Source organism: Corella eumyota, chromosome 7 (genome assembly GCF_963082875.1).
Source record: "Corella eumyota chromosome 7, kaCorEumy4.1, whole genome shotgun sequence".
Classification (NCBI taxonomy): Eukaryota; Metazoa; Chordata; class Ascidiacea; order Phlebobranchia; family Corellidae; genus Corella; species Corella eumyota.
The window spans coordinates 6,804,024-7,360,689 of NC_137496.1; the positions used below are offsets into that span (position 1 = coordinate 6,804,024).

General features: G+C 29.4%; 10 protein-coding genes, 1 long non-coding RNA gene, 338 other non-coding genes and 3 pseudogenes across 350 annotated transcripts in view; 77 read left to right on the forward strand and 275 right to left on the reverse strand.

The window, feature by feature from the left end:
- Positions 1–4,161: 4,161 nt before the first annotated feature.
- On the forward strand, positions 4,162–4,234 carry Trnak-uuu (transfer RNA lysine (anticodon UUU)). The gene has a single exon. It is a non-coding gene; the product is annotated as a tRNA-Lys (tRNA).
- Positions 4,235–25,623: 21,389 nt separating this feature from the next.
- Positions 25,624–26,972, forward strand: LOC145760256 (uncharacterized; annotated as a pseudogene).
- A 7,209-nt stretch (positions 26,973–34,181) lies between these two features.
- Positions 34,182–34,895, reverse strand: LOC145760257 (zinc finger MYM-type protein 1-like). The gene has a single exon (XM_082574131.1). The coding sequence runs from the start codon at positions 34,893–34,895 to the stop codon at positions 34,182–34,184; it is 714 nt and encodes a 237-aa protein (XP_082430257.1).
- Positions 34,896–44,072: 9,177 nt separating this feature from the next.
- LOC145760258 (proton-coupled folate transporter-like) lies at positions 44,073–47,585 on the reverse strand. Its single transcript, XM_082574132.1, has 11 exons — positions 47,457–47,585; positions 47,006–47,103; positions 46,778–46,939; positions 46,502–46,627; positions 46,224–46,386; positions 45,705–45,780; positions 45,218–45,390; positions 44,954–45,116; positions 44,794–44,877; positions 44,268–44,427; positions 44,073–44,151 (listed from the first exon to the last, which is right to left on the reverse strand). Exons 1-11 carry the CDS (start codon positions 47,583–47,585, stop codon positions 44,073–44,075), a joined length of 1,413 nt encoding a protein of 470 aa, XP_082430258.1.
- A 19,517-nt stretch (positions 47,586–67,102) lies between these two features.
- On the reverse strand, positions 67,103–79,501 carry LOC145759404 (peroxisomal sarcosine oxidase-like). Its single transcript, XM_082573226.1, has 8 exons — positions 79,357–79,501; positions 78,474–78,640; positions 77,822–78,032; positions 69,605–69,793; positions 68,818–68,961; positions 68,071–68,241; positions 67,634–67,709; positions 67,103–67,454 (listed from the first exon to the last, which is right to left on the reverse strand). The coding sequence occupies exons 1-8, from the start codon at positions 79,450–79,452 to the stop codon at positions 67,327–67,329; spliced, it is 1,182 nt and encodes a 393-aa protein (XP_082429352.1). The 5' UTR covers positions 79,453–79,501; the 3' UTR covers positions 67,103–67,326.
- Positions 79,502–81,797: 2,296 nt separating this feature from the next.
- LOC145759479 (bifunctional peptidase and (3S)-lysyl hydroxylase Jmjd7-like) lies at positions 81,798–84,977 on the forward strand. The gene is made up of 7 exons (XM_082573314.1): positions 81,798–82,040; positions 82,384–82,541; positions 82,809–82,978; positions 83,273–83,427; positions 83,678–83,848; positions 84,003–84,123; positions 84,335–84,977. The coding sequence occupies exons 1-7, from the start codon at positions 81,805–81,807 to the stop codon at positions 84,506–84,508; spliced, it is 1,185 nt and encodes a 394-aa protein (XP_082429440.1). The 5' UTR covers positions 81,798–81,804; the 3' UTR covers positions 84,509–84,977.
- Positions 84,978–85,872: 895 nt separating this feature from the next.
- LOC145760084 (uncharacterized) lies at positions 85,873–87,412 on the forward strand. The gene is made up of 4 exons (XM_082573950.1): positions 85,873–85,945; positions 86,294–86,485; positions 86,571–86,782; positions 87,248–87,412. Exons 1-4 carry the CDS (start codon positions 85,889–85,891, stop codon positions 87,282–87,284), a joined length of 498 nt encoding a protein of 165 aa, XP_082430076.1. The 5' UTR covers positions 85,873–85,888; the 3' UTR covers positions 87,285–87,412.
- Positions 87,413–99,648: 12,236 nt separating this feature from the next.
- On the forward strand, positions 99,649–99,720 carry Trnaq-uug (transfer RNA glutamine (anticodon UUG)). Its single transcript has one exon. It is a non-coding gene; the product is annotated as a tRNA-Gln (tRNA).
- Positions 99,721–100,388: 668 nt separating this feature from the next.
- On the forward strand, positions 100,389–100,460 carry Trnat-agu (transfer RNA threonine (anticodon AGU)). Its single transcript has one exon. It is a non-coding gene; the product is annotated as a tRNA-Thr (tRNA).
- Positions 100,461–101,197: 737 nt separating this feature from the next.
- Trnaq-uug (transfer RNA glutamine (anticodon UUG)) lies at positions 101,198–101,269 on the forward strand. The gene has a single exon. It is a non-coding gene; the product is annotated as a tRNA-Gln (tRNA).
- Positions 101,270–101,937: 668 nt separating this feature from the next.
- Positions 101,938–102,009, forward strand: Trnat-agu (transfer RNA threonine (anticodon AGU)). Its single transcript has one exon. It is a non-coding gene; the product is annotated as a tRNA-Thr (tRNA).
- Positions 102,010–102,747: 738 nt separating this feature from the next.
- On the forward strand, positions 102,748–102,819 carry Trnaq-uug (transfer RNA glutamine (anticodon UUG)). Its single transcript has one exon. It is a non-coding gene; the product is annotated as a tRNA-Gln (tRNA).
- A 660-nt stretch (positions 102,820–103,479) lies between these two features.
- Positions 103,480–103,551, forward strand: Trnat-agu (transfer RNA threonine (anticodon AGU)). The gene has a single exon. It is a non-coding gene; the product is annotated as a tRNA-Thr (tRNA).
- A 737-nt stretch (positions 103,552–104,288) lies between these two features.
- Positions 104,289–104,360, forward strand: Trnaq-uug (transfer RNA glutamine (anticodon UUG)). Its single transcript has one exon. It is a non-coding gene; the product is annotated as a tRNA-Gln (tRNA).
- Positions 104,361–105,028: 668 nt separating this feature from the next.
- On the forward strand, positions 105,029–105,100 carry Trnat-agu (transfer RNA threonine (anticodon AGU)). The gene has a single exon. It is a non-coding gene; the product is annotated as a tRNA-Thr (tRNA).
- Positions 105,101–105,838: 738 nt separating this feature from the next.
- Trnaq-uug (transfer RNA glutamine (anticodon UUG)) lies at positions 105,839–105,910 on the forward strand. The gene has a single exon. It is a non-coding gene; the product is annotated as a tRNA-Gln (tRNA).
- Positions 105,911–106,570: 660 nt separating this feature from the next.
- Positions 106,571–106,642, forward strand: Trnat-agu (transfer RNA threonine (anticodon AGU)). The gene has a single exon. It is a non-coding gene; the product is annotated as a tRNA-Thr (tRNA).
- Positions 106,643–107,379: 737 nt separating this feature from the next.
- Positions 107,380–107,451, forward strand: Trnaq-uug (transfer RNA glutamine (anticodon UUG)). The gene has a single exon. It is a non-coding gene; the product is annotated as a tRNA-Gln (tRNA).
- Positions 107,452–108,119: 668 nt separating this feature from the next.
- Trnat-agu (transfer RNA threonine (anticodon AGU)) lies at positions 108,120–108,191 on the forward strand. Its single transcript has one exon. It is a non-coding gene; the product is annotated as a tRNA-Thr (tRNA).
- A 737-nt stretch (positions 108,192–108,928) lies between these two features.
- Positions 108,929–109,000, forward strand: Trnaq-uug (transfer RNA glutamine (anticodon UUG)). Its single transcript has one exon. It is a non-coding gene; the product is annotated as a tRNA-Gln (tRNA).
- A 660-nt stretch (positions 109,001–109,660) lies between these two features.
- On the forward strand, positions 109,661–109,732 carry Trnat-agu (transfer RNA threonine (anticodon AGU)). The gene has a single exon. It is a non-coding gene; the product is annotated as a tRNA-Thr (tRNA).
- Positions 109,733–110,469: 737 nt separating this feature from the next.
- Trnaq-uug (transfer RNA glutamine (anticodon UUG)) lies at positions 110,470–110,541 on the forward strand. The gene has a single exon. It is a non-coding gene; the product is annotated as a tRNA-Gln (tRNA).
- Positions 110,542–111,209: 668 nt separating this feature from the next.
- Positions 111,210–111,281, forward strand: Trnat-agu (transfer RNA threonine (anticodon AGU)). The gene has a single exon. It is a non-coding gene; the product is annotated as a tRNA-Thr (tRNA).
- A 737-nt stretch (positions 111,282–112,018) lies between these two features.
- Positions 112,019–112,090, forward strand: Trnaq-uug (transfer RNA glutamine (anticodon UUG)). The gene has a single exon. It is a non-coding gene; the product is annotated as a tRNA-Gln (tRNA).
- A 668-nt stretch (positions 112,091–112,758) lies between these two features.
- Positions 112,759–112,830, forward strand: Trnat-agu (transfer RNA threonine (anticodon AGU)). Its single transcript has one exon. It is a non-coding gene; the product is annotated as a tRNA-Thr (tRNA).
- A 738-nt stretch (positions 112,831–113,568) lies between these two features.
- Trnaq-uug (transfer RNA glutamine (anticodon UUG)) lies at positions 113,569–113,640 on the forward strand. Its single transcript has one exon. It is a non-coding gene; the product is annotated as a tRNA-Gln (tRNA).
- Positions 113,641–114,300: 660 nt separating this feature from the next.
- Positions 114,301–114,372, forward strand: Trnat-agu (transfer RNA threonine (anticodon AGU)). Its single transcript has one exon. It is a non-coding gene; the product is annotated as a tRNA-Thr (tRNA).
- Positions 114,373–115,109: 737 nt separating this feature from the next.
- Positions 115,110–115,181, forward strand: Trnaq-uug (transfer RNA glutamine (anticodon UUG)). Its single transcript has one exon. It is a non-coding gene; the product is annotated as a tRNA-Gln (tRNA).
- Positions 115,182–115,849: 668 nt separating this feature from the next.
- Positions 115,850–115,921, forward strand: Trnat-agu (transfer RNA threonine (anticodon AGU)). Its single transcript has one exon. It is a non-coding gene; the product is annotated as a tRNA-Thr (tRNA).
- Positions 115,922–116,658: 737 nt separating this feature from the next.
- Positions 116,659–116,730, forward strand: Trnaq-uug (transfer RNA glutamine (anticodon UUG)). The gene has a single exon. It is a non-coding gene; the product is annotated as a tRNA-Gln (tRNA).
- A 660-nt stretch (positions 116,731–117,390) lies between these two features.
- Positions 117,391–117,462, forward strand: Trnat-agu (transfer RNA threonine (anticodon AGU)). The gene has a single exon. It is a non-coding gene; the product is annotated as a tRNA-Thr (tRNA).
- A 737-nt stretch (positions 117,463–118,199) lies between these two features.
- Positions 118,200–118,271, forward strand: Trnaq-uug (transfer RNA glutamine (anticodon UUG)). Its single transcript has one exon. It is a non-coding gene; the product is annotated as a tRNA-Gln (tRNA).
- A 668-nt stretch (positions 118,272–118,939) lies between these two features.
- Trnat-agu (transfer RNA threonine (anticodon AGU)) lies at positions 118,940–119,011 on the forward strand. The gene has a single exon. It is a non-coding gene; the product is annotated as a tRNA-Thr (tRNA).
- Positions 119,012–119,749: 738 nt separating this feature from the next.
- Positions 119,750–119,821, forward strand: Trnaq-uug (transfer RNA glutamine (anticodon UUG)). The gene has a single exon. It is a non-coding gene; the product is annotated as a tRNA-Gln (tRNA).
- Positions 119,822–120,481: 660 nt separating this feature from the next.
- On the forward strand, positions 120,482–120,553 carry Trnat-agu (transfer RNA threonine (anticodon AGU)). Its single transcript has one exon. It is a non-coding gene; the product is annotated as a tRNA-Thr (tRNA).
- Positions 120,554–121,291: 738 nt separating this feature from the next.
- Trnaq-uug (transfer RNA glutamine (anticodon UUG)) lies at positions 121,292–121,363 on the forward strand. Its single transcript has one exon. It is a non-coding gene; the product is annotated as a tRNA-Gln (tRNA).
- Positions 121,364–122,023: 660 nt separating this feature from the next.
- Trnat-agu (transfer RNA threonine (anticodon AGU)) lies at positions 122,024–122,095 on the forward strand. Its single transcript has one exon. It is a non-coding gene; the product is annotated as a tRNA-Thr (tRNA).
- Positions 122,096–122,833: 738 nt separating this feature from the next.
- Trnaq-uug (transfer RNA glutamine (anticodon UUG)) lies at positions 122,834–122,905 on the forward strand. Its single transcript has one exon. It is a non-coding gene; the product is annotated as a tRNA-Gln (tRNA).
- Positions 122,906–123,565: 660 nt separating this feature from the next.
- On the forward strand, positions 123,566–123,637 carry Trnat-agu (transfer RNA threonine (anticodon AGU)). Its single transcript has one exon. It is a non-coding gene; the product is annotated as a tRNA-Thr (tRNA).
- Positions 123,638–125,114: 1,477 nt separating this feature from the next.
- On the forward strand, positions 125,115–125,186 carry Trnat-agu (transfer RNA threonine (anticodon AGU)). Its single transcript has one exon. It is a non-coding gene; the product is annotated as a tRNA-Thr (tRNA).
- Positions 125,187–125,924: 738 nt separating this feature from the next.
- On the forward strand, positions 125,925–125,996 carry Trnaq-uug (transfer RNA glutamine (anticodon UUG)). The gene has a single exon. It is a non-coding gene; the product is annotated as a tRNA-Gln (tRNA).
- A 658-nt stretch (positions 125,997–126,654) lies between these two features.
- Trnat-agu (transfer RNA threonine (anticodon AGU)) lies at positions 126,655–126,726 on the forward strand. Its single transcript has one exon. It is a non-coding gene; the product is annotated as a tRNA-Thr (tRNA).
- Positions 126,727–127,464: 738 nt separating this feature from the next.
- On the forward strand, positions 127,465–127,536 carry Trnaq-uug (transfer RNA glutamine (anticodon UUG)). The gene has a single exon. It is a non-coding gene; the product is annotated as a tRNA-Gln (tRNA).
- A 668-nt stretch (positions 127,537–128,204) lies between these two features.
- On the forward strand, positions 128,205–128,276 carry Trnat-agu (transfer RNA threonine (anticodon AGU)). Its single transcript has one exon. It is a non-coding gene; the product is annotated as a tRNA-Thr (tRNA).
- A 737-nt stretch (positions 128,277–129,013) lies between these two features.
- Trnaq-uug (transfer RNA glutamine (anticodon UUG)) lies at positions 129,014–129,085 on the forward strand. The gene has a single exon. It is a non-coding gene; the product is annotated as a tRNA-Gln (tRNA).
- Positions 129,086–129,753: 668 nt separating this feature from the next.
- Positions 129,754–129,825, forward strand: Trnat-agu (transfer RNA threonine (anticodon AGU)). The gene has a single exon. It is a non-coding gene; the product is annotated as a tRNA-Thr (tRNA).
- A 737-nt stretch (positions 129,826–130,562) lies between these two features.
- Trnaq-uug (transfer RNA glutamine (anticodon UUG)) lies at positions 130,563–130,634 on the forward strand. The gene has a single exon. It is a non-coding gene; the product is annotated as a tRNA-Gln (tRNA).
- Positions 130,635–131,294: 660 nt separating this feature from the next.
- Positions 131,295–131,366, forward strand: Trnat-agu (transfer RNA threonine (anticodon AGU)). Its single transcript has one exon. It is a non-coding gene; the product is annotated as a tRNA-Thr (tRNA).
- Positions 131,367–132,103: 737 nt separating this feature from the next.
- Trnaq-uug (transfer RNA glutamine (anticodon UUG)) lies at positions 132,104–132,175 on the forward strand. The gene has a single exon. It is a non-coding gene; the product is annotated as a tRNA-Gln (tRNA).
- Positions 132,176–132,843: 668 nt separating this feature from the next.
- On the forward strand, positions 132,844–132,915 carry Trnat-agu (transfer RNA threonine (anticodon AGU)). The gene has a single exon. It is a non-coding gene; the product is annotated as a tRNA-Thr (tRNA).
- Positions 132,916–133,653: 738 nt separating this feature from the next.
- Trnaq-uug (transfer RNA glutamine (anticodon UUG)) lies at positions 133,654–133,725 on the forward strand. Its single transcript has one exon. It is a non-coding gene; the product is annotated as a tRNA-Gln (tRNA).
- Positions 133,726–134,385: 660 nt separating this feature from the next.
- Positions 134,386–134,457, forward strand: Trnat-agu (transfer RNA threonine (anticodon AGU)). The gene has a single exon. It is a non-coding gene; the product is annotated as a tRNA-Thr (tRNA).
- A 737-nt stretch (positions 134,458–135,194) lies between these two features.
- Trnaq-uug (transfer RNA glutamine (anticodon UUG)) lies at positions 135,195–135,266 on the forward strand. The gene has a single exon. It is a non-coding gene; the product is annotated as a tRNA-Gln (tRNA).
- Positions 135,267–135,934: 668 nt separating this feature from the next.
- Positions 135,935–136,006, forward strand: Trnat-agu (transfer RNA threonine (anticodon AGU)). The gene has a single exon. It is a non-coding gene; the product is annotated as a tRNA-Thr (tRNA).
- A 1,463-nt stretch (positions 136,007–137,469) lies between these two features.
- On the forward strand, positions 137,470–137,541 carry Trnat-agu (transfer RNA threonine (anticodon AGU)). The gene has a single exon. It is a non-coding gene; the product is annotated as a tRNA-Thr (tRNA).
- A 1,470-nt stretch (positions 137,542–139,011) lies between these two features.
- Positions 139,012–139,083, forward strand: Trnat-agu (transfer RNA threonine (anticodon AGU)). Its single transcript has one exon. It is a non-coding gene; the product is annotated as a tRNA-Thr (tRNA).
- Positions 139,084–140,553: 1,470 nt separating this feature from the next.
- Trnat-agu (transfer RNA threonine (anticodon AGU)) lies at positions 140,554–140,625 on the forward strand. Its single transcript has one exon. It is a non-coding gene; the product is annotated as a tRNA-Thr (tRNA).
- Positions 140,626–141,363: 738 nt separating this feature from the next.
- Trnaq-uug (transfer RNA glutamine (anticodon UUG)) lies at positions 141,364–141,435 on the forward strand. The gene has a single exon. It is a non-coding gene; the product is annotated as a tRNA-Gln (tRNA).
- A 660-nt stretch (positions 141,436–142,095) lies between these two features.
- Trnat-agu (transfer RNA threonine (anticodon AGU)) lies at positions 142,096–142,167 on the forward strand. The gene has a single exon. It is a non-coding gene; the product is annotated as a tRNA-Thr (tRNA).
- Positions 142,168–142,905: 738 nt separating this feature from the next.
- Positions 142,906–142,977, forward strand: Trnaq-uug (transfer RNA glutamine (anticodon UUG)). Its single transcript has one exon. It is a non-coding gene; the product is annotated as a tRNA-Gln (tRNA).
- Positions 142,978–143,637: 660 nt separating this feature from the next.
- Positions 143,638–143,709, forward strand: Trnat-agu (transfer RNA threonine (anticodon AGU)). The gene has a single exon. It is a non-coding gene; the product is annotated as a tRNA-Thr (tRNA).
- A 738-nt stretch (positions 143,710–144,447) lies between these two features.
- Positions 144,448–144,519, forward strand: Trnaq-uug (transfer RNA glutamine (anticodon UUG)). The gene has a single exon. It is a non-coding gene; the product is annotated as a tRNA-Gln (tRNA).
- Positions 144,520–145,179: 660 nt separating this feature from the next.
- Positions 145,180–145,251, forward strand: Trnat-agu (transfer RNA threonine (anticodon AGU)). Its single transcript has one exon. It is a non-coding gene; the product is annotated as a tRNA-Thr (tRNA).
- Positions 145,252–145,989: 738 nt separating this feature from the next.
- Trnaq-uug (transfer RNA glutamine (anticodon UUG)) lies at positions 145,990–146,061 on the forward strand. The gene has a single exon. It is a non-coding gene; the product is annotated as a tRNA-Gln (tRNA).
- A 660-nt stretch (positions 146,062–146,721) lies between these two features.
- Positions 146,722–146,793, forward strand: Trnat-agu (transfer RNA threonine (anticodon AGU)). The gene has a single exon. It is a non-coding gene; the product is annotated as a tRNA-Thr (tRNA).
- A 738-nt stretch (positions 146,794–147,531) lies between these two features.
- On the forward strand, positions 147,532–147,603 carry Trnaq-uug (transfer RNA glutamine (anticodon UUG)). The gene has a single exon. It is a non-coding gene; the product is annotated as a tRNA-Gln (tRNA).
- A 661-nt stretch (positions 147,604–148,264) lies between these two features.
- Positions 148,265–148,336, forward strand: Trnat-agu (transfer RNA threonine (anticodon AGU)). Its single transcript has one exon. It is a non-coding gene; the product is annotated as a tRNA-Thr (tRNA).
- A 738-nt stretch (positions 148,337–149,074) lies between these two features.
- On the forward strand, positions 149,075–149,146 carry Trnaq-uug (transfer RNA glutamine (anticodon UUG)). Its single transcript has one exon. It is a non-coding gene; the product is annotated as a tRNA-Gln (tRNA).
- Positions 149,147–149,806: 660 nt separating this feature from the next.
- Trnat-agu (transfer RNA threonine (anticodon AGU)) lies at positions 149,807–149,878 on the forward strand. The gene has a single exon. It is a non-coding gene; the product is annotated as a tRNA-Thr (tRNA).
- A 738-nt stretch (positions 149,879–150,616) lies between these two features.
- On the forward strand, positions 150,617–150,688 carry Trnaq-uug (transfer RNA glutamine (anticodon UUG)). The gene has a single exon. It is a non-coding gene; the product is annotated as a tRNA-Gln (tRNA).
- Positions 150,689–151,349: 661 nt separating this feature from the next.
- Positions 151,350–151,421, forward strand: Trnat-agu (transfer RNA threonine (anticodon AGU)). The gene has a single exon. It is a non-coding gene; the product is annotated as a tRNA-Thr (tRNA).
- A 738-nt stretch (positions 151,422–152,159) lies between these two features.
- On the forward strand, positions 152,160–152,231 carry Trnaq-uug (transfer RNA glutamine (anticodon UUG)). Its single transcript has one exon. It is a non-coding gene; the product is annotated as a tRNA-Gln (tRNA).
- A 660-nt stretch (positions 152,232–152,891) lies between these two features.
- Positions 152,892–152,963, forward strand: Trnat-agu (transfer RNA threonine (anticodon AGU)). The gene has a single exon. It is a non-coding gene; the product is annotated as a tRNA-Thr (tRNA).
- A 738-nt stretch (positions 152,964–153,701) lies between these two features.
- Positions 153,702–153,773, forward strand: Trnaq-uug (transfer RNA glutamine (anticodon UUG)). The gene has a single exon. It is a non-coding gene; the product is annotated as a tRNA-Gln (tRNA).
- A 661-nt stretch (positions 153,774–154,434) lies between these two features.
- Positions 154,435–154,506, forward strand: Trnat-agu (transfer RNA threonine (anticodon AGU)). Its single transcript has one exon. It is a non-coding gene; the product is annotated as a tRNA-Thr (tRNA).
- A 1,479-nt stretch (positions 154,507–155,985) lies between these two features.
- Trnat-agu (transfer RNA threonine (anticodon AGU)) lies at positions 155,986–156,057 on the forward strand. Its single transcript has one exon. It is a non-coding gene; the product is annotated as a tRNA-Thr (tRNA).
- A 1,920-nt stretch (positions 156,058–157,977) lies between these two features.
- On the reverse strand, positions 157,978–158,112 carry LOC145761943 (U4 spliceosomal RNA). Its single transcript, XR_014287595.1, has one exon. It is a non-coding gene; the product is annotated as a U4 spliceosomal RNA (small nuclear RNA).
- Positions 158,113–158,974: 862 nt separating this feature from the next.
- Positions 158,975–159,115, reverse strand: LOC145761908 (U4 spliceosomal RNA). The gene has a single exon (XR_014287562.1). It is a non-coding gene; the product is annotated as a U4 spliceosomal RNA (small nuclear RNA).
- An 848-nt stretch (positions 159,116–159,963) lies between these two features.
- On the reverse strand, positions 159,964–160,098 carry LOC145761944 (U4 spliceosomal RNA). Its single transcript, XR_014287596.1, has one exon. It is a non-coding gene; the product is annotated as a U4 spliceosomal RNA (small nuclear RNA).
- An 862-nt stretch (positions 160,099–160,960) lies between these two features.
- On the reverse strand, positions 160,961–161,101 carry LOC145761909 (U4 spliceosomal RNA). The gene has a single exon (XR_014287563.1). It is a non-coding gene; the product is annotated as a U4 spliceosomal RNA (small nuclear RNA).
- Positions 161,102–161,949: 848 nt separating this feature from the next.
- LOC145761946 (U4 spliceosomal RNA) lies at positions 161,950–162,084 on the reverse strand. Its single transcript, XR_014287598.1, has one exon. It is a non-coding gene; the product is annotated as a U4 spliceosomal RNA (small nuclear RNA).
- An 862-nt stretch (positions 162,085–162,946) lies between these two features.
- Positions 162,947–163,087, reverse strand: LOC145761916 (U4 spliceosomal RNA). The gene has a single exon (XR_014287570.1). It is a non-coding gene; the product is annotated as a U4 spliceosomal RNA (small nuclear RNA).
- An 866-nt stretch (positions 163,088–163,953) lies between these two features.
- LOC145761934 (U4 spliceosomal RNA) lies at positions 163,954–164,094 on the reverse strand. Its single transcript, XR_014287587.1, has one exon. It is a non-coding gene; the product is annotated as a U4 spliceosomal RNA (small nuclear RNA).
- Positions 164,095–164,959: 865 nt separating this feature from the next.
- On the reverse strand, positions 164,960–165,100 carry LOC145761917 (U4 spliceosomal RNA). Its single transcript, XR_014287571.1, has one exon. It is a non-coding gene; the product is annotated as a U4 spliceosomal RNA (small nuclear RNA).
- An 863-nt stretch (positions 165,101–165,963) lies between these two features.
- Positions 165,964–166,105, reverse strand: LOC145761878 (U4 spliceosomal RNA). Its single transcript, XR_014287533.1, has one exon. It is a non-coding gene; the product is annotated as a U4 spliceosomal RNA (small nuclear RNA).
- Positions 166,106–166,967: 862 nt separating this feature from the next.
- On the reverse strand, positions 166,968–167,109 carry LOC145761939 (U4 spliceosomal RNA). Its single transcript, XR_014287592.1, has one exon. It is a non-coding gene; the product is annotated as a U4 spliceosomal RNA (small nuclear RNA).
- An 864-nt stretch (positions 167,110–167,973) lies between these two features.
- On the reverse strand, positions 167,974–168,114 carry LOC145761837 (U4 spliceosomal RNA). Its single transcript, XR_014287496.1, has one exon. It is a non-coding gene; the product is annotated as a U4 spliceosomal RNA (small nuclear RNA).
- Positions 168,115–168,980: 866 nt separating this feature from the next.
- LOC145761918 (U4 spliceosomal RNA) lies at positions 168,981–169,121 on the reverse strand. The gene has a single exon (XR_014287572.1). It is a non-coding gene; the product is annotated as a U4 spliceosomal RNA (small nuclear RNA).
- An 865-nt stretch (positions 169,122–169,986) lies between these two features.
- On the reverse strand, positions 169,987–170,127 carry LOC145761931 (U4 spliceosomal RNA). The gene has a single exon (XR_014287584.1). It is a non-coding gene; the product is annotated as a U4 spliceosomal RNA (small nuclear RNA).
- Positions 170,128–170,989: 862 nt separating this feature from the next.
- On the reverse strand, positions 170,990–171,131 carry LOC145761936 (U4 spliceosomal RNA). Its single transcript, XR_014287589.1, has one exon. It is a non-coding gene; the product is annotated as a U4 spliceosomal RNA (small nuclear RNA).
- An 866-nt stretch (positions 171,132–171,997) lies between these two features.
- LOC145761913 (U4 spliceosomal RNA) lies at positions 171,998–172,138 on the reverse strand. Its single transcript, XR_014287567.1, has one exon. It is a non-coding gene; the product is annotated as a U4 spliceosomal RNA (small nuclear RNA).
- An 865-nt stretch (positions 172,139–173,003) lies between these two features.
- LOC145761919 (U4 spliceosomal RNA) lies at positions 173,004–173,144 on the reverse strand. Its single transcript, XR_014287573.1, has one exon. It is a non-coding gene; the product is annotated as a U4 spliceosomal RNA (small nuclear RNA).
- An 864-nt stretch (positions 173,145–174,008) lies between these two features.
- LOC145761932 (U4 spliceosomal RNA) lies at positions 174,009–174,149 on the reverse strand. Its single transcript, XR_014287585.1, has one exon. It is a non-coding gene; the product is annotated as a U4 spliceosomal RNA (small nuclear RNA).
- Positions 174,150–175,013: 864 nt separating this feature from the next.
- LOC145761838 (U4 spliceosomal RNA) lies at positions 175,014–175,154 on the reverse strand. The gene has a single exon (XR_014287497.1). It is a non-coding gene; the product is annotated as a U4 spliceosomal RNA (small nuclear RNA).
- Positions 175,155–176,020: 866 nt separating this feature from the next.
- Positions 176,021–176,160, reverse strand: LOC145761875 (U4 spliceosomal RNA). Its single transcript, XR_014287530.1, has one exon. It is a non-coding gene; the product is annotated as a U4 spliceosomal RNA (small nuclear RNA).
- An 866-nt stretch (positions 176,161–177,026) lies between these two features.
- LOC145761886 (U4 spliceosomal RNA) lies at positions 177,027–177,167 on the reverse strand. Its single transcript, XR_014287541.1, has one exon. It is a non-coding gene; the product is annotated as a U4 spliceosomal RNA (small nuclear RNA).
- Positions 177,168–178,030: 863 nt separating this feature from the next.
- On the reverse strand, positions 178,031–178,172 carry LOC145761915 (U4 spliceosomal RNA). Its single transcript, XR_014287569.1, has one exon. It is a non-coding gene; the product is annotated as a U4 spliceosomal RNA (small nuclear RNA).
- Positions 178,173–179,037: 865 nt separating this feature from the next.
- Positions 179,038–179,178, reverse strand: LOC145761879 (U4 spliceosomal RNA). The gene has a single exon (XR_014287534.1). It is a non-coding gene; the product is annotated as a U4 spliceosomal RNA (small nuclear RNA).
- Positions 179,179–180,044: 866 nt separating this feature from the next.
- LOC145761929 (U4 spliceosomal RNA) lies at positions 180,045–180,185 on the reverse strand. The gene has a single exon (XR_014287582.1). It is a non-coding gene; the product is annotated as a U4 spliceosomal RNA (small nuclear RNA).
- An 864-nt stretch (positions 180,186–181,049) lies between these two features.
- Positions 181,050–181,190, reverse strand: LOC145761856 (U4 spliceosomal RNA). The gene has a single exon (XR_014287513.1). It is a non-coding gene; the product is annotated as a U4 spliceosomal RNA (small nuclear RNA).
- An 865-nt stretch (positions 181,191–182,055) lies between these two features.
- Positions 182,056–182,196, reverse strand: LOC145761656 (U4 spliceosomal RNA). Its single transcript, XR_014287326.1, has one exon. It is a non-coding gene; the product is annotated as a U4 spliceosomal RNA (small nuclear RNA).
- Positions 182,197–183,061: 865 nt separating this feature from the next.
- LOC145761730 (U4 spliceosomal RNA) lies at positions 183,062–183,202 on the reverse strand. The gene has a single exon (XR_014287395.1). It is a non-coding gene; the product is annotated as a U4 spliceosomal RNA (small nuclear RNA).
- Positions 183,203–184,065: 863 nt separating this feature from the next.
- Positions 184,066–184,206, reverse strand: LOC145761657 (U4 spliceosomal RNA). The gene has a single exon (XR_014287327.1). It is a non-coding gene; the product is annotated as a U4 spliceosomal RNA (small nuclear RNA).
- An 865-nt stretch (positions 184,207–185,071) lies between these two features.
- On the reverse strand, positions 185,072–185,212 carry LOC145761658 (U4 spliceosomal RNA). The gene has a single exon (XR_014287328.1). It is a non-coding gene; the product is annotated as a U4 spliceosomal RNA (small nuclear RNA).
- An 864-nt stretch (positions 185,213–186,076) lies between these two features.
- Positions 186,077–186,217, reverse strand: LOC145761659 (U4 spliceosomal RNA). Its single transcript, XR_014287329.1, has one exon. It is a non-coding gene; the product is annotated as a U4 spliceosomal RNA (small nuclear RNA).
- An 864-nt stretch (positions 186,218–187,081) lies between these two features.
- On the reverse strand, positions 187,082–187,222 carry LOC145761806 (U4 spliceosomal RNA). The gene has a single exon (XR_014287467.1). It is a non-coding gene; the product is annotated as a U4 spliceosomal RNA (small nuclear RNA).
- Positions 187,223–188,086: 864 nt separating this feature from the next.
- LOC145761661 (U4 spliceosomal RNA) lies at positions 188,087–188,227 on the reverse strand. Its single transcript, XR_014287331.1, has one exon. It is a non-coding gene; the product is annotated as a U4 spliceosomal RNA (small nuclear RNA).
- Positions 188,228–189,090: 863 nt separating this feature from the next.
- LOC145761662 (U4 spliceosomal RNA) lies at positions 189,091–189,231 on the reverse strand. Its single transcript, XR_014287332.1, has one exon. It is a non-coding gene; the product is annotated as a U4 spliceosomal RNA (small nuclear RNA).
- An 864-nt stretch (positions 189,232–190,095) lies between these two features.
- Positions 190,096–190,236, reverse strand: LOC145761663 (U4 spliceosomal RNA). The gene has a single exon (XR_014287333.1). It is a non-coding gene; the product is annotated as a U4 spliceosomal RNA (small nuclear RNA).
- Positions 190,237–191,100: 864 nt separating this feature from the next.
- LOC145761817 (U4 spliceosomal RNA) lies at positions 191,101–191,241 on the reverse strand. Its single transcript, XR_014287477.1, has one exon. It is a non-coding gene; the product is annotated as a U4 spliceosomal RNA (small nuclear RNA).
- Positions 191,242–192,105: 864 nt separating this feature from the next.
- On the reverse strand, positions 192,106–192,246 carry LOC145761664 (U4 spliceosomal RNA). The gene has a single exon (XR_014287334.1). It is a non-coding gene; the product is annotated as a U4 spliceosomal RNA (small nuclear RNA).
- An 865-nt stretch (positions 192,247–193,111) lies between these two features.
- LOC145761665 (U4 spliceosomal RNA) lies at positions 193,112–193,252 on the reverse strand. Its single transcript, XR_014287335.1, has one exon. It is a non-coding gene; the product is annotated as a U4 spliceosomal RNA (small nuclear RNA).
- Positions 193,253–194,118: 866 nt separating this feature from the next.
- On the reverse strand, positions 194,119–194,259 carry LOC145761787 (U4 spliceosomal RNA). Its single transcript, XR_014287449.1, has one exon. It is a non-coding gene; the product is annotated as a U4 spliceosomal RNA (small nuclear RNA).
- Positions 194,260–195,124: 865 nt separating this feature from the next.
- On the reverse strand, positions 195,125–195,265 carry LOC145761666 (U4 spliceosomal RNA). Its single transcript, XR_014287336.1, has one exon. It is a non-coding gene; the product is annotated as a U4 spliceosomal RNA (small nuclear RNA).
- An 866-nt stretch (positions 195,266–196,131) lies between these two features.
- On the reverse strand, positions 196,132–196,272 carry LOC145761899 (U4 spliceosomal RNA). The gene has a single exon (XR_014287554.1). It is a non-coding gene; the product is annotated as a U4 spliceosomal RNA (small nuclear RNA).
- Positions 196,273–197,136: 864 nt separating this feature from the next.
- On the reverse strand, positions 197,137–197,277 carry LOC145761935 (U4 spliceosomal RNA). Its single transcript, XR_014287588.1, has one exon. It is a non-coding gene; the product is annotated as a U4 spliceosomal RNA (small nuclear RNA).
- An 864-nt stretch (positions 197,278–198,141) lies between these two features.
- On the reverse strand, positions 198,142–198,282 carry LOC145761901 (U4 spliceosomal RNA). Its single transcript, XR_014287555.1, has one exon. It is a non-coding gene; the product is annotated as a U4 spliceosomal RNA (small nuclear RNA).
- An 865-nt stretch (positions 198,283–199,147) lies between these two features.
- LOC145761905 (U4 spliceosomal RNA) lies at positions 199,148–199,288 on the reverse strand. Its single transcript, XR_014287559.1, has one exon. It is a non-coding gene; the product is annotated as a U4 spliceosomal RNA (small nuclear RNA).
- An 863-nt stretch (positions 199,289–200,151) lies between these two features.
- On the reverse strand, positions 200,152–200,292 carry LOC145761667 (U4 spliceosomal RNA). The gene has a single exon (XR_014287337.1). It is a non-coding gene; the product is annotated as a U4 spliceosomal RNA (small nuclear RNA).
- An 865-nt stretch (positions 200,293–201,157) lies between these two features.
- LOC145761807 (U4 spliceosomal RNA) lies at positions 201,158–201,298 on the reverse strand. Its single transcript, XR_014287468.1, has one exon. It is a non-coding gene; the product is annotated as a U4 spliceosomal RNA (small nuclear RNA).
- Positions 201,299–202,163: 865 nt separating this feature from the next.
- Positions 202,164–202,304, reverse strand: LOC145761668 (U4 spliceosomal RNA). Its single transcript, XR_014287338.1, has one exon. It is a non-coding gene; the product is annotated as a U4 spliceosomal RNA (small nuclear RNA).
- An 865-nt stretch (positions 202,305–203,169) lies between these two features.
- On the reverse strand, positions 203,170–203,310 carry LOC145761669 (U4 spliceosomal RNA). Its single transcript, XR_014287339.1, has one exon. It is a non-coding gene; the product is annotated as a U4 spliceosomal RNA (small nuclear RNA).
- Positions 203,311–204,174: 864 nt separating this feature from the next.
- On the reverse strand, positions 204,175–204,315 carry LOC145761808 (U4 spliceosomal RNA). Its single transcript, XR_014287469.1, has one exon. It is a non-coding gene; the product is annotated as a U4 spliceosomal RNA (small nuclear RNA).
- An 865-nt stretch (positions 204,316–205,180) lies between these two features.
- Positions 205,181–205,321, reverse strand: LOC145761671 (U4 spliceosomal RNA). The gene has a single exon (XR_014287340.1). It is a non-coding gene; the product is annotated as a U4 spliceosomal RNA (small nuclear RNA).
- Positions 205,322–206,186: 865 nt separating this feature from the next.
- On the reverse strand, positions 206,187–206,327 carry LOC145761673 (U4 spliceosomal RNA). Its single transcript, XR_014287342.1, has one exon. It is a non-coding gene; the product is annotated as a U4 spliceosomal RNA (small nuclear RNA).
- An 864-nt stretch (positions 206,328–207,191) lies between these two features.
- Positions 207,192–207,332, reverse strand: LOC145761762 (U4 spliceosomal RNA). The gene has a single exon (XR_014287425.1). It is a non-coding gene; the product is annotated as a U4 spliceosomal RNA (small nuclear RNA).
- An 865-nt stretch (positions 207,333–208,197) lies between these two features.
- Positions 208,198–208,338, reverse strand: LOC145761769 (U4 spliceosomal RNA). Its single transcript, XR_014287432.1, has one exon. It is a non-coding gene; the product is annotated as a U4 spliceosomal RNA (small nuclear RNA).
- An 865-nt stretch (positions 208,339–209,203) lies between these two features.
- Positions 209,204–209,344, reverse strand: LOC145761812 (U4 spliceosomal RNA). The gene has a single exon (XR_014287472.1). It is a non-coding gene; the product is annotated as a U4 spliceosomal RNA (small nuclear RNA).
- Positions 209,345–210,209: 865 nt separating this feature from the next.
- On the reverse strand, positions 210,210–210,350 carry LOC145761631 (U4 spliceosomal RNA). Its single transcript, XR_014287301.1, has one exon. It is a non-coding gene; the product is annotated as a U4 spliceosomal RNA (small nuclear RNA).
- Positions 210,351–211,212: 862 nt separating this feature from the next.
- On the reverse strand, positions 211,213–211,354 carry LOC145761912 (U4 spliceosomal RNA). Its single transcript, XR_014287566.1, has one exon. It is a non-coding gene; the product is annotated as a U4 spliceosomal RNA (small nuclear RNA).
- An 866-nt stretch (positions 211,355–212,220) lies between these two features.
- Positions 212,221–212,361, reverse strand: LOC145761880 (U4 spliceosomal RNA). The gene has a single exon (XR_014287535.1). It is a non-coding gene; the product is annotated as a U4 spliceosomal RNA (small nuclear RNA).
- An 866-nt stretch (positions 212,362–213,227) lies between these two features.
- Positions 213,228–213,368, reverse strand: LOC145761930 (U4 spliceosomal RNA). Its single transcript, XR_014287583.1, has one exon. It is a non-coding gene; the product is annotated as a U4 spliceosomal RNA (small nuclear RNA).
- An 864-nt stretch (positions 213,369–214,232) lies between these two features.
- LOC145761770 (U4 spliceosomal RNA) lies at positions 214,233–214,373 on the reverse strand. The gene has a single exon (XR_014287433.1). It is a non-coding gene; the product is annotated as a U4 spliceosomal RNA (small nuclear RNA).
- Positions 214,374–215,236: 863 nt separating this feature from the next.
- On the reverse strand, positions 215,237–215,377 carry LOC145761731 (U4 spliceosomal RNA). Its single transcript, XR_014287396.1, has one exon. It is a non-coding gene; the product is annotated as a U4 spliceosomal RNA (small nuclear RNA).
- Positions 215,378–216,242: 865 nt separating this feature from the next.
- Positions 216,243–216,383, reverse strand: LOC145761771 (U4 spliceosomal RNA). Its single transcript, XR_014287434.1, has one exon. It is a non-coding gene; the product is annotated as a U4 spliceosomal RNA (small nuclear RNA).
- An 863-nt stretch (positions 216,384–217,246) lies between these two features.
- LOC145761733 (U4 spliceosomal RNA) lies at positions 217,247–217,387 on the reverse strand. The gene has a single exon (XR_014287398.1). It is a non-coding gene; the product is annotated as a U4 spliceosomal RNA (small nuclear RNA).
- An 865-nt stretch (positions 217,388–218,252) lies between these two features.
- On the reverse strand, positions 218,253–218,393 carry LOC145761674 (U4 spliceosomal RNA). Its single transcript, XR_014287343.1, has one exon. It is a non-coding gene; the product is annotated as a U4 spliceosomal RNA (small nuclear RNA).
- Positions 218,394–219,257: 864 nt separating this feature from the next.
- LOC145761675 (U4 spliceosomal RNA) lies at positions 219,258–219,398 on the reverse strand. Its single transcript, XR_014287344.1, has one exon. It is a non-coding gene; the product is annotated as a U4 spliceosomal RNA (small nuclear RNA).
- Positions 219,399–220,262: 864 nt separating this feature from the next.
- On the reverse strand, positions 220,263–220,403 carry LOC145761676 (U4 spliceosomal RNA). Its single transcript, XR_014287345.1, has one exon. It is a non-coding gene; the product is annotated as a U4 spliceosomal RNA (small nuclear RNA).
- An 863-nt stretch (positions 220,404–221,266) lies between these two features.
- LOC145761795 (U4 spliceosomal RNA) lies at positions 221,267–221,407 on the reverse strand. Its single transcript, XR_014287456.1, has one exon. It is a non-coding gene; the product is annotated as a U4 spliceosomal RNA (small nuclear RNA).
- Positions 221,408–222,270: 863 nt separating this feature from the next.
- On the reverse strand, positions 222,271–222,411 carry LOC145761734 (U4 spliceosomal RNA). The gene has a single exon (XR_014287399.1). It is a non-coding gene; the product is annotated as a U4 spliceosomal RNA (small nuclear RNA).
- An 865-nt stretch (positions 222,412–223,276) lies between these two features.
- Positions 223,277–223,417, reverse strand: LOC145761794 (U4 spliceosomal RNA). Its single transcript, XR_014287455.1, has one exon. It is a non-coding gene; the product is annotated as a U4 spliceosomal RNA (small nuclear RNA).
- Positions 223,418–224,281: 864 nt separating this feature from the next.
- On the reverse strand, positions 224,282–224,422 carry LOC145761792 (U4 spliceosomal RNA). Its single transcript, XR_014287454.1, has one exon. It is a non-coding gene; the product is annotated as a U4 spliceosomal RNA (small nuclear RNA).
- Positions 224,423–225,286: 864 nt separating this feature from the next.
- LOC145761811 (U4 spliceosomal RNA) lies at positions 225,287–225,427 on the reverse strand. Its single transcript, XR_014287471.1, has one exon. It is a non-coding gene; the product is annotated as a U4 spliceosomal RNA (small nuclear RNA).
- Positions 225,428–226,291: 864 nt separating this feature from the next.
- LOC145761774 (U4 spliceosomal RNA) lies at positions 226,292–226,432 on the reverse strand. Its single transcript, XR_014287437.1, has one exon. It is a non-coding gene; the product is annotated as a U4 spliceosomal RNA (small nuclear RNA).
- Positions 226,433–227,296: 864 nt separating this feature from the next.
- Positions 227,297–227,437, reverse strand: LOC145761632 (U4 spliceosomal RNA). Its single transcript, XR_014287302.1, has one exon. It is a non-coding gene; the product is annotated as a U4 spliceosomal RNA (small nuclear RNA).
- An 864-nt stretch (positions 227,438–228,301) lies between these two features.
- On the reverse strand, positions 228,302–228,442 carry LOC145761633 (U4 spliceosomal RNA). Its single transcript, XR_014287303.1, has one exon. It is a non-coding gene; the product is annotated as a U4 spliceosomal RNA (small nuclear RNA).
- Positions 228,443–229,305: 863 nt separating this feature from the next.
- LOC145761677 (U4 spliceosomal RNA) lies at positions 229,306–229,446 on the reverse strand. The gene has a single exon (XR_014287346.1). It is a non-coding gene; the product is annotated as a U4 spliceosomal RNA (small nuclear RNA).
- Positions 229,447–230,309: 863 nt separating this feature from the next.
- LOC145761678 (U4 spliceosomal RNA) lies at positions 230,310–230,450 on the reverse strand. The gene has a single exon (XR_014287347.1). It is a non-coding gene; the product is annotated as a U4 spliceosomal RNA (small nuclear RNA).
- An 863-nt stretch (positions 230,451–231,313) lies between these two features.
- Positions 231,314–231,454, reverse strand: LOC145761679 (U4 spliceosomal RNA). Its single transcript, XR_014287348.1, has one exon. It is a non-coding gene; the product is annotated as a U4 spliceosomal RNA (small nuclear RNA).
- An 862-nt stretch (positions 231,455–232,316) lies between these two features.
- Positions 232,317–232,458, reverse strand: LOC145761640 (U4 spliceosomal RNA). The gene has a single exon (XR_014287310.1). It is a non-coding gene; the product is annotated as a U4 spliceosomal RNA (small nuclear RNA).
- Positions 232,459–233,323: 865 nt separating this feature from the next.
- On the reverse strand, positions 233,324–233,464 carry LOC145761680 (U4 spliceosomal RNA). Its single transcript, XR_014287349.1, has one exon. It is a non-coding gene; the product is annotated as a U4 spliceosomal RNA (small nuclear RNA).
- An 865-nt stretch (positions 233,465–234,329) lies between these two features.
- On the reverse strand, positions 234,330–234,470 carry LOC145761797 (U4 spliceosomal RNA). Its single transcript, XR_014287458.1, has one exon. It is a non-coding gene; the product is annotated as a U4 spliceosomal RNA (small nuclear RNA).
- Positions 234,471–235,333: 863 nt separating this feature from the next.
- LOC145761804 (U4 spliceosomal RNA) lies at positions 235,334–235,474 on the reverse strand. Its single transcript, XR_014287465.1, has one exon. It is a non-coding gene; the product is annotated as a U4 spliceosomal RNA (small nuclear RNA).
- Positions 235,475–236,339: 865 nt separating this feature from the next.
- Positions 236,340–236,480, reverse strand: LOC145761877 (U4 spliceosomal RNA). Its single transcript, XR_014287532.1, has one exon. It is a non-coding gene; the product is annotated as a U4 spliceosomal RNA (small nuclear RNA).
- An 865-nt stretch (positions 236,481–237,345) lies between these two features.
- LOC145761805 (U4 spliceosomal RNA) lies at positions 237,346–237,486 on the reverse strand. The gene has a single exon (XR_014287466.1). It is a non-coding gene; the product is annotated as a U4 spliceosomal RNA (small nuclear RNA).
- Positions 237,487–238,351: 865 nt separating this feature from the next.
- Positions 238,352–238,492, reverse strand: LOC145761798 (U4 spliceosomal RNA). The gene has a single exon (XR_014287459.1). It is a non-coding gene; the product is annotated as a U4 spliceosomal RNA (small nuclear RNA).
- Positions 238,493–239,357: 865 nt separating this feature from the next.
- LOC145761799 (U4 spliceosomal RNA) lies at positions 239,358–239,498 on the reverse strand. The gene has a single exon (XR_014287460.1). It is a non-coding gene; the product is annotated as a U4 spliceosomal RNA (small nuclear RNA).
- Positions 239,499–240,362: 864 nt separating this feature from the next.
- LOC145761763 (U4 spliceosomal RNA) lies at positions 240,363–240,503 on the reverse strand. The gene has a single exon (XR_014287426.1). It is a non-coding gene; the product is annotated as a U4 spliceosomal RNA (small nuclear RNA).
- An 865-nt stretch (positions 240,504–241,368) lies between these two features.
- On the reverse strand, positions 241,369–241,509 carry LOC145761635 (U4 spliceosomal RNA). The gene has a single exon (XR_014287305.1). It is a non-coding gene; the product is annotated as a U4 spliceosomal RNA (small nuclear RNA).
- An 863-nt stretch (positions 241,510–242,372) lies between these two features.
- Positions 242,373–242,513, reverse strand: LOC145761782 (U4 spliceosomal RNA). The gene has a single exon (XR_014287444.1). It is a non-coding gene; the product is annotated as a U4 spliceosomal RNA (small nuclear RNA).
- Positions 242,514–243,378: 865 nt separating this feature from the next.
- On the reverse strand, positions 243,379–243,519 carry LOC145761682 (U4 spliceosomal RNA). The gene has a single exon (XR_014287350.1). It is a non-coding gene; the product is annotated as a U4 spliceosomal RNA (small nuclear RNA).
- An 865-nt stretch (positions 243,520–244,384) lies between these two features.
- Positions 244,385–244,525, reverse strand: LOC145761683 (U4 spliceosomal RNA). The gene has a single exon (XR_014287351.1). It is a non-coding gene; the product is annotated as a U4 spliceosomal RNA (small nuclear RNA).
- An 863-nt stretch (positions 244,526–245,388) lies between these two features.
- LOC145761888 (U4 spliceosomal RNA) lies at positions 245,389–245,529 on the reverse strand. Its single transcript, XR_014287543.1, has one exon. It is a non-coding gene; the product is annotated as a U4 spliceosomal RNA (small nuclear RNA).
- Positions 245,530–246,392: 863 nt separating this feature from the next.
- Positions 246,393–246,533, reverse strand: LOC145761685 (U4 spliceosomal RNA). The gene has a single exon (XR_014287353.1). It is a non-coding gene; the product is annotated as a U4 spliceosomal RNA (small nuclear RNA).
- An 866-nt stretch (positions 246,534–247,399) lies between these two features.
- Positions 247,400–247,540, reverse strand: LOC145761927 (U4 spliceosomal RNA). Its single transcript, XR_014287580.1, has one exon. It is a non-coding gene; the product is annotated as a U4 spliceosomal RNA (small nuclear RNA).
- An 863-nt stretch (positions 247,541–248,403) lies between these two features.
- LOC145761788 (U4 spliceosomal RNA) lies at positions 248,404–248,544 on the reverse strand. Its single transcript, XR_014287450.1, has one exon. It is a non-coding gene; the product is annotated as a U4 spliceosomal RNA (small nuclear RNA).
- Positions 248,545–249,407: 863 nt separating this feature from the next.
- On the reverse strand, positions 249,408–249,548 carry LOC145761686 (U4 spliceosomal RNA). The gene has a single exon (XR_014287354.1). It is a non-coding gene; the product is annotated as a U4 spliceosomal RNA (small nuclear RNA).
- Positions 249,549–250,414: 866 nt separating this feature from the next.
- On the reverse strand, positions 250,415–250,555 carry LOC145761928 (U4 spliceosomal RNA). The gene has a single exon (XR_014287581.1). It is a non-coding gene; the product is annotated as a U4 spliceosomal RNA (small nuclear RNA).
- An 863-nt stretch (positions 250,556–251,418) lies between these two features.
- On the reverse strand, positions 251,419–251,559 carry LOC145761789 (U4 spliceosomal RNA). Its single transcript, XR_014287451.1, has one exon. It is a non-coding gene; the product is annotated as a U4 spliceosomal RNA (small nuclear RNA).
- An 863-nt stretch (positions 251,560–252,422) lies between these two features.
- Positions 252,423–252,563, reverse strand: LOC145761941 (U4 spliceosomal RNA). The gene has a single exon (XR_014287594.1). It is a non-coding gene; the product is annotated as a U4 spliceosomal RNA (small nuclear RNA).
- Positions 252,564–253,425: 862 nt separating this feature from the next.
- LOC145761863 (U4 spliceosomal RNA) lies at positions 253,426–253,567 on the reverse strand. The gene has a single exon (XR_014287519.1). It is a non-coding gene; the product is annotated as a U4 spliceosomal RNA (small nuclear RNA).
- An 862-nt stretch (positions 253,568–254,429) lies between these two features.
- LOC145761844 (U4 spliceosomal RNA) lies at positions 254,430–254,570 on the reverse strand. Its single transcript, XR_014287501.1, has one exon. It is a non-coding gene; the product is annotated as a U4 spliceosomal RNA (small nuclear RNA).
- An 864-nt stretch (positions 254,571–255,434) lies between these two features.
- Positions 255,435–255,575, reverse strand: LOC145761906 (U4 spliceosomal RNA). Its single transcript, XR_014287560.1, has one exon. It is a non-coding gene; the product is annotated as a U4 spliceosomal RNA (small nuclear RNA).
- Positions 255,576–256,441: 866 nt separating this feature from the next.
- Positions 256,442–256,582, reverse strand: LOC145761920 (U4 spliceosomal RNA). Its single transcript, XR_014287574.1, has one exon. It is a non-coding gene; the product is annotated as a U4 spliceosomal RNA (small nuclear RNA).
- Positions 256,583–257,446: 864 nt separating this feature from the next.
- LOC145761634 (U4 spliceosomal RNA) lies at positions 257,447–257,587 on the reverse strand. The gene has a single exon (XR_014287304.1). It is a non-coding gene; the product is annotated as a U4 spliceosomal RNA (small nuclear RNA).
- Positions 257,588–258,454: 867 nt separating this feature from the next.
- Positions 258,455–258,595, reverse strand: LOC145761922 (U4 spliceosomal RNA). Its single transcript, XR_014287576.1, has one exon. It is a non-coding gene; the product is annotated as a U4 spliceosomal RNA (small nuclear RNA).
- An 865-nt stretch (positions 258,596–259,460) lies between these two features.
- LOC145761923 (U4 spliceosomal RNA) lies at positions 259,461–259,601 on the reverse strand. Its single transcript, XR_014287577.1, has one exon. It is a non-coding gene; the product is annotated as a U4 spliceosomal RNA (small nuclear RNA).
- An 863-nt stretch (positions 259,602–260,464) lies between these two features.
- Positions 260,465–260,606, reverse strand: LOC145761925 (U4 spliceosomal RNA). The gene has a single exon (XR_014287579.1). It is a non-coding gene; the product is annotated as a U4 spliceosomal RNA (small nuclear RNA).
- Positions 260,607–261,468: 862 nt separating this feature from the next.
- LOC145761940 (U4 spliceosomal RNA) lies at positions 261,469–261,610 on the reverse strand. The gene has a single exon (XR_014287593.1). It is a non-coding gene; the product is annotated as a U4 spliceosomal RNA (small nuclear RNA).
- Positions 261,611–262,476: 866 nt separating this feature from the next.
- LOC145761924 (U4 spliceosomal RNA) lies at positions 262,477–262,617 on the reverse strand. Its single transcript, XR_014287578.1, has one exon. It is a non-coding gene; the product is annotated as a U4 spliceosomal RNA (small nuclear RNA).
- An 864-nt stretch (positions 262,618–263,481) lies between these two features.
- On the reverse strand, positions 263,482–263,622 carry LOC145761637 (U4 spliceosomal RNA). Its single transcript, XR_014287307.1, has one exon. It is a non-coding gene; the product is annotated as a U4 spliceosomal RNA (small nuclear RNA).
- Positions 263,623–264,487: 865 nt separating this feature from the next.
- Positions 264,488–264,628, reverse strand: LOC145761802 (U4 spliceosomal RNA). Its single transcript, XR_014287463.1, has one exon. It is a non-coding gene; the product is annotated as a U4 spliceosomal RNA (small nuclear RNA).
- An 863-nt stretch (positions 264,629–265,491) lies between these two features.
- Positions 265,492–265,632, reverse strand: LOC145761688 (U4 spliceosomal RNA). Its single transcript, XR_014287355.1, has one exon. It is a non-coding gene; the product is annotated as a U4 spliceosomal RNA (small nuclear RNA).
- An 864-nt stretch (positions 265,633–266,496) lies between these two features.
- On the reverse strand, positions 266,497–266,637 carry LOC145761689 (U4 spliceosomal RNA). The gene has a single exon (XR_014287356.1). It is a non-coding gene; the product is annotated as a U4 spliceosomal RNA (small nuclear RNA).
- An 864-nt stretch (positions 266,638–267,501) lies between these two features.
- On the reverse strand, positions 267,502–267,642 carry LOC145761790 (U4 spliceosomal RNA). Its single transcript, XR_014287452.1, has one exon. It is a non-coding gene; the product is annotated as a U4 spliceosomal RNA (small nuclear RNA).
- Positions 267,643–268,506: 864 nt separating this feature from the next.
- Positions 268,507–268,647, reverse strand: LOC145761766 (U4 spliceosomal RNA). Its single transcript, XR_014287429.1, has one exon. It is a non-coding gene; the product is annotated as a U4 spliceosomal RNA (small nuclear RNA).
- An 865-nt stretch (positions 268,648–269,512) lies between these two features.
- On the reverse strand, positions 269,513–269,653 carry LOC145761690 (U4 spliceosomal RNA). Its single transcript, XR_014287357.1, has one exon. It is a non-coding gene; the product is annotated as a U4 spliceosomal RNA (small nuclear RNA).
- An 864-nt stretch (positions 269,654–270,517) lies between these two features.
- Positions 270,518–270,658, reverse strand: LOC145761768 (U4 spliceosomal RNA). The gene has a single exon (XR_014287431.1). It is a non-coding gene; the product is annotated as a U4 spliceosomal RNA (small nuclear RNA).
- Positions 270,659–271,523: 865 nt separating this feature from the next.
- LOC145761725 (U4 spliceosomal RNA) lies at positions 271,524–271,664 on the reverse strand. Its single transcript, XR_014287391.1, has one exon. It is a non-coding gene; the product is annotated as a U4 spliceosomal RNA (small nuclear RNA).
- Positions 271,665–272,529: 865 nt separating this feature from the next.
- Positions 272,530–272,670, reverse strand: LOC145761772 (U4 spliceosomal RNA). Its single transcript, XR_014287435.1, has one exon. It is a non-coding gene; the product is annotated as a U4 spliceosomal RNA (small nuclear RNA).
- An 864-nt stretch (positions 272,671–273,534) lies between these two features.
- Positions 273,535–273,675, reverse strand: LOC145761775 (U4 spliceosomal RNA). Its single transcript, XR_014287438.1, has one exon. It is a non-coding gene; the product is annotated as a U4 spliceosomal RNA (small nuclear RNA).
- An 865-nt stretch (positions 273,676–274,540) lies between these two features.
- LOC145761724 (U4 spliceosomal RNA) lies at positions 274,541–274,681 on the reverse strand. The gene has a single exon (XR_014287390.1). It is a non-coding gene; the product is annotated as a U4 spliceosomal RNA (small nuclear RNA).
- Positions 274,682–275,545: 864 nt separating this feature from the next.
- On the reverse strand, positions 275,546–275,686 carry LOC145761641 (U4 spliceosomal RNA). The gene has a single exon (XR_014287311.1). It is a non-coding gene; the product is annotated as a U4 spliceosomal RNA (small nuclear RNA).
- An 864-nt stretch (positions 275,687–276,550) lies between these two features.
- Positions 276,551–276,691, reverse strand: LOC145761881 (U4 spliceosomal RNA). Its single transcript, XR_014287536.1, has one exon. It is a non-coding gene; the product is annotated as a U4 spliceosomal RNA (small nuclear RNA).
- Positions 276,692–277,556: 865 nt separating this feature from the next.
- LOC145761857 (U4 spliceosomal RNA) lies at positions 277,557–277,697 on the reverse strand. The gene has a single exon (XR_014287514.1). It is a non-coding gene; the product is annotated as a U4 spliceosomal RNA (small nuclear RNA).
- Positions 277,698–278,560: 863 nt separating this feature from the next.
- Positions 278,561–278,701, reverse strand: LOC145761801 (U4 spliceosomal RNA). Its single transcript, XR_014287462.1, has one exon. It is a non-coding gene; the product is annotated as a U4 spliceosomal RNA (small nuclear RNA).
- Positions 278,702–279,565: 864 nt separating this feature from the next.
- LOC145761800 (U4 spliceosomal RNA) lies at positions 279,566–279,706 on the reverse strand. Its single transcript, XR_014287461.1, has one exon. It is a non-coding gene; the product is annotated as a U4 spliceosomal RNA (small nuclear RNA).
- Positions 279,707–280,570: 864 nt separating this feature from the next.
- LOC145761884 (U4 spliceosomal RNA) lies at positions 280,571–280,711 on the reverse strand. Its single transcript, XR_014287539.1, has one exon. It is a non-coding gene; the product is annotated as a U4 spliceosomal RNA (small nuclear RNA).
- Positions 280,712–281,576: 865 nt separating this feature from the next.
- On the reverse strand, positions 281,577–281,717 carry LOC145761846 (U4 spliceosomal RNA). The gene has a single exon (XR_014287503.1). It is a non-coding gene; the product is annotated as a U4 spliceosomal RNA (small nuclear RNA).
- An 863-nt stretch (positions 281,718–282,580) lies between these two features.
- LOC145761757 (U4 spliceosomal RNA) lies at positions 282,581–282,721 on the reverse strand. Its single transcript, XR_014287421.1, has one exon. It is a non-coding gene; the product is annotated as a U4 spliceosomal RNA (small nuclear RNA).
- Positions 282,722–283,585: 864 nt separating this feature from the next.
- LOC145761691 (U4 spliceosomal RNA) lies at positions 283,586–283,726 on the reverse strand. Its single transcript, XR_014287358.1, has one exon. It is a non-coding gene; the product is annotated as a U4 spliceosomal RNA (small nuclear RNA).
- An 864-nt stretch (positions 283,727–284,590) lies between these two features.
- LOC145761847 (U4 spliceosomal RNA) lies at positions 284,591–284,731 on the reverse strand. Its single transcript, XR_014287504.1, has one exon. It is a non-coding gene; the product is annotated as a U4 spliceosomal RNA (small nuclear RNA).
- An 863-nt stretch (positions 284,732–285,594) lies between these two features.
- On the reverse strand, positions 285,595–285,735 carry LOC145761692 (U4 spliceosomal RNA). Its single transcript, XR_014287359.1, has one exon. It is a non-coding gene; the product is annotated as a U4 spliceosomal RNA (small nuclear RNA).
- Positions 285,736–286,600: 865 nt separating this feature from the next.
- Positions 286,601–286,741, reverse strand: LOC145761693 (U4 spliceosomal RNA). Its single transcript, XR_014287360.1, has one exon. It is a non-coding gene; the product is annotated as a U4 spliceosomal RNA (small nuclear RNA).
- Positions 286,742–287,606: 865 nt separating this feature from the next.
- Positions 287,607–287,747, reverse strand: LOC145761855 (U4 spliceosomal RNA). The gene has a single exon (XR_014287512.1). It is a non-coding gene; the product is annotated as a U4 spliceosomal RNA (small nuclear RNA).
- Positions 287,748–288,612: 865 nt separating this feature from the next.
- Positions 288,613–288,753, reverse strand: LOC145761868 (U4 spliceosomal RNA). Its single transcript, XR_014287524.1, has one exon. It is a non-coding gene; the product is annotated as a U4 spliceosomal RNA (small nuclear RNA).
- Positions 288,754–289,618: 865 nt separating this feature from the next.
- On the reverse strand, positions 289,619–289,759 carry LOC145761694 (U4 spliceosomal RNA). The gene has a single exon (XR_014287361.1). It is a non-coding gene; the product is annotated as a U4 spliceosomal RNA (small nuclear RNA).
- An 865-nt stretch (positions 289,760–290,624) lies between these two features.
- Positions 290,625–290,765, reverse strand: LOC145761726 (U4 spliceosomal RNA). The gene has a single exon (XR_014287392.1). It is a non-coding gene; the product is annotated as a U4 spliceosomal RNA (small nuclear RNA).
- Positions 290,766–291,631: 866 nt separating this feature from the next.
- Positions 291,632–291,772, reverse strand: LOC145761869 (U4 spliceosomal RNA). The gene has a single exon (XR_014287525.1). It is a non-coding gene; the product is annotated as a U4 spliceosomal RNA (small nuclear RNA).
- Positions 291,773–292,637: 865 nt separating this feature from the next.
- Positions 292,638–292,778, reverse strand: LOC145761882 (U4 spliceosomal RNA). Its single transcript, XR_014287537.1, has one exon. It is a non-coding gene; the product is annotated as a U4 spliceosomal RNA (small nuclear RNA).
- Positions 292,779–293,643: 865 nt separating this feature from the next.
- On the reverse strand, positions 293,644–293,784 carry LOC145761859 (U4 spliceosomal RNA). The gene has a single exon (XR_014287515.1). It is a non-coding gene; the product is annotated as a U4 spliceosomal RNA (small nuclear RNA).
- An 863-nt stretch (positions 293,785–294,647) lies between these two features.
- On the reverse strand, positions 294,648–294,788 carry LOC145761695 (U4 spliceosomal RNA). The gene has a single exon (XR_014287362.1). It is a non-coding gene; the product is annotated as a U4 spliceosomal RNA (small nuclear RNA).
- Positions 294,789–295,653: 865 nt separating this feature from the next.
- Positions 295,654–295,794, reverse strand: LOC145761697 (U4 spliceosomal RNA). The gene has a single exon (XR_014287364.1). It is a non-coding gene; the product is annotated as a U4 spliceosomal RNA (small nuclear RNA).
- An 865-nt stretch (positions 295,795–296,659) lies between these two features.
- LOC145761818 (U4 spliceosomal RNA) lies at positions 296,660–296,800 on the reverse strand. The gene has a single exon (XR_014287478.1). It is a non-coding gene; the product is annotated as a U4 spliceosomal RNA (small nuclear RNA).
- Positions 296,801–297,665: 865 nt separating this feature from the next.
- Positions 297,666–297,806, reverse strand: LOC145761870 (U4 spliceosomal RNA). The gene has a single exon (XR_014287526.1). It is a non-coding gene; the product is annotated as a U4 spliceosomal RNA (small nuclear RNA).
- Positions 297,807–298,672: 866 nt separating this feature from the next.
- Positions 298,673–298,813, reverse strand: LOC145761819 (U4 spliceosomal RNA). The gene has a single exon (XR_014287479.1). It is a non-coding gene; the product is annotated as a U4 spliceosomal RNA (small nuclear RNA).
- Positions 298,814–299,678: 865 nt separating this feature from the next.
- On the reverse strand, positions 299,679–299,819 carry LOC145761871 (U4 spliceosomal RNA). The gene has a single exon (XR_014287527.1). It is a non-coding gene; the product is annotated as a U4 spliceosomal RNA (small nuclear RNA).
- An 865-nt stretch (positions 299,820–300,684) lies between these two features.
- LOC145761779 (U4 spliceosomal RNA) lies at positions 300,685–300,825 on the reverse strand. Its single transcript, XR_014287441.1, has one exon. It is a non-coding gene; the product is annotated as a U4 spliceosomal RNA (small nuclear RNA).
- An 865-nt stretch (positions 300,826–301,690) lies between these two features.
- LOC145761727 (U4 spliceosomal RNA) lies at positions 301,691–301,831 on the reverse strand. Its single transcript, XR_014287393.1, has one exon. It is a non-coding gene; the product is annotated as a U4 spliceosomal RNA (small nuclear RNA).
- Positions 301,832–302,696: 865 nt separating this feature from the next.
- LOC145761698 (U4 spliceosomal RNA) lies at positions 302,697–302,837 on the reverse strand. The gene has a single exon (XR_014287365.1). It is a non-coding gene; the product is annotated as a U4 spliceosomal RNA (small nuclear RNA).
- Positions 302,838–303,701: 864 nt separating this feature from the next.
- LOC145761776 (U4 spliceosomal RNA) lies at positions 303,702–303,842 on the reverse strand. Its single transcript, XR_014287439.1, has one exon. It is a non-coding gene; the product is annotated as a U4 spliceosomal RNA (small nuclear RNA).
- An 865-nt stretch (positions 303,843–304,707) lies between these two features.
- Positions 304,708–304,848, reverse strand: LOC145761639 (U4 spliceosomal RNA). Its single transcript, XR_014287309.1, has one exon. It is a non-coding gene; the product is annotated as a U4 spliceosomal RNA (small nuclear RNA).
- Positions 304,849–305,713: 865 nt separating this feature from the next.
- Positions 305,714–305,854, reverse strand: LOC145761783 (U4 spliceosomal RNA). Its single transcript, XR_014287445.1, has one exon. It is a non-coding gene; the product is annotated as a U4 spliceosomal RNA (small nuclear RNA).
- Positions 305,855–306,719: 865 nt separating this feature from the next.
- LOC145761845 (U4 spliceosomal RNA) lies at positions 306,720–306,860 on the reverse strand. The gene has a single exon (XR_014287502.1). It is a non-coding gene; the product is annotated as a U4 spliceosomal RNA (small nuclear RNA).
- An 865-nt stretch (positions 306,861–307,725) lies between these two features.
- Positions 307,726–307,866, reverse strand: LOC145761699 (U4 spliceosomal RNA). The gene has a single exon (XR_014287366.1). It is a non-coding gene; the product is annotated as a U4 spliceosomal RNA (small nuclear RNA).
- Positions 307,867–308,729: 863 nt separating this feature from the next.
- LOC145761700 (U4 spliceosomal RNA) lies at positions 308,730–308,870 on the reverse strand. Its single transcript, XR_014287367.1, has one exon. It is a non-coding gene; the product is annotated as a U4 spliceosomal RNA (small nuclear RNA).
- Positions 308,871–309,735: 865 nt separating this feature from the next.
- Positions 309,736–309,876, reverse strand: LOC145761735 (U4 spliceosomal RNA). The gene has a single exon (XR_014287400.1). It is a non-coding gene; the product is annotated as a U4 spliceosomal RNA (small nuclear RNA).
- An 864-nt stretch (positions 309,877–310,740) lies between these two features.
- LOC145761813 (U4 spliceosomal RNA) lies at positions 310,741–310,881 on the reverse strand. The gene has a single exon (XR_014287473.1). It is a non-coding gene; the product is annotated as a U4 spliceosomal RNA (small nuclear RNA).
- Positions 310,882–311,746: 865 nt separating this feature from the next.
- On the reverse strand, positions 311,747–311,887 carry LOC145761701 (U4 spliceosomal RNA). Its single transcript, XR_014287368.1, has one exon. It is a non-coding gene; the product is annotated as a U4 spliceosomal RNA (small nuclear RNA).
- An 863-nt stretch (positions 311,888–312,750) lies between these two features.
- LOC145761702 (U4 spliceosomal RNA) lies at positions 312,751–312,891 on the reverse strand. The gene has a single exon (XR_014287369.1). It is a non-coding gene; the product is annotated as a U4 spliceosomal RNA (small nuclear RNA).
- Positions 312,892–313,756: 865 nt separating this feature from the next.
- On the reverse strand, positions 313,757–313,897 carry LOC145761736 (U4 spliceosomal RNA). The gene has a single exon (XR_014287401.1). It is a non-coding gene; the product is annotated as a U4 spliceosomal RNA (small nuclear RNA).
- An 864-nt stretch (positions 313,898–314,761) lies between these two features.
- On the reverse strand, positions 314,762–314,902 carry LOC145761642 (U4 spliceosomal RNA). The gene has a single exon (XR_014287312.1). It is a non-coding gene; the product is annotated as a U4 spliceosomal RNA (small nuclear RNA).
- An 864-nt stretch (positions 314,903–315,766) lies between these two features.
- Positions 315,767–315,907, reverse strand: LOC145761890 (U4 spliceosomal RNA). Its single transcript, XR_014287545.1, has one exon. It is a non-coding gene; the product is annotated as a U4 spliceosomal RNA (small nuclear RNA).
- Positions 315,908–316,771: 864 nt separating this feature from the next.
- On the reverse strand, positions 316,772–316,912 carry LOC145761891 (U4 spliceosomal RNA). The gene has a single exon (XR_014287546.1). It is a non-coding gene; the product is annotated as a U4 spliceosomal RNA (small nuclear RNA).
- An 865-nt stretch (positions 316,913–317,777) lies between these two features.
- On the reverse strand, positions 317,778–317,918 carry LOC145761814 (U4 spliceosomal RNA). The gene has a single exon (XR_014287474.1). It is a non-coding gene; the product is annotated as a U4 spliceosomal RNA (small nuclear RNA).
- Positions 317,919–318,782: 864 nt separating this feature from the next.
- Positions 318,783–318,923, reverse strand: LOC145761643 (U4 spliceosomal RNA). The gene has a single exon (XR_014287313.1). It is a non-coding gene; the product is annotated as a U4 spliceosomal RNA (small nuclear RNA).
- An 864-nt stretch (positions 318,924–319,787) lies between these two features.
- Positions 319,788–319,928, reverse strand: LOC145761892 (U4 spliceosomal RNA). The gene has a single exon (XR_014287547.1). It is a non-coding gene; the product is annotated as a U4 spliceosomal RNA (small nuclear RNA).
- Positions 319,929–320,793: 865 nt separating this feature from the next.
- LOC145761816 (U4 spliceosomal RNA) lies at positions 320,794–320,934 on the reverse strand. Its single transcript, XR_014287476.1, has one exon. It is a non-coding gene; the product is annotated as a U4 spliceosomal RNA (small nuclear RNA).
- Positions 320,935–321,797: 863 nt separating this feature from the next.
- Positions 321,798–321,938, reverse strand: LOC145761737 (U4 spliceosomal RNA). Its single transcript, XR_014287402.1, has one exon. It is a non-coding gene; the product is annotated as a U4 spliceosomal RNA (small nuclear RNA).
- Positions 321,939–322,802: 864 nt separating this feature from the next.
- Positions 322,803–322,943, reverse strand: LOC145761781 (U4 spliceosomal RNA). Its single transcript, XR_014287443.1, has one exon. It is a non-coding gene; the product is annotated as a U4 spliceosomal RNA (small nuclear RNA).
- Positions 322,944–323,807: 864 nt separating this feature from the next.
- On the reverse strand, positions 323,808–323,948 carry LOC145761907 (U4 spliceosomal RNA). The gene has a single exon (XR_014287561.1). It is a non-coding gene; the product is annotated as a U4 spliceosomal RNA (small nuclear RNA).
- An 865-nt stretch (positions 323,949–324,813) lies between these two features.
- Positions 324,814–324,954, reverse strand: LOC145761889 (U4 spliceosomal RNA). The gene has a single exon (XR_014287544.1). It is a non-coding gene; the product is annotated as a U4 spliceosomal RNA (small nuclear RNA).
- Positions 324,955–325,819: 865 nt separating this feature from the next.
- LOC145761872 (U4 spliceosomal RNA) lies at positions 325,820–325,960 on the reverse strand. The gene has a single exon (XR_014287528.1). It is a non-coding gene; the product is annotated as a U4 spliceosomal RNA (small nuclear RNA).
- Positions 325,961–326,825: 865 nt separating this feature from the next.
- Positions 326,826–326,966, reverse strand: LOC145761738 (U4 spliceosomal RNA). Its single transcript, XR_014287403.1, has one exon. It is a non-coding gene; the product is annotated as a U4 spliceosomal RNA (small nuclear RNA).
- Positions 326,967–327,830: 864 nt separating this feature from the next.
- LOC145761644 (U4 spliceosomal RNA) lies at positions 327,831–327,971 on the reverse strand. The gene has a single exon (XR_014287314.1). It is a non-coding gene; the product is annotated as a U4 spliceosomal RNA (small nuclear RNA).
- Positions 327,972–328,835: 864 nt separating this feature from the next.
- LOC145761645 (U4 spliceosomal RNA) lies at positions 328,836–328,976 on the reverse strand. Its single transcript, XR_014287315.1, has one exon. It is a non-coding gene; the product is annotated as a U4 spliceosomal RNA (small nuclear RNA).
- Positions 328,977–329,840: 864 nt separating this feature from the next.
- Positions 329,841–329,981, reverse strand: LOC145761784 (U4 spliceosomal RNA). Its single transcript, XR_014287446.1, has one exon. It is a non-coding gene; the product is annotated as a U4 spliceosomal RNA (small nuclear RNA).
- An 865-nt stretch (positions 329,982–330,846) lies between these two features.
- LOC145761704 (U4 spliceosomal RNA) lies at positions 330,847–330,987 on the reverse strand. Its single transcript, XR_014287370.1, has one exon. It is a non-coding gene; the product is annotated as a U4 spliceosomal RNA (small nuclear RNA).
- Positions 330,988–331,852: 865 nt separating this feature from the next.
- LOC145761848 (U4 spliceosomal RNA) lies at positions 331,853–331,993 on the reverse strand. Its single transcript, XR_014287505.1, has one exon. It is a non-coding gene; the product is annotated as a U4 spliceosomal RNA (small nuclear RNA).
- An 864-nt stretch (positions 331,994–332,857) lies between these two features.
- On the reverse strand, positions 332,858–332,998 carry LOC145761764 (U4 spliceosomal RNA). The gene has a single exon (XR_014287427.1). It is a non-coding gene; the product is annotated as a U4 spliceosomal RNA (small nuclear RNA).
- Positions 332,999–333,861: 863 nt separating this feature from the next.
- LOC145761849 (U4 spliceosomal RNA) lies at positions 333,862–334,002 on the reverse strand. Its single transcript, XR_014287506.1, has one exon. It is a non-coding gene; the product is annotated as a U4 spliceosomal RNA (small nuclear RNA).
- Positions 334,003–334,865: 863 nt separating this feature from the next.
- On the reverse strand, positions 334,866–335,006 carry LOC145761739 (U4 spliceosomal RNA). The gene has a single exon (XR_014287404.1). It is a non-coding gene; the product is annotated as a U4 spliceosomal RNA (small nuclear RNA).
- An 864-nt stretch (positions 335,007–335,870) lies between these two features.
- LOC145761646 (U4 spliceosomal RNA) lies at positions 335,871–336,011 on the reverse strand. Its single transcript, XR_014287316.1, has one exon. It is a non-coding gene; the product is annotated as a U4 spliceosomal RNA (small nuclear RNA).
- An 864-nt stretch (positions 336,012–336,875) lies between these two features.
- Positions 336,876–337,016, reverse strand: LOC145761647 (U4 spliceosomal RNA). The gene has a single exon (XR_014287317.1). It is a non-coding gene; the product is annotated as a U4 spliceosomal RNA (small nuclear RNA).
- Positions 337,017–337,877: 861 nt separating this feature from the next.
- LOC145761937 (U4 spliceosomal RNA) lies at positions 337,878–338,018 on the reverse strand. Its single transcript, XR_014287590.1, has one exon. It is a non-coding gene; the product is annotated as a U4 spliceosomal RNA (small nuclear RNA).
- Positions 338,019–338,885: 867 nt separating this feature from the next.
- LOC145761873 (U4 spliceosomal RNA) lies at positions 338,886–339,026 on the reverse strand. Its single transcript, XR_014287529.1, has one exon. It is a non-coding gene; the product is annotated as a U4 spliceosomal RNA (small nuclear RNA).
- An 865-nt stretch (positions 339,027–339,891) lies between these two features.
- LOC145761740 (U4 spliceosomal RNA) lies at positions 339,892–340,032 on the reverse strand. The gene has a single exon (XR_014287405.1). It is a non-coding gene; the product is annotated as a U4 spliceosomal RNA (small nuclear RNA).
- Positions 340,033–340,896: 864 nt separating this feature from the next.
- On the reverse strand, positions 340,897–341,037 carry LOC145761648 (U4 spliceosomal RNA). The gene has a single exon (XR_014287318.1). It is a non-coding gene; the product is annotated as a U4 spliceosomal RNA (small nuclear RNA).
- An 864-nt stretch (positions 341,038–341,901) lies between these two features.
- LOC145761650 (U4 spliceosomal RNA) lies at positions 341,902–342,042 on the reverse strand. Its single transcript, XR_014287320.1, has one exon. It is a non-coding gene; the product is annotated as a U4 spliceosomal RNA (small nuclear RNA).
- Positions 342,043–342,906: 864 nt separating this feature from the next.
- On the reverse strand, positions 342,907–343,047 carry LOC145761785 (U4 spliceosomal RNA). The gene has a single exon (XR_014287447.1). It is a non-coding gene; the product is annotated as a U4 spliceosomal RNA (small nuclear RNA).
- Positions 343,048–343,912: 865 nt separating this feature from the next.
- LOC145761786 (U4 spliceosomal RNA) lies at positions 343,913–344,053 on the reverse strand. The gene has a single exon (XR_014287448.1). It is a non-coding gene; the product is annotated as a U4 spliceosomal RNA (small nuclear RNA).
- Positions 344,054–344,918: 865 nt separating this feature from the next.
- Positions 344,919–345,059, reverse strand: LOC145761705 (U4 spliceosomal RNA). The gene has a single exon (XR_014287371.1). It is a non-coding gene; the product is annotated as a U4 spliceosomal RNA (small nuclear RNA).
- Positions 345,060–345,924: 865 nt separating this feature from the next.
- Positions 345,925–346,065, reverse strand: LOC145761850 (U4 spliceosomal RNA). Its single transcript, XR_014287507.1, has one exon. It is a non-coding gene; the product is annotated as a U4 spliceosomal RNA (small nuclear RNA).
- An 864-nt stretch (positions 346,066–346,929) lies between these two features.
- Positions 346,930–347,070, reverse strand: LOC145761765 (U4 spliceosomal RNA). The gene has a single exon (XR_014287428.1). It is a non-coding gene; the product is annotated as a U4 spliceosomal RNA (small nuclear RNA).
- Positions 347,071–347,933: 863 nt separating this feature from the next.
- LOC145761851 (U4 spliceosomal RNA) lies at positions 347,934–348,074 on the reverse strand. Its single transcript, XR_014287508.1, has one exon. It is a non-coding gene; the product is annotated as a U4 spliceosomal RNA (small nuclear RNA).
- An 863-nt stretch (positions 348,075–348,937) lies between these two features.
- Positions 348,938–349,078, reverse strand: LOC145761741 (U4 spliceosomal RNA). Its single transcript, XR_014287406.1, has one exon. It is a non-coding gene; the product is annotated as a U4 spliceosomal RNA (small nuclear RNA).
- Positions 349,079–349,942: 864 nt separating this feature from the next.
- On the reverse strand, positions 349,943–350,083 carry LOC145761651 (U4 spliceosomal RNA). The gene has a single exon (XR_014287321.1). It is a non-coding gene; the product is annotated as a U4 spliceosomal RNA (small nuclear RNA).
- An 864-nt stretch (positions 350,084–350,947) lies between these two features.
- On the reverse strand, positions 350,948–351,088 carry LOC145761652 (U4 spliceosomal RNA). The gene has a single exon (XR_014287322.1). It is a non-coding gene; the product is annotated as a U4 spliceosomal RNA (small nuclear RNA).
- Positions 351,089–351,949: 861 nt separating this feature from the next.
- Positions 351,950–352,090, reverse strand: LOC145761938 (U4 spliceosomal RNA). The gene has a single exon (XR_014287591.1). It is a non-coding gene; the product is annotated as a U4 spliceosomal RNA (small nuclear RNA).
- An 864-nt stretch (positions 352,091–352,954) lies between these two features.
- LOC145761828 (U4 spliceosomal RNA) lies at positions 352,955–353,095 on the reverse strand. Its single transcript, XR_014287487.1, has one exon. It is a non-coding gene; the product is annotated as a U4 spliceosomal RNA (small nuclear RNA).
- An 865-nt stretch (positions 353,096–353,960) lies between these two features.
- On the reverse strand, positions 353,961–354,101 carry LOC145761853 (U4 spliceosomal RNA). Its single transcript, XR_014287510.1, has one exon. It is a non-coding gene; the product is annotated as a U4 spliceosomal RNA (small nuclear RNA).
- An 863-nt stretch (positions 354,102–354,964) lies between these two features.
- On the reverse strand, positions 354,965–355,105 carry LOC145761893 (U4 spliceosomal RNA). Its single transcript, XR_014287548.1, has one exon. It is a non-coding gene; the product is annotated as a U4 spliceosomal RNA (small nuclear RNA).
- An 865-nt stretch (positions 355,106–355,970) lies between these two features.
- Positions 355,971–356,111, reverse strand: LOC145761706 (U4 spliceosomal RNA). Its single transcript, XR_014287372.1, has one exon. It is a non-coding gene; the product is annotated as a U4 spliceosomal RNA (small nuclear RNA).
- Positions 356,112–356,975: 864 nt separating this feature from the next.
- Positions 356,976–357,116, reverse strand: LOC145761778 (U4 spliceosomal RNA). Its single transcript, XR_014287440.1, has one exon. It is a non-coding gene; the product is annotated as a U4 spliceosomal RNA (small nuclear RNA).
- An 863-nt stretch (positions 357,117–357,979) lies between these two features.
- LOC145761854 (U4 spliceosomal RNA) lies at positions 357,980–358,120 on the reverse strand. Its single transcript, XR_014287511.1, has one exon. It is a non-coding gene; the product is annotated as a U4 spliceosomal RNA (small nuclear RNA).
- An 863-nt stretch (positions 358,121–358,983) lies between these two features.
- Positions 358,984–359,124, reverse strand: LOC145761894 (U4 spliceosomal RNA). The gene has a single exon (XR_014287549.1). It is a non-coding gene; the product is annotated as a U4 spliceosomal RNA (small nuclear RNA).
- An 865-nt stretch (positions 359,125–359,989) lies between these two features.
- LOC145761707 (U4 spliceosomal RNA) lies at positions 359,990–360,130 on the reverse strand. Its single transcript, XR_014287373.1, has one exon. It is a non-coding gene; the product is annotated as a U4 spliceosomal RNA (small nuclear RNA).
- An 864-nt stretch (positions 360,131–360,994) lies between these two features.
- LOC145761867 (U4 spliceosomal RNA) lies at positions 360,995–361,135 on the reverse strand. Its single transcript, XR_014287523.1, has one exon. It is a non-coding gene; the product is annotated as a U4 spliceosomal RNA (small nuclear RNA).
- Positions 361,136–361,997: 862 nt separating this feature from the next.
- Positions 361,998–362,138, reverse strand: LOC145761742 (U4 spliceosomal RNA). The gene has a single exon (XR_014287407.1). It is a non-coding gene; the product is annotated as a U4 spliceosomal RNA (small nuclear RNA).
- An 864-nt stretch (positions 362,139–363,002) lies between these two features.
- Positions 363,003–363,143, reverse strand: LOC145761653 (U4 spliceosomal RNA). The gene has a single exon (XR_014287323.1). It is a non-coding gene; the product is annotated as a U4 spliceosomal RNA (small nuclear RNA).
- An 864-nt stretch (positions 363,144–364,007) lies between these two features.
- On the reverse strand, positions 364,008–364,148 carry LOC145761895 (U4 spliceosomal RNA). Its single transcript, XR_014287550.1, has one exon. It is a non-coding gene; the product is annotated as a U4 spliceosomal RNA (small nuclear RNA).
- Positions 364,149–365,013: 865 nt separating this feature from the next.
- LOC145761654 (U4 spliceosomal RNA) lies at positions 365,014–365,154 on the reverse strand. The gene has a single exon (XR_014287324.1). It is a non-coding gene; the product is annotated as a U4 spliceosomal RNA (small nuclear RNA).
- An 864-nt stretch (positions 365,155–366,018) lies between these two features.
- LOC145761758 (U4 spliceosomal RNA) lies at positions 366,019–366,159 on the reverse strand. Its single transcript, XR_014287422.1, has one exon. It is a non-coding gene; the product is annotated as a U4 spliceosomal RNA (small nuclear RNA).
- An 864-nt stretch (positions 366,160–367,023) lies between these two features.
- On the reverse strand, positions 367,024–367,164 carry LOC145761896 (U4 spliceosomal RNA). Its single transcript, XR_014287551.1, has one exon. It is a non-coding gene; the product is annotated as a U4 spliceosomal RNA (small nuclear RNA).
- An 865-nt stretch (positions 367,165–368,029) lies between these two features.
- LOC145761829 (U4 spliceosomal RNA) lies at positions 368,030–368,170 on the reverse strand. The gene has a single exon (XR_014287488.1). It is a non-coding gene; the product is annotated as a U4 spliceosomal RNA (small nuclear RNA).
- An 865-nt stretch (positions 368,171–369,035) lies between these two features.
- Positions 369,036–369,176, reverse strand: LOC145761860 (U4 spliceosomal RNA). The gene has a single exon (XR_014287516.1). It is a non-coding gene; the product is annotated as a U4 spliceosomal RNA (small nuclear RNA).
- Positions 369,177–370,039: 863 nt separating this feature from the next.
- On the reverse strand, positions 370,040–370,180 carry LOC145761709 (U4 spliceosomal RNA). The gene has a single exon (XR_014287375.1). It is a non-coding gene; the product is annotated as a U4 spliceosomal RNA (small nuclear RNA).
- An 864-nt stretch (positions 370,181–371,044) lies between these two features.
- On the reverse strand, positions 371,045–371,185 carry LOC145761744 (U4 spliceosomal RNA). Its single transcript, XR_014287409.1, has one exon. It is a non-coding gene; the product is annotated as a U4 spliceosomal RNA (small nuclear RNA).
- Positions 371,186–372,048: 863 nt separating this feature from the next.
- LOC145761746 (U4 spliceosomal RNA) lies at positions 372,049–372,189 on the reverse strand. Its single transcript, XR_014287410.1, has one exon. It is a non-coding gene; the product is annotated as a U4 spliceosomal RNA (small nuclear RNA).
- Positions 372,190–373,053: 864 nt separating this feature from the next.
- On the reverse strand, positions 373,054–373,194 carry LOC145761820 (U4 spliceosomal RNA). The gene has a single exon (XR_014287480.1). It is a non-coding gene; the product is annotated as a U4 spliceosomal RNA (small nuclear RNA).
- Positions 373,195–374,058: 864 nt separating this feature from the next.
- Positions 374,059–374,199, reverse strand: LOC145761830 (U4 spliceosomal RNA). The gene has a single exon (XR_014287489.1). It is a non-coding gene; the product is annotated as a U4 spliceosomal RNA (small nuclear RNA).
- Positions 374,200–375,064: 865 nt separating this feature from the next.
- Positions 375,065–375,205, reverse strand: LOC145761710 (U4 spliceosomal RNA). Its single transcript, XR_014287376.1, has one exon. It is a non-coding gene; the product is annotated as a U4 spliceosomal RNA (small nuclear RNA).
- Positions 375,206–376,069: 864 nt separating this feature from the next.
- Positions 376,070–376,210, reverse strand: LOC145761747 (U4 spliceosomal RNA). The gene has a single exon (XR_014287411.1). It is a non-coding gene; the product is annotated as a U4 spliceosomal RNA (small nuclear RNA).
- An 863-nt stretch (positions 376,211–377,073) lies between these two features.
- LOC145761711 (U4 spliceosomal RNA) lies at positions 377,074–377,214 on the reverse strand. The gene has a single exon (XR_014287377.1). It is a non-coding gene; the product is annotated as a U4 spliceosomal RNA (small nuclear RNA).
- An 864-nt stretch (positions 377,215–378,078) lies between these two features.
- On the reverse strand, positions 378,079–378,219 carry LOC145761748 (U4 spliceosomal RNA). The gene has a single exon (XR_014287412.1). It is a non-coding gene; the product is annotated as a U4 spliceosomal RNA (small nuclear RNA).
- Positions 378,220–379,082: 863 nt separating this feature from the next.
- Positions 379,083–379,223, reverse strand: LOC145761749 (U4 spliceosomal RNA). Its single transcript, XR_014287413.1, has one exon. It is a non-coding gene; the product is annotated as a U4 spliceosomal RNA (small nuclear RNA).
- An 864-nt stretch (positions 379,224–380,087) lies between these two features.
- LOC145761821 (U4 spliceosomal RNA) lies at positions 380,088–380,228 on the reverse strand. Its single transcript, XR_014287481.1, has one exon. It is a non-coding gene; the product is annotated as a U4 spliceosomal RNA (small nuclear RNA).
- Positions 380,229–381,092: 864 nt separating this feature from the next.
- Positions 381,093–381,233, reverse strand: LOC145761831 (U4 spliceosomal RNA). Its single transcript, XR_014287490.1, has one exon. It is a non-coding gene; the product is annotated as a U4 spliceosomal RNA (small nuclear RNA).
- Positions 381,234–382,098: 865 nt separating this feature from the next.
- On the reverse strand, positions 382,099–382,239 carry LOC145761861 (U4 spliceosomal RNA). The gene has a single exon (XR_014287517.1). It is a non-coding gene; the product is annotated as a U4 spliceosomal RNA (small nuclear RNA).
- Positions 382,240–383,102: 863 nt separating this feature from the next.
- On the reverse strand, positions 383,103–383,243 carry LOC145761712 (U4 spliceosomal RNA). The gene has a single exon (XR_014287378.1). It is a non-coding gene; the product is annotated as a U4 spliceosomal RNA (small nuclear RNA).
- An 864-nt stretch (positions 383,244–384,107) lies between these two features.
- LOC145761750 (U4 spliceosomal RNA) lies at positions 384,108–384,248 on the reverse strand. Its single transcript, XR_014287414.1, has one exon. It is a non-coding gene; the product is annotated as a U4 spliceosomal RNA (small nuclear RNA).
- Positions 384,249–385,111: 863 nt separating this feature from the next.
- LOC145761751 (U4 spliceosomal RNA) lies at positions 385,112–385,252 on the reverse strand. Its single transcript, XR_014287415.1, has one exon. It is a non-coding gene; the product is annotated as a U4 spliceosomal RNA (small nuclear RNA).
- Positions 385,253–386,116: 864 nt separating this feature from the next.
- On the reverse strand, positions 386,117–386,257 carry LOC145761822 (U4 spliceosomal RNA). The gene has a single exon (XR_014287482.1). It is a non-coding gene; the product is annotated as a U4 spliceosomal RNA (small nuclear RNA).
- Positions 386,258–387,121: 864 nt separating this feature from the next.
- LOC145761832 (U4 spliceosomal RNA) lies at positions 387,122–387,262 on the reverse strand. Its single transcript, XR_014287491.1, has one exon. It is a non-coding gene; the product is annotated as a U4 spliceosomal RNA (small nuclear RNA).
- An 865-nt stretch (positions 387,263–388,127) lies between these two features.
- Positions 388,128–388,268, reverse strand: LOC145761823 (U4 spliceosomal RNA). Its single transcript, XR_014287483.1, has one exon. It is a non-coding gene; the product is annotated as a U4 spliceosomal RNA (small nuclear RNA).
- Positions 388,269–389,132: 864 nt separating this feature from the next.
- LOC145761834 (U4 spliceosomal RNA) lies at positions 389,133–389,273 on the reverse strand. Its single transcript, XR_014287493.1, has one exon. It is a non-coding gene; the product is annotated as a U4 spliceosomal RNA (small nuclear RNA).
- An 865-nt stretch (positions 389,274–390,138) lies between these two features.
- LOC145761862 (U4 spliceosomal RNA) lies at positions 390,139–390,279 on the reverse strand. Its single transcript, XR_014287518.1, has one exon. It is a non-coding gene; the product is annotated as a U4 spliceosomal RNA (small nuclear RNA).
- Positions 390,280–391,142: 863 nt separating this feature from the next.
- On the reverse strand, positions 391,143–391,283 carry LOC145761713 (U4 spliceosomal RNA). The gene has a single exon (XR_014287379.1). It is a non-coding gene; the product is annotated as a U4 spliceosomal RNA (small nuclear RNA).
- Positions 391,284–392,147: 864 nt separating this feature from the next.
- Positions 392,148–392,288, reverse strand: LOC145761752 (U4 spliceosomal RNA). Its single transcript, XR_014287416.1, has one exon. It is a non-coding gene; the product is annotated as a U4 spliceosomal RNA (small nuclear RNA).
- An 863-nt stretch (positions 392,289–393,151) lies between these two features.
- LOC145761753 (U4 spliceosomal RNA) lies at positions 393,152–393,292 on the reverse strand. Its single transcript, XR_014287417.1, has one exon. It is a non-coding gene; the product is annotated as a U4 spliceosomal RNA (small nuclear RNA).
- Positions 393,293–394,156: 864 nt separating this feature from the next.
- On the reverse strand, positions 394,157–394,297 carry LOC145761824 (U4 spliceosomal RNA). Its single transcript, XR_014287484.1, has one exon. It is a non-coding gene; the product is annotated as a U4 spliceosomal RNA (small nuclear RNA).
- Positions 394,298–395,161: 864 nt separating this feature from the next.
- On the reverse strand, positions 395,162–395,302 carry LOC145761759 (U4 spliceosomal RNA). The gene has a single exon (XR_014287423.1). It is a non-coding gene; the product is annotated as a U4 spliceosomal RNA (small nuclear RNA).
- Positions 395,303–396,163: 861 nt separating this feature from the next.
- LOC145761715 (U4 spliceosomal RNA) lies at positions 396,164–396,304 on the reverse strand. The gene has a single exon (XR_014287381.1). It is a non-coding gene; the product is annotated as a U4 spliceosomal RNA (small nuclear RNA).
- Positions 396,305–397,169: 865 nt separating this feature from the next.
- LOC145761835 (U4 spliceosomal RNA) lies at positions 397,170–397,310 on the reverse strand. The gene has a single exon (XR_014287494.1). It is a non-coding gene; the product is annotated as a U4 spliceosomal RNA (small nuclear RNA).
- An 865-nt stretch (positions 397,311–398,175) lies between these two features.
- Positions 398,176–398,316, reverse strand: LOC145761716 (U4 spliceosomal RNA). The gene has a single exon (XR_014287382.1). It is a non-coding gene; the product is annotated as a U4 spliceosomal RNA (small nuclear RNA).
- Positions 398,317–399,179: 863 nt separating this feature from the next.
- Positions 399,180–399,320, reverse strand: LOC145761717 (U4 spliceosomal RNA). The gene has a single exon (XR_014287383.1). It is a non-coding gene; the product is annotated as a U4 spliceosomal RNA (small nuclear RNA).
- Positions 399,321–400,185: 865 nt separating this feature from the next.
- On the reverse strand, positions 400,186–400,326 carry LOC145761754 (U4 spliceosomal RNA). Its single transcript, XR_014287418.1, has one exon. It is a non-coding gene; the product is annotated as a U4 spliceosomal RNA (small nuclear RNA).
- Positions 400,327–401,190: 864 nt separating this feature from the next.
- Positions 401,191–401,331, reverse strand: LOC145761826 (U4 spliceosomal RNA). The gene has a single exon (XR_014287485.1). It is a non-coding gene; the product is annotated as a U4 spliceosomal RNA (small nuclear RNA).
- Positions 401,332–402,195: 864 nt separating this feature from the next.
- On the reverse strand, positions 402,196–402,336 carry LOC145761760 (U4 spliceosomal RNA). Its single transcript, XR_014287424.1, has one exon. It is a non-coding gene; the product is annotated as a U4 spliceosomal RNA (small nuclear RNA).
- Positions 402,337–403,197: 861 nt separating this feature from the next.
- Positions 403,198–403,338, reverse strand: LOC145761718 (U4 spliceosomal RNA). The gene has a single exon (XR_014287384.1). It is a non-coding gene; the product is annotated as a U4 spliceosomal RNA (small nuclear RNA).
- Positions 403,339–404,203: 865 nt separating this feature from the next.
- LOC145761836 (U4 spliceosomal RNA) lies at positions 404,204–404,344 on the reverse strand. The gene has a single exon (XR_014287495.1). It is a non-coding gene; the product is annotated as a U4 spliceosomal RNA (small nuclear RNA).
- An 865-nt stretch (positions 404,345–405,209) lies between these two features.
- On the reverse strand, positions 405,210–405,350 carry LOC145761719 (U4 spliceosomal RNA). Its single transcript, XR_014287385.1, has one exon. It is a non-coding gene; the product is annotated as a U4 spliceosomal RNA (small nuclear RNA).
- An 863-nt stretch (positions 405,351–406,213) lies between these two features.
- On the reverse strand, positions 406,214–406,354 carry LOC145761721 (U4 spliceosomal RNA). Its single transcript, XR_014287387.1, has one exon. It is a non-coding gene; the product is annotated as a U4 spliceosomal RNA (small nuclear RNA).
- Positions 406,355–407,222: 868 nt separating this feature from the next.
- On the reverse strand, positions 407,223–407,363 carry LOC145761902 (U4 spliceosomal RNA). Its single transcript, XR_014287556.1, has one exon. It is a non-coding gene; the product is annotated as a U4 spliceosomal RNA (small nuclear RNA).
- An 863-nt stretch (positions 407,364–408,226) lies between these two features.
- Positions 408,227–408,367, reverse strand: LOC145761840 (U4 spliceosomal RNA). The gene has a single exon (XR_014287499.1). It is a non-coding gene; the product is annotated as a U4 spliceosomal RNA (small nuclear RNA).
- Positions 408,368–409,231: 864 nt separating this feature from the next.
- On the reverse strand, positions 409,232–409,372 carry LOC145761722 (U4 spliceosomal RNA). Its single transcript, XR_014287388.1, has one exon. It is a non-coding gene; the product is annotated as a U4 spliceosomal RNA (small nuclear RNA).
- An 868-nt stretch (positions 409,373–410,240) lies between these two features.
- On the reverse strand, positions 410,241–410,381 carry LOC145761903 (U4 spliceosomal RNA). The gene has a single exon (XR_014287557.1). It is a non-coding gene; the product is annotated as a U4 spliceosomal RNA (small nuclear RNA).
- Positions 410,382–411,244: 863 nt separating this feature from the next.
- LOC145761843 (U4 spliceosomal RNA) lies at positions 411,245–411,385 on the reverse strand. The gene has a single exon (XR_014287500.1). It is a non-coding gene; the product is annotated as a U4 spliceosomal RNA (small nuclear RNA).
- An 866-nt stretch (positions 411,386–412,251) lies between these two features.
- LOC145761865 (U4 spliceosomal RNA) lies at positions 412,252–412,392 on the reverse strand. Its single transcript, XR_014287521.1, has one exon. It is a non-coding gene; the product is annotated as a U4 spliceosomal RNA (small nuclear RNA).
- Positions 412,393–413,255: 863 nt separating this feature from the next.
- Positions 413,256–413,396, reverse strand: LOC145761885 (U4 spliceosomal RNA). The gene has a single exon (XR_014287540.1). It is a non-coding gene; the product is annotated as a U4 spliceosomal RNA (small nuclear RNA).
- Positions 413,397–414,261: 865 nt separating this feature from the next.
- LOC145761866 (U4 spliceosomal RNA) lies at positions 414,262–414,402 on the reverse strand. Its single transcript, XR_014287522.1, has one exon. It is a non-coding gene; the product is annotated as a U4 spliceosomal RNA (small nuclear RNA).
- Positions 414,403–415,265: 863 nt separating this feature from the next.
- LOC145761911 (U4 spliceosomal RNA) lies at positions 415,266–415,406 on the reverse strand. Its single transcript, XR_014287565.1, has one exon. It is a non-coding gene; the product is annotated as a U4 spliceosomal RNA (small nuclear RNA).
- Positions 415,407–416,269: 863 nt separating this feature from the next.
- Positions 416,270–416,410, reverse strand: LOC145761914 (U4 spliceosomal RNA). The gene has a single exon (XR_014287568.1). It is a non-coding gene; the product is annotated as a U4 spliceosomal RNA (small nuclear RNA).
- An 868-nt stretch (positions 416,411–417,278) lies between these two features.
- LOC145761883 (U4 spliceosomal RNA) lies at positions 417,279–417,419 on the reverse strand. Its single transcript, XR_014287538.1, has one exon. It is a non-coding gene; the product is annotated as a U4 spliceosomal RNA (small nuclear RNA).
- Positions 417,420–418,282: 863 nt separating this feature from the next.
- On the reverse strand, positions 418,283–418,423 carry LOC145761655 (U4 spliceosomal RNA). The gene has a single exon (XR_014287325.1). It is a non-coding gene; the product is annotated as a U4 spliceosomal RNA (small nuclear RNA).
- A 2,012-nt stretch (positions 418,424–420,435) lies between these two features.
- Positions 420,436–430,197, forward strand: LOC145760259 (uncharacterized). Its single transcript, XM_082574134.1, has 10 exons — positions 420,436–421,597; positions 422,152–422,232; positions 423,697–424,194; positions 424,369–424,521; positions 424,659–425,439; positions 425,552–425,800; positions 426,026–426,274; positions 426,459–428,263; positions 428,357–428,403; positions 429,664–430,197. Exons 1-10 carry the CDS (start codon positions 420,436–420,438, stop codon positions 430,195–430,197), a joined length of 5,559 nt encoding a protein of 1,852 aa, XP_082430260.1.
- Positions 430,198–435,345: 5,148 nt separating this feature from the next.
- On the reverse strand, positions 435,346–435,486 carry LOC145761723 (U4 spliceosomal RNA). Its single transcript, XR_014287389.1, has one exon. It is a non-coding gene; the product is annotated as a U4 spliceosomal RNA (small nuclear RNA).
- An 864-nt stretch (positions 435,487–436,350) lies between these two features.
- On the reverse strand, positions 436,351–436,491 carry LOC145761796 (U4 spliceosomal RNA). Its single transcript, XR_014287457.1, has one exon. It is a non-coding gene; the product is annotated as a U4 spliceosomal RNA (small nuclear RNA).
- An 863-nt stretch (positions 436,492–437,354) lies between these two features.
- LOC145761636 (U4 spliceosomal RNA) lies at positions 437,355–437,495 on the reverse strand. Its single transcript, XR_014287306.1, has one exon. It is a non-coding gene; the product is annotated as a U4 spliceosomal RNA (small nuclear RNA).
- An 867-nt stretch (positions 437,496–438,362) lies between these two features.
- On the reverse strand, positions 438,363–438,503 carry LOC145761904 (U4 spliceosomal RNA). The gene has a single exon (XR_014287558.1). It is a non-coding gene; the product is annotated as a U4 spliceosomal RNA (small nuclear RNA).
- An 864-nt stretch (positions 438,504–439,367) lies between these two features.
- Positions 439,368–439,508, reverse strand: LOC145761728 (U4 spliceosomal RNA). The gene has a single exon (XR_014287394.1). It is a non-coding gene; the product is annotated as a U4 spliceosomal RNA (small nuclear RNA).
- Positions 439,509–440,525: 1,017 nt separating this feature from the next.
- Positions 440,526–440,666, reverse strand: LOC145761810 (U4 spliceosomal RNA). The gene has a single exon (XR_014287470.1). It is a non-coding gene; the product is annotated as a U4 spliceosomal RNA (small nuclear RNA).
- Positions 440,667–441,530: 864 nt separating this feature from the next.
- On the reverse strand, positions 441,531–441,671 carry LOC145761897 (U4 spliceosomal RNA). Its single transcript, XR_014287552.1, has one exon. It is a non-coding gene; the product is annotated as a U4 spliceosomal RNA (small nuclear RNA).
- Positions 441,672–442,524: 853 nt separating this feature from the next.
- LOC145761756 (U4 spliceosomal RNA) lies at positions 442,525–442,665 on the reverse strand. Its single transcript, XR_014287420.1, has one exon. It is a non-coding gene; the product is annotated as a U4 spliceosomal RNA (small nuclear RNA).
- Positions 442,666–444,539: 1,874 nt separating this feature from the next.
- Positions 444,540–445,383, reverse strand: LOC145760260 (uncharacterized). The gene is made up of 2 exons (XM_082574135.1): positions 445,211–445,383; positions 444,540–444,744 (listed from the first exon to the last, which is right to left on the reverse strand). Exons 1-2 carry the CDS (start codon positions 445,381–445,383, stop codon positions 444,540–444,542), a joined length of 378 nt encoding a protein of 125 aa, XP_082430261.1.
- A 4,699-nt stretch (positions 445,384–450,082) lies between these two features.
- LOC145760261 (uncharacterized) lies at positions 450,083–452,411 on the forward strand (annotated as a pseudogene).
- Positions 452,412–452,758: 347 nt separating this feature from the next.
- Positions 452,759–453,160, reverse strand: LOC145760108 (uncharacterized; annotated as a pseudogene).
- Positions 453,161–472,343: 19,183 nt separating this feature from the next.
- LOC145760262 (general transcription factor II-I repeat domain-containing protein 2A-like) lies at positions 472,344–474,153 on the forward strand. The gene is made up of 2 exons (XM_082574136.1): positions 472,344–473,576; positions 473,662–474,153. The coding sequence occupies exons 1-2, from the start codon at positions 472,344–472,346 to the stop codon at positions 474,151–474,153; spliced, it is 1,725 nt and encodes a 574-aa protein (XP_082430262.1).
- A 51,700-nt stretch (positions 474,154–525,853) lies between these two features.
- LOC145759787 (transmembrane protein 208-like) lies at positions 525,854–529,516 on the reverse strand. 2 transcript variants are annotated; one of them, XM_082573633.1, is made up of 6 exons: positions 529,424–529,516; positions 528,961–529,059; positions 527,664–527,723; positions 527,241–527,339; positions 526,800–526,884; positions 525,854–526,215 (listed from the first exon to the last, which is right to left on the reverse strand). In XM_082573633.1, exons 1-6 carry the CDS (start codon positions 529,427–529,429, stop codon positions 526,076–526,078), a joined length of 489 nt encoding a protein of 162 aa, XP_082429759.1. In that variant the 5' UTR covers positions 529,430–529,516; the 3' UTR covers positions 525,854–526,075. The 2 variants fall into 2 exon arrangements, with proteins under 2 accessions (XP_082429759.1, XP_082429760.1); XM_082573634.1 differs by having other exon boundaries at positions 527,236–527,339.
- Positions 529,517–529,551: 35 nt separating this feature from the next.
- LOC145759722 (mediator of RNA polymerase II transcription subunit 17-like) lies at positions 529,552–532,060 on the reverse strand. Its single transcript, XM_082573570.1, has one exon. The coding sequence runs from the start codon at positions 532,033–532,035 to the stop codon at positions 530,056–530,058; it is 1,980 nt and encodes a 659-aa protein (XP_082429696.1). The 5' UTR covers positions 532,036–532,060; the 3' UTR covers positions 529,552–530,055.
- Positions 532,061–556,331: 24,271 nt separating this feature from the next.
- The window catches only part of LOC145760037 (uncharacterized), a 1,403-nt gene continuing 1,068 nt past the window's right edge, over positions 556,332–556,666 (forward strand). Inside the window, exon 1 of the long non-coding RNA XR_014286569.1 lies at positions 556,332–556,469. This is a non-coding gene — a long non-coding RNA (uncharacterized LOC145760037). The remainder of the gene's footprint in view (positions 556,470–556,666) is intronic.

The following is a 556,666-nucleotide window of genomic DNA, read 5'->3' on the forward strand; positions in this document are numbered from 1 at the left end:
TAATTTTTTAAAATGCAAATAAAATACAAGATAAAATTATGTTTTATTTGCACCAGAAACTCGCAAAGTAATTTTAAACAAGAAACTTGGCACATCAAAATAAAAAGCGTTGTTAGGTGACTTAGTCGGTAGAATGTTGGAGTTTTAATTTAAAAGCTAATAATTCAAATCTATTATTAAGCGTTGTTGTTCCTACACAAATAAGTGCAAACTTTTAAACAAGATTTAAAATTTTAACAGTAATTTTCATCAATCTATGTTGTCATAAAATTTGTCCAAGTTAGTTTGTAATGTGAAAGTTGCCAATGTTCACGCTACAAACATAAATACACAAACTAACTGATACGTGGGTAATCAAATTATAAAAATTAACTAAATTGAAAAGTATCAAATATGTTAACTAATTTAAAGTTTAGATAAAATTTTTAAGTATGGTAGTTTAAAAAATCCTTTGAAACTCGCTACTCATAATATTTTTTAATCACTAACCAAACACATAACAACCGAAAAATTCCCAAATTAATTTATGCATTGGAATTCGAATTATTCAACATGAATAAACAAAGTAATTTGATTAATATTCTGTTTTTGATTATAACTAATTGTTTAAACGTTAACTTACGCCTTTTAAATTTATGAAGTAAAACAATTAATCGGACAAAGTACCATCGTCACTTACTTCAGCGTATTGTTGATGTAGTAATTATTATAGTAATTCTAATTACAAATTATCTTTGCGTAATTGCCTCATAAAAGTAACTATCTCATTTACAAACCGAAGTCTGTCGATTTAACAGTTTGTAAATATAAGCGAGAGGGTTACTTAAAACAATAACAAAAATATAACAAATGTTTGTGTTTAATTATTTTTAAATAATTAAAATAGAAATAAAATATGAAGTGCATTTATATTTAATTGTTGCCAAAAAAACGTTTACAATCAGTAACTATAATCCAAGTTGCAAAACACTCAGTAATAGAAAACGTGCCCGGTTAGCTCAGTCGGTAGAGCGTTGGACTTTTAATCCAACCGTCAAGGGTTCAAATCCCTTATCGGGCGTTGTTGTTTTTAAAATATGTGTTAATTCTTGATTAAGTTTAAAAATGTTAGACGATATTGTGTGTAAATTTACTTATATTGCCATAAAAACAATTTGCTCTTGTTTTATTAGAAGAAATTACCAAAATACACCACACAGACTTAATTATGCAAATTTTTTTACATATGATTATTTAAATTACCAAAATTAGATAAATTGTGTAACATTTTTTGTATTACGTAATTTAAAAGAAATTTTAGGTAAAATTATTTTTAATTTCAATGCAAATTTGTCATCCCAGTAAATATTATGCTGTACCAATCACACAGGCCATTAGTTGGCCGTTAATCGCGTCGAAGCGAAAAAAGGGGCACCAATAACTGCTTTGAAGCGGGTGGAAAATTGGCTCTGTCTGCTGGGGTATTGCATTAACGCTTAAAGCTTTAAAAAATAAAATGTAAAATATTTAAATTTTAAATATTCCAAACCAAATCTTTATTTAGTCAATTATACTTTTTTTTTAAATTTGATACATTTTTTTTGTATATAAGTTTTTCTTCGATAAGTTTATGTTGGATCTGGAAAGGTCAACTGCACGAGCTAAACATATAGAAACAACTGTTTCTTGCAGGTTAAGTATTATTGGTTCTAATTGCCCGATGATCGAGCTGCTGATTAAGTGCTGTTACAGGGTTCGAAACCGAGACCTTAGTAGTGTAAGCAAGTGTTTTGGCCACTACACCACGCTGCCGGTTTAAAAACAACCACTTAAACACCCCTTTAAGACCTAAAGCGACTATTAAGTTGCTCTATTAACCGCTTTAAGCGTTAATCCAATACCCCAGCAGATAGTGGCGCATTTTCCCACCCGCTTGAATGCAGTTAATGGATCCAACTTTTTTTCGCTTCGAAGCGATAAAAGACTAACTAATTGGATAGAACACACACAACATATAAAATTATTAAATTACCACATACAATAGTATTTAAATTATCCAAATTGAATAAATTATAAATATTTACATTCTTTCTCTTATTAATCAAATAAATTTTTTTAAATATATATATAGAAAATCTTAAAAAAATATGCAGAAAAGGAACAATTGTATTGTAATTTAACATATTGTTTAAGTGATCAATACTAAGATGTTTTCTGTGTCTTTGCCTAATAAAAAAGTGTTTAATTCAGAATACAGTTTAAAATCGCAAAGCTCCAATCTTGTTTTTTTAAAAATTAAGCTTTAATTTTTTTTATTATATAATGGATAATCGTTTCTTTCAATTTTCTTAACTATGTATTATAAAAATTAATAATATAGCCAACATCTTAGCGGTCGCATCATAAAATCAATTGACAATTTGATCTCATGAACTAATTAAAAACTGCATTGGCTGAAAATCGAACCCGAGCGTGACAGGCGTGGATTCTACAACTAAACCACCAATGTTTATTAAAGTTCCGACCCCAGTAATTATACTTGGCTGACAAGAATAAACGCCAAAAAATTAATTATAATTCATTCTTACTAACAGATTTAAAGTAGCTGTGATTTTAACATAATAATATTTGTGTTATCAAAATTGAATAAAAATTCCTACACCGGGAATCGAACCCGGGCCGCCTGGGTGAAAGCCAGGAATCCTAACCCCAAGACCATGTAGGAGACATCTCATTACTCGTTACAAACGCTATGAAATTACCCAAATTAAAAATTTAATACAATTATGTCTAAATATTTAATTCGAATCCAGAAAACATTAAATATTTTCATTTATACCTATTTAATGATAACTATAATTATGAAAAATAACTATAATTATGTGCTTTACTAATTATTTATTTTGTTTTCCGTGCAATACCGTGCAAACATTACGTTATGGACATTACGATTATCAAGGATATTTACAAAACTAAAACTAGTTTTTCTTACGTCGAAATATTAATGTTTTATTTTGTTTAATTCTTAAACTAAATTTTATTATAATCTAATCAGCTATAAACTTTGTTACTTGCTGTTTCAATTTTTATTAAAAAAATTATACGGAAATCAAAATAACCCATTCAGTTAGCAAAATTTAAAAATACTTGAAAATCTACAAAAAACTTTAACAAACTTTTATGTTTATTTTTTTTTAATTTTTTAAAATGCAAATAAAATACAAGATAAAATTATGTTTTATTTGCACCAGAAACTCGCAAAGTAATTTTAAACAAGAAACTTGGCACATCAAAATAAAAAGCGTTGTTAGGTGACTTAGTCGGTAGAATGTTGGAGTTTTAATTTAAAAGCTAATAATTCAAATCTATTATTAAGCGTTGTTGTTCCTACACAAATAAGTGCAAACTTTTAAACAAGATTTAAAATTTTAACAGTAATTTTCATCAATCTATGTTGTCATAAAATTTGTCCAAGTTAGTTTGTAATGTGAAAGTTGCCAATGTTCACGCTACAAACATAAATACACAAACTAACTGATACGTGGGTAATCAAATTATAAAAATTAACTAAATTGAAAAGTATCAAATATGTTAACTAATTTAAAGTTTAGATAAAATTTTTAAGTATGGTAGTTTAAAAAATCCTTTGAAACTCGCTACTCATAATATTTTTTAATCACTAACCAAACACATAACAACCGAATAATTCCCAAATTAATTTATGCATTGGAATTCGAATTATTCAACATGAATAAACAAAGTAATTTGATTAATATTCTGTTTTTGATTATAACTAATTGTTTAAACGTTAACTTACGCCTTTTAAATTTATGAAGTAAAACAATTAATCGGACAAAGTACCATCGTCACTTACTTCAGCGTATTGTTGATGTAGTAATTATTATAGTAATTCTAATTACAAATTATCTTTGCGTAATTGCCTCATAAAAGTAACTATCTCATTTACAAACCGAAGTCTGTCGATTTAACAGTTTGTAAATATAAGCGAGAGGGTTACTTAAAACAATAACAAAAATATAACAAATGTTTGTGTTTAATTATTTTTAAATAATTAAAATAGAAATAAAATATGAAGTGCATTTATATTTAATTGTTGCCAAAAAAACGTTTACAATCAGTAACTATAATCCAAGTTGCAAAACACACAGTAATAGAAAACGTGCCCGGTTAGCTCAGTCGGTAGAGCGTTGGACTTTTAATCCAACGGTCAAGGGTTCAAATCCCTTATCGGGCGTTGTTGTTTTTAAAATATGTGTTAATTCTTGATTAAGTTGAAAAATGTTAGACGATGTTGTGTGTAATTTTACTTATATTGCCATAAAAACAATTTGCTCTTGTTTTATTAGAAGAAATTACCAATATACACCACGTAGACTTAATTATGCAAATTTTTTTACATATAATTATTTAAATTACCAAAATTAGATAAATTGTGTAACATTTTTTGTATTACGTAATTTAAAATAACTTTTAGGTAAAATTATTTTAAATTTTATTGCAAAATCGTCATCCCAGTAAATATTATGCTGTACCAATCACACAGGCCATTAGTTGGCCGTTAATCGCGTCGAAGCGAAAAAAAGAGGCACCAATAACTGCTTTAAAGCGGGTGGAAAATGGGCTCTGTCTGCTGGGGTATTGCATTAACGCTTAAAGCTTTAAAAAATAAAATGTAAAATATTTAAATTTTAAATATTCCAAACCAAATCTTTATTTAGTCAATTATACTTTTTTTTAAATTTGATACATTTTTTTTGTATATAAGTTTTTCTTCGATAAGTTTATGTTGGATCTGGAAAGGTCAACTGCACGAGCTAAACATATAGAAACAACTGTTTCTTGCAGGTTAAGTATTATTGGTTCTAATTGCCCGATGATCGAGCTGCTGATTAAGTGCTGTTACAGGGTTCGAAACCGAGACCTTAGTATAAGCAAGTGTTTTGGCCACTACACCTCGCTGCCGTATTAAAAACAACCACTTAAACACCCCTTTAAGACCTAAAGCGACTATTAAGTTGCTCTATTAACCGCTTTAAGCGTTAATCCAATACCCCAGCAGATAGTGGCGCATTTTCCCACCCGCTTGAATGCAGTTAATGGATCCAACTTTTTTTCGCTTCGAAGCGATAAAAGACTAACTAATTGGATAAAACACACACAACATATAAAATTATTAATTTACCACATACAATAGTATTTAAATTATCCAAATTGAATAAATTATAAATATTTACATTCTTTCTCTTATTAATCAAATAAATTTTTATAAATATATATATAGAAAATCGTAAAACAATATGCAGCAAAGGGACAATTGTATTGTAATTTAACATATTGTTAAGTGATCAATACTAAGATGTTTTCTGTGTCTTTGCCTAATAAAAAAGTGTTTAATTCAGAATACAGTTTAAAATCGCAAAACTCCAGTCTTGTTTTTTTTTAAAATTAAGCTTTAATTTTTTTTATTATATAATGGATAATCGTTTCTTTCAATTTTCTTAACTATGTATTATGAAAATTAATAATATAGCCAACATCTCAGCGGTCGCATCATAAAATCAATTGACAATTTGATCTCATGAACTAATTAAAAACTGCATTGGCTGAAAATCGAACCCGAGCGTGACAGGCGTGGATTCTACAACTAAACCACCAATGTTTATTAAAGTTCCGACCCCAGTAATTATACTTGGCTGACAAGAATAAACGCCAAAAAATTAATTATAATTCATTCTTACTAACAGATTTAAAGTAGCTGTGATTTTAACATAATAATATTTGTGTTGTCAAAATTGAATAAAAATTCCTACACCGGGAATCGAACCCGGGCCGCCTGGGTGAAAGCCAGGAATCCTAACCCCTAGACCAGTGGTTCTCAACCTGTTTAGCCCATGGACTATTTCCAAGCTGACCTAAATATACGCGGACTCAAGCCATAAGTATAAAAATAAGGTAGTTCTATAGCTTTCTACCGAAAAAAGAAAGCGCTGTTTATTTCTAAATAGGCAGTGTATTTCACAAAATAGGGGCATTAAATACGGTATTAACGAAAAAAAGAACGCACTTTTTTACAAAATGGGGGAATTAAATACAGTATTGACGAAAAAAAGCAAGAACTGTTTTTCACTCAGCACACAACTTAATGAGAGCCTTGTCCTTGAACTCGCATTGCAAGAAGCCCACTATGTTCCGCTTCCATTTCGGCACACAAAGCACGAAACAAACGAGTGTTCAAAGGACGAGATTTAATGTAATTTACCACAGATACAACCTCTTTAAAAACTATGGCAAGATCTTCTTGTATTTCTTTTGTTGCAAGATTCTCTCTGTGAAGAAGACAATGAACAACTGAAATGTTTTTGTTTTTCTTTTTCACAAAACTCATAAAGCCTTTCTTACTTCCCATCATGGCTGGAGCACCATCAGCACAAACAGACACGCAATTAGACCACTCAAGCTCGTGTTCTTCAAAGAAAGATTTTAAAACACGGTATATAAAAAAAGTGAATACAGTAGGTTCGGTTACAATGCATCCACGTCGGGCCAGCCGATTTTGGCTGCAAAAAGCGGCAGGTGTAATAACAAACTTTCCTAAACTGCACCTAAAAATCGGATTCGGTATCTTTAATTTGTCACAATTGCCGTTTATTTGCACATAGTCAAAAACAATTTTCTTATCAAAACAGTATGGACCGGGTGTATTAAGCGGCAGCTGGAACGTATTAATAACCGTTTTTTGTAATGGCAAATATATCGGATAATTCCGTCCCAAGCAATTTGGATGTATCGGTAATAAGCGGCTGACTGTATTAACCGAGAATATCGTAAGTGAATTCTACTGTATTCCGCGTTTTATTTTTAAAACAGTATGAACTAATTACTGATAATGGCTGAATTATAATTCCCTAAGCAACAATGCTCGCGGACTCATCCAGGCCCTTCGGCGGACTCATTTGAGTCCGCGGACTCGGGGTTGAGAAACACCGCCCTAGACCATGTAGGAGACATCTCATTACTCGTTACAAACGCTATGAAATTACCCAAATTAAAAATTTAATACAATTATGTCTAAATATTTAATTCGAATCCAGAAAACATTAAATATTTTCATTTATACCTATTTAATGATAACTATAATTATGAAAAATAACTATAATTATGTGCTTTACTAATTATTTATTTTGTTTTCCGTACAATACCTTGCAAACTTTACGTTATGGACATTACGATTATCAAGGATATTTACAAAACTAAAACTAGTTTTTCTTACGTCGAAATATTAATGTTTTATTTCGTTTAATTCTTAAACTAAATTTTATTATAATCTAATCAGCTATAAACTTTGTTACTTGCTGTTTCAATTTTTATTAAAAAAATTATACGGAAATCAAAATAACCCATTCAGTTAGCAAAATTTAAAAATACTTGAAAATCTACAAAAAACTTTAACAAACTTTTATGTTTATTTTTTTTAATTTTTTAAAATGCAAATAAAATACAAGATAAAATTATGTTTTATTTGCACCAGAAACTCGCAAAGTAATTTTAAACAAGAAACTTGGCACATCAAAATAAAAAGCGTTGTTAGGTGACTTAGTCGGTAGAATGTTGGAGTTTTAATTTAAAAGCTAATAATTCAAATCTATTATTAAGCGTTGTTGTTCCTACACAAATAAGTGCAAACTTTTAAACAAGATTTAAAATTTTAACAGTAATTTTCATCAATCTATGTTGTCATAAAATTTGTCCAAGTTAGTTTGTAATGTGAAAGTTGCCAATGTTCACGCTACAAACATAAATACACAAACTAACTGATACGTGGGTAATCAAATTATAAAAATTAACTAAATTGAAAAGTATCAAATATGTTAACTAATTTAAAGTTTAGATAAAATTTTTAAGTATGGTAGTTTAAAAAATCCTTTGAAACTCGCTACTCATAATATTTTTTAATCACTAACCAAACACATAACAACCGAAAAATTCCCAAATTAATTTATGCATTGGAATTCGAATTATTCAACATGAATAAACAAAGTAATTTGATTAATATTCTGTTTTTGATTATAACTAATTGTTTAAACGTTAACTTACGCCTTTTAAATTTATGAAGTAAAACAATTAATCGGACAAAGTACCATCGTCACTTACTTCAGCGTATTGTTGATGTAGTAATTATTATAGTAATTCTAATTACAAATTATCTTTGCGTAATTGCCTCATAAAAGTAACTATCTCATTTACAAACCGAAGTCTGTCGATTTAACAGTTTGTAAATATAAGCGAGAGGGTTACTTAAAACAATAACAAAAATATAACAAATGTTTGTGTTTAATTATTTTTAAATAATTAAAATAGAAATAAAATATGAAGTGCATTTATATTTAATTGTTGCCAAAAAAACGTTTACAATCAGTAACTATAATCCAAGTTGCAAAACACTCAGTAATAGAAAACGTGCCCGGTTAGCTCAGTCGGTAGAGCGTTGGACTTTTAATCCAACCGTCAAGGGTTCAAATCCCTTATCGGGCGTTGTTGTTTTTAAAATATGTGTTAATTCTTGATTAAGTTTAAAAATGTTAGACGATATTGTGTGTAAATTTACTTATATTGCCATAAAAACAATTTGCTCTTGTTTTATTAGAAGAAATTACCAATATACACCACACAGACTTAATTATGCAAATTTTTTTACATATGATTATTTAAATTACCAAAATTAGATAAATTGTGTAACATTTTTTGTATTACGTAATTTAAAAGAAATTTTAGGTAAAATTTTTAATTTCAATGCAAATTTGTCATCCCAGTAAATATTATGCTGTACCAATCACACAGGCCATTAGTTGGCCGTTAATCGCGTCGAAGCGAAAAAAGGGGCACCAATAACTGCTTTGAAGCGGGTGGAAAATTGGCTCTGTCTGCTGGGGTATTGCATTAACGCTTAAAGCTTTAAAAAATAAAATGTAAAATATTTAAATTTTAAATATTCCAAACCAAATCTTTATTTAGTCAATTATACTTTTTTTTTAAATTTGATACATTTTTTTTGTATATAAGTTTTTCTTCGATAAGTTTATGTTGGATCTGGAAAGGTCAACTGCACGAGCTAAACATATAGAAACAACTGTTTCTTGCAGGTTAAGTATTATTGGTTCTAATTGCCCGATGATCGAGCTGCTGATTAAGTGCTGTTACAGGGTTCGAAACCGAGACCTTAGTATAAGCAAGTGTTTTGGCCACTACACCTCGCTGCCGTATTAAAAACAACCACTTAAACACCCCTTTAAGACCTAAAGCGACTATTAAGTTGCTCTATTAACCGCTTTAAGCGTTAATCCAATACCCCAGCAGATAGTGGCGCATTTTCCCACCCGCTTGAATGCAGTTAATGGATCCAACTTTTTTTCGCTTCGAAGCGATAAAAGACTAACTAATTGGATAAAACACACACAACATATAAAATTATTAAATTACCACATACAATATTATTTAAATTATCCAAATTGAATAAATTATTAATATTTACACTCTTTCTCTTATTAATCAGATAAATTTTTATAAATATATATATAGAAAATCTTAAAAAAATATGCAGAAAGGAACAATTGTATTGTAATTTAACATATTGTTTAAGTGATCAATACTAAGATGTTTTCTGTGTCTTTGCCTAATAAAAAAGTGTTTAATTCAGAATACAGTTTAAAATCGCAAAGCTCCAGTCTTGTTTTTTTAAAAATTAAGCTTTAATTTTTTTTATTATATAATGGATAATCGTTTCTTTCAATTTTCTTAACTATGTATTATAAAAATTAATAATATAGCCAACATCTTAGCGGTCGCATCATAAAATCAATTGACAATTTGATCTCATGAACTAATTAAAAACTGCATTGGCTGAAAATCGAACCCGAGCGTGACAGGCGTGGATTCTACAACTAAACCACCAATGTTTATTAAAGTTCCGACCCCAGTAATTATACTTAATAGATGTTTATTTATTAAAACATTAATAAATGTTTATTTATTAAAATTTAAAAATTGTTATCACTTATTTAAATCTTGGTTTATTGTATATCATGATATTAGTAACTTAAAATAGATAAAAAATTTAATTTTTGTTTGTTTATTATATTTAAATTATTGTATATTTATTTAAATTTTTAGTTCGACATTAAGTATTCAAAATTTAATATAATGTATTTTATAATATAAGTAGTTAAAAAACATATTTGAAAAATAATTTTTGTTTATTTATTATATGTAAATGCCTGTTAATTGATTAGAAATCAAAAATCAATTTTAGAAATTTAAAATTTAGCATGATGTGTATCCTGGTATTAACAACTTAAAACTGGGTTAAAATATTAATTTTTGTATGTATATTAAAAATCAAAAGATAAATTTTGAAAGATGATAACTTTTGTTTTTTAAAACTAAAAGTTCTAAATTTTTAGTATGTTTGTTATTATCCTAACGAATCGCAAACCTCCTATTTACGACACTTAAATGTCACTAATTACTAATTAATAGGTGTTTGTTTATTAAAATTTAAAGGTTGTTATTAATTTTTTAAATCTTGGTTAATTGTATATCATGATATTAGTAACTCAAAAATGAATTAAAATTTTAATTTTTATAACTAATTACTAATTAATAGGTGTTTGTTTATTAAAATTTAAAGGTTGTTATTAATTTTTTAAATCTTGGTCAGTTGTATATCATGATATTACTAACTCAAAAATGAATTAAAATTTAAATTTTTATTACTAATTACTTATTAATAGGTGTTTGTTTATTAAAATTTAAAGGTTGTTGTTAATTTTTTAAATCTTGGGCAATTGTATATCATGATATTAGTAACTCAAAAATAATTTTTTTTTAAATTTTTATCACTAATTACTAATTAATAGATGTTTGTTTATTAAAATTCAAAATTGTTAATTTTTTAAATTTTTGTCATTTGTATATCGTGATATTAGTAACTCAAAAATAAAATAAAATTTTAGTTTTTGTCACTAATTACTAATTAATAGGTGTTTGTTTATTCAAGTTTTTGTTCGTATAAAAAATATAAATGCTTGTTGTTCTTTAAAAGTAAAAGTTCTAAATTTTTAGTATGTTTGTTATTATCCCAACGAATCGCAAACCTCCTATTTACGACATTTAAATGTCACTAATTACTAATTAATAGAAATTTGTTATTAAAATTTAATGATTAAATTTTTTGAAATTTTAATATATTGTTGATTTTATTATTTTATATGTTGCTATTTAAAATAAAGATTTAACTCTAGCTAAATATCGTTTAATTATTTTTAGGTTATTTATAAAATAATGGATCAGTGTAAGTTTTACGCTTAAATAATTTACCAACGTTTTGGTCGCTGTCCGTGTTAATCTAAAAAATATTGTTTGAAAATAATAAGTCTGAGTAAAGTGAGAAAATATTGGTTAAAAATATATGTAAAATATGTGTAAAAATCAACTTTCGTTTTTTAATCATATTTTAACACTTGTTTATCAAATAAAAAAATTGGAATGTCGTTGGTCTGATTGGAATTACGTTAACAATGATGGTTACTGTTATGATACTATAATGTTATTAAACACGTATGTTTATCTCAGAATTGAATATTTTAACCATATTATTTGTTTTTTATTTCCAAAATAATAAGGATAAAATATTTAATTCTGAGAGAAACTCACGGGTTTATAAACGTCATAGTAGTATTTGTAAAGTTCCTATCGCATAACAATAACCACCATTGTTGACGTAATTCCAATCAGACCCACGAAGTCCAAAATATAGGTCAAAGTATTTACCATAAAAATTAGATATCGATGTTCGTTCTAATCACACAGTTCATTAGGTGGCCGTTAATCGCGTCGAAGCGAAAAAAAGGGGAACCATTAACTGCTTGAAGCGGGTGGAAGATGCGCTCTGTCTGCTGGGGTATTGCATTAACGCTTAAAGCTTTAAAAAATAAAATGTAAAATATTTAAATATTCCAAACCAAATCTTTATTTAGTCAATTATCCTTTTTTTTTAATTTGATAGAATTTTTTTATATAAGTTTATCTTAGATAAGTTTATGTTGGATCTGGAAAAGTCAACTGCCCGAGCTAAACGCATAAAAACAACTGTTTCTTGCAGGTTAAATATTATTGGTTCTAATTGCCCGATAATTAAGCTGCTGATTACGTGCTGTTAAAGGGTTCGAAACCGGGACCTTAGTAGTGTAGGCAAGTGTTTTAGCCACTACACCACGCTGCCGGTACAAAAACAACCCCTCAAGCACCCCTTTAAGACCTAAAGCCACTATTAAGTTGCTCTATTAACCGCTTGAAGCGTTAATCTAATACCCTAGCAGATAGTGGCGCATTTTCCCACCTGCTTGAATACAGTTAAGGGATCCACTTTTTTTTCGCTTCGATGCGATAAATGACTTACTTTTCAGATAAAACACATAACATATAAAATTCTTAATTTACCAAATACATTAGTATTTAAATTATCCAAATTGAATAAATCAATATTATTTACATTCTTTCTCTTATTAATCAGATAAATTTTAAAATTTACTTTATACATATTTATATATATAGAAAATCTTAAAACAATATGCAGAAAATGGACAATTGTATTGTGATTTTACATATTGTTTCAGTGATCAATACTTAGATGTTTTTTGTGTCTTTGCCTAATAAAAAAGTGTTTAATTCAGAATACAGTTTAAAATCGCAAGGCTTCAGTCTTGTTTTGTTAAAATTAACCTTTATTTTTATTTATTATATAATGTATAATCGTTTCTTTCAATTTTCTTAAATATGTATTATAAAAATTATTAATATGGCCAACATCTCAGCGGTCGCATTATAATATACAATTTGATCTCAATATACAATTTGATCTCATGAAATAATTAAAAACTGCATTGGCTGAAAATCGAAGCCAAGCCCCAAACGTGACAGGCGTGGATTCTACAACTAAACCACTAATGGGTATTAAAGTCCCGACCCCAGTAATTATACCTAGCTGACAAGAGTAAACGCCAAAAAATTGATCATAATTAATTTTTACTAACAGATTCAAAGTAGCTGTGATACTAACCTAATAACATTTGTGTTATCAAAATTGAATAAAAATTCCTACACCGGAAATCGAACCCGAAAACTCATCTATTACTCGATACAAACGATATGAATTTACCCAAATTAAGAATTTACTACAATTATGTCTAAATATTTAATTCGAATCCAGAAAACATTTATTATTTTGATTTATACCTTTTTAATGATAACTATAATTATGAAAAATAACTATATAATTATGTGCTTTACTAATTATTTATTTTGTTTTTCGTATAATACCTTGCAAACATTACGTAATGGACATCACGATTATCAAGGATATTTACAAAACTAAAAATAGTTTTTCTTACGTCGAAATATTCATGTTTTATTTCGTTTAATTCTTAAACTAGATTTTATTGTAATATAAGTAGCTATAAACTTTGTTACTTGCTGTTTTAATTTTTTTTTTTTAAATCATACGGAAATTAAAATAACCCATTCAATTAGCAAAATTTAAAAATACTTTAAAATCTACAAAAAAATTTATCAAAACTTTTATGTTTATTTTTTTTCATTTTTTAAAATGCAAATAAAATATAAGATAAAATTATGTTTTATTTGCAACAAAAACTCGCAAAGTAACTTTAAACAAAAAAACTTGGCATATAAAAATAAAAAGCGTTGTTAGGTGACTTAGTTGGTAGAATGTTGGAGTTTTAATTTAAAAGCTAATAATTCAAATTTATTAATAGGCGTTGTTGTTTCAATACAAATAGGTGCAAACTTTTAAACAAGACTTAAAATTTTAACACTAATTTTCTTCAGTCTATGTTGTCATAAAATTTGTCCAAGTTAGTTTGTAATGTGAAAGTTGCCAATGTTCACGCTACAAACATAAATATACAAACTAACTGATACATGGGTAATTAAATTATAAAAACTAATTTGGAAAGTATCAAATATGTTAACTAATTTAAAGTTTAAATAAAATTTTAAGTATGTTTAAAAAAACCTTTGAAACTTATTAATCTTAATATTTGTTAATCTCTAACCAAACACATAACAACCGAATAATTCCCAAATTAATTGGAAAAAATTTTCCCAAATTAACTGGAGAAACATGATCAACTTTTACCAGTAAAACTTAACACATCAACAGTGGAGGGCAGGCATAATCGAATATTTTCCAGGAAAACTCAACACATCAACAGTGGAGGGCAGGCATAATCGATTATTTTCCAGAAAAAAACATTCCTGCATTTTTTTTGAACGCCATTTTGTTCCACTCATAACAGATGCACCATCATAGGTCTGGGCAATAAGCTGAAAAAAGTCGAAAAGGTTGAAGTGCATATTTTAAAAGGGAGGTCATACCATCAGCAGTACGATCATTAGCTTCATAATATGACAGAAGCCGTTCAACTGGATAGCCATTCACCACAAACCTGAGAAGTACTGGAAATTGTGATCGATTGGCAATATCAGTTGTTTCGTCTGCTTAAACAGCAACAAAATCAGCATTACCCATGTTTTTCTCCAATATAGTTCTATATACAGTAAACATGCAACCTAAAAGTTTATTTTGGATCGTTTTCGATGTGTATTTATTTTCTGTGGCACTTTTCAAATGCTTTTTTAATACGGTATCTGATTTGCTATTTGCTGCAATAAATCCAAAAATATGCCTCGGTTGGAGGAATCTTCTGATTCATCATGTCCTCGCATACCTATTCCATGTACTCCACAGAATTTTAAACAGTCAACAATAAGGTCGAGACTGTGTCTATTTTTTTTAACAATTTCATTGTGTCTCTCAACAGATAAGCTGTGTCCTACACTAATCTGTGACTGAATATCTACCTAGTAGGCTATATGAAAGTGCATTGTTGATGTCCACTTTTGAACTTTCGTGTTTTTTTTATTCTGCCTGAAATATGTTGCATATCATTAAAGCCTTCCTTCGACCAAGTAACCTCCATTCTCCACTATTTCGAAACAACAAGCAGTAAAAACAAAATAAACGTTTTGTTTTCTCGCTTACAGTAAACCATTCCTTTCTCAAAAACCACTGAATGTTAAACTTCCTGTTTTGTTTAGGCCCTGTGGTTTTTATTTCATTTAATTATGTCGTTAAAGCTGTTTATAAGTGTCGGTAGACAAGCTAAATCCTTCATTAGCAGACCAGACTTTTTGACTGCGTATTAACAAAGCTAAATCAAAATTGGTCAAAAAGGCTATCAGTATTTAATCAAATATTAAATACACTTTTGTTAATAAAAAAGGAATGCTGAAACTAGTCTAAAATTTCTGCGCGACTTAAGCGTGCCTTTACTGACAATTACGCGCCAACCGTTTTAACTGGAATTTTCTAGAAGATTCAACTGATTATAATTTTTATTCGTTATATTTAGAATATTTTTAAGCCTTATTACTATTCTAAAATATAATAAAATATCTAATTTAAGTTTTATTTATTTTATTAATATTTAAGTTACAGTTTAAATTTAAATATACACTAAGATTCAAATTGCCAAAATATTGAGAACTCTGTGGTAGTTTTAGCCCCACTTTTCGCCTAAAATTCTCAACCTTTTTTCAAAATTTCAAATTCTAACGGCAACAATGTCTTTAGTTTTTTTTTAATTTGGCATACCGTGGCGCTAATCTCAGATTAGCCCCACATGTTTACGCTAAATTTTTCGAAATTTTGGCACATTTTGTTGTCAAAATAGGCACTATTTTTTTATATTTTTATTAATTTTAGCGAAAAAAAATTGTCAAAAATCAAAAACTTTGGAAAAAATTTATTATTTACTAAAAATAATATTAATATTTAATTTTAAGAAAGTGTGTTAAAAAGTTGGTGGTTTTAGCCTCATAGACGAGCCGCCAATGAGCGGTGATGATATTTTACACGTTCGATATGTTGAATAAATATCAAATACTAATAAATGATTGTATGACATTTAAAATCAAAATTAATTAGAGTTTATATAATGTAAAAAAAGCACCTAAATATGCAGAAGTACAAAAAATTAAAACTTTGATTTTTCGCGATGACCCAAAATTTTTAAAACAAATTTAATAAACAAGCGATTATTCCGTAAATGTCGAATACCAAAACTAAACGAACAAGTCTGAACAGTTATTTCTGATAGTTACCAATGCGTAAAAATTTCAATTCTGTGGTACTTTAAAAAAGAGTTATTACGCGAAAACCTTTTTAACGGTGGTAATATTTAGCGTGTCGTTATTATTTGATTATTGACACTGGCAAACCATTCACTAAACTTTTACTCTGGATGTTCGCAAAATGTATTATCATTTTTACATGTAAACACACATATCATCAAAACAAATTCAAGCCACGTTTTTACCCAACAATTTGTTTTAAACCTTAGGTCCAGGTATATTCCAGTTCCAAGATAAGCTCCGCATTAATCCGGGATAAGTCGCGTTGACGAAGTCGTTAGAATAAAATTAAAAAGTTAAATTGTTTTCCATGTTACATGGGGCTCCTGTAACGTAAGACGACGTAATAAGGATGCATATTCTGACTGTTGCTTTGGTGTTAACGATTCCGTAATGTTCAAAGTGTTGGAGCTAGGTAAATTACAGTGGTCTACGCTTAAGGTTTTTAAATTATGCTTTAATTTGTTGACCATATTATATTTAAAAAAAGATCCCATAGCAAAGGTTGTCGTGCTAGAGATGATTCGCGAATGACACGCAAAGCCTGGAGGAAAAATGGCTTTGAATCTCCGCTGTACTTCGTTTCATTCTCGTTTGTTTGCTCTGAAAACCATCTTTTTTTACACACCTTAAATGGGTTTAAAATTTTTTTAATGGACTAAAAATTTATGATTTGGGGTTTTTAAACACTGTAAGTTCAAGTTGAAAAAAGTTTAATTTGCAATTTAAAGTAATTTGTTCACAATTTGTAAATTACGTTATATTTCGTATCAACAATTATTGCGAGCTCTTCATTTTCTAAAAATTGAAATGCAATTAAATCATCGTCAATATTTATGTCAATACCGTAGCAATTTATCAAAATTGCGTTGGGTAAAGTTATTTTATAATAAATATTTTCTTTTAAAAAATCAATCGTTGCAACACAAACATTTGTAAGATTTTCAAGTCTAGAGACTCGCTTACAAAGTAGGGACTTAGCAAACTTGGGATTTAGGTTAAGTATTTCTCCCGCACAACTGGGCATAACACATTTTTGATAACGTCTTATTCCAGATACTGAAGAAACCTTACCGCTTAAAAAAAAGGGATCCGCGATTGGAGAAAATTTTATCGCTGGTATTTTATCAATTTCTGTTTCCAATGAAAATGGGCCAAATTTAATGTAATGTTTGTCACCAAATTTTGTATGATACTTTCCTGCTTCCAGACAATTGACTAAATTGTCTTTCCACAAAATAATGCCAATTAAATTAGTGTTATCGCCTGCTATAACGTATTGTCTTGAAACCATATTCTCGGCCAAAAAAATCGCTTTCGAAAACCTTAACTTGTAGCGAGGAGTTACCCTCACAAAACTTGGCAATCGATACAAGCTCTACTTCTTTAGGCAAGTGTTGTAATTGACGATTTGGGGCTTCACATACATTTCCCGGGTTCACGACAATTTCTAGTTTTCCATCATATCGGAAAGTTCCAACTGCAACACCACGTGCAATAATGTTTTTTTTTTCTTTGGCAAACTTTGTTTGTTGTTGTGGGTCGAAAGAAAAGACATTTAACTTTCTTTTACCAGCAGCAGCTTGTGCTCTGAAATATGATTTCGCCTTTCCTTGTTTGACAGGTGAAACTGCTGTTGGAATCAAAAAAATATTTATTTTTTTGTTAATGTCTTGAACTTCGATTTCTTCCATTGTAAATTATAACAAAAATCTAATCCAATAAAATTTTCTGGTAAAACAAAAATATTTTAGTATATTTGTAAATTTACGTATATCGTTTAAAGTAGATTTAATTAATTTTCTTAATTTTTTTTTTTGCACAAATTAACGTAAAACTATAAGCTACTTTGTTTATGTTAAAATATGAATAAAAGCTACTAACAAACAAAAAACCAAAATTTCGCACCTGCATGCTTGCTAGATTTTCTCTAAGTGACCTTGCAGCACATGCACCTTTAACATTACGCTTGTGACTTAAAAGTGACAAAGCAAAGAGTTGATCGGTATTTAATGTTATCCTCGAATGCTTGGTTTTAGTTATCAAGGCATTAATTAAATTAAAAATGATTTACAAATATACATTAATTGTTTGTAATTCAAACTTTTTTTAAACCTAAAAAAATTAGTGGAATTTATAAATATATATGTATTTACAATTTCAATGTTATTAAGTATATTAAGTGCAAGTTTTGACTACAGCCTATTGTACAGAAATAAGAATGAATCCTGTAGGGCGAGCAATTGTACAGTTTTGGCATTTTATTAATATTTTCTATACTTTGTTACGCCATGTTATACCACGTTATGTATTTTAAACCTCAGAAGCGAGTAAAATAAATGTATTGCATAAAAGCATTTAGCATAATTAAAAGTCTTAACATTAAACTGAATCGGTTAATACGACAATATTTCTAACCCCCATTTCTATACTCATATCGTATAACTGCGACTAGCGTTGTAAATATATTAAAACAACGTCTATATTCCACATCACAATAATTAAAAATTTTTCATTTTTAATGCATCCCCAGAAATAATTTTAGATATATAATTTTTAGGTTGAAATATTTAAAAATTTTCTATTAAAATATTACGTAGAAACATCTTTTTATTAACCAAACACGATAAAATAAATAACCTTTTTATTATTATCTAATTATTACTAAAATAAAGCGCGTGTTTGAGAGATAATATTAAGTAATATAATTTGTATAAAGCAACAACAAACAATAAATATATATTAAAAAATTGATCGTAAATACTGCGTTAAATCTTATTTTAGTATTGGCTACTTTTTTAATCTGAATACAAATAACAAAAAAATTTCGGTTGCCCTAATCAATTGGTAAGCAACAGTAAACCAGTGATTGCCAGAAAGGACGTGTCTATGTTCAGATTGTTCTGTGGTATTAACAACAACAATTCGAACTTCGTTATCCGCATTTCTTTGAGGGCCACGTAATATGTCACGCCGAAAAAGATTTAATGGAATCGGATAATTAATCCAATGCGTTGGTTTTGTGTTTTGATAATGAGCAACGTGAATTTGTGAAAGAATGGCAATGATGTTGTCGTTTGTTAAATAATGGGGTATGTTTAAAGGTGTTAAATTAAGAATATTGTTGAATTAAATAATTTGGGATTGGTCAACATTTAATATTGGATGGCTATGTATTGAAAAATTCCAAATTCCATATGGCCTTTAATAAGACAATTAACATTCCCCAGACATCTGTTGCATATTTCATCGGCAACATCAACATTTACTAATATCATTAGTCGACAACCAACTGCAACGGTAACTACGGAATCAAGAATTAGTGCATTTGTACGTACAGGATAGACAAATAGTTTTGAGTTAATCATACATTTTTTTAGAGATATAAAAAAATTGACCTTTACAGGTGACTTCTACATACATTTATAAGATGTTGTTTTTTAAATAAAAAGATTTAAATTGACACAAAGTTACAATCTTTAGGGGATAATTAACATTTTTGATTAACCATATTACAGTTACAAGTTTTGTTTTAAAACCACGTGTGTATGACCTAGTATTTCACGTTCATTTTGAATTGCTATTGAAGGTGAGAACATCATAGAATTGTTAAAAACAAAGTACTTTGATGTTAAATTAGTTTTTTAAAAGACACGTTTCGAAGTGTAATAAATATGAATTAGTTATACGTTGTTTTAAATAATTTAAAATTAAATAGGATAAGTTTAATAAAATTTACCGTATTTTTTTGATTTTTGTATTAAAACAAATAAATTACCTGAGCTTACCGCTAATTAACATAATAATTTAATAAGACGTTAATTTGGGTTTATTGATAATATAGTTACGTTTGAAATGTTAAAGGTTGGTCGACTATGTAGAAAAATTATTTGTTATGAGTTGAATTTAGAGTAAAGGCAGTAAAATAATTATTTTAAGGTGGCTTAATTAACTTAACTTTTTTCTAAACTATGGTTAAAAAAGAGAATTTATTAACTATTTTTTTTTATTTGTGGTGCGGTGTCTTACATGCAGCTATTAAAAAATTTGCGTTTATACTTTTTTATATATACAGGCAATACTTCACTAAATTTTAAACTTTATTTTTTTTAAAAATTTAAAAACAAAAAAAAAATTTTAAAACATTTTTGTTTAGATATTTCGAATAATATAAAATGATTTTTATGATGATTCCTGCCCCAGAATATCGTAATATCTATTTTAAAGGCTTTTATTCTGACCCTTGACCGAAAAAAAATTTTATTTTCGGGAAGGGTTGGTGATTGCAAAACTTCTTGCCGCAATCGGGGCTGGGCTGAGATCACGGACTCACGCATGATGTCGCTGGTAAAATGCTCAATAAACGTGGTGATAACGATTTGGAAAAAGAATCTGTTTTCACCAGTATGTCTTGTCGAAGAGAATCTTCCGATTGTTTTATCTCTTAACATGCGCCAGTGTATTCTGATGCATGCAGTGGATGAGTTATTAAAATTAAAAACATTTGTCAACCTCTTTTCCCAAGGAGCGAATGCCGAGAAGCGAACTATCAACGATGTCCATTTTCGCGTGGAGTTAAAAAATACCCTACTATCCTCGATCTAAGGACCTGGAAGGGGTGTGAACATTTTAAAAGGGCCACGTTGACAGCATTAAAGTTGGCGCTAGAGAAAGTAAGGGAAACTAAAGGTGTGACGTCACAATTAAAACAAACTGCACAAGAAGACGGTATGTGAAAATATTTGTTTAAAAACCCCAAATCATAAATTTTTAGTCCATTAAAAAAATTTTAAACCCATTTAAGGTGTGTAAAAAAAGATGGTTTTCAGAGCAAACAAACGAGAATGAAACGAAGTACAGCGGAGATTCAAAGCCATTTTTCCTCCAGGCTTTGCGTGTCATTCGCGAATCATCTCTAGCACGACAACCTTTGCTATGGGATCTTTTTTTAAATATAATATGGTCAACAAATTAAAGCATAATTTAAAAACCTTAAGCGTAGACCACTGTAATTTACCTAGCTCCAACACTTTGAACATTACGGAATCGTTAACACCAAAGCAACAGTCAGAATATGCATCCTTATTACGTCGTCTTACGTTACAGGAGCCCCATGTAACATGGAAAACAATTTAACTTTTTAATTTTATTCTAACGACTTCGTCAACGCGACTTATCCCGGATTAATGCGGAGCTTATCTTGGAACTGGAATATACCTGGACCTAAGGTTTAAAACAAATTGTTGGGTAAAAACGTGGCTTGAATTTGTTTTGATGATATGTGTGTTTACATGTAAAAATGATAATACATTTTGCGAACATCCAGAGTAAAAGTTTAGTGAATGGTTTGCCAGTGTCAATAATCAAATAATAACGACACGCTAAATATTACCACCGTTAAAAAGGTTTTCGCGTAATAACTCTTTTTTAAAGTACCACAGAATTGAAATTTTTACGCATTGGTAACTATCAGAAATAACTGTTCAGACTTGTTCGTTTAGTTTTGGTATTCGACATTTACGGAATAATCGCTTGTTTATTAAATTTGTTTTAAAAATTTTGGGTCATCGCGAAAAATCAAAGTTTTAATTTTTTGTACTTCTGCATATTTAGGTGCTTTTTTTACATTATATAAACTCTAATTAATTTTGATTTTAAATGTCATACAATCATTTATTAGTATTTGATATTTATTCAACATATCGAACGTGTAAAATATCATCACCGCTCATTGGCGGCTCGTCTATGAGGCTAAAACCACCAACTTTTTAACACACTTTCTTAAAATTAAATATTAATATTATTTTTAGTAAATAATAAATTTTTTCCAAAGTTTTTGATTTTTGACAATTTTTTTTCGCTAAAATTAATAAAAATATAAAAAAATAGTGCCTATTTTGACAACAAAATGTGCCAAAATTTCGAAAAATTTAGCGTAAACATGTGGGGCTAATCTGAGATTAGCGCCACGGTATGCCAAATTAAAAAAAAACTAAAGACATTGTTGCCGTTAGAATTTGAAATTTTGAAAAAAGGTTGAGAATTTTAGGCGAAAAGTGGGGCTAAAACTACCACAGAGTTCTCAATATTTTGGCAATTTGAATCTTAGTGTATATTTAAATTTAAACTGTAACTTAAATATTAATAAAATAAATAAAACTTAAATTAGATATTTTATTATATTTTAGAATAGTAATAAGGCTTAAAAATATTCTAAATATAACGAATAAAAATTATAATCAGTTGAATCTTCTAGAAAATTCCAGTTAAAACGGTTGGCGCGTAATTGTCAGTAAAGGCACGCTTAAGTCGCGCAGAAATTTTAGACTAGTTTCAGCATTCCTTTTTTATTAACAAAAGTGTATTTAATATTTGATTAAATACTGATAGCCTTTTTGACCAATTTTGATTTAGCTTTGTTAATACGCAGTCAAAAAGTCTGGTCTGCTAATGAACGCAGTCAAAAAGTCTGGTCTGCTAAATGAAGTCAAAAAGTCTGGTCTGCTAATGAAAAAGTGGCCTCAAGACTAAAATCGTTCGCTAATTACACCTAACATTTTCTTGCTCACCATAGAAATTTTAACAATAATTAGAATATGTTGATATTGAGCCCTAAGTGAATTGGCAACTTCTTTAGTTAATCCATAAGGTTGACTCATCTTTATACCAGGATTTATACGAAATGCGTTGTGAATAGTTTGACCGCCAATTGCAAATGCCGACACCAGATTTGGAGCTACCAAAAGCACAGAAAGGTCAACTGGATTTTCAACTATTTTTAAAATAAACGTTGAGTTTCATGTAAAGACAATGAATTGGATGACTTTTTCCGGTTTCAGCACCCCCAGTTATAAATAAATGTAAAAGAGAAGTTGAATTGACACACAATTTTTTTTAAGAACCAAAGGCAAACGAAACTAAAAATTGCCTGTTGATCGAAGTTTGGAGTTCTGATTTTTTTTTTGTCTTTGGAGTTTTTGCCACCAATAAACACTGTAATAACAAAATATTTAAGAAAAATTATACGATTTAATTTTGATTTTTGCGTTTGTATAAATATCTATCAATAGAAAATACTTTAATATAAAGCTTTTTAGTTTGTTGCAAGATCACGTCGTGGATATTAATAATAAAAGCAACTTTCTGTAAACTAAAAATAAAAAAATCAAGTTGTAATTTGCAGTGATAATTTAATTTTGAGGTAAGTTTTTTTTAATTTACAAACGTCTCCGACCTTTCTACAAAAATTACATTGTTTTTTAAATAAAATATTTAAAAGTGCAACTTTTTAAAGTCTTTGTGATTTAATCATGGCATAAAAATATTTATTTTTATTTTATTTTTAAAAACACTTTTACCTTGATATATATGTATTTATAATCGAATTAGATTTTAAACACTAACATCAATTTATTATAATAAATAATAATAAAAAAATTAAAACAAATAAATAAATAAAATGGCGTGACACTATATAAGTTACATTACATCTAATGTAATATCTATAGTAACACTGGCAATATGAGGTAACGCTATAAACGGTATAAACTCATGCTGCCAACACACAACCAGCATCTTATTATTATCGGGCAATTACAACCTATAATATTCCACACTGGCAAATTTAACTCGAGACATTGTCGGGGTTACTGATGTTACTCTATGTTTAGGTCTTTAAGCTTTCTTTCTCACATCAAGAAAAAATAAATGTAAAAAAAAAAATTATTTGGCAACCTTGGCACATTTTTTTTTATGTGCCAATTTTTGGCACATAAAATGTGCCATTTCAATAGGCACATTTTTTGTGCCAATATTTTGGCACATTTTGTTTGGCACATTTTTTGGCACATGTGCCAAACGAACCCGCAAGCCCGTCTCTCTTCTTGCGTCATTCTTTTATAAATATTTATAATAAAAATTAACTTTTACAGGTGACTTCTACATACATTTATAAGTGGTTGTTTTTTAAATAAAAATACTTAAATTGACACAAACCTACATTCTTTAGGGAATAATTAACATTTTTGATTAACCACATTAGTTACAAGTTTTGTTATAAAACCACGTGTGTGAATGACCTAGTATTTCACGTTCATTTTAAAGTGCTATTAGAGGTGAGAACATCATAGGTTTGTTATTAACAAAGTACTTTCATGTTAAATTAGTTTTTTTAGAAAACACGTTCAAAAATGTAAATAACATTATTTAGTAATGCGTTGTTTTGAATAATTTAATATAATTTAAAATTAAATATGATAAATTTAATAGAATTTACCGTATTTTTCTGATTTTTGTATTAAAACAAATAAACTACCTGTGCTTACCGCTAATTAATATAGTAATTTAATAAGACGTTACTTTGGGTTTATTGATAATATAATTACGTTTGGATAGTTAAAAGTTGGTCGACTATGTTGAATTTGTAGGAAAAATATTTGTTTTAAGTTGCATAATTTTAAACTTTAACAAATTTTTGTTCAGATATTTTAAATAAAATAAAATGATTTTTTTAGTGTTGTGAATCGCTGGCCAAGGCGATGTTCTATCGGCTGGTCAACGAAAGTGACGTCACGGAGTCACAAAATCTGTTGTACAGCTTCATAGCTGAAAACCCCCTGCCACAAAATATCGTAATATCCATTTTAAAGGCTTTTATTTTGACCCTTGACCGAAAAGGGATTTTTTTTCGGGAAAGGTTGTTGATTGCAAAACTTCTTGCCGCAATCGGGGCTGGGCTGAGATCACGCATTCACGCATGATGTCACTGGTAAAATGCTTAATAAACGTGTGATAACGATTGGAAAAAATAATCTGTTTTCACCAGTATGTCTTATCGAAGAAAATCTTCCGATTGTTTTATCTCTTAACATGCGCCAGTGTATTCTAATGCATGCAGTGGATGAGTTCTTAAAATTAAACAACATTTGCCAACCTCTTTTCCCAAGGAGCGAATGCCGAGAAGCGAATTATCAACGATGTCGATTTTCGCGTAAAGTTAAAAAATACCCTACTATCTGAGAACTTGGAAGGAGAGTAAACATTTTACAAGGGCTACATTGACAGCGTTAAAGTTGGCGCTAGAGAAAGTAAGCGAAACAAAAGATGTGACGTCATAATTAAAACAAACTGTACAAGAAGACGGTATGTGAAAATATTTGTTTTAAAACCCAAAATCATGAATTTTTAGTCAATTTAAAGGAATTGAAACCCATCTAAGGTGTGTAAAGCTAAAAAACTTATCCCAAAAACAGTTCGTTATATAATTGTAGATTTTATGGTTAAATTATTGAGTTAATTTATAAATCCTAGGCAATAATTCTTAGGTATGTTGTCCTTATTCAATTACACGCCTTCATGAAGCGAATAAATTTTATATCAGATGACTTAAAAGTTGTTACCATAAAACTGGAAGTAGCTGTGGTGGGGTCAATACATGACTAGTTCTCTGACGTACTTCTGACAGTTCTACGTAAGGCAAGGATGAAGGGTTTGAGAATCGACCTTTCTGCTATTAGGTATATTCATAGATTGGAATAATTTTTGAGTTAAAATTTTAGGTTTTTGTCTTTTTGTTGGTTCTTAGTATGAAGTGCTGGTATTAAGGATAAACAAAACTTACATTTCCTAACGTTCCTGCAAATTGTTATATGCAAATTAACCACTTAAAAGCGAATACTTGACAAAGTTGCGTTTTTTGACGTTAATATTGCATGTAAATCTTAGTTTACCCACAATTTTTAAAATACATTTACTATATGTAGTGTTTTTACAATTTGTCTTATGTATACCCAGAACTAGTCTGCGTACTCATATATTAGAGATTACTATTAATTTATTTCGGCTTTTAATGTTTAGACTCTTATTTTAAATATCTTTTGTTTTATATCTTTTAGTTCATGTAGAAAACTCATTTTTTTACAGATTTGAAGATGTTATTCTAATCACCACCGCTGACATAATACGAAACCTTTTAAGTCCAACAACTTCATTTCAAACATGTTGATCCTTTGTCGATGTTAGATGCCAAGGAGAGTTTAAGTATGTTAACTGGGGTTAAAGAATTTTCATTGGCTACTTGTGGTTTTCAGCTGGTTCATTTTAGTGCGGAAGAGGTATGTACATTAAGCCACTACATCGACACGTTATTTAATTTATAATGAATTAATAAAATAGGGCTTCTTATGTTTGTAATGTGGTTTGAGTTCGTTTTTTACAGCTTTTATAGTTTATATAAAAAACCTTGTTTTATATTTTTTTACCAGATTCTTGTGGTTTCCCTGTTTAAATAACCTTAAATTTTATTTTAATAGACTTCTATTTTATGGGAAGAAATTATCAGCAGTTGGCTTAAAATTCGATCTCTGGAATTTAGCGGAATTCGAATGAGTTTTAACAACAACAAATGAATCCATCTGCCAAAAACTCTAAAATCACTTGAACTAGCTGACGAGAGCATTACTGCTGATATTTTAAGTTGGCTTTCAGAGCAAAAAAATAAGAATGAAACGGAGTACAACGGGGATTCAAAGTCCTTTTTCCTCCAGGCTTTGCGTGTCGTTCGCGAGCCATTTCTAGCAAGACAACCTTTGTTATGGGATCTCTTTTTGAATGTGGTCAACAAATTAAAGTATATGTTAAAAACCTTAAGCGTAGACTACTGTAATTTAACTAGCTTCCACACCTTGTACATTATGGAATCGTAAACACCGAAGCAACAGTCAGAATATGCATCCTCATTACGTTGTCTTGCGTTACGGGAGCCCCATGTAACATGGGAAACAACTTTACAACTTTTTCATTTTATTCTAACGACTTCGTCAACGCGACTTTTTAACCTAAATTCAGATAAAAAAACGTACCTAAATTTTCCTAGTTTAACGTACTTTTCTGCAATGGTCCCCAAAGCCTGAGATAATACAAGTTTAGGGATTGCAGAAGTCGAAATTGATCCTTTCTTCTTCACTACAAACTGGACTGAAAACCCTCGCTCGCACTTTGAGAATAAACTTATTAAAGTAGCAACTGATGCCGGAAGATCCCGGATTAATGTGGAGCTTATCTGGGAACCGGAATATAACTGGACTTAAGGTTTAAACCAAATTGTTGGGTAAAAACGTGGCTTGAATTTGTTTTGATGGTATGTGTTTACATGTAAAAATGATAATAAATTTTGTGAACAACCAGACTAAAAGTTTAGTGAATGGTTTGCCAGTGTCAATAATCAAATCATCTTTAAAGATTTCGAACCATAATTTATATGTCAAATAAATCTAGTTATTATTATTATTACTATTCTTTTTCATTGTTCGTGCAATAACTCTTTTTTTAAAGGGGTAGAGGGTTTAAATTTTCACACATTGTTAGTTATGATAAATGAAAGCTTAAAATATTTTGAACTAGCGTTTGTGGTGCGCACGTACGATCAGGGGTATAGAAAAATACTGGCGACCCTATTGCGACAATGGATAAAAATGCAGCTAATAAGGCAGTCACTCAAGTAGTTGTTGCAAAATATGGCTTTATTTCGTTTATTGAGTTTAATGATCAATAATTAGTAAATTATATTATGTTTACTTTAATTTTAAATCTATCACATTCGGTAAAGAAATTTTCTTTTTAATTCTCTTGCTTTTGCATGTTTGTACTCTAAGGGAGTTATATATAGTTCGATTATTAATGTGATGTAATCATTTATCAGAAATTAATTTTTATTAACTATATCGCACGACACGTAAAATATTATCACCGCTGAAAAAGTTTTCGCATTGGTAACTATCGTGAATGACAGCTCAAATTTGTTCATCTAGTTTTGGTTATCGACATTTACGGAATAATCGCTTGTTTATTGAATCGATTGCTTATATTGCTTTAAAATATTTTGAACCAGCATTTGTTGCGCAATCGAACGATCAGGACCTTAATTGCGACATTGTGTTAAAATGCAAATAATAATCAGACACTCCAATTTTAGTTAAAAACGTGGCTTAAATTCATATATGATGTCAAGTTATCACTTATTAGTAAATCTGTACATATCTATTAAATATTAAATTTATCGCACTCTGTTCTAAAAATTTTGGGTCATCGCGAAAAATCAAAGTTAAATTTTTGTGCTTCTGCATATTTTTTTCAATTATTTTAGAATTATGCTTGAAAACTTTTAGGTTTGTAACAAAGATATTAAAAATTTTGTCAGCAAAAGAGAAATCAAGTTCTAATGTTCCTTTCTGTCTTACGATTTCATTAAGATGATAAACTTTAAAATGTCGCCAGTGGTTGGGAATAAGAGAACCAGGATTAACTTCATACAAAGGACGCGCTCGAACAGGAGGAAGTTGATAAAAATTTCCTACCGTAATAATAGAGATATTACCAAATGATGCATCATTTGAAAGTGGCCTCAAGACTAAAATCGTTCGCTAATTACACCTAACATTTTCTTGCTCACCATAGAAATTTTAACAATAATTAGAATATGTTGATATTGAGCCCTAAGTGAATTGGCAACTTCTTTAGTTAATCCATAAGGTTGACTCATCTTTATACCAGGATTTATACGAAATGCGTTGTGAATAGTTTGACCGCCAATTGCAAATGCCGACACCAGATTTGGAGCTACCAAAAGCACAGAAAGGTCAACTGGATTTTCAACTATTTTTAAAATAAACGTTGAGTTTCATGTAAAGACAATGAATTGGATGACTTTTTCCGGTTTCAGCACCCCCAGTTATAAATAAATGTAAAAGAGAAGTTGAATTGACACACAATTTTTTTTAAGAACCAAAGGCAAACGAAACTAAAAATTGCCTGTTGATCGAAGTTTGGAGTTCTGATCATGCGCATGCCTTCAGCATAAATCAAAAGTGGTTGCGTACTAACACTTTCAGCAAACTCGGAAGATGTTAGTTCGGCAGGTAACTCATCTTCCTCCTCACCTTCAACAAGATCGGACTTCTTTAGCCCTTTGGTCTTTAACCGCTCAGATTCCGTTTGTGGAGCAAGATTTCCCCACGCATCAGCCAAAATTTCTGGATACATAGATTCTACAGCGTTGTCAAGATCATTTTCAATAACATTCGTAATAGCCGACATGTTTATTTCCGCAAGATCTTTAACTCTAACAACAGTATCAGTAGAAAATATTTCACCACACCACTCAAAGTACTCTTCAGATGTTACCACTTAAAGTATTCTTCAGGTGTTAGATAAGCATTAGGCTTAAGCTCCTCAGGCACACGATGTGGAATGTAAAGCCGCACTCTGTTCTCAAAAAACTTCCCCATCTCTTTCCTTGTTTAATTTGGTAAGCTTAATTACAGCAAACCTTTCAAGTCAATGTTTGTTTTTTTTTATATTAAAAATAACTACTAATAACATGTTCAAGTAATATCAGAATTTTATAAAAGTACATTTCATTTGAGTGTAGTTTTTTAAATACATATAGACAAACAACGATATTACAAAATATAAAATTTGTAAGCGTTTTTGGCTGGTAAATTTTAAAATTTAAAATTTACGATATAATTGATGACCCTTGTATTTAAGTTTCCTTTTAGCTTGACCCTGATAAAGGTGTCATCATTCAGGGATCGCGGCAAAACCTTAGCGGTTTCTTCTACCTTTCATCATTCCTTTCGGTAACGATATCACTTTCATGGAAGGAATGAATGGATATATTAAATGTCTTTCCAAGTCATTTAACGCTGGAAGATCTGGTGTATTTAAAGAAAAATTGTTGACATTAGCTTGAGGTGGAATGGAATCCTTGTGAAGATGGCGCTTGCAAGTTAAACAGATCCATTTGTTGCCATTATATTCTAGTTTGGTGATGTAGGCTTCGGCAAGATGTTTTTCAACATTTAATTTGACGACAGAATACACGATGGCATATATTGCAGGGATATACACACAATTTTTTTGTTTTAGAATAAAATAAATTAAAAGCAGCATTTACATTTCTGTTTTTTTTTTTAATTTAACCATTTCATGTTTTTTTCTACTTATTTTTCTAGTTTGAGATATTTTTCGAGTTTGAGAGAAACTTTATTAATTCTATATAATGGATTTTCTTCGTATTTCTTGCTAATTTTCTCTTTGGTGTATTCGGGATTTATTTGTTATTTAAAAAAAGCCTTTTCTTAAATGTATGGGGATTTTGTTCGTATTTAAGTCGAATTTTCTTCTTGGTATATTCGAGATCTGCGGCATATTTTAAAAGCATTTTATTTTTCGTATGTTCGGTATTTGATGCATATTGGTCATGGGCTTGTTGCTTCTTTTTGTCTAGACTCGCTTTATAGTTTTTTTAAGCATTATCTTTGAAGTACTTTAAATTTTAAATAATAAAAACCTATCAATTGGTAATTAGTAATATTTAAATGATTAAAATAGTAGGATTGGAACACGATATGACAATAAACAACATACTAAAATTTTAGAAATTTATATATACAAAATCAAAAGTTATTCGATTTCAAAATTAGGATTAATAACAATAAAAATAAAATATGGTTCGAAATTATTTGATTATTTTTAAGATGAATTTTTATAATAAAAAATATGCATAAACATTAACTAAGTATATTACATATCTTCGATTTTTAATAAACAAACAAGCATTTATATACAGTGGCGGCTCGTGGGCAAAATGACAGGGGGGTCTAATTTTAGAAGGTCACAGCACGACTAGGGGGGTCCAAATTTTTTTGATATTGATGGCCGTAAATCGGCTATTTTAGATACAAAACGATCTTTTTTTATATTACTTAAGATAAAATTTTTATTTTATCTGATAATGGGAACAATTTTAAGGTGTGCCTTTAAAGCTATTAGTAACTGGGGTGTAGGGCATACAACATTTTTAATAACATTTTTTAAATAAACACAATCGTATTTTATTCAATTAACTACTAATGTAGCCTATATCTTGCATAAAATAAAAATGTTTTTTTTTGTTATTTTTTATTTTTTTCGGCGTATTTCTTCTAAAAAAAATTTCAAATTTAATAAAAAGCAGTAGAGTACATAATACATTTCTTTCATTAATGGTTAGCAAACTGGATTAAAGTTTAGTTGACCATTTACTAATAACCATTTTTTAGACATAAAAAGCAGTAAAAATACTTTAAGTTAATTAAAACATAAAATCAGCAACATATTTATTTGAGACATTAATGTAATTAGATAGTTTGTGCGAAAAATAATGATATAATTTAAAAAAATTAAAATTACATATCAACAAAAAATCAATATATATAAAACGAACTAATGAAAAAAATTAAAACTTTCATCACCTTTTTCTTTAACTCTTCAGCATTTCTTAAAAGCAACATTACAAATAATTTGTTATATATAATAAGTAAACGAAACAAACTATGAAGGGATATTGAACTATTTACCTCTCCTTCTCCCTTCTTTCCTCCCTCTCTACTCTCCTCCTCTTTAACTCCACTTTTCTTTTTTAATAAATATTTTTATCAAATTATTTTTAATAAGCTGGTGAAAAATCTTTTAGCTTCGTTAAAGCTAAACTTCTAGATTTTATAATATAAAACCTAAATTCTCATTTAATTATATAATACTAAACTATAAATTCTAAAAAAATAACGCTAAACTTTCAACCCAATAAAAAAACTAAACTTTCTAATTGTAAACTTGTTAATTTAGACCTAAGTTACCTCTCCTTCTCACTTTCTTCTTCTTCTTTCCTTTTCATGTTTTCTTTTCTAAAATTGTTTTATTTAATTGTTAAATTAATGAAATATTTAAATATAATATTTGCAGTTACCCTAATTTTTTCATCTTTTCTCCTCTTTCCTTCCACCCACCCAACCTTCTTCCTCTTTTCCCCCAGCCCTTATCCTCCCATTCCCCCTCTTCTCCTTGCCAAACCCATTTTCCTCTTCCTCCACCACGACCCCTTCTTCCACCACCTTGACCACTATAATTTTTGTAATTTGATTTTAAAAAATGTGTAAAGTAAATAAATTGACTATTCCTTTTTTTAATAAGGTATTTTAACAAGCTATATAAAATATTAAAATTTGTTTCTTACCTCCATTCCCCTCCCCCATATTGGTTGAAAGGAAAATTCATTTATATAATCTTTTTATTTTTTTTTAAAACCTTTTAATTCTTTTCAACCTAAAAATAAATTCCAGTTAATTTATTTTAAATTTTTATAATTGCTTTTATATATATATGCACATAAATTTTTAAATATATCCAATTTGCATGTATCCATTGTTTTTTTTCCGAACAAATGGTTTCAACCTTTACTGGAGAAACATAATCAACTTTTTCCAGTATAACTCAACACATCAACAGTGGAGGCACAATCGATTATTTTCCAGGAAAACTCAACACATCAACAGTGGAGGCACAATCGATTATTTTCCAGGAAAACTCAACACATCAACAGTGGAGGGCAGGCATAATCGATTATTTTCCAGGAAAACTCAACACATCAACAGTGGAGGGCAGGCATAATCGATTATTTTCCAGGAAAACTCAACACATCAACAGTGGAGGGCAGGCATAATCGATTATTTTCCAGGAAAACTCAACACATCAACAGTGGAGGGTCGGCATAATCGATTATTTTCCAGGAAAACTCAACACATCAACAGTGGAGGGTCGGCATAATCCTTATCTAAGAAAACATCAACATTACAACACTCATCATCAAAAACACTTTATTTATAATTTAAAAAAGTTCTTCTAATTTTCAACTTGGAAAACAATTCTATGACATTTTTATTAAAATCAGGTGTAGCTGAAATGACATCTTTGTGAATGGATAAGACTGCTAAAGCATTTAACCTATCTTGGCTCATGGTGTTTCTTGAAAATGTTTTAATTCGTTTTAAAGTACTAAAACACCTCTCAGATTCTGCAGTTGCAATTGGAGTAGTTAAAACTATTCCTATAACCTTACTAACTTCAGAAAAAGTATTCAAAAGTGAACCTTTTATCAGAAATGAATTCAAACCCACAACTGATTTAATGTTTTCAAAGCTGTTGTTAGTGTACAACACTTTAAGTTCGTTGGCCAGCTTTAAACTATCTATCATGGGGTAACCCAGTACCAACTGTTTAACCAAGTTAACTGGAAATATGTTTTTAAACCTTTTAAACAAACATGGATTAACTAATGAGAACGACTCAAATTGTTTTATGTTGCTAAATCAATTAATAATTTCAACAATTATTATATCACAGGCTTCTTTTGCATTTGCGCACAGCAATCTTGAAGAAGTAGCAACCCTTTGGCGTTTTGACAACTCTGGACAAAATTCCATACTAGGTTCCACAAGTTTTCCACGAATATCATTAATAACCTTCTGAAATGAATCAATAGCAAAGGCAACAGTCACCCCAGTCGATTCTCTTGACTGCAGAATATTATACAATATATCTGTATGGTGAAAGACATCATTGAAAAACTTCAAAAAGTAAAGAAATGTGGGATCTTTTAAAAGTTGTGTCAATCCAATACATTCTTGTGTTGAAGTTATGTCCCAGTGTGTTTCATTAAGAATCTTTTCAAAAGTTGCTAAAAGATTCTCCTTATTATTTAAAACACTTTGGACAGCTCGAGATTGAAAATTCCATCTTGTTTCACATGGTCTTGGAAGTCGTTTTTCACAAACTGATCGTAACACATCTGAACGTTTCGGAGACATAGAAAAAAAGGTAGAGAATCCAGACAAGTTGGCAAAAAACAACTTAATGCTTTTAATACTTTGACATGCATGCTTTAGTATCAGGTTTAGTTGGTGAGCATAACAGTGCACAAATTTGGCATGGGGAAAACATTCCTGCATTTTTTTTTGAACGCCATTTTTTTTCCCACTCATAACAGATGCACCATCATATGTCTGGGCAATAAGCTTTTCTTTTAGATGAAAAGGTTAAAGTGCATGTTTTAAAAGGGAGGTCATACCATCAGCAGTACGATCATTAGCTTCATAATATGACAGAAACCGTTTAACAGGATAGCCATCCACTACAAATCTAAGAAGTACTGCAAATTGTGATCGATTGGCAATATCAGTTGTCTCATCTGCTTGAACAGCAACAAAATCAGCATTACCTATGTCATTCTCTAATGTATCTCTATATACAGTAAACATGCAATCTAAAAGTTCATTTTGGATTGTCTTGGATGTGTATTTATTTACTGTGGCACTTTCCAAATGCTCTTTTAAAACGTTATCCGATTTTGCTATTTGCTGCAATAAATCCAAAAATATGCCTCGGTTGGAGGAATCTTCTGATTCATCATGTCCTCGCATACCTATTTCATGTACTCCACAAAATTTTAAACAGTCAACAATGAGGTCGAGAATGTGTCTATTCTTTTTAACAATTTCATTGTTCCTCTCAACAGATAAGCTGTGTCCTACACTGATCTGTGACTGAATATCTACTGTTCCTAGTAGGCTATATGAAAGTGCATTGGTAATGTGCATTTTTGAACTCTCATGTCGCTTTATTTTTTCTGAAATATGTTTTATATCTTTAAAACCTTCCTTTGACCAAGTAACTTCTTTTTCTTCACCTTTTCGAAACAAAAGGCAGTAAAAGCAAAATAAACTTTTTTTTCCTCGCTTACAGTAAGCCATTCCTTTCTCGAAAACCACTGAACATTAAACTTTCGGTTTTGCTTAGGGCCTGTACTTTTTATTTCAATAGATTTTGGCTGATGAGGTCCAAGGCGCTTTAAGTCTAACTTTGCCTCAAAACTCAAAGGAAAACTTTTCAGAATACAATCAACCTGGTTCATGGTTTATGGTATCCACAAAAATAGTCGAAATATTACTAAGAAATCACAAACTTGTTCTTATCAGTCTTATACCAAATTACAACTAAGCAAAATACTTGCTATTTTCTGTTTAAATAATGCTTGCTAAAATGATAAAAAAAATAATAGCCAACAAACTATTTTAGTACACACTTTGGTTTTTTCAAGTTTTCCACAATTAGATATTTTTTTATATATGGCAAAACTCTAATCTGCTAATCATGGCGTTCGCCGTTTGGGCTGACTGGCTGGATATGGCGTGGGCAGGCAGAATAAACTCTGCACTTTACTTCGACTGCCAATCAATAAATAAATAACATTTGGCTAAAAACACTACCAAAATTCAACTAAAATTAACAAATTTATACATTTTTTTACTAAAAAAACGTATGCGGAATTAGCCTAAAATGACTGTTTCCGCAAGACATGTGCACGCCCTTTCTAAAACTTGTGCGACGACCTTTCATACAAAAATCCAATTGATTATTTTTATTTGTTAACTTAAAAATATTATTTAGGGACTTATTACCTCCAGAGAAAATCATAAAATACCCAAATTATGTTTTAATTATTTTATATTTTAATTACTAAGTAAATTGAACGTCAAATTTAAAAAAATCACAAAGCTAAAATTGCCAAATTATTTGGCAACTTTATGGTTGGCTTAGCCCCACCTTTTGATTCAAGTTCTCAACTTTTTTTAAAATTTCGGAATCCTGAAGGCAAAAACAGCGTTAAAATATTTTTTATTTGACAGCCCGTGGAGCTAATTTTGGTTTAGCCCTCACATGTTTACGCTACGTTTTTCGAAAATTTTGGCGTATTTCGTGGCCAAAATAGGCGCTAATTTTTAATATTTTTAATAATTTTAGCAAAAAACATTGCCGAAAAAACAAATATTATTCAAAATAAAATAAATTATAATTAAAAAAAAACATGTTAAAAAGTGGGGGTTTTAGCCCCATTAGCTACATAGACGAGCCGCCACTGTTTATATATATTGTACGAACAGAATTAATATTTTAACCCAGTTTTAAGTTGTTATTATCGGAATTTTTATTAAATAAACAAGCATTTAAATATGATAAATAAACAAAAAATTTTTTTCAAATATGTTTTTTAGCTACTTATATTATAAAATACATCATAAAAAATTTTTAATGCCTAATATCGTACTTTAATTTTTAATGAACAAACGAGCATTTAAATATAATAAACAAACAAGAATTAATTTTTAATATATTTTCGAGTTATAAATATTACAACATATAACTGACCAAAATTTGAAAACTTAATAACGATCTTTAATTTTCAATAAACGAACACCTATTAGTTAGTATTTAGTGACAAAAATAAAAATTTTAATTCATTTTTAAGTTACTAAAATCATGATATACAATTGATCAAGATTTTAAAATATAACAACAACCTTTTAATTTTAATAAACAAACACCTCTTAATTAGTGATTAAAAATTAAAATCATAATTCGTTTTTGAGTTACTAATAAAATGATATGCAATTGACTATAATTTAAAAAATTAATAACAATATTAAATTTTAATAAACAAACACTTATTAATTAGTAATTAGTGATAATAGTTAAAATTTGTTTTTGGGTTACTAATATTACAATATACAATTGACTCAGATTTAAAAAATTAATAACAACCTTTAAATTTTAATAAACAAATACTTAGTAATTAGTGATAATTAAATGTTGTAAATAGGAGAATGAAAACATAATCTAATAATAAACAACATACTAAATTTCAGATTTTTAAACTTTAAGGAACAAAAGATATCTTCTTCCAAAATTGGGACTAGAAAAAATAAAAACAATAATAAAAATAACTAGATTTATTTGCTAAATAAAATATGGTTCGAAATCATTTGAATATTTTTAAAAATAATTTTTATTGATAAATAAAGTTATGCATAAAATTAACTTAATAAAGAATATTAACTATCTTATTAAATCAAAAATTGGTATTTAATTATTAGACTAAAAATGTATTAAATTATTGAACTAAGAAAATTTCAGAACAAAATTATTTTAAAAGTTTTAAAATATCAATCTTTAATTTTTCAATCAACAAACCAGTAATTTAATACACTTAACAAACAAAAAAAAGACAAAGTTTTAAATGCCTAAAATTAATTTTTGATTTTTAATAAATAAACAAGCATTTAAATATAATAAACAAAGAAAAAATATTTTTTGAATATGTATTTTAATTACTAATATTATAAAATACATTATACTAAATTTTGAATGCTTAATATCGAACTTCAATTTTTAATAAACAAACGAGTATTTAGATTATTATAAACAACATACTGGAATTATAAAACTTTATATACACATGATCAAAAGTTATTTTGAATCAAAATTCGGATGAGTAAGAAAAATAAAACTAGATTTATTTGATAAATAAAATATAGTTCGAAATTATTTAATATTATTAACATAAATTTTTATAAATAAAAAAGATATGCATAAACATTAACTAAGAATCTTACATATCTTTGATTTTTAATAAACAAACAAGCATTTATATATATTATACAAACAAAAATTAATATATTTTTTTAATTCCTAAAATTGATTTTTGATTTTTATTAAATAAACAAGCATTTAAATATAATGAATAAACGAAACCTTTTTTTAAGCTACTTATATTATAAAATACATCACACCAAATTTTTAATGCTTAATATCGGACTTTAAATTTTAATGAACAAACAAGCATTTAAATATAATAAACAAACAAGAATTAATTTTTAATTTATTTTTGAAGTATAAATATTACAACATATAACTGACCAAAATTTGAAAACTTAAAAACAGTCTTTAAATTTTAATAAACAAACACAAAATACATTATATTAAATTTTGAATACTTAATGTCAAACTTTAATTTTAAATAAATGAACAATAATTTAAATATAATAAACAAACAAAAATTAATTTTTTTATCTATTTTTGAGCTACTGCTATCATGATATACAAATGGCCAACATTTAAAAAATAAATAACAATCTTTAAATTTTATTAAATAAACACCTATTAATTAGTAATAAGTAAAAACAATTAAAATTTTAATTTATTTTTGAGTTAGTAATATTATGATATACAAATGGCCAATATTTAAAAAATAAATAACAATCTTTAAATTTTATTAAATAAACACCTTTTAATTAGTAATTAGTGTTAAAATTAAAATTTTAATTCATTTTTGAGTTACCAATATCATGATATACAAATGGCCAAGATTTAAAAAAAAATAACAAACTTTAAATTTTAATAAATAAACACCTATTAATTAGTAATTAGTGAAAAAAATTAAAATTTTAATTTATTTTTGAGTTACTAATATCATGATATACAAAAGACCAAGATTTAAAAAAGTAATAACAATCTTTAAATTTTAATAAATAAACACCTATTAATTAGTAATTAGTAATAAAAGTTAAAAGTTTAATTTAGTTTTGAGTTACTAATATCATAATGTACAAATGGCCAAGATTTAAAGTATAAATAACAATCTTTAAATTTTATTAAATAAACACTTATTAATTAATAATTAGTAAAAAAAAATTAAAATTTTAATTCATTTTTGAGTTACCAATATCATGATAAACAAATGGCCAAGATTTAAAAAAATAAATAACAATCTTTAAATTTTAATAAATAAACACCTATTAATTAATAATTAGTAATAATTAACTGTGGTAAATAGGAGAATTAAAACACAATCTGATAATAAACAACATACTAAAATTTCAAAACTGTAAATGTTCACAAACAAAAGTTATTTTAACTCAAAATTTACAGCTTATAAGACACTGGAAAAGATTAATAATAATAATACTGACAATAACATTATGTTTCGAAATCTAAGATTTCAAACTCAAATAAAAAATATTCTAACGCTGTTTTCGCCTTCAGGATTCCGAAATTTAAAAAAAAGTTGAGAACTTGATTCAAAAAGTGGGGCTAAGCCAACCATAAAGTTGCCAAATAATTTGACAATTTTTAACTTTGTGATTTTTTTAAATTTGACGTTCAATTTACTTAGTAATTAAAACATACTTATTATATATAACTAATTATTTGTAATGTTGCTTTTAAATCACGAGTAAAGTAACATCTTGAACTCAAGACTTTAACCGGACGTGACGGCTGGTTTAAACCTGAGTTAACAGCGTAACACCAACCTAAAGCCAGTTTAGAATTGCGCATCAGAAAGTCGAACGTCGTTATTTTGGCTAACATGGTTTTAATAGTTAGGAAAAACAAAAAATAAGTAGTTTTATGTGTTTGGCAGCTTTAAGCTCGTGTTGCCTGCGGATTGGCAGACGACGGTTACAAAACGTTAGGCCGACCAATGCGCTTTTAAGGCTTGATAAATGCTGGCTTTAATAAAGGCTTTCTTGTTTTCGAAATTAAAATGTTTTAACTTTTTTGTTATGTAGTGAAATATAAATATAATCCTTTGCAATTTTAAAAAAAAATGGAAGTTATGTAGCGGTCTCCGTCGACCCAATCGGAAGGTTTTATTTTTAAGATAATGACAGTTAATTGTTTTTCTTAACTAGCTAATTGCTCGTCTGCTGGTTAGGAATTCTTAAATTAACCACGCAGGTGAATTCACTGTATAATTATATTATACGGCAATTTCTTATAAAGTCGAATTCAAATTTCATTAACGGTAAATCAAAAACGTAAAAAATTCCAAAATTCAAAATACAACTTCTTGGTAAAAAGACATAAGATAACTTATTAAAAGGAAAAACAAAGAATCGAATCCCATGTCAAAAGCAAACCACAGATTTTAAAAACAAGTTTAAGATTAAAAGACATATCAAAAATAGGAGTTAATATAAGGTTTTGATGAAATCAAGAAACGATAACAAAAATAATTCCCACCAAATGTGAAATAGTTAAATTTAATTGTTTTTAATGTGAATGAAAGGTTAGCTTATGCACAATAAGCTACAGTTAGTTACCCCTTTTCACGATCAACTGCCTTGTGAAGAAGCTAGTATCTGCTAGTGATGTGCTGGCGCCGATTTTTAAAGGTGTTTTGCGATCACCCGATCAAGGTACAAAATCGGCAAATCGGTAAATACGTAACAATTAAATATTGCGCCACAAATGATCAGGCACTGTATATGCCGCGTTGCAGGAACCCGTTTGTAAATTCTAGGTTCGCAACAGTGAAATGCGTTCGTAGAATGTTTTTGGTATAACAGCTTTTATGGACGTTATTTAAATTACTTTTTTTAATAATTTTACGACTGCCTGCTGGGAATGCTTTGAAAATGCAGCAGTTTTCAATAAATTCTGTTTTAGTAGGCGACAAACCGGCGGTTGACTGCTGTAAGCAGAGAAATTAAAGTAGGCAAAAGCAGTTAGGTTTCTTACAGATAAAAACTTGTTTTTAAATTTTTTATGTTTTAGTTAAAACTGCTAAATAAAATGTATTTGTAAGTATCTGGTACAAGTGTCTGCGTTTATACATAAAACAGTTTTAGTGAAGCAATTAAGGAATATTACTTACATAGCCAGCAAATTTTTCGAAAGATTTGTATTACAATTTTATTTAACACATAACATTTTAAAAATATGAAAATGCAAAAGAATAGAAAATCTCCAACTTTCTGGAGTCCAGAATTTATTCAAACTCTACTTGATGTCATGATTGAAAAAAATGTCCTCGCTCTTATTGATCGCAGGGGATAAAGAAATGATGTTATTTTTAAAGAAATAGTGGATAAAATAAAAAAAATACATTCCCAATTCACACTTGACAGGTACTACTTCTTAAATTTTAAAACTATTAAAATATCCATAAGCATGTCGTATTTACCCAAATTATAATGTAATTTTTTTATTCGTTTATACTTAGCAACGATTGCAGCGAAAAATGAAAGGGTTCTATTACAATAAAATAAAGGATTTAAAAAATCCAGGGCTAGTGGCCAACCAAGAAACTGGGTCCATTTCGATAAAATGGACTAATTATTAACACCAAGGCCTAAATCTCAGGTGATTTTATTTTCTTTTAAATAGATGTTTTACGTAAGCCTATTTAAAATGTAATTGTAATGTTACTTTAATCTTATGTAATTCATCAGGTATTAACTTCAAAGGATGTTTTGGATGAATTTAAACAGGCAAACGAAAATCCGCCGGAATTTTTGGATTTTACTGCTGAAGAAGTAAATCCCCAGGAAGAAAAATCATATTAAAGGTTTAATGTGTGCCTATTTTAAAATCTTCTCTTTAGAAATATTTGTTTTAACTGAAGAGTCATAGGACTCAGAGCAACCTGGCACTAATCAACCGCGTCTTTCGAGATCCGGCTCATCAAAAAAGGGGGGCATAAAAGAAGCATTTTTTTTAAATACATATTTTTGTGGAAACACATAATGTATTTTTTTTTCAGAAGTCACTAATGAGGCCGACGTCGAAACAATTGAATTTTTCAAGAAGTAGGCCGAAAAAGACCGAGAAGACGCTCAAAAAAATCGCGATATGTATGAGCGACAGTCTGAAAAATGTTTACGTATATGGGCGAAATTTAAAAAAAATAGGTTATGCAATATGTTTGTGTTTTTTATTTTTCAGTGTTTTCTAATGCAGTAGTACCTCAAGTGCTTTTATTTTTTTAATCATTTTTAATAAAATTCAGTGTTCAATTAGATTTTTTATTTTATTTATATACTTTAACGAATACTGGATTGGCGAAGTGTTAAATTAGCAATTATATAGTTTAATAAAGCATTTCTACTACACCTTGTACCTTCTGAATCAAGAACTGTACAAGGCCTTGTAGCTGGCTGTGCTTGAGAAGTAGTTTGCTCACTCAAGGTTGTAATTAGCGTGTTTTGTGCTTCACATTTATTGTGCAATATGCTGATATTATTGCCTTGGCAATTTTAATGTTGGTATCAATTTTTTCCAATTATTCTCAACCGTACCGAGCTGTGATAGCAGTTAAATGATTCCTTGTCTTCGGTAAGGTTTTGACCAATGAAGAGCTTAATCGGCCATGGAAGTAGAGGGTATGTAGGATCACCCAAAATAACCAAGGGCACCTCGACTTCTTCAATGTTTATGGGACACTGCAATAATTTGTATATTGATTTTCTTATGTAAATAGAACATTATTCTACAATTGCACTAAACAACCAACCTTTGGTAGTTTATGTTGAAATTTGTACAACCCTGACTCCCTGAAAGCTAAAGCATCATGAAAGCTTCCAGGCATCCTTATGCTAATGTCGCAAAAGCTAAAAAATAATATCTTTTTTTTAAATATTTGAAAGAACGCCTCAACAAATACATTTGCAACATAACTTACCAGCATTTGTCATCAACAACGGCTAGTAGCACCAACGAGGCCCACCCTTTGAGGTTAGTAAAGTTTTTTTTTCCCAATATTTGGTGCTGTTACAGAAATGTTGGATCCATCGATACTACCCATAACCTAAAAAATTAATAAATTTTTTTAATATAAAAAAATTACTGTTTTTTTTAAGGGGATTGATTTAAAAACATTTATCAGTTGGCCAAACCGGTTTAAACTTGACCCGATTGTAAGCGGTTTAGAATTAAGCCGATGCCATTTTAATCTGTTTACTTTATGTCCAACTTAAATCCTTTATTTTGATTTTTATATGTAATACTGTTTGCTTAGATAATGTTACTGCCAGATTTTTTCATTCTCCTGGGAGTGTGTTCTTTATTTTGATTGGTTTACTAACTCATCATTTAATAACGATTTTTTGCGATGACTAAGTTATTAACCAAAGTGTGAAAGGAAATAAAGATAAAAAAGCCTCAAATTTTAAGGGGAGTGATAACTATGACTTTAATTTCTAAAATTAACTGTTGAAAAAAAAAATTGTGCTAGGGTTGTTCAAATTTCCAGGTTTATTACAAAAGTTAACGTAAAAATGTGCTAACTATTGGCATTTTGGTAGAAATGCTATCAATATACATAAAATACGTTTTTGAACAAAAGTTAACCAGTTTATATTTACAGTCTAAAATGATAACTTCTTTAAGGTTAATGCTATAATTAAATTATGTTGAGCAGCTAATATCGAATTTTTCTAACAAAACTATATTTAAAAGAAAAATTAAGGTTATTAAGAGTTGTAACAATATAAAAAAAATTACTTTAAAAATTCAATAAATACCTAGTTGATTTAAGATTGAAATGTAGGGCTTAAATATTCTTTTTTTAAGTAACATTTTTATATTAAAAACACGCAGAATCTTTTGCCAAAAATTATACCAAATTTTGTACAAATAGTCAATATTTTAAAATTATTATTTTAAAAACTTTTTTAAACGCGAGTTGACGTCTCTCTAGTGGGTTATGAAGTTACAACAGAACAAATTCTGCATTATTATACGGTTTGGCAATGTTTTTTGTTGCGCCACGTAATTTGGTAACAATTTTAATTATTTAAAAGTTATTTTTAGTTTTTTAATTAAAAAAAAGCGGTAAATCTTCAGAGTTTTTTTTTGTCATGAAGTACACCTACTACTTTAATGAATCGTAAACAGTGGTAACTTAAATTATCTTTAGCTTTGCTTTTTTAATGGAAATATAAAATTGCCTAATTAAACACTAAGGTATTCTCATACAGTAAGAAACTTTACGCTTTTTGGCCCAAATTTAACAATATTGATTATTTTAATAATGAAACACCTAAAATTTTGACATCCACGACATTTTTATCTAACCCTCTTTTAAATATAACTTGAAACGTCGTTTAATTTAATTTTTTTACAATCTGCTGAATTGACGATTACAGCCTAACTACACCATCAAAATTAATAAAGCTTAACATTTAATCGTACAACAACATAAACGTTAATGTAAAGCCTAGTTGTATGACATAGATCCACACTACTTAAATATAAATATAAACGCCTCTTAGAGAAAAGAATACAGCTAAAGGATATTTTTTAATAAATTAATTTGAGGACAAAAGTGGCGTTGTCTCACATTCAAATTTAGGATTGATTGCTATTTTTTCAGCCATGATTATGATGCTACATGTAAATATTTTATTAATAACAATTAAGCTTAGCATAATTAAACAAAATTTACTTTAAATAATATCTATCAATTAACAACACTTATTTAGTAAAATTAACTATATACTTACACAATTAATATTGTAGGAATAATGGTTACAAAAGCACCAAGTAACCATGCGAACCCATTAAAAATATACTTAACTGTCAGTGGATAGATCATCAAGAAAAAAACAACACCAAACAGATAATTTAATATTTCTGTACATGATAGCAACGAAAATGCAGCACCTTTAAATTTTAGAATATTTGTTATCAGACAAACAACAGCGAAATATATTTTAAAACATTTATGTAATGTAGAAACGATATTGCTTATAAAAATAACTTCAAGCCCGTTGTACGTTTTAAAACACTTATTTTTACCACAGGAGTTCCCCGGTCCAAATATAACTGTTTTCAATACTATAGCGCCAATAAGTAAGTCGTTAAAAACTGTACAATTTCATGCAAAGCCAATTGGGAAACTATTATCTGTAATACTCTAAAGTGTCAAAATCAACGCAACACTTGGTCGAGTTACCCGGTGTTTCTTCAAAAAATCGAGAAGTGGACTTTTACACTTTCAGTTATATTTTTAGAATTAAATTGATGTACCTTGTTCATCTTCAGACACCAAACTTGAAATTTGCGATTGTATAAAAGGTTTTCCCGAATTAGAAAACAAAAAGAATGTAGTACCTATAAATTTTTAGGGTCAATTTTGAAAATTTTTATTATCTTGCTAGAAACGAAATTACATAAAAATTGAATTTACCTAAAAATACAATCCAAGATTTACTTGCAAAAGCCATTGTTGCGTTGGAAGCAATAAAAAACAATAAACTGACTACTATAATTGAAATGTTTCGAAGCTTAAAGAATTTTTGAAGAACCAACACCATTAACGGCGCTAATGCTATCATAACAAATTTTAGACCCTAAATTGATTAATTTTAATGTTAAAGGTAAACTTAATTAATAAACTTAAACAAAAATTGGTAAAATTAGTCACATAAATTTTATTTAAGTTAGAAAATACCTGTTGTAGACCAATCAAAACTGGTGTAAAGCAAAGGGGTTTAGAAAGAAAAAAAATTGTTTGAATAGACATGGTTCCGACTACAACAAACATAATGCAATTGTAAGAAATTAAGTAGGTCCAGATTTTCCAAATTCGACGAGGGTAAAAACCACCTCCATGCGGACACTTTTCTTTTTAAACAAAGCTAATTATTAAAAACAATTTGATAGGAAAAAATTATTTATACTATTCGATTTTTTTATAAACATTTCAATAAAATTATTGTAATTAGAAAATACACCTTTATTTTTTAAGAGTGCATAGCTTTTTATTTCTTGTCCAAAACACTTACTGCAATGACTGTAATTACTAAAATAAACGCCTTTGATAGATTTAAAAGATTTACGAAATGTTGACTTTTCAGCATTTCTTTTTTCTATTTATAAAAAGAATGTTTTAAAAAATTTTATTATTTTAAAACGTTTACGAACGATTTTTCATATACCTTTTTCGATTTCACTCATGCATTCTGTGTTTTCTAACGGTGGAATAGAGCTTTGGTTTTGTCTACGTAATCGAATCTAAATCCAATGTATATGTAACAAACCAAAAGCATAAAAATATGTTTACATGACAAAAATTATTCTTTATAAATCATTTAGTATTTGGCAATTGAAACAGACAATTAGATATTGATTAAATGTTTTAAATCGAGAGGAAGATTAAGTCATTAACCGCGCTTTGAAACTAGTGGAAAGTTGCGCTCCGTTTCCTGGGTTATATTCATCAACGCTTAAGCGATAAATGAAGAAACTATTTAGAGTATTTAAATTTACTACCATAAACCCGAAATAGTAATAAATTTTAGTAATAATACTTTTTTAACAAATCAAACTACTATTCGCCAAAGGAATAAAATATATTTATATTTAATGAAACTTTCAGTTACTTGAAAACCAGCTATTAATTGAATAAAATTAAAACAATAAACGCAAAATTAATAAAACTTAATAACAAAAATTACCTTAAAGGAATCGGGTAAACCTAAAACAAGTACAAATGATAAAATGGCAGCACAAGAAGTAAACGCCACTGGTGATAAAAACCCATATTGTTCAATCCAATAACCACCAGTAAGTCCTGCAACACCCCCACCTACACCAAGCGAAGTTTCAAGTATAACAAACCTTAAAATAAATGCTTTAACTTAAAAAAATAAACCTTATATATAAAACTTAATACGTCATACATATTCAAAAATGACAAAATGTACCAATTTGTGCTACATAAACTAAGCATTACCGTAATCCACGCTGTTCGTTTGGCGTAATGTCACTAATATAGGCTGCAGCTTGCATCATTAAGGACATAAAATAACCGCTTAGACCAGCCAGAACATTATAAGCAAAAAACATATGTAAATTCCACCTACTCTCGGTAAAAAAAACAACTAAAATGTATTACATTATGATGAGAGTGTGTGTGTATACAGTTTATTTACGCGTATATAAAGGATTTTATAAAAACTGTGTTTTTCTGTAATAAAAAAATTAAACAGGCTAATAAAAGATTACCCACTTGTAATGTATAATAAGAGCAAGCAGGATACTGCTTAGTCCCATCCCGGATATTGGAATAAGCATAAGAAGTTTTCTTCCAATTTTATCACTAATTGATGTCAAAACCAAGGTTGTAAAACTTGCTGGAATGAACATGCACACATCAAAATACAAACTCCATCTATTAAAGTATTGGGTAGAATGAACAAAAATACATTACGCAGTTTAAATGTTTATATTCATTTACAGAGATACTTCACTCAATACTAATTTTTCTTCATCTAAAAAGGTTTTGTTGTTGCAATAGTCATTTATTTGAGATGTGTTATGCATTTTCGCCACCATCTTATAAAATAAACAACAAATTCTTAATTTCAAATAATAAATAGTACAGGCATGAGTCTACTTTACACGTATCTAGGTTCTAAATATACTTTAAAACGGTAATATTTATTTTTCTTAAATGCTAATGCATAACATTACCAACAAATTTTAGTGGATAATCTCCTTATTACCCACTGTTTAACGATAGTGTTTATAAACAAGATAAAAAATACATGTTACTACAAAACCCGATAGTTTTGATAATATAGAATGTCAATAATATAGAATGTCAATAAATAGGTATCTTGCAAAAGACTAATTAATGTTAACATATAATTTTAATTAAAAATAAGTGAATCATTAAAAAATAAAACCTTGTATATATATTCGCTTTTTAAAGGATTAAGCAGTAAAAGACAATATGATTCTATTAATATGATTGCATATATAACCAACCACGGAGAAAAATTTTTCCTTACGTAAGATTTCAAATTATTGCACATATTACGTTCAATTTAAACCTGTTTTTTAAACAACAACCTATTAAGTAAAGCTAATAGTCTAACGCAAACTAAACAAACTGTTTTTTTTTAAATAATATTTAAGTAACGTAGGACTGCCTACTAACAATTAATTATTAACTTTCTAAGTTGATCAACTTGCACAAATATGTTTGTATAAGCGTTTAATATAAAGTATTGTATAATATTTTTTTCTTGAGACTGTTTTTAGTAATCCTAAACAAAAGCGTAATTTACGATCGTTAATCAAACAATAACTTAGTTTATACAGTACTTTGTCGAAAAACTAAAATATAACTAATTAAATTTATAACATGTAGTTTTCTAGATTATATTTGTTATAAAAGTCTTTTGAACTAGTCTTTAAATAGGTAATACTTAAAACGTTAACAAAATAGCGCAACAGTTAAAGCAATGTTAATATATCGCTAGACTCCAAGTGTTGCATAATTTTTACGGTTTATTGTTGAAAAGACATCTGGCATGTTATGAGTGATTACAACTTAATCCACCTGACGAGAATATATTTTCGGATCGTATGGATTGATTGACTATTATATGGATAGAAGGATCGAATGGGTCGGATGTGTTAATGGGTAATCTGAATAGGTGAGGGTTAGGGTAAGGGTTTAATTCATGAAATTTTTTTTGTTTAATTAAATATCCGTCAAATATGCATTTGAACTATGTAATATCTATTTAATATATATTCGATTCAGTTAATAAAACTCGATCCATTAATCCGTTCGATCCGTTGATCCGTCAAATATATATTTTCGTCAGGTAGATTAAGTCCGATTCGTTATGAGTCTGATCGGGAACAATGGTAGTAACTGTTATGCGATAACGTAACAACTACCACTTTAACGTTATAAGCACGTAAGTTTTCGCAGATAGACTAAAAAATTAATATTGTTTTAATACCTAAATATATTTACTTGATATTAAAAAAATCAACAGTAAAAATTAAACGAAATGTTTGTTATAAAAATTAAACAAAACAAACTTTAAGTAAAAAAGTAGAAAATTAGTGCAATTTAATAAAAAACATTGTGTTCTTTTTATCACTTGCACTAATTGTTTAAACGTTAACTTACACCATTTATAAAGTAAAACAATTAATCGGACAGAGTACCATCGTCACTTATTTCAGCCTATTGTTTATGTTGTAATAATAAAAGTTATTCTAATTATGAATTACCCTTGCCCAACTGCTTGATAAAATAAATCTCAATTATAAACCGACGTCTGTCGATTTAACAGTTTGTAAAAATAAGCGACAGAATAACTTAAAACAATAACAAAAAAATCTAACAAATGTTTGTGTTTAATTATTTTTAAATTATCAAAATAGAAATAATATATAAAGTTCATTTATTTTTAATTGTTGCCAAATCTTAGATTTCGAAACATATTGTTATTGTCATTATTATTAATATATTTCAGTGTCTTATAAGCTTTAAATTTTGAGTTAGAATAACTTTTGTTTGTGAACATTTACAGTTTTGAAAATTTAGTATGTTGTTTATGACCAGATTGTGTTTAGATTCTCTATTTACAACATTTGATTATCATTAATTACTAATTAATAAGTGTTTATTTATTAAAATTCAAAGGTTATTATTAATTTTTTAAATCTTGATCAATTGTATATCATGATATTAGTAACTCAAAAATGAATTAGAATTTTAATTTTTATTACTAATTAATGGGTGTTTCTTTCTTAGAATTTAAAGTTTGTTGTTAATTTTTTTAAATTTTGGTCAATTGTACATCATAATATCAGTAACTTGAAAATGAATAACAATTTTTATTACTAATTAAAAAGTGTTTGTTTATTAAAATTTCAAAGTTGTTGTTAATTTTTCAAATCTTTGCCAATTGTATAACATGATATTACTAACTCAAAAATAAATTAAAATTTTAATTTTTGTCACTAATTACTTATTAATAGGTGATTGTTTATTGAAATTTAAAACATGTTGTTAATTTTTAAAATTTTGGTCGATTGTATATCATAATATCAGTAACTTAAAAATGAATAAAAATTTTAATTTTTATCACTAATTACTAATTAATCGGTGTTTGTTTATTAAAATTTAAAGGTTGTTGTTAATTTTTTAAATCTTTTCCAATTGTATAACATGATATTAGTAACTTAAAAATAAATTAAAATTTTAATTTTTGTCACTAATTACTTATTAATAGGTGTTTGTTTATTGAAATTGTTATTAGATTTTCAAATTTTGATCAGTTATATATTATAATATTTATAACTGGAAAATGAATTAAAAATTAATTCTTGTTTGTTTATTAAAAATTAAACCCCGATATTAAGCATTAAAAATTTGGTATGATGTATTTTATATTATAAGTAGTTAAAAAAACATTTAAAAATAATTTTCGTTTATTTATCATATTTAAATACTTGTTTATTTAATAAAAATCGAAAATTAATTATAGGAATTTGAAATTTAGTATAATGTAGTGAAAGTTACAAAAAAATATAACAAAAATGTTCGTTTTAATTATTTTCAATTGTTGCCAAAAAACTTTTGCAAAACTATAATCCAGTTAAAAAACACACAGTACTAGAAAACGTGCCTGTTTAGCTCAGTCGGTAGAGCGTTGGACTTTTAATCCAACGGCCAAGTGTTTAAATCCATTGGCGGCTCGTCTATGGGGCTAAAACCACCGAATTTTTAGTTATTTAATAAAACTTGTAATAAATATTAATTTTTTTAAAAGTTAACAAAAGTATTAAAAAATAGCGCCTATTTTGCCCACGAAACATGCAAAAATTTTCGAAGAACGTAGCGTAAACATGCGAGGACTAATCCAAAATTAGGCCCACGGGCTGACAAATAAAAAAACATTTTAACGCTGTTTTTGCCGTCAGAATTCCAAAATAAGGAAGTTGAGAACTTTGAACAAAATGTGGGGCTAAGACCACCATAGAGTTGCCAAATGTTTTAGCAATTTTTAACTTGGTGAGTTTTTCAAATCTGACGTTTAATTTACTTATTAAATATAAAATATTTAAAACATAATTGTGGAATTTAATAATTTTTTGGAAAGGTAGTAAGTCCTCAAGTAATATTTTTACTTTAACAAATAAAAATAATCGTTTAGATTTTTATAAAAAAGGTCGTCACGCAAGTTTTAGAAAAGTCGAGCACATGTCTGGTGGTATTTTCAATATTTTACTAGTATTTTCAATATTTTTGTGAATACTATAAACCATGAACCAGGATAACTGTATTCTGAAAAGCTTTTCTTTGAGTTTTAAGGCAAAGTTAGACATAAAGCGGCTTGGACCTCATCAGCCAAAAACTGTCGATATAAAAAGTACAGGGCCCCAGCAAAACAGGAAATTCAATGTGCAGTGGTTTTCGAGAAAGGAGTGGCTTACTATAAGCGAGGGAAAAAAGTTTTTTTTTGTTTTTACTGTCTTTTGTTATGAAAAGGTAAAGAAACGGAGGTAACTTGGTCAAGAGAAGGTTTTAAAGATATAAAACATCTAGAGAAAATGAAACGACATGAGAGTTCAAAAATGCACATTAACAATGCACTTTCCTATAGCCTACTAGGAACATTGGATATTCAGGTACAAATTAGTTAAGGACACAGCTTATCTGTTGAAAGGCACAATGAAATTGTTAAAAAGAATAGACACATTCTCGACCTTATTGTTGACTGTTTAAAATTTTGTGGAGTACATGAAATAGGTATGCGAGGGCATGATCAATCAGAAGGTTTCTTTATTTGGAAAGTGCTACAGTAAATAAATACACATCCAAGACGATCCAAAATGAACTTTTAGATTGCATGTTTACTATGTATAGAAATACACTAAAAAAAGACATAGTTAATGCTATTTCATTAATGTAACAATTAAATAAAAAAAAAATTAAAAAGAAAAGAAGAAAGTGAGGAGAGGTAACTTAAGCCTAAATTAACAAGTTTACGATTAGAAAGTTTAGCCCTATTTCTTAAGAATTTATAGTTTAGTTATTATATTATTAAGTGAGAACTTAAGTTTTATAAAATCTAGAAGTTTAGCTTTAACGAAGCTGAAAGATTTTTCACCAGATTATTAAAAAAAATTTGATAAAAATATTTATTAAAAAAGAAAAGTGAAGTCAAAAAAGAGGAAAATTAATTATTTGTAATGTTGCTTTTAAGAAATGCTAAAGAAATAAAGAAAAAGGAGATTAAAGTTTTAATTTTTTTATGAGTTTGTTTTATATATTGATTTTTTGTTGATACGTAATTTTAATTTTTTTTAAATTATATCCTTATTTTTCACACAAACTGATTACATTAATGTCTCAAACAAATATGTTGCTGATTTTATGTTTTATTAAATTAAAGTATTTTTACTGCTTTTTATGTCTGAATGGTCAACTGAACTTTAATCTAGTTTGTTAACCATTAATAAAAAAAATGTATTATGTTGTGGAATTGATTGCTTGTGCAACCATTTCCTTTACGTGATACGGGGTGATATGAGAGACGGCACATTAAAAAACGTCTTATGTTATGGGTGTGGACATTGTGAAGCTAGCCACTGCAAATAAAATATCGGCGTGGCTAATAACTGAAAACAAAATATACTCTGTTATGCAATGCCTGGTGCGGAAATCACGATATCCGTTAGAACCTAATTAACCCGAAGAGATACAGCTGTATCAGGGGTTAACAAAGGAGCACCAGAAAGAATTAAGCGTCACGAGAACATGAATAATGTGTTTATGGGCAAACTCCGGAATGTGCTGTCAATCAATTATCATTTTATATCGCGTGACACGTCACTTGTTTCCCTAATTTGAGTCATTGAATCGCCTATATATATATTTAATTTGTTTTGCTTAATATTCAGTTAGATAAAGATTATGTGTTAAACCTATAGTTATCGTTGCAATTATTCGCATTTGTAATCATGTATCGCCAAGTTTACGCCGTTTCACTAATAAAAGTGTAACTGTTAACATACTCAAGTAGTCTACAAATTAGCTAATCAATTAGTAAGGTTCAACAAAGTAGCTTAAATAAATCAACAGCAAAAATAAACTCTGTCAATCAAAGTAAAATAACAATTAACTATACAAATGGTGACCCTACAAGAATAGTAACCTAAAACACATTATACAAACTCTACAATGTACTATACTGCTTTTTATTGAATTCGAAACTTTTTTAGAATGAAAACGTCAAAAATAAATAAAAAATTTATTTTATGAAAGATATAAGCTACAGTAGTAGAGAATTGAATAACATGCAATTGTGTTTATTTAAAAAGGTTACTAAAAATGTTGTATGCCCTTAAGCCCCAGTTACTAATAGCTTGCACACGTTTAAATTGTTTACCATTATCGAATAAACAAAAAAAATTATCTTCTTAGGTAATATAAAAAAAGACCGTTTTGTATCTAAAATAGCCGATTTACGGCCATCAATATCAAAAAACATTTTCCGGGAGAGCATGCCTGGACCCCCCTAGACGTGCTGTGACTTTCTAAAATTAGCCCCTCCCCCCTATCATTTTGCCTACGAGCCGCCACTGTTCAAATCCCTTGTCAGGCGATGTTGTTTTTAAGCAAAAATATGTGTTAAATTTTAATTTCGAAATAAAAAACCTTGGAAAATTTTAGACGAAATTGTGTAATTTTACTTATACCGCCATAAAAACCATTTGTGCTTTGTTTTATTTGAAGAAGTTACCAATATTTACTACACAAACTTAAATATGCAAACTTATTTACATAAGATTATTCAAATTACCAAAATTAGATAAATCGTGTTATATTATTTGTATTCCGTCATTTAAAATTGGAATAAATTTTGAGTAAAATTATTTTAAAACTTATTGTAAACTCGTCAATTCCAGTAAATATTATGGTGTATCCAAACACACAGGCTATTAGTTAGCCATTAATCACTTCGAAGCGGAAAAGACGGGATCCATTAACTACTTCGAAGCGGGTTGAAGATGCACTCCGTCTGCTGGGGTATTGCATTAACGCTTAAAGCTTTAATGAAAAAAATTTTTAATTTTAAAATCTTCATTTAATCAATAATACTTTAAAAAAAATAAATAGTTAATACATTTTTTTGTATATAAGTTTATGCTCAATCTGGAAAGGTCAACTACACGAGCTAGACATAGAGAAACAACTGTTTCTTTACAGTCTTGGGTATTATAGGTTTCGATTGCTGCTAAGCAACTAATTAGGTGCTGTTTACGTGATCTAACCCGGGCTCTTAGTAGTGTAAGCAAGTGTTTTAACCAGTACACCACGCTGCCGGTTCTAAAACAACCGCTTTAAACATCTCCTTAAAGACCCAAAGCGACTATCGAGTTGCTCTATTAACCGCCTTGCGCGTTAATCCAATACCCCAGCAGACATCGCATCTTCCAACCCGCTTAAATACAGTAAATGGCTCCACCTTTTTTGGGCTTCGAAGCGATCAATAACTAACTAACTGGATGAAACACACATAACATATAACATTTTTAATTTATTACATACATTGGTATTTAAATTATCTAATTTGAATGAATTAAATCAATAATATTTACATTCTTTTTCTTATTAATCTGACAAATTCCAAAATTTACTTTATAAATATATATATAGAACATCTTAAAACAATATTGCAGAAAATGGACAATCGTATTGTAATTCTGCATATTGTTTAAAGTGGTCAATACTAAGATGTTTTCAATTATTAATTTCTCCTGTGTTTTTGCCTAATAAAAAATTGTTTAATTCAGAATACAGTTTAAAATGGCAAGGCTCCTCCATCCAGTCCTGCATTTAATTTATTTTACTTTACAATGTATAATCGTTTCTTTTAATTTTCTCAAATGTGTATTATCAAAATTAATAATAAGGTCAACACTTTAGCGGTCGCACATAAAATAGATGGACAATTTGATCTCATAAAATAATTAAAAACTGCATTGGCCGGAAATCGAATCCGAAGGAGGGGTTATAACTATTTTTTCCCGGTTGTCAACTCGTCAGGTCTAGGTTGTCGGGTTGTCAGGTCTTGGTTGCTGAGTTGTTAGGCAAAGGTTGTCAAGTTTAGGTAATATGTTATATGATGCATGCATAAATTATATAATTATTTGGTCAGCTTGTTTGCTATCTAGGTTGTTTGATTTTGGTCAGTTGGTTGTTGAGTGGTTTAACACTCCACTATCAGATTTAATGCAAAAATGCATCTATCAATTATTGATGCTATTGAAAAAAGTCACATTACAAAAAACTTGTATAATTTTTGGGTTATTTGTGGGCAAATTTGTTTACTATTATAGAATATAAAATGTTTACTTTACAACCAAATATCAAATAAACATTTTTGTAATGAATTGGAAAAAAATAAAACAAATGTTTGTCATTTGTGTTTTGCTGCGTTTGACAACAAAAACTTAATCAAACATTCAAAATAATACATTTGCCATATGCAATTGACACTACAGTAAATGGTAAACTATGTAAGTTTAATTTTTCTAAAACAAAATATTTATATACATATATACCTTTTTAAATATACATAACAATTTTTTTAGTTTATTGCCCGCCTTGTAAATGCCAAAGAAAAGTCCGAACCATGAAATGCTCAAAAAGGAGAGCCGTACGAACGGCCTCATTATCATTGTGCAATAAGATAATATCAAGAAGTCATCAACTTAGAAAACACTGAAGTATTTTTTAAATAAATATTTATATGAATAGTTTTTCTCGGGCCAAATAACGCACCCCACCAGTATTTGGTTAATGTTTAAATATGTCGCTTTGTGTGTTTACAATATATCTATATATGCTATTTATTATATAGAACAGTTTTATATAGTTTTTTAATGTTAATTTTGTACTTTAAGTTTAATTTGTTTTTAAGGAACAAGTACATCAAAAGCAAAAGTTATTAAGGTAGCAGCTAAAAGAAAGAAAACAATTTGGTATATTATTTTTATTCAAATTCCAGCTAATAGAAAGAGCGTAGGCTTAAATAATAGATAGAATTTTATGAAAGATTAAATTTTTATTGTACATTTGAAAAGTCAGTTTAATATGGGTATTAATTCATTTAATTTGTTTTTAGTTAAAATATTTTAAAAAGTAGGTACTTTTTTGCAAATATATTTAAAATAAATGTTAATTTTTAGTTGGTATAAAAAAAGGGTGGGGGGGGTGCAGGCATTGCAATGAAAATTTTAGCCATCTAAGTTCAGTAAGGGGCTATGCTGAAGTAGCACACAGCATCATTCAACAAGCTTATCCTAGCATATGTTTAGATTTGGATAATGGCATTTTCTTTGTTGCAAAAGCAAGCAAGGGTTTAATTTTACCTATTCATGTTCAAAAATGCACATTGAAAAATATTTTAAATTGCAGCAGTCAAAGTTGCAATGATGTTATGTTTGTAGCATCGAAAGTGAACCCAGCAACTGAACGCGAGCATTTGGAACCTTTAAAATATTCACAAGTGGCAGAAATTAAATCATTGCAACAAGAATATTTACAACAGTAAGTTAGTCTTAATATTTTGGTTAACTGTTCGTAACTCAACAAAAAAAGTTACGTTCTCAAAACCAGTTAATTTAGGAGTTACGTAATATTTATGAGATAGCTCTCTCGAAATGTAGCCTATGCGAATAAATAATTAACATTAGCTGTAAATTACTACATTTAAGTGTAATATAATTTAATTAAACTGTAATATAGTTTAATTAAACAGTTATAAGTTCGATTATGTCCCAAATTAGGCAGTACGCTTGTTGATAAACAATAGTCGTCAGACAAGACCTATTGTTTTAAGTTTGCGACTTTACTGAACACCGACGGTTGTTTTGCATACATCATATTAGTCTTCAAATATATATACCCTTACCCCAACCCTATCTAAGTTTGTTGTTAAATACCAGACAGGCCCCCAACGAAGTGTGTGTTTTTTAACAACAAACTTAAATAGGGTTGAGGTAAGGGCATTGGCGCCGAGTTACGGGGTGGTCTCGCCACCCCGAAAGAATGGAAGATTTTTTTTCACGCAACGGCATAAATTCCCTAAAATTGTATCTTGGTAATTATGTCTAAAACAAATACGCTGTTATATATAATATTTTTAAGCGGTTTATATTTTTATGCAATTGAGCTGATTAAATACTTTTTACAAGTATTACTGGTAGACGGCAGTATTTTAAAAGATTTATTTCTTTGTAAAAATATAGTTATTATACGATAGCAATTATATTTGTGCCTTAAAAATCAAATAATCAACTATTGCGCAACACAATAACCAGCAGTAAGGAAAGGCACACGTCAAATATTAGTATTACAGCAGGTTATTACAGCAAAATGTCTTCAAATAAACGTTCAAAAAAGCAATCTTCAATTGCTTCTTTTCTTATTTCTCCTAGTCAGAGTTGCAGCCAGCAAAACTCATTAGCAGAATCAGTGGTAGCAAATTTAAATAATTCGTCTATGCCTGTCGCACAACTTATTTCTGATGCTACCTTGGGCGGTTGTCGTTACCAGAAAAAATGGGAATCCGAATACCCATGGATATCCTACGATGCCTTACATGACAAGGTTTTCTGCAACGTATGTAAATGGGCATTTAATAATAATCGCATTAATTTATCTGTGGCCAGTTCCATGGTTCAAGAATCGATTAACGTTTGGGTAAAAAATGGTTACAAAAATTGGAAAATGGGGAAATCCGGATTAGCTAAACACGATATTAGCATAAATCACAGAAACAATTCGTTTGTAAAAGTAACTAATGATGAGGGTCAAGTGGCGGCTCAACTTCTTTAGATGCAATTTTTAACTGTATTTTGTTACTTGGCCGACAAGGCTTAGCAATACGTGGCCATTGCGATGAGCGATCAAACCTGACTGCACTGATGCGTCTTTTATCAAAATACAACAAAGACGTTCTAGTTTGGCTGGAACGTCAAAGTTTTAAATGGCTGAGTCATGACATTTCAAACGAAATATTAAAAATTCTTGCCAATTCTGTTTTACGATCATTAATTAAACAAGTTCAAAACGCAAAATTGTTTAGTATCATTGCTGATGAGACAGCCGATTCGTCAAATAAGAACAACTAAGCATTTGTGTTCGTTACGTAGACGCTGATTACAACACAAAGGAAAATTTCATGGGACTTGTTGAGTGTCCACACACAGATGGAGCCACCTTACATAAAATTATTAAAAATACGGTTTTATCGTTGGGCTTAGATATTGCATTTTGTCGTGGTCAAGGATATGATGGAGCGGCAACTATGTCAGGGAAATTATCAGGAGTTCAAACGCGCTTTAAAGAGGAATATCCATTGATGCTTTACCTGCATTGTGCCGGACATCAACTTAATCTTGTGATACAAGATTTTTTTAAAGAAACTAAAGAGGGAATGCATGCTATTGCTGTATTGGAATCAGTGGTAAATTTTACCACTGCATCTCCAAAGCGATTAGAAAATTTTAATACATTTAAATTAAATAACGATTCGAATTCAAGTACCCGTAATTTACGACCTCTATGTTCTTCACGTTGGGTTATGCGATTTCCGGCGATAAACTCTTTTCTTGAACAATATGAAATTGTTTTAAATTGGTTAGATAAAGTCTGTCAGGACACTGGGCTAGATAACGTGTCGCGTAATAAAGCATCTGCTCATTTAAGATCATTGGAAATGTTTAATGTTTACTATATGGTGAGGTTGCTGCAAAAAATTTTACTTATAGTAAGTTCAGTTCACGTTGAAATACAAGCACGTGGGATTGGCGTCGGAGATGTTAGAACTCTATTGGAATCAGAGCTCTCTACCCGACGTGGAATAATGAAAATACCAAAATAACCGGTGAATTTTTTGCTGAATGCCAAAATGCAGCGTCAGAAATTGGTATACAGCTGCCCGCTCTTCCGCGAGGTTCCGGTGTTAAAAAGTTGTCGAAGGGAAACAGCACCTTCTATTGAGTTGCACTACCAAACTTTATATTTTGCCGTTTTTCGCAAATCCTGCGAAGCCATTCTTGCACGATATTCGTTTTTCGATATGACGATAATAAATCACATTGAAGAGGTTCTAACAACAAAAAATCTTAAATATTTAGCCACAATAACCGCAGTTGATGCCATTGGTAAAATGTACGGGAGTGACATCGATCTGCAACATTTAGAATGGGAAATGAAACGGTTGCAAGATTTTTTTTGCTGAAAAAAATATTGTGGTTGATAAAGTTAGAGAGTTGCAATTGTGTTTTCAGGAACATAAGTCTCTCACTACATTCTTGCCAAATTTATCTGTTATTTAAAAAATTTACCTAACTTTGCCCTGTACTACTTGTGAAGCTGAGCGCAGCTTTAGTGTACTAAGGAGGATAAAGTCTTACTTGCGTGCCACAATGTCCCAACAACGTCTTAATCATAGTATGATTCTTCATGTCCACGAAGCTGAGTCAATAAATATAAAAATGGACTCCCTTGTAAACGAATGGATTGACCGTGCATCCGTTCGCGAGGTCATAAAAATCATGTATTTTTGCAAATATTTGTATTAATACTGTTTAAACTTGTGTTTAAAAACAAAATTGGTTATTTTTACAATAAATTGAATTATAGAGAAGTGTATGCAACTCGTTTTTTTTTAATTAAAATAATGTTTTTACTACATGTTAAATATGCGTTTTATATTTGTTACATTTGGCAACCCTGAGGTTTTATAATCAGCCGTGCGTTTCACTTGATTGAAAGGTTTTTTAATACTTACCGTAATTTCATGGCTATTATTTTTATCGTTATGAATCTAGACTGATAGGCTATTTAAAAGTTATTTAAAGTGGTATATGTAATTACTGCCTTCCCTACTGTGAAACTATTTGGAGTAGTGAACTGATACGTACGTTTTTTGATCCATAATTCGGGCTTGTGAATTTTCGGGTAATTACATTTTGCATTATTATTAAGTTATTCTGTGTTCAAGTTTTGACTAATTCTAGAGATTATTATGTTTTGTACTTTATACTAAGTGTCTCTTTTACCTTTATCAGGAATTTATTGGGTAGTTTTATCGTCTGTGCCGTATATTTTCATGAGCCAATATCTGCCATTTCTTAGGTATTTATGCCTTTTAAATGTTAATGTGCTTAATAGGGCATAGCTTTTTTCATTACCTGACCTTATCAATTGCTAATTACAGATTGCTTGAATTAACAACGATTAAACAAGTTGACCTTTGTATCCATTGTATAAGTGGCTTGCTAAACGTGTCGGTAAGATGTGTTTTGGCTTCGATATTCTCTGTATTATGTTTTTATTATGTGGTAACAATTAGTTATATTGTGATCGCTTTATTTTCTATAGCATTATTGACTATAGCTGATTTATTTTTTGTAGAAACTGTCAATGAACGAATGTATTTGTGTGTGAACGAAATAAAATTGTTCATTCATGTGTGCGACTAAAAGCGGGGTCAACTTTAATAAAGCAAGAATAGTTCAATCAGTACAAATAGTCTTATGCTTAATACCCTCAGTGCATGGCCACTAGAGGAGGGGACATTTAACACTACAAGTATTTTCGTTATGTAAGTTTTATAAATGTTAGGCAACGCTTTACGGGGAATCCCCGGAAATTACTTTTCGGAAAACCCGCCACCCCGTACGAAAATAAAACACGGCGCCTATGGGTAAGGGTATATATATTTGAAGACTCGTATGATAAAACACAACAAACTTAAATAGGGTTGGGGTAAGAGTATATATATTTGAAGACTCGGATGATAAAACATAACAAACTTAGCTAGGGTTGGGGTAAGGGTATATATATTTGAAAACTCAGATAATAAAACAGTCGTGTCTGCTAGTTAAGTCTGTAGACAACATTAAACACTATACATACTCTAAATATATATACCCTTACCCCAACCCTAACTTTCTAATGATTACTTATCGAATAAGCGGTTTTAAATGACCGTAAGCTACAGGTAACAGATTTTTTTGTTTTTAGAATAAATAAAATGCATTTTAATACTTATCAATCTACTATATTGCCCTTGTTAAATAATGAAAATCCCCAGGAAGTGATGCAGTGGATGCAAAATAAGTCACTGTTGTCCATGATGATGAAATGTGAAAGTTGTAATAGTATAATGCAATTAAATAAACGACCCGATGTCAATGACAAATATAATTTAAAATGTAGGAATATCTATTGCTTTAAACATAATTCAGCTGTATCTGTGCGAAGATATTCTTTTTTCGCAAATTCACGTCTGAAACTGAAACAATGGATACACTTGATCTGTTTATGGAGAATAGATATCTGTCGTAAGGTAGCAACACAGATCACTGGTATTTCTGCACCACCAGTCATAGGAAATGCATACTATTTCTTTAGAGTGTAGGGGTTATTTAATTCAAACTGTTGTTTATGTAGTTATTTATTGATTATTGGTTAGGTTACTTGTTTATTGTTGATTTGGGGTCACCACAGATTCTACCATAGCCTTCATTACTGAAGTCTTATGATGAATCTGACTATTTGAATTTAGTTATTTAATATTTTAAGTTTGTTGGTTAAATCTGGCATTATAATAAATAGTAAACTTTTGTCTGAGTTATAAAAATATGACGTAAGTAATTTGATTGTTTCACATATTATATTTAACGTACAACGAAAGATATAACACGGGCATAACTTAATAACTACGTAAAAACTGCGTCGAAATACTAATTAATAAAACTACATTCGTGCTATAGCTACAATGTTTCAACTAACATAATAACGACAACTGTGGTTGTTCGTCTACCAAAAAGGTAGACGAACGCGTCTGACGTAAGGTCTGTTTGCAAGAGTCTTTTTTTCATAACAGTAAAAACAATGGGCTTTTATACCCAAAAATAAGATAATTATGTTTACGAAGAAGGGCAATAAAATAGGTACGAGTTTATAAGTATAATCAATGTTTAGGTTTGTTCCTTTTGTTGGTCGTTGACATCGTGTTGCAGGCATCATGTAAACTGGTTAGAGGCGTTTTACTGCGGCAAATGACGACGTGGTCGTTGATTAATAAAATCGCGCAGTTTATTGTTTTGTGAGACCGTCTTTAATTGCTTTAAGGTTGCTTGACCGGTCCGAACGCATAAACCTTACATGAATAAAGCAGCTGCTGTATTGCAATGTCTTGACCTTGATAAACCCGAATAAACTCGTACCAAGGATTGATCATGAAATGATTAATCCACAAGAGAAATATGCCAACACCACTTTAATCAATTGCCTATAAGACTTGGAGGTCCAGGAAAAATAATTGAAATCGATGATTCCTGTTTTACTCACAAAATTAAACACCATCACGGTCGAACCCCACAGCAAAATGTATGGGTATTCGGAATAGTAGAAAGATCAAAAAGTACTTCGATCGGATACATGAAAATTGTTAAACAACGGGATGCCAATACCCTTCTGCCAATTATAACAAAAATAGCGCGTCCAGGATCTATTTTATATGGCGATCAGTGACAAGCATACAGACAGATAAAACACAGCTTAGGATATCAGCACAAAACGGTCAATCACTCGGTTAAGAGTTCACACTCAAACCATATAATCCTACTGGAGTCGCCATAAGTATAAAATTAAGAAGATGAACGGATGTCCCAGACACTTGTTGCAATCTTACCTGCAAGAAATGATGTGGCGTGATCGCTTCAGCAGCGACGCATTCAATAAATTATGCGACCACATTTAAGCTCAATATGTTTTTAATAATATATTAGTTAAGTTTTTTTTTAAATTAATTTTTAAGTTTTTATAAAAAATTGTTTCTTTTTTTTAAGTTATTATGTGAAATTGTTTCTTTTTTTGAATTGTTTTAATAAATGATTGTTTTGTTTCAACTTGTGTTATAGGTTTTTGAGTAGTAAATTAGTGTCAGAGTTACATTAAGTTATTTTTAAACTTGGACTTAGCCGACAGTAACCGGTAAAGTACCTTAGAGAAAACAACGTTCCGTTGAGTAACCAGTAAAGTACCTTAGATAAAACAACGTTTCGTTCACAAAACGAGAAAGGCGTTGCGTAGGAGAGTTACGTACAAGCTACGAGTAAATTTGGGAGGTACGTAGTGTTTATCAGTTTTGTCTGGGTACGGACAGTTAACGTGAACCAATATTTTTTCTGAAAATACGAAAACAAGATGTGAAAATTTAATGCAAGAAAGTAAAGAAAAAGGTACTTCAGTAATTGCATACGCAGATTTTGAAAGTTTGGGCTATAGTAGTGAATGAATTTAATATTGAGTATATCATTCTAAGGAAAAATATTTCAGTTTATTTAATCGTGTTCGAGTTACCTGATTCCTTTAGAAAACATTTGTTCAGCATAACTAACGATTTTTAAGGTAAATAAGGCAACAATTTATGGATTTGTTCTTATTTGGAAAGGTGGATTAATCTTTTATTGTATTATTTGTCAAGTTTATTTTAATTATTTTTAAATTCCAATAGTTGTAAATAATAAATAAATTATTTTATGATGTAAATTTGATAACAAAGAAATGTGAAAGTAAAATTATGTTTTTAATTGTTTAAACAATCAATCGGACAGAGTACCATCGTCACTTACTTCAGTGTATTGTTTATGTAGTAATTTTTATAGTAATTCTGCCTGATAAAATTAACTATCTCAATTACAAACCGAGGTCTGTCGATTTAACAGTTTGTAAATAAAAGCCTCAGAATTACAAATGTTCGTGTTAAATTATTTTTAAATTATTAGATCAGTCGGTAGAGCATTGAACTTCTAATCCAACGGCCAAGGGTTCAAATCCCATACCGAGCGATGTTGTTTTTAAAAAATGTGTTAATTTTTGATTACTTTTAAAATTTTAGACGATGTTGTGTTGTTTTACTTATATCGCCATAAAAAATCATTTGCGCTTGTTTTATTTAAAGAAATTACCAATATTTACCACAAAAATTTAAATGTGCATCTATCTTTATTTACATATGATTATTTAAATTAGATAAATTGTGTAATATTATTTGTATTACGTAATTTAAAATTAAAATAACTTTTACTGCGTACTCGTCAATCCCAATAAATATTATGCTGTAACCTAACAAACAGGCCATTAGTTAGCCATTAATCGCTTGGAAGCGAAAAAAAGGCGATCAATTTAATGCTTTTAAGTGGGTGGAAGATACGCTCCGTCTGCTTGGGTATTGCATTAACGCTTAAAGCTTTAATGGAAAATTTCAAATATTTTAAAATACAACCCTAAACCAAATCTTTATTTAATCAATAAAACTTTTTTTAAAAAAGTAATAGTTGATTCAATTTTTTTGTAGTTTATGCTCAATCTGGAACGGTCAACTACACGAGCTGGACATAGAGAAGCAACTATTTTTTTGCAGTTTTAGGTATTATAGGTTCAAACTACTCGATAATTTAGCTGCTGATTTAGTGCTGTTAACAGGATCAAAACGGCGACCTTAGTATTGTAAGAAAGTGTTTTACCACTACACCACACTGTCGTATCAAAAACAACCCGCTTAAACATCTCCTTAAAGACCTAAAGTAAACCAAAAGCGACTATTGAGTTGCTCTAGTACCCGCTTTAAGCGTTAATCCAATACTCCAGCAGATAGTGCATTTTCCAACTCGCTTGAACGCAGTCAATGGCTCCACCTAACTAATCGGGTGAAACACACATAACATATAAAATTTTTAATTTATCACGTACATTGGTATTTAAATTATTCAATTTAAATGAAATAAAATAATAATATTCACATTCTTTTTCTTATTAATCAGATAAATTTTAAAATTTACTTTATAAATATATATATATATAGAAAATCTTAAAACAATATTGCAGAAAAAGGACAATCGCATTGTAATTTTAAATTTTATTTTATCGGTCAATACTAAGATGTTTTCAATTATTAATTTTTCTTTTGTCTTTGCTTAATAAAAAAGTGTTCAATTCAGAATACAGTTTAAAATAGTATAGGGAGTTGGGTCAGAAGGTTGACAGAAAGAACCAGCAATGTATTAAAATACTTAACCAAATTCCTAGGTAAAACCTTATTTAAATAGAATTCTGGCTAACATACTTTATTGATAACAATATATATACAAAAATGGGGCGATAATATTACATTACGCTAAATAATTTCTAACTAACATCATTATCATATAAAATTCTTTCTCCACAATCACAATTATTAAAAATACAACACACTCACAACTTCTCCTTCCACGTAAAGCGACACATTAATCAAATGGTACATAATAGACACGAACTAAATTATTCTACGATGCAAAAATAAATAATATACTGGGTTAAATAATACAAAACTATATTACATGGGTTTCACTGTAATAAAAATAAATGGTAATTCTATATCAAATTAATAAATTCTAACAAGAATCAGGAAAAAATATGTTCAGCAAAAATTTGACGCATACATAAAAAATACTCGTCCCCATTGTTATTGTTTTTTTAAAGGTTTTTACTATATGGTAAAAACTAAACAACAACAGGAAATGTTATCGAGATATAACCTTAATCCAAAATTGAGGGCGATAAAATGTACATACATAGCGTCTATACAATGTTTAACTATTTCAATATAATGACGATATAAATTTGGTAATTCTAATTACCTTATGGGTGATTAGATCTGTCCTTGAATAAAAAGGTATTTTTTTAGTTTTCATACCCTTTTGAGTAACCAATACATATAAATATTGTTCCTCTGTAATTCTTTTATTGTTAAAAAAATTGTACGGCTTTTAACCGCATAGGATGGCAGCGAGTTTGCACAGTTATTTGGGTTCACAGAACGAAAGCTATTATTTTGCCTGAGAAAGGGTTCTCACGTATTCTTTTTTGTACTTCATATTAGGTTATTTCTAGTTGATAGTGTTAATTGATACCCCCATTACATCACGACTGTCAATACAGGTGATTTTTGCCAAAAATTTTTTTTTTTTTTTTTTTTTTTTACATCACGACTGTCAATAATTTTTTTTTTTACATCACGACTGAAAATTACATCACGACTGTCAATACAGGTGATTTTTGCCATTATTTGTGAACCAGCACCACAGCTGTTTTGAGGCTAAGAAAGCCTATGCAGCGTAATTGATCGCGATGCTAAGTGCTTTTCCTACAATAGCAAGGCTCCAGTTTTGTTTCGTAAAAAATTAAGCTTTAATTTATATTACTATACAATGTATAAACGTTTCTTTCAATTTTCTGCTTGTTAATGTTTGAAATCCGCATAAGCTAACTTTTAATTTTATAAACAGACAGTTTTCGATGTTAATTTAAAATGGAATTGGTATTTATTTGCTAACAAGCTTTGGCGTATTTTTCCTCCCTATTTTAGCAACGAGTTCTAATGCTTTCAACTATAACTTGTTTATTGAATTTGCGGTTTATTTAACAATTCTTTTTACATGGGAACTCTAACCTCGTTTTTCTGGTATGAAATGATTTTTTTAACAATTTATTTCCGCTTTTTATATAGTGCGAATGTTCGTTTTAAAAACAGTTTTTTGGCAATTTCGTTTTTCTGAACGGACGCCACCTAATAAACATGGATTCTGCTTCATAGAAATCTAAGCAATTTTTAAACTTACACGGACTTGGTAATGCCTACCAAACCAATGATTTATCTAATATGTTTTGTTCTTAACAACAGTTCTTTAGGTACTTATTTTGTTTCGAAACGCATTAATTAAGACCCATTGGAAGCATATTTTTATTATTTAAATTAACAAAAAACCAATAAAATCTAGTTACGCGAGGTAAAATATGTATATATAAGAATTTATTTTTGATGAAATAATAAACTCAAATGGCTCGGGCAGCGGCGATAATTAACTATGTATTTCCCTTTATTAAACCACCTGCCTGAACCCCCAAAAACAAAATATTTACGAAAGCACGAACAGATGGTAATTAATATTTAACAAAAACTGTCGATAAAACTATCTAAAATCATGAACAGAACAACATTTTTTATCAGCGATTTTTAGCCCTACATAGAACAAACCAAGAAAGGATTTAAACCCAGACCAGCCCTCGACTCATTTAAAACTCAAACGTTAATCACCACCTGGCGGGCACAACAACATTTTGGATATATAAACCCACAAATATTCTAAAAACATATAGTAGGAAAAATATATTATAAAATATGCGGTCAGAAGGCTGCGGCTAAAATAGGGGGAAAATTGATATTTGAGAAACTGTAGATGCAGTAGAATAATTGCTACTATAGGTTACTTGTCATACCGGTCTCTACCCGGATGTCCATCCAAACCCTTGACCTAAAATATTCTGTTACTTATCTAATTTAAAAGCATTTTAGGTTTTCAAGACATTATAAAGTTTAAACTATCGACTAAATTTTTTTGTCAACTTTCTTACAAACTCAATTAATATGAAACATATCATACTTTTTGCCTGTACATAAAATATATTTATTACCTTTTTTTGCAAAGTTGCTTATTATATAAACTTTAAAACAAACAAAAGGTTACCAATAATACATATAAGAATATATTAAAATAAAAATTTAGCAAAACTAAACCTATATTATTTACTTGCATAATTGTATGTTTTATAATTTAAACCTATTAATTAGCACACATTTTTTTTAATATGGAAAAAAGTTTACATAAATGTAATTATAATAAAGATTTATTTTTATTAATTCTAGTTAAAGAGAAATTCTTAGTCCAATATTTGTTATGTTTATTTAAAGCCAAATCGCTAAGCATTTCGCCAATTATCGGGGCCATTTTAAATCCATGTCCTTTAACAAAAAAAAAGGTCATTTAAATTAATTATTAATTTTTTTATTGACTTGTTACTAAACTATCTTAAAATGGTTTATTTTAAAAAACACTGTGGTAATTATTTACTACAAATTTACAAAAACGACTAGAGCATGAAATGGTATTTAGTTATTTAACTATTTATTGTTATAATTACCTGAAAACCCGGCACCGAACACGACATTTTTGTATCTGGGATGACGATCGATTATAAAATCGTCATCGTCGGTCATCTAAATGTTAAAGTTTTTTATTAAAATAAATTTATTGGAACTTGTGGCGGATTTTTATGTTAAATGGCATTTAAAAAATAGGTAGAGTAAAAGGGTTAATAAATATGGTTTAAGTGTCGGTATAAAAGCATTTTCAATAAAAAGTTCATTTGGTGAAATTGTTTCTAGAAATATGTCAGTGATCTTGTGTATTAAAGCATTGTTATGTAATGTTAATACTGTTTTCCTTAATAGTCGTTATTTTTTAATAATTCAGTGAATGTGATTTAGCAAAAAACAGACTAAATACTAGACACCATAAATCATAAACATGAATTTAAATCAGTAAATGATAAAAGTTAAAAACAAAACTTTTGCTTACTTGATAAAAACACGTTTCTTTTGAAGAAACTACAGGAATTAAATCGGGATATCTTTCCTTTACAACTCTAGTTATCCGTAGTAAGTTTTGATTTACCTTTTGAGATTGAAGGAAAGTTACAGGTGACCCAATATCTTGGGATTTAACTTCTATTCCGTCATGCAAAGCAACCTAATTTAATAAAATGGTATTTATACAATATTGTTTTAGAAATTCTGCAGAGAACGCTTTTGGTGAAACTGTCACAAAAAGATAATTGAAAGGAAGTTTCTTAGTGACAAATGTGATTTAAATATTAAATATTTATCCTTGTGAAAAAGATTTCACTTTACGGCTTAAATGTTTAGTAATACTTGTGAAAAATGGGCTTAAACAGTTTGGATATTTTTAACTATTATACCTTGGTAATTAACCCGCTACTTGTTATATAGCTTTTTGGAAATTTATAGCGTTTATAACACTTTGCTCAAAAGCACTGCATGTGAGCAGATAAAGTTCAATATAGGACTTTTTATAGTGATACTATGTGTTTTAGCCACTACACTTCAATGTCAGTTTTCTAAAATTTTAAAAATATTGCAGCGATTTTTATTAATTTACCTCCAGAAACCTTAAATTAAATCCCTGATTGCTTTTATGTTATAGCGACAGTTTAATAATACACAATATTTATACCGAAGTCATATTTTAAGCAACAAATAAATAAGTACACCAAAATCTTAACTTAAAACAATATTTAAAAAAAACCTTAACTAATCCAGCTTCATCAATAGATGGAACAGAATAAACCAAAGTTGAACTTCCCTCCCAACAGGATAATGGATAACCTGCGGCAGCAGAGTAAACTCTTTTGGTTTTCCCTTTCCAATATATAACTTCTAGTAATAAAATCTGTTGTAAAAATAATCAGGCAATTAGTCACACACACATGCCTACATGTTGCTAGTAAAGCACCAATTATCAAAAAATAGTAATAGACATCAATCAAAAAATTATACACTTTACCTCCCCCATAAATTAGCTCTTTAAAAACCTGTCCTTAAAATCCCAAAAAAAGATTTTACAAAAAAAATCTATTTAAAATTTTTTTTTAAAAAACGTTTGAAAATAGGTTTAAGAATTACTTTTTTTATTAATAATTATCTTATTCTTTAAATTTATTTGTTTAAAGGAAAAAAAATTTTAAATCGCCAAGATCTAAAATTGCTTTAAAACAATTTTTCTTTTTAAAACACATAAATGTGACTAATGCTAATGAAGTAGCTGCTATAAATTTAATCGTTCTGGTGTAGTGTTTATACCATTTGGCCTTAAAACAAAATGAATCAAAAATCCATTTATTATTAGGTAATTAAAACTTAATAATATCACAAACTGCATTCTAAAAATAAAATATATGGTAGTGTTATATACCGTCATGGCAATAAAACGTGAATCAAGATAGTTCTTGGACTAACATGACACTATTAGCCATTGTTTCCAGAATTTACGAGCTCATCATGTTTAACATAATGCACACTTCCACAGTCAATACCTTCATTGGAATTTCAATGTCAATTGACTTCAATAGAGAATTGGTCCAAGCCCCGCAAGTGATTATTATAGATTTCGCCTCATAGCAACTGGTTTTCGTGTTGACAATTACATGGTTTTCATTCTGAGGTGAAATTGAAATGACCTTCTTGTTTTCTTCTAGTTTACCATTATAAGACAAGAAAGATTTCTAAAAAAAATGATTGTTAAGGCCTCCAAAAAAGCAATATGGCTGGTTACACACTTTTTAATTTTTAATCGCAATTTTTACCAACAACAAAAAAAATTACCAGAGAGTACATTTATCAGCTTAAAACCACTGCTGAAGTTGCTTTGGCAGTTTTGTATACTCTGAATAACATTGCCCATCAATTAATTTGTTAACAAGTTTTTTTCCTGGCAGAGGTATTTAGTGCCTTTTTAGGCTGTTATGTAATAAAAGCTGTAAATTAAAATTAGAGCCTTGAGGTCAAACCGTTATGTCAACCCACCACAACAACAAAATAAAAAATATGAACAGCTCAAAACTGATAATAATCAAACAATTAAGGCAATGTCGGGTTACACTTAATAGAGGGTCTGTAAACGCGGGTACATATTCCTTTAGTGCATGTTTATTTTGCAAGGGGTAGAAAATAATTGATTGCTGGTGATGGTGTATGCAAATGAAACTTTATAATAAAAAAAACTGTGTCCAAACATAAATCTGCTTAAATTAAGTAAAACCATGGCAATGTGACCAAATGAATATGATTTTGGAATTGATTGCATACACAAACAACATGTGATTGCAACAGCAAAATTATATAACAATTAATTCTAAATCAGAGCTAATTAAATCTGCAAATTCCCCACCTCGAAGATGCTGACTTTGTACCAAAAGAATTACAACAAGTGCGATATTACTAAAAAAATTAAAGAAAGAGGCACTGGGTCAGGTGCAAACAGAGCAGTTTATTTCCAGTAGTTAGGCATAAAAGGATTAAGTATGGTGGACAAAATTTAAAATTTAGATCCGATTAAAAGAATGTCATAAGGAAAACATAATGTTGTCCCAAAACAAACCATATACTTTGCACCAAACTGTCAAATAATAACATATTGCGAAATTTAAAAGACAACATCAGGTAAAAAAAAGAAGCAACATGACAAACAATTTTTTAGATATTTGGTCCAAAAGATCTTAAACGAACACATCAGGTAAAACCGAGTATTTTTATATATTCATAAAAAATATATATTAAGGGTACTGCTTTTAAATTTCTTTCATATTTTGGTAAAATCGAACTCCAGTCTGTGATTGACAATTATGAAAAAATTTAAACCATATGGTTGCACCAACAATGCATGTAAGGTAGTTTATTACATCTAAAAAGTTTGTAGCAAATTCAAATTGAAAAAAATGTGTAATTGCAGTTTTTAGATATTAGAGTCTAATATAAATTAGACACTACATATATGGTAAAGAAAATTACTGCATGAATCCAACCCCTAACAGCTTTACTAAAAGTATATTTGTTTGGATTTAAAATCTAATAAAAAACAATTTATTGCAATAGTTAAAAAATTACAAAAATAAACCAAAAACAATCATTGAATGATCTAAAAAAAATTTTATATTGTAAAGATTTTGCTAACGACAAAAAAATCTGGAACAAAATGCGGTTGGAATGCAAAACCATTACCTTGCAAAAATTGTTACAAAATTGTTTTAAGTTTGTTTTTAGTCTTGAGTTATTTTATATCTAATATTTTTAACTACATTTATTTTATTGCTTTTTTTTATAGGATAACGCAAGCCCCCCTGTTATTAACGGGTGATACGTACTCAGGCTATACATTAATTGTAAATAAAGTCATTATTTTTTTCTATTTTTTAAACAAATAAATAATGTATATATGGACCAAAATCTGTTTACAAATACATATGTTTTTCAAGATTTGTAGTATTGAATTATTGTGTTGTTGACATCTTTTTTTGTCAGCTGCTTTTTTTACCCATTATCGCAACTAAGAAGGTAAGATAAGAGGGGTAGCTTTAATGTAAAATTGAATTTTTATTATTTGACATATTCTTTTAAAATTATTGTCATGGCGATTACCCTTCATAACATGCCAGCATATGCTTTTTTGTTACGAAAAACGGCTTGTAAATTAATCATGGTCTTGTTTTAAACATAAATATGTAAATTTTTTTTTTATAAATTATAAACATAACAAATAAAACAATATATTTTAATAACAAAATTTATTTAATCATACTTTTTGTTAGTTAAAATAATGCATGCACACTTATTAGTCGTATGCTAAGTTGTGTTCGCCTGACTTTTTGGTACATTTGTGCACTTAATTTGTATTAAAATTTATTTACAATACACTGTACCATACGTAAGTACTTACGGCATATTACCACTGTTTAGATGATATGAAAAATATTACGTGTTTCATTTAAGTATTGTTATTTATTCCGTTTTATTTACATGCAAGACTGATTTTTCTATCATTTTGTGTTACTTAAAGTTTTTTAGTTTTGACCTTTCTATTTAAATAAGGGTTTATGTTTAATATGCTATTTGAACAAGGGTTTACGTTTGATAAATCATTTAAGTTAACAATGGTAGCAGAGAATGGTTAGTTGCTAATTGGATTTTGAAATGGCAACTGTTAGTAAAAAAGCGCCTTCAAAGTTTGGAGAGAATGTCTCATATAAATTATGGAGGATAAAGATTGACATGTGGCAACTTGTCACATCAGTTGACAAGAAGGAACAAGCCATTATTGTTCATCTAGAAGCTCTGGGAGGAAATGTTAGAGCTGAAAATGCAGTTTCTGAATTAGGAAGTGAAGTCCTTCATAGTAATGATGAAATGACCAAGTTGTTAGTAAAGTTAGACTTAGCATTCAAAAAAAAAAAAAAAAAAAAAACAACTTTAAAAAAGGTGAAGGCATGTCAATGTCAGATTATATTCTGGAATATGAACATTTGTATCATGGGATGTCCGTTTATGATAAGAAACTACCTAATGCAATATTAGGTTTTAAGCTGATAGATCATGCTGGTCTTTCTGATACTTAACAACAGTTAGTTCCCATCATGGGCAGTGACTAGAAATTTTCTAGTTTAAAATCTGCTAAGAATTTTTAAAAAGGTTACTGAGTCCACTTCATGTATTAATATCAAAAAAGTATTTTTGTCAAAATAATCAGAAAATTCTCATAAAAACAAAAAACTGGGTAATACAGTAATTCAAACTTCAATTCCAAAAGAAAGCTAAATAAATTAAATAAATTTGGAAATGTTACCAGATGCATGATTTGTAATTCCAAAATGCATTAGGCTGCAAAGTGTCCCCATCGATTTTGTGACGGAGCAGTTAACATTGTAACAGGCCCAGCTAAGTCTGAAGTTGTAGATGTTGTTTTTATGAAAGACAACATTAAATCAGAAATTTTTGTTACTGAGGTCATGGGATCAGCTGTAATTGACACAGCCTGTACAAAAACAGTATATGAAAAAAAGTGGTATAACAACTATGTCAAAGGACTTAATTTTTATTATAAAAGCAGTGTAAAAAGTAGCCTAAGCAAAACAAGCTGTCGATTTGAAGATGGAAAAGGAATATTTTTGTTCATGAAAGCAAGAGTACCAGCTTTAGTAAGAGAAAATATTTGTTATATTGATGTTGAAGTCGTCGGATATAATCTTCCTTCACTGCTTAGTAAGTCATCATTAAAAAAAGCAAATGCAAAAATTAATTTAGGTAACGATAAAGCTGAAATATTTGAAAAGGAATTACATTTAAGTTTGTCAACAAGCGCCCATTATTGCATTAAAATTGCTCCAAAGTCACTTGATTCTGATATGCTAAAGAAAGAAGATGTTATGTGAAAAAGTTTCAATAAAATGTCTTTAAACGATAAAAAGAAAGTTTTTGTATTGGTGACAAAGTTTATTACAAACAAGAAGATATTAATATGTGAAAAGGATCTGCTGTTGTCTTTATGAGGCATGGTTGACAGCACATTAAAGCTTATAGTTGTTGGGTACAACCAATTGACTCTGATAATTCAGATTCTTAAGAAATAAAAATATTTCTCCTTGTCATGAACCAGCTATAAAGGAAGACAATACATCAAGTTATGAGTCGAGCGATGAGGACATAAACATTGATTAAAATCTCTCTACTACCCTAAAATCTTCCTACTTCCCCCAACCACAACTCAATCTCCGAAACTAAAAAAAGGTCTTTAATTTGAATTCGTGGATGAGAATGGTACACTCTGTACAGGAAAAATTAGTAATAGAGCTGGAAAAGTAACTGGCAGATACAGTAACTTTTAATGTGGAATTTTTGGCCCCCATTGATATAGAGGGAGAAAAACAAAGGTATTGAATCAAATGCAGTTGTATTAGAAGAAATTTATCATTTATCAACAGAATTGTTTAATGATGCTAAAGAATGTGAATTAAAAAGTTGGAAAGAAAATGATGTTTATGAGGAAGTTCCATTCAATGGTCAACACTGTATATCTGTTAGATTGATATGTTCATAAAAGTACAACAAATCGAAATAAAGGTTTCAATTACTCAGAAAGACTACACAAACAACTTGAAGCCTATAGAAATCGAAGTCTCAAAAAGACAGTTTCCTGAAAAAGATATAACAATTATGAAACGAAAATGACTAAGATCAAGGATTGGACAACTGCTTTGGCTGAGCAGTCAAACAAGGCCTAAAATAAGTTTTAAACATGCCTACTTGCAACCAATTTTAAAGAAGCAAAAATTAAAAATGTTATTGCGTGTAATAAAGTTATTCAAAAGGTAAAATCTTATCAATCAGATATTGTGTTTAGAAATTTGGGTAATTTTGAAAATTTGCAATTGGTTGTTTATACTGATGCTGCTTTCGTAAATTTAACAAATGGTGGAAGTCAAGGCACCTACCTTATATTTCTTGTTGAAAAGAACAACAGTTGCAATCTACTAAACTGGCAATGAAGAAAAATAAGATGAATTACAAGAAGTTCTTTAGCAGCTGAGACTTTGGCTTTAACGGATGGCATTGATGGAGCAATATTTATATGTTCAGTGTTTACAGAACTGATTTATAGGAAAGTTAATAATGACATGCTTCCTATAGCGGCCATCACAGATAGTTGTTCTGTATATGATGCATCCTGATCGATTAAATGCGTGACAGACAAACGGTTACGCATAGATGTTGGAGCCATAAGTGAGATGATTGAAAACAGAGATATAAGTTCAATTAATTGGGTTAATACCAATAGTCAATTGGCTGATTGTTTAACCAAAATTGGCATTAATGCTTTAAGTCTTTAAGAGGTTTTAAACACTGGATTCTTGCCAATTAACTAAAAAAAAACATAATGATTTTGTTATATCATATGATAATTATGTTGTGTTTTATTTATAGTATACTTATTTGTTTCATTTTTTTTCATGCATGACTAGATGCATTGTTATTTTATGCATGACTGATTTACTTTTTACTATACAGGTTTATGTTCTATAAATCATTTAAGTTAACAGTCCTGTGTAGGGATTGAATGGTAACCATCTGAAATCATTCTTATATATAGTTAACTTGGAGCAGGTTTTACTTTAGTTTATTTAGTGACAGGTTAATTGGCTAATCGTCAAATGAAGTTAACTTATGTAATAAAGTTTAAGCTTTAAGTTAAATCAGTATCAAACCTATTAACTTTTTTTACACTGTAAGTCTGTTAATTCAAATTTTTTATCAAATTTTTTATATAACCAAAAGTAATAAATGTTTTTTTACTCTTGTTGTTTAACTCACTGTTAAAGTTAAAAGATTACACGACAGCCTTTTAGGTGGTAAAAACAACTATTGTGACACAAGAGCAAAAATTTTTTTTTTTTAGTTATGCAACAAAGCATATACCAACCAATAAATTGTTTTATGAAGTTGATTAAGTGTAACACACTATTAAATAAGAAGAGTTTCAGGCAACTAAGATAAACATACTCAGACATAAAGTACGTTTAAGAAATAAAAAAATAGGAATAACCTTTCTCTTAATATGATACAATCTTTTTAAATGTGATAAAAAGTTTAATTGTGCCCATACAAGTTTTGGTCAACAAGTACACACGATGCGATTTGACAACAGCACTGCCTTGCGGTATGACAAAAATTCTTTGTCATCAGACAACATTATGTAACAATTTTATGTTTCAGTTTTTATTGCACAATTTATACTGCGACTTATAATTGATGTCTTGCGATGTTTTGCTCATTAAAAAAGCACAAGCCCTATTACGGTGACAAATTTTTTTTCATTACAGTTATTTTACATATTAAAGAGACCAGGGAGGGCATTACGGAACTCGTTAAAGGGGAACTCAACAGATAAACGAATCCAGCTAATATGTTTTTTTAAACTGTACTGAGTTTAAAACTGCAATTAAAAATATTTATGTTTCTGTAAAAAGCATGATTCAATGTATTGAACTTCGATGGCTAACCTTTATTATGACACGGGGTTGTTTCCGAATTTGTATAAAAAAAACGTTTATAAGCTTTCCCAAACATAGTTCATTTTGGTTTACAGCAATAGACATAACTATGGTTTACAGATTATCTTAAAAGGCTTATAACAATTATTCTAATAGTTGAAATTTTTAATAATTTAAGGTGTTTGTATTTTCGTGACTTCATTTTTTTTACTTTTTATACCATCATATCAATTTTTAAGCTTGTAGTAACAGAATAGAAATTACCACATATTAAAGCATTGTTTTACTAACATAATTTTTCTTATTGCTGCAAGGTAAGACGAGTCAGTTTGGCATGGCGATGAGTCTATTTGTTTAAACTAAAACAATTAAATGTAAACCCTTGCAACATATTTTCGTATATCCAAATGAATAAAATACTTGTGCAATGTAGAACTATCCTTTTAAATTAGTTCAACTTTTACAGAAAACTCGTGCAACTTTAAAACAGCTTATGGCGGCATCATAACATATAGCTAACAAATCGCGTACAACCCGCTGACATCATAAAGAGTTTGCTGTCAAAGTTTAAAACATCAAATCAGGCTTACTATGGGCCCGAATATATTTTTAATTAAAAATTTAAATGACAGTTCAGAAAAACATAAATATAAGCTGGCCTTATTTTTCTGTTGAGTTCCCTTTTAAGTTAACGATCTCATTACTTTTACGTCAATAGCGAGTAAGAAATTACGAAACAAAAAATTTCACTTTTAACAAACGAGAACGAACAAAATTTAGTGAGTAGAATTTACCGTTTGTTAACTTAGCAAGGAGTATTTTGCCTTGATTACTGCTATTTTAAACATTGAAAATAATTTTTTGGGAACATAATGCTTAAGTTATTTATAAAAATATATTTTAAAATTTAAAATTGCTAAATAAATGCCTTAAAATATCTGTATATATTGCTATTTAAATTTATTAACTTAACTATCGACCATATGCGATTTAATTTAGCTTTTGATATACCTTATGGATGTGAAGTGTATTTTAAAATAGTTCACATTAACAAACTGTTTTAGCGTGGCTTTCTAATAATCTTTCAGCCGGGCTTTTTAGTACGGTTTTTGAATAAATACAAGTGTATATATACACCTATATTCTGTTTTTTGAAAAATTGCATTCTACCATAAAATATAATAACCGTACAAGTTTTTACTGGTATTATAAAAACAACAGTATAAAAGCAACCTCATGGGTATGATGTAATATCCCCGCTTTGATGTAGCCCTTAATATTGTGTAAAAACGTAAAAAACATCACTTTGCGTAACCCGAAACTCCTTATTTTGAATTCTCTCATTTTTAACAAAACTAGGTGGTTTCGTGATATCGATTTACAAGCAAGAAAGCTTGCTAAATTTTGGTGCATTAATGCTCGTTAAATTTAACTTGACAAGTTTCGTAATGCTGCCCTGATGTAGTTGTCAGTTTATGATGATAACTTACCCAAAAATAATTTATTAAAAATTTTACAAAAGCTTTTTTTGATACAACAATTAAATAAACAACAAACAAGTGTTTTTAATATAAAAATTAAAATATATAGTTAAGCTAATCAATATACCCAATTTTAGTAAAAAAAATCTAAAGTATTATCATCTGACAAAAATGTATAACATAATCAAAAAATTGTAAATTTATGTATGGTTTAATAAACTTAGTTAATTACCTTTAATGCCAGTAAACATAAATTAGCAATCAGAACACCAGCTTCCTTTTCATACAAACAAACAGAATTTGAATTAGGTTTTATTCCAGGAAACTTTTTTTTTGCCTCAATTCCGGTGAAAACCTCAAAATTTAATCCTAATCTGTGATGATTTTCAATGAATTTGTTGCTTTGTTTTGGGTCTGCACAAACTGTCAGTAATCCTGTGTTTCTACAAAAATAATTTTTTTTTTCATTTATCCTTAAAGAGGAAATACTTTTCAATATTCTGAACATAGAGTAAAATGTGAATCCTAACCGAGATATGAGCGTAATTTTGCAATTTTGAGTATTTTTAGTTATACTTATCTGCCGTTTGATGTCACTTAGCGTAGTTCTATGATTTTGTGTCTCAAAAACATAATTTTAAAACGGATTAAAGACGAGTTTTGAGCTGCGACATTTTATGACTAACTGCCTTTGGCCTGCGAAATTTTTAACTAAACCACAAGAAGGCCCACGAATAATTTCAGAGGAATGCCTCATATAAATTAAAAAAAAAAATTTGAAAAAAGTACAATCTTTAAGTAAGTTTAAACTAATAATATCTATAAAACAATAGTCCAATTAAACTAATAACGCCTATAAAACAAGCAAATGGAAAAAATCTTACATAAACAACTTTAGATAATTTTCCTCTTTGTTATTAACTTCTTTTTCTAATTCCTTCCATTTTCTTAGAGATTCGGGTATCATCTGAGCATAGCAAAATTTGTCATAGGTATGACGTAGCCCTCTTGTTTGGCCTTTTGAACTACCTCGATTATTTGGTACTTCAAACTAAAAAAATTTTTCATAAATTCAAAATTTAGTTATTTGCATGTAATAAGTACTGTAGTGCATCTTTTCAAAAATTTTATTTTAATTACATTTTTATTTATTTTAGGTTAATTTATTTTTAAAGGGAAGAGGACACCTTTAGCCCTAAACATAGAGTAATATTGTTGCCTTACCCAGTCTAATGTTGCCCTTGGTAGTTTAAGATAGTAATAACTATTATAATTACCAGATTTTATTTATAAAAAAGTTTTTGCCATCACGAGTTTACGATTAATAACATTTTACCCAAAGGAGCAGCATGGAAGCATTTATAATCAAGGCAATGACCTTATGTGGTAAAGCCAAGTGTACTACTCTATGTTTTTTAATCTAATATAAACTGAACATTTACCAAAAAAAAATAGCATGTATTTATTATTTTTATAGTATAAAATTAGAATCACTTGTACTTAATGGATCTTGAAAAATCTTAGGACCGTAAAGTACAAGAGAGAATTAGCAAAAAACTTTTAAATATCAGACAAAATCAGCTAAGACCGTAAAATACAAGAGAAAGAATTAGCTAGACCACTAGTACAAGAGAAAATTAGGTAGGACTGTTAAGTACAAGAGGAAACTAGGCATTAATGTAAAGTATGAGAAAGAACTACCTAGGGCCGCAAAGTATGATAGTTTTTCTGAGAACAGTAAAATACAAGTGATCATAAAATTGCTACCTGGTCTAGCAATAGAGTTTTTTTCTTGTTCTTTGCCAAATGTCTTGCTGCACAAAGACCTTCAACACCGGCACCAACAACAACTACATCATACATGTTTTAAGTATTTATTTTTTTTATGCTTTAATAAAACTTTTTATTAACAATGTCTAGTAAACATAAAAGAGAAGTAGCAAAAACTATTGATATCTGTTAACATTAAAAAACATTAATGCTATTTAATTCGCCCTAACTATAAGTTATCTTTTTCAGCAACAATTAGGGTATATACTTTTTTAAGAATACCATTTAAATAAGCGTGATTTAAAAACAACTTTCTGATGGCTGCATTTGGCGGCAATAACAATAATAATAAAGGACAACAAAAATATATATATACATTAATCTTATTTATTTGTAAGAATTTTTAAAAGATTATTTAACATAAAAATGGTTAGATTTCCGGTTTCCCATAATCTAATATTATAATAATATACAATCTGACTATCCACCTGACTATATGTTTTTTAAATATATCTTTTAATTAGTTTAATCAATGTACAAAACACAAAAAGGATATAAAAATTTTGTCCTTTTCGCATTCAGCAATTTTTTTATGAACGCTTTTAAATCTGGCCTCGGTATTTCGCACACCCATAACTTTCCACATTCCGTATTTCAGTACTACCCGAACAAAATAACCGAACCATTGAACCATGACTGAATTTAACCCACAAACATCTAACAATAAAGACAACTTTACCTGACAATAATTCAACTTGGCAGTCTGATGACAACTCAATTTAATGATTTACAGACTGACAGACTCTTTTCTGCTTTTACCCAAAAACAAAACCAGTCTGCAAACTAGCAACTGACAACTTAACCGAACATTAATTCTCCCTGGCATCCTGGCTGCATACAGAAAGAGGTTAGAACTATTTTTGATTTGTTGTCAGGTCTAGCTTTCTAGGTTGTTGTTAAGATTTAGTATGATATGCCAATATTTATAATAATTATTTGTTTTAACACTTTCCTTTAAAACTAAAAAAAACATTGTAAACATTAGTAAATCCAACCAGAATCTTAGGCCTGACAATTTTCAAAGACTAACATAAGAAAGCACTTCGGCAAAGACTAACATAAGAAATAATAATATTCGTGAAAATGCAGAATTTGAGAAAATAGAAAATGAAGGAACAGAAAATGAAAAACCGAAAAATGAAGAAACCAGAAAATAAAAAAAATAAAATAAAGGAAACGGAAAATAAGAGAACGAAAAATAAAGAAACCGATAAATAAAGGTACGAAAAATAAAGAAAACAGAAAAAAGAACACAAAATGAAAAAAAACGAAAATAAAGGAACGAAAAATGAAGGAACTAAAAAATGAGGGAACAAAAATTTAAAAAAAGTAAATAAAGAAAAGGCGGTTCTTTAAAGGGCCTGCAACATGCGAAATTAACATTTTTTTATTAATAGTTTAATTAGGAAAAATTTTAAAAAATACCAAAAAAGTATTTGATGACGTATTTTATCGAAAATTTAACGCTGAACTTAGCATAGCGCAAAATCATGCAATGGCTGTTGTGACGTGTCTGCGAATTCCTGACTACAATATAAATGGTGTACTAATTGCAAAAAAGTTAATGATTTTGTTATTTAAACTAAAAAAACAGTACGAAGTTTTAGTATTTAGGCAAATATGATCATTGGGCAAACTAACATTGTTTTTATCAGTAAAACATGTTTTTAAAAACTTCGGTTAAGTCACGTTGCTTAAGCCTTTAAATTTTATTTTATTTATGCTATACAAAATAGATTATAGTGTATATACATCTCAAAAGTACAAACAAAAAATATTGCGTTATTTTACTGTTAGATATCATTTTATGCACTGGTGGTAAATCAAATTATAAAAAGTGTAAATATGATGGTAAATTAATATATTAATAAAGGTATATAAAATTTTGTGTTTTTGGAATTAGATTTTTGATTTTATGTCACGTGACTGGTTACGTAATTTAATTTTTTAATAAAGGAAACTTAAGCTCTAAGCTGTTTCCTGCTTCTATGTTAAAGCGTATGGAATAAAACAAAACGGCGCATATGGAGATTGTACAATTTAGTTATACGCCTATAATAAAAAAGTAATATATAGTGAAAGGTATTAAAAAACTAGGGTAACTGTGCCATTGTACTTAAATAACAGTTTAGTTGATTATTAACAATAAGTCATTACAATAAAATTTAATCTATAAAAAAGTATAGGTAATAGAGGATATATTCTTATAAGAAAGTGTCTATGGTGATAACGCGATTTAAGCTATCTGTAAACACCAGGTTCAAAAGCGAACAGTGGTTTTGCATTGGTGCTTAAACGCAAACAACTTTTTTTAAATGGATACGTTAAAACCACTTCTATGTATTTTAAATTAGGTTTTTATGTTTTTAGGTCATTAGTAAAACCATGTTTATTTTGCTGTTTGTAACGTTAACATTATCAACTTGTTTTGCTGAACCGATCGGGCACATGCAACCACTTGGTTCCCACGCAAAGCCAACCATTTTACAACCAGTTTATGACGTTCCAGACCCAATTAAGTTTTTTGATGATTATGTTAGGCAGGGAAAGCCGTTGTTAATGAGAGATGCCGCAAAAAAATTTCCTAGTTATGAAAACTGGAAAAGTGATTTTTACCTAAAGTAAGTTACAATTTGTTTTACGTATTTTTTATTGTAATGCTTTGTTAATGTTTTTAATAAATTAAAGCGTTTCTTTTAGTAAACCAGTTAAATAAGTAAGTAATTTGTTTGTAACAGTGTAAGATCAGTTAATCTCATTCTGTAAGGTTCGTTAAAACCTATTCCTTGTATTAGCATTGAAATAATTTTTATTTTAAACTTTAGCTTAGAAAAAATAAATAAAGGTTAGTTTTGGTCTATTTTGTTTGTATAGGAGGTAATGGTTAAATTGGTTAATCTTACAGTAAAAAATTACTCTTATAATTTATTATTTTAAACAAAAATTAATTTTATCATATAACAGAAAAACCTATGGAGATTGGATAATTGATGCTGAAGAAGGTAAAAAAGAAAACAGAAGTTTTGGGTTGCAGTCAATGCGCTTTGGTCAATTTATTGATGTTTATAAACATGAAGAAATATATCTTGTCGAAGATATTCTGCCTCCAAACCCAATGACAGGTTGAAATTTTGTGTAAACGAAAGAGCAAAATTAGTTTCGACGTTGTGTTTTTATAAGGCTATTCTCATTACACGATTATTAAACTGGAAAATCATCAATTAAAAATATGTTATAAATTTGCATTAAATAATAAAAAAAACTATTTTTTAACTTATTTTATGCTTATTATTTATGAACATGACATAACAATATAATCTTGTTGCTGAACTAATTTATTTTTTTGTTTTTAATCACCTAAAATAAATAAATAATGTTACCTTTTTTAGAGGAAGTTTATTTACCGAAAGCTTTGCTAGGAGGTGGAATAACTGATTATATTTCAACAATGATTATGTGGTTTTCGTCTGGTGGAACCAAATCCTTGCTTCACAACGATGGATTTGAGAACCTTAATTGTCTTTACGATGGTACTAAAGATATTGTTCTTATAGACAAGGTATGCAAAAATTTAGCCGATATGTTTCAATTAAAATAAATCATTTTTCCGCTTGGCTTGTCACCAGATGTCATGGTCAGTATACCATTTATAAGAAAAAAAAGTGCTTTTTTGTCGTTATTTAGAGCTCGCACACGCAAATATTTTAAAACTACAAAAAATAATTATGGAAAGTTTGCAAATAGGTTGATTTTTTTAAATCCGACACTATAAGCATGGCTTTAGATTGCCGTTTGTATTACTTTTATAATTTAATTTGATTTATTACACCAGGCACTGTATAAATATTTTTAGATCCATATAGATAATGGAATTATAGACGTTCCCGAGGAAGGTTACAGTGAAGTTGATGTCGAAAAGGTCGACCTTATTAAATACCCCAGTATAAGTAAAATCCCATGGTACAAAGTTAGCATGGAGGCAGGAGATTGCATGTACATTCCATATCAGTAAGTTGTTTTAAACGTAAAACTTTTTAAAAAACGACATTGTATAGCAAGTACCCTTCGTTAACGCATAAAAATTAAAAGTATTTTTATTAGGGATGGTATTAATACAATTTTATGCTTTCTTAATCCCCAGAAAAGGCACAACAACTCACACCGAGCTCTATATTTACTTTTTTGCGTAATCGGTATTTTTTTAATTGCGGGTAAAAAAAAGTTTCGCAAAAATAACAAAATCGTTTTAACTTTATAGATGGTATCACCAAATTAATTCCAAAGGAAGCAGAAATCTTGCAATTAATGTGTGGTGGAATAAGATATTGGATCTTCCATACAGAACCCAATGTGAACGCAATATAAATAAAATTGGTGATTACCAGAACGTTACAAACGTGGTTATAGCAAACCGAACAACAACAAGAAGGTTAGTTAAATTGTTGTTTAAAATTATTTTCAATAAATAAGTTTGATTTTACTATATTCTTTTAAATTTGCTATTTAGTTTGAGCCATTTAATACTTTAAATATTTTGTCCTGCAGCAATTAGGTTGCTTTATTAAGTTATCAAATTATGTTAGGTCAACACTGTTCGAGGCCTTTTCAGAAGGAAATGACACAGCAACACGAAAGGATTTCAAATACATTTTTATCTTGTATTTTGACCCAATTGATCAAAAAGCAACTAAAAAACATTTAAAGGTGAGATTAAGATTTTTTAAATTTTTTTTACAATATAATTATTTTTCTTTGATACAGTTCAAATAATTATGTAATTAAAAAAACGTAACGAAATAAGGTTTTTAGACATTTATTACGATGGATACATTAACTGATCACTTAAATTGAACACATCCCGGCCTGCTACAGCATGATTTGCAATGATAATTTAAAATTATTTTTTAATTTTTAGGAGCTTGATACGTTCTTTGATAAATTAGACGCAAATAACAACAACTTATTGGAGATAAGCGAAGTTTTTACTGCGCCACGGTCAATTATTACTAAAGGCTTTATGAATATGAAACATCGAATTATTGATACAAATCCTTACACACAAAAAATTCGTAATAAAGACGAATTGTGAATATTGTTAACTGATTTTAATTATTTAAAACCGTAAGATAAGAAAATCACTGACAGAGCATGTGACTGTTTAAAACATGAAAAATGTTAAAAGATTATTTGCAATACCTTTTAAATGTAAATGTTAATACAGTAAACAGTATAACATTATAAGTAAGATAAATTTAAAATAACTTATAAATTTGTATGTAGTCAACTAATTTTATAACTAAGAAATGTGTTGAAAAAATACCATTTTATAAATAATTTATTTTGAATTACTTAAGTTTTGTTAAAATATTTTTTACCAAGAACATTTTTTTAAGGCATCTACATGATAAATGGGAAAATTGGAATTTTACTATAAAAATATGATGGTTTGCACAGATGGCGTGGTATACTAATTTAAACCTTTTAGTTAAGAAGCGATCTATAGATAAAAATAAATAAATAAAATACATTTTAAATGTATGGAATTTTAATAAAACGGATTTATTCAAACAGATTTGACATGTTTTAAATCCTGAATATAGTTTTGCCAATTTCTTCCATCGTATTATTGAAATATTTAGTGTTTATCTATTTATTTTCTTTTATTAATGCGGGGAAAACCGAAATAATATAGTTTATAAGTTTCTTTTAATATAAATGTAAAATTTTAAATGCGTCATATTGTTTTCGTTAAATTATTTAAAATCTAAGTGGTGTAGTTGAAAAAAGAAATGTCAAGCTTGCGCATAAATCACCAAATTATAATTAATTAAAGTGCCCTGTGGCTATTTTTTTGGTAAACAATATTTTTAGCCTGTTAAAATTTATGCCGTTGCGTAAATGCTAATGGTAATTTTTTTGTTTTTAAAACTACAGTTATACTTTTCAACCATTTAATACTTTTTATCAGAAGCCGAAACGTTAAAAAAATTATTATAGCAGACAGAACAGCGTCCGGAATGAATAAATTTAATATTATTTTTTGTGCCTTAATATTAAATTTAACAAAAGGTAAGTTTTATATTTTTCATTATGTTAAGAAACTATTTAAAACAATGTATTATATATAAATTTTTTTAATAAAATATTTATTTGCATTTTTAGTGTTTTTTTTTCTTAAAATGGAACAAATGACTTAGTTGTATAAACATAAAATAAATTTTGTTTCCTCGAATTTTCTCGTTTGTAATATAATTTTTGTTTATTCTAAATGTAAAACGGTGGATTTAACGGCGTAAATTATATATAAAATTTTATTGCACAAAAACACAACAAAATAATTTTTTTAGCATGTCATAACGGGGTTCATACTGGCGGTTTTACCGTAGTTGGAATTACTGGCCAAGGTATAGGAGGTTTAGGAGGAGGCCAAGGAGGATTTGGAGGTGGGGAAACAGCATTTTCGATATCTATGATTTTACAAGGTCATGGGGTTAATCAAACTGTGACAAGTTGCGTAACGTCAAAGGTTATACAATTATATTATTTATTTTCCAGTTTATTATCATTCTTTAACCACGCAAGTTTTTTCCCAGCGTTATGATAAAGTGGTAATAGTGATGACTTAACCACATAATACCTTAACTGACTAATTGTGGCGGTGCCTTAAAGTAATACGCTTTAAACAGTTTAAACTATTAGAGTTTAAAGCCGTCGTTTACAGAGATTTTAAACACTTTGCAACAATACACAAAATTAAATAAAAATGCAAAACTTATGACCTTAGTGTTATTAAAAAATATACATTTATGTTTAAAGAAGCAAGTAATTTCGACTTACACAAAAATTTTTATTTAAATATATTTTGTTATTACAGATTGGTTTGTTCGTTGAGCCAACGCTCAATTTTCCCGGTGGAGGCATATTTAATAATATACTTAGACCTGATCCCAGTGCCGATTTAAGAAGTGGTGTTTCTGATGAAATAATTTCCCAAACCAATGGGACTAAATTAGATGATCTTTTATCAGAATGTAACACTTTTATGCAGCTATGTGAGGCTGTAAAAGTAAAGTCTTTTTTCGTTTTCGTTAAAAAAATAAAGGTATGATTAGGTAAATATCTAAAACAATAAATGGTAATTTTTTATTTAGGAATGCCTAGGATCCGATATACTTAATAGTGAATTGGGAAAGAATATTCTTAAAGACACGACAACAACAACCACAACAACTACGACAACAACAACTACGACTACCACTACTCCCACAACGACAACCAAAAAACCTTTTATTCCACCTTTTATTTTTCCGACGTGCTCAAAAAACAGTTGCAAGGGAATTTGTAAAATAATAAACAGCTCAAGGTGAGTTTAATTCATTTTTTAGTTGTTTTGACTATAAAAATATTTTTAACGTATCGGTTTTAAATTATACATATACTTAAACACAACGTTGGCACAATGTAGTAGTTTTACAGTTAGACTTACTATATAACTTTTTAGGCTTTTTTACTTTTATGCTGTTGGTCACGTAAGAAAAGTGCTAAAACAATATAAATTTTAGCTAATTCAAAAACTTATCTCAAAATGGCCACTATAATTACAAATTAGCGAAACTAGTCATGTTTACTCGATGTTTATGCTATAAAGTTTAAAATCAAATTTTTGTCTATAGGCATTATAGTTCTTTGACGCTAAACATTTTTTGCTAGTAAGTAAAAACAAAAGATACACATGTGCGACCTACTAGTTTTTACCGGATAAGCCATTTATGTATTGACATTTTTTTGTTATTACATTAATAAAAATAAAATACGAATAATTTTTTAGATGTTTCAAAGGACCATTTGGATTTCCGTTTTTCTAAAAACCATGCAATTGTGTTTTTTGTATTTGTTCTCTATGCTGGAAGCCTTTACCAAATCAAATTTTCGGACAAATACAAACAATACAACAACAATCTATACCAAAGTGCTTTTTACCAAATATGTTACATATCGCACTATCATATCAATTTGTTATAATAAAAAGAGCAACATTTAACAAGATTTTAAAAAAAGTTTTAACCAACAGTATAATTTTTTATTAATTTATATTCAATATTTTTAACTAATTTTTTGTATTTAAAATTGTATTTTAAAAAATATCTTTAAAAATATTAAAAAAATATTTGACGAAATAAATAATACGTTTTTTTTTGAAAATGACTATTTTTAAACTAGTGTATTGTATTATTAAAAATATCCTAAAAGAAGAATATCTTATTTGTTTTTTGTACCCTTAAAGTAATAAAATATTTACAACTAATTATATGAGTCAAACACTTGACTTTACTACATTGATCGATCACGATTTTTAGTAGAAAATGTTACTGACGACAGATTATTTATTGGTCAATTATATTCAATAACTCCTTAAAAAGTCAAAATCAACTTTTTGGGTCGAGGCAACTGATGCTACTTTATTTTAGGCTCTATTATTAATTTTTAAACATCAACGTTAAATAAATTCATAAATAACAACATAATTAAAGTCTGTATCAGCTTAAAAATGTATATTACGGCTTTTACATTATTTAAAACTGTAGAAAATAACGTCAAAAAAATAAAATTATAAATATATTTTATGTCTTAAGTCTCTGTATATTACTCCTAGGGTTTAAGACCTGTCAGATATAATCAAAAATATCAAGTAGAATCAACTTCTATTTATTAGTCAAACACGTTCATGAAATAATCGTACGATAAGCTATATTGCACATACGAAAAAAAGGGTTAGTTCACATAAAATACAAGAACGTCTACGTTACATACATAAAAATCAACATTATTACGACTACACACAATTTTTTTTTAAATATCTATTACATTCTTATTATTATTATATTTGACTGCTAACTAAATTTACAGAAAAACTTAAACGTGCTAACTGTAGAAAATAATATTAAGCGGGAAAAAATCACGGAAAACGAATAACTGTCAGTTCACAGTTTTGTTTTAAAAAGGGTTTTACACTATTAACCTATATCCTTTTAATTTTATAAAATAATATGGTCCAACTAAACAGGAAGTTAAACGCAGTTTACACTGGCTTTACATAAGAAATAGCGACAAATTTACAAGGGCAAACGAAAATACATAATTGATCTATGTTCGATATAAAAATGAATAAATTTAGAGTGTCCAACTGCTTTATTTAGACTGGTAATTTTTATGTACCCTTTATAACTTGTATATACGTATATATATTTAAATAAGGTATTTTTTTATTAATTAGTCTTTTGTACGGCGAGTTTGTACTCTTTCAGTTCGTCGAACGCAAGTTATTATAGCGCCTGTGAAAAGGGGTTTCTTACGCTTATCTTTTGTTTATTATCAGGTAATTATGGTTGATAATGTTCTGTTATTAGTACTCCACTAGCCAACGCTTTATTTTATTGTCCAAGGCCGACAAGTCAACGGGTTTTCTTATCGTTCTAAAATTGATGGAAATGCGAAGCACAAAACAAGCGGTTTTAAACGGGTTTACAATCTTATTTATTGTTTTACTAAAAAGAATAAATTTATAAAAAGCCAATACAGGTATTATTGTATTAAAAAACATCTAACCGACTTTATGACTTAACGCGGATATATTATTAAAAACATCTAACCGACTAAATGACTTAAATAGTATGTTATTATACTTACTATACAACTATACCCCAAACTTAACTTTATTGCAAAACAACAAACAAGGGTGTGAAAGCTAGGCATTGTGAGGTCAAAAAGTAATTATTATCCAATGCCAAGTAGTATATTTTACATTAGGCAGGATTAGGAAAACACATTTAAACTTGATTATACGCGGCAAGTTACTTAAAGAACGCAATAACTCTTCATAAACAATTTAAAAATATAAACTGATGTTCAAGCGAACCATCACGATTCGCTTTAGTAAAAAATAGTTGATTAATTTATTTTCTAATAATTTTTTTCGGTTTAAACGCTAAAACATTACATTATGCTTTGTTGAGGGCATTTAATAAAAACAATTAGTTTAAATTATTCAAGATGCTTTTAATTAGTTTTAGATCTTCAAAAATATTTTTTTAAATCAGTCCGTAAATACAAAATAAGGCAACGACAATGAGTGATGTAAAATTGGTAAAATTAGAAAATAGATCTTTGGATTATTTGGATGCTAAAAAACTTTTACAAAACCCATCAAACATATCAAATATTCCGGCAGTCAAACCACCTGCAGGAAGTGCATATTTTTTCAAAGGATTGTCATGGAAGAGCAAAGATGACTTTAGTTGTGATCAATACAGATTTAAGCGCGATGGACAAGGAAAAAATTGTAAAATGGGAATAAAACGAAGGTACTACAAGATTAGAATTTCTGGTAAGTATCTTCTGGATTTCAAAGACATGTTTTCAGATTATTGCCAGAAAAACCTAAAGAGGCTCCGTTATGTTTAATACATTATTTTGGTGACGAATCGGAATATAAAGATAGTCCACATAGAAATTCCAAAAAAAAACTGGCTTTTATTTACCAACTCTTAAAACTGTACTTCAAGATATAGAAACTCAATCTGACTTTTAAAAACCTAAAAAAGTTTATAATAAATTGCAAACAGAAAAAAGCAATGAAGTAAATCAAGATCGAATGCCAGTAGACCGTCCACGTGATATTAAACAATGTGAAAATATGCGGTACAACGTTAAAGAAAAGAAAAAAATTTCAAACGATGAGTATTTTAGTTTAGTTGAAATCGCACAGCAATTAAAGTCGTTTGTGCGCCAAATCATTATTTATCCTGACCTGGTAATTCATTTGGCTAGTGAAGCTTCTATTGAAGAAGTTAAACAACTAGTTAACAATTCCAATTCAAACAGAGCATTAAAGCAAGTTATATCTTACGATACTACATTTTGTTTGGGAAACTTTTACCTTTCTGTGCTAGTTGCGCGCAATACCAAAATGTTGGGGGACCCGATTTTTCCCTTTGCATTTATGATCCATGAGAGGAAGTTTTTCAAATATCATAGAGAATTTTTGCGAGACATATTTCCAACGGTAGGTCTTACCAAATCAAAAAACATTCCAATCGTGACAGACAGAGAAAAGGGTATGACAAAATGCTTAAAAATACATTTCCCTCGTCTGACAAATATTTTTTGTACAAATCACATTCTAAAAGACGTGGAGTTTTGGATAAAAAAACATGGTGGCGATAAGGACGATTTAAAAGTGCTTAAAGACGATATTTCACGTTTAATTGATTGTTTGTGTTTGGAAGACTTTTCTAGTGTGTACGGGATTTTATCGAGCAGTTGGTCTCAAACTTTTAAGCAATATTTTGACAAAAATATTAAATCTGACCTTGTTGAACCATCCTGTAAATTTATAACGGAAAATTTTTCCGCATTTGAGGAAGGTGCAGTAACTAATAATATTTCCGAGAGCATGAATCATGTTATCAAGTCCCTCACGGAGTATAAAGAATTTTCTGTAGATTTAATGGTTATGATCCTTAAACAAGTCCAAGACATATACCATTATGATTTTATGCGTGCCCTTACTGGCTTTGGTAGATACCAACTTAAAAAAGATTTTTTGTTTTTGCGTCAAGTTTGCACTGATATTCAGTTACCTGCAATATCCACAATGGAAAATCTTGTTAAGGAAGTTATGAGTGAAAAAAATAGGCATGTAGGTCAAGTTGAAAAAAACGAAAACTACCGATTAACGCAAAAGGCAATGGCGCGTTTATGCGTTAAAAGGGGTTTAATTGGATTTTCTTCTATGACTGCCTCGTTCTCAGTAATGAACCCCTTCGAAGGAAATGTTAACAGCGTGATTTTAAATCCTAAACCATCGCGATGCTCGTGCTTTAGTTCAGGGTTATGTTTTCATATTTTGGCAAAAAGGCATTTCAAATAGTAGTTGCGTGTTACGCAGTTTCGGATTTGAACATTAAAATGGATGAATGGAAATTCTTTCAGTGTGATGTTCCTCAACAGCAAAATTCATACGATTGTGGTGTTTTGGCAGTCTTGAACGTTTATTGTATCCTTAACAACATACGTTTACCTAACAAAGTGCAATCTTCATCAGCCCGTCAATGGATAAAAAAAGTGATAATAAATCAAAATCTAAAAAAGATCTACAACAAACCAAAAGCCAAACTATCGTCTTCAAAACAAATAGTCAAAAAAACATGGAATAGCAAACCGCTTACAGTAAATATTCAGAAATGCTCATTCGAAGACTGTTTTCAATCGACAGGCAAAGAGGCCCCTGATTTATGGGATAAATGTGAAGCTATTAACTGCCAAGGGAACAAGGTAAATCACGCACAGGTATTTTGTATATCATGCAGAAGATGGTTTCACAAGTCATGCCTTCCTGGAAAGGTGTATTTTAATGGAACATATTTTAATTGCTCCCTTAAATAAACTAATAAATAGAATTTATTCCAAACCATATTATGTACATATTTTTAAAACAATCTATTTTATACTTTTTGCCATTTTTAATTATTAGTTGTAGTTAGATTTTTCACTTTCTTTCTGTTCTTTTCATTACTTATGGAATTTGTAATAACTTAACGGATTTAGTATTTTTAAATAATTTATAGATAAAATGTTACTTTTTTATTGACAGATTTTATACCTAAATGTTTTGTATTTTATACCTAAATATTTTGTGGAAAATTTTATTAATGCTAAAACGAAACAAATAAAACATTTTAAAGCCTTTAAACCTTAAGCATATATTATTTCAACAATATATACATGTATATATGTTCAACAATATGAAAGAAAAATATTTACCTAAAGTTCGATTTTTCTCGGTTTCCCATTACCCTATTCCTCGGTTTCCCCATTATCTTATTCCTCGGTTTTTCTATTTTTCTTATTCCTCGGTTTCTCTATTTTCCTTATTCCTCGGTTTCCCTATTACCTTATTCCTCGGTTTCTCTATTTTTATTATTCCTCGGTTTCCCTATTTTCATTATTCTTCAATTTCCCCATTACCCTATTCCTCGATTTCCTCATTACCTTATTCCTCGGTTTCCCTATTTTCCTTATTCCTCGGTTTCCCCATTACCCTATTCCTCGGTTTACCCATTTCCCTATTCCTCGGTTTCCCATTACCCTATTCCTCGGTTTCCCATTACCTTATTCCTCGGTTTCCCTATTTTCCTTATTCCTCGGTTTCTCTATTTTCCTTATACTTCGATTTCTCTATTTTTTATTCCTTGGTTTCTTTAGTTTCCCTATTTTTCGATTTCCTTATTCCTTAACTTGTTTTCGTTATTTCTCGTTTTTTTCTGTTTTTCTCCTGTTTTTTTATCTTATATTTAATTTTTCAAATACAAAAAAAAAATTTCCGCGTTTTCCGCAACTTTAATTTCCTCCTTTTCCTCACTTTCCCCATTCCTTCTTTTAGTATTGCAATAATTCCTCGATTCCTCATTTTCCTCGTTTTCCTTGTTTTAGTGTCAATTCCTCGATTTCCTCATTCCTTCTTTTAGTGTTACCCCTTATAATCGTATTTTTGTTTATTTTAGTTAAATTTTGACAAACCAATTATTAATCACTTTTTGTTAGATTATGTTTTTTTAACTGATCAACGTTAACGAAATTAAAGCAAAACGATATTCACTAAACAAAGTTCTTTACTATTATACGGCTCGTTGGTCTGTACTAGATTTGGTTGTATGATTATTTCTTTGTTATACGCGGACTCCCATGTTTAATTTCATACTCCCATATTTAAAGTTTTTTTTTTTTAAATTAGTTTTGCCAAATCAATTTATTTAATTTAAAGTTGTTTTAAATCATTTTGTGGACCTAGTAGCTACATTATAAATCTAACTGTTGTTATTACTAACAATCATACTGAAGTTTTTTTAAATTTTAAACTGAAAAAGTAAAGTTGAGAGTGGTAACAAATGTGACTTTATGCCTAAGATTTACATAAAGATAAGTAAATTTAAAATATACTATGTTACCCAACAGGGCAGATGAAATGAAAACTTTTTCGGGTACGTACTGTGGCGTCGCAGACCGGAAGAGCCACCTTTATATATGTCATTTTTCTGTTACTATCGTTACTCATTTTCCCGCTTGTTTTTGTTTATGTTATAATGTTGACATTAAAAGTTTTTCGCAAAGTATTTGTTTTTTCTTTTTATTAAATCAATTCACTTTCGTTATATTGTGAAAAATATAATAATTTTCCACTTCATTGGTGACCCCGACCTCAAAATCGTCATTTTGAGTTAATTCTTCACGTACAGACGTAGATTCAAGTTGAGTTTGTTACGGAATAATGGCTGAAAGTAAAATTGCAGCGGTCGCACTGAAGTTGCCACCGTTCTGGACAAGAAATCCCGCTGTTTGGTTTCACCAAGCTGAAGCCCAGTTTGGTGTACGTAAAATCACCGACGACAACACCAAATATTATTACATCGTTTCGGCTCTGGACGAAGATACGGCAACAAGTATACTAAACATTCTTAACAATCCGCCGGCATCAAACAAATACGAATATTTAAAAGAACAACTTATCAACAAGTGTTCGCTTTCAGAGGCAGAGCGCGCAGCTCGACTGTGTTCGATGCCTGGTTTAGGTGACGGCACAGCTGTGCAGCTCATGGATAAAATCCGGTAAGAATCCTGATTTTATTTTTTGACACCTTTTCGTATCTCACCTGCCATCGGAAGTCCGTGCACAGCTGACACAAGATGTAACTTCAACTGCTGGAGATTTTCGAGCGTTAGCCAAAAAATCAGACGAAATTCTTACCGCCAGAGATTTTGCAATTACCAATGCCGTTCATAAACAACCAGAAAAACAATTGGCTTTTAAATATGGCGTCTGTTTTTACCACGCTAAATTCGGAAAAAACGCCAAAAAGTGCCGTAGTCCATGCTCGTTTTCAAATTCGGAAAACTCCCAAGCCGGTTGTCATTAACTTCATTGGCGACTGGCAATCTTTTTTACTTTACAGACCGCACCGCCGGCCACAGGTTTCTCGTCGACACCGGGGCACAGGTTAGCGTTTTGCCGGCTACCGCCAAAGAACGTCGCCATCGTAAACAAGGGCAGTCACTTACTGCTGCTAATGGTAGCGCTATTCCAACTTTTGGCACTCGGAATGTTCTTCTCAATATTAAAGACCGGCAATACACCTGGAAATTTACTCTTGCCAATGTTAATAGGGCAATCATTGGCGGCGATTTCCTACGTGCAAACAGATTGCTCGTCGACGTGAAAGGACAAAGGCTTATAGAAACTGATACATACAAATCGTTTCCAACTCACAGACATGGTGGAACGCCTCTTGGTCTTCATTTCATTGCTGAAAATGAGTTCGCAAAAATTCTAGACGAATTTCCTGAGTTAATTACTCCAACTTTTGATAGCCCTAAAACAACGCACGGAGTAGAGCATCACATCCTCACTGAAGGAGCTCCCATTCACGCTCGGGCCCGCCGCTTGCCCCCAGACAAATTGGCAACCGCCAAAGCAGAGTTTAATAATATGATTAAACTTGGCATAATACGTCCCTCAAAAAGTCCATGGTCTTCAGCACTTCACGTTGTACCCAAACCAGGGGGTGGCTGGCGCCCATGCGGAGACTACAGGCGACTTAATGATTTAACAGTGCCCGACCGCTACCCTGTACCCAACATACAGGATTTCTCTGCCCATTTAGCAGGCAAGACAATTTTTTCTAAAGTAGATCTTGTTCGCGGTTATCATCAAATTGCTATATGTGATAAAGACATCCCCAAAACCGCTATTATCACACCTTTTGGTTTATTTGAATTTCTCAGGATGCCTTTTGGTTTAAAGAATGCTGCCCAGGCCTTTCAGCGCTTGATGGACACTGTTTGCCGTGATTTTCCTTTTGTATTTGTTTATCTGGACGATATTTTGATAGCTAGTACCCATAAAAAGCAACACAAACGGGATCTTCGAGAACTTTTCCAACGTCTAAAGGAGTACGGCCTTGTAATCAATCCATCTAAATGCGAATTTGGTGTCTCACAAATTGAGTTTCTTGGACATGAAGTCACCTCAAATGGTGCATTACCGCTCCCTAAGAAAGTGAAGGCGATTGCGAACTTTCCACAGCCAGCAACAGTCAAAGGCCTGCAAGAATTCATCGGAATGGTAAATTTTTACCATCGATTTTTGCCCAATGCTGCAAAAATAATGCAACCTCTTTTTGCAGCACTTTCAGGTCTCTCAAAAAAACCAAGGCCAAAAGCATTGACAGAGTGGACAGATCAAATGAACAAGGCTTTCAGTGAAACGAAACAAGCCCTCGCTAGGGCCGTGATGCTTATTCACCCGCATCCTGACGCGCCAACTGCCCTTACAGTGGATGCTTCCGATTTGGCATTAGGCGGCGTCCTTGAACAGAAATTAAATGGTGTCTGGAAACCGATTGCTTTTTACAGTCGTAAGCTGCGCAAGCCAGAACAAAAATATAGCGCATTCGACCGAGAACTTTTAGCCGTTTACTTGGGAATTAGGCATTTTCGCTATTTCTTAGAAGCACGGCCGTTTACTGTTTTTACCGACCACAAACCTCTCACGTTTGCAATGGCAAAAGTCTCTGAACCATGTTCCGCAAGGCAGCAGCGTCATTTTAATGCCATATCCGAGTATACTACAGACATACGACATATCTCGGGCAAAAATAATACAGTCGCCGATGCTCTTTCCCGTGCTGTAATTAATTCGATCAACGACGGCATAAATTTTCAAGAAATGGCTGTTGACCAAGCTGACGACAAAGAAACCCAGGCCTACCGCACTGCCATAACTAACCTACGTTTTGAAGATGTTTCTTTCGGCAATGGTTCTTTTACACTACTCTGTGATGTCTCCACTGGTAAACCAAGACCCGTTGTTCCTGCGAAATGGCGCCGACGAATTTTCGATGCAGCACACTCGCTCTCCCACCCAAGTATCCGTACAACACGAAAAATAATCTCTCAGAAATTTGTCTGGCATGGATTATCAAAACAAGTTGGTGAATGGGCATAGAGTTGTGTTGCCTGTCAACAATCTAAAATTCACCATCATGTCCGCGCACCTCTTGCCAAATTTGATATACCAGACAAACGTTTTGACCATATCAACGTTGATCTGGTTGGCCCACTTCCACCATCTCAGGGCAACACATACCTTTTCACGATAGTGGACCGATATACAAGGTGGCCAGAAGCAATCCCACTTGCCGACATGTCTGCTACATCTTGTGCACGAGCACTGGTAACTAATTGGATTTCCCGTTTTGGCGTTCCCCTTGACATATCTTCCGACCGCGGCTCTCAGTTTATTTCATCTTTGTGGTCAGCAATTGCTGAACTACTTGGAACCAAGCTACATCACACGACAGCTTATCACCCCCAAGCCAACGGCATTGTTGAACGTTTTCACCGGACTTTGAAAGCAGCTCTTAAGTCCCGCCTTCAAGGACCTAATTGGATCGACGAGTTACCTTGGGTCATGCTCGGGATTCGCACAGCTCCAAAGGAAGACCTTAAAACCTCCTCAGCTGAGCTAGTGTATGGAACACCATTAACTGTCCCCGGTGATTTTGTACCTGATTGTGAGAAGCATTTTTCAACGCCAGCACATCTTCAGCAATTGCGAGAAAAGGTAGGATCTTTGGCACCTGTTCCCACATCTCATCACGGCTTAACCAAGTCGTTTTTGCCTAGGTCGCTTAACCAGGCAAGATATGTTTTTATTCGCCGGGACGCCCGTCGACATCCACTTCAACGACCTTACGAAGGACCCTACGAAGTTTTAGAGCCAGGGGATAAAACATTTAAAATACAAATGGGCAATCATAGTCAAGTCATCTCCGTTGACCGTCTTAAACCCGTCCACTTGGATATTGACCAACCTGTTATGTTGGCGCAACCCCGTCCCCGCGGTCGACCAGCGACAAACCGACCAACAGTCAAAACATGCCCAGGTGTTAAGTCAGGCTACAATGTAGATTGCCCTACAACCGAAACAAGCTGCCAGTCACGTTCAGGAGGGCGAATTCGAATACCCTCACGTTTCCTTTAGCCTCTTCGCTCTTCCTAGTCTGGGGGGGTAGTGTGGCGTCGCAGACCGGAAGAGCCACCTTTATATATGTCATTTTTCTGTTACTATCGTTACTCATTTTCCCGCTTGTTTTTGTTTATGTTATAATGTTGACATTAGAAGTTTTTCGCAAAGTATTTGTTTTTTCTTTTTATTAAATCAATTCACTTTCGTTATATTGTGAAAAATATAATAATTTTCCACTTCAGTACTTTTTTTAATTTCAATATGTAAATCATACTGACAATTTAATTTACAAAAAATATAAATAAAAAAAATACAGGTTATGCCCTGTGAAGGCAAGATTTCTGTTAATATTTTACACTATTTGTCGAAAAGGATGTCGTAGTTATCTTGTGGTTAAAATTTAAAATTTTATTTGGCAATTTGACTTACAAAATTCAATAACACATTTAAAAGGGTAGCTATTTTGGCTAAGATCACACTATTTAATGCAGAATTTTATTCAAAAGTAATGCCTGACAATTCGAGCATAATAGTTGTCCAGGATCTGAACCCGGGGCCTCTTTCATCCAGGGAATCATACCCCTAGAGCAATAAGCCGCGTGTTTTAAAATAATAAATAAAAATCATTACAAGTAAATTGTTGCTCTTGGTTGGCCGACTTAGATGTAAGCGGTTCCGGTCTTCTTTAGGGCAGACCCAGTTTTCAGCTGTATTAATTAACTTTTATTTTACAATACTTTTAATAAAATTAAAAAACGTGTGTTTTTAAGTATATTTTAAATTTTGTAGTACAATTTTTAGTTTGTTTCGGTTAAAATTACAAATTTTGTTTATATTGCCTTCGGTTATTTGACTTAAACATTAAAAACCAGAAATATGTTTTTGATTTGCTGACACTAAAATGTCATTACTATTATCCAATACTAAATTTGCAAATTAATTAAAAATTTTGGTCATTCACGAGAATTAAAATTGGGCCTCGCGCACCAAAGTAAAAATCATAATTCAATGCCACTCGTAGTAATATGTTCTCGTAAATAGAAACATTTTCTCAAATAAACGCTAAAAGAAACTCCAAGAAGTATAGTCCAGGCGTTAGGATACCTGGCCTTTACCGAAGGCTTCCGGTGTAGGAAGTTAACCTTAGTTACACTGTGCGCTTTGACAATATGATGCATCAATTGTTCAATTACCTTAAAATGATAACAAATTTAATTTAATTTGGGAATTTTCTACAGAAATTTAAATATTAAGATATTTTATAAAATACATTTATTTGCAACGACATACCTAATACATTGAATTTTTAAAAGGCGTTATGGCTTAGCGGTAAAGCACCTGTCTAGTATACGGTAAATCTTGGGTTCAATTAAATAACAAAGATGTATAGTTTACATTTCAGTTTATTTTTAGTTTTAGAAAATTAAAAACAATGTAGAAAAAACTATAATATTTAATTATAAAAGTTATTTTGTAGAGTAACTTTATTATACCCAAATTAAATTTGACTAAATTGCTAAATTTGATGTTCTTAACGTAAAGCATTCCATATGTATTTATCTTGATTGTAGAAAGGTTGACTTCACATTCTATACATAGAGTAACAACCCGTTGACTTCGCGTTCTATACATAGAGTAACTACCGTTATAGACCCAAGACTTTAAGTATGTGTAGTTTGTATAGCTTATTTTTGATAAATCTGCATAAACTAACTTAGAATTTTTATGGTCAAATAGTTTCGATGTTGATTTGTAATGAAATTGTTATTTATTTACTGACACGGTTTGATGTTTTTTTCCTCTTTACTTTAATGAGTTCGAACGCTTTCAACTTTAACACCGAATTTGCAGTTGATATTTACCAACTCTTTTCACATGGTAAATTGAGCGTCGTTTTTTTGGTATTGAATCATTTTTTCAAAGATTCATTTACGATTTTTTTATGGCGCAAATGTTCATTTAAATGACAGTTATGACTTAACTTAAATTTATTGTTTATTTTCGGAAGAAATTAGCCAGAATTTTATGTTCTTGTAAACAACCAACAACTAAAGACAGTTAGTATTTAATAAAATGTAAAATCGTGCAAAACATCCTAAATATTTGCATTCAAATATGTAAGAATTTTTAAAGAGCTGTAACGATGTGGCCCTGTGGTGTAACGGTTAGCACTGTGGACTTTGAATCCATCGATCCGAGTTCAAATCTCGGCAGGACCTTTAAAGTTATTTTTTCATTTTTTAAAAGCAATTTTTAAATAACTGTTTTGTTCTTTCAAGTTTGGCGCTATAATCTCCTGCAGAGCCAGCACTTTTTCAGCAGAATAATTATCGGGCAATTATAATCTATATAATATACCAAACTGCTAAAAGGCAACCCCAGACTGGGTTGAAGTAACTGATGTTACTCTAGGTTTAGGTCGCGCATTCGATTTTTTTAAAACAAATATTTTATTGATATTTTGATTCTATGAGATGCACTTAAACTACGTTAGGTTTTTATCACAAAAAAGTGTATTGTCTGCCGTAGATTTACTTCAACACACTTAAAAATACACATAAGTTACTTAAAAATAATTTTTATGGTTTCGCTGAGATTTGAACATGGACGGATGTAATCAAAGACTATAGTACTAACCGTAACACCACTGGACGTCATTGTTAAAGATATTAAAAGTTATTAATTTCACTTTAATGTTAAAATTTCTAAATCTTTTGAAGTCAACTTTTTAAATCGCATTAATATATTGCATGAATATGACGCTCAATTACCCTAAAATAATAACAAATTTAAATTATTGTGGGAATTTTTAACAAAAATTGAAATTTAAGATATTTCACTTTGTAAAATACATTTACTTGTAACTAATACATTGTCTTTCTTTAAAGGCGTTATGGCTTAGTGGTAAAGCGCCTGTCTAGTAAACAGGAGATCCTGGGTTCGATCCCCAGTAACGCCTATTTTAACACCTCACAACTATGAGAGTTCTTATAATCGTATTTTTGTTTATTTTATTTATATTTTGACGAAATCAGTTATTAATCACTTTTTGTTAGATTATGTTTTTTTAACTGATCAACGTTAACGAAATTAAGGCACTTTCTAACGATATTCACTAAAAAAAGATCTTTACTATTATACGGCTCGTTGGTCTGTACTAGATTTGGTTGTATGATTATTTCTTTGTTATACGCGGACTCCCATGTTTAATTTCAAAACGATACATGTTCAGTTTTTGTTTTTTTAAATTTGGTTTTGCCAAACCAATATATTTAATTTAAAGTTTTTAAATTTTAAACTGAAAAAGTAAAGTTGAGAGTGGTAACAAATGTGACTTTATGCCCAAGATTTCCATAAAGATAAGTAAATTTAAAATATACTATGTTACCCAACAGGGCAGATGAAATGAAAACTTTTTCGGGTACGTAATTCAATATGCAAATCATACTGACAATTTAATTTACAAAAAATATAAATAAAATAAATACAGGTTATGTTTGTGAAGCTTAAATTTATTGTTTATTTTCGGAAGAAATTAGCCAGAGTTTTATATTCTTGTAAACAACCAACAACTAAAGACAGTAAGTATTTAATAAAATGTAAAATCTTGCAAAACATCCTAAATATTTGCATTTAAATATGTAAGAATTTTAACCTCAAAATTAAATTAGTAATTTTAAAGAGCCGTAACGATGTGGCCCTGTGGTGTAACGGTTAGCACTGTGGACTTTGAATCCATCGATCCGAGTTCAAATCTCGGCAGGACCTCTAAAGTTATTTTTTCATTTTTTAAAAGCAATTTTTAAATAACTGTTTTGTTCTTTCAAGTTTGGCGCTATAATCTCCTGCAGAGCCAGCACTTTTTCAGCAGAATAATTATCGGGCAATTATAATCTATATAATATACCAAACTGCTAAAAGGCAACACAAGACTGGGTTGAAGTAACTGATGTTACTCTAGGTTTAGGTCGCGCATTCGATTTTTTTAAAACAAATATTTTATTGATATTTTGATTCTATGAGATGCACTTAAACTACGTTAGGTTTTTATCACAAAAAAGTGTATTGTCTGCCGTAGATTTACTTCAACACACTTAAAAATACACATAAGTTACTTAAAAATAATTTTTATGGTTTCGCTGAGATTTGAACATGGACGGATGTAATCAAAGACTATAGTACTAACCGTAACACCACTGGACCTCATTGTTAAAGATATTAAAAGTTATTAATTTCACTTTAATGTTAAAATTTCTAAATCTTTTGAAGTCAACTTTTTAAATCGCATTAATATATTGCATGAATATGACGCTCAATTACCCTAAAATAATAACAAATTTAAATTATTGTGGGAATTTTTAACAAAAATTGAAATTTAAGATATTTCACTTTGTAAAATACATTTACTTGTAACTAATACATTGTCTTTCTTTAAAGGCGTTATGGCTTAGTGGTAAAGCGCCTGTCTAGTAAACAGGAGATCCTGGGTTCGATCCCCAGTAACGCCTATTTTAACACCGCACAACTATGAGAGTTCTTATAATCGTATTTTTGTTTATTTTATTTATATTTTGACGAAATCAGTTATTAATCACTTTTTGTTAGATTATGTTTTTTTAACTGATCAACGTTAACGAAATTAAGGCACTTTCTAACGATATTCACTAAAAAAAGATCTTTACTATTATACGGCTCGTTGGTCTGTACTAGATTTGGTTGTATGATTATTTCTTTGTTATACGCGGACTCCCATGTTTAATTTCAAAACGATACATGTTCAGTTTTTGTTTTTTTAAATTTGGTTTTGCCAAACCAATATATTTAATTTAAAGTTTTTTAAATTTTAAACTGAAAAAGTAAAGTTAAGAGTGGTAACAAATGTGACTTTATGCCCAAGATTTCCATAAAGATAAGTAAATTTAAAATATACTATGTTACCCAACAGGGCAGATGAAATGAAAACTTTTTCGGGTACGTAATTCAATATGCAAATCATACTGACAATTTAATTTACAAAAAATATAAATAAAATAAATACAGGTTATGTTTGTGAAGCTTAAATTTATTGTTTATTTTCGGAAGAAATTAGCCAGAATTTTATATTCTTGTAAACAACCAACAACTAAAGACAGTTAGTATTTAATAAAATGTAAAATCTTGCAAAACATCCTAAATATTTGCATTTAAATATGTAAGAATTTTAACCTCAAAATTAAATTAGTAATTTTAAAAAGCCGTAACGATGTGGCCCTGTGGTGTAACGGTTAGCACTGTGGACTTTGAATCCATCGATCCGAGTTCAAATCTCGGCAGGACCTTTAAAGTTATTTTTTAAAAGCAATTTTTAAATAACTGTTTTGTTCTTTCAAGTTTGGCGCTATAATCTCCTGCAGAGCCAGCACTATTTCAGCAGAATAATTATCGGGCAATTATAATCTATATAATATACCAAACTGCTAAAAGGCAACACAAGACTGGGTTGAAGTAACTGATGTTACTCTAGGTTTAGGTCGCGCATTCGATTTTTTTAAAACAAATATTTTATTGATATTTTGATTCTATGAGATGCACTTAAACTACGTTAGGTTTTTATCACAAAAAAGTGTATTGTCTGCCGTAGATTTACTTCAACACACTTAAAAATACACATAAGTTACTTAAAAATAATTTTTATGGTTTCGCTGAGATTTGAACATGGACGGATGTAATCAAAAACTATAGTACTAACCGTAACACCACTGGACTTCATTGTTAAAGATATTAAAAGTTATTAATTTCACTTTAATGTTAAAATTTCTAAATCTTTTGAAGTCAACTTTTTAAATCGCATTAATATATTGCATGAATATGACGCTCAATTACCCTAAAATAATAACAAATTTAAATTATTGTGGGAATTTTTAACAAAAATTGAAATTTAAGATATTTCACTTTGTAAAATACATTTACTTGTAACTAATACATTGTCTTTCTTTAAAGGCGTTATGGCTTAGTGGTAAAGCGCCTGTCTAGTAAACAGGAGATCCTGGGTTCGATCCCCAGTAACGCCTATTTTAACACCGCACAACTATGAGAGTTCTTATAATCGTATTTTTGTTTATTTTATTTATATTTTGACGAAATCAGTTATTAATCACTTTTTGTTAGATTATGTTTTTTTAACTGATCAACGTTAACGAAATTAAGGCACTTTCTAACGATATTCACTAAAAAAAGATCTTTACTATTATACGGCTCGTTGGTCTGTACTAGATTTGGTTGTATGATTATTTCTTTGTTATACGCGGACTCCCATGTTTAATTTCAAAACGATACATGTTCAGTTTTTGTTTTTTTAAATTTGGTTTTGCCAAACCAATATATTTAATTTAAAGTTTTTAAATTTTAAACTGAAAAAGTAAAGTTAAGAGTGATAACAAATGTGACTTTATGCCCAAGATTTCCATAAAGATAAGTAAATTTAAAATATACTATGTTACCCAACAGGACAGATGAAATGAAAACTTTTTCGGGTACGTAATTCAATATGCAAATCATACTGACAATTTAATTTACAAAAAATATAAATAAAATAAATACAGGTTATGTTTGTGAAGCTTAAATTTATTGTTTATTTTCGGAAGAAATTAGCCAGAGTTTTATATTCTTGTAAACAACCAACAACTAAAGACAGTAAGTATTTAATAAAATGTAAAATCTTGCAAAACATCCTAAATATTTGCATTTAAATATGTAAGAATTTTAACCTCAAAATTAAATTAGTAATTTTAAAGAGCCGTAACGAGGTGGCCCTGTGGTGTAACGGTTAGCACTGTGGACTTTGAATCCATCGATCCGAGTTCAAATCTCGGCAGGACCTCTAAAGTTATTTTTTCATTTTTTAAAAGCAATTTTTAAATAACTGTTTTGTTCTTTCAAGTTTGGCGCTATAATCTCCTGCAGAGCCAGCACTTTTTCAGCAGAATAATTATCGGGCAATTATAATCTATATAATATACCAAACTGCTAAAAGGCAACACAAGACTGGGTTGAAGTAACTGATGTTACTCTAGGTTTAGGTCGCGCATTCGATTTTTTTAAAACAAATATTTTATTGATATTTTGATTCTATGAGATGCACTTAAACTACGTTAGGTTTTTATCACAAAAAAGTGTATTGTCTGCCGTAGATTTACTTCAACACACTTAAAAATACACATAAGTTACTTAAAAATAATTTTTATGGTTTCGCTGAGATTTGAACATGGACGGATGTAATCAAAGACTATAGTACTAACCGTAACACCACTGGACCTCATTGTTAAAGATATTAAAAGTTATTAATTTCACTTTAATGTTAAAATTTCTAAATCTTTTGAAGTCAACTTTTTAAATCGCATTAATATATTGCATGAATATGACGCTCAATTACCCTAAAATAATAACAAATTTAAATTATTGTGGGAATTTTTAACAAAAATTGAAATTTAAGATATTTCACTTTGTAAAATACATTTACTTGTAACTAATACATTGTCTTTCTTTAAAGGCGTTATGGCTTAGTGGTAAAGCGCCTGTCTAGTAAACAGGAGATCCTGGGTTCGATCCCCAGTAACGCCTATTTTAACACCGCACAACTATGAGAGTTCTTATAATCGTATTTTTGTTTATTTTATTTATATTTTGACGAAATCAGTTATTAATCACTTTTTGTTAGATTATGTTTTTTTAACTGATCAACGTTAACGAAATTAAGGCACTTTCTAACGATATTCACTAAAAAAAGATCTTTACTATTATACGGCTCGTTGGTCTGTACTAGATTTGGTTGTATGATTATTTCTTTGTTATACGCGGACTCCCATGTTTAATTTCAAAACGATACATGTTCAGTTTTTGTTTTTTTAAATTTGGCTTTGCCAAACCAATATATTTAATTTAAAGTTTTTTAAATTTTAAACTGAAAAAGTAAAGTTAAGAGTGGTAACAAATGTGACTTTATGCCCAAGATTTCCATAAAGATAAGTAAATTTAAAATATACTATGTTACCCAACAGGGCAGATGAAATGAAAACTTTTTCGGGTACGTAATTCAATATGCAAATCATACTGACAATTTAATTTACAAAAAATATAAATAAAATAAATACAGATTATGTTTGTGAAGCTTAAATTTATTGTTTATTTTCGGAAGAAATTAGCCAGAATTTTATATTCTTGTAAACAACCAACAACTAAAGACAGTTAGTATTTAATAAAATGTAAAATCTTGCAAAACATCCTAAATATTTGCATTTAAATATGTAAGAATTTTAACCTCAAAATTAAATTAGTAATTTTAAAGAGCCGTAACGTTGTGGCCCTGTGGTGTAACGGTTAGCACTGTGGACTTTGAATCCATCGATCCGAGTTCAAATCTCGGCAGGACCTTTAAAGTTATTTTTTAAAAGCAATTTTTAAATAACTGTTTTGTTCTTTCAAGTTTGGCGCTATAATCTCCTGCAGAGCCAGCACTTTTTCAGCAGAATAATTATCGGGCAATTATAATCTATATAATATACCAAACTGCTAAAAGGCAACACAAGACTGGGTTGAAGTAACTGATGTTACTCTAGGTTTAGGTCGCGCATTCGATTTTTTTAAAACAAATATTTTATTGATATTTTGATTCTATGAGATGCACTTAAACTACGTTAGGTTTTTATCACAAAAAAGTGTATTGTCTGCCGTAGATTTACTTCAACACACTTAAAAATACACATAAGTTACTTAAAAATAATTTTTATGGTTTCGCTGAGATTTGAACATGGACGGATGTAATCAAAGACTATAGTACTAACCGTAACACCACTGGACCTCATTGTTGAAGATATTAAAAGTTATTAATTTCACTTTAATGTTAAAATTTCTAAATCTTTTGAAGTCAACTTTTTAAATCGCATTAATATATTGCATGAATATGACGCTCAATTACCCTAAAATAATAACAAATTTAAATTATTGTGGGAATTTTTAACAAAAATTGAAATTTAAGATATTTCACTTTGTAAAATACATTTACTTGTAACTAATACATTGTCTTTCTTTAAAGGCGTTATGGCTTAGTGGTAAAGCGCCTGTCTAGTAAACAGGAGATCCTGGGTTCGATCCCCAGTAACGCCTATTTTAACACCTCACAACTATGAGAGTTCTTATAATCGTATTTTTGTTTATTTTATTTATATTTTGACGAAATCAGTTATTAATCACTTTTTGTTAGATTATGTTTTTTTAACTGATCAACGTTAACGAAATTAAGGCACTTTCTAACGATATTCACTAAAAAAAGATCTTTACTATTATACGGCTCGTTGGTCTGTACTAGATTTGGTTGTATGATTATTTCTTTGTTATACGCGGACTCCCATGTTTAATTTCAAAACGATACATGTTCAGTTTTTGTTTTTTTAAATTTGGTTTTGCCAAACCAATATATTTAATTTAAAGTTTTTAAATTTTAAACTGAAAAAGTAAAGTTGAGAGTGGTAACAAATGTGACTTTATGCCCAAGATTTCCATAAAGATAAGTAAATTTAAAATATACTATGTTACCCAACAGGGCAGATGAAATGAAAACTTTTTCGGGTACGTAATTCAATATGCAAATCATACTGACAATTTAATTTACAAAAAATATAAATAAAATAAATACAGGTTATGTTTGTGAAGCTTAAATTTATTGTTTATTTTCGGAAGAAATTAGCCAGAGTTTTATATTCTTGTAAACAACCAACAACTAAAGACAGTAAGTATTTAATAAAATGTAAAATCTTGCAAAACATCCTAAATATTTGCATTTAAATATGTAAGAATTTTAACCTCAAAATTAAATTAGTAATTTTAAAGAGCCGTAACGATGTGGCCCTGTGGTGTAACGGTTAGCACTGTGGACTTTGAATCCATCGATCCGAGTTCAAATCTCGGCAGGACCTCTAAAGTTATTTTTTCATTTTTTAAAAGCAATTTTTAAATAACTGTTTTGTTCTTTCAAGTTTGGCGCTATAATCTCCTGCAGAGCCAGCACTTTTTCAGCAGAATAATTATCGGGCAATTATAATCTATATAATATACCAAACTGCTAAAAGGCAACACAAGACTGGGTTGAAGTAACTGATGTTACTCTAGGTTTAGGTCGCGCATTCGATTTTTTTAAAACAAATATTTTATTGATATTTTGATTCTATGAGATGCACTTAAACTACGTTAGGTTTTTATCACAAAAAAGTGTATTGTCTGCCGTAGATTTACTTCAACACACTTAAAAATACACATAAGTTACTTAAAAATAATTTTTATGGTTTCGCTGAGATTTGAACATGGACGGATGTAATCAAAAACTATAGTACTAACCGTAACACCACTGGACGTCATTGTTAAAGATATTAAAAGTTATTAATTTCACTTTAATGTTAAAATTTCTAAATCTTTTGAAGTCAACTTTTTAAATCGCATTAATATATTGCATGAATATGACGCTCAATTACCCTAAAATAATAACAAATTTAAATTATTGTGGGAATTTTTAACAAAAATTGAAATTTAAGATATTTCACTTTGTAAAATACATTTACTTGTAACTAATACATTGTCTTTCTTTAAAGGCGTTATGGCTTAGTGGTAAAGCGCCTGTCTAGTAAACAGGAGATCCTGGGTTCGATCCCCAGTAACGCCTATTTTAACACCGCACAACTATGAGAGTTCTTATAATCGTATTTTTGTTTATTTTATTTATATTTTGACGAAATCAGTTATTAATCACTTTTTGTTAGATTATGTTTTTTTAACTGATCAACGTTAACGAAATTAAGGCACTTTCTAACGATATTCACTAAAAAAAGATCTTTACTATTATACGGCTCGTTGGTCTGTACTAGATTTGGTTGTATGATTATTTCTTTGTTATACGCGGACTCCCATGTTTAATTTCAAAACGATACATGTTCAGTTTTTGTTTTTTTAAATTTGGCTTTGCCAAACCAATATATTTAATTTAAAGTTTTTAAATTTTAAACTGAAAAAGTAAAGTTAAGAGTGATAACAAATGTGACTTTATGCCCAAGATTTCCATAAAGATAAGTAAATTTAAAATATACTATGTTACCCAACAGGGCAGATGAAATGAAAACTTTTTCGGGTACGTAATTCAATATGCAAATCATACTGACAATTTAATTTACAAAAAATATAAATAAAATAAATACAGATTATGTTTGTGAAGCTTAAATTTATTGTTTATTTTCGGAAGAAATTAGCCAGAGTTTTATATTCTTGTAAACAACCAACAACTAAAGACAGTAAGTATTTAATAAAATGTAAAATCTTGCAAAACATCCTAAATATTTGCATTTAAATATGTAAGAATTTTAACCTCAAAATTAAATTAGTAATTTTAAAGAGCCGTAACGAGGTGGCCCTGTGGTGTAACGGTTAGCACTGTGGACTTTGAATCCATCGATCCGAGTTCAAATCTCGGCAGGACCTTTAAAGTTATTTTTTAAAAGCAATTTTTAAATAACTGTTTTGTTCTTTCAAGTTTGGCGCTATAATCTCCTGCAGAGCCAGCACTTTTTCAGCAGAATAATTATCGGGCAATTATAATCTATATAATATACCAAACTGCTAAAAGGCAAAACAAGACTGGGTTGAAGTAACTGATGTTACTCTAGGTTTAGGTCGCGCATTCGATTTTTTTAAAACAAATATTTTATTGATATTTTGATTCTATGAGATGCACTTAAACTACGTTAGGTTTTTATCACAAAAAAGTGTATTGTCTGCCGTAGATTTACTTCAACACACTTAAAAATACACATAAGTTACTTAAAAATAATTTTTATGGTTTCGCTGAGATTTGAACATGGACGGATGTAATCAAAAACTATAGTACTAACCGTAACACCACTGGACGTCATTGTTAAAGATATTAAAAGTTATTAATTTCACTTTAATGTTAAAATTTCTAAATCTTTTGAAGTCAACTTTTTAAATCGCATTAATATATTGCATGAATATGACGCTCAATTACCCTAAAATAATAACAAATTTAAATTATTGTGGGAATTTTTAACAAAAATTGAAATTTAAGATATTTCACTTTGTAAAATACATTTACTTGTAACTAATACATTGTCTTTCTTTAAAGGCGTTATGGCTTAGTGGTAAAGCGCCTGTCTAGTAAACAGGAGATCCTGGGTTCGATCCCCAGTAACGCCTATTTTAACACCGCACAACTATGAGAGTTCTTATAATCGTATTTTTGTTTATTTTATTTATATTTTGACGAAATCAGTTATTAATCACTTTTTGTTAGATTATGTTTTTTTAACTGATCAACGTTAACGAAATTAAGGCACTTTCTAACGATATTCACTAAAAAAAGATCTTTACTATTATACGGCTCGTTGGTCTGTACTAGATTTGGTTGTATGATTATTTCTTTGTTATACGCGGACTCCCATGTTTAATTTCAAAACGATACATGTTCAGTTTTTGTTTTTTTAAATTTGGTTTTGCCAAACCAATATATTTAATTTAAAGTTTTTAAATTTTAAACTGAAAAAGTAAAGTTAAGAGTGATAACAAATGTGACTTTATGCCCAAGATTTCCATAAAGATAAGTAAATTTAAAATATACTATGTTACCCAACAGGGCAGATGAAATGAAAACTTTTTCGGGTACGTAATTCAATATGCAAATCATACTGACAATTTAATTTACAAAAAATATAAATAAAATAAATACAGGTTATGTTTGTGAAGCTTAAATTTATTGTTTATTTTCGGAAGAAATTAGCCAGAGTTTTATATTCTTGTAAACAACCAACAACTAAAGACAGTAAGTATTTAATAAAATGTAAAATCTTGCAAAACATCCTAAATATTTGCATTTAAATATGTAAGAATTTTAACCTCAAAATTAAATTAGTAATTTTAAAGAGCCGTAACGATGTGGCCCTGTGGTGTAACGGTTAGCACTGTGGACTTTGAATCCATCGATCCGAGTTCAAATCTCGGCAGGACCTCTAAAGTTATTTTTTCATTTTTTAAAAGCAATTTTTAAATAACTGTTTTGTTCTTTCAAGTTTGGCGCTATAATCTCCTGCAGAGCCAGCACTTTTTCAGCAGAATAATTATCGGGCAATTATAATCTATATAATATACCAAACTGCTAAAAGGCAACACAAGACTGGGTTGAAGTAACTGATGTTACTCTAGGTTTAGGTCGCGCATTCGATTTTTTTAAAACAAATATTTTATTGATATTTTGATTCTATGAGATGCACTTAAACTACGTTAGGTTTTTATCACAAAAAAGTGTATTGTCTGCCGTAGATTTACTTCAACACACTTAAAAATACACATAAGTTACTTAAAAATAATTTTTATGGTTTCGCTGAGATTTGAACATGAACGGATGTAATCAAAGACTATAGTACTAACCGTAACACCACTGGACGTCATTGTTAAAGATATTAAAAGATATTAATTTCACTTTAATGTTAAAATTTCTAAATCTTTTGAAGTCCAATTTTTAAATCGCATTAATATATTGCATGAATATGACGCTCAATTACCCTAAAATAATAACAAATTTAAATTATTGTGGGAATTTTTAACAAAAATTGAAATTTAAGATATTTCACTTTGTAAAATACATTTACTTGTAACTAATACATTGTCTTACTTTAAAGGCGTTATGGCTTAGTGGTAAAGCGCCTGTCTAGTAAACAGGAGATCCTGGGTTCGATCCCCAGTAACGCCTATTTAAACACCGCACAACTATGAGAGTTCTTATAATCGTATTTTTGTTTATTTTATTTATATTTTGACGAAATCAGTTATTAATCACTTTTTGTTAGATTATGTTTTTTTAACTGATCAACGTTAACGAAATTAAGGCACTTTCTAACGATATTCACTAAAAAAAGATCTTTACTATTATACGGCTCGTTGGTCTGTACTAGATTTGGTTGTATGATTATTTCTTTGTTATACGCGGACTCCCATGTTTAATTTCAAAACGATACATGTTCAGTTTTTGTTTTTTTAAATTTGGTTTTGCCAAACCAATATATTTAATTTAAAGTTTTTAAATTTTAAACTGAAAAAGTAAAGTTAAGAGTGATAACAAATGTGACTTTATGCCCAAGATTTCCATAAAGATAAGTAAATTTAAAATATACTATGTTACCCAACAGGGCAGATGAAATGAAAACTTTTTCGGGTACGTAATTCAATATGCAAATCATACTGACAATTTAATTTACAAAAAATATAAATAAAATAAATACAGGTTATGTTTGTGAAGCTTAAATTTATTGTTTATTTTCGGAAGAAATTAGCCAGAGTTTTATATTCTTGTAAACAACCAACAACTAAAGACAGTAAGTATTTAATAAAATGTAAAATCTTGCAAAACATCCTAAATATTTGCATTTAAATATGTAAGAATTTTAACCTCAAAATTAAATTAGTAATTTTAAAGAGCCGTAACGATGTGGCCCTGTGGTGTAACGGTTAGCACTGTGGACTTTGAATCCATCGATCCGAGTTCAAATCTCGGCAGGACCTCTAAAGTTATTTTTTCATTTTTTAAAAGCAATTTTTAAATAACTGTTTTGTTCTTTCAAGTTTGGCGCTATAATCTCCTGCAGAGCCAGCACTTTTTCAGCAGAATAATTATCGGGCAATTATAATCTATATAATATACCAAACTGCTAAAAGGCAACCCCAGACTGGGTCAAAGTAACTGATGTTACTCTAGGTTTAGGTCGCGCATTCGATTTTTTTAAAACAAATATTTTATTGATATTTTGATTCTATGAGATGCACTTAAACTACGTTAGGTTTTTATCACAAAAAAGTGTATTGTCTGCCGTAGATTTACTTCAACACACTTAAAAATACACATAAGTTACTTAAAAATAATTTTTATGGTTTCGCTGAGATTTGAACATGGACGGATGTAATCAAAGACTATAGTACTAACCGTAACACCACTGGACGTCATTGTTAAAGATATTAAAAGATATTAATTTCACTTTAATGTTAAAATTTCTAAATCTTTTGAAGTCCAATTTTTAAATCGCATTAATATATTGCATGAATATGACGCTCAATTACCCTAAAATAATAACAAATTTAAATTATTGTGGGAATTTTTAACAAAAATTGAAATTTAAGATATTTCACTTTGTAAAATACATTTACTTGTAACTAATACATTGTCTATCTTTAAAGGCGTTATGGCTTAGTGGTAAAGCGCCTGTCTAGTAAACAGGAGATCCTGGGTTCGATCCCCAGTAACGCCTATTTTAACACCGCACAACTATGAGAGTTCTTATAATCGTATTTTTGTTTATTTTATTTATATTTTGACGAAATCAGTTATTAATCACTTTTTGTTAGATTATGTTTTTTTAACTGATCAACGTTAACGAAATTAAGGCACTTTCTAACGATATTCACTAAAAAAAGATCTTTACTATTATACGGCTCGTTGGTCTGTACTAGATTTGGTTGTATGATTATTTCTTTGTTATACGCGGACTCCCATGTTTAATTTCAAAACGATACATGTTCAGTTTTTGTTTTTTTAAATTTGGTTTTGCCAAACCAATATATTTAATTTAAAGTTTTTTAAATTTTAAACTGAAAAAGTAAAGTTAAGAGTGGTAACAAATGTGACTTTATGCCCAAGATTTCCATAAAGATAAGTAAATTTAAAATATACTATGTTACCCAACAGGGCAGATGAAATGAAAACCTTTTCGGGTACGTAATTCAATATGCAAATCATACTGACAATTTAATTTACAAAAAATATAAATAAAATAAATACAGGTTATGTTTGTGAAGCTTAAATTTATTGTTTATTTTCGGAAGAAATTAGCCAGAATTTTATATTCTTGTAAACAACCAACAACTAAAGACAGTTAGTATTTAATAAAATGTAAAATCTTGCAAAACATCCTAAATATTTGCATTTAAATATGTAAGAATTTTAACCTCAAAATTAAATTAGTAATTTTAAAGAGCCGTAACGATGTGGCCCTGTGGTGTAACGGTTAGCACTGTGGACTTTGAATCCATCGATCCGAGTTCAAATCTCGGCAGGACCTTTAAAGTTATTTTTTAAAAGCAATTTTTAAATAACTGTTTTGTTCTTTCAAGTTTGGCGCTATAATCTCCTGCAGAGCCAGCACTTTTTCAGCAGAATAATTATCGGGCAATTATAATCTATATAATATACCAAACTGCTAAAAGGCAACACAAGACTGGGTTGAAGTAACTGATGTTACTCTAGGTTTAGGTCGCGCATTCGATTTTTTTAAAACAAATATTTTATTGATATTTTGATTCTATGAGATGCACTTAAACTACGTTAGGTTTTTATCACAAAAAAGTGTATTGTCTGCCGTAGATTTACTTCAACACACTTAAAAATACACATAAGTTACTTAAAAATAATTTTTATGGTTTCGCTGAGATTTGAACATGGACGGATGTAATCAAAGACTATAGTACTAACCGTAACACCACTGGACCTCATTGTTGAAGATATTAAAAGTTATTAATTTCACTTTAATGTTAAAATTTCTAAATCTTTTGAAGTCAACTTTTTAAATCGCATTAATATATTGCATGAATATGACGCTCAATTACCCTAAAATAATAACAAATTTAAATTATTGTGGGAATTTTTAACAAAAATTGAAATTTAAGATATTTCACTTTGTAAAATACATTTACTTGTAACTAATACATTGTCTTTCTTTAAAGGCGTTATGGCTTAGTGGTAAAGCGCCTGTCTAGTAAACAGGAGATCCTGGGTTCGATCCCCAGTAACGCCTATTTTAACACCTCACAACTATGAGAGTTCTTATAATCGTATTTTTGTTTATTTTATTTATATTTTGACGAAATCAGTTATTAATCACTTTTTGTTAGATTATGTTTTTTTAACTGATCAACGTTAACGAAATTAAGGCACTTTCTAACGATATTCACTAAAAAAAGATCTTTACTATTATACGGCTCGTTGGTCTGTACTAGATTTGGTTGTATGATTATTTCTTTGTTATACGCGGACTCCCATGTTTAATTTCAAAACGATACATGTTCAGTTTTTGTTTTTTTAAATTTGGTTTTGCCAAACCAATATATTTAATTTAAAGTTTTTAAATTTTAAACTGAAAAAGTAAAGTTGAGAGTGGTAACAAATGTGACTTTATGCCCAAGATTTCCATAAAGATAAGTAAATTTAAAATATACTATGTTACCCAACAGGGCAGATGAAATGAAAACTTTTTCGGGTACGTAATTCAATATGCAAATCATACTGACAATTTAATTTACAAAAAATATAAATAAAATAAATACAGGTTATGTTTGTGAAGCTTAAATTTATTGTTTATTTTCGGAAGAAATTAGCCAGAGTTTTATATTCTTGTAAACAACCAACAACTAAAGACAGTAAGTATTTAATAAAATGTAAAATCTTGCAAAACATCCTAAATATTTGCATTTAAATATGTAAGAATTTTAACCTCAAAATTAAATTAGTAATTTTAAAGAGCCGTAACGATGTGGCCCTGTGGTGTAACGGTTAGCACTGTGGACTTTGAATCCATCGATCCGAGTTCAAATCTCGGCAGGACCTCTAAAGTTATTTTTTCATTTTTTAAAAGCAATTTTTAAATAACTGTTTTGTTCTTTCAAGTTTGGCGCTATAATCTCCTGCAGAGCCAGCACTTTTTCAGCAGAATAATTATCGGGCAATTATAATCTATATAATATACCAAACTGCTAAAAGGCAACACAAGACTGGGTTGAAGTAACTGATGTTACTCTAGGTTTAGGTCGCGCATTCGATTTTTTTAAAACAAATATTTTATTGATATTTTGATTCTATGAGATGCACTTAAACTACGTTAGGTTTTTATCACAAAAAAGTGTATTGTCTGCCGTAGATTTACTTCAACACACTTAAAAATACACATAAGTTACTTAAAAATAATTTTTATGGTTTCGCTGAGATTTGAACATGGACGGATGTAATCAAAAACTATAGTACTAACCGTAACACCACTGGACGTCATTGTTAAAGATATTAAAAGTTATTAATTTCACTTTAATGTTAAAATTTCTAAATCTTTTGAAGTCAACTTTTTAAATCGCATTAATATATTGCATGAATATGACGCTCAATTACCCTAAAATAATAACAAATTTAAATTATTGTGGGAATTTTTAACAAAAATTGAAATTTAAGATATTTCACTTTGTAAAATACATTTACTTGTAACTAATACATTGTCTTTCTTTAAAGGCGTTATGGCTTAGTGGTAAAGCGCCTGTCTAGTAAACAGGAGATCCTGGGTTCGATCCCCAGTAACGCCTATTTTAACACCGCACAACTATGAGAGTTCTTATAATCGTATTTTTGTTTATTTTATTTATATTTTGACGAAATCAGTTATTAATCACTTTTTGTTAGATTATGTTTTTTTAACTGATCAACGTTAACGAAATTAAGGCACTTTCTAACGATATTCACTAAAAAAAGATCTTTACTATTATACGGCTCGTTGGTCTGTACTAGATTTGGTTGTATGATTATTTCTTTGTTATACGCGGACTCCCATGTTTAATTTCAAAACGATACATGTTCAGTTTTTGTTTTTTTAAATTTGGCTTTGCCAAACCAATATATTTAATTTAAAGTTTTTAAATTTTAAACTGAAAAAGTAAAGTTAAGAGTGATAACAAATGTGACTTTATGCCCAAGATTTCCATAAAGATAAGTAAATTTAAAATATACTATGTTACCCAACAGGGCAGATGAAATGAAAACTTTTTCGGGTACGTAATTCAATATGCAAATCATACTGACAATTTAATTTACAAAAAATATAAATAAAATAAATACAGATTATGTTTGTGAAGCTTAAATTTATTGTTTATTTTCGGAAGAAATTAGCCAGAGTTTTATATTCTTGTAAACAACCAACAACTAAAGACAGTAAGTATTTAATAAAATGTAAAATCTTGCAAAACATCCTAAATATTTGCATTTAAATATGTAAGAATTTTAACCTCAAAATTAAATTAGTAATTTTAAAGAGCCGTAACGAGGTGGCCCTGTGGTGTAACGGTTAGCACTGTGGACTTTGAATCCATCGATCCGAGTTCAAATCTCGGCAGGACCTTTAAAGTTATTTTTTAAAAGCAATTTTTAAATAACTGTTTTGTTCTTTCAAGTTTGGCGCTATAATCTCCTGCAGAGCCAGCACTTTTTCAGCAGAATAATTATCGGGCAATTATAATCTATATAATATACCAAACTGCTAAAAGGCAAAACAAGACTGGGTTGAAGTAACTGATGTTACTCTAGGTTTAGGTCGCGCATTCGATTTTTTTAAAACAAATATTTTATTGATATTTTGATTCTATGAGATGCACTTAAACTACGTTAGGTTTTTATCACAAAAAAGTGTATTGTCTGCCGTAGATTTACTTCAACACACTTAAAAATACACATAAGTTACTTAAAAATAATTTTTATGGTTTCGCTGAGATTTGAACATGGACGGATGTAATCAAAAACTATAGTACTAACCGTAACACCACTGGACGTCATTGTTAAAGATATTAAAAGTTATTAATTTCACTTTAATGTTAAAATTTCTAAATCTTTTGAAGTCAACTTTTTAAATCGCATTAATATATTGCATGAATATGACGCTCAATTACCCTAAAATAATAACAAATTTAAATTATTGTGGGAATTTTTAACAAAAATTGAAATTTAAGATATTTCACTTTGTAAAATACATTTACTTGTAACTAATACATTGTCTTTCTTTAAAGGCGTTATGGCTTAGTGGTAAAGCGCCTGTCTAGTAAACAGGAGATCCTGGGTTCGATCCCCAGTAACGCCTATTTTAACACCGCACAACTATGAGAGTTCTTATAATCGTATTTTTGTTTATTTTATTTATATTTTGACGAAATCAGTTATTAATCACTTTTTGTTAGATTATGTTTTTTTAACTGATCAACGTTAACGAAATTAAGGCACTTTCTAACGATATTCACTAAAAAAAGATCTTTACTATTATACGGCTCGTTGGTCTGTACTAGATTTGGTTGTATGATTATTTCTTTGTTATACGCGGACTCCCATGTTTAATTTCAAAACGATACATGTTCAGTTTTTGTTTTTTTAAATTTGGTTTTGCCAAACCAATATATTTAATTTAAAGTTTTTAAATTTTAAACTGAAAAAGTAAAGTTAAGAGTGATAACAAATGTGACTTTATGCCCAAGATTTCCATAAAGATAAGTAAATTTAAAATATACTATGTTACCCAACAGGGCAGATGAAATGAAAACTTTTTCGGGTACGTAATTCAATATGCAAATCATACTGACAATTTAATTTACAAAAAATATAAATAAAATAAATACAGGTTATGTTTGTGAAGCTTAAATTTATTGTTTATTTTCGGAAGAAATTAGCCAGAGTTTTATATTCTTGTAAACAACCAACAACTAAAGACAGTAAGTATTTAATAAAATGTAAAATCTTGCAAAACATCCTAAATATTTGCATTTAAATATGTAAGAATTTTAACCTCAAAATTAAATTAGTAATTTTAAAGAGCCGTAACGATGTGGCCCTGTGGTGTAACGGTTAGCACTGTGGACTTTGAATCCATCGATCCGAGTTCAAATCTCGGCAGGACCTCTAAAGTTATTTTTTCATTTTTTAAAAGCAATTTTTAAATAACTGTTTTGTTCTTTCAAGTTTGGCGCTATAATCTCCTGCAGAGCCAGCACTTTTTCAGCAGAATAATTATCGGGCAATTATAATCTATATAATATACCAAACTGCTAAAAGGCAACACAAGACTGGGTTGAAGTAACTGATGTTACTCTAGGTTTAGGTCGCGCATTCGATTTTTTTAAAACAAATATTTTATTGATATTTTGATTCTATGAGATGCACTTAAACTACGTTAGGTTTTTATCACAAAAAAGTGTATTGTCTGCCGTAGATTTACTTCAACACACTTAAAAATACACATAAGTTACTTAAAAATAATTTTTATGGTTTCGCTGAGATTTGAACATGAACGGATGTAATCAAAGACTATAGTACTAACCGTAACACCACTGGACGTCATTGTTAAAGATATTAAAAGATATTAATTTCACTTTAATGTTAAAATTTCTAAATCTTTTGAAGTCCAATTTTTAAATCGCATTAATATATTGCATGAATATGACGCTCAATTACCCTAAAATAATAACAAATTTAAATTATTGTGGGAATTTTTAACAAAAATTGAAATTTAAGATATTTCACTTTGTAAAATACATTTACTTGTAACTAATACATTGTCTTTCTTTAAAGGCGTTATGGCTTAGTGGTAAAGCGCCTGTCTAGTAAACAGGAGATCCTGGGTTCGATCCCCAGTAACGCCTATTTTAACACCGCACAACTATGAGAGTTCTTATAATCGTATTTTTGTTTATTTTATTTATATTTTGACGAAATCAGTTATTAATCACTTTTTGTTAGATTATGTTTTTTTAACTGATCAACGTTAACGAAATTAAGGCACTTTCTAACGATATTCACTAAAAAAAGATCTTTACTATTATACGGCTCGTTGGTCTGTACTAGATTTGGTTGTATGATTATTTCTTTGTTATACGCGGACTCCCATGTTTAATTTCAAAACGATACATGTTCAGTTTTTGTTTTTTTAAATTTGGCTTTGCCAAACCAATATATTTAATTTAAAGTTTTTTAAATTTTAAACTGAAAAAGTAAAGTTAAGAGTGGTAACAAATGTGACTTTATGCCCAAGATTTCCATAAAGATAAGTAAATTTAAAATATACTATGTTACCCAACAGGGTAGATGAAATGAAAACTTTTTCGGGTACGTAATTCAATATGCAAATCATACTGACAATTTAATTTACAAAAAATATAAATAAAATAAATACAGATTATGTTTGTGAAGCTTAAATTTATTGTTTATTTTCGGAAGAAATTAGCCAGAATTTTATATTCTTGTAAACAACCAACAACTAAAGACAGTTAGTATTTAATAAAATGTAAAATCTTGCAAAACATCCTAAATATTTGCATTTAAATATGTAAGAATTTTAACCTCAAAATTAAATTAGTAATTTTAAAGAGCCGTAACGTTGTGGCCCTGTGGTGTAACGGTTAGCACTGTGGACTTTGAATCCATCGATCCGAGTTCAAATCTCGGCAGGACCTTTAAAGTTATTTTTTAAAAGCAATTTTTAAATAACTGTTTTGTTCTTTCAAGTTTGGCGCTATAATCTCCTGCAGAGCCAGCACTTTTTCAGCAGAATAATTATCGGGCAATTATAATCTATATAATATACCAAACTGCTAAAAGGCAACACAAGACTGGGTTGAAGTAACTGATGTTACTCTAGGTTTAGGTCGCGCATTCGATTTTTTTAAAACAAATATTTTATTGATATTTTGATTCTATGAGATGCACTTAAACTACGTTAGGTTTTTATCACAAAAAAGTGTATTGTCTGCCGTAGATTTACTTCAACACACTTAAAAATACACATAAGTTACTTAAAAATAATTTTTATGGTTTCGCTGAGATTTGAACATGGACGGATGTAATCAAAGACTATAGTACTAACCGTAACACCACTGGACGTCATTGTTAAAGATATTAAAAGATATTAATTTCACTTTAATGTTAAAATTTCTAAATCTTTTGAAGTCCAATTTTTAAATCGCATTAATTTATTGCATGAATATGACGCTCAATTACCCTAAAATAATAACAAATTTAAATTATTGTGGGAATTTTTAACAAAAATTGAAATTTAAGATATTTCACTTTGTAAAATACATTTACTTGTAACTAATACATTGTCTTTCTTTAAAGGCGTTATGGCTTAGTGGTAAAGCGCCTGTCTAGTAAACAGGACATCCTGGGTTCGATCCCCAGTAACGCCTATTTTAACACCGCACAACTATGAGAGTTCTTATAATCGTATTTTTGTTTTATTTATTTATATTTTGACGAAATCAGTTATTAATCACTTTTTGTTAGATTATGTTTTTTTAACTGATCAACGTTAACGAAATTAAGGCACTTTCTAACGATATTCACTAAAAAAAGATCTTTACTATTATACGGCTCGTTGGTCTGTACTAGATTTGGTTGTATGATTATTTCTTTGTTATACGCGGACTCCCATGTTTAATTTCAAAACGATACATGTTCAGTTTTTGTTTTTTTAAATTTGGTTTTGCCAAACCAATATATTTAATTTAAAGTTTTTTAAATTTTAAACTGAAAAAGTAAAGTTGAGAGTGGTAACAAATGTGACTTTATGCCCAAGATTTCCATAAAGATAAGTAAATTTAAAATATACTATGTTACCCAACAGGGCAGATGAAATGAAAACTTTTTCGGGTACGTAATTCAATATGCAAATCATACTGACAATTTAATTTACAAAAAATATAAATAAAATAAATACAGGTTATGTTTGTGAAGCTTAAATTTATTGTTTATTTTCGGAAGAAATTAGCCAGAATTTTATATTCTTGTAAACAACCAACAACTAAAGACAGTTAGTATTTAATAAAATGTAAAATCTTGCAAAACATCCTAAATATTTACATTTAAATATGTAAGAATTTTAACCTCAAAATTAAATTAGTAATTTTAAAGAGCCGTAAAGATGTGGCCCTGTGGTGTAACGGTTAGCACTGTGGACTTTGAATCCATCGATCCGAGTTCAAATCTCGGCAGGACCTTCAAAGTTATTTTTTAAAAGCAATTTTTAAATAACTGTTTTGTTCTTTCAAGTTTGGCGCTATAATCTCCTGCAGAGCCAGCACTTTTTCAGCAGAATAATTATCGGGCAATTATAATCTATATAATATACCAAACTGCTAAAAGGCAACACAAGACTGGGTTGAAGTAACTGATGTTACTCTAGGTTTAGGTCGCGCATTCGATTTTTTTAAAACAAATATTTTATTGATATTTTGATTCTATGAGATGCACTTAAACTACGTTAGGTTTTTATCACAAAAAAGTGTATTGTCTGCCGTAGATTTACTTCAACACACTTAAAAATACACATAAGTTACTTAAAAATAATTTTTATGGTTTTGCTGAGATTTGAACATGGACGGATGTAATCAAAGACTATAGTACTAACCGTAACACCACTGGACGTCATTGTTAAAGATATTAAAAGTTATTAATTTCACTTTAATGTTAAAATTTCTAAATCTTTTGAAGTCAACTTTTTAAATCGCATTAATATATTGCATGAATATGACGCTCAATTACCCTAAAATAATAACAAATTTAAATTATTGTGGGAATTTTTAACAAAAATTGAAATTTAAGATATTTCACTTTGTAAAATACATTTACTTGTAACTAATACATTGTCTTTCTTTAAAGGCGTTATGGCTTAGTGGTAAAGCGCCTGTCTAGTAAACAGGAGATCCTGGGTTCGATCCCCAGTAACGCCTATTTTAACACCGCACAACTATGAGAGTTCTTATAATCGTATTTTTGTTTATTTTATTTATATTTTGACGAAATCAGTTATTAATCACTTTTTGTTAGATTATGTTTTTTTAACTGATCAACGTTAACGAAATTAAGGCACTTTCTAACGATATTCACTAAAAAAAGATCTTTACTATTATACGGCTCGTTGGTCTGTACTAGATTTGGTTGTATGATTATTTCTTTGTTATACGCGGACTCCCATGTTTAATTTCAAAACGATACATGTTCAGTTTTTGTTTTTTTAAATTTGGTTTTGCCAAACCAATATATTTAATTTAAAGTTTTTTAAATTTTAAACTGAAAAAGTAAAGTTGAGAGTGGTAACAAATGTGACTTTATGCCAAAGATTTCCATAAAGATAAGTAAATTTAAAATATACTATGTTACCCAACAGGGCAGATGAAATGAAAACTTTTTCGGGTACGTAATTCAATATGCAAATCATACTGACAATTTAATTTACAAAAAATATAAATAAAATAAATACAGGTTATGTTTGTGAAGCTTAAATTTATTGTTTATTTTCGGAAGAAATTAGCCAGAATTTTATATTCTTGTAAACAACCAACAACTAAAGACAGTTAGTATTTAATAAAATGTAAAATCTTGCAAAACATCCTAAATATTTGCATTTAAATATGTAAGAATTTTAACCTCAAAATTAAATTAGTAATTTTAAAGAGCCGTAACGATGTGGCCCTGTGGTGTAACGGTTAGCACTGTGGACTTTGAATCCATCGATCCGAGTTCAAATCTCGGCAGGACCTTTAAAGTTATTTTTTAAAAGCAATTTTTAAATAACTGTTTTGTTCTTTCAAGTTTGGCGCTATAATCTCCTGCAGAGCCAGCACTTTTTCAGCAGAATAATTATCGGGCAATTATAATCTATATAATATACCAAACTGCTAAAAGGCAACACAAGACTGGGTTGAAGTAACTGATGTTACTCTAGGTTTAGGTCGCGCATTCGATTTTTTTAAAACAAATATTTTATTGATATTTTGATTCTATGAGATGCACTTAAACTACGTTAGGTTTTTATCACAAAAAAGTGTATTGTCTGCCGTAGATTTACTTCAACACACTTAAAAATACACATAAGTTACTTAAAAATAATTTTTATGGTTTCGCTGAGATTTGAACATGGACGGATGTAATCAAAGACTATAGTACTAACCGTAACACCACTGGACGTCATTGTTAAAGATATTAAAAGTTATTAATTTCACTTTAATGTTAAAATTTCTAAATCTTTTGAAGTCAACTTTTTAAATCGCATTAATATATTGCATGAATATGACGCTCAATTACCCTAAAATAATAACAAATTTAAATTATTGTGGGAATTTTTAACAAAAATTGAAATTTAAGATATTTCACTTTGTAAAATACATTTACTTGTAACTAATACATTGTCTTTCTTTAAAGGCGTTATGGCTTAGTGGTAAAGCGCCTGTCTAGTAAACAGGAGATCCTGGGTTCGATCCCCAGTAACGCCTATTTTAACACCGCACAACTATGAGAGTTCTTATAATCGTATTTTTGTTTATTTTATTTATATTTTGACGAAATCAGTTATTAATCACTTTTTGTTAGATTATGTTTTTTTAACTGATCAACGTTAACGAAATTAAGGCACTTTCTAACGATATTCACTAAAAAAAGATCTTTACTATTATACGGCTCGTTGGTCTGTACTAGATTTGGTTGTATGATTATTTCTTTGTTATACGCGGACTCCCATGTTTAATTTCCAAACGATACATGTTCAGTTTTTGTTTTTTTAAATTTGGTTTTGCCAAACCAATATATTTAATTTAAAGTTTTTAAATTTTAAACTGAAAAAGTAAAGTTAAGAGTGGTAACAAATGTGACTTTATGCCCAAGATTTCCATAAAGATAAGTAAATTTAAAATATACTATGTTACCCAACAGGGCAGATGAAATGAAAACTTTTTCGGGTACGTAATTCAATATGCAAATCATACTGACAATTTAATTTACAAAAAATATAAATAAAATAAATACAGGTTATGTTTGTGAAGCTTAAATTTATTGTTTATTTTCGGAAGAAATTAGCCAGAATTTTATATTCTTGTAAACAACCAACAACTAAAGACAGTTAGTATTTAATAAAATGTAAAATCTTGCAAAACATCCTAAATATTTGCATTTAAATATGTAAGAATTTTAACCTCAAAATTAAATTAGTAATTTTAAAGAGCCGTAACGATGTGGCCCTGTGGTGTAACGGTTAACACTGTGGACTTTGAATCCATCGATCCGAGTTTAAATCTCGGCAGGATCTTTAAAGCTATTTTTTCATTTTTTAAAAGCAATTTTTAAATAACTGTTTTGTTCTTTCAAGTTTGGCGATGTAATCTCCTGCAGAGCCAGCACTTTTTCAGCAGAATAATTATCGGGCAATTATAATCTATATAATATACCAAACTGCTAAAAGGCAACCCCAAACTGGGTCAAAGTAACTGATGTTACTCTAGGTTTAGGTCGCGCATTCGATTTTTTTAAAACAAATATTTTATTGATATTTTGATTCTATGAGATGCACTTAAACTACGTTAGGTTTTTATCACAAAAAAGTGTATTGTCTGCCGTAGATTTACTTCAACACACTTAAAAATACACATAAGTTACTTAAAAATAATTTTTATGGTTTCGCTGAGATTTGAACATGGACGGATGTAATCAAAGACTATAGTACTAACCGTAACACCACTGGACCTCATTGTTAAAGATATTAAAAGTTATTAATTTCACTTTAATGTTAAAATTTCTAAATCTTTTGAAGTCAACTTTTTAAATCGCATTAATATATTGCATGAATATGACGCTCAATTACCCTAAAATAATAACAAATTTAAATTATTGTGGGAATTTTTAACAAAAATTGAAATTTAAGATATTTCACTTTGTAAAATACATTTACTTGTAACTAATACATTGTCTTTCTTTAAAGGCGTTATGGCTTAGTAGTAAAGCGCCTGTCTAGTAAACAGGAGATCCTGGGTTCGATCCCCAGTAACGCCTATTTTAACACCGCACAACTATGAGAGTTCTTATAATCGTATTTTTGTTTATTTTATTTATATTTTGACGAAATCAGTTATTAATCACTTTTTGTTAGATTATGTTTTTTTAACTGATCAACGTTAACGAAATTAAGGCACTTTCTAACGATATTCACTAAAAAAAGATCTTTACTATTATACGGCTCGTTGGTCTGTACTAGATTTGGTTGTATGATTATTTCTTTGTTATACGCGGACTCCCATGTTTAATTTCAAAACGATACATGTTCAGTTTTTGTTTTTTTAAATTTGGTTTTGCCAAACCAATATATTTAATTTAAAGTTTTTTAAATTTTAAACTGAAAAAGTAAAGTTGAGAGTGGTAACAAATGTGACTTTATGCCCAAGATTTCCATAAAGATAAGTAAATTTAAAATATACTATGTTACCCAACAGGGCAGATGAAATGAAAACTTTTTCGGGTACGTAATTCAATATGCAAATCATACTGACAATTTAATTTACAAAAAATATAAATAAAATAAATACAGGTTATGTTTGTGAAGCTTAAATTTATTGTTTATTTTCGGAAGAAATTAGCCAGAATTTTATATTCTTGTAAACAACCAACAACTAAAGACAGTTAATATTTAATAAAATGTAAAATCTTGCAAAACATCCTAAATATTTGCATTTAAATATGTAAGAATTTTAACTTCAAAATTAAATTAGTAATTTTAAAGAGCCTTAACGATGTGGCCCTGTGGTGTAACGGTTAGCACTGTGGGCTTTGAATCCATCGATCCGAGTTCAAATCTCGGCAGGACCTTTAAAGTTATTTTTTAAAAGCAATTTTAAATAACTGTTTTGTTCTTTAAGGTTGGCGCTATAATCTCCTGCAGAGCCAGCACTTTTTCAGCAGAATAATTATCGGGCAATTATAATCTATATAATATACCAAACTGCTAAAAGGCAACCCCAGACTGGGTCAAAGTAACTGATGTTACTCTAGGTTTAGGTAGCGCATTCGATTTTTTTAAAACAAATATTTTATTGATATTTTGATTCTATGAGATGCACTTAAACTACGTTAGGTTTTTATCACAAAAAAGTGTATTGTCTGCCTTAGATTTACTTCAACACACTTAAAAATACACATAAGTTACTTAAAAATAATTTTTATGGTTTCGCTGAGATTTGAACATGGACGGATGTAATCAAAGACTATAGTACTAACCGTAACACCACTGGACGTCATTGTTAAAGATATTAAAAGTTATTAATTTCACTTTAATGTTAAAATTTCTAAATCTTTTGAAGTCAACTTTTTAAATCGCATTAATATATTGCATGAATATGACGCTCAATTACCCTAAAATAATAACAAATTTAAATTATTGTGGGAATTTTTAACAAAAATTGAAATTTAAGATATTTCACTTTGTAAAATACATTTACTTGTAACTAATACATTGTCTTTCTTTAAAGGCGTTATGGCTTAGTGGTAAAGCGCCTGTCTAGTAAACAGGAGATCCTGGGTTCGATCCCCAGTAACGCCTATTTTAACACCGCACAACTATGAGAGTTCTTATAATCGTTTTTTTGTTTATTTTATTTATATTTTGACGAAATCAGTTATTAATCACTTTTTGTTAGATTATGTTTTTTTAACTGATCAACGTTAACGAAATTAAGGCACTTTCTAACGATATTCACTAAAAAAAGATCTTTACTATTATACGGCTCGTTGGTCTGTACTAGATTTGGTTGTATGATTATTTCTTTGTTATACGCGGACTCCCATGTTTAATTTCAAAACGATACATGTTCAGTTTTTGTTTTTTTAAATTTGGTTTTGCCAAACCAATATATTTAATTTAAAGTTTTTTAAATTTTAAACTGAAAAAGTAAAGTTGAGAGTGGTAACAAATGTGACTTTATGCCCAAGATTTTCATAAAGATAAGTAAATTTAAAATATACTATGTTACCCAACAGGGCAGATGAAATGAAAACTTTTTCGGGTACGTAATTCAATATGCAAATCATACTGACAATTTAATTTACAAAAAATATAAATAAAATAAATACAGGTTATGTTTGTGAAGCTTAAATTTATTGTTTATTTTCGGAAGAAATTAGCCAGAATTTTATATTCTTGTAAACAACCAACAACTAAAGACAGTTAGTATTTAATAAAATGTAAAATCTTGCAAAACATCCTAAATATTTGCATTTAAATATGTAAGAATTTTAACCTCAAAATTAAATTAGTAATTTTAAAGAGCCGTAACGATGTGGCCCTGTGGTGTAACGGTTAACACTGTGGACTTTGAATCCATCGATCCGAGTTTAAATCTCGGCAGGACCTTTAAAGTTATTTTTTCATTTTTTAAAAGCAATTTTTAAATAACTGTTTTGTTCTTTCAAGTTTGGCGCTATAATCTCCTGCAGAGCCAGCACTTTTTCAGCAGAATAATTATCGGGCAATTATAATCTATATAATATACCAAACTGCTAAAAGGCAACACAAGACTGGGTTGAAGTAACTGATGTTACTCTAGGTTTAGGTCGCGCATTCGATTTTTTTAAAACAAATATTTTATTGATATTTTGATTCTATGAGATGCACTTAAACTACGTTAGGTTTTTATCACAAAAAAGTGTATTGTCTGCCTTAGATTTACTTCAACACACTTAAAAATACACATAAGTTACTTAAAAATAATTTTTATGGTTTCGCTGAGATTTGAACATGGACGGATGTAATCAAAGACTATAGTACTAACCGTAACACCACTGGACGTCATTGTTACAGATATTAAAAGTTATTAATTTCACTTTAATGTTAAAATTTCTAAATCTTTTGAAGTCAACTTTTTAAATCGCATTAATATATTGCATGAATATGACGCTCAATTACCCTAAAATAATAACAAATTTAAATTATTGTGGGAATTTTTAACAAAAATTGAAATTTAAGATATTTCACTTTGTAAAATACATTTACTTGTAACTAATACATTGTCTTTCTTTAAAGGCGTTATGGCTTAGTGGTAAAGCGCCTGTCTAGTAAACAGGAGATCCTGGGTTCGATCCCCAGTAACGCCTATTTTAACACCGCACAACTATGAGAGTTCTTATAATCGTATTTTTGTTTATTTTATTTATATTTTGACGAAATCAGTTATTAATCACTTTTTGTTAGATTATGTTTTTTTAACTGATCAACGTTAACGAAATTAAGGCACTTTCTAACGATATTCACTAAAAAAAGATCTTTACTATTATACGGCTCGTTGGTCTGTACTAGATTTGGTTGTATGATTATTTCTTTGTTATACGCGGACTCCCATGTTTAATTTCAAAACGATACATGTTCAGTTTTTGTTTTTTTAAATTTGGTTTTGCCAAACCAATATATTTAATTTAAAGTTTTTAAATTTTAAACTGAAAAAGTAAAGTTGAGAGTGGTAACAAATGTGACTTTATGCCCAAGATTTCCATAAAGATAAGTAAATTTAAAATATACTATGTTACCCAACAGGGCAGATGAAATGAAAACTTTTTCGGGTACGTAATTCAATATGCAAATCATACTGACAATTTAATTTACAAAAAATATAAATAAAATAAATACAGGTTATGTTTGTGAAGCTTAAATTTATTGTTTATTTTCGGAAGAAATTAGCCAGAGTTTTATATTCTTGTAAACAACCAACAACTAAAGACAGTAAGTATTTAATAAAATGTAAAATCTTGCAAAACATCCTAAATATTTGCATTTAAATATGTAAGAATTTTAACCTCAAAATTAAATTAGTAATTTTAAAGAGCCGTAACGATGTGGCCCTGTGGTGTAACGGTTAGCACTGTGGACTTTGAATCCATCGATCCGAGTTCAAATCTCGGCAGGACCTCTAAAGTTATTTTTTCATTTTTTAAAAGCAATTTTTAAATAACTGTTTTGTTCTTTCAAGTTTGGCGCTATAATCTCCTGCAGAGCCAGCACTTTTTCAGCAGAATAATTATCGGGCAATTATAATCTATATAATATACCAAACTGCTAAAAGGCAACACAAGACTGGGTTGAAGTAACTGATGTTACTCTAGGTTTAGGTCGCGCATTCGATTTTTTTAAAACAAATATTTTATTGATATTTTGATTCTATGAGATGCACTTAAACTACGTTAGGTTTTTATCACAAAAAAGTGTATTGTCTGCCGTAGATTTACTTCAACACACTTAAAAATACACATAAGTTACTTAAAAATAATTTTTATGGTTTCGCTGAGATTTGAACATGGACGGATGTAATCAAAAACTATAGTACTAACCGTAACACCACTGGACGTCATTGTTAAAGATATTAAAAGTTATTAATTTCACTTTAATGTTAAAATTTCTAAATCTTTTGAAGTCAACTTTTTAAATCGCATTAATATATTGCATGAATATGACGCTCAATTACCCTAAAATAATAACAAATTTAAATTATTGTGGGAATTTTTAACAAAAATTGAAATTTAAGATATTTCACTTTGTAAAATACATTTACTTGTAACTAATACATTGTCTTTCTTTAAAGGCGTTATGGCTTAGTGGTAAAGCGCCTGTCTAGTAAACAGGAGATCCTGGGTTCGATCCCCAGTAACGCCTATTTTAACACCGCACAACTATGAGAGTTCTTATAATCGTATTTTTGTTTATTTTATTTATATTTTGACGAAATCAGTTATTAATCACTTTTTGTTAGATTATGTTTTTTTAACTGATCAACGTTAACGAAATTAAGGCACTTTCTAACGATATTCACTAAAAAAAGATCTTTACTATTATACGGCTCGTTGGTCTGTACTAGATTTGGTTGTATGATTATTTCTTTGTTATACGCGGACTCCCATGTTTAATTTCAAAACGATACATGTTCAGTTTTTGTTTTTTTAAATTTGGCTTTGCCAAACCAATATATTTAATTTAAAGTTTTTAAATTTTAAACTGAAAAAGTAAAGTTAAGAGTGATAACAAATGTGACTTTATGCCCAAGATTTCCATAAAGATAAGTAAATTTAAAATATACTATGTTACCCAACAGGGCAGATGAAATGAAAACTTTTTCGGGTACGTAATTCAATATGCAAATCATACTGACAATTTAATTTACAAAAAATATAAATAAAATAAATACAGATTATGTTTGTGAAGCTTAAATTTATTGTTTATTTTCGGAAGAAATTAGCCAGAGTTTTATATTCTTGTAAACAACCAACAACTAAAGACAGTAAGTATTTAATAAAATGTAAAATCTTGCAAAACATCCTAAATATTTGCATTTAAATATGTAAGAATTTTAACCTCAAAATTAAATTAGTAATTTTAAAGAGCCGTAACGAGGTGGCCCTGTGGTGTAACGGTTAGCACTGTGGACTTTGAATCCATCGATCCGAGTTCAAATCTCGGCAGGACCTTTAAAGTTATTTTTTAAAAGCAATTTTTAAATAACTGTTTTGTTCTTTCAAGTTTGGCGCTATAATCTCCTGCAGAGCCAGCACTTTTTCAGCAGAATAATTATCGGGCAATTATAATCTATATAATATACCAAACTGCTAAAAGGCAAAACAAGACTGGGTTGAAGTAACTGATGTTACTCTAGGTTTAGGTCGCGCATTCGATTTTTTTAAAACAAATATTTTATTGATATTTTGATTCTATGAGATGCACTTAAACTACGTTAGGTTTTTATCACAAAAAAGTGTATTGTCTGCCGTAGATTTACTTCAACACACTTAAAAATACACATAAGTTACTTAAAAATAATTTTTATGGTTTCGCTGAGATTTGAACATGGACGGATGTAATCAAAAACTATAGTACTAACCGTAACACCACTGGACGTCATTGTTAAAGATATTAAAAGTTATTAATTTCACTTTAATGTTAAAATTTCTAAATCTTTTGAAGTCAACTTTTTAAATCGCATTAATATATTGCATGAATATGACGCTCAATTACCCTAAAATAATAACAAATTTAAATTATTGTGGGAATTTTTAACAAAAATTGAAATTTAAGATATTTCACTTTGTAAAATACATTTACTTGTAACTAATACATTGTCTTTCTGTAAAGGCGTTATGGCTTAGTGGTAAAGCGCCTGTCTAGTAAACAGGAGATCCTGGGTTCGATCCCCAGTAACGCCTATTTTAACACCGCACAACTATGAGAGTTCTTATAATCGTATTTTTGTTTATTTTATTTATATTTTGACGAAATCAGTTATTAATCACTTTTTGTTAGATTATGTTTTTTTAACTGATCAACGTTAACGAAATTAAGGCACTTTCTAACGATATTCACTAAAAAAAGATCTTTACTATTATACGGCTCGTTGGTCTGTACTAGATTTGGTTGTATGATTATTTCTTTGTTATACGCGGACTCCCATGTTTAATTTCAAAACGATACATGTTCAGTTTTTGTTTTTTTAAATTTGGTTTTGCCAAACCAATATATTTAATTTAAAGTTTTTAAATTTTAAACTGAAAAAGTAAAGTTAAGAGTGATAACAAATGTGACTTTATGCCCAAGATTTCCATAAAGATAAGTAAATTTAAAATATACTATGTTACCCAACAGGGCAGATGAAATGAAAACTTTTTCGGGTACGTAATTCAATATGCAAATCATACTGACAATTTAATTTACAAAAAATATAAATAAAATAAATACAGGTTATGTTTGTGAAGCTTAAATTTATTGTTTATTTTCGGAAGAAATTAGCCAGAGTTTTATATTCTTGTAAACAACCAACAACTAAAGACAGTAAGTATTTAATAAAATGTAAAATCTTGCAAAACATCCTAAATATTTGCATTTAAATATGTAAGAATTTTAACCTCAAAATTAAATTAGTAATTTTAAAGAGCCGTAACGATGTGGCCCTGTGGTGTAACGGTTAGCACTGTGGACTTTGAATCCATCGATCCGAGTTCAAATCTCGGCAGGACCTCTAAAGTTATTTTTTCATTTTTTAAAAGCAATTTTTAAATAACTGTTTTGTTCTTTCAAGTTTGGCGCTATAATCTCCTGCAGAGCCAGCACTTTTTCAGCAGAATAATTATCGGGCAATTATAATCTATATAATATACCAAACTGCTAAAAGGCAACACAAGACTGGGTTGAAGTAACTGATGTTACTCTAGGTTTAGGTCGCGCATTCGATTTTTTTAAAACAAATATTTTATTGATATTTTGATTCTATGAGATGCACTTAAACTACGTTAGGTTTTTATCACAAAAAAGTGTATTGTCTGCCGTAGATTTACTTCAACACACTTAAAAATACACATAAGTTACTTAAAAATAATTTTTATGGTTTCGCTGAGATTTGAACATGAACGGATGTAATCAAAGACTATAGTACTAACCGTAACACCACTGGACGTCATTGTTAAAGATATTAAAAGATATTAATTTCACTTTAATGTTAAAATTTCTAAATCTTTTGAAGTCCAATTTTTAAATCGCATTAATATATTGCATGAATATGACGCTCAATTACCCTAAAATAATAACAAATTTAAATTATTGTGGGAATTTTTAACAAAAATTGAAATTTAAGATATTTCACTTTGTAAAATACATTTACTTGTAACTAATACATTGTCTTTCTTTAAAGGCGTTATGGCTTAGTGGTAAAGCGCCTGTCTAGTAAACAGGAGATCCTGGGTTCGATCCCCAGTAACGCCTATTTTAACACCGCACAACTATGAGAGTTCTTATAATCGTATTTTTGTTTATTTTATTTATATTTTGACGAAATCAGTTATTAATCACTTTTTGTTAGATTATGTTTTTTTAACTGATCAACGTTAACGAAATTAAGGCACTTTCTAACGATATTCACTAAAAAAAGATCTTTACTATTATACGGCTCGTTGGTCTGTACTAGATTTGGTTGTATGATTATTTCTTTGTTATACGCGGACTCCCATGTTTAATTTCAAAACGATACATGTTCAGTTTTTGTTTTTTTAAATTTGGCTTTGCCAAACCAATATATTTAATTTAAAGTTTTTTAAATTTTAAACTGAAAAAGTAAAGTTAAGAGTGGTAACAAATGTGACTTTATGCCCAAGATTTCCATAAAGATAAGTAAATTTAAAATATACTATGTTACCCAACAGGGTAGATGAAATGAAAACTTTTTCGGGTACGTAATTCAATATGCAAATCATACTGACAATTTAATTTACAAAAAATATAAATAAAATAAATACAGATTATGTTTGTGAAGCTTAAATTTATTGTTTATTTTCGGAAGAAATTAGCCAGAATTTTATATTCTTGTAAACAACCAACAACTAAAGACAGTTAGTATTTAATAAAATGTAAAATCTTGCAAAACATCCTAAATATTTGCATTTAAATATGTAAGAATTTTAACCTCAAAATTAAATTAGTAATTTTAAAGAGCCGTAACGTTGTGGCCCTGTGGTGTAACGGTTAGCACTGTGGACTTTGAATCCATCGATCCGAGTTCAAATCTCGGCAGGACCTTTAAAGTTATTTTTTAAAAGCAATTTTTAAAAAACTGTTTTGTTCTTTCAAGTTTGGCGCTATAATCTCCTGCAGAGCCAGCACTTTTTCAGCAGAATAATTATCGGGCAATTATAATCTATATAATATACCAAACTGCTAAAAGGCAAAACAAGACTGGGTTGAAGTAACTGATGTTACTCTAGGTTTAGGTCGCGCATTCGATTTTTTTAAAACAAATATTTTATTGATATTTTGATTCTATGAGATGCACTTAAACTACGTTAGGTTTTTATCACAAAAAAGTGTATTGTCTGCCGTAGATTTACTTCAACACACTTAAAAATACACATAAGTTACTTAAAAATAATTTTTATGGTTTCGCTGAGATTTGAACATGGACGGATGTAATCAAAAACTATAGTACTAACCGTAACACCACTGGACGTCATTGTTAAAGATATTAAAAGTTATTAATTTCACTTTAATGTTAAAATTTCTAAATCTTTTGAAGTCAACTTTTTAAATCGCATTAATATATTGCATGAATATGACGCTCAATTACCCTAAAATAATAACAAATTTAAATTATTGTGGGAATTTTTAACAAAAATTGAAATTTAAGATATTTCACTTTGTAAAATACATTTACTTGTAACTAATACATTGTCTTACTTTAAAGGCGTTATGGCTTAGTGGTAAAGCGCCTGTCTAGTAAACAGGAGATCCTGGGTTCGATCCCCAGTAACGCCTATTTAAACACCGCACAACTATGAGAGTTCTTATAATCGTATTTTTGTTTATTTTATTTATATTTTGACGAAATCAGTTATTAATCACTTTTTGTTAGATTATGTTTTTTTAACTGATCAACGTTAACGAAATTAAGGCACTTTCTAACGATATTCACTAAAAAAAGATCTTTACTATTATACGGCTCGTTGGTCTGTACTAGATTTGGTTGTATGATTATTTCTTTGTTATACGCGGACTCCCATGTTTAATTTCAAAACGATACATGTTCAGTTTTTGTTTTTTTAAATTTGGTTTTGCCAAACCAATATATTTAATTTAAAGTTTTTAAATTTTAAACTGAAAAAGTAAAGTTAAGAGTGATAACAAATGTGACTTTATGCCCAAGATTTCCATAAAGATAAGTAAATTTAAAATATACTATGTTACCCAACAGGGCAGATGAAATGAAAACTTTTTCGGGTACGTAATTCAATATGCAAATCATACTGACAATTTAATTTACAAAAAATATAAATAAAATAAATACAGGTTATGTTTGTGAAGCTTAAATTTATTGTTTATTTTCGGAAGAAATTAGCCAGAGTTTTATATTCTTGTAAACAACCAACAACTAAAGACAGTAAGTATTTAATAAAATGTAAAATCTTGCAAAACATCCTAAATATTTGCATTTAAATATGTAAGAATTTTAACCTCAAAATTAAATTAGTAATTTTAAAGAGCCGTAACGATGTGGCCCTGTGGTGTAACGGTTAGCACTGTGGACTTTGAATCCATCGATCCGAGTTCAAATCTCGGCAGGACCTCTAAAGTTATTTTTTCATTTTTTAAAAGCAATTTTTAAATAACTGTTTTGTTCTTTCAAGTTTGGCGCTATAATCTCCTGCAGAGCCAGCACTTTTTCAGCAGAATAATTATCGGGCAATTATAATCTATATAATATACCAAACTGCTAAAAGGCAACACAAGACTGGGTTGAAGTAACTGATGTTACTCTAGGTTTAGGTCGCGCATTCGATTTTTTTAAAACAAATATTTTATTGATATTTTGATTCTATGAGATGCACTTAAACTACGTTAGGTTTTTATCACAAAAAAGTGTATTGTCTGCCGTAGATTTACTTCAACACACTTAAAAATACACATAAGTTACTTAAAAATAATTTTTATGGTTTCGCTGAGATTTGAACATGGACGGATGTAATCAAAGACTATAGTACTAACCGTAACACCACTGGACGTCATTGTTAAAGATATTAAAAGATATTAATTTCACTTTAATGTTAAAATTTCTAAATCTTTTGAAGTCCAATTTTTAAATCGCATTAATTTATTGCATGAATATGACGCTCAATTACCCTAAAATAATAACAAATTTAAATTATTGTGGGAATTTTTAACAAAAATTGAAATTTAAGATATTTCACTTTGTAAAATACATTTACTTGTAACTAATACAATGTCTTTCTTTAAAGGCGTTATGGCTTAGTGGTAAAGCGCCTGTCTAGTAAACAGGAGATCCTGGGTTCGATCCCCAGTAACGCCTATTTTAACACCGCACAACTATGAGAGTTCTTATAATCGTATTTTTGTTTTATTTATTTATTTTTTGACGAAATCAGTTATTAATCACTTTTTGTTAGATTATGTTTTTTTAACTGATCAACGTTAACGAAATTAAGGCACTTTCTAACGATATTCACTAAAAAAAGATCTTTACTATTATACGGCTCGTTGGTCTGTACTAGATTTGGTTGTATGATTATTTCTTTGTTATACGCGGACTCCCATGTTTAATTTCAAAACGATACATGTTCAGTTTTTGTTTTTTTAAATTTGGTTTTGCCAAACCAATATATTTAATTTAAAGTTTTTTAAATTTTAAACTGAAAAAGTAAAGTTGAGAGTGGTAACAAATGTGACTTTATGCCCAAGATTTCCATAAAGATAAGTAAATTTAAAATATACTATGTTACCCAACAGGGCAGATGAAATGAAAACTTTTTCGGGTACGTAATTCAATATGCAAATCATACTGACAATTTAATTTACAAAAAATATAAATAAAATAAATACAGGTTATGTTTGTGAAGCTTAAATTTATTGTTTATTTTCGGAAGAAATTAGCCAGAATTTTATATTCTTGTAAACAACCAACAACTAAAGACAGTTAGTATTTAATAAAATGTAAAATCTTGCAAAACATCCTAAATATTTACATTTAAATATGTAAGAATTTTAACCTCAAAATTAAATTAGTAATTTTAAAGAGCCGTAAAGATGTGGCCCTGTGGTGTAACGGTTAGCACTGTGGACATTGAATCCATCGATCCGAGTTCAAATCTCGGCAGGACCTTCAAAGTTATTTTTTAAAAGCAATTTTTAAATAACTGTTTTGTTCTTTCAAGTTTGGCGCTATAATCTCCTGCAGAGCCAGCACTTTTTCAGCAGAATAATTATCGGGCAATTATAATCTATATAATATACCAAACTGCTAAAAGGCAACACAAGACTGGGTTGAAGTAACTGATGTTACTCTAGGTTTAGGTCGCGCATTCGATTTTTTTAAAACAAATATTTTATTGATATTTTGATTCTATGAGATGCACTTAAACTACGTTAGGTTTTTATCACAAAAAAGTGTATTGTCTGCCTTAGATTTACTTCAACACACTTAAAAATACACATAAGTTACTTAAAAATAATTTTTATGGTTTCGCTGAGATTTGAACATGGACGGATGTAATCAAAGACTATACCGTAACACCACTGGACGTCATTGTTACAGATATTAAAAGTTATTAATTTCACTTTAATGTTAAAATTTCTAAATCTTTTGAAGTCAACTTTTTAAATCGCATTAATATATTGCATGAATATGACGCTCAATTACCCTAAAATAATAACAAATTTAAATTATTGTGGGAATTTTTAACAAAAATTGAAATTTAAGATATTTCACTTTGTAAAATACATTTACTTGTAACTAATACATTGTCTTTCTTTAAAGGCGTTATGGCTTAGTGGTAAAGCGCCTGTCTAGTAAACAGGAGATCCTGGGTTCGATCCCCAGTAACGCCTATTTTAACACCGCACAACTATGAGAGTTCTTATAATCGTATTTTTGTTTATTTTATTTATATTTTGACGAAATCAGTTATTAATCACTTTTTGTTAGATTATGTTTTTTTAACTGATCAACGTTAACGAAATTAAGGCACTTTCTAACGATATTCACTAAAAAAAGATCTTTACTATTATACGGCTCGTTGGTCTGTACTAGATTTGGTTGTATGATTATTTCTTTGTTATACGCGGACTCCCATGTTTAATTTCAAAACGATACATGTTCAGTTTTTGTTTTTTTAAATTTGGTTTTGCCAAACCAATATATTTAATTTAAAGTTTTTTAAATTTTAAACTGAAAAAGTAAAGTTGAGAGTGGTAACAAATGTGACTTTATGCCCAAGATTTCCATAAAGATAAGTAAATTTAAAATATACTATGTTACCCAACAGGTCAGATGAAATGAAAACTTTTTCGGGTACGTAATTCAATATGCAAATCATACTGACAATTTAATTTACAAAAAATATAAATAAAATAAATACAGGTTATGTTTGTGAAGCTTAAATTTATTGTTTATTTTCGGAAGAAATTAGCCAGAATTTTATATTCTTGTAAACAACCAACAACTAAAGACAGTTAGTATTTAATAAAATGTAAAATCTTGCAAAACATCCTAAATATTTGCATTTAAATATGTAAGAATTTTAACCTCAAAATTAAATTAGTAATTTTAAAGAGCCGTAACGATGTGGCCCTGTGGTGTAACGGTTAGCACTGTGGACTTTGAGTCCATCGATCCGAGTTCAAATCTCGGCAGGACCTTTAAAGTTATTTTTTAAAAGCAATTTTTAAATAACTGTTTTGTTCTTTCAAGTTTGGCGCTATAATCTCCTGCAGAGCCAGCACTTTTTTAGCAGAATAATTATCGGGCAATTATAATCTATATAATATACCAAACTGCTAAAAGGCAACACAAGACTGGGTTGAAGTAACTGATGTTACTCTAGGTTTAGGTCGCGCATTCGATTTTTTTAAAACAAATATTTTATTGATATTTTGATTCTATGAGATGCACTTAAACTACGTTAGGTTTTTATCACAAAAAAGTGTATTGTCTGCCGTAGATTTACTTCAACACACTTAAAAATACACATAAGTTACTTAAAAATAATTTTTATGGTTTCGCTGAGATTTGAACATGGACGGATGTAATCAAAGACTATAGTACTAACCGTAACACCACTGGACGTCATTGTTAAAGATATTAAAAGTTATTAATTTCACTTTAATGTTAAAATTTCTAAATCTTTTGAAGTCAACTTTTTAAATCGCATTAATATATTGCATGAATATGACGCTCAATTACCCTAAAATAATAACAAATTTAAATTATTGTGGGAATTTTTAACAAAAATTGAAATTTAAGATATTTCACTTTGTAAAATACATTTACTTGTAACTAATACATTGTCTTTCTTTAAAGGCGTTATGGCTTAGTGGTAAAGCGCCTGTCTAGTAAACAGGAGATCCTGGGTTCGATCCCCAGTAACGCCTATTTTAACACCGCACAACTATGAGAGTTCTTATAATCGTATTTTTGTTTATTTTATTTATATTTTGACGAAATCAGTTATTAATCACTTTTTGTTAGATTATGTTTTTTTAACTGATCAACGTTAACGAAATTAAGGCACTTTCTAACAATATTCACTAAAAAAAGATCTTTACTATTATACGGCTCGTTGGTCTGTACTAGATTTGGTTGTATGATTATTTCTTTGTTATACGCGGACTCCCATGTTTAATTTCAAAACGATACATGTTCAGTTTTTGTTTTTTTAAATTTGGTTTTGCCAAACCAATATATTTAATTTAAAGTTTTTTAAATTTTAAACTGAAAAAGTAAAGTTGAGAGTGGTAACAAATGTGACTTTATGCCCAAGATTTCCATAAAGATAAGTAAATTTAAAATATACTATGTTACCCAACAGGGCAGATGAAATGAAAACTTTTTCGGGTACGTAATTCAATATGCAAATCATACTGACAATTTAATTTACAAAAAATATAAATAAAATAAATACAGGTTATGTTTGTGAAGCTTAAATTTATTGTTTATTTTCGGAAGAAATTAGCCAGAATTTTATATTCTTGTAAACAACCAACAACTAAAGACAGTTAGTATTTAATAAAATGTAAAATCTTGCAAAACATCCTAAATATTTGCATTTAAATATGTAAGAATTTTAACCTCAAAATTAAATTAGTAATTTTAAAGAGCCGTAACGATGTGGCCCTGTGGTGTAACGGTTAGCACTGTGGACTTTGAATCCATCGATCCGAGTTCAAATCTCGGCACGACCTTTAAAGTTAATTTTTAAAAGCAATTTTTAAATAACTGTTTTGTTCTTTCAAGTTTGGCGCTATAATCTCCTGCAGAGCCAGCACTTTTTCAGCAGAATAATTATCGGGCAATTATAATCTATATAATATACCAAACTGCTAAAAGGCAACACAAGACTGGGTTGAAGTAACTGATGTTACTCTAGGTTTAGGTCGCGCATTCGATTTTTTTAAAACAAATATTTTATTGATATTTTGATTCTATGAGATGCACTTAAACTACGTTAGGTTTTTATCACAAAAAAGTGTATTGTCTGCCTTAGATTTACTTCAACACACTTAAAAATACACATAAGTTACTTAAAAATAATTTTTATGGTTTCGCTGAGATTTGAACATGGACGGATGTAATCAAAGACTATAGTACTAACCGTAACACCACTGGACGTCATTGTTAAAGATATTAAAAGTTATTAATTTCACTTTAATGTTAAAATTTCTAAATCTTTTGAAGTCAACTTTTTAAATCGCATTAATATATTGCATGAATATGACGCTCAATTACCCTAAAATAATAACAAATTTAAATTATTGTGGGAATTTTTAACAAAAATTGAAATTTAAGATATTTCACTTTGTAAAATACATTTACTTGTAACTAATACATTGTCTTTCTTTAAAGGCGTTATGGCTTAGTGGTAAAGCGCCTGTCTAGTAAACAGGAGATCCTGGGTTCGATCCCCAGTAACGCCTATTTTAACACCGCACAACTATGAGAGTTCTTATAATCGTATTTTTGTTTATTTTATTTATATTTTGACGAAATCAGTTATTAATCACTTTTTGTTAGATTATGTTTTTTTAACTGATCAACGTTAACGAAATTAAGGCACTTTCTAACGATATTCACTAAAAAAAGATCTTTACTATTATACGGCTCGTTGGTCTGTACTAGATTTGGTTGTATGATTATTTCTTTGTTATACGCGGACTCCCATGTTTAATTTCAAAACGATACATGTTCAGTTTTTGTTTTTTTAAATTTGGTTTTGCCAAACCAATATATTTAATTTAAAGTTTTTTAAATTTTAAACTGAAAAAGTAAAGTTGAGAGTGGTAACAAATGTGACTTTATGCCTAAGATTTCCATAAAGATAAGTAAATTTAAAATATACTATGTTACCCAACAGGGCAGATGAAATGAAAACTTTTTCGGGTACGTAATTCAATATGCAAATCATACTGACAATTTAATTTACAAAAAATATAAATAAAATAAATACAGGTTATGTTTGTGAAGCTTAAATTTATTGTTTATTTTCGGAAGAAATTAGCCAGAATTTTATATTCTTGTAAACAACCAACAACTAAAGACAGTTAGTATTTAATAAAATGTAAAATCTTGCAAAACATCCTAAATATTTGCATTTAAATATGTAAGAATTTTAACCTCAAAATTAAATTAGTAATTTTAAAGAGCCGTAACGATGTGGCCCTGTGGTGTAACGGTTAGCACTGTGGACTTTGAATCCATCGATCCGAGTTCAAATCTCGGCAGGACCTTTAAAGTTATTTTTTAAAAGCAATTTTTAAATAACTGTTTTGTTCTTTCAAGTTTGGCGCTATAATCTCCTGCAGAGCCAGCACTTTTTCAGCAGAATAATTATCGGGCAATTATAATCTATATAATATACCAAACTGCTAAAAGGCAACACAAGACTGGGTTGAAGTAACTGATGTTACTCTAGGTTTAGGTCGCGCATTCGATTTTTTTAAAACAAATATTTTATTGATATTTTGATTCTATGAGATGCACTTAAACTACGTTAGGTTTTTATCACAAAAAAGTGTATTGTCTGCCATAGATTTACTTCAACACACTTAAAAATACACATAAGTTACTTAAAAATAATTTTTATGGTTTCGCTGAGATTTGAACATGGACGGATGTAATCAAAGACTATAGTACTAACCGTAACACCACTGGACCTCATTGTTAAAGATATTAAAAGTTATTAATTTCACTTTAATGTTAAAATTTCTAAATCTTTTGAAGTCAACTTTTTAAATCGCATTAATATATTGCATGAATATGACGCTCAATTACCCTAAAATAATAACAAATTTAAATTATTGTGGGAATTTTTAACAAAAATTGAAATTTAAGATATTTCACTTTGTAAAATACATTTACTTGTAACTAATACATTGTCTTTCTTTAAAGGCGTTATGGCTTAGTGGTAAAGCGCCTGTCTAGTAAACAGGAGATCCTGGGTTCGATCCCCAGTAACGCCTATTTTAACACCGCACAACTATGAGAGTTCTTATAATCGTATTTTTGTTTATTTTATTTATATTTTGACGAAATCAGTTATTAATCACTTTTTGTTAGATTATGTTTTTTTAACTGATCAACGTTAACGAAATTAAGGCACTTTCTAACAATATTCACTAAAAAAAGATCTTTACTATTATACGGCTCGTTGGTCTGTACTAGATTTGGTTGTATGATTATTTCTTTGTTATACGCGGACTCCCATGTTTAATTTCAAAACGATACATGTTCAGTTTTTGTTTTTTTTAATTTGGTTTTGCCAAACCAATATATTTAATTTAAAGTTTTTTAAATTTTAAACTGAAAAAGTAAAGTTGAGAGTGGTAACAAATGTGACTTTATGCCCAAGATTTCCATAAAGATAAGTAAATTTAAAATATACTATGTTACCCAACAGGGCAGATGAAATGAAAACTTTTTCGGGTACGTAATTCAATATGCAAATCATGCTGACAATTTAATTTACAAAAAATATAAATAAAATAAATACAGGTTATGTTTGTGAAGCTTAAATTTATTGTTTATTTTCGGAAGAAATTAGCCAGAATTTTATATTCCTGTAAACAACCAACAACTAAAGACAGTTAGTATTTAATAAAATGTAAAATCTTGCAAAACATCCTAAATATTTGCATTTAAATATGTAAGAATTTTAACCTCAAAATTAAATTAGTAATTTTAAAGAGCCGTAACGATGTGGCCCTGTGGTGTAACGGTTAGCACTGTGGACTTTGAATCCATCGATCCGAGTTCAAATCTCGGCAGGACCTTTAAAGTTATTTTTTAAAAGCAATTTTTAAATAACTGTTTTGTTCTTTCAAGTTTGGCGCTATAATCTCCTGCAGAGCCAGCACTTTTTCAGCAGAATAATTATCGGGCAATTATAATCTATATAATATACCAAACTGCTAAAAGGCAACACAAGACTGGGTTGAAGTAACTGATGTTACTCTAGGTTTAGGTCGCGCATTCGATTTTTTTAAAACAAATATTTTATTGATATTTTGATTCTATGAGATGCACTTAAACTACGTTAGGTTTTTATCACAAAAAAGTGTATTGTCTGCCGTAGATTTACTTCAACACACTTAAAAATACACATAAGTTACTTAAAAATAATTTTTATGGTTTCGCTGAGATTTGAACATGGACGGATGTAATCAAAGACTATAGTACTAACCGTAACACCACTGGACGTCATTGTTAAAGATATTAAAAGTTATTAATTTCACTTTAATGTTAAAATTTCTAAATCTTTTGAAGTCAACTTTTTAAATCGCATTAATATATTGCATGAATATGACGCTCAATTACCCTAAAATAATAACAAATTTAAATTATTGTGGGAATTTTTAACAAAAATTGAAATTTAAGATATTTCACTTTGTAAAATACATTTACTTGTAACTAATACATTGTCTTTCTTTAAAGGCGTTATGGCTTAGTGGTAAAGCGCCTGTCTAGTAAACAGGAGATCCTGGGTTCGATCCCCAGTAACGCCTATTTTAACACCGCACAACTATGAGAGTTCTTATAATCGTATTTTTGTTTATTTTATTTATATTTTGACGAAATCAGTTATTAATCACTTTTTGTTAGATTATGTTTTTTTAACTGATCAACGTTAACGAAATTAAGGCACTTTCTAACGATATTCACTAAAAAAAGATCTTTACTATTATACGGCTCGTTGGTCTGTACTAGATTTGGTTGTATGATTATTTCTTTGTTATACGCGGACTCCCATGTTTAATTTCAAAACGATACATGTTCAGTTTTTGTTTTTTTAAATTTGGTTTTGCCAAACCAATATATTTAATTTAAAGTTTTTTAAATTTTAAACTGAAAAAGTAAAGTTAAGAGTGGTAACAAATGTGACTTTATGCCCAAGATTTCCATAAAGATAAGTAAATTTAAAATATACTATGTTACCCAACAGGGCAGATGAAATGAAAACTTTTTCGGGTACGTAATTCAATATGCAAATCATACTGACAATTTAATTTACAAAAAATATAAATAAAATAAATACAGGTTATGTTTGTGAAGCTTAAATTTATTGTTTATTTTCGGAAGAAATTAGCCAGAATTTTATATTCCTGTAAACAACCAACAACTAAAGACAGTTAGTATTTAATAAAATGTAAAATCTTGCAAAACATCCTAAATATTTGCATTTAAATATGTAAGAATTTTAACCTCAAAATTAAATTAGTAATTTTAAAGAGCCGTAACGATGTGGCCCTGTGGTGTAACGGTTAGCACTGTGGACTTTGAATCCATCGATCCGAGTTCAAATCTCGGCAGGACCTTTAAAGTTATTTTTTAAAAGCAATTTTTAAATAACTGTTTTGTTCTTTCAAGTTTGGCGCTATAATCTCCTGCAGAGCCAGCACTTTTTCAGCAGAATAATTATCGGGCAATTATAATCTATATAATATACCAAACTGCTAAAAGGCAACACAAGACTGGGTTGAAGTAACTGATGTTACTCTAGGTTTAGGTCGCGCATTCGATTTTTTTAAAACAAATATTTTATTGATATTTTGATTCTATGAGATGCACTTAAACTACGTTAGGTTTTTATCACAAAAAAGTGTATTGTCTGCCGTAGATTTACTTCAACACACTTAAAAATACACATAAGTTACTTAAAAATAATTTTTATGGTTTCGCTGAGATTTGAACATGGACGGATGTAATCAAAGACTATAGTACTAACCGTAACACCACTGGACGTCATTGTTAAAGATATTAAAAGTTATTAATTTCACTTTAATGTTAAAATTTCTAAATCTTTTGAAGTCAACTTTTTAAATCGCATTAATATATTGCATGAATATGACGCTCAATTACCCTAAAATAATAACAAATTTAAATTATTGTGGGAATTTTTAACAAAAATTGAAATTTAAGATATTTCACTTTGTAAAATACATTTACTTGTAACTAATACATTGTCTTTCTTTAAAGGCGTTATGGCTTAGTGGTAAAGCGCCTGTCTAGTAAACAGGAGATCCTGGGTTCGATCCCCAGTAACGCCTATTTTAACACCGCACAACTATGAGAGTTCTTATAATCGTTTTTTTGTTTATTTTATTTATATTTTGACGAAATCAGTTATTAATCACTTTTTGTTAGATTATGTTTTTTTAACTGATCAACGTTAACGAAATTAAGGCACTTTCTAACGATATTCACTAAAAAAAGATCTTTACTATTATACGGCTCGTTGGTCTGTACTAGATTTGGTTGTATGATTATTTCTTTGTTATACGCGGACTCCCATGTTTAATTTCAAAACGATACATGTTCAGTTTTTGTTTTTTTAAATTTGGTTTTGCCAAACCAATATATTTAATTTAAAGTTTTTTAAATTTTAAACTGAAAAAGTAAAGTTGAGAGTGGTAACAAATGTGACTTTATGCCCAAGATTTCCATAAAGATAAGTAAATTTAAAATATACTATGTTACCCAACAGAGCAGATGAAATGAAAACTTTTTCGGGTACGTAATTCAATATGCAAATCATACTGACAATTTAATTTACAAAAAATATAAATAAAATAAATACAGGTTATGTTTGTGAAGCTTAAATTTATTGTTTATTTTCGGAAGAAATTAGCCAGAATTTTATATTCTTGTAAACAACCAACAACTAAAGACAGTTAGTATTTAATAAAATGTAAAATCTTGCAAAACATCCTAAATATTTGCATTTAAATATGTAAGAATTTTAACCTCAAAATTAAATTAGTAATTTTAAAGAGCCGTAACGATGTGGCCCTGTGGTGTAACGGTTAGCACTGTGGACTTTGAATCCATCGATCCGAGTTCAAATCTCGGCAGGACCTTTAAAGTTATTTTTTAAAAGCAATTTTTAAATAACTGTTTTGTTCTTTCAAGTTTGGCGCTATAATCTCCTGCAGAGCCAGCACTTTTTCAGCAGAATAATTATCGGGCAATTATAATCTATATAATATACCAAACTGCTAAAAGTCAACACAAGACTGGGTTGAAGTAACTGATGTTACTCTAGGTTTAGGTCGCGCATTCGATTTTTTTAAAACAAATATTTTATTGATATTTTGATTCTATGAGATGCACTTAAACTACGTTAGGTTTTTATCACAAAAAAGTGTATTGTCTGCCGTAGATTTATTTCAACACACTTAAAAATACACATAAGTTACTTAAAAGTAATTTTTATGGTTTCGCTGAGATTTGAACATGGACGGATGTAATCAAAGACAATAGTACTAACCGTAACACCACTGGACGTCATTGTTAAAGATATTAAAAGTTATTAATTTCACTTTAATGTTAAAATTTCTAAATCTTTTGAAGTCCAATTTTTAAATCGCATTAATATATTGCATGAATATGACGCTCAATTACCCTAAAATAATAACAAATTTAAATTATTGTGGGAATTTTTAACAAAAATTGAAATTTAAGATATTTCACTTTGTAAAATACATTTACTTGTAACTAATACATTGTCTTTCTTTAAAGGCGTTATGGCTTAGTGGTAAAGCGCCTGTCTAGTAAACAGGAGATCCTGGGTTCGATCCCCGGTAACGCCTATTTTAACACCGCACAACTATAAGAGTTCTTATAATCGTATTTTTGTTTATTTTATTTATATTTTGACGAAATCAGTTATTAATCACTTTTTGTTAGATTATGTTTTTTTAACTGATCAACGTTAACGAAATTAAGGCACTTTCTAACGATATTCACTAAAAAAAGATCTTTACCATTATACGGCTCGTTGGTCTGTACTAGATTTGGTTGTATGATTATTTCTTTGTTATACGCGGACTCCCATGTTTAATTTCAAAACGATACATGTTCAGTTTTTGTTTTTTTAAATTTGGTTTTGCCAAACCAATATATTTAATTTAAAGTTTTTTAAATTTTAAACTGAAAAAGTAAAGTTGAGAGTGGTAACAAATGTGACTTTATGCCCAAGATTTCCATAAAGATAAGTAAATTTAAAATATACTATGTTACCCAACAGGGCAGATGAAATGAAAACTTTTTCGGGTACGTAATTCAATATGCAAATCATACTGACAATTTAATTTACAAAAAATATAAATAAAATAAATACAGGTTATGTTTGTGAAGCTTAAATTTATTGTTTATTTTCGGAAGAAATTAGCCAGAATTTTATATTCTTGTAAACAACCAACAACTAAAGACAGTTAGTATTTAATAAAATGTAAAATCTTGCAAAACATCCTAAATATTTGCATTTAAATATGTAAGAATTTTAACCTCAAAATTAAATTAGTAATTTTAAAGAGCCGTAACGATGTGGCCCTGTGGTGTAACGGTTAGCACTGTGGACTTTGAATCCATCGATCCGAGTTCAAATCTCGGCAGGACCTTTAAAGTTATTTTTTAAAAGCAATTTTTAAATAACTGTTTTGTTCTTTCAAGTTTGGCGCTATAATCTCATGCAGAGCCAGCACTTTTTCAGCAGAATAATTATCGGGCAATTATAATCTATATAATATACCAAACTGCTAAAAGGCAACCCCAGACTGGGTCAAAGTAACTGATGTTACTCTAGGCTTAGGTCGCGCATTCGATTTTTTTAAAACAAATATTTTATTGATATTTTGATTCTATGAGATGCACTTAAACTACGTTAGGTTTTTATCACAAAAAAGTGTTATTGTCTGCCGTAGATTTATTTCAACACACTTAGAAATACACATAAGTTACTTAAAAGTAATTTTTATGGTTTCGCTGAGATTTGAACATGGACGGATGTAATCAAAGACTATAGTACTAACCGTAACACCACTGGACGTCATTGTTAAAGATATTAAAAGATATTAATTTCACTTTAATGTTAAAATTTCTAAATCTTTTGAAGTCCAATTTTTAAATCGCATTAATATATTGCATGAATATGACGCTCAATTACCCTAAAATAATAACAAATTTAAATTATTGTGGGAATTTTTAACAAAAATTGAAATTTAAGATATTTCACTTTGTAAAATACATTTACTTGTAACTAATACATTGTCTTTCTTTAAAGGCGTTATGGCTTAGTGGTAAAGCGCCTGTCTAGTAAACAGGAGATCCTGGGTTCGAACCCCAGTAACGCCTATTTTAACACCGCACAACTATGAGAGTTCTTATAATCGTATTTTTGTTTATTTTATTTATATTTTGACGAAATCAGTTATTAATCACTTTTTGTTAGATTATGTTTTTTTAACTGATCAACGTTAACGAAATTAAGGCACTTTCTAACGATATTCACTAAAAAAAGATTTTTACTATTATACGGCTCGTTGGTCTGTACTAGATTTGGTTGTATGATTATTTCTTTGTTATACGCGGACTCCCATGTTTAATTTCAAAACGATACATGTTCAGTTTTTGTTTTTTTAAATTTGGTTTTGCCAAACCAATATATTTAATTTAAAGTTTTTTAAATTTTAAACTGAAAAAGTAAAGTTGAGAGTGGTAACAAATGTGACTTTATGCCCAAGATTTCCATAAAGATAAGTAAATTTAAAATATACTATGTTACCCAACAGGGCAGATGAAATGAAAACTTTTTCGGGTACGTAATTCAATATGCAAATCATACTGACAATTTAATTTACAAAAAATATAAATAAAATAAATACAGGTTATGTTTGTGAAGCTTAAATTTATTGTTTATTTTTGGAAGAAATTAGCCAGAATTTTATATTCTTGTAAACAACCAACAACTAAAGACAGTTAGTATTTAATAAAATGTAAAATCTTGCAAAACATCCTAAATATTTGCATTTAAATATGTAAGAATTTTAACCTCAAAATTAAATTAGTAATTTTAAAGAGCCGTAACGATGTGGCCCTGTGGTGTAACGGTTAGCACTGTGGACTTTGAATCCATCGATCCGAGTTCAAATCTCGGCAGGACCTTTAAAGTTATTTTTTAAAAGCAATTTTTAAATAACTGTTTTGTTCTTTCAAGTTTGGCGCTATAATCTCCTGCAGAGCCAGCACTTTTTCAGCAGAATAATTATCGGGCAATTATAATCTATATAATATACCAAACTGCTAAAAGGCAACACAAGACTGGGTTGAAGTAACTGATGTTACTCTAGGTTTAGGTCGCGCATTCGATTTTTTTAAAACAAATATTTTATTGATATTTTGATTCTATGAGATGCACTTAAACTACGTTAGGTTTTTATCACAAAAAAGTGTATTGTCTGCCGTAGATTTACTTCAACACACTTAAAAATACACATAAGTTACTTAAAAATAATTTTTATGGTTTCGCTGAGATTTGAACATGGACGGATGTAATCAAAGACTATAGTACTAACCGTAACACCACTGGACGTCATTGTTAAAGATATTAAAAGTTATTAATTTCACTTTAATGTTAAAATTTCTAAATCTTTTGAAGTCAACTTTTTAAATCGCATTAATATATTGCATGAATATGACGCTCAATTACCCTAAAATAATAACAAATTTAAATTATTGTGGGAATTTTTAACAAAAATTGAAATTTAAGATATTTCACTTTGTAAAATACATTTACTTGTAACTAATACATTGTCTTTCTTTAAAGGCGTTATGGCTTAGTGGTAAAGCGCCTGTCTAGTAAACAGGAGATCCTGGGTTCGATCCCCAGTAACGCCTATTTTAACACCGCACAACTATGAGAGTTCTTATAATCGTTTTTTTGTTTATTTTATTTATATTTTGACGAAATCAGTTATTAATCACTTTTTGTTAGATTATGTTTTTTTAACTGATCAACGTTAACGAAATTAAGGCACTTTCTAACGATATTCACTAAAAAAAGATCTTTACTATTATACGGCTCGTTGGTCTGTACTAGATTTGGTTGTATGATTATTTCTTTGTTATACGCGGACTCCCATGTTTAATTTCAAAACGATACATGTTCAGTTTTTGTTTTTTTAAATTTGGTTTTGCCAAACCAATATATTTAATTTAAAGTTTTTTAAATTTTAAACTGAAAAAGTAAAGTTGAGAGTGGTAACAAATGTGACTTTATGCCCAAGATTTCCATAAAGATAAGTAAATTTAAAATATACTATGTTACCCAACAGGGCAGATGAAATGAAAACTTTTTCGGGTACGTAATTCAATATGCAAATCATACTGACAATTTAATTTACAAAAAATATAAATAAAATAAATACAGGTTATGTTTGTGAAGCTTAAATTTATTGTTTATTTTCGGAAGAAATTAGCCAGAATTTTATATTCTTGTAAACAACCAACAACTAAAGACAGTTAGTATTTAATAAAATGTAAAATCTTGCAAAACATCCTAAATATTTGCATTTAAATATGTAAGAATTTTAACCTCAAAATTAAATTAGTAATTTTAAAGAGCCGTAACGATGTGGCCCTGTGGTGTAACGGTTAGCACTGTGGACTTTGAATCCATCGATCCGAGTTCAAATCTCGGCAGGACCTTTAAAGTTATTTTTTAAAAGCAATTTTTAAATAACTGTTTTGTTCTTTCAAGTTTGGCGCTATAATCTCCTGCAGAGCCAGCACTTTTTCAGCAGAATAATTATCGGGCAATTATAATCTATATAATATACCAAACTGCTAAAAGGCAACCCCAGACTGGGTCAAAGTAACTGATGTTACTCTAGGTTTAGGTCGCGCATTCGATTTTTTTAAAACAAATATTTTATTGATATTTTGATTCTATGAGATGCACTTAAACTACGTTAGGTTTTTGTCACAAAAAAGTGTTATTGTCTGCCGTAGATTTATTTCAACACACTTAAAAATACACATAAGTTACTTAAAAATAATTTTTATGGTTTCGCTGAGATTTGAACATGGACGGATGTAATCAAAGACTATAGTACTAACCGTAACACCACTGGACGTCATTGTTAAAGATATTAAAAGTTATTAATTTCACTTTAATGTTAAAATTTCTAAATCTTTTAAAGGCAATTTTTTAAATCGCATTAATATATTGCATGAATATGACGCTCAATTACCCTAAAATAAAAACAAATTTAAATTATTGTGGGAATTTTTAACAAAAATTGAAATTTAAGATATTTCACTTTGTAAAATACATTTACTTGTAACTAATACATTGTCTTTCTTTAAAGGCGTTATGGCTTAGTGGTAAAGCGCCTGTCTAGTAAACAGGAGATCCTGGGTTCGAACCCCAGTAACGCCTATTTTAACACCGCACAACTATGAGAGTTCTTATAATCGTATTTTTGTTTATTTTATTTATATTTTGACGAAATCAGTTATTAATCACTTTTTGTTAGATTATGTTTTTTTAACTGATCAACGTTAACGAAATTAAGGCACTTTCTAACGATATTCACTAAAAAAAGATCTTTACTATTATACGGCTCGTTGGTCTGTACTAGATTTGGTTGTATGATTATTTCTTTGTTATACGCGGACTCCCATGTTTAATTTCAAAACGATACATGTTCAGTTTTTGTTTTTTTAAATTTGGTTTTGCCAAACCAATATATTTAATTTAAAGTTTTTTAAATTTTAAACTGAAAAAGTAAAGTTGAGAGTGGTAACAAATGTGACTTTATGCCCAAGATTTCCATAAAGATAAGTAAATTTAAAATATACTATGTTACCCAACAGGGCAGATGAAATGAAAACTTTTTCGGGTACGTAATTCAATATGCAAATCATACTGACAATTTAATTTACAAAAAATATAAATAAAATAAATACAGGTTATGTTTGTGAAGCTTAAATTTATTGTTTATTTCCGGAAGAAATTAGCCAGAATTTTATATTCTTGTAAACAACCAACAACTAAAGACAGTTAGTATTTAATAAAATGTAAAATCTTGCAAAACATCCTAAATATTTGCATTTAAATATGTAAGAATTTTAACCTCAAAATTAAATTAGTAATTTTAAAGAGCCGTAACGATGTGGCCCTGTGGTGTAGCGGTTAGCACTGTGGACTTTGAATCCATCGATCCGAGTTCAAATCTCGGCAGGACCTTTAAAGTTATTTTTTAAAAGCAATTTTTAAATAACTGTTTTGTTCTTTCAAGTTTGGCGCTATAATCTCCTGCAGAGCCAGCACTTTTTCAGCAGAATAATTATCGGGCAATTATAATCTATATAATATACCAAACTGCTAAAAGGCAACCCCAGACTGGGTCAAAGTAACTGATGTTACTCTAGGTTTAGGTCGCGCATTCGATTTTTTTAAAACAAATATTTTATTGATATTTTGATTCTATGAGATGCACTTAAACTACGTTAGGTTTTTATCACAAAAAAGTGTATTGTCTGCCGTAGATTTACTTCAACACACTTAAAAATACACATAAGTTACTTAAAAATAATTTTTATGGTTTCGCTGAGATTTGAACATGGACGGATGTAATCAAAGACTATAGTACTAACCGTAACACCACTGGACGTCATTGTTAAAGATATTAAAAGATATTAATTTCACTTTAATGTTAAAATTTCTAAATCTTTTGAAGTCCAATTTTTAAATCGCATTAATATATTGCATGAATATGATGCTCAATTACCCTAAAATAATAACAAATTTAAATTATTGTGGGAATTTTTAACAAAAATTGAAATTTAAGATATTTCACTTTGTAAAATACATTTACTTGTAACTAATACATTGTCTTTCTTTAAAGGCGTTATGGCTTAGTGGTAAAGCGCCTGTCTAGTAAACAGGAGATCCTGGGTTCGATCCCCAGTAACGCCTATTTTAACACCGCACAACTATGAGAGTTCTTATAATCGTATTTTTGTTTATTTTATTTATATTTTGACGAAATCAGTTATTAATCACTTTTTGTTAGATTATGTTTTTTTAACTGATCAACGTTAACGAAATTAAGGCACTTTCTAACGATATTCACTAAAAAAAGATCTTTACTATTATACGGCTCGTTGGTCTGTACTAGATTTGGTTGTATGATTATTTCTTTGTTATACGCGGACTCCCATGTTTAATTTCAAAACGATACATGTTCAGTTTTTGTTTTTTTAAATTTGGTTTTGCCAAACCAATATATTTAATTTAAAGTTTTTTAAATTTTAAACTGAAAAAGTAAAGTTGAGAGTGGTAACAAATGTGACTTTATGCCCAAGATTTCCATAAAGATAAGTAAATTTAAAATATACTATGTTACCCAACAGGGCAGATGAAATGAAAACTTTTTCGGGTACGTAATTCAATATGCAAATCATACTGACAATTTAATTTACAAAAAATATAATTAAAATAAATACAGGTTATGTTTGTGAAGCTTAAATTTATTGTTTATTTTCGGAAGAAATTAGCCAGAATTTTATATTCTTGTAAACAACCAACAACTAAAGACAGTTAGTATTTAATAAAATGTAAAATCTTGCAAAACATCCTAAATATTTGCATTTAAATATGTAAGAATTTTAACCTCAAAATTAAATTAGTAATTTTAAAGAGCCGTAATGATGTGGCCCTGTGGTGTAACGGTTAGCACTGTGGACTTTGAATCCATCGATCCGAGTTCAAATCTCGGCAGGACCTTTAAAGTTATTTTTTAAAAGCAATTTTTAAATAACTGTTTTGTTCTTTCAAGTTTGGCGCTATAATCTCCTGCAGAGCCAGCACTTTTTCAGCAGAATAATTATCGGGCAATTATAATCTATATAATATACCAAACTGCTAAAAGGCAACCCCAGACTGGGTCAAAGTAACTGATGTTACTCTAGGTTTAGGTCGCGCATTCGATTTTTTTAAAACAAATATTTTATTGATATTTTGATTCTATGAGATGCACTTAAACTACGTTAGGTTTTTGTCACAAAAAAGTGTTATTGTCTGCCGTAGATTTATTTCAACACACTTAAAAATACACATAAGTTACTTAAAAGTAATTTTTATGGTTTCGCTGAGATTTGAACATGGACGGATGTAATCAAAGACTATAGTACTAACCGTAACACCACTGGACGTCATTGTTAAAGATATTAAAAGATATTAATTTCACTTTAATGTTAAAATTTCTAAATCTTTTGAAGTCCAATTTTTAAATCGCATTAATATATTGCATGAATATGACGCTCAATTACCCTAAAATAATAACAAATTTAAATTATTGTGGGAATTTTTAACAAAAATTGAAATTTAAGATATTTCACATTGTAAAATACATTTACTTGTAACTAATACATTGTCTTTCTTTAAAGGCGTTATGGCTTAGTGGTAAAGCGCCTGTCTAGTAAACAGGAGATCCTGGGTTCGAACCCCAGTAACGCCTATTTTAACACCGCACAACTATGAGAGTCCTTATAATCGTATTTTTGTTTATTTTATTTATATTTTGACGAAATCAGTTATTAATCACTTTTTGTTAGATTATGTTTTTTTAACTGATCAACGTTAACGAAATTAAGGCACTTTCTAACGATATTCACTAAAAAAAGATCTTTACTATTATACGGCTCGTTGGTCTGTACTAGATTTGGTTGTATGATTATTTCTTTGTTATACGCGGACTCCCATGTTTAATTTCAAAACGATACATGTTCAGTTTTTGTTTTTTTAAATTTGGTTTTGCCAAACCAATATATTTAATTTAAAGTTTTTTAAATTTTAAACTGAAAAAGTAAAGTTGAGAGTGGTAACAAATGTGACTTTATGCCCAAGATTTCCATAAAGATAAGTAAATTTAAAATATACTATGTTACCCAACAGGGCAGATGAAATGAAAACTTTTTCGGGTACGTAATTCAATATGCAAATCATACTGACAATTTAATTTACAAAAAATATAAATAAAATAAATACAGGTTATGTTTGTGAAGCTTAAATTTATTGTTTATTTTCGGAAGAAATTAGCCAGAATTTTATATTCTTGTAAACAACCAACAACTAAAGACAGTTAGTATTTAATAAAATGTAAAATCTTGCAAAACATCCTAAATATTTGCATTTAAATATGTAAGAATTTTAACCTCAAAATTAAATTAGTAATTTTAAAGAGCCGTAACGATGTGGCCCTGTGGTGTAACGGTTTACACTGTGGACTTTGAATCCATCGATCCGAGTTTAAATCTCGGCAGGACCTTTAAAGTTATTTTTTCATTTTTTAAAAGCAATTTTTAAATAACTGTTTTGTTCTTTCAAGTTTGGCGCTATAATCTCCTGCAGAGCCAGCACTTTTTCAGCAGAATAATTATCGGGCAATTATAATCTATATAATATGCCAAACTGCTAAAAGGCAACCCCAGACTGGGTCAAAGTAACTGATGTTACTCTAGGTTTAGGTCGCGCATTCGATTTTTTTAAAACAAATATTTTATTGATATTTTGATTCTATGAGATGCACTTAAACTACGTTAGGTTTTTGTCACAAAAAAGTGTTATTGTCTGCCGTAGATTTATTTCAACACACTTAAAAATACACATAAGTTACTTAAAAATAATTTTTATGGTTTCGCTGAGATTTGAACATGGACGGATGTAATCAAAGACTATAGTACTAACCGTAACACCACTGGACGTCATTGTTAAAGATATTAAAAGTTATTAATTTCACTTTAATGTTAAAATTTCTAAATCTTTTAAAGGCAATTTTTTAAATCGCATTAATATATTGCATGAATATGACGCTCAATTACCCTAAAATAAAAACAAATTTAAATTATTGTGGGAATTTTTAACAAAAATTGAAATTTAAGATATTTCACTTTGTAAAATACATTTACTTGTAACTAATACATTGTCTTTCTTTAAAGGCGTTACGGCTTAGTGGTAAAGCGCCTGTCTAGTAAACAGGAGATCCTTGGTTCGAACCCCAGTAACGCCTATTTTAACACCGCACAACTATGAGAGTTCTTATAATCGTATTTTTGTTTATTTTATTTATATTTTGACGAAATCAGTTATTAATCACTTTTTGTTAGATTATGTTTTTTTAACTGATCAACGTTAACGAAATTAAGGCACTTTCTAACGATATTCACTAAAAAAAGATCTTTACTATTATACGGCTCGTTGGTCTGTACTAGATTTGGTTGTATGATTATTTCTTTGTTATACGCGGACTCCCATGTTTAATTTCAAAACGATACATGTTCAGTTTTTGTTTTTTTAAATTTGGTTTTGCCAAACCAATATATTTAATTTAAAGTTTTTTTAAATCATTTTGTGGACCTAGTAGCTACATTATAAATCTAACTGTTGTTATTACTAACAATCATACTGAAGTTTTTTTAAATTTTAAACTGAAAAAGTAAAGTTGAGAGTGGTAACAAATGTGACTTTATGGCCAAGATTTCCATAAAGATAAGTAAATTTAAAATATACTATTTTACGCAACAGGGCAGATGAAACGGGTACGTAATTCAATATGCAAATCATACTGACAATTTAATTTACAAAAAATATAAATAAAATAAATACAGGTTATGATCTGTGAAGGCAAGATTTTTTTAATATTTTACACTATTTGTCGAAAAGAATGTCGTAGTTATCTTGTGGTTAAAATTTAAAATTTTATTCGGCAATTTGACGAATAAAAAGGGAAGCTATTTTGGCTAAGATCACATTATTTAATGCAGAATTTTATTCAAAAGTAATGCATGACAATTCGAGCATAATAATTGTCCAGGATCTGAACCCGGGGCGGGGCCTCTTTCATCCAAGGAATCATACCCCTAGAGCAATAAGCCAAGTAAATTGTTGCTCTTGGTTAGCCGACTTGTAAGCGGTTCCAGTCTTTTTCAGGGCAGACCCAGTTTTCAGCTGTATTAATTAACTTTTATTTTATAATTCTTTTTAATAAAATTAAAAAACGTGTGTTTTTAAGTATATTTTAAATTTTGTAGTACAATTTTTAGCTTGTTTCGGTTAAAATTACAAATTTCGTTTACATTGCCTTGGGTTATTTGACTTAAACATTAAAAACCAGAAATATGTTTTTGATTTGTCGACACTAAAATGTCGTTACTATTATCCAATACTAAATTTGCAAATTAATATAAAATTTTGGTCATTCACGCGAATTAAAATGGGGCCTCGCGCACCAAAGTAAAAATCATAATTCAATGCCAAGCACCTGTCTAGTATACGGGAAATCTTGGGTTCAATTAAATAACAAATATGTATAATTTACATTTCAGATTATTTTTAGCTTTAGAAATTTAAAAACAATGTAGAAAAAACTATAATATTTAATTAAAGAACGTTTTTTTACCACTTTTTTGACATACATTTTAAAAAATTTACAGTTTTTTAGCATCTATAAATTCTATGTTCAGTTTATTTTTACTTAATAATTCTGAAAGTAAATTTTCAGTGGTTTTGGTTATTTAAATAAAAAAAGATTATAAACCCAATAAAATTTTATCACATAAACTATGTAATTTTTAAAAAGGAGAATAAATCAATTCAAAAATAACAAAGTTTTGTGTGGTAATCAAATCCGGAACCTTTCGTACCCGAGGTAAGTTTAATATACTTACCCTTAATATAGACCAACAAGTTTTTGTCGGTCGAGATTTTTAAGGTCCGTTGAATCGACACTTATAAATCTAAATCGTAAAGGCCTTGGTTTTTTCTATGATATTTTTTATTTAATTTATTAAAAATGGTTTTATTTGAACGTGTTAGAGCTCGACGAAAAACCAAAGCATGTGGTATTGGTGCGTTTCGAACCTTAAATCTATTAATCAAAACCTGTCACATAAACCTCTTTTATGAAAGGTTTTGATTAAGAATATAAGACTTTACAAGGAAATCTTCAGAAATTCCCTCGGACAACGGTTTTTCACGTCGCGGGGTATTGGGAATAGTTTTCAACTAGCAATAATCGCACTTCTGATAAACCTCATCAGTTACGATATCGCCTCTGCGCAAAGCTTTCAAAAAATGGCAAGATAACCTTTCCTATTCAAATAAAATGCTTCCATTTGTGGTGCGCAAAAATTTTTAATCAAGGAATACACATTAAAATTTTAATTAACGAATTTGTTTTACCATTAAACATAATCATTACGCATAGAAAACTAATTTCATTTTTGCTTAATAAAAGCACCAAAATAATATATTGTATAACAACTATTTATCCGATACCTCACGTCGCCAAGTAAAATTTTATCTTGTTGTTTCTTATAAGCTTTTATCAGAATGTTGAAAATTTTTTTTTTAAATTTAACCACAACATAATCAAGACAACTACCACTTTTTTGACATACATTTTAAAAAATTCACAGTCTTTTAGCATCTATAAATTCTATGTTCAGTTTATTTTTATTTTATAATTTTGAAAGATAATTTTCAGTGGTTTTGGTTATTTAAATAAAAAAGATTATAAACCCAATAAAATTTTATCACAAAAACTATGTAATTTTTGAAAATGAGAAAAAATTAATTCAAAAACAACAAAGTTTTGTGTGGTAATCAAATCCGGAACCTTTCGTACCCGAGGTAAGTTTAATATACTAACCCTTATTTTAGACCAACAAGTTTTTGTTGGTCGAGATTTTTTAGGTCCGTTGAATCGACACTTATAAATCTAAATCGTAAAAGCCTTGGTTTTTTCTATTTTATTTTTTATTTAATTTATTAAAAAATGGTTTTATTTGAACGTGTTAGAGCTCGCCGCGATTACTCGGCGAAAAATCAAAGCATGTGGTATTGGTGCGTTTCGAACCTTAAATCTATTAATCAAAACCTGTCACATAAACCTCTTATATGAAAGGTTTTGATTAAGAATAAAATACTTTACAAGGAAATCTTCAGAAATTGCCTTGGCCAACGGTTTTTCACGTCGTCAGGGCGGGGTATTGGGAATAGTTTTCAACTATCAATAATTGCACTTCGGATAAACCTCATCAGTTACGATATCGCCTCTGCGCAAAGCTAACAAAAAATGGCAAGATAACCTTTCCTATTCAAATAAAATGCTTCCATTTGTGGTGCGCAAAAATTTTTAATCAAGGAATACACATTAAAATTTTAATTAACAAATTTGTTTGACCATTAAACATAATTATTAAGCATAGAAAACTGATTTCATTTTTGTTTAATAAAAGCACCAAAATAATAAATTGTATAACAACTATTTATCCGATACCTCACGTCGTCAAGTAAAATTTTATCTTGCTGTTTCTTTTAAGTTTTTATCAAAATGCTGGAAAATTTTTTTTTAAATTTAACCACAACATAATCAAGATAAGCACAACTTTTTTGACATACATTTAAAAAAATTCACAGTTTTCCAGTATCAATAAATTTATTATTCAATTTGTTTTTACTTAATAATTTTAAAAGTTAATTATCAGTGGTTTTGGTTATTTAAATAAAAAAAGATTATAAACCCAATAAAATTTTATCACATAAACTATGTAATTTTTAAAAATGGGAATAAATCAATTCAAAATAACAAAGGTTTGTGTGGTAATCCAATCCGGAACCTTTCGTACCCGAGGTAAGTTTAATATACTTACCCTTATTATAGACCAACAAGTTTTTGTCGGTCGAGATTTCGTAGGTTTGTTAAATCGACATTTATAAATCTAAATCGTAAAGGCCTTGGTTTTTTCTATGATATTTTTTATTTAATTTATTAAAAATGGTTTTATTTGAACGTGTTAGAGCTCGACGAAAAACCAAAGCATGTGGTATTGGTGCGTTTCGAACCTTAAATCTATTAATCAAAACCTGTCACATAAACCTCTTATATGAAAGGTTTTGATTAAGAATATAAGACTTTACAAGGAAATCTTCAGAAATTGCCTCGGACAACGGTTTTTCACGTCGCGGGGTATTGAGAATAGTTTTCAACTAGCAATAATCGCACTTCTGATAAACCTCATCAGTTACGATATCGCCTCTGCGCAAAGCTATCACAAAATGGCAAGATAACTTTTCCTATTCAAATAAAATGCTTCCATTTGTGGTGCGCAAAAATTTTTAATCAAGGAATACACATTAAAATTTTAATTAACGAATTTGTTTTACCATTAAACATAACCATTACGCATAGAAAACTAATTTCATATTTGCTTAATAAAAGCACCAAAATAATATATTGTATAACAACTATTTATCCGATACCTCACGTCGCCAAGTAAAATTTTATCTTGCTGTTTCTTATAAGCTTTTATCAGAATGTTGGAAATTTTTTTTTTAAATTTAACCACAACATAATCAAGACAACTACTACTTTTTTGACATACATTTTAAAAAATTCACAGTCTTTTAGCATCTATAAATTCTATGTTCAGTTTATTTTTACTTTATAATTTTGAAAGATAATTTTCAGTGGTTTTGGTTATTTAAATAAAAAAGATTATAAACCCAATAAAATTTTATCACAAAAACTATGTAATTTTTGAAAATGAGAAAAAATTAAATCAAAAACAACAAAGTTTTGTGTGGTAATCAAATCCGGAACCTTTCGTACCCGAGGTAAGTTTAATATACTAACCCTTATTTTAGACCAACAAGTTTTTGTTGGTCGAGATTTTTTAGGTCCGTTGAATCGACACTTATAAATCTAAATCGTAAAAGCCTTGGTTTTTTCTATTTTATTTTTTATTTAATTTATTAAAAAATGGTTTTATTTGAACGTGTTAGAGCTCGCCGCGATTACTCGGCGAAAAATCAAAGCATGTGGTATTGGTGCGTTTCGAACCTTAAATCTATTAATCAAAACCTGTCACATAAACCTCTTATATGAAAGGTTTTGATTAAGAATAAAATACTTTACAAGGAAATCTTCAGAAATTGCCTTGGCCAACGGTTTTTCACGTCGTCAGGGCGGGGTATTGGGAATAGTTTTCAACTATCAATAATTGCACTTCGGATAAACCTCATCAGTTACGATATCGCCTCTGCGCAAAGCTAACAAAAAATGGCAAGATAACCTTTCCTATTCAAATAAAATGCTTCCATTTGTGGTGCGCAAAAATTTTTAATCAAGGAATACACATTAAAATTTTAATTAACAAATTTGTTTGACCATTAAACATAATTATTAAGCATAGAAAACTGATTTCATTTTTGTTTAATAAAAGCACCAAAATAATAAATTGTATAACAACTATTTATCCGATACCTCACGTCGTCAAGTAAAATTTTATCTTGCTGTTTCTTTTAAGTTTTTATCAAAATGCTGGAAAATTTTTTTTTAAATTTAACCACAACATAATCAAGATAAGCACAACTTTTTTGACATACATTTAAAAAAATTCACAGTTTTCCAGTATCAATAAATTTATTATTCAATTTGTTTTTACTTAATAATTTTAAAAGTTAATTATCAGTGGTTTTGGTTATTTAAATAAAAAAAGATTATAAACCCAATAAAATTTTATCACATAAACTATGTAATTTTTAAAAATGGGAATAAATCAATTCAAAATAACAAAGGTTTGTGTGGTAATCCAATCCGGAACCTTTCGTACCCGAGGTAAGTTTAATATACTTACCCTTATTATAGACCAACAAGTTTTTGTCGGTCGAGATTTCGTAGGTTTGTTAAATCGACATTTATAAATCTAAATCGTAAAGGCCTTGGTTTTTTCTATGATATTTTTTATTTAATTTATTAAAAATGGTTTTATTTGAACGTGTTAGAGCTCGACGAAAAACCAAAGCATGTGGTATTGGTGCGTTTCGAACCTTAAATCTATTAATCAAAACCTGTCACATAAACCTCTTATATGAAAGGTTTTGATTAAGAATATAAGACTTTACAAGGAAATCTTCAGAAATTTCCTCGGACAACGGTTTTTCACGTCGCGGGGTATTGAGAATAGTTTTCAACTAGCAATAATCGCACTTCTGATAAACCTCATCAGTTACGATATCGCCTCTGCGCAAAGCTATCACAAAATGGCAAGATAACTTTTCCTATTCAAATAAAATGCTTCCATTTGTGGTGCGCAAAAATTTTTAATCAAGGAATACACATTAAAATTTTAATTAACGAATTTGTTTTACCATTAAACATAACCATTACGCATAGAAAACTAATTTCATTTTTGCTTAATAAAAGCACCAAAATAATATATTGTATAACAACTATTTATCCGATACCTCACGTCGCCAAGTAAAATTTTATCTTGCTGTTTCTTATAAGCTTTTATCAGAATGTTGGAAATTTTTTTTTTAAATTTAACCACAACATAATCAAGACAACTACCACTTTTTTGACATACATTTTAAAAAATTCACAGTCTTTTAGCATCTATAAATTCTATGTTCAGTTTATTTTTATTTTATAATTTTGAAAGATAATTTTCAGTGGTTTTGGTTATTTAAATAAAAAAGATTATAAACCCAATAAAATTTTATCACAAAAACTATGTAATTTTTGAAAATGAGAAAAAATCAATTCAAAAACAACAAAGTTTTGTGTGGTAATCAAATCCGGAACCTTTCGTACCCGAGGTAAGTTTAATATACTAACCCTTAATATAGACCAACAAGTTTTTGTTGGTCGAGATTTTTTAGGTCCGTTGAATCGACACTTATAAATCTAAATCGTAAAAGCCTTGGTTTTTTCTATTTTATTTTTTATTTAATTTATTAAAAAATGGTTTTATTTGAACGTGTTAGAGCTCGCCGCGATTACTCGACGAAAAATCAAAGCATGTGGTATTGGTGCGTTTCGAACCTTAAATCTATTAATCAAAACCTGTCACATAAACCTCTTATATGAAAGGTTTTGATTAAGAATAAAATACTTTACAAGGAAATGTTCAGAAATTGCCTCGGCCAACGGTTTTTCACGTCGTCAGGGCGGGGTATTGGGAATAGTTTTCAACTATCAATAATTGCACTTCGGATAAACCTCATCAGTTACGATATCGCTTCTGCGCAAAGCTATCAAAAAATGGCAAGATAACCTTTCCTATTCAAATAAAATGCTTCCATTTGTGGTGCCCAAAAATTTTTAATCAAGGAATACACAATAAAGTTTTTATTAACAAATTTGTTTGACCATTAAACATAATTATTAAGCATAGAAAACTAATTTCATTATTGTTTAATAAAAGCACCAAAATAATAAATTGTACAACAACTATTTATCCGATACCTAACGTCGTCAAGTAAAATTTTATCTTGCTGTTTCTTATAAGTTTTTATCAAAATGCTGGAAATTTTTTTTTTAAATTTAACCACAACATAATCAAGATAAGCACAACTTTTTTGACATACATTTAAAAAAATTCACAGTTTTCCAGTATCAATAAATTTATTATTCAATTTGTTTTTACTTAATAATTTTGAAAGTTAATTTTCAGTGGTTTTGGTTATTTAAATAAAAAAAGATTATAAACCCAATAAAATTTTATCACATAAACTATGTAATTTTTAAAAATGGGAATAATTCAATTCAAAAATAACAAAGGTTTGTGTGGTAATCCAATCCGGAACCTTTCGTACCCGAGGTAAGTGTAATATACTTACCCTTATTATAGACCAACAAGTTTTTGTCGGTCGAGATTTTTTAGGTCCGTTGAATCGACACTTATAAATCTAAATCGTAAAAGCCTTGGTTTTTTCTATGATATTTTTTATTTAATTTATTAAAAAATGATTTTATTTGAACGTGTTAGAGAGCCCACCGCTATTACTCGACAAAAAACCAAAACATGTGGTATTGGTGCGTTTCGAACCTTAAATCTATTAATCAAAACCTGTTACATAAACCTCTTATATAAATAGTTTTGATTAAAGAATAAAAGAATTTACAAGGAAATCTTCAGAAATTGCCTCGGCTAACGGTTTTTCACGTCGTCAGGGCGGGGTATTTGGAATAGTTTTCAACTAGCAATAATCGCACCTCGGACAAACCTCATCAGTTACGTTATCGCCTGCGCGCAAAGCTATCAAAAAATGGCAAGATAACCTTTCCTATTCAAATAAAATGCTTCCATTTGTGGTGCACAAAAATTTTTAATCAAGGAATACACATTAAAATTTTAATTAACAAATTTGTTTGACCATTAAACATAATTATTAAGCATAGAAAACTGATTTCATTTTTGTTTAATAAAAGCACCAAAATAATAAATTGTATAACAACTATTTATCCGATACCTCACGTCGTCAAGTAAAATTTTATCTTGCTGTTTCTAATAAGTTTTTATCAAAATGCTGGAAATTTTTTTTTTAAATTTAACCACAACATAATCAAGATAAGCACAACTTTTTTGTCATACATATTACAAAATTCACAGTTTTCCAGCATCAATAAATTCATTATTTAATTTGTTTTTACTTAATAATTTTGAAAGTTAATTTTCAGTGGTTTTAGTTAATTAAATAAAACTACATTATGAACATAATACATTTTTATCACATAAACTATGTAATTTTTAATAATGGGAATAAATCGATTTAAAAATAACAAAGTTTTGTGTGGTAATTAATTTCGGAACCTTTCAGACCCGAGGTAAGTTTAATATACTAACCCTTATTATAGACCAACAAATTTTTGTCGGTCGAGATTTTGTAGGTCCGTTGAATCGACACTTATAAATCTAAATCGTAAAAGCCTTGGTTTTTTCTATGATATTTTTTTATTTAATTTATTAAAAAATGGTTTTATTTAAACGTGTTAGAGCTCGCTGCGATTACTCGACGAAAAACCAAAGCATGTGGTATTGGTGCGTTTCGAACCTTAAATCTATTAATCAAAACCTGTTACATAAACCTCTTATATAAAAGGTTTTGATTAAAGATTAAAAGACTTTACAAGGAAATCTTCAGAAATTGCCTCGGCTAACGGTTTTTCACGTCGTCAGGGCGGGGTATTGGGAATAGTTTTCAACTAGCAATAATCGCACCTCGGACAAACCTCATCAGTTACGTTATCGCCTGCGCGCAAAGCTTTCAAAAAATGGTAAGATAACCTTTCCTATTCAAATAAAATGCTTCCATTTGTGGTGCACAAAAATTTTTAATCAAGGAATACACATTAAAATTTTAATTAACAAATTTGTTTGACCATTAAACATAATTATTAAGCATAGAAAACTGATTTCATTTTTCTTTAATAAAAGCACCAAAATAATAAATTGTATAACAACTATTTATCCGATACCTCACGTCGTCAAATAAAATTTTATCTTGCTGTTTCTTATAAGTTTTTATCAAAATGCTGAAAATTTTTTTTTTAAATTCAAACACAACATAATCAAGATAAGCACAACTTTTTTGACATACATTTTACAAAATTCACAGTTTTCCAGCATCAATAAATTCATTGTTCAATTTGTTTTTACTTAATAATTTTGAAAGTTAATTTTCAGTGGTTTTGGTTAATTAAATAAAACTACATTATGAACATAATACATTTTTATTACATAAACTATGTAATTTTTAACAATGGGAATAAATCGATTTAAATATAACAAAGGTTTGTGTGGTAATTAATTCCGGAACCTTTCAGACCCGAGGTAAGTTTAATATACTAACCCTTATTATAGACCAACAAGTTTTTGTCGGTCGAGATTTTTTAGGTCCGTTGAATCGACACTTATAAATCTAAATCGTAAAAGCCTTGGTTTTTTCTATGATATTTTTTATTTAATTTATTAAAAAATGATTTTATTTGAACGTGTTAGAGAGCTCGCCGCAATTACTCGACAAAAAACCAAAGCATGTGGTATTGGTGCGTTTCGAACCTTAAATCTATCAGTCAAAACCTGTCGCATAAACCTCTTACATGACAGCTTTGATTTAGAATATAAAACTTCATAGGGAAACCTTCAGAAATTGACTCGGCCAACGGTTTTTCACGTCGTCAGGGCGGGGTATTGGGAATAGTTTTCAACTAGCAATAATCGCACCCCGGATAAACCTCATCGGTTACGATATCGCCTCTGCGCAAAGCTATCAAAAAATGGCAAGATAACCTTTCCTATTCAAATAAAATGCTTCCATTTGTGGTGCGCAAAAATTTTTAATCAAGGAATACACATTAAAGTTTTAATTAACAAATTTGTTTGACCATTAAACATAATTATTAAGCATAGAAAACTAATTTCATTTTTGTTTAATAAAAGCACCAAAATAATAAATTGTATAACAACTATTTATCCGATACCTAACGTCGTCATATAAAATTTTATCTTGCTGTTTCTTATAAGTTTTTATCAAAATGCTGGAAATTTTTTTTTTTAATTTAACCACAACATAATCAAGATAAGCACAACGTTTTTGACATACATTTAAAAAATTTACAGTTTTCCAGTATCAATAAATTTATTATTCAATTTGTTTTTACTTAATAATTTTGAAAGTTAATTTTAAGCGGTTTTGGTTATTTTAATAAAAAAAGATTGTAAACCCAATAAAATTTTATCACATAAACTATGTAATTTTTAAAAATGGGAATAAATCAATTCAAAAATAACAAAGGTTTGTGTGGTAATTCAATCCGGAACCTTTCGTACCCGAGGTAAGTTTAATATACTAACCCTTATTATAGACCAACAAGTTTTTGTCGGTCGAGATTTTTTAGGTCCGTTGAATCGACACTTATAAATCTAAATCATAAAAGCCTTGGTTTTTTCTATGATATTTTTTTATTTAATTTATTAAAAAATGGTTTTATTTAAACGTGTTAGAGCTTGCTGCGATTACTCGACGAAAAACCAAAGCATGTGGTATTGGTGCGCTTCGAAACTTAAATCTATCAGTTAAAACCTGTCACATAAACCTCCTACATAAAAGCTTTTGATTTAGAATAAAAGATTTCACTGGGAAATCTTCAGAAATTCCCTCGGCCAACGGTTTTTCACGTCGTCAGGGCGGGGTATTGGGAATAGTTTTCAACTAGCAATAATCGCACCTCGGACAAACCTCATCAGTTACGTTATCGCCTGCGCGCAAAGCTATCAAAAAATGGCAAGATAACCTTTCCTATTCATATAAAATGCTTCCAATTGTGGTGCACAAAAATTTTTAATCAAGGAATACACATTAAAATTTTAATTAACAAATTTGTTTGACCATTAAACATAATTATTAAGCATAGAAAACTGATTTCATTTTTGTTTAATAAAAGCACCAAAATAATAAATTGTATAACAACTATTTATCCGATACCTCACGTCGTCAAATAAAATTTTATCTTGCTGTTTCTTATAAGTTTTTATCAAAATGCTGGAAATTTTTTTTTTAAATTCAACCACAACATAATCAAGATAAGCATAACTTTTTTGACATACATTTTACAAAATTCACAGTTTTCCAGCATCAATAAATTCATTGTTCAAATTGTTTTTACTTAATAATTTTGAAAGTTAATTTTCAGTGGTTTTGGTTAATTAAATAAAACTACATTATGAACATAATACATTTTTATTACATAAACTATGTAATTTTTAACAATGGGAATAAATCGATTTAAAAATAACAAAGGTTTGTGTGGTAATTAATTCCGGAACCTTTCAGACCCGAGGTAAGTTTAATATACTTACCCTTATTATAGACCAACAAGTTTTTGTCGGTCGAGATTTTTTAGGTCCGTTGAATCGACACTTATAAATCTAAATCATAAAAGCCTTGGTTTTTTCTATGATATTTTTTTATTTAATTTATTAAAAAATGGTTTTATTTAAACGTGTTAGAGCTCGCTGCGATTACTCGACGAAAAACCAAAGCATGTGGTATTGGTGCGCTTCGAAACTTAAATCTATCAGTTAAAACCTGTCACATAAACCTCCTACATAACAGCTTTTGATTTAGAATAAAAGACTTCACTGGGAAATCTTCAGAAATTCCCTCGGCCAACGGTTTTTCACGTCGTCAGGGCGGGGTATTGGGAATAGTTTTCAACTAGCAATAATCGCACCTCGGATAAACCTCATCGGTTACGATATCGCCTGTGCGCAAAGCTATCAAAAAATGGCAAGATAACCTTTCCTATTCAAATAAAATGCTTCCATTTGTGGTGCGCAAAAATTTTTAATCAAGGAATACACATTAAAGTTTTTATTAACAAATTTGTTTGACCATTAAACATAATTATTAAGCATAGAAAACTAATTTCATTTTTGTTTAATAAAAGCACCAAAATAATAAATTGTACAACAACTATTTATCCGATACCTAACGTCGTCAAGTAAAATTTTATCTTGCTGTTTCTTATAAGTTTTTATCAAAATGCTGGAAATTTTTTTTTTTAATTTAACCACAACATAATCAAGATAAGCACAACTTTTTTGACATACATTTAAAAAAATTCACAGTTTTCCAGTATCAATAAATTTATTATTCAATTTGTTTTTACTTAATAATTTTGAAAGTTAATTTTCAGTGGTTTTGGTTATTTAAATAAAAAAAGATTATAAACCCAATAAAATTTTATCACATAAACTATGTAATTTTTAAAAATGGGAATAAATCAATTCAAAAATAACAAAGGTTTGTGTGGTAATCCAATCCGGAACCTTTCGTACCCGAGGTAAGTTTAATATACTTACCCTTATTATAGACCAACAAGTTTTTGTCGGTCGAGATTTTTTAGGTCCGTTGAATCGACACTTATAAATCTAAATCGTAAAAGCCTTGGTTTTTTCTATGATATTTTTTATGTAATTTATTAAAAAATGATTTTATTTGAACGTGTTAGAGAGCCCGCCGCAATTACTCGACAAAAAACCAAAGCATGTGGTATTGGTGCGTTTCGAACCTTAAATCTATTAATCAAAACCTGTTACATAAACCTCTTATTTAAAAGGTTTTGATTAAAGAATAAAAGAATTTACAAGGAAATCTTCAGAAATTGCCTCGGCTAACGGTTTTTCACGTCGTCAGGGCGGGGTATTGGGAATAGTTTTCAACTAGCAATAATCGCACCTCGGACAAACCTCATCAGTTACGTTATCGCCTGCGCGCAAAGCTATCAAAAAATGGCAAGATAACCTTTCCTATTCAAATAAAATGCTTCCATTTGTGGTGCACAAAAATTTTTAATCAAGGAATACACATTAAAATTTTAGTTAACAAATTTGTTTGACCATTAAACATAATTATTAAGCATAGAAAACTGATTTCATTTTTGTTTAATAAAAGCACCAAAATAATAAATTGCATAACAACTATTTATCCGATACCTCACGTCGTCAAGTAAAATTTTATCTTGCTGTTTCTTATAAGTTTTTATCAAAATGCTGGAAATTTTTTTTTTAAATTTAACCATAACATAATCAAGATAAGCACAACTTTTTTGACATACATATTACAAAATTCACAGTTTTCCAGCATCAATAAATTCATTATTTAATTTGTTTTTACTTAATAATTTTGAAAGTTAATTTTCAGTGGTTTTAGTTAATTAAATAAAACTACATTATGAACATAATACATTTTTATCACATAAACTATGTAATTTTTAACAATGGGAATAAATCGATTTAAAAATAACAAAGTTTTGTGGTGTAATTAATTCCGGAACCTTTCAGACCCGAGGTAAGTTTAATATACTAACCCTTATTATAGACCAACAAGTTTTTGTCGGTCGAGATTTTGTAGGTCCGTTGAATCGACACTTATAAACCTAAATCGTAAAAGCCTTGGTTTTTTCTATGATATTTTTTTATTTAATTTATTAAAAAATGGTTTTATTTAAACGTGTTAGAGCTCGCTGCGATTACTCGACGAAAAACCAAAGCATGTGGTATTGGTGCGTTTCGAACCTTAAATCTATTAATCAAAACCTGTTACATAAACCTCTTATATAAAAGGTTTTGATTAAAGATTAAAAGACTTCACAAGAAAATCTTCAGAAATTGCCTCGGCTAACGGTTTTTCACGTCGTCAGGGCGGGGTATTGGGAATAGTTTTCAACTAGCAATAATCGCACCTCGGACAAACCTCATCAGTTACGTTATCGCCTGCGCGCAAAGCTATCAAAAAATGGCAAGATAACCTTTCCTATTCATATAAAATGCTTCCATTTGTGGTGCACAAAAATTTTTAATCAAGGAATACACATTAAAATTTTAATTAACAAATTTGTTTGACCATTAAACATAATTATTAAGCATAGAAAACTGATTTCATTTTTGTTTAATAAAAGCACCAAAATAATAAATTGTATAACAACTATTTATCCGATACCTCACGTCGTCAAATAAAATTTTATCTTGCTGTTTCTTATAGGTTTTATCAAAATGCTGGAAATTTTTTTTTTAAATTCAACCACAACATAATCAAGATAAGCACAACTTTTTTGACATACATTTTACAAAATTCACAGTTTTCCAGCATCAATAAATTCATTGTTCAATTTGTTTTTACTTAATAATTTTGAAAGTTAATTTTCAGTGGTTTTAGTTAATTAAATAAAACTACATTATGAACATAATACATTTTTATTACATAAACTATGTAATTTTTAACAATGGGAATAAATCGATTTAAAAATAACAAAGGTTTGTGTGGTAATTAATTCCGGAACCTTTCAGACCCGAGGTAAGTTTAATATACTAACCCTTATTATAGACCAACAAGTTTTTGTCGGTCGAGATTTTTTAGGTCCGTTGAATCGACACTTATAAATCTAAATCGTAAAAGCCTTGGTTTTTTCTATGATATTTTTTATTTAATTTATTAAAAAATGATTTTATTTGAACGTGTTAGAGAGCTCGCCGCAATTACTCGACAAAAAACCAAAGCATGTGGTATTGGTGCGTTTCAAACCTTAAATCTATCAGTCAAAACCTGTCACATAAACCTCTTACATGACAGCTTTGATTTAGAATATAAAACTTCATAGGGAAACCTTCAGAAATTGATTCGGCCAACGGTTTTTCACGTCGTCAGGGCGGGGTATTGGGAATAGTTTTCAACTAGCAATAATCGCACCTCGGATAAACTTCATCGGTTACGATATCGCCTGTGCGCAAAGCTATCAAAAAATGGCAAGATAACCTTTCCTATTCAAATAAAATGCTTCCATTTGTGGTGCGCAAAAATTTTTAATCAAGGAATACACATTAAAGTTTTTATTAACAAATTTGTTTGACCATTAAACATAATTATTAAGCATAGAAAACTAATTTCATTTTTGTTTAATAAAAGCACCAAAATAATAAATTGTACAACAACTATTTATCCGATACCTAACGTCGTCAAGTAAAATTTTATCTTGCTGTTTCTTATAAGTTTTTATCAAAATGCTGAAAATTTTTTTTTTTAATTTAACCACAACATAATCAAGATAAGCACAACTTTTTTGACATACATTTAAAAAAATTCACAGTTTTCCAGTATCAATAAATTTATTATTCAATTTGTTTTTACTTAATAATTTTGAAAGTTAATTTTCAGTGGTTTTGGTTATTTAAATAAAAAAAGATTATAAACCCAATAAAATTTTATCACATAAACTATGTAATTTTTAAAAATGGGAATAAATCAATTCAAAAATAACAAAGGTTTGTGTGGTAATCCAATCCGGAACCTTTTGTACCCGAGGTAAGTGTAATATACTTACCCTTATTATAGACCAACAAGTTTTTGTCGGTCGAGATTTTTTAGGTCCGTTGAATCGAAACTTGTAAATCTAAATCGTAAAAGCCTTGGTTTTTTCTATGATATTTTTTATTTAATTTATTAAAAAATGATTTTATTTGAACGTGTTAGAGAGCCCGCCGCAATTACTCGACAAAAAACCAAAACATGTGGTATTTGTGCGTTTCGAACCTTAAATCTATTAATCAAAACCTGTTACATAAACCTCTTATATAAAAGGTTTTGATTAAAGAATAAAAGAATTTACAAGGAAATCTTCAGAAATTGCCTCGGCTAACGGTTTTTCACGTCGTCAGGGCGGGGTATTGGGAATAGTTTTCAACTAGCAATAATCGCACCTCGGACAAACCTCATCAGTTACGTTATCGCCTGAGCGCAAAGCTATCAAAAAATGGCAAGATAACCTTTCCTATTCAAATAAAATGCTTCCATTTGTGGTGCACAAAAATTTTTAATCAAGGAATACACATTAAAATTTTAATTAACAAATTTGTTTGACCATTAAACATAATTATTAAGCATAGAAAACTGATTTCATTTTTGTTTAATAAAAGCACCAAAATAATAAATTGTATAACAACTATTTATCCGATACCTCACGTCGTCAAGTAAAATTTTATCTTGCTGTTTCTTATAAGTTTTTATCAAAATGCTGGAAATTTTTTTTTTAAATTTAACCACAACATAATCAAGATAAGCACAACTTTTTTGACATACATATTACAAAATTCACAGTTTTCCAGCATCAATAAATTCATTATTTAATTTGTTTTTACTTAATAATTTTGAAAGTTAATTTTCAGTGGTTTTAGTTAATTAAATAAAACTACATTATGAACATAATACATTTTTATCACATAAACTATGTAATTTTTAACAATGGGAATAAATCGATTTAAAAATAACAAAGTTTTGTGTGGTAATTAATTCCGGAACCTTTCAGACCCGAGGTAAGTTTAATATACTAACCCTTATTATAGACCAACAAGTTTTTGTCGGTCGAGATTTTGTAGGTCCGTTGAATCGACACTTATAAACCTAAATCGTAAAAGCCTTGGTTTTTTCTATGATATTTTTTTATTTAATTTATTAAAAAATGGTTTTATTTAAACGTGTTAGAGCTCGCTGCAAATACTCGACGAAAAACCAAAGCATGTGGTATTGGTGCGTTTCGAACCTTAAATCTATTAATCAAAACCTGTTACATAAACCTCTTATATAAAAGGTTTTGATTAAAGATTAAAAGACTTTACAAGGAAATCTTCAGAAATTGCCTCGGCTAACGGTTTTTCACGTCGTCAGGGCGGGGTATTGGGAATAGTTTTCAACTAGCAATAATCGCACCTCGGACAAACCTCATCAGTTACGTTATCGCCTGCGCGCAAAGCTATCAAAAAATGGCAAGATAACCTTTCCTATTCATATAAAATGCTTCCATTTGTGGTGCACAAAAATTTTTAATCAAGGAATACACATTAAAATTTTAATTAACAAATTTGTTTGACCATTAAACATAATTATTAAGCATAGAAAACTGATTTCATTTTTGTTTAATAAAAGCACCAAAATAATAAATTGTATAACAACTATTTATCCGATACCTCACGTCGTCAAATAAAATTTTATCTTGCTGTTTCTTATAAGTTTTTATCAAAATGCTGGAAATTTTTTTTTTAAATTCAACCACAACATAATCAAGATAAGCACAACTTTTTTGACATACATTTTACAAAATTCACAGTTTTCCAGCATCAATAAATTCATTGTTCAATTTGTTTTTACTTAATAATTTTGAAAGTTAATTTTCAGTGGTTTTAGTTAATTAAATAAAACTACATTATGAACATAATACATTTTTATTACATAAACTATGTAATTTTTAACAATGGGAATAAATCGATTTAAAAATAACAAAGGTTTGTGTGGTAATTAATTCCGGAACTTTTCAGACCCGATGTAAGTTTAATATACTAACCCTTATTATAGACCAACAAGTTTTTGTCGGTCGAGATTTTTTAGGTCCGTTGAATCGACACTTATAAATCTAAATCGTAAAAGCCTTGGTTTTTTCTATGATATTTTTTATTTAATTTATTAAAAAATGATTTTATTTGAACGTGTTAGAGAGCTCGCCGCAATTACTCGACAAAAAACCAAAGCATGTGGTATTGGTGCGTTTCAAACCTTAAATCTATCAGTCAAAACCTGTCACATAAACCTTTTACATGACAGCTTTGATTTAGAATATAAAACTTTATAGGGAAACCTTCAGAAATTGATTCGGCCAACGGTTTTTCACGCCGTCAGGGCGGGGTATTGGGAATAGTTTTCAACTAGCAATAATCGCACCTCGGATAAACCTCATCGATTACAATATCGCCTCTGCGCAAAGCTATCAAAAAATGGCAAGATATCCTTTCCTATTCAAATAAAATGCTTCCATTTGTGGTGCTCAAAAATTTTTAATCAAGGAATACACATTAAAGTTTTAATTAACAAATTTGTTTGACCATTAAACATAATTATTAAGCATAGAAAACTAATTTCATTTTTGTTTAATAAAAGCACCAAAATAATAAATTGTATAACAACTATTTATCCGATACCTAACGTCGTCATATAAAAATTTATCTTGCTGTTTCTTATAAGTTTTTATCAAAATGCTGGAAATTTTTTTTTTTAATTTAACCACAACATAATCAAGATAAGCACAACGTTTTTGACATACATTTAAAAAAATTCACAGTTTTCCAGTATCAATAAATTTATTATTCAATTTGTTTTTACTTAATAATTTTGAAAGTTAATTTTCAGCGGTTTTGGTTATTTAAATAAAAAAAGATTATAAACCCAATAAAATTTTATCACATAAACTATGTAATTTTTAAAAATGGGAATAAATCAATTCAAAAATAACAAAGGTTTGTGTGGTAATCCAATCCGGAACCTTTCGTACCCGAGGTAAGTTTAATATACTTACCCTTATTATAGACCAACAAGTTTTTGTCGGTCGAGATTTTTTAGGTCCGTTGAATCGACACTTATAAATCTAAATCATAAAAGCCTTGGTTTTTTCTATGATATTTTTTTATTTAATTTATTAAAAAATGGTTTTATTTAAACGTGTTAGAGCTCGCTGCGATTACTCGACGAAAAACCAAAGCATGTGGTATTAGTGCGCTTCAAAACTTAAATCTATCAGTTAAAACCTGTCACATAAACCTCCTACATAACAGCTTTTGATTTAGAATAAAAGACTTCACTGGGAAATCTTCAGAAATTCCCTCGGCCAACGGTTTTTCACGTCGTCAGGGCGGGGTATTGGGAATAGTTTTCAACTAGCAATAATCGCACCTCGGATAAACCTCATCGGTTACGATATCGCCTGTGCGCAAAGCTATCAAAAAATGGCAAGATAACCTTTCTTATTCAAATAAAATGCTTCCATTTGTGGTGCGCAAAAATATTTAATTAAGGAATACACATTAAAGTTTTAATTAACAAATTTGTTTGACCATTAAACATAATTATTAAGCATAGAAAACTAATTTCATTTTTGTTTAATAAAAGCACCAAAATAATAAATTGTACAACAACTATTTATCCGATACCTAACGTCGTCAAGTAAAATTTTATCTTGCTGTTTCTTATAAGTTTTTATCAAAATGCTGGAAATTTTTTTTTTTAATTTAACCACAACATAATCAAGATAAGCACAACTTTTTTGACATACATTTAAAAAAATTCACAGTTTTCCAGTATCAATAAATTTATTATTCAATTTGTTTTTACTTAATAATTTTGAAAGTTAATTTTCAGCGGTTTTGGTTATTTAAATAAAAAAAGATTATAAACCCAATAAAATTTTATCACATAAACTATGTAATTTTTAAAAATGGGAATAAATCAATTCAAAAATAACAAAGGTTTGTGTGGTAATCCAATCCGGAACCTTTCGTACCCGAGGTAAGTTTAATATATTTACCCTTATTATAGACCAACAAGTTTTTGTCAGTCGAGATTTTTTAAGTCCGTTAAATCGACACTTATAAATCTAAATCGTAAAGGCCTTGGTTTTTTCTATGATATTTTTTATTTAATTTATTAAAAAATGATTTTATTTGAACGTGTTAGAGAGCTCGCCGCAATTACTCGACAAAAAACCAAAGCATGTGGTATTGGTGCGTTTCGAACCTTAAATTTATTAATCAAAACCTATTACATAAACCTCTTATATAAAAGGTTTTGATTAAAGAATAAAAGACTTTACAAGGAAATCTTCAGAAATTGCCTCGGCCAACGGTTTTTACGTCGTCAGGGCGGAGTATTGGGAATAGTTTTCAACTAGCAATAAACGCACCTCGGATAAACCTGATCAGTTACGATATCGCCTCTGCGCAAAGCTATCAAAAAAATGGCAAGATAACCTTTCCTATTCAAATAAAATGCTTCCATTTGTGGTGCACAAAAATTTTTAATCAAGGAATACACATTAAAATTTTAATTAACAAATTTGTTTGACCATTAAACATAATTATTAAGCATAGAAAACTGATTTCATTTTTGTTTAATAAAAGCACCAAAATAATAAATTGTGTAACAACTATTTATCCGATACCTCACGTCGTCAAGTAAAATTTTATCTTGCTGTTTCTTATAAGTTTTTATCAAAATGCTGGAAATTTTTTTTTTAAATTTAACCACAACATAATCAAGATAAGCACAACTTTTTTGACATACATTTTACAAAATTCACAGTTTTCCAGCATCAATAAATTCATTATTTAATTTGTTTTTACTTAATAATTTTGAAAGTTAATTTTCAGTGGTTTTGGTTAATTAAATAAAACTACATTATGAACATAATACATTTTTATCACATAAACTATGTAATTTTTAACAATGGGAATAAATCGATTTAAAAATAACAAAGTTTTGTGTGGTAATTAATTCCGGAACTTTTCAGACCCGAGGTAAGTTTAATATACTAACCCTTATTTTAGACCAACAAGTTTTTGTCGGTCGAGATTTTGTAGGTCCGTTGAATCGACACTTATAAACCTAAATCGTAAATGCCTTGGTTTTTTCTATGATATTTTTTTATTTAATTTATTAAAAAATGGTTTTATTTAAACGTGTTAGAGCTCGCTGCGATTACTCGACGAAAAACCAAAGCATGTGGTATTGGTGCGTTTCGAACCTTAAATCTATTAATCAAAACCTGTTACATAAACCTCTTATATAAAAGGTTTTGATTAAAGATTAAAAGACTTTACAAGGAAATCTTCAGAAATTGCCTCGGCTAACGGTTTTTCACGTCATCAGGGCGGGGTATTGGGAATAGTTTTCAACTAGCAATAATCGCACCTCGGACAAACCTCATCAGTTACGTTATCGCCTGCGCGCAAAGCTATCAAAAAATAGCAAGATAACCTTTCCTATTAAAATAAAATGCTTCCATTTGTGGTGCACAAAAATTTTTAATCAAGGAACACACATTAAAATTTTAATTAACAAATTTGTTTGACCATTAAACATAATTATTAAACATAGAAAACTGATTTCATTTTTGTTTAATAAAAGCACCAAAATAATAAATTGTATAACAACTATTTATCCGATACCTCACGTTGTCAAATAAAATTTTATCTTGCTGTTTCTTATAAGTTTTTATCAAAATGCTGGAAATTTTTTTTTTAAATTCAACCACAACATAATCAAGATAAGCACAACTTTTTTGACATACATTTTACAAAATTCACAGTTTTCCAGCATCAATAAATTCATTGTTCAATTTGTTTTTACTTAATAATTTTGAAAGTTAATTTTCAGTGGTTTTGGTTAATTAAATAAAACTACATTATGAACATAATACATTTTTATTACATAAACTATGTAATTTTTAACAATGGGAATAAATCGATTTAAAAATAACAAAGTTTTGTGTGGTAATCCAATCCGGAACCTTTCGTACCCGAGGTAAGTTTAATATACTAACCCTTATTATAGACCAACAAGTTTTTGTCGGTCGAGATTTTTTAGGTCCGTTGAATCGACACTTATAAATCTAAATCGTAAAAGCCTTGGTTTTTTCCATGATATTTTTTATTTAATTTATTAAAAAATGATTTTATTTGAACGTGTTAGAGAGCTCGCCGCAATTACTCGACAAAAAACCAAAGCATGTGGTATTGGTGCGTTTCGAACCTTAAATCTATCAGTCAAAATCTGTCACATAAACCTCTTACATGACAGCTTTGATTTAGAATATAAAACTTCATAGGGAAACCTTCAGAAATTGATTCGGCCAACGGTTTTTCACGTGGTCAGGGCGGGGTATTGAGAATAGTTTTCAACTAGCAATAATCGCACCTCGGATAAACCTCATCGGTTACGATATCGCCTGTGCGCAAAGCTATCAAAAAATGGCAAGATAACCTTTCTATTCAAATAAAATGCTTCCATTTGTGGTGCGCAAAAATTTTTAATCAAGGAATACGCATTAAAGTTTTAATTAACAAATTTGTTTGACCATTAAACATAATTATTAAGCATAGAAAACTAATTTCATTTTTGTTTAATAAAAGCACCAAAATAATAAATTGTATAACAACTATTTATCCGATACCTAACGTCGTCATATAAAATTATATCTTGCTGTTTTTTATAAGTTTTTATCAAAATGCTGGAAATTTTTTTTTTTAATTTAACCACAACATAATCAAGATAAGCACAACTTTTTTGACATACATTTAAAAAAATTCACAGTTTTCCAGTATCAATAAATTTATTATTCAATTTGTTTTTACTTAATAATTTTGAAAGTTAATTTTCAGTGGTTTTGGTTATTTAAATAAAAAAAGATTATAAACCCAATAAAATTTTATCACATAAACTATGTAATTTTTAAAAATGGGAATAAATCAATTCAAAAATAACAAAGGTTTGTGTGGTAATCCAATCCGGAACCTTTTGTACCCGAGGTAAGTGTAATATACTTACCCTTATTATAGACCAACAAGTTTTTGTCGGTCGAGATTTTTTAGGTCCGTTGAATCGACACTTATAAATCTAAATCGTAAAAGCCTTGGTTTTTTCTATGATATTTTTTATTTAATTTATTAAAAAATGATTTTATTTGAACGTGTTAGAGAGCCCGCCGCAATTACTCGACAAAAAACCAAAACATGTGGTATTGGTGCGTTTCGAACCTTAAATCTATTAATCAAAACCTGTTACATAAACCTCTTACATAAAAGGTTTTGATTAAAGAATAAAAGAATTTACAAGGAAATCTTCAGAAATTGCCTCGGCTAACGGTTTTTCACGTCGTCAGGGCGGGGTATTGGGAATAGTTTTCAACTAGCAATAATCGCACCTCGGATAAACCTGATCAGTTACGATATCGCCTCTGCGCAAAGCTATCAAAAAAATGGCAAGATAACCTTTCCTATTCAAATAAAATGCTTCCATTTGTGGTGCACAAATATTTTTAATTAAGGAATACACATTAAAATTTTAATTAACAAATTTGTTTGACCATTAAACATAATTACTAAGCATGGAAAACTGATTTCATTTTTGTTTAATAAAAGCACCAAAATAATAAATTGTATAACAACTATTTATCCGATACCTCACGTCGTCAAGTAAAATTTTATCTTGCTGTTTCTTATAAGTTTTTATCAAAATGCTGGAAATTTTTTTTTTAAATTTAACCACAACATAATCAAGATAAGCACAAGTTTTTTGACATACATTTTACAAAATTCACAGTTTTCCAGCATCAATAAATTCATTATTTAAGTTGTTTTTACTTAATAATTTTGAAAGTTAATTTTCAGTGGTTTTGGTTAATTAAATAAAACTACATTATGAACATAATACATTTTTATCACGTAAACTATGTAATTTTTAATAATGGGAATAAATCGATTTAAAAATAACAAAGTTTTGTGTGGTAATTAATTCCGGAACCTTTCAGACCCGAGGTAAGTTTAATATACTAACCCTTATTATAGACCAACAAGTTTTTGTCGGTCGAGATTTTGTAGGTCCGTTGAATCGACATTTATAAACCTAAATCGTAAAAGCCTTGGTTTTTTCTATGACATTTTTTTATTTAATTTATTAAAAAATGGTTTTATTTAAACGTGTTAGAGCTCGCTGCGATTACTCGACGAAAAACCAAAGCATGTGGTATTGGTGCGTTTCGAACCTTAAATCTATTAATCAAAACCTGTTACATAAACCTCTTAAATAAAAGGTTTTGATTAAAGATTAAAAGACTTTACAAGGAAATCTTCAGAAATTGCCTCGGCTAACGGTTTTTCACGTCGTCAGGGCGGGGTATTGGAAATAGTTTTCAACTAGCAATAATCGCACCTCGGACAAACCTCATCAGTTACGTTATCGCCTTCGCGCAAAGCTATCAAAAAATGGTAAGATAACCTTTCCTATTAAAATAAAATGCTTCCATTTGTGGTGCACAAAAATTTTTAATCAAGGAATACACATTAAAATTTTAATTAACAAATTTGTTTGACCATTAAACATAATTATTAAGCATAGAAAACTGATTTCATTTTTGTTTAATAAAAGCACCAAAATAATAAATTGTATAACAACTATTTATCCGATACCTCACGTCGTCAAATAAAATTTTATCTTGCTGTTTCTTATAAGTTTTTATCAAAATGCTGGAAATTTTTTTTTTAAATTCAACCACAACATAATCAAGATAAGCACAACTTTTTTGACATACATTTAAAAAAATTCACAGTTTTCCAGTATCAATAAATTTATTATTCAATTTTTTTTTACTTAATAATTTTGAAAGTTAATTTTCAGCGGTTTTGGTTATTTAAATAAAAAAAGATTATAAACCCAATAAAATTTTATCACATAAACTATGTAATTTTTAAAAATGGAAATAAATCAATTCAAAAATAACAAAGGTTTGTGTGGTAATCCAATCCGGAACCTTTCAGACCCGAGGTAAGTTTAATATACTTACCCTTATTATAGACCAACAAGTTTTTGTCGGTCGAGATTTTTTAGGTCCGTTGAATCGACACTTATAAATCTAAATCATAAAAGCCTTGGTTTTTTCTATGATATTTTTTTATTTAATTTATTAAAAAATGGTTTTATTTAAACGTGTTAGAGCTCGCTGCGATTACTCGACGAAAAACCAAAGCATGTGGTATTGGTGCGCTTCGAAACTTAAATCTATCAGTCAAAACCTGTCACATAAACCTCCTACATAACAGCTTTTGATTTAGAATAAAAGACTTCACTGGGAAATCTTCAGAAATTGCCTCGGCCAACGGTTTTTCACGTCGTCAGGGCGGGGTATTGGGAATAGTTTTCAACTAGCATTAATCGCACCTCGGATAAACCTCATCGGTTACGATATCGCCTCTGCGGAAAGCTATCAAAAAAATGGCAAGATAACCTTTCCTATTCAAATAAAATGCTTCCATTTGTGGTGCGCAAAAATTTTTAATCAAGGAATACACATTAAAATTTTAATTAACAAATTTGTTTGACCATTAAACATAATTATTAAGCATAGAAAACTAATTTCATTTTTGTTTAATAAAAGCACCAAAATAATAAATTGTATAACAACTATTTATCCGATACCTAACGTCGTCAAGTAAAATTTTATCTTGCTTTTTTTTATAAGTTTTTATCAAAATGCTGAAAATTTTTTTTTTAAATTTAACCACAACGTAATCAAGATAAGCACAACTTTTTTGACATACATTTAAAAAAATTCACAGTTTTCCAGTATCAATAAATTTATTATTCAATTTGTTTTTACTTAATAATTTTGAAAGTTAATTTTCAGCGGTTTTGGTTATTTAAATAAAAAAAGATTATAAACCCAATAAAATTTTATCACATAAACTATGTAATTTTTAAAAATGGGAATAAATCAATTCAAAAATAACAAAGGTTTGTGTGGTAATCCAATCCGGAACCTTTCGTACCCGAGGTAAGTTTAATATACTTACCCTTATTATAGACCAACAAGTTTTTGTCGGTCGAGATTTTTTAGGTCCGTTGAATCGACACTTATAAATCTAAATCATAAAAGCCTTGGTTTTTTCTATGATATTTTTTTATTTAATTTATTAAAAAATGGTTTTATTTAAACGTGTTAGAGCTCGCTGCGATTACTCGACGAAAAACCAAAGCATGTGGTATTGGTGCGCTTCGAAACTTAAATCTAACAGTCAAAACCTGTCACATAAACCTCCTACATAACAGCTTTTGATTTAGAATAAAAGACTTCACTGGGAAATCTTCAGAAATTGCCTCGGCCAACGGTTTTTCACGTCGTCAGGGCGGGGTATTGGGAATAGTTTTCAACTAGCAATAATCGCACCTCGGATAAACCTCATCGGTTACGATATCGCCTCTGCGCAAAGCTTTCAAAAAAATGGCAAGATAACCTTTCCTATTCAAATAAAATGCTTCCATTTGTGGTGCGCAAAAATTTTTAATCAAGGAATACACATTAAAATTTTAATTAACAAAGTTGTTTGACCATTAAACATAATTATTAAGCATAGAAAACTAATTTCATTTTTGTTTAATAAAAGCACCAAAATAATAAATTGTATAACAACTATTTATCCGATACCTAACGTCGTCAAGTAAAATTTTATCTTGCTTTTTCTTATAAGTTTTTATCAAAATGCTGAAAATTTTTTTTTTAAATTTAACCACAACATAATCAAGATAAGCACAACTTTTTTGACATACATTTAAAAAAATTCACAGTTTTCCAGTATCAATAAATTTATTATTCAATTTGTTTTTACTTAATAATTTTGAAAGTTAATTTTCAGCGGTTTTGGTTATTTAAATAAAAAAAGATTATAAACCCAATAAAATGTTATCACATAAACTATGTAATTTTTAAAAATGGGAATAAATCAATTCAAAAATAACAAAGGTTTGTGTGGTAATCCAATCCGGAACCTTTCGTACCCGAGGTAAGTTTAATATACTTACCCTTATTATAGACCAACAAGTTTTTGTCGGTCGAGATTTTTTAAGTCCGTTGAATCGACACTTATAAATCTAAATCATAATAGCCTTGGTTTTTTCTATGATATTTTTTTATTTAATTTATTAAAAAATGGTTTTATTTAAACGTGTTAGAGCTCGCTGCGATTACTCGACGAAAAACCAAAGCATGTGGTATTGGTGCGCTTCGAAACTTAAATCTATCAGTCAAAACCTGTCACATAAACTTCCTACATAACAGCATTTGATTTAGAATAAAAGACTTCACTGGGAAATCTTCAGAAATTGCCTCGGCCAACGGTTTTTCACGTCGTCAGGGCGGGGTATTGAGAATAGTTTTCAACTAGCAATAATCGCACCTCGGATAAACCTCATCGGTTACGATATCGCCTCTGCGCAAAGCTATCAATAAATGGCAAGATAACCTTTCCTATTCAAATAAAATGCTTCCATTTGTGGTGCGCAAAAATTTTTAATCAAGGAATACACATTAAAATTTTAATTAACAAATTTGTTTGACCATTAAACATAATTATTAAGCATAGAAAACTAATTTCATTTTTGTTTAATAAAAGCACCAAAATAATAAATTGTATAACAACTATTTATCCAATACCTAACGTCGTCAAGTAAAATTTTATCTTGCTTTTTCTTATAAGTTTTTATCAAAATGCTGAAAATTTTATTTTAAATTTAACCACAAAATAATCAAGATAAGCACAACTTTTTTAACATACATTTAAAAAAATTCACAGTTTTCCAGTATCAATAAATTTATTATTCAATTTGTTTTTACTTAATAATTTTGAAAGTTAATTTTCAGCGGTTTTGGTTATTTAAATAAAAAAAGATTATAAACCCAATAAAATTTTATCACATAAACTATGTAATTTTTAAAAATGGGGATAAATCAATTCAAAAATAACAAAGGTTTGTGTGGTAATCCAATCCGGAACCTTTCGTACCCGAGGTAAGTTTAATATACTTACCCTTATTATAGACCAACAAGTTTTTGTCGGTCGAGATTTTTTAGGTCCGTTGAATCGACACTTATAAATCTAAATCATAAAAGCCTTGGTTTTTTCTATGATATTTTTTTATTTAATTTATTAAAAAATGGTTTTATTTAAACGTGTTAGAGCTCGCTGCGATTACTCGACGAAAAACCAAAGCATGTGGTATTGGTGCGCTTCGAAACTTAAATCTATCAGTCAAAACCTGTCACATAAACCTCCTACATAACAGCTTTTGATTTAGTATAAAAGACTTCACTGGGAAATCTTCAGAAATTGCCTCGGCCAACGGTTTTTCACGTCGTCAGGGCGGGGTATTGGGAATAGTTTTCAACTAGCAATAATCGCACCTCGGATAAACCTCATCGGTTACGATATCGCCTCTGCGCAAAGCTATCAAAAAAATGGCAAGATAACCTTTCTTATTCAAATAAAATGCTTCCATTTGTGGTGCGCAAAAATTTTTAATCAAGGAATACACATTAAAATTTTAATTAACAAATTTGTTTGACCATTAAACATAATTATTAAGCATAGAAAACTAATTTCATTTTTGTTTAATAAAAGCACCAAAATAATAAATTGTATAACAACTATTTATCCGATACCTAACGTCGTCAAGTAAAATTTTATCTTGCTTTTTCTTATAAGTTTTTATCAAAATGCTGAAAATTTTTTTTTTAAATTTAACCACAACATAATCAAGATAAGCACAACTTTTTTGACATACATTTAAAAAAATTCACAGTTTTCCAGTATCAATCAATTTATTATTCAATTTGTTTTTACTTAATAATTTTGAAAGTTAATTTTCAGCGGTTTTGGTTATTTAAATAAAAAAAGATTATAAACCCAATAAAATTTTATCACATAAACTATGTAATTTTTAAAAATGGGAATAAACCAATTCAAAAATAACAAAGGTTTGTGTGGTAATTCAATCCGGAACCTTTCGTACCCGAGGTAAGTTTAATATACTTACCCTTATTATAGACCAACAAGTTTTTGTCGGTCGAGATTTTTTAGGTCCGTTGAATCGACACTTATAAATCTAAATCATAAAAGCCTTGGTTTTTTCTATGATATTTTTTTATTTAATTTATTAAAAAATGGTTTTATTTAAACGTGTTAGAGCTCGCTGCGATTACTCGACGAAAAACCAAAGCATGTGGTATTGGTGCGATTCGAAACTTAAATCTATCAGTCAAAACCTGTCACATAAACCTCCTACATAACAGCTTTTGATTTAGAATAAAAGACTTCACTGGGAAATCTTCAGAAATTGCCTCGGCCAACGGTTTTTCACGTCGTCAGGGCGGGGTATTGGGAATAGTTTTCAACTAGCAATAATCGCACCTCGGATAAACCTCATCGGTTACGATATCGCCTCTGCGCAAAGCTATCAAAAAATGGCAAGATAACCTTTCCTATTCAAATAAAATGCTTCCATTTGTGGTGCGCAAAAATTTTTAATCAAGGAATACACATTAAAATTTTAATTAACAAATTTGTTTGACCATTAAACATAATTATTAAGCATAGAAAACTAATTTCATTTTTGTTTAATAAAAGCACCAAAATAATAAATTGTATAACAACTATTTATCCGATACCTAACGTCGTCAAGTAAAATTTTATCTTGCTTTTTCTTATAAGTTTTTATCAAAATGCTGAAAATTTTTTTTTTAAATTTAACCACAACATAATCAAGATAAGCACAACTTTTTTGACATACATTTAAAAAAATTCACAGTTTTCCAGTATCAATAAATTTATTATTCAATTTTTTTTTACTTAATAATTTTGAAAGTTAATTTTTAGCGGTTTTGGTTATTTAAATAAAAAAAGATTATAAACCCAATAAAATTTTATCACATAAACTATGTAATTTTTAAAAATGGGAATAAATCAATTCAAAAATAACAAAGGTTTGTGTGGTTTTTCAATCCGGAACCTTTCGTACCCGAGGTAAGTTTAATATACTTACCGTTATTATAGACCAACAAGTTTTTGTCGGTCGAGATTTTTTAGGTCCGTTGAATCGACACTTATAAATCTAAATCATAAAAGCCTTGGTTTTTTCTATGATATTTTTTTATTTAATTTATTAAAAAATGGTTTTATTTAAACGTGTTAGAGCTCGCTGCGATTACTCGACGAAAAACCAAAGCATGTGGTATTGGTGCGATTCGAAACTTAAATCTATCAGTCAAAACCTGTCACATAAACCTCCTACATAACAGCTTTTGATTTAGAATAAAAGACTTCACTGGGAAATCTTCAGAAATTGCCTCGGCCAACGGTTTTTCACGTCGTCAGGGCGGGGTATTGGGAATAGTTTTCAACTAGCAATAATCGCACCTCGGATAAACCTCATCGGTTACGATATCGCCTCTGCGCAAAGCTATCAAAAAAATGGCAAGATAACCTTTCCTATTCAAATAAAATGCTTCCATTTGTGGTGCGCAAAAATTTTTAATCAAGGAATACACATTAAAATTTTAATTAACAAATTTGTTTGACCATTAAACATAATTATTAAGCATAGAAAACTAATTTCATTTTTGTTTAATAAAAGCACCAAAATAATAAATTGTATAACAACTATTTATCCAATACCTAACGTCGTCAAGTAAAATTTTATCTTGCTTTTTCTTATAAGTTTTTATCAAAATGCTGAAAATTTTATTTTAAATTTAACCACAACATAATCAAGATAAGCACAACTTTTTTGACATACATTTAAAAAAATTCACAGTTTTCCAGTATCAATAAATTTATTATTCAATTTGTTTTTACTTAATAATTTTGAAAGTTAATTTTCAGCGGTTTTGGTTATTTAAATAAAAAAAGATTATAAACCCAATAACATTTTATCACATAAACTATGTAATTTTTAAAAATGGGGATAACTCAATTCAAAAATAACAAAGGTTTGTGTGGTAATCCAATCCGGAACCTTTCGTACCCGAGGTAAGTTTAATGTACTTACCCTTATTATAGACCAACAAGTTTTTGTCGGTCGAGATTTTTTAGGTCCGTTGAATCGACACTTATAAATCTAAATCATAAAAGCCTTGGTTTTTTCTATGATATTTTTTTATTTAATTTATTAAAAAATGGTTTTATTTAAACGTGTTAGAGCTCGCTGCGATTACTCGACGAAAAACCAAAGCATGTGGTATTGGTGCGATTCGAAACTTAAATCTATCAGTCAAAACCTGTCACATAAACCTCCTACATAACAGCTTTTGATTTAGAATAAAAGACTTCACTGGGAAATCTTCAGAAATTGCCTCGGCCAACGGTTTTTCACGTCGTCAGGGCGGGGTATTGGGAATAGTTTTCAACTAGCAATAATTGCACCTCGGATAAACCTCATCGGTTACGATATCGCCTCTGCGCAAAGCTATCAAAAAATGGCAAGATAACCTTTCCTATTCAAATAAAATGCTTCCATTTGTGGTGCGCAAAAATTTTTAATCAAGGAATACACATTAAAATTTTAATTAACAAATTTGTTTGACCATTAAACATAATTATTAAGCATAGAAAACTAATTTCATTTTTGTTTAATAAAAGCACCAAAATAATAAATTGTGTAACAACTATTTATCCGATACCTAACGTCGTCAAGTAAAATTTTATCTTGCTTTTTCTTATAAGTTTTTATCAAAATGCTGAAAATTTTTTTTTTAAATTTAACCACAACATAATCAAGATAAGCACAACTTTTTTGACATACATTTAAAAAAATTCACAGTTTTCCAGTATCAATAAATTTATTATTCAATTTTTTTTTACTTAATAATTTTGAAAGTTAATTTTCAGCGGTTTTGGTTATTTAAATAAAAAAAGATTATAAACCCAATAAAATTTTATCACATAAACTATGTAATTTTTAAAAATGGGAATAAATCAATTCAAAAATAACAAAGGTTTGTGTGGTAATTCAATCCGGAACCTTTCGTACCCGAGGTAAGTTTAATATACTTACCCTTATTATAGACCAACAAGTTTTTGTCGGTCGAGATTTTTTAGGTCCGTTGAATCGACACTTATAAATCTAAATTATAATAGCCTTGGTTTTTTCTATGATATTTTTTTATTTAATTTATTAAAAAATGGTTTTATTTAAACGTGTTAGAGCTCGCTGCGATTACTCGACGAAAAACCAAAGCATGTGGTATTGGTGCGCTTCGAAACTTAAATCTATCAGTCAAAACCTGTCACATAAACTTCCTACATAACAGCTTTTGATTTAGAATAAAAGACTTCACTGGGAAATCTTCAGAAATTGCCTCGGCCAACGGTTTTTCACGTCGTCAGGGCGGGGTATTGGGAATAGTTTTCAACTAGCAATAATCGCACCTCGGATAAACCTCATCGGTTACGATATCGCCTCTGCGCAAAGCTATCAAAAAATGGCAAGATAACCTTTCCTATTCAAATAAAATGCTTCCATTTGTGGTGCGCAAAAATTTTTAATCAAGGAATACACATTAAAATTTTAATTAACAAATTTGTTTGACCATTAAACATAATTATTAAGCATAGAAAACTAATTTCATTTTTGTTTAATAAAAGCACCAAAATAATAAATTGTATAACAACTATTTATCCAATACCTAACGTCGTCAAGTAAAATTTTATCTTGCTTTTTCTTATAAGTTTTTATCAAAATGCTGAAAATTTTATTTTAAATTTAACCACAACATAATCAAGATAAGCACAACTTTTTTGACATACATTTAAAAAAATTCACAGTTTTCCAGTATCAATAAATTTATTATTCAATTTGTTTCTACTTAATAATTTTGAAAGTTAATTTTCAGCGGTTTTGGTTATTTAAATAAAAAAAGATTATAAACCCAATAAAATTTTATCACATAAACTATGTAATTTTTAAAAATGGGAATAAATCAATTCAAAAATAACAAAGGTTTGTGTGGTAATCCAATCCGGAACCTTTCGTACCCGAGGTAAGTTTAATATACTTACCCTTATTATAGACCAACAAGTTTTTGTCGGTCGAGATTTTTTAGGTCCGTTGAATCGACACTTATAAATCTAAATCATAAAAGCCTTGGTTTTTTCTATGATATTTTTTTATTTAATTTATTAAAAAATGGTTTTATTTAAACGTGTTAGAGCTCGCTGCGATTACTCGACGAAAAACCAAAGCATGTGGTATTGGTGCGATTCGAAACTTAAATCTATCAGTCAAAACCTGTCACATAAACCTCCTACATAACAGCTTTTGATTTAGAATAAAAGACTTCACTGGGAAATCTTCAGAAATTGCCTCGGCCAACGGTTTTTCACGTCGTCAGGGCGGGGTATTGGGAATAGTTTTCAACTAGCAATAATCGCACCTCGGATAAACCTCATCGGTTACGATATCGCCTCTGCGCAAAGCTATCAAAAAATGGCAAGATAACCTTTCCTATTCAAATAAAATGCTTCCATTTGTGGTGCGCAAAAATTTTTAATCAAGGAATACACATTAAAATTTTAATTAACAAATTTGTTTGACCATTAAACATAATTATTAAGCATAGAAAACTAATTTCATTTTTGTTTAATAAAAGCAACAAAATAATAAATTGTATAACAACTATTTATCCGATACCTAACGTCGTCAAGTAAAATTTTATCTTGCTTTTTCTTATAAGTTTTTATCAAAATGCTGAAAATTTTTTTTTTAAATTTAACCACAACATAATCAAGATAAGCACAACTTTTTTGACATACATTTAAAAAAATTCACAGTTTTCCAGTATCAATAAATTTATTATTCAATTTTTTTTTACTTAATAATTTTGAAAGTTAATTTTCAGCGGTTTTGGTTAATTAAATAAAAAAAGATTATAAACCCAATAAAATTTTATCACATAAACTATGTAATTTTTAAAAATGGGAATAAATCAATTCAAAAATAACAAAGGTTTGTGTGGTTTTTCAATCCGGAACCTTTCGTACCCGAGGTAAGTTTAATATACTTACCCTTATTATAGACCAACAAGTTTTTGTCGGTCGAGATTTTTTAGGTCCGTTGAATCGACACTTATAAATCTAAATCATAAAAGCCTTGGTTTTTTCTATGATATTTTTTTATTTAATTTATTAAAAAATGGTTTTATTTAAACGTGTTAGAGCTCGCTGCGATTACTCGACGAAAAACCAAAGCATGTGGTATTGGTGCGATTCGAAACTTAAATCTATCAGTCAAAACCTGTCACATAAACCTCCTACATAACAGCTTTTGATTTAGAATAAAAGACTTCACTGGGAAATCTTCAGAAATTGCCTCGGCCAACGGTTTTTCACGTCGTCAGGGCGGGGTATTGGGAATAGTTTTCAACTAGCAATAATCGCACCTCGGATAAACCTCATCGGTTACGATATCGCCTCTGCGCAAAGCTATCAAAAAATGGCAAGATAACCTTTCCTATTCAAATAAAATGCTTCCATTTGTGGTGCGCAAAAATTTTTAATCAAGGAATACACATTAAAATTTTAATTAACAAATCTGTTTGACCATTAAACATAATTATTAAGCATAGAAAACTAATTTCATTTTTGTTTAATAAAAGCACCAAAATAATAAATTGTACAACAACTATTTATCCGATACCTAACGTCGTCAAGTAAAATTTTATCTTGCTTTTTCTTATAAGTTTTTATCAAAATGCTGAAAATTTTTTTTTTAAATTTAACCACAACATAATCAAGATAAGCACAACTTTTTTGACATACATTTAAAAAAATTCACAGTTTTCCAGTATCAATAAATTTATTATTCAATTTTTTTTTACTTAATAATTTTGAAAGTTAATTTTCAGCGGTTTTGGTTATTTAAATAAAAAAAGATTATAAACCCAATAAAATTTTATCACATAAACTATGTAATTTTTAAAAATGGGAATAAATCAATTCAAAAATAACAAAGGTTTGTGTGGTTTTTCAATCCGGAACCTTTCGTACCCGAGGTAAGTTTAATATACTTACCCTTATTATAGACCAACAAGTTTTTGTCGGTCGAGATTTTTTAGGTCCGTTGAATCGACACTTATAAATCTAAATCATAAAAGCCTTGGTTTTTTCTATGATATTTTTTTATTTAATTTATTAAAAAATGGTTTTATTTAAACGTGTTAGAGCTCGCTGCGATTACTCGACGAAAAACCAAAGCATGTGGTATTGGTGCGATTCGAAACTTAAATCTATCAGTCAAAACCTGTCACATAAACCTCCTACATAACAGCTTTTGATTTAGAATAAAAGACTTCACTGGGAAATCTTCAGAAATTGCCTCGGCCAACGGTTTTTCACGTCGTCAGCGCGGGGTATTGGGAATAGTTTTCAACTAGCAATAATCGCACCTCGGATAAACCTCATCGGTTACGATATCGCCTCTGCGCAAAGCTATCAAAAAAATGGCAAGATAACCTTTCCTATTCAAATAAAATGCTTCCATTTGTGGTGCGCAAAAATTTTTAATCAAGGAATACACATTAAAATTTTAATTAACAAATTTGTTTGACCATTAAACATAATTATTAAGCATAGAAAACTAATTTCATTTTTGTTTAATAAAAGCACCAAAATAATAAATGAATAACAACTATTTATCCAATACCTAACGTCGTCAAGTAAAATTTTATCTTGCTTTTTTTTATAAGTTTTTATCAAAATGCTGAAAATTTTTTTTTTAAATTTAACCACAACATAATCAAGATAAGCACAACTTTTTTGACATACATTTAAAAAAATTCACAGTTTTCCAGTATCAATAAATTTATTATTCAATTTGTTTCTACTTAATAATTTTGAAAGTTAATTTTCAGCGGTTTTGGTTATTTAAATAAAAAAAGATTATAAACCCAATAAAATTTTATCACATAAACTATGTAATTTTTAAAAATGGGAATAAATCAATTCAAAAATAACAAAGGTTTGTGTGGTAATCCAATCCGGAACCTTTCGTACCCGAGGTAAGTTTAATATACTTACCCTTATTATAGACCAACAAGTTTTTGTCGGTCGAGATTTTTTAGGTCCGTTGAATCGACACTTATAAATCTAAATCATAAAAGCCTTGGTTTTTTCTATGATATTTTTTTATTTAATTTATTAAAAAATGGTTTTATTTAAACGTGTTAGAGCTCGCTGCGATTACTCGACGAAAAACCAAAGCATGTGGTATTGGTGCGCTTCGAAACTTAAATCTAACAGTCAAAACCTGTCACATAAACCTCCTACATAACAGCTTTTGATTTAGAATAAAAGACTTCACTGGGAAATCTTCAGAAATTGCCTCGGCCAACGGTTTTTCACGTCGTCAGGGCGGGGTATTGGGAATAGTTTTCAACTAGCAATAATCGCACCTCGGATAAACCTCATCGGTTACGATATCGCCTCTGCGCAAAGCTATCAAAAAAATGGCAAGATAACCTTTCCTATTCAAATAAAATGCTTCCATTTGTGGTGCGCAAAAATTTTTAATCAAGGAATACACATTAAAATTTTAATTAACAAATTTGTTTGACCATTAAACATAATTATTAAGCATAGAAAACTAATTTCATTTTTGTTTAATAAAAGCACCAAAATAATAAATTGTATAACAACTATTTATCCGATACCTAATGTCGTCAAGTAAAATTTTATCTTGCTTTTTCTTATAAGTTTTTATCAAAATGCTGAAAATTTTTTTTTTAAATTTAACCACAACATAATCAAGATAAGCACAACTTTTTTGACATACATTTAAAAAAATTTACAGTTTTCCAGTATCAATAAATTTATTATTCAATTTGTTTTTACTTAATAATTTTGAAAGTTAATTTTCAGCGGTTTTGGTTATTTAAATAAAAAAAAATTATAAACCCAATAAAATTTTATCACATAAACTATGTAATTTTTAAAAATGGGAATAAATCAATTCAAAAATAACAAAGGTTTGTGTGGTAATTCAATCCGGAACCTTTCGTACCCGAGGTAAGTTTAATATACTTACCCTTATTATAGACCAACAAGTTTTTGTCGGTCGAGATTTTTTAGGTCCGTTGAATCGACACTTATAAATCTAAATCATAAAAGCCTTGGTTTTTTCTATGATATTTTTTTATTTAATTTATTAAAAAATGGTTTTATTTAAACGTGTTAGAGCTTGCTGCGATTACTCGACGAAAAACCAAAGCATGTGGTATTGGTGCGCTTCGAAATTTAAATCTATCAGTCAAAACCTGTCACATAAACCTCCTACATAACAGCTTTTGATTTAGAATAAAAGACTTCACTGGGAAATCTTCAGAAATTGCCTCGGCCAACGGTTTTTCACGTCGTCAGGGCGGGGTATTGGGAATAGTTTTCAACTAGCAATAATCGCACCTCGGATAAACCTCATCGGTTACGATATCGCCTCTGCGCAAAGCTATCAAAAAAAATGGCAAGATAACCTTTCCTATTCAAATAAAATGCTTCCATTTGTGGTGCGCAAAAATTTTTAATCAAGGAATACACATTAAAATTTTAATTAACAAATTTGTTTGACCATTAAACATAATTATTAAGCATAGAAAACTAATTTCATTTTTGTTTAATAAAAGCACCAAAATAATAAATTGTATAACAACTATTTATCCGATACCTAACGTCGTCAAGTAAAATTTTATCTTGCTTTTTCTTATAAGTTTTTATCAAAATGCTGAAAATTTTTTTTTTAAATTTAACCACAACATAATCAAGATAAGCACAACTTTTTTGACATACATTTAAAAAAATTCACAGTTTTCCAGTATCAATAAATTTATTATTCAATTTGTTTTTATTTAATAATTTTGAAAGTTAATTTTCAGCGGTTTTGGTTATTTAAATAAAAAAAGATTATAAACCCAATAAAATTTTATCACATAAACTATGTAATTTTTAAAAATGGGAATAAATCAATTCAAAAATAACAAAGGTTTGTGTGGTAATCCAATCCGGAACCTTTCGTACCCGAGGTAAGTTTAATATACTTACCCTTATTATAGACCAACAAGTTTTTGTCGGTCGAGATTTTTTAGGTCCGTTGAATCGACACTTATAAATCTAAATCATAAAAGCCTTGGTTTTTTCTATGATATTTTTTTATTTAATTTATTAAAAAATGGTTTTATTTAAACGTGTTAGAGCTCGCTGCGATTACTCGACGAAAAACCAAAGCATGTGGTATTGGTGCGCTTCGAAACTTAAATCTAACAGTCAAAACCTGTCACATAAACCTCCTACATAACAGCTTTTGATTTAGAATAAAAGACTTCACTGGGAAATCTTCAGAAATTGCCTCGGCCAACGGTTTTTCACGTCGTCAGGGCGGGGTATTGGGAATAGTTTTCAACTAGCAATAATCGCACCTCGGATAAACCTCATCGGTTACGATATCGCCTCTGCGAAAAGCTATCAAAAAAATGGCAAGATAACCTTTCCTATTCAAATAAAATGCTTCCATTTGTGGTGCGCAAAAATTTTTAATCAAGGAATACACATTAAAATTTTAATTAACAAATTTGTTTGACCATTAAACATAATTATTAAGCATAGAAAACTAATTTCATTTTTGTTTAATAAAAGCACCAAAATAATAAATTGTATAACAACTATTTATCCGATACCTAACGTCGTCAAGTAAAATTTTATCTTGCTTTTTCTTATAAGTTTTTATCAAAATGCTGAAAATTTTTTTTTTAAATTTAACCACAACATAATCAAGATAAGCACAACTTTTTTGACATACATTTAAAAAAATTTACAGTTTTCCAGTATCAATAAATTTATTATTCAATTTGTTTTTACTTAATAATTTTGAAAGTTAATTTTCAGCGGTTTTGGTTATTTAAATAAAAAAAAATTATAAACCCAATAAAATTTTATCACATAAACTATGTAATTTTTAAAAATGGGAATAAATCAATTCAAAAATAACAAAGGTTTGTGTGGTAATTCAATCCGGAACCTTTCGTACCCGAGGTAAGTTTAATATACTTACCCTTATTATAGACCAACAAGTTTTTGTCGGTCGAGATTTTTTAGGTCCGTTGAATCGACACTTATAAATCTAAATCATAAAAGCCTTGGTTTTTTCTATGATATTTTTTTATTTAATTTATTAAAAAATGGTTTTATTTAAACGTGTTAGAGCTTGCTGCGATTACTCGACGAAAAACCAAAGCATGTGGTATTGGTGCGCTTCGAAATTTAAATCTATCAGTCAAAACCTGTCACATAAACCTCCTACATAACAGCTTTTGATTTAGAATAAAAGACTTCACTGGGAAATCTTCAGAAATTGCCTCGGCCAACGGTTTTTCACGTCGTCAGGGCGGGGTATTGGGAATAGTTTTCAACTAGCAATAATCGCACCTCGGATAAACCTCATCGGTTACGATATCGCCTCTGCGCAAAGCTATCAAAAAAATGGCAAGATAACCTTTCCTATTCAAATAAAATGCTTCCATTTGTGGTGCGCAAAAATTTTTAATCAAGGAATACACATTAAAATTTTAATTAACAAATTTGTTTGACCATTAAACATAATTATTAAGCATAGAAAACTAATTTCATTTTGTTTAATAAAAGCACCAAAATAATAAATTGTATAACAACTATTTATCCGATACCTAACGTCGTCAAGTAAAATTTTATCTTGCTTTTTCTTATAAGTTTTTATCAAAATGCTGAAAATTTTTTTTTTAAATTTAACCACAACATAATCAAGATAAGCACAACTTTTTTGACATACATTTAAAAAAATTCACAGTTTTCCAGTATCAATAAATTTATTATTCAATTTTTTTTTACTTAATAATTTTGAAAGTTAATTTTCAGTGGTTTTGGTTATTTAAATAAAAAAAGATTATAAACCCAATAAAATTTTATCACATAAACTATGTAATTTTTAAAAATGGGAATAAATCACTTCAAAAATAACAAAGGTTTTTGTGGTAATCCAATCCAGAACCTTTCAGACCCGAGGTAAGTTTAATATACTTACCCTTATTATAGACCAACAAGTTTTTGTCAGTCGAGATTTTTTAATTCCGTTAAATCGACACTTATAAATCTAAATCGTAAAGGCCTTGGTTTTTTCTATGATATTTTTTATTTAATTTATTAAAAAATGATTTTATTTGAACGTGTTAGAGAGCTCGCCGCAATTACTCGACAAAAAACCAAAGCATGTGGTATTGGTGCGTTTCGAACCTTAAATCTATTAATCAAAACCTGTTACATAAACCTCTAATATAAAAGGTTTTGATTAAAGAATAAATAACTTTACAAGGAAATCTTCAGAAATTGCCTCGGCCAACGGTTTTTCACGTCGTCAGGGCGGGGCATTGGGAATAGTTTTCAACTAGCAATAATCGCACCTCGGATAAACCTGATCAGTTACAATATCGCCTTTGCGCAAAGCTATCAAAAAAATGGCAAGATAACCTTTCCTATTCAAATAAAATGCTTCCATTTGTGGTGCGCAAAAATTTTTAATCAAGGAATACACATTAAAATTTTAATTAACAAATTTGTTTGACCATTAAACATAATTATTAAGCATAGAAAACTAATTTCATTTTTGTTTAATAAAAGCACCAAAATAATAAATTGTATAACAACTATTTATCCGATACCTAACGTCGTCAAGTAAAATTTTATCTTGCTTTTTCTTATAAGTTTTTATCAAAATGCTGAAAATTTTTTTTTTAAATTTAACCACAACATAATCAAGATAAGCACAACTTTTTTGACATACATTTAAAAAAATTCACAGTTTTCCAGTATCAATAAATTTATTATTCAATTTGTTTTTATTTAATAATTTTGAAAGTTAATTTTCAGCGGTTTTGGTTATTTAAATAAAAAAAGATTAGAAACCCAATAAAATTTTATCACATAAACTATGTAATTTTTAAAAATGGGAATAAATCAATTCAAAATTAACAAAGGTTTGTGTGGTAATTCAATCCGGAACCTTTCGTACCCGAGGTAAGTTTAATATACTTACCCTTATTATAGACCAACAAGTTTTGTCGGTCGAGATTTTTTAGGTCCGTTGAATCGACACTTATAAATCTAAATCATAAAAGCCTTGGTTTTTTCTATGATATTTTTTTATTTAATTTATTAAAAAATGGTTTTATTTAAACGTGTTAGAGCTCGCTGCGATTACTCGACGAAAAACCAAAGCATGTGGTATTGGTGCGATTCGAAACTTAAATCTATCAGTCAAAACCTGTCACATAAACCTCCTACATAACAGCTTTTGATTTAGAATAAAAGACTTCACTGGGAAATCTTCAGAAATTGCTTCGGCCAACGGTTTTTCACGTCCTCAGGGCGGAGTATTGGGAATAGTTTTCAACTAGCAATAATTGCACCTCGGATAAACCTCATCGGTTACGATATCGCCTCTGCGCAAAGCTATCAAAAATGGCAAGATAACCTTTTCTATTCAAATAAAATGCTTCCATTTGTGGTGCGCAAAAATTTTTAATCAAGGAATACACATTAAAATTTTAATTAACAAATTTGTTTGACCATTAAACATAATTATTAAGCATAGAAAACTAATTTCATTTTGTTTAATAAAAGCACCAAAATAATAAATTGTATAACAACTATTTATCCGATACCTAACGTCGTCAAGTAAAATTTTATCTTGCTTTTTCTTATAAGTTTTTATCAAAATGCTGAAAATTTTTTTTTTAAATTTAACCACAACATAATCAAGATAAGCACAACTTTTTTGACATACATTTAAAAAAATTCACAGTTTTGCAGTATCAATAAATTTATTATTCAATTTTTTTTTACTTAATAATTTTGAAAGTTAATTTTCAGTGGTTTTGGTTATTTAAATAAAAAAAGATTATAAACCCAATAAAATTTTATCACATAAACTATGTAATTTTTAAAAATGGGAATAAATCACTTCAAAAATAACAAAGGTTTGTGTGGTAATCCAATCCAGAACCTTTCAGACCCGAGGTAAGTTTAATATACTTACCCTTATTATAGACCAACAAGTTTTTGTCAGTCGAGATTTTTTAATTCCGTTAAATCGACACTTATAAATCTAAATCGTAAAGGCCTTGGTTTTTTCTATGATATTTTTTATTTAATTTATTAAAAAATGATTTTATTTGAACGTGTTAGAGAGCTCGCCGCAATTACTCGACAAAAAACCAAAGCATGTGGTATTGGTGCGTTTCGAACCTTAAATCTATTAATCAAAACCTGTTACATAAACCTCTAATATAAAAGGTTTTGATTAAAGAATAAATAACTTTACAAGGAAATCTTCAGAAATTGCCTCGGCCAACGGTTTTTCACGTCGTCAGGGCGGGGCATTGGGAATAGTTTTCAACTAGCAATAATCGCACCTCGGATAAACCTGATCAGTTACAATATCGCCTTTGCGCAAAGCTATCAAAAAAATGGCAAGATAACCTTTCCTATTCAAATAAAATGCTTCCATTTGTGGTGCGCAAAAATTTTTAATCAAGGAATACACATTAAAATTTTAATTAACAAATTTGTTTGACCATTAAACATAATTATTAAGCATAGAAAACTAATTTCATTTTTGTTTAATAAAAGCACCAAAATAATAAATTGTATAACAACTATTTATCCGATACCTAACGTCGTCAAGTAAAATTTTATCTTGCTTTTTCTTATAAGTTTTTATCAAAATGCTGAAAATTTTTTTTTTAAATTTAACCACAACATAATCAAGATAAGCACAACTTTTTTGACATACATTTAAAAAAATTCACAGTTTTCCAGTATCAATAAATTTATTATTCAATTTGTTTTTATTTAATAATTTTGAAAGTTAATTTTCAGCGGTTTTGGATATTTAAATAAAAAAAGATTATAAACCCAATAAAATTTTATCACATAAACTATGTAATTTTTAAAAATGGGAATAAATCAATTCAAAATTAACAAAGGTTTGTGTGGTAATTCAATCCAGAACCTTTCGTACCCGAGGTAAGTTTAATATACTTACCCTTATTATAGACCAACAAGTTTTTGTCGGTCGAGATTTTTTAGGTCCGTTGAATCGACACTTATAAATCTAAATCATAAAAGCCTTGGTTTTTTCTATGATATTTTTTTATTTAATTTATTAAAAAATGGTTTTATTTAAACGTGTTAGAGCTCGCTGCGATTACTCGACGAAAAACCAAAGCATGTGGTATTGGTGCGATTCGAAACTTAAATCTATCAGTCAAAACCTGTCACATAAACCTCCTACATAACAGCTTTTGATTTAGAATAAAAGACTTCACTGGGAAATCTTCAGAAATTGCTTTGGCCAACGGTTTTTCACGTCGTCAGGGCGGGGTATTGGGAATAGTTTTCAACTAGCAATAATCGCACCTCGAATAAACCTCATCGGTTACGATATCGCCTCTGCGCAAAGCTATCAAAAAATGGCAAGATAACCTTTCCTATTCAAATAAAATGCTTCCATTTGTGGTGCGCAAAAATTTTTAATCAAGGAATACACATTAAAATTTTAATTAACAAATTTGTTTGACCATTAAACATAATTATTAAGCATAGAAAACTAATTTCATTTTGTTTAATAAAAGCACCAAAATAATAAATTGTATAACAACTATTTATCCGATACCTAACGTCGTCAAGTAAAATTTTATCTTGCTTTTTCTTATAAGTTTTTATCAAAATGCTGAAAATTTTTTTTTTAAATTTAACCACAACATAATCAAGATAAGCACAACTTTTTTGACATACATTTAAAAAAATTCACAGTTTTCCAGTATCAATAAATTTATTATTCAATTTTTTTTTACTTAATAATTTTGAAAGTTAATTTTCAGCGGTTTTGGTTATTTAAATAAAAAAAGATTATAAACCCAATAAAATTTTATCACATAAACTATGTAATTTTTAAAAATGGGAATAAATCAATTCAAAAATAACAAAGGTTTGTGTGGTAATCCAATCCGGAACCTTTCGTACCCGAGGTAAGTTTAATATACTTACCCTTATTATAGACCAACAAGTTTTTGTCGGTCGAGATTTTTTAGGTCCGTTAAATCGACACTTATAAATCTAAATCATAAAAGCCTTGATTTTTTCTATGATATTTTTTTATTTAATTTATTAAAAAATGGTTTTATTTAAACGTGTTAGAGCTCGCTGCGATTACTCGACGAAAAACCAAAGCATGTGGTATTGGTGCGCTTCGAAACTTAAATCTATCAGTCAAAACCTGTCACATAAACCTCCTACATAACAGCTTTTGATTTAGAATAAAAGACTTCACTGGGAAATCTTCAGAAATTGCCTCGGCCAACGGTTTTTCACGTCGTCAGGGCGGGGTATTGGGAATAGTTTTCAACTAGCAATAATCGCACCTCGGATAAACCTCATCGGTTACGATATCGCCTCTGCGCAAAGCTATCAAAAAAATGGAAAGATAACCTTTCCTATTCAAATAAAATGCTTCCATTTGTGGTGCGCAAAAATTTTTAATCAAGGAATACACATTAAAATTTTAATTAACAAATTTGTTTGACCATTAAACATAATTATTAAGCATAGAAAACTAATTTCATTTTTGTTTAATAAAAACACCAAAATAATAAATTGTATAACAACTATTTATCCGATACCTAACGTCGTCAAGTAAAATTTTATCTTGCTTTTTCTTATAAGTTTTTATCAAAATGCTGAAAATTTTTTTTTTAAATTTAACCACAACATAATCAAGATAAGCACAACTTTTTTGACATACATTTAAAAAAATTCACAGTTTTCCAGTATCAATAAATTTATTATTCAATTTGTTTTTACTTAATAATTTTGAAAGTTAATTTTCAGCGGTTTTGGTTATTTAAATAAAAAAAGATTATAAACCCAATAAAATTTTATCACATAAACTATGTAATTTTTAAAAATGGGAATAAATCAATTCAAAAATAACAAAGGTTTGTGTGGTAATCCAATCCGGAACCTTTCGTACCCGAGGTAAGTTTAATATACTTACCCTTATTATAGACCAACAAGTTTTTGTCGGTCGAGATTTTTTAGGTCCGTTAAATCGACACTTATAAATCTAAATCATAAAAGCCTTGGTTTTTTCTATGATATTTTTTTATTTAATTTATTAAAAAATGGTTTTATTTAAACGTGTTAGAGCTCGCTGCGATTACTCGACGAAAAACCAAAGCATGTGGTATTGGTGCGCTTCGAAACTTAAATCTATCAGTCAAAACCTGTCACATAAACCTCCTACATAACAGCTTTTGATTTAGAATAAAAGACTTCACTGGGAAATCTTCAGAAATTGCCTCGGCCAACGGTTTTTCACGTCGTCAGGGCGGGGTATTGGGAATAGTTTTCAACTAGCAATAATTGCACCTCGGATAAACCTCATCGGTTACGATATCGCCTCTGCGCAAAGCTATCAAAAAAATGGCAAGATAACCTTTCCTATTCAAATAAAATGCTTCCATTTGTGGTGCGCAAAAATTTTTAATCAAGGAATACACATTAAAATTTTAATTAACAAATTTGTTTGACCATTAAACATAATTATTAAGCATAGAAAACTAATTTCATTTTTGTTTAATAAAAGCACCAAAATAATAAATTGTATAACAACTATTTATCCGATACCTAACGTCGTCAAGTGAAATTTTATCTTGCTTTTTTTTATAAGTTTTTATCAAAATGCTGAAAATTTTTTTTTTAAATTTAACCACAACATAATCAAGATAAGCACAACTTTTTTGACATACATTTAAAAAAATTCACAGTTTTCCAGTATCAATAAATTTATTATTCAATTTGTTTTTACTTAATAATTTTGAAAGTTAATTTTCAGTGGTTTTGGTTATTTAAATAAAAAAAGATTATAAACCCAATAAAATTTTATCACATAAACTATGTAATTTTTAAAAATGGGAATAAATCAATTCAAAAATAACAAAGGTTTGTGTGGTAATCCAATCCGGAACCTTTCGTACCCGAGGTAAGTTTAATATACTTACCCTTATTATAGACCAACAAGTTTTTGTCGGTCGAGATTTTTTAGGTCCGTTGAATCGACACTTATAAATCTAAATCATAAAAGCCTTGGTTTTTTCTATGATATTTTTTTATTTAATTTATTAAAAAATGGTTTTATTTAAACGTGTTAGAGCTCGCTGCGATTACTCGACGAAAAACCAAAGCATGTGGTATTGGTGCGCTTCGAAACTTAAATCTAACAGTCAAAACCTGTCACATAAACCTCCTACATAACAGCTTTTGATTTAGAATAAAAGACTTCACTGGGAAATCTTCAGAAATTGCCTCGGCCAACGGTTTTTCACGTCGTCAGGGCGGGGTATTGGGAATAGTTTTCAACTAGCAATAATCGCACCTCGGATAAACCTCATCGGTTACGATATCGCCTCTGCGCAAAGCTATCAAAAAAATGGCAAGATAACCTTTCCTATTCAAATAAAATGCTTCCATTTGTGGTGCGCAAAAAATTTTAATCAAGGAATACACATTAAAATTTTAATTAACAAAGTTGTTTGACCATTAAACATAATTATTAAGCATAGAAAACTAATTTCTTTTTTGTTTAATAAAAGCACCAAAATAATAAATTGTATAACAACTATTTATCCGATACCTAACGTCGTCAAGTAAAATTTTATCTTGCTTTTTCTTATAAGTTTTTATCAAAATGCTGAAAATTTTTTTTTTAAATTTAACCACAACATAATCAAGATAAGCACAACTTTTTTGACATACATTTAAAAAAATTCACAGTTTTCCAGTATCAATAAATTTATTATTCAATTTGTTTTTACTTAATAATTTTGAAAGTTAATTTTCAGCGGTTTTGGTTATTTAAATAAAAAAAGATTATAAACCCAATAAAATTTTATCACATAAACTATGTAATTTTTAAAAATGGGAATAAATCAATTCAAAAATAACAAAGGTTTGTGTGGTAATCCAATCCGGAACCTTTCGTACCCGAGGTAAGTTTAATATACTTACCCTTATTATAGACCAACAAGTTTTTGTCGGTCGAGATTTTTTAGGTCCGTTGAATCGACACTTATAAATCTAAATCATAAAAGCCTTGGTTTTTTCTATGATATTTTTTTATTTAATTTATTAAAAAATGGTTTTATTTAAACGTGTTAGAGCTCGCTGCGATTACTCGACGAAAAACCAAAGCATGTGGTATTGGTGCGCTTCGAAACTTAAATCTATCAGTCAAAACCTGTCACATAAACTTCCTACATAACAGCTTTTGGTTTAGAATAAAAGACTTCACTGGGAAATCTTCAGAAATTGCCTCGGCCAACGGTTTTTCACGTCGTCAGGGCGGGGTATTGGGAATAGTTTTCAACTAGCAATAATCGCACCTCGGATAAACCTCATCGGTTACGATATCGCCTCTGCGCAAAGCTATCAAAAAATGGCAAGATAACCTTTCCTATTCAAATAAAATGCTTCCATTTGTGGTGCGCAAAAATTTTTAATCAAGAAATACACATTAAAATTTTAATTAACAAATTTGTTTGACCATTAAACATAATTATTAAGCATAGAAAACTAATTTCATTTTTGTTTAATAAAAGCACCAAAATAATAAATTGTATAACAACTATTTATCCGATACCTAACGTCGTCAAGTACAATTTTATCTTGCTTTTTCTTATAAGTTTTTATCAAAATGCTGAAAATTTTTTTTTTAAATTTAACCACAACATAATCAAGATAAGCACAACTTTTTTGACATACATTTAAAAAAATTCACAGTTTTCCAGTATCAATAAATTTATTATTCAACTTGTTTTTACTTAATAATTTTGAAAGTTAATTTTCAGCGGTTTTGGTTATTTAAATAAAAAAAAATTATAAACCCAATAAAATTTTATCACATAAACTATGTAATTTTTAAAAATGGGAATAAATCAATTCAAAAATAACAAAGGTTTGTGTGGTAATCCAATCCGGAACCTTTCGTACCCGAGGTAAGTTTAATATACTTACCCTTATTATAGACCAACAAGTTTTTGTCGGTCGAGATTTTTTAGGTCCGTTGAATCGACACTTATAAATCTAAATCATAAAAGCCTTGGTTTTTTCTATGATATTTTTTTATTTAATTTATTAAAAAATGGTTTTATTTAAACGTGTTAGAGCTCGCTGCGATTACTCGACGAAAAACCAAAGCATGTGGTATTGGTGCGCTTCGAAACTTAAATCTATCAGTCAAAACCTGTCACATAAACCTCCTACATAACAGCTTTTGATTTAGAATAAAAGACTTCACTGGGAAATCTTCAGAAATTGCCTCGGCCAACGGTTTTTCACGTCGTCAGGGCGGGGTATTGGGAATAGTTTTCAACTAGCAATAATTGCACCTCGGATAAACCTCATCGGTTACGATATCGCCTCTGCGCAAAGCTATCAAAAAAATGGCAAGATAACCTTTCCTATTCAAATAAAATGCTTCCATTTGTGGTGCGCAAAAATTTTTAATCAAGGAATACACATTAAAATTTTAATTAACAAATTTGTTTGACCATTAAACATAATTATTAAGCATAGAAAACTAATTTCATTTTTGTTTAATAAAAGCACCAAAATAATAAATTGTATAACAACTATTTATCCGATACCTAACGTCGTCAAGTGAAATTTTATCTTGCTTTTTTTTATAAGTTTTTATCAAAATGCTGAAAATTTTTTTTTTAAATTTAACCACAACATAATCAAGATAAGCACAACTTTTTTGACATACATTTAAAAAAATTCACAGTTTTCCAGTATCAATAAATTTATTATTCAATTTGTTTTTACTTAATAATTTTGAAAGTTAATTTTCAGTGGTTTTGGTTATTTAAATAAAAAAAGATTATAAACCCAATAAAATTTTATCACATAAACTATGTAATTTTTAAAAATGGGAATAAATCAATTCAAAAATAACAAAGGTTTGTGTGGTAATCCAATCCGGAACCTTTCGTACCCGAGGTAAGTTTAATATACTTACCCTTATTATAGACCAACAAGTTTTTGTCGGTCGAGATTTTTTAGGTCCGTTGAATCGACACTTATAAATCTAAATCATAAAAGCCTTGGTTTTTTCTATGATATTTTTTTATTTAATTTATTAAAAAATGGTTTTATTTAAACGTGTTAGAGCTCGCTGCGATTACTCGACGAAAAACCAAAGCATGTGGTATTGGTGCGCTTCGAAACTTAAATCTAACAGTCAAAACCTGTCACATAAACCTCCTACATAACAGCTTTTGATTTAGAATAAAAGACTTCACTGGGAAATCTTCAGAAATTGCCTCGGCCAACGGTTTTTCACGTCGTCAGGGCGGGGTATTGGGAATAGTTTTCAACTAGCAATAATCGCACCTCGGATAAACCTCATCGGTTACGATATCGCCTCTGCGCAAAGCTATCAAAAAAATGGCAAGATAACCTTTCCTATTCAAATAAAATGCTTCCATTTGTGGTGCGCAAAAAATTTTAATCAAGGAATACACATTAAAATTTTAATTAACAAAGTTGTTTGACCATTAAACATAATTATTAAGCATAGAAAACTAATTTCTTTTTTGTTTAATAAAAGCACCAAAATAATAAATTGTATAACAACTATTTATCCGATACCTAACGTCGTCAAGTAAAATTTTATCTTGCTTTTTCTTATAAGTTTTTATCAAAATGCTGAAAATTTTTTTTTTAAATTTAACCACAACATAATCAAGATAAGCACAACTTTTTTGACATACATTTAAAAAAATTCACAGTTTTCCAGTATCAATAAATTTATTATTCAATTTGTTTTTACTTAATAATTTTGAAAGTTAATTTTCAGCGGTTTTGGTTATTTAAATAAAAAAAGATTATAAACCCAATAAAATTTTATCACATAAACTATGTAATTTTTAAAAATGGGAATAAATCAATTCAAAAATAACAAAGGTTTGTGTGGTAATCCAATCCGGAACCTTTCGTACCCGAGGTAAGTTTAATATACTTACCCTTATTATAGACCAACAAGTTTTTGTCGGTCGAGATTTTTTAGGTCCGTTGAATCGACACTTATAAATCTAAATCATAAAAGCCTTGGTTTTTTCTATGATATTTTTTTATTTAATTTATTAAAAAATGGTTTTATTTAAACGTGTTAGAGCTCGCTGCGATTACTCGACGAAAAACCAAAGCATGTGGTATTGGTGCGCTTCGAAACTTAAATCTATCAGTCAAAACCTGTCACATAAACTTCCTACATAACAGCTTTTGGTTTAGAATAAAAGACTTCACTGGGAAATCTTCAGAAATTGCCTCGGCCAACGGTTTTTCACGTCGTCAGGGCGGGGTATTGGGAATAGTTTTCAACTAGCAATAATCGCACCTCGGATAAACCTCATCGGTTACGATATCGCCTCTGCGCAAAGCTATCAAAAAATGGCAAGATAACCTTTCCTATTCAAATAAAATGCTTCCATTTGTGGTGCGCAAAAATTTTTAATCAAGAAATACACATTAAAATTTTAATTAACAAATTTGTTTGACCATTAAACATAATTATTAAGCATAGAAAACTAATTTCATTTTTGTTTAATAAAAGCACCAAAATAATAAATTGTATAACAACTATTTATCCGATACCTAACGTCGTCAAGTACAATTTTATCTTGCTTTTTCTTATAAGTTTTTATCAAAATGCTGAAAATTTTTTTTTTAAATTTAACCACAACATAATCAAGATAAGCACAACTTTTTTGACATACATTTAAAAAAATTCACAGTTTTCCAGTATCAATAAATTTATTATTCAACTTGTTTTTACTTAATAATTTTGAAAGTTAATTTTCAGCGGTTTTGGTTATTTAAATAAAAAAAAATTATAAACCCAATAAAATTTTATCACATAAACTATGTAATTTTTAAAAATGGGAATAAATCAATTCAAAAATAACAAAGGTTTGTGTGGTAATCCAATCCGGAACCTTTCGTACCCGAGGTAAGTTTAATATACTTACCCTTATTATAGACCAACAAGTTTTTGTCGGTCGAGATTTTTTAGGTCCGTTGAATCGACACTTATAAATCTAAATCATAAAAGCCTTGGTTTTTTCTATGATATTTTTTTATTTAATTTATTAAAAAATGGTTTTATTTAAACGTGTTAGAGCTCGCTGCGATTACTCGACGAAAAACCAAAGCATGTGGTATTGGTGCGCTTCGAAACTTAAATCTAACAGTCAAAACCTGTCACATAAACCTCCTACATAACAGCTTTTGATTTAGAATAAAAGACTTCACTGGGAAATCTTCAGAAATTGCCTCGGCCAACGGTTTTTCACGTCGTCAGGGCGGGGTATGGGGAATAGTTTTCAACTAGCAATAATCGCACCTCGGATAAACCTCATCGGTTACGATATCGCCTCTGCGCAAAGCTATCAAAAAAATGGCAAGATAACCTTTCCTATTCAAATAAAATGCTTCCATTTGTGGTGTGCAAAAATTTTTAATCAAGGAATACACATTAAAATTTTAATTAACAAAGTTGTTTGACCATTAAACATAATTATTAAGCATAGAAAACTAATTTCATTTTTGTTTAATAAAAGCACCAAAATAATAAATTGTATAACAACTATTTATCCGATACCTAACGTCGTCAAGTAAAATTTTATCTTGCTTTTTCTTATAAGTTTTTATCAAAATGCTGAAAATTTTTTTTTTAAATTTAACCACAACATAATCAAGATAAGCACAACTTTTTTGACATACATTTAAAAAAATTCACAGTTTTCCAGTATCAATAAATTTATTATTCAACTTGTTTTTACTTAATAATTTTGAAAGTTAATTTTCAGCGGTTTTGGTTATTTAAATAAAAAAAGATTATAAACCCAATAAAATTTTATCACATAAACTATGTAATTTTTAAAAATGGGAATAAATCAATTCAAAAATAACAAAGGTTTGTGTGGTAATCCAATCCGGAACCTTTCGTACCCGAGGTAAGTTTAATATACTTACCCTTATTATAGACCAACAAGTTTTTGTCGGTCGAGATATTTTAGGTCCGTTGAATCGACACTTATAAATCTAAATCATAAAAGCCTTGGTTTTTTCTATGATATTTTTTTATTTAATTTATTAAAAAATGGTTTTATTTAAACGTGTTAGAGCTCGCTGCGATTACTCGACGAAAAACCAAAGCATGTGGTATTGGTGCGCTTCGAAACTTAAATCTAACAGTCAAAACCTGTCACATAAACCTCCTACATAACAGCTTTTTATTTAGAATAAAAGACTTCACTGGGAAATCTTCAGAAATTGCCTCGGCCAACGGTTTTTTACGTCGTCAGGGCGGGGTATTGGGAATAGTTTTCAACTAGCAATAATCGCACCTCGGATAAACCTCATCAGTTACGATATCGCCTCTGCGCAAAGCTATCAAAAAAATGGCAAGATAACCTTTCCTATTCAAATAAAATGCTTCCATTTGTGGTGCGCAAAAATTTTTAATCAAGGAATACACATTAAAATTTTAATTAACAAAGTTGTTTGACCATTAAACATAATTATTAAGCATAGAAAACTAATTTCTTTTTTGTTTAATAAAAGCACCAAAATAATAAATTGTATAACAACTATTTATCCGATACCTAACGTCGTCAAGTAAAATTTTATCTTGCTTTTTCTTATAAGTTTTTATCAAAATGCTGAAAATTTTTTTTTTAAATTTAACCACAACATAATCAAGATAAGCACAACTTTTTTGACATACATTTAAAAAAATTCACAGTTTTCCAGTATCAATAAATTTATTATTCAATTTGTTTTTACTTAATAATTTTGAAAGTTAATTTTCAGCGGTTTTGGTTATTTAAATAAAAAAAGATTATAAACCCAATAAAATTTTATCACATAAACTATGTAATTTTTAAAAATGGGAATAAATCAATTCAAAAATAACAAAGGTTTGTGTGGTAATCCAATCCGGAACCTTTCGTACCCGAGGTAAGTTTAATATACTTACCCTTATTATAGACCAACAAGTTTTTGTCGGTCGAGATATTTTAGGTCCGTTGAATCGACACTTATAAATCTAAATCATAAAAGCCTTGGTTTTTTCTATGATATTTTTTTAATTAATTTATTAAAAAATGGTTTTATTTAAACGTGTTAGAGCTCGCTGCGATTACTCGACGAAAAACCAAAGCATGTGGTATTGGTGCGCTTCGAAACTTAAATCTAACAGTCAAAACCTGTCACATAAACCTCCTACATAACAGCTTTTGATTTAGAATAAAAGACTTCACTGGGAAATCTTCAGAAATTGCCTCGGCCAACGGTTTTTCACGTCGTCAGGGCGGGGTATTGGGAATAGTTTTCAACTAGCAATAATCGCACCGCGGATAAACCTCATCGGTTACGATATCGCCTCTGCGCAAAGCTACCAAAAAAATGGCAAGATAACCTTTCCTATTCAAATAAAATGCTTCCATTTGTGGTGCGCAAAAATTTTTAATCAAGGAATACACATTAAAATTTTAATTAACAAAGTTGTTTGACCATTAAACATAATTATTAAGCATAGAAAACTAATTTCATTTTTGTTTAATAAAAGCACCAAAATAATAAATTGTATAACAACTATTTATCCGATACCTAACGTCGTCAAGTAAAATTTTATCTTGCTTTTTCTTATAAGTTTTTATCAAAATGCTGAAAATTTTTTTTTTAAATTTAACCACAACATAATCAAGATAAGCACAACTTTTTTGACATACATTTAAAAAAATTCACAGTTTTCCAGTATCAATAAATTTATTATTCAATTTGTTTTTACTTAATAATTTTGAAAGTTAATTTTCAGCGGTTTTGGTTATTTAAATAAAAAAAGATTATAAACCCAATAAAATTTTATCACATAAACTATGTAATTTTTAAAAATGGGAATAAATCAATTCAAAAATAACAAAGGTTTGTGTGGTAATCCAATCCGGAACCTTTCGTACCCGAGGTAAGTTTAATATACTTACCCTTATTATAGACCAACAAGTTTTTGTCGGTCGAGATTTTTTAAGTCCGTTGAATCGACACTTATAAATCTAAATCATAATAGCCTTGGTTTTTTCTATGATATTTTTTTATTTAATTTATTAAAAAATGGTTTTATTTAAACGTGTTAGAGCTCGCTGCGATTACTCGACGAAAAACCAAAGCATGTGGTATTGGTGCGCTTCGAAACTTAAATCTATCAGTCAAAACCTGTCACATAAACTTCCTACATAACAGCTTTTGATTTAGAATAAAAAACTTCACTGGAAAATCTTCAGAAATTGCCTCGGCCAACGGTTTTTCACGTCGTCAGGGCGGGGTATTGGGAATAGTTTTCAACTAGCAATAATCGCACCTCGGATAAACCTCATTGGTTACGATATCGCCTCTGCGCAAAGCTATCAAAAAATGGCAAGATAACCTTTCCTATTCAAATAAAATGCTTCCATTTGTGGTGCGCAAAAATTTTTAATCAAGAAATACACATTAAAATTTTAATTAACAAATTTGTTTGACCATTAAACATAATTATTAAGCATAGAAAACTAATTTCATTTTTGTTTAATAAAAGCACCAAAATAATAAATTGTATAACAACTATTTATCCGATACCTCACGTCGTCAAATAAAATTTTATCTTGCTGTTTCTTATAAGTTTTTATCAAAATGCTGGAAATTTTTTTTTTAAATTCAACCACAACATAATCAAGATAAGCACAACTTTTTTGACATACATTTTACAAAATTCACAGTTTTCCAGCATCAATAAATTCATTGTTCAATTTGTTTTTACTTAATAATTTTGAAAGTTAATTTTCAGTGGTTTTGGTTAATTAAATAAAACTACATTATGAACATAATACATTTTTATTACATAAACTATGTAATTTTTAACAATGGGAATAAATCGATTTAAAAATAACAAAGTTTTGTGTGGTAATCCAATCCGGAACCTTTCGTACCCGAGGTAAGTTTAATATACTAACCCTTATTATAGACCAACAAGTTTTTGTCGGTCGAGATTTTTTAGGTCCGTTGAATCGACACTTATAAATCTAAATCGTAAAAGCCTTGGTTTTTTCCATGATATTTTTTATTTAATTTATTAAAAAATGATTTTATTTGAACGTGTTAGAGAGCTCGCCGCAATTACTCGACAAAAACCAAAGCATGTGGTATTGGTGCGTTTCGAACCTTAAATCTATCAGTCAAAATCTGTCACATAAACCTTTTACATGACAGCTTTGATTTAGAATATAAAACTTCATAGGGAAACCTTCAGAAATTGATTCGGCCAACGGTTTTTCACGTGGTCAGGGCGGGGTATTGGGAATAGTTTTCAACTAGCAATAATCGCACCTCGGATAAACCTCATCGGTTACGATATCGCCTGTGCGCAAAGCTATCAAAAAATGGCAAGATAACCTTTCCTATTCAAATAAAATGCTTCCATTTGTGGTGCGCAAAAATTTTTAATCAAGGAATACGCATTAAAGTTTTAATTAACAAATTTGTTTGACCATTAAACATAATTATTAAGCATAGAAAACTAATTTCATTTTTGTTTAATAAAAGCACCAAAATAATAAATTGTATAACAACTATTTATCCGATACCTAACGTCGTCATATAAAATTTTATCTTGCTGTTTCTTATAAGTTTTTATCAAAATGCTGGAAATTTTTTTTTTTAATTTAACCACAACATAATCAAGATAAGCACAACTTTTTTGACATACATTTAAAAAAATTCACAGTTTTCCAGTATCAATAAATTTATTATTCAATTTGTTTTTACTTAATAATTTTGAAAGTTAATTTTCAGTGGTTTTGGTTATTTAAATAAAAAAAGATTATAAACCCAATAAAATTTTATCACATAAACTATGTAATTTTTAAAAATGGGAATAAATCAATTCAAAAATAACAAAGGTTTGTGTGGTAATCCAATCCGGAACCTTTCGTACCCGAGGTAAGTGTAATATACTTACCCTTATTATAGACCAACAAGTTTTTGTCGGTCGAGATTTTTTAGGTCCGTTGAATCGACACTTATAAATCTAAATCGTAAAAGCCTTGGTTTTTTCTATGATATTTTTTATTTAATTTATTAAAAAATGATTTTATTTGAACGTGTTAGAGAGCCCGCCGCAATTACTCGACAAAAAACCAAAACATGTGGTATTGGTGCGTTTCGAACCTTAAATCTATTAATCAAAACCTGTTACATAAACCTCTTACATAAAAGGTTTTGATTAAAGAATAAAAGAATTTACAAGGAAATCTTCAGAAATTGCCTCGGCTAACGGTTTTTCACGTCGTCAGGGCGGGGTATTGGGAATAGTTTTCAACTAGCAATAATCGCACCTCGGATAAACCTGATCAGTTACGATATCGCCTCTGCGCAAAGCTATCAAAAAAATGGCAAGATAACCTTTCCTATTCAAATAAAATGCTTCCATTTGTGGTGCACAAAAATTTTTAATCAAGGAATACACATTAAAATTTTAATTAACAAATTTGTTTGACCATTAAACATAATTATTAAGCATGGAAAACTGATTTCATTTTTGTTTAATAAAAGCACCAAAATAATAAATTGTATAACAACTATTTATCCGATACCTCACGTCGTCAAGTAAAATTTTATCTTGCTGTTTCTTATAAGTTTTTATCAAAATGCTGGAAATTTTTTTTTTAAATTTAACCACAACATAATCAAGATAAGCACAACTTTTTTGACATACATTTTACAAAATTCACAGTTTTCCAGCATCAATAAATTCATTATTTAATTTGTTTTTACTTAATAATTTTGAAAGTTAATTTTCAGTGGTTTTGGTTAATTAAATAAAACTACATTATGAACATAATACATTTTTATCACGTAAACTATGTAATTTTTAATAATGGGAATAAATCGATTTAAAAATAACAAAGTTTTGTGTGGTAATTAATTCCGGAACCTTTCAGACCCGAGGTAAGTTTAATATACTAACCCTTATTATAGACCAACAAGTTTTTGTCGGTCGAGATTTTGTAGGTCCGTTGAATCGACACTTATAAACCTAAATCGTAAAAGCCTTGGTTTTTTCTATGACATTTTTTTATTTAATTTATTAAAAAATGGTTTTATTTAAACGTGTTAGAGCTCGCTGCGATTACTCGACGAAAAACCAAAGCATGTGGTATTGGTGCGTTTCGAACCTTAAATCTATTAATCAAAACCTGTTACATAAACCTCTTAAATAAAAGGTTTTGATTAAAGATTAAAAGACTTTACAAGGAAATCTTCAGAAATTGCCTCGGCTAACGGTTTTTCACGTCGTCAGGGCGGGATATTGGAAATAGTTTTCAACTAGCAATAATCGCACCTCGGACAAACCTCATCAGTTACGTTATCGCCTTCGCGCAAAGCTATCAAAAAATGGTAAGATAACCTTTCCTATTAAAATAAAATGCTTCCATTTGTGGTGCACAAAAATTTTTAATCAAGGAATACACATTAAAATTTTAATTAACAAATTTGTTTGACCATTAAACATAATTATTAAGCATAGAAAACTGATTTCATTTTTGTTTAATAAAAGCACCAAAATAATAAATTGTATAACAACTATTTATCCGATACCTCACGTCGTCAAATAAAATTTTATCTTGCTGTTTCTTATAAGTTTTTATCAAAATGCTGGAAATTTTTTTTTTAAATTCAACCACAACATAATCAAGATAAGCACAACTTTTTTGACATACATTTAAAAAAATTCACAGTTTTCCAGTATCAATAAATTTATTATTCAATTTTTTTTTACTTAATAATTTTGAAAGTTAATTTTCAGCGGTTTTGGTTATTTAAATAAAAAAAGATTATAAACCCAATAAAATTTTATCACATAAACTATGTAATTTTTAAAAATGGGAATAAATCAATTCAAAAATAACAAAGGTTTGTGTGGTAATCCAATCCGGAACCTTTCGTACCCGAGATAAGTTTAATATACTTACCCTTATTATAGACCAACAAGTTTTTGTCGGTCGAGATTTTTTAGGTCCGTTGAATCGACACTTATAAATCTAAATTATAATAGCCTTGGTTTTTTCTATGATATTTTTTTATTTAATTTATTAAAAAATGGTTTTATTTAAACGTGTTAGAGCTCGCTGCGATTACTCGACGAAAAACCAAAGCATGTGGTATTGGTGCGCTTCGAAACTTAAATCTATCAGTCAAAACCTGTCACATAAACTTCCTACATAACAGCTTTTGATTTAGAATAAAAGACTTCACTGGGAAATCTTCAGAAATTGCCTCGGCCAACGGTTTTTCACGTCGTCAGGGCGGGGTATTGGGAATAGTTTTCAACTAGCAATAATCGCACCTCGGATAAACCTCATCGATTACGATATCGCCTCTGCGCAAAGCTAACAAAAAATGGCAAGATAACCTTTCCTATTCAAATAAAATGCTTCCATTTGTGGTGCGCAAAAATTTTTAATCAAGGAATACACATTAAAATTTTAATTAACAAATTTGTTTGACCATTAAACATAATTATTAAGCATAGAAAACTAATTTCATTTTTGTTTAATAAAAGCACCAAAATAATAAATTGTATAACAACTATTTATCCAATACCTAACGTCGTCAAGTAAAATTTTATCTTGCTTTTTCTTATAAGTTTTTATCAAAATGCTGAAAATTTTATTTTAAATTTAACCACAAAATAATCAAGATAAGCACAACTTTTTTGACATACATTTAAAAAAATTCACAGTTTTCCAGTATCAATAAATTTATTATTCAATTTGTTTTTACTTAATAATTTTGAAAGTTAATTTTCAGCGGTTTTGGTTATTTAAATAAAAAAAGATTATAAACCCAATAAAATTTTATCACATAAACTATGTAATTTTTAAAAATGGGGATAAATCAATTCAAAAATAACAAAGGTTTGTGTGGTAATCCAATCCGGAACCTTTCGTACCCGAGGTAAGTTTAATATACTTACCCTTATTATAGACCAACAAGTTTTTGTCGGTCGAGATTTTTTAGGTCCGTTGAATCGACACTTATAAATCTAAATCATAAAAGCCTTGGTTTTTTCTATGATATTTTTTTATTTAATTTATTAAAAAATGGTTTTATTTAAACGTGTTAGAGCTCGCTGCGATTACTCGACGAAAAACCAAAGCATGTGGTATTGGTGCGTTTCGAAACTTAAATCTATCAGTCAAAACCTGTCACAAAAACCTCCTACATAACAGCTTTTGATTTAGTATAAAAGACTTCACTGGGAAATCTTCAGAAATTGCCTCGGCCAACGGTTTTTCACGTCGTCAGGGCGGGGTATTTGGAATAGTTTTCAACTAGCAATAATCGCACCTCGGATAAACCTCATCGGTTACGATATCGCCTCTGCGCAAAGCTATCAAAAAAATGGCAAGATAACCTTTCTTATTCAAATAAAATGCTTCCATTTGTGGTGCGCAAAAATTTTTAATCAAGGAATACACATTAAAATTTTAATTAACAAATTTGTTTGACCATTAAACATAATTATTAAGCATAGAAAACTAATTTCATTTTTGTTTAATAAAAGCACCAAAATAATAAATTGTATAACAACTATTTATCCGATACCTAACGTCGTCAAGTAAAATTTTATCTTGCTTTTTCTTATAAGTTTTTATCAAAATGCTGAAAATTTTTTTTTTAAATTTAACCACAACATAATCAAGATAAGCACAACTTTTTTGACATACATTTAAAAAAATTCACAGTTTTCCAGTATCAATCAATTTATTATTCAATTTGTTTTTACTTAATAATTTTGAAAGTTAATTTTCAGCGGTTTTGGTTATTTAAATAAAAAAAGATTATAAACCCAATAAAATTTTATCACATAAACTATGTAATTTTTAAAAATGGGAATAAACCAATTCAAAAATAACAAAGGTTTGTGTGGTAATTCAATCCGGAACCTTTCGTACCCGAGGTAAGTTTAATATACTTACCCTTATTATAGACCAACAAGTTTTTGTCGGTCGAGATTTTTTAGGTCCGTTGAATCGACACTTATAAATCTAAATTATAATAGCCTTGGTTTTTTCTATGATATTTTTTTATTTAATTTATTAAAAAATGGTTTTATTTAAACGTGTTAGAGCTCGCTGCGATTACTCGACGAAAAACCAAAGCATGTGGTATTGGTGCGCTTCGAAACTTAAATCTATCAGTCAAAACCTGTCACATAAACTTCCTACATAACAGCTTTTGATTTAGAATAAAAGACTTCACTGGGAAATCTTCAGAAATTGCCTCGGCCAACGGTTTTTCACGTCGTCAGGGCGGGGTATTGGGAATAGTTTTCAACTAGCAATAATCGCACCTCGGATAAACCTCATCGATTACGATATCGCCTCTGCGCAAAGCTATCAAAAAATGGCAAGATAACCTTTCCTATTCAAATAAAATGCTTCCATTTGTGGTGCGCAAAAATTTTTACTCAAGGAATACACATTAAAATTTTAATTAACAAATTTGTTTGACCATTAAACATAATTATTAAGCATAGAAAACTAATTTCATTTTTGTTTAATAAAAGCACCAAAATAATAAATTGTATAACAACTATTTATCCAATACCTAACGTCGTCAAGTAAAATTTTATCTTGCTTTTTCTTATAAGTTTTTATCAAAATGCTGAAAATTTTATTTTAAATTTAACCACAAAATAATCAAGATAAGCACAACTTTTTTGACATACATTTAAAAAAATTCACAGTTTTCCAGTATCAATAAATTTATTATTCAATTTGTTTTTACTTAATAATTTTGAAAGTTAATTTTCAGCGGTTTTGGTTATTTAAATAAAAAAAGATTATAAACCCAATAAAATTTTATCACATAAACTATGTAATTTTTAAAAATGGGGATAAATCAATTCAAAAATAACAAAGGTTTGTGTGGTAATCCAATCCGGAACCTTTCGTACCCGAGGTAAGTTTAATATACTTACCCTTATTATAGACCAACAAGTTTTTGTCGGTCGAGATTTTTTAGGTCCGTTGAATCGACACTTATAAATCTAAATCATAAAAGCCTTGGTTTTTTCTATGATATTTTTTTATTTAATTTATTAAAAAATGGTTTTATTTAAACGTGTTAGAGCTCGCTGCGATTACTCGACGAAAAACCAAAGCATGTGGTATTGGTGCGTTTCGAAACTTAAATCTATCAGTCAAAACCTGTCACATAAACCTCCTACATAACAGCTTTTGATTTAGTATAAAAGACTTCACTGGGAAATCTTCAGAAATTGCCTCGGCCAACGGTTTTTCACGTCGTCAGGGCGGGGTATTTGGAATAGTTTTCAACTAGCAATAATCGCACCTCGGATAAACCTCATCGGTTACGATATCGCCTCTGCGCAAAGCTATCAAAAAAATGGCAAGATAACCTTTCTTATTCAAATAAAATGCTTCCATTTGTGGTGCGCAAAAATTTTTAATCAAGGAATACACATTAAAATTTTAATTAACAAATTTGTTTGACCATTAAACATAATTATTAAGCATAGAAAACTAATTTCATTTTTGTTTAATAAAAGCACCAAAATAATAAATTGTATAACAACTATTTATCCGATACCTAACGTCGTCAAGTAAAATTTTATCTTGCTTTTTCTTATAAGTTTTTATCAAAATGCTGAAAATTTTTTTTTTAAATTTAACCACAACATAATCAAGATAAGCACAACTTTTTTGACATACATTTAAAAAAATTCACAGTTTTCCAGTATCAATCAATTTATTATTCAATTTGTTTTTACTTAATAATTTTGAAAGTTAATTTTCAGCGGTTTTGGTTATTTAAATAAAAAAAGATTATAAACCCAATAAAATTTTATCACATAAACTATGTAATTTTTAAAAATGGGAATAAACCAATTCAAAAATAACAAAGGTTTGTGTGGTAATTCAATCCGGAACCTTTCGTACCCGAGGTAAGTTTAATATACTTACCCTTATTATAGACCAACAAGTTTTTGTCGGTCGAGATTTTTTAGGTCCGTTGAATCGACACTTATAAATCTAAATCATAAAAGCCTTGGTTTTTTCTATGATATTTTTTTATTTAATTTATTAAAAAATGGTTTTATTTAAACGTGTTAGAGCTCGCTGCGATTACTCGACGAAAAACCAAAGCATGTGGTATTGGTGCGATTCGAAACTTAAATCTATCAGTCAAAACCTGTCACATAAACCTCCTACATAACAGCTTTTGATTTAGAATAAAAGACTTCACTGGGAAATCTTCAGAAATTGCCTCGGCCAACGGTTTTTCACGTCGTCAGGGCGGGGTATTGGGAATAGTTTTCAACTAGCAATAATCGCACCTCGGATAAACCTCATCGGTTACGATATCGCCTCTGCGCAAAGCTATCAAAAAATGGCAAGATAACCTTTCCTATTCAAATAAAATGCTTCCATTTGTGGTGCACAAAAATTTTTAATCAAGGAATACACATTAAAATTTTAATTAACAAATTTGTTTGACCATTAAACATAATTATTAAGCATAGAAAACTAATTTCATTTTTGTTTAATAAAAGCACCAAAATAATAAATTGTATAACAACTATTTATCCGATACCTAACGTCGTCAAGTAAAATTTTATCTTGCTTTTTCTTATAAGTTTTTATCAAAATGCTGAAAATTTTTTTTTTATATTTAACCACAACATAATCAAGATAAGCACAACTTTTTTGACATACATTTAAAAAAATTCACAGTTTTCCAGTATCAATCAATTTATTATTCAATTTGTTTTTACTTAATAATTTTGAAAGTTAATTTTCAGCGGTTTTGGTTATTTAAATAAAAAAAGATTATAAACCCAATAAAATTTTATCACATAAACTATGTAATTTTTAAAAATGGGAATAAATCAATTCAAAAATAACAAAGGTTTGTGTGGTAATTCAATCCGGAACCTTTCGTACCCGAGGTAAGTTTAATATACTTACCCTTATTATAGACCAACAAGTTTTTGTCGGTCGAGATTTTTTAGGTCCGTTGAATCGACACTTATAAATCTAAATCATAAAAGCCTTGGTTTTTTCTATGATATTTTTTTATTTAATTTATTAAAAAATGGTTTTATTTAAACGTGTTAGAGCTCGCTGCGATTACTCGACGAAAAACCAAAGCATGTGGTATTGGTGCGATTCGAAACTTAAATCTATCAGTCAAAACCTGTCACATAAACCTCCTACATAACAGCTTTTGATTTAGAATAAAAGACTTCACTGGGAAATCTTCAGAAATTGCCTCGGCCAACGGTTTTTCACGTCGTCAGGGCGGGGTATTGGGAATAGTTTTCAACTAGCAATAATCGCACCTCGGATAAACCTCATCGGTTACGATATCGCCTCTGCGCAAAGCTATCAAAAAATGGCAAGATAACCTTTTCTATTCAAATAAAATGCTTCCATTTGTGGTGCACAAAAATTTTTAATCAAGGAATACACATTAAAATTTTAATTAACAAATTTGTTTGACCATTAAACATAATTATTAAGCATAGAAAACTAATTTCATTTTTGTTTAATAAAAACACCAAAATAATAAATTGTATAACAACTATTTATCCGATACCTAACGTCGTCAAGTAAAATTTTATCTTGCTTTTTCTTATAAGTTTTTATCAAAATGCTGAAAATTTTTTTTTTAAATTTAACCACAACATAATTAAGATAAGCACAACTTTTTTGACATACATTTAAAAAAATTCACAGTTTTCCAGTATCAATCAATTTATTATTTAATTTGTTTTTACTTAATAATTTTGAAAGTTAATTTTCAGCGGTTTTGGTTATTTAAATAAAAAAAGATTATAAACCCAATAAAATTTTATCACATAAACTATGTAATTTTTAAAAATGGGAATAAATCAATTCAAAATTAACAAAGGTTTGTGTGGTAATTCAATCCGGAACCTTTCGTACCCGAGGTAAGTTTAATATACTTACCCTTATTATAGACCAACAAGTTTTTGTCGGTCGAGATTTTTTAGGTCCGTTGAATCGACACTTATAAATCTAAATCATAAAAGCCTTGGTTTTTTCTATGATATTTTTTTATTTAATTTATTAAAAAATGGTTTTATTTAAACGTGTTAGAGCTCGCTGCGATTACTCGACGAAAAACCAAAGCATGTGGTATTGGTGCGCTTCGAAACTTAAATCTATCAGTCAAAACCTGTCACATAAACCTCCTACATAACAGCTTTTGATTTAGAATAAAAGACTTCACTGGGAAATCTTCAGAAATTGCCTCGGCCAACGGTTTTTCACGTCGTCAGGGCGGGGTATTGGGAATAGTTTTCAACTAGCAATAATCGCACCTCGGATAAACCTCATCGGTTACGATATCGCCTCTGCGCAAAGCTATCAAAAAATGGCAAGATAACCTTTCCTATTCAAATAAAATGCTTCCATTTGTGGTGCGCAAAAATTTTTAATCAAAAAATACACATTAAAATTTTAATTAACAAATTTGTTTGACCATTAAACATAATTATTAAGCATAGAAAACTAATTTCATTTTTGTTTAATAAAAGCACCAAAATAATAAATTGTATAACAACTATTTATCCGATACCTAACGTCGTCAAGTAAAATTTTATCTTGCTTTTTCTTATAAGTTTTTATCAAAATGCTGAAAATTTTATTTTAAATTTAACCACAACATAATCAAGATAAGCACAACTTTTTTGACATACATTTAAAAAAATTCACAGTTTTCCAGTATCAATAAATTTATTATTCAATTTGTTTTTACTTAATAATTTTGAAAGTTAATTTTCAGCGGTTTTGGTTATTTAAATAAAAAAAGATTATAAACCCAATAAAATTTTATCACATAAACTATGTAATTTTTAAAAATGGGAATAAATCAATTCAAAAATAACAAAGGTTTGTGTGGTAATCCAATCCGGAACCTTTCGTACCCGAGATAAGTTTAATATACTTACCCTTATTATAGACCAACAAGTTTTTGTCGGTCGAGATTTTTTAGGTCCGTTGAATCGACACTTATAAATCTAAATTATAATAGCCTTGGTTTTTTCTATGATATTTTTTTATTTAATTTATTAAAAAATGGTTTTATTTAAACGTGTTAGAGCTCGCTGCGATTACTCGACGAAAAACCAAAGCATGTGGTATTGGTGCGCTTCGAAACTTAAATCTATCAGTCAAAACCTGTCACATAAACTTCCTACATAACAGCTTTTGATTTAGAATAAAAGACTTTACTGGGAAATCTTCAGAAATTGCCTCGGCCAACGGTTTTTCACGTCGTCAGGGCCGGGTATTGGGAATAGTTTTCAACTAGCAATAATCGCACCTCGGATAAACCTCATCGATTACGATATCGCCTCTGCGCAAAGCTATCAAAAAATGGCAAGATAACCTTTCCTATTCAAATAAAATGCTTCCATTTGTGGTGCGCAAAAATTTTTAATCAAGGAATACACATTAAAATTTTAATTAACAAATTTGTTTGACTATTAAACATAATTATTAAGCATAGAAAACTAATTTCATTTTTGTTTAATAAAAGCACCAAAATAATAAATTGTATAACAACTATTTATCCAATACCTAACGTCGTCAAGTAAAATTTTATCTTGCTTTTTCTTATAAGTTTTTATCAAAATGCTGAAAATTTTATTTTAAATTTAACCACAAAATAATCAAGATAAGCACAACTTTTTTGACATACATTTAAAAAAATTCACAGTTTTCCAGTATCAATAAATTTATTATTCAATTTGTTTTTACTTAATAATTTTGAAAGTTAATTTTCAGCGGTTTTGGTTATTTAAATAAAAAAAGATTATAAACCCAATAAAATTTTATCACATAAACTATGTAATTTTTAAAAATGGGGATAAATCAATTCAAAAATAACAAAGGTTTGTGTGGTAATCCAATCCGGAACCTTTCGTACCCGAGGTAAGTTTAATATACTTACCCTTATTATAGACCAACAAGTTTTTGTCGGTCGAGATTTTTTAGGTCCGTTGAATCGACACTTATAAATCTAAATCATAAAAGCCTTGGTTTTTTCTATGATATTTTTTTATTTAATTTATTAAAAAATGGTTTTATTTAAACGTGTTAGAGCTCGCTGCGATTACTCGACGAAAAACCAAAGCATGTGGTATTGGTGCGTTTCGAAACTTAAATCTATCAGTCAAAACCTGTCACATAAACCTCCTACATAACAGCTTTTGATTTAGTATAAAAGACTTCACTGGGAAATCTTCAGAAATTGCCTCGGCCAACGGTTTTTCACGTCGTCAGGGCGGGGTATTTGGAATAGTTTTCAACTAGCAATAATCGCACCTCGGATAAACCTCATCGGTTACGATATCGCCTCTGCGCAAAGCTATCAAAAAAATGGCAAGATAACCTTTCTTATTCAAATAAAATGCTTCCATTTGTGGTGCGCAAAAATTTTTAATCAAGGAATACACATTAAAATTTTAATTAACAAATTTGTTTGACCATTAAACATAATTATTAAGCATAGAAAACTAATTTCATTTTTGTTTAATAAAAGCACCAAAATAATAAATTGTATAACAACTATTTATCCGATACCTAACGTCGTCAAGTAAAATTTTATCTTGCTTTTTCTTATAAGTTTTTATCAAAATGCTGAAAATTTTTTTTTTAAATTTAACCACAACATAATCAAGATAAGCACAACTTTTTTGACATACATTTAAAAAAATTCACAGTTTTCCAGTATCAATCAATTTATTATTCAATTTGTTTTTACTTAATAATTTTGAAAGTTAATTTTCAGCGGTTTTGGTTATTTAAATAAAAAAAGATTATAAACCCAATAAAATTTTATCACATAAACTATGTAATTTTTAAAAATGGGAATAAACCAATTCAAAAATAACAAAGGTTTGTGTGGTAATTCAATCCGGAACCTTTCGTACCCGAGGTAAGTTTAATATACTTACCCTTATTATAGACCAACAAGTTTTTGTCGGTCGAGATTTTTTAGGTCCGTTGAATCGACACTTATAAATCTAAATCATAAAAGCCTTGGTTTTTTCTATGATATTTTTTTATTTAATTTATTAAAAAATGGTTTTATTTAAACGTGTTAGAGCTCGCTGCGATTACTCGACGAAAAACCAAAGCATGTGGTATTGGTGCGATTCGAAACTTAAATCTATCAGTCAAAACCTGTCACATAAACCTCCTACATAACAGCTTTTGATTTAGAATAAAAGACTTCACTGGGAAATCTTCAGAAATTGCCTCGGCCAACGGTTTTTCACGTCGTCAGGGCGGGGTATTGGGAATAGTTTTCAACTTGCAATAATCGCACCTCGGATAAACCTCATCGGTTACGATATCGCCTCTGCGCAAAGCTATCAAAAAATGGCAAGATAACCTTTCCTATTCAAATAAAATGCTTCCATTTGTGGTGCACAAAAATTTTTAATCAAGGAATACACATTAAAATTTTAATTAACAAATTTGTTTGACCATTAAACATAATTATTAAGCATAGAAAACTAATTTCATTTTTGTTTAATAAAAGCACCAAAATAATAAATTGTATAACAACTATTTATCCGATACCTAACGTCGTCAAGTAAAATTTTATCTTGCTTTTTCTTATAAGTTTTTATCAAAATGCTGAAAATTTTTTTTTTATATTTAACCACAACATAATCAAGATAAGCACAACTTTTTTGACATACATTTAAAAAAATTCACAGTTTTCCAGTATCAATCAATTTATTATTCAATTTGTTTTTACTTAATAATTTTGAAAGTTAATTTTCAGCGGTTTTGGTTATTTAAATAAAAAAAGATTATAAACCCAATAAAATTTTATCACATAAACTATGTAATTTTTAAAAATGGGAATAAATCAATTCAAAAATAACAAAGGTTTGTGTGGTAATTCAATCCGGAACCTTTCGTACCCGAGGTAAGTTTAATATACTTACCCTTATTATAGACCAACAAGTTTTTGTCGGTCGAGATTTTTTAGGTCCGTTGAATCGACACTTATAAATCTAAATCATAAAAGCCTTGGTTTTTTCTATGATATTTTTTTATTTAATTTATTAAAAAATGGTTTTATTTAAACGTGTTAGAGCTCGCTGCGATTACTCGACGAAAAACCAAAGCATGTGGTATTGGTGCGATTCGAAACTTAAATCTATCAGTCAAAACCTGTCACATAAACCTCCTACATAACAGCTTTTGATTTAGAATAAAAGACTTCACTGGGAAATCTTAAGAAATTGCCTCGGCCAACGGTTTTTCACGTCGTCAGGGCGGGGTATTGGGAATAGTTTTCAACTAGCAATAATCGCACCTCGGATAAACCTCATCGGTTACGATATCGCCTCTGCGCAAAGCTATCAAAAAATGGCAAGATAACCTTTTCTATTCAAATAAAATGCTTCCATTTGTGGTGCACAAAAATTTTTAATCAAGGAATACACATTAAAATTTTAATTAACAAATTTGTTTGACCATTAAACATAATTATTAAGCATAGAAAACTAATTTCATTTTTGTTTAATAAAAACACCAAAATAATAAATTGTATAACAACTATTTATCCGATACCTAACGTCGTCAAGTAAAATTTTATCTTGCTTTTTCTTATAAGTTTTTATCAAAATGCTGAAAATTTTTTTTTTAAATTTAACCACAACATAATTAAGATAAGCACAACTTTTTTGACATACATTTAAAAAAATTCACAGTTTTCCAGTATCAATCAATTTATTATTCAATTTGTTTTTAATTAATAATTTTGAAAATTAATTTTCAGCGGTTTTGGTTATTTAAATAAAAAAAGATTATAAACCCAATAAAATTTTATCACATAAACTATGTAATTTTTAAAAATGGGAATAAATCAATTCAAAAATAACAAAGGTTTGTGTGGTAATTCAATCCGGAACCTTTCGTACCCGAGGTAAGTTTAATATACTTACCCTTATTATAGACCAACAAGTTTTTGTCGGTCGAGATTTTTTAGGTCCGTTGAATCGACACTTATAAATCTAAATCATAAAAGCCTTGGTTTTTTCTATGATATTTTTTTATTTAATTTATTATAAAATGGTTTTATTTAAACGTGTTAGAGCTCGCTGCGATTACTCGACGAAAAACCAAAGCATGTGGTATTGGTGCGATTCGAAACTTAAATCTATCAGTCAAAACCTGTCACATAAACCTCCTACATAACAGCTTTTGATTTAGAATAAAAGACTTCACTGGGAAATCTTCAGAAATTGCCTCGGCCAACGGTTTTTCACGTCGTCAGGGCGGGGTATTGGGAATAGTTTTCAACTAGCAATAATCGCACCTCGGATAAACCTCATCAATTACGATATCGCCTCTGCGCAAAGCTATCAAAAAATGGCAAGATAACCTTTCCTATTCAAATAAAATGCTTCCATTTGTGGTGCGCAAAAATTTTTAATCAAGGAATACACATTAAAATTTTAATTATCAAATTTGTTTGACCATTAAACATAATTATTAAGCATAGAAAACTAATTTCATTTTTGTTTAATAAAAGCACCAAAATAATAAATTGTATAACAACTATTTATCCGATACCTAACGTCGTCAAGTAAAATTTTATCTTGCTTTTTCTTATAAGTTTTTATCAAAATGCTGAAAATTTTTTTTTTAAATTTAACCACAACATAATCAAGATAAGCACAACTTTTTTGACATACATTTAAAAAAATTCACAGTTTTCCAGTATCAATCAATTTATTATTCAATTTGTTTTTACTTAATAATTTTGAAAGTTAATTTTTAGCGGTTTTGGTTATTTAAATAAAAAAAGATTATAAACCCAATAAAATTTTATCACATAAACTATGTAATTTTTAAAAATGGGAATAAATCAATTCAAAAATAACAAAGGTTTGTGTGGTAATTCAATCCGGAACCTTTCGTACCCGAGGTAAGTTTAATATACTTACCCTTATTATAGACCAACAAGTTTTTGTCGGTCGAGATTTTTTAGGTCCGTTGAATCGACACTTATAAATCTAAATCATAAAAGCCTTGGTTTTTTCTATGATATTTTTTTATTTAATTTATTAAAAAATGGTTTTATTTAAACGTGTTAGAGCTCGCTGCGATTACTCGACGAAAAACCAAAGCATGTGGTATTGGTGCGATTCGAAACTTAAATCTATCAGTCAAAACCTGTCACATAAACCTCCTACATAACAGCTTTTGATTTAGAATAAAAGACTTCACTGGGAAATCTTCAGAAATTGCCTCGGCCAACGGTTTTTCACGTCGTCAGGGCGGGGTATTGGGAATAGTTTTCAACTAGCAATAATCGCACCTCGGATAAACCTCATCAGTTACGATATCGCCTCTGCGCAAAGCTATCAAAAAATGGCAAGATAACCTTTCCTATTCAAATAAAATGCTTCCATTTGTGGTGCGCAAAAATTTTTAATCAAGGAATACACATTAAAATTTTAATTATCAAATTTATTTGACCATTAAACATAATTATTAAGCATAGAAAACTAATTTCATTTTTGTTTAATAAAAGCACCAAAATAATAAATTGTATAACAACTATTTATCCGATACCTAACGTCGTCAAGTAAAATTTTATCTTGCTTTTTCTTATAAGTTTTTATCAAAATGCTGAAAATTTTTTTTTTAAATTTAACCACAACATAATCAAGATAAGCACAACTTTTTTGACATACATTTAAAAAAATTCACAGTTTTCCAGTATCAATAAATTTATTATTCAATTTGTTTTTACTTAATAATTTTGAAAGTTAATTTTCAGCGGTTTTGGTTATTTAAATAAAAAAAGATTATAAACTCAATAAAATTTTATCACATAAACTATGTAATTTTTAAAAATGGGAATAAATCAATTCAAAAATAACAAAAGTTTGTGTGGTAATCCAATCCGGAACCTTTCGTACCCGAGGTAAGTTTAATATACTTACCCTTATTATAGACCAACAAGTTTTTGTCGGTCGAGATTTTTTAAGTCCGTTGAATCGACACTTATAAATCTAAATCATAATAGCCTTGGTTTTTTCTATGATATTTTTTTATTTAATTTATTAAAAAATGGTTTTATTTAAACGTGTTAGAGCTCGCTGCAATTACTCGACGAAAAACCAAAGCATGTGGTATTGGTGCGCTTCGAAACTTAAATCTATCAGTCAAAACCTGTCACATAAACTTCCTACATAACAGCATTTGATTTAGAATAAAAGACTTCACTGGGAAATCTTCAGAAATTGCCTCGGCCAACGGTTTTTCACGTCGTCAGGGCGGGGTATTGGGAATAGTTTTCAACTAGCAATAATCGCACCTCGGATAAACCTCATTGGTTACGATATCGCCTCTGCGCAAAGCTATCAAAAAATGGCAAGATAACCTTTCCTATTCAAATAAAATGCTTCCATTTGTGGTGCGCAAAAATTTTTAATCAAGAAATACACATTAAAATTTTAATTATCAAATTTATTTGACCATTAAACATAATTATTAAGCATAGAAAACTAATTTCATTTTTGTTTAATAAAAGCACCAAAATAATAAATTGTATAACAACTATTTATCCGATACCTAACGTCGTCAAGTAAAATTTTATCTTGCTTTTTCTTATAAGTTTTTATCAAAATGCTGAAAATTTTTTTTTTAAATTTAACCACAACATAATCAAGATAAGCACAACTTTTTTGACATACATTTAAAAAAATTCACAGTTTTCCAGTATCAATAAATTTATTATTCAATTTGTTTTTACTTAATAATTTTGAAAGTTAATTTTCAGCGGTTTTGGTTATTTAAATAAAAAAAGATTATAAACTCAATAAAATTTTATCACATAAACTATGTAATTTTTAAAAATGGGAATAAATCAATTCAAAAATAACAAAAGTTTGTGTGGTAATCCAATCCGGAACCTTTCGTACCCGAGGTAAGTTTAATATACTTACCCTTATTATAGACCAACAAGTTTTTGTCGGTCGAGATTTTTTAAGTCCGTTGAATCGACACTTATAAATCTAAATCATAATAGCCTTGGTTTTTTCTATGATATTTTTTTATTTAATTTATTAAAAAATGGTTTTATTTAAACGTGTTAGAGCTCGCTGCAATTACTCGACGAAAAACCAAAGCATGTGGTATTGGTGCGCTTCGAAACTTAAATCTATCAGTCAAAACCTGTCACATAAACTTCCTACATAACAGCATTTGATTTAGAATAAAAGACTTCACTGGGAAATCTTCAGAAATTGCCTCGGCCAACGGTTTTTCACGTCGTCAGGGCGGGGTATTGGGAATAGTTTTCAACTAGCAATAATCGCACCTCGGATAAACCTCATTGGTTACGATATCGCCTCTGCGCAAAGCTATCAAAAAATGGCAAGATAACCTTTCCTATTCAAATAAAATGCTTCCATTTGTGGTGCGCAATAATTTTTAATCAAGAAATACACATTAAAATTTTAATTAACAAATTTGTTTGACCATTAAACATAATTATTAAGCATAGAAAACTAATTTCATTTTTGTTTAATAAAAGCACCAAAATAATAAATTGTATAACAACTATTTATCCGATACCTAACGTCGTCAAGTAAAATTTTATCTTGCTTTTTCTTATAAGTTTTTATCAAAATGCTGAAAATTTTATTTTAAATTTAACCACAACATAATCAAGATAAGCACAACTTTTTTGACATACATTTAAAAAAATTCACAGTTTTCCAGTATCAATAAATTTATTATTCAATTTGTTTATACTTAATAATTTTGAAAGTTAATTTTCAGCGGTTTTGGTTATTTAAATAAAAAAAGATTATAAACCCAATAAAATTTTATCACATAAACTATGTAATTTTTAAAAATGGGAATAAATCAATTCAAAAATAACAAAGGTTTGTGTGGTAATCCAATCCGGAACCTTTCGTACCCGAGATAAGTTTAATATACTTACCCTTATTATAGACCAACAAGTTTTTGTCGGTCGAGATTTTTTAGGTCCGTTGAATCGACACTTATAAATCTAAATTATAATAGCCTTGGTTTTTTCTATGATATTTTTTTATTTAATTTATTAAAAAATGGTTTTATTTAAACGTGTTAGAGCTCGCTGCGATTACTCGACGAAAAACCAAAGCATGTGGTATTGGTGCGCTTCGAAACTTAAATCTATCAGTCAAAACCTGTCACATAAACTTCCTGCATAACAGCTTTTGATTTAGAATAAAAGACTTCACTGGGAAATCTTCAGAAATTGCCTCGGCCAACGGTTTTTCACGTCGTCAGGGCGGGGTATTGGGAATAGTTTTCAACTAGCAATAATCGCACCTCGGATAAACCTCATCGGTTACGATATCGCCTCTGCGCAAAGCTATCAAAAAATGGCAAGATAACCTTTCCTATTCAAATAAAATGCTTCCATTTGTGGTGCGCAAAAATTTTTAATCAAGGAATACACATTAAAATTTTAATTAACAAATTTTTTTGACCATTAAACATAATTATTAAGCATAGAAAACTAATTTCATTTTTGTTTAATAAAAGCACCAAAATAATAAATTGTATAACAACTATTTATCCAATACCTAACGTCGTCAAGTAAAATTTTATCTTGCTTTTTCTTATAAGTTTTTATCAAAATGCTGAAAATTTTATTTTAAATTTAACCACAACATAATCAAGATAAGCACAACTTTTTTGACATACATTTAAAAAAATTCACAGTTTTCCAGTATCAATAAATTTATTATTCAATTTGTTTTTACTTAATAATTTTGAAAGTTAATTTTCAGCGGTTTTGGTTATTTAAATAAAAAAAGATTATAAACCCAATAACATTTTATCACATAAACTATGTAATTTTTAAAAATGGGGATAACTCAATTCAAAAATAACAAAGGTTTGTGTGGTAATCCAATCCGGAACCTTTCGTACCCGAGGTAAGTTTAATATACTTACCCTTATTATAGACCAACAAGTTTTTGTCGGTCGAGATTTTTTAGGTCCGTTGAATCGACACTTATAAATCTAAATCATAAAAGCCTTGGTTTTTTCTATGATATTTTTTTATTTAATTTATTAAAAAATGGTTTTATTTAAACGTGTTAGAGCTCGCTGCGATTACTCGACGAAAAACCAAAGCATGTGGTATTGGTGCGATTCGAAACTTAAATCTATCAGTCAAAACCTGTCACATAAACCTCCTACATAACAGCTTTTGATTTAGAATAAAAGACTTCACTGGGAAATCTTCAGAAATTGCCTCGGCCAACGGTTTTTCACGTCGTCAGGGCGGGGTATTGGGAATAGTTTTCAACTAGCAATAATCGCACCTCGGATAAACCTCATCGGTTACGATATCGCCTCTGCGCAAAGCTATCAAAAAATGGCAAGATAACCTTTCCTATTCAAATAAAATGCTTCCATTTGTAGTGCGCAAAAATTTTTAATCAAGGAATACACATTAAAATTTTAATTAACAAATTTGTTTGACCATTAAACATAATTATTAAGCATAGAAAACTAATTTCATTTTTGTTTAATAAAAGCACCAAAATAATAAATTGTATAACAACTATTTATCCAATACCTAACGTTGTCAAGTAAAATTTTATCTTGCTTTTTCTTATAAGTTTTTATCAAAATGCTGAAAATTTTATTTTAAATTTAACCACAACATAATCAAGATAAGCACAACTTTTTTGACATACATTTAAAAAAATTCACAGTTTTCCAGTATCAATAAATTTATTATTCAATTTGTTTTTACTTAATAATTTTGAAAGTTAATTTTCAGCGGTTTTGGTTATTTAAATAAAAAAAGATTATAAACCCAATAACATTTTATCACATAAACTATGTAATTTTTAAAAATGGGGATAACTCAATTCAAAAATAACAAAGGTTTGTGTGGTAATCCAATCCGGAACCTTTCGTACCCGAGGTAAGTTTAATATACTTACCCTTATTATAGACCAACAAGTTTTTGTCGGTCGAGATTTTTTAGGTCCGTTGAATCGACACTTATAAATCTAAATCATAAAAGCCTTGGTTTTTTCTATGATATTTTTTTATTTAATTTATTAAAAAATGGTTTTATTTAAACGTGTTAGAGCTCGCTGCGATTACTCGACGAAAAACCAAAGCATGTGGTATTGGTGCGATTCGAAACTTAAATCTATCAGTCAAAACCTGTCACATAAACCTCCTACATAACAGCTTTTGATTTAGAATAAAAGACTTCACTGGGAAATCTTCAGAAATTGCCTCGGCCAACGGTTTTTCACGTCGTCAGGGCGGGGTATTGGGAATAGTTTTCAACTAGCAATAATCGCACCTCGGATAAACCTCATCGGTTACGATATCGCCTCTGCGCAAAGCTATCAAAAAAATGGCAAGATAACCTTTCCTATTCAAATAAAATGCTTCCATTTGTGGTGCGCAAAAATTTTTAATCAAGGAATACACATTAAAATTTTAATTAACAAATTTGTTTGACCATTAAACATAATTATTAAGCATAGAAAACTAATTTCATTTTTGTTTAATAAAAGCACCAAAATCATAAATGTATAACAACTATTTATCCAATACCTAACGTCGTCAAGTAAAATTTTATCTTGCTTTTTTTATAAGTTTTTATCAAAATGCTGAAAATTTTTTTTTTAAATTTAACCACAACATAATCAAGATAAGCACAACTTTTTTGACATACATTTAAAAAAATTCACAGTTTTCCAGTATCAATAAATTTATTATTCAATTTGTTTCTACTTAATAATTTTGAAAGTTAATTTTCAGCGGTTTTGGTTATTTAAATAAAAAAAGATTATAAACCCAATAAAATTTTATCACATAAACTATGTAATTTTTAAAAATGGGAATAAATCAATTCAAAAATAACAAAGGTTTGTGTGGTAATCCAATCCGGAACCTTTCGTACCCGAGGTAAGTTTAATATACTTACCCTTATTATAGACCAACAAGTTTTTGTCGGTCGAGATTTTTTAGGTCCGTTGAATCGACACTTATAAATCTAAATCATAAAAGCCTTGGTTTTTTCTATGATATTTTTTTATTTAATTTATTAAAAAATGGTTTTATTTAAACGTGTTAGAGCTCGCTGCGATTACTCGACGAAAAACCAAAGCATGTGGTATTGGTGCGCTTCGAAACTTAAATCTAACAGTCAAAACCTGTCACATAAACCTCCTACATAACAGGTTTTTATTTAGAATAAAAGACTTCATTGGGAAATCTTCAGAAATTGCCTCGGCCAACGGTTTTTCACGTCGTCAGGGCGGGGTATTGGGAATAGTTTTCAACTAGCAATAATCGCACCTCGGATAAACCTCATCGGTTACGATATCGCCTCTGCGCAAAGCTATCAAAAAAATGGCAAGATAACCTTTCCTATTCAAATAAAATGCTTCCATTTGTGGTGCGCAAAAATTTTTAATCAAGGAATACACATTAAAATTTTAATTAACAATGTTGTTTGACCATTAAACATAATTATTAAGCATAGAAAACTAATTTCATTTTTGTTTAATAAAAGCACCAAAATAATAAATTGTATAACAACTATTTATCCGATACCTAACGTCGTCAAGTAAAATTTTATCTTGCTTTTTCTTATAAGTTTTTATCAAAATGCTGAAAATTTTTTTTTTAAATTTAACCACAACATAATCAAAATAAGCACAACTTTTTTGACATACATTTAAAAAAATTTACAGTTTTCCAGTATCAATAAATTTATTATTCAATTTGTTTTTACTTAATAATTTTGAAAGTTAATTTTCAGCGGTTTTGGTTATTTAAATAAAAAAAAATTATAAACCCAATAAAATTTTATCACATAAACTATGTAATTTTTAAAAATGGGAATAAATCAATTCAAAAATAACAAAGGTTTGTGTGGTAATTCAATCCGGAACCTTTCGTACCCGAGGTAAGTTTAATATACTTACCCTTATTATAGACCAACAAGTTTTTGTCGGTCGAGATTTTTTAGGTCCGTTGAATCGACACTTATAAATCTAAATCATAAAAGCCTTGGTTTTTTCTATGATATTTTTTTATTTAATTTATTAAAAAATGGTTTTATTTAAACGTGTTAGAGCTCGCTGCGATTACTCGACGAAAAACCAAAGCATGTGGTATTGGTGCGCTTCGAAACTTAAATCTATCAGTCAAAACCTGTCACATAAACCTCCTACATAACAGCTTTTGATTTAGAATAAAAGACTTCACTGGGAAATCTTCAGAAATTGCCTCGGCCAACGGTTTTTCACGTCGTCAGGGCGGGGTATTGGGAATAGTTTTCAACTAGCAATAATCGCACCTCGGATAAACCTCATCGGTTACGATATCGCCTCTGCGCAAAGCTATCAAACAAATGGCAAGATAACCTTTCATATTCAAATAAAATGCTTCCATTTGTGGTGCGCAAAAATTTTTAATCAAGGAATACACATTAAAATTTTAATTAACAAATTTGTTTGACCATTAAACATAATTATTAAGCATAGAAAACTAATTTCATTTTTGTTTAATAAAAGCACCAAAATAATAAATTGTATAACAACTATTTATCCGATACCTAACGTCGTCAAGTAAAATTTTATCTTGCTTTTTCTTATAAGTTTTTATCAAAATGCTGAAAATTTTTTTTTTAAATTTAACCACAACATAATCAAGATAAGCACAACTTTTTTGACATACATTTAAAAAAATTCACAGTTTTCCAGTATCAATAAATTTATTATTCAATTTGTTTTTATTTAATAATTTTGAAAGTTAATTTTCAGCGGTTTTGGTTATTTAAATAAAAAAAGATTATAAACCCAATAAAATTTTATCACATAAACTATGTAATTTTTAAAAATGGGAATAAATCAATTCAAAATTAACAAAGGTTTGTGTGGTAATTCAATCCGGAACCTTTCGTACCCGAGGTAAGTTTAATATACTTACCCTTATTATAGACCAACAAGTTTTTGTCGGTCGAGATTTTTTAGGTCCGTTGAATCGACACTTATAAATCTAAATCATAAAAGCCTTGGTTTTTTCTATGATATTTTTTTATTTAATTTATTAAAAAATGGTTTTATTTAAACGTGTTAGAGCTCGCTGCGATTACTTGACGAAAAACCAAAGCATGTGGTATTGGTGCGATTCGAAACTTAAATCTATCAGTCAAAACCTGTCACATAAACCTCCTACATAACAGCTTTTGATTTAGAATAAAAGACTTCACTGGGAAATCTTCAGAAATTGCTTCGGCCAACGGTTTTTCACGTCGTCAGGGCGGGGTATTGGGAATAGTTTTCAACTAGCAATAATCGCACCTCGGATAAACCTCATCGGTTACGATATCGCCTCTGCGCAAAGCTATCAAAAAATGGCAAGATAACCTTTCCTATTCAAATAAAATGCTTCCATTTGTGGTGCGCAAAAATTTTTAATCAAGAAATACACATTAAAATTTTAATTAACAAATTTGTTTGACCATTAAACATAATTATTAAGCATAGAAAACTAATTTCATTTTGTTTAATAAAAGCACCAAAATAATAAATTGTATAACAACTATTTATCCGATACCTAACGTCGTCAAGTAAAATTTTATCTTGCTTTTTCTTATAAGTTTTTATCAAAATGCTGAAAATTTTTTTTTTAAATTTAACCACAACATAATCAAGATAAGCACAACTTTTTTGACATACATTTAAAAAAATTCACAGTTTTCCAGTATCAATAAATTTATTATTCAATTTTTTTTTACTTAATAATTTTGAAAGTTAATTTTCAGCGGTTTTGGTTATTTAAATAAAAAAAGATTATAAACCCAATAAAATTTTATCACATAAACTATGTAATTTTTAAAAATGGGAATAAATCAATTCAAAAATAACAAAGGTTTGTGTGGTAATCCAATCCGGAACCTTTCGTACCCGAGGTAAGTTTAATATACTTACCCTTATTATAGACCAACAAGTTTTTGTCGGTCGAGATTTTTTAGGTCCGTTAAATCGACACTTATAAATCTAAATCATAAAAGCCTTGATTTTTTCTATGATATTTTTTTATTTAATTTATTAAAAAATGGTTTTATTTAAACGTGTTAGAGCTCGCTGCGATTACTCGACGAAAAACCAAAGCATGTGGTATTGCTGCGCTTCGAAACCTAAATCTATCAGTCAAAACCTGTCACATAAACCTCCTACATAACAGCTTTTGATTTAGAATAAAAGACTTCACTGGGAAATCTTCAGAAATTGCCTCGGCCAACGGTTTTTCACGTCGTCAGGGCGGGGTATTGGGAATAGTTCTCAACTAGCAATAATCGCACCTCGGATAAACCTCATCGGTTACGATATCGCCTCTGCGCAAAGCTATCAAAAAAATGGCAAGATAACCTTTCCTATTCAAATAAAATGCTTCCATTTGTGGTGCGCAAAAATTTTTAATCAAGGAATACACATTAAAATTTTAATTAACAAATTTGTTTGACCATTAAACATAATTATTAAGCATAGAAAACTAATTTCATTTTTGTTTAATAAAAACACCAAAATAATAAATTGTATAACAACTATTTATCCGATACCTAACGTCGTCAAGTAAAATTTTATCTTGCTTTTTCTTATAAGTTTTTATCAAAATGCTGAAAATTTTTTTTTTAAATTTAACCACAACATAATCAAGATAAGCACAACTTTTTTGACATACATTTAAAAAAATTCACAGTTTTCCAGTATCAATAAATTTATTATTCAATTTGTTTTTACTTAATAATTTTGAAAGTTAGTTTTCAGCGGTTTTGGTTATTTAAATAAAAAAAGATTATAAACCCAATAAAATTTTATCACATAAACTATGTAATTTTTAAAAATGGGAATAAATCAATTCAAAAATAACAAAGGTTTGTGTGGTAATCCAATCCGGAACCTTTTGTACCCGAGGTAAGTTTAATATACTTACCCTTATTATAGACCAACAAGTTTTTGTCGGTCGAGATTTTTTAGGTCCGTTAAATCGACACTTATAAATCTAAATCATAAAAGCCTTGGTTTTTTCTATGATATTTTTTTATTTAATTTATTAAAAAATGGTTTTATTTAAACGTGTTAGAGCTCGCTGCGATTACTCGACGAAAAACCAAAGCATGTGGTATTGGTGCGCTTCGAAACTTAAATCTATCAGTCAAAACCTGTCACATAAACCTCCTACATAACAGCTTTTGATTTAGAATAAAAGACTTCACTGGGAAATCTTCAGAAATTGCCTCGGCCAACGGTTTTTCACGTCGTCAGGGCGGGGTATTGGGAATAGTTTTCAACTAGCAATAATCGCACCTCGGATAAACATTATCGGTTACGATATCGCCTCTGCGCAAAGCTATCAAAAAAATGGCAAGATAACCTTTCCTATTCAAATAAAATGCTTCCATTTGTGGTGCGCAAAAATTTTTAATCAAGGAATACACATTAAAATTTTAATTAACAAATTTGTTTGACCATTAAACATAATTATTAAGCATAGAAAACTAATTTCATTTTTGTTTAATAAAAGCACCAAAATAATAAATTGTATAACAACTATTTATCCGATACCTAACGTCGTCAAGTAAAATTTTATCTTGCTTTTTTTTATAAGTTTTTATCAAAATGCTGAAAATTTTTTTTTTAAATTTAACCACAACATAATCAAGATAAGCACAACTTTTTTGACATACATTTAAAAAAATTCACAGTTTTCCAGTATCAATAAATTTATTATTCAATTTGTTTTTACTTAATAATTTTGAAAGTTAATTTTCAGTGGTTTTGGTTATTTAAATAAAAAAAGATTATAAACCCAATAAAATTTTATCACATAAACTATGTAATTTTTAAAAATGGGAATAAATCAATTCAAAAATAACAAAGGTTTGTGTGGTAATCCAATCCGGAACCTTTCGTACCCGAGGTAAGTTTAATATACTTACCCTTATTATAGACCAACAAGTTTTTGTCGGTCGAGATTTTTTAGGTCCGTTGAATCGACACTTATAAATCTAAATCATAAAAGCCTTGGTTTTTTCTATGATATTTTTTTATTTAATTTATTAAAAAATGGTTTTATTTAAACGTGTTAGAGCTCGCTGCGATTACTCGACGAAAAACCAAAGCATGTGGTATTGGTGCGCTTCGAAACTTAAATCTATTAATCAAAACCTGTCACATAAACCTCCTACATAACAGCTTTTGATTTAGAATAAAAGACTTCACTGGGAAATCTTCAGAAATTTCCTCGGCCAACGGTTTTTCACGTCGTCAGGGCGGGGTATTGGGAATAGTTTTCAACTAGCAATAATCGCACCTCGGATAAACCTCATCGGTTACGATATCGCCTCTGCGCAAAGCTATCAAAAAAATGGCAAGATAACCTTTCCTATTCAAATAAAATGCTTCCATTTGTGGTGCGCAAAAATTTTTAATCAAGGAATACACATTAAAATTTTAATTAACAAAGTTGTTTGACCATTAAACATAATTATTAAGCATAGAAAACTAATTTCATTTTTGTTTAATAAAAGCACCAAAATAATAAATTGTATAACAACTATTTATCCGATACCTAACGTCGTCAAGTAAAATTTTATCTTGCTTTTTCTTATAAGTTTTTATCAAAATGCTGAAAATTTTTTTTTTAAATTTAACCACAACATAATCAAGATAAGCACAACTTTTTTGACATACATTTAAAAAAATTCACAGTTTTCCAGTATCAATAAATTTATTATTCAATTTGTTTTTACTTAATAATTTTGAAAGTTAATTTTCAGCGGTTTTGGTTATTTAAATAAAAAAAGATTATAAACCCAATAAAATTTTATCACATAAACTATGTAATTTTTAAAAATGGGAATAAATCAATTCAAAAATAACAAAGGTTTGTGTGGTAATCCAATCCGGAACCTTTCGTACCCGAGGTAAGTTTAATATACTTACCCTTATTATAGACCAACAAGTTTTTGTCGGTCGAGATTTTTTAGGTCCGTTGAATCGACACTTATAAATCTAAATCATAAAAGCCTTGGTTTTTTCTATGATATTTTTTTATTTAATTTATTAAAAAATGGTTTTATTTAAACGTGTTAGAGCTCGCTGCGATTACTCGACGAAAAACCAAAGCATGTGGTATTGGTGCGCTTCGAAACTTAAATCTATCAGTCAAAACCTGTCACATAAACTTCCTACATAACAGCTTTTGATTTAGAATAAAAGACTTCACTGGGAAATCTTCAGAAATTGCCTCGGCCAACGGTTTTTCACCTCGTCAGGGCGGGGTATTGGGAATAGTTTTCAACTAGCAATAATCGCACCTCGGATAAACCTCATCGGTTACGATATCGCCTCTGCGCAAAGCTATCAAAAAAATGGCAAGATAACCTTTCCTATTCAAATAAAATGCTTCCATTTGTGGTGCGCAAAAATTTTTAATCAAGAAATACACATTAAAATTTTAATTAACAAATTTGTTTGACCATTAAACATAATTATTAAGCATAGAAAACTAATTTCATTTTTGTTTAATAAAAGCACCAAAATAATAAATTGTATAACAACTATTTATCCGATACCTAACGTCGTCAAGTACAATTTTATCTTGCTTTTTCTTATAAGTTTTTATCAAAATGCTGAAAATTTTTTTTTTAAATTTAACCACAACATAATCAAGATAAGCACAACTTTTTTGACATACATTTAAAAAAATTCACAGTTTTCCAGTATCAATAAATTTATTATTCAACTTGTTTTTACTTAATAATTTTGAAAGTTAATTTTCAGCGGTTTTGGTTATTTAAATAAAAAAAGATTATAAACCCAATAAAATTTTTTCACATAAACTATGTAATTTTTAAAAATGGGAATAAATCAATTCAAAAATAACAAAGGTTTGTGTGGTAATCCAATCCGGAACCTTTCGTACCCGAGGTAAGTTTAATATACTTACCCTTATTATAGACCAACAAGTTTTTGTCGGTCGAGATTTTTTAGGTCCGTTGAATCGACACTTATAAATCTAAATCATAAAAGCCTTGGTTTTTTCTATGATATTTTTTTATTTAATTTATTAAAAAATGGTTTTATTTAAACGTGTTAGAGCTCGCTGCGATTACTCGACGAAAAACCAAAGCATGTGGTATTGGTGCGCTTCGAAACTTAAATCTATCAGTCAAAACCTGTCACATAAACTTCCTACATAACAGCTTTTGATTTAGAATAAAAGACTTCACTGGGAAATCTTCAGAAATTGCCTCGGCCAACGGTTTTTCACCTCGTCAGGGCGGGGTATTGGGAATAGTTTTCAACTAGCAATAATCGCACCTCGGATAAACCTCATCGGTTACGATATCGCCTCTGCGCAAAGCTATCAAAAAATGGCAAGATAACCTTTCCTATTCAAATAAAATGCTTCCATTTGTGGTGCGCAAAAATTTTTAATCAAGAAATACACATTAAAATTTTAATTAACAAATTTGTTTGACCATTAAACATAATTATTAAGCATAGAAAACTAATTTCATTTTTGTTTAATAAAAGCACCAAAATAATAAATTGTATAACAACTATTTATCCGATACCTAACGTCGTCAAGTACAATTTTATCTTGCTTTTTCTTATAAGTTTTTATCAAAATGCTGAAAATTTTTTTTTTAAATTTAACCACAACATAATCAAGATAAGCACAACTTTTTTGACATACATTTAAAAAAATTCACAGTTTTCCAGTATCAATAAATTTATTATTCAACTTGTTTTTACTTAATAATTTTGAAAGTTAATTTTCAGCGGTTTTGGTTATTTAAATAAAAAAAGATTATAAACCCAATAAAATTTTTTCACATAAACTATGTAATTTTTAAAAATGGGAATAAATCAATTCAAAAATAACAAAGGTTTGTGTGGTAATCCAATCCGGAACCTTTCGTACCCGAGGTAAGTTTAATATACTTACCCTTATTATAGACCAACAAGTTTTTGTCGGTCGAGATTTTTTAGGTCCGTTGAATCGACACTTATAAATCTAAATCATAAAAGCCTTGGTTTTTTCTATGATATTTTTTTATTTAATTTATTAAAAAATGGTTTTATTTAAACGTGTTAGAGCTCGCTGCGATTACTCGACGAAAAACCAAAGCATGTGGTATTGGTGCGCTTCGAAACTTAAATCTAACAGTCAAAACCTGTCACATAAACCTCCTACATAACAGCTTTTGATTTAGAATGAAAGACTTCACTGGGAAATCTTCAGAAATTGCCTCGGCCAACGGTTTTTCACGTCGTCAGGGCGGGGTATGGGGAATAGTTTTCAACTAGCAATAATCGCACCTCGGATAAACCTCATCGGTTACGATATCGCCTCTGCGCAAAGCTATCAAAAAAATGGCAAGATAACCTTTCCTATTCAAATAAAATGCTTCCATTTGTGGTGTGCAAAAATTTTTAATCAAGGAATACACATTAAAATTTTAATTAACAAAGTTGTTTGACCATTAAACATAATTATTAAGCATAGAAAACTAATTTCATTTTTGTTTAATAAAAGCACCAAAATAATAAATTGTATAACAACTATTTATCCGATACCTAACGTCGTCAAGTAAAATTTTATCTTGCTTTTTCTTATAAGTTTTTATCAAAATGCTGAAAATTTTTTTTTTAAATTTAACCACAACATAATCAAGATAAGCACAACTTTTTTGACATACATTTAAAAAAATTCACAGTTTTCCAGTATCAATAAATTTATTATTCAACTTGTTTTTACTTAATAATTTTGAAAGTTAATTTTCAGCGGTTTTGGTTATTTAAATAAAAAAAGATTATAAACCCAATAAAATTTTATCACATAAACTATGTAATTTTTAAAAATGGGAATAAATCAATTCAAAAATAACAAAGGTTTGTGTGGTAATCCAATCCGGAACCTTTCGTACCCGAGGTAAGTTTAATATACTTACCCTTATTATAGACCAACAAGTTTTTGTCGGTCGAGATTTTTTAAGTCCGTTGAATCGACACTTATAAATCTAAATCATAATAGCCTTGGTTTTTTCTATGATATTTATTTATTTAATTTATTAAAAAATGGTTTTATTTAAACGTGTTAGAGCTCGCTGCGATTACTCGACGAAAAACCAAAGCATGTGGTATTGGTGCGCTTCGAAACTTAAATCTATCAGTCAAAACCTGTCACATAAACTTCCTACATAACAGCTTTTGATTTAGAATAAAAGACTTCACTGGAAAATCTTCAGAAATTGCCTCGGCCAACGGTTTTTCACGTCGTCAGGGCGGGGTATTGGGAATAGTTTTCAACTAGCAATAATCGCACCTCGGATAAACCTCATCGGTTACGATATCGCCTCTGCGCAAAGCTATCAAAAAATGGCAAGATAACCTTTCCTATTCAAATAAAATGCTTTCATTTGTGGTGCGCAAAAATTTTTAATCAAGAAATACACATTAAAATTTTAATTAACAAATTTGTTTGACCATTAAACATAATTATTAAGCATAGAAAACTAATTTCATTTTTGTTTAATAAAAGCACCAAAATAATAAATTGTATAACAACTATTTATCCGATACCTAACGTCGTCAAGTACAATTTTATCTTGCTTTTTCTTATAAGTTTTTATCAAAATGCTGAAAATTTTATTTTAAATTTAACCACAACATAATCAAGATAAGCACAATTTTTTTGACATACATTTAAAAAAATTCACAGTTTTCCAGTATCAATAAATTTATTATTCAATTTGTTTTTACTTAATAATTTTGAAAGTTAATTTTCAGCGGTTTTGGTTATTTAAATAAAAAAAGATTATAAACCCAATAAAATTTTATCACATAAACTATGTAATTTTTAAAAATGGGAATAAATCAATTCAAAAATAACAAAGGTTTGTGTGGTAATCCAATCCGGAACCTTTCGTACCCGAGATAAGTTTAATATACTTACCCTTATTATAGACCAACAAGTTTTTGTCGGTCGAGATTTTTTAGGTCCGTTGAATCGACACTTATAAATCTAAATCATAAAAGCCTTGGTTTTTTCTATGATATTTTTTTATTTAATTTATTAAAAAATGGTTTTATTTAAACGTGTTAGAGCTCGCTGCGATTACTCGACGAAAAACCAAAGCATGTGGTATTGGTGCGCTTCGAAACTTAAATCTAACAGTCAAAACCTGTCACATAAACCTCCTACATAACAGCTTTTGATTTAGAATAAAAGACTTCACTGGGAAATCTTCAGAAATTGCCTCGGCCAACGGTTTTTCACGTCGTTAGGGCGGGGTATTGGGAATAGTTTTCAACTAGCAATAATCGCACCTCGGATAAACCTCATCGGTTACGATATCGCCTCTGCGCAAAGCTATCAAAAAAATGGCAAGATAACCTTTCCTATTCAAATAAAATGCTTCCATTTGTGGTGCGCAAAAATTTTTAATCAAGGAATACACATTAAAATTTTAATTAACAAAGTTGTTTGACCATTAAACATAATTATTAAGCATAGAAAACTAATTTCATTTTTGTTTAATAAAAGCACCAAAATAATAAATTGTATAACAACTATTTATCCGATACCTAACGTCGTCAAGTAAAATTTTATCTTGCTTTTTCTTATAAGTTTTTATCAAAATGCTGAAAATTTTTTTTTTAAATTTAACCACAACATAATCAAGATAAGCACAACTTTTTTGACATACATTTAAAAAAATTCACAGTTTTCCAGTATCAATAAATTTATTATTCAACTTGTTTTTACTTAATAATTTTGAAAGTTAATTTTCAGCGGTTTTGGTTATTTAAATAAAAAAAGATTATAAACCCAATAAAATTTTATCACATAAACTATGTAATTTTTAAAAATGGGAATAAATCAATTCAAAAATAACAAAGGTTTGTGTGGTAATCCAATCCGGAACCTTTCGTACCCGAGGTAAGTTTAATATACTTACCCTTATTATAGACCAACAAGTTTTTGTCGGTCGAGATTTTTTAGGTCCGTTGAATCGACACTTATAAATCTAAATCATAAAAGCCTTGGTTTTTTCTATGATATTTTTTTATTTAATTTATTAAAAAATGGTTTTATTTAAACGTGTTAGAGCTCGCTGCGATTACTCGACGAAAAACCAAAGCATGTGGTATTGGTGCGCTTCGAAACTTAAATCTAACAGTCAAAACCTGTCACATAAACCTCCTACATAACAGCTTTTGATTTAGAATAAAAGACTTCACTGGGAAATCTTCAGAAATTGCCTCGGCCAACGGTTTTTCACGTCGTCAGGGCGGGGTATTGGGAATAGTTTTCAACTAGCAATAATCGCACCTCGGATAAACCTCATCGGTTACGATATCGCCTCTGCGCAAAGCTATCAAAAAAATGGCAAGATAACCTTTCCTATTCAAATAAAATGCTTCCATTTGTGGTGCGCAAAAATTTTTAATCAAGGAATACACATTAAAATTTTAATTAACAAAGTTGTTTGACCATTAAACATAATTATTAAGCATAGAAAACTAATTTCATTTTTGTTTAATAAAAGCACCAAAATAATAAACTGTATAACAACTATTTATCCGATACCTAACGTCATCAAGTAAAATTTTATCTTGCTTTTTCTTATAAGTTTTTATCAAAATGCTGAAAATTTTTTTTTTAAATTTAACCACAACATAATCAAGATAAGCACAACTTTTTTGACATACATTTAAAAAAATTCACAGTTTTCCAGTATCAATAAATTTATTATTCAATTTGTTTTTACTTAATAATTTTGAAAGTTAATTTTCAGCGGTTTTGGTTATTTAAATAAAAAAAGATTATAAACCCAATAAAATTTTATCACATAAACTATGTAATTTTTAAAAATGGGAATAAATCAATTCAAAAATAACAAAGGTTTGTGTGGTAATCCAATCCGGAACCTTTCGTATCCGAGGTAAGTTTAATATACTTACCCTTATTATAGACCAACAAGTTTTTGTCGGTCGAGATTTTTTAAGTCCGTTGAATTGACACTTATAAATCTAAATCATAATAGCCTTGGTTTTTTCTATGATATTTTTTTATTTAATTTATTAAAAAATGGTTTTATTTAAACGTGTTAGAGCTCGCTGCGATTACTCGACGAAAAACCAAAGCATGTGGTATTGGTGCGCTTCGAAACTTAAATCTATCAGTCAAAACCTGTCACATAAACTTCCTACATAACAGCTTTTGATTTAGAATAAAAGACTTCACTGGGAAATCTTCAGAAATTGCCTCGGCCAACGGTTTTTCACGTCGTCAGGGCGGGGTATTGGGAATAGTTTTCAACTAGCAATAATCGCACCTCGGATAAACCTCATCGGTTACGATATCGCCTCTGCGCAAAGCTATCAAAAAATGGCAAGATAACCTTTCCTATTCAAATAAAATGCTTCCATTTGTGGTGCGCAAAAATTTTTAATCAAGAAATACACATTAAAATTTTAATTAACAAATTTGTTTGACCATTAAACATAATTATTAAGCATAGAAAACTAATTTCATTTTTGTTTAATAAAAGCACCAAAATAATAAATTGTATAACAACTATTTATCCGATACCTAACGTCGTCAAGTAAAATTTTATCTTGCTTTTTCTTATAAGTTTTTATCAAAATGCTGAAAATTTTATTTTAAATTTAACCACAACATAATCAAGATAAGCACAACTTTTTTGACATACATTTAAAAAAATTCACAGTTTTCCAGTATCAATAAATTTATTATTCAATTTGTTTTTACTTAATAATTTTGAAAGTTAATTTTCAGCGGTTTTGGTTATTTAAATAAAAAAAGATTATAAACCCAATAAAATTTTATCACATAAACTATGTAATTTTTAAAAATGGGAATAAATCAATTCAAAAATAACAAAGGTTTGTGTGGTAATCCAATCCGGAACCTTTTGTACCCGAGATAAGTTTAATATACTTACCCTTATTATAGACCAACAAGTTTTTGTCGGTCGAGATTTTTTAGGTCCGTTGAATCGACACTTATAAATCTAAATTATAATAGCCTTGGTTTTTTCTATGATATTTTTTTATTTAATTTATTAAAAAATGGTTTTATTTAAACGTGTTAGAGCTCGCTGCGATTACTCGACGAAAAACCAAAGCATGTGGTATTGGTGCGCTTCGAAACTTAAATCTATCAGTCAAAACCTGTCACATAAACTTCCTACATAACAGCTTTTGATTTAGAATAAAAGACTTCACTGGGAAATCTTCAGAAATTGCCTCGGCCAACGGTTTTTCACGTCGTCAGGGCGGGGTATTGGGAATAGTTTTCAACTAGGAATAATCGCACCTCGGATAAACTTCATCGGTTACGATATCGCCTCTGCGCAAAGCTAACCAAAAATGGCAAGATAACCTTTCCTATTCAAATAAAATGCTTCCATTTGTGGTGCGCAAAAATTTTTAATCAAGGAATACACATTAAAATTTTAATTAACAAATTTGTTTGACCATTAAACATAATTATTAAGCATAGAAAACTAATTTCATTTTTGTTTAATAAAAGCACCAAAATAATAAATTGTATAACAACTATTTATCCGATACCTAACGTCGTCAAGTAAAATTTTATCTTGCTTTTTCTTATAAGTTTTTATCAAAATGCTGAAAATTTTATTTTAAATTTAACCACAACATAATCAAGATAAGCACAACTTTTTTGACATACATTTAAAAAAATTCACAGTTTTCCAATATCAATAAATTTATTATTCAATTTGTTTTTACTTAATAATTTTGAAAGTTAATTTTCAGCGGTTTTGGTTATTTAAATAAAAAAAGATTATAAACCCAATAAAATTTTATCACATAAACTATGTAATTTTTAAAAATGGGGATAAATCAATTCAAAAATAACAAAGGTTTGTGTGGTAATCCAATCCGGAACCTTTCGTACCCGAGGTAAGTTTAATATACTTACCCTTATTATAGACCAACAAGTTTTTGTCGGTCGAGATTTTTTAGGTCCGTTGAATCGACACTTATAAATCTAAATCATAAAAGCCTTGGTTTTTTCTATGATATTTTTTTATTTAATTTATTAAAAAATGGTTTTATTTAAACGTGTTAGAGCTCGCTGCGATTACTCGACGAAAAACCAAAGCATGTGGTATTGGTGCGCTTCGAAACTTAAATCTATCAGTCAAAACCTGTCACATAAACCTCCTACATAACAGCTTTTGATTTAGAATCAAAGACTTCACTGGGAAATCTTCAGAAATTGCCTCGGCCAACGGTTTTTCACGTCGTCAGGGCGGGGTATTGGGAATAGTTTTCAACTAGCAATAATCGCACCTCGGATAAACCTCATCGGTTACGATATCGCCTCTGCGCAAAGCTATCAAAAAAATGGCAAGATAACCTTTCCTATTCAAATAAAATGCTTCCATTTGTGGTGCGCAAAAATTTTTAATCAAGGAATACACATTAAAATTTTAATTAACAAATTTGTTTGACCATTAAACATAATTATTAAGCATAGAAAACTAATTTCATTTTTGTTTAATAAAAACACCAAAATAATAAATTGTATAACAACTATTTATCCGATACCTAACGTCGTCAAGTAAAATTTTATCTTGCTTTTTCTTATAAGTTTTTATCAAAATGCTGAAAATTTTTTTTTTAAATTTAACCACAACATAATCAAGATAAGCACAACTTTTTTGACATACATTTAAAAAAATTCACAGTTTTCCAGTATCAATAAATTTATTATTCAATTTGTTTTTACTTAATAATTTTGAAAGTTAATTTTCAGCGGTTTTGGTTATTTAAATAAAAAAAGATTATAAACCCAATAAAATTTTATCACATAAACTATGTAATTTTTAAAAATGGGAATAAATCAATTCAAAAATAACAAAGGTTTGTGTGGTAATCCAATCCGGAACCTTTCGTACCCGAGGTAAGTTTAATATACTTACCCTTATTATAGACCAACAAGATTTTGTCGGTCGAGATTTTTTAGGTCCGTTGAATCGACACTTATAAATCTAAATCATAAAAGCCTTGGTTTTTTCTATGATATTTTTTTATTTAATTTATTAAAAAATGGTTTTATTTAAACGTGTTAGAGCTCGCTGCGATTACTCGACGAAAAACCAAAGCATGTGGTATTGGTGCGTTTCGAACCTTAAATCTATTAATCAAAACCTGTTACATAAACCTCTTATATAAAAGGTTTTGATTAAAGATTAAAAGACTTTACAAGGAAATCTTCAGAAATTGCCTCGGCTAACGGTTTTTCACGTCGTCAGGGCGGGGTATTGGAAATAGTTTTCAACTAGCAATAATCGCACCTCGGACAAACCTCATCAGTTACGTTATCGCCTGCGCGCAAAGCTATCAAAAAATGGTAAGATAACCTTTCCTATTAAAATAAAATGCTTCCATTTGTGGTGCACAAAAATTTTTAATCAAGGAATACACATTAAAATTTTAATTAACAAATTTGTTTGACCATTAAACATAATTATTAAGCATAGAAAACTGATTTCATTTTGTTTAATAAAAGCACCAAAATAATAAATTGTATAACAACTATTTATCCGATACCTCACGTCGTCAAATAAAATTTTATCTTGCTGTTTCTTATAAGTTTTTATCAAAATGCTGGAAATTTTTTTTTTAAATTCAACCACAACATAATCAAGATAAGCACAACTTTTTTGACATACATTTTACAAAATTCACAGTTTTCCAGCATCAATAAATTCATTGTTCAATTTGTTTTTACTTAATAATTTTGAAAGTTAATTTTCAGTGGTTTTGGTTAATTAAATAAAACTACATTATGAACATAATACATTTTTATTACATAAACTATGTAATTTTTAACAATGGGAATAAATCGATTTAAAAATAACAAAGTTTTGTGTGGTAATTAATTCCGGAACCTTTCAGACCCGAGGTAAGTTTAATATACTAACCCTTATTATAGACCAACAAGTTTTTGTCGGTCGAGATTTTTTAGGTCCGTTGAATCGACACTTATAAATCTAAATCGTAAAAGCCTTGGTTTTTTCTATGATATTTTTTATTTAATTTATTAAAAAATGATTTTATTTGAACGTGTTAGAGAGCTCGCCGCAATTACTCGACAAAAAACCAAAGCATGTGGTATTGGTGCGTTTCGAACCTTAAATCTATCAGTCAAAACCTGTCACATAAACCTCTTACATGACAGCTTTGATTTAGAATATAAAACTTTATAGGGAAACCTTCAGAAATTGACTCGGCCAACGGTTTTTCACGTCGTCAGGGCGGGGTATTGGGAATAGTTTTCAACTAGCAATAATCGCACCTCGGATAAACCTCATCGGTTACGATATCGCCTCTGCGCAAAGCTATCAAAAAATGGCAAGATAAACTTTCCTATTCAAATAAAATGCTTCCATTTGTGGTGCGCAAAAATTTTTAATCAAGGAATACACATTAAAATTTTAATTAACAAATTTGTTTGACCATTAAACATAATTATTAAGCATAGAAAACTAATTTCATTTTTGTTTAATAAAAGCACCAAAATAATAAATTGTATAACAACTATTTATCCGATACCTAACGTCGTCATATAAAATTTTATCTTGCTGTTTCTTATAAGTTTTTATCAAAATGCTGGAAATTTTTTTTTTTAATTTAACCACAACATAATCAATATAAGCACAACGTTTTTGACATACATTTAAAAAATTCACAGTTTTCCAGTATCAATAAATTTATTATTCAAATTGTTTTTACTTAATAATTTTGAAAGTTAATTTTCAGCGGTTTTGGTTATTTAAATAAAAAAAGATTGTAAAACCAATAAAATTTTATCACATAAACTATGTAATTTTTAAAAATGGGAATAAATCAATTCAAAAATAACAAAGGTTTGTGTGGTAATCCAATCCGGAACCTTTCGTACCCGAGGTAAGTTTAATATACTAACCCTTATTATAGACCAACAAGTTTTTGTCGGTCGAGATTTTTTAGGTCCGTTGAATCGACACTTATAAATCTAAATCATAAAAGCCTTGGTTTTTTCTATGATATTTTTTTATTTAATTTATTAAAAAATGGTTTTATTTAAACGTGTTAGAGCTTGCTGCGATTACTCGACGAAAAACCAAAGCATGTGGTATTGGTGCGCTTCGAAACTTAAATCTATCAGTTAAAACCTGTCACATAAACCTCCTACATAACAGCTTTTGATTTAGAATAAAAGACTTCACTGGGAAATCTTCAGAAATTGCCTCGGCCAACGGTTTTTCACGTCGTCAGGGCGGGGTATTGGGAATAGTTTTCAACTAGCAATAATCGCACCTCGGATAAACCTCATCGGTTACGATATCGCCTCTGCGCAAAGCTATCAAAAAAATGGCAAGATAACCTTTCCTATTCAAATAAAATGCTTCCATTTGTGGTGCGCAAAAATTTTTAATCAAGGAATACACATTAAAATTTTAATTAACAAATTTGTTTGACCATTAAACATAATTATTAAGCATAGAAAACTAATTTCATTTTTGTTTAATAAAAACACCAAAATAATAAATTGTATAACAACTATTTATCCGATACCTAACGTCGTCAAGTAAAATTTTATCTTGCTTTTTCTTATAAGTTTTTATCAAAATGCTGAAAATTTTTTTTTTAAATTTAACCACAACATAATCAAGATAAGCACAACTTTTTTGACATACATTTAAAAAAATTCACAGTTTTCCAGTATCAATAAATTTATTATTCAATTTGTTTTTACTTAATAATTTTGAAAGTTAATTTTCAGCGGTTTTGGTTATTTAAATAAAAAAAGATTATAAACCCAATAAAATTTTATCACATAAACTATGTAATTTTTAAAAATGGGAATAAATCAATTCAAAAATAACAAAGGTTTGTGTGGTAATCCAATCCGGAACCTTTCGTACCCGAGGTAAGTTTAATATACTTACCCTTATTATAGACCAACAAGATTTTGTCGGTCGAGATTTTTTAGGTCCGTTGAATCGACACTTATAAATCTAAATCATAAAAGCCTTGGTTTTTTCTATGATATTTTTTTATTTAATTTATTAAAAAATGGTTTTATTTAAACGTGTTAGAGCTCGCTGCGATTACTCGACGAAAAACCAAAGCATGTGGTATTGGTGCGTTTCGAACCTTAAATCTATTAATCAAAACCTGTTACATAAACCTCTTATATAAAAGGTTTTGATTAAAGATTAAAAGACTTTACAAGGAAATCTTCAGAAATTGCCTCGGCTAACGGTTTTTCACGTCGTCAGGGCGGGGTATTGGAAATAGTTTTCAACTAGCAATAATCGCACCTCGGACAAACCTCATCAGTTACGTTATCGCCTGCGCGCAAAGCTATCAAAAAATGGTAAGATAACCTTTCCTATTAAAATAAAATGCTTCCATTTGTGGTGCACAAAAATTTTTAATCAAGGAATACACATTAAAATTTTAATTAACAAATTTGTTTGACCATTAAACATAATTATTAAGCATAGAAAACTGATTTCATTTTGTTTAATAAAAGCACCAAAATAATAAATTGTATAACAACTATTTATCCGATACCTCACGTCGTCAAATAAAATTTTATCTTGCTGTTTCTTATAAGTTTTTATCAAAATGCTGGAAATTTTTTTTTTAAATTCAACCACAACATAATCAAGATAAGCACAACTTTTTTGACATACATTTTACAAAATTCACAGTTTTCCAGCATCAATAAATTCATTGTTCAATTTGTTTTTACTTAATAATTTTGAAAGTTAATTTTCAGTGGTTTTGGTTAATTAAATAAAACTACATTATGAACATAATACATTTTTATTACATAAACTATGTAATTTTTAACAATGGGAATAAATCGATTTAAAAATAACAAAGTTTTGTGTGGTAATTAATTCCGGAACCTTTCAGACCCGAGGTAAGTTTAATATACTAACCCTTATTATAGACCAACAAGTTTTTGTCGGTCGAGATTTTTTAGGTCCGTTGAATCGACACTTATAAATCTAAATCGTAAAAGCCTTGGTTTTTTCTATGATATTTTTTATTTAATTTATTAAAAAATGATTTTATTTGAACGTGTTAGAGAGCTCGCCGCAATTACTCGACAAAAAACCAAAGCATGTGGTATTGGTGCGTTTCGAACCTTAAATCTATCAGTCAAAACCTGTCACATAAACCTCTTACATGACAGCTTTGATTTAGAATATAAAACTTTATAGGGAAACCTTCAGAAATTGACTCGGCCAACGGTTTTTCACGTCGTCAGGGCGGGGTATTGGGAATAGTTTTCAACTAGCAATAATCGCACCTCGGATAAACCTCATCGGTTACGATATCGCCTCTGCGCAAAGCTATCAAAAAATGGCAAGATAAACTTTCCTATTCAAATAAAATGCTTCCATTTGTGGTGCGCAAAAATTTTTAATCAAGGAATACACATTAAAATTTTAATTAACAAATTTGTTTGACCATTAAACATAATTATTAAGCATAGAAAACTAATTTCATTTTTGTTTAATAAAAGCACCAAAATAATAAATTGTATAACAACTATTTATCCGATACCTAACGTCGTCATATAAAATTTTATCTTGCTGTTTCTTATAAGTTTTTATCAAAATGCTGGAAATTTTTTTTTTTAATTTAACCACAACATAATCAAGATAAGCACAACGTTTTTGACATACATTTAAAAAATTCACAGTTTTCCAGTATCAATAAATTTATTATTCAAATTGTTTTTACTTAATAATTTTGAAAGTTAATTTTCAGCGGTTTTGGTTATTTAAATAAAAAAAGATTGTAAAACCAATAAAATTTTATCACATAAACTATGTAATTTTTAAAAATGGGAATAAATCAATTCAAAAATAACAAAGGTTTGTGTGGTAATCCAATCCGGAACCTTTCGTACCCGAGGTAAGTTTAATATACTAACCCTTATTATAGACCAACAAGTTTTTGTCGGTCGAGATTTTTTAGGTCCGTTGAATCGACACTTATAAATCTAAATCATAAAAGCCTTGGTTTTTTCTATGATATTTTTTTATTTAATTTATTAAAAAATGGTTTTATTTAAACGTGTTAGAGCTTGCTGCGATTACTCGACGAAAAACCAAAGCATGTGGTATTGGTGCGCTTCGAAACTTAAATCTATCAGTTAAAACCTGTCACATAAACCTCCTACATAACAGCTTTTGATTTAGAATAAAAGACTTCACTGGGAAATCTTCAGAAATTCCCTCGGCCAACGGTTTTTCACGTCGTCAGGGCGGGGTATTGGAAATAGTTTTCAACTAGCAATAATCGCACCTCGGACAAACCTCATCAGTTACGTTATCGCCTGCGCGCAAAGCTATCAAAAAATGGTAAGATAACCTTTCCTATTAAAATAAAATGCTTCCATTTGTGGTGCACAAAAATTTTTAATCAAGGAATACACATTAAAATTTTAATTAACAAATTTGTTTGACCATTAAACATAATTATTAAGCATAGAAAACTGATTTCATTTTGTTTAATAAAAGCACCAAAATAATAAATTGTATAACAACTATTTATCCGATACCTCACGTCGTCAAATAAAATTTTATCTTGCTGTTTCTTATAAGTTTTTATCAAAATGCTGGAAATTTTTTTTTTAAATTCAACCACAACATAATCAAGATAAGCACAACTTTTTTGACATACATTTTACAAAATTCACAGTTTTCCAGCATCAATAAATTCATTGTTCAATTTGTTTTTACTTAATAATTTTGAAAGTTAATTTTCAGTGGTTTTGGTTAATTAAATAAAACTACATTATGAACATAATACATTTTTATTACATAAACTATGTAATTTTTAACAATGGGAATAAATCGATTTAAAAATAACAAAGTTTTGTGTGGTAATTAATTCCGGAACCTTTCAGACCCGAGGTAAGTTTAATATACTAACCCTTATTATAGACCAACAAGTTTTTGTCGGTCGAGATTTTTTAGGTCCGTTGAATCGACACTTATAAATCTAAATCGTAAAAGCCTTGGTTTTTTCTATGATATTTTTTATTTAATTTATTAAAAAATGATTTTATTTGAACGTGTTAGAGAGCTCGCCGCAATTACTCGACAAAAAACCAAAGCATGTGGTATTGGTGCGTTTCGAACCTTAAATCTATCAGTCAAAACCTGTCACATAAACCTCTTACATGACAGCTTTGATTTAGAATATAAAACTTCATAGGGAAACCTTCAGAAATTGACTCGGCCAGCGGTTTTTCACGTCGTCAGGGCGGGGTATTGGGAATAGTTTTCAACTAGCAATAATCGCACCTCGGATAAACCTCATCGGTTACGATATCGCCTCTGCGCAAAGCTATCAAAAAATGGCAAGATAAACTTTCCTATTCAAATAAAATGCTTCCATTTGTGGTGCGCAAAAATTTTTAATCAAGGAATACACATTAAAATTTTAATTAACAAATTTGTTTGACCATTAAACATAATTATTAAGCATAGAAAACTAATTTCATTTTTGTTTAATAAAAGCACCAAAATAATAAATTGTATAACAACTATTTATCCGATACCTAACGTCGTCATATAAAATTTTATCTTGCTGTTTCTTATAAGTTTTTATCAAAATGCTGGAAATTTTTTTTTTAATTTAACCACAACATAATCAAGATAAGCACAACGTTTTTGACATACATTTAAAAAATTCACAGTTTTCCAGTATCAATAAATTTATTATTCAAATTGTTTTTACTTAATAATTTTGAAAGTTAATTTTCAGCGGTTTTGGTTATTTAAATAAAAAAAGATTGTAAACCCAATAAAATTTTATCACATAAACTATGTAATTTTTAAAAATGGGAATAAATCAATTCAAAAATAACAAAGGTTTGTGTGGTAATCCAATCCGGAACCTTTCGTACCCGAGGTAAGTTTAATATACTAACCCTTATTATAGACCAACAAGTTTTTGTCGGTCGAGATTTTTTAGGTCCGTTGAATCGACACTTATAAATCTAAATCATAAAAGCCTTGGTTTTTTCTATGATATTTTTTTATTTAATTTATTAAAAAATGGTTTTATTTAAACGTGTTAGAGCTTGCTGCGATTACTCGACGAAAAACCAAAGCATGTGGTATTGGTGCGCTTCGAAACTTAAATCTATCAGTTAAAACCTGTCACATAAACCTCCTACATAACAGCTTTTGATTTAGAATAAAAGACTTCACTGGGAAATCTTCAGAAATTTCCTCGGCCAACGGTTTTTCACGTCGTCAGGGCGGGGTATTGGGAATAGATTTCAACTAGCAATAATCGCACCTCGGATAAACCTCATTGGTTACGATATCGCCTGTGCGCAAAGCTATCAAAAAATGGCAAGATAACCTTTCCTATTCAAATAAAATGCTTCCATTTGTGGTGCCCAAAAATTTTTAATCAAGGAATACACATTAAAGTTTTTATTAACAAATTTGTTTGACCATTAAACATAATTATTAAGCATAGAAAACTAATTTCATTTTTGTTTAATAAAAGCACCAAAATAATAAATTGTACAACAACTATTTATCCGATACCTAACGTCGTCAAGTAAAATTTTATCTTGCTGTTTCTTATAAGTTTTTATCAAAATGCTGGAAATTTTTTTTTTTAATTTAACCACAACATAATCAAGATAAGCACAACTTTTTTGACATACATTTAAAAAAATTCACAGTTTTCCAGTATCAATAAATTTATTATTCAATTTGTTTTTACTTAATAATTTTGAAAGTTAATTTTCAGTGGTTTTGGTTATTTAAATAAAAAAAGATTATAAACCCAATAAAATTTTATCACATAAACTATGTAATTTTTAAAAATGGGAATAAATCAATTCAAAAATAACAAAGGTTTGTGTGGTAATCCAATCAGGAACCTTTCGTACCCGAGGTAAGTTTAATATACTAACCCTTATTATAGACCAACAAGTTTTTGTCGGTCGAGATTTTTTAGGTCCGTTGAATCGACACTTATAAATCTAAATCATAAAAGCCTTGGTTTTTTCTATGATATTTTTTTATTTAATTTATTAAAAAATGGTTTTATTTAAACGTGTTAGAGCTTGCTGCGATTACTCGACGAAAAACCAAAGCATGTGGTATTGGTGCGCTTCGAAACTTAAATCTATCAGTTAAAACCTGTCCCATAAACCTCCTACATAACAGCTTTTGATTTAGAATAAAAGACTTCACTGGGAAATCTTCAGAAATTCCCTCGGCCAACGGTTTTTCACGTCGTCAGGGCGGGGTATTGGGAATAGTTTTCAACTAGCAATAATCGCACCTCGGATAAACATCATCGGTTACGATATCGCCTGTGCGCAAAGCTATCAAAAAATGGCAAGATAACCTTTCCTATTCAAATAAAATGCTTCCATTTGTGGTGCCCAAAATTTTTTAATCAAGGAATACACATTAAAGTTTTTATTAACAAATTTGTTTGACCATTAAACATAATTATTAAGCATAGAAAACTAATTTCATTTTTGTTTAATAAAAGCACCAAAATAATAAATTGTACAACAACTATTTATCCGATACCTAACGTCGTCAAGTAAAATTTTATCTTGCTGTTTCTTATAAGTTTTTATCAAAATGCTGGAAATTTTTTTTTTTAATTTAACCACAACATAATCAAGATAAGCACAACTATTTTGACATACATTTAAAAAAATTCACAGTTTTCCAGTATCAATAAATTTATTATTCAATTTGTTTTTACTTAATAATTTTGAAAGTTAATTTTCAGTGGTTTTGGTTATTTAAATAAAAAAAGATTATAAACCCAATAAAATTTTATCACATAAACTATGTAATTTTTAAAAATGGGAATAAATCAATTCAAAAATAACAAAGGTTTGTGTGGTAATCCAATCCGGAACCTTTCGTACTCGAGGTAAGTGTAATATACTTACCCTTATTATAGACCAACAAGTTTTTGTCGGTCGAGATTTTTTAGGTCCGTTGAATCGACACTTATAAATCTAAATCGTAAAAGCCTTGGTTTTTTCTATGATATTTTTTATTTAATTTATTAAAAAATGGTTTTATTTAAACGTGTTAGAGAGCCCGCCGCAATTACTCGACAAAAAACCAAAACATGTGGTATTGGTGCGTTTCGAACCTTAAATCTATTAATCAAAACCTGTTACATAAACCTCTTATATAAAAGGTTTTGATTAAAGAATAAAAGAATTTACAAGGAAATCTTCAGAAATTGCCTCGGCTAACGGTTTTTCACGTCGTCAGGGCGGGGTATTGGGAATAGTTTTCAACTAGCAATAATCGCACCTCGGACAAACCTCATCAGTTACGTTATCGCCTGCGCGCAAAGCTATCAAAAAATGGCAAGATAACCTTTCCTATTCAAATAAAATGCTTCCATTTGTGGTGCACAAAAATTTTTAATCAAGGAATACACATTAAAATTTTAATTAACAAATTTGTTTGACCATTAAACATAATTATTAAGCATAGAAAACTGATTTCATTTTTGTTTAATAAAAGCACCAAAATAATAAATTGTATAACAACTATTTATCCGATACCTCACGTCGTCAAGTAAAATTTTATCTTGCTGTTTCTTATAAGTTTTTATCAAAATGCTGGAAATTTTTTTTTTAAATTTAACCACAACATAATCAAGATAAGCACAACTTTTTTGACATACATATTACAAAATTCACAGTTTTCCAGCATCAATAAATTCATTATTTAATTTGTTTTTACTTAATAATTTTGAAAGTTAATTTTCAGTGGTTTTGGTTAATTAAATAAAACTACATTATGAACATAATACATTTTTATCACATAAACTATGTAATTTTTAACATTGGGAATAAATCAATTTAAAAATAACAAAGTTTTGTGTGGTAATTAATTCCGGAACCTTTCAGACCCGAGGTAAGTTTAATATACTAACCCTTATTATAGACCAACAAGTTTTTGTCGGTCGAGATTTTGTAGGTCCGTTGAATCGACACTTATAAACCTAAATCGTAAAAGCCTTGGTTTTTTCTATGATATTTTTTTATTTAATTTATTAAAAAATGGTTTTATTTAAACGTGTTAGAGCTCGCTGCGATTACTCGACGAAAAACCAAAGCATGTGGTATTGGTGCGCTTCGAAACTTAAATCTATCAGTCAAAACCTGTCACATAACCCTCCTACATAACAGCTTTTGATTTAGAATAAAAGACTTTACTGGGAAATCTTCAGAAATTGCCTCGGCCAACGGTTTTTCACGTCGTCAGGGCGGGGTATTGGGAATAGTTTTCAACTAGCAATAATCGCACCTCGGATAAACCTCATCGGTTACGATATCGCCTCTGCGCAAAGCTATCAAAAAAATGGCAAGATAACCTTTCCTATTCAAATAAAATGCTTCCATTTGTGGTGCGCAAAAATTTTTAATCAAGGAATACACATTAAAATTTTAATTAACAAATTTGTTTGACCATTAAACATAATTATTAAGCATAGAAAACTAATTTCATTTTTGTTTAATAAAAGCACCAAAATAATAAATTGTATAACAACTATTTATCCGATACCTAACGTCGTCAAGTAAAATTTTATCTTGCTTTTTTTTATAAGTTTTTATCAAAATGCTGAAAATTTTTTTTTTAAATTTAACCACAACATAATCAAGATAAGCACAACTTTTTTGACATACATTTAAAAAAATTCACAGTTTTCCAGTATCAATAAATTTATTATTCAATTTGTTTTTACTTAATAATTTTGAAAGTTAATTTTCAGCGGTTTTGGTTATTTAAATAAAAAAAGATTATAAACCCAATAAAATTTTATCACATAAACTATGTAATTTTTAAAAATGGGAATAAATCAATTCAAAAATAACAAAGGTTTGTGTGGTAATCCAATCCGGAACCTTTCGTACCCGAGGTAAGTGTAATATACTTACCCTTATTATAGACCAACAAGTTTTTGTCGGTCGAGATTTTTTAGGTCCGTTGAATCGACACTTATAAATCTAAATCGTAAAAGCCTTGGTTTTTTCTATGATATTTTTTATTTAATTTATTAAAAAATGGTTTTATTTAAACGTGTTAGAGAGCCCGCCGCAATTACTCGACAAAAAACCAAAACATGTGGTATTGGTGCGTTTCGAACCTTAAATCTATTAATCAAAACCTGTTACATAAACCTCTTATATAAAAGGTTTTGATTAAAGAATAAAAGAATTTACAAGGAAATCTTCAGAAATTGCCTCGGCTAACGGTTTTTCACGTCGTCAGGGCGGGGTATTGGGAATAGTTTTCAACTAGCAATAATCGCACCTCGGACAAACCTCATCAGTTACGTTATCGCCTGCGCGCAAAGCTATCAAAAAATGGCAAGATAACCTTTCCTATTCAAATAAAATGCTTCCATTTGTGGTGCACAAAAATTTTTAATCAAGGAATACACATTAAAATTTTAATTAACAAATTTGTTTGACCATTAAACATAATTATTAAGCATAGAAAACTGATTTCATTTTTGTTTAATAAAAGCACCAAAATAATAAATTGTATAACAACTATTTATCCGATACCTCACGTCGTCAAGTAAAATTTTATCTTGCTGTTTCTTATAAGTTTTTATCAAAATGCTGGAAATTTTTTTTTTAAATTTAACCACAACATAATCAAGATAAGCACAACTTTTTTGACATACATATTACAAAATTCACAGTTTTCCAGCATCAATAAATTCATTATTTAATTTGTTTTTACTTAATAATTTTGAAAGTTAATTTTCAGTGGTTTTAGTTAATTAAATAAAACTACATTATGAACATAATACATTTTTATCACATAAACTATGTAATTTTTAACAATGGGAATAAATCGATTTAAAAATAACAAAGTTTTGTGTGGTAATTAAATCCGGAACCTTTCGTACCCGAGGTAAGTTTAATATACTAACCCTTATTATAGACCAACAAGTTTTTGTCGGTCAAGATTTTGTAGGTCCGTTGAATCGACACTTATAAACCTAAATCGTAAAAGCCTTGGTTTTTTCTATGATATTTTTTTATTTAATTTATTAAAAAATGGTTTTATTTAAACGTGTTAGAGCTCGCTGCGATTACTCGACGAAAAACCAAAGCATGTGGTATTGGTGCGTTTCGAACCTTAAATCTATTAATCAAAACCTGTTACATAAACCTCTTATATAAAAGGTTTTGATTAAAGATTAAAAGACTTTACAAGGAAATCTTCAGAAATTGCCTCGGCTAACGGTTTTTCACGTCGTCAGGGCGGGGTATTGGGAATAGTTTTCAACTAGCAATAATCGCACCTCGGACAAACCTCATCAGTTACGTTATCGCCTGCGCGCAAAGCTATCAAAAAATGGCAAGATAACCTTTCCTATTCATATAAAATGCTTCCATTTGTGGTGCACAAAAATTTTTAATCAAGGAATACACATTAAAATTTTAATTAACAAATTTGTTTGACCATTAAACATAATTATTAAGCATAGAAAACTGATTTCATTTTTGTTTAATAAAAGCACCAAAATAATAAATTGTATAACAACTATTTATCCGATACCTCACGTCGTCAAATAAAATTTTATCTTGCTGTTTCTTATAAGTTTTTATCAAAATGCTGGAAATTTTTTTTTTAAATTTAACCACAACATAATCAAGATAAGCACAACTTTTTTGACATACATTTTACAAAATTCACAGTTTTCCAGCATCAATAAATTCATTGTTCAATTTGTTTTTACTTAATAATTTTGAAAGTTAATTTTCAGTGGTTTTAGTTAATTAAATAAAACTACATTATGAACATAATACATTTTTATCACATAAACTATGTAATTTTTAACAATGGGAATAAATCGATTTAAAAATAACAAAGGTTTGTGTGGTAATTAATTCCGGAACTTTTCAGACCCGAGGTAAGTTTAATATACTAACCCTTATTATAGACCAACAAGTTTTTGTCGGTCGAGATTTTTTAGGTCCGTTGAATCGACACTTATAAATCTAAATCGTAAAAGCCTTGGTTTTTTCTATGATATTTTTTATTTAATTTATTAAAAAATGATTTTATTTGAACGTGTTAGAGAGCTCGCCGCAATTACTCGACAAAAAACCAAAGCATGTGGTATTGGTGCGTTTCAAACCTTAAATCTATCAGTCAAAACCTGTCACATAAACCTTTTACATGACAGCTTTGATTTAGAATATAAAACTTCATAGGGAAACCTTCAGAAATTGATTCGGCCAACGGTTTTTCACGCCGTCAGGGCGGGGTATTGGAAATAGTTTTCAACTAGCAATAATCGCACCTCGGATAAACCTCATCGGTTACAATATCGCCTCTGCGCAAAGCTATCAAAAAATGGCAAGATATCCTTTCCTATTCAAATAAAATGCTTCCATTTGTGGTGCGCAAAAATTTTTAATCAAGGAATACACATTAAAGTTTTAATTAACAAATTTGTTTGACCATTAAACATAATTATTAAGCATAGAAAACTAATTTCATTTTTGTTTAATAAAAGCACCAAAATAATAAATTGTATAACAACTATTTATCCGATACCTAACGTCGTCATATAAAATTTTATCTTGCTGTTTCTTATAAGTTTTTATCAAAATGCTGGAAATTTTTTTTTTTAATTTAACCACAACATAATCAAGATAAGCACAACGTTTTTGACATACATTAAAAAAATTCGCAGTTTTCCAGTATCAATAAATTTATTATTCAATTTGTTTTTACTTAATAATTTTGAAAGTTAATTTTCAGCGGTTTTGGTTATTTAAATAAAAAAAGATTATAAACCCAATTAAATTTTATCACATAAACTATGTAATTTTTAAAAATGGGAATAAATCAATTCAAAAATAACAAAGGTTTGTGTGGTAATCCAATCCGGAACCTTTCGTACCCGAGGTAAGTTTAATATACTTACCCTTATTATAGACCAACAAGTTTTTGTCGGTCGAGATTTTTTAGGTCCGTTGAATCGACACTTATAAATCTAAATCGTAAAAGCCTTGGTTTTTTCTATGATATTTTTTATTTAATTTATTAAAAAATGATTTTATTTGAACGTGTTAGAGAGCTCGCCGCAATTACTCGACAAAAAACCAAAGCATGTGGTATTGGTGCGTTTCAAACCTTAAATCTATCAGTCAAAACCTGTCACATAAACCTCTTACATGACAGCTTTGATTTAGAATATAAAACTTCATAGGGAAACCTTCAGAAATTGATTCGGCCAACGGTTTTTCACGTCGTCAGGGCGGGGTATTGGGAATAGTTTTCAACTAGCAATAATCGCACCTCGGATAAACCTCATCGTTTACGATATCGCCTGTGCGCAAAGCTATCAAAAAATGGCAAGATAACTTTTCCTATTCAAATAAAATGCTTCCATTTGTGGTGCGCAAAAATTTTTAATCAAGGAATACACATTAAAGTTTTTATTAACAAATTTGTTTGACCATTAAACATAATTATTAAGCATAGAAAACTAATTTCATTTTTGTTTAATAAAAGCACCAAAATAATAAATTGTACAACAACTATTTATATGATACCTAACGTCGTCAAGTAAAATTTAATCTTGCTGTTTCTTATAAGTTTTTATCAAAATGCTGGAAATTTTTTTTTTTAATTTAACCACAACATAATCAAGATAAGCACAACTTTTTTGACATACATTTAAAAAAATTCACAGTTTTCCAGTATCAATAAATTTATTATTCAATTTGTTTTTACTTAATAATTTTGAAAGTTAATTTTCAGTGGTTTTGGTTATTTAAATAAAAAAAGATTATAAACCCAATAAAATTTTATCACATAAACTATGTAATTTTTAAAAATGGGAATAAATCAATTCAAAAATAACAAAGGTTTGTGTGGTAATCCAATCCGGAACCTTTCGTACCCGAGGTAAGTGTAATATACTTACCCTTATTATAGACCAACAAGTTTTTGTCGGTCGAGATTTTTTAGGTCCGTTGAATCGACACTTATAAATCTAAATCGTAAAAGCCTTGGTTTTTTCTATGATATTTTTTATTTAATTTATTAAAAAATGATTTTATTTGAACGTGTTAGAGAGCCCGCCGCAATTACTCGACAAAAAACCAAAACATGTGGTATTGGTGCGTTTCGAACCTTAAATCTATTAATCAAAACCTGTTACATAAACCTCTTATATAAAAGGTTTTGATTAAAGATTAAAAGACTTTACAAGGAAATCTTCAGAAATTGCCTCGGCTAACGGTTTTTCACGTCGTCAGGGCGGGGTATTGGGAATAGTTTTCAACTAGCAATAATCGCACCTCGGACAAACCTCATCAGTTACGTTATCGCCTGCGCGCAAAGCTATCAAAAAATGGCAAGATAACTTTTCCTATTCATATAAAATGCTTCCATTTGTGGTGCACAAAAATTTTTAATCAAGGAATACACATTAAAATTTTAATTAACAAATTTGTTTGACCATTAAACATAATTATTAAGCATAGAAAACTGATTTCATTTTTGTTTAATAAAAGCACCAAAATAATAAATTGTATAACAACTATTTATCCGATACCTCACGTCGTCAAATAAAATTTTATCTTGCTGTTTCTTATAAGTTTTTATCAAAATGCTGGAAATTTTTTTTTTAAATTCAACCACAACATAATCAAGATAAGCACAACTTTTTTGACATACATTTTACAAAATTCACAGTTTTCCAGTATCAATAAATTCATTGTTCAATTTGTTTTTACTTAATAATTTTGAAAGTTAATTTTCAGTGGTTTTAGTTAATTAAATAAAACTACATTATGAACATAATACATTTTTATTACATAAACTATGTAATTTTTAACAATGGGAATAAATCGATTTAAAAATAACAAAGGTTTGTGTGGTAATTAATTCCGGAACTTTTCAGACCCGAGGTAAGTTTAATATACTAACCCTTATTATAGACCAACAAGTTTTTGTCGGTCGAGATTTTTTAGGTCCGTTGAATCGACACTTATAAATCTAAATCGTAAAAGCCTTGGTTTTTTCTATGATATTTTTTTATTTAATTTATTAAAAAATGGTTTTATTTAAACGTGTTAGAGCTCGCTGCGATTACTCGACGAAAAACCAAAGCATGTGGTATTGGTGCGCTTCGAAACTTAAATCTAACAGTCAAAACCTGTCACATAAACCTCCTACATAACAGCTTTTGATTTAGAATAAAAGACTTCACTGGGAAATTTTCAGAAATTGCCTCGGCCAACGGTTTTTCACGTCGTCAGGGCGGGGTATTGGGAATAGTTTTCAACTAGCAATAATCGCACCTCGGATAAACCTCATCGGTTACGATATCGCCTCTGCGCAAAGCTACCAAAAAAATGGCAAGATAACCTTTCCTATTCAAATAAAATGCTTCCATTTGTGGTGCGCAAAAATTTTTAATCAAGGAATACACATTAAAATTTTAATTAACAAAGTTGTTTGACCATTAAACATAATTATTAAGCATAGAAAACTAATTTCATTTTTGTTTAATAAAAGCACCAAAATAATAAATTGTATAACAACTATTTATCCGATACCTAACGTCGTCAAGTAAAATTTTATCTTGCTTTTTCTTATAAGTTTTTATCAAAATGCTGAAAATTTTTTTTTTAAATTTAACCACAACATAATCAAGATAAGCACAACTTTTTTGACATACATTTAAAAAAATTCACAGTTTTCCAGTATCAATAAATTTATTATTCAATTTGTTTTTACTTAATAATTTTGAAAGTTAATTTTCAGCGGTTTTGGTTATTTAAATAAAAAAAGATTATAAACCCAATAAAATTTTATCACATAAACTATGTAATTTTTAAAAATGGGAATAAATCAATTCAAAAATAACAAAGGTTTGTGTGGTAATCCAATCCGGAACCTTTCGTACCCGAGATAAGTTTAATATACTTACCCTTATTATAGACCAACAAGTTTTTGTCGGTCGAGATTTTTTAGGTCCGTTGAATCGACACTTATAAATCTAAATTATAATAGCCTTGGTTTTTTCTATGATATTTTTTTATTTAATTTATTAAAAAATGGTTTTATTTAAACGTGTTAGAGCTCGCTGCGATTACTCGACGAAAAACCAAAGCATGTGGTATTGGTGCGCTTCGAAACTTAAATCTATCAGTCAAAACCTGTCACATAAACTTCCTACATAACAGCTTTTGATTTAGAATAAAAGACTTCACTGGGAAATCTTCAGAAATTGCCTCGGCCAACGGTTTTTCACGTCGTCAGGGCGGGGTATTGGGAATAGTTTTCAACTAGCAATAATCGCACCTCGGATAAACTTCATCGGTTACGATATCGCCTCTGCGCAAAGCTATCAAAAAATGGCAAGATAACCTTTCCTATTCAAATAAAATGCTTCCATTTGTGGTGCGCAAAAATTTTTAATCAAGGAATACACATTAAAATTTTAATTAACAAATTTGTTTGACCATTAAACATAATTATTAAGCATAGAAAACTAATTTCATTTTTGTTTAATAAAAGCACCAAAATAATAAATTGTATAACAACTATTTATCCAATACCTAACGTCGTCAAGTAAAATTTTATCTTGCTTTTTCTTATAAGTTTTTATCAAAATGCTGAAAATTTTATTTTAAATTTAACCACAAAATAATCAAGATAAGCACAACTTTTTTGACATACATTTAAAAAAATTCACAGTTTTCCAGTATCAATAAATTTATTATTCAATTTGTTTTTACTTAATAATTTTGAAAGTTAATTTTCAGCGGTTTTGGTTATTTAAATAAAAAAAGATTATAAACCCAATAAAATTTTATCACATAAACTATGTAATTTTTAAAAATGGGGATAAATCAATTCAAAAATAACAAAGGTTTGTGTGGTAATCCAATCCGGAACCTTTCGTACCCGAGGTAAGTTTAATATACTTACCCTTATTATAGACCAACAAGTTTTTGTCGGTCGAGATTTTTTAGGTCCGTTGAATCGACACTTATAAATCTAAATCATAAAAGCCTTGGTTTTTTCTATGATATTTTTTTATTTAATTTATTAAAAAATGGTTTTATTTAAACGTGTTAGAGCTCGCTGCGATTACTCGACGAAAAACCAAAGCATGTGGTATTGGTGCGTTTCGAAACTTATATCTATCAGTCAAAACCTGTCACATAAACCTCCTACATAACAGCTTTTGATTTAGTATAAAAGACTTCACTGGGAAATCTTCAGAAATTGCCTCGGCCAACGGTTTTTCACGTCGTCAGGGCGGGGTATTGGGAATAGTTTTCAACTAGCAATAATCGCACCTCGGATAAACCTCATCGGTTACGATATCGCCTCTGCGCAAAGCTATCAAAAAAATGGCAAGATAACCTTTCTTATTCAAATAAAATGCTTCCATTTGTGGTGCGCAAAAATTTTTAATCAAGGAATACACATTAAAATTTTAATTAACAAATTTGTTTGACCATTAAACATAATTATTAAGCATAGAAAACTAATTTCATTTTTGTTTAATAAAAGCACCAAAATAATAAATTGTATAACAACTATTTATCCGATACCTAACGTCGTCAAGTAAAATTTTATCTTGCTTTTTCTTATAAGTTTTTATCAAAATGCTGAAAATTTTATTTTAAATTTAACCACAACATAATCAAGATAAGCACAACTTTTTTGACATACATTTAAAAAAATTCACAGTTTTCCAGTATCAATCAATTTATTATTCAATTTGTTTTTACTTAATAATTTTGAAAGTTAATTTTCAGCGGTTTTGGTTATTTAAATAAAAAAAGATTATAAACCCAATAAAATTTTATCACATAAACTATGTAATTTTTAAAAATGGGAATAAACCAATTCAAAAATAACAAAGGTTTGTGTGGTAATTCAATCCGGAACCTTTCGTACCCGAGGTAAGTTTAATATACTTACCCTTATTATAGACCAACAAGTTTTTGTCGGTCGAGATTTTTTAGGTCCGTTGAATCGACACTTATAAATCTAAATCATAAAAGCCTTGGTTTTTTCTATGATATTTTTTTATTTAATTTATTAAAAAATGGTTTTATTTAAACGTGTTAGAGCTCGCTGCGATTACTCGACGAAAAACCAAAGCATGTGGTATTGGTGCGATTCGAAACTTAAATCTATCAGTCAAAACCTATCACATAAACCTCCTACATAACAGCTTTTGATTTAGAATAAAAGACTTCACTGGGAAATCTTCAGAAATTGCCTCGGCCAACGGTTTTTCACGTCGTCAGGGCGGGGTATTGGGAATAGTTTTCAACTAGCAATAATCGCACCTCGGATAAACCTCATCGGTTACGATATCGCCTCTGCGCAAAGCTATCAAAAAATGGCAAGATAACCTTTCCTATTCAAATAAAATGCTTCCATTTGTGGTGCGCAAAAATTTTTAATCAAGGAATACACATTAAAATTTTAATTAACAAATTTGTTTGACCATTAAACATAATTATTAAGCATAGAAAACTAATTTCATTTTTGTTTAATAAAAGCACCAAAATAATAAATTGTATAACAACTATTTATCCGATACCTAACGTCGTCAAGTAAAATTTTATCTTGCTTTTTCTTATAAGTTTTTATCAAAATGCTGAAAATTTTTTTTTTAAATTTAACCACAACATAATCAAGATAAGCACAACTTTTTTGACATACATTTAAAAAAATTCACAGTTTTCCAGTATCAATCAATTTATTATTCAATTTGTTTTTACTTAATAATTTTGAAAGTTAATTTTCAGCGGTTTTGGTTATTTAAATAAAAAAAGATTATAAACCCAATAAAATTTTATCACATAAACTATGTAAGTTTTAAAAATGGGAATAAATCAATTCAAAAATAACAAAGGTTTGTGTGGTAATTCAATCCGGAACCTTTCGTACCCGAGGTAAGTTTAATATACTTACCCTTATTATAGACCAACAAGTTTTTGTCGGTCGAGATTTTTTAGGTCCGTTGAATCGACACTTATAAATCTAAATCATAAAAGCCTTGGTTTTTTCTATGATATTTTTTTATTTAATTTATTAAAAAATGGTTTTATTTAAACGTGTTAGAGCTCGCTGCGATTACTCGACGAAAAACCAAAGCATGTGGTATTGGTGCGATTCGAAACTTAAATCTATCAGTCAAAACCTGTCACATAAACCTCCTACATAACAGCTTTTGATTTAGAATAAAAGACTTCACTGGAAAATCTTCAGAAATTCCCTCGGCCAACGGTTTTTCACGTCGTCAGGGCGGGGTATTGGGAATAGTTTTCAACTAGCAATAATCGCACCTCGGATAAACCTCATCGGTTACGATATCGCCTCTGCGCAAAGCTATCAAAAAATGGCAAGATAACCTTTCCTATTCAAATAAAATGCTTCCATTTGTGGTGCACAAAAATTTTTAATCAAGGAATACACATTAAAATTTTAATTAACAAATTTGTTTGACCATTAAACATAATTATTAAGCATAGAAAACTAATTTCATTTTTGTTTAATAAAAGCACCAAAATAATAAATTGTATAACAACTATTTATCCGATACCTAACGTCGTCAAGTAAAATTTTATCTTGCTTTTTCTTATAAGTTTTTATCAAAATGCTGAAAATTTTTTTTTTAAATTTAACCACAACATAATCAAGATAAGCACAACTTTTTTGACATACATTTAAAAAAATTCACAGTTTTCCAGTATCAATCAATTTATTATTAAATTTGTTTTTACTTAATAATTTTGAAAGTTAATTTTCAGCGGTTTTGGTTATTTAAATAAAAAAAGATTATAAACCCAATAAAATTTTATCACATAAACTATGTAATTTTTAAAAATGGGAATAAATCAATTCAAAAATAACAAAGGTTTGTGTGGTAATTCAATCCGGAACCTTTCGTACCCGAGGTAAGTTTAATATACTTACCCTTATTATAGACCAACAAGTTTTTGTCGGTCGAGATTTTTTAGGTCCGTTGAATCGACACTTATAAATCTAAATCATAAAAGCCTTGGTTTTTTCTATGATATTTTTTTATTTAATTTATTAAAAAATGGTTTTATTTAAACGTGTTAGAGCTCGCTGCGATTACTCGACGAAAAACCAAAGCATGTGGTATTGGTGCGATTCGAAACTTAAATCTATCAGTCAAAACCTGTCACATAAACCTCCTACATAACAGCTTTTGATTTAGAATAAAAGACTTCACTGGGAAATCTTCAGAAATTGCCTCGGCCAACGGTTTTTCACGTCGTCAGGGCGGGGTATTCGGAATAGTTTTCAACTAGCAATAATCGCACCTCGGATAAACCTCATCGGTTACGATATCGCCTCTGCGCAAAGCTATCAAAAAAATGGCAAGATAACCTTTCCTATTCAAATAAAATGCTTCCATTTGTGGTGCGCAAAAATTTTTAATCAAGGAATACACATTAAAATTTTAATTAACAAATTTGTTTGACCATTAAACATAATTATTAAGCATAGAAAACTAATTTCTTTTTTGTTTAATAAAAGCACCAAAATAATAAATTGTATAACAACTATTTATCCGATACCTAACGTCGTCAAGTAAAATTTTATCTTGCTTTTTCTTATAAGTTTTTATCAAAATGCTGAAAATTTTTTTTTTAAATTTAACCACAACATAATCAAGATAAGCACAACTTTTTTGACATACATTTAAAAAAATTCACAGTTTTCCAGTATCAATAAATTTATTATTCAATTTGTTTTTACTTAATAATTTTGAAAGTTAATTTTCAGCGGTTTTGGTTATTTAAATAAAAAAAGATTATAAACCCAATAAAATTTTATCACATAAACTATGTAATTTTTAAAAATGGGAATAAATCAATTCAAAAATAACAAAGGTTTGTGTGGTAATCCAATCCGGAACCTTTCGTACCCGAGGTAAGTTTAATATACTTACCCTTATTATAGACCAACAAGTTTTTGTCGGTCGAGATTTTTTAGGTCCGTTGAATCGACACTTATAAATCTAAATCATAAAAGCCTTGGTTTTTTCTATGATATTTTTTTATTTAATTTATTAAAAAATGGTTTTATTTAAACGTGTTAGAGCTCGCTGCGATTACTCGACGAAAAACCAAAGCATGTGGTATTGGTGCGCTTCGAAACTTAAATCTAACAGTCAAAACCTGTCACATAAACCTCCTACATAACAGCTTTTAATTTAGAATAAAAGACTTCACTGGGAAATCTTCAGAAATTGCCTCGGCCAACGGTTTTTCACGTCGTCAGGGCGGGGTATTGGGAATAGTTTTCAACTAGCAATAATCGCACCTCGGATAAACCTCATCGGTTACGATATCGCCTCTGCGCAAAGCTATCAAAAAATGGCAAGATAACCTTTCCTATTCAAATAAAATGCTTCCATTTGTGGTGCGCAAAAATTTTTAATCAAGGAATACACATTAAAATTTTAATTAACAAATTTGTTTGACCATTAAACATAATTATTAAGCATAGAAAACTAATTTCATTTTTGTTTAATAAAAGCACCAAAATAATAAATTGTATAACAACTATTTATCCGATACCTAACGTCGTCAAGTAAAATTTTATCTTGCTTTTTCTTATAAGTTTTTATCAAAATGCTGAAAATTTTTTTTTTAAATTTAACCACAACATAATCAAGATAAGCACAACTTTTTTGACATACATTTAAAAAAATTCACAGTTTTCCAGTATCAATCAATTTATTATTCAATTTGTTTTTACTTAATAATTTTGAAAGTTAATTTTCAGCGGTTTTGGTTATTTAAATAAAAAAAGATTATAAACCCAATAAAATTTTATCACATAAACTATGTAAGTTTTAAAAATGGGAATAAATCAATTCAAAAATAACAAAGGTTTGTGTGGTAATTCAATCCGGAACCTTTCGTACCCGAGGTAAGTTTAATATACTTACCCTTATTATAGACCAACAAGTTTTTGTCGGTCGAGATTTTTTAGGTCCGTTGAATCGACACTTATAAATCTAAATCATAAAAGCCTTGGTTTTTTCTATGATATTTTTTTATTTAATTTATTAAAAAATGGTTTTATTTAAACGTGTTAGAGCTCGCTGCGATTACTCGACGAAAAACCAAAGCATGTGGTATTGGTGCGATTCGAAACTTAAATCTATCAGTCAAAACCTGTCACATAAACCTCCTACATAACAGCTTTTGATTTAGAATAAAAGACTTCACTGGGAAATCTTCAGAAATTGCCTCGGCCAACGGTTTTTCACGTCGTCAGGGCGGGGTATTCGGAATAGTTTTCAACTAGCAATAATCGCACCTCGGATAAACCTCATCGGTTACGATATCGCCTCTGCGCAAAGCTATCAAAAAAATGGCAAGATAACCTTTCCTATTCAAATAAAATGCTTCCATTTGTGGTGCGCAAAAATTTTTAATCAAGGAATACACATTAAAATTTTAATTAACAAATTTGTTTGACCATTAAACATAATTATTAAGCATAGAAAACTAATTTCTTTTTTGTTTAATAAAAGCACCAAAATAATAAATTGTATAACAACTATTTATCCGATACCTAACGTCGTCAAGTAAAATTTTATCTTGCTTTTTCTTATAAGTTTTTATCAAAATGCTGAAAATTTTTTTTTTAAATTTAACCACAACATAATCAAGATAAGCACAACTTTTTTGACATACATTTAAAAAAATTCACAGTTTTCCAGTATCAATAAATTTATTATTCAATTTGTTTTTACTTAATAATTTTGAAAGTTAATTTTCAGCGGTTTTGGTTATTTAAATAAAAAAAGATTATAAACCCAATAAAATTTTATCACATAAACTATGTAATTTTTAAAAATGGGAATAAATCAATTCAAAAATAACAAAGGTTTGTGTGGTAATCCAATCCGGAACCTTTCGTACCCGAGGTAAGTTTAATATACTTACCCTTATTATAGACCAACAAGTTTTTGTCGGTCGAGATTTTTTAGGTCCGTTGAATCGACACTTATAAATCTAAATCATAAAAGCCTTGGTTTTTTCTATGATATTTTTTTATTTAATTTATTAAAAAATGGTTTTATTTAAACGTGTTAGAGCTCGCTGCGATTACTCGACGAAAAACCAAAGCATGTGGTATTGGTGCGCTTCGAAACTTAAATCTAACAGTCAAAACCTGTCACATAAACCTCCTACATAACAGCTTTTAATTTAGAATAAAAGACTTCACTGGGAAATCTTCAGAAATTGCCTCGGCCAACGGTTTTTCACGTCGTCAGGGCGGGGTATCGGGAATAGTTTTCAACTAGCAATAATCGCACCTCGGATAAACCTCATCGGTTACGATATCGCCTCTGCGCAAAGCTACCAAAAAAATGGCAAGATAACCTTTCCTATTCAAATAAAATGCTTCCATTTGTGGTGCGCAAAAATTTTTAATCAAGGAATACACATTAAAATTTTAATTAACAAAGTTGTTTGACCATTAAACATAATTATTAAGCATAGAAAACTAATTTCATTTTTGTTTAATAAAAGCACCAAAATAATAAATTGTATAACAACTATTTATCCGATACCTAACGTCGTCAAGTAAAATTTTATCTTGCTTTTTCTTATAAGTTTTTATCAAAATGCTGAAAATTTTTTTTTTAAATTTAACCACAACATAATCAAGATAAGCACAACTTTTTTGACATTCATTTAAAAAAATTCACAGTTTTCCAGTATCAATAAATTTATTATTCAATTTGTTTTTACTTAATAATTTTGAAAGTTAATTTTCAGCGGTTTTGGTTATTTAAATAAAAAAAGATTATAAACCCAATAAAATTTTATCACATAAACTATGTAATTTTTAAAAATGGGAATAAATCAATTCAAAAATAACAAAGGTTTGTGTGGTAATCCAATCCGGAACCTTTCGTACCCGAGGTAAGTTTAATATACTTACCCTTATTATAGACCAACAAGTTTTTGTCGGTCGAGATTTTTTAAGTCCGTTGAATCGACACTTATAAATCTAAATCATAATAGCCTTGGTTTTTTCTATGATATTTTTTTATTTAATTTATTAAAAAATGGTTTTATTTAAACGTGTTAGAGCTCGCTGCGATTACTCGACGAAAAACCAAAGCATGTGGTATTGGTGCGCTTCGAAACTTAAATCTATCAGTCAAAACCTGTCACATAAACTTCCTACATAACAGCTTTTGATTTAGAATAAAAGACTTCACTGGGAAATCTTCAGAAATTGCCTCGGCCAACGGTTTTTCACGTCGTCAGGGCGGGGTAATGGGAATAGTTTTCAACTAGCAATAATCGCACCTCGGATAAACCTCATCGGTTACGATATCGCCTCTGCGCAAAGCTATCAAAAAATGGCAAGATAACCTTTCCTATTCAAATAAAATGCTTCCATTTGTGGTGCGCAAAAATTTTTAATCAAGAAATACACATTAAAATTTTAATTAACAAATTTGTTTGACCATTAAACATAATTATTAAGCATAGAAAACTAATTTCATTTTTGTTTAATAAAAGCACCAAAATAATAAATTGTATAACAACTATTTATCCGATACCTAACGTCGTCAAGTACAATTTTATCTTGCTTTTTCTTATAAGTTTTTATCAAAATGCTGAAAATTTTTTTTTTAAATTTAACCACAACATAATCAAGATAAGCACAAATTTTTTGACATACATTTAAAAAAATTCACAGTTTTCCAGTATCAATAAATTTATTATTCAACTTGTTTTTACTTAATAATTTTGAAAGTTAATTTTCAGCGGTTTTGGTTATTTAAATAAAAAAAGATTATAAACCCAATAAAATTTTATCACATAAACTATGTAATTTTTAAAAATGGGAATAAATCAATTCAAAAATAACAAAGGTTTGTGTGGTAATCCAATCCGGAACCTTTCGTACCCGAGGTAAGTTTAATATACTTACCCTTATTATAGACCAACAAGTTTTTGTCGGTCGAGATATTTTAGGTCCGTTGAATCGACACTTATAAATCTAAATCATAAAAGCCTTGGTTTTTTCTATGATATTTTTTTATTTAATTTATTAAAAAATGGTTTTATTTAAACGTGTTAGAGCTCGCTGCGATTACTCGACGAAAAACCAAAGCATGTGGTATTGGTGCGCTTCGAAACTTAAATCTAACAGTCAAAACCTGTCACATAAACCTCCTACATAACAGCTTTTGATTTAGAATAAAAGACTTCACTGGGAAATCTTCAGAAATTGCCTCGGCCAACGGTTTTTCACGTCGTCAGGGCGGGGTATTGGGAATAGTTTTCAACTAGCAATAATCGCACCTCGGATAAACCTCATCAGTTACGATATCGCCTCTGCGCAAAGCTACCAAAAAAATGGCAAGATAACCTTTCCTATTCAAATAAAATGCTTCCATTTGTGGTGCGCAAAAATTTTTAATCAAGGAATACACATTAAAATTTTAATTAACAAAGTTGTTTGACCATTAAACATAATTATTAAGCATAGAAAACTAATTTCTTTTTTGTTTAATAAAAGCACCAAAATAATAAATTGTATAACAACTATTTATCCGATACCTAACGTCGTCAAGTAAAATTTTATCTTGCTTTTTCTTATAAGTTTTTATCAAAATGCTGAAAATTTTTTTTTTAAATTTAACCACAACATAATCAAGATAAGCACAACTTTTTTGACATACATTTAAAAAAATTCACAGTTTTCCAGTATCAATAAATTTATTATTCAATTTGTTTTTACTTAATAATTTTGAAAGTTAAGTTTCAGCGGTTTTGGTTATTTAAATAAAAAAAGATTATAAACCCAATAAAATTTTATCACATAAACTATGTAATTTTTAAAAATGGGAATAAATCAATTCAAAAATAACAAAGGTTTGTGTGGTAATCCAATCCGGAACCTTTCGTACCCGAGGTAAGTTTAATATACTTACCCTTATTATAGACCAACAAGTTTTTGTCGGTCGAGATTTTTTAGGTCCGTTGAATCGACACTTATAAATCTAAATCATAAAAGCCTTGGTTTTTTCTATGATATTTTTTTATTTAATTTATTAAAAAATGGTTTTATTTAAACGTGTTAGAGCTCGCTGCGATTACTCGACGAAAAACCAAAGCATGTGGTATTGGTGCGATTCGAAACTTAAATCTATCAGTCAAAACCTGTCACATAAACCTCCTACATAACAGCTTTTGATTTAGAATAAAAGACTTCACTGGGAAATTTTCAGAAATTGCCTCGGCCAACGGTTTTTCACGTCGTCAGGGCGGGGTATTGGGAATAGTTTTCAACTAGCAATAATCGCACCTCGGATAAACCTCATCGGTTACGATATCGCCTGTGCGCAAAGCTATCAAAAAATGGCAAGATAACCTTTCCTATTCAAATAAAATGCTTCCATTTGTGGTGCGCAAAAATTTTTAATCAAGGAATACACATTAAAATTTTAATTAACAAATTTGTTTGACCATTAAACATAATTATTAAGCATAGAAAACTAATTTCATTTTTGTTTAATAAAAGCACCAAAATAATAAATTGTATAACAACTATTTATCCGATACCTAACGTTGTCAAGTAAAATTTTATCTTGATTTTTCTTATAAGTTTTTATCAAAATGCTGAAAATTTTTTTTTTAAATTTAACCACAACATAATCAAGATAAGCACAACTTTTTTGACATACATTTAAAAAAATTCACAGTTTTCCAGTATCAATAAATTTATTATTCAATTTGTTTTTACTTAATAATTTTGAAAGTTAATTTTCAGCGGTTTTGGTTATTTAAATAAAAAAAGATTATAAACCCAATAAAATTTTATCACATAAACTATGTAATTTTAAAAAATGGGGATAAATCAATTCAAAAATAACAAAGGTTTGTGTGGTAATCCAATCCGGAACCTTTCGTACCCGAGGTAAGTTTAATATACTTACCCTTATTATAGACCAACAAGTTTTTGTCGGTCGAGATTTTTTAGGTCCGTTGAATCGACACTTATAAATCTAAATCATAAAAGCCTTGGTTTTTTCTATGATATTTTTTTATTTAATTTGTTAAAAAATGGTTTTATTTAAACGTGTTAGAGCTCGCTGCGATTACTCGACGAAAAACCAAAGCATGTGGTATTGGTGCGATTCGAAACTTAAATCTATCAGTCAAAACCTGTCACATAAACCTCCTACATAACGGCTTTTGATTTAGAATAAAAGACTTCACTGGGAAATCTTCAGAAATTGCCTCGGCCAACGGTTTTTCACGTCGTCAGGGCGGGGTATTGGGAATAGTTTTCAACTAGCAATAATCGCACCTCGGATAAACCTCATAGGTTACGATATCGCCTCTGCGCAAAGCTATCAAAAAATGGCAAGATAACCTTTCCTATTCAAATAAAATGCTTCCTTTTGTGGTGCGCAAAAATTTTTAATCAAGGAATACACATTAAAATTTTAATTAACAAATTTGTTTGACCATTAAACATAATTATTAAGCATAGAAAACTAATTTCATTTTTGTTTAATAAAAGCACCAAAATAATAAATTGTATAACAACTATTTATCCGATACCTAACGTCGTCAAGTAAAATTTTATCTTGCTTTTTTTTATAAGTTTTTATCAAAATGCTGAAAATTTTTTTTTTAAATTTAACCACAACATAATCAAGATAAGCACAACTTTTTTGACATACATTTAAAAAAATTCACAGTTTTCCAGTATCAATAAATTTATTATTCACTTTGTTTTTACTTAATAATTTTGAAAGTTAATTTTCAGCGGTTTTGGTTATTTAAATAAAAAAAGATTATAAACCCAATAAAATTTTATCACATAAACTATGTAATTTTTAAAAATGGGAATAAATCAATTCAAAAATAACAAAGGTTTGTGTGGTAATCCAATCCGGAACCTTTCGTACCCGAGGTAAGTTTAATATACTTACCCTTATTATAGACCAACAAGTTTTTGTCGGTCGAGATTTTTTAGGTCCGTTGAATCGACACTTATAAATCTAAATCATAAAAGCCTTGGTTTTTTCTATGATATTTTGTTATTTAATTTATTAAAAAATGGTTTTATTTAAACGTGTTAGAGCTCGCTGCGATTACTCGACGAAAAACCAAAGCATGTGGTATTGGTGCGCTTCGAAACTTAAATCTAACAGTCAAAACCTGTCACATAAACCTCCTACATAACAGCTTTTGATTTAGAATAAAAGACTTCACTGGGAAATTTTCACAAATTGGCTCGGCCAACGGTTTTTCACGTCGTCAGGGCGGGGTATTGGGAATAGTTTTCAACTAGCAATAATCGCACCTCGGATAAACCTCATCGGTTACGATATCGTCTCTGCGCAAAGCTATCAAAAAAATGGCAAGATAACCTTTCCTATTCAAATAAAATGCTTCCATTTGTGGTGCGCAAAAATTTTTAATCAAGGAATACACATTAAAATTTTAATTAACAAAGTTGTTTGACCATTAAACATAATTATTAAGCATAGAAAACTAATTTCATTTTTGTTTAATAAAAGCACCAAAATAATAAATTGTATAACAACTATTTATCCGATACCTAACGTCGTCAAGTAAAATTTTATCTTGCTTTTTCTTATAAGTTTTTATCAAAATGCTGAAAATTTTTTTTTTAAATTTAACCACAACATAATCAAGATAAGCACAACTTTTTTGACATACATTTAAAAAAATTCACAGTTTTCCAGTATCAATAAATTTATTATTCAATTTGTTTCTACTTAATAATTTTGAAAGTTAATTTTCAGCGGTTTTGGTTATTTAAATAAAAAAAGATTATAAACCCAATAAAATTTTATCACATAAACTATGTAATTTTTAAAAATGGGAATAAATCAATTCAAAAATAACAAAGGTTTGTGTGGTAATCCAATCCGGAACCTTTCGTACCCGAGGTAAGTTTAATATACTTACCCTTATTATAGACCAACAAGTTTTTGTCGGTCGAGATTTTTTAGGTCCGTTGAATCGACACTTATAAATCTAAATCATAAAAGCCTTGGTTTTTTCTATGATATTTTTTTATTTAATTTATTAAAAAATGGTTTTATTTAAACGTGTTAGAGCTCGCTGCGATTACTCGACGAAAAACCAAAGCATGTGGTATTGGTGCGCTGCGAAACTTAAATCTAACAGTCAAAACCTGTCACATAAACCTCCTACATAACAGCTTTTGATTTAGAATAAAAGACTTCACTGGGAAATCTTCAGAAATTGCCTCGGCCAACGGTTTTTCACGTCGTCAGGGCGGGGTATTGGGAATATTTTTCAACTAGCAATAATCGCACCTGGGATAAACCTCATCGGTTACGATATCGCCTCTGCGCAAAGCTATCAAAAAATGGCAAGATAACCTTTCCTATTCAAATAAAATGCTTCCATTTGTGGTGCGCAAAAATTTTTAATCAAGAAATACACATTAAAATTTTAAATAACAAATTTGTTTGACCATTAAACATAATTATTAAGCATAGAAAACTAATTTCATTTTTGTTTAATAAAAGCACCAAAATAATAAATTGTATAACAACTATTTATCCGATACCTAACGTCGTCAAGTAAAATTTTATCTTGCTTTTTCTTATAAGTTTTTATCAAAATGCTGAAAATTTTATTTTAAATTTAACCACAACATAATCAAGATAAGCACAACTTTTTTGACATACATTTAAAAAAATTCACAGTTTTCCAGTATCAATAAATTTATTATTCAATTTGTTTTTACTTAATAATTTTGAAAGTTAATTTTCAGCGGTTTTGGTTATTTAAATAAAAAAAGATTATAAACCCAATAAAATTTTATCACATAAACTATGTAATTTTTAAAAATGGGAATAAATCAATTCAAAAATAACAAAGGTTTGTGTGGTAATCCAATCCGGAACCTTTCGTACCCGAGGTAAGTTTAATATACTTACCCTTATTATAGACCAACAAGTTTTTGTCGGTCGAGATTTTTTAGGTCCGTTGAATCGACACTTATAAATCTAAATCATAAAAGCCTTGGTTTTTTCTATGATATTTTTTTATTTAATTTATTAAAAAATGGTTTTATTTAAACGTGTTAGAGCTCGCTGCGATTACTCGACGAAAAACCAAAGCATGTGGTATTGGTGCGATTCGAAACTTAAATCTATCAGTCAAAACCTGTCACATAAACCTCCTACATAACAGCTTTTGATTTAGAATAAAAGACTTCACTGGGAAATCTTCAGAAATTGCCTCGGCCAACGGTTTTTCACGTCGTCAGGGCGGGGTATTGGGAATAGTTTTCAACTAGCAATAATCGCACCTCGGATAAACCTCATCGGTTACGATATCGCCTGTGCGCAAATCTATCAAAAAATGGCAAGATAACCTTTCCTATTCAAATAAAATGCTTCCATTTGTGGTGCGCAAAAATTTTTAATCAAGGAATACACATTAAAATTTTAATTAACAAATTTGTTTGACCATTAAACATAATTATTAAGCATAGAAAACTAATTTCATTTTTGTTTAATAAAAGCACTAAAATAATAAATTGTATAACAACTATTTATCCGATACCTAACGTCGTCAAGTAAAATTTTATCTTGCTTTTTCTTATAAGTTTTTATCAAAATGCTGAAAATTTTTTTTTTAAATTTAACCACAACATAATCAAGATAAGCACAACTTTTTTGACATACATTTAAAAAAATTCACAGTTTTCCAGTATCAATAAATTTATTATTCAATTTGTTTTTACTTAATAATTTTGAAAGTTAATTTTCAGCGGTTTTGGTTATTTAAATAAAAAAAGATTATAAACCCAATAAAATTTTATCACATAAACTATGTAATTTTTAAAAATGGGGATAAATCAATTCAAAAATAACAAAGGTTTGTGTGGTAATCCAATCCGGAACCTTTCGTACCCGAGGTAAGTTTAATATACTTACCCTTATTATAGACCAACAAGTTTTTGTCGGTCGAGATTTTTTAGGTCCGTTGAATCGACACTTATAAATCTAAATCATAAAAGCCTTGGTTTTTTCTATGATATTTTTTTATTTAATTTATTAAAAAATGGTTTTATTTAAACGTGTTAGAGCTCGCTGCGATTACTCGACGAAAAACCAAAGCATGTGGTATTGGTGCGATTCGAAACTTAAATCTATCAGTCAAAACCTGTCACATAAACCTCCTACATAACGGCTTTTGATTTAGAATAAAAGACTTCACTGGGAAATCTTCAGAAATTGCCTCGGCCAACGGTTTTTCACGTCGTCAGGGCGGGGTATTGGGAATAGTTTTCAACTAGCAATAATTGCACCTCGGATAAACCTCATAGGTTACGATATCGCCTCTGCGCAAAGCTATCAAAAAATGGCAAGATAACCTTTCCTATTCAAATAAAATGCTTCCATTTGTGGTGCGCAAAAATTTTTAATCAAGGAATACACATTAAAATTTTAATTAACAAATTTGTTTGACCATTAAACATAATTATTAAGCATAGAAAACTAATTTCATTTTTGTTTAATAAAAGCACCAAAATAATAAATTGTATAACAACTATTTATCCGATACCTAACGTCGTCAAGTAAAATTTTATCTTGCTTTTTTTTATAAGTTTTTATCAAAATGCTGAAAATTTTTTTTTTAAATTTAACCACAACATAATCAAGATAAGCACAACTTTTTTGACATACATTTAAAAAAATTCACAGTTTTCCAGTATCAATAAATTTATTATTCAATTTGTTTTTACTTAATAATTTTGAAAGTTAATTTTCAGCGGTTTTGGTTATTTAAATAAAAAAAGATTATAAACCCAATAAAATTTTATCACATAAACTATGTAATTTTTAAAAATGGGAATAAATCAATTTAAAAATAACAAAGGTTTGTGTGGTAATCCAATCCGGAACCTTTCGTACCCGAGGTAAGTTTAATATACTTACCCTTATTATAGACCAACAAGTTTTTGTCGGTCGAGATTTTTTAGGTCCGTTGAATCGACACTTATAAATCTAAATCATAAAAGCCTTGGTTTTTTCTATGATATTTTTTTATTTAATTTATTAAAAAATGGTTTTATTTAAACGTGTTAGAGCTCGCTGCGATTACTCGACGAAAAACCAAAGCATGTGGTATTGGTGCGCTTCGAAACTTAAATCTAACAGTCAAAACCTGTCACATAAACCTCCTACATAACAGCTTTTGATTTAGAATAAAAGACTTCACTGGGAAATCTTCACAAATTGGCTCGGCCAACGGTTTTTCACGTCGTCAGGGCGGGGTATTGGGAATAGTTTTCAACTAGCAATAATCGCACCTCGGATAAACCTCATCGGTTACGATATCGCCTCTGCGCAAAACTATCAAAAAAATGGCAAGATAACTTTTCCTATTCAAATAAAATGCTTCCATTTGTGGTGCGCAAAAATTTTTAATCAAGGAATACACATTAAAATTTTAATTAACAAAGTTGTTTGACCATTAAACATAATTATTAAGCATAGAAAACTAATTTCATTTTTGTTTAATAAAAGCACCAAAATAATAAATTGTATAACAACTATTTATCCGATACCTAACGTCGTCAAGTAAAATTTTATCTTGCTTTTTCTTATAAGTTTTTATCAAAATGCTGAAATTTTTTTTTTTAAATTTAACCACAACATAATCAAGATAAGCACAACTTTTTTGACATACATTTAAAAAAATTCACAGTTTTCCAGTATCAATAAATTTATTTTTCAATTTGTTTTTACTTAATAATTTTGAAAGTTAATTTTCAGCGGTTTTGGTTATTTAAATAAAAAAAGATTATAAACCCAATAAAATTTTATCACATAAACTATGTAATTTTTAAAAATGGGAATAAATCAATTCAAAAATAACAAAGGTTTGTGTGGTAATCCAATCCGGAACCTTTCGTACCCGAGGTAAGTTTAATATACTTACCCTTATTATAGACCAACAAGTTTTTGTCGGTCGAGATTTTTTAAGTCCGTTGAATCGACACTTATAAATCTAAATCATAATAGCCTTGGTTTTTTCTATGATATTTTTTTATTTAATTTATTAAAAAATGGTTTTATTTAAACGTGTTAGAGCTCGCTGCGATTACTCGACGAAAAACCAAAGCATGTGGTATTGGTGCGCTTCGAAACTTAAATCTATCAGTCAAAACCTGTCACATAAACTTCCTACATAACAGCTTTTGATTTAGAATAAAAGACTTCACTGGGAAATCTTCAGAAATTGCCTCGGCCAACGGTTTTTCACGTCGCCAGGGCGGGGTATTGGGAATAGTTTTCAACTAGCAATAATCGCACCTGGGATAAACCTCATCGGTTACGATATCGCCTCTGCGCAAAGCTATCAAAAAATGGCAAGATAACCTTTCCTATTCAAATAAAATGCTTCCATTTGTGGTGCGCAAAAATTTTTAATCAAGAAATACACATTAAAATTTTAAATAACAAATTTGTTTGACCATTAAACATAATTATTAAGCATAGAAAACTAATTTCATTTTTGTTTAATAAAAGCACCAAAATAATAAATTGTATAACAACTATTTATCCGATACCTAACGTCGTCAAGTAAAATTTTATCTTGCTTTTTCTTATAAGTTTTTATCAAAATGCTGAAAATTTTATTTTAAATTTAACCACAACATAATCAAGATAAGCACAACTTTTTTGACATACATTTAAAAAAATTCACAGTTTTCCAGTATCAATAAATTTATTATTCAATTTGTTTTTACTTAATAATTTTGAAAGTTAATTTTCAGCGGTTTTGGTTATTTAAATAAAAAAAGATTATAAACCCAATAAAATTTTATCACATAAACTATGTAATTTTTAAAAATGGGAATAAATCAATTCAAAAATAACAAAGGTTTGTGTGGTAATCCAATCCGGAACCTTTCGTACCCGAGGTAAGTTTAATATACTTACCCTTATTATAGACCAACAAGTTTTTGTCGGTCGAGATTTTTTAGGTCCGTTGAATCGACACTTATAAATCTAAATCATAAAAGCCTTGGTTTTTTCTATGATATTTTTTTATTTAATTTATTAAAAAATGGTTTTATTTAAACGTGTTAGAGCTCGCTGCGATTACTCGACGAAAAACCAAAGCATGTGGTATTGGTGCGCTTCGAAACTTAAATCTAACAGTCAAAACCTGTCACATAAACCTCCTACATAACAGCTTTTGAGTTAGAATAAAAGACTTCACTGGAAAATCTTCAGAAATTGCCTCGGCCAACGGTTTTTCACGTCGTCAGGGCGGGGTATTGGGAATAGTTTTCAACTAGCAATAATCGCACCTCGGATAAACCTCATCGGTTACGATATCGTCTCTGCGCAAAGCTATCAAAAAAATGGCAAGATAACCTTTCCTATTCAAATAAAATGCTTCCATTTGTGGTGCGCAAAAATTTTTAATCAAGGAATACACATTAAAATTTTAATTAACAAAGTTGTTTGACCATTAAACATAATTATTAAGCATAGAAAACTAATTTCATTTTGTTTAATAAAAGCACCAAAATAATAAATTGTATAACAACTATTTATCCGATACCTAACGTCGTCAAGTAAAATTTTATCTTGCTTTTTCTTATAAGTTTTTATCAAAATGCTGAAAATTTTTTTTTTAAATTTAACCACAACATAATCAAGATAAGCACAACTTTTTTGACATACATTTAAAAAAATTCACAGTTTTCCAGTATCAATAAATTTATTATTCAATTTGTTTCTACTTAATAATTTTGAAAGTTAATTTTCAGCGGTTTTGGTTATTTAAATAAAAAAAGATTATAAACCCAATAAAATTTTATTACATAAACTATGTAATTTTTAAAAATGGGAATAAATCAATTCAAAAATAACAAAGGTTTGTGTGGTAATCCAATCCGGAACCTTTCGTACCCGAGGTAAGTTTAATATACTTACCCTTATTATAGACCAACAAGTTTTTGTCGGTCGAGATTTTTTAGGTCCGTTGAATCGACACTTATAAATCTAAATCATAAAAGCCTTGGTTTTTTCTATGATATTTTTTTATTTAATTTATTAAAAAATGGTTTTATTTAAACGTGTTAGAGCTCGCTGCGATTACTCGACGAAAAACCAAAGCATGTGGTATTGGTGCGCTGCGAAACTTAAATCTAACAGTCAAAACCTGTCACATAAACCTCCTACATAACAGCTTTTGATTTAGAATAAAAGACTTCACTGGGAAATCTTCAGAAATTGCCTCGGCCAACGGTTTTTCACGTCGTCAGGGCGGGGTATTGGGAATAGTTTTCAACTAGCAATAATCGCACCTCGGATAAACCTCATCGGTTACGATATCGCCTCTGCGCAAAGCTATCAAAAAAATGGCAAGATAACTTTTCCTATTTAAATAAAATGCTTCCATTTGTGGTGCGCAAAAATTTTTAATCAAGGAATACACATTAAAATTTTAATTAACAAAGTTGTTTGACCATTAAACATAATTATTAAGCATAGAAAACTAATTTCATTTTTGTTTAATAAAAGCACCAAAATAATAAATTGTATAACAACTATTTATCCAATACCTAACGTCGTCAAGTAAAATTTTATCTTGCTTTTTCTTATAAGTTTTTATCAAAATGCTGAAAATTTTTTTTTTAAATTTAACCACAACATAATCAAGATAAGCACAACTTTTTTGACATACATTTAAAAAAATTCACAGTTTTCCAGTATCAATAAATTTATTATTCAATTTTTTTTACTTAATAATTTTGAAAGTTAATTTTCAGCGGTTTTGGTTATTTAAATAAAAAAAGATTATAAACCCAATAAAATTTTATCACATAAACTATGTAATTTTTAAAAATGGGAATAAATCAATTCAAAAATAACAAAGGTTTGTGTGGTAATCCAATCCGGAACCTTTCGTACCCGAGGTAAGTTTAATATACTTACCCTTATTATAGACCAACAAGTTTTTGTCGGTCGAGATTTTTTAAGTCCGTTAAATCGACACTTATAAATCTAAATCATAATAGCCTTGGTTTTTTCTATGATATTTTTTTATTTAATTTATTAAAAAATGGTTTTATTTAAACGTGTTAGAGCTCGCTGCGATTACTCGACGAAAAACCAAAGCATGTGGTATTGGTGCGCTTCGAAACTTAAATCTATCAGTCAAAACCTGTCACATAAACTTCCTACATAACAGCTTTTGATTTAGAATAAAAGACTTCACTGGGAAATCTTCAGAAATTGCCTCGGCCAACGGTTTTTCACGTCGCCAGGGCGGGGTATTGGGAATAGTTTTCAACTAGCAATAATCGCACCTGGGATAAACCTCATCGGTTACGATATCGCCTCTGCGCAAAGCTATCAAAAAATGGCAAGATAACCTTTCCTATTCAAATAAAATGCTTCCATTTGTGGTGCGCAAAAATTTTTAATCAAGAAATACACATTAAAATTTTAAATAACAAATTTGTTTGACCATTAAACATAATTATTAAGCATAGAAAACTAATTTCATTTTTGTTTAATAAAAGCACCAAAATAATAAATTGTATAACAACTATTTATCCGATACCTAACGTCGTCAAGTAAAATTTTATCTTGCTTTTTCTTATAAGTTTTTATCAAAATGCTGAAAATTTTATTTTAAATTTAACCACAACATAATCAAGATAAGCACAACTTTTTTGACATACATTTAAAAAAATTCACAGTTTTCCAGTATCAATAAATTTATTATTCAATTTGTTTTTACTTAATAATTTTGAAAGTTAATTTTCAGCGGTTTTGGTTATTTAAATAAAAAAAGATTATAAACCCAATAAAATTTTATCACATAAACTATGTAATTTTTAAAAATGGGAATAAATCAATTCAAAAATAACAAAGGTTTGTGTGGTAATCCAATCCGGAACCTTTCGTACCCGAGGTAAGTTTAATATACTTACCCTTATTATAGACCAACAAGTTTTTGTCGGTCGAGATTTTTTAGGTCCGTTGAATCGACACTTATAAATCTAAATCATAAAAGCCTTGGTTTTTTCTATGATATTTTTTTATTTAATTTATTAAAAAATGGTTTTATTTAAACGTGTTAGAGCTCGCTGCGATTACTCGACGAAAAACCAAAGCATGTGGTATTGGTGCGCTTCGAAACTTAAATCTAACAGTCAAAACCTGTCACATAAACCTCCTACATAACAGCTTTTGATTTAGAATAAAAGACTTCACTGGGAAATCTTCAGAAATTGCCTCGGCCAACGGTTTTTCACGTCGTCAGGGCGGGGTATTGGGAATAGTTTTCAACTAGCAATAATCGCACCTCGGATAAACCTCATCGGTTACGATATCGCCTCTGCGCAAAGCTATCAAAAAAATGGCAAGATAACCTTTCCTATTCAAATAAAATGCTTCCATTTGTGGTGCGCAAAAATTTTTAATCAAGGAATACACATTAAAATTTTAATTAACAAAGTTGTTTGACCATTAAACATAATTATTAAGCATAGAAAACTAATTTCATTTTTGTTTAATAAAAGCACCAAAATAATAAATTGTATAACAACTATTTATCCGATACCTAACGTCGTCAAGTAAAATTTTATCTTGCTTTTTCTTATAAGTTTTTATCAAAATGCTGAAAATTTTTTTTTTAAATTTAACCACAACATAATCAAGATAAGCACAACTTTTTTGACATACATTTAAAAAAATTCACAGTTTTCCAGTATCAATAAATTTATTATTCAATTTGTTTTTACTTAATAATTTTGAAAGTTAATTTTCAGCGGTTTTGGTTATTTAAATAAAAAAAGATTATAAACCCAATAAAATTTTATCACATAAACTATGTAATTTTTAAAAATGGGAATAAATCAATTCAAAAATAACAAAGGTTTGTGTGGTAATCCAATCCGGAACCTTTCGTACCCGAGGTAAGTTTAATATACTTACCCTTATTATAGACCAACAAGTTTTTGTCGGTCGAGATTTTTTAAGTCCGTTGAATCGACACTTATAAATCTAAATCATAAAAGCCTTGGTTTTTTCTATGATATTTTTTTATTTAATTTATTAAAAAATGGTTTTATTTAAACGTGTTAGAGCTCGCTGCGATTACTCGACGAAAAACCAAAGCATGTGGAATTGGTGCGCTTCGAAACTTAAATCTAACAGTCAAAACCTGTCACATAAACCTCCTACATAACAGCTTTTGATTTAGAATAAAAGACTTCACTGGGAAATCTTCAGAAATTGCCTCGGCCAACGGTTTTTCACGTCGTCAGGGCGGGGTATTGGGAATAGTTTTCAACTAGCAATAATCGCACCTCGGATAAACCTCATCGGTTACGATATCGCCTCTGCGCAAAGCTATCAAAAAAATGGCAAGATAACCTTTCCTATTCAAATAAAATGCTTCCATTTGTGGTGCGCAAAAATTTTTAATCAAGGAATACACATTAAAATTTTAATTAACAAATTTGTTTGACCATTAAACATAATTATTAAGCATAGAAAACTAATTTCATTTTTGTTTAATAAAAGCACCAAAATAATAAATTGTATAACAACTATTTATCCGATACCTAACGTCGTCAAGTAAAATTTTATCTTGCTTTTTCTTATAAGTTTTTATCAAAATGCTGAAAATTTTTTTTTTAAACTTAACCACAACATAATCAAGATAAGCACAACTTTTTTGACATACATTTAAAAAAATTCACAGTTTTCCAGTATCAATAAATTTATTATTCAATTTGTTTTTATTTAATAATTTTGAAAGTTAATTTTCAGCGGTTTTGGTTATTTAAATAAAAAAAGATTATAAACCCAATAAAATTTTATCACATAAACTATGTAATTTATAAAAATGGGAATAAATCAATTCAAAATTAACAAAGGTTTGTGTGGTAATTCAATCCGGAACCTTTCGTACCCGAGGTAAGTTTAATATACTTACCCTTATTATAGACCAACAAGTTTTTGTCGGTCGAGATTTTTCAGGTCCGTTGAATCGACACTTATAAATCTAAATCATAAAAGCCTTGGTTTTTTCTATGATATTTTTTTATTTAATTTATTAAAAAATGGTTTTATTTAAACGTGTTAGAGCTCGCTGCGATTACTCGACGAAAAACCAAAGCATGTGGTATTGGTGCGATTCGAAACTTAAATCTATCAGTCAAAACCTGTCACATAAACCTCCTACATAACAGCTTTTGATTTAGAATAAAAGACTTCACTGGGAAATCTTCAGAAATTGCTTCGGCCAACGGTTTTTCACGTCGTCAGGGCGGGGTATTTAGAATAGTTTTCAACTAGCAATAATCGCACCTCGGATAAACCTCATCGGTTACGATATCGCCTCTGCGCAAAGCTTTCAAAAAATGGCAAGATAACCTTTCCTATTCAAATAAAATGCTTCCATTTGTGGTGCGCAAAAATTTTTAATCAAGGAATACACATTAAAATTTTAATTAACAAATTTGTTTGACCATTAAACATAATTATTAAGCATAGAAAACTAATTTCATTTTGTTTAATAAAAGCACCAAAATAATAAATTGTATAACAACTATTTATCCGATACCTAACGTCGTCAAGTAAAATTTTATCTTGCTTTTTCTTATAAGTTTTTATCAAAATGCTGAAAATTTTTTTTTTTAATTTAACCACAACATAATCAAGATAAGCACAACTTTTTTGACATACATTTAAAAAAATTCACAGTTTTCCAGTATCAATAAATTTATTATTCAATTTTTTTTTACTTAATAATTTTGAAAGTTAATTTTCAGTGGTTTTGGTTATTTAAATAAAAAAAGATTATAAACCCAATAAAATTTTATCACATAAACTATGTAATTTTTAAAAATGGGAATAAATCACTTCAAAAATAACAAAGGTTTTTGTGGTAATCCAATCCAGAACCTTTCAGACCCGAGGTAAGTTTAATATACTTACCCTTATTATAGACCAACAAGTTTTTGTCAGTCGAGATTTTTTAATTCCGTTAAATCGACACTTATAAATCTAAATCGTAAAGGCCTTGGTTTTTTCTATGATATTTTTTATTTAATTTATTAAAAAATGATTTTATTTGAACGTGTTAGAGAGCTCGCCGCAATTACTCGACAAAAAACCAAAGCATGTGGTATTGGTGCGTTTTGAACCTTAAATCTATTAATCAAAACCTGTTACATAAACCTCTAATATAAAAGGTTTTGATTAAAGAATAAATAACTTTACAAGGAAATCTTCAGAAATTGCCTCGGCCAACGGTTTTTCACGTCGTCAGGGCGGGGCATTGGGAATAGTTTTCAACTAGCAATAATCGCACCTCGGATAAACCTGATCGGTTACAATATCGCCTTTGCGCAAAGCTATCAAAAAAATGGCAAGATAACCTTTCCTATTCAAATAAAATGCTTCCATATGTGGTGCGCAAAAATTTTTAATCAAGGAATACACATTAAAATTTTAATTAACAAATTTGTTTGACCATTAAACATAATTATTAAGCATAGAAAACTAATTTCATTTTTGTTTAATAAAAGCACCAAAATAATAAATTGTATAACAACTATTTATCCGATACCTAACGTCGTCAAGTAAAATTTTATCTTGCTTTTTTTTATAAGTTTTTATCAAAATGCTGAAAATTTTTTTTTTAAATTTAACCACAACATAATCAAGATAAGCACAACTTTTTTGACATACATTTAAAAAAATTCACAGTTTTCCAGTATCAATAAATTTATTATTCAATTTGTTTTTACTTAATAATTTTGAAAGTTAATTTTCAGTGGTTTTGGTTATTTAAATAAAAAAAGATTATAAACCCAATAAAATTTTATCACATAAACTATGTAATTTTTAAAAATGGGAATAAATCAATTCAAAAATAACAAAGGTTTGTGTGGTAATCCAATCCGGAACCTTTCGTACCCGAGGTAAGTTTAATATACTTACCCTTATTATAGACCAACAAGTTTTTGTCGGTCGAGATTTTTTAGGTCCGTTGAATCGACACTTATAAATCTAAATCATAAAAGCCTTGGTTTTTTCTATGATATTTTTTTATTTAATTTATTAAAAAATGGTTTTATTTAAACGTGTTAGAGCTCGCTGCGATTACTCGACGAAAAACCAAAGCATGTGGTATTGGTGCGCTTCGAAACTTAAATCTAACAGTCAAAACCTGTCACATAAACCTCCTACATAACAGCTTTTGATTTAGAATAAAAGACTTCACTGGGAAATCTTCAGAAATTGCCTCGGCCAACGGTTTTTCACGTCGTCAGGGCGGGGTATTGGGAATAGTTTTCAACTAGCAATAATCGCACCTCGGATAAACCTCATCGGTTACGATATCGCCTCTGCGCAAAGCTATCAAAAAAATGGCAAGATAACCTTTCCTATTCAAATAAAATGCTTCCATTTGTGGTGCGCAAAAATTTTTAATCAAGGAATACACATTAAAATTTTAATTAACAAAGTTGTTTGACCATTAAACATAATTATTAAGCATAGAAAACTAATTTCTTTTTTGTTTAATAAAAGCACCAAAATAATAAATTGTATAACAACTATTTATCCGATACCTAACGTCGTCAAGTAAAATTTTATCTTGCTTTTTCTTATAAGTTTTTATCAAAATGCTGAAAATTTTTTTTTTAAATTTAACCACAACATAATCAAGATAAGCACAACTTTTTTGACATACATTTAAAAAAATTCACAATTTTCCAGTATCAATAAATTTATTATTCAATTTGTTTTTACTTAATAATTTTGAAAGTTAATTTTCAGCGGTTTTGGTTATTTAAATAAAAAAAGATTATAAACCCAATAAAATTTTATCACATAAACTATGTAATTTTTAAAAATGGGAATAAATCAATTCAAAAATAACAAAGGTTTGTGTGGTAATCCAATCCGGAACCTTTCGTACCCGAGGTAAGTTTAATATACTTACCCTTATTATAGACCAACAAGTTTTTGTCGGTCGAGATTTTTTAGGTCCGTTGAATCGACACTTATAAATCTAAATCATAAAAGCCTTGGTTTTTTCTATGATATTTTTTTATTTAATTTATTAAAAAATGGTTTTATTTAAACGTGTTAGAGCTCGCTGCGATTACTCGACGAAAAACCAAAGCATGTGGTATTGGTGCGCTTCGAAACTTAAATCTAACAGTCAAAACCTGTCACATAAACCTCCTACATAACAGCTTTTGATTTAGAATAAAAGACTTCACTGGGAAATCTTCAGAAATTGCCTCGGCCAACGGTTTTTCACGTCGTCAGGGCGGGGTATCGGGAATAGTTTTCAACTAGCAATAATCGCACCTCGGATAAACCTCATCGGTTACGATATCGCCTCTGCGCAAAGCTACCAAAAAAATGGCAAGATAACCTTTCCTATTCAAATAAAATGCTTCCATTTGTGGTGCGCAAAAATTTTTAATCAAGAAATACACATTAAAATTTTAAATAACAAATTTGTTTGACCATTAAACATAATTATTAAGCATAGAAAACTAATTTCATTTTTGTTTAATAAAAGCACCAAAATAATAAATTGTATAACAACTATTTATCCGATACCTAACGTCGTCAAGTAAAATTTTATCTTGCTTTTTCTTATAAGTTTTTATCAAAATGCTGAAAATTTTATTTTAAATTTAACCACAACATAATCAAGATAAGCACAACTTTTTTGACATACATTTAAAAAAATTCACAGTTTTCCAGTATCAATAAATTTATTATTCAATTTTTTTTTACTTAATAATTTTGAAAGTTAATTTTCAGTGGTTTTGGTTATTTAAATAAAAAAAGATTATAAACCCAATAAAATTTTATCACATAAACTATGTAATTTTTAAAAATGGGAATAAATCACTTCAAAAATAACAAAGGTTTTTGTGGTAATCCAATCCAGAACCTTTCAGACCCGAGGTAAGTTTAATATACTTACCCTTATTATAGACCAACAAGTTTTTGTCAGTCGAGATTTTTTAATTCCGTTAAATCGACACTTATAAATCTAAATCGTAAAGGCCTTGGTTTTTTCTATGATATTTTTTATTTAATTTATTAAAAAATGATTTTATTTGAACGTGTTAGAGAGCTCGCCGCAATTACTCGACAAAAAACCAAAGCATGTGGTATTGGTGCGTTTCGAACCTTAAATCTATTAATCAAAACCTGTTACATAAACCTCTAATATAAAAGGTTTTGATTAAAGAATAAATAACTTTACAAGGAAATCTTCAGAAATTGCCTCGGCCAACGGTTTTTCACGTCGTCAGGGCGGGGCATTGGGAATAGTTTTCAACTAGCAATAATCGCACCTCGGATAAACCTGATCGGTTACAATATCGCCTTTGCGCAAAGCTATCAAAAAAATGGCAAGATAACCTTTCCTATTCAAATAAAATGCTTCCATATGTGGTGCGCAAAAATTTTTAATCAAGGAATACACATTAAAATTTTAATTAACAAATTTGTTTGACCATTAAACATAATTATTAAGCATAGAAAACTAATTTCATTTTTGTTTAATAAAAGCACCAAAATAATAAATTGTATAACAACTATTTATCCGATACCTAACGTCGTCAAGTAAAATTTTATCTTGCTTTTTTTTATAAGTTTTTATCAAAATGCTGAAAATTTTTTTTTTAAATTTAACCACAACATAATCAAGATAAGCACAACTTTTTTGACATACATTTAAAAAAATTCACAGTTTTCCAGTATCAATAAATTTATTATTCAATTTGTTTTTACTTAATAATTTTGAAAGTTAATTTTCAGTGGTTTTGGTTATTTAAATAAAAAAAGATTATAAACCCAATAAAATTTTATCACATAAACTATGTAATTTTTAAAAATGGGAATAAATCAATTCAAAAATAACAAAGGTTTGTGTGGTAATCCAATCCGGAACCTTTCGTACCCGAGGTAAGTTTAATATACTTACCCTTATTATAGACCAACAAGTTTTTGTCGGTCGAGATTTTTTAGGTCCGTTGAATCGACACTTATAAATCTAAATCATAAAAGCCTTGGTTTTTTCTATGATATTTTTTTATTTAATTTATTAAAAAATGGTTTTATTTAAACGTGTTAGAGCTCGCTGCGATTACTCGACGAAAAACCAAAGCATGTGGTATTGGTGCGCTTCGAAACTTAAATCTAACAGTCAAAACCTGTCACATAAACCTCCTACATAACAGCTTTTGATTTAGAATAAAAGACTTCACTGGGAAATTTTCACAAATTGGCTCGGCCAACGGTTTTTCACGTCGTCAGGGCGGGGTATTGGGAATAGTTTTCAACTAGCAATAATCGCACCTCGGATAAACCTCATCGGTTACGATATCGTCTCTGCGCAAAGCTATCAAAAAAATGGCAAGATAACCTTTCCTATTCAAATAAAATGCTTCCATTTGTGGTGCGCAAAAATTTTTAATCAAGGAATACACATTAAAATTTTAATTAACAAAGTTGTTTGACCATTAAACATAATTATTAAGCATAGAAAACTAATTTCATTTTTGTTTAATAAAAGCACCAAAATAATAAATTGTATAACAACTATTTATCCGATACCTAACGTCGTCAAGTAAAATTTTATCTTGCTTTTTCTTATAAGTTTTTATCAAAATGCTGAAAATTTTTTTTTTAAATTTAACCACAACATAATCAAGATAAGCACAACTTTTTTGACATACATTTAAAAAAATTCACAGTTTTCCAGTATCAATAAATTTATTATTCAATTTGTTTCTACTTAATAATTTTGAAAGTTAATTTTCAGCGGTTTTGGTTATTTAAATAAAAAAAGATTATAAACCCAATAAAATTTTATCACATAAACTATGTAATTTTTAAAAATGGGAATAAATCAATTCAAAAATAACAAAGGTTTGTGTGGTAATCCAATCCGGAACCTTTCGTACCCGAGGTAAGTTTAATATACTTACCCTTATTATAGACCAACAAGTTTTTGTCGGTCGAGATTTTTTAGGTCCGTTGAATCGACACTTATAAATCTAAATCATAAAAGCCTTGGTTTTTTCTATGATATTTTTTTATTTAATTTATTAAAAAATGGTTTTATTTAAACGTGTTAGAGCTCGCTGCGATTACTCGACGAAAAACCAAAGCATGTGGTATTGGTGCGCTGCGAAACTTAAATCTAACAGTCAAAACCTGTCACATAAACCTCCTACATAACAGCTTTTGATTTAGAATAAAAGACTTCACTGGGAAATCTTCAGAAATTGCCTCGGCCAACGGTTTTTCACGTCGTCAGGGCGGGGTATTGGGAATATTTTTCAACTAGCAATAATCGCACCTGGGATAAACCTCATCGGTTACGATATCGCCTCTGCGCAAAGCTATCAAAAAATGGCAAGATAACCTTTCCTATTCAAATAAAATGCTTCCATTTGTGGTGCGCAAAAATTTTTAATCAAGAAATACACATTAAAATTTTAAATAACAAATTTGTTTGACCATTAAACATAATTATTAAGCATAGAAAACTAATTTCATTTTTGTTTAATAAAAGCACCAAAATAATAAATTGTATAACAACTATTTATCCGATACCTAACGTCGTCAAGTAAAATTTTATCTTGCTTTTTCTTATAAGTTTTTATCAAAATGCTGAAAATTTTATTTTAAATTTAACCACAACATAATCAAGATAAGCACAACTTTTTTGACATACATTTAAAAAAATTCACAGTTTTCCAGTATCAATAAATTTATTATTCAATTTGTTTTTACTTAATAATTTTGAAAGTTAATTTTCAGCGGTTTTGGTTATTTAAATAAAAAAAGATTATAAACCCAATAAAATTTTATCACATAAACTATGTAATTTTTAAAAATGGGAATAAATCAATTCAAAAATAACAAAGGTTTGTGTGGTAATCCAATCCGGAACCTTTCGTACCCGAGGTAAGTTTAATATACTTACCCTTATTATAGACCAACAAGTTTTTGTCGGTCGAGATTTTTTAGGTCCGTTGAATCGACACTTATAAATCTAAATCATAAAAGCCTTGGTTTTTTCTATGATATTTTTTTATTTAATTTATTAAAAAATGGTTTTATTTAAACGTGTTAGAGCTCGCTGCGATTACTCGACGAAAAACCAAAGCATGTGGTATTGGTGCGCTTCGAAACTTAAATCTAACAGTCAAAACCTGTCACATAAACCTCCTACATAACAGCTTTTGATTTAGAATAAAAGACTTCACTGGGAAATCTTCAGAAATTGCCTCGGCCAACGGTTTTTCACGTCGTCAGGGCGGGGTATTGGGAATAGTTTTCAACTAGCAATAATCGCACCTCGGATAAACCTCATCGGTTACGATATCGCCTCTGCGCAAAGCTATCAAAAAAATGGCAAGATAACCTTTCCTATTCAAATAAAATGCTTCCATTTGTGGTGCGCAAAAATTTTTAATCAAGGAATACACATTAAAATTTTAATTAACAAAGTTGTTTGACCATTAAACATAATTATTAAGCATAGAAAACTAATTTCATTTTTGTTTAATAAAAGCACCAAAATAATAAATTGTATAACAACTTTTTATCCGATACCTAACGTCGTCAAGTAAAATTTTATCTTGCTTTTTCTTATAAGTTTTTATCAAAATGCTGAAAATTTTTTTTTTAAATTTAACCACAACATAATCAAGATAAGCACAACTTTTTTGACATACATTTAAAAAAATTCACAGTTTTCCAGTATCAATAAATTTATTATTCAATTTGTTTTTACTTAATAATTTTGAAAGTTAATTTTCAGCGGTTTTGGTTATTTAAATAAAAAAAGATTATAAACCCAATAAAATTTTATCACATAAACTATGTAATTTTTAAAAATGGGAATAAATCAATTCAAAAATAACAAAGGTTTGTGTGGTAATCCAATCCGGAACCTTTCGTACCCGAGGTAAGTTTAATATACTTACCCTTATTATAGACCAACAAGTTTTTGTCGGTCGAGATTTTTTAGGTCCGTTGAATCGACACTTATAAATCTAAATCATAAAAGCCTTGGTTTTTTCTATGATATTTTTTTATTTAATTTATTAAAAAATGGTTTTATTTAAACGTGTTAGAGCTCGCTGCGATTACTCGACGAAAAACCAAAGCATGTGGAATTGGTGCGCTTCGAAACTTAAATCTAACAGTCAAAACCTGTCACATAAACCTCCTACATAACAGCTTTTGATTTAGAATAAAAGACTTCACTGGGAAATCTTCAGAAATTGCCTCGGCCAACGGTTTTTCACGTCGTCAGGGCGGGGTATTGGGAATAGTTTTCAACTAGCAATAATCGCACCTCGGATAAACCTCATCGGTTACGATATCGCCTCTGCGCAAAGCTATCAAAAAAATGGCAAGATAACCTTTCCTATTCAAATAAAATGCTTCCATTTGTGGTGCGCAAAAATTTTTAATCAAGGAATACACATTAAAATTTTAATTAACAAATTTGTTTGACCATTAAACATAATTATTAAGCATAGAAAACTAATTTCATTTTTGTTTAATAAAAGCACCAAAATAATAAATTGTATAACAACTATTTATCCGATACCTAACGTCGTCAAGTAAAATTTTATCTTGCTTTTTCTTATAAGTTTTTATCAAAATGCTGAAAATTTTTTTTTTAAACTTAACCACAACATAATCAAGATAAGCACAACTTTTTTGACATACATTTAAAAAAATTCACAGTTTTCCAGTATCAATAAATTTATTATTCAATTTGTTTTTATTTAATAATTTTGAAAGTTAATTTTCAGCGGTTTTGGTTATTTAAATAAAAAAAGATTATAAACCCAATAAAATTTTATCACATAAACTATGTAATTTATAAAAATGGGAATAAATCAATTCAAAATTAACAAAGGTTTGTGTGGTAATTCAATCCGGAACCTTTCGTACCCGAGGTAAGTTTAATATACTTACCCTTATTATAGACCAACAAGTTTTTGTCGGTCGAGATTTTTTAGGTCCGTTGAATCGACACTTATAAATCTAAATCATAAAAGCCTTGGTTTTTTCTATGATATTTTTTTATTTAATTTATTAAAAAATGGTTTTATTTAAACGTGTTAGAGCTCGCTGCGATTACTCGACGAAAAACCAAAGCATGTGGTATTGGTGCGATTCGAAACTTAAATCTATCAGTCAAAACCTGTCACATAAACCTCCTACATAACAGCTTTTGATTTAGAATAAAAGACTTCACTGGGAAATCTTCAGAAATTGCTTCGGCCAACGGTTTTTCACGTCGTCAGGGCGGGGTATTGAGAATAGTTTTCAACTAGCAATAATCGCACCTCGGATAAACCTCATCGGTTACGATATCGCCTCTGCGCAAAGCTTTCAAAAAATGGCAAGATAACCTTTCCTATTCAAATAAAATGCTTCCATTTGTGGTGCGCAAAAATTTTTAATCAAGGAATACACATTAAAATTTTAATTAACAAATTTGTTTGACCATTAAACATAATTATTAAGCATAGAAAACTAATTTCATTTTGTTTAATAAAAGCACCAAAATAATAAATTGTATAACAACTATTTATCCGATACCTAACGTCGTCAAGTAAAATTTTATCTTGCTTTTTCTTATAAGTTTTTATCAAAATGCTGAAAATTTTTTTTTTAAATTTAACCACAACATAATCAAGATAAGCACAACTTTTTTGACATACATTTAAAAAAATTCACAGTTTTCCAGTATCAATAAATTTATTATTCAATTTTTTTTTACTTAATAATTTTGAAAGTTAATTTTCAGTGGTTTTGGTTATTTAAATAAAAAAAGATTATAAACCCAATAAAATTTTATCACATAAACTATGTAATTTTTAAAAATGGGAATAAATCACTTCAAAAATAACAAAGGTTTTTGTGGTAATCCAATCCAGAACCTTTCAGACCCGAGGTAAGTTTAATATACTTACCCTTATTATAGACCAACAAGTTTTTGTCAGTCGAGATTTTTTAATTCCGTTAAATCGACACTTATAAATCTAAATCGTAAAGGCCTTGGTTTTTTCTATGATATTTTTTATTTAATTTATTAAAAAATGATTTTATTTGAACGTGTTAGAGAGCTCGCCGCAATTACTCGACAAAAAACCAAAGCATGTGGTATTGGTGCGTTTCGAACCTTAAATCTATTAATCAAAACCTGTTACATAAACCTCTAATATAAAAGGTTTTGATTAAAGAATAAATAACTTTACAAGGAAATCTTCAGAAATTGCCTCGGCCAACGGTTTTTCACGTCGTCAGGGCGGGGCATTGGGAATAGTTTTCAACTAGCAATAATCGCACCTCGGATAAACCTGATCGGTTACAATATCGCCTTTGCGCAAAGCTATCAAAAAAAATGGCAAGATAACCTTTCCTATTCAAATAAAATGCTTCCATATGTGGTGCGCAAAAATTTTTAATCAAGGAATACACATTAAAATTTTAATTAACAAATTTGTTTGACCATTAAACATAATTATTAAGCATAGAAAACTAATTTCATTTTTGTTTAATAAAAGCACCAAAATAATAAATTGTATAACAACTATTTATCCGATACCTAACGTCGTCAAGTAAAATTTTATCTTGCTTTTTTTTATAAGTTTTTATCAAAATGCTGAAAATTTTTTTTTTAAATTTAACCACAACATAATCAAGATAAGCACAACTTTTTTGACATACATTTAAAAAAATTCACAGTTTTCCAGTATCAATAAATTTATTATTCAATTTGTTTTTACTTAATAATTTTGAAAGTTAATTTTCAGTGGTTTTGGTTATTTAAATAAAAAAAGATTATAAACCCAATAAAATTTTATCACATAAACTATGTAATTTTTAAAAATGGGAATAAATCAATTCAAAAATAACAAAGGTTTGTGTGGTAATCCAATCCGGAACCTTTCAGACCCGAGGTAAGTTTAATATACTTACCCTTATTATAGACCAACAAGTTTTTGTCGGTCGAGATTTTTTAGGTCCGTTGAATCGACACTTATAAATCTAAATCATAAAAGCCTTGGTTTTTTTTATGATATTTTTTTATTTAATTTATTAAAAAATGGTTTTATTTAAACGTGTTAGAGCTCGCTGCGATTACTCGACGAAAAACCAAAGCATGTGGTATTGGTGCGATTCGAAACTTAAATCTATCAGTCAAAACCTGTCACATAAACCTCCTACATAACAGCTTTTGATTTAGAATAAAAGACTTCACTGGGAAATCTTCAGAAATTGCTTCGGCCAACGGTTTTTCACGTCGTCAGGGCGGGGTATTGAGAATAGTTTTCAACTAGCAATAATCGCACCTCGGATAAACCTCATCGGTTACGATATCGCCTCTGCGCAAAGCTTTCAAAAAATGGCAAGATAACCTTTCCTATTCAAATAAAATGCTTCCATTTGTGGTGCGCAAAAATTTTTAATCAAGGAATACACATTAAAATTTTAATTAACAAATTTGTTTGACCATTAAACATAATTATTAAGCATAGAAAACTAATTTCATTTTGTTTAATAAAAGCACCAAAATAATAAATTGTATAACAACTATTTATCCGATACCTAACGTCGTCAAGTAAAATTTTATCTTGCTTTTTCTTATAAGTTTTTATCAAAATGCTGAAAATTTTTTTTTTAAATTTAACCACAACATAATCAAGATAAGCACAACTTTTTTGACATACATTTAAAAAAATTCACAATTTTCCAGTATCAATAAATTTATTATTCAATTTTTTTTTACTTAATAATTTTGAAAGTTAATTTTCAGTGGTTTTGGTTATTTAAATAAAAAAAGATTATAAACCCAATAAAATTTTATCACATAAACTATGTAATTTTTAAAAATGGGAATAAATCACTTCAAAAATAACAAAGGTTTTTGTGGTAATCCAATCCAGAACCTTTCAGACCCGAGGTAAGTTTAATATACTTACCCTTATTATAGACCAACAAGTTTTTGTCAGTCGAGATTTTTTAATTCCGTTAAATCGACACTTATAAATCTAAATCGTAAAGGCCTTGGTTTTTTCTATGATATTTTTTATTTAATTTATTAAAAAATGATTTTATTTGAACGTGTTAGAGAGCTCGCCGCAATTACTCGACAAAAAACCAAAGCATGTGGTATTGGTGCGTTTCGAACCTTAAATCTATTAATCAAAACCTGTTACATAAACCTCTAATATAAAAGGTTTTGATTAAAGAATAAATAACTTTACAAGGAAATCTTCAGAAATTGCCTCGGCCAACGGTTTTTCACGTCGTCAGGGCGGGGCATTGGGAATAGTTTTCAACTAGCAATAATCGCACCTCGGATAAACCTGATCGGTTACAATATCGCCTTTGCGCAAAGCTATCAAAAAAATGGCAAGATAACCTTTCCTATTCAAATAAAATGCTTTCATATGTGGTGCGCAAAAATTTTTAATCAAGGAATACACATTAAAATTTTAATTAACAAATTTGTTTGACCATTAAACATAATTATTAAGCATAGAAAACTAATTTCATTTTTGTTTAATAAAAGCACCAAAATAATAAATTGTATAACAACTATTTATCCGATACCTAACGTCGTCAAGTAAAATTTTATCTTGCTTTTTTTTATAAGTTTTTATCAAAATGCTGAAAATTTTTTTTTTAAATTTAACCACAACATAATCAAGATAAGCACAACTTTTTTGACATACATTTAAAAAAATTCACAGTTTTCCAGTATCAATAAATTTATTATTCAATTTGTTTTTACTTAATAATTTTGAAAGTTAATTTTCAGTGGTTTTGGTTATTTAAATAAAAAAAGATTATAAACCCAATAAAATTTTATCACATAAACTATGTAATTTTTAAAAATGGGAATAAATCAATTCAAAAATAACAAAGGTTTGTGTGGTAATTCAATCCGGAACCTTTCGTACCCGAGGTAAGTTTAATATACTTACCCTTATTATAGACCAACAAGTTTTTGTCGGTCGAGATTTTTTAGGTCCGTTGAATCGACACTTATAAATCTAAATCATAAAAGCCTTGGTTTTTTCTATGATATTTTTTTATTTAATTTATTAAAAAATGGTTTTATTTAAACGTGTTAGAGCTCGCTGCGATTACTCGACGAAAAACCAAAGCATGTGGTATTGGTGCGCTTCGAAACTTAAATCTAACAGTCAAAACCTGTCACATAAACCTCCTACATAACAGCTTTTGATTTAGAATAAAAGACTTCACTGGGAAATCTTCAGAAATTGCCTCGGCCAACGGTTTTTCACGTCGTCAGGGCGGGGTATTGGGAATAGTTTTCAACTAGCAATAATCGCACCTCGGATAAACCTCATCGGTTACGATATCGTCTCTGCGCAAAGCTATCAAAAAAATGGCAAGATAACCTTTCCTATTCAAATAAAATGCTTCCATTTGTGGTGCGCAAAAATTTTTAATCAAGGAATACACATTAAAATTTTAATTAACAAAGTTGTTTGACCATTAAACATAATTATTAAGCATAGAAAACTAATTTCTTTTTTGTTTAATAAAAGCACCAAAATAATAAATTGTATAACAACTATTTATCCGATACCTAACGTCGTCAAGTAAAATTTTATCTTGCTTTTTCTTATAAGTTTTTATCAAAATGCTGAAAATTTTTTTTTTAAATTTAACCACAACATAATCAAGATAAGCACAACTTTTTTGACATACATTTAAAAAAATTCACAGTTTTCCAGTATCAATAAATTTATTATTCAATTTGTTTTTACTTAATAATTTTGAAAGTTAATTTTCAGCGGTTTTGGTTATTTAAATAAAAAAAGATTATAAACCCAATAAAATTTTATCACATAAACTATGTAATTTTTAAAAATGGGAATAAATCAATTCAAAAATAACAAAGGTTTGTGTGGTAATCCAATCCGGAACCTTTCGTACCCGAGGTAAGTTTAATATACTTACCCTTATTATAGACCAACAAGTTTTTGTCGGTCGAGATTTTTTAGGTCCGTTGAATCGACACTTATAAATCTAAATAATAAAAGCCTTGGTTTTTTCTATGATATTTTTTTATTTAATTTATTAAAAAATGGTTTTATTTAAACGTGTTAGAGCTCGCTGCGATTACTCGACGAAAAACCAAAGCATGTGGTATTGGTGCGCTTCGAAACTTAAATCTAACAGTCAAAACCTGTCACATAAACCTCTTACATAACAGCTTTTGATTTAGAATAAAAGACTTCACTGGGAAATCTTCAGAAATTGCCTCGGCCAACGGTTTTTCACGTCGTCAGGGCGGGGTATCGGGAATAGTTTTCAACTAGCAATAATCGCACCTCGGATAAACCTCATCGGTTACGATATCGCCTCTGCGCAAAGCTACCAAAAAAATGGCAAGATAACCTTTCCTATTCAAATAAAATGCTTCCATTTGTGGTGCGCAAAAATTTTTAATCAAGGAATACACATTAAAATTTTAATTAACAAAGTTGTTTGACCATTAAACATAATTATTAAGCATAGAAAACTAATTTCATTTTTGTTTAATAAAAGCACCAAAATAATAAATTGTATAACAACTATTTATCCGATACCTAACGTCGTCAAGTAAAATTTTATCTTGCTTTTTCTTATAAGTTTTTATCAAAATGCTGAAAATTTTTTTTTTAAATTTAACCACAACATAATCAAGATAAGCACAACTTTTTTGACATACATTTAAAAAAATTCACAGTTTTCTAGTATCAATAAATTTATTATTCAATTTGTTTTTACTTAATAATTTTGAAAGTTAATTTTCAGCGGTTTTGGTTATTTAAATAAAAAAAGATTATAAACCCAATAAAATTTTATCACATAAACTATGTAATTTTTAAAAATGGGAATAAATCAATTCAAAAATAACAAAGGTTTGTGTGGTAATCCAATCCGGAACCTTTCGTACCCGAGGTAAGTTTAATATACTTACCCTTATTATAGACCAACAAGTTTTTGTCGGTCGAGATTTTTTAAGTCCGTTGAATCGACACTTATAAATCTAAATCATAATAGCCTTGGTTTTTTCTATGATATTTTTTTATTTAATTTATTAAAAAATGGTTTTATTTAAACGTGTTAGAGCTCGCTGCGATTACTCGACAAAAAACCAAAGCATGTGGTATTGGTGCGCTTCGAAACTTAAATCTATCAGTCAAAACCTGTCACATAAACTTCCTACATAACAGCTTTTGATTTAGAATAAAAGTCTTCACTGGGAAATCTTCAGAAATTGCCTCGGCCAACGGTTTTTCACGTCGTCAGGGCGGGGTATTGGGAATAGTTTTCAACTAGCAATAATCGCACCTCGGATAAACCTCATCGGTTACGATATCGCCTCTGCGCAAAGCTATCAAAAAATGGCAAGATAACCTTTCCTATTCAAATAAAATGCTTCCATTTGTGGTGCGCAAAAATTTTTAATCAAGAAATACACATTAAAATTTTAATTAACAAATTTGTTTGACCATTAAACATAATTATTAAGCATAGAAAACTAATTTCATTTTTGTTTAATAAAAGCACCAAAATAATAAATTGTATAACAACTATTTATCCGATACCTAACGTCGTCAAGTACAATTTTATCTTGCTTTTTCTTATAAGTTTTTATCAAAATGCTGAAAATTTTTTTTTTAAATTTAACCACAACATAATCAAGATAAGCACAACTTTTTTGACATACATTTAAAAAAATTCACAGTTTTCCAGTATCAATAAATTTATTATTCAACTTGTTTTTACTTAATAATTTTGAAAGTTAATTTTCAGCGGTTTTGGTTATTTAAATAAAAAAAGATTATAAACCCAATAAAATTTTATCACATAAACTATGTAATTTTTAAAAATGGGAATAAATCAATTCAAAAATAACAAAGGTTTGTGTGGTAATCCAATCCGGAACCTTTCGTACCCGAGGTAAGTTTAATATACTTACCCTTATTATAGACCAACAAGTTTTTGTCGGTCGAGATATTTTAGGTCCGTTGAATCGACACTTATAAATCTAAATCATAAAAGCCTTGGTTTTTTCTATGATATTTTTTTATTTAATTTATTAAAAAATGGTTTTATTTAAACGTGTTAGAGCTCGCTGCGATTACTCGACGAAAAACCAAAGCATGTGGTATTGGTGCGCTTCGAAACTTAAATCTAACAGTCAAAACCTGTCACATAAACCTCCTACATAACAGCTTTTGATTTAGAATAAAAGACTTCACTGGGAAATCTTCAGAAATTGCCTCGGCCAACGGTTTTTCACGTCGTCAGGGCGGGGTATTGGGAATAGTTTTCAACTAGCAATAATCGCACCTCGGATAAACCTCATCAGTTACGATATCGCCTCTGCGCAAAGCTACCAAAAAAATGGCAAGATAACCTTTCCTATTCAAATAAAATGCTTCCATTTGTGGTGCGCAAAAATTTTTAATCAAGGAATACACATTAAAATTTTAATTAACAAAGTTGTTTGACCATTAAACATAATTATTAAGCATAGAAAACTAATTTCTTTTTTGTTTAATAAAAGCACCAAAATAATAAATTGTATAACAACTATTTATCCGATACCTAACGTCGTCAAGTAAAATTTTATCTTGCTTTTTCTTATAAGTTTTTATCAAAATGCTGAAAATTTTTTTTTTAAATTTAACCACAACATAATCAAGATAAGCACAACTTTTTTGACATACATTTAAAAAAATTCACAGTTTTCCAGTATCAATAAATTTATTATTCAATTTGTTTTTACTTAATAATTTTGAAAGTTAATTTTCAGCGGTTTTGGTTATTTAAATAAAAAAAGATTATAAACCCAATAAAATTTTATCACATAAACTATGTAATTTTTAAAAATGGGAATAAATCAATTCAAAAATAACAAAGGTTTGTGTGGTAATCCAATCCGGAACCTTTCGTACCCGAGGTAAGTTTAATATACTTACCCTTATTATAGACCAACAAGTTTTTGTCGGTCGAGATTTTTTAGGTCCGTTGAATCGACACTTATAAATCTAAATCATAAAAGCCTTGGTTTTTTCTATGATATTTTTTTATTTAATTTATTAAAAAATGGTTTTATTTAAACGTGTTAGAGCTCGCTGCGATTACTCGACGAAAAACCAAAGCATGTGGTATTGGTGCGCTTCGAAACTTAAATCTAACAGTCAAAACCTGTCACATAAACCTCCTACATAACAGCTTTTGATTTAGAATAAAAGACTTCACTGGGAAATTTTCAGAAATTGCCTCGGCCAACGGTTTTTCACGTCGTCAGGGCGGGGTATTGGGAATAGTTTTCAACTAGCAATAATCGCACCTCGGATAAACCTCATCGGTTACGATATCGCCTCTGCGCAAAGCTACCAAAAAAATGGCAAGATAACCTTTCCTATTCAAATAAAATGCTTCCATTTGTGGTGCGCAAAAATTTTTAATCAAGGAATACACATTAAAATTTTAATTAACAAAGTTGTTTGACCATTAAACATAATTATTAAGCATAGAAAACTAATTTCATTTTTGTTTAATAAAAGCACCAAAATAATAAATTGTATAACAACTATTTATCCGATACCTAACGTCGTCAAGTAAAATTTTATCTTGCTTTTTCTTATAAGTTTTTATCAAAATGCTGAAAATTTTTTTTTTAAATTTAACCACAACATAATCAAGATAAGCACAACTTTTTTGACATACATTTAAAAAAATTCACAGTTTTCCAGTATCAATAAATTTATTATTCAACTTGTTTTTACTTAATAATTTTGAAAGTTAATTTTCAGCGGTTTTGGTTATTTAAATAAAAAAAGATTATAAACCCAATAAAATTTTATCACATAAACTATGTAATTTTTAAAAATGGGAATAAATCAATTCAAAAATAACAAAGGTTTGTGTGGTAATCCAATCCGGAACCTTTCGTACCCGAGGTAAGTTTAATATACTTACCCTTATTATAGACCAACAAGTTTTTGTCGGTCGAGATTTTTTAGGTCCGTTGAATCGACACTTATAAATCTAAATCATAAAAGCCTTGGTTTTTTCTATGATATTTTTTTATTTAATTTATTAAAAAATGGTTTTATTTAAACGTGTTAGAGCTCGCTGCGATTACTCGACGAAAAACCAAAGCAGGTGGTATTGGTGCGCTTCGAAACTTAAATCTAACAGTCAAAACCTGTCACATAAACCTCCTACATAACAGCTTTTGATTTAGAATAAAAGACTTCACTGGGAAATCTTCAGAAATTGCCTCGGCCAACGGTTTTTCACGTCGTTAGGGCGGGGTATTGGGAATAGTTTTCAACTAGCAATAATCGCACCTCGGATAAACCTCATCGGTTACGATATCGCCTCTGCGCAAAGCTTTCAAAAAAATGGCAAGATAACCTTTCCTATTCAAATAAAATGCTTCCATTTGTGGTGCGCAAAAATTTTTAATCAAGGAATACACATTAAAATTTTAATTAACAAAGTTGTTTGACCATTAAACATAATTATTAAGCATAGAAAACTAATTTCATTTTTGTTTAATAAAAGCACCAAAATAATAAATTGTATAACAACTATTTATCCGATACCTAACGTCGTCAAGTAAAATTTTATCTTGCTTTTTCTTATAAGTTTTTATCAAAATGCTGAAAATTTTTTTTTTAAATTTAACCACAACATAATCAAGATAAGCACAACTTTTTTGACATACATTTAAAAAAATTCACAGTTTTCCAGTATCAATAAATTTATTATTCAACTTGTTTTTACTTAATAATTTTGAAAGTTAATTTTCAGCGGTTTTGGTTATTTAAATAAAAAAAGATTATAAACCCAATAAAATTTTATCACATAAACTATGTAATTTTTAAAAATGGGAATAAATCAATTCAAAAATAACAAAGGTTTGTGTGGTAATCCAATCCGGAACCTTTCGTACCCGAGGTAAGTTTAATATACTTACCCTTATTATAGACCAACAAGTTTTTGTCGGTCGAGATTTTTTAGGTCCGTTGAATCGACACTTATAAATCTAAATCATAAAAGCCTTGGTTTTTTCTATGATATTTTTTTATTTAATTTATTAAAAAATGGTTTTATTTAAACGTGTTAGAGCTCGCTGCGATTACTCGACGAAAAACCAAAGCATGTGGTATTGGTGCGCTTCGAAACTTAAATCTAACAGTCAAAACCTGTCACATAAACCTCCTACATAACAGCTTTTGATTTAGAATAAAAGCCTTCACTGGGAAATCTTCAGAAATTGCCTCGGCCAACGGTTTTTCACGTCGTCAGGGCGGGGTATCTGGAATAAATTTCAACTAGCAATAATCGCACCTCGGATAAACCTCATCGGTTACGATATCGCCTCTGCGCAAAGCTATCAAAAAAATGGCAAGATAACCTTTCCTATTCAAATAAAATGCTTCCATTTGTGGTGCGCAAAAATTTTTAATCAAGGAATACACATTAAAATTTTAATTAACAAAGTTGTTTGACCATTAAACATAATTATTAAGCATAGAAAACTAATTTCATTTTTGTTTAATAAAAGCACCAAAATAATAAATTGTATAACAACTATTTATCCGATACCTAACGTCGTCAAGTAAAATTTTATCTTGCTTTTTCTTATAAGTTTTTATCAAAATGCTGAAAATTTTTTTTTTAAATTTAACCACAACATAATCAAGATAAGCACAACTTTTTTGACATACATTTAAAAAAATTCACAGTTTTCCAGTATCAATAAATTTATTATTTAATTTGTTTTTACTTAATAATTTTGAAAGTTAATTTTCAGCGGTTTTGGTTATTTAAATAAAAAAAGATTATAAACCCAATAAAATTTTATCACATAAACTATGTAATTTTTAAAAATGGAAATAAATCAATTCAAAAATAACAAAGGTTTGTGTGGTAATCCAATCCGGAACCTTTCGTACCCGAGGTAAGTTTAATATACTTACCCTTATTATAGACCAACAAGTTTTTGTCGGTCGAGATTTTTTAAGTCCGTTGAATTGACACTTATAAATCTAAATCATAATAGCCTTGGTTTTTTCTATGATATTTTTTTATTTAATTTATTAAAAAATGGTTTTATTTAAACGTGTTAGAGCTCGCTGCGATTACTCGACGAAAAACCAAAGCATGTGGTATTGGTGCGTTTCGAAACTTAAATCTATCAGTCAAAACCTGTCACATAAACTTCCTACATAACAGCTTTTGATTTAGAATAAAAGACTTCACTGGGAAATCTTCAGAAATTGCCTCGGCCAACGGTTTTTCACGTCGTCAGGGCGGGGTATTGGGAATAGTTTTCAACTAGCAATAATCGCACCTCGGATAAACCTCATCGGTTACGATATCGCCTCTGCGCAAAGCTATCAAAAAATGGCAAGATAACCTTTCCTATTCAAATAAAATGCTTCCATTTGTGGTGCGCAAAAATTTTTAATCAAGAAATACACATTAAAATTTTAATTAACAAATTTGTTTGACCATTAAACATAATTATTAAGCATAGAAAACTAATTTCATTTTTGTTTAATAAAAGCACCAAAATAATAAATTGTATAACAACTATTTATCCGATACCTAACGTCGTCAAGTAAAATTTTATCTTGCTTTTTCTTATAAGTTTTTATCAAAATGCTGAAAATTTTATTTTAAATTTAACCACAACATAATCAAGATAAGCACAACTTTTTTGACATACATTTAAAAAAATTCACAGTTTTCCAGTATCAATAAATTTATTATTCAATTTGTTTTTACTTAATAATTTTGAAAGTTAATTTTCAGCGGTTTTGGTTATTTAAATAAAAAAAGATTATAAACCCAATAAAATTTTATCACATAAACTATGTAATTTTTAAAAATGGGGATAAATCAATTCAAAAATAACAAAGGTTTGTGTGGTAATCCAATCCGGAACCTTTCGTACCCGAGGTAAGTTTAATATACTTACCCTTATTATAGACCAACAAGTTTTTGTTGGTCGAGATTTTTTAGGTCCGTTGAATCGACACTTATAAATCTAAATCATAAAAGCCTTGGTTTTTTCTATGATATTTTTTTATTTAATTTATTAAAAAATGGTTTTATTTAAACGTGTTAGAGCTCGCTGCGATTACTCGACGAAAAACCAAAGCATGTGGTATTGGTGCGCTTCGAAACTTAAATCTATCAGTCAAAACCTGTCACATAAACCTCCTACATAACAGCTTTTGATTTAGAATAAAAGACTTCACTGGGAAATCTTCAGAAATTGCCTCGGCCAACGGTTTTTCACGTCGTCAGGGCGGGGTATTGGGAATAGTTTTCAACTAGCAATAATCGCACCTCGGATAAACCTCATCGGTTACGATATCGCCTCTGCGCAAAGCTATCAAAAAAATGGCAAGATAACCTTTCCTATTCAAATAAAATGCTTCCATTTGTGGTGCGCAAAAATTTTTAATCAAGGAATACACATTAAAATTTTAATTAACAAATTTGTTTGACCATTAAACATAATTATTAAGCATAGAAAACTAATTTCATTTTTGTTTAATAAAAACACCAAAATAATAAATTGTATAACAACTATTTATCCGATACCTAACGTCGTCAAGTAAAATTTTATCTTGCTTTTTCTTATAAGTTTTTATCAAAATGCTGAAAATTTTTTTTTTAAATTTAACCACAACATAATCAAGATAAGCACAACTTTTTTGACATACATTTAAAAAAATTCACAGTTTTCCAGTATCAATAAATTTATTATTCAATTTGTTTTTACTTAATAATTTTGAAAGTTAATTTTCAGCGGTTTTGGTTATTTAAATAAAAAAAGATTATAAACCCAATAAAATTTTATCACATAAACTATGTAATTTTTAAAAATGGGAATAAATCAATTTAAAAATAACAAAGGTTTGTGTGGTAATCCAATCCGGAACCTTTCGTACCCGAGGTAAGTTTAATATACTTACCCTTATTATAGACCAACAAGTTTTTGTCGGTCGAGATTTTTTAGGTCCGTTGAATCGACACTTATAAATCTAAATCATAAAAGCCTTGGTTTTTTCTATGATATTTTTTTATTTAATTTATTAAAAAATGGTTTTATTTAAACGTGTTAGAGCTCGCTGCGATTACTCGACGAAAAACCAAAGCATGTGGTATTGGTGCGATTCGAAACTTAAATCTATCAGTCAAAACCTGTCACATAAACCTCCTACATAACAGCTTTTGATTTAGAATAAAAGACTTCACTGGGAAATCTTCAGAAATTGCCTCGGCCAACGGTTTTTCACGTCGTCAGGGCGGGGTATTGGGAATAGTTTTCAACTAGCAATAATCGCACCTCGGATAAACCTCATCGGTTACGATATCGCCTGTGCGCAAAGCTATCAAAAAATGGCAAGATAACCTTTTCTATTCAAATAAAATGCTTCCATTTGTGGTGCGCAAAAATTTTTAATCAAGGAATACACATTAAAATTTTAATTAACAAATTTGTTTGACCATTAAACATAATTATTAAGCATAGAAAACTAATTTCATTTTTGTTTAATAAAAGCACCAAAATAATAAATTGTATAACAACTATTTATCCGATACCTAACGTCGTCAAGTAAAATTTTATCTTGCTTTTTCTTATAAGTTTTTATCAAAATGCTGAAAATTTTTTTTTTAAATTTAACCACAACATAATCAAGATAAGCACAACTTTTTTGACATACATTTAAAAAAATTCACAGTTTTCCAGTATCAATAAATTTATTATTCAATTTGTTTTTACTTAATAATTTTGAAAGTTAATTTTCAGCGGTTTTGGTTATTTAAATAAAAAAAGATTATAAACCCAATAAAATTTTATCACATAAACTATGTAATTTTTAAAAATGGGGATAAATCAATTCAAAAATAACAAAGGTTTGTGTGGTAATCCAATCCGGAACCTTTCGTACCCGAGGTAAGTTTAATATACTTACCCTTATTATAGACCAACAAGTTTTTGTCGGTCGAGATTTTTTAGGTCCGTTGAATCGACACTTATAAATCTAAATCATAAAAGCCTTGGTTTTTTCTATGATATTTTTTTATTTAATTTGTTAAAAAATGGTTTTATTTAAACGTGTTAGAGCTCGCTGCGATTACTCGACGAAAAACCAAAGCATGTGGTATTGGTGCGATTCGAAACTTAAATCTATCAGTCAAAACCTGTCACATAAACCTCCTACATAATGGCTTTTGATTTAGAATAAAAGCCTTCACTGGGAAATCTTCAGAAATTGCCTCGGCCAACGGTTTTTCACGTCGTCAGGGCGGGGTATCGGGAATAAATTTCAACTAGCAATAATCGCACCTCGGATAAACCTCATCGGTTACGATATCGCCTCTGCGCAAAGCTATCAAAAAAATGGCAAGATAACCTTTCCTATTCAAATAAAATGCTTCCATTTGTGGTGCGCAAAAATTTTTAATCAAGGAATACACATTAAAATTTTAATTAACAAAGTTGTTTGACCATTAAACATAATTATTAAGCATAGAAAACTAATTTCATTTTTGTTTAATAAAAGCACCAAAATAATAAATTGTATAACAACTATTTATCCGATACCTAACGTCGTCAAGTAAAATTTTATCTTGCTTTTTCTTATAAGTTTTTATCAAAATGCTGAAAATTTTTTTTTTAAATTTAACCACAACATAATCAAGATAAGCACAACTTTTTTGACATACATTTAAAAAAATTCACAGTTTTCCAGTATCAATAAATTTATTATTTAATTTGTTTTTACTTAATAATTTTGAAAGTTAATTTTCAGCGGTTTTGGTTATTTAAATAAAAAAAGATTATAAACCCAATAAAATTTTATCACATAAACTATGTAATTTTTAAAAATGGAAATAAATCAATTCAAAAATAACAAAGGTTTGTGTGGTAATCCAATCCGGAACCTTTCGTACCCGAGGTAAGTTTAATATACTTACCCTTATTATAGACCAACAAGTTTTTGTCGGTCGAGATTTTTTAAGTCCGTTGAATTGACACTTATAAATCTAAATCATAATAGCCTTGGTTTTTTCTATGATATTTTTTTATTTAATTTATTAAAAAATGGTTTTATTTAAACGTGTTAGAGCTCGCTGCGATTACTCGACGAAAAACCAAAGCATGTGGTATTGGTGCGTTTCGAAACTTAAATCTATCAGTCAAAACCTGTCACATAAACTTCCTACATAACAGCTTTTGATTTAGAATAAAAGACTTCACTGGGAAATCTTCAGAAATTGCCTCGGCCAACGGTTTTTCACGTCGTCAGGGCGGGGTATTGGGAATAGTTTTCAACTAGCAATAATCGCACCTCGGATAAACCTCATCGGTTACGATATCGCCTCTGCGCAAAGCTATCAAAAAATGGCAAGATAACCTTTCCTATTCAAATAAAATGCTTCCATTTGTGGTGCGCAAAAATTTTTAATCAAGAAATACACATTAAAATTTTAATTAACAAATTTGTTTGACCATTAAACAGAATTATTAAGCATAGAAAACTAATTTCATTTTTGTTTAATAAAAGCACCAAAATAATAAATTGTATAACAACTATTTATCCGATACCTAACGTCGTCAAGTAAAATTTTATCTTGCTTTTTCTTATAAGTTTTTATCAAAATGCTGAAAATTTTATTTTAAATTTAACCACAACATAATCAAGATAAGCACAACTTTTTTGACATACATTTAAAAAAATTCACAGTTTTCCAGTATCAATAAATTTATTATTCAATTTGTTTTTACTTAATAATTTTGAAAGTTAATTTTCAGCGGTTTTGGTTATTTAAATAAAAAAAGATTATAAACCCAATAAAATTTTATCACATAAACTATGTAATTTTTAAAAATGGGGATAAATCAATTCAAAAATAACAAAGGTTTGTGTGGTAATCCAATCCGGAACCTTTCGTACCCGAGGTAAGTTTAATATACTTACCCTTATTATAGACCAACAAGTTTTTGTTGGTCGAGATTTTTTAGGTCCGTTGAATCGACACTTATAAATCTAAATCATAAAAGCCTTGGTTTTTTCTATGATATTTTTTTATTTAATTTATTAAAAAATGGTTTTATTTAAACGTGTTAGAGCTCGCTGCGATTACTCGACGAAAAACCAAAGCATGTGGTATTGGTGCGCTTCGAAACTTAAATCTATCAGTCAAAACCTGTCACATAAACCTCCTACATAACAGCTTTTGATTTAGAATAAAAGACTTCACTGGGAAATCTTCAGAAATTGCCTCGGCCAACGGTTTTTCACGTCGTCAGGGCGGGGTATTGGGAATAGTTTTCAACTAGCAATAATCGCACCTCGGATAAACCTCATCGGTTACGATATCGCCTCTGCGCAAAGCTATCAAAAAAATGGCAAGATAACCTTTCCTATTCAAATAAAATGCTTCCATTTGTGGTGCGCAAAAATTTTTAATCAAGGAATACACATTAAAATTTTAATTAACAAATTTGTTTGACCATTAAACATAATTATTAAGCATAGAAAACTAATTTCATTTTTGTTTAATAAAAACACCAAAATAATAAATTGTATAACAACTATTTATCCGATACCTAACGTCGTCAAGTAAAATTTTATCTTGCTTTTTCTTATAAGTTTTTATCAAAATGCTGAAAATTTTTTTTTTAAATTTAACCACAACATAATCAAGATAAGCACAACTTTTTTGACATACATTTAAAAAAATTCACAGTTTTCCAGTATCAATAAATTTATTATTCAATTTGTTTTTACTTAATAATTTTGAAAGTTAATTTTCAGCGGTTTTGGTTATTTAAATAAAAAAAGATTATAAACCCAATAAAATTTTATCACATAAACTATGTAATTTTTAAAAATGGGAATAAATCAATTTAAAAATAACAAAGGTTTGTGTGGTAATCCAATCCGGAACCTTTCGTACCCGAGGTAAGTTTAATATACTTACCCTTATTATAGACCAACAAGTTTTTGTCGGTCGAGATTTTTTAGGTCCGTTGAATCGACACTTATAAATCTAAATCATAAAAGCCTTGGTTTTTTCTATGATATTTTTTTATTTAATTTATTAAAAAATGGTTTTATTTAAACGTGTTAGAGCTCGCTGCGATTACTCGACGAAAAACCAAAGCATGTGGTATTGGTGCGATTCGAAACTTAAATCTATCAGTCAAAACCTGTCACATAAACCTCCTACATAACAGCTTTTGATTTAGAATAAAAGACTTCACTGGGAAATCTTCAGAAATTGCCTCGGCCAACGGTTTTTCACGTCGTCAGGGCGGGGTATTGGGAATAGTTTTCAACTAGCAATAATCGCACCTCGGATAAACCTCATCGGTTACGATATCGCCTGTGCGCAAAGCTATCAAAAAATGGCAAGATAACCTTTTCTATTCAAATAAAATGCTTCCATTTGTGGTGCGCAAAAATTTTTAATCAAGGAATACACATTAAAATTTTAATTAACAAATTTGTTTGACCATTAAACATAATTATTAAGCATAGAAAACTAATTTCATTTTTGTTTAATAAAAGCACCAAAATAATAAATTGTATAACAACTATTTATCCGATACCTAACGTCGTCAAGTAAAATTTTATCTTGCTTTTTCTTATAAGTTTTTATCAAAATGCTGAAAATTTTTTTTTTAAATTTAACCACAACATAATCAAGATAAGCACAACTTTTTTGACATACATTTAAAAAAATTCACAGTTTTCCAGTATCAATAAATTTATTATTCAATTTGTTTTTACTTAATAATTTTGAAAGTTAATTTTCAGCGGTTTTGGTTATTTAAATAAAAAAAGATTATAAACCCAATAAAATTTTATCACATAAACTATGTAATTTTTAAAAATGGGGATAAATCAATTCAAAAATAACAAAGGTTTGTGTGGTAATCCAATCCGGAACCTTTCGTACCCGAGGTAAGTTTAATATACTTACCCTTATTATAGACCAACAAGTTTTTGTCGGTCGAGATTTTTTAGGTCCGTTGAATCGACACTTATAAATCTAAATCATAAAAGCCTTGGTTTTTTCTATGATATTTTTTTATTTAATTTGTTAAAAAATGGTTTTATTTAAACGTGTTAGAGCTCGCTGCGATTACTCGACGAAAAACCAAAGCATGTGGTATTGGTGCGATTCGAAACTTAAATCTATCAGTCAAAACCTGTCACATAAACCTCCTACATAATGGCTTTTGATTTAGAATAAAAGACTTCACTGGGAAATCTTCAGAAATTGCCTCGGCCAACGGTTTTTCACGTCGTCAGGGCGGGGTATTGGGAATAGTTTTCAACTAGCAATAATCGCACCTCGGATAAACCTCATAGGTTACGATATCGCCTCTGCGCAAAGCTATCAAAAAATGGCAAGATAACCTTTCCTATTCAAATAAAATGCTTCCTTTTGTGGTGCGCAAAAATTTTTAATCAAGGAATACACATTAAAATTTTAATTAACAAATTTGTTTGACCATTAAACATAATTATTAAGCATAGAAAACTAATTTCATTTTTGTTTAATAAAAGCACCAAAATAATAAATTGTATAACAACTATTTATCCGATACCTAACGTCGTCAAGTAAAATTTTATCTTGCTTTTTTTTATAAGTTTTTATCAAAATGCTGAAAATTTTTTTTTTAAATTTAACCACAACATAATCAAGATAAGCACAACTTTTTTGACATACATGTAAAAAAATTCACAGTTTTCCAGTATCAATAAATTTATTATTCAATTTGTTTTTACTTAATAATTTTGAAAGTTAATTTTCAGCGGTTTTGGTTATTTAAATAAAAAAAGATTATAAACCCAATAAAATTTTATCACATAAACTATGTAATTTTTAAAAATGGGAATAAATCAATTCAAAAATAACAAAGGTTTGTGTGGTAATCCAATCCGGAACCTTTCGTACCCGAGGTAAGTTTAATATACTTACCCTTATTATAGACCAACAAGTTTTTGTCGGTCGAGATTTTTTAGGTCCGTTGAATCGACACTTATAAATCTAAATCATAAAAGCCTTGGTTTTTTCTATGATATTTTTTTATTTAATTTATTAAAAAATGGTTTTATTTAAACGTGTTAGAGCTCGCTGCGATTACTCGACGATAAACCAAAGCATGTGGTATTGGTGCGCTTCGAAACTTAAATCTAACAGTCAAAACCTGTCACATAAACCTCCTACATAACAGCTTTTGATTTAGAATAAAAGACTTCACTGGGAAATCTTCACAAATTGGCTCGGCCAACGGTTTTTCACGTCGTCAGGGCGGGGTATTGGGAATAGTTTTCAACTAGCAATAATCGCACCTCGGATAAACCTCATCGGTTACGATATCGTCTCTGCGCAAAGCTATCAAAAAAATGGCAAGATAACCTTTCCTATTCAAATAAAATGCTTCCATTTGTGGTGCGCAAAAATTTTTAATCAAGGAATACACATTAAAATTTTAATTAACAAAGTTGTTTGACCATTAAACATAATTATTAAGCATAGAAAACTAATTTCATTTTTGTTTAATAAAAGCACCAAAATAATAAATTGTATAACAACTATTTATCCGATACCTAACGTCGTCAAGTAAAATTTATCTTGCTTTTTCTTATAAGTTTTTATCAAAATGCTGAAAATTTTTTTTTTAAATTTAACCACAACATAATCAAGATAAGCACAACTTTTTTGACATACATTTAAAAAAATTCACAGTTTTCCAGTATCAATAAATTTATTATTCAATTTGTTTCTACTTAATAATTTTGAAAGTTAATTTTCAGCGGTTTTGGTTATTTAAATAAAAAAAGATTATAAACCCAATAAAATTTTATCACATAAACTATGTAATTTTTAAAAATGGGAATAAATCAATTCAAAAATAACAAAGGTTTGTGTGGTAATCCAATCCGGAACCTTTCGTACCCGAGGTAAGTTTAATATACTTACCCTTATTATAGACCAACAAGTTTTTGTCGGTCGAGATTTTTTAGGTCCGTTGAATCGACACTTATAAATCTAAATCATAAAAGCCTTGGTTTTTTCTATGATATTTTTTTATTTAATTTATTAAAAAATGGTTTTATTTAAACGTGTTAGAGCTCGCTGCGATTACTCGACGAAAAACCAAAGCATGTGGTATTGGTGCGCTGCGAAACTTAAATCTAACAGTCAAAACCTGTCACATAAACCTCCTACATAACAGCTTTTGATTTAGAATAAAAGACTTCACTGGGAAATCTTCACAAATTGGCTCGGCCAACGGTTTTTCACGTCGTCAGGGCGGGGTATTGGGAATAGTTTTCAACTAGCAATAATCGCACCTCGGATAAACCTCATCGGTTACGATATCGTCTCTGCGCAAAGCTATCAAAAAAATGGCAAGATAACCTTTCCTATTCAAATAAAATGCTTCCATTTGTGGTGCGCAAAAATTTTTAATCAAGGAATACACATTAAAATTTTAATTAACAAAGTTGTTTGACCATTAAACATAATTATTAAGCATAGAAAACTAATTTCATTTTTGTTTAATAAAAGCACCAAAATAATAAATTGTATAACAACTATTTATCCGATACCTAACGTCGTCAAGTAAAATTTTATCTTGCTTTTTCTTATAAGTTTTTATCAAAATGCTGAAAATTTTTTTTTTAAATTTAACCACAACATAATCAAGATAAGCACAACTTTTTTGACATACATTTAAAAAAATTCACAGTTTTCCAGTATCAATAAATTTATTATTCAATTTGTTTCTACTTAATAATTTTGAAAGTTAATTTTCAGCGGTTTTGGTTATTTAAATAAAAAAAGATTATAAACCCAATAAAATTTTATCACATAAACTATGTAATTTTTAAAAATGGGAATAAATCAATTCAAAAATAACAAAGGTTTGTGTGGTAATCCAATCCGGAACCTTTCGTACCCGAGGTAAGTTTAATATACTTACCCTTATTATAGACCAACAAGTTTTTGTCGGTCGAGATTTTTTAGGTCCGTTGAATCGACACTTATAAATCTAAATCATAAAAGCCTTGGTTTTTTCTATGATATTTTTTTATTTAATTTATTAAAAAATGGTTTTATTTAAACGTGTTAGAGCTCGCTGCGATTACTCGACGAAAAACCAAAGCATGTGGTATTGGTGCGCTGCGAAACTTAAATCTAACAGTCAAAACCTGTCACATAAACCTCCTACATAACAGCTTTTGATTTAGAATAAAAGACTTCACTGGGAAATCTTCAGAAATTGCCTCGGCCAACGGTTTTTCACGTCGTCAGGGCGGGGTATTGGGAATAGTTTTCAACTAGCAATAATCGCACCTGGGATAAACCTCATCGGTTACGATATCGCCTCTGCGCAAAGCTATCAAAAAATGGCAAGATAACCTTTCCTATTCAAATAAAATGCTTCCATTTGTGGTGCGCAAAAATTTTTAATCAAGGAATACACATTAAAATTTTAATTAACAAATTTGTTTGACCATTAAACATAATTATTAAGCATAGAAAACTAATTTCATTTTTGTTTAATAAAAGCACCAAAATAATAAATTGTATAACAACTATTTATCCGATACCTAACGTCGTCAAGTAAAATTTTATCTTGCTTTTTCTTATAAGTTTTTATCAAAATGCTGAAAATTTTTTTTTTAAATTTAACCACAACATAATCAAGATAAGCACAACTTTTTTGACATACATTTAAAAAAATTCACAGTTTTCCAGTATCAATAAATTTATTATTCAATTTGTTTTTACTTAATAATTTTGAAAGTTAATTTTCAGCGGTTTTGGTTATTTAAATAAAAAAAGATTATAAACCCAATAAAATTTTATCACATAAACTATGTAATTTTTAAAAATGGGGATAAATCAATTCAAAAATAACAAAGGTTTGTGTGGTAATCCAATCCGGAACCTTTCGTACCCGAGGTAAGTTTAATATACTTACCCTTATTATAGACCAACAAGTTTTTGTCGGTCGAGATTTTTTAGGTCCGTTGAATCGACACTTATAAATCTAAATCATAAAAGCCTTGGTTTTTTCTATGATATTTTTTTATTTAATTTGTTAAAAAATGGTTTTATTTAAACGTGTTAGAGCTCGCTGCGATTACTCGACGAAAAACCAAAGCATGTGGTATTGGTGCGATTCGAAACTTAAATCTATCAGTCAAAACCTGTCACATAAACCTCCTACATAATGGCTTTTGATTTAGAATAAAAGACTTCACTGGGAAATCTTCAGAAATTGCCTCGGCCAACGGTTTTTCACGTCGTCAGGGCGGGGTATTGGGAATAGTTTTCAACTAGCAATAATCGCACCTCGGATAAACCTCATAGGTTACGATATCGCCTCTGCGCAAAGCTATCAAAAAATGGCAAGATAACCTTTCCTATTCAAATAAAATGCTTCCTTTTGTGGTGCGCAAAAATTTTTAATCAAGGAATACACATTAAAATTTTAATTAACAAATTTGTTTGACCATTAAACATAATTATTAAGCATAGAAAACTAATTTCATTTTTGTTTAATAAAAGCACCAAAATAATAAATTGTATAACAACTATTTATCCGATACCTAACGTCGTCAAGTAAAATTTTATCTTGCTTTTTTTTATAAGTTTTTATCAAAATGCTGAAAATTTTTTTTTTAAATTTAACCACAACATAATCAAGATAAGCACAACTTTTTTGACATACATGTAAAAAAATTCACAGTTTTCCAGTATCAATAAATTTATTATTCAATTTGTTTTTACTTAATAATTTTGAAAGTTAATTTTCAGCGGTTTTGGTTATTTAAATAAAAAAAGATTATAAACCCAATAAAATTTTATCACATAAACTATGTAATTTTTAAAAATGGGAATAAATCAATTCAAAAATAACAAAGGTTTGTGTGGTAATCCAATCCGGAACCTTTCGTACCCGAGGTAAGTTTAATATACTTACCCTTATTATAGACCAACAAGTTTTTGTCGGTCGAGATTTTTTAGGTCCGTTGAATCGACACTTATAAATCTAAATCATAAAAGCCTTGGTTTTTTCTATGATATTTTTTTATTTAATTTATTAAAAAATGGTTTTATTTAAACGTGTTAGAGCTCGCTGCGATTACTCGACGAAAAACCAAAGCATGTGGTATTGGTGCGCTTCGAAACTTAAATCTAACAGTCAAAACCTGTCACATAAACCTCCTACATAACAGCTTTTGATTTAGAATAAAAGACTTCACTGGGAAATCTTCACAAATTGGCTCGGCCAACGGTTTTTCACGTCGTCAGGGCGGGGTATTGGGAATAGTTTTCAACTAGCAATAATCGCACCTCGGATAAACCTCATCGGTTACGATATCGTCTCTGCGCAAAGCTATCAAAAAAATGGCAAGATAACCTTTCCTATTCAAATAAAATGCTTCCATTTGTGGTGCGCAAAAATTTTTAATCAAGGAATACACATTAAAATTTTAATTAACAAAGTTGTTTGACCATTAAACATAATTATTAAGCATAGAAAACTAATTTCATTTTTGTTTAATAAAAGCACCAAAATAATAAATTGTATAACAACTATTTATCCGATACCTAACGTCGTCAAGTAAAATTTTATCTTGCTTTTTCTTATAAGTTTTTATCAAAATGCTGAAAATTTTTTTTTTAAATTTAACCACAACATAATCAAGATAAGCACAACTTTTTTGACATACATTTAAAAAAATTCACAGTTTTCCAGTATCAATAAATTTATTATTCAATTTGTTTCTACTTAATAATTTTGAAAGTTAATTTTCAGCGGTTTTGGTTATTTAAATAAAAAAAGATTATAAACCCAATAAAATTTTATCACATAAACTATGTAATTTTTAAAAATGGGAATAAATCAATTCAAAAATAACAAAGGTTTGTGTGGTAATCCAATCCGGAACCTTTCGTACCCGAGGTAAGTTTAATATACTTACCCTTATTATAGACCAACAAGTTTTTGTCGGTCGAGATTTTTTAGGTCCGTTGAATCGACACTTATAAATCTAAATCATAAAAGCCTTGGTTTTTTCTATGATATTTTTTTATTTAATTTATTAAAAAATGGTTTTATTTAAACGTGTTAGAGCTCGCTGCGATTACTCGACGAAAAACCAAAGCATGTGGTATTGGTGCGCTGCGAAACTTAAATCTAACAGTCAAAACCTGTCACATAAACCTCCTACATAACAGCTTTTGATTTAGAATAAAAGACTTCACTGGGAAATCTTCAGAAATTGCCTCGGCCAACGGTTTTTCACGTCGTCAGGGCGGGGTATTGGGAATAGTTTTCAACTAGCAATAATCGCACCTGGGATAAACCTCATCGGTTACGATATCGCCTCTGCGCAAAGCTATCAAAAAATGGCAAGATAACCTTTCCTATTCAAATAAAATGCTTCCATTTGTGGTGCGCAAAAATTTTTAATCAAGAAATACACATTAAAATTTTAAATAACAAATTTGTTTGACCATTAAACATAATTATTAAGCATAGAAAACTAATTTCATTTTTGTTTAATAAAAGCACCAAAATAATAAATTGTATAACAACTATTTATCCGATACCTAACGTCGTCAAGTAAAATTTTATCTTGCTTTTTCTTATAAGTTTTTATCAAAATGCTGAAAATTTTATTTTAAATTTAACCACAACATAATCAAGATAAGCACAACTTTTTTGACATACATTTAAAAAAATTCACAGTTTTCCAGTATCAATAAATTTATTATTCAATTTGTTTTTACTTAATAATTTTGAAAGTTAATTTTTAGCGGTTTTGGTTATTTAAATAAAAAAAGATTATAAACCCAATAAAATTTTATCACATAAACTATGTAATTTTTAAAAATGGGAATAAATCAATTCAAAAATAACAAAGGTTTGTGTGGTAATCCAATCCGGAACCTTTCGTACCCGAGGTAAGTTTAATATACTTACCCTTATTATAGACCAACAAGTTTTTGTCGGTCGAGATTTTTTAGGTCCGTTGAATCGACACTTATTAATCTAAATCATAAAAGCGTTGGTTTTTTCTATGATATTTTTTTATTTAATTTATTAAAAAATGGTTTTATTTAAACGTGTTAGAGCTCGCTGCGATTACTCGACGAAAAACCAAAGCATGTGGTATTGGTGCGATTCGAAACTTAAATCTATCAGTCAAAACCTGTCACATAAACCTCCTACATAACAGCTTTTGATTTAGAATAAAAGACTTCACTGGGAAATCTTCAGAAATTGCCTCGGCCAACGGTTTTTCACGTCGTCAGGGCGGGGTATTGGGAATAGTTTTCAACTAGCAATAATCGCACCTCGGATAAACCTCATCGGTTACGATATCGCCTGTGCGCAAAGCTATCAAAAAATGGCAAGATAACCTTTCCTATTCAAATAAAATGCTTCCATTTGTGGTGCGCAAAAATTTTTAATCAAGGAATACACATTAAAATTTTAATTAACAAATTTGTTTGACCATTAAACATAATTATTAAGCATAGAAAACTAATTTCATTTTTGTTTAATAAAAGCACCAAAATAATAAATTGTATAACAACTATTTATCCGATACCTAACGTCGTCAAGTAAAATTTTATCTTGCTTTTTCTTATAAGTTTTTATCAAAATGCTGAAAATTTTTTTTTTAAATTTAACCACAACATAATCAAGATAAGCACAACTTTTTTGACATACATTTAAAAAAATTCACAGTTTTCCAGTATCAATAAATTTATTATTCAATTTGTTTTTACTTAATAATTTTGAAAGTTAATTTTCAGCGGTTTTGGTTATTTAAATAAAAAAAGATTATAAACCCAATAAAATTTTATCACATAAACTATGTAATTTTTAAAAATGGGGATAAATCAATTCAAAAATAACAAAGGTTTGTGTGGTAATCCAATCCGGAACCTTTCGTACCCGAGGTAAGTTTAATATACTTACCCTTATTATAGACCAACAAGTTTTTGTCGGTCGAGATTTTTTAGGTCCGTTGAATCGACACTTATAAATCTAAATCATAAAAGCCTTGGTTTTTTCTATGATATTTTGTTATTTAATTTGTTAAAAAATGGTTTTATTTAAACGTGTTAGAGCTCGCTGCGATTACTCGACGAAAAACCAAAGCATGTGGTATTGGTGCGATTCGAAACTTAAATCTATCAGTCAAAACCTGTCACATAAACCTTCTACATAATGGCTTTTGATTTAGAATAAAAGACTTCACTGGGAAATTTTCAGAAATTGCCTCGGCCAACGGTTTTTCACGTCGTCAGGGCGGGGTATTGGGAATAGTTTTCAACTAGCAATAATCGCACCTAGGATAAACCTCATAGGTTACGATATCGCCTCTGCGCAAAGCTATCAAAAAATGGCAAGATAACCTTTCCTATTCAAATAAAATGCTTCCTTTTGTGGTGCGCAAAAATTTTTAATCAAGGAATACACATTAAAATTTTAATTAACAAATTTGTTTGACCATTAAACATAATTATTAAGCATAGAAAACTAATTTCATTTTTGTTTAATAAAAGCACCAAAATAATAAATTGTATAACAACTATTTATCCGATACCTAACGTCGTCAAGTAAAATTTTATCTTGCTTTTTTTTATAAGTTTTTATCAAAATGCTGAAAATTTTTTTTTTAAATTTAACCACAACATAATCAAGATAAGCACAACTTTTTTGACATACATGTAAAAAAATTCACAGTTTTCCAGTATCAATAAATTTATTATTCAATTTGTTTTTACTTAATAATTTTGAAAGTTAATTTTCAGCGGTTTTGGTTATTTAAATAAAAAAAGATTATAAACCCAATAAAATTTTATCACATAAACTATGTAATTTTTAAAAATGGGAATAAATCAATTCAAAAATAACAAAGGTTTGTGTGGTAATCCAATCCGGAACCTTTCGTACCCGAGGTAAGTTTAATATACTTACCCTTATTATAGACCAACAAGTTTTTGTCGGTCGAGATTTTTTAGGTCCGTTGAATCGACACTTATAAATCTAAATCATAAAAGCCTTGGTTTTTTCTATGATATTTTTTTATTTAATTTATTAAAAAATGGTTTTATTTAAACGTGTTAGAGCTCGCTGCGATTAATCGACGAAAAACCAAAGCATGTGGTATTGGTGCGCTTCGAAACTTAAATCTATCAGTCAAAACCTGTCACATAAGCCTCCTACATAACAGCTTTTGATTTAGAATAAAAGACTTCACTGGGAAATCTTCACAAATTGGCTCGGCCAACAGTTTTTCACGTCGTCAGGGCGGGGTATTGGGAATAGTTTTCAACTAGCAATAATCGCACCTCGGATAAACCTCATCGGTTACGATATCGTCTCTGCGCAAAGCTATCAAAAAAATGGCAAGATAACCTTTCCTATTCAAATAAAATGCTTCCATTTGTGGTGCGCAAAAATTTTTAATCAAGGAATACACATTAAAATTTTAATTAACAAAGTTGTTTGACCATTAAACATAATTATTAAGCATAGAAAACTAATTTCATTTTTGTTTAATAAAAGCACCAAAATAATAAATTGTATAACAACTATTTATCCGATACCTAACGTCGTCAAGTAAAATTTTATCTTGCTTTTTCTTATAAGTTTTTATCAAAATGCTGAAAATTTTTTTTTTAAATTTAACCACAACATAATCAAGATAAGCACAACTTTTTTGACATACATTTAAAAAAATTCACAGTTTTCCAGTATCAATAAATTTATTATTCAATTTGTTTCTACTTAATAATTTTGAAAGTTAATTTTCAGCGGTTTTGGTTATTTAAATAAAAAAAGATTATAAACCCAATAAAATTTTATCACATAAACTATGTAATTTTTAAAAATGGGAATAAATCAATTCAAAAATAACAAAGGTTTGTGTGGTAATCCAATCCGGAACCTTTCGTACCCGAGGTAAGTTTAATATACTTACCCTTATTATAGACCAACAAGTTTTTGTCGGTCGAGATTTTTTAGGTCCGTTGAATCGACACTTATAAATCTAAATCATAAAAGCCTTGGTTTTTTCTATGATATTTTTTTATTTAATTTATTAAAAAATGGTTTTATTTAAACGTGTTAGAGCTCGCTGCGATTACTCGACGAAAAACCAAAGCATGTGGTATTGGTGCGCTGCGAAACTTAAATCTAACAGTCAAAACCTGTCACATAAACCTCCTACATAACATCTTTTGATTTAGAATAAAAGACTTCACTGGGAAATCTTCAGAAATTGCCTCGGCCAACGGTTTTTCACGTCGTCAGGGCGGGGTATTGGGAATAGTTTTCAACTAGCAATAATCTCACCTGGGATAAACCTCATCGGTTACGATATCGCCTCTGCGCAAAGCTATCAAAAAATGGCAAGATAACCTTTCCTATTCAAATAAAATGCTTCCATTTGTGGTGCGCAAAAATTTTTAATCAAGAAATACACATTAAAATTTTAAATAACAAATTTGTTTGACCATTAAACATAATTATTAAGCATAGAAAACTAATTTCATTTTTGTTTAATAAAAGCACCAAAATAATAAATTGTATAACAACTATTTATCCGATACCTAACGTCGTCAAGTAAAATTTTATCTTGCTTTTTCTTATAAGTTTTTATCAAAATGCTGAAAATTTTATTTTAAATTTAACCACAACATAATCAAGATAAGCACAACTTTTTTGACATACATTTAAAAAAATTCACAGTTTTCCAGTATCAATAAATTTATTATTCAATTTGTTTTTACTTAATAATTTTGAAAGTTAATTTTCAGTGGTTTTGGTTATTTAAATAAAAAAAGATTATAAACCCAATAAAATTTTATCACATAAACTATGTAATTTTTAAAAATGGGAATAAATCACTTCAAAAATAACAAAGGTTTTTGTGGTAATCCAATCCAGAACCTTTCAGACCCGAGGTAAGTTTAATATACTTACCCTTATTATAGACCAACAAGTTTTTGTCAGTCGAGATTTTTTAATTCCGTTAAATCGACACTTATAAATCTAAATCGTAAAGGCCTTGGTTTTTTCTATGATATTTTTTATTTAATTTATTAAAAAATGATTTTATTTGAACGTGTTAGAGAGCTCGCCGCAATTACTCGACAAAAAACCAAAGCATGTGGTATTGGTGCGTTTCGAACCTTAAATCTATTAATCAAAACCTGTTACATAAACCTCTAATATAAAAGGTTTTGATTAAAGAATAAATAACTTTACAAGGAAATCTTCAGAAATTGCCTCGGCCAACGGTTTTTCACGTCGTCAGGGCGGGGCATTGGGAATAGTTTTCAACTAGCAATAATCGCACCTCGGATAAACCTGATCGGTTACAATATCGCCTTTGCGCAAAGCTATCAAAAAAATGGCAAGATAACCTTTCCTATTCAAATAAAATGCTTCCATATGTGGTGCGCAAAAATTTTTAATCAAGGAATACACATTAAAATTTTAATTAACAAATTTGTTTGACCATTAAACATAATTATTAAGCATAGAAAACTAATTTCATTTTTGTTTAATAAAAGCACCAAAATAATAAATTGTATAACAACTATTTATCCGATACCTAACGTCGTCAAGTAAAATTTTATCTTGCTTTTTTTTATAAGTTTTTATCAAAATGCTGAAAATTTTTTTTTTAAATTTAACCACAACATAATCAAGAGAAGCACAACTTTTTTGACATACATTTAAAAAAATTCACAGTTTTCCAGTATCAATAAATTTATTATTCAATTTGTTTTTACTTAATAATTTTGAAAGTTAATTTTCAGTGGTTTTGGTTATTTAAATAAAAAAAGATTATAAACCCAATAAAATTTTATCACATAAACTATGTAATTTTTAAAAATGGGAATAAATCAATTCAAAAATAACAAAGGTTTGTGTGGTAATCCAATCCGGAACCTTTCGTACCCGAGGTAAGTTTAATATACTTACCCTTATTATAGACCAACAAGTTTTTGTCGGTCGAGATTTTTTAGGTCCGTTGAATCGACACTTATAAATCTAAATCATAAAAGCGTTGGTTTTTTCTATGATATTTTTTTATTTAATTTATTAAAAAATGGTTTTATTTAAACGTGTTAGAGCTCGCTGCGATTACTCGACGAAAAACCAAAGCATGTGGTATTGGTGCGATTCGAAACTTAAATCTATCAGTCAAAACCTGTCACATAAACCTCCTACATAACAGCTTTTGATTTAGAATAAAAGACTTCACTGGGAAATCTTCAGAAATTGCCTCGGCCAACGGTTTTTCACGTCGTCAGGGCGGGGTATTGGGAATAGTTTTCAACTAGCAATAATCGCACCTCGGATAAACCTCATCGGTTACGATATCGCCTGTGCGCAAAGCTATCAAAAAATGGCAAGATAACCTTTCCTATTCAAATAAAATGCTTCCATTTGTGGTGCGCAAAAATTTTTAATCAAGGAATACACATTAAAATTTTAATTAACAAATTTGTTTGACCATTAAACATAATTATTAAGCATAGAAAACTAATTTCATTTTTGTTTAATAAAAGCACCAAAATAATAAATTGTATAACAACTATTTATCCGATACCTAACGTCGTCAAGTAAAATTTTATCTTGCTTTTTCTTATAAGTTTTTATCAAAATGCTGAAAATTTTTTTTTTAAATTTAACCACAACATAATCAAGATAAGCACAACTTTTTTGACATACATTTAAAAAAATTCACAGTTTTCCAGTATCAATAAATTTATTATTCAATTTGTTTTTACTTAATAATTTTGAAAGTTAATTTTCAGCGGTTTTGGTTATTTAAATAAAAAAAGATTATAAACCCAATAAAATTTTATCACATAAACTATGTAATTTTTAAAAATGGGGATAAATCAATTCAAAAATAACAAAGGTTTGTGTGGTAATCCAATCCGGAACCTTTCGTACCCGAGGTAAGTTTAATATACTTACCCTTATTATAGACCAACAAGTTTTTGTCGGTCGAGATTTTTTAGGTCCGTTGAATCGACACTTATAAATCTAAATCATAAAAGCCTTGGTTTTTTCTATGATATTTTTTTATTTAATTTATTAAAAAATGGTTTTATTTAAACGTGTTAGAGCTCGCTGCGATTACTCGACGAAAAACCAAAGCATGTGGTATTGGTGCGATTCGAAACTTAAATCTATCAGTCAAAACCTGTCACATAAACCTCCTACATAACGGCTTTTGATTTAGAATAAAAGACTTCACTGGGAAATCTTCAGAAATTGCCTCGGCCAACGGTTTTTCACGTCGTCAGGGCGGGGTATTGGGAATAGTTTTCAACTAGCAATAATCGCACCTCGGATAAACCTCATAGGTTACGATATCGCCTCTGCGCAAAGCTATCAAAAAATGGCAAGATAACCTTTCCTATTCAAATAAAATGCTTCCATTTGTGGTGCGCAAAAATTTTTAATCAAGGAATACACATTAAAATTTTAATTAACAAATTTGTTTGACCATTAAACATAATTATTAAGCATAGAAAACTAATTTCATTTTTGTTTAATAAAAGCACCAAAATAATAAATTGTATAACAACTATTTATCCGATACCTAACGTCGTCAAGTAAAATTTTATCTTGCTTTTTTTTATAAGTTTTTATCAAAATGCTGAAAATTTTTTTTTTAAATTTAACCACAACATAATCAAGATAAGCACAACTTTTTTGACATACATGTAAAAAAATTCACAGTTTTCCAGTATCAATAAATTTATTATTCAATTTGTTTTTACTTAATAATTTTGAAAGTTAATTTTCAGCGGTTTTGGTTATTTAAATAAAAAAAGATTATAAACCCAATAAAATTTTATCACATAAACTATGTAATTTTTAAAAATGGGGATAAATCAATTCAAAAATAACAAAGGTTTGTGTGGTAATCCAATCCGGAACCTTTCGTACCCGAGGTAAGTTTAATATACTTACCCTTATTATAGACCAACAAGTTTTTGTCGGTCGAGATTTTTTAGGTCCGTTGAATCGACACTTATAAATCTAAATCATAAAAGCCTTGGTTTTTTCTATGATATTTTTTTATTTAATTTATTAAAAAATGGTTTTATTTAAACGTGTTAGAGCTCGCTGCGATTACTCGACGAAAAACCAAAGCATGTGGTATTGGTGCGATTCGAAACTTAAATCTATCAGTCAAAACCTGTCACATAAACCTCCTACATAACGGCTTTTGATTTAGAATAAAAGACTTCACTGGGAAATCTTCAGAAATTGCCTCGGCCAACGGTTTTTCACGTCGTCAGGGCGGGGTATTGGGAATAGTTTTCAACTAGCAATAATCGCACCTCGGATAAACCTCATAGGTTACGATATCGCCTCTGCGCAAAGCTATCAAAAAATGGCAAGATAACCTTTCCTATTCAAATAAAATGCTTCCATTTGTGGTGCGCAAAAATTTTTAATCAAGGAATACACATTAAAATTTTAATTAACAAATTTGTTTGACCATTAAACATAATTATTAAGCATAGAAAACTAATTTCATTTTTGTTTAATAAAAGCACCAAAATAATAAATTGTATAACAACTATTTATCCGATACCTAACGTCGTCAAGTAAAATTTTATCTTGCTTTTTTTTATAAGTTTTTATCAAAATGCTGAAAATTTTTTTTTTAAATTTAACCACAACATAATCAAGATAAGCACAACTTTTTTGACATACATGTAAAAAAATTCACAGTTTTCCAGTATCAATAAATTTATTATTCAATTTGTTTTTACTTAATAATTTTGAAAGTTAATTTTCAGCGGTTTTGGTTATTTAAATAAAAAAAGATTATAAACCCAATAAAATTTTATCACATAAACTATGTAATTTTTAAAAATGGGGATAAATCAATTCAAAAATAACAAAGGTTTGTGTGGTAATCCAATCCGGAACCTTTCGTACCCGAGGTAAGTTTAATATACTTACCCTTATTATAGACCAACAAGTTTTTGTCGGTCGAGATTTTTTAGGTCCGTTGAATCGACACTTATAAATCTAAATCATAAAAGCCTTGGTTTTTTCTATGATATTTTGTTATTTAATTTGTTAAAAAATGGTTTTATTTAAACGTGTTAGAGCTCGCTGCGATTACTCGACGAAAAACCAAAGCATGTGGTATTGGTGCGATTCGAAACTTAAATCTATCAGTCAAAACCTGTCACATAAACCTCCTACATAATGGCTTTTGATTTAGAATAAAAGACTTCACTGGGAAATCTTCAGAAATTGCCTCGGCCAACGGTTTTTCACGTCGTCAGGGCGGGGTATTGGGAATAGTTTTCAACTAGCAATAATCGCACCTCGGATAAACCTCATAGGTTTCGATATCGCCTCTGCGCAAAGCTATCAAAAAAATGGCAAGATAACCTTTCCTATTCAAATAAAATGCTTCCATTTGTGGTGCGCAAAAATTTTTAATCAAGGAATACACATTAAAATTTTAATTAACAAAGTTGTTTGACCATTAAACATAATTATTAAGCATAGAAAACTAATTTCATTTTTGTTTAATAAAAGCACCAAAATAATAAATTGTATAACAACTATTTATCCAATACCTAACGTCGTCAAGTAAAATTTTATCTTGCTTTTTCTTATAAGTTTTTATCAAAATGCTGAAAATTTTTTTTTTAAATTTAACCACAACATAATCAAGATAAGCACAACTTTTTTGACATACATTTAAAAAAATTCACAGTTTTCCAGTATCAATAAATTTATTATTCAATTTGTTTCTACTTAATAATTTTGAAAGTTAATTTTCAGCGGTTTTGGTTATTTAAATAAAAAAAGATTATAAACCCAATAAAATTTTATCACATAAACTATGTAATTTTTAAAAATGGGAATAAATCAATTCAAAAATAACAAAGGTTTGTGTGGTAATCCAATCCGGAACCTTTCGTACCCGAGGTAAGTTTAATATACTTACCCTTATTATAGACCAACAAGTTTTTGTCGGTCGAGATTTTTTAGGTCCGTTGAATCGACACTTATAAATCTAAATCATAAAAGCCTTGGTTTTTTCTATGATATTTTTTTATTTAATTTATTAAAAAATGGTTTTATTTAAACGTGTTAGAGCTCGCTGCGATTACTCGACGAAAAACCAAAGCATGTGGTATTGGTGCGCTGCGAAACTTAAATCTAACAGTCAAAACCTGTCACATAAACCTCCTACATAACAGCTTTTGATTTAGAATAAAAGACTTCACTGGGAAATCTTCAGAAATTGCCTCGGCCAACGGTTTTTCACGTCGTCAGGGCGGGGTATTGGGAATAGTTTTCAACTAGCAATAATCGCACCTCGGATAAACCTCATCGGTTACGATATCGCCTCTGCGCAAAGCTATCAAAAAAATGGCAAGATAACCTTTCCTATTCAAATAAAATGCTTCCATTTGTGGTGCGCAAAAATTTTTAATCAAGGAATACACATTAAAATTTTAATTAACAAAGTTGTTTGACCATTAAACATAATTATTAAGCATAGAAAACTAATTTCATTTTTGTTTAATAAAAGCACCAAAATAATAAATTGTATAACAACTATTTATCCGATACCTAACGTCGTCAAGTAAAATTTTATCTTGCTTTTTCTTATAAGTTTTTATCAAAATGCTGAAAATTTTTTTTTTAAATTTAACCACAACATAATCAAGATAAGCACAACTTTTTTGACATACATTTAAAAAAATTCACAGTTTTCCAGTATCAATAAATTTATTTTTCAATTTGTTTTTACTTAATAATTTTGAAAGTTAATTTTCAGCGGTTTTGGTTATTTAAATAAAAAAAGATTATAAACCCAATAAAATTTTATCACATAAACTATGTAATTTTTAAAAATGGGAATAAATCAATTCAAAAATAACAAAGGTTTGTGTGGTAATCCAATCCGGAACCTTTCGTACCCGAGGTAAGTTTAATATACTTACCCTTATTATAGACCAACAAGTTTTTGTCGGTCGAGATTTTTTAAGTCCGTTGAATCGACACTTATAAATCTAAATCATAATAGCCTTGGTTTTTTCTATGATATTTTTTTATTTAATTTATTAAAAAATGGTTTTATTTAAACGTGTTAGAGCTCGCTGCGATTACTCGACGAAAAACCAAAGCATGTGGTATTGGTGCGCTTCGAAACTTAAATCTATCAGTCAAAACCTGTCACATAAACTTCCTACATAACAGCTTTTGATTTAGAATAAAAGACTTCACTGGGAAATCTTCAGAAATTGCCTCGGCCAACGGTTTTTCACGTCGCCAGGGCGGGGTATTGGGAATAGTTTTCAACTAGCAATAATCGCACCTGGGATAAACCTCATCGGTTACGATATCGCCTCTGCGCAAAGCTATCAAAAAATGGCAAGATAACCTTTCCTATTCAAATAAAATGCTTCCATTTGTGGTGCGCAAAAATTTTTAATCAAGAAATACACATTAAAATTTTAAATAACAAATTTGTTTGACCATTAAACATAATTATTAAGCATAGAAAACTAATTTCATTTTTGTTTAATAAAAGCACCAAAATAATAAATTGTATAACAACTATTTATCCGATACCTAACGTCGTCAAGTAAAATTTTATCTTGCTTTTTCTTATAAGTTTTTATCAAAATGCTGAAATTTTTTTTTTTAAATTTAACCACAACATAATCAAGATAAGCACAACTTTTTTGACATACATTTAAAAAAATTCACAGTTTTCCAGTATCAATAAATTTATTTTTCAATTTGTTTTTACTTAATAATTTTGAAAGTTAATTTTCAGCGGTTTTGGTTATTTAAATAAAAAAAGATTATAAACCCAATAAAATTTTATCACATAAACTATGTAATTTTTAAAAATGGGAATAAATCAATTCAAAAATAACAAAGGTTTGTGTGGTAATCCAATCCGGAACCTTTCGTACCCGAGGTAAGTTTAATATACTTACCCTTATTATAGACCAACAAGTTTTTGTCGGTCGAGATTTTTTAAGTCCGTTGAATCGACACTTATAAATCTAAATCATAATAGCCTTGGTTTTTTCTATGATATTTTTTTATTTAATTTATTAAAAAATGGTTTTATTTAAACGTGTTAGAGCTCGCTGCGATTACTCGACGAAAAACCAAATCATGTGGTATTGGTGCGCTTCGAAACTTAAATCTATCAGTCAAAACCTGTCACATAAACCTCTTACATAACAGCTTTTGATTTAGAATAAAAGACTTCACTGGGAAATCTTCAGAAATTGCCCCGGCCAACGGTTTTTCACGTCGTCAGGGCGGGGTATTGGGAATAGTTTTCAACTAGCAATAATCGCACCTCGGATAAACCTCATCGGTTACGATATCGCCTGTGCGCAAAGCTATCAAAAAATGGCAAGATAACCTTTCCTATTCAAATAAAATGCTTCCATTTGTGGTGCGCAAAAATTTTTAATCAAGGAATACACATTAAAATTTTAATTAACAAATTTGTTTGACCATTAAACATAATTATTAAGCATAGAAAACTAATTTCATTTTTGTTTAATAAAAGCACCAAAATAATAAATTGTATAACAACTATTTATCCGATACCTAACGTCGTCAAGTAAAATTTTATCTTGCTTTTTCTTATAAGTTTTTATCAAAATGCTGAAAATTTTATTTTAAATTTAACCACAACATAATCAAGATAAGCACAACTTTTTTGACATACATTTAAAAAAATTCACAGTTTTCCAGTATCAATAAATTTATTATTCAATTTGTTTTTACTTAATAATTTTGAAAGTTAATTTTCAGCGGTTTTGGTTATTTAAATAAAAAAAGATTATAAACCCAATAAAATTTTATCACATAAACTATGTAATTTTTAAAAATGGGGATAAATCAATTCAAAAATAACAAAGGTTTGTGTGGTAATCCAATCCGGAACCTTTCGTACCCGAGGTAAGTTTAATATACTTACCCTTATTATAGACCAACAAGTTTTTGTCGGTCGAGATTTTTTAGGTCCGTTGAATCGACACTTATAAATCTAAATCATAAAAGCCTTGGTTTTTTCTATGATATTTTTTTATTTAATTTATTAAAAAATGGTTTTATTTAAACGTGTTAGAGCTCGCTGCGATTACTCGACGAAAAACCAAAGCATGTGGTATTGGTGCGCTTCGAAACTTAAATCTATCAGTCAAAACCTGTCACATAAACTTCCTACATAACAGCTTTTGATTTAGAATAAAAGACTTCACTGGGAAATCTTCAGAAATTGCCTCGGCCAACGGTTTTTCACGTCGCCAGGGCGGGGTATTGGGAATAGTTTTCAACTAGCAATAATCGCACCTGGGATAAACCTCATCGGTTACGATATCGCCTCTGCGCAAAGCTATCAAAAAATGGCAAGATAACCTTTCCTATTCAAATAAAATGCTTCCATTTGTGGTGCGCAAAAATTTTTAATCAAGAAATACACATTAAAATTTTAAATAACAAATTTGTTTGACCATTAAACATAATTATTAAGCATAGAAAACTAATTTCATTTTTGTTTAATAAAAGCACCAAAATAATAAATTGTATAACAACTATTTATCCGATACCTAACGTCGTCAAGTAAAATTTTATCTTGCTTTTTCTTATAAGTTTTTATCAAAATGCTGAAAATTTTATTTTAAATTTAACCACAACATAATCAAGATAAGCACAACTTTTTTGACATACATTTAAAAAAATTCACAGTTTTCCAGTATCAATAAATTTATTATTCAATTTGTTTTTACTTAATAATTTTGAAAGTTAATTTTCAGCGGTTTTGGTTATTTAAATAAAAAAAGATTATAAACCCAATAAAATTTTATCACATAAACTATGTAATTTTTAAAAATGGGAATAAATCAATTCAAAAATAACAAAGGTTTGTGTGGTAATCCAATCCGGAACCTTTCGTACCCGAGGTAAGTTTAATATACTTACCCTTATTATAGACCAACAAGTTTTTGTCGGTCGAGATTTTTTAGGTCCGTTGAATCGACACTTATAAATCTAAATCATAAAAGCCTTGGTTTTTTCTATGATATTTTTTTATTTAATTTATTAAAAAATGGTTTTATTTAAACGTGTTAGAGCTCGCTGCGATTACTCGACGAAAAACCAAAGCATGTGGTATTGGTGCGATTCGAAACTTAAATCTATCAGTCAAAACCTGTCACATAAACCTCCTACATAACAGCTTTTGATTTAGAATAAAAGACTTCACTGGGAAATCTTCAGAAATTGCCTCGGCCAACGGTTTTTCACGTCGTCAGGGCGGGGTATTGGGAATAGTTTTCAACTAGCAATAATCGCACCTCGGATAAACCTCATCGGTTACGATATCGCCTGTGCGCAAAGCTATCAAAAAATGGCAAGATAACCTTTCCTATTCAAATAAAATGCTTCCATTTGTGGTGCGCAAAAATTTTTAATCAAGGAATACACATTAAAATTTTAATTAACAAATTTGTTTGACCATTAAACATAATTATTAAGCATAGAAAACTAATTTCATTTTTGTTTAATAAAAGCACCAAAATAATAAATTGTATAACAACTATTTATCCGATACCTAACGTCGTCAAGTAAAATTTTATCTTGCTTTTTCTTATAAGTTTTTATCAAAATGCTGAAAATTTTTTTTTTAAATTTAACCACAACATAATCAAGATAAGCACAACTTTTTTGACATACATTTAAAAAAATTCACAGTTTTCCAGTATCAATAAATTTATTATTCAATTTGTTTTTACTTAATAATTTTGAAAGTTAATTTTCAGCGGTTTTGGTTATTTAAATAAAAAAAGATTATAAACCCAATAAAATTTTATCACATAAACTATGTAATTTTTAAAAATGGGGATAAATCAATTCAAAAATAACAAAGGTTTGTGTGGTAATCCAATCCGGAACCTTTCGTACCCGAGGTAAGTTTAATATACTTACCCTTATTATAGACCAACAAATTTTTGTCGGTCGAGATTTTTTAGGTCCGTTGAATCGACACTTATAAATCTAAATCATAAAAGCCTTGGTTTTTTCTATGATATTTTTTTATTTAATTTGTTAAAAAATGGTTTTATTTAAACGTGTTAGAGCTCGCTGCGATTACTCGACGAAAAACCAAAGCATGTGGTATTGGTGCGATTCGAAACTTAAATCTATCAGTCAAAACCTGTCACATAAACCTCCTACATAACGGCTTTTGATTTAGAATAAAAGACTTCACTGGGAAATCTTCAGAAATTGCCTCGGCCAACGGTTTTTCACGTCGTCAGGGCGGGGTATTGGGAATAGTTTTCAACTAGCAATAATCGCACCTCGGATAAACCTCATAGGTTACGATATCGCCTCTGCGCAAAGCTATCAAAAAATGGCAAGATAACCTTTCCTATTCAAATAAAATGCTTCCTTTTGTGGTGCGCAAAAATTTTTAATCAAGGAATACACATTAAAATTTTAATTAACAAATTTGTTTGACCATTAAACATAATTATTAAGCATAGAAAACTAATTTCATTTTTGTTTAATAAAAGCACCAAAATAATAAATTGTATAACAACTATTTATCCGATACCTAACGTCGTCAAGTAAAATTTTATCTTGCTTTTTTTTATAAGTTTTTATCAAAATGCTGAAAATTTTTTTTTTAAATTTAACCACAACATAATCAAGATAAGCACAACTTTTTTGACATACATGTAAAAAAATTCACAGTTTTCCAGTATCAATAAATTTATTATTCAATTTGTTTTTACTTAATAATTTTGAAAGTTAATTTTCAGCGGTTTTGGTTATTTAAATAAAAAAAGATTATAAACCCAATAAAATTTTATCACATAAACTATGTAATTTTTAAAAATGGGAATAAATCAATTCAAAAATAACAAAGGTTTGTGTGGTAATCCAATCCGGAACCTTTCGTACCCGAGGTAAGTTTAATATACTTACCCTTATTATAGACCAACAAGTTTTTGTCGGTCGAGATTTTTTAGGTCCGTTGAATCGACACTTATAAATCTAAATCATAAAAGCCTTGGTTTTTTCTATGATATTTTTTTATTTAATTTATTAAAAAATGGTTTTATTTAAACGTGTTAGAGCTCGCTGCGATTACTCGACGAAAAACCAAAGCATGTGGTATTGGTGCGATTCGAAACTTAAATCTATCAGTCAAAACCTGTCACATAAACCTCCTACATAACGGCTTTTGATTTAGAATAAAAGACTTCACTGGGAAATCTTCAGAAATTGCCTCGGCCAACGGTTTTTCACGTCGTCAGGGCGGGGTATTGGGAATAGTTTTCAACTAGCAATAATCGCACCTCGGATAAACCTCATAGGTTACGATATCGCCTCTGCGCAAAGCTATCAAAAAATGGCAAGATAACCTTTCCTATTCAAATAAAATGCTTCCATTTGTGGTGCGCAAAAATTTTTAATCAAGGAATACACATTAAAATTTTAATTAACAAATTTGTTTGACCATTAAACATAATTATTAAGCATAGAAAACTAATTTCATTTTTGTTTAATAAAAGCACCAAAATAATAAATTGTATAACAACTATTTATCCGATACCTAACGTCGTCAAGTAAAATTTTATCTTGCTTTTTTTTATAAGTTTTTATCAAAATGCTGAAAATTTTTTTTTTAAATTTAACCACAACATAATCAAGATAAGCACAACTTTTTTGACATACATGTAAAAAAATTCACAGTTTTCCAGTATCAATAAATTTATTATTCAATTTGTTTTTACTTAATAATTTTGAAAGTTAATTTTCAGCAGTTTTGGTTATTTAAATAAAAAAAGATTATAAACCCAATAAAATTTTATCACATAAACTATGTAATTTTTAAAAATGGGAATAAATCAATTTAAAAATAACAAAGGTTTGTGTGGTAATCCAATCCGGAACCTTTCGTACCCGAGGTAAGTTTAATATACTTACCCTTATTATAGACCAACAAGTTTTTGTCGGTCGAGATTTTTTAGGTCCGTTAAATCGACACTTATAAATCTAAATCATAAAAGCCTTGGTTTTTTCTATATTTTTTTATTTAATTTATTAAAAAATGGTTTTATTTAAACGTGTTAGAGCTCGCTGCGATTACTCGACGAAAAACCAAAGCATGTGGTATTGGTGCGCTTCGAAACTTAAATCTAACAGTCAAAACCTGTCACATAAACCTCCTACATAACAGCTTTTGATTTAGAATAAAAGACTTCACTGGGAAATCTTCACAAATTGGTTCGGCCAACGGTTTTTCACGTCGTCAGGGCGGGGTATTGGGAATAGTTTTCAACTAGCAATAATCGCACCTCGGATAAACCTCATCGGTTACGATATCGTCTCTGCGCAAAGCTATCAAAAAAATGGCAAGATAACCTTTCCTATTCAAATAAAATGCTTCCATTTGTGGTGCGCAAAAATTTTTAATCAAGGAATACACATTAAAATTTTAATTAACAAAGTTGTTTGACCATTAAACATAATTATTAAGCATAGAAAACTAATTTCATTTTTGTTTAATAAAAGCACCAAAATAATAAATTGTATAACAACTATTTATCCGATACCTAACGTCGTCAAGTAAAATTTTATCTTGCTTTTTTTTATAAGTTTTTATCAAAATGCTGAAAATTTTTTTTTTAAATTTAACCACAACATAATCAAGATAAGCACAACTTTTTTGACATACATGTAAAAAAATTCACAGTTTTCCAGTATCAATAAATTTATTATTCAATTTGTTTTTACTTAATAATTTTGAAAGTTAATTTTCAGCAGTTTTGGTTATTTAAATAAAAAAAGATTATAAACCCAATAAAATTTTATCACATAAACTATGTAATTTTTAAAAATGGGAATAAATCAATTTAAAAATAACAAAGGTTTGTGTGGTAATCCAATCCGGAACCTTTCGTACCCGAGGTAAGTTTAATATACTTACCCTTATTATAGACCAACAAGTTTTTGTCGGTCGAGATTTTTTAGGTCCGTTGAATCGACACTTATAAATCTAAATCGTAAAGGCCTTGGTTTTTTCTATGATATTTTTTATTTAATTTATTAAAAAATGATTTTATTTGAACGTGTTAGAGAGCTCGCCGCAATTACTCGACAAAAAACCAAAGCATGTGGTATTGGTGCGTTTCGAACCTTAAATCTATTAATCAAAACCTGTTACATAAACCTCTAATATAAAAGGTTTTGATTAAAGAATAAATAACTTTACAAGGAAATCTTCAGAAATTGCCTCGGCCAACGGTTTTTCACGTCGTCAGGGCGGGGCATTGGGAATAGTTTTCAACTAGCAATAATCGCACCTCGGATAAACCTGATCGGTTACAATATCGCCTTTGCGCAAAGCTATCAAAAAAATGGCAAGATAACCTTTCCTATTCAAATAAAATGCTTCCATATGTGGTGCGCAAAAATTTTTAATCAAGGAATACACATTAAAATTTTAATTAACAAATTTGTTTGACCATTAAACATAATTATTAAGCATAGAAAACTAATTTCATTTTTGTTTAATAAAATCACCAAAATAATAAATTGTATAACAACTATTTATCCGATACCTAACGTCGTCAAGTAAAATTTTATCTTGCTTTTTTTTATAAGTTTTTATCAAAATGCTGAAAATTTTTTTTTTAAATTTAACCACAACATAATCAAGAGAAGCACAACTTTTTTGACATACATTTAAAAAAATTCACAGTTTTCCAGTATCAATAAATTTATTATTCAATTTGCTTTTACTTAATAATTTTGAAAGTTAATTTTCAGTGGTTTTGGTTATTTAAATAAAAAAAGATTATAAACCCAATAAAATTTTATCACATAAACTATGTAATTTTTAAAAATGGGAATAAATCAATTCAAAAATAACAAAGGTTTGTGTGGTAATCCAATCCGGAACCTTTCGTACCCGAGGTAAGTTTAATATACTTACCCTTATTATAGACCAACAAGTTTTTGTCGGTCGAGATTTTTTAGGTCCGTTGAATCGACACTTATAAATCTAAATCATAAAAGCGTTGGTTTTTTCTATGATATTTTTTTATTTAATTTATTAAAAAATGGTTTTATTTAAACGTGTTAGAGCTCGCTGCGATTACTCGACGAAAAACCAAAGCATGTGGTATTGGTGCGATTCGAAACTTAAATCTATCAGTCAAAACCTGTCACATAAACCTCCTACATAACAGCTTTTGATTTAGAATAAAAGACTTCACTGGGAAATCTTCAGAAATTGCCTCGGCCAACGGTTTTTCACGTCGTCAGGGCGGGGTATTGGGAATAGTTTTCAACTAGCAATAATCGCACCTCGGATAAACCTCATCGGTTACGATATCGCCTGTGCGCAAAGCTTTCAAAAAATGGCAAGATAACCTTTCCTATTCAAATAAAATGCTTCCATTTGTGGTGCGCAAAAATTTTTAATCAAGGAATACACATTAAAATTTTAATTAACAAATTTGTTTGACCATTAAACATAATTATTAAGCATAGAAAACTAATTTCATTTTTGTTTAATAAAAGCACCAAAATAATAAATTGTATAACAACTATTTATCCGATACCTAACGTCGTCAAGTAAAATTTTATCTTGCTTTTTCTTATAAGTTTTTATCAAAATGCTGAAAATTTTTTTTTTAAATTTAACCACAACATAATCAAGATAAGCACAACTTTTTTGACATACATTTAAAAAAATTCACAGTTTTCCAGTATCAATAAATTTATTATTCAATTTGTTTTTACTTAATAATTTTGAAAGTTAATTTTCAGCGGTTTTGGTTATTTAAATAAAAAAAGATTATAAACCCAATAAAATTTTATCACATAAACTATGTAATTTTTAAAAATGGGGATAAATCAATTCAAAAATAACAAAGGTTTGTGTGGTAATCCAATCCGGAACCTTTCGTACCCGAGGTAAGTTTAATATACTTACCCTTATTATAGACCAACAAGTTTTTGTCGGTCGAGATTTTTTAGGTCCGTTGAATCGACACTTATAAATCTAAATCATAAAAGCCTTGGTTTTTTCTATGATATTTTTTTATTTAATTTATTAAAAAATGGTTTTATTTAAACGTGTTAGAGCTCGCTGCGATTACTCGACGAAAAACCAAAGCATGTGGTATTGGTGCGATTCGAAACTTAAATCTATCAGTCAAAACCTGTCACATAAACCTCCTACATAACGGCTTTTGATTTAGAATAAAAGACTTCACTGGGAAATCTTCAGAAATTGCCTCGGCCAACGGTTTTTCACGTCGTCAGGGCGGGGTATTGGGAATAGTTTTCAACTAGCAATAATCGCACCTCGGATAAACCTCATAGGTTACGATATCGCCTCTGCGCAAAGCTATCAAAAAATGGCAAGATAACCTTTCCTATTCAAATAAAATGCTTCCATTTGTGGTGCGCAAAAATTTTTAATCAAGGAATACACATTAAAATTTTAATTAACAAATTTGTTTGACCATTAAACATAATTATTAAGCATAGAAAACTAATTTCATTTTTGTTTAATAAAAGCACCAAAATAATAAATTGTATAACAACTATTTATCCGATACCTAACGTCGTCAAGTAAAATTTTATCTTGCTTTTTTTTATAAGTTTTTATCAAAATGCTGAAAATTTTTTTTTTAAATTTAACCACAACATAATCAAGATAAGCACAACTTTTTTGACATACATGTAAAAAAATTCACAGTTTTCCAGTATCAATAAATTTATTATTCAATTTGTTTTTACTTAATAATTTTGAAAGTTAATTTTCAGCGGTTTTGGTTATTTAAATAAAAAAAGATTATAAACCCAATAAAATTTTATCACATAAACTATGTAATTTTTAAAAATGGGAATAAATCAATTTAAAAATAACAAAGGTTTGTGTGGTAATCCAATCCGGAACCTTTCGTACCCGAGGTAAGTTTAATATACTTACCCTTATTATAGACCAACAAGTTTTTGTCGGTCGAGATTTTTTAGGTCCGTTGAATCGACACTTATAAATCTAAATCATAAAAGCCTTGGTTTTTTCTATGATATTTTTTTATTTAATTTATTAAAAAATGGTTTTATTTAAACGTGTTAGAGCTCGCTGCGATTACTCGACGAAAAACCAAAGCATGTGGTATTGGTGCGATTCGAAACTTAAATCTATCAGTCAAAACCTGTCACATAAACCTCCTACATAACGGCTTTTGATTTAGAATAAAAGACTTCACTGGGAAATCTTCAGAAATTGCCTCGGCCAACGGTTTTTCACGTCGTCAGGGCGGGGTATTGGGAATAGTTTTCAACTAGCAATAATCGCACCTCGGATAAACCTCATAGGTTACGATATCGCCTCTGCGCAAAGCTATCAAAAAATGGCAAGATAACCTTTCCTATTCAAATAAAATGCTTCCATTTGTGGTGCGCAAAAATTTTTAATCAAGGAATACACATTAAAATTTTAATTAACAAATTTGTTTGACCATTAAACATAATTATTAAGCATAGAAAACTAATTTCATTTTTGTTTAATAAAAGCACCAAAATAATAAATTGTATAACAACTATTTATCCGATACCTAACGTCGTCAAGTAAAATTTTATCTTGCTTTTTTTTATAAGTTTTTATCAAAATGCTGAAAATTTTTTTTTTAAATTTAACCACAACATAATCAAGATAAGCACAACTTTTTTGACATACATGTAAAAAAATTCACAGTTTTCCAGTATCAATAAATTTATTATTCAATTTGTTTTTACTTAATAATTTTGAAAGTTAATTTTCAGCGGTTTTGGTTATTTAAATAAAAAAAGATTATAAACCCAATAAAATTTTATCACATAAACTATGTAATTTTTAAAAATGGGGATAAATCAATTCAAAAATAACAAAGGTTTGTGTGGTAATCCAATCCGGAACCTTTCGTACCCGAGGTAAGTTTAATATACTTACCCTTATTATAGACCAACAAGTTTTTGTCGGTCGAGATTTTTTAGGTCCGTTGAATCGACACTTATAAATCTAAATCATAAAAGCCTTGGTTTTTTCTATGATATTTTGTTATTTAATTTGTTAAAAAATGGTTTTATTTAAACGTGTTAGAGCTCGCTGCGATTACTCGACGAAAAACCAAAGCATGTGGTATTGGTGCGATTCGAAACTTAAATCTATCAGTCAAAACCTGTCACATAAACCTCCTACATAATGGCTTTTGATTTAGAATAAAAGACTTCACTGGGAAATCTTCAGAAATTGCCTCGGCCAACGGTTTTTCACGTCGTCAGGGCGGGGTATTGGGAATAGTTTTCAACTAGCAATAATCGCACCTCGGATAAACCTCATAGGTTTCGATATCGCCTCTGCGCAAAGCTATCAAAAAAATGGCAAGATAACCTTTCCTATTCAAATAAAATGCTTCCATTTGTGGTGCGCAAAAATTTTTAATCAAGGAATACACATTAAAATTTTAATTAACAAAGTTGTTTGACCATTAAACATAATTATTAAGCATAGAAAACTAATTTCATTTTTGTTTAATAAAAGCACCAAAATAATAAATTGTATAACAACTATTTATCCGATACCTAACGTCGTCAAGTAAAATTTTATCTTGCTTTTTCTTATAAGTTTTTATCAAAATGCTGAAAATTTTTTTTTTAAATTTAACCACAACATAATCAAGATAAGCACAACTTTTTTGACATACATTTAAAAAAATTCACAGTTTTCCAGTATCAATAAATTTATTATTCAATTTGTTTCTACTTAATAATTTTGAAAGTTAATTTTCAGCGGTTTTGGTTATTTAAATAAAAAAAGATTATAAACCCAATAAAATTTTATCACATAAACTATGTAATTTTTAAAAATGGGGATAAATCAATTCAAAAATAACAAAGGTTTGTGTGGTAATCCAATCCGGAACCTTTCGTACCCGAGGTAAGTTTAATATACTTACCCTTATTATAGACCAACAAGTTTTTGTCGGTCGAGATTTTTTAGGTCCGTTGAATCGACACTTATAAATCTAAATCATAAAAGCCTTGGTTTTTTCTATGATATTTTGTTATTTAATTTGTTAAAAAATGGTTTTATTTAAACGTGTTAGAGCTCGCTGCGATTACTCGACGAAAAACCAAAGCATGTGGTATTGGTGCGATTCGAAACTTAAATCTATCAGTCAAAACCTGTCACATAAACCTCCTACATAATGGCTTTTGATTTAGAATAAAAGACTTCACTGGGAAATCTTCAGAAATTGCCTCGGCCAACGGTTTTTCACGTCGTCAGGGCGGGGTATTGGGAATAGTTTTCAACTAGCAATAATCGCACCTCGGATAAACCTCATAGGTTTCGATATCGCCTCTGCGCAAAGCTATCAAAAAAATGGCAAGATAACCTTTCCTATTCAAATAAAATGCTTCCATTTGTGGTGCGCAAAAATTTTTAATCAAGGAATACACATTAAAATTTTAATTAACAAAGTTGTTTGACCATTAAACATAATTATTAAGCATAGAAAACTAATTTCATTTTTGTTTAATAAAAGCACCAAAATAATAAATTGTATAACAACTATTTATCCGATACCTAACGTCGTCAAGTAAAATTTTATCTTGCTTTTTCTTATAAGTTTTTATCAAAATGCTGAAAATTTTTTTTTTAAATTTAACCACAACATAATCAAGATAAGCACAACTTTTTTGACATACATTTAAAAAAATTCACAGTTTTCCAGTATCAATAAATTTATTATTCAATTTGTTTCTACTTAATAATTTTGAAAGTTAATTTTCAGCGGTTTTGGTTATTTAAATAAAAAAAGATTATAAACCCAATAAAATTTTATCACATAAACTATGTAATTTTTAAAAATGGGAATAAATCAATTCAAAAATAACAAAGGTTTGTGTGGTAATCCAATCCGGAACCTTTCGTACCCGAGGTAAGTTTAATATACTTACCCTTATTATAGACCAACAAGTTTTTGTCGGTCGAGATTTTTTAGGTCCGTTGAATCGACACTTATAAATCTAAATCATAAAAGCCTTGGTTTTTTCTATGATATTTTTTTATTTAATTTATTAAAAAATGGTTTTATTTAAATGTGTTAGAGCTCGCTGCGATTACTCGACGAAAAACCAAAGCATGTGGTATTGGTGCGCTGCGAAACTTAAATCTAACAGTCAAAACCTGTCACATAAACCTCCTACATAACAGCTTTTGATTTAGAATAAAAGACTTCACTGGGAAATCTTCAGAAATTGCCTCGGCCAACGGTTTTTCACGTCGTCAGGGCGGGGTATTGGGAATAGTTTTCAACTAGCAATAATCGCACCTCGGATAAACCTCATCGGTTACGATATCGCCTCTGCGCAAAGCTATCAAAAAAATGGCAAGATAACCTTTCCTATTCAAATAAAATGCTTCCATTTGTGGTGCGCAAAAATTTTTAATCAAGGAATACACATTAAAATTTTAATTAACAAAGTTGTTTGACCATTAAACATAATTATTAAGCATAGAAAACTAATTTCATTTTTGTTTAATAAAAGCACCAAAATAATAAATTGTATAACAACTATTTATCCGATACCTAACGTCGTCAAGTAAAATTTTATCTTGCTTTTTCTTATAAGTTTTTATCAAAATGCTGAAAATTTTTTTTTTAAATTTAACCACAACATAATCAAGATAAGCACAACTTTTTTGACATACATTTAAAAAAATTCACAGTTTTCCAGTATCAATAAATTTATTTTTCAATTTGTTTTTACTTAATAATTTTGAAAGTTAATTTTCAGCGGTTTTGGTTATTTAAATAAAAAAAGATTATAAACCCAATAAAATTTTATCACATAAACTATGTAATTTTTAAAAATGGGAATAAATCAATTCAAAAATAACAAAGGTTTGTGTGGTAATCCAATCCGGAACCTTTCGTACCCGAGGTAAGTTTAATATACTTACCCTTATTATAGACCAACAAGTTTTTGTCGGTCGAGATTTTTTAAGTCCGTTGAATCGACACTTATAAATCTAAATCATAATAGCCTTGGTTTTTTCTATGATATTTTTTTATTTAATTTATTAAAAAATGGTTTTATTTAAACGTGTTAGAGCTCGCTGCGATTACTCGACGAAAAACCAAAGCATGTGGTATTGGTGCGCTTCGAAACTTAAATCTATCAGTCAAAACCTGTCACATAAACTTCCTACATAACAGCTTTTGATTTAGAATAAAAGACTTCACTGGGAAATCTTCAGAAATTGCCTCGGCCAACGGTTTTTCACGTCGCCAGGGCGGGGTATTGGGAATAGTTTTCAACTAGCAATAATCGCACCTGGGATAAACCTCATCGGTTACGATATCGCCTCTGCGCAAAGCTATCAAAAAATGGCAAGATAACCTTTCCTATTCAAATAAAATGCTTCCATTTGTGGTGCGCAAAAATTTTTAATCAAGAAATACACATTAAAATTTTAAATAACAAATTTGTTTGACCATTAAACATAATTATTAAGCATAGAAAACTAATTTCATTTTTGTTTAATAAAAGCACCAAAATAATAAATTGTATAACAACTATTTATCCGATACCTAACGTCGTCAAGTAAAATTTTATCTTGCTTTTTCTTATAAGTTTTTATCAAAATGCTGAAATTTTTTTTTTTAAATTTAACCACAACATAATCAAGATAAGCACAACTTTTTTGACATACATTTAAAAAAATTCACAGTTTTCCAGTATCAATAAATTTATTTTTCAATTTGTTTTTACTTAATAATTTTGAAAGTTAATTTTCAGCGGTTTTGGTTATTTAAATAAAAAAAGATTATAAACCCAATAAAATTTTATCACATAAACTATGTAATTTTTAAAAATGGGAATAAATCAATTCAAAAATAACAAAGGTTTGTGTGGTAATCCAATCCGGAACCTTTCGTACCCGAGGTAAGTTTAATATACTTACCCTTATTATAGACCAACAAGTTTTTGTCGGTCGAGATTTTTTAAGTCCGTTGAATCGACACTTATAAATCTAAATCATAATAGCCTTGGTTTTTTCTATGATATTTTTTTATTTAATTTATTAAAAAATGGTTTTATTTAAACGTGTTAGAGCTCGCTGCGATTACTCGACGAAAAACCAAATCATGTGGTATTGGTGCGCTTCGAAACTTAAATCTATCAGTCAAAACCTGTCACATAAACCTCTTACATAACAGCTTTTGATTTAGAATAAAAGACTTCACTGGGAAATCTTCAGAAATTGCCCCGGCCAACGGTTTTTCACGTCGTCAGGGCGGGGTATTGGGAATAGTTTTCAACTAGCAATAATCGCACCTCGGATAAACCTCATCGGTTACGATATCGCCTGTGCGCAAAGCTATCAAAAAATGGCAAGATAACCTTTCCTATTCAAATAAAATGCTTCCATTTGTGGTGCGCAAAAATTTTTAATCAAGGAATACACATTAAAATTTTAATTAACAAATTTGTTTGACCATTAAACATAATTATTAAGCATAGAAAACTAATTTCATTTTTGTTTAATAAAAGCACCAAAATAATAAATTGTATAACAACTATTTATCCGATACCTAACGTCGTCAAGTAAAATTTTATCTTGCTTTTTCTTATAAGTTTTTATCAAAATGCTGAAAATTTTATTTTAAATTTAACCACAACATAATCAAGATAAGCACAACTTTTTTGACATACATTTAAAAAAATTCACAGTTTTCCAGTATCAATAAATTTATTATTCAATTTGTTTTTACTTAATAATTTTGAAAGTTAATTTTCAGCGGTTTTGGTTATTTAAATAAAAAAAGATTATAAACCCAATAAAATTTTATCACATAAACTATGTAATTTTTAAAAATGGGGATAAATCAATTCAAAAATAACAAAGGTTTGTGTGGTAATCCAATCCGGAACCTTTCGTACCCGAGGTAAGTTTAATATACTTACCCTTATTATAGACCAACAAGTTTTTGTCGGTCGAGATTTTTTAGGTCCGTTGAATCGACACTTATAAATCTAAATCATAAAAGCCTTGGTTTTTTCTATGATATTTTTTTATTTAATTTATTAAAAAATGGTTTTATTTAAACGTGTTAGAGCTCGCTGCGATTACTCGACGAAAAACCAAAGCATGTGGTATTGGTGCGCTTCGAAACTTAAATCTATCAGTCAAAACCTGTCACATAAACTTCCTACATAACAGCTTTTGATTTAGAATAAAAGACTTCACTGGGAAATCTTCAGAAATTGCCTCGGCCAACGGTTTTTCACGTCGCCAGGGCGGGGTATTGGGAATAGTTTTCAACTAGCAATAATCGCACCTGGGATAAACCTCATCGGTTACGATATCGCCTCTGCGCAAAGCTATCAAAAAATGGCAAGATAACCTTTCCTATTCAAATAAAATGCTTCCATTTGTGGTGCGCAAAAATTTTTAATCAAGAAATACACATTAAAATTTTAAATAACAAATTTGTTTGACCATTAAACATAATTATTAAGCATAGAAAACTAATTTCATTTTTGTTTAATAAAAGCACCAAAATAATAAATTGTATAACAACTATTTATCCGATACCTAACGTCGTCAAGTAAAATTTTATCTTGCTTTTTCTTATAAGTTTTTATCAAAATGCTGAAAATTTTATTTTAAATTTAACCACAACATAATCAAGATAAGCACAACTTTTTTGACATACATTTAAAAAAATTCACAGTTTTCCAGTATCAATAAATTTATTATTCAATTTGTTTTTACTTAATAATTTTGAAAGTTAATTTTCAGCGGTTTTGGTTATTTAAATAAAAAAAGATTATAAACCCAATAAAATTTTATCACATAAACTATGTAATTTTTAAAAATGGGAATAAATCAATTCAAAAATAACAAAGGTTTGTGTGGTAATCCAATCCGGAACCTTTCGTACCCGAGGTAAGTTTAATATACTTACCCTTATTATAGACCAACAAGTTTTTGTCGGTCGAGATTTTTTAGGTCCGTTGAATCGACACTTATAAATCTAAATCATAAAAGCCTTGGTTTTTTCTATGATATTTTTTTATTTAATTTATTAAAAAATGGTTTTATTTAAACGTGTTAGAGCTCGCTGCGATTACTCGACGAAAAACCAAAGCATGTGGTATTGGTGCGATTCGAAACTTAAATCTATCAGTCAAAACCTGTCACATAAACCTCCTACATAACAGCTTTTGATTTAGAATAAAAGACTTCACTGGGAAATCTTCAGAAATTGCCTCGGCCAACGGTTTTTCACGTCGTCAGGGCGGGGTATTGGGAATAGTTTTCAACTAGCAATAATCGCACCTCGGATAAACCTCATCGGTTACGATATCGCCTGTGCGCAAAGCTATCAAAAAATGGCAAGATAACCTTTCCTATTCAAATAAAATGCTTCCATTTGTGGTGCGCAAAAATTTTTAATCAAGGAATACACATTAAAATTTTAATTAACAAATTTGTTTGACCATTAAACATAATTATTAAGCATAGAAAACTAATTTCATTTTTGTTTAATAAAAGCACCAAAATAATAAATTGTATAACAACTATTTATCCGATACCTAACGTCGTCAAGTAAAATTTTATCTTGCTTTTTCTTATAAGTTTTTATCAAAATGCTGAAAATTTTTTTTTTAAATTTAACCACAACATAATCAAGATAAGCACAACTTTTTTGACATACATTTAAAAAAATTCACAGTTTTCCAGTATCAATAAATTTATTATTCAATTTGTTTTTACTTAATAATTTTGAAAGTTAATTTTCAGCGGTTTTGGTTATTTAAATAAAAAAAGATTATAAACCCAATAAAATTTTATCACATAAACTATGTAATTTTTAAAAATGGGGATAAATCAATTCAAAAATAACAAAGGTTTGTGTGGTAATCCAATCCGGAACCTTTCGTACCCGAGGTAAGTTTAATATACTTACCCTTATTATAGACCAACAAATTTTTGTCGGTCGAGATTTTTTAGGTCCGTTGAATCGACACTTATAAATCTAAATCATAAAAGCCTTGGTTTTTTCTATGATATTTTTTTATTTAATTTGTTAAAAAATGGTTTTATTTAAACGTGTTAGAGCTCGCTGCGATTACTCGACGAAAAACCAAAGCATGTGGTATTGGTGCGATTCGAAACTTAAATCTATCAGTCAAAACCTGTCACATAAACCTCCTACATAACGGCTTTTGATTTAGAATAAAAGACTTCACTGGGAAATCTTCAGAAATTGCCTCGGCCAACGGTTTTTCACGTCGTCAGGGCGGGGTATTGGGAATAGTTTTCAACTAGCAATAATCGCACCTCGGATAAACCTCATAGGTTACGATATCGCCTCTGCGCAAAGCTATCAAAAAATGGCAAGATAACCTTTCCTATTCAAATAAAATGCTTCCTTTTGTGGTGCGCAAAAATTTTTAATCAAGGAATACACATTAAAATTTTAATTAACAAATTTGTTTGACCATTAAACATAATTATTAAGCATAGAAAACTAATTTCATTTTTGTTTAATAAAAGCACCAAAATAATAAATTGTATAACAACTATTTATCCGATACCTAACGTCGTCAAGTAAAATTTTATCTTGCTTTTTTTTATAAGTTTTTATCAAAATGCTGAAAATTTTTTTTTTAAATTTAACCACAACATAATCAAGATAAGCACAACTTTTTTGACATACATGTAAAAAAATTCACAGTTTTCCAGTATCAATAAATTTATTATTCAATTTGTTTTTACTTAATAATTTTGAAAGTTAATTTTCAGCGGTTTTGGTTATTTAAATAAAAAAAGATTATAAACCCAATAAAATTTTATCACATAAACTATGTAATTTTTAAAAATGGGAATAAATCAATTCAAAAATAACAAAGGTTTGTGTGGTAATCCAATCCGGAACCTTTCGTACCCGAGGTAAGTTTAATATACTTACCCTTATTATAGACCAACAAGTTTTTGTCGGTCGAGATTTTTTAGGTCCGTTGAATCGACACTTATAAATCTAAATCATAAAAGCCTTGGTTTTTTCTATGATATTTTTTTATTTAATTTATTAAAAAATGGTTTTATTTAAACGTGTTAGAGCTCGCTGCGATTACTCGACGAAAAACCAAAGCATGTGGTATTGGTGCGATTCGAAACTTAAATCTATCAGTCAAAACCTGTCACATAAACCTCCTACATAACGGCTTTTGATTTAGAATAAAAGACTTCACTGGGAAATCTTCAGAAATTGCCTCGGCCAACGGTTTTTCACGTCGTCAGGGCGGGGTATTGGGAATAGTTTTCAACTAGCAATAATCGCACCTCGGATAAACCTCATAGGTTACGATATCGCCTCTGCGCAAAGCTATCAAAAAATGGCAAGATAACCTTTCCTATTCAAATAAAATGCTTCCATTTGTGGTGCGCAAAAATTTTTAATCAAGGAATACACATTAAAATTTTAATTAACAAATTTGTTTGACCATTAAACATAATTATTAAGCATAGAAAACTAATTTCATTTTTGTTTAATAAAAGCACCAAAATAATAAATTGTATAACAACTATTTATCCGATACCTAACGTCGTCAAGTAAAATTTTATCTTGCTTTTTTTTATAAGTTTTTATCAAAATGCTGAAAATTTTTTTTTTAAATTTAACCACAACATAATCAAGATAAGCACAACTTTTTTGACATACATGTAAAAAAATTCACAGTTTTCCAGTATCAATAAATTTATTATTCAATTTGTTTTTACTTAATAATTTTGAAAGTTAATTTTCAGCAGTTTTGGTTATTTAAATAAAAAAAGATTATAAACCCAATAAAATTTTATCACATAAACTATGTAATTTTTAAAAATGGGAATAAATCAATTTAAAAATAACAAAGGTTTGTGTGGTAATCCAATCCGGAACCTTTCGTACCCGAGGTAAGTTTAATATAATTACCCTTATTATAGACCAACAAGTTTTTGTCGGTCGAGATTTTTTAGGTCCGTTAAATCGACACTTATAAATCTAAATCATAAAAGCCTTGGTTTTTTCTATATTTTTTTATTTAATTTATTAAAAAATGGTTTTATTTAAACGTGTTAGAGCTCGCTGCGATTACTCGACGAAAAACCAAAGCATGTGGTATTGGTGCGCTTCGAAACTTAAATCTAACAGTCAAAACCTGTCACATAAACCTCCTACATAACAGCTTTTGATTTAGAATAAAAGACTTCACTGGGAAATCTTCACAAATTGGTTCGGCCAACGGTTTTTCACGTCGTCAGGGCGGGGTATTGGGAATAGTTTTCAACTAGCAATAATCGCACCTCGGATAAACCTCATCGGTTACGATATCGTCTCTGCGCAAAGCTATCAAAAAATGGCAAGATAACCTTTCCTATTCAAATAAAATGCTTCCATTTGTGGTGCGCAAAAATTTTTAATCAAGGAATACACATTAAAATTTTAATTAACAAAGTTGTTTGACCATTAAACATAATTATTAAGCATAGAAAACTAATTTCATTTTTGTTTAATAAAAGCACCAAAATAATAAATTGTATAACAACTATTTATCCGATACCTAACGTCGTCAAGTAAAATTTTATCTTGCTTTTTTTTATAAGTTTTTATCAAAATGCTGAAAATTTTTTTTTTAAATTTAACCACAACATAATCAAGATAAGCACAACTTTTTTGACATACATGTAAAAAAATTCACAGTTTTCCAGTATCAATAAATTTATTATTCAATTTGTTTTTACTTAATAATTTTGAAAGTTAATTTTCAGCAGTTTTGGTTATTTAAATAAAAAAAGATTATAAACCCAATAAAATTTTATCACATAAACTATGTAATTTTTAAAAATGGGAATAAATCAATTTAAAAATAACAAAGGTTTGTGTGATAATCCAATCCGGAACCTTTCGTACCCGAGGTAAGTTTAATATACTTACCCTTATTATAGACCAACAAGTTTTTGTCGGTCGAGATTTTTTAGGTCCGTTGAATCGACACTTATAAATCTAAATCATAAAAGCCTTGGTTTTTTCTATGATATTTTTTTATTTAATTTATTAAAAAATGGTTTTATTTAAACGTGTTAGAGCTCGCTGCGATTACTCGACGAAAAACCAAAGCATGTGGTATTGGTGCGCTTCGAAACTTAAATCTAACAGTCAAAACCTGTCACATAAACCTCCTACATAACAGCTTTTGATTTAGAATAAAAGACTTCACTGGGAAATCTTCAGAAATTGGCTCGGCCAACGGTTTTTCACGTCGTCAGGGCGGGGTATTGGGAATAGTTTTCAACTAGCAATAATCGCACCTCGGATAAACCTCATCGGTTACGATATCGCCTCTGCGCAAAGCTATCAAAAAAATGGCAAGATAACCTTTCCTATTCAAATAAAATGCTTCCATTTGTGGTGCGCAAAAATTTTTAATCAAGGAATACACATTAAAATTTTAATTAACAAAGTTGTTTGACCATTAAACATAATTATTAAGCATAGAAAACTAATTTCATTTTTGTTTAATAAAAGCACCAAAATAATAAATTGTATAACAACTATTTATCCGATACCTAACGTCGTCAAGTAAAATTTTATCTTGCTTTTTCTTATAAGTTTTTATCAAAATGCTGAAATTTTTTTTTTTAAATTTAACCACAACATAATCAAGATAAGCACAACTTTTTTGACATACATTTAAAAAAATTCACAGTTTTCCAGTATCAATAAATTTATTTTTCAATTTGTTTTTACTTAATAATTTTGAAAGTTAATTTTCAGCGGTTTTGGTTATTTAAATAAAAAAAGATTATAAACCCAATAAAATTTTATCACATAAACTATGTAATTTTTAAAAATGGGAATAAATCAATTCAAAAATAACAAAGGTTTGTGTGGTAATCCAATCCGGAACCTTTCGTACCCGAGGTAAGTTTAATATACTTACCCTTATTATAGACCAACAAGTTTTTGTCGGTCGAGATTTTTTAAGTCCGTTGAATCGACACTTATAAATCTAAATCATAATAGCCTTGGTTTTTTCTATGATATTTTTTTATTTAATTTATTAAAAAATGGTTTTATTTAAACGTGTTAGAGCTCGCTGCGATTACTCGACGAAAAACCAAAGCATGTGGTATTGGTGCGCTTCGAAACTTAAATCTATCAGTCAAAACCTGTCACATAAACTTCCTACATAACAGCTTTTGATTTAGAATAAAAGACTTCACTGGGAAATCTTCAGAAATTGCCTCGGCCAACGGTTTTTCACGTCGCCAGGGCGGGGTATTGGGAATAGTTTTCAACTAGCAATAATCGCACCTGGGATAAACCTCATCGGTTACGATATCGCCTCTGCGCAAAGCTGTCAAAAAATGGCAAGATAACCTTTCCTATTCAAATAAAATGCTTCCATTTGTGGTGCGCAAAAATTTTTAATCAAGAAATACACATTAAAATTTTAAATAACAAATTTGTTTGACCATTAAACATAATTATTAAGCATAGAAAACTAATTTCATTTTTGTTTAATAAAAGCACCAAAATAATAAATTGTATAACAACTATTTATCCGATACCTAACGTCGTCAAGTAAAATTTTATCTTGCTTTTTCTTATAAGTTTTTATCAAAATGCTGAAAATTTTATTTTAAATTTAACCACAACATAATCAAGATAAGCACAACTTTTTTGACATACATTTAAAAAAATTCACAGTTTTCCAGTATCAATAAATTTATTATTCAATTTGTTTTTACTTAATAATTTTGAAAGTTAATTTTCAGCGGTTTTGGTTATTTAAATAAAAAAAGATTATAAACCCAATAAAATTTTATCACATAAACTATGTAATTTTTAAAAATGGGAATAAATCAATTCAAAAATAACAAAAGTTTGTGTGGTAATCCAATCCGGAACCTTTCGTACCCGAGGTAAGTTTAATATACTTACCCTTATTATAGACCAACAAGTTTTTGTCGGTCGAGATTTTTTAGGTCCGTTGAATCGACACTTATAAATCTAAATCATAAAAGCCTTAGTTTTTTCTATGATATTTTTTTATTTAATTTATTAAAAAATGGTTTTATTTAAACGTGTTAGAGCTCGCTGCGATTACTCGACGAAAAACCAAAGCATGTGGTATTGGTGCGCTTCGAAACTTAAATCTAACAGTCAAAACCTGTCACATAAACCTCCTACATAACAGCTTTTGAGTTAGAATAAAAGACTTCACTGGGAAATCTTCACAAATTGGCTCGGCCAACGGTTTTTCACGTCGTCAGGGCGGGGTATTGGGAATAGTTTTCAACTAGCAATAATCGCACCTCGGATAAACCTCATCGGTTACGATATCGTCTCTGCGCAAAGCTATCAAAAAAATGGCAAGATAACCTTTCCTATTCAAATAAAATGCTTCCATTTGTGGTGCGCAAAAATTTTTAATCAAGGAATACACATTAAAATTTTAATTAACAAAGTTGTTTGACCATTAAACATAATTATTAAGCATAGAAAACTAATTTCATTTTGTTTAATAAAAGCACCAAAATAATAAATTGTATAACAACTATTTATCCGATACCTAACGTCGTCAAGTAAAATTTTATCTTGCTTTTTCTTATAAGTTTTTATCAAAATGCTGAAAAATTTTTTTTTTAAATTTAACCACAACATAATCAAGATAAGCACAACTTTTTTGACATACATTTAAAAAAATTCACAGTTTTCCAGTATCAATAAATTTATTATTCAATTTGTTTCTACTTAATAATTTTGAAAGTTAATTTTCAGCGGTTTTGGTTATTTAAATAAAAAAAGATTATAAACCCAATAAAATTTTATTACATAAACTATGTAATTTTTAAAAATGGGAATAAATCAATTCAAAAATAACAAAGGTTTGTGTGGTAATCCAATCCGGAACCTTTCGTACCCGAGGTAAGTTTAATATACTTACCCTTATTATAGACCAACAAGTTTTTGTCGGTCGAGATTTTTTAGGTCCGTTGAATCGACACTTATAAATCTAAATCATAAAAGCCTTGGTTTTTTCTATGATATTTTTTTATTTAATTTATTAAAAAATGGTTTTATTTAAACGTGTTAGAGCTCGCTGCGATTACTCGACGAAAAACCAAAGCATGTGGTATTGGTGCGCTGCGAAACTTAAATCTAACAGTCAAAACCTGTCACATAAACCTCCTACATAACAGCTTTTGATTTAGAATAAAAGACTTCACTGGGAAATCTTCAGAAATTGCCTCGGCCAACGGTTTTTCACGTCGTCAGGGCGGGGTATTGGGAATAGTTTTCAACTAGCAATAATCGCACCTCGGATAAACCTCATCGGTTACGATATCGCCTCTGCGCAAAGCTATCAAAAAAATGGCAAGATAACCTTTCCTATTCAAATAAAATGCTTCCATTTGTGGTGCGCAAAAATGTTTAATCAAGGAATACACATTAAAATTTTAATTAACAAAGTTGTTTGACCATTAAACATAATTATTAAGCATAGAAAACTAATTTCATTTTTGTTTAATAAAAGCACCAAAATAATAAATTGTATAACAACTATTTATCCGATACCTAACGTCGTCAAGTAAAATTTTATCTTGCTTTTTCTTATAAGTTTTTATCAAAATGCTGAAAATTTTTTTTTTAAATTTAACCACAACATAATCAAGATAAGCACAATTTTTTTGACATACATTTAAAAAAATTCACAGTTTTCCAGTATCAATAAATTTATTATTCAATTTTTTTTACTTAATAATTTTGAAAGTTAATTTTCAGCGGTTTTGGTTATTTAAATAAAAAAAGATTATAAACCCAATAAAATTTTATCACATAAACTATGTAATTTTTAAAAATGGGAATAAATCAATTCAAAAACAACAAAGGTTTGTGTGGTAATCTAATCCGGAACCTTTCGTACCCGAGGTAAGTTTAATATACTTACCCTTATTATAGACCAACAAGTTTTTGTCGGTCGAGATTTTTTAAGTCCGTTGAATCGACACTTATAAATCTAAATCATAATAGCCTTGGTTTTTTCTATGATATTTTTTTATTTAATTTATTAAAAAATGGTTTTATTTAAACGTGTTAGAGCTCGCTGCGATTACTCGACGAAAAACCAAAGCATGTGGTATTGGTGCGCTTCGAAACTTAAATCTATCAGTCAAAACCTGTCACATAAACCTCTTACATAACAGCTTTTGATTTAGAATAAAAGACTTCACTGGGAAATCTTCAGAAATTGCCTCGGCCAACGGTTTTTCACGTCGTCCGTGCGGGGTATTGGGAATAGTTTTCAACTAGCAATAATCGCACCTCGGATAAACCTCATCGGTTACGATATCGCCTGTGCGCAAAGCTATCAAAAAATGGCAAGATAACCTTTCCTATTCAAATAAAATGCTTCCATTTGTGGTGCGCAAAAATTTTTAATCAAGGAATACACATTAAAATTTTAATTAACAAATTTGTTTGACCATTAAACATAATTATTAAGCATAGAAAACTAATTTCATTTTTGTTTAATAAAAGCACCAAAATCATAAATGTATAACAACTATTTATCCAATACCTAACGTCGTCAAGTAAAATTTTATCTTGCTTTTTTTTATATGTTTTTATCAAAATGCTGAAAATTTTTTTTTTAAATTTAACCACAACATAATCAAGATAAGCACAACTTTTTTGACATACATTTAAAAAAATTCACAGTTTTCCAGTATCAATAAATTTATTATTCAATTTGTTTTTACTTAATAATTTTGAAAGTTAATTTTCAGCGGTTTTGGTTATTTAAATAAAAAAAGATTATAAACCCAATAAAATTTTATCACATAAACTATGTAATTTTTAAAAATGGGAATAAATCAATTCAAAAATAACAAAGGTTTGTGTGGTAATCCAATCCGGAACCTTTCGTACCCGAGGTAAGTTTAATATACTTACCCTTATTATAGACCAACAAGTTTTTGTCGGTCGAGATTTTTTAAGTCCGTTGAATCGACACTTATAAATCTAAATCATAATAGCCTTGGTTTTTTCTATGATATTTTTTTATTTAATTTATTAAAAAATGGTTTTATTTAAACGTGTTAGAGCTCGCTGCGATTACTCGACGAAAAACCAAAGCATGTGGTATTGGTGCGCTTCGAAACTTAAATCTATCAGTCAAAACCTGTCACATAAACTTCCTACATAACAGCTTTTGATTTAGAATAAAAGACTTCACTGGGAAATCTTCAGAAATTGCCTCGGCCAACGGTTTTTCACGTCGCCAGGGCGGGGTATTGGGAATAGTTTTCAACTAGCAATAATCGCACCTGGGATAAACCTCATCGGTTACGATATCGCCTCTGCGCAAAGCTGTCAAAAAATGGCAAGATAACCTTTCCTATTCAAATAAAATGCTTCCATTTGTGGTGCGCAAAAATTTTTAATCAAGAAATACACATTAAAATTTTAAATAACAAATTTGTTTGACCATTAAACATAATTATTAAGCATAGAAAACTAATTTCATTTTTGTTTAATAAAAGCACCAAAATAATAAATTGTATAACAACTATTTATCCGATACCTAACGTCGTCAAGTAAAATTTTATCTTGCTTTTTCTTATAAGTTTTTATCAAAATGCTGAAAATTTTATTTTAAATTTAACCACAACATAATCAAGATAAGCACAACTTTTTTGACATACATTTAAAAAAATTCACAGTTTTCCAGTATCAATAAATTTATTATTCAATTTGTTTTTACTTAATAATTTTGAAAGTTAATTTTCAGCGGTTTTGGTTATTTAAATAAAAAAAGATTATAAACCCAATAAAATTTTATCACATAAACTATGTAATTTTTAAAAATGGGAATAAATCAATTCAAAAATAACAAAAGTTTGTGTGGTAATCCAATCCGGAACCTTTCGTACCCGAGGTAAGTTTAATATACTTACCCTTATTATAGACCAACAAGTTTTTGTCGGTCGAGATTTTTTAGGTCCGTTGAATCGACACTTATAAATCTAAATCATAAAAGCCTTAGTTTTTTCTATGATATTTTTTTATTTAATTTATTAAAAAATGGTTTTATTTAAACGTGTTAGAGCTCGCTGCGATTACTCGACGAAAAACCAAAGCATGTGGTATTGGTGCGCTTCGAAACTTAAATCTAACAGTCAAAACCTGTCACATAAACCTCCTACATAACAGCTTTTGAGTTAGAATAAAAGACTTCACTGGGAAATCTTCACAAATTGGCTCGGCCAACGGTTTTTCACGTCGTCAGGGCGGGGTATTGGGAATAGTTTTCAACTAGCAATAATCGCACCTCGGATAAACCTCATCGGTTACGATATCGTCTCTGCGCAAAGCTATCAAAAAAATGGCAAGATAACCTTTCCTATTCAAATAAAATGCTTCCATTTGTGGTGCGCAAAAATTTTTAATCAAGGAATACACATTAAAATTTTAATTAACAAAGTTGTTTGACCATTAAACATAATTATTAAGCATAGAAAACTAATTTCATTTTGTTTAATAAAAGCACCAAAATAATAAATTGTATAACAACTATTTATCCGATACCTAACGTCGTCAAGTAAAATTTTATCTTGCTTTTTCTTATAAGTTTTTATCAAAATGCTGAAAAATTTTTTTTTTAAATTTAACCACAACATAATCAAGATAAGCACAACTTTTTTGACATACATTTAAAAAAATTCACAGTTTTCCAGTATCAATAAATTTATTATTCAATTTGTTTCTACTTAATAATTTTGAAAGTTAATTTTCAGCGGTTTTGGTTATTTAAATAAAAAAAGATTATAAACCCAATAAAATTTTATTACATAAACTATGTAATTTTTAAAAATGGGAATAAATCAATTCAAAAATAACAAAGGTTTGTGTGGTAATCCAATCCGGAACCTTTCGTACCCGAGGTAAGTTTAATATACTTACCCTTATTATAGACCAACAAGTTTTTGTCGGTCGAGATTTTTTAGGTCCGTTGAATCGACACTTATAAATCTAAATCATAAAAGCCTTGGTTTTTTCTATGATATTTTTTTATTTAATTTATTAAAAAATGGTTTTATTTAAACGTGTTAGAGCTCGCTGCGATTACTCGACGAAAAACCAAAGCATGTGGTATTGGTGCGCTGCGAAACTTAAATCTAACAGTCAAAACCTGTCACATAAACCTCCTACATAACAGCTTTTGATTTAGAATAAAAGACTTCACTGGGAAATCTTCAGAAATTGCCTCGGCCAACGGTTTTTCACGTCGTCAGGGCGGGGTATTGGGAATAGTTTTCAACTAGCAATAATCGCACCTCGGATAAACCTCATCGGTTACGATATCGCCTCTGCGCAAAGCTATCAAAAAAATGGCAAGATAACCTTTCCTATTCAAATAAAATGCTTCCATTTGTGGTGCGCAAAAATTTTTAATCAAGGAATACACATTAAAATTTTAATTAACAAAGTTGTTTGACCATTAAACATAATTATTAAGCATAGAAAACTAATTTCATTTTTGTTTAATAAAAGCACCAAAATAATAAATTGTATAACAACTATTTATCCGATACCTAACGTCGTCAAGTAAAATTTTATCTTGCTTTTTCTTATAAGTTTTTATCAAAATGCTGAAAATTTTTTTTTTAAATTTAACCACAACATAATCAAGATAAGCACAATTTTTTTGACATACATTTAAAAAAATTCACAGTTTTCCAGTATCAATAAATTTATTATTCAATTTTTTTTACTTAATAATTTTGAAAGTTAATTTTCAGCGGTTTTGGTTATTTAAATAAAAAAAGATTATAAACCCAATAAAATTTTATCACATAAACTATGTAATTTTTAAAAATGGGAATAAATCAATTCAAAAACAACAAAGGTTTGTGTGGTAATCTAATCCGGAACCTTTCGTACCCGAGGTAAGTTTAATATACTTACCCTTATTATAGACCAACAAGTTTTTGTCGGTCGAGATTTTTTAAGTCCGTTGAATCGACACTTATAAATCTAAATCATAATAGCCTTGGTTTTTTCTATGATATTTTTTTATTTAATTTATTAAAAAATGGTTTTATTTAAACGTGTTAGAGCTCGCTGCGATTACTCGACGAAAAACCAAAGCATGTGGTATTGGTGCGCTTCGAAACTTAAATCTATCAGTCAAAACCTGTCACATAAACCTCTTACATAACAGCTTTTGATTTAGAATAAAAGACTTCACTGGGAAATCTTCAGAAATTGCCTCGGCCAACGGTTTTTCACGTCGTCCGTGCGGGGTATTGGGAATAGTTTTCAACTAGCAATAATCGCACCTCGGATAAACCTCATCGGTTACCATATCGCCTGTGCGCAAAGCTATCAAAAAATGGCAAGATAACCTTTCCTATTCAAATAAAATGCTTCCATTTGTGGTGCGCAAAAATTTTTAATCAAGGAATACACATTAAAATTTTAATTAACAAATTTGTTTGACCATTAAACATAATTATTAAGCATAGAAAACTAATTTCATTTTTGTTTAATAAAAGCACCAAAATCATAAATGTATAACAACTATTTATCCAATACCTAACGTCGTCAAGTAAAATTTTATCTTGCTTTTTTTTATATGTTTTTATCAAAATGCTGAAAATTTTTTTTTTAAATTTAACCACAACATAATCAAGATAAGCACAACTTTTTTGACATACATTTAAAAAAATTCACAGTTTTCCAGTATCAATAAATTTATTATTCAATTTGTTTTTACTTAATAATTTTGAAAGTTAATTTTCAGCGGTTTTGGTTATTTAAATAAAAAAAGATTATAAACCCAATAAAATTTTATCACATAAACTATGTAATTTTTAAAAATGGGAATAAATCAATTCAAAAATAACAAAGGTTTGTGTGGTAATCCAATCCGGAACCTTTCGTACCCGAGGTAAGTTTAATATACTTACCCTTATTATAGACCAACAAGTTTTTGTCGGTCGAGATTTTTAGGTCCGTTGAATCGACACTTATAAATCTAAATCATAAAAGCCTTGGTTTTTTCTATGATATTTTTTTATTTAATTTATTAAAAAATGGTTTTATTTAAACGTGTTAGAGCTCGCTGCGATTACTCGACGAAAAACCAAAGCATGTGGTATTGGTGCGATTCGAAACTTAAATCTATCAGTCAAAACCTGTCACATAAACCTCCTACATAACAGCTTTTAATTTAGAATAAAAGACTTCACTGGGAAATCTTCAGAAATTGCCTCGGCCAACGGTTTTTCACGTCGTCAGGGCGGGGTATTGGGAATAGTTTTCAACTAGCAATAATCGCACCTCGGATAAACCTCATCGGTTACGATATCGCCTGTGCGCAAAGCTATCAAAAAATGGCAAGATAACCTTTCCTATTCAAATAAAATGCTTCCATTTGTGGTGCGCAAAAATTTTTAATCAAGGAATACACATTAAAATTTTAATTAACAAATTTGTTTGACCATTAAACATAATTATTAAGCATAGAAAACTAATTTCATTTTTGTTTAATAAAAGCACCAAAATAATAAATTGTATAACAACTATTTATCCGATACCTAACGTCGTCAAGTAAAATTTTATCTTGCTTTTTCTTATAAGTTTTTATCAAAATGCTGAAAATTTTTTTTTTAAATTTAACCACAACATAATCAAGATAAGCACAACTTTTTTGACATACATTTAAAAAAATTCACAGTTTTCCAGTATCAATAAATTTATTATTCAATTTGTTTTTACTTAATAATTTTGAAAGTTAATTTTCAGCGGTTTTGGTTATTTAAATAAAAAAAGATTATAAACCCAATAAAATTTTATCACATAAACTATGTAATTTTTAAAAATGGGGATAAATCAATTCAAAAATAACAAAGGTTTGTGTGGTAATTCAATCCGGAACCTTTCGTACCCGAGGTAAGTTTAATATACTTACCCTTATTATAGACCAACAAGTTTTTGTCGGTCGAGATTTTTTAGGTCCGTTGAATCGACACTTATAAATCTAAATCATAAAAGCCTTGGTTTTTTCTATGATATTTTTTTATTTAATTTGTTAAAAAATGGTTTTATTTAAACGTGTTAGAGCTCGCTGCGATTACTCGACGAAAAACCAAAGCATGTGGTATTGGTGCGATTCGAAACTTAAATCTATCAGTCAAAACCTGTCACATAAACCTCCTACATAACGGCTTTTGATTTAGAATAAAAGACTTCACTGGGAAATCTTCAGAAATTGCCTCGGCCAACGGTTTTTCACGTCGTCAGGGCGGGGTATTGGGAATAGTTTTCAACTAGCAATAATCGCACCTCGGATAAACCTCATAGGTTACGATATCGCCTCTGCGCAAAGCTATCAAAAAATGGCAAGATAACCTTTCCTATTCAAATAAAATGCTTCCTTTTGTGGTGCGCAAAAATTTTTAATCAAGGAATACACATTAAAATTTTAATTAACAAATTTGTTTGACCATTAAACATAATTATTAAGCATAGAAAACTAATTTCATTTTTGTTTAATAAAAGCACCAAAATAATAAATTGTATAACAACTATTTATCCGATACCTAACGTCGTCAAGTAAAATTTTATCTTGCTTTTTTTTATAAGTTTTTATCAAAATGCTGAAAATTTTTTTTTTAAATTTAACCACAACATAATCAAGATAAGCACAACTTTTTTGACATACATGTAAAAAAATTCACAGTTTTCCAGTATCAATAAATTTATTATTCAATTTGTTTTTACTTAATAATTTTGAAAGTTAATTTTCAGCGGTTTTGGTTATTTAAATAAAAAAAGATTATAAACCCAATAAAATTTTATCACATAAACTATGTAATTTTTAAAAATGGGAATAAATCAATTCAAAAATAACAAAGGTTTGTGTGGTAATCCAATCCGGAACCTTTCGTACCCGAGGTAAGTTTAATATACTTACCCTTATTATAGACCAACAAGTTTTTGTCGGTCGAGATTTTTTAGGTCCGTTGAATCGACACTTATAAATCTAAATCATAAAAGCCTTGGTTTTTTCTATGATATTTTTTTATTTAATTTATTAAAAAATGGTTTTATTTAAACGTGTTAGAGCTCGCTGCGATTACTCGACGAAAAACCAAAGCATGTGGTATTGGTGCGCTTCGAAACTTAAATCTAACAGTCAAAACCTGTCACATAAACCTCCTACATAACAGCTTTTGATTTAGAATAAAAGACTTCACTGGGAAATCTTCACAAATTGGCTCGGCCAACGGTTTTTCACGTCGTCAGGGCGGGGTATTGGGAATAGTTTTCAACTAGCAATAATCGCACCTCGGATAAACCTCATCGGTTACGATATCGTCTCTGCGCAAAGCTATCAAAAAAATGGCAAGATAACCTTTCCTATTCAAATAAAATGCTTCCATTTGTGGTGCGCAAAAATTTTTAATCAAGGAATACACATTAAAATTTTAATTAACAAAGTTGTTTGACCATTAAACATAATTATTAAGCATAGAAAACTAATTTCATTTTTGTTTAATAAAAGCACCAAAATAATAAATTGTATAACAACTATTTATCCGATACCTAACGTCGTCAAGTAAAATTTTATCTTGCTTTTTTTTATAAGTTTTTATCAAAATGCTGAAAATTTTTTTTTTAAATTTAACCACAACATAATCAAGATAAGCACAACTTTTTTGACATACATTTAAAAAAATTCACAGTTTTCCAGTATCAATAAATTTATTATTCAATTTGTTTTTACTTAATAATTTTGAAAGTTAATTTTCAGCGGTTTTGGTTATTTAAATAAAAAAAGATTATAAACCCAATAAAATTTTATCACATAAACTATGTAATTTTTAAAAATGGGAATAAATCAATTCAAAAATAACAAAGGTTTGTGTGGTAATCCAATCCGGAACCTTTCGTACCCGAGGTAAGTTTAATATACTTACCCTTATTATAGACCAACAAGTTTTTGTCGGTCGAGATTTTTTAGGTCCGTTGAATCGACACTTATAAATCTAAATCATAAAAGCCTTGGTTTTTTCTATGATATTTTTTTATTTAATTTATTAAAAAATGGTTTTATTTAAACGTGTTAGAGCTCGCTGCGATTACTCGACGAAAAACCAAAGCATGTGGTATTGGTGCGCTTCGAAACTTAAATCTAACAGTCAAAACCTGTCACATAAACCTCCTACATAACAGCTTTTGATTTAGAATAAAAGACTTCACTGGGAAATCTTCAGAAATTGCCTCGGCCAACGGTTTTTCACGTCGTCAGGGCGGGGTATTGGGAATAGTTTTCAACTAGCAATAATCGCACCTCGGATAAACCTCATCGGTTACGATATAGCCTCTGCGCAAAGCTATCAAAAAATGGCAAGATAACCTTTCCTATTCAAATAAAATGCTTCCATTTGTGGTGCGCAAAAATTTTTAATCAAGGAATACACATTAAAATTTTAATTAACAAATTTGTTTGACCATTAAACATAATTATTAAGCATAGAAAACTAATTTCATTTTTGTTTAATAAAAGCACCAAAATAATAAATTGTATAACAACTATTTATCCGATACCTAACGTCGTCAAGTAAAATTTTATCTTGCTTTTTCTTATAAGTTTTTATCAAAATGCTGAAAATTTTTTTTTTAAATTTAACCACAACATAATCAAGATAAGCACAACTTTTTTGACATACATTTAAAAAAATTCACAGTTTTCCAGTATCAATAAATTTATTATTCAATTTGTTTTTACTTAATAATTTTGAAAGTTAATTTTCAGCGGTTTTGGTTATTTAAATAAAAAAAGATTATAAACCCAATAAAATTTTATCACATAAACTATGTAATTTTTAAAAATGGGGATAAATCAATTCAAAAATAACAAAGGTTTGTGTGGTAATCCAATCCGGAACCTTTCGTACCCGAGGTAAGTTTAATATACTTACCCTTATTATAGACCAACAAGTTTTTGTCGGTCGAGATTTTTTAGGTCCGTTGAATCGACACTTATAAATCTAAATCATAAAAGCCTTGGTTTTTTCTATGATATTTTTTTATTTAATTTATTAAAAAATGGTTTTATTTAAACGTGTTAGAGCTCGCTGCGATTACTCGACGAAAAACCAAAGCATGTGGTATTGGTGCGATTCGAAACTTAAATCTATCAGTCAAAACCTGTCACATAAACCTCCTACATAACGGCTTTTGATTTAGAATAAAAGACTTCACTGGGAAATCTTCAGAAATTGCCTCCGCCAACGGTTTTTCACGTCGTCAGGGCGGGGTGTTGGGAATAGTTTTCTACTAGCAATAATCGCACCTCGGATAAACCTCATCGGTTACGATATCGCCTCTGCGCAAAGCTATCAAAAAATGGCAAGATAACCTTTCCTATTCAAATAAAATGCTTCCATTTGTGGTGCGCAAAAATTTTTAATCAAGGAATACACATTAAAATTTTAATTAACAAAGTTGTTTGACCATTAAACATAATTATTAAGCATAGAAAACTAATTTCATTTTTGTTTAATAAAAGCACCAAAATAATAAATTGTATAACAACTATTTATCCGATACCTAACGTCGTCAAGTAAAATTTTATCTTGCTTTTTTTTATAAGTTTTTATCAAAATGCTGAAAATTTTTTTTTTAAATTTAACCACAACATAATCAAGATAAGCACAACTTTTTTGACATACATGTAAAAAAATTCACAGTTTTCCAGTATCAATAAATTTATTATTCAATTTGTTTTTACTTAATAATTTTGAAAGTTAATTTTCAGCGGTTTTGGTTATTTAAATAAAAAAAGATTATAAACCCAATAAAATTTTATCACATAAACTATGTAATTTTTAAAAATGGGAATAAATCAATTTAAAAATAACAAAGGTTTGTGTGGTAATCCAATCCGGAACCTTTCGTACCCGAGGTAAGTTTAATATACTTACCCTTATTATAGACCAACAAGTTTTTGTCGGTCGAGATTTTTTAGGTCCGTTGAATCGACACTTATAAATCTAAATCATAAAAGCCTTGGTTTTTTCTATGATATTTTTTTATTTAATTTATTAAAAAATGGTTTTATTTAAACGTGTTAGAGCTCGCTGCGATTACTCGACGAAAAACCAAAGCATGTGGTATTGGTGCGCTTCGAAACTTAAATCTAACAGTCAAAACCTGTCACATAAACCTCCTACATAACAGCTTTTGATTTAGAATAAAAGACTTCACTGGGAAATCTTCACAAATTGGCTCGGCCAACGGTTTTTCACGTCGTCAGGGCGGGGTATTGGGAATAGTTTTCAACTAGCAATAATCGCACCTCGGATAAACCTCATCGGTTACGATATCGTCTCTGCGCAAAGCTATCAAAAAAATGGCAAGATAACCTTTCCTATTCAAATAAAATGCTTCCATTTGTGGTGCGCAAAAATTTTTAATCAAGGAATACACATTAAAATTTTAATTAACAAAGTTGTTTGACCATTAAACATAATTATTAAGCATAGAAAACTAATTTCATTTTTGTTTAATAAAAGCACCAAAATAATAAATTGTATAACAACTATTTATCCGATACCTAACGTCGTCAAGTAAAATTTTATCTTGCTTTTTCTTATAAGTTTTTATCAAAATGCTGAAAATTTTTTTTTTAAATTTAACCACAACATAATCAAGATAAGCACAACTTTTTTGACATACATTTAAAAAAATTCACAGTTTTCCAGTATCAATAAATTTATTATTCAATTTGTTTCTACTTAATAATTTTGAAAGTTAATTTTCAGCGGTTTTGGTTATTTAAATAAAAAAAGATTATAAACCCAATAAAATTTTATCACATAAACTATGTAATTTTTAAAAATGGGAATAAATCAATTCAAAAATAACAAAGGTTTGTGTGGTAATCCAATCCGGAACCTTTCGTACCCGAGGTAAGTTTAATATACTTACCCTTATTATAGACCAACAAGTTTTTGTCGGTCGAGATTTTTTAGGTCCGTTGAATCGACACTTATAAATCTAAATCATAAAAGCCTTGGTTTTTTCTATGATATTTTTTTATTTAATTTATTAAAAAATGGTTTTATTTAAACGTGTTAGAGCTCGCTGCGATTACTCGACGAAAAACCAAAGCATGTGGTATTGGTGCGCTGCGAAACTTAAATCTAACAGTCAAAACCTGTCACATAAACCTCCTACATAACAGCTTTTGATTTAGAATAAAAGACTTCACTGGGAAATCTTCAGAAATTGGCTCGGCCAACGGTTTTTCACGTCGTCAGGGCGGGGTATTGGGAATAGTTTTCAACTAGCAATAATCGCACCTCGGATAAACCTCATCGGTTACGATATCGCCTCTGCGCAAAGCTATCAAAAAAATGGCAAGATAACCTTTCCTATTCAAATAAAATGCTTCCATTTGTGGTGCGCAAAAATTTTTAATCAAGGAATACACATTAAAATTTTAATTAACAAAGTTGTTTGACCATTAAACATAATTATTAAGCATAGAAAACTAATTTCATTTTTGTTTAATAAAAGCACCAAAATAATAAATTGTATAACAACTATTTATCCGATACCTAACGTCGTCAAGTAAAATTTTATCTTGCTTTTTCTTATAAGTTTTTATCAAAATGCTGAAATTTTTTTTTTTAAATTTAACCACAACATAATCAAGATAAGCACAACTTTTTTGACATACATTTAAAAAAATTCACAGTTTTCCAGTATCAATAAATTTATTTTTCAATTTGTTTTTACTTAATAATTTTGAAAGTTAATTTTCAGCGGTTTTGGTTATTTAAATAAAAAAAGATTATAAACCCAATAAAATTTTATCACATAAACTATGTAATTTTTAAAAATGGGAATAAATCAATTCAAAAATAACAAAGGTTTGTGTGGTAATCCAATCCGGAACCTTTCGTACCCGAGGTAAGTTTAATATACTTACCCTTATTATAGACCAACAAGTTTTTGTCGGTCGAGATTTTTTAAGTCCGTTGAATCGACACTTATAAATCTAAATCATAATAGCCTTGGTTTTTTCTATGATATTTTTTTATTTAATTTATTAAAAAATGGTTTTATTTAAACGTGTTAGAGCTCGCTGCGATTACTCGACGAAAAACCAAAGCATGTGGTATTGGTGCGCTTCGAAACTTAAATCTATCAGTCAAAACCTGTCACATAAACTTCCTACATAACAGCTTTTAATTTAGAATAAAAGACTTCACTGGGAAATCTTCAGAAATTGCCTCGGCCAACGGTTTTTCACGTCGCCAGGGCGGGGTATTGGGAATAGTTTTCAATTAGCAATAATCGCACCTGGGATAAACCTCATCGGTTACGATATCGCCTCTGCGCAAAGCTATCAAAAAATGGCAAGATAACCTTTCCTATTCAAATAAAATGCTTCCATTTGTGGTGCGCAAAAATTTTTAATCAAGAAATACACATTAAAATTTTAAATAACAAATTTGTTTGACCATTAAACATAATTATTAAGCATAGAAAACTAATTTCATTTTTGTTTAATAAAAGCACCAAAATAATAAATTGTATAACAACTATTTATCCGATACCTAACGTCGTCAAGTAAAATTTTATCTTGCTTTTTCTTATAAGTTTTTATCAAAATGCTGAAAATTTTATTTTAAATTTAACCACAACATAATCAAGATAAGCACAACTTTTTTGACATACATTTAAAAAAATTCACAGTTTTCCAGTATCAATAAATTTATTATTCAATTTGTTTTTACTTAATAATTTTGAAAGTTAATTTTCAGCGGTTTTGGTTATTTAAATAAAAAAAGATTATAAACCCAATAAAATTTTATCACATAAACTATGTAATTTTTAAAAATGGGAATAAATCAATTCAAAAATAACAAAGGTTTGTGTGGTAATCCAATCCGGAACCTTTCGTACCCGAGGTAAGTTTAATATACTTACCCTTATTATAGACCAACAAGTTTTTGTCGGTCGAGATTTTTTAGGTCCGTTGAATCGACACTTATAAATCTAAATCATAAAAGCCTTAGTTTTTTCTATGATATTTTTTTATTTAATTTATTAAAAAATGGTTTTATTTAAACGTGTTAGAGCTCGCTGCGATTACTCGACGAAAAACCAAAGCATGTGGTATTGGTGCGCTTCGAAACTTAAATCTAACAGTCAAAACCTGTCACATAAACCTCCTACATAACAGCTTTTGAGTTAGAATAAAAGACTTCACTGGGAAATCTTCAGAAATTGCCTCGGCCAACGGTTTTTCACGTCGTCAGGGCGGGGTATTGGGAATAGTTTTCAACTAGCAATAATCGCACCTCGGATAAACCTCATCGGTTACGATATCGCCTCTGCGCAAAGCTATCAAAAAAATGGCAAGATAACCTTTCCTATTCAAATAAAATGCTTCCATTTGTGGTGCGCAAAAATTTTTAATCAAGGAATACACATTAAAATTTTAATTAACAAAGTTGTTTGACCATTAAACATAATTATTAAGCATAGAAAACTAATTTCATTTTTGTTTAATAAAAGCACCAAAATAATAAATTGTATAACAACTATTTATCCGATACCTAACGTCGTCAAGTAAAATTTTATCTTGCTTTTTCTTATAAGTTTTTATCAAAATGCTGAAAATTTTTTTTTTAAATTTAACCACAACATAATCAAGATAAGCACAACTTTTTTGACATACATTTAAAAAAATTCACAGTTTTCCAGTATCAATAAATTTATTATTCAATTTTTTTTACTTAATAATTTTGAAAGTTAATTTTCAGCGGTTTTGGTTATTTAAATAAAAAAAGATTATAAACCCAATAAAATTTTATCACATAAACTATGTAATTTTTAAAAATGGGAATAAATCAATTCAAAAATAACAAAGGTTTGTGTGGTAATCTAATCCGGAACCTTTCGTACCCGAGGTAAGTTTAATATACTTACCCTTATTATAGACCAACAAGTTTTTGTCGGTCGAGATTTTTTAAGTCCGTTGAATCGACACTTATAAATCTAAATCATAATAGCCTTGGTTTTTTCTATGATATTTTTTTATTTAATTTATTAAAAAATGGTTTTATTTAAACGTGTTAGAGCTCGCTGCGATTACTCGACGAAAAACCAAAGCATGTGGTATTGGTGCGCTTCGAAACTTAAATCTATCAGTCAAAACCTGTCACATAAACCTCTTACATAACAGCTTTTGATTTAGAATAAAAGACTTCACTGGGAAATCTTCAGAAATTGCCTCGGCCAACGGTTTTTCACGTCGTCAGGGCGGGGTATTGGGAATAGTTTTCAACTAGCAATAATCGCACCTCGGATAAACCTCATCGGTTACGATATCGCCTGTGCGCAAAGCTATCAAAAAATGGCAAGATAACCTTTCCTATTCAAATAAAATGCTTCCATTTGTGGTGCGCAAAAATTTTTAATCAAGGAATACACATTAAAATTTTAATTAACAAATTTGTTTGACCATTAAACATAATTATTAAGCATAGAAAACTAATTTCATTTTTGTTTAATAAAAGCACCAAAATCATAAATGTATAACAACTATTTATCCAATACCTAACGTCGTCAAGTAAAATTTTATCTTGCTTTTTTTTATATGTTTTTATCAAAATGCTGAAAATTTTTTTTTTAAATTTAACCACAACATAATCAAGATAAGCACAACTTTTTTGACATACATTTAAAAAAATTCACAGTTTTCCAGTATCAATAAATTTATTATTCAATTTGTTTTTACTTAATAATTTTGAAAGTTAATTTTCAGCGGTTTTGGTTATTTAAATAAAAAAAGATTATAAACCCAATAAAATTTTATCACATAAACTATGTAATTTTTAAAAATGGGAATAAATCAATTCAAAAATAACAAAGGTTTGTGTGGTAATCCAATCCGGAACCTTTCGTACCCGAGGTAAGTTTAATATACTTACCCTTATTATAGACCAACAAGTTTTTGTCGGTCGAGATTTTTTAGGTCCGTTGAATCGACACTTATAAATCTAAATCATAAAAGCCTTGGTTTTTTCTATGATATTTTTTTATTTAATTTATTAAAAAATGGTTTTATTTAAACGTGTTAGAGCTCGCTGCGATTACTCGACGAAAAACCAAAGCATGTGGTATTGGTGCGATTCGAAACTTAAATCTATCAGTCAAAACCTGTCACATAAACCTCCTACATAACAGCTTTTGATTTAGAATAAAAGACTTCACTGGGAAATCTTCAGAAATTGCCTCGGCCAACGGTTTTTCACGTCGTCAGGGCGGGGTATTGGGAATAGTTTTCAACTAGCAATAATCGCACCTCGGATAAACCTCATCGGTTACGATATCGCCTGTGCGCAAAGCTATCAAAAAATGGCAAGATAACCTTTCCTATTCAAATAAAATGCTTCCATTTGTGGTGCGCAAAAATTTTTAATCAAGGAATACACATTAAAATTTTAATTAACAAATTTGTTTGACCATTAAACATAATTATTAAGCATAGAAAACTAATTTCATTTTTGTTTAATAAAAGCACCAAAATAATAAATTGTATAACAACTATTTATCCGATACCTAACGTCGTCAAGTAAAATTTTATCTTGCTTTTTTTTATAAGTTTTTATCAAAATGCTGAAAATTTTTTTTTTAAATTTAACCACAACATAATCAAGATAAGCACAACTTTTTTGACATACATTTAAAAAAATTCACAGTTTTCCAGTATCAATAAATTTATTATTCAATTTGTTTTTACTTAATAATTTTGAAAGTTAATTTTCAGCGGTTTTGGTTATTTAAATAAAAAAAGATTATAAACCCAATAAAATTTTATCACATAAACTATGTAATTTTTAAAAATGGGAATAAATCAATTCAAAAATAACAAAGGTTTGTGTGGTAATCCAATCCGGAACCTTTCGTACCCGAGGTAAGTTTAATATACTTACCCTTATTATAGACCAACAAGTTTTTGTCGGTCGAGATTTTTTAGGTCCGTTGAATCGACACTTATAAATCTAAATCATAAAAGCCTTGGTTTTTTCTATGATATTTTTTTATTTAATTTATTAAAAAATGGTTTTATTTAAACGTGTTAGAGCTCGCTGCGATTACTCGACGAAAAACCAAAGCATGTGGTATTGGTGCGCTTCGAAACTTAAATCTAACAGTCAAAACCTGTCACATAAACCTCCTACATAACAGCTTTTGATTTAGAATAAAAGACTTCACTGGGAAATCTTCAGAAATTGGCTCGGCCAACGGTTTTTCACGTCGTCAGGGCGGGGTATTGGGAATAGTTTTCAACTAGCAATAATCGCACCTCGGATAAACCTCATCGGTTACGATATAGCCTCTGCGCAAAGCTATCAAAAAATGGCAAGATAACCTTTCCTATTCAAATAAAATGCTTCCATTTGTGGTGCGCAAAAATTTTTAATCAAGGAATACACATTAAAATTTTAATTAACAAATTTGTTTGACCATTAAACATAATTATTAAGCATAGAAAACTAATTTCATTTTTGTTTAATAAAAGCACCAAAATAATAAATTGTATAACAACTATTTATCCGATACCTAACGTCGTCAAGTAAAATTTTATCTTGCTTTTTCTTATAAGTTTTTATCAAAATGCTGAAAATTTTTTTTTTAAATTTAACCACAACATAATCAAGATAAGCACAACTTTTTTGACATACATTTAAAAAAATTCACAGTATTCCAGTATCAATAAATTTATTATTCAATTTGTTTTTACTTAATAATTTTGAAAGTTAATTTTCAGTGGTTTTGGTTATTTAAATAAAAAAAGATTATAAACCCAATAAAATTTTATCACATAAACTATGTAATTTTTAAAAATGGGGATAAATCAATTCAAAAATAACAAAGGTTTGTGTGGTAATCCAATCCGGAACCTTTCGTACCCGAGGTAAGTTTAATATACTTACCCTTATTATAGACCAACAAGTTTTTGTCGGTCGAGATTTTTTAGGTCCGTTGAATCGACACTTATAAATCTAAATCATAAAAGCCTTGGTTTTTTCTATGATATTTTTTTATTTAATTTATTAAAAAATGGTTTTATTTAAACGTGTTAGAGCTCGCTGCGATTACTCGACGAAAAACCAAAGCATGTGGTATTGGTGCGATTCGAAACTTAAATCTATCAGTCAAAACCTGTCACATAAACCTCCTACATAACGGCTTTTGATTTAGAATAAAAGACTTCACTGGGAAATCTTCAGAAATTGGCTCGGCCAACGGTTTTTCACGTCGTCAGGGCGGGGTATTGGGAATAGTTTTCAACTAGCAATAATCGCACCTCGGATAAACCTCATCGGTTACGATATCGCCTCTGCGCAAAGCTATCAAAAAAATGGCAAGATAACCTTTCCTATTCAAATAAAATGCTTCCATTTGTGGTGCGCAAAAATTTTTAATCAAGGAATACACATTAAAATTTTAATTAACAAAGTTGTTTGACCATTAAACATAATTATTAAGCATAGAAAACTAATTTCATTTTTGTTTAATAAAAGCACCAAAATAATAAATTGTATAACAACTATTTATCCGATACCTAACGTCGTCAAGTAAAATTTTATCTTGCTTTTTCTTATAAGTTTTTATCAAAATGCTGAAATTTTTTTTTTTAAATTTAACCACAACATAATCAAGATAAGCACAACTTTTTTGACATACATTTAAAAAAATTCACAGTTTTCCAGTATCAATAAATTTATTTTTCAATTTGTTTTTACTTAATAATTTTGAAAGTTAATTTTCAGCGGTTTTGGTTATTTAAATAAAAAAAGATTATAAACCCAATAAAATTTTATCACATAAACTATGTAATTTTTAAAAATGGGAATAAATCAATTCAAAAATAACAAAGGTTTGTGTGGTAATCCAATCCGGAACCTTTCGTACCCGAGGTAAGTTTAATATACTTACCCTTATTATAGACCAACAAGTTTTTGTCGGTCGAGATTTTTTAGGTCCGTTGAATCGACACTTATAAATCTAAATCATAAAAGCCTTAGTTTTTTCTATGATATTTTTTTATTTAATTTATTAAAAAATGGTTTTATTTAAACGTGTTAGAGCTCGCTGCGATTACTCGACGAAAAACCAAAGCATGTGGTATTGGTGCGCTTCGAAACTTAAATCTAACAGTCAAAACCTGTCACATAAACCTCCTACATAACAGCTTTTGAGTTAGAATAAAAGACTTCACTGGGAAATCTTCAGAAATTGCCTCGGCCAACGGTTTTTCACGTCGTCAGGGCGGGGTATTGGGAATAGTTTTCAACTAGCAATAATCGCACCTCGGATAAACCTCATCGGTTACGATATCGCCTCTGCGCAAAGCTATCAAAAAAATGGCAAGATAACCTTTCCTATTCAAATAAAATGCTTCCATTTGTGGTGCGCAAAAATTTTTAATCAAGGAATACACATTAAAATTTTAATTAACAAAGTTGTTTGACCATTAAACATAATTATTAAGCATAGAAAACTAATTTCATTTTTGTTTAATAAAAGCACCAAAATAATAAATTGTATAACAACTATTTATCCGATACCTAACGTCGTCAAGTAAAATTTTATCTTGCTTTTTCTTATAAGTTTTTATCAAAATGCTGAAAATTTTTTTTTTAAATTTAACCACAACATAATCAAGATAAGCACAACTTTTTTGACATACATTTAAAAAAATTCACAGTTTTCCAGTATCAATAAATTTATTATTCAATTTTTTTTACTTAATAATTTTGAAAGTTAATTTTCAGCGGTTTTGGTTATTTAAATAAAAAAAGATTATAAACCCAATAAAATTTTATCACATAAACTATGTAATTTTTAAAAATGGGAATAAATCAATTCAAAAATAACAAAGGTTTGTGTGGTAATCTAATCCGGAACCTTTCGTACCCGAGGTAAGTTTAATATACTTACCCTTATTATAGACCAACAAGTTTTTGTCGGTCGAGATTTTTTAAGTCCGTTGAATCGACACTTATAAATCTAAATCATAATAGCCTTGGTTTTTTCTATGATATTTTTTTATTTAATTTATTAAAAAATGGTTTTATTTAAACGTGTTAGAGCTCGCTGCGATTACTCGACGAAAAACCAAAGCATGTGGTATTGGTGCGCTTCGAAACTTAAATCTATCAGTCAAAACCTGTCACATAAACCTCTTACATAACAGCTTTTGATTTAGAATAAAAGACTTCACTGGGAAATCTTCAGAAATTGCCTCGGCCAACGGTTTTTCACGTCGTCAGGGCGGGGTATTGGGAATAGTTTTCAACTAGCAATAATCGCACCTCGGATAAACCTCATCGGTTACGATATCGCCTGTGCGCAAAGCTATCAAAAAATGGCAAGATAACCTTTCCTATTCAAATAAAATGCTTCCATTTGTGGTGCGCAAAAATTTTTAATCAAGGAATACACATTAAAATTTTAATTAACAAATTTGTTTGACCATTAAACATAATTATTAAGCATAGAAAACTAATTTCATTTTTGTTTAATAAAAGCACCAAAATCATAAATGTATAACAACTATTTATCCAATACCTAACGTCGTCAAGTAAAATTTTATCTTGCTTTTTTTTATATGTTTTTATCAAAATGCTGAAAATTTTTTTTTTAAATTTAACCACAACATAATCAAGATAAGCACAACTTTTTTGACATACATTTAAAAAAATTCACAGTTTTCCAGTATCAATAAATTTATTATTCAATTTGTTTTTACTTAATAATTTTGAAAGTTAATTTTCAGCGGTTTTGGTTATTTAAATAAAAAAAGATTATAAACCCAATAAAATTTTATCACATAAACTATGTAATTTTTAAAAATGGGAATAAATCAATTCAAAAATAACAAAGGTTTGTGTGGTAATCCAATCCGGAACCTTTCGTACCCGAGGTAAGTTTAATATACTTACCCTTATTATAGACCAACAAGTTTTTGTCGGTCGAGATTTTTTAGGTCCGTTGAATCGACACTTATAAATCTAAATCATAAAAGCCTTAGTTTTTTCTATGATATTTTTTTATTTAATTTATTAAAAAATGGTTTTATTTAAACGTGTTAGAGCTCGCTGCGATTACTCGACGAAAAACCAAAGCATGTGGTATTGGTGCGCTTCGAAACTTAAATCTAACAGTCAAAACCTGTCACATAAACCTCCTACATAACAGCTTTTGAGTTAGAATAAAAGACTTCACTGGGAAATCTTCAGAAATTGCCTCGGCCAACGGTTTTTCACGTCGTCAGGGCGGGGTATTGGGAATAGTTTTCAACTAGCAATAATCGCACCTCGGATAAACCTCATCGGTTACGATATCGCCTCTGCGCAAAGCTATCAAAAAAATGGCAAGATAACCTTTCCTATTCAAATAAAATGCTTCCATTTGTGGTGCGCAAAAATTTTTAATCAAGGAATACACATTAAAATTTTAATTAACAAAGTTGTTTGACCATTAAACATAATTATTAAGCATAGAAAACTAATTTCATTTTTGTTTAATAAAAGCACCAAAATAATAAATTGTATAACAACTATTTATCCGATACCTAACGTCGTCAAGTAAAATTTTATCTTGCTTTTTCTTATAAGTTTTTATCAAAATGCTGAAAATTTTTTTTTTAAATTTAACCACAACATAATCAAGATAAGCACAACTTTTTTGACATACATTTAAAAAAATTCACAGTTTTCCAGTATCAATAAATTTATTATTCAATTTTTTTTACTTAATAATTTTGAAAGTTAATTTTCAGCGGTTTTGGTTATTTAAATAAAAAAAGATTATAAACCCAATAAAATTTTATCACATAAACTATGTAATTTTTAAAAATGGGAATAAATCAATTCAAAAATAACAAAGGTTTGTGTGGTAATCTAATCCGGAACCTTTCGTACCCGAGGTAAGTTTAATATACTTACCCTTATTATAGACCAACAAGTTTTTGTCGGTCGAGATTTTTTAAGTCCGTTGAATCGACACTTATAAATCTAAATCATAATAGCCTTGGTTTTTTCTATGATATTTTTTTATTTAATTTATTAAAAAATGGTTTTATTTAAACGTGTTAGAGCTCGCTGCGATTACTCGACGAAAAACCAAAGCATGTGGTATTGGTGCGCTTCGAAACTTAAATCTATCAGTCAAAACCTGTCACATAAACCTCTTACATAACAGCTTTTGATTTAGAATAAAAGACTTCACTGGGAAATCTTCAGAAATTGCCTCGGCCAACGGTTTTTCACGTCGTCAGGGCGGGGTATTGGGAATAGTTTTCAACTAGCAATAATCGCACCTCGGATAAACCTCATCGGTTACGATATCGCCTGTGCGCAAAGCTATCAAAAAATGGCAAGATAACCTTTCCTATTCAAATAAAATGCTTCCATTTGTGGTGCGCAAAAATTTTTAATCAAGGAATACACATTAAAATTTTAATTAACAAATTTGTTTGACCATTAAACATAATTATTAAGCATAGAAAACTAATTTCATTTTTGTTTAATAAAAGCACCAAAATCATAAATGTATAACAACTATTTATCCAATACCTAACGTCGTCAAGTAAAATTTTATCTTGCTTTTTTTTATATGTTTTTATCAAAATGCTGAAAATTTTTTTTTTAAATTTAACCACAACATAATCAAGATAAGCACAACTTTTTTGACATACATTTAAAAAAATTCACAGTTTTCCAGTATCAATAAATTTATTATTCAATTTGTTTTTACTTAATAATTTTGAAAGTTAATTTTCAGCGGTTTTGGTTATTTAAATAAAAAAAGATTATAAACCCAATAAAATTTTATCACATAAACTATGTAATTTTTAAAAATGGGAATAAATCAATTCAAAAATAACAAAGGTTTGTGTGGTAATCCAATCCGGAACCTTTCGTACCCGAGGTAAGTTTAATATACTTACCCTTATTATAGACCAACAAGTTTTTGTCGGTCGAGATTTTTTAGGTCCGTTGAATCGACACTTATAAATCTAAATCATAAAAGCCTTGGTTTTTTCTATGATATTTTTTTATTTAATTTATTAAAAAATGGTTTTATTTAAACGTGTTAGAGCTCGCTGCGATTACTCGACGAAAAACCAAAGCATGTGGTATTGGTGCGATTCGAAACTTAAATCTATCAGTCAAAACCTGTCACATAAACCTCCTACATAACAGCTTTTGATTTAGAATAAAAGACTTCACTGGGAAATCTTCAGAAATTGCCTCGGCCAACGGTTTTTCACGTCGTCAGGGCGGGGTATTGGGAATAGTTTTCAACTAGCAATAATCGCACCTCGGATAAACCTCATCGGTTACGATATCGCCTGTGCGCAAAGCTATCAAAAAATGGCAAGATAACCTTTCCTATTCAAATAAAATGCTTCCATTTGTGGTGCGCAAAAATTTTTAATCAAGGAATACACATTAAAATTTTAATTAACAAATTTGTTTGACCATTAAACATAATTATTAAGCATAGAAAACTAATTTCATTTTTGTTTAATAAAAGCACCAAAATAATAAATTGTATAACAACTATTTATCCGATACCTAACGTCGTCAAGTAAAATTTTATCTTGCTTTTTTTTATAAGTTTTTATCAAAATGCTGAAAATTTTTTTTTTAAATTTAACCACAACATAATCAAGATAAGCACAACTTTTTTGACATACATTTAAAAAAATTCACAGTTTTCCAGTATCAATAAATTTATTATTCAATTTGTTTTTACTTAATAATTTTGAAAGTTAATTTTCAGCGGTTTTGGTTATTTAAATAAAAAAAGATTATAAACCCAATAAAATTTTATCACATAAACTATGTAATTTTTAAAAATGGGAATAAATCAATTCAAAAATAACAAAGGTTTGTGTGGTAATCCAATCCGGAACCTTTCGTACCCGAGGTAAGTTTAATATACTTACCCTTATTATAGACCAACAAGTTTTTGTCGGTCGAGATTTTTTAGGTCCGTTGAATCGACACTTATAAATCTAAATCATAAAAGCCTTGGTTTTTTCTATGATATTTTTTTATTTAATTTATTAAAAAATGGTTTTATTTAAACGTGTTAGAGCTCGCTGCGATTACTCGACGAAAAACCAAAGCATGTGGTATTGGTGCGCTTCGAAACTTAAATCTAACAGTCAAAACCTGTCACATAAACCTCCTACATAACAGCTTTTGATTTAGAATAAAAGACTTCACTGGGAAATCTTCAGAAATTGGCTCGGCCAACGGTTTTTCACGTCGTCAGGGCGGGGTATTGGGAATAGTTTTCAACTAGCAATAATCGCACCTCGGATAAACCTCATCGGTTACGATATAGCCTCTGCGCAAAGCTATCAAAAAATGGCAAGATAACCTTTCCTATTCAAATAAAATGCTTCCATTTGTGGTGCGCAAAAATTTTTAATCAAGGAATACACATTAAAATTTTAATTAACAAATTTGTTTGACCATTAAACATAATTATTAAGCATAGAAAACTAATTTCATTTTTGTTTAATAAAAGCACCAAAATAATAAATTGTATAACAACTATTTATCCGATACCTAACGTCGTCAAGTAAAATTTTATCTTGCTTTTTCTTATAAGTTTTTATCAAAATGCTGAAAATTTTTTTTTTAAATTTAACCACAACATAATCAAGATAAGCACAACTTTTTTGACATACATTTAAAAAAATTCACAGTTTTCCAGTATCAATAAATTTATTATTCAATTTGTTTTTACTTAATAATTTTGAAAGTTAATTTTCAGTGGTTTTGGTTATTTAAATAAAAAAAGATTATAAACCCAATAAAATTTTATCACATAAACTATGTAATTTTTAAAAATGGGGATAAATCAATTCAAAAATAACAAAGGTTTGTGTGGTAATCCAATCCGGAACCTTTCGTACCCGAGGTAAGTTTAATATACTTACCCTTATTATAGACCAACAAGTTTTTGTCGGTCGAGATTTTTTAGGTCCGTTGAATCGACACTTATAAATCTAAATCATAAAAGCCTTGGTTTTTTCTATGATATTTTTTTATTTAATTTATTAAAAAATGGTTTTATTTAAACGTGTTAGAGCTCGCTGCGATTACTCGACGAAAAACCAAAGCATGTGGTATTGGTGCGATTCGAAACTTAAATCTATCAGTCAAAACCTGTCACATAAACCTCCTACATAACGGCTTTTGATTTAGAATAAAAGACTTCACTGGGAAATCTTCAGAAATTGGCTCGGCCAACGGTTTTTCACGTCGTCAGGGCGGGGTATTGGGAATAGTTTTCAACTAGCAATAATCGCACCTCGGATAAACCTCATCGGTTACGATATCGCCTCTGCGCAAAGCTATCAAAAAAATGGCAAGATAACCTTTCCTATTCAAATAAAATGCTTCCATTTGTGGTGCGCAAAAATTTTTAATCAAGGAATACACATTAAAATTTTAATTAACAAAGTTGTTTGACCATTAAACATAATTATTAAGCATAGAAAACTAATTTCATTTTTGTTTAATAAAAGCACCAAAATAATAAATTGTATAACAACTATTTATCCGATACCTAACGTCGTCAAGTAAAATTTTATCTTGCTTTTTCTTATAAGTTTTTATCAAAATGCTGAAATTTTTTTTTTTAAATTTAACCACAACATAATCAAGATAAGCACAACTTTTTTGACATACATTTAAAAAAATTCACAGTTTTCCAGTATCAATAAATTTATTTTTCAATTTGTTTTTACTTAATAATTTTGAAAGTTAATTTTCAGCGGTTTTGGTTATTTAAATAAAAAAAGATTATAAACCCAATAAAATTTTATCACATAAACTATGTAATTTTTAAAAATGGGAATAAATCAATTCAAAAATAACAAAGGTTTGTGTGGTAATCCAATCCGGAACCTTTCGTACCCGAGGTAAGTTTAATATACTTACCCTTATTATAGACCAACAAGTTTTTGTCGGTCGAGATTTTTTAAGTCCGTTGAATCGACACTTATAAATCTAAATCATAATAGCCTTGGTTTTTTCTATGATATTTTTTTATTTAATTTATTAAAAAATGGTTTTATTTAAACGTGTTAGAGCTCGCTGCGATTACTCGACGAAAAACCAAAGCATGTGGTATTGGTGCGCTTCGAAACTTAAATCTATCAGTCAAAACCTGTCACATAAACTTCCTACATAACAGCTTTTAATTTAGAATAAAAGACTTCACTGGGAAATCTTCAGAAATTGCCTCGGCCAACGGTTTTTCACGTCGCCAGGGCGGGGTATTGGGAATAGTTTTCAATTAGCAATAATCGCACCTGGGATAAACCTCATCGGTTACGATATCGCCTCTGCGCAAAGCTATCAAAAAATGGCAAGATAACCTTTCCTATTCAAATAAAATGCTTCCATTTGTGGTGCGCAAAAATTTTTAATCAAGAAATACACATTAAAATTTTAAATAACAAATTTGTTTGACCATTAAACATAATTATTAAGCATAGAAAACTAATTTCATTTTTGTTTAATAAAAGCACCAAAATAATAAATTGTATAACAACTATTTATCCGATACCTAACGTCGTCAAGTAAAATTTTATCTTGCTTTTTCTTATAAGTTTTTATCAAAATGCTGAAAATTTTATTTTAAATTTAACCACAACATAATCAAGATAAGCACAACTTTTTTGACATACATTTAAAAAAATTCACAGTTTTCCAGTATCAATAAATTTATTATTCAATTTGTTTTTACTTAATAATTTTGAAAGTTAATTTTCAGCGGTTTTGGTTATTTAAATAAAAAAAGATTATAAACCCAATAAAATTTTATCACATAAACTATGTAATTTTTAAAAATGGGAATAAATCAATTCAAAAATAACAAAGGTTTGTGTGGTAATCCAATCCGGAACCTTTCGTACCCGAGGTAAGTTTAATATACTTACCCTTATTATAGACCAACAAGTTTTTGTCGGTCGAGATTTTTTAGGTCCGTTGAATCGACACTTATAAATCTAAATCATAAAAGCCTTAGTTTTTTCTATGATATTTTTTTATTTAATTTATTAAAAAATGGTTTTATTTAAACGTGTTAGAGCTCGCTGCGATTACTCGACGAAAAACCAAAGCATGTGGTATTGGTGCGCTTCGAAACTTAAATCTAACAGTCAAAACCTGTCACATAAACCTCCTACATAACAGCTTTTGAGTTAGAATAAAAGACTTCACTGGGAAATCTTCAGAAATTGCCTCGGCCAACGGTTTTTCACGTCGTCAGGGCGGGGTATTGGGAATAGTTTTCAACTAGCAATAATCGCACCTCGGATAAACCTCATCGGTTACGATATCGCCTCTGCGCAAAGCTATCAAAAAAATGGCAAGATAACCTTTCCTATTCAAATAAAATGCTTCCATTTGTGGTGCGCAAAAATTTTTAATCAAGGAATACACATTAAAATTTTAATTAACAAAGTTGTTTGACCATTAAACATAATTATTAAGCATAGAAAACTAATTTCATTTTTGTTTAATAAAAGCACCAAAATAATAAATTGTATAACAACTATTTATCCGATACCTAACGTCGTCAAGTAAAATTTTATCTTGCTTTTTCTTATAAGTTTTTATCAAAATGCTGAAAATTTTTTTTTTAAATTTAACCACAACATAATCAAGATAAGCACAACTTTTTTGACATACATTTAAAAAAATTCACAGTTTTCCAGTATCAATAAATTTATTATTCAATTTTTTTTACTTAATAATTTTGAAAGTTAATTTTCAGCGGTTTTGGTTATTTAAATAAAAAAAGATTATAAACCCAATAAAATTTTATCACATAAACTATGTAATTTTTAAAAATGGGAATAAATCAATTCAAAAATAACAAAGGTTTGTGTGGTAATCTAATCCGGAACCTTTCGTACCCGAGGTAAGTTTAATATACTTACCCTTATTATAGACCAACAAGTTTTTGTCGGTCGAGATTTTTTAAGTCCGTTGAATCGACACTTATAAATCTAAATCATAATAGCCTTGGTTTTTTCTATGATATTTTTTTATTTAATTTATTAAAAAATGGTTTTATTTAAACGTGTTAGAGCTCGCTGCGATTACTCGACGAAAAACCAAAGCATGTGGTATTGGTGCGCTTCGAAACTTAAATCTATCAGTCAAAACCTGTCACATAAACCTCTTACATAACAGCTTTTGATTTAGAATAAAAGACTTCACTGGGAAATCTTCAGAAATTGCCTCGGCCAACGGTTTTTCACGTCGTCAGGGCGGGGTATTGGGAATAGTTTTCAACTAGCAATAATCGCACCTCGGATAAACCTCATCGGTTACGATATCGCCTGTGCGCAAAGCTATCAAAAAATGGCAAGATAACCTTTCCTATTCAAATAAAATGCTTCCATTTGTGGTGCGCAAAAATTTTTAATCAAGGAATACACATTAAAATTTTAATTAACAAATTTGTTTGACCATTAAACATAATTATTAAGCATAGAAAACTAATTTCATTTTTGTTTAATAAAAGCACCAAAATCATAAATGTATAACAACTATTTATCCAATACCTAACGTCGTCAAGTAAAATTTTATCTTGCTTTTTTTTATATGTTTTTATCAAAATGCTGAAAATTTTTTTTTTAAATTTAACCACAACATAATCAAGATAAGCACAACTTTTTTGACATACATTTAAAAAAATTCACAGTTTTCCAGTATCAATAAATTTATTATTCAATTTGTTTTTACTTAATAATTTTGAAAGTTAATTTTCAGCGGTTTTGGTTATTTAAATAAAAAAAGATTATAAACCCAATAAAATTTTATCACATAAACTATGTAATTTTTAAAAATGGGAATAAATCAATTCAAAAATAACAAAGGTTTGTGTGGTAATCCAATCCGGAACCTTTCGTACCCGAGGTAAGTTTAATATACTTACCCTTATTATAGACCAACAAGTTTTTGTCGGTCGAGATTTTTTAGGTCCGTTGAATCGACACTTATAAATCTAAATCATAAAAGCCTTGGTTTTTTCTATGATATTTTTTTATTTAATTTATTAAAAAATGGTTTTATTTAAACGTGTTAGAGCTCGCTGCGATTACTCGACGAAAAACCAAAGCATGTGGTATTGGTGCGATTCGAAACTTAAATCTATCAGTCAAAACCTGTCACATAAACCTCCTACATAACAGCTTTTGATTTAGAATAAAAGACTTCACTGGGAAATCTTCAGAAATTGCCTCGGCCAACGGTTTTTCACGTCGTCAGGGCGGGGTATTGGGAATAGTTTTCAACTAGCAATAATCGCACCTCGGATAAACCTCATCGGTTACGATATCGCCTGTGCGCAAAGCTATCAAAAAATGGCAAGATAACCTTTCCTATTCAAATAAAATGCTTCCATTTGTGGTGCGCAAAAATTTTTAATCAAGGAATACACATTAAAATTTTAATTAACAAATTTGTTTGACCATTAAACATAATTATTAAGCATAGAAAACTAATTTCATTTTTGTTTAATAAAAGCACCAAAATAATAAATTGTATAACAACTATTTATCCGATACCTAACGTCGTCAAGTAAAATTTTATCTTGCTTTTTTTTATAAGTTTTTATCAAAATGCTGAAAATTTTTTTTTTAAATTTAACCACAACATAATCAAGATAAGCACAACTTTTTTGACATACATTTAAAAAAATTCACAGTTTTCCAGTATCAATAAATTTATTATTCAATTTGTTTTTACTTAATAATTTTGAAAGTTAATTTTCAGCGGTTTTGGTTATTTAAATAAAAAAAGATTATAAACCCAATAAAATTTTATCACATAAACTATGTAATTTTTAAAAATGGGAATAAATCAATTCAAAAATAACAAAGGTTTGTGTGGTAATCCAATCCGGAACCTTTCGTACCCGAGGTAAGTTTAATATACTTACCCTTATTATAGACCAACAAGTTTTTGTCGGTCGAGATTTTTTAGGTCCGTTGAATCGACACTTATAAATCTAAATCATAAAAGCCTTGGTTTTTTCTATGATATTTTTTTATTTAATTTATTAAAAAATGGTTTTATTTAAACGTGTTAGAGCTCGCTGCGATTACTCGACGAAAAACCAAAGCATGTGGTATTGGTGCGCTTCGAAACTTAAATCTAACAGTCAAAACCTGTCACATAAACCTCCTACATAACAGCTTTTGATTTAGAATAAAAGACTTCACTGGGAAATCTTCAGAAATTGGCTCGGCCAACGGTTTTTCACGTCGTCAGGGCGGGGTATTGGGAATAGTTTTCAACTAGCAATAATCGCACCTCGGATAAACCTCATCGGTTACGATATAGCCTCTGCGCAAAGCTATCAAAAAATGGCAAGATAACCTTTCCTATTCAAATAAAATGCTTCCATTTGTGGTGCGCAAAAATTTTTAATCAAGGAATACACATTAAAATTTTAATTAACAAATTTGTTTGACCATTAAACATAATTATTAAGCATAGAAAACTAATTTCATTTTTGTTTAATAAAAGCACCAAAATAATAAATTGTATAACAACTATTTATCCGATACCTAACGTCGTCAAGTAAAATTTTATCTTGCTTTTTCTTATAAGTTTTTATCAAAATGCTGAAAATTTTTTTTTTAAATTTAACCACAACATAATCAAGATAAGCACAACTTTTTTGACATACATTTAAAAAAATTCACAGTTTTCCAGTATCAATAAATTTATTATTCAATTTGTTTTTACTTAATAATTTTGAAAGTTAATTTTCAGTGGTTTTGGTTATTTAAATAAAAAAAGATTATAAACCCAATAAAATTTTATCACATAAACTATGTAATTTTTAAAAATGGGGATAAATCAATTCAAAAATAACAAAGGTTTGTGTGGTAATCCAATCCGGAACCTTTCGTACCCGAGGTAAGTTTAATATACTTACCCTTATTATAGACCAACAAGTTTTTGTCGGTCGAGATTTTTTAGGTCCGTTGAATCGACACTTATAAATCTAAATCATAAAAGCCTTGGTTTTTTCTATGATATTTTTTTATTTAATTTATTAAAAAATGGTTTTATTTAAACGTGTTAGAGCTCGCTGCGATTACTCGACGAAAAACCAAAGCATGTGGTATTGGTGCGATTCGAAACTTAAATCTATCAGTCAAAACCTGTCACATAAACCTCCTACATAACGGCTTTTGATTTAGAATAAAAGACTTCACTGGGAAATCTTCAGAAATTGGCTCGGCCAACGGTTTTTCACGTCGTCAGGGCGGGGTATTGGGAATAGTTTTCAACTAGCAATAATCGCACCTCGGATAAACCTCATCGGTTACGATATCGCCTCTGCGCAAAGCTATCAAAAAAATGGCAAGATAACCTTTCCTATTCAAATAAAATGCTTCCATTTGTGGTGCGCAAAAATTTTTAATCAAGGAATACACATTAAAATTTTAATTAACAAAGTTGTTTGACCATTAAACATAATTATTAAGCATAGAAAACTAATTTCATTTTTGTTTAATAAAAGCACCAAAATAATAAATTGTATAACAACTATTTATCCGATACCTAACGTCGTCAAGTAAAATTTTATCTTGCTTTTTCTTATAAGTTTTTATCAAAATGCTGAAATTTTTTTTTTTAAATTTAACCACAACATAATCAAGATAAGCACAACTTTTTTGACATACATTTAAAAAAATTCACAGTTTTCCAGTATCAATAAATTTATTTTTCAATTTGTTTTTACTTAATAATTTTGAAAGTTAATTTTCAGCGGTTTTGGTTATTTAAATAAAAAAAGATTATAAACCCAATAAAATTTTATCACATAAACTATGTAATTTTTAAAAATGGGAATAAATCAATTCAAAAATAACAAAGGTTTGTGTGGTAATCCAATCCGGAACCTTTCGTACCCGAGGTAAGTTTAATATACTTACCCTTATTATAGACCAACAAGTTTTTGTCGGTCGAGATTTTTTAAGTCCGTTGAATCGACACTTATAAATCTAAATCATAAAAGCCTTGGTTTTTTCTATGATATTTTTTTATTTAATTTATTAAAAAATGGTTTTATTTAAACGTGTTAGAGCTCGCTGCGATTACTCGACGAAAAACCAAAGCATGTGGTATTGGTGCGCTTCGAAACTTAAATCTAACAGTCAAAACCTGTCACATAAACCTCCTACATAACAGCTTTTGATTTAGAATAAAAGACTTCACTGGGAAATCTTCAGAAATTGGCTCGGCCAACGGTTTTTCACGTCGTCAGGGCGGGGTATTGGGAATAGTTTTCAACTAGCAATAATCGCACCTCGGATAAACCTCATCGGTTACGATATAGCCTCTGCGCAAAGCTATCAAAAAATGGCAAGATAACCTTTCCTATTCAAATAAAATGCTTCCATTTGTGGTGCGCAAAAATTTTTAATCAAGGAATACACATTAAAATTTTAATTAACAAATTTGTTTGACCATTAAACATAATTATTAAGCATAGAAAACTAATTTCATTTTTGTTTAATAAAAGCACCAAAATAATAAATTGTATAACAACTATTTATCCGATACCTAACGTCGTCAAGTAAAATTTTATCTTGCTTTTTCTTATAAGTTTTTATCAAAATGCTGAAAATTTTTTTTTTAAATTTAACCACAACATAATCAAGATAAGCACAACTTTTTTGACATACATTTAAAAAAATTCACAGTTTTCCAGTATCAATAAATTTATTATTCAATTTGTTTTTACTTAATAATTTTGAAAGTTAATTTTCAGTGGTTTTGGTTATTTAAATAAAAAAAGATTATAAACCCAATAAAATTTTATCACATAAACTATGTAATTTTTAAAAATGGGGATAAATCAATTCAAAAATAACAAAGGTTTGTGTGGTAATCCAATCCGGAACCTTTCGTACCCGAGGTAAGTTTAATATACTTACCCTTATTATAGACCAACAAGTTTTTGTCGGTCGAGATTTTTTAGGTCCGTTGAATCGACACTTATAAATCTAAATCATAAAAGCCTTGGTTTTTTCTATGATATTTTTTTATTTAATTTATTAAAAAATGGTTTTATTTAAACGTGTTAGAGCTCGCTGCGATTACTCGACGAAAAACCAAAGCATGTGGTATTGGTGCGATTCGAAACTTAAATCTATCAGTCAAAACCTGTCACATAAACCTCCTACATAACGGCTTTTGATTTAGAATAAAAGACTTCACTGGGAAATCTTCAGAAATTGGCTCGGCCAACGGTTTTTCACGTCGTCAGGGCGGGGTATTGGGAATAGTTTTCAACTAGCAATAATCGCACCTCGGATAAACCTCATCGGTTACGATATCGCCTCTGCGCAAAGCTATCAAAAAAATGGCAAGATAACCTTTCCTATTCAAATAAAATGCTTCCATTTGTGGTGCGCAAAAATTTTTAATCAAGGAATACACATTAAAATTTTAATTAACAAAGTTGTTTGACCATTAAACATAATTATTAAGCATAGAAAACTAATTTCATTTTTGTTTAATAAAAGCACCAAAATAATAAATTGTATAACAACTATTTATCCGATACCTAACGTCGTCAAGTAAAATTTTATCTTGCTTTTTCTTATAAGTTTTTATCAAAATGCTGAAATTTTTTTTTTTAAATTTAACCACAACATAATCAAGATAAGCACAACTTTTTTGACATACATTTAAAAAAATTCACAGTTTTCCAGTATCAATAAATTTATTTTTCAATTTGTTTTTACTTAATAATTTTGAAAGTTAATTTTCAGCGGTTTTGGTTATTTAAATAAAAAAAGATTATAAACCCAATAAAATTTTATCACATAAACTATGTAATTTTTAAAAATGGGAATAAATCAATTCAAAAATAACAAAGGTTTGTGTGGTAATCCAATCCGGAACCTTTCGTACCCGAGGTAAGTTTAATATACTTACCCTTATTATAGACCAACAAGTTTTTGTCGGTCGAGATTTTTTAAGTCCGTTGAATCGACACTTATAAATCTAAATCATAATAGCCTTGGTTTTTTCTATGATATTTTTTTATTTAATTTATTAAAAAATGGTTTTATTTAAACGTGTTAGAGCTCGCTGCGATTACTCGACGAAAAACCAAAGCATGTGGTATTGGTGCGCTTCGAAACTTAAATCTATCAGTCAAAACCTGTCACATAAACTTCCTACATAACAGCTTTTAATTTAGAATAAAAGACTTCACTGGGAAATCTTCAGAAATTGCCTCGGCCAACGGTTTTTCACGTCGCCAGGGCGGGGTATTGGGAATAGTTTTCAATTAGCAATAATCGCACCTGGGATAAACCTCATCGGTTACGATATCGCCTCTGCGCAAAGCTATCAAAAAATGGCAAGATAACCTTTCCTATTCAAATAAAATGCTTCCATTTGTGGTGCGCAAAAATTTTTAATCAAGAAATACACATTAAAATTTTAAATAACAAATTTGTTTGACCATTAAACATAATTATTAAGCATAGAAAACTAATTTCATTTTTGTTTAATAAAAGCACCAAAATAATAAATTGTATAACAACTATTTATCCGATACCTAACGTCGTCAAGTAAAATTTTATCTTGCTTTTTCTTATAAGTTTTTATCAAAATGCTGAAAATTTTATTTTAAATTTAACCACAACATAATCAAGATAAGCACAACTTTTTTGACATACATTTAAAAAAATTCACAGTTTTCCAGTATCAATAAATTTATTATTCAATTTGTTTTTACTTAATAATTTTGAAAGTTAATTTTCAGCGGTTTTGGTTATTTAAATAAAAAAAGATTATAAACCCAATAAAATTTTATCACATAAACTATGTAATTTTTAAAAATGGGAATAAATCAATTCAAAAATAACAAAGGTTTGTGTGGTAATCCAATCCGGAACCTTTCGTACCCGAGGTAAGTTTAATATACTTACCCTTATTATAGACCAACAAGTTTTTGTCGGTCGAGATTTTTTAGGTCCGTTGAATCGACACTTATAAATCTAAATCATAAAAGCCTTAGTTTTTTCTATGATATTTTTTTATTTAATTTATTAAAAAATGGTTTTATTTAAACGTGTTAGAGCTCGCTGCGATTACTCGACGAAAAACCAAAGCATGTGGTATTGGTGCGCTTCGAAACTTAAATCTAACAGTCAAAACCTGTCACATAAACCTCCTACATAACAGCTTTTGAGTTAGAATAAAAGACTTCACTGGGAAATCTTCAGAAATTGCCTCGGCCAACGGTTTTTCACGTCGTCAGGGCGGGGTATTGGGAATAGTTTTCAACTAGCAATAATCGCACCTCGGATAAACCTCATCGGTTACGATATCGCCTCTGCGCAAAGCTATCAAAAAAATGGCAAGATAACCTTTCCTATTCAAATAAAATGCTTCCATTTGTGGTGCGCAAAAATTTTTAATCAAGGAATACACATTAAAATTTTAATTAACAAAGTTGTTTGACCATTAAACATAATTATTAAGCATAGAAAACTAATTTCATTTTTGTTTAATAAAAGCACCAAAATAATAAATTGTATAACAACTATTTATCCGATACCTAACGTCGTCAAGTAAAATTTTATCTTGCTTTTTCTTATAAGTTTTTATCAAAATGCTGAAAATTTTTTTTTTAAATTTAACCACAACATAATCAAGATAAGCACAACTTTTTTGACATACATTTAAAAAAATTCACAGTTTTCCAGTATCAATAAATTTATTATTCAATTTTTTTTACTTAATAATTTTGAAAGTTAATTTTCAGCGGTTTTGGTTATTTAAATAAAAAAAGATTATAAACCCAATAAAATTTTATCACATAAACTATGTAATTTTTAAAAATGGGAATAAATCAATTCAAAAATAACAAAGGTTTGTGTGGTAATCTAATCCGGAACCTTTCGTACCCGAGGTAAGTTTAATATACTTACCCTTATTATAGACCAACAAGTTTTTGTCGGTCGAGATTTTTTAAGTCCGTTGAATCGACACTTATAAATCTAAATCATAATAGCCTTGGTTTTTTCTATGATATTTTTTTATTTAATTTATTAAAAAATGGTTTTATTTAAACGTGTTAGAGCTCGCTGCGATTACTCGACGAAAAACCAAAGCATGTGGTATTGGTGCGCTTCGAAACTTAAATCTATCAGTCAAAACCTGTCACATAAACCTCTTACATAACAGCTTTTGATTTAGAATAAAAGACTTCACTGGGAAATCTTCAGAAATTGCCTCGGCCAACGGTTTTTCACGTCGTCAGGGCGGGGTATTGGGAATAGTTTTCAACTAGCAATAATCGCACCTCGGATAAACCTCATCGGTTACGATATCGCCTGTGCGCAAAGCTATCAAAAAATGGCAAGATAACCTTTCCTATTCAAATAAAATGCTTCCATTTGTGGTGCGCAAAAATTTTTAATCAAGGAATACACATTAAAATTTTAATTAACAAATTTGTTTGACCATTAAACATAATTATTAAGCATAGAAAACTAATTTCATTTTTGTTTAATAAAAGCACCAAAATCATAAATGTATAACAACTATTTATCCAATACCTAACGTCGTCAAGTAAAATTTTATCTTGCTTTTTTTTATATGTTTTTATCAAAATGCTGAAAATTTTTTTTTTAAATTTAACCACAACATAATCAAGATAAGCACAACTTTTTTGACATACATTTAAAAAAATTCACAGTTTTCCAGTATCAATAAATTTATTATTCAATTTGTTTTTACTTAATAATTTTGAAAGTTAATTTTCAGCGGTTTTGGTTATTTAAATAAAAAAAGATTATAAACCCAATAAAATTTTATCACATAAACTATGTAATTTTTAAAAATGGGAATAAATCAATTCAAAAATAACAAAGGTTTGTGTGGTAATCCAATCCGGAACCTTTCGTACCCGAGGTAAGTTTAATATACTTACCCTTATTATAGACCAACAAGTTTTTGTCGGTCGAGATTTTTTAGGTCCGTTGAATCGACACTTATAAATCTAAATCATAAAAGCCTTGGTTTTTTCTATGATATTTTTTTATTTAATTTATTAAAAAATGGTTTTATTTAAACGTGTTAGAGCTCGCTGCGATTACTCGACGAAAAACCAAAGCATGTGGTATTGGTGCGATTCGAAACTTAAATCTATCAGTCAAAACCTGTCACATAAACCTCCTACATAACAGCTTTTGATTTAGAATAAAAGACTTCACTGGGAAATCTTCAGAAATTGCCTCGGCCAACGGTTTTTCACGTCGTCAGGGCGGGGTATTGGGAATAGTTTTCAACTAGCAATAATCGCACCTCGGATAAACCTCATCGGTTACGATATCGCCTGTGCGCAAAGCTATCAAAAAATGGCAAGATAACCTTTCCTATTCAAATAAAATGCTTCCATTTGTGGTGCGCAAAAATTTTTAATCAAGGAATACACATTAAAATTTTAATTAACAAATTTGTTTGACCATTAAACATAATTATTAAGCATAGAAAACTAATTTCATTTTTGTTTAATAAAAGCACCAAAATAATAAATTGTATAACAACTATTTATCCGATACCTAACGTCGTCAAGTAAAATTTTATCTTGCTTTTTTTTATAAGTTTTTATCAAAATGCTGAAAATTTTTTTTTTAAATTTAACCACAACATAATCAAGATAAGCACAACTTTTTTGACATACATTTAAAAAAATTCACAGTTTTCCAGTATCAATAAATTTATTATTCAATTTGTTTTTACTTAATAATTTTGAAAGTTAATTTTCAGCGGTTTTGGTTATTTAAATAAAAAAAGATTATAAACCCAATAAAATTTTATCACATAAACTATGTAATTTTTAAAAATGGGAATAAATCAATTCAAAAATAACAAAGGTTTGTGTGGTAATCCAATCCGGAACCTTTCGTACCCGAGGTAAGTTTAATATACTTACCCTTATTATAGACCAACAAGTTTTTGTCGGTCGAGATTTTTTAGGTCCGTTGAATCGACACTTATAAATCTAAATCATAAAAGCCTTGGTTTTTTCTATGATATTTTTTTATTTAATTTATTAAAAAATGGTTTTATTTAAACGTGTTAGAGCTCGCTGCGATTACTCGACGAAAAACCAAAGCATGTGGTATTGGTGCGCTTCGAAACTTAAATCTAACAGTCAAAACCTGTCACATAAACCTCCTACATAACAGCTTTTGATTTAGAATAAAAGACTTCACTGGGAAATCTTCAGAAATTGGCTCGGCCAACGGTTTTTCACGTCGTCAGGGCGGGGTATTGGGAATAGTTTTCAACTAGCAATAATCGCACCTCGGATAAACCTCATCGGTTACGATATAGCCTCTGCGCAAAGCTATCAAAAAATGGCAAGATAACCTTTCCTATTCAAATAAAATGCTTCCATTTGTGGTGCGCAAAAATTTTTAATCAAGGAATACACATTAAAATTTTAATTAACAAATTTGTTTGACCATTAAACATAATTATTAAGCATAGAAAACTAATTTCATTTTTGTTTAATAAAAGCACCAAAATAATAAATTGTATAACAACTATTTATCCGATACCTAACGTCGTCAAGTAAAATTTTATCTTGCTTTTTCTTATAAGTTTTTATCAAAATGCTGAAAATTTTTTTTTTAAATTTAACCACAACATAATCAAGATAAGCACAACTTTTTTGACATACATTTAAAAAAATTCACAGTTTTCCAGTATCAATAAATTTATTATTCAATTTGTTTTTACTTAATAATTTTGAAAGTTAATTTTCAGTGGTTTTGGTTATTTAAATAAAAAAAGATTATAAACCCAATAAAATTTTATCACATAAACTATGTAATTTTTAAAAATGGGGATAAATCAATTCAAAAATAACAAAGGTTTGTGTGGTAATCCAATCCGGAACCTTTCGTACCCGAGGTAAGTTTAATATACTTACCCTTATTATAGACCAACAAGTTTTTGTCGGTCGAGATTTTTTAGGTCCGTTGAATCGACACTTATAAATCTAAATCATAAAAGCCTTGGTTTTTTCTATGATATTTTTTTATTTAATTTATTAAAAAATGGTTTTATTTAAACGTGTTAGAGCTCGCTGCGATTACTCGACGAAAAACCAAAGCATGTGGTATTGGTGCGATTCGAAACTTAAATCTATCAGTCAAAACCTGTCACATAAACCTCCTACATAACGGCTTTTGATTTAGAATAAAAGACTTCACTGGGAAATCTTCAGAAATTGCCTCCGCCAACGGTTTTTCACGTCGTCAGGGCGGGGTGTTGGGAATAGTTTTCTACTAGCAATAATCGCACCTCGGATAAACCTCATCGGTTACGATATCGCCTCTGCGCAAAGCTATCAAAAAATGGCAAGATAACCTTTCCTATTCAAATAAAATGCTTCCATTTGTGGTGCGCAAAAATTTTTAATCAAGGAATACACATTAAAATTTTAATTAACAAATTTGTTTGACCATTAAACATAATTATTAAGCATAGAAAACTAATTTCATTTTTGTTTAATAAAAGCACCAAAATAATAAATTGTATAACAACTATTTATCCGATACCTAACGTCGTCAAGTAAAATTTTATCTTGCTTTTTCTTATAAGTTTTTATCAAAATGCTGAAAATTTTTTTTTTAAATTTAACCACAACATAATCAAGATAAGCACAACTTTTTTGACATACATTTAAAAAAATTCACAGTTTTCCAGTATCAATAAATTTATTATTCAATTTTTTTTTACTTAATAATTTTGAAAGTTAATTTTCAGCGGTTTTGGATATTTAAATAAAAAAAGATTATAAACCCAATAAAATTTTATCACATAAACTATGTAATTTTTAAAAATGGGAATAAATCAATTCAAAAATAACAAAGGTTTGTGTGGTAATCCAATCCGGAACCTTTCGTACCCGAGGTAAGTTTAATATACTTACCCTTATTATAGACCAACAAGTTTTTGTCGGTCGAGATTTTTTAGGTCCGTTAAATCGACACTTATAAATCTAAATCATAAAAGCCTTGGTTTTTTCTATATTTTTTTATTTAATTTATTAAAAAATGGTTTTATTTAAACGTGTTAGAGCTCGCTGCGATTACTCGACGAAAAACCAAAGCATGTGGTATTGGTGCGCTTCGAAACTTAAATCTATCAGTCAAAACCTGTCACATAAACCTCCTACATAACAGCTTTTGATTTAGAATAAAAGACTTCACTGGGAAATCTTCAGAAATTGCCTCGGCCAACGGTTTTTCACGTCGTCAGGGCGGGGTATTGGGAATAGTTTTCAACTAGCAATAATCGCACCTCGGATAAACCTCATCGGTTACGATATCGCCTCTGCGCAAAGCTATCAAAAAAATGGCAAGATAACCTTTTCTATTCAAATAAAATGCTTCCATTTGTGGTGCGCAAAAATTTTTAATCAAGGAATACACATTAAAATTTTAATTAACAAATTTGTTTGACCATTAAACATAATTATTAAGCATAGAAAACTAATTTCATTTTTGTTTAATAAAAGCACCAAAATAATAAATTGTATAACAACTATTTATCCGATACCTAACGTCGTCAAGTAAAATTTTATCTTGCTTTTTTTTATAAGTTTTTATCAAAATGCTGAAAATTTTTTTTTTAAATTTAACCACAACATAATCAAGATAAGCACAACTTTTTTGACATACATGTAAAAAAATTCACAGTTTTTCAGTATCAATAAATTTATTATTCAATTTGTTTTTACTTAATAATTTTGAAAGTTAATTTTCAGCGGTTTTGGTTATTTAAATAAAAAAAGATTATAAACCCAATAAAATTTTATCACATAAACTATGTAATTTTTAAAAATGGGAATAAATCAATTCAAAAATAACAAAGGTTTGTGTGGTAATCCAATCCGGAACCTTTCGTACCCGAGGTAAGTTTAATATACTTACCCTTATTATAGACCAACAAGTTTTTGTCGGTCGAGATTTTTTAGGTCCGTTGAATCGACACTTATAAATCTAAATCATAAAAGCCTTGGTTTTTTCTATGATATTTTTTTATTTAATTTATTAAAAAATGGTTTTATTTAAACGTGTTAGAGCTCGCTGCGATTACTCGACGAAAAACCAAAGCATGTGGTATTGGTGCGCTTCGAAACTTAAATCTAACAGTCAAAACCTGTCACATAAACCTCCTACATAACAGCTTTTGATTTAGAATAAAAGACTTCACTGGGAAATCTTCAGAAATTGCCTCGGCCAACGGTTTTTCACGTCGTCAGGGCGGGGTATTGGGAATAGTTTTCAACTAGCAATAATGGCACCTCGGATAAACCTCATCGGTTACGATATCGCCTCTGCGCAAAGCTATCAAAAAAATGGCAAGATAACCTTTCCTATTCAAATAAAATGCTTCCATTTGTGGTGCGCAAAAATTTTTAATCAAGAAATACACATTAAAATTTCAATTAACAAAGTTGTTTGACCATTAAACATAATTATTAAGCATAGAAAACTAATTTCATTTTTGTTTAATAAAAGCACCAAAATAATAAATTGTATAACAACTATTTATCCGATACCTAACGTCGTCAAGTAAAATTTTATCTTGCTTTTTCTTATAAGTTTTTATCAAAATGCTGAAAATTTTTTTTTTAAATTTAACCACAACATAATCAAGATAAGCACAACTTTTTTGACATACATTTAAAAAAATTCACAGTTTTCCAGTATCAATAAATTTATTATTCAATTTGTTTTTACTTAATAATTTTGAAAGTTAATTTTCAGCGGTTTTGGTTATTTAAATAAAAAAAGATTATAAACCCAATAAAATTTTATCACATAAACTATGTAATTTTTAAAAATGGGGATAAATCAATTCAAAAATAACAAAGGTTTGTGTGGTAATCCAATCCGGAACCTTTCGTACCCGAGGTAAGTTTAATATACTTACCCTTATTATAGACCAACAAGTTTTTGTCGGTCGAGATTTTTTAGGTCCGTTGAATCGACACTTATAAATCTAAATCATAAAAGCCTTGGTTTTTTCTATGATATTTTTTTATTTAATTTATTAAAAAATGGTTTTATTTAAACGTGTTAGAGCTCGCTGCGATTACTCGACGAAAAACCAAAGCATGTGGTATTGATGCGCTTCGAAACTTAAATCTATCAGTCAAAACCTGTCACATAAACCTCCTACATAACAGCTTTTAATTTAGAATAAAAGACTTCACTGGGAAATCTTCAGAAATTGCCTCGGCCAACGGTTTTTCACGTCGTCAGGGCGGGGTATTGGGAATAGTTTTCAACTAGCAATAATCGCACCTCGGATAAACCTCATCGGTTACGATATCGCCTCTGCGCAAAGCTATCAAAAAATGGCAAGATAACCTTTCTTATTCAAATAAAATGCTTCCATTTGTGGTGCGCAAAAATTTTTAATCAAGGAATACACATTAAAGTTTTAATTAACAAATTTGTTTGACCATTAAACATAATTATTAAGCATAGAAAACTAATTTCATTTTTGTTTAATAAAAGCACCAAAATAATAAATTGTATAACAACTATTTATCCGATACCTAACGTCGTCAAGTAAAATTTTATCTTGCTTTTTTTATAAGTTTTTATCAAAATGCTGAAAATTTTTTTTTTAAATTTAACCACAACATAATCAAAATAAGCACAACTTTTTTGACATACATTTAAAAAAATTCACAGTTTTCCAGTATCAATAAATTTATTATTCAATTTGTTTTTACTTAATAATTTTGAAAGATAATTTTCAGCGGTTTTGGTTATTTAAATAAAAAAAGATTATAAACCCAATAAAATTTTATCACATAAACTATGTAATTTTTAAAAATGGGAATAAATCAATTCAAAAATAACAAAGGTTTGTGTGGTAATCCAATCCGGAACCTTTCGTACCCGAGGTAAGTTTAATATACTTACCCTTATTATAGACCAACAAGTTTTTGTCGGTCGAGATTTTTTAGGTCCGTTGAATCGACACTTATAAATCTAAATCATAAAAGCCTTGGTTTTTTCTATGATATTTTTTTATTTAATTTATTAAAAAATGGTTTTATTTAAACGTGTTAGAGCTCGCTGCGATTACTCGACGAAAAACCAAAGCATGTGGTATTGGTGCGCTTCGAAACTTAAATCTATCAGTCAAAACCTGTCACATAAACCTCCTACATAACAGCTTTTGATTTAGAATAAAAGACTTCACTGGGAAATCTTCAGAAATTGCCTCGGCCAACGGTTTTTCACGTCGTCAGGGCGGGGTATTGGGAATAGTTTTCAACTAGCAATAATCGCACCTCGGATAAACCTCATCGGTTACGATATCGCCTCTGCGCAAAGCTATCAAAAAAATGGCAAGATAACCTTTCCTATTCAAATAAAATGCTTCCATTTGTGGTGCGCAAAAATTTTTAATCAAGGAATACACATTAAAATTTTAATTAACAATTTTGTTTGACCATTAAACATAATTATTAAGCATAGAAAACTAATTTCATTTTTGTTTAATAAAAGCACCAAAATAATAAATTGTATAACAACTATTTATCCGATACCTAACGTCGTCAAGTAAAATTTTATCTTGCTTTTTCTTATAAGTTTTTATCAAAATGCTGAAAATTTTTTTTTTAAATTTAACCACAACATAATCAAGATAAGCACAACTTTTTTGACATACATTTAAAAAAATTCACAGTTTTCCAGTATCAATCAATTTATTATTCAATTTGTTTTTACTTAATAATTTTGAAAGTTAATTTTCAGCGGTTTTGGTTATTTAAATAAAAAAAGATTATAAACCCAATAAAATTTTATCACATAAACTATGTAATTTTTAAAAATGGGGATAAATCAATTCAAAAATAACAAAGGTTTGTTTGGTAATCCAATCCGGAACCTTTCGTACCCGAGGTAAGTTTAATATACTTACCCTTATTATAGACCAACAAGTTTTTGTCGGTCGAGATTTTTTAAGTCCGTTGAATCGACACTTATAAATCTAAATCATAAAAGCCTTGGTTTTTTCTATGATATTTTTTTATTTAATTTATTAAAAAATGGTTTTATTTAAACGTGTTAGAGCTCGCTGCGATTACTCGACGAAAAACCAAAGCATGTGGTATTGGTGCGATTCGAAACTTAAATCTATCAGTCAAAACCTGTCACATAAACCTCCTACATAACAGCTTTTGATTTAGAATAAAAGACTTCACTGGGAAATCTTCAGAAATTGCCTCGGCCAACGGTTTTTCACGTCGTCAGGGCGGGGTATTGGGAATAGTTTTCAACTAGCAATAATCGCACCTCGGATAAACCTCATCGGTTACGATATCGCCTGTGCGCAAAGCTATCAAAAAATGGCAAGATAACCTTTCCTATTCAAATAAAATGCTTCCATTTGTGGTGCGCAAAAATTTTTAATCAAGGAATACACATTAAAATTTTAATTAACAAATTTGTTTGACCATTAAACATAATTATTAAGCATAGAAAACTAATTTCATTTTTGTTTAATAAAAGCACCAAAATAATAAATTGTATAACAACTATTTATCCGATACCTAACGTCGTCAAGTAAAATTTTATCTTGCTTTTTTTTATAAGTTTTTATCAAAATGCTGAAAATTTTTTTTTTAAATTTAACCACAACATAATCAAGATAAGCACAACTTTTTTGACATACATTTAAAAAAATTCACAGTTTTCCAGTATCAATAAATTTATTATTCAATTTGTTTTTACTTAATAATTTTGAAAGTTAATTTTCAGCGGTTTTGGTTATTTAAATAAAAAAAGATTATAAACCCAATAAAATTTTATCACATAAACTATGTAATTTTTAAAAATGGGAATAAATCAATTCAAAAATAACAAAGGTTTGTGTGGTAATCCAATCCGGAACCTTTCGTACCCGAGGTAAGTTTAATATACTTACCCTTATTATAGACCAACAAGTTTTTGTCGGTCGAGATTTTTTAGGTCCGTTGAATCGACACTTATAAATCTAAATCATAAAAGCCTTGGTTTTTTCTATGATATTTTTTTATTTAATTTATTAAAAAATGGTTTTATTTAAACGTGTTAGAGCTCGCTGCGATTACTCGACGAAAAACCAAAGCATGTGGTATTGGTGCGCTTCGAAACTTAAATCTAACAGTCAAAACCTGTCACATAAACCTCCTACATAACAGCTTTTGATTTAGAATAAAAGACTTCACTGGGAAATCTTCAGAAATTGGCTCGGCCAACGGTTTTTCACGTCGTCAGGGCGGGGTATTGGGAATAGTTTTCAACTAGCAATAATCGCACCTCGGATAAACCTCATCGGTTACGATATAGCCTCTGCGCAAAGCTATCAAAAAATGGCAAGATAACCTTTCCTATTCAAATAAAATGCTTCCATTTGTGGTGCGCAAAAATTTTTAATCAAGGAATACACATTAAAATTTTAATTAACAAATTTGTTTGACCATTAAACATAATTATTAAGCATAGAAAACTAATTTCATTTTTGTTTAATAAAAGCACCAAAATAATAAATTGTATAACAACTATTTATCCGATACCTAACGTCGTCAAGTAAAATTTTATCTTGCTTTTTCTTATAAGTTTTTATCAAAATGCTGAAAATTTTTTTTTTAAATTTAACCACAACATAATCAAGATAAGCACAACTTTTTTGACATACATTTAAAAAAATTCACAGTTTTCCAGTATCAATAAATTTATTATTCAATTTGTTTTTACTTAATAATTTTGAAAGTTAATTTTCAGCGGTTTTGGTTATTTAAATAAAAAAAGATTATAAACCCAATAAAATTTTATCACATAAACTATGTAATTTTTAAAAATGGGGATAAATCAATTCAAAAATAACAAAGGTTTGTGTGGTAATCCAATCCGGAACCTTTCGTACCCGAGGTAAGTTTAATATACTTACCCTTATTATAGACCAACAAGTTTTTGTCGGTCGAGATTTTTTAGGTCCGTTGAATCGACACTTATAAATCTAAATCATAAAAGCCTTGGTTTTTTCTATGATATTTTTTTATTTAATTTATTAAAAAATGGTTTTATTTAAACGTGTTAGAGCTCGCTGCGATTACTCGACGAAAAACCAAAGCATGTGGTATTGGTGCGATTCGAAACTTAAATCTATCAGTCAAAACCTGTCACATAAACCTCCTACATAACGGCTTTTGATTTAGAATAAAAGACTTCACTGGGAAATCTTCAGAAATTGCCTCCGCCAACGGTTTTTCACGTCGTCAGGGCGGGGTGTTGGGAATAGTTTTCTACTAGCAATAATCGCACCTCGGATAAACCTCATCGGTTACGATATCGCCTCTGCGCAAAGCTATCAAAAAATGGCAAGATAACCTTTCCTATTCAAATAAAATGCTTCCATTTGTGGTGCGCAAAAATTTTTAATCAAGGAATACACATTAAAATTTTAATTAACAAATTTGTTTGACCATTAAACATAATTATTAAGCATAGAAAACTAATTTCATTTTTGTTTAATAAAAGCACCAAAATAATAAATTGTATAACAACTATTTATCCGATACCTAACGTCGTCAAGTAAAATTTTATCTTGCTTTTTCTTATAAGTTTTTATCAAAATGCTGAAAATTTTTTTTTTAAATTTAACCACAACATAATCAAGATAAGCACAACTTTTTTGACATACATTTAAAAAAATTCACAGTTTTCCAGTATCAATAAATTTATTATTCAATTTTTTTTTACTTAATAATTTTGAAAGTTAATTTTCAGCGGTTTTGGATATTTAAATAAAAAAAGATTATAAACCCAATAAAATTTTATCACATAAACTATGTAATTTTTAAAAATGGGAATAAATCAATTCAAAAATAACAAAGGTTTGTGTGGTAATCCAATCCGGAACCTTTCGTACCCGAGGTAAGTTTAATATACTTACCCTTATTATAGACCAACAAGTTTTTGTCGGTCGAGATTTTTTAGGTCCGTTAAATCGACACTTATAAATCTAAATCATAAAAGCCTTGGTTTTTTCTATATTTTTTTATTTAATTTATTAAAAAATGGTTTTATTTAAACGTGTTAGAGCTCGCTGCGATTACTCGACGAAAAACCAAAGCATGTGGTATTGGTGCGCTTCGAAACTTAAATCTATCAGTCAAAACCTGTCACATAAACCTCCTACATAACAGCTTTTGATTTAGAATAAAAGACTTCACTGGGAAATCTTCAGAAATTGCCTCGGCCAACGGTTTTTCACGTCGTCAGGGCGGGGTATTGGGAATAGTTTTCAACTAGCAATAATCGCACCTCGGATAAACCTCATCGGTTACGATATCGCCTCTGCGCAAAGCTATCAAAAAAATGGCAAGATAACCTTTTCTATTCAAATAAAATGCTTCCATTTGTGGTGCGCAAAAATTTTTAATCAAGGAATACACATTAAAATTTTAATTAACAAATTTGTTTGACCATTAAACATAATTATTAAGCATAGAAAACTAATTTCATTTTTGTTTAATAAAAGCACCAAAATAATAAATTGTATAACAACTATTTATCCGATACCTAACGTCGTCAAGTAAAATTTTATCTTGCTTTTTTTTATAAGTTTTTATCAAAATGCTGAAAATTTTTTTTTTAAATTTAACCACAACATAATCAAGATAAGCACAACTTTTTTGACATACATGTAAAAAAATTCACAGTTTTTCAGTATCAATAAATTTATTATTCAATTTGTTTTTACTTAATAATTTTGAAAGTTAATTTTCAGCGGTTTTGGTTATTTAAATAAAAAAAGATTATAAACCCAATAAAATTTTATCACATAAACTATGTAATTTTTAAAAATGGGAATAAATCAATTCAAAAATAACAAAGGTTTGTGTGGTAATCCAATCCGGAACCTTTCGTACCCGAGGTAAGTTTAATATACTTACCCTTATTATAGACCAACAAGTTTTTGTCGGTCGAGATTTTTTAGGTCCGTTGAATCGACACTTATAAATCTAAATCATAAAAGCCTTGGTTTTTTCTATGATATTTTTTTATTTAATTTATTAAAAAATGGTTTTATTTAAACGTGTTAGAGCTCGCTGCGATTACTCGACGAAAAACCAAAGCATGTGGTATTGGTGCGCTTCGAAACTTAAATCTAACAGTCAAAACCTGTCACATAAACCTCCTACATAACAGCTTTTGATTTAGAATAAAAGACTTCACTGGGAAATCTTCAGAAATTGCCTCGGCCAACGGTTTTTCACGTCGTCAGGGCGGGGTATTGGGAATAGTTTTCAACTAGCAATAATGGCACCTCGGATAAACCTCATCGGTTACGATATCGCCTCTGCGCAAAGCTATCAAAAAAATGGCAAGATAACCTTTCCTATTCAAATAAAATGCTTCCATTTGTGGTGCGCAAAAATTTTTAATCAAGAAATACACATTAAAATTTCAATTAACAAAGTTGTTTGACCATTAAACATAATTATTAAGCATAGAAAACTAATTTCATTTTTGTTTAATAAAAGCACCAAAATAATAAATTGTATAACAACTATTTATCCGATACCTAACGTCGTCAAGTAAAATTTTATCTTGCTTTTTCTTATAAGTTTTTATCAAAATGCTGAAAATTTTTTTTTTAAATTTAACCACAACATAATCAAGATAAGCACAACTTTTTTGACATACATTTAAAAAAATTCACAGTTTTCCAGTATCAATAAATTTATTATTCAATTTGTTTTTACTTAATAATTTTGAAAGTTAATTTTCAGCGGTTTTGGTTATTTAAATAAAAAAAGATTATAAACCCAATAAAATTTTATCACATAAACTATGTAATTTTTAAAAATGGGGATAAATCAATTCAAAAATAACAAAGGTTTGTGTGGTAATCCAATCCGGAACCTTTCGTACCCGAGGTAAGTTTAATATACTTACCCTTATTATAGACCAACAAGTTTTTGTCGGTCGAGATTTTTTAGGTCCGTTGAATCGACACTTATAAATCTAAATCATAAAAGCCTTGGTTTTTTCTATGATATTTTTTTATTTAATTTATTAAAAAATGGTTTTATTTAAACGTGTTAGAGCTCGCTGCGATTACTCGACGAAAAACCAAAGCATGTGGTATTGATGCGCTTCGAAACTTAAATCTATCAGTCAAAACCTGTCACATAAACCTCCTACATAACAGCTTTTAATTTAGAATAAAAGACTTCACTGGGAAATCTTCAGAAATTGCCTCGGCCAACGGTTTTTCACGTCGTCAGGGCGGGGTATTGGGAATAGTTTTCAACTAGCAATAATCGCACCTCGGATAAACCTCATCGGTTACGATATCGCCTCTGCGCAAAGCTATCAAAAAATGGCAAGATAACCTTTCTTATTCAAATAAAATGCTTCCATTTGTGGTGCGCAAAAATTTTTAATCAAGGAATACACATTAAAGTTTTAATTAACAAATTTGTTTGACCATTAAACATAATTATTAAGCATAGAAAACTAATTTCATTTTTGTTTAATAAAAGCACCAAAATAATAAATTGTATAACAACTATTTATCCGATACCTAACGTCGTCAAGTAAAATTTTATCTTGCTTTTTTTATAAGTTTTTATCAAAATGCTGAAAATTTTTTTTTTAAATTTAACCACAACATAATCAAAATAAGCACAACTTTTTTGACATACATTTAAAAAAATTCACAGTTTTCCAGTATCAATAAATTTATTATTCAATTTGTTTTTACTTAATAATTTTGAAAGATAATTTTCAGCGGTTTTGGTTATTTAAATAAAAAAAGATTATAAACCCAATAAAATTTTATCACATAAACTATGTAATTTTTAAAAATGGGAATAAATCAATTCAAAAATAACAAAGGTTTGTGTGGTAATCCAATCCGGAACCTTTCGTACCCGAGGTAAGTTTAATATACTTACCCTTATTATAGACCAACAAGTTTTTGTCGGTCGAGATTTTTTAGGTCCGTTGAATCGACACTTATAAATCTAAATCATAAAAGCCTTGGTTTTTTCTATGATATTTTTTTATTTAATTTATTAAAAAATGGTTTTATTTAAACGTGTTAGAGCTCGCTGCGATTACTCGACGAAAAACCAAAGCATGTGGTATTGGTGCGCTTCGAAACTTAAATCTATCAGTCAAAACCTGTCACATAAACCTCCTACATAACAGCTTTTGATTTAGAATAAAAGACTTCACTGGGAAATCTTCAGAAATTGCCTCGGCCAACGGTTTTTCACGTCGTCAGGGCGGGGTATTGGGAATAGTTTTCAACTAGCAATAATCGCACCTCGGATAAACCTCATCGGTTACGATATCGCCTCTGCGCAAAGCTATCAAAAAAATGGCAAGATAACCTTTCCTATTCAAATAAAATGCTTCCATTTGTGGTGCGCAAAAATTTTTAATCAAGGAATACACATTAAAATTTTAATTAACAATTTTGTTTGACCATTAAACATAATTATTAAGCATAGAAAACTAATTTCATTTTTGTTTAATAAAAGCACCAAAATAATAAATTGTATAACAACTATTTATCCGATACCTAACGTCGTCAAGTAAAATTTTATCTTGCTTTTTCTTATAAGTTTTTATCAAAATGCTGAAAATTTTTTTTTTAAATTTAACCACAACATAATCAAGATAAGCACAACTTTTTTGACATACATTTAAAAAAATTCACAGTTTTCCAGTATCAATCAATTTATTATTCAATTTGTTTTTACTTAATAATTTTGAAAGTTAATTTTCAGCGGTTTTGGTTATTTAAATAAAAAAAGATTATAAACCCAATAAAATTTTATCACGTAAACTATGTAATTTTTAAAAATGGGGATAAATCAATTCAAAAATAACAAAGGTTTGTTTGGTAATCCAATCCGGAACCTTTCGTACCCGAGGTAAGTTTAATATACTTACCCTTATTATAGACCAACAAGTTTTTGTCGGTCGAGATTTTTTAAGTCCGTTGAATCGACACTTATAAATCTAAATCATAAAAGCCTTGGTTTTTTCTATGATATTTTTTTATTTAATTTATTAAAAAATGATTTTATTTGAACGTGTTAGAGAGCTCGCCGCAATTACTCGACAAAAAACCAAAGCATGTGGTATTGGTGCGTTTCGAACCTTAAATCTATTAATCAAAACCTGTTACATAAACCTCTAATATAAAAGGTTTTGATTAAAGAATAAAAGACTTTACAAGGAAATCTTCAGAAATTGCCTCGGCCAACGGTTTTTCACGTCGTCAGGGCGGGGCATTGGGAATAGTTTTCAACTAGCAATAATCGCACCTCGGATAAACCTGATCAGTTACAATATCGCCTTTGCGCAAAGCTATCAAAAAATGGCAAGATAACCTTTCCTATTCAAATAAAATGCTTCCATTTGTGGTGCGCAAAAATTTTTAATCAAGGAATACACATTAAAATTTTAATTAACAATTTTGTTTGACCATTAAACATAATTATTAAGCATAGAAAACTAATTTCATTTTTGTTTAATAAAAGCACCAAAATAATAAATTGTATAACAACTATTTATCCGATACCTAACGTCGTCAAGTAAAATTTTATCTTGCTTTTTCTTATAAGTTTTTATCAAAATGCTGAAAATTTTTTTTTTAAATTTAACCACAACATAATCAAGTGAAGCACAACTTTTTTGACATACATTTAAAAAAATTCACATTTTTCCAGTATCAATAAATTTATTATTCCCTTTTTTTTACTTAATAATTTTGAAAGTTTATTTTCAGCGGTTTTGGTTAGTTAAATAAAAAAAGATTATAAACTCAATAAAATTTTATCACATAAACTATGTAATTTTTAAAAATGGGAATAAATCAATTTAAAAATAACAAAGGTTTGTGTGGTAATCCAATCCGGAACCTTTCGTACCCGAGGTAAATTTAATATACTTACCCTTATTATAGACCAACAAGTTTTTGTCGGTCGAAATTTTTTAGGTCCGTTGAATCGACACTTATAAATCTAAATCATAAAAGCCTTGGTTTTTTCTATGATATTTTTTTATTTAATTTATTAAAAAATGGTTTTATTTAAACGTGTTAGAGCTCGCTGCGATTACTCGACGAAAAACCAAAGCATGTGGTATTGGTGCGCTTCGAAACTTAAATCTATCAGTCAAAACCTGTCACATAAACCTCCTACATAACAGCTTTTGATTTAGAATAAAAGACTTCACTGGGAAATCTTCAGAAATTACCTCGGCCAACGGTTTTTCACGTCGTCAGGGCGGGGTATTGGGAATAGTTTTCAACTAGCAATAATCGCACCTCGGATAAACCTCATCGGTTTCGATATCGCCTCTGCGCAAAGCTATCAAAAAATAGCAAGATAACCTTTCCTATTCAAATAAAATGCTTCCATTTGTGGTGCGCAAAAATTTTTAATCAAGGAATACACATTAAAGTTTTAATTAACAAATTTGTTTGACCATTAAACATAATTATTAAGCATAGAAAACTAATTTTATTTTTGTTTAATAAAAGCACCAAAATAATAAATTGTACAACAACTATTTATCCGATACCTAACGTCGTCAAGTAAAATTTTATCTTGCTGTTTCTTATAAGTTTTTATCAAAATGCTGGAAATTTTTTTTTTTAATTTAACCACAACATAATCAAGATAAGCACAACTTTTTTGACATACATTTAAAAAAATTTACAGTTTTCCAGTATCAATAAATTTATTATTCAATTTGTTTTTACTTAATAATTTTGAAAGTTAATTTTCAGTGGTTTTGGTTATTTAATTATAAAAAGATTATAAACCCAATAAAATTTTATCACATAAACTATGTAATTTTTAAAAATGGGAATAAATCACTTCAAAAATAACAAAGGTTTGTGTGGTAATCCAATCCGGAACCTTTCGTACCCGAGGTAAGTTTAATATACTTACCCTTATTATAGACCAACAAGTTTTTGTCGGTCGAGATTTTTTAGGTCCGTTGAATCGACACTTATAAATCTAAATCATAAAAGCCTTGGTTTTTTCTATGATATTTTTTTATTTAATTTATTAAAAAATGGTTTTATTTAAACGTGTTAGAGCTCGCTGCGATTACTCGACGAAAAACCAAAGCATGTGGTATTGGTGCGCTTCGAAACTTAAATCTATCAGTCAAAACCTGTCACATAAACCTCCTACATAACAGCTTTTGATTTAGAATAAAAGACTTCACTGGGAAATCTTCAGAAATTGCCTCGGCCAACGGTTTTTCACGTCGTCAGGGCGGGGTATTGGGAATAGTTTTCAACTAGCAATAATCGCACCTCGGATAAACCTCATCGGTTACGATATCGCCTCTGCGCAAAGCTATCAAAAAAATGGCAAGATAACCTTTCCTATTCAAATAAAATGCTTCCATTTGTGGTGCGCAAAAATTTTTAATCAAGGAATACACATTAAAATTTTAATTAACAATTTTGTTTGACCATTAAACATAATTATTAAGCATAGAAAACTAATTTCATTTTTGTTTAATAAAAGCACCAAAATAATAAATTGTATAACAACTATTTATCCGATACCTAACGTCGTCAAGTAAAATTTTATCTTGCTTTTTCTTATAAGTTTTTATCAAAATGCTGAAAATTTTTTTTTTAAATTTAACCACAACATAATCAAGATAAGCACAACTTTTTTGACATACATTTAAAAAAATTCACAGTTTTCCAGTATCAATCAATTTATTATTCAATTTGTTTTTACTTAATAATTTTGAAAGTTAATTTTCAGCGGTTTTGGTTATTTAAATAAAAAAAGATTATAAACCCAATAAAATTTTATCACGTAAACTATGTAATTTTTAAAAATGGGGATAAATCAATTCAAAAATAACAAAGGTTTGTTTGGTAATCCAATCCGGAACCTTTCGTACCCGAGGTAAGTTTAATATACTTACCCTTATTATAGACCAACAAGTTTTTGTCGGTCGAGATTTTTTAAGTCCGTTGAATCGACACTTATAAATCTAAATCATAAAAGCCTTGGTTTTTTCTATGATATTTTTTTATTTAATTTATTAAAAAATGATTTTATTTGAACGTGTTAGAGAGCTCGCCGCAATTACTCGACAAAAAACCAAAGCATGTGGTATTGGTGCGTTTCGAACCTTAAATCTATTAATCAAAACCTGTTACATAAACCTCTAATATAAAAGGTTTTGATTAAAGAATAAAAGACTTTACAAGGAAATCTTCAGAAATTGCCTCGGCCAACGGTTTTTCACGTCGTCAGGGCGGGGCATTGGGAATAGTTTTCAACTAGCAATAATCGCACCTCGGATAAACCTGATCAGTTACAATATCGCCTTTGCGCAAAGCTATCAAAAAATGGCAAGATAACCTTTCCTATTCAAATAAAATGCTTCCATTTGTGGTGCGCAAAAATTTTTAATCAAGGAATACACATTAAAATTTTAATTAACAATTTTGTTTGACCATTAAACATAATTATTAAGCATAGAAAACTAATTTCATTTTTGTTTAATAAAAGCACCAAAATAATAAATTGTATAACAACTATTTATCCGATACCTAACGTCGTCAAGTAAAATTTTATCTTGCTTTTTCTTATAAGTTTTTATCAAAATGCTGAAAATTTTTTTTTTAAATTTAACCACAACATAATCAAGTGAAGCACAACTTTTTTGACATACATTTAAAAAAATTCACATTTTTCCAGTATCAATAAATTTATTATTCCCTTTTTTTTACTTAATAATTTTGAAAGTTTATTTTCAGCGGTTTTGGTTAGTTAAATAAAAAAAGATTATAAACTCAATAAAATTTTATCACATAAACTATGTAATTTTTAAAAATGGGAATAAATCAATTTAAAAATAACAAAGGTTTGTGTGGTAATCCAATCCGGAACCTTTCGTACCCGAGGTAAATTTAATATACTTACCCTTATTATAGACCAACAAGTTTTTGTCGGTCGAAATTTTTTAGGTCCGTTGAATCGACACTTATAAATCTAAATCATAAAAGCCTTGGTTTTTTCTATGATATTTTTTTATTTAATTTATTAAAAAATGGTTTTATTTAAACGTGTTAGAGCTCGCTGCGATTACTCGACGAAAAACCAAAGCATGTGGTATTGGTGCGCTTCGAAACTTAAATCTATCAGTCAAAACCTGTCACATAAACCTCCTACATAACAGCTTTTGATTTAGAATAAAAGACTTCACTGGGAAATCTTCAGAAATTACCTCGGCCAACGGTTTTTCACGTCGTCAGGGCGGGGTATTGGGAATAGTTTTCAACTAGCAATAATCGCACCTCGGATAAACCTCATCGGTTTCGATATCGCCTCTGCGCAAAGCTATCAAAAAATAGCAAGATAACCTTTCCTATTCAAATAAAATGCTTCCATTTGTGGTGCGCAAAAATTTTTAATCAAGGAATACACATTAAAGTTTTAATTAACAAATTTGTTTGACCATTAAACATAATTATTAAGCATAGAAAACTAATTTTATTTTTGTTTAATAAAAGCACCAAAATAATAAATTGTACAACAACTATTTATCCGATACCTAACGTCGTCAAGTAAAATTTTATCTTGCTGTTTCTTATAAGTTTTTATCAAAATGCTGGAAATTTTTTTTTTTAATTTAACCACAACATAATCAAGATAAGCACAACTTTTTTGACATACATTTAAAAAAATTTACAGTTTTCCAGTATCAATAAATTTATTATTCAATTTGTTTTTACTTAATAATTTTGAAAGTTAATTTTCAGTGGTTTTGGTTATTTAATTATAAAAAGATTATAAACCCAATAAAATTTTATCACATAAACTATGTAATTTTTAAAAATGGGAATAAATCACTTCAAAAATAACAAAGGTTTGTGTGGTAATCCAATCCGGAACCTTTCAGACCCGAGGTAAGTTTAATATACTTACCCTTATTATAGACCAACAAGTTTTTGTCAGTCGAGATTTTTTAATTCCGTTAAATCGACACTTATAAATCCAAATCGTAAAGGCCTTGGTTTTTTCTATGATATTTTTTATTTAATTTATTAAAATATGATTTTATTTGAACGTGTTAGAGAGCTCGCCGCAATTACTCGACAAAAAACCAAAGCATGTGGTATTGGTGCGTTTCGAACCTTAAATCTATTAATCAAAACCTGTTACATAAACCTCTTATATAAAAGGATTTGATTAAAGAATAAAAGACTTTACAAGGAAATCTTCAGAAATTGCCTCGGCCAACGGTTTTTCACGTCGTCAGGGCGGGGTATTGGGAATAGTTTTCAACTAGCAATAATCGCACCTCGGATAAACCTCATCAGTTACAATATCGGCTTTGCGCAAAGCTATCAAAAAACGGCAAGATAACCTTTCCTATTCAAATAAAATGCTTCCATTTGTGGTGCGCAAAAATTTTTAATCAAGGAATACACATTAAAATTTTAATTAACAAATTTGTTTGACCATTAAACATAATTATTAAGCATAGAAAACTGATTTCATTTTTGTTTAATAAAAGCACCAAAATAATAAATTGTATAACAACTATTTATCCGATACCTCACGTCGTCAAGTAAAATTTTATCTTGCTGTTTCTTATACGTTTTTATCAAAATGCTGGAAATTTTTTTTTAAATTTAACCACAACATAATCAAGATCAGCACAACTTTTTTGACATACATTTTACAAAATTCACAGTTTTCCAGCATCAATAAATTCATTGTTTAATTTGTTTTTACTTAATAATTTTAAAAGTTAATTTTCAGTGGTTTTGGTTATTTAAATAAAACTACATTATGAACATAATACATTTTTATCACATAAACTATGTAATTTTTAACAATGGGAATAAATCGATTTAAAAATAACAAAGTTTTGTGTGATAATTAATTCCGGAACCTTTCAGACCCGAGGTAAGTTTAATATACTAACCCTTATTATAGTCCAACAAGTTTTTGTCGGTCGAGATTTTTTAGGTCCGTTGAATCGACACTTATAAATCTAAATCATAAAAGCCTTGGTTTTTTCTATGATATTTTTTTATTTAATTTATTAAAAAATGGTTTTATTTAAACGTGTTAGAGCTCGCTTCGATTACTCGACGAAAAACCAAAGCATGTGGTATTGGTGCGCTTCGAAACTTAAATCTATCAGTCAAAACCTGTCACATAAATCTCCTACATAACAGCTTTTGATTTAGAATAAAAGACTTCACTGGGAAATCTTCAGAAATTGCTTCGGCCAACGGTTTTTCACGTCGTCAGGGCGGGGTATTGGGAATAGTTTTCAACTAGCAATAATGGCACCTCGGATAAACCTCATCGGTTACGATATCGCCTCTGCGCAAAGCTATCAAAATATGGCAAGATAACCTTTCCTATTCAAATAAAATGCTTCCATTTGTGGTGCGCAAAAGTTTTTAATCAAGGAATACACATTAAAGTTTTAATTAACAAATTTGTTTGACCATTAAACATAATTATTAAGCATAGAAAACTAATTTCATTTTTGTTTAATAAAAGCACCAAAATAATAAATTGTATAACAACTATTTATCCGATACCTAACGTCGTCAAGTAAAATTTTATCTTGCTTTTTTTATAAGTTTTTATCAAAATGCTGAAAATTTTTTTTTTAAATTTAACCACAACATAATCAAGATAAGCACAACTTTTTTGACATACATTTAAAAAAATTCACAGTTTTCCAGTATCAATAAATTTATTATTCAATTTGTTTTTACTTAATAATTTTGAAAGATAATTTTCAGCGGTTTTGGTTATTTAAATAAAAAAAGATTATAAACCCAATAAAATTTTATCACATAAACTATGTAATTTTTAAAAATGGGAATAAATCACTTCAAAAATAACAAAGGTTTGTGTGGTAATCCAATCCGGAACCTTTCAGACCCGAGGTAAGTTTAATATACTTACCCTTATTATAGACCAACAAGTTTTTGTCAGTCGAGATTTTTTAATTCCGTTAAATCGACACTTATAAATCTAAATCGTAAAGGCCTTGGTTTTTTCTATGATATTTTTTATTTAATTTATTAAAATATGATTTTATTTGAACGTGTTAGAGAGCTCGCCGCAATTACTCGACAAAAAACCAAAGCATGTGGTATTGGTGCGTTTCGAACCTTAAATCTATTAATCAAAACCTGTTACATAAACCTCTTATATAAAAGGATTTGATTAAAGAATAAAAGACTTTACAAGGAAATCTTCAGAAATTGCCTCGGCCAACGGTTTTTCACGTCGTCAGGGCGGGGTATTGGGAATAGTTTTCAACTAGCAATAATCGCACCTCGGATAAACCTCATCAGTTACAATATCGGCTTTGCGCAAAGCTATCAAAAAACGGCAAGATAACCTTTCCTATTCAAATAAAATGCTTCCATTTGTGGTGCGCAAAAATTTTTAATCAAGGAATACACATTAAAATTTTAATTAACAAATTTGTTTGACCATTAAACATAATTATTAAGCATAGAAAACTGATTTCATTTTTGTTTAATAAAAGCACCAAAATAATAAATTGTATAACAACTATTTATCCGATACCTCACGTCGTCAAGTAAAATTTTATCTTGCTGTTTCTTATACGTTTTTATCAAAATGCTGGAAATTTTTTTTTAAATTTAACCACAACATAATCAAGATCAGCACAACTTTTTTGACATACATTTTACAAAATTCACAGTTTTCCAGCATCAATAAATTCATTGTTTAATTTGTTTTTACTTAATAATTTTAAAAGTTAATTTTCAGTGGTTTTGGTTATTTAAATAAAACTACATTATGAACATAATACATTTTTATCACATAAACTATGTAATTTTTAACAATGGGAATAAATCGATTTAAAAATAACAAAGTTTTGTGTGATAATTAATTCCGGAACCTTTCAGACCCGAGGTAAGTTTAATATACTAACCCTTATTATAGTCCAACAAGTTTTTGTCGGTCGAGATTTTTTAGGTCCGTTGAATCGACACTTATAAATCTAAATCATAAAAGCCTTGGTTTTTTCTATGATATTTTTTTATTTAATTTATTAAAAAATGGTTTTATTTAAACGTGTTAGAGCTCGCTTCGATTACTCGACGAAAAACCAAAGCATGTGGTATTGGTGCGCTTCGAAACTTAAATCTATCAGTCAAAACCTGTCACATAAATCTCCTACATAACAGCTTTTGATTTAGAATAAAAGACTTCACTGGGAAATCTTCAGAAATTGCCTCGCCCAACGGTTTTTCACGTCGTCAGGGCGGGGTATTGGGAATAGTTTTCAACTAGCAACAATGGCACCTCGGATAAACCTCATCGGTTACGATATCGCCTCTGCGCAAAGCTATCAAAAAATGGCAAGATAACCTTTCCTATTCAAATAAAATGCTTCCATTTGTGGTGCGCAAAAGTTTTTAATCAAGGAATACACATTAAAGTTTTAATTAACAAATTTGTTTGACCATTAAACATAATTATTAAGCATAGAAAACTAATTTCATTTTTGTTTAATAAAAGCACCAAAATAATAAATTGTATAACAACTATTTATCCGATACCTAACGTCGTCAAGTAAAATTTTATCTTGCTTTTTTTATAAGTTTTTATCAAAATGCTGAAAATTTTTTTTTTAAATTTAACCACAACATAATCAAGATAAGCACAACTTTTTTGACATACATTTAAAAAAATTCACAGTTTTCCAGTATCAATAAATTTATTATTCAATTTGTTTTTACTTAATAATTTTGAAAGATAATTTTCAGCGGTTTTGGTTATTTAAATAAAAAAAGATTATAAACCCAATAAAATTTTATCACATAAACTATGTAATTTTTAAAAATGGGAATAAATCAATTCAAAAATAACAAAGGTTTGTGTGGTAATCCAATCCGGAACCTTTCGTACGCGAGGTAAGTTTAATATACTTACCCTTATTATAGACCAACAAGTTTTTGTCGGTCGAGATTTTTTAGGTCCGTTGAATCGACACTTATAAATCTAAATCATAAAAGCCTTGGTTTTTTCTATGATATTTTTTTATTTAATTTATTAAAAAATGGTTTTATTTAAACGTGTTAGAGCTCGCTGCGATTACTCGACGAAAAACCAAAGCATGTGGTATTGGTGCGCTTCGAAACTTAAATCTATCAGTCAAAACCTGTCACATAAACCTCCTACATAACAGCTTTTGATTTAGAATAAAAGACTTCACTGGGAAATCTTCAGAAATTGGCTCGGCCAACGGTTTTTCACGTCGTCATGGCGGAGTATTGGGAATAGTTTTCAACTAGCAATAATCGCACCTCGGATAAACCTCATCGGTTACGATATCGTCTCTGCGCAAAGCTATCAAAAAAATGGCAAGATAACCTTTCCTATTCAAATAAAATGCTTCCATTTGTGGTGCGCAAAAATTTTTAATCAAGGAATACACATTAAAATTTTAATTAACAAAGTTGTTTGACCATTAAACATAATTATTAAGCATAGAAAACTAATTTCATTTTTGTTTAATAAAAGCAACAAAATAATAAATTGTATAACAACTATTTATCCGATACCTAACGTCGTCAAGTAAAATTTTATCTTGCTTTTTCTTATAAGTTTTTATCAAAATGCTGAAAATTTTTTTTTTTAAATTTAACCACAACATAATCAAGATAAGCACAACTTTTTTGACATACATTTAAAAAAATTCACAGTTTTCCAGTATCAATAAATTTATTATTCAATTTATTTTTACTTAATAATTTTGAAAGTTAATTTTCAGCGGTTTTGTTTATTTAAATAAAAAAAGATTATAAACCCAATAAAATTTTATCACATAAACTATGTAATTTTTAAAAATGGGAATAAATCAATTCAAAAATAACAAAGGTTTGTGTGGTAATCCAATCCGGAACCTTTCGTACCCGAGGTAAGTTTAATATACTTACCCTTATTATAGACCAACAAGTTTTTGTCAGTCGAGATTTTTTAATTCCGTTAAATCGACACTTATAAATCTAAATCGTAAAGGCCTTGGTTTTTTCTATGATATTTTTTATTTAATTTATTAAAATATGATTTTATTTGAACGTGTTAGAGAGCTCGCCGCAATTACTCGACAAAAAACCAAAGCATGTGGTATTGGTGCGTTTCGAACCTTAAATCTATTAATCAAAACCTGTCACATAAACCTCTTATATAAAAGGATTTGATTAAAGAATAAAAGACTTTACAAGGAAATCTTCAGAAATTGCCTCGGCCAACGGTTTTTCACGTCGTCAGGGCGGGGTATTGGGAATAGTTTTCAACTAGCAATAATCGCACCTCGGATAAACCTGATCAGTTACAATATCGCCTTTGCGCAAAGCTATCAAAAAATGGCAAGATAACCTTTCCTATTCAAATAAAATGCTTCCATTTGTGGTGCGCAAAAATTTTTAATCAAGGAATACACATTAAAATTTTAATTAACAAATTTGTTTGACCATTAAACATAATTATTAAGCATAGAAAACTGATTTCATTTTTGTTTAATAAAAGCACCAAAATAATAAATTGTATAACAACTATTTATCCGATACCTCACGTCGTCAAGTAAAATTTTATCTTGCTGTTTCTTATACGTTTTTATCAAAATGCTGGAAATTTTTTTTTAAATTTAACCACAACATAATCAAGATCAGCACAACTTTTTTGACATACATTTTACAAAATTCACAGTTTTACAGCATCAATAAATTCATTGTTTAATTTGTTTTTACTTAATAATTTTGAAAGTTAATTTTCAGTGGTTTTGGTTATTTAAATAAAACTACATTATGAACATAATACATTTTTATCACATAAACTATGTAATTTTTAACAATGGGAATAAATCGATTTAAAAATAACAAAGTTTTGTGTGATAATTAATTCCGGAACCTTTCAGACCCGAGGTAAGTTTAATATACTAACCCTTATTATAGTCCAACAAGTTTTTGTCGGTCGAGATTTCGTAGGTCCGTTGAATCGACACTTATAAATCTAAATCATAAAAGCCTTGGTTTTTTCTATGATATTTTTTTATTTAATTTATTAAAAAATGGTTTTATTTAAACGTGTTAGAGCTCGCTGCGATTACTCGACGAAAAACCAAAGCATGTGGTATTGGTGCGCTTCGAAACTTAAATCTATCAGTCAAAACCTGTCACATAAATCTCCTACATAACAGCTTTTGATTTAGAATAAAAGACTTCACTGGGAAATCTTCAGAAATTGCCTCGGCCAACGGTTTATCACGTCGTCAGGGCGGGGTATTGGGAATAGTTTTCAACTAGCAATAATCGCACCTCGGATAAACCTCATCGGTTACGATATCGCCTCTGCGCAAAGCTACCAAAAAATGGCAAGATAACCTTTCCTATTCAAATAAAATGCTTCCATTTGTGGTGCGCAAAAATTTTTAATCAAGGAATACACATTAAAATTTTAATTAACAAATTTGTTTGACCATTAAACATAATTATTAAGCATAGAAAACTAATTTCATTTTTGTTTAATAAAAGCACCAAAATAATAAATTGTATAACAACTATTTATCCGATACCTAACGTCGTCAAGTAAAATTTTATCTTGCTTTTTCTTATAAGTTTTTATCAAAATGCTGAAAATTTTTTTTTTAAATTTAACCACAACATAATCAAGATAAGCACAACTTTTTTGACATACATTTAAAAAAATTCACAGTTTTCCAGTATCAATAAATTTATTATTATGGTTCGAAATCTTAGATTTCGAAACATATTGTTATTGTCAGTGTATTTATTATTATTGTTTTTATTCTTTCTAGTCAGAATTTTGAAAGACGATAACTTTTGTTTTTTAAATCTAAAAGTTCTAAATTTTTAGTATGTTTGTTATTATCCCAACGAATCGCAAACCTCCTATTTACGACATTTAATTATCACTAATTACTAATTAATATATTTTATTATTAAAATTTAAATGTTAAATTTTCTAAAATTTTAATATGTTGTTGCTATTATTATTATTATTTTGTATGTTGCTGTTTAAAATAAATATTTAACTTTAGCTAATTATCGTTTAATAATTTTTGGTTTATTTATAAAATAATGGATCAGAGTGAGTTTAACGCTTGAATGATTCAATAGCGTTCTGGTCGATGTCAAATATCGTCTTTTTCGCTGTCTGTGTTGAAGTAAAAAGTATTGGTTGAAAGTATAAGTAAAATATGAAAATCTAAGTTAAATGTGTGTAAAAGTTTCTACTCAAAAACGGTATAAAAATTAATTTTTGGTTGTTTATAATAAATATTAATTGCTTGTTTTTTATTAAAAATCAAATCAATATTTGGTTGTTACATTTTTATTGATTTAAAATCATGATACAAATGATAAATTTTATAAAATCTCCATAATATTGTGCAAAGAACATTTATTCGATAATTATATTATAAAGTTTAATACATAAAATGGAATTTTGTGTTGGTTTAATGAATTTTTATCACGTTGGTTATGCTCTATTTTTTCTTTGTTTAATAAGTTTTATCTTTTCTTATTTTTAGGGTCGCGGGACTGGACTAGTTTTATTTCTATTGTTCTAGGGTCTAACTTGATTTTAAGGTCGCAGGTCTGATCTAGTTTTATTTCTATTGTTCTAGGGTCTAACTTCCTATGCGTGGTCTTTATCGCCTTGGTCACGCCTTCATTTATCTTTGTTTAATGATTTCTTGTCTTTTTACGGTGTCGAGACTGGATTCGGTTTGTATTGTTCTACACTATTAATTTCAGTAAGCGTCGTAAAAAATTTCCATCCCGTAGTTTGTGCTCCATTTGCGATTACTTAATGAGTTTTTTGTTTAAATCTAGCGTGTTAATCTTTCTTTAATTATTATGGTTCGAATTCCCAGAGAATTTTATTTTGGTCATTTTTTCTTTTTTTACTTTTTGTCTTATATATCTTTTTTTTACTTTTGTCTTATATACGCTCCAGTCCCTTGTTAATCATTGTTATTTTTAAATTCTAATGGTATTTTGTTCTTAGTTATAGTAGTATTTTGTTTGTTGGCAGGAGATTCTTTATATAGTCATCAGATTGTTATTATTTTATTTGTTCATGATTATATTTTTTACAGTTTACTATATGGAGGCAATTATTTTAGATTAAGAATGATAATTTAGCAAATTTAAATTATAAAAAAATTATAAATTTCTTGTAGTTTTTTTATTGCTGTTTTATTCACTAAACGATGTATTTCGAAAAGTATAGAGTGACTAGCACTATAACAAATGTTTGTAGTCTATTAAACATTAGAAGTTAAAATACTTATAATTTATATTTCAGCACAGTTTATTTCAAATATATTATTTTTTCAACTATCATTACAATGCCAAAGCGAAAATCTCACAATCAAATTTTGATTGATCAAAAACGAAAAAGAAGAGCTTTAAAAGCAGCTAGTGAAGCTGATTTAGAAGACCCCTTTAAGAGGGCTAAAGACAAGAAAGAATATTATAAAGACAATAAGTCGTTGTATTCACAAAGAGATCGTGTAAGGTACTTAGCAAATCCACAGTACTTTAAAGACATTGCCAAAAAAAATTACGAAGAAAATCCCGAAAAAAAGAAACAGACGAGCCGCAATAAATATTTGTCGAACCCGCAATACACTATTACAAGGATGGTTTCACGGTATAACGAAAATCCCGAGTATACAAAGGAGAGAACACGACAACGTTACCAAACAAATCCCGCTTATGTTAAGAATATGACAAAGGAAAAATACAGAATCAATCCCGAGTACACAAAGAATATGACACAGAAAAAATACAGAACCAATCCCGAGTACACAAAGAAGATGACACAGGAAAAATACAAGAAAAATCCATCATACACGATCAACAAAGTTTTAGAATATAACAAGTTAAGACCGGATCAACCACAAAAAAGAAGAAAAAAACAATACGAAAAAGTTAAACTTGTCCGAAGTAAAAACGTCGAAGCCGCAATTAGTTTGTTTCAAGCCAAATCAAGAAAAATGTGTGAATATCCTTGCAATATTTGCCATCGCATTTTTTGGAGGGATTCTGTGGTTCAACTAAATATTATAAAACACCAAGCCCACGCTTATACTACCGAATTGGAACATCATGGCCTCAAATGGATCTGTTCAACCTGCAAGCGACATCTTCTAAAGGATTCCATTCCTCCCCAAGCCTATATAAACAATTTTGCCTTACCTACACCAGATCTTCCAGCGTTAAATGACTTGGAAAGACATCTGATATCTCCAGTCATTCCATTTATGAAAGTAATTTCGTTGCCGAAAGGAATGATGAAGGGTGTTCATGGTCCAGTCATTTGCGTTCGGAGTGACGTCGAAGAAACCGCAAAAGTTTTGCCGCGATCCCTAAATGATGACACCTTTATCAGGGTCAAGCTGAAACGAAAACTCAAGTACAAAGGTCATCATTTATATCGTTACGTCAACGTGCAAAACATTCGTATCTGGTTGAAATATCTTAAGGAGAATCACCCAGCATACAAAGGTCAGTAACATGTTAGCTAATTTATATAATATTGTGTTAAGCTTAATATAAATTTCATAATGTGAAATTTCATCACAAATCGTAAAATCGCAACAAGTATTAAGCCTGAAAAACACACAATAAACGTTATTTTAAATCGCTATAAAGGTTAACTAATCACTAATAGTTATTTTAAACGTAAATTTAGGCGATTTTGGTAAATTATGACGTAACAATGGCAAAGGCTTAGTTTTTAAATAGGTTTTGTGTAACTTTTTTGCGCTTTAAATTTTTGCAATATGTTAACGTGAATATGTTTTAGCAAAAGGTTATTTAAGTATAACTTATATTTATTTACTAAACAAGCCTAGAAAATAGGTAAGAACTACCCTAACGATAGACAAATAAAACGGAGGCTAGTCAGCGTGTAAAAATCTTAATCTGTCTGACTGCCATTTTTTTGGTTGCTTAAAAGGAAATTAAACTAATTTAAAATACAAAAAAATTTGAAAAACACTGACTATTTTTTTTTATAAAAAATTGTGTTATTAACCAGACTTGTAATGACTTTACAGATATAGTAATTGACGAAGCACAGTTATTGGAATGGAATCCTGAGGTTGAACAAGAAAGGTTAAATGAAGACAAAAATTCAGGTTAAGATTTTAAGTAACTTTGGTATAAAGAAATTTTACCTGTAAGATATATATATATGTAATTTTAATTTGACCCAAAAAACTTTTTACATAATTTAAAGTTTATTTATAGAAAGTATATAATAGTTTATAAAATGATTTATCAAGCTAGTTAACCTTGTATTTTTAATAATTATGGTTCGAAATCTTAGATTTCGAAACATATTGTTATTGTCATTATATTTATTATTATTATTATTATTATTGTTTTTATTCTTATTTGACGAATTTTGAAAGACGATAACTTTTGTTCTTTAAAAGTAAAAGTTCTAAATTTTTAGTATGTTTGTTATTATCCTAACGAATCGCAAACCTCCTATTTACGACATTTAAATGTCACTAATTACTAATTAATATATTTTATTATTAAAATTTAAAGATTAAATTTTCTGAAATTTTAATATGTTGTAGGTATTATTATTTTGTATGTTGCTGTTTAAAATGAAGATTTAACTCTAGCTAAATATCGTTTAATCATTATTTTAGTTTTTTTATAAAATAACGAATCAGTGTGAGTTTAACGCTTGAATAATTTAATAGCGTTCTGGTCGCCGTCAAAAATCGTCCTTTTCGCTGTCAATTGAAGTAAAAAATATTGGTTGAAAATTTAAGTAAAATGTTAAAGGATAAGTCAAAAATGTGTAAAATTTTTTTTTAATTGTTTTGTTATTATTGTTTTTATTCTTATTTGACGAATTTTGAAAAACGATAACTTTTGTTCTTTAAAACTAAAAGTTCTAAATTTTTAGTATGTTTGTTATTATCCCAACGAATCGCAAACCTCCTATTAACGACATTTAATTATCACTAATTACTAATTAATATATTTTATTATTAAAATTTAAAGATTAAATTTGCTGAAATTTTAATATGTTGTTGGTATTATTATTTTGTATGTTGCTATTTAAAATGAAGATTTAACTCTAGCTAAATATCGTTTAATCATTATTTTTGTTTTTTATAAAATAATGAATCAGTGTGAGTTTAACGCTTGAATAATTTAATAGCGTTCTGGTCGCCGTCAAAAATCGTCCTTTTCGCTGTCCATTAAAGTAAAAAATATTGGTTGAAAATTTAAGTAAAATGTTAAAATATAAGTAAAAAATGTGTAAAATTTTTGTTTTAATTGTTTTGTTATTATTATATTTTAATACTTGTTTGATTACTAAAAAATTAAGATCGGTATTTTGCTTTTAAATTTAGTTTACTTTTATATTACAATATCAATAAGTGCGTGTTCGCTTGTTAAAATTAGGTTTAAATATACAAAAGTTTATATTTAAATTTATAATTTAATTAATAAACCTACTAAATAAATTATATTTATAAAAAAGAATCAAATAATTTCGAACCATATTTTATTTATCAAATAAATCTAGTTATTTTTTTACTATCTTATTTATAGTGTTTAAAATAAAATTACAGATGAGGAGCAAGTAGGTATGAGGGAAAGCAACAGTGGGGGCATATATAAAATCATCGTTGAAATTCTTTTTGGAGATGATGAGTTAAGTATTGCTTCAACTGATGGTCAAGGGGTGAGTATTGCTTCGACTGATGGTCAAGGGGTGAGTATTGCTTCGACTGATGGTCAAGGGGTGGGTATTGCTTCAACTGATGGCATAGGGGTAAGTAATTTCACTTTTGATGGTGACCAGGTAAGTCATGAGGTAGGTATGGATAAAGTAGAAACAGATTTTACCCAATCTACTGCTCCTCTTTATACTTGTTTTCAGCCTACAGATTTTGCCAAGCATGTTAGTGATGCAATCCATGATGATGTACTGTGCCTGGCTCCAGCTGAGAATAACACTCCACTCATGGCTATCCGAAATGAGGCTTTGGCTTTTCCATCAATTTTTTGTGATAGAGCAAACACTTTCGAAGAGGAGCGGCCTCAAAAAATTGGGATTGGTGCCTATTGTAACCGTCAGCTTTTTTCTTATTACAATATTTTTTCTAGTGACCCCACTTATATTTTTTATTTACAGTATGTTAAAGAGATAACCGAGTTAATGTCTGCAATTTCCATTGCTATGAGAAAAAATAAGTCGCCTTTGTTAACTACTATTACTCCTAAAATATTACTTAATCAAGATTCTTTAAGAAATATATTTAGGAATGATGAAGGTTACAAGTTTATGAAAACTGTAAGAGGATCACCAGCTTACTGGGAGAAAACAATGAATGATTTGTTTGCTATGATCAGGCAGCTGGGATTACCAACATTTTTTTGCAGTTTTTCAGCAGGTATATTTTACATTTATTTTTATGGTAATTTTAAATATAATTTTTTAACATTTATTATATAAAAAATTGTAAATAAAAAAGCAAATTATTCATATTTTTTAATGTTTTAAAAAATGTTTTCTCTTTTATTTTAAAAGGTGACCGCCGTTGGAAGGAGATTGTTCAGAGCATTTGCAAGCAATTAAATGTGGAGTACAAGGAAGACTTTAGTTGGTCTGAGTACTGTCAGTTGATTGCGAGCAATCCTGTGATGGCTGCGAGGATGTTTGATCGACGAACCAAATGCTTCTTTCATGATTTGTTGATGAACAAATCAAATCCAGTGGGAGAAGTTGTTGATTATTTTTACAGGGTAGAGTTTCAGGCTAGAGGTTGGCCACACATTCATGCTTTGCTGTGGATCAAGGATGCTCCTGTGTTTAAACATGATGATCCTGAAATCATCCGTGCGTTCATTGATCAACATATAACTTGTGAGATTCCTGATCCAGAGGTCGATCCAAAGCTTTATGAGATGGTCACTTCTACACAGACTCATAGCAAGAGACACACCCGATCCTGTAGAAAGAAAAACAAAACTTGTCGTTTTAATTTCCCTCGTAAAATATCTAATCGGACTTTTATATCTAAACCTAAAAATACAGCAAACAAATTAGAGGATGCTAAAAAAGTATTACTTCTTATTTTGGAAGCTATTAAAGAGCTAAATGAGAGTAATATTTTTTCTGCATCTGAAATTTTTAAGTTTGCTTGTATATCCCAAGATGAATTTGAAGACGCTGTTAATATTTTAGGTACACGAAACCAGGTTGTTTTAAAACGCAATTCGGAAGAGATGTGGATAAATCCCTACAACCCAAATTTACTTCGCGCATGGAATGCAAATATGGACATCCAATATGTTTTAGATCCATACAGGTATTATAATATATACAGTTTTATAAATTTTTTTTATGTGCTATAAAGTTACATTTGACCTAGACAATATCAATTGTAAAAGTCATAATTAATTTTTATTTTAATTTCACAGTTGTGTTATGTACATTCTCTCCTACATTACTAAGGAGGAGAGGGAAGTTGGAATGTTCATTAAACAAGCACAGAAGGAGGCGCGTGAAGGAAATTTGGATGCGATGAAAGAACTGAAGTCACTTTCTAATGTCTATCTTAGTCATCGGGAAGTGTCTGTGATGGAAGCGATCTATCGTGTTGGGGGTTTACCATTGAAATCGTGTACCAGAGATGTTGTTTTTATACCTGTGGATGCTGACAGTACCAGGTTAGTTTCGTTAGTCTTACAAATAACATGAAAAATAAAGAATTTTTTATATGTTTATTAGCTTTCTATAATTGTATAATTTAAAGTTAATCTTAGGTAATTTCAATATTAAATTAGTGCACTTTGTTAGATCAGATGTTAAATATCAGGTATAAAATATGCAATATTATTGTTATGTATGGGTTATCGAAGAGCTTTGGTTTTAAACTTCACTTTTATTTTAAGGATTTCTTTACCATTGTCAGTATTACAATCGCAAGCGGAAGATGGCATTCAAAATATGTGGATGACGAGTTTAATGGATCGTTATCTTAATCGACCTGATTTGCAACAATTCCAGAATCTCTGTTTGGCGGAATTCTGTTCCAAATATAGAGTAATTTATGATGATTCAAAAGATGGAGCAGATGATGGAGATGTGTCAGAGTATTCTGTGTTTTTACTAAAAAATGACATGGGTCGTATTAAGAAACGGTGAGCTACACGTTTTTTCATGATGTATAATGTGTTTTACCTATTCCAATTAAAAATTACATAAAATATTTTTTTGTTTTAAAATTTTTTTTTTGTCTACATTTAAAAATTTTTTTTTGTCTACATAGCCTATAAAGTAAGAATAACAACTATTTTTATACCGTTTTTTTAATTATATATTTAGAATGGGACGGTCTGCAGTGATTAAACACTGTAAGCTCAATAAAGAACGAGACGGTGATCAATATTTTGAAAGAATCTTGCGATTGTACTTTCCTCATCGTAATATAAAAGAACTCATACCTGATGGTCATAGCACTTACGAAGATTTTTATGAAAACGGAGAAATTTTCACAACAGATTCTGTTTTGAATGTGAAGGATGTTGTAATTAACAACATGGCGGACTTCACAAGCCACATTGAAGAAGCATTGGAAACAGCGGCAGAATCGATGGATCTGGAAGATCTTGAAGATGCTTGGGCAAACTTAGCTCCCCAAACTGAATCAGATCGACTGGAATTGAAGGACCTTAAAAAATCTGACGTTGTTGATAGTGAAGAAGAAGAGGTGCCAGCTGAACTGACTGTTGTGAAAAATCTCCCAACTTCTCAAATTTCCGAATGTGTGAGTGCTCAACCATCAATTGCTTATGCTGAGGGTATGAATATGATACGGACTTTAAACGGTAATCAACATGCTATATTCAACTATGTACGTCTTTGGTGTTTAAAAAAATTACATGAAGACACTCCTGAACCTTTAAGACTATTTTTGACTGGTGGTGCTGGAACTGGAAAAAGCCATATGATTCACTGTATTTTCTTTGAAATGCAACGTGTTTTTCAAAGAGCAGTTGACACTCCGGATAGTTCTTCTGTGTTATTAATTGCTCCAACAGGTGTCTCTGCTTTTGCCATAGGGGGTCAAACCATTCATCATGCTTTCCGTATCAGTCCAGGAATGAGGCTGAATCACATGAAAGGTCTTACTGAAGAAACTGCAAACACACTACGATCACAATATCAAAATCTTAAACTTTTAATTATCGATGAAATTTCAATGGTCAGCAAGGAAATGTTAGGTGTCATTAGCGAACGTCTTAATCAAATTCTTCGACCAAATTTAAAAAATTCTTCTTTTGGAAATGTTGGTGTGATTGCAGTAGGTGACTTTCATCAGCTTCCTCCTGTCAAAGCTCGTGCTTTGTATGATGTTGATCCTGGCTCCCTCCTTCCAGAACACTGGCTTCATTTCAAAGTTCACCATCTTGATGAAATTGTGAGGCAGAAAGGTGACCAACAGTTTGCGACAATGCTAAACAGACTTCGAGTCAAAGTTAACACAATCATTCAAAAATCAGACGATGAATTACTTCAATCTAAAATTTTAAACAAAGATACTAATTTGGGTAGTAATATTTTGCACATATTTGGCACTAATCGTGAAGTTAATATGCACAATTCTAGAGTTATTGAAAAACTGGACAATCTGTACGACTTGAAAGCTGTTGACATTTCGAAAAATTTGAGTGGAAAAACCTGTATTGAATCTGTGAATTTTAAATATCCTGCAGCAGCCTATCAAAAAACTATAATTTTTGATGGGGTTATTCAAGTTGCCGTGGGATGTCGTGTCATGATCTTGGTGAACATCGACGTAGCTGATGGTATCTGCAACGGTTGTATTGGAACTGTAAGATGCATCATTGAGGGTAAAATGAAATATGGTCTTCCCCAATACATCGGAATCTCATTTGATTCCCCTAAGGTTGGGAAAAATCGTAGATTAAAACAACCGTACTACAAAGAGGTTGGTGAAGATTGTCTTTTGATCGAACCACATCTTTGCCAACCAATTAGATCTGGGACCAAAACTTACAGCAGATACCAGTTTCCAATACGTCTTTGTTATGCCTGCACTGTTCACAAAATCCAAGGGATGACACTTCAAAATGCAATCGTTGACATGGCTAAGATTAATCGCGCAGGTAACTTGATTAGTTTAATATTGTACATAAAAAATGTAAAGTCAATTTTTTATGTTAAACTACATTTCTAAATAAATTATTTATGTTTTTTAGGACAAGCTTATGTCGCTTTAAGTAGATGTCAAGAATTAAAAGGATTGCATCTCAAAAATTATAATTCGAACTTTATCCATACCAAACATTCGATTATTCAAGCTGTGGAAAAAATGCCTAAAATTATTTCGCATCAACTATTCCCCATTCAAACTTTAAAGCAACATGATTCTCATTTAGTAATAACTGCAATTAATGCACAATCTTTATCTTTGCATATTGATGATTTCAAATCCTACCATGAACTTTTAAAATCAGATGTTATTTGTGTCAGTGAAACATGGTGTAAAGAGACAGATTTAACTACGAGGTACTTTTACTTTATTTAGTTATCTATATATTTACTTGTTTGTTTTAATAATTTTTAGTTGATGAACTAATAATCTCTTACAGTCGCTAATTAACTCAATTTACATTATTTTTAGGTTTGAAATCGAAAGCCATTTCCTTTTACGATTTGACCGAAACAAAGGATCGTGAGGTGGTGGCATAATTATTTACATAAAAAACAATTTGAATCATCAATTTCTTGAACAATATTCGGACTCCTATTATAATCAAATCATGTGTGTCAAAGTTAAAGATTGTGTTATATGCGCAGTGTACAGGCCCCCCAATTCAACAACTACCAACTTTCTAAGATTTATTTTAAAAATTCAAAAATCTTATGGCACTGTAATTTTATTGGGTGATTTCAATGAAGATTTATTAAGGTAATTTTTAATTCATTATAAGGTTTAATAGGAAATATTTTTAAATTATATATAGATTATAATTTTCTTATACACTAATTTTATTATTGAACATATTGTGGTTATTTAAAAAGATTATTTTTAAATTTTAGTGATCGGAGACTTCCTATAAATGAAGAATTGGTCGAAAACAAATTTCTGCAATTAATGAAGACTTCTACAACAACAAACAACACCTTGTTAGATCACATTTATACTTCAAAAAAGCTATCTTGTCATGTGGGAATTCTTTCTGTGCATTTCAGTTACCACAACGCCATTTATATCACCTTATGCAACAATGAAAATTGTGAATATAATCAAGGTAAATCACTAACCAAAAATAAATTTAAAATTTTTAAATTTTTCATAAGTTTATGTTGTATTTATAATATTTTTTTTTACTCTACAGCTGCTGCAAATCATTTTTCTTTGGAACATATCAGTAATAAGACTCTACAAACTAATTTTAAATCCGAAACTCCAATCATTTAAGTTAAATCTAGTAAAAACCACATAAAACTTCAAGTTAATTCATACAACCTTTCGGACAACACTCTTATTCGTGGCAAAGCTCGAGTTATCGATTTTATGGCAAGTAGAGTTTCTCATGATTTGGTTGATTCTTTAAGAAGAATTGGTTTCAACGTGACAGCAACTATCAACGATTCTCAACGTGGATATTCTTGTGGATACATCGGCATTGGAGCAAGCTGGTCAATCTATCGGGCTGTGATGAACGACGAAGATTGGCTTACCTGCTCTGTTTCTAATGTGGATGAATCAACGATTAATCAATACAATAACATTATTGACAAACAACCATTTCACACTGCACACTTTTTAAGTAATGATGACATAATTCAAATTCTTACACAGATACATATTTCACATTATGGTATTAATACACCCACACATTGGATAAACTCACCTATACCAATTAATTTGTTAAAACGGGACATTTTAAATGGCCCCACACGCCATTCAAGGCGACGACACCCACACAATAATGTTAGAATTGTTATAGTTAACACTGTTGAACAGTCGGCTGAGCGTTGTAATGAAGTAGCTGGTGCACATTGGTTTACTGTTGCTTATGAATTCGATTGATGCTTTTAAATTATTTAAATTTTAAAATTCTTTTTTATTTATTGTATTATGATTATTTATTTTTATTTTATTTATTCTATATTAGCTGATTTTTGTTTATTTCTGCATTGACCTATACCCTTTTATTTTTCTTTGCTTTAATTGATCTTATTTTTTCTTTTTGATTGATCTATACACTTTTCTTTACTTTAATTGACTATACTTTTTCTTTGTTTTTAATTGACAAATTTTCTTTTTTTGTAATTGATCTTTACCTTTTCTTTTCTTTGTTTCTGTTAACCTAAAAACTTTTTACTTTTAAACATATTATACACCTTTTCTACACTCTTATTAATCTTTAACTATTTTTTTTTAACTTTTTTTATATATACTTTACTTTTTACCATTTTTTCCTGGATAAAAGCAACCCCTTGTCGTGGGATCTGGGCTTTAAACTAAGATTGCTTATTTATTTTAAAATTCGTTATTAACACTTCTTTAATTGAGAGTCTAATGCTTACCAAAAACAAATAAATACATATATTTTTATGTAATTACCAACAGCATCTCTATATTAAATTTATATATTGTTTTTTTTTCCAATGTTTAATATATATTTACTGTTGCTATTGATTTTTGTATACTTTTTTAGAAAATGTTGGTTGTAAGATTAATTTTTTAGCAATTTGTACCATTCCTAAATCTTTTAAAATAATGCTACATTTATAAAACATATAAATATATATTTTGTTGCATTTTTTCAACATTTCTTTGTCACTTTTGTTCTTTTATTATTCTTCAAGTAATTTTAGGAACGTGTTTACAATTTTTTTATGTTTTACACTTTTAAAGGCAGTCAAAACTTAAAAATTTCCAAAGCAATAAAATAGTTTCCTTACATAACTTAAGGAAAATATTATTTTTAAGAAAACTTTGTGGGAACAAAATTTTTTTTAATGAATATTTCTATAATTACTTTTTCAACTAATTCATAACTTTAACAATGTCCCAACAATTTGTTGTAAACCTAATTTAATTACATCAATGCATTTATGGGAACAAAGCCCCATTGTTCTTAGCCTTGGTACTAAAATATATTTATTAAGCAAAGTTATTTAGACTTTAAAGGGAATTTGCTAGCTAACCAAGTAATAAAATTGTTATTTTTCAATACATTATGTAAAAACAATAAAATGCAACACAGTGTAAGAGAAACATGTAAAATTGTTTTTTTTTATAATACTTTAAACTAATAGATGTTATATTCGCTTGTTGAAGAATGTGGTGTTGTGGTGTGATTAGGATATTTATTTATAAAGGTGAGTCTTATGGGCTTTTAACGTGACATTAAGGCGACTTGAACATAAAATCTTATGGCTTCCAATTTAGTGCAGTGACCGATATACTATGCTAATAAACAGACACACGTTAATTGAACTTAAAAATATATAATAAATTCCAAAGTGTTATATATTAAAAATTATTTGCTTTTTTGTATAAATTAGGGTGTCCTAATTGTTACATGTAATCATTCACACCAAAGCCTGTGTTGCAAAAGCCTAACAGAACCCATCTATTTAATAAAATTATTTATTTAAAGCTATCAAGGGTTAAACTTATTTTGGCCTTTTTAAAAAAGGGAATGTGTTGTCCGTTTTTTTCCTATTTAAAATTTTAACATGAAAATAAAGAAATTGATTATTTTAAGTTCAACTTGTATGGTTAAAACTGCCTTTTAATTTAAGATAAGACTATTTTATACAGTTTATTAAGCGAAAACATGAAGTACACATACATTAGCACACGAAAAAACAAAATATTTACATTTATTTACACAGACCACTTTACTTTTTAAAATTTAAAAATGAGGCAGTATTTAGTGTCCACAATAATTTTTACAAAATCATTGTCCAACAACAAACAAGCAATATCTTCGTCTTCATTGGTTATGTCAATATTGAAAAAATTTGTTAGTACAGTATTACATAAGGAAAGATTGTATTGTTTGTCACCGTCAAAGAAGTCGAGGTTAATATTGCAAACTAGAGTAAGGTTTTTCATTTTTAAAAGTCTGTGACATAGTTGGCATTTGCCAACCTTTGGGTTTGCAGTAACCGAAACTTCGCCCTCACACTTGTTTGCATTACATTTAAGGTAATGTTTTATTTTAGAAACGGAATTAATTTCCCCATTTAGAGCAAAGGGATCACTTGCTTCTATAGTTGAGATAGTTTCAACTTCACCTATCTCCACTATAGAAGTCAAGTGATTAAATTTGCAGTAAGTAAAAACTCCAAACTTAGTATGCTCTAAATAGGTGATCTCGTAGCTTTTATTTATTTTTAAGGTATTAACAAATTTTTCCCATAAAATTATGCCGATTGAGTTTGTATTGTCGGCGACAACAACAAATTGCCGTTGCACCGAATTGCCTTTAAGAAAAGTTAACAATGGCGAGTCCACTTGAACCACTTTAATTCTAATGGAACATGGTTCGACGTCGTTGGTGACTAAAATGTCGTTTAAAGTTAAAAGTTTAAAATCTTCGGGAATATATACCAAATTTCGGTTGGAAGCTTCACAGATATTGCCGGGATTGACAATAATTTGAAGTTTGTCGCCATAATTTGCCCCCGATTTTCTAACTGAAACCCCGCGAGCGATAATCGGCGTTTTATCATCGGCAAATTTTGCAAATTTCGTTTGTTGTTCGTGGTCAAACGAAATAAGGGGTAATTTTCGTTTGCCAGCAGCAACTTCTGCGGTAAAATATGATTTTACTCTGCCCTGCTTTACCGGGGAAACCTTCATGGAAATGATATGCAAGCTAACGTTTTTGCGCTCTTCGTTGATGTTTTCTGCGTCTATTTCTTCGTGCGAGGTGGATTGTTTGTTCATTTTTTAAATTGTTTATATTGTTAATAGTAATAGAGAATCTTGATCTTAAAGCAATATTTACATTAATAATTGATAAGTTTAATTAAAAAAAATAATTTACTTACTTTTAGTAGTTTGACACGTTACAATTTATGCAAAACTGTTTTACTAACATTACACGACTTTCGCTTGCCTATAATTACTAACTGTTTTTAAGTGGCCGTTGTTACATTATGCTTTACAAACATTTAACTGTTGTAACTAGTTATCCTGCTTATAAATAAACATAATGTAACTGTTTTCAAAGTGTTTTACCGAAGTACAATTACACTTTTTAAAGTGTTTTATTGTTATAGCTTAGACAGGGTTTTTTTATGGTTATGACTGATAACCTCTGTACAAAGATTAGTGTAAATTATTTTTGTCAATCATAAGCTTCTTGAAAATTTACGAAAAATTTAAAAAAATAAAAAAAATTATATTGAATGAATCCAACTGCATTTGTTTGTTAAAACATATTAAACTTAAAAAAAAAACAGTTTAAAATCATTTAATTTTTTTTAATTTAGTACTTTACATATGATTATAAGGCGTTTTCATTTTTAATATAAACGCAATGATTTTAACGAAATAAAAATGTTAAATTAGTAATTTTATTTAAATTTATCTAAAATATTAATCGGGTATATTTTAGCTAAAAAAATTTAAAGTAGGCCTAAACTATATCATGTTCTTTTTTTTTAAATGTGAAATTTTTTTTGAAAATGTGATTTGTGTCCAGAGCTTGTAAGTGCGATTAACACTTTTGGTGTTAGTTAAAAGTGCAAAAAGATCTGGAGTCGCTGGACTATTACTTAAATGTGCGAAAAAATTCTTAGTTTTTTTGTAAATTACACAGGAAATGGAAATCACGCTGTTAAATTTTGTTTTGTTAAAAACATTTTACATACAATATTTTTTCTTAAAGTTTTATATTATCAGTAAAAAATAGTAATAAAATTTTGTAAAACTTAACTTTTCCAATAAAACACTTCTTAAGTAAAATGTGTATAAAAGTTAATTTTTGTTTTTTAATTATATTTTAACACTTGTTTATTAAATAAAACTTAAATATCGATATTTTGCTTTTAAATCTTGCTTATTTGCGTATCTTAACATAAAAACTCTAAAAATAAGGAGACTAACTACACATAACACTAACATAAGATACTGGTATTGCATAAAGAGCTAAAGCTCTACGGTTTAGACATAACTAAAATATAGGTATTAATACAAAAACAAGAAAATTTAAAGGCAAAAATAAAATAAAGGAAAAAAAGGAAAAGATGCGATTTAAACAAAGAACAAAATTTTTCCAAGTGAAAATCTTTAGGATTTCACGCATTAAACCGTATGTCCAGTGGCGGTCTAGAACCACTGACAAGTAATAAAGAAAATAATAGGAATAATCAGGCGTAAAGCCGCTTAGAAATTAAAAGCCACAGCGCCGCACTGCTTACGATGTAGCGACGCCGTGCCTCGCAATACACATAATAAAACACAAAAATAAAAATGAAAAATTAGGTTGATGTTTATGAATTAAGAATTAAATATTTGGTCTAATGTATATTACGATATTAGTAAATTACAATCATAATTAAAAAAAATTATTTGTTTGGTTACTATATTTAAATGTTTATTTATTAAATAAAACTCAAATATCAATTTAAGGCATTTAAAATTTTGTCTCATGTTTATCTACAGAAATTTATGTTAAAAATAATCAAATAATTTCGAACCATATTTTATTTATCAAATAAATCTAGTTCAATTTGTTTTTACTTAATAATTTTGAAAGTTAATTTTCAGCGGTTTTGGTTATTTAAATAAAAAAAGATTATAAACCCAATAAAATTTTATCACATATACTATGTAATTTTTAAAAATGGGAATAAATCAATTCAAAAATAACAAAGGTTTGTGTGGTAATCCAATCCGGAACCTTTCGTACCCGAGGTAAGTTTAATATACTTACCCTTATTATAGACCAACAAGTTTTTGTCGGTCGAGATTTTTTAGGTCCGTTGAATCGACACTTATAAATCTAAATCATAAAAGCCTTGGTTTTTTCTATGATATTTTTTTATTTAATTTATTAAAAAATGGTTTTATTTAAACGTGTTAGAGCTCGCTGCGATTACTCGACGAAAAACCAAAGCATGTGGTATTGGTGCGCTTCGAAACTTAAATCTATCAGTCAAAACCTGTCACATAAACCTCCTACATAACAGCTTTTAATTTAGAATAAAAGACTTCACTGGGAAATCTTCAGAAATTGCCTCGGCCAACGGTTTTTCACGTCGTCAGGGCGGGGTATTGGGAATAGTTTTCAACTAGCAATAATCGCACCTCGGATAAACCTCATCGGTTACGATATCGCCTCTGCGCAAAGCTATCAAAAAATGGCAAGATAACCTTTCCTATTCAAATAAAATGCTTCCATTTGTGGTGCGCAAAAATTTTTAATCAAGGAATACACATTAAAGTTTTAATTAACAAATTTGTTTGACCATTAAACATAATTATTAAGCATAGAAAACTAATTTCATTTTTGTTTAATAAAAGCACCAAAATAATAAATTGTATAACAACTATTTATCCGATACCTAACGTCGTCAAGTAAAATTTTATCTTGCTTTTTCTTATAAGTTTTTATCAAAATGCTGAAAACTTTTTTTTTAAATTTAACCACAACATAATCAAGATAAGCACAACTTTTTTGACATACATTTAAAAAAATTCACAGTTTTCCAGTATCAATAAATTTATTATTCAATTTGTTTTTACTTAATAATTTTGAAAGATAATTTTCAGCGGTTTTGGTTATTTAAATAAAAAAAGATTATAAACCCAATAAAATTTTATCACATAAACTATGTAATTTTTAAAAATGGGGATAAATCAATTCAAAAATAACAAAGGTTTGTGTGGTAATTAATTCCAGAACCTTTCGTACCCGAGGTAAGTTTAATATACTTACCCTTATTATAGACCAACAAGTTTTTGTCGGTCGAGATTTTTTAGGTCCGTTGAATCGACACTTATAAATCTAAATCATAAAAGCCTTGGTTTTTTCTATGATATTTTTTTATTTAATTTATTAAAAAATGGTTTTATTTAAACGTGTTAGAGCTCGCTGCGATTACTCGACGAAAAACCAAAACATGTGGTATTGGTGCGCTTCGAAACTTAAATCTATCAGTCAAAACCTGTCACATAAACCTCCTACATAACAGCTTTTGATTTAGAATAAAAGACTTCACTGGGAAATCTTCAGAAATTGCCTCGGTCAACGGTTTTTCACGTCGTCAGGACGGGGTATTGGGAATAGTTTTCAACTAGCAATAATCGCACCTCGGATAAACCTCATCGGTTACGATATCGCCTTTGCGCAAAGCTATCAAAAAATGGCAAGATAACCTTTCCTATTCAAATAAAATGCTTCCATTTGTGGTGCGCAAAAATTTTTAATCAAGGAATACACATTAAAATTTTAATTAACAAATTTGTTTGACCATTAAACATAATTATTAAGCATAGAAAACTAATTTCATTTTTGTTTAATAAAAGCACCAAAATAATAAATTGTATAACAACTATTTATCCGATACCTAACGTCGTCAAGTAAAATTTTATCTTGCTTTTTCTTATAAGTTTTTATCAAAATGCTGAAAATTTTTTTTTAAATTTAACCACAACATAATCAAGATAAGCACAACTTTTTTGACATACATTTAAAAAAATTCACAGTTTTCCAGTATCAATAAATTTATTATTCAATTTGTTTTTACTTAATAATTTTGAAAGTTAATTTTCAGCGGTTTTGGTTATTTAAATAAAAAAAGATTATAAACCCAATAAAATTTTATCACATAAACTATGTAATTTTTAAAAATGGGAATAAATCAATTCAAAAATAACAAAGGTTTGTGTGGTAATTCAATCCGGAACCTTTCGTACCCGAGGTAAGTTTAATATACTTACCCTTATTATAGACCAACAAGTTTTTGTCGGTCGAGATTTTTTAGGTCCGTTGAATCGACACTTATAAATCTAAATCATAAAAGCCTTGGTTTTTTCTATGATATTTTTTTATTTAATTTATTAAAAAATGGTTTTATTTAAACGTGTTAGAGCTCGCTGCGATTACTCGACGAAAAACCAAAGCATGTGGTATTGGTGCGCTTCGAAACTTAAATCTATCAGTCAAAACCTCTCACATAAACCTCCTACATAACAGCTTTTGATTTAGATTAAAAGACTTCACTGGAAAATCTTCAGAAATTGCCTCGGCCAACGGTTTTTCACGTCGTCAGGGCGGGGTATTGGAAATAGTTTTCAACTAGCAATAATCGCACCTCGGATAAACCTCATCGGTAACGATATCGCCTCTGCGCAAAGCTATCAAAAAAATGGCAAGATAACCTTTCCTATTCAAATAAAATGCTTCCATTTGTGGTGCGCAAAAATTTTTAATCAAGGAATACACATTAAAATTTTAATTAACAAATTTGTTTGACCATTAAACATAATTATTAAGCATAGAAAACTAATTTCATTTTTGTTTAATAAAAACACCAAAATAATAAATTGTATAACAACTATTTATCCGATACCTAACGTCGTCAAGTAAAATTTTATCTTGCTGTTTCTTATAAGTTTTTATCAAAATGCTGGAAATTTTTTTTTTTAATTTAACCACAACATAATCAAGATAAGCACAACTTTTTTGACATACATTTAAAAAAATTTACAGTTTTCCAGTATCAATAAATTTATTATTCAATTTGTTTTTACTTAATAATTTTGAAAGTTAATTTTCAGTGGTTTTGGTTATTTAAATAAAAAAAGATTATAAACTCAATAAAATTTTATCACATAAACTATGTAATTTTTAAAAATGGGAATAAATCACTTCAAAAATAACAAAGGTTTGTGTGGTAATCCAATCCAGAACCTTTCAGACCCGAGGTAAGTTTAATATACTTACCCTTATTATAGACCAACAAGTTTTTGTCAGTCGAGATTTTTTAATTCCGTTAAATCGACACTTATAAATCTAAATCGTAAAGGCCTTGGTTTTTTCTATGATATTTTTTATTTAATTTATTAAAAAATGATTTTATTTGAACGTGTTAGAGAGCTCGCCGCAATTACTCGACAAAAAACCAAAGCATGTGGTATTGGTGCGTTTCGAACCTTAAATCTATTAATCAAAACCTGTTACATAAACCTCTAATATAAAAGGTTTTGATTAAAGAATAAAAGACTTTACAAGGAAATCTTCAGAAATTGCCTCGGCCAACGGTTTTTCACGTCGTCAGGGCGGGGCATTGGGAATAGTTTTCAACTAGCAATAATCGCACCTCGGATAAACCTGATCAGTTACAATATCGCCTTTGCGCAAAGCTATCAAAAAATGGCAAGATAACCTTTCCTATTCAAATAAAATGCTTCCATTTGTGGTGCGCAAAAATTTTTAATCAAGGAATACACATTAAAATTTTAATTAACAATTTTGTTTGACCATTAAACATAATTATTAAGCATAGAAAACTAATTTCATTTTTGTTTAATAAAAGCACCAAAATAATAAATTGTATAACAACTATTTATCCGATACCTAACGTCGTCAAGTAAAATTTTATCTTGCTTTTTCTTATAAGTTTTTATCAAAATGCTGAAAATTTTTTTTTTAAATTTAACCACAACATAATCAAGTGAAGCACAACTTTTTTGACATACATTTAAAAAAATTCACATTTTTCCAGTATCAATAAATTTATTATTCAATTTTTTTTTACTTAATAATTTTGAAAGTTTATTTTCAGCGGTTTTGGTTATTTAAATAAAAAAAGATTATAAACCCAATAAAATTTTATCACATAAACTATGTAATTTTTAAAAATGGGAATAAATCAATTTAAAAATAACAAAGGTTTGTGTGGTAATCCAATCCGGAACCTTTCGTACCCGAGGTAAGTTTAATATACTTACCCTTATTATAGACCAACAAGTTTTTGTCGGTCGAGATTTTTTAGGTCCGTTGAATCGACACTTATAAATCTAAATCATAAAAGCCTTGGTTTTTTCTATGATATTTTTTTATTTAATTTATTAAAAAATGGTTTTATTTAAACGTGTTAGAGCTCGCTGCGATTACTCGACGAAAAACCAAAGCATGTGGTATTGGTGCGCTTCGAAACTTAAATCTATCAGTCAAAACCTGTCACATAAACCTCCTACATAACAGCTTTTGATTTAGAATAAAAGACTTCACTGGGAAATCTTCAGAAATTGCCTCGGCCAACGGTTTTTCACGTCGTCCGGGCGGGGTATTGGGAATAGTTTTCAATTAGCAATAATCGCACCTCGGATAAACCTCATGGGTTACGATATCGCCTCTGCGCAAAGCGATCAAAAAAGTGGCAAGATAACCTTTCCTATTCAAATAAATTGCTTCCATTTGTGGTGCGCAAAAATTTTTAATCAAGGAATACACATTAAAATTTTAATTAACAAATTTGTTTGACCATTAAACATAATTATTAAGCATAGAAAACTAATTTCATTTTTGTTTAATAAAAGCACCAAAATAATAAATTGTATAACAACTATTTATCCGATACCTCACGTCGTCAAGTAAAATTTTATCTTGTTGTTTCTTATAAATTTTTATCAAAATAGTGGAAATTTTTTTTTTAATTTAACCACAACATAATCAAAATAAGCACAACTTTTTTGACATACATTTAAAAAAATTCACAGTTTTCCAGTATCAATAAATTTATTATTCAATTTGTTTTTACTTAATAATTTTGAAAGTTAATTTTCAGTAGTTTTGGTTATTTAAATAAAAAAAGATTATAAACCCAATAAAATTTTATCACCTAAACTATGTAATTTTTAACAATGGGAATAAATCGATTTAAAAATAACAAAGTTTTGTGTGGTAATTAATTCCGGAACCTTTCAGACCCGAGGTAAGTTTAATATACTAACCCTTATTATAGACCAACAAGTTTTTGTCAGTCGAGATTTTGTAGGTCCGTTGAATCGACACTTACAAATCTAAAATCGTAAAAGCCTTGGTTTTTTCTATGATATTTTTTTATTTAATTTATTAAAAAATGGCTTTATTTAAACGTTTAAGAGCTCGCTGCGATTACTCGACGAAAAACCAAAGCATGTGGTATTGGTGCGCTTCGAAACTTAAATCTATCAGTCAAAACCTGTCACATAAACCTCCTACATGACATCTTTTGATTTAGAATAAAAGACTTCACAGGAAAATCTTCAGAAATTGCCTCGGCCAACTTTTCGACGAAAAACCAAAGCATGTGGTATTGGTGCGTTTCGAACCTTAAATCTATCAGTCAAAACCTGTCACATAAACCTCTTATATAAAAGGTTTTGATTAAAGAATAAAAGACTTTACAAGGAAATCTTCAGAAATTGCCTCGGCCAACGGATTTTTACGTCTTCAGGGCGGGGTATTGGGAATAGTTTTCAACTAGCAATAATCGCACCTCGGATAAACCTCATCAGTTACGATATCGCCTTTGCGCAAAGCTATCAAAAAATGGCAAGATAACCTTTCCTATTCAAATAAAATGCTTCCATTTGTGGTGCGCAAAAATTTTTAATCAAGGAATACACATTAAAATTTTAAATAACGAATTTGTTTTATCATTAAACATAGAAAACTAATTTCATTTTTGCTTAATAAAAGCACCAAAATAATATATTGTATAACAACTATTTATCACTATTTATAAGTAAAATTTTATTTATAAGTAAAATTTTATCTTGCTGTTTCTTATAAGCTTTTATCAGAATGTTGGAAATTTTTTTTTTAAATTTAACCACAACATAATCAAGACAACTACCACTTTTTTAACATACATTTTAAAAAATTCACAGTTTTTCAGCATCTATAAATTCTATGTTCAGTTTATTTTTACTTAATAATTTTGAAAGTTAATTTTCAGTGGTTTTGGTTATTTAAATAAAAAAAGATTATAAACCCAATAAAATTTTATCACATAAACTATGTAATTTTTAAAAATAAGAATAAATCAATTCAAAAATAACAAAATTTTGTGTGGTAATCCAATCCGGAACCTTTCGTACCCGAGGTAAGTTTAATATACTTACCCTTATTATAGACCAACAAGTTTTTGTCGGTCGAAATTTTGTAGGTTTGTTGAATCGACATTTATAAATCTAAAATTGTAAAGGCCTTGGTTTTTTCTATGATATTTTTTATTTAATTTATTAAAAAATTGTTTTATTTGAACGTGTTAGAGAGCTCGCCGCGATTACTCGACGAAAAACCAAAGCATGTGGTATTGGTGCGTTTCGAACCTTAAATCTATCAATCAAAACCTGTCACATAAACCTCTTATATAAAAGGTTTTGATTAAAGAATAAAAGACTTTACAAGGAAATCTTCAGAAATTGCCTCGGCCAACGGATTTTTGCGTCTTCAAGGCGGGGTATTGGGAATAGTTTTCAACTAGCAATAATCGCACCTTGGATAAACCTCATCAGTTACGATATCGCCTTTGCGCAAAGCTACCAAAAAATGCCAAGATAACCTTTCCTATTCAAATAAAATGCTTCCATTTGTGGTGCGCAAAAATTTTTAATCGAGGAATACACATTAAAATTTTAAATAACGAATTTGTTTTATCATTAAACATAGAAAACTAATTTCATTTTTGCTTAATAAAAGCACCAAAATAATATATTGTATAACAACTATTTATCCGATACCTCACGTCGTCAAGTAAAATTTTATCTTGCTGTTTCTTATAAGCTTTTATCAGAATGTTGGAAATTTTTTTTTTAAATTTAACCACAACATAATCAAGACAACTACCACTTTTTTAACATACATTTTAAAAAATTCACAGTTTTTCAGCATCTATAAATTCTATGTTCAGTTTATTTTTACTTAATAATTTTGAAAGTTAATTTTCAGTGGTTTTGGTTATTTAAATATAAAAAGATTATAACCCCAATAAAATTTTATCACATAAACTATGTAATTTTTAAAAATAAGAATAAATCAATTCAAAAATAACAAAGTTTGGTGTGGTAATCAAATCCGGAACCTTTCGTACCCGAGGTAAGTTTAATATACTTACCCTTATTATAGACCAACAAGTTTTTGTCGGTCGAGATTTTTTAGGTCCGTTGAATCGACACTTATAAATCTAAATCGTAAAGGCCTTGGTTTTTTCTATGATATTTTTTATTTAATTTATTAAAAAATGGTTTTATTTGAACGTGTTAGAGAGCTTGCCGCGATTACTCGACCAAAAACCAAAGCATGTGGTATTGGTGCGTCTCGAACCTTAAATCTATTAATCAAAACCTGTTACATAAACCTCTTATATAAAAAGATTTGATTAAAGAATAAAATGCTTTACAAGGAAAACTTCAGAAATTGCCTCGGCCAACGGTTTTTTACGTCGTCAGGGCGGGGTATTGGGAATAGTTTTCAACTAGCAATAATCGCACTTCGAATAAACCTCATTAGTTACGATATCGCCTCTGCGCAAAGCTATCAACAAACTAATTAAATATACTTAACAAACAAAAATTAATTTTTTAACCCACTTTTGTTGATATCAAAATATACATTACACGAAGTTTTGAATGCCTAAAATCGATATTTGATTTTTAATAAATAAACAAGCATTCAAATATAATAAACAAACGAAAATTATTTTTTAAATATGTTTTCAATTTACTAATATTATAAAATACACTATATTAAATGTTTAATATCAAACTTTAATTTTTAATAAACAAACAAGCATATAAATATAATAAACAAACTAAAATTAAATATTTAATCCATTTTTGAGTTATTAATATTATGATATATAACTGACCAAAATTTAACAACATAATGATGATCCCTAAATTTTAATAAACAAACACCCATTAATTAGTAATTAGTAATATTTAAATTACCAAAATGGGAGAAATGAAACACAATATGATAATAAACAACATACTAAAATTTCAGAACTGCTAATGTTTTAGAACAAAAGTTATTCTAACTCAAAATTTACGGTTTCTAGGACATTGGAAAAGATTAATCTGAAGTATATTATTAATAATGACAATAACAATATGTTTCGAAATCTAAAATTTCGAACCATAATAATAATGACAATAACAATTTGTTTCGAAATCTAAGATTTTGAACCATAACTAGATTTATTTGATAAAAAAAAATGGTTCGAAATTATTTGAATATTTTTAAAATTAATCTTTATTGTAAATAAATTTATAGACAAATATTACCTAATTAAAAATATTAACTGAACTAATTAATCAAATATCACGTATACCTTTTTTAATTATTACACTAAAAAATTAGAATTTTTTTATATTGTTCTGCGCTTAAGTAACAATCTTTAGTTTTTATGGAATAAACAAGCATTTAAATATGATAAACATACAAAAATTAATTTTTTAACTCGTTTTTATGTAAATCATTTCATAATATACGATTGACCAAGATTAAAAAAAATAATAACAATTTTTAAATTTTAATAAACAAACACCTATTACTTGGTAATTAGTAATAAAAATAAAAATTTTAATTCATTTTTGAGTTACCAATATCATGATATACAATTAACCAAAATTTAAAAAATAAATGACAATCTTTAAATTCCAATAAATAAACAACTATTAATTAGTAATAAAAATTAAATTTTCAATCTATTTTTAAGTTATAAATACCATAATATATAACTTACCAAAATTTAAAAACCTGGTAAACATAATTCAATTTTAAAAATAGGAGGATCAGAAAACTTTATTATGACTCATAACATACTAAAAATTCAAAACTTTGAAAGTACTAGAACAAAAGTTATTTTGAACCAAAATTCGGACTAGTATGAATAAAAACAACTAGATTTATTTGATAAGTAAAAAATGGTTCGAAATTAATGGATTTTTTAATGCATTATCTCTTAATGGTATTCATATACATTAGACCAACAATTTGATAATTAAAATTAATCTTTAAATTTTTAATAAACCTACAAGCATTTAAATATATTAAACAAACAAAAATTACTTTTTTTAACCCAGTTTTAAGTTGTTAATATCAGGATATACATTAAAACAAATTTTGAATACCTAAAATTGATATTTGAAATTTTTAACAACCGATCATAAAAATAAAATAATTACTTAAAATATGACTTACACAACTATCTTTTCAACCATTTCTCCCATAATCAATAATTTAATAGCCCACCTTTAATAGCCAAATTTTCGCGAACTGTTTAAAAAAATAGTTAAAACAATAATATATAACATAACTCGCTTTATTTCCTTTAATTCAATCTTATTTAACCCTGCTTGTTGCTAGCAACAAGTATACATTGTTAAAATATAGAAGTATCAGATTGTTACCTATAGTTTTTGATTGTGCTTGAGCATGGTAAAATTAAAATTTCACTGTTTCTGATGTGCTCATAGGCACAAGGTGATCGGCTATAAAGTTCAATTGCCCACCGCACTATATCTGTGTGGTACCGCCTTGATTTTGCATTAACACAAGCATTTTGAACTTGAAACTTAAAAAACATGCCCCGCCACCCATTAACAACAGTTCTTTATTATAAAAAATAGGTTTTGTTTAAAAAAAATGTCCACACCAAAAGAGTTGTGCTATCACATAACCTTTTTTAAGTGGAATCATATTAAGCTGTAGCCTACTTTTATATTACATGAAAGATTTTTAGCAGACTGCACTAACTTAGCAATAGATTTATGTTTTTTAATTTGTGAAAATTGTTTTCGAACAGCAGGAGGTTTTATTGCTACTACATAAAGGGTAGATTGTTTTGGTAAATTCTAGGTTGGCCTTGCACCTAATTTTAGAGTTATAGCCGCCCTAATGGAAAATCATTTAAATTTACTTTCAAACAGATTTGTTTCTTAGTTTTAACCTATTATTTTTAATGTAATCTATAAACTTCCTTACAAACTTAAAAAACTTGACTTGGGCAAAGAAAAGTAGCCAGAAGGCCTATCTTTATTCGAATAAAGAGTATTTAGGCAAAATTATAATACTAACGTTTCTTTATTCAGCAAAGCCTTAGTATTATCACCACCAGAAACATCTCTTACCGATAAAACAAAGTTTTGCAATGCATTGCGGTAAACACGGTCTTCTTCGTTTTTGGCAATTTCTGGCCTACGTCTTATTTTTCGAGACCAAGAACATCCAGGCACATAGCAGTAGGTCATTTTATAATATACTAAAAATTAAGCCTGTATTATAACAATTGAAGTTGTTTAGCAATGTGAAATAAGGCAATACGCATCATCGCACCGTTACAACTTAGTTCGGTTCCCTATTACTTTACGATGTTACGACGTACACTATTGCTCATGCATAACGAATATCTACGTCATAAAAAACAAACACCTATTGGCTTTCTACCCGTTATATAATTAAACACCCAAAAATTTTATCTGTGTGATAAATAACTTTAGCCAAAATGTGATTACGTAGTAATAAATATAAAAATGAGTTTGATAACAATTTTTTCGCTTCATTTCTAACTGAACTTTAACCAGGTTTTTAAAAGAATCTGGAATTGAGCGTAAGCCAGGCATGCTACTTGTTTGTGAACAAGATTTGCAATCAATTTGTAATTTTATTAAAATAAAAAAAATATTTAGGTTATCAAAAAAAGTCAGTTGTTATATAAAATACCTAAATAATTTGATTTATGGTTTAATGTTTGAAATGTTTGATTTAAGGTGGATGGACAAAGAGTTGGGGTCAGTGGGGTTGGGTTAGATTGTTGAGTTAATTCATAAGAATTACAATTTGAAAAAGATAGGGCAGAGTTATAATATTGTGGGCAACACCAATACGGTTCAATATTATTTAATTATTTTTTTAATAACTTTTTAAGAAAAATTAAGATATGCATAAATATTATGTAAGAATATTACATAAATTAATTAATTAGATGTTAAATTGTAAATTATTAGACTAAAAAAGGAGATCTTTGTTTCCCCTTTTACAAAACTAGTTAAATTTTAACTCATTTTTCACTCATTGGCATTACTTATAAATTAGACCAATTTTTAAATGATTAAATTTATAAACTAATAATAATATTTTTTTCACCCGGTTTAAAGTTGTACAAGCAGCGTGGTGTAGTGGTAAGAACTCATGCTATACCACACATGAGGTCGTGGGTTCAATCCCCACTGATCTCATGCTGTAGCGCCCTTGAGTAAGGCGCTATCAACGGTATGAACCCCTGCTGAGTCAGCACTTAATCAGCATTATAATTACCGGGCAATTATAGTCTCTATAATATCCCAAACTGCCACAGGCAACTCGAGACTGGGACGGAGTAACTTATGTTACTCTATGTTTAAGTTGCGCATTCAACTTTCCCACATCGAGGATAAAGATATATACAAAAAAATAAATAAACAAGTAGTTAAATACAACAAACAAAATAAGTTTAAAATATGATTTTAGATTACTAATATCATGATATACATAAGAGTAAATTTTTAATGTTTAAGATCGATCTTTAATTTTTATTAAATAAACCAGCATTTAATTATAATTAACAAACAAAAATAAATATTTTAATCCGTTTTTAAGTTATTGATATCATGATATACAACTGACCTAACAAACACCTATTTATTAGTAGGAAATGACAAAATTTAGAGTTTTAAATTATTTTAAGTTATAAATTTCATATACGATTTTTGAGTTTTAATAAACAAACACCTATTAATATCTAATTAGTGATAATTCAATTTTAAAAATAGGAGAATCAGAAAACTTTATTATGACAAACAACATACTAAAATTTTAAATTTTTAAAGTACTAGAACAAAAGTTATTTTGAATTCGGACTAGTAAGAATGAAAACAATAACTAGATTTATTTAATAAATAAAAAATGGTTCGAAATTATTTGATTATTTTTAAAATTAATCTTTTATTTCTTAATTTTTTAACTTGTTTTTATGTAACTCATATCATAATATACGATTGACCAAGATAAGAAAAAATAATACCAATTTTTAAATTTTAATAAGCAAACAACTATTACTGGGTAATTAGTAAGAAAAATAAAAATTTGAATTCATTTTTGAGTTACCAATATCGTGATATACAATTGACCAAAATTTAAAAAAATATTAACAATCTTTAAATTTTAATAAACAAACAAGCAATTAGTAATTAGTTATAATTAAATTTTGAGAATAGGAGGATTAGAACACAATATTATTATAAACAGCATACTAAAATTTTAGAACTTTATATAAACAAGAACAAAAGTTATTTTCAACTAAAATTCGAATGAGTAAGAAAAATAAAAACTAGATTTATTCGATAAATAAAAAATGGTTCGAAATTTTTAATTATTTTTAAACTTAATCTTTATTGTAAATAAATTTATACATAAACATTACTTAATTAAAAATATTAACTGAACTAATTAATCAAATATTACGTATACCTTTTCTTAATTAAGACTTTTGTTTTGCGCCTAAATAATAATTCTTAATTTTTATTAAATAAACAAGCATTTAAATATGATAAACATTCAAAAATTAATTTTTTAACTCGTTTTTATGTAACTTTTATCATAATATACGATTGACCAAAATTTGAAAAAATAATATCAATTTTTAAATTCAAATAAACAAACAACTATTAATTAGTTATTAAAGATAGAAATTAAAACTTTAATTCTTTTTTAAGTTACTAATATTATGAAATACAATTGACCAAGATTTGAAAAATGAATAACGATTTTTAAATTTTAATAAACAAACACCTATCAATTAGTAATTAGTGATAAAAATTAAAATTTTAAAATTATTTTTCAGTTACTAATATTATGATATACAATTGACCAAAATTTAAAAATCTAATAACAATCTTTAAATTTGAATAAACAAACACCTATTAATTAGTGATTAGTGACAAAAATTAAAATTTTAATTCATTTTTGAGTTACTATTATCATGATATACAATTGACAAAATTTTAAAAATTAACAACAGCCTTTGAATTTTAATAAACAAACACTTATTAATTAGTAATTAGTGATAAAAATTAAAATTCTATTTTATTTTTGAGTTACTAATATCTTGATATAAAAATGGCCGACATTTAAAAAATAAACAACAATCTTTAAATTTTATTGAATAAACACCTATTAATTAGTAATTAGTAATAATAGTTAAAATTTTAATTCATTTTTGAGTTACCAATATCATGATATACCAATGGCTAAGATTTAAAAAATAAATAACAAATTTTAAATTTTAATAAATAAACACCTATTAATTAGTTATTAGTGATAATTAAATGTTGTAAATAGGGAAATAAAAACACAATCTGATAATAAACAACATACTAAAATTTCCAAACTGTAAATGTTCACAATCAAAAGTTATGTTAACTCAAAATTTATAGCTTTTAAGACACTGGAAAAGATTAATAATAATAACTAGATTTATTTGATAAATAAAATATGGTTCGAAATTATTTGATTATGTTTAGCATAAAATTTTATTAATAAAAAAAAATATGCATTCACCTTAACTAAGAATAGTACATATCTTTGATTTTTAATAAACAAACAAGCATTTAAATATATTATACAAATAAAATTAATTTTTCAACCCAGTTTTATGTTATTAATATCAGGATATACATTATATTAAATTTTAAATTCCTAAAATTGATTTAAAAATTAAATTTTTAATCCATTTTTGACTTAATAATATTATGATATATAACTGATCAAATTTTGAAAACCCAATAACGATTTTTAAATTTTAATAAATAAACACCTATTAATTAGTAATTATTGATATTTAAATTATCAAATCAGGAGGATTGAAACACAATATAATAATAAACAACATACTAAAATTTTAGAGATTTATATACACAAAATTAAAAGTTAATTGATTTTAAATTTTGGATTAGTAAGAATAAAAATAATGATAAATAAAATATGGTTCGAAATTATTTGATTATTTTTAACATAAATTTTTCTAAATAAAAAAAGATATGCATAAACATTAACTAAGAATAATACATACCTTTGATTTTTAATAAACAAACAAGCAATTATATATATTAAACAAACAAAAACTAATAATTAACCCAGTTTTAAGTCGGTAATATTAGGATATAAATTATAGTAAATGCGGTGAATACGGTCTTCTTCGTTTTTGGCAAGTTCTGGCCTACGTCTTATTTTTTTCGAGACCAAGAACATCCAGGCACATAGCGGTAGGTCATTTTATAATATACTAAAAATTAAGCCTGTATTATAACAAATCAAGTTGTTTAGCAATGTGAAATAAGGCAATACGCATCATCGCACCGTTACAACTTATTTCGGTTCCCTATTACTTTACTACGGTAGCCCGTAGGTGCCACCTCTATTTTATTAATCGCGAGAAATATTTTAACTCAACGCGAAATATATTTTGATCGCGAAAAATATATTAACACATCGCGAAATATATTTTAATCGCGAGAAATATTTAACACATCGCGAAATATATTTTGATCGCGAGAAATATTTTAACACATCGCCAATTATATTTTGATCGCGAAAAATATTTTAACGCATCGCGAAATATATTTTGATCGCGAGAAATATTTTATCACAGCGCGAAATATATTTTGATCGCGAGAAATATTTTAACACATCGCGAAATATATTTTGATCGCGAGAAATATTTTAAGAGAGCGCGAAATATATTTTGATCGCGAAAAATATTTTAAGAGAAGAATTATATTAAGCGCGAGCAAAACCTTTTTTAGCATGGTTATTGTAATAAACAATCCTACTGTCCCCTTTAACAATCATAATATTACAGGCTTAATATTTTTTATAGTTTGCTACCTAAGTAAAAGTTGATGTTAAAATAGTATGAATTGTCCAAATTGTAGTCAAGTTGTGCAAAGTGACCATCTGTTTTGTTCGCATTGTGGCCATGGTAAGTTGTGTACATACCGTTACCTTAAAATTTTATTTTTTATAAATCATACATACATGTAATTTACCAAAACTTAATTGTATCATATACTCTAGAGCGGTGTTTCTCAACCCCGAGTCCGCGGACTCAAATGAGTCCGCCGAAGGGCCTGGATGAGTCCGCGAGCATTGTTGCTTAGGGAATTATAATTCAGCCATTATCAGTAATTAGTTCATACTGTTTTAAAAATAAAACGCGGAATACAGTAGAATTCACTTACGATATTCTCGGTTAATACAGTCAGCCGCTTATTACCGATACATCCAAATTGCTTGGGACGGAATTATCCGATATATTTGCCATTACAAAAAACGGTTATTAATACGTTCCAGCTGCCGCTTAATACACCCGGTCCATACTGTTTTGATAAGAAAATTGTTTTTGACTATGTGCAAATAAACGGCAATTGTGACAAATTAAAGATACCGAATCCGATTTTTAGGTGCAGTTTAGGAAAGTTTGTTATTACACCTGCCGCTTTTTGCAGCCAAAATCGGCTGGCCCGACGTGGATGCATTGTAACCGAACCTACTGTATTCACTTTTTTTATATACCGTGTTTTAAAATCTTTCTTTGAAGAACACGAGCTTGAGTGGTCTAATTGCGTGTCTGTTTGTGCTGATGGTGCTCCAGCCATGATGGGAAGTAAGAAAGGCTTTATGAGTTTTGTGAAAAAGAAAAACAAAAACATTTCAGTTGTTCATTGTCTTCTTCACAGAGAGAATCTTGCAACAAAAGAAATACAAGAAGATCTTGCCATAGTTTTTAAAGAGGTTGTATCTGTGGTAAATTACATTAAATCTCGTCCTTTGAACACTCGTTTGTTTCGTGCTTTGTGTGCCGAAATGGAAGCGGAACATAGTGGGCTTCTTGCAATGCGAGTTCAAGGACAAGGCTCTCATTAAGTTGTGTGCTGAGTGAAAAACAGTTCTTGCTTTTTTTCGTCAATACTGTATTTAATTCCCCCATTTTGTAAAAAAGTGCGTTCTTTTTTTCGTTAATACCGTATTTAATGCCCCTATTTTGTGAAATACACTGCCTATTTAGAAATAAACAGCGCTTTCTTTTTTCGGTAGAAAGCTATAGAACTACCTTATTTTTATACTTATGGCTTGAGTCCGCGTATATTTAGGTCAGCTTGGAAATAGTCCATGGGCTAAAAAAAGGTTGAGAACCACTGCTCTAGAGTCTAATTTAGATAAACCTTTTTTTCAGTTACTTCGGTGGATTTTTTCAGTTACTTTCGGAAATCATGTTATTTTCTATTACTTTAATTTCGGATATGAATACAGTAAGATTTTGCAATTGTTGCAAGGTAGTCACAACCACATCAAGTATGAGAACACTTAAAAGGCATTTGTTTTAAATGGGCCTGTTCCGGCGATGTGGTTGGCTGAAAGATCAGAGTATTTTACCAGATGTATATAGTCGCATTAAAGAATTGATCGTAGTATCACAATCCTGGACCAAACTATGCCTGGCACATAAATGGTTATGATAAATTAAAAACGTTCGGATTTGCCATACATGGTGCAATTGATGGATTTAGCCGCAAAGTATTGTGGGTAAATGTTACACGGGCAAATAATTGCCCACATACAATTGCAGGAATGTACCTAAAAGCTGTTTCTCAAATACAAGGTTGTCCGCTTCAAGTAGTCTCTGATTTAGGTACTGAAAATTGAATAGTAGCAGCTGCCCAATGTTTTTTTTATGATAACATAAATGCACACGGTATGTCCCATCCCCTAGAAATCAAAGAATTGAAAGCTGGTGGTCATACCGTTGTAGATTTTGCACATCTTGGTGGTGTAATTTTTTTGGCGATTTAGAACGAAAGGGAATTGTAGACTATTCATCTCTGCATTAAGTAAAGAGTGTTTATGGTATAGTTTTTCCCATGTGCTGCAAAATGACCTACATTTTGTAATGAAACACTGGAATACTCATAAAATATGAAAGTCCAGACACAACACAGTGGCAGGTAGACCAAACTTGCTATATTCTATGCCGGGAGAATTTGGTGGGTGTGCTAATCTCTTTAAAGAAGTCTCCGATCAAAAAATTCAACTGGGTTATAATGAAATAGCAGATTCAATTGAATTTAATGAATACACTGAATATTTTGATTATGTTATTTCTGAACTGAGCCTCAACATGCCGGAATGTTGGCAAGATGCAATTACTTTTTATCAGCAGTTAATGAACGTTATTGACAATTGATTGTTGTTTTATGTAAACATTTGGCTTTTTTGCCAGCTTTACCTACTGTTATGCATAATAATTGTTTACTGATAAATTCTACAAGCAACTATTTTCATTTTACAGCTAAAAAATTTTTTTTTTATTATAACTTATCTGTAGACTTATGTAAATAAATGTTTCAAAAAATTTAAAAAATTTTTTTTTAACATCGTTGATAACTGTTTAAAATAAATAAGGTGATAGTACTAACAAACTTTATTTACTAGCAATAATTATATACACACAATGGTACCAAACAATGCTTAAATTGTTTACGACAGTTTTAACATAAGTACAATTATATAGCAATGAATACAACATTTTAGTCAATGCATCCCAAAAGCTTGGGCATTAGACATTGCAGTGATGAATACTGAATCAAATTGATTGGCATCTTCCATGTGCTTGGTCGAAAGAGTAACAGTACGACCACATGCCCCCACCTAAGGAAAACATATACTATGACCAGGATTGTTTTGTAAACAATCATGATTAAAGTTTACAGAAATGGTAAGTTCATCCCCAAAATTTGGCTTGTGTTTCTGACCAGTTAACCATCCCAACACACCAGCTGGTGTTAAATCAGCTGTTGTTGTAAGTAAGTCGTTATTTTCACCATCAGGAATAGGATTTTCATTGTCCGAGTTGTCATATGCTAGAGCTTCTTCTGTAGTGGCATGTATAGAGTTGTCTTCTATATGCATTAAAAAATCCTGAAAGTTATCCATAGTTTTTTCTTCTGTGCACCTTTTTGTAGACTTTTTACTTGAATATGCGGGAATTCATCTTTTGCACATACTGCATAGAATTAACTGGAGCTCCTCCTGAAAAAAAACTATTAGAAATACCAATTTGTAATTTTATTAAAACAAAAAAAAAATATTTCGGTCATCAAAAAAAGTCAGTTGTTACATAAAATACCTAAATAATTTAATTTGCCATTTTAATTTAACAATTAAAGTAGTGGTAGTTCCACTGAGCTCGTGAAGTCTGACTTAAGTGTTTTAGTCCTTCTTGTGCCATGGGAAAAGTTTTCCGAAACCCTTGTGGAAAGTTGTATGAATGAAATAAAACCCAAACCAATCAATAAAAAGGCTAAAAATGATAAGCATTTTGGTGACGTTGATACTAGAAACGATACATTCGTCGTATGGTTGTCGAAATTGGGACCCAAATATTTTAAATAAAAATGGAATAAAAAGTATTCAGCATAAGCTTGTTGGAAAGCCAGGTGATGAAACATTACCCTCTACAAAGAAGCTTGATAAACCAAAACAGGAATTTAATGGAAGAAATCAAAGAGAGTTGACCATTTCTGTTTCACATAAACATAATGTTTGATCACTTTGAGAAGTTAACTGAAACAACAAGCTCGTTTACTGACTTAAGAAGTTTGTGGAGGAATAAAAGTATATCGATAATTTTTTTTCGATCATTGAGTAATTTTTCTTACCTTAAAACAATTTTAAATAAAAATATGTTAAAATATTACTTTACGTAATTTAGAGCTTTAAAAATCCAAGGCTGTTAATTGGGAAAAAGTCACGCAGTTATCTTTAAAAAACGCAGTTATTTGTGTCGTTTCTAAACAGAATTTTTTTTTTCATAAAAAAATCAACTTTGATAACAGGTGTTCCGTTAATTAAATCGTTAACTTTTATAAAACTTAATCGTTACTTTAATACGAATGTATCGAAAGCGACCAAGAAGCAGATGTTTTGCCACTTTGGTAGCTAAGGAAGTTGCTAAAAGTTCCGAAAATGCTGCTGTGACTACAGTCTTTGCGGAACATTTTAACGAGGATGAGTTGTAATATGTTCCCATATACGATTCTCTAGTGTTAATCGATGGAAATTTAGAAAGTGGGATAAATCTGCCAGTTCACATGAGGTGTGCTGCCCACACTTTCAATTTAGTAGCTTGCAAAGATGTTGATATTGCGCTTCAAAGTACGGTATTTAAGCGACCTTTCCAAAATGTTATGGCTAAAGCAAATGCACTTTGGAATTGCCAAAGTCGAAGTTGTGTAGCAGCAAACACCTTATTTGCTGTACTGGGAAAAAGGTCTTTGGTTTCTAACACTACGCGGTAGAACTGTCTTTATGACTCAGTAGTCTGGTTAAATACCATTTTTGACTGTAATAGACATGCTTTTCATAGGTGCATGGCACAGCTTAAACTCCACAATTTTAGTGACCAGGATATGGAATTACTAAAGGACTATGCAAAGGTAACCTTTTTATTAGATAACTTAGTTACATGGCAGTAGTTTTGGTCAATTCGTACCGCTTTTTCCCTTGGGAAATTCTTATAATTTCCAAGGTGCTGAAAGTGGTGTGTTTAATAAAACTTGATTTATGCAACTAGCATTCTCCATTTCGTTTTAAAACACGAATAGAATTATAACGTTCTTGGTAACTTCCGATACATTCGTATTTAAGTAACGGTTTAGTTTTATCGAAGTTCACAATTTAATTAACGGAACACCCGTTATCGAATTTTATTTTTCAAGTAACGGTGCTGCAGTGACCAGTACCTTAGTGTGCAATGCGTTACTTTACTTCGATACTAAACAAAGTACATTTTACGGCGGCCGGTCAATTCATTATTAGCCCGTTATTGGCCCAAAAATAAAGCCAGGCTTTTTATTGGACTTTGGGCCAATTTTTAGTCCAAAGCCCAGTTCTGTTTCCATGGCCATTTAGCACATTGGGCTTTTTATTAAAATGTTCGTTTTGTCTATTTGTCAGACTTAAAATTGTTGATTTAGTTATAAAACATCTTCTATTGCGAGTTTTAGTACAATTATAATAACTAACTGAATATGGCTGTTTTAAACTTCTTTGTAAATCTGCTTAACGCAAAACATCCTGTTTTTATATTGTTTATTGTACAAAAAACACAAATTATAAGTAAGGATTTTACCATATCGAAATTAAAAGTTTTCAAATATATAACATGTAGCTAATCAAATTAACAGGTTGCAAATTGTATATATTAGCTTTTCTTTAAACAGCTTTTTGACAGATATTTGTAGGTGATTTTTTGTAAGATTACGCATTTAAATTGACAGTTAACCATAACGGTTTATGTCAGACTGTCCGCCTATATTTTACTGTAAAACTTGTTGTTTGGCATGTTTCAAAGTGTCCGTCGGTCAGACAGCTTAACTGCCGTTTTAAAATTGATTAAACACGTATTTGTTTTTATTTACTAACCAAAAACTATTTAAATTTCATTTTACATCTCAATTTTATCCATTTGTTTGCATTTTATCCACAAAATATCGCTTAAACTAACAAAATCACGTATGCGCTCACTAGCCTAAGCGATCGCGTAACCGAAGACCGGTGAAAAGCCCGGGCTTTTTCGAATTAGACCACCTCTTTAGCAGGGCCAAAAAAGCCCGTTTTTTTCGCCGAGTCATGATATTTTTGGACTAAATTAGTCCAAAGCCCAGAAAAAAGTGGACATGGAAACGGGCTATATGTGGACAACTCGACCTGTGGACGACCCAAACCATATGGACACAAGGTTTTCTGAATGGATGAAGGATGGGGTGAGGGTTTAATTCATGCTACAAATTTGTTTAATTTAATATCCGTTTGATATACATTCAAGCCGAGTTGGGTTGAGTTGACATGGAACCCTAAGTTAAAATATACTGAATTTAAACATAAACGTTTTCGTTTAATCTTGTTTTTTTTTCAAATATATTAATCTTTTATCCGTCAATTTTTCTCTTATTTTGGTAAATAAAATCTTGATTTGATTTAATTGTGAGCCCATTACGTCGATTATGATTTTTATGTCGATTGTAATCTTATTACGTCTCTTGCGATTTTATTCCGTCGGTTGCGATCTTATTCCGTCGATCGTGATTTTAATTCGTCAATTGTAATTTTATTCCATTAATTATGATCTTATTCCGTCGCCTATTTCAACGATTTTGATCTGCTCCATCATTTGTGATTGTTTTTCGTTAATGGCGATCTTATTACGTCGGTTGGGATCTTATTCCGTCAATTGTGATTTTATTCCGTCGCTTGTGATCTTATTTAACGATTTTGACTTGTTATATTGTTGTTTTCTGATTCTCAAAATTTAATTATCACTATGTACTAATTAATAGGTGTTTATATATTAAAATTCAAAGATTGTTATTTATTTTTTAAATTTTGAGAATTTGTATATCATGATATTAATAACTTAAAAATGGATTAAAATTTTATTTTTTATCTCTAATTACTAGTTACTTTAATAAAATTTAAAGATTAATATTTATTTTTTTAAATCTTGGTCATTTGTATATCATAATATTAGTAACTCAAAAATGAATTAAAATTTTTATTTTTGTTCGTTTATTATATTTAAATTATTGTTTGACATTAAGTATTCCAAGAAAAATTAAATACGTAATATTTGATTTATTAATTTAGTTAATATTCTTAATCAAGTAATCTTTATGCATAAATTTTAAAAATAATTTAATGATTTCGAACCATATTTATCAAGTAAATCTAGTTTTAATTTTTAATTGGTATAAAAAAAGATATAAGGTGCAGGCATTGCAATGAAAATTTTAGCCATCTAAGTTCGTTAAGGCGCCATGCTAAAGTAGTACACAGCATCATTCAACAAGCTTATCCCAGCATATGTGTCGACTTGGTTAATGGCATTTTCTTTGTTGCAAAAGCAAGCGAGGATTTAATTTCACCTACTTATGTTCAAAAATGCACATCGAAAAATATTTTTAAATGCAGCAATCAAAGTTGCAATGGTGTTATGTTTGTAGCATCGAAAGTGAACCCAGCAACTGAATGCGAGCATTTGGAAGCTTTCAAATATTTACAAGTGGTAGAAATTAATTCGTTGCAACAAGAAAATTTACAACAGTTAGGTAGTCTGAATGTTTTTTCTGAAAATACAAAAACAAGATTTGGAAATTTAATGCAAAAAGTAATTCAGTAATTGCATACGCAGATTTTGAAAGTTTGGTCTATAGTAGTGAATCAATTTATTATTCAGTATATCATTTTGAGAAAAATTATTTCAGTTTATTTAATCGTGTTCGAGTTACTTTTAATAAGGCAAATGGCCATTCGTCTTGCATTTTTCCATTTTCGCAGAACAATCGATCGTTTGCACGAGGGTCATTGCAAAATGGTATTTGTGTCAGTTTCAAAATAAGGTGTTTTCGGAGAATAAACACAGGTAAGTTAAATGTATTATGGCACAATATAAATTAGTTGGTAAAAAGGTATTTTTGTTCAAATTTTAATGACCTATGTGCGCATGAGAAACAAAGTATCTTATATCACATTTTTGTAAAAATGATTTTTTGCTAATATTTTGATGTGTGGACATATACCTCTTTTTTAAACTTTAAATTACACCTCTATCTAGTCTAAATCTTAAGTGAGCGTAAAAAAATTTGGCAAATTTTCTTACAAATTTTGGACATAAGCTTGTTAATAGGAATAGTATAATGTTATTTAGTTTCACTTACAACTCTGACACATGGTTTTTTATATTAAAATTTGCCAAGAGAACAAATTGCTATAAAAAATGGTGAGAATTCAAATTAAGAGTATTAACAGAGGCTTGGCAGTTTGATGGTGTGGTTGGTTCTGAAGAGGAAAGATGATTATATGGAAAATTTGGGAAGATTCTGGGATATTTGGAACCGTTGTTGGAGAAAAATAGATGGTCTGTTGATCAAACAAAAATCTTTTGTTAGAAGATTTAGGGGAAACAAGAAATAGGAAGTGCGAGAATTAGAATGGTATTTCCGATGACACAGAATTTCATTACCCAGAAAGAATTAAAACATGTGTTACCAGATAAACTTAAAGATGATAGAAGGTGAGGAGGTCTATTATAAACTATTGGCAACAAGCAGCTTTTAAAGCAAAATATAGTCATGTTATAATTGGTAGCACTGTACACCATCAATAAGTGAAAGCTAACCAAGGAAGATTTGTATTATTTTAAATTTGTATTTAAATGAAATAAGTTTTAATGGTGATGTAGATATTGTAGATGCTTTTGTTTTGTGGAATTGTAACAGCGTACAACGTATCCCAATGTGTAACGTTTCAGAAGTTGGGACATTATCTCTAACAACGATTGAACTACTATGGTTACAATAATCCGGGTGAAACTCCAACCCTTGTTGGGCAAAGGCAAAAAGGGCCACAATTACTGTGTTTAAAAACATGTTTCTTGACTGACCGGGTAAATTTTAGCCAAATAGAAAGACGGGTTCGATGAACTTAAAAATAAAAGAACTACAACTGGAACATCAATAGGTGATAACAGGGTAAAAACTAAAGGTCATAGTCACAATACTGTCAATCCTGAAAGAAAAGTTAACATTACTAATCACATTAAAACATTTCATGTTTTGAAAAGTCAATACACAGAAAAAGTTTAAACAATCAGTATCTTCCGAAAGATCTTAACATGGCAAAAATGTATCGCTTATATGTAAAATGGTGTAGATAGTTTTTTTAGTTTTAGATATTTGAGCAAATAAGATATAGAAGTATTTAGATACTTCATTTTGAGGTTTCTGTTTTAGTTGTTAGTATAGTTATTCAACTTGTTTGAGTTGTTGTTAAATTGTGTTTGTTTAAAAAAATGGGTGGTACAGAACTTTATAAATAATTGCCTAAACAATACATTTTAATGAGGAATTTCGGCAGCTATGAATGCATATTAATTTGTTAGACAACTTTTTAAAAAACAAGCAGCATTTTGCCTACATAAATAAAACAATTTCAGAATGTTTTATACTTTAGATAACAGTTATGTCCAGCATGTTAGGGTTTCGGTTATAAAATATTTGAAACAGAAGTAGTCCAAACATCGAGGATAAAAAAATTTTGCGACCCAACATACTTTTTAAAAACATGATTTAAATTGGCTCTTTATCCTTTATTTACAGTATCCATTGTTCTAAAACAACTTCAGAACAATAAAATAATTTTTTTTACAAAACCTCGATTATCTCAAAACAGTAAAATGTGATTTAAGCTACTTTAGTTCTCATGGTTCTGGATATTAATTGTAGATTTCGGGACATTCTGCCGATATCCAGTGTAGATCAAACTTTAATAAGATACATGTTAAAAAACAAAAATATTCCTGTACATTTACCAAAAACCTACTCGATGAAAAAAAAAGCCGGAAATAAAACTAATTCCTTAACGATATTTAAGGAAAAAGGGCAACAATTTATGGATTTGGTGTTATTGTTATCAATCTATAATTATCATTTTTATGTCCAGCTTATTTTAATTATTTTTAAATCCCAATAGTTGTAAATAATAAATAATTTAATTTATTGTAAGATGTAAATTTGATTACCAAGAAATGTGTTGGAATTATATCCTTGGTAAATCCGACTATTTTGTATTGTTGAACCTTCTAAGTTAATAAAAGGTTTAACTCCGTTTTTTGTTAAGCAACTTAGTCTGACTGAGTCAAATAATAAACAACACACCAGAATAACCTTGTACGTCATATATTTCACAGGTAAGAAATACTTCTCAGTAACTCTGGTAATACGTTGGCGAGTTAATACGCAAAAACACAATATAATTTAGTCAAATTATGAATTGTTACAGAACAAAAAATATTATTTCCTTAAACTATAAGTCATAACATACACTCTTCCGCTGTACACCCTACGACCGTTTGCGCGGCCACCGCCGCTATATCTCTCCGTCACCACTTTTCCTCTCTAGACTGTGTCGCTCAAACATACATATATTATATAAGCTAAAAGAAAATAGTGTTAAAAAGGGTAAATAGCTTAGAAAAGGAGAAAAACTACGTCATAGATTGAAAGTAAGTTAAAGTTACTTTAGGTTGGCGAGTTCAGGAATGTGTTTGCGTGCGACGAAAACCGATGCAAGGAGATAACGACCTCGTTGGTATGTCCGGTCGAGCACGACTTAAACCTGGCCAACAATTAAGCCTTTTGGGCTATTAATTATTTCTATGACGCGTTAAGAACCATTTCGATATAAACATGGTTTTATGCTAGGATAAAATCCAAACTAGATTTATTTGATAAATAAAATATGGTTCGAAATTATTTGATTATTTTTAACATAAATTTTTATAAATAAAAAAGATATGCATAAACATTAACTAAGAATATTACAAACCTTTGATTTTTAATAAACAAACAAGCATTTATATATATAATACAAACAAAAACTAAAATTTAACCCAGTTTTAAGTTGGTGATATTAGGATATAAATTATAGTAAATTTTAAATTCTTAAAATTGATTTTTATTAAATAAACAAGCATTTAAATATGATAAATAAACAAAAATTATTTTTCAAATATGTTTTCAATTTACTTATATTATAAAATGCATCATACCAAATTTCTAATGCTTAATATCGAACTTTAATTTTAAATGAACAAACCAGCATTTATATATAAAAAAAACAAACAAGAATTATTTTTTAATTCATTTTTGAATTATAAATATTATAACATAAAGCCGACCAAAATTTAAAAACCTAATAACAATCTTTAAATTTAAATAAACAAACACCTATTAATTAAGAATTAGTGACAAAAATTTAATTCGTTTTTGAGTTAGTAATATCATAATATACAATTGACCAAGATTTAAAAAATTAATAACAACCTTTAAATTTTAATAAACAAACACCTATTAATTAGTAATTAGTGATAATTAAATGTCGTAAATAGGAGGTTTGCGATTCGTTGGGATAATAACAAACATACTAAAAATTTAGAATTTTTAGTTTTAAAGAACAAAAGTTATCGTCTTTCAAAATTCTGACTAGAAAGAATAAAAACAATTAATTAGAAAAAATAAAAACAATAACTTCTTATTTTGTAACTTAAAGTAATGATAACAAAATGGAAGGAAGCGCACCAAAAGGCTACATAAAAAAGGCAAAACGCACCGATACGCGTGCGCACTATAAAACACACAAGCTTCGATAACAATAATGTTTACGCCACAAGGTCATATTTAAAAAAATTACTAAAATAATAGCACCAATAGTTAAGTACACTATTTTAAACTAACATCACAACTAATTTTGGTATTAATTAAATAAAGAAAAATCATAAGATTGAAAACATAGAAATACATAAAATATACATTCGTAGTTTAGCTTTTTTATTATTATTTCGTCACAGTCCTAATTGTTTTTTAACAATAAAGCCTCATGTAAAAAATATAATCTCATTGCAGTCGTTCTAACTTTTCCACGAGGTTTATGTGTTTTAATTTTGAGCATCTGTAGGTACTATTGAAATATAAAGATTATTTCAACGAGCATGTAGTAAGAAGTTTTTTTAAAACAAGGTTACCTATAAAAGTAGCTTTTTGATTCTTGTGTAAAGCTAAGGATTTTATCATTTTATGTTATTTATATTGTAGATTTAAAAAAATGAATAAAAAAATAAAGAAAAGAATTAAACTTCCACCTCCTTTGCCCGCGATACTGGAACAGAACGGTAGCTTTTTTAAGTTTTTAAAAGTTGGTTGTAATACTTTATTTAAGCAAACTTGTAAACAAATTTTATAACAATGTTTTAAAAATATGCTTGGCATCCTAATAAAAAAAGATTTAATTTTTAACAACAATTAATTAACTAATCAAGATCTTTGATTACATCCAGGATTATGGAGCAGACAGGTCTGTTGCAAATTAACTAAAAAAAATGTCTAAGTTAGTGTTGCATTTAGTTTAATTTATAAAGCAACTTCTAAATTTACTAATAAACAAAAATTGCTCAAGTTGATATAATAGTTAAAAACGAGAGAAACTACATCACAATTGGGTCTTGTTGTCTTTTTTTACTAACATCTCTCCAATCATTTAATTGCGTAATACTTTATTAAATAGCACGTAAAAAAGAAAACATTTTAAAGAAAATGTCAGACCAGATAAGATATAAAGATTTGGCGGTATTAGGAATTTTTCATCACACCGAAAAGGCCGTTGAGTATGCCCAGCGCATGGGGTTGTTGGCTTCAAGCCAAATTTGTGACAAATATCACATCCCTATGACTCTGGGTAACTCCAGCCGTACCCTGGAAAAAAAAGATAGAATTGCCCCGACCGCGTAAGTTATGTTTATACTGTATTGTAATTAAATTTAAAAAACAAAAATGACTATGTATGTTGTTTAATTATAAATCATTTTTACAAGTAGTCTTGCAAGGCCACGGCAAATGTCAGAAAAGGAAGCTTTTTTGAAAGGTCCCACCTTCCGCTGGCACAGCTTTTGGAATTATTAATGTTGTGGTCTCTTGATCTACCGAATGCAACCGTTGCGATCATGTCAGGAGTGTCTACAAAAACCATTGTAGATTGGTTTTCTTTCAATAGAGATATAGGTTTAACATTAAATAATGTAAAATAGTTATTATCAAATGCATTTGTTATTTGTGGATTGTTGTTTTTATTGTAGATTTGCAGTCACGTGTTGCTGTCCACTCCTCACGTAATTGGTGGACCTGGGCATGTCGTCGCCCTCGACGAAACCCTTATTGCGCGGCGTAAGCCCGGAAACAGGCAGGGCCGTCTTGTGACGCAGCAGTGGATTTTCGGTGGCATTGACACCACAACCAAGTATGTTACATACACGTTAAACTTATTAAAACTAGTAAGGCACAATTACAACTACAATTTAATTTTAGGCAATGCTTTTTGGAATTGGTGCCTGATCGCACGAGGCAAACACTAGAAGCATTAATTCTCAAGTACGTTGCGATAGGATCCACAATCCACACCGACTGTTGGGCGGCGTATAACAACTTAGGAAGTAAATTCAATGCCATTTTTTTTTCGTTTTACTAGTAGGTATTTGGACGAATGGTTGTGGCGGCCATAACATCCAAATACCCTGTGCGTTGATGCCCTGTCCTTCAAAAATTTACGCTTAAAAATAGTTATTCATATGAGATAATATTTCGTGGGCTAGGCTAATGGAAATAAAGAAGATAGCTTTACAAAGCACCAACTTTTTTTGCAAGTTATAAATTACTGCATAAACATTGCATAAAAATAAATTTATTTCATTTTTAAATTAACCGTTTGCCTAATGTTAATAAAATAAATAAAGTAGAATTTTATAAACTTCACTACTTGAACAGTTATTAAGCCCTAATAGAGTACGAAATATAGATGAGTATCTATACGCAAGGCCCCAACTGATTAAAATACTAAAAATAGTCGAGGTAATCCAAACTTGTTAGCTTAAAACTTGCTTGAAGATTTATTCTAACAAATATATTTTGCAAGTTACAGTTTTAAAATTAAATTTTACTACGCTGATTGCTAATTTTTTAAAAAGTATTAGGACAACTTTATCACAGCCGCTTAATGGCAATAGATGTAACTTTTGTTTTTTTTTGCGTATATTAGTTGCTTTTAGTCCGGTAGTTTCGGGTTCGAGCCGCACCAACGCCACACTATTTTCTCTTGGGCCCAGTGTTCATGGTTAACTTAAAAACACGTCACAACAGCACACCCTTCATATGTGCAAACAAAAACAAGGCTTGTATGTTTTTGTTTCGACTTGCAATTGTTAAACCTTTTACGCGAAACTAGTTTAGTGGTCTATAAAATCTATTTGGGTTGGGTTAGAAAGCTATAATTTTCAGAAGTTGTTAAGTAGATCAATTTAAATGCAACACCAACTTTAGAAATTTTTTGGGCGACTTTATTTTAAATTTGTCCTCAATTTTAACATTTAAAGTTTACGCATTTTCCGCTTGGGGGCGATAGAGTTAACTTGATGGGTGATTGCTGTGGGTGAAGTCTTCTTCTTTCGTGCAAACTTTAAATTGTTTAATTTGGTTGACTAAAACTCGAGTTATTAACCAATGTGTCGGGGGTTATCTAACGCTTATTTCCTTTTTATCACTTAACCAAAACAGAAATTATTTACCGAGCTTTGCAGCCAAACACAACTCCACAAAAAGTTTTTGCCGACTTTGAAGTTGCTGCCATTAATTCCTTTAAACAGAAATAGCCCACTACATAAACAAGCTGCTGATTTATTATTTATCCCAATCTATAATAAGAAAAACGACAGAATTGGGGGTGAAAAAAGGTAGGAGACTAACATTGAGTTTCATACTCTGGTAAAATCTTTACCTGCTTTGTTTGAACAAGTGTTTAAATAGTTGACCGCAGTCTTTTTCGATAAGGCAGATTTTGCAGTCATTATATTTTGTTATTTTTCAATAATACTAACTAACCTTTTGCTTTAAATATGTCTATTGCCTTTAACGAAAAACTTATAGAACTTGTTTGAGAACGTGAGGTTTTATATAAACCTAAGCACCAGTTTTATAAGGATGCCATAAGAAAAAGAAATGCTTGGAATGAAATAGGTGAAGTTATGGGTGAATCAGGTAAAAACAATTTTTTGTAAGCAATTAAAACCAAGTTTATTGAACTTCTTTAACCTAATCCAAGTTATGACTGTGTTCTAATTAGTTGAAGTTTGCATAACAAGATGGAAAAGCTTACGAGATAAGTTGAAAGATTTCACAAGAAGTGGATCTGGTGCTGTGACTTCTATAAGATGGGAGTTTTATAACTCCATTAGCTTTTTGGAGGACCACCTTCGCCATAGGCCGTAAATAATTTAGTATTTTATAAATCTGTTTTCTTATAATTTAATTTAAATCTGATTTTCTATAAATTTTTATTTAAAAGTTAACTAATATTGATTTAGAACTGTAAGTTATTTCGTTCCTGTTGCTGCGGACACTGTGAACCCTACCCAACCATCAACATCAGCTTCATTTCTTGATCTGACAGCTGATGAGACCAGTGCTGAAAGTAAGACGATTTATCTAGCTTACAATTTATTTAATATGTCTATAAACTAATAGTAAAAATAGTTTAACTTACTTTGTTGTTATTTTTAATATAGATCTATTGGAGGTTGAGTTTGTGACAGAGCCTGAGGAAGTAAGTGATTTGGCATTTAGAAAACAGCAAGAATTATTTGCTGTTGCAAATACAGGGCAAGCAAAATATTATTGTCCATATCTATTTATCTTTGTTAATACAAATTTTTATAAAAAAAAGACCAAGATCAAGCGTTTTTGTCTGATCAGCTAATGACTGTTAATGGGCAAATTTAACACAACGACCAGTTGTAAATAAATATAAACTTTACTACAAAAATCTTTATGTAACTTGTTTTTTGGCATAGTATTATTTTTAATACTATTTATAGCTTTTTCTATTCTGCATTTTTTGTTTTTGGCCCATACTATAGACGTAACAATGCAGCGGTTGCAGACCGAACGTTAGACGTCATACCACGTGTGCTATACGACCGGACGGCGCGTCTGACGCTTAGCGCTAGTCGTCTGACGTCACGCCGAATAAACGCTAGACGACGCGCTATACACTGATGTGTGCAGCGGCCTTATACGTTCATTAAACATCCTTCGGAGTTGAATTATCCTTGGGTTAAATTGACCGACCACCATAAAAACCACACTACCACATTTAATAAGTCTACCAATAAAAACTCGCCTCACTTGTGTCCTGTCTAATTTAAGTTTACCAGATATTTCTTATCCAAACATTGGTGTTCATTTGAGAGAAATCGCCGACCATTGTCCTTACTTGTTAAAGGAAATTTCGTAAAGAATTTTACTTACAGAATTGACACGGACACACCACTACCTCTAGATTTCAAGCGCCTTTACTTATCCCAAAAAATTACAAAATAGTTACTTTCAAAATTTTACAGAAAACCCTTTTAAAGCAAATAGTTTCGCATTGATCTTAACATATTTAAGGCAAATAGTTTTGCATTAATCCCAACAATTTGAATCAAAGAGTAGCTGCGATTTTGATGGCTGTTATGAAAAACCAACAAATAAATGCTAACGTGCCAAATCGAAGCAAAATTGGCAACAATTTACAAAATATTAAGTAGAAATTACCCCGGTTGCACTTTCAGAGTTATTGAACGCCAGTGTAGCTGCTGTATTTCAGGGTGACATTATTTACTTGCCCATTGTGAAGAAGTGGAATACAAGAACCTCTTTGCAACACGACCGCTGGTAGCATATCACAAATCCCTAAACGATACCGTTAAAATGACAGCTGCATGAGAACAACCTTATTTTTAAGTCTGTATCGTTATTTGACAATTTTAAGGTCATTTAATTTTAAAATACATTTTTTTGGTGATTACACAATTTGGTTTGTCTTCACCCTATGAACTTCAAGACTATTTTACGAAGTCAATGCCATCCCATGTTATAGTGACTTAGATATTTAAATCAGTTTTTGTAATGCACAGCCACTTGTGGCTGAAGCATCTTTAGCATCTACAAAAAGCACGAATTATCAATTAGTAATAATTTAATTTTGAAAAAGTTATCAGGCTTAACAAAATCATTTAATTCAATTGTCTGCTACCCTTTAACTAGCCAATGAACTTGTTTTTGGCTTGTTTTTAAACAATTCGAAGAACTCATGCAACTATGGGGAAATAGAGCCAACACGACGGCCGAAAACTCCTTCCGAGCCCGCAAATGGTGCTTTCCGGTGGCCAATGGGTCGGAAGAAGTTTTCCAAACGCCAACGTGCTACATCGTGGTGGGGCCGAGAGAGGGTGGAGTAGCTGGAGTGGAGCCTCACAACCATGGTCTGCTATGGCGCAAAAAACAAGAGGGACTCACTCCAGCCATTAGGAAGAAAACGGTCCTCGACGTACTGAGGCAACTTGGGATGCAAATAACATGGGCTGGACCCGTCAAGGTGCTCCAGCAATGGGTGAAATATATGTACAAAAGCAACCAAGAGTCAATGCCCGACATATTGGCAAAAGAAATCACGAACGATACGAAGGGCAAAGGCATGAAAAGTTATGAAGCCACAGCCAGAAGGTCGCTCTCAAGTTTGACAGCAAGCCAGCAGTCAATGCCTTCAAACAGGCCTTATTCAGGAAGGACTTCACTTTCTTCGAAACGTTTGTCAAGCGTGCCTTTGGCATGATGGACTGGTGGACGTAGAAGTCCAAAATGAATAAGGCCTTCGGCAAGATGTCGAACATAGCCAGCCCATAGACAACAGCCGGAGCGGCCAAGATGGTCAACAACATAATAAAAGAGGCGAAGAACATCAAAAACAACGGAATGACAATGACAAACTTTGACCTAAAGGTTGGCTTGGTCGGTGCCGCACTTGATATCCGAGATCGCAACGTGGACGGTATCCGACTGAACCAGCACTCCATGCTTCATGGCGCAGCAGGCAAAGGCAAGACCATGGTCGGTGCAATACTTATTTCTCAAGCATGAGATGATTAAGATCGATGACGCGGGGGCATCGTTCTTCAACGACCAACTTACCAGCGCTGTGAAGTTTAAGTATCACAACAACTGAAGTGCTAAGATTCATGGCAATCGCCAAGATAATAGTGCAACATGCGCCTTCATAACAACCAATGTGAGAGAGCCGGTGAAACGCCTGGCTGGGATGGGGGATCTCGGTCCAATAAAGAGGCGTTTCACCGAGCCGGAGTGGGGAAACGAGGCAAAGCTAGAAGCACCACCCAAAAAATTAAAACTCAGTACGAAAACGAGCGACATTCAATTCAAAACATAATGGCATTCAATAATAGTCTGAAACAAGACAGCGACGAGGAAGAAGAGGTAGAGCAATCACCCAAACGAAAACGACCGATACCCGAAAGCGACTCCGACGACGAAGAAGTCGAGTTCATAACAAAAATTCGTAAAACTGACACTGGCGCGACAAACCAAAAGGAAAAAGAAGAAGAGCCAGTCAAAACAACAGAAGGCTGCCCACACACTCCACAAGACGCACAATGCATGTGCTGGCTGGAAGATCTCGACCTACACAAGTTCAAGGAGTGGGTGATCTCAGAAGCAAATGGAGGAACCGCCCCCACCATATGAGGAGCGAAGAGACTTGTTATTTTATAGTGTAATTGTAAATGTAATTTTGTTCATGTTCATTTGCGTTTTAAATTTCATTATCCTTATGGAAATAATAAAAAAAAAATTAAACAAAAATAAATCAAAAGAGATACTTGTGGCTAACGCCACAAAATAAAAAGAAAAGAAAGAGAAGCCAGCCAAACCAAAGACATAAACAAAACCCTGTATGTCCTAAGAAGAAAAGAGAGAGAAAAAATTTTAAAAATTGACAATTTTACCGGTAAGGATTTAATACTATAAACCACAACATAATCCTACTACCCAACTGTACCATAGGATAAAGAAATCCTAAATTATGCTAATGCTTTTGTAAAAATGTTTGCTTCTTTTATTCATAATAAAGATTTTTCTTGTAATTTTTTCTCGTTTTATTAGAAATAATAAATAAAAATTTAAAGAGTTATTGGCAAACATAAAAAGATTGCTTTATGAAAAAACGAGCAATTTTATCTTTATGCTACAGACAATTCAGTGCTTGGTAACTAAAAACTAAGATTTGCGAAGGAAAACTGTTTTTTGAAAAGGTAGGTTTTTGAAAGATAGAATTAAAAATTTCTGAAAGTGCATGTTTTAAAATTAGAAAAGATTTATGTTTTAAATTTAGTTTGTTGTAGTGGCATTTTTTATTCTATTACTATTGTGATTTTTTGTCTTTCAGTGAACTTGATAAAACACTTTTTAATGATTAGTTTAAACAATTTTTTGATTTACACTTTAACATGCTGTGGCAAAAAAATTTCTTTGTTTAAGAAACAACGGTAATATTTGATAAATGACACCCAAACAAATGAACCACATGCCCGATAACCAAAAACAAAATGTGTAACGGGTGGGTGGGATATACCGGCCACAAAAAAAATTAAAGGTATTGCTTATTACCTGTTACAGACAAATTTAGTATTATATTGTTTAGTATTTCTATGTTTTAATATTTTAGTGTCCCGGATGGGATTCCCGCATGTCATTTTACTTTTTTGTGATTTTGGATATTTGTGAGTTTTCATAACATTTTTGTATAGATTTGAGGTCCCAATGAGCTAGTGTTAACTGTAATCCATGTATATATGTTAAGTGTTATTTCTTTGAAGTGTATAACAACTTACCTCTATTCTATTTGAATAAGGTATATAGGACATGTGTGTATGTTATTACTACACCACCGGCAGCGTGGTGTAGTGGTAAGAACACTTGCTACACCACACATGGGGTCGTGGGTTTAATACCCACTGATCTCATGCTGTAGCGCACTTGAGTAAGGCGCTATAAACGGTATGAACCCCTGCTGAGCCAGCACTTAATTAGCAGTATAATGACCGGGCAATTATAATCTATAATATCCCAAACTGCCACAGGCAACTCGAGACTGGGTCGGAGTAACTGATGTTACTCTAAAGTCGCGCATTCGACTTTCCCACATCGAAGATAAAGATATATACAAAAAAATGTGAGATGTTTAACCTTTAAAAAACGAATTTAAATCTAATTTAAACGAATTTTGTCATTGAACTTTATTACTCAAGCTGTAGAATCACAACTGTAAGACTATACAAGTTTTCAAAGTTTACATATTTCTGGCTTGCACCGCAAGTTTCTTAAAGTTGTCAGTTTGTGTCAGTACTATACATATGGTTTAGTACTTACACAAGTTTTTAAAGATAAAATAACCTTCAAAGGGTAACAAGTCTGCAATTTTCAAGGCTTGTACACAAGTGTAAGAAGATCACATCAACCATAAAAGACTTAATTGTCAGTACTATACATAGGTTTAGTACTTACCTCAAGCAAGGTTCCAAGTCAACTTTATTTGTGACAGTATTGGGCATCGGGTCTAATACTTACCTCAAGCAAGGTTCCAAGTCAACTTTATGCGTGACAGTACTATACATAGGGTTTAGTACTTACCTCAAGCAAGGTTCGAAGTCAACTTTATTTGTGACAGTATTGGGCATAGGGTCTAATACTTACCTCAAGCAAGGTTCCAAGACAATTTTATTTTTGTCAGTATTAGACATAGGGTCTAATACCTGTGGCATTTACACATCCTAGAGACCATATTTTCAACTGAGTCTGCATAGAGCATTAATACAATGTTTACTAACAACGAAGAGTATAACACAAAAGGTGTTACTAGAAGTCAACTAGATCTCATGTGACAAGGCAGCTAGGTGCCATTAAACTCCTTCTTAAGGACAAAAAGAACTACCAGCAAGTGGTATGTAAAAGGAAAGCATTAGACGACATAATGCACAAATGCCTCGGGCAGTGTAACGAATACTATAATGCAATTCCAGAAATAAAAGAAAACTTAAAGGAAGAGGCGAATACTAAGATTGCTGAAATTAAAGAGCGATACCAGAACATAGAAGATGTTTACGAACAATTCATACAGGCTTGTAAAGATACATCCACCGAAGAACAAATACGTTTAGAATTAGATTCATCTCAAATGGTATCTAATCGAGGAAGTTTATCAAGCTCAAGAAGCAGGAAGGCAGAGGTAAAACGATTGCGAGCAGAAGGGCTTAAAGAACAAACACAACTCCGTCTTGAGCAAAGCCGCATAATGGCAGAGGCTGAGTATGAGAAAGAAAAAAATGAGAATAAACATGGAAGCAAATTTACGAAGGGAACAGATATCTTCTGAACTCAAGGTTTCGAAAGCACTTGCCGAAGCCGAAGAAGCTAACATTTTAAGTCAATGTGTGAGTGAAGATTCACAAATAGGTACAGTCACTATTATAAAACACTAACCAACCACCTAAAAATATGCTTCGGTATTGAGTACCTTTAAGGATCAAAATTTAAATTAGTTGTAGCTAAGGGTAGGGATTATTTTGAATATCACTTCAATAATTCTTATAAATTTATCAGTGATCATTTTATTACATTTAGAGTTTATTTAATAATTTTTAGTTAACATTTTTCTGAAATAAAATGTAGTCAAATTTACAATAAAACTAACTTTAATGTTATTGTTTAGGTCATTTATTAAAGACTTGTTTTCTTCCAGTACTGAACATCTTGATATAAAAACCATTGTTTCAATTTTTTTAATGACAAATAAGATTTTGTTATTGAAAAATGGCAAGCAAGGTTGTCACATTTAAACACATTCATACTTTATACGATAACTTTGTAAAAACATTGCCCATCGCAAAACACGGTCATTAATAAATGTAGCACGTTCTGTATGAACCAAGGGCTGGTGGTCCAACTGCAAAGTCAATTTTGACCCATACAAATAATTTTTAACCATAGGTTTAAAGTCAAACACTGTCAATTTATTTAATTTCCTGAAGTCTACAAATTCAGTTCGTACTTTTTCACAATTACAAATGGCGATTTAGATCTCTGAATTACACCCATCTATAGCATTCCGTCAATGTCGTCCTTTAATTTACCTCGTATCCCATATGGTACCGGATAAGGTTTAGACCGGATCAAAACATGTGACGTTAAATTTTTTTTGCTCTACACCAGGGGTGGGCAACCTACGGCCCGCGGGCCACATACGGCCCGCCAACTGATTTATACCGGCCCTCGAAACTCTATTAAATTTGTATAGGCAACTGGCCCGCAGCGAAGCGCGACATAAAGCTTTATAAAGTCGTCACATTAAATTAATAATTAGGTCAAGCATAACGTTTGCAACCTTACCCAAAGTATATATATATATATAAACACATATACTTTGACCTTACAACACTATCACAATTTAGTTATTGCGTAACAAGTAATCATTGTCACACCCAAAGTAATAATCCCATTCGTTTTTTGCGCGCGAAATTTTTTGGGCTACAGGAAATATATTTTAAGTAAAATAGCAACTGTACGTGTGATTGTTTTTAATTTTTCGGTTTATTTAGCTTTATACAAGACTAAAGGTTAATAAATCTATGGAGGCTAAGCGAAGAAAAGTTGATTCAGAATGCAGAAAGTTTCAAGACGAATGGACTTTGGATTTTTTCTTTATTGAGCGTTTTCAAAAACCAACATGTTTAATATGCAAAGAAAATGTCTCAGTATATAAAGTTTCAAATATCAGACGACATTACGAGACAAAACATGCGCAAAAGTTTAGTGAGCTAACAGGGACTTTAAGGCAAACAGAAGTTGAAAGATTACAAACGTGTTTTGAGAAGGAAACAAGTTTTTTTACTAAAAAAAATTTAGATGTTGAAAAAAACACGAGGGCCAGCTTTCTTGTGGCTAAGATTTTATCTGAAAGGATGAAACCTTTTAGTGACGGTGTTTTTGTCAAACAGTGTATTATTGCTGCAGTTGACGCTATCTGTCCCGAAAAAACAAAGTTGTTTGAGAATATAAGTTTGTCAAGAAGAATTATCACGCGCAGGGTAGAAGCAATGTCATCTGACGTTCAAGCATCTTTGCGAGATGCATTGAATGAGCTTGAATATTTTTGTATAGCAATCGATGAAAGTACTGACTCAACTGATACAGCTCAGCTTGCCGTATTTATAAGGGGTGTGTTTTCAGATTTTCAAGTTTTTGAAGAATTTATTAAACTGGTTCCAATGAAAGGTACCACCACAGGTTTGGATATTTTTAATAAACTTCACGCATTATTCTTAGATATGAAAATTGATGTATCAAAACTTGTTGGAATGGCTACAGACGGGGCTCCAGCCATGGTTGGTCAATCAAAGGGAGTTGTTGCACTAATGGAAAAGTTTTTAGAAGAACGTGGTGTAACAAGGAAACTCATAAAATTACATTGCATCGTACACCAAGAGGCACTTTGTGCTAAAACAGTCAATTTTAACGACGTCATGGGTACCGTAATTAAAACTGTAAATTTCATTTTGTCGCGCGGTTTGAATCACCGCCAATTTCAAGAACTGTTGTTAGATTTCAATGCTGAGTATGGGGACCTTACATATATGTGCAACGTACGTTGGCTAAGTCGCGGATCAATGTTGAAACGAGTGCTTTCATTGCACGAGGAGATAGCACAATTTCTCGATAGTAAGGATAAAGATGCATCGCATTTTCGCGATTCACATTGGCTCGAGTCTTTGGCTTTTTTAACTGATATAACTACGCATTTAAATCATTTAAACACGCAACTGCAGGGAAAGGACCAACTTGTCCATGAACTTTATGGACATGTAAAGGCCCCCCCCAAGAAAGTTAACTTTGTGGGACGTCCAACTTAAAAAGAGAAATTTTGCCCATTTTCCATTATTGAAAAAGTATACTAATCCAGACTCAACGTTGCACGAATCTTTTGCTACGTGTATACATGATTTGGAAAGTCAATTTTCGTTAAGATTTTCTGATTTTAAAAAACATAAGAAAGATTTTGAGTTATTTTCGTCACCATTCGACGTAGATGTGGAGAATGTTCCTGAACGATTTCAGATGGAGCTGATAGAGTTGCAGTGTGACGATAATCTCAAGGCAAAATTTCACGCAACAAAATCCGCGATTAGTTTTTACAAAGATAACTTTCTTTCCAACTACAAGTACACCAATTTAACGGACCACGCAAAACAAATGGTGTCGCTATTTGGTAGCACGTACGTGTGCGAACAACTTTTTTCAAAAATGAAATACACAAAAGATCGATTGAGGACAAAACTTACTGATGCCCATTTAAATGATGTTCTTATTCTTAGTACTACAAATATCCCTCCAAACATTGATTTACTGACAAAGGACAAGCAAAATCAGATGTCACATTAATTTTTAAACATTTATTAATTAGTATTTGTGTATGTATGTAAATAAATACTGTTTTTGTATTTTCTGTTATTTATGTGGCCCTTCTAATTTATTTAGTTGCGTATGTGGCCCAGTGAGGTAAAAAGGTTGCCCACCCCTGCTCTACACAGTTTATTTTACCCGAAACATCGATATTTTCTTACCACTTCAAACGCTGTTTCTTACTGTGACGACGTAAGCTGCTCACCGAACGTTAAATCGTCAACCGTTTCTACACACTTTGGTGTTCTCAATTCAATAACTGTTCGTCGTCCAAAGTCTGCTCTTCTAGATCGTTATGTTCTTCGATGACGGTTAAATTACCAACGACATTTTTGCTGTCAATCGTCTCTTTTAAAAGCATCTTTCCTGCTAAAATATTTCCTAAGTAAATTTACATTAAGCAACTTTATCTTCCCGTTAATACCCAGTTTAAAGTCATTCGCTCTAACTCTTTCGACAACTCGAAATGAACCCTTCCACTGCATCAATAGTTTACTATTGTCAGTTGGTAACAAAACAAGAACCAAATCACCATTCACAAATACTTTGCGTTTTGCTATCGAAGTACTTTTTGTAGCTTTTTCATAGCCTCCCTTGCTATTTTTAAAGTTTTGTCGATGCGTTCTCTTAGCTTCATCAATTACAAACAGCTATTTCTAACATCTGGCTCTAAAGCAATGTTGGTTCACATCTCCTTTGAAATATGCATTGGCCCACGCACCGTTCTACTTACAGCAGCTTGAAATGGTTTGTATAACGATGCCATTGGTTTGGCTTTTTAACAACAAAGTCGCTTTAGCATGGACTTCAATGTGCCATACACATGGGGTGGCGGTGCTAAATAACGAATTTAAGTGACGAATTTTTAAAAGACGTTCTATTTCTTTCGTGCGTTCTGAAGCTTTAGCAACATCTTAGGTTGTATAATCCACAAGTGTCAAGATATACCAGTGGCGCCTTCGTCACTTTTCCTTTATGAACTGTCTTGTAGCAAATTTTACATGACCTGTGCTATCCCCAATATTTTTATATGCAAAACTTTCGGCACGACCACTGAATCGGCTTACCGTTGTTTACGTTTGGATGCGTAAACGCACGATATAAAACGCCACCCCCCCCCCCCCCCCTCTTCGTAAAACTTAACGGTTTAATCTCCCTAGAAGTTTTCTTCCGTCATCCGACAAAAATATTCTAACAAAGAGTTTACCGTTAGGCTTTACTTGCTTGCTACTGGGCATAGAAGCTACTGTCGCCAATTTTTAGCGGTTTGCTGCCAAGTCAAAAAAAATTAACTCGGCCGACTATCGGCGCAAGCCCGATTATGCTAGGGCCATGCATGATTATCCAGCTTGGCCCATGGTTCTGCCTTGCATGGAAATGTTATATCGGCCGTACTCGATTATGCGAGCTTGGCCCATGCACCATTGCCCGTGCACAGGCCTAGCATAGAATCTAGCACGGGCCACGCTTGGTTATACTACTATTATGCTAGGCTCACTGCCGCTTTCCCGTGGTGTTGCCGTGCCTGCCGACGCTAGCGTGATTGCAATGGTCGAGACCAAATACCTTACTAGGGCCTAGCATGGGCCGGCCTAATGCCAAGTCTAAATTTTTGGCCTTCTTTCGCCATGGGTCTTTTCCTTTTGCTCTCTCTTCGTGTCGAACGTGCCCGGCAATCCTTGGCAATATGGCCTGCTTTATCACATATGAAACATTTTTTTACATTACACCTTTCGCCTTGCAATCAGTGGCTCGGTAACCAAACGGTTTTTACAGGTACTGTGGTTCGCTTGCCGTGTTCACACTTCTAACGTCTTTCTGTCCAAGATTTTGACCGTGTGTTTAGATTTTTTGTGGCTTGTTCTCTTAGATACACAGATAACTCTTTCAAACACGCTGCCACTCTCGGGTAAAAAAATATTGCTAATATATGTTTTATTTTCCTAAAAATTATAAATTTAAAGTATATATATAAAATTATTTATAAAGAAAATCAATATTGCATAAAAATTACATAGATCGTTACTAAAAATGTACCTGGACGCCGAGTGTTTTTCCAATTGCCATCTGCTATGACAATTTTAGGAGAAACTCCACACTTTAAACAAGAAAAATGATAATTGATATCAAGTATGGCACAAAAATGATAAAATGCATTCCTAATGCTATCAATTTAATTAAGTGGTTTATTGAATATCATATTTAATCCTGTTTCAACTCCAACATTTCTACGAAGAACTACTTTTAAAGTGTTTTATTTTTTTTTAAGTAAAAGTGATGTTGTTAAAAAACAAACCTTGATTCCTTTCGTAAGGTATTGTATAGGTTTTAAGGAAATCAACACTTTGTTGTTTAAATTATGAAATCCTGATGCATACTCCTGAATTCCGACTACAAAATTGCAATTAGCAGTGGTAACTTGAAACAAGAATAAATAAATATTTATATTTTTGTTTAATTAAAATAAATTGTAATTTGTTACCATTCCAGACTTTTCCGAAGCCATACACGGTAGCCTTTTTTCTTTTTTGTTCCAATAAGATTTTATTTGAATATTGCGGGCAGCAAACCTCTCCTGGAAAAAAATATGTTTGGTGGTGACTTTTCTTCAATGTTATCTTTCAAGACAGTTGTTGAAAAAAAAAACATCTTTTTTAAATAATGTGAAGTCTATTTGACTTATTAACCACTTGCATGCATTCTCATGATTGCAAGAATAATTTTGATTTGACAATGGACATTTGCAAGACCATCGTCCATTTTCTTTATCAAAAGTACTCTTTGTTAAAACTTATAACAATTTTGTCAGTAAGCACTAAAAATACATATGTTTGTCATTATAGCCCAAAAATCAAAGCCTGCATAAACAACCAAAGGTAAATTTTCTTCACAACTTTAACATATATGTCATTCAAATAATTTTTCGTTGATATTGTTGTAACCTAAAGAGTAAACAATTTCTGAAGACATGCTGTATTCAGTTCAGGAAAACTTTTAAACCATGCATAAGTAACTGAACTTAAATGTATGCACTGTGTTGACGGATTGTTATTGTAGATCTGGTCACTTATCATTAAAGAAACACAATCTTCATTGCTACAAAGCTTAATCTGTAGGCGTTTATGGCTACGCACTTGTATTGGTAAAAAACAGCCACTCTTTTTACGACCTCCGCGCATGTTGACACTTTTATGTCGTCGCAGCACTTGCATCCATTCTTTGTTGTATTTTGTTACTGTCTGATATATTCAGTTTGATATAATAAAACTTACTGTTTTAACAGGTAAAGTCAAGTAGTTTTTGAGATATCTGGATTTAAAGGTAAATGTTGTAAATTGGGAAAGTCCCAACGCTCGCGAGTCACGTGACGCACGACCTCATCGTCGTAAGATCATATGCTGGCAGACATAGGAAAATGAACTTATTTTGTCCTCTCGGAGCCGTTTGTTGTACTTTTTTTTTAATTTTTCCTGCAGAAAGCAAACTTAACATAAAGAGCAATATTGAACCGTATTATAATAGACATTTTCTACTTTTAAAGTCTTTTTAATTACGTAGGGTGTATTTGAAAAATTTTAACAAATTAAGGTTATGTTGTTAATTTTGAAAATTTACAAGAGCTGCTGAATAAGTGCTGGCTCAGCTTGTCAACGGGAGTTTATATTGTTTTAGGCACCTTATGCAAGGGGTTACAGCATAAGAGCACTTGAAATTAAATCCAGGTTGTAAAGCTAAGTGTTTTGACTACTACACTGCCGATTATTTTCCTTAGTTTCTTATAATTAAAATATACTTGCTCATTATTTACACCCAATTCAAAACTTGCAGGGCTATGATGTTGATTTTTAAAGTTCGATCTCGGTGAGAAAACACTTGTTTGTGTCGACTTCGAGAAATGTTGTTGATTGTTTAAACGCAAGGGACTGGAATCTTGTTTGGAGGAGAATTTTCGGAAAAGATTTGGGAAAAGTTTGTTTTCAATTTTTTAATATTTGTTTTTAATTTAATACTTTTATCTTTACTTTATTACTATTTGTTCCCACTTTTTGATTCATGTAAATTAGATTGGTTAATATTTTAGGGTTGTGAAAATGTTCTACTAGCGGAATGGTTTGGTCACGACCAACAACAATGAAGTCATGGGGTTATGGAATGAAGAAAATGACGTTCCCAAGTTGGAAACTGACCTTGCTGCAAATCAAAATTTTGAGTGAGAGTTTTATTATCACGGTTAAATTTTATATTTTTTAGTGTTGGTATATTTAAAAACATTAAGTGTTGGTATATTTAAATTTCTAGTGTTTAAACTGATACTTTTTTTAATTTAATTTAAATGTTTTATTTATTTTGTGGTAACTTTTTTTGTTTAAAAAGGTCACATGTTTCTTGTTTGTCTTCAAAATTTGGGTTAAAAAAATAATAAAGTAAATGTTTAGAAAACACAAATTCTATTTTGACGATAAATTTATTAATATTTTATTTTTTTTAGCTTTTAATTAACTCAGCTTTTAATTAATCTTTTATCTTCTACTTGAGCCTGGAACTTGAGTACTTAAACCATAGGTAAAATGTTTTTAATTTTTTGCACAAAATAGGTATATATATATATTATATTTATAAAATTTTAAAGAAATAGTTATACACTACAAATAAAATTAACTTCTCAAATATCTGAAAAAAATTTTTTTTGTAAGTTAGGCAAAAATGTAATAAAAACATGATTAATAAAAACTGCTTTTTAAGGTATAAAAATTGACTCGCGACCTTTTTTTGCTTCACAAAATAATTGTAGCAGCAACCACTGGTGGGAGCCTCTATGGGATTGACTTACTCACTGACGACATCGTGTGAAGGTCAGTGTTGTGAAAATATTTGAAAATAATATAATATTCTTTTACATATTGTTTTTAATTTAATCCAAATTACATTTTAATTGTTTTTTTGTTTTTGAAATTTTTTTTAAAGATTTTATTACTTTTAAATATTTTCTATATTTTATTTGCTAAAAAAATATTATATTTTATTTTCTAAATTTTTTTTTTTTGTACTTTTAAAAGTTTATATATAATTTGTTTTTAATTTTTTTTAGTTATATTAGTTATTGTACATACTTTACTTTGAAATTTTTTAAATTAAAATTCTTTATAATAATGTGAAAAGTTTGTAAATAGAGTTATGTGTTTACTCCCATTACCCTATTAACTTACAATAAGGCTGTTTTGAAAAATAGAAAAAAACGTTGAAATTAAAAAAGGGTGAAAAATATTTTACATGATTTTTTTTATACTTTTGTATGATTAAAATATTCAAAAGGAATGAGTTAAACACACCAAACTTAAATGTCTATAATCTTGTAGTAAAGGGTCATAAACAAAGTTTATAGACTTAGTTGGAATAAAAAGTCGTGTAGAACATTTTCTAATAATTTCAACATTTCAAGAATCCATTTTTTTACATAGATGAAATGTCAGTTTTGTATTAATTAATAATCATAAAACTTTAAATTAATTTTTATTAATTACCACTAATTTTAACTTTTAGATTTAATATTTTTAATGACACCACACCCCCCTTGTTTCAACAATCATGATTTAAAGTGTTTTAATATTTATTTTTGCAACTTAACTTGTATCTGTATAATTTTTAACAAATAATAAATATTGGTTTGTAATATTTTTGGGTTAATTTATTAATTAGTTAAAATTTTAACAATTTATATTTTAGTTATTCTTACATTATGGAAAAAAATTCTAGATGTTGAAATAACAGATTTAGTAATTTAATTAATATTTATTAATTAACTTTTTTAAACAACATTGGGCTTTTTATTTAACTATGTTTAGTATTTCAAAGCTTTGTAAACATTGTGTTTTATATATTTATATACTTTAAACAAATTATAGTTTTATTTTTAATTTTCCTGCTTTACACTATATGAAATACCTTAAAGGTTAAGTTTTAGTTGGTAAGTAGTTCAATTGTGTAAACATAACATAGTTTTACTTCAGATTTTTTCTTTTTTTGGTAAAAATATTACCACACTATTTTATTTAAGTTTTGTGAGAATTTAGTATTTCTATATATCAAAAAAAAGATCAAAATTTTCTTTGGCTTCACAACCCCCCTCCCCCATTTTTGGGTCTCATAGTAATAATAGAGCTAGCAAAACCGACTTGGGGTTGTACAAGAATAATAAAATATTTATCTTCTATAATTCTTAAATTGGTAATAATAAGAAACAAAATTTTAGATTTTTAGTGATCATCAATCACTTTGTTTATGTTTACATGTCCATAAACCGTCGTTTAACATCACAAGAAAGTTATAATTTGTTAGTTTCATTTTTTTCCAGTACATTTTGTCAATCTGTTTTATTTCATCACATATAGTTGCCTCAAATGCCTCTAAATAGACTGTTTGCAGTGGGTACAATGTGTTTAGTATGTACAAGTTTTTTAATACCAATTAAAAACTAAAACATGTAATGTTTATAATTGTCATTAATGTTGCCTAAATAACATTTTTTTGGTTAAAAATTGTTTATTTTAAAATTTTAAAAGTCCCTTTTTTTATATAGACATTAAACAATTTTCATGCTTTTAATTCAAACTCGGTTATGTAATAGTGAAAAGCAAACGCTAAACAAAAATAATTATTTTGTACTTCAGCTTTATATAAAGGATGATTACCCAAACATTTTACTTAAAAAATTTTATTTTATAAGACTGTAAGCTATGCAAAGGTCAGTGTGCTATGAATTATTGAGGGTTTGTAAACAAAATGTTTGCTTAAGATAAAATCACATGCTAACGGCCGCTCTTTTTTATTTGCTGTGCACATGATTTATTCTTATTAAAGTTTAATTTTAGTTTATTTAATTAAAGCTATAATGTATGTAACAACATCCATTTGTAAGTTGAAAAATTTTTTTTATAACATTACGTGCTATGACTATAAAAAATATTTATTAAAATTTAATTCCCATATTAAATTCTAAAATATATAAAGACCAACAAGCTATGAATGATCAAGAGTTTATAAATAAATTGTTTGGTTAGAAAAAAAATGATTTAGCCTTAGTGTAAAAAACATATAAAACTATGTCAAAAATAGGTAAACATTTGCTAACATATTGTTCTTTTTATTTGTGTATTTAACTATTAAATTTTTATCAATTATCGAGAATTTGTTTGTACGCCTAGTTGCAAAATTGTACTAAAAGGTTTAGTTAATCTATCATAAATTTTGTATTTACAGTGCTGTAACTATTGTAATATAAAAATTAGTCAGTTAGGCCTTAAGTCAGTTAAGCTTTCTGTTAGGTTTATTTGTGAATAGGCCTATGATATGTTGATATTTATAAAATTAAAAAAAATTTAGTTTAATGTTTTGCATACCAATTTGTGGATATTTATTATAAAAAACTTTTTTTAAATGTGTTGTGAGATTTTTATTATGGTTTTGTAGTAACAGCAGGATCATAAAAACTATTTAAGATAGTTTAGCAGTGCTAAACAAAAGAATTAAAATGATTACCAAAAATATGAAAAAAGGAACATGAAATTAAACAAATTATTTAGAAATTACTAGTTGCAACATAAAGTAGAATTTGGTGCATTATAATTTGGGTTAAAAAAAGCCCCTGAAAGATTTTGTTAAATACAATCACTTTTAATTAATTTTTTTTTGGTATTAATCGAACTTTTAATTAAACAATTTAATTTAATTTGTAATTACATCTTATGTATGGTTTAAAATGGTTTTATTTTTTATTAGCTTAGAAGCCCTTTCCGCTTTAAATTACATTTGCACAAAAACACAGATTTGCTGTTAATTTAAATTAAGTTTTATTTAATTACAAATTCAAACAACAAAGTTAACATGGGTTACCTTTAGGTGGAATTTGACCTTTTGGGCAATCAATAAAAACAAAAATCTAGTGGTTTAACTTCTTGCAGCCTTGAGTAAACACTTAAAAATTGTTGTAGCCTAGTTTTAATTAACTCTTCTTTAGTTATTTGTTTAAGTTTCTTGTGTTTTTTACTTTTAAAGACATTTCGTATTATGTAAAAGCTAACCTAAATTTTTATTAAGTAAGTAAACATACAATATGTTTTACTAAAGTATAAACTTTTTTCAATTTAATTTAATATTTTCAGCTATGAAATATCAAGAGTTTATAAATAAATTGTTTGGTTAGAAAAAAATGATTTAGCCTTAGCGTAAAAAACATATAAAACTATGTCAAAAAAAGGTAAACATTTGCTAACATATCACTCTTTTTATTTGTGTAGTTAACTATTAAATTTTTATCAATTATTGAGAGTTTGTTTGTACGCCTAGTTGTAATCAAAAATTTATATTTACAGTGCTGGAAATTTTGTAATTTAAAAATTAGTCAGTTAGGCCTCAAGTCGGTTAAGCTTTGCTGTTAGGTTTATTTGTGAATAGGCCTATGATATGTTGATATTTATAAAATTGAAAAAAAAAATTATTTTAATGTTTTGCATACCAATTTGTGAATATTTATTATAAAAAACTTTTTTTAAATGTGTTGTCAGATTTTTATTATGGTTTTGTAGTAACAGCATGATCATAAAAACTATTTAAGATAGTTTAGCAATGCTAAACAAAAGAATTAAAATGATTACCAAAAACATGAAAAAAGGAACATGAAATTAAACAAATTATTTCGAAATTACTAGTTGTAACATAAAGTAGAATTTGGTGCATTATAATGTAGGGTTTTCTTAATGTTTTAATTAATTTAATAATATTAATAGGGGTGGTTTGAAGTGGTTTATTAAATTTTAGTTTGTGGATTGTTAGTTGTCTAATTTGGGGTCACCACAGGTTCTATCATAGCCTTTATTGCTAAAGTCTATGATAAACCTAACTATTTAATTAATAAATTGTTTAAGATTCAAGACTCCGTTCAACTTGAATTGCACCTAAGCTTTCTGGTTAGTTTAACTAAGGATTGCGAGTTATATTGTACACACAAATAATATAAAACAAGTACTTGTTACACTAAATGAGCAATACTAAATAAAAACTAACATTACATTTTTATATTAATGACGCGTCTGGCCGTAAGGCCAGACTTGACTGCTGTTGTAAGCAACTAAGTGAGCAACTAAGCCAGAGTAAGAGAGTTTATAAATAAAAATACAAGCTTATATACCCAAAAGGTGGGGTAATTATAAAAACAAGGTGGCGTCGGGCAAGTTATACGAGTCGTCCTTTTCTTGGTTTCTTCTATTGCGATGACGTTTTAGAACCGGCCTGGAGCGGTCAGAAGTCTGATTATTGGCATTGTTTCGTGCGTTGATCCGATAAATTGCGTTGTTTGGCCTGTTAAATTGCATTGTTTATGGCCTGACCGGTAAAATGTCGTCATTTGCCGTTAACTTCTTGACGCCCGAACTAACTTTGAAGGCGTGTCGGTTCGGTGAACTCGTATGAACTTAACCCGATGATAATTTGGGTAAAAAAAAAACAATAATTTGGGTAAAAAAAAGTCCCTGAAAGATTTCGTTAAATAAAATAACTTTTATTTAATTTTTTTTTTGGTATTAATCATATTTTTAATTAAACAATTTAATTTGATTTTTAATTACATCTTATCTATAGTTTAAAATAGTTTTATTTTTTATAAGCTCAAGAAACCCTTTCCGCTTTAAATAACATTTGCAGAAAAATACCGATTTGCTGTTAATTTAAATTAAGTTTTATTTAATTACAAATTCAAACAACAAAGTAAACATGGGTTACCTTTAGGTGGAATTTGACCTTTTAAGCAATCAATAAAAACAAAAATCTAGTGGTTTAACTTCTTGCAGTCTTAAGTAAACACTTAAAAATTGTTGTAGCCTAGTTTAAATTAACTCTTCTTTAGTTATTTGTTTAAGATTTTTGTGTTTTTTACTTCTAAAGACATTTTATATTATGTAAAAGCTAACCTAAATTTTTATTAAGTAAGTAAACATACAATATGTTTTACTAAATTATAAACTTTTTTCAATTTAATTTAATATTTTCTGTGTGGAATATTAAAGTGTACAACTTTAAGAGAAAGGATAAAAAGAAACAAATCAAAGCTACAAAATTGATATGTGACATATCATTAAGTTTCATACACTTTCCATAACCATAATAAAGTACAAATACAGGGCTATCTAGATCTTTGCATTAAAATTATAAAAAAATGTAAATTTACAACAGTTTATTACACTTAGTCAAAATCTTCATATAACTATAATAAAGTACAAATACAGGGTCATCTCGATCGTGAATATTTGCATTAAAATTTTAAAAATAATATTAAATTTACAACAGTTTATTGAAATCCTAAATTAAATGTGTTTAAACAATATATCCCAGCAATAACAAACAAATAAGTGTATAACATAACAATGGAAACAGAAGATGAGATTATAGAACAACTTAAACAAATTTGTGACAAAAGTGGAAAAGAAAAATTTCCAAAACAATCTGCAAAACTTTTTCATAAACTAGGTTTAATTTACAAAATTGGAGCTTTAAATAGAGATTCGAATAATGTTAACAATTTGATGAAAACTTGGTTTAAATTTAATCCTTTTAGTAAAAAAGAATATTTAAAATATTCTGACAAAATCAAATTAATTCAAAGTGCAGCTTTACTAAATGCATCGATTGTACGAGATCCTGAAAATGTGGAAGAAATTAAACAGGATCTTCGTCAATTTTGCTCTGAATTGTTAAAAGTTGCTAATGCAAAAAATCTGAAAGCAGAACTAACTAAATATTCTCAAACAATTGCTGAAGATGTTGTTAAAATGAGAATTAAAGTAAATGCAGTACTAACAACCATACCTTATATTTCGGAAGACATATCTAATGAAGAATTTAGAAAACTTAAAAGTAAAAAAGTTTGGACTGTAAGCAACTTACAGAATATAATAAGTAAAGATTATACAATAATTATGAAACGTATTGCTGGGTTTTGTGAAGAAATCATGGGAAATCCACCATGTGAATATGCTTTAGTGGGACTTGGATCACTTTCACGAAAGGAAATTACTCCTTACTCTGATTTTGAAAATGTCATAATTTTAGATGACAATATCACAGAATTATCTGGCAATCAACAAGAAAAAATAAAGGAATACTTTGGGTGGTTTGCTGTACTCTTTCAAATTATTTTAATTAATTTTGGAGAAACTATTCTTCCTGCTGTTAATATTCCAAGTTTAAATAGTGGGGATCCAACTAAATTTCACTTTTATGATGATGTTACGCCTCTGGGCATTTCCTTTGATGGAATGATGCCACATGCTTGTAAATCTCCACTAGGAAGACAAGTTGAAACAGAAAACAAACCATTTACACTTGAACTAATTCAAACTGTTGGCAAAATGGCAAGTTTTATTGGGTCAGACGAGGATATCAAGAATGGGTTCCACTTGGCTGATATGTTGATGACGTCATGTTTTGTTGCTGGCACTCAACAAATACATAAACAATTTAAAAAATTAGTTACCAACGAAATAAGTTTGTTGGACAAAAAACAGTTTCAAACATACATTATAGATCAAATCATAGAAAATAAAAAAGATTTTAACATATTGACACAACTAAATCAGTTAAAAAATCAACCAAATCTAAATATTAAACGAATGGTTTACAGAAGTTCAACTTTATTTATATCAGCAGTTGGAAAAATTGATTTTATTCAGGAAAATTGCTGCTTTGATATTCTAGATGTTCTTTTTCAACAATTCATGTTGACGGAAACCATTGTAAAAGATCTCAAATTTGCCATCGCTGTTGCATGTGAGACAAGATTAAGAGTTTACATGGATAAAAAATCACAAGATGATATGGTAAAACAATCAGAAATGCAAAGTAAATTTATAGCAACAGTTGGAATGAAAAGTCTAATGGAATATTTCTTAACAATTTTTGCATTTCAATACTTTATATTCGACTTAGATAACTTAATAAAACCTGAAATAGAGTTAGTTCCACTAATATGTTATTTCTTGCAAAACTATAAGTATGCAATAGATTGGGCAAACCAGCATTTTTATAAAACAAAACTAAACAATACTCCAAATAGATGTTTGTACAAAAAAGATAAACATAATATTGCTTATTGTCACCATTGGATAGGGATGTGCAAATTTGAATGTAACCAATATAAAGAAGCATTATCTGATTTCCAAACCTCACTTAAAATTTACAAAAAAATAAATAGCGATACAACTAAAAGCAGTGATGTTGCTAATCGTCATTATTGGATTGGATTATGCAAATATGAGCTAACTCTATTTGAAGAAGCTTTATCAAATTTTTTAAATTTTTCTAGAAATTCACCAACTTATTGGTGATAATCCAACCAAGAGTAATGAAATTGCAAATTGTCATTATTGGATTGGATTCTGCAAATATGGGCAGAATCATTATAGAGAAGCATTATCTAATTTTCAAACTTCACTTGAAATCCACCAACAGATTGATGATGATCCAACTAAGAGCAAAGATGTTGCTCATCGTCACTATTGAATTGGAATGTGCGAATATAAGCTTGGTCAACATAAAGAAACATTATTCGGTTTTCAAACTTCACTTAAAATCCACGAACAAATTGATGAAGACCCAACTAAAAGCAGGGATGTTGCTAATTGTCATCATTGGATTGGAATGTGCAAATTTGAAACTAGCCAATACAAAGAAGCACTGTCTGATTTTGAAACCTTACCTTCATCAACAAATTGGTGACAATCCAATCAAGGGCAGGAAAATGCCGATTGTCATTATCAGATAGAAATGTGCAAATATAAGTATTTCTAAACTTTACTTAAAATTAAACATAAAAATATAGCCATCCAGCACCCTAATTAAATCTGCGGTCATATTTTAAAAAATGTTTAAAAAAAATTGTGTTAAATTAAAACTTTTTCTTTTTTTCTGTATTATTTTAAATCTCATCAGTAATATTTCTGTAATTATAAATGGAAACTAGTTTATAAATAACAAATGTACTGTTAATGCAACTACTGTTATTTTTGTTTTTATTTGTTCTATTACTTTTATTTTCGGGTATATTTTAAAAACAATTTAGCTTTTTATTTTAAGTTTAAACAGAACAATCTGACAAACAACCTTGAATGTAATAACAACACTTATGGATAATCCTTTGTATTTTTTAAAAATAAGCTATTAATAATTATTAGAGCGATGCAATTATTTTTTTTATTCTACAATTCTTAAAAACTCCTGGATTAAAATTTTGAACTGTAAAAATTGCATTTTTAATTTTATTCATATAAAATATTAAAAAACAAAATAATTTTAATTTTAATTTACTTTCTGTACAAATATAATATATCAATATGTATTATTGCTTTCCCTTAAGCTTATTTATCACTTTAATTACCCCAGATGAGCCAGAACTTAAATATTGAGCAATTATAATATATATAATATCCCAAACTGTTATAGGCAACTCGAAAAAAAAATCTGTATCATAGCATTCTGAAAACTAATTCCAGAAATAAATTGATAACAATAACAACTCAGGTTTCAGCAGATGAATAAAATGGGATGGAAAGGGATATTTTTACTGAAACCTTAAACTTTAATCCATGCAGCAAGCATTTAAATTAAGATGTCAACAACTGTGTTGGATTTTTCTGAACAAAATAATAATATACTTTAAAAAAACATGGAATATACATTTGGCAATAATTTAAAGGTTTTCCTAAAAAAATTTATTACATTACAAAAAAAACTATTTTGTCATTTGATGCAATAATAGTAAATTAACAATAAAAACAATTTTGTTTGTAATAAACAATATGTATGAAACAACTTTGTATAAGCAAACACCTCGGTAGCAGGAGCAACATCATTGCAACGAACAACATGGACATGAATTTGATCATCCTCATTAAGTGCACTTTCAGATATATCAATGTAACATCCCGATACTTAAACTCTGCCTCCTTTCACACCAAAAACTTTGCTTGCAGTGTCTTAAACACAATAAAATTATCTTTTGTGAAATTTGAATAAGAAAAGATTCGTATTAAAAAATTTGTAAAAAAATATTGCAAACTAACCAGATCCACTTTTTGCAATATCTTTTATTTGTAGTGTAGGTAAATCTTTTTTCTTTAATAAAACAGATCATTTTAAAACTATTTATTGCCTTAGTCAAACAATATTTCTAAAAACAAGTGTCAAATTTCTTAATTATTTTGATTGCCTGGATAAATTTTTATGTTTCCAGACTTTTAACGATTGATCAGATTTATCTGCAGAGATGGATTGTACTTCCAGAAAACTAGGGATTTAAAATATTTCAGTTTGTGGTAAATCTAGCTGTAAAATATTATACAAAACATATTATATATGCACACAAAAAGAATAGGACAATCTCACTTCATTTATTAGACAAAAAATATTTAGTTAAGTTCCAATTTAGTTTTATATTTCTGCAAATCATAGACAAACTAACAGATACAAAACTTCCAAACAGACATTTTACAATTAACAAACAGAATAAACAGTCAAGTAAAATTATTATATTAGCTTTAAGTTTAAAAAGCCTTGAGTTAAATTGCTACATTTTAGATTAATGCATTTATTTAAAACAAGAGGAAATATTGTTAAACCAGTTTAATTTACTAAAATTAAGTTGCAATGTCTTGCTTACAACAAGGCTCATATTAGAATTTTAAATTAAAATGTCATTCTACAAAAAATTAAAACAAGAAAAATATTTTACAACATATTTGATTTTTTTAAATTCATGAACAAAAATAGATTTAGAAAAAAAAAGTTTTTAATTACCTGGTTAGATTTGTGTGTCACCACATAAAAATAAGCTACATAATACAAAACATATTTACAAACCTTTGCATTGTTATATCTTGCAACTCTGAGTAATTCTCCTCCTACAGAATCTTTACAACAATAAAGATCCAAGTAATCAAAAACTCCACAACAAAAAAAATCCAAGTAAACAATTTTGTGCAAACAATCACATAGCTTTGTAATGTCATCAAGTGAGAGTTTATTATACCTTAGATCCATGTTTTTTTAACTAATATTTAGTAATTTTGTGTGTATTATTAAAAGTACCTCCTTAAATTAACCAAAAATTTATAAAATATGCCAAACATTTATAAATTTTTTTTTAAATATCTTATGTTGGATTTTTTCTTTATTATTGGAAGAACTTGGTGAGTAAACATTGTTAAACTGTCATCCTTAAATCTGGGATTACGTACATCTAAATCCACTGGTTTAATTGAAAGTTAAAGGACTTCAACGAGACTTGTGACATCATTGGGATAAATATTATCACCAATACTCATGTTTGTAGGTAAATGTTCAATAACCCAGTCTACAAGTTCTCTTCCCCATTTTTTTTGTTAATACGCATGCTCTAAATAATAACTGAAATAGTTAAATAAAAAATTTTCTTTGGTGCTAAATCAGTTTCTAAATCCAACATCTTCTTTACTTTCTTTGAGTTTTGTTCATTACACAAACCATAAAGAAATATGCATAAATTAAACTGAAAAGTTTTTGTTCTTAAATGCTTCATTAACCAGGTAAATCTAGATTCAAATTCATCCAGAGAAAGATACTGAATCATGCAAACTGAACAGAGAAATTCTTGCCAATCTAAATTTCATGTTTCATGTGTTCTACTCCTTTAAATAGGTTTTGTCTAGTTTTAGCATTTTTATTTTTCTCGAATCTCTTACAGTGATTAACTTTTTCAGGTTAATAGTTTTTAAATACAATTTTTTGTTTCATTATTTCGTTGTAGGCTAGTTTGGTCAACTCTTCACTAATAGTCTGCCTAGATTTAAAGGTACATTGGATAAATGTCAACATTTTACTTGTCATTGTTGTGGTTAAAAAAATGCGGTTAGAAGTTTGATTGCTGGCATTGTTTTGTGCGTTGTTCTGATAAATTGCGTTGTTTGGCTTGTTAAATTGCATTGTTTATGGCCTGACCGGTAAAACGTCGTCATTTGCCGTAAATTTCTTGACGCCCGAACCAACTTTGAAGACGTGTCGGCTCGGTGAACTCGTATGAACTTAACCCGTTGGAAAGCGGTTAAGAATTAAGCGCTTGCCACAGTTCGTTTGCATGCGTAACTAAATTAGAGTTAACAACTTAAACGAGTTAATTTACATTACAGAAGTATTAATAAGTCATTCAACATATTTTAAATTAATTTTTATTTTTTTGAGGATAAAGATCTGTATTATGACGTCATGCGCCATAAAATTATGACGTCATTTCAGATTTTAAAAAATCTGGTGGCACATTTGCCTTACATGAGTTCTGACGTGTTGTTCATATGGGGCGTGCGAAACTTATAAGAAATCCCCAAAAAACATAAGAAATTGAGATGACTAATTAAGTGTTACACTATGTGACTACACTTACACTAACCAAACACACACTAAGTAATACAAATATTTAACGGACTTCTGTATATAAACCTGCAAAAAAATTTCAACTTGAACCTGACAACCAAATAGTTAAACTTTGAACCACGTGACCTTTTCTTATTCTACGCAGAAAACACCGGCAACAATATGCTGATCACTTTTTCAGGTAAAGCGGAGTGCCGACATGGACCATTTTTTTCGACGGTGAGTTTTTTTAACATTTGCGACTTATCGGTGTGTAAGTTGTATTTTTTGATGACGTCACTTTACGTGACGTTTGATCCATCTTTAAAGTAATTAAGTTAAATTGTAATATGTAAACCCCTTATCCACTTTAAAATATCCATGATTTTATTGCATAACAATCAACACAAAATTACTCGGCGCGATATTTATAAATATCCCCGTTTTAAACTCACTATTTGGCATTTAATTGCACAATTAAGTTTTATTATAATAATAATCAAGCGCTGATTAAAAAAAAATAATTAATAAAAATTATGTAAAACAGTAAATTAAACGTTCTTATAAGATTATAATCATTTGGAATAATAATTATGACGTCACATGCCCACCATTGTTGCACCAGATATTCTTCTTTCTGTTTTAGCAATGATTGTCCACTTGTTGTTTGTGGGATGTTGTTTGTGGGATAAACAAGAGTTCCCACTTAAGGAAAAATAAATTAAACCAGAGTTTAATAAATTATTAAAATCTAAATATTTGGTTTGACTTACAAACTATTCTTGTTCGAGCCTCCCACCACATAAATCTTGCCATCTACAACTGAGGCACAACTTTTGACCATGTATTAGTAATAATGTTGTATTTGATCACTGATGAAACTGCATCAATGATATTATGGGATCCACCTAAATTAAATTTTATTAATTAAAAACTCAAAAAATATTAAAATTTAACGTAACACATAAAATATTTTTATTTTGGGAAATTCAGGAAATACAAATAAATTTTAAGACAAATTAAAATCAATTATGCATATTTAAACCAACAATGTTTTTTTAATTAAACATATTTACTTAATTTCTAACTAAATACAGATCATACTAAAATAAACAAACATTGCACAATATTAAAATTAACTAATAATACTGAACAGTAACAAATATGTGATCGTTCAAAACTACAGCTGCATGATCATTTACACCATATTCCATTGGAGAAATAAGAGACCACTTTTGTTCACCAAAATCAAAACATTCTGATGGGCTTAATCTTTTATGTTTATCATTACGTCCCCCGATTGCAAATAATTTACCTGGACATTAATATTTATCTGAAACAATTTTTTAAAAATTATATATTTAACTAATTATTTAATTTAAATTACTTTTTATTGTAAAAGCTTTCTTTTTCCACAAAGCTAATATTTAATGTAAAATAATTTTACTTTTGTTAAATTCTTAAAACATTTTACTTAATTAATCTTAATTTTATTCAACATTTTTTATGCTAATAATTTAAAAAAATAATATTTTTGTAAATTGTATTGGGTTTAACATTGAAACTCAACCTCTTGCAGCAAGTAATACATGTTGTTTTCGTGGAACAATCATGTCTGGAATATTTCCTCTTCTATTTATCCTCACATCCAAGAATTCCCCACTTGATAAAATTTCATATTTTTTTAACATTAAAATACCCTTTTCACCCCAACCTTAGCTTTTTAAACTCTGGCAAAATCTAAATTGGTCTAAATTAGTGTTATAAAACAATTATATATATATATTAGGGATGGGCCAAAATTAAAATTACTCCGAGTAATTAAAAATAAGATTCAATCGAGTCAGAGTACTCAGCTATGATGTCATCGATTTAAATGCCAATAAGCGTAAGCCGAAGTAAACTGAGCAATTCAAGTTTAAGAAAGCTATTTTACTAATCATTTTTATTACAACTCAACACGAAATCAAATTATTTGCAATTAATTTAATTAATGGAAATGAATTAATTTAATAGCAATAACCAACTTTTTCCAAATTTATGTGTAAAAATGTTAACATTTCCACATGCTTCGACTTCAAACGATTTCGCAGTGGCGAAACTACAACACCAGACGAACTAAATAGGCGCTCAGATGAAACTCTTGTAGGAGGGCAAGAACAAAACAAAATGGCCAAGTAAAACAACGCAGGGCGCTCATTTCGATGCTTCGCCCAAAATTCCAATGGACATTTGGTAGATTTAATACGCGGAGATGCCATATATTGAGCAACGTGACTTTTTATGTGCTGCTCGTATGATGTATCTATCATTGCTTGTGATTGTGACAACTGTTCAACTTCATACGTACAGTCAAAGACGATGCTATCAATATTTTCATCGCAAGATGATGATGGCTCGCTTGAATCATCGATGCCGTCACTAGTAGTATGATGTTACTAGTAGTATGATGTTTAATGGCGGCCTGTTAATCGGGTTTTTTATACGTAGTATTTCTTTACCATCTGCACACCACGATGTTTTTATTCGTGGATCTAATACTGAAGCCATCGCACAAGTGTCGTAAATAATGTCGTTGTAAAAATATGCTTCACGGGGTTGCCTTTGGCCTTGTTTAGGTACTAAAAATCTGTGTTCTATTTTCTTGTTTAAAACGGCTAAAAAACTAGCAGTTCCAAATGGTTCGTTGTTATTACTTTGGATTGTAAAACCATTATTTTTTAAGTTCTTTTGTAATGGCAGCACTTTCGCGATTGTTGCTTTTGCATTGCTTAATTAAAGGGTAGCTGATTCAAATATCTTTAGGACGACTACCAGAGACTCCGCTATTTTCCACTGTGTGTATGATAAGGCCTTGCAAACCCCATAAGTTAAATGTATGTAATTAATTGCTACTTTTTGTTCAATGATCCTCTCCAGCATATGATAGGTGGAGTTCCACCTGGTGGGAACCTCTTGAATGAGCTTGTGCAAATTTAACTCCCCAGATAAGTTCTTGATTGCGAATTTCGTTTAAAATATTTTCTGAGGTGTGCGAGCCTTCCAGTTCGTTGCAAGCCAACACGTAAGAAAAGCGACAAAGGTTTCTTTTCACCCAAGAAACAAAATTGACAGTGACACTCATGTAGGCTAAATTTTGCAGACTGGTCCATATATCCGTTGTTGCACTGGTCGATCCTACTTTATTGTTCACGTTAGCCATGATTTTTTGTTTAACTTGATTATAAATTTGTGGTAGGGCTTGCTTTGTAGTATATTTTTGTGATGGAATGTTATACCAAGGTTGAATCTCATTCATTAATCGCTGAAATCCTACGTTTTCTACGCTAGAAAGTGGTAAAAAATCGATGGCGATCATCTCACAAATACGTTTGGTAATGGCTTGCGTCAGTGAATGGTTGGGCAAAAAACTTTGCTTTTTAGTTGAAACATCATTGATTGTAGGCTGAGATTTTCTTTTTTTAGCAAATATTTCCGTACTGGGTGATGCCTGTTCTTGTTCGCTAGTCTAGTTTTTTACACCAATATTATGGCGCGATAAAAGATGTTTTATTAACGAACTCGTTGTAAAATTAGCATTGCTTTTACCGTGGCTAATACGGAAATTGCACAAACTGCAAATAGCCTTACAAATATCGAAAGAATTCATACGCATGATGTTTTTGATGACATTTTTAAATGAATATAAAAGCAGCACACTGTTACTCCTGTATTATAAGCTTCATATTGTTGCGTAATTATTGCACAATTACAATAAACGTTGCTACGGCAACGAAAGCAGACATGTCCAGACAAGTTTAATATCTCAAAAAAATGAAATACCGTCTCTCTTATAATTGTTACAATTGATTAAAAACACATGCGTGAGATTCGGCAACCGAGTCCAAAAAAAATATTCGACGAACCCGAATCCTAAAAAACTCAATACTCGGGTCGAGTACTCGAATTCGACTCGGCCCATATATATATATATATATATATATATATGTATATAGCGTATAGTGTTTATATTATATCTTTATAAAACAACACAGGTTTAAATACAATAAACAAATAGTTTTAACCAACTTAAAGTTAATACCATTTAAAGTAGCTGATGATGCCCAACACCGATCTTGTTTCTTTCAACTTTCCATTGTGGATCTACATCATCTAACCTTAACTCTCAACAGAGGAATTATCCTCCCCTCCCATGATGAAAACATGTTTGTTCACAAAGGCAGATGAAGCTCCCCACCTTTCTTCATTTAATTTCTAAAAATATATTTTGTTCAAGTAAACATTAAACAATTAGAACACTGTATCTAATAATGCTTTAACATAAATAAACCTATTTTTACTATACCATTTTTTAGCCATTAAATATAGTTACAAAAAACTTAACTCTGCCCACCTTTTGCTTTCTTATAAAATATAGAAAACTTACTGGCATTTGAGTCCATTGTTGTGTAACAGAGTTAAACAAAACAACATTTGTGCTATTATTATAATCTCCCATTATAGGCAACTTTGTTGGAACTAAACAAATTAATTGTTGAGTTAAAATAATTCAACAAAACACATTTAACAAACATATTAAATTTCAACAATAAAATTTTGACACTTACCTATTTTCTTGTCTTTCATCTATAAAATAAAAAATATCAGTTATAAATAAACTTACATTAATTCACTTCCAGAAAATCCATTTTTAATTAAATAGTTTTGCAAAAAAGCAACCAAATTGTTAAACAACTTATTTTTTATGCCAAAATATTAAAAAAATTCATGATAAACACTTTGATTTTCAGTCACAATTTCAATAAGAAACGGTCCCCCTTGTACGATATTAATAAATAATCACCACACGGCACTTACCAATCACCACACGTCACTTACTGACCACCACGGGGCGCTTAGTAATCACTACATGCCACCTACCAAACATTAACCACCGTTTACTAAACACCACACGTCACTTACCAATCACCACACACCATCTACTAATCACCACACACCATTAACTAATCACCACACGGCACTTACTAATCACCACACACCACTTACTAATTGATCACCACACATCATCTACTTATTACCACACACCGCATACTAATCACCAAACACCATTTCTTATTCACTTGTTACAGCATTTTTTACGTTTTACCATCGGAACAGCTTGCTTACCATCTTAAAACAAAGACTTTATGCTTATGTGTTATTAAGTTAAGTTGTGATTGACTCTAATTTAGTGACGCACAACACTTAAGTACCCCTGGCCTTTTAGTTAATAACTCGAACTCTGGTTGGATGTGGACGAATGAGATTCTAAACATAGAAAAAGACTTCACCCGCAACACTTTTCCAACAAATCAACTTTGTCTTCCCATGGCAAAAATACGTAAGCTTTTGAAGTTAGATTTGGGTACAAATTAATAACTAGATTTATTTGATAAATAAAATATGGTTCGAAATTATTTGATTATTTATACCATAAATTTTTAAAGATAAAAGAGATATGCATAAACCTTAACTAAGAATATTACATGTTTTTTGATATTTGAGTTTTAATAAACAAACAGCATTTAAATAAAAAAGCAAACATATTACATTTTTTAAATAAAATAATTTTAAATTACTAATATTATGATAAACATAAGACAAAAGTTTCAATGCTTAATATCAATTATTAATTTTTATTAAATAAACAAGCATTTAAATAAAATAAACAAACGAAAATTTATTTTTAACTCATTTTCAAGTTATTGATATCATGATAAACAATTAACCAAGATTTCAAAAGGTAATAACAACCTTTAAATTTTAATAAACAAACACCTATTAATTAGTAATTAGTGACAAAAATAAAAATTTTAATTCATTTTTGAGTAATTAATATCATGATATACAACTGACCAAGAGTTGAAAAATAAATAACAACCTTTAAATTTTAATAAACAAACACTCATTAATTAGTAATAAAAATTCTAATTTTAATTCATTTTTGAGTTACTATTATCATGATATACAATTGACCAAGATTTTAAAAGTTAATAACGATTTTTAAATTTTAATAAATAAACAAGCAATTAGCAATTAGTGGTAATTAAATTTTGTAAATAGGAGGCCTGAAACGCATTATAATATTATACAACATACTAAAATTTCAGACTTTTAAACTCTAAGCAACAAAAGTTATCTTCTTCCAAAATTGGGAGACTAGTAAGAATTAAAATAATAAATACACTGACAATAACAATATGTTTCGAAATCTAAGGTTTCGAACCATAATAAAGTCGACGCAAAAATTTAAAAAGTTGGTGTTAATTTTGGCTTGATCTAATGAAAACCTTCTAAAAATTTCAGCTTTAAAACCCAACTAATATTGATTTTATAGCCACGTACACAAATTCCACGTCAGGTTTAAATGAAAATCGGGATCACCTAAACTGTCCGGTCCTAGAGAAAACAAAGTTCCGTTCACAGTGGGAGCGTTAGGCAGTACGCTTGTTGATAAACAATAGTCGTCAGACAAGACCTATTGTTTTAAGTTTGCGACTTTACTGAACAACGACGGTTGTTTTACCTCTGCAGACATTATCTTAGTCTTTAAATATATATACCCTTACCCATGGGCGTCGATTCTTGAGGGGTGCCAAAAAATAGTAAAATCTTTGCTAAAAAAGCGCTTTATAGTGCTTGTATTAGGTTTAAAAGATAGTCTTAAAAAAAAAATTTTAAATAGGACTTAAAACAGATACCAATTCGTTTATATATTTGACTTAAAGAAAAAACAGTGTAATGTAGATGTACCTAACTTAAGGTGGGCTCTAAACCGTTTATGCGTTAAGAGTTACTTAATGCAGGTAATTTTTTCGTTAAAATTTAACTTTTAAGTTGTTTTTAGAAAATTGTTATCGGACCTGTTAACCCTTGCTTCAATGTGCTTTTGTTAATATTAGTTTGTTAATTTAATATTTTTACAAGTAAACCCATGGTAATACAGGAATATATTTACCGTTTATCGGGTCGCAATTTTAAAGCGATGTTTGTAAGTATGTAACTACCATCTGCCCGCCATTATTTAGGCAATATGCCAATTATGAAATATTTTTTTAAACCTGCGTTCGTTTAGGTAAAATATCAAAACTTATTTTAAAAAAAGGGGTCGTTTCTTTGTTTGTTTTAATTAAATTTTAACGTTAACGGCTATCGGTAACTTCCGTTACAGTTCGTTTAGTTTAACTAATTAACGTTAACGAAGTTAGTGTATTGGGTAACGAATTACCTTTTAACGAAGTTACTTTTTTCGGTTAACTGTGCCCACCTATGTTAAACACATTTAGTAATAAAACCTCTTACGTTAAGCCAATACAAAGAAAAAAAACTGTTGTTCTTTTTTTAGGAACTGTAATAATGAGCAAAATTAAAAAATCTAACAAGTGGCCTTGTGGCACATGTGTTCTTCCATGTAATACATCTGATATGTGAAGTTTGTGCATTTTGTGGTTTCATTCAAATTGTGTAAAACTGTCAAAAAATGATTTTTTGACCTTAATTTTTTTTGACCTTAATCCGAAAGTTATTCTGAAAAAATGTTTTCTGCTACGAATGTTACTAATAAATTACAAGAAAATTGCTCAACCCAAAAGGAAAAAAATCCAAATAATTCTATTACCAAATCACCAAAACGACTTTACCTAAAAAAAAATTTTTGGATACTACTACAGTTTATAAATTTTTAATGTCAACCGATGCTCCATTTACAGAAATACCAGACGGAGACAAATCGAATTGCTATTTTTTATGTAACAACGAAGCCAATGGGAAAAGAAAATTAATTGGACAAAAAAATGCATATCCAGACGATTGTGGAGTTTGGGATTGGAGTAAAGGAAAAACGACGATATCTTACTTTATTAATCAAGATGAAATGCTTCAAATGGTTTATTTGAAAAAGGATACCTTCTGTCATCAGAAAAGGGTTGCTGGAATAAAAAATTGTTTTACCAATAATGCCGCAACCAAAGAAAGTTTTAAAATTACATCGATATTACGCAATCTTGAAAAGAAATTTAAATTTCAAAAAAAGAGTTACAGGAATTAACGAAAATGATTTACCCCCAAAGTTGTTTTAATAGAATATTGTGGTTTTCAACCCGATATAACATCATCGCATGGAAACCAGAAACAGGGCATTTCTGAATTTGTTAGAACTAAGCCGAAGATCTTGGAAAAAATTAAAGAGCAGGTAAAGCATAATAAACCGACAAGACAAATATATGTTGACATGAAAAATGAACATTCAATGAATTCTCCCCGAGATTTTCGCCAAATAAGAAATGTTCGCCACAATTTAAAAGAACCCCATACCAAATATCAAAATGTTGCTGACGAATTTACAGAAATTTTTTCGATGGTTAGTAAACAACATCCCTTGGTCAAAGAAATTATTCATAATGACCGAAGTACGCCGCCGTCAATAATATTGTTTACCGCTGAGCAATATTTAATGTTAAAAAGCTTTATTACATAAAATCAAAAAGAAGGTGTAATTGGCGTCGATCGCACTTTCAACGTAGGTAAATGTTTTTTGTACCACTATCATAGTTTTTAAAAATCACAAAGTCTTCCATAAAGAAATTGGAGAGCATCCAATCTTTATCGGTCCAATATATTTACATTGGGACGGCTCATGCAAATCATATTGCTCGTTTTTTTCTCGTATTAAAATCAAGTTGCAATTGGATGGTGTTCCTTTAAATTTTAAAATTGGAAGCGACGACGAGGCTGCACTTACCAAAGCTTTGAATCTGTGTTTTAACGATGCTACAAGATTATTATGTATAAAACATATTAAAGAAAATGTTCAGCATTATATGCAGGACATGGTTGGCGTGAAAAAAATTGAAATGAAAAAAATAATGTCCGAGATTTTTGGCCGAAATGGTTTAGTATCCGCAGATACCACTATTGAATTTGCGCATGTGGCAAATCAATCACAAAACAACCTTCATACATATCCCAAATTTGGACAATATTTTAAAAACTTAAAATTCTTAAACATGTAAACAAACCTCAACGAGAAAAAAAATTTGGCTTTTGGACCAACAACAATTGCGAAAGCATTAACAACATAATAAAACTAGAAATTGACTGGAAACCACAGGCGACCCCAAATCTAATCAAAAAACTTAATGTTATTATAAACACACAACTAATCGATTTAAAAGGTGCTCTTCATGGAACAGGGAATTATGTTTTGCATGACAATTTTAGAAATTTTTTAAAGACTGCAAAACAATGGAGTAACATGAGCACTTTGGACAAAGAGGAACAATTTCAAAAATTTTTAAAAAAATCACCAAATCAACCTGGAATTGTACTAAATAAAAATGGAAACTTGATCATACCGGATATCAAAAAAATTCCTAGAAAACCGAATCAACGAAAACGACCAAAAGCGAAAAAATCAAAATCTACAAAAAATTAAAACTTAATAAATAAATTTCAAATGTTCGACTTTTTGCTTTGATAAAAATTTTATGTTGTGTTATGTTCGTTTTAAATAAAAAAATTAGCGTGTGGTGAATAGTAGATGATGGTGTGTGGTGATTAGTAAGATGGTGTGTGGTGATTGGTAAGTGCCGTGTGGTGATCGGTGAGTGCCGTGTGGTGATTAGTAAGCGCTGTGTGGTAATTAGTAAGTGCCGTGTGGTGATTAGTAAGCGCTGTGTGGTGATTGGTTAGTGCCGTGTGGTGATTAGTAGATGCTGTGTGGTGATAAGTAGATGGTGTGTGATGATCGGTAAGTGTCGTGTGGTGATTAGTAAGTGCCGTGTGTTGATTAGTTAATGGTGTGTGGTGATTAGTAGATGGTGTGTGGTGATTAGTAAATGCCGTGTGGTGATTAGTAAGTGCCGTGTGGTGATTAGTAAGCGCCGTGTGGTGATTAGTAAGTGCCGTGTGGTGATTAGTAAATGGTGTGTGGTGATCGGTTAGTGCCGTGTGGTGATGGGTTAGTGCCGTGTGGTGATCGGTGAGTGCCGTGTGGTGATTAGTAAGTGTCGTGTGGTGATTAGTAAATGCCGTGTGGTGATCAGTAACTGTCGCGTGGTGATGGGTAAGTGCCGTGTGGTGATTAGTAGATGGTGTGTGGTGATTAGTAGATAGTGTGTGGTGATTAGTAGATGGTGTGTAGTGATTGGTTTGGGCCGTGTGGTGATCGGTGAGTACCGTGTGGTGATTAGTAAGCGCCGTGTGGTGATGAGTAAGTGCCGTGTGGTGATTAGTAAATGGTGTGTGGTGATCGGTTAGTGCCGTGTGGTGATTAGTAAGTGCCGTGTGGTGATCAGTAACTGTCGCGTGGTGATTGGTAAGTGCCGTGTGGTGATTAGTAGATGGTGTGTGGTGATTGGTTTGGGCCGTGTGGTGATCGGTGAGTACCGTGTGGTGATCAGTAAGTGACGTGTGGTGATTAGTAAGCGCTGTGTGGTGATTAGTAGATGGTGTGTGATGATTGGTTAAAACAAAATGGTAAAATACCAAAAAAAGTAGTTAAATTCTTTTTTAATAAAACACACAAAATAATATTAAATGATTAGATTTTAGGGACATTTGGGGTTAAAAAAATTTGGGCACCTGTGCACCCAATTTTGATATTGTGCGTTTTTTGGGCACCTGTACAGTAGGGTTTTTCTTAGAGGGAACACTGTACTGCTGTCATGCTGTAGCATCCTAAGTAAGGTGCTATAATCCTGTTAAGCCAATACCTAAAACAGGTTAAATATTGGGTAATGATTTTTTATAATATCCCAACCTACGTAAGGCAACTCAAGACCGGGTCAAGGTAACAGATGGTACTCGACGAAAAACAAGTATTAAATACAAAGAATAATTCTGAGTGCGCAGCTTTTGTTTATAAACGAATTAAACAAGTTTTATGTGTTATTTTCATATACAAGAAGCACCTAAAAGTTTATTAATATCATTTTACGCTCACCAAACGAGCAAATACGTTCATTTGTTGCAATTTATAAATAACAAAATTTTTTTTTTTATAAAACTAGGAAATTTACCAATCGATTTTCGTTTTGGGATTGATCTTCCATTATTCTTGTTTTTATTTACAACGATTTTAACATCAAAACTACAAAAAAAAATTGTTGTTTTATAATATTTGTGCTTGTTCTACTAAAACGAACTTAATTAGTTAATTTGCAAAATCTAAAAAAATGGGCGTGCAAAAGATAAAATTGTATAATCAGCAAAAAAAATCTTCGATTGTAAAAATCTAAACAAATAGAGGGACCGTGTTGCCAAATATTTTAATTTGGTAATATATTATTTATGTTATCACACTTTTATTTCTAACATTAACTTTACCCCATGACATGCTTATGGTGACCTAATCAACAGTTTATTTAAAATGTAATTAGAAAGAAACATCTAATCTGTAGGAATTAACTTAAGCAGCAGCACCTTAGTTACGATTTTAACCTGGCACAATATTCCGATATTATCGAAGGTTTGTAAATGGTATAATAGTGTAGTTATATATAATACAGTGTAGTAGTTCTATATAATAATGTCAGTATTAAAAGATAGCAAGAAGGTTTTGGGTTACTCACAATGTGGAGAAACAATCATAACTTACAAAATTGTGAATTTAATAGAAGGGACGTGGCAAGTGGATGTGAAGCACAAACATATATAGGATCCAATGTATAATGCTATACATTTGACCCTAGTGCGAGTTGAATCAATATTCAACAAAAACTGTCAATAAAACCCATCTAAAATCATGAACAGAACAACATTTTAATCAGCGCCTTTTTGGTGCTATAAAGAACAAACCAAGAAAAGGATTAAACCCAAAGCAGCCCTCGACTCATTAAAAACTCGTACGTCAATCACCACTCGTCAGGCACAACAACATTTCGGGTATATAAACCCAAAAATATTCCAAAAAAAAGAACGAGATAGAATAAAATATTGTCCGACGGCTGTGGCGACAAAATGGGGAAAATTGGTATCTGAGAAACTTGAGACGCAGTAGAATAATTACTGATCTAGGTTACTTAGTATACCGGTCTCTACCCGGACGTCGACCCGCAGCCATGACATTATATGGCAGTTATCGTATAATGTTAGTTGTACCAATATTGTATTTAGCAACAAGTTTAATGCCCTTTTATAGAGTAATGTAACTTTTATTGTAAATGTATAAAGTTAGATGTATTATGTAGTTTTATATTCAGCGTTTTTCAAGTTTGTTTGTTGTTTTAATATAATCCGTCACCACAAGAGTTGTTAGTAATCTTTCAACAGTTAAACAATTAAGTCAGTAGCTTTATAAAACCTTAATAGAATAATATATTGTTAAGTCAGTATGAGCTCCAAATATAAGGCTAAAACTCAATGTATAAATTAACCTTCCGATTAGGAGTCTTAAACAAAACCAAAACAATTAATAATTACTCTATAATCATAACAGATACAAGTTTGATAATATTAAATTGTTATAATTAAATAATTGACAACAAGTCCTACACATACAAGGGTGATATATACGATGACGTCGTTATATAAAAAAGTCAGAAAAAGTTGATATAAAAAGTAAATACAAAAAGAATAATTAAGTTTAAATAAGTAATTGTAGCAAAAATGAAAAAAACTATTTTCAGTTGAATACTAATAATGACGTAATAAAAATAAGAAAAACGTCATAAAGACGCAATAAGTAATGGTAATGATAACTTGTAATGTCATATTAAAATACTAAGAAATAATAATGACATCATAACAACACTGCGATGACATCGCAATTATCGAACTTGTTCCACTCAAGTGAACAATTAAAGAACATTGCTGGCATGTGTTATGTCCGTTTTAGAGGTCAACAAAGGGTCAAGGTCATCATAGAAACCTTTTGTTTTGACCTCTGGGGTCAATGGTGAAATCTGGAGGTCAAATTGTTTTAAAACTTTGTTAATTGGTAATGATACCAGCAGCGTGGTTTGATGGTCAGAACACTTGCTACACCATCATGAGATTGTGGATTTAATCCCCCTTGCTCTCATGGTTTAGCGCCCTTGAAATCGTAGGTTTAATCCCCACTGCTTTCATGGTTTAGAGTAAGGTGCTATAAACAGTATAAACTTCTGCTGAGCCAACATTTAATCAGCAGCATAATTATCAGGCAATTATAATCAATTATATTTCGAACTGCCAAAGTTAACTCAAAACTGGGTTAGGGTAACAAATGGTACTCTACGTTTAGGTTGCCATTTTACCAACAAATTATGTTTAACCTGCTCGATCGCTTTAACCAAAGTTTTCTTTATCCTCAATATTGTTAATCTCGACGATGGATTCTTATACCATGTCTCCTTCATGATCATTGACATCACATTCAAGCTCTTAATATACAAAATAAAACTTGGTTGGTTTTTACACTTTTTAGCTTGTACATTTTTAAATCAATTTTTGGCAAATTTAATTAATTAAAATTAATAATTTTTATGGGTTAAAAAATTAAAATAATATTACTTCAGCTAAACACATAAATTGAATTATTTCTAAAACTGGTTTAATAAACGCTTCCAACAGTGGGATTCAAACCTAGGACCCACTGGATCAGAGGTCTATCTGTTAAAAAAAACACTTTCTTCATATCTTCGAAACTTGGGTCGCTGAAACTTGGGTCGCTAGCGTCGCCGAAACTTGGGTCGCTAGCTCAAGTTAATAGTTGAGTTCTACTAAACCCAAGCATAAGAAGTTTAAATTAAAGCTTCATAAGCAAACAATTAAAAAATCTCAGCAAGAATACAAAAGTTTAATTATCAGCAAAAATTTAACTTTAAATTCAGGACAATTTAAGTAAATATTAAAAGTGTGACCTCCTGAAACACATCTTCTTTTAACCTCCCAAAAAACGAGTCCGAAAGCGAAAACGTCTGCTTTTTTAAAACATTCAAAACTGTTTGTGTTTAAAGATTCATCCAAATTCTGCAAAAAAAATAAAAATTGGGGGAAATCTGAAAGAACGTATCCAAAATAATAAAGCATTTATATGTAGTAAGCATTTTGATAGTTCTGAAATTCAAAGAACAGTTAAACGAAGTTGGATAAAGCTTGGAATGCTGCCAACTTTATGTTTGCCGGAAAAATCTGTACAAACCAGGGTTTTAAAAGAAAGAAGAGAAATAAGTCAAGCACATGCCCAACAAATTTAATCATTTGATTAATTGTGATTCTTACTCAATACTTACGATAGAAAAGGAATTTAATCAATTAAAAAGTAATTGGAGAATGATAAAAATTATTGATAATTGCATCACACATCTTCATTTTACATTATGGCCTACTGTGTCCAAAATACAAAATCTTGGCATACCCCAATACAGTCTTGTTGTAAAGCAAGACCTTAGTTTTAAAATTTGTAGATTTGGAAATCAAATACCTTTTAATAGTTTTATATATACCAAGAAGTTAAATCAATTATTGACGATAAATGAATTTTTAAATTTATTACAAACATCCCCTATCTGTCCTGGTTTTGGAAGTTGAAAAGGCAGAGTCCTGGATTAAAATATCTAACGATAAATTCAATTTAGATACTAGTAGCTTCACAACTAATTTCAGGTAAATATTTAAAACTTTCACTGCCTTAATTGTATTAACTTTCAACTTTTGTGTATACGCTCAAAAGAAAAAACTGTCTAACTTTAGAAGACACCACTGTCAGGTGTGCAAGGTTTTAAAAACTGTGGAGTACAACGCCTAAAGACAACTTTAGTGTAAGAATTTAACAAGTAGGATAATTGTAACTTTCCTAAATAAGTGTTTAAAATACAATTGTATCTTGTGTTTGCTGTTTTTAGAAAAATTCAACTAGAAACTGAATTGAAAGAAAGCTGCCTGTGCTTGACTGAGCCAATGTCAAAAATGATCAATATTATTGCAGACAAGAAAAAAGAAGATCCATTCCTTAAAATATGGTGCTATGTTCAACAAAAATTTAAAGATTTGCCTGCGAGCCAGCGACGTTATCCGCCTTTTGTTGTAAGGTACATAAATACTCTAAATATTTTTTTTAAAAATAGATAATTATGAAAAATTTAAATTACTCTAGATACTGTCTTCGTTTATATGCCAAAAGTCCTGCTGCCTATAGGGTTATGAGGGAAGTGTTAATATTACCTTCACCAACTAGACTTAGACAGGAAAGAAATTCTGCTGGTGATGTCCAACCAGGTATTCAGCCAGACTTAATGTTACGTCTAAAAGATGTGTGTATTCAAGAGTCTGAAAGGCACAGATTAATGGCAGCAATAATAATTGATGAAATGACCATAAAGGGTTTGTGTTTATTTTATTTTTATAAAACAATATCTTTTAACCTTCTAAGCATTTTATGATCCACATTTTTAAAAAACAGAGGATGTTGTGTATCGAAGCTGCACAAATGATTTAATAGGATATGTTGATTGTGGAGATAATGTGCTAACAGCCTTAACAGGAGCTAAGAGTAAAGTGGCAGACCATGTTTTGGCTGTGTTTGTAAGAGGTATTTTTAATTTACCCACCAAGTTCTTTTATATGAACTACTAACATATTGTTTAAAATGTTTTTATTTTTACTCTATTCTAGGAATAACCAATAGAAGTTTAGACGGCATTATAGCCTATTACCCATCATGCAATGCCAAAGCCTTCGATATTTTTTTCTTATTGTTGATTGTCTGATGGAAATAGGAATGCAAACTTCAGCTTGCATATGCGCTGTTATTGGTAATAGTGAAGTGTTTATTTTTTTTTTTATTTGAAACAAAGCGAAAAAAATTATATTGGCATAAATATTATTTATGAACTCGCTACAGGAGATACTCTTAATACATCTTCATTATCTGCTCCATCTTTTGAATCATCATAGATTACCCTATACTTAGAACAAAATTCCGCCAAACAGAGATTCTGGAATTGTTGCAAATCAGGTCAATTAAGATAACGATCCATTAAACTCGTCATCCACATATTTCCACGCTATCTTCTGCTTGCGATTGTAAAACCGACAATGGTAAAGAAATTCTTAAAAAATAGAAGTACAGTTTAAACCCAAAGCCCATTTACTTTGATAACCTATAAATAACAATAATACTTGATAGGCTATTGAAATTACTTAAACTAGTAAGGCTGTACTTGAAACATTTTTTTATTCTCAAGTTTTTTGTAAAACTATACAAAACTAACCTGGTACTGTCAGCATCTACAGGTATAAAAACAACATCTCTTGTACACGATTTCAATGGTAAACCTCGAACACGATAGATCGCTTCCATCACAGACACTTCCCGATGACTAAGATAGACATTAGAAAGTGATTTCAGTTCTTTCATCGCATCCAAACAATATTTGACAGCGACCAGACTGCTATTAAATCATTGAAGTGTTTAACTTACACTGAATTATTATTTTATAAATAAACCAAAAATAATTCAACGCTATTTAGCTAGAATTAAATTTTTATTTTAAATAGCAACATACAGAATAATAATACCGACAACATATTAAAATTTCAGAAGATTTAATCTTAAAATTTTAATAACAAATATATATTAATTAATAATTAGTGATAATAAAATGTCGTAAATAGGAGGTTTGCGACACATAAGAATAGTAACAAACATACTGAAAATTTAGAACTTTTAATTTTAAAAAACATAAGTTATCGTCTTTCAAAATTCTGACTAGTAAGAAAAAAAACAACTAGATTTATTTGATAATGTTTAGCATAAATTTTTATAAATAAAAAAATTAATGCATAAACATTAACTAAGAATATTACATATCTTCGATTTTTAATAAACAAACAAGCATTTAAATGTATTTTACATACAGAAGTTATTATTTTAACCGAGTTGTAAGTTGTTAATATCAGGATATTGTAGCGGTGACTACTATGTAAACAAACAATTATAATGCCGCTTGCTTAAAGTCCTTAATAACGTACCTATTTTAATCATGTAAATTGCTAGGGTCCAGACACGCGCTAATTACTGTTTGTATCTTCTTTCCCGCTATTTAAACTGTTGTTTTAATCGCAATAAAAACATTCTAAAAAGTGATACATACTGTTCGTTTCTGATTCGCTTTATTGGTGACCCCGACGTTTCAAAACGAAATTTTGAAGTAAGAAATAAATAAAAAATATGAAAAGTTCAGAAAACAAAGAACCATAACAACAAAATGCGGTGACAATAAAATTGCCGACGTTTTGGACTGCTCAACCACTAGTATGGTTTCAGGCACAATTTACAATTAGAGGCATCACAACAGACATTACAAAATATTGCCACGTAATCTCTGCTTTAGATCAAACCACTGCACAACGGATCCTTGGTTTCATGGAAAATCCACCGACAGAAGGAAAGTACATCGCCCTTAAAGAACGCTTAATTTCGACCTTTGGACTTTCTTCACAAGAACGCGCAGCGATGATTCTAAATATATGCCAGATTTGGGTGATCGAAAACCGTCATGTTTAATGGATGAAAGTTGGCTTTAATGAGTGGTCACAAACCCTGCTTTTTATTCTAACATATATTTCTTTAGCACATGCCGAAAGATATTCGAGTAGCTCTCAGCAACGTAGAGTTTATGGACATGCGACAGATGGCATTACGCGCGGACATTCTTTGGTTAGCAAAAGAACGTGGGCCATCTTACTCAACCATATCTAAATTACAGTCAACAAAAAAGCCCTTATCAAAAGCAAGTTTCTAGACCCAAAGAATGTTTTTACCATATTAGTTTTGGTAAAAATGCACGCAAATGCGTACCACCTTGCATACACTTTCAGGGAAACGATCCAGCCAGCCGGCATTAGCAGCAATGGCGGTTGGCGGTCCTCATAGTCTGTATTTCGTTTGGGACAAAATTTCAGCAAAAAATTTTCTTGTTGATACTGGTGCTGAAATTAGCGCTATGCCTCCTACCAGCCGTGAGAGACGCCACAACCAGACCGGTAAACATTTATTGGCGGCCAACGGTAACGTAATCAAAATGTATGTTCGCAAAACACTGCAGCTTAACATAAAACCCGGACGATATTCCTGGACTTTTGTCATAGCAGATGTTTCCCGTCCAATCCTCTCAGAGCACATTCTTTGCTAGTCGATGTCAAGCACCACCGTTTAGTGGACGCTGTGGATTTCTCTAGCACACGCATAAGACCTTATAAATAAAACGTTGCGCCTAAAATAGAAGCTATTTCACTAGCCAACGACCGTTATGGAAAATTACTTGCAGAATTTCCGGCTATCACGGTCCCTCAGTTTATGCCAAAAACTACCAAACACAAACGTTGAGCATTTTATTGTCACTAAAGGACCGTCTGTACATTCTCGAGCCCGAAGGTTACCCCAGACAAACTCCTTTTGGCCAGAAAGGAATTTCGAGAAATGAGAGACTTGGGCATTATTCGACGTGCCAATGGTCATCTCCACTACATATGGTACCTAAATCAAATGAAGGCTGGAGACCGTGCGGCGACTACCGTCGCTTAAATGACATAACCATTCCTGACAGATATCCAATTTCAAACATCCAAGATTTTTCTTCATCAATAGCTGGCTCTAAAATTTTTTCAAAGATTGATCTTGTTCGAGGCTATCACCGAGTTCCTGTTAACCAATCCGACAAAAACTGCAGTTATAACTCCTTTTGGCCTTTTTGAATTTTTACGAATGCTCTTTGGTTTAAAGAACTCTGCCCAAGCATTTCAAAGGTTAATGGACATGGTTTGTCGTTCACTCGACTTTGTTTTTGTTTATCTTGATGATATCTTAGTGGCAAGCGCTAATGAAAATGACCACATCCAACATCTGCGAGAACTTTTTCGTTGTTTAAAAAACCACGGTTTAATTATTAACATATCAAAATGCAAGTTTGGGAAAAAGGAAATCAATCTTTTAGGCCATCTAGTTACTTAAAAAGGAGCTTTACCACTTTCGCAAAAAGTCGATGCAATTCAAAATTTTCTAATTCCTACTACAACAAAGGCGCTTCAAAAATTTGCAGGCATGATAAATTTTTACCACCGCTTTCTGCCTTCAGCCTCTGATATAATGCGGCTACGAGGCAATTAGCAAAAAATCTACGAGGCAATTAGCAAAATAGAGAAATTTCTGATCTGGACACCACGTCTGCAGGCTGCCTTTACGTTAGCTGAAAAAGCACTGGCAGACGCTACAATGTTGTTTCACCCTAAAAGTGATGCTCCAACGAGATTGGTCGTTGATGCATCTGATATAGCCGTTGGCTCAGTAATGAAACAGTTTTATCAAAACGCGTGGAGGCCACTAGCGTTCTTTAGTAGACATCTACGCTCTCCAGAAATAAAATACAGTGTTTTTGATAGAGAGTTATTAGCATTGTATTTGTCGGTACGCCATTTTCGTTATTTCCTGGAAGGAAAAAACTTCACGGTGTTTACCGATCATAAACCACTCACTTTTGCTTTTGCAAAATTCTCGGATCCCTGGTCTTCCCGCCAACAACGACATCTCTCTTACATTTCAGAATTCATAACCGATGTTCAACACATTTCAGGAAAAAATAATTTTGTCGCCGACACCTTGTCCCGACCATCTATATCGGCAATAAAAACATTAGAAACAGGAATTGACTACGCTTCTATGGGAAAGGCACAACTTATCGACCCTGAAATCACTACGTACAAAACAGCCGTTACTAATTTAAAGCTGGAAGATGTTCCATGCGGCCCAAATGGTACAACCATGCTTTGCGATATTTCAACAGGTGTACCTTGGCCCATTGTTCCATTACCGTGGCGGCGTAAATTGTTTACCATTATACATGGATTATCTCATCCTTCAATTAGAACAGAACAACGCGAAAAATTTTATCTAGCAAGTTTGTTTGGCATGGTATTAAAAAGGAAGTAGGATTGTGGGCCAAACAATGTGTGGCATGCCAAAAAGCTAAAATACATCAACACACTAAATCGCAACTCGTAAAATCCAGCTTGCCTAATTGACGTTTTTCGCATATTAACATCGATCTTGTCGGACCATTACATTACCTATGTCGCAAGGAAAATGTTACATTCTCACTATCGTGGACAGATTCACTAGATGGCCAGAAGCCATTCATATTGAAGACATTTCAACTGTAACGGTGGCCCGCGCTTTTATCTCACAATGGATTGCTCGTTTTGGTATTCCAGAAGAGATAACTTCAGATCGTGGTTCACAGTTTACCTCTTCTTTATGGCATGGCATATCTCAATTACTAGGAATGCAACTTTACCACACCACAGCCTTCCACCCACAATCCAACGGGCTAGTTGAACGTTTTCATCGTCATATGAAATCAGCTCTCATGGCACGACTTCTGGATAATAACTGGGTGGACGAATTACCCTGGGTTTTGTTGGGAATTAGAACGGCCCCAAAAGAGGACTTTAAACATTCTTCTGCAGAAATGGTTTATGGCAAAACAATTGCTGTTCCTGGAATTATCGTTGGTGAACCAAGCAAAAACTTTAAAAACCAAGATATGCCTACATTTTTATCCAAACTAAGTAAAGCATTACATCAGCATGCCCCCATGGCAACTTATTGGCACTCAACACCGAAGACATTTTTGCCACCTTCACTATTTAAGGAAGGTTACGTTTTCGTGCGAAAAGTCGGTAAACGGCCTGCACTGCATCCTCTTTACACTGGGCCATACAAAATTATATCACGTGGTGCTAAGACTTTTAAAATAGAAATTGGCCAACGCAAAGAAACCATTTCAGTCGATCGGCTCAAACCAGCTTTCGTTGACATTACAAAACCAATTCCTCTTGCGGTTCCTCCTCAACGTGGACGACCACCGAAGGTTAACTTTCGAGCAATCAAAAGATCAACACCGAACAATATCAAAAAGCACGATTCCATCCTGCCAACCAGACGATCAACAAGACGAGTTGTACCACCTGTACGATTTGCACCGTAGCAGCGACATTTAATAGTTTTGGGGGGGAGTTGTGTAGCGGTGACTACTATGTAAACAAACAATTATAATGCCGCTTGCTTAAAGGCCTTAATAACGCTCCTATTTTAATCATGTAAATTGCTAGGGTCCAGACACGCGCTAATTACTGTTTGTATCTTCTTTCTCGCTATTTAAACTGTTGTTTTAATCGCAATAAAAACATTCTAAAAAGTGATACATACTGTTCGTTTATGATTCGCTTTAATATACTAAAATTAATTTTTGTAAAATTTTCCTAAAATTGATTTTTATTAAATAAACAAGCATTTACATATAATAAATAAACAAAATTCTTTTTCAAATATGTTTTTTAACTACTTATATTATAAAATACATTATATTAAATTGTGAATACTTAATGTCGAACTTTAATTTTAAATAAATAAACAATAATTAAAATATAATAAACAAACAAAAATTAAATTTTTTATTCATTTTTAAGTTACTGCTATCATGATATACAAATGGCAAAGATTTAAAAAATAAATAACAATCTTTAAAATTTATTAAATAAACACCTATTAATTAGTAATTAGTGATAAAAATCAAAATTTTAATTCATTTTTGAGTTACCAATATCATGATATACAAATGGCTAAGATTTTAAAAATTAATAACAACCTTTAAATTTTAATAAACAAACACTTATTAATTAGTAATTAGTGATTAATTAGTAATTAGTGACAAAAATTAAAATTTTAATTCATTATTGAGTTACTAATATCATGATATACAAATGGCCAAGATTTAAAAACTAAATAACAAACTTTACATTTTAATAAATAAACACCTATTAATTAGTAATTAGTGATAATTAAATGTTGTAAATAGGAGAATGAAAACACAATCTAATAATAAACAACATACTAAAATTTTAAAACTGTGAATGTTCACAAACAAAAGTTATTTTAACTCAAAATTTACAGCTTATAAGACACTGGAAAAGATTAATAATAATAATAACTAGATTTATTTGATAAATAAAATATGGTTCGAAATTATTTGATTATTTTTAACATAAATTTTTATAAATGAAAAAAGATATGCATAAACATTACTTAAGAATATTACAAATCTTCGTATAAACAAACAAGCATTTAAATACACTATACAAACAAAAACTAATATTTAACCCAGTTTTAAGTTGATAATATTAGGATATAAATTATAGTAAATTTTAAATTCCTAAAATTGATTTTTAATTTTTATTAAATAAACAAGCATTTAAATATGATAAATAAACAAAAATTATTTTTTAAATATGTTTTTTTAACTACCTATATTAAAAAATACATCACACCAAATTTTTATTGCTTAATATCGAACTTTAATTTTTAATGAATAAACCAGAATAAATAAATATAACAAACAAACAAGAATTATTTTTTAATTCATTTTCGAATTATAGATATTATAAGATATAACTGACCAAAATTTAAAAACCTAATAACAATCTTTAAATTTGAATAAACAAACACCTATTAATTAGTAATTAGTGACAAAAATTAAAATTTTAATTCATTTTTGAGTTACTAATATTATCATATACAAATGGCAAAGATTTAAAAAATAAATAACAATCTTTAAATTTTAATAAACAAACACCTATTAATTAGTAATTAGTGACAAAAATTAAAATTTTAATTCATTTTTGAGTTACTAATATTATGATATACAAATGGCCAAGATTTGATAAATTAATAACAATCTTTAAATTTTAATAAACAAACACCTATTAATTAGTAATTATGGCTAAAAATTAAAATTTTAATTCATTTTTGAGTTACTAATATTATGATATACAATTGACCAAGATTTGAAGAAAAAATAACGATCTTTAAATTTTAATAAATAAACAAGCACTTAGTAATTAGTAATAATTAAATTTTGAGAATAGGAGGATTGGAACACAATATTATTATAAACAACATACTAAAATTTCAGAACTTTATATAAACAAGATCAAAAGTTATTTTGAATCAAAGTTCGGATGAGTAAGAAAAATAAAAACTAGATTTATTTGATAAATAAAATATAGTTCGAATTCATTAGATTATTTTTATAATAAATCTCTATTAATAAATAAAGTTATGCATGAACATTACTTAATTATAAAATTTAACTGAATTAATAAATTAAATATTACGTATTCAAATTTTAAACTAAACATGTATTAAATTATTGGACTAAGGAAATTTTAGAACAAAATTATTTGAAATGTTTTAAAATATTAATCTTTAATTTTTTAATTAATTAACATGTAATTAAATATACTTAACAAACAAAAATTAATTCTTTAACCCAGTTTTAATGTGTTGATATCACAATATACATTAGACAAAGTTTTAAATGCCTAAAATTGATTTTAGATTTTTAATAAATAAACAAGCATTTAGATATAATAAACAAACAAAATTTATTTTTTAAATATGTATTTTAATTACTAATATTATAAAATACATTATACTAAAATTTAAATGCCTAATATTAAATTTTAATTTTCAATAAACAAACAAAAATTAAATTTTTAATCCATTTTCGAGTTATTAATATTATTATATATAACTGACCAAAATTAGAAAACCTAATAACGATCTCTAAATTCTAATAAACAAACACCTATTAATTACTAATTAATAATATTTAAATTATCAAAATAGAAGGGTTGAAACACAATATGATAATAAACAACATACTACAATTTTAAAAATTTATATACACAAAATTAAAAGTTATTCGATTTCAAAATTCGGATTAGTAACAATAAAAATATATATACGGGCAATAACAATATGTTTCGAAATCTAAGATTTCGAACCATAATAATACTGACAATAACAATATGTTTTGAAATCTAAGATTTCGAACCATAATTAACAAAAAAAATTTTTACTTATTTTTGGAGATGTTATGGTATGATATGCAAATAAGCAAAATTTGTAAGCTAAATATCAATATTTAATTTTAATTTAACAAACAAGTGCTAAAATATAATTTAAAAAAAATTAATTTTTATACACATTTTACTTTACCAATAAATATTACTTTAACACAGATAACGAACAAGACAATATTTCACAGCGAAAAAACGCTATTAAATAATTCAAGCGTAAGAAAACGTTAAACTCCCACTGGTCGAGTATTTTATAAACAAACAAAAAATAATTAAACAATAATTAAATAAAGTTAAATGATTTATTTTTATGATATTAATAAAATATTACACCACTGATCAAAATTTGAAAACCTAATAACAATCTTTGGATTTTAATGAACAAAAATCCAAATAAATTCAATAAATAAATATTCGTACAATAACAATATATTTCGAAATTTAAGATTTTAAGATTGCGATTTTAGCATAAATTAGTTTAATAATGGTTCTACATTAAATAATTAATAAAAGTAGAAATTAATTTGGTATCATCTTGCAAAATGGGTTAATTAGGTTGAAAATAAAAAAAAAACATTTTCAGTTATGAAATTATATTTTGTAAGTTGTTTTTATCAACTTAAAAAATTAAAAATATATTTTAATTGATTAAGTTAAACTTATCAACTTAAAAATATATTTTAATTAATTAAGTTAAAAAATTTTTAATTTGTGAAAAAAAACAGAAATTAGACCTTTTAGAATAATCATTTTGTTGATTATAAAAAAAAGTTTATTTAATAAAAACTATTGAATTAAAATATTCTTTGCAGCAACTAGAGGTTAATTCATCTCACTTGTTGTATTAAAATTGCTAAACTATTTTGATTTTAAAAAGATATTTAAATACTAAGTTATAATTTGTCAATTTTATAAATAAAAAAATATTAAATTCTTTTGTTCTTAAATTTTTGTCTTAAAAAAAAAACTTATTGAAAAAATTAAAAACTACAAATAGGTTCCTATGGCCTTCTTATTAATACCTTGAACCATTTATAGCAACTCCATGTCGCTTGTCTTCATTGAGGGCAACATAGTGGCATAATTGTAATTCTGCAAAGCAGTCACACATTTTTTAACTATAATGATAAAGTTTCTTAGCGCCTTTGGATTATTTCTTGGCACATATGCAAAATGGTGTGGTGTCCCATATTCGTTTTCCATGTAAATCCTGGCCTGAATCCTGGACACACCATACATTTGGCTTAGAAATTTTCACTTAAATTGTCCCTTACAACATCTTTTTTAGAATTCGAAAAGGATACATTTGACTCGACCTTCATTTGGTGGGTCATCTCTTTCGCAAAATCGAGCACATCTACCACACCCTTCTTAGAATTAAAAGCACATTTTATGCTACCTAAAGCATTTGACAACTTGTCTAAATACTTCCTTCAAGTGTACTGTAAACCTAGTTGTTTTTTGTTCATTACACTCCTCAACAATTCCTTGGTGAGCCTTATAAGCTTTTTTTGCCTTTTTCTGTAATTTTTAAACAGCTTTGTAACAGCAAATCCTAATCCTTTTTTATCAGTTTTGGACATCATACTTTCTGTCCAAGTATATAGTCCTTAAAGCCGAGTATATAGTTTCTCAATCACCTCAGGCCTTCAAAAAGCATTCAAACTCTTTTAGATCTTTTACAAGTTCTATAGGCTTCTTATAAACGAATGGGAGCTTATTATTTAACCTCTGCCTTCTGACAAACACCTTGGTTCCATTTAATAAACTCGCACCGTTTAAACTTAACCTGGGCATATTATTTTGAAATTTACTATCGTGGGACTTTTTATTTATTCCCTTGGCTTTTTGTTATAGCTTTATTCCAACGTATGCTTTATAAAATGCATTGAGTCTGTTATTTTTTTTGACTACCTACGCGTCAATTTTTGTTTTGTTTTGTTAATCATAAAAGCATTTGGCATAACAATTTATTAAGTACTAAACTGTTGCTATATTTACAAGAAAAAAGATTATGAAAATTTTATTTTTGGCAGACTGGTAAAAAATAATCGCACTTAATGAGTCTGTATGGCATTTATTTAAAATAAGAAAAGCAAAAGATTTTGTGAGAAACTATAAAGCGATATTTATTGAAAGTTTCTATATTAAATTAAATTGCAAAATAAGGCTTATGTAGTCTTCCTTGCAATCTTTTTGGTTAAAATAGCAATCACATTCAAAATACGATATTATGATTAATAAAATGTAACGAATTTAACTCAGTAAATTAATATTTTATAATGTTATTAATAATTGGACTAGATAACACTTAATTTTTACAATATATTTTAAAGCTTATATAATTTTCTTTTTAATTCGACACTTTGACTAATACTTTACTAACTATTGTATCTATGTTTTAATTACTTATATACATCTAGTATTGTCAACTTATATTTTTGTTTCAGTTATTGTTTATAATATTACTTTTGTTTTAGATAAAGTTATTATTAACAAAGAATAAAATTGGAAACAATGTAGCCAAGGCACTTAGCAAAGTTTTTGATAAATTCGAGGCCCTTAATGTTACTGATTGTGACATAACAGAAGAAGGTGGATTGGCAATTGCAAAAGGGTGTTTAAAATTAACTACACAAGTTTAATAGAAATACGAAGTTTAATTTTAGAATGTTTAAATTTTGTATTAAACATTCTAAAATTATTTATTTTTATTAAAAACCATAAAATTAAAAGATTAGCCACTGCTAGAGGTCAATTCGGTAACATCTTGCCAATTGTGTTACAGTTGAAAAACTTTTTAATTTGAAAATTATTTTTCAAAACTCACATGTATTAAAAATTCACATGTAAAAAAAAATCATTTTTATTTCTTTATTTTAAATTTTAATTCATTATTTTTTGAAAGCCTTAAAAAAACTAAATTGATCATTCTCTACATTTATTCAGCATTTAAAATAAATAGTGCACTGTAGGGGTCTTGTGGCTCTCTTACTGAGACTTTGGATATTTATAACAGCCCTAATCTGCTTGTAAGTATCTTGGGCTTCAAATAAGTGGTCTTATTTTATATATATAATAGGCTGGACTTTTTATAAAAAATATGGCCTTTTTCGAATACCCCTTACCCTAATTTTTTACCCAGGTATTTCCATAAATATCCCAAATAATTGTAAAATATCTCTTCTCTTCTTAACTAAGGTGCTTCATATAAACCATATGGTTTCAAATATACTCTACTTACTTTCCTGCTACTGAACAAATTTTTATTTTTACAATTTTATTACAAATATCCCAGATCTTAAAAAACACCTTAAGTTTTTTTTTCTACTTGTTTTTTTTATAAGTACCTTAAGCCCAAATAAACAGTTCTAATATTAGAATACCCTTGACTTCTAAAAACTCTGGGCCTATCATTTTTATCAAACTATCGCTGAACTTTTTGTTAATTTCTTGAAGCTTTTGTTTTATAAAAGTGCAGTGGCTTGCTTATAAATGCCGCTTTTTTAATCTTAGTTTCTTATAAACAACTTAATCCACTTATTTTATGATTTATATATGCTATATGCTTTATATAATACGTTGAGTTTATATAATATGTCTTATTTTTAGTAATCACGGTCAAATTTTTGTTTGTTTTCCGAAATCTAAAACCATTTGACATAAAAAGTTATCAAGCATTAAAATATAACTATGTTTGAAAAACTAAAACATAAAGATGGTCAAAATGCCATTCTTGGCTAACTGGCAATACTTCAGTAGATTAATTAGCCAATATTTACCTTTAAATCTTTTATTTTAAAAACTTTGTGCAAGTTGAACACATTCTAACTTAATTAAAAAAGAAACCCTGCGACCACACAATCTCTTTAAATTTTTATACTTACTTTAGCAATTATATATTTAACCGGCAGCGTGGTGTAGTGGTAAGAACACTTGCTACACCACTAATGAGGTCGTGGGTTCAATCCCCACTGCTCTCATGCTGTAGCGCCCTTGGGTAAGGCGCTATAAACGGTGTGAACTCCTGCTGAGCCAGCACTTAATCAGCAGTATAATTACCGGGCAATTATAATCTATATAATATCCCAAATTGCCACAGGCAATTCGAGACTGGGTCGGAGTAACTGATGCTACTCTATGTTTAAGTCGCGCATTTGACTTTCCCACATCGAGGATAAAGGTATATACAAAAAAAAATAAAATAAAATATCGAATAAAATTGCAATAACGATAAACATTCCCTTTCCTATAATTAGTATATAAAATATATTTTAAAAATAGAAATAAAACAAATGTAATATAAATAATTTTTACCCTTTTTATGTAATTTTTTTAAATCTTTAAAAAAAAAATTGGAAAATAATTTAAAAAATTTTCAAATAATGTTTGATTTTTTATACTTTAACAAATTAAAAAAAATTACCAAATTAGGAAAAAATAACCTAAAAAGTTTAAATATTTCAGATCAAATATTTGAATATAAACAGAAAACATCTTGGAGATAAATGTGCTGTTTCTTTCTCATTATGTTTGCACAACATCCACCATTTACTAGCATACGGTTGTCATTTTATTGAGGATGGGAAAAAACTATTAAGAGAAGCAAGTGAATTACTGCAAAATATGAAACTGTGAGTAATGTTTACTTTAAAAATTGTTTAAACATATTTACAAGTAAATATCTAAATATTTAATAACATTGTTCTAAAATTTTTTACTGACAAGTTTCTTAAGTCACCTATGAAACCGCATGTTTTATATAAATTAACTAATTTTTAATGTGTAAATGTAACTACCTAAATTTTTAATTTAAAATTTATTTTTTTAAATCTAAGAACGATTTAGTATTGTTTATTTAAAAAGAAAACATATTTAGATTGCTAATTAGTTGAAATATTAAATCGTTTAGTTTTTTTAAGCTTTTTGATGTTTTTATTTAGTGAGACTTAGTGAGGTTTCATCTCCTTTTCATTCAATTACCAACAAAGGTAATCAACTATGTTAACTTCAATTTTTTTAAATATATAACTTAATTAAATTAGGAAGCTGTTTAATATATTCATACAATGCAAGTTTGTTATTTTACCCACTAGTTACCTTAGCCTAAACTATTTGGCATATCGATATAAATATGCATAGAGAATACTTTAAAGGCTTCCAAAAAATTTGTTTTTAATTTTTTTAATTTGGTACAATTTTAATTATAATAAAAATACAAAAACCATTTTTTATTGTATTAAATGTAAAATTGTATAGGAATTTATCGGTAAAATTAGGTAATAATAGTATTTAAATGAATTATCGTCTTAAAACCTGTATTAAAAATCTTTAAATGACAAAATTAAAGTTAAACTTATAAAACTTGTTTCTTATATTTTTCTAGGTTGTGGCTGTAAAGTACTTACATCAATTTCTTTTCTTCTATTAACTGAAAAATAGGAGATGAAATTGGTTCTAAATATGTTATTGTCTTATCTTGATTAAGTTCGTTTAACCTTTACCTAAAGACATTTTAGCTTGGTTCCACTTAGGAATTTATTCCTGAGTTTTATATAGTGGAACAAAGTGTCAAAAACACAACAACATATTTTTTGTGTAACTCAATTATTTTCTCTTACGCTTATGTATAATTTTATATATATTTTAAGTTTTATTACTTTTAGATATAGCTTATTGTTTTGCATAATTGCGCACTAGTAACCAAAAAAGTTACTCAAAATATGGTAACTTAATAATCATTGTTTATATAAATTAAAAGAAATGTAAAAAAGTTATTAATAACTGTTATCGATAATATCTAATTAAATATTATTATCACTTATTTGTAAAAAATTAATCAACAAAGTTTTATTACCTAAAAATAAACCCATTTATTTATGTTATACAGTTTGGTGCCAACCTTTGTTTTTTTATGACATTTTTCTATAAACTAGTATCTTTGTATTGTTAATATGTTTAAGTTGCTTGTATTTATTTTGCAAAAAAAAATTTTTAACTCTATGCCAAATGTTTGTAGCCACCAATAAAAAACTTAAATTATTTGGCCAAAGTTAAGTTTATTTATCAACGCTTAATAGTGCCCACCTTTTTTTTTGTTGTATGGTCATATTTAACTGATGCTTTTTTGTCTTAATGATTCAGATGTGTTTTTGTGCTTCTGTTATAAGCCCACATTTGGTTTTTCCAAAGTAGATGTGTTTTGTTATCAAATATTTTTTTGCAAATCTTAATACCTTACCGCATGTCAAATATTTAACCACAAATAATAAAAGGTTTTATTTGTAGTTCAGGCACAGTTGTTGCAAAGATACATAAATTGTATTAAAGTGTAACATGCACTTATATCTGTATTTAGACTGTAATAATGTGTTAATCATAAAAAATTTTTTAAAGGTTTACTATTACAAAATAACTTTTTAGTCTTGATATAAACCTAAGCTACCTTACATTGTCAAAGAATATAGAGCTTTTTAATTATAACCTTTTTTAAAAAACATTTTTATTTAGTAACTTTTTGGTTAATACAATTTTGTCATATGTTTTGTATTTTTTGAAATGTAATAAAAAAATAGGTAACAAGCGTGTACCATAATGTGTATGGAATAAAGCTCATTATGGTTCGAAACATATTGTTATTGTCAGTATTATTTTATTTTAACTAATCATTGATGAGTAAAGGAAAATAATAAATAAGGACTTTGTGAAAAGAAAACATTCGTGTATGTTCATTTATTAAAGTGATAAAAAATAGTACCTGAAACAACTTGCATTCTTACACTTATAAAACAAATGATCGTAAACTATGATTTTTTTTCGAAAAAAGGCAACTATAATAAAAAAATTTAGTAAAAGTTTAACAAATGGTTTGCCAGTGTCAATAATCAATTTATCTTCAAAGATTTCGAACCATCATTTATTTGTCAAATAAACCTAATTCTATCTTTTTATTGCCAAAAACACATTTTAACATTGACTATAAGAACGACCCGTGGTTAAAACAACAACGCTGGTTCTACATTTACTCTGTCAAATCTGGGTTTAAATCAATAATTGGGTTCGCAGACTCCAACTTTAACTGGTTCCAAGGGATTTTCAACTGGTTCCATGGAATTGCCGGTTAAATGTTTTTAGATAATTATAATTTTAAGAATGGATATGGGAATTAGTTGGCAGATAAAATTCGTGAAAATAATACAGTGTCCAATAATACAGTGATTGACATGTTTACAGATCTTAAGATGGTGTTCTATAATGCCAGCATAACATTAGTTAAATCATTTAATTCACCAATTCATGTTTACAGTGACTGGTGACATATGGTGCGGCACAACCTACTGGTGCCACATTTTTATTGTTTAAAAGCCTAGCTAACGATGGTAAGGCAGTCGCTGTGGATCATAAACTGTTTTTGGACTTTATCGTAGGCTAAAAAAACGCCGGCGATGAACATTCCGACATAAATTATTTAACATTCCTACATAAACTAATTTATCAAATGGCAGATTCTTCATTACCTATTTACTCTACACATACAAAATGTCGTATTTGAACAATGTTTTAATGTTTTTACCTACTAAGAAAGGGGATTGTCTGAATCCGTGGAAAGAGTAAGAAAGGGGCATTGTCTGAATCCGTGGAAGAGTCAGATTGGTAAATGTTCAAAATGAAATATTTGATTGAAATACAAATATTTGCTGGCAAAAAAGGAGACATTCCGACTGTCACACGCTCTGTTGAAATGATGCACATGGCTGGTGAAGCTGTATAACATTACAGGTGAGGTGGTGTGATCATTTGGGTTATGCGTGGGTATGTTTTGAATGGTAAAAAGGTTAAAAGGACGGTAATATATATATACAGTCTTCAAAATAACTAAAAAAATGCTGTTTGTGGTGCGCAGGTAAACTATCCATTGCAAACATATTATGATAATTAAAATGCAAACCGAAGGGTAGGCAAATGTTAAGTTTTTTTATAATTATTAATTTAATTGTTTTTAATAATTACCTATTTGATACACTATGTTGTTATAGTGTTCAGCTTTGTTTAAAAAGTGTTCAACGTTCACTCATTCTAGGGCCCAACGTTCAATTGGGGATACCCCCCTCCCTCTTAGTGCGAACCCAATCAAATACAATTTATTTTATTAAAACACCATTTTCCAAACGTGTCAAAATGATGATAATACAGTTTGCAGCGTCATCTTTGTATAACAATTTTAATATGGGCGTGCAGCACAAAGGTAAGTCTTCGAACTAGTAAACCGATAGTCTGAAGTTCAAAACCTGTCGCATAAATACAAGTTATTGAACGTTGTAACATCGCCAAAATACAAATGTTTTTAAAAACTTTATATATATTTTTAATAAGTGTTTAAGTAAGATTAGTATCAAAGGCGTGTAGCTTTAGTGGTAAGACGCTGACCCAAACAAAGGGCTTTAGTTTAAAACCGAGTAAACCGTTTTAGATTACTGTCCCAAACTTCCTGAAAATAATTGCCAAGAAATTTTTGGGGTTATGTCGATCAGCTGATAATTCAACTCTGTAAGTTCGAGTAAAGGTGCATGCAATAAAGAAGCTATCAAGCAGCGAGAAAGAAAAGGGAAACAAAGCATAAAAGGGAGGGTTCAAGGACAAGAAGAAAAAGGGGTTAGAAAATATTTAAAAAAAACGGATTTTACGTTGATAATATATATATTGAAACACGAGATCTTGTGCATACCACTTTACGGTCGAGTGGTTAGATCGATTAAGTATTACTTACCTGTGGGTTCGAATCCTATCTTCAACGGGTTGTGTAACTCAGCAGTAAGTAGCTGATCTACCAATGACAAGGTATTTTTGTTCGAATCCTAAAAAATATATTTTTCATTAATTCGATAACTAAGATAAGGCTAATGACGTAATTAAGATAATAAGGGCAATTAAGAACTAGAAGGTGAGTAGTAACTTATTGCGACCAGTTTTAAAATTTTGTTCAAAGTATCACCAATGGCTGACTTACATTGATCTTTTTGCACCATACTTCCAAGTTCGTAGCCGAGTAGTTATGTTGAGCTTTTTATAGACTTGTAGTTGTCAGGTTCGAATCTAGGCAGAAATAAAGTTAGTTTATTAGTTAGACAGTTTAAAAAGTTAATTTAGAAATACGTATGAAAAAAAAATTGTAAATCGTATTTTTAAAATCGCAAAATTTTTAAACTTTTAAAAAAAATGGCCAAATATCGGCATTTTTGACATTTTTTCAAAAAATTCAATACTCTACGTCCTTAACCACTATGCTACGTGACAACATAAACCACGATGCCAAAATTGAATGTATGCTACAAAAATAGCTACGCCGATATAAAAAAACGTAAAATGGCAAATGCCGCAAATATAATTTAATAATAATCGAAAGGTCACGCGACCACTACAATTAATTTTGTTAATATTCACATTAATTGGTTTATTATTTTTTTTGCAAAATATTAACAGGTCGAAAGGTCATTATATTAACACGTCACGCACGCAGGTGTTCTCTATACGCAATATAAAATTTGCTAAATGAATCATTTATTTATTTAAGTAAATTGATTTATCTTCTATTACGCCAATACATAAAACTTAAAAAGTAAAAAAATAAGCCTATTTTTTGGATGATTTCTCTGTACTAAGGTCAGCGATATACATTTCTATAAGTTTAAAAAATTAATTACGGCAAGTTAAACATACAACACAACTGGTACAAATTATATATGATCAATAATTAAACATTTTTAAACAAATAAAAGAACATTGTTTAGATGAATTTAGTGAATTTTATTACATTTATTTAAAACTGATTTAAATATGTTTTAAAGATGGTTCGTTGTGCAACATTCTGTAAATATAAAAACAATTAGTAATAAAAACAAAAATAAAGGACATTTTTTTTAGTTTATAAAAGAGTATAAATTTTCATATTTATTTATATTAAATAAAATACAACTACCGCTATAAAGTAATATAAAGACATAAAGAAATTGCCAAAAACAGAACGTTGTATCACGTTGGGTCACGTGTTCACACCCCGCATTGGGTCACGTGTTCACATCTTGCGTTGGGTCACGTGTTCGTGCTTGTAGTTTGAGATCAAATTCGGCAACGTTGTTGAGAAAACAAAACTTTTAAGAACTTGAACCAAAAAAGTTTTGCATATATTAAATACTTTCATGTTCGATTAATATTTAAATAATCACATTAAATTCCAAAGCTTTTATTAAATATTTACGTAGTTTTATTTTAAATGTAAATAACAAAAAACTTACCTTAAATGTGCCAACTCCAAATCCATCACTTTCTTCATAGAATAACCGTAGCTCTATTAGCATCGTCCGTCAGGTTTATAAATGCAAAAGGCGGAATTTTTATTATCTTACCCTAATCTTTTTTGTGAATTCCGCCTTTTTCCGCATTCTTTTTAGTACTACTGGTTTAAATCGGCGGACGAAGCTAATAGATCTCCGAAAAGCCTTTCATCCTACTACTAACTATTAATAAGGTTGATCTTCTGGGTTTGGTGACAATGCCATAATATACTATAAAAACTTTGTGTAAACATTATTACTTTTGGCATGTTTTAAATCATTAAATTGATTTTGTCATTTTTTTCCGTCGCATTGATGTAATATTAATTGTACATCGTATTTATTATTCACTTTTATCAATGCGCGAAAAATCAAAAAAAAAACATTTGCAAAAAAATTAAGCAATAGTTCAGATAACTTGGATATATATTTGCTGTAACTCTGTATAATAAACTCATAAAACTGGTACAACTACAATAGGTAAAAAAACCTACCTATCCCAAACTATTCTTTTTTGAAATTTTCCATATAAAGCTATTGTAGTGCAAAGCCACGCCTTAAATGAAAAGGTCACGTGTGGAAAAATCCTGCACGGAAATTTGTAATCAACGTTTTCTTTTTACTTCTCAAGCCAACAGCTGTTGTTAAATATTTTATTTATTATAATTTATTCTTTTTTTTTCAATTTTTTACCGCAAGATGATGCACGAGAGCAGTTATTTTTCTTTATTTTAATTATTAATTTTTTTAACGCAAGATAATGCAAAAAAGGAGGTATTTTTCCATTTTTTTTAATTATTAATTTTTTCACCGCAAGATGATGCACGAACCAGGTATTTTTAAAGTTGTTAAATTTTTATTTTTTACCGCAAAACAATGCGCTAAAACCATTCCAGTTTCCATTTTTTATATTTTGACCATACTACATTGGGTTAATTAAACATTTTATGGTTTAAAACCTTTGTAAATTGAAAGCTTTTCAATGAAGGTTTTTTTTATTGCACATTTTCACAACTTATTTAAAAAAAGCAACGGATTTAATTTATATATTGTACCATTAAAATACATAGTTTAAATTAGGTAACATTTATATATTAACATAATTTGTCCTATAATCATTTAAATTACAATTTTATAGCAGTATTTATAAGAACTCCTTTACTGTAAAATCAATTCAACTAACAAAATAAATTAATAAAAATATCCTAAAACCAGAAAAAAAAGTTTAAAATTTTTGCTTTTTTTCCATTTTTTTCTTTTGCTTTTCGCTTAATTCTGGTGGCGCTTGAAAAATCCATGGGGCTATTATACTGACCCATAACTTGTAGCAAGCAACCCCAGGAACCTGAAATAAAAGTCAATATTTAGGGCATTGTACTTAAAGATGTGGATTAATTATTTAATGGTTGCATGATAAAGCATATATTTATAAGGTGGTTAGTGTGGTATGGAGATCATCGCATCGAACTACAGTCCGAAGGGTTTAGGTTTAAGCCACACCATTTGCCCAGATCACTTGCTACACTACATGAGGTTGTAAGTTTAAACTCCACTGCGCCCATCCTGTAGCACCCTTGAGTAAGGAGCTATAAATGGTATAAATGCCTGCTGAGCCAATACTAATCAGCAGTTTAATTGTTGGGCAAATATACTTAATAATATCCCAAACCGCCAAGGCAACTCAGATTAGGTCAGGGTAACTTATGTTACTCTATGTTTAGGTCGTGCAATCTACCTTCCCACATCGAGAATAAAAATATATTAAACAAAAACACGTAACAGGATTAGGTAAATAAAAAACAGCCACTTTAGAATATAGTTATAGTAGTGTAGGTTTTAGGCATTTTAGTAAAAATATTTTAAAACACTTTGGCCTTCTAATTTTTATGCAAAAAAAAATAAAAATAAACTGTATATTTGAATACATACCACAAGCCAAATAAGCCATAAATACATTGATATACAGCTTAGAACTTGACATACAGCTGTAATAATAAGAATATCTTTTGCATGTCTGAAATATAATATAAAACAATTTATATTGAAATTAAGAAAAACATTTTTTTTTATATATCTTTATCCTCAATGAGAAAAGGACGAATGTGCAACCTAAACATAAAGTAACAGTTACCCCGACCCAGTCTCGAGTTGCCTAAGGCAGTTTAGAATATTATAGATTATAATTGCCTGATAATTGAGCTGCTTATTAGGTGCTTGCTTAACAGGAATTCATATCGTTTATAGCGTCTTACTCAAAGGCAATACAGCATGAGAACACTAGAAATCTACCCAGGACCTCATGAAGTGTAGAAAGTGTTCTGACCACTATACCACACTGCTGAATTTGTTTAATTTTATTTCTTACTCTACCATTCCTGAATCCATATTTAAATCCAATCCACTATTGACCATTGAACTCATTAATTTCATACAAAGTGCATAAGTTACTGATGAAAAAATAAACATGCTCTGAAATTCAAAAAAACAAACATTTTTGTATTTATTTATTCTCGATTTGGAATGACCAATTTTCATGGCCAAAACATATAGTGAATTTGTTACCCTGACCCAGTCTTAGGTTGGCTTAAGTAGTTTTAAATATTATTATTTATATTTGCATAATAATTATTCTGCCTATTGTTTTTGAGCTTATCAGCGGTTTATACTCTTTACTACTCTATTTTAAAGGGCATTGCAGTCTGGAAGTGGTGGGCAAACCCAGGACATCCAGTAGTAAAGCCAAGTGTTTTAACAACTACACAACGCTGCCAGTGTTTTTAACAGTCTACTTACCATTTGACTCCACTGAAGATCATTATACTTCAATAAGATATGGAATAATATAACTGGTATCTGTTACAACAATAAAAAATAAGAGTAAGGTTTAATTTTTTTATATTTATTTAACCTTAATGTAGGAATGTTGACTTCACGACCTAAACATAGAAAAGTACCAGTGTCCCCAACCCAGCTTATCAGTTTGGGATATTAAAGATAATAATTGCCTTATAATTATGCTGCTGATTAAGTGTTGGCTTAGGTAGAGTTTAAAGTGCCTTTCACAGACAAAATAATATGAGAGTATTGGAGATCGAATCCTAGACCTCATTTAGTGAAGCCAAGTGTTTTGACCGCAACACAATTTATCTGGTTAAATAAAGATTATATAAATAAAGGTATATAACAAGCCTGGTGTGTATAAACTAAGGTGGGTGCCAAACTATGAATTAATTAACAAGGCAATTAACAAGGCGAAATTTGAGGTTAAATTTAACTTAAAAAAAAATTAACAAGGCAATTAACAAGGCGAAATTTGAGGTTAAATTTAACTTAAAAAAAAACATAGCGAACCTGTTACCTTCATTAAATTAAGCTTCCATTATTATTAGTCGTTATTTCTATATTTTTACAAGTAAACCATGCTAAGATAGGGATTTATACATTTGATATCTTTTATTGGGTTAACTGTTCGTAATTTTTTTGCCGTTTTTGGGTTTAATTGTTGTAATTTTTAAACAGTGTATCTAAATGCCAACTGGCCATCATCATTAATGTCAATATGCCAGATCTAGAAACTTCTTTTAATCTATTTAGTGTATATAAACTAAGGTGGGTACCAAACTGTTAATTACTAATTAATCAAGGTGAAAGTAAACCTACGATAGGGATATATTTGATATCTTTCATCGGGTTTAACTGTTTGAAATTTTTGGGTTTAAATGTTGTTTACTTTTAAAAGAATATGACATATATACAAATGGTCACAATTTTGTAATAAACCGGCAGCGTGGTGTAGTGGTAAGAACTCTTGCTACACCACTAATGAGGTCGTGGGTTCAATCCCCACTGATCTTATGCTGTAGCGCCCTTGAGTAAGGCGCTATAAACTCCTGCTGAGCCAGCACTTAATCAGCAGAATAATTATCGGGCAATTATAATCTCTATAATATCCTAAACTGCCACAGGCAACTCGAGACTGGGTCGGAGTAACTTATGTTACTCTATGTTTAAGTGGCGCATTCGACTTTTCCACATCGAGGATAAAGATATATACAACAAAAAAAACAAATGATCACAATTTTGTACTTACATTTGCAAAAATGATAACATATTTGTAAAAATTATAAGTTGTTTGATTTTCTTCTTTAATTTGTTTTGCTCCTTTAGTCCCTTGTTTACCTTTGGTTGGCTGTAAAATAATTAAAACAAATAATTACAGAACACTTTCTACACAACATGAGGTTCTAGGTTCGATCCCCGGTGATCTCATACTGTAGTGCCCTTAAGTAAGGCGCTAAAAACGGTATAAACTTCTCCTGAGTCAGCACCTAATCAGCAACTCAATTATCAGGTAATTATAATCTATATTATCTCAAACTGCCGCAGGCAACTCGAGACTGCAGTTGAGGTAACTGTTGTTAATCTATGTTTAGGTTGCGCATTCAACCTTCCCACATCTAGGATATATCTATATACAAAAAAAAATTTCGAAAATTTCGTGTTAAAAAATATTAACATTTCTACAAACTCAGAATTAGAATAAAAAAACTTACCGGCATTTTGATATAAAAGTCTTTGAGATAGCTATTTTATAAGTTCAAATTTCATTTAAAAATATATTTATTAAAAATTTGTATAAATATTCTGAAAGAGAAAGAAAAATTATAAAAATCCACTGCATTTCATTTTAGTAATAAAAAAATCTTGTAATTATGCTTTTTAAAAGGCAAATTGTACTAATTACACTAATTTTAATAATAGCACATTTAGCTTATTGCCTGCCTAACAAACTTTATTTTATTTGTTGTAATAAGATTGCTACTCACAACTAATACATTCATAAGATATTTTAGTCATGCACTACAAATGGCCGCTTTTTATGTCAATGGTATATATTTAAATTTAAATACACATACATACATATATATTTATATATTGCCCACTAAGCTTTATTATATATAGATTTGCACTATACTAAAGTTATTTAAAAGGTGATGAAAGGGTAATTTTTACAATGTGACTTTTTTGTTTTTTATGTTTTTCTGAATAGGTAAGGGTTGGGTTTAGGGTTTAATTTTGTAATACGTTCAGTATATATTCAATACAGACGATTCAGTTAATTTTATAGCTACCCCTTGTAAAAAACAACTAATTTTAACAGCATAAATTTTACTAAAAAATCTAATTATTTTTTTAAGCAAGTCAATAAAGTTTCCATTTTATTTACAAAATGTCTTCCCGGTACATCAGACCATGAAACCTCCCTCCATTTTCCTCCAAGAGATAAAAATTTATCGTTATCAGTCCATTGTTTATTTTCAAACGAGTTAATGTCATCACTTCTTGGATGCTGGACATTAATTTCATATTTAATATTGTTATTGCTGTCCAAACTGCAGCACACAGAAACATTTTTACTACCATTGGGTTCGGCGATTATTAAAGTCCCACGGATACGCAGGGTGTTATCGTTACCTACCCCACAATGCGGTGATAAATTCAACAAAGTCCATCCTAAGGTTTGAGCTAACGATTGTATGGTCAACAGCTGATGCATACAAATGCGAGACAAAAGATACTGGTAAATTTTCGATGATTCTATCGGAAGTGTTAACACTGTACCTTCTCGTTGTATCACTCTTATTTCATCGGGTTTTGCTGTTAGCAACATAACTGATTTATTACAGGATTCATATCCACTGTTCACAAGCATAACACGAACTGTAGTTTCGTACATGTTGGTGACAGTAGACCAGTGGGCTTGCACATCTGGGTCATTAAACTCTTTAGTTATTTTAAGAATAACTTTGTTCAAGCGTTGCTGCACCTCGTGATGTTTTGCCATTTTAATAAGCGGCTTGATAAACGAAATTTCACCCTGTTTTGTCGATTTTACTAAGTGTCTGGATGGACTACTTTGCACAGATGCCCGTCTTAGAAGGTTTGTTAAACCGAGTGCAGCATTTATAGGGTGTGGAGGTTCGATATTAAGACGTTTTGCATGGAATTTTAAAAGCAGTTGCATAAGGGCATGTTTTAAAGTGAATATCGATGACTTTTTAGTTGGAACACTCGCTGGATGTGAACTTTGACTATGTAAAAGTTTAATTTCAAGTTTTATGTCAGGAAAAATGTGTGTCAATATTGTGTTTTCGATGACAATAAACGGCGACTTTATTCCGTATGCTTTATGTTGTACAGCTTCTTTTGTTAGCCTTGCAAATAACTCTTTGCAAAACAAAACATTTTGAGCATTGCATAACTTTCTGTGCCAATTTGGCTCGCTGCTTGCAGTTTTTTTCGGAAAAAAGTCAAAATTGTTCATTTTGCATGATTTTAAGGTTTTTGAAGATATGTCGATAATAGAAACTGAAATGGTTGCAACTCCTTTTAAATCGGCACTAACGACAACCAGGAGAGGAGGCCGAAGAGAAGGAACCAGGGATATTATACTTTTTGTTGCTTCATCGTTGTCGGAATCTTCATCAACATCATCATCTAGAGATTTTTTAATAACTTCAAAGGCACTCGAGTGCCAAAAATCCGAACCCGCTGATCTATAACTTAAATCCCCCAAAATTTTATCCCCGACCCGTCTTACCCGCCATCGCTGTCGAAGTTTAAGTAATTGTGAATGAAATGTGTGCTGTGTGGATGCCTCAGATTTTGCCTTAGTCAGTCGCATAGCCCCATCAAGTAAAATCTTAGAAGCCGCATTTAGACAACGTTTTTTAGTTAACATTTTGAGTACGGGTTTAGTGGGAGTTTCTTGTTCATCATGGGCTAAATCAAACATTAAATATTGTCCAGTATCACCGACTTCTTTTGGTTGATTGACCAATTTATTTTGAGAAATTGACATCACATCAACTAACACGTTCATTTCGATAAGCGCTCTTTGCAAATGTGTCTGAATATTTTCCCACGGCCATTGTTTTTCATCCAACATTTCTTTAGCTTCTTCTTCTTCAGGCTGACTGGCTTTGTCATTGTCTTCTAAGAAATCAATCCGATTTGCTAACTCTGTTAAGCTTTGAGACATTGTTAGAGGTTGAATAAAAGTCTCTTGACCGCCGTAAGAAATTTCTTGAATCTTGTTTTCCGACGACGATTGCAGAGAGATTTTAACGCTGAGTGGATTCTCTTCCATCCTAATAGAATCCATTTTTAATCCTTTACTGGTGTATATATTTAAAATTTATACAACAACCTAATCTATTGAAAACATTAAATTTATTTTAAAAAAGTAAATAAACTTTTTTGGAATAATAATAACTTAAATGAAAATAATATTTCACTATATCGCAAAACTCAAATTTTCTATGCCAGTGAAAACTTTTACAATAGGTAACAAAAATTTAAACATCTTAACTAGTGATAGCTTTCTTAATTCTAGTAAAATTACGCCATTTTTTAAATAACTTGCGCAAAATATACCTGGCAAAACCCATGGGTTTAGCAATGTATATTTTCAATTTTAAACTAGGCATTAGATTGGCCAATTGAAACAGCATCTTGCACTTATCTTATTGGGTTTTTGGTAACCGTGCAGTGTAGCCATACTATAATCTAGTATAAAATCTGTAAGTAAACATTGAAATATATCAGAATTTATGGTATGTTTTAAATCTTTACATTCATTATGTTTTTTTTGCTTATGCATTAACTTAATGTATATTGTATTCCTTTTCTTACTTTTATCTGTTTATTGATGCGCGAAAAAACTTAAAAAAAGGGTATATTGAACAAACTGACAGAGTTGAAATTTAAAAAAGGTCTTTATAGTCAGATAGTGTGCTTTAACCACTACATCACGCCACCGGTTAACTCGAGAGTTTTTTTTTCATTTTATTATTTAATTTAAACTAAATTGTAAGTGCACACATTATTTCCGAACAGCAGTTGTTACTAAATATGTTTAAATTGGTGATATAACTCCAATGGGTTTAAGTTTTATTTTACATATTTTTTTAAATAGTATTTGATTTTTTATAATTTTTTTCTATATTTAGATGCATTTTTAATTTTATCGCTTTATTTAATAATGCTTTAAGGGTAGAGTCACTAAAGTCGAGCTAAACTCAAGTTAACGCTGATCGCGGATTAAACTCGGGTTAACTTTTTTTCGGAGTCACTAAAGTCGAGTTAACGCTAATCGGGTATTAAAATACCTCGACTTTAGTGACTCCACCCTAAGAGCACAAACGGTAAACAATTATTAGCTATATACCTTGGTTTACCAAGAAAAAAATTACCTAAATTTTATCTGCCTTTGCGTACAGGTTTTAAAATTTTTGTTTATTTACACAACACAAAAATATAAACTAGATTTATTTGATAAATAAAATATGGTTCGAAAATATTTGATTGTTTTTAACATAAATTTTTATAAATAAAAAAAGATATGCATAAACATTAACCAAGAATATTACAAACCTTTGATTTTTAATAAACAAACAAGCATTTATATATATAATACAAACAAAAACTAATATTTAACCCAGTTTTAAGTTGGTGATATTAGGATATAAATTATAGTAAATTTTAAATTCTTAAAATTGATTTTTATTAAATAAACAAGCATTTAAATATGATAAATAAACGATAATTATTTTTCTAATATGTTTTTCAATTACTTATATTATAAAATACATCATACCAAATTTTTAATGCTTAATGTCGAACTTTAATTTTTAATGAACAAACCAGCATTTAAATATAAAAAACAAACAAGAATTATTTTTTAATTTATTTTCGAATTATAAATATTATAAGATAAAACCGACAAAATTTAAAAACCTAATAACAATCTTTAAATTTAAATAAACAAACACCTATTAATTAGTAATTAGTGACAAAAATTAAATTCGTTTTTGAGTTACTAATATCATGATATACAATTGACAAAAATTTAAAAAATTAATAACAACCTTTAAATTTTAATAAACAAACACCTATTATTAAGTAATTAGTGATAAAATTTAAAATTTTAATTTATTTTTGAGTTACTAATATCATAATATACAATTGACCAAGATTTAAAAAATTAATAACAACCTTTAAATTTTAATAAACAAACACCTATTAATTAGTAATTAGTGATAATTAAATGTCGTAAATAGGAGGTTTGCGATTCGTTGGGATAATAACAAACATACTAAAAATTTAGAACTTTTAGTTTTAAAGAACAAAAGTTATCGTCTTTCAAAATTCTGACTAGAAAGAATAAAAACAATAATAATAACTAGATTTATTTGATAAATAAAATATGGTTCGAAATTGTTTGATTCTTTTTTATAAATATAATTTATTTAGTAGGTTTATTAATTAAATTATAAATTTAAATATGAACTTTTTTTATATTTAAACATAATTTTAACAAGCAAACACGCACTCATTGATATTGCAAATTTAAAAGCAAAATACCGATCTTAATTTTTTAGTAATCAAACAAGTATTAAAATATAATAATAACAAAACAATTAAAACAAAAATTTTACACATTTTTTACTTATATTTTAACATTTTACTTAAATTTTCAACCAATATTTTTATTTTAATGGACAGCGAAAAGGACGATTTTTGACGGCGACCAGAACGCTATTAAATTATTCAAGCGTTAAACTCACACTGATTCATTATTTTATAAAAAAACAAAAATAATGATTAAACGATATTTAGCTAGAGTTAAATCTTCATTTTAAATAGCAACATACAAAATAATAATACCAACAACATATTAAAATTTCAGCAAATTTAATCTTTAAATTTTAATAATAAAATATATTAATTAGTAATTAGTGATAATTAAATGTCGTTAATAGGAGGTTTGCGATTTGTTGGGATAATAACAAACATACTAAAAATTTAGAACTTTTAGTTTTAAAGAACAAAAGTTATCGTCTTTCAAAATTCGTCAAATAAGAATAAAAACAATAATAATAATAATAAATATAATGACAATAACAATATGTTTCGAAATCTAAGATTTCGAACCATAATAACTAGATTTATTTGATAAATAAAATATGGTTCGAAATCGTTTGATTCTTTTTTATAAATATAATTTATTTAGTAGGTTTATTAATTAAATTATAAATTCAAATATGAACTTTTTTATATTTAAACCTAATTTTAACAAACGAACACGCATTCATTGATATTGTAATAGAAAAGTAAACTAAATTTAAAAGCAAAATACCGATCTTAATTTTTTTAGTAATCAAACGAGTATTAAAATATAATAATAACAAAACAATTAAAAAAACAAAATTTACACATTTTTGACTTTAATAGACAGCGAAAAGGACGATTTTTGACGGCGACCAGAACGCTATTAAATTATTCAAGCGTTAAACTCACACTGATTCATTATTTTATAAAAAAAACAAAAATAGTGATTAAACGATATTTAGCTAGAGTTAAATCTTCATTTTAAATAGCAACATACAACATAATAATACCAACAACATATTAAAATTTCAGCAAATTTAATCCTTAAATTTTAATAATAAAATATATTAATTAGTAATTAGTGATAATTAAATGTCGTTAATAGGAGGTTTGCGATTCGTTGGGATAATAACAAACATACTAAAAATTTAGAACTTTTAGTTTTAAAGAACAAAAGTTATCGTCTTTCAAAATTCGTCAAATAAGAATAAAAACAATAATAACTAGATTTATTTGATAAATAAAATATGGTTCGAAATTGTTTGATTCTTTTTTATAAATATAATTTATTTAGTAGGTTTATTAATTAAATTATAAATTTAAATATGAACTTTTTTATATTTAAACCTAATTTTAACAAGCGAACACGCACTCATTGATATTGTAATATAAAAGTAAACTAAATTTAAAAGCAAAATACCGATCTTAATTTTTTAGTAATCAAACAAGTATTAAAATATAATAATAACAAAACAATTAAAACGAAAATTTTACACATTGTTTACTTATATTTTAACATTTTACTTAAATTTTCAACCAATATTTTTTACTTTAATGGACAGCGAAAAGGACGATTTTTGACGGCGACCAGAACGCTATTAAATTATTCAAGCGTTAAACTCAGACTGATTCGTTATTTTATAAAAAAACTAAAATAATGATTAAACGATATTTAGCTAGAGTTAAATCTTCATTTTAAATAGCAACATACAAAATAATAATACCAACAACATATTAAAATTTCAGCAAATTTAATCTTTAAATTTTAATAATAAAATATATTAATTAGTAATTAGTGACATTTAAATGTCGTTAATAGGAGGTTTGCGATTCGTTGGGATAATAACAAACATACTAAAAATTTAGAACTTTTAGTTTTAAAGAACAAAAGTTATCGTCTTTCAAAATTTGTCAAATAAGAATAAAAACAATAATAATAATAATAATAATAATAATAATAATAATAATAAATATAATGACAATAACAATATGTTTCGAAATCTAAGATTTCGAACCATAATAATAAATACTAGATTTATTTGATAAATAAAATATGGTTCGAAATCGTTTGATTCTTTTTTATAAATATAATTTATTTAGTAGGTTTATTAAATAAATTATGAATTTAAATATTAACTTTTTTAAATTTAAACCTAATTTTAACAAACGAACACGCATTCATTGATATTGTAATATAAAAGTAAACTAAATTTAAAAGCAAAATACCGTTCTTAATTTTTGGTAATCAAACGAGTATTAAAATATAATAATAACAAAACAATTAAAAAAAAAATTTTACACATTTTCTACTTATACTTTAACATTTTACTTAAATTTTCAACCAATATATTTTACTTTAATGGACAGCGAAAAGGACGATTTTTGACGGCGACCAGAACGCTATTAAATTATTCAAGCGTTAAACTCACACTGATTCGTTATTTTATAAAAAAACTAAAATAATGATTGATTAAATGATATTTAGCTAGAGTTAAATCTTCATTTTAAATAGCAACATACAAAATAATAATACCAACAATATATTAAAATTTCAGAAAATTTAATCTTTAAATTTTAATAATAAAATATATTAATTAGTAATTAGTGACATTTAAATGTCGTAAATAGGAGGTTTGCGATTCGTTGGGATAATAACAAACATACTAAAAATTTAGAACTTTTACTTTTAAAGAACAAAAGTTATCGTCTTTCAAAATTTGTCAAATAAGAATAAAAACAATAATAAATATAATGACAATAACAATATGTTTCGAAATCTAAGATTTCGAACCATAATAATAAATACTAGATTTATTTGATAAATAAAATATGGTTCGAAATCGTTTGATTCTTTTTTATAAATATAATTTATTTAGTAGGTTTATTAAATAAATTATAAATTTAAATATGAACTTTTTTAAATTTAAACCTAATTTTAACAAACGAACACGCACTCATTGATATTGTAATATAAAAGTAAACTAAATTTAAAAGCAAAATACCGTTCTTAATTTTTGGTAATCAAACGAGTATTAAAATATAATAATAACAAAACAATTAAAAAAAAAATTTTACACATTTTTGACTTATACTTTAACATTTTACTTAAATTTTCAACCAATATATTTTACTTTAATGGACAGCGAAAAGGACGATTTCTGACGGCGACCAGAACGCTATTAAATTATTCAAGCGTTAAACTCACACTGATTCGTTATTTTATAAAAAACTAAAATAATGATTAAATGATATTTAGCTAGAGTTAAATCTTCATTTTAAATAGCAACATACAAAATAATAATACCAACAACATATTAAAATTTCAGAAAATTTAATCTTTAAATTTTAATAATAAAATATATTAATTAGTAATTAGTGACATTTAAATGTTGTAAATAGGAGGTTTGCGATTCGTTGGGATAATAACAAACATACTAAAAATTTAGAACTTTTACTTTTAAAGAACAAAAGTTATCGTCTTTCAAAATTTGTCAAATAAGAATAAAAACAATAATAAATATAATGACAATAACAATATGTTTCGAAATCTAAGATTTCGAACCATAATAAATACACTGACAATAACAATATGTTTCGAAATCTAAGATTTCGAACCATAATAAGCCTAAAATATCGTTTTTTTAATGTATGAGTTTTGTTTAAGCCGCTAAATAAGTAGTGCATTTTTTCGCATATTGCTACGGCCCTTCAGCGATTTGGCCCCAAAATTAGGAAGTGGAATGCAGGCGAGCATGTTATTTTTAGTTGACTAATTTACCTACGGGCATAAAATTTATGTTTTATCATAAAACATCGCGTATCAGGACGTTTATTTAATAATGTAATATTGTTTCAAAAATAGCTACAAGGTTATTTAAATAATTTAAATTTTATTTAAGCTGAATAGCGAAATTTAGCGATGGAAAATGATGTAATAAGGATATTATTGTTATATGCGGGCTAAAAAATAAATCAAATTATAAACGAGAGTTATTTTTAAGAATCATGCTACAATAACTGTGCTAGAAACTGAACCGATAAAAGAAAATCGCAAAAGTAATGTTGATGCTAAAATTAACAATTCGAATGACCTTTTATATGGCTTAACCGATGTACCGCCCTGGTATTTATGTGTTGTATTTGGCTTACAGGTATTTTGATATTACTTAACTGTACAATTAAAGTTTTACTGTTTAAATTATTTTAATCAGGTTGATTTTAAAATATAAACATTGTCATTTTTTTCAACCAATTTTAAAATATTTTAATTTTTATTACCCGATAATTAAACTACAACTAGACTTTAGGGTTGGCAAAAGTTAGTACTGTGCCGTTCAAGGGTGCTCAATCATGGATACAGAGGAAATCAAACCCAGACAGATTCCATGGATAGAAACAAAGTATTCCAAACATTAGGCCAAGGCACTGTTGTAACTAAGATTTTGGGTGTATTATTGATTATATATGAAAAGTTTTACTGTTTTGTTACTTTAGCACTATCTACTATAGCGCTTGGTATAGTTGTTGGTGTGCCTCTTATAGTCTTGGATAAATTGTGCTTAAATGATGATGTGAATGGTTATCTAGTTCGGGCCAATTTTATCTGCAGCATTGTTTTTGTTTCGAGCGTATGCACAGTTCTGCAAACAACTATAGGAAATAAGTAAGTTGAGATAGATCACTTGTAGTTAACGGTCCGTAAACTACAAGTAATCATAAAAATAGGTTACTTACTATAAGGCACAGTTTGTAAAATTTTAAAGCCCAACCATACACAATAGTGTTTAAAAAAATTTTAACGGGAGTTTTTTACGCATCGTTGAAACTTTTACTTAAATTAAGATAACAAAAGGTTGTTACTTTTTAAGTAAAGGCTTTTTTAAACTGATGGTAGAATCCAACGATGACAGGTGCTTAAAAAAATTAATTTATTAAATGTTTTATTGGTTGAAAGACCCAACTTATTTTTTTTATTGGTTGAAAGACCCAAGGCTTGTGATTAGACCAACTTAAGTCTAATCACAAGCCCTTTTTAATGTGAAAAAAAGTGGCTAATTGTTTTTTAATGCACAAGCTAGTGATAGCAAGTGTTTTACATATTTAAAATCAATTTATTCAAAACTCATCACATATTATTTATATTTGCTTTAAGAATGGGATTTTGTTATAAATGCTATAAAGCCATTTTGCTTGTTTTGTAATTTTTTTTTGATAATTTATATTTAATAACTTTATTAAACTATTAACATTTGTTGATTATTTGTACTAGTAACAAAAAAATAAAATAAACTGGTTTTTGTCAAATGTTAAAACTGTTTTTAGTATTTACAAGTTCTTTAACTACATTTGGTTTTATGTTTATCGTAGTTTTTTTTTGTAAATATATTGGTATATTATATAAAAAAAAAGCATTTTTTTGTTTTAACTTTTATTGCCAAAATTCAAATAAAACACTTGACATAGTTGATATTGACCAGATCAATGTATAACCAATATTTTTATTTGGTTATTTTTCCAGATCAAAGGAACAGGATGGAACAAGCGAATGGTGGTTGCTCGGTGGACCGTTAAAAAAACCTTTCTTGTTCCAAGTAGGGTCCATTATCACCTAAAGCCAATTTTAATATTTTTTAAAAAACGTTACTATACACTTTAAACTTTTTATGGTGAAATTTACTATGCCGGTTAATAAACTAAAAAACGGTTTTTTGTTTTATTATTTATTAAATATTTATATTAAAATTCTGAAAAAATAATTCTACCTGAAATCCAATGTGTTTATTTGCTGCGCCGGAGTATGGATATCCTGGATACCACAATTCCTTTTTTGGGATTCAAGAGTTGCCGTTTCGAAGTTTCATTTTATTATTCTAAAATTTATTAAAACATCAAAATAATTTAAATGTAAAAACTAACAATCTCTCTTTTAAATTTTTTTTTAAATTATACAATTTTTAAAACACATACTTCGTATTTCGAGGCAAGGCCAACGTTAACAGATATCCAATACCCATCTAAGTACACATTCCAATTATCTTGAATGTAATTGTAACTAGCAACTGTGTAGATCAACCTGTAGCATTTGTTATTGCTCACCACGCCTTTGCATTTTCTAAATAAACGAAAAAGGACTGGTTGTAAAATAAAGTGGGTAGGCTATTTTCGTCAGAAATATTTATCGCTTAAAAAATTAAAAACTAGGTGTTAAATTAAAATATTTGATTTGACCTACACAGATTGTATGTTTTTTTAAAGATATGTACTTAAAATAACCTAAACAAGGCCTTCCATGCACCAGTCCTAGACAAATAAACGAAATCACGATAATAACTTTTAAGAACATTTTTCTTTCGATATCTTTTTAATTAAAACGAATTTTTCAATCAGAAATATTGCACAACTTAATTACCACTATTTGGCAGAAGCGTACAAGTAAGTTTTCAAGTGTACACTGCTTACCTTGTTATATAGCTTTACTCTAAGTCATTATCGACTATTAAATTAACTATCGGAAGCTTTGCTCAAAATATGGAGTTTGAAATTTCGATACCAGATTCAAATTTTCTATTCACACGTCCCAATTTGATAAGACGAATAGTATTATTAATAAAATATAGACCAAAAAGTATGTTCAAATATATAATTAATTGGCAACAAAAGTGTTCGCTCCTAAGCTCACGGAAATGACTTTGGATTGTTAACTAGCACAGCAAAGAAAAATAAAGTTATACTAAGCAACATTTAAATTTAATACTAATTAATTGTCAAGTTTTAATCAAAATTACAATAGGTTTTTATTTTTTTATTACAAATTGATTGGGGGTAGTCAGAAACTCAAGTCGTTATAGTAGGGCGATTTTTTTGCAACATTTGAAACTTTAAACCACAATTTTAAATTAATACAAATTTTATATTTTGAATAGTGATAAAACAAATAGCATAATAAATAAAATATAAGCAAAACAATATGCGTGAATTTTCGCTTCTGAGTCCACGAAAGTGAGTTTGTACTGTGAACTGGCATAGTGAAAAAGAAATAAAGTTATACTAAGTTAAAATTCAATTTATAGCTGGTTAATTATTAAGTTTTGATCAAAAATAAAGCAGTCTACCATTTTTAATTTAAAATTGATTGAAAGTAGCAAGAAACCGATGGAAGAAGTCGTTATAAATCAATTTGGTAAACCTCAGGCTTAGTGCTAAATATACCAAACCGGGGTAGCTGACAACAGAAAGAATATTAATTTTATATTATTAACGCCACGTATCGTTATAGTTAAGACCTTACTTTTTTTAGTCTCACTACAGGCATTTTCCTTTTTTATACGCAGAAAAAAGGCAAAAAACGACTTGGGTGGAGCTCTGCATTTTTTTGTTTGAAATTTTTAAAAGCACAGTCTAGCTGTAAGAATTAACCAAAATTAACAAAATCTTACTGTTATAAGTGCATTAAAAATTTAAAAAAAAACTTATTTTTTTGGGCAACGTTGTTTGTTATGTTTTTTATTTTGCTTTTTGAATAATGCCTAATAATATTACAAAAATTTAGAACTTTTGTTACAAGTTTGTTCTAGTATTATAAATATTTAAATGCTTTTTGTATAGCAAAACGATTTTTATCCTTACGTCAAAATTTATTGGGCCTTTAAACCTAAAACACAATCTGATGCAAATAATATATTCAAAAAATCCCTAAAACTTTTAAATTAATTTAAAGAAGATACTAAATGACGTATTATTCAAATTACAAATTAAATTTTTCTATTCACACTTCCCATTTTAATAAAGACGAATAATATTTTTAATATATACACAAAGGAGTATACACAAATATAATAATTAGCAACAAAAGTGTTTGCCCTAAGCTTACGGAAATGAGTTTTTATTGTGTACTGGCACAGCAAAAAAACAAAACAAAGTTAAGTTTATTATACTTTTTATTGGTTAAAAGACCTACTTTAATTTACTCTAACCACAAGCCTTTTTATATGTGAAAAAAAGAAACATTGCTTGTTTCGTAATTTATATTGTTTGATAGTTTATTCTTATTAATTTTATTAAACTACCGGTTTTTGTCAACTGTTAAAATTGTTTTCTTTAATATTAACATGTTCCATGTGTCCCCTTGTCTAGCGCAGTTTTTGTAAATGTATAGGTATAATATATAAAAAAACAACATACAAAAATGCCTTATTTTGTTTCAATTTTTATTGCCAAAATTCGAATACAACATTAATTCAATATTTTTCATTTCGTTTTTATTCCAGATTAAAGGAACATAATGGAACAGCGCTATTAAAATTTACTTCCCGTTTGGTAACAAAACCTTTCACAGTACGGGTAGAACTCATTGCAACTTTAAAGAAATTTAAATATATTTCTAATATTAAAATTTATTTGTTACTAACATTTATTTTAGTTTGAGTTTTTTATTAAATATTGTTTTTTTTTTCTATTGATTAAGGGTGGAGTCACTAAAGTCGAGTTAAACTCGAGTTAACGCTGATCGCGGATTAAACTCGGGTTAACTTTTTTTTGCAGTCACTAAAGTCGAGTTAACGCTAATCGGGGATTAAACCCGAGTTAAATTGTTAAAAAATTAACCCGCCGGTAGAGGTGGTTTAAACTCGGATTAACGTTATATTTGATGGAGGATAAACGGTTTTTGCCTCTTTTACGGTTTACTAATTTTGGAAGCGTATCGTTTTTACACGTGCACGCAAGTCAAAATACGTCCGCAGAAGTTTTTTGTTTAGCCTGTGAAAGGTAAACAGCTCAAAATAGGTGTAAAATGGATAGTACTAAAAATACGGGATGCGAAGACGTGTACATACGGTTTCGCACCATTCCACAGCACAGCTACCATTGTACTTTAATATTATCCTGGAAAGTAATGCAAAGTTAATATAATGTGGCTAAAATTTTACCGAAATTGTAAAGTTAGGATTTAAGGTCCAAATGAAAATTGGTATAAGTTGTTGCGGAATATTCATGGGTGTAGCTTTTTGGCATACAAAATTGGGTTCGGCAAGTAAAGAGCAACTAATAAAGGGTTTTGTGAAAGAGTGGAGGAAAACACAATAAATGGGTGTTTTGGAAACTGCCACAGATACACAGTATGTTTGTTGTATATAATATTTAAATTCCATTAACTGATTAAAATTTGGTATTCATCATCAAATATTCCTTTTCACTATTTGTTTTGTATTCACCTTTTTTACACCTCTCGCCCTTTTCTGTGGGTAGCTCACCCTAATTATGCAGTTACTACTAGTTTCTATAGGCAACAATTTCTACCTTCCAATCAACAAACATTTGTTATTTAATAAAAAAGGAATAAAAGAAAACAAAAATAAAACAATGTTAATAAAAAAACTGAAGTTAAACAAAAAGTATATTAGGTTAAATTATTTTTCCCCTTATAATTTTTTTATTTTTAGAGCATAAAATCCCATTTTAATTTTATGTTCTTTTAATTCATGCTCCAATTCTTTTCTTTCTTCCTCTCTCGCTAACTGTTGCTTAGTTATTTCATAAAGTTCTTTTTTGTATTCCAAATCCATTTTTATTAATTTGTCCCTGTCTTCCTCCCAACTATGTTTTCTTTTTAAATTTCTACTTTTGTTTTGCTTTTCTACAGAAGTTAAATCCTATCATTAAAAAAATTTTTTGTTCAAACTACAATTACTATGTAATAAAAAAATAATCAATACTGTTTTAAAATACATTTTTAGAAAATTGTTATTTTACAATTTTGGAAAAACATCCTTTTCAAATGTAACTACCTGGAACTGACTCTAGAACAATAGAGATTTCCCCATCTTTCACATCTTGACTGACAACCTGGTCATCGTTATCCAAAGTTAAGTAAAGGGTATGTACTTGACCACTGTCATCGTCATAGCTATTTTCCAACGGATGTATTTCCTGGGGAATAATGGCTAAACAAAGCAGTTAAAAAAATTTTAACACTACAATAGGTAAATAAAATTTTAATACATTTATACAAACAAATTAAACTTACAAATAACTTTTTCAGTAAACGTATCAATTGGTGGTGGTGGAGGACCACCTCCTATTTTTCTCATACTGCGGTTGTAATTTGCATACTCAGTTTTTTTTTTTTTTTTTATATTTTTCCAAAGATTTTGAAGATTTTCCAAAGTTCTTCTGCACCTTGAACTGGAGCTATTAAATTGATTTGTTACTTCCAACCAGGCCATTTTCTTGGATGCAACGGAATTCGAATTTGTTAAGTTGTTAGTTATGATGGGGTATTTTTTTATCAAATCTGTCAGAATTTCTTTTTCAATAAAGTCATAGTTTAAACTTTTAATAACTAAAATAAATCTAAAATTGTGTTAAATTATATTTTCATAAATGTTAAAAAATAAATATGGAATTACAGGTATAAAATATAAATATATGCATTTTATATAAATAAACTTAAAAAAAAATTAAAATATACAATATTCTGGATATAAGATAAATTTAAAAAATGTATATATATATATATATATAAAATTTATATAATAAAACAAAAATTAACAAAACTATTCAAAAACTCGCTGCCTATGCAAATTTTAAAATAAGACTTTAATTAAAAAACTCTTCAACAACATTTTGCCTTGCAGCAACACCACGCAATGAGTGTTCAAGGTTTACTTCTTCAGACATGGGGTTGCCAAACGACTCATCAAAACTTGCATCAGAATGTTGTTCCGTTTTGATGGCATAGTTATGTAAGCACATAACAGCTATAATCACTATCAGAGAGTGTTCAAGTTTTGTCCTGAGTGGTGTTCTCAAGCAGCGAAACCTCTGTTTAAGAACACCAAAAGCCTGCTCCACTCTACTTCTTGTTTTAACATGGGCTTGATTGTATTTTCTCTCCCCTGCTGTAAATGGATTAAAAATTGGGGTTAACAGATAAGGTTTACACCCATACCCATTGTCTCCTAACAGTAAACCCTGGATACCCTGCTCTTCAAAATGGTCATGAATGACTGAATTTTGAAAAATTCTGGAGTCATGTGTCGACCCAGGCCATCGAACTACAATGTTGGTGAAAACCCGATTCGCATCACAAATGGCTTGAACATTAATTGAGAAAAATCCCTTGCGGTTTCGAAAGATTTCTGGAGAAACAATGGGGATGTGCGTGCAATCAATAGCGCCAACTACATTTGGAAAGCCTGCGATCATATAAAAATTTTGTTTCACAGAAAAAAGTTCGGGGTTGGAGGGAAAATTAACAAACAGTTTTTTTAAAGATGCAATGTGTTTGGAGATTCGGTGTACAACACCACACACTGCCGTTCTACTTACACCGACTAAATCTCCATCACTTCTCTGAAAATGGCCAGTAGCGAAAAATCGAACGGTTATTAATAATTGTAGTAAAGGTGGAATGCCATGATTCCGGTTATCAAAATTGCAGTTATTTTTTTATTATGTGGAACAAATAAGGGCACCCTGGACACCATGGTGGAGTAACGGAACCACGGACAATGGACAAGTAGTACCAACAACAATACAAAAATGTATAGCCAGTAGTGCGGTTCAAACAAGACAAATGGAAGTGGGAAACAATCACAGTAACAGCCACACTGGAAACCGATGGCGGTTCTACACTCCAGGGGGACATACCAGACACGACATAACCGGAGAAAATTCGGTCAAAACCGACGTGAACGGGTACGACATGTACCGAATAAAAAATTGGAATCTAAATCTATGGCCAGAGTGTATCTAGATGTAGGATGGGATAACGACCAAATGTTATATAAAAGATCCTTCGACATCGGGCACCAAACAACAGCCACCCAATGGATCACTGCCTGCGATGAGGAACCCCTTATAACAAACAGTTCAATGAAAAGATTTGAAATAGGGGACGATTTTAATAACATACCCTTAAAAATGATTCAAAAAGTTACACATACCACGGGAATGAACGATGCTGGAACGGGATGGACCGGAAATGTCACAGTGCAACCAATGGAAACAACGCCGTGGTACGACGTATCAACACTAACCAACCCAATATGCAAAGCAATGATCACACAAATGCACGTATACACAGACACGATCAAAAAAGACCTATTACATGCAAAATATACAGCAACAACAACAAAATCCGACAACCTAATGAGTATCCCGTATATAACAACCGTCGAACTGGAATTTGCAAGACATCGATAAATTTTGACTTGGCGCGCATTTTTTTTGTTAATTTTTTTACGCGCCAAGCCAGTGTTTCGTGTTAGTTCGACTGTTCTCGCTTTTAACCAATAAAAATAAAAGAAAAAAAGAGGTGTGTTTATTAACCAATCAAAATAAATTCTAAATTAGTTCGATGAGAAGAAGGGAGATGTCTGAAGCACATATAAAGGCCGCAGATATAGCACTAATTATCCAAAACCTTTGGAAAAGAGATACTAACAAAACCAAATCAGAAGATGACTTCCAGCAGCAGCAACAATTTAGAGAACTCCTCGAACTATGGGGAACACGGCGCAAACATGACTGCAGACACGGCCTTCCGAGCCAGAAAATGGTGTTTCACCGTGGACAATGGCTCGGAAGGCGTGTTCCAGACCCCTACTACATATGTGGTTGTAGGTCCGAGGGAGGGAGGAGCTGCCGGTGTGAGACCTCACAACCATGGCGTACTTTGGCGGAAGAAGCAAGAGGGTCTCACACCGGCCATACGCAAGAAAACTGTAACAGAGCTCCTAAGAAGTCTTGGGATGTGCATAAGCTTCAGTGGACCGGTTAAGACCTTGGAGGATTGGATAAAGTACATGTACAAATCCAATCCTCAGGCAATGCCCGACATACTGGCCAAAGAACTCCAAAACAACAACAAAGGAAAAGGCCTAAAGAGTAACGAGTCTACAGCAAAAAAAGTGGCGGCCAGATTCGACAGCAAACCAGCGGTGAATGCGTTTAAACAAGCCCTCTTCGCAGAGGATTTCACCTTCCCCGAAACATTTGTGAAGAGGGCTTACGGGATGGTCCAGTGGGGGGCGTCAAAATCTAAGATCGGCAAGGCCTTCCAAGGTATGAAAAGCAAAGCAACCAACTGGACCACCCAGGACGCAACCAAAATCATAAACAACGTAATAAGCCAAGCAAAGAATATCCGCAACAATGGGGAGAAGCTAACGAACTTCGAACTTAAACTGTCTCTCGTTGGGGCCGCGTTAGAGATTCGCGACCCCAACGAGGACGGGATAAGACTTTCACAACACTTCATGTTGCATGGTGCGGCGGGAAAAGGAAAAACTATGATCGGGGCGATCCTTTTCCCGACCGAATACGCGTCAACTCTCACGAACGATTCCGCCGGCGTCGGACAGATGAGCCTAAGATTGAAACATAAGATGATCAAGATCGACGACGCCGGCGGTTCGATCTTTAACAACGACCAGTTGACAAGCGCGGTTAAGTTCATGTACCATAACGCTTGTTCGGCCAAGGTCCACGGGGATCGGCAGGATAACGCTGCAACATGCGCGTTCATCACCACAAACTGCCGAAACCCCGTGGAACGATTGGCCGGAATGGGAGATATTGGCCCAATCAAACGAAGATTCACTGAAGCAGAGTGGGGCCAAGAGGCGCAATTAGATCCACCAAAAAAAAATACAAATTGACGACAAAGATCTCAGATGACGTAGTCTGCGAGCTCGCCAAAGAGGTTGAGGTCCAACTCGAAAACCAAGAAAAAATCTCGGCGGACCTAACAGAGCTCGCAGTGTTCCTCGGTTAAAATTTCAATAGTGTGAATAATTTCCATTATTATATAAAATATAAGGTAAATTATAAAGATAACATTTAATTAATTTCTAAAAGGTTTAAAATTTACAAAATGTTAAAATTCGAAAGGTCTTTGCATCAATCTAATAGTTCAGGGCTTGAATAAAGCCTAAACAAGCTTCCACTCCTAAAAAATCAGTTTAATTAGTACTAATTTAAAATAACGGTAAAAATCGCAAACCCTGGCTTTTTAGTTAGACCCTGCGGTTTTAAGCCTCTCATCCTACAGTTTTCTTTTTACAGTTTGACGTAAATACCTTTATTTTGACCTAATTAAAAATAATTTACTTTATTGTAAAATTTGGTTAATAAACTTCTAAAAATGTCGGTTAGCCTTATTATTTACAATAGCTTGAATCTCGCGCAAAAAAAGTAAACAAAGCGTCCTTGGTTACAGCGAAAATCAACAAAAATTGTCGTTCGCTGTTTTGATTCGCTATAGCGATTTCAAACCGGTTTAAACCAGTTTTTAGACAAAAATCGCGAGTTAAACTAGGATTAGTTAATCCGAATTTAACTCGACTTTAGTGACACCAAAAAAAATAAAAAGTTAATCCCCGATTAACTAATCCAGGATTAAGCTTAATCGGGGATTAAGTTAACTCGACTTTAGTGACTCCACCCTAAGAGACCTAACTTAAGTTTTTTGAACGCAATAAATTATTTTACCTGAAGTGACATTTTATCATGGCCTGGTTTGTTATTTGGAAATCCTCGATGCCACAAATCGCTTCTTGGAAGCCAAAAGTTACCGTTTTGAAGTCGAATTCCGCCATTCTAAAATTAAAAGATAAAAATATCAAAAAAATAAAAGTTTTGTGTAAATATTTTTTACGCAATTTTAACGTTCTATTTTATAGAATTATAAAATATGTAAAGAAAATACTTCAAGCTTTGAAGCAAGCCAAATTTGAACCCAGATCCAACGACCATTTAAAGCAATATTCCAATTATCTTAAATGTAGTAAAACAAGTGGTACTGTTCTTCCGAGGCAATCTCAGCCAATTTTCCACCATGAAATTTGCAGATAGCATGAGCCTGGGCCAAAATAAAACCTTTTACTGGAGCAACCGTGTAGATCAACCTGTAGCACTTGTTATAGCTCACCACGCCTTTGCAATTTGTAGTTTCTAAATAAACGTTTAATTTTAAGATATTGTTTGTGTATATTAATTATGACAGGGGGTAGAGCTTTAAAAATTAACAAGTTGAAGTGGAAAATTATTATATTTTTCACAATATAACGAAAGTGAATTGATTTAATAAAAAGAAAAACAAATACTTTGCGAAAAACTTGTAATCTCAACATTATAACATAAACAAAAACAAACGGGAAAATGAGTAACGATAGTAACAGAAAAATGACATATATAAAGGTGGCTCTTCCGGTCTGCGACGCCACACTACCCCCCAGACTAGGAAGAGCGAAGAGGCTAAAGGAAACGTGAGGGTATTCGAATTCGCCTTCCTGAACGTGACTGGCAGCTTGTTTCGGTTGTAGGGCAATCTACATTGTAGCCTGACTTAACACCTGGGCATGTTTTGACTGTTGGTCGGTTTGTCGCTGGTCGACCGCGGGGACGGGGTTGTGCCAACATAACAGGTTGGTCAATATCCAAGTGGGCGGGTTTAAGACGGTCAACGGAGATGACTTGACTATGATTGCCCATTTGTATTTTAAATGTTTTATCCCCTGGCTCTAAAACTTCGTAGGGTCCTTCGTAAGGTCGTTGAAGTGGATGTCGATGGGCGTCCCGGCGAATAAAAACATATCTTGCCTGGTTAAGCGACCTAGGCAAAAACGACTTGGTTAAGCCGTGATGAGATGTGGGAACAGGTGCCAAAGATCCTACCTTTTCTCGAAATTGCTGAAGATGTGCTGGCGTTGAAAAATGCTTCTCACAATCAGGTACAAAATCACCGGGGACAGTTAATGGTGTTCCATACACTAGCTCAGCTGAGGAGGTTTTAAGGTCTTCCTTTGGGGCTGTGCGAATCCCGAGCATGACCCAAGGTAACTCGTCGATCCAATTAGGTCCTTGAAGGCGGGACTTAAGAGCTGCTTTCAAAGTCCGGTGAAAACGTTCAACAATGCCGTTGGCTTGGGGGTGATAAGCTGTCGTGTGATGTAGCTTGGTTCCAAGTAGTTCAGCAATTGCTGACCACAAAGATGAAATAAACTGAGAGCCGCGGTCGGAAGATATGTCAAGGGGAACGCCAAAAGGGGAAATCCAATTAGTTACCAGTGCTCGTGCACAAGATGTAGCAGACATGTCGGCAAGTGGGATTGCTTCTGGCCACCTTGTATATCGGTCCACTATCGTGAAAAGGTATGTGTTGCCCTGAGATGGTGGAAGTGGGCCAACCAGATCAACGTTGATATGGTCAAAACGTTTGTCTGGTATATCAAATTTGGCAAGAGGTGCGCGGACATGATGGTGGATTTTAGATTGTTGACAGGCAACACAACTCTTTGCCCATTCACCAACTTGTTTTGATAATCCATGCCAGACAAATTTCTGAGAGATTATTTTTCGTGTTGTACGGATACTTGGGTGGGAGAGCGAGTGTGCTGCATCGAAAATTCGTCGGCGCCATTTCGCAGGAACAACGGGTCTTGGTTTACCAGTGGAGACATCACAGAGTAGTGTAAAAGAACCATTGCCGAAAGAAACATCTTCAAAACGTAGGTTAGTTATGGCAGTGCGGTAGGCCTGGGTTTCTTTGTCGTCAGCTTGGTCAACAGCCATTTCTTGAAAATTTATGCCGTCGTTGATCGAATTAATTACAGCACGGGAAAGAGCATCGGCGACTGTATTATTTTTGCCCGAGATATGTCGTATGTCTGTAGTATACTCGGATATGGCATTAAGATGACGCTGCTGCCTTGCGGACCATGGTTCAGAGACTTTTGCCATTGCAAACGTGAGAGGTTTGTGATCGGTAAAAACAGTAAAACGCCGTGCTTCTAAGAAATAGCGAAAATGCCTAATTCCCAAGTAAACGGCTAAAAGTTCTCGGTCGAATGCGCTATATTTTTGTTCTGGCTTGCGCAGCTTACGACTGTAAAAAGCAATCGGTTTCCAGACACCATTTAATTTCTGTTCAAGGACGCCGCCTAATGCCAAATCGGAAGCATCCACTGTAAGGGCGCGTCAGGATGCGGGTGAATAAGCATCACGGCCCTAGCGAGGGCTTGTTTCGTTTCACTGAAAGCCTTGTTCATTTGATTTGTCCACTCTGTCAATGCTTTTGGCCTTGTTTTTTTTGAGAGACCTGAAGTGCTGCAAAAAGAGGTTGCATTATTTTTGCAGCATTGGGCAAAAATCGATGGTAAAAATTTACCATTCCGATGAATTCTTGCAGGCCTTTGACTGTTGCTGGCTGTGGAAAGTTCGCAATCGCCTTCACTTTCTTAGGGAGCGGTAATGCACCATTTGAGGTGACTTCATGTCCAAGAAACTCAATTCGTGAGACACCAAATTCGCATTTAGATGGATTGATTACAAGGCCGTACTCCTTTAGACGTTGGAAAAGTTCTCGAAGATCCCGTTTGTGTTGCTTTTTATGGGTACTAGCTATCAAAATATCGTCCAGATAAACAAATACAAAAGGAAAACCACGGCAAACAGTGTCCATCAAGCGCTGAAAGGCCTGGGCAGCATTCTTTAAACCAAAAGGCATCCTGAGAAATTCAAATAAACCAAAAGGTTTGATAATAGCGGTTTTGGGGATGTCTCTATCACATATAGCAATTTGATGATAACCGCGAACAAGATCTACTTTAGAAAAAATTGTCTTGACTGCTAAATGGGCAGAGAAATCTTGTACGGTCGGGCACTGTTAAATCATTAAGTCGCCTGTAGTCTCCGCATGGGCGCCAGCCACCCCCTGGTTTGGGTACAACGTGAAGTGCTGAAGACCATGGACTTTTTGAGGGGCGTATTATGCCAAGTTTAATCATATTATTAAACTCTGCTTTGGCGGTTGCCAATTTGTCTGGGCGCAAGCGGCGGGCCCGAGCGTGAATGGGAGCTCCTTCAGTGAGAATGTGATGCTCTACTCCGTGCGTTGTTTTAGGGCTATCAAAAGTTGGAGTAATTAACTCAGGAAATTCGTCTAGAATTTTTGCGAACTCATTTTCAGCAATGAAATGAAGACCAAGAGGCGTTCCACCATGTCTGTGAGTTGGAAACGATTTGTATGTATCAGTTTCTATAAGCCTTTGTCCTTTCACGTCGACGAGCAATCTGTTTGCACGTAGGAAATCGCCGCCAATGATTGCCCTATTAACATTGGCAAGAGTAAATTTCCAGGTGTATTGCCGGTCTTTAATATTGAGAAGAACATTCCGAGTGCCAAAAGTTGGAATAGCGCTACCATTAGCAGCAATAAGTGACTGCCCTTGTTTACGATGGCGACGTTCTTTGGCGGTAGCCGGCAAAACGCTAACCTGTGCCCCGGTGTCGACGAGAAACCTGTGGCCGGCGGTGCGGTCTGTAAAGTAAAAAAGATTGCCATCGCCGGTCGCCAATGAAGTTAATGACAACCGGCTTGGGAGTTTTCCGAATTTGAAAACGAGCATGGACTACGGCACTTTTTGGCGTTTTTTCCGAATTTAGCGTGGTAAAAACAGACGCCATATTTAAAAGCCAATTGTTTTTCTGGTTGTTTATGAACGGCATTGGTAATTGCAAACTCTCTGGCGGTAAGAATTTCGTCTGATTTTTTGGCTAACGCTCGAAAATCTCCAGCAGTTGAAGTTACATCTTGTGTCAGCTGTGCACGGACTTCCGATGGCAGGTGAGATACGAAAAGGTGTCGAAAAATAAAATCAGGATTCTTACCGGATGGGTATAAAGCGAGCATTTTATCCATGAGCTGCACAGCTGTGCCGTCACCTAAACCAGGCATCGAACACAGTCGAGCTGCGCGCTCTGCCTCTGAAAGCGAACACTTGTTGATAAGTTGTTCTTTTAAATATTCGTATTTGTTTGATGCCGGCGGATTGTTAAGAATGTTTAGTATACCTGTTGCCGTATCTTCGTCCAGAGCCGAAACGATGTAATCATATTTGGTGTTGTCGTCGGTGATTTTACGTAACTGGGCTTCAACTTGGTGAAACCAAACAGCGGGATTTCTTGTCCAGAACGGTGGCAACTTCAGTGCGACCGCTGCAATTTTACTTTCAGCCATTATTCCGTAACAAACTCAACTTGAATCTACGTCTGTACGTGAAGAATTAACTCAAAATGACGATTTTGAGGTCGGGGTCACCAATGAAGTGGAAAATTATTATATTTTTCACAATATAACGAAAGTGAATTGATTTAATAAAAAGAAAAACAAATACTTTGCGAAAAACTTCTAATCTCAACATTATAACATAAACAAAAACAAACGGGAAAATGAGTAACGATAGTAACAGAAAAATGACATATATAAAGGTGGCTCTTCCGGTCTGCGACGCCACAAAGTCAAGTTTAAATATTTAACTTTACCTGAACGGCACTAAAAGTTATTTTGAAAAAAATACTTGAACTTAAATTACCACAATTGCCTCTCCCATGCACCAGTCCTAGACAAATCCAACGAAATCACGATAATAACTTTTAAGAACATTTTTCTTTCGATATCTTCTGAATTAAAACGAATTTTTCAATCAGGAGTATTGCACAACTTAAAACACAAGTAAGTGATCAAGTGTACACTGCCTACCTTGTTATATAGCTTTACCCTGAGTGATTATCGACTTTTGAATTTACTATCGGAAGCTTTACTAATTAAGCGGGGTTTGAAATTTTGATATCAAATGAAAATTTTCTATTCACACAGCCTAATTTGAATAAAACGAATTGTGTTTTTAATGAAATATGTGCAAAAAAGTAAGCGCAAATATATAATTAATTAGTAATGAAAGTGTTCGCTCCTAAGCTCGCGGAAATAAATGAGTTTGTATTGTGAACTGGCACAGCGAAAGAAAATAAAGTTAAACAAAGTAAAATTTATATTAAAAGCTGATTAATTATCCAGTTTTGATCAAAATTGAAGTAGATTTCCATTTTCTATTTCAAATTTATTGGGGGTAGTAAGAAACTTACGGAAGAAGTCGTTATAAATTAATCTACCGAACCTTATTAGGCTTTGTGCTTGAATATATCAAACTGGGGTAGCTGACAACAAAAAGTTTAGTCAGTTTCTCATTGGTTATTAGGAAATCTGACTTATTTTTGTCTCACTACAAGCCTAATTGCGTTTTTTAGCTTAATTTTACTAATAGAAAAAGCAAGTGGAAACAAGCTATCTACATTGCCAAATAGCTTAAATTAATTTAATTACACTACACGTTAAATATATATTTGCAAAAACAAATTAAAAGAAATACTATAATATTAAGTATAAGGTTTTTTCATAGTTCATTTTGTTTAGTAATTTGTTTTTTAAAAACAAATTAACTATCAAATTTTAAAACATTTCTTAAAAGTTTACTTTAAAAAATACAATTTCTTTTACATTGACACCATTTCAGTTTCTACCTTTTTATAATAATATTTTAATTTATTTTTTTACCCAAATAAAGTGTTTTAGACGCGGTTCTACAAAAAAATGTTTAAAAAAAGGGACAAAATCCACAAAAAGAAACGGGTTTTACTTATCCCAAAATTATATGGTTATATATTTACAAGCCTAAATTTCATTTTTAAGTTGTGTTACTTTTGAAAACCTTTGCCTATATAGTTTTAGGTTGCTGCTTTTGTTTAATGCTACAAAATAACTATATCTTAGAACGATTATTACAAAAAGATGTTTTTTAATTAGAAATTAATTTTTACCACTTTCAAATAAGTTAACACTTTTGAACATTTTGATTACAAGATTATTTAATTGTGGTGTAGTGGTAAGTACACTTGTTACACGTCGTTGGTTCAATCCCCACTGCTCTCATGCTGTAGCGCCCTTGAATAAGGCGCTATAAACGGTATGAACTCCCGCTGAGCCAGCACTTAATTATCGGGCAATTATTATGTATATCATATCCCAACAGCCAGGGGCAACTCGAGGCTGGGTCGGAACTGATGTTACTCTTATGTTTAGGTCGTGCATTTGACTTTTCCACATCGAGGATAAAGGTATATACAAAAATGTTGTATAATTTTTTATTCCAAATTGATTGAGTGTAGTCAGAAACTTACGGAAAAAGTTGTTATAAATTAATTTACCAAACCTTATCGGGCTTTGTACTTAAATATATCAAACCGGGGTAGCTGACAACATAAAGATAATTAATAATAAATTCTTAATGCCACGTTGTGTTTTAAACTTTTGCTGCTCCGCGTAGGCTATCGAGTTAGTTTACTGCTTTTTTATTCATTGAGAGACCTAACCTAGTTTAGTTTTACTATAAGCTTTAAGATGGTAAAAACACTTGTTGCACCACCATGAGGTCGTGGGTTCACTGCGCTCATGCTGTAGCGCCCTTGGGTAAGGCGGTTTAAACGGTATAAGCTTCTGCTGAGCCAGCACTTAATTAGCAGAATAATTACTGAGCAATTCATTATGTTCAGGTCGCGCATTCGACCTTTTCACATCGAGGATGAATATATATACGATAAAAAAAATTGGCTTTAATTATTTTGTTTATGTTTTTTTAGAGTAAGTTTTTGTGTTAATTACAGTGACAAAACTACAAAAGATATCACAGTTACGAATTTTTTTGTATTATTTTTAAAGATACACTAAACGTCGACTTACATCACAATATAATAAGAAAATTATATTATGTCCTTTCTTGTACGATGTTTTCGCTTACGAATTTATTATAAATTATTTACAGAGAAAACATTCACACTGTTATTTCTATCATTTTTGATTGTTCTGCAGTATAACTAAGTACACAATAATAAAAAAATACGATTCAAAGAATAAAGTTACCCTTAACTACCATAACAAAGAATACTAAAGATTGTATTTGGTTAAGTATTCTGTCAAAGTTAAAACGAAAACACAATGTTAAAGTTAGCGTCTCGGTATTTTAAATTTTAAAACTAAAATTTTGGTTTAATATGAAAGTTGAATAATTAAACTTTAGTGTTAGTTATATTTATAACGTTTGGTTTCAGCCTAAACATAGTTCTTAAATAAAAGTTCTTAAATAAAAATGATATCTTTTTGTTTTGTTTGTAGCTTATGTGTAACAAAATAATTAAGAGCTTGTTCGGTTTATTAATATATACATAATTGTTTAATCCATATACATAATTGTTGAATCCATATAATACGTGCCATTTAAGAGATCTAATTTTTAATGGATTTAACGAATGGTAAATACTAGTTTTCAACTAAAATATTTTAAATAATAAAATTATTTTTTAACAAAAATGTTGTTTATTATTTTGCCTATTTTATTTACATTTGGTACAACTTGTACATTATATTTTATTATTCGTTAACAAACTGTGGCTTTTTTAATTGCGAGTGGTACGAATACTGTTGTGCAAATTCCTACTGCACCTCGTCT

Bases quoted from the DNA above. Each gene is read 5' to 3' on its own strand.
- LOC145760257 (XM_082574131.1), bottom strand. From the start codon at position 34,895: ATGGCTTACTGTAAGCGAGGAAAAAAAAGTTTATTTTGCTTTTACTGC.
- LOC145760258 (XM_082574132.1), bottom strand. From the start codon at position 47,585: ATGTGCAATAATTTGAAATCTTACGTAAGGAAAAATTTTTCTCCGTGG. The intron at 46,387-46,501 runs GTAATGCTTAGT...ATTTATTTTAAG, and splicing joins AACGAACAGCGTGGATTACG to GTTTGTTATACTTGAAACTT. The intron at 44,152-44,267 runs GTAAGTATATAG...ATTTACATGTAG, and splicing joins ATTCCTACAATATTAATTGT to CATCATAATCATGGCTGAAA.
- LOC145759404 (XM_082573226.1), bottom strand. From the start codon at position 79,452: ATGTATGATGTAGTTGTTGTTGGTGCCGGTGTTGAAGGTCTTTGTGCA. The intron at 69,794-77,821 runs GTAATTAACTAA...CATTTTTTTTAG, and splicing joins TATGTTTACTGGCATTAAAG to AAATCTTTCTTGTCTTATAA. The intron at 67,455-67,633 runs GTAATTATAACA...TTTTTGTTAAAG, and splicing joins GTTCGGTGCCGGGTTTTCAG to GACATGGATTTAAAATGGCC.
- LOC145759479 (XM_082573314.1), top strand. From the start codon at position 81,805: ATGTTTATTTTGCTGTTTGTAACGTTAACATTATCAACTTGTTTTGCT. The intron at 83,428-83,677 runs GTAAGTTGTTTT...TTAACTTTATAG, and splicing joins TGCATGTACATTCCATATCA to ATGGTATCACCAAATTAATT. The intron at 84,124-84,334 runs GTGAGATTAAGA...TTTAATTTTTAG, and splicing joins CAACTAAAAAACATTTAAAG to GAGCTTGATACGTTCTTTGA.
- LOC145760084 (XM_082573950.1), top strand. From the start codon at position 85,889: ATGATTTTACAAGGTCATGGGGTTAATCAAACTGTGACAAGTTGCGTA. The intron at 86,486-86,570 runs GTAAAGTCTTTT...TTTTTTATTTAG, and splicing joins AGCTATGTGAGGCTGTAAAA to GAATGCCTAGGATCCGATAT. The intron at 86,783-87,247 runs GTGAGTTTAATT...ATAATTTTTTAG, and splicing joins AAAATAATAAACAGCTCAAG to ATGTTTCAAAGGACCATTTG.
- LOC145760259 (XM_082574134.1), top strand. From the start codon at position 420,436: ATGCCAAAGCGAAAATCTCACAATCAAATTTTGATTGATCAAAAACGA. The intron at 425,801-426,025 runs GTTAGTTTCGTT...TTTTATTTTAAG, and splicing joins GTGGATGCTGACAGTACCAG to GATTTCTTTACCATTGTCAG. The intron at 426,275-426,458 runs GTGAGCTACACG...TTATATATTTAG, and splicing joins ATGGGTCGTATTAAGAAACG to AATGGGACGGTCTGCAGTGA.
- LOC145760260 (XM_082574135.1), bottom strand. From the start codon at position 445,383: ATGACCTACTGCTATGTGCCTGGATGTTCTTGGTCTCGAAAAATAAGA. The intron at 444,745-445,210 runs GTTAGTATTATA...TTTATAATAAAG, and splicing joins GCTTTGCTGAATAAAGAAAC to AACTGTTGTTAATGGGTGGC.
- LOC145760262 (XM_082574136.1), top strand. From the start codon at position 472,344: ATGGAGGCTAAGCGAAGAAAAGTTGATTCAGAATGCAGAAAGTTTCAA. The intron at 473,577-473,661 runs GTAAAGGCCCCC...TTATTGAAAAAG, and splicing joins TCCATGAACTTTATGGACAT to TATACTAATCCAGACTCAAC.
- LOC145759787 (XM_082573633.1), bottom strand. The intron at 527,724-528,960 runs GTAAGTACAAAA...TTGTTGTAACAG, and splicing joins ATGTTATCATTTTTGCAAAT to ATACCAGTTATATTATTCCA. The intron at 527,340-527,663 runs GTAAGTAGACTG...TTTGAATTTCAG, and splicing joins ATCTTCAGTGGAGTCAAATG to AGCATGTTTATTTTTTCATC.
- LOC145759722 (XM_082573570.1), bottom strand. From the start codon at position 532,035: ATGGATTCTATTAGGATGGAAGAGAATCCACTCAGCGTTAAAATCTCT.